The sequence below is a fragment of the Carassius gibelio genome, chromosome B19, assembly GCF_023724105.1.
Source record: "Carassius gibelio isolate Cgi1373 ecotype wild population from Czech Republic chromosome B19, carGib1.2-hapl.c, whole genome shotgun sequence".
NCBI classification, from domain to species: Eukaryota; Metazoa; Chordata; class Actinopteri; order Cypriniformes; family Cyprinidae; genus Carassius; species Carassius gibelio.
This window is the reverse complement of record NC_068414.1, coordinates 27,132,414-27,660,369: the sequence shown is the minus strand read 5'-3', so window position 1 is coordinate 27,660,369 and position 527,956 is coordinate 27,132,414. Positions and strand designations below refer to the sequence as shown.

The 527,956-nt window shown below is 36.7% G+C and overlaps 37 protein-coding genes, 4 long non-coding RNA genes, 1 other non-coding gene, 1 pseudogene and 6 gene segments (V, D, J or C); 23 read left to right on the top strand and 26 right to left on the bottom strand.

Moving 5' to 3' along the window:
• Positions 1 to 1,940: 1,940 nt before the first annotated feature.
• On the top strand, positions 1,941 to 11,321 carry usf2 (upstream transcription factor 2, c-fos interacting). 2 transcript variants are annotated; one of them, XM_052584235.1, is made up of 11 exons: positions 1,941 to 2,402; positions 3,604 to 3,647; positions 3,741 to 3,859; positions 5,060 to 5,176; positions 5,264 to 5,420; positions 6,830 to 6,917; positions 7,235 to 7,279; positions 8,144 to 8,202; positions 8,651 to 8,745; positions 8,831 to 8,959; positions 9,071 to 11,321. In XM_052584235.1, the coding sequence occupies exons 1-11, from the start codon at positions 2,365 to 2,367 to the stop codon at positions 9,155 to 9,157; spliced, it is 978 nt and encodes a 325-aa protein (XP_052440195.1). In that variant the 5' UTR covers positions 1,941 to 2,364; the 3' UTR covers positions 9,158 to 11,321. The 2 variants fall into 2 exon arrangements, with proteins under 2 accessions (XP_052440195.1, XP_052440196.1); XM_052584236.1 differs by lacking the exon at positions 7,235 to 7,279 and having other exon boundaries at positions 1,942 to 2,402.
• Positions 11,322 to 16,363: 5,042 nt separating this feature from the next.
• On the top strand, positions 16,364 to 25,938 carry si:dkey-211g8.8 (uncharacterized protein LOC108004533 homolog). The gene is made up of 10 exons (XM_052583823.1): positions 16,364 to 16,451; positions 17,820 to 17,859; positions 19,526 to 19,619; positions 19,738 to 23,134; positions 23,205 to 23,277; positions 23,395 to 23,506; positions 23,713 to 23,779; positions 24,092 to 24,163; positions 24,678 to 24,747; positions 24,834 to 25,938. The coding sequence occupies exons 4-10, from the start codon at positions 23,052 to 23,054 to the stop codon at positions 25,677 to 25,679; spliced, it is 1,323 nt and encodes a 440-aa protein (XP_052439783.1). The 5' UTR covers positions 16,364 to 16,451; positions 17,820 to 17,859; positions 19,526 to 19,619; positions 19,738 to 23,051; the 3' UTR covers positions 25,680 to 25,938.
• si:dkey-211g8.6 (uncharacterized protein LOC794045 homolog) lies at positions 25,756 to 29,319 on the bottom strand. The gene has a single exon (XM_052583825.1). It carries the CDS (start codon positions 27,473 to 27,475, stop codon positions 26,489 to 26,491), a length of 987 nt encoding a protein of 328 aa, XP_052439785.1. The 5' UTR covers positions 27,476 to 29,319; the 3' UTR covers positions 25,756 to 26,488.
• A 1,091-nt stretch (positions 29,320 to 30,410) lies between these two features.
• LOC127978873 (free fatty acid receptor 3-like) lies at positions 30,411 to 34,881 on the bottom strand (annotated as a pseudogene).
• Positions 34,882 to 36,572: 1,691 nt separating this feature from the next.
• LOC127978591 (free fatty acid receptor 3-like) lies at positions 36,573 to 37,645 on the bottom strand. The gene has a single exon (XM_052583361.1). The coding sequence runs from the start codon at positions 37,592 to 37,594 to the stop codon at positions 36,656 to 36,658; it is 939 nt and encodes a 312-aa protein (XP_052439321.1). The 5' UTR covers positions 37,595 to 37,645; the 3' UTR covers positions 36,573 to 36,655.
• Positions 37,646 to 40,651: 3,006 nt separating this feature from the next.
• On the bottom strand, positions 40,652 to 41,844 carry si:dkey-211g8.9 (free fatty acid receptor 2). The gene has a single exon (XM_052583458.1). The coding sequence runs from the start codon at positions 41,776 to 41,778 to the stop codon at positions 40,909 to 40,911; it is 870 nt and encodes a 289-aa protein (XP_052439418.1). The 5' UTR covers positions 41,779 to 41,844; the 3' UTR covers positions 40,652 to 40,908.
• A 2,213-nt stretch (positions 41,845 to 44,057) lies between these two features.
• tekt2 (tektin 2 (testicular)) lies at positions 44,058 to 51,000 on the bottom strand. The gene is made up of 10 exons (XM_052585067.1): positions 50,950 to 51,000; positions 49,966 to 50,126; positions 49,752 to 49,877; positions 48,984 to 49,189; positions 48,691 to 48,834; positions 48,385 to 48,499; positions 48,111 to 48,218; positions 47,420 to 47,563; positions 46,396 to 46,475; positions 44,058 to 46,300 (listed from the first exon to the last, which is right to left on the bottom strand). The coding sequence occupies exons 2-10, from the start codon at positions 50,119 to 50,121 to the stop codon at positions 46,102 to 46,104; spliced, it is 1,278 nt and encodes a 425-aa protein (XP_052441027.1). The 5' UTR covers positions 50,122 to 50,126; positions 50,950 to 51,000; the 3' UTR covers positions 44,058 to 46,101.
• A 259-nt stretch (positions 51,001 to 51,259) lies between these two features.
• On the bottom strand, positions 51,260 to 53,682 carry olah (oleoyl-ACP hydrolase). 2 transcript variants are annotated; one of them, XM_052584579.1, is made up of 7 exons: positions 53,582 to 53,682; positions 53,109 to 53,242; positions 52,847 to 52,985; positions 52,494 to 52,593; positions 52,165 to 52,334; positions 51,994 to 52,076; positions 51,260 to 51,796 (listed from the first exon to the last, which is right to left on the bottom strand). In XM_052584579.1, the coding sequence occupies exons 2-7, from the start codon at positions 53,236 to 53,238 to the stop codon at positions 51,654 to 51,656; spliced, it is 765 nt and encodes a 254-aa protein (XP_052440539.1). In that variant the 5' UTR covers positions 53,239 to 53,242; positions 53,582 to 53,682; the 3' UTR covers positions 51,260 to 51,653. The 2 variants fall into 2 exon arrangements, with proteins under 2 accessions (XP_052440539.1, XP_052440538.1); XM_052584578.1 differs by having other exon boundaries at positions 53,413 to 53,631.
• A 3,137-nt stretch (positions 53,683 to 56,819) lies between these two features.
• Positions 56,820 to 79,002, top strand: ago3b (argonaute RISC catalytic component 3b). 3 transcript variants are annotated; one of them, XR_008158703.1, is made up of 20 exons: positions 56,988 to 57,522; positions 61,413 to 61,584; positions 62,447 to 62,567; positions 64,009 to 64,217; positions 64,453 to 64,589; positions 64,869 to 65,003; positions 65,601 to 65,688; positions 69,489 to 69,636; positions 69,772 to 69,891; positions 70,047 to 70,190; positions 71,007 to 71,140; positions 71,228 to 71,412; positions 71,542 to 71,701; positions 71,817 to 71,907; positions 72,115 to 72,309; positions 72,635 to 72,672; positions 72,976 to 73,110; positions 73,217 to 73,318; positions 73,489 to 73,688; positions 74,264 to 79,002. XR_008158703.1 is itself a non-coding variant. In XM_052584172.1 (19 exons), the coding sequence occupies exons 1-19, from the start codon at positions 57,504 to 57,506 to the stop codon at positions 74,370 to 74,372; spliced, it is 2,604 nt and encodes an 867-aa protein (XP_052440132.1). In that variant the 5' UTR covers positions 56,820 to 57,503; the 3' UTR covers positions 74,373 to 79,002. The 3 variants fall into 3 exon arrangements, 2 of the variants coding, with proteins under 2 accessions (XP_052440132.1, XP_052440134.1); XM_052584172.1 differs by lacking the exon at positions 72,635 to 72,672 and having other exon boundaries at positions 56,820 to 57,522; XM_052584174.1 differs by lacking the exon at positions 72,635 to 72,672 and having other exon boundaries at positions 56,977 to 57,522; positions 70,047 to 70,169.
• Positions 79,003 to 80,314: 1,312 nt separating this feature from the next.
• slc9a3.1 (solute carrier family 9 member A3, tandem duplicate 1) lies at positions 80,315 to 87,928 on the bottom strand. The gene is given in 17 exon segments (XM_052583832.1): positions 80,315 to 80,318; positions 80,377 to 80,629; positions 80,764 to 80,835; positions 81,962 to 82,010; positions 82,091 to 82,264; positions 82,344 to 82,461; positions 82,704 to 82,867; positions 83,501 to 83,630; positions 83,745 to 83,815; positions 83,948 to 84,037; positions 84,136 to 84,338; positions 85,071 to 85,291; positions 85,816 to 85,993; positions 86,095 to 86,173; positions 86,267 to 86,427; positions 86,511 to 86,813; positions 87,700 to 87,928. Coding segments are annotated over 17 exon segments (2,499 nt in total).
• Positions 87,929 to 91,592: 3,664 nt separating this feature from the next.
• On the bottom strand, positions 91,593 to 102,666 carry slc9a3.2 (solute carrier family 9 member A3, tandem duplicate 2). Its single transcript, XM_052583591.1, has 16 exons — positions 102,280 to 102,666; positions 97,664 to 97,966; positions 97,269 to 97,429; positions 97,053 to 97,131; positions 96,700 to 96,877; positions 96,343 to 96,563; positions 96,035 to 96,237; positions 95,744 to 95,833; positions 94,653 to 94,723; positions 94,451 to 94,580; positions 94,117 to 94,268; positions 93,844 to 93,961; positions 93,517 to 93,690; positions 93,174 to 93,225; positions 92,997 to 93,077; positions 91,593 to 92,766 (listed from the first exon to the last, which is right to left on the bottom strand). Exons 1-16 carry the CDS (start codon positions 102,533 to 102,535, stop codon positions 92,498 to 92,500), a joined length of 2,538 nt encoding a protein of 845 aa, XP_052439551.1. The 5' UTR covers positions 102,536 to 102,666; the 3' UTR covers positions 91,593 to 92,497.
• A 5,466-nt stretch (positions 102,667 to 108,132) lies between these two features.
• Positions 108,133 to 115,861, top strand: lipea (lipase, hormone-sensitive a). Its single transcript, XM_052585293.1, has 11 exons — positions 108,133 to 108,366; positions 109,692 to 109,944; positions 110,338 to 110,622; positions 110,787 to 110,877; positions 111,002 to 111,147; positions 111,506 to 111,691; positions 111,843 to 111,995; positions 112,102 to 112,246; positions 113,712 to 113,939; positions 114,040 to 114,413; positions 114,489 to 115,861. The coding sequence occupies exons 2-11, from the start codon at positions 109,702 to 109,704 to the stop codon at positions 114,720 to 114,722; spliced, it is 2,085 nt and encodes a 694-aa protein (XP_052441253.1). The 5' UTR covers positions 108,133 to 108,366; positions 109,692 to 109,701; the 3' UTR covers positions 114,723 to 115,861.
• Positions 115,862 to 116,206: 345 nt separating this feature from the next.
• On the top strand, positions 116,207 to 122,399 carry LOC127979470 (probable ATP-dependent RNA helicase DDX6). 4 transcript variants are annotated; one of them, XM_052584959.1, is made up of 14 exons: positions 116,207 to 116,375; positions 117,481 to 118,339; positions 118,608 to 118,671; positions 118,787 to 118,891; positions 119,781 to 119,910; positions 119,999 to 120,145; positions 120,250 to 120,344; positions 120,531 to 120,653; positions 120,762 to 120,890; positions 121,115 to 121,231; positions 121,352 to 121,415; positions 121,505 to 121,606; positions 121,725 to 121,959; positions 122,111 to 122,399. In XM_052584959.1, exons 2-13 carry the CDS (start codon positions 118,155 to 118,157, stop codon positions 121,931 to 121,933), a joined length of 1,470 nt encoding a protein of 489 aa, XP_052440919.1. In that variant the 5' UTR covers positions 116,207 to 116,375; positions 117,481 to 118,154; the 3' UTR covers positions 121,934 to 121,959; positions 122,111 to 122,399. The 4 variants fall into 4 exon arrangements, with proteins under 4 accessions (XP_052440919.1, XP_052440916.1, XP_052440918.1 ...); XM_052584956.1 differs by having other exon boundaries at positions 122,106 to 122,399; XM_052584958.1 differs by having other exon boundaries at positions 116,276 to 116,292; positions 122,106 to 122,399.
• A 2,697-nt stretch (positions 122,400 to 125,096) lies between these two features.
• tomm40l (translocase of outer mitochondrial membrane 40 homolog, like) lies at positions 125,097 to 129,747 on the top strand. 2 transcript variants are annotated; one of them, XM_052585285.1, is made up of 10 exons: positions 125,097 to 125,425; positions 125,782 to 126,043; positions 126,681 to 126,748; positions 126,842 to 126,934; positions 127,069 to 127,170; positions 127,271 to 127,376; positions 127,504 to 127,626; positions 128,001 to 128,077; positions 128,170 to 128,272; positions 128,994 to 129,747. In XM_052585285.1, exons 2-10 carry the CDS (start codon positions 125,839 to 125,841, stop codon positions 129,131 to 129,133), a joined length of 1,017 nt encoding a protein of 338 aa, XP_052441245.1. In that variant the 5' UTR covers positions 125,097 to 125,425; positions 125,782 to 125,838; the 3' UTR covers positions 129,134 to 129,747. The 2 variants fall into 2 exon arrangements, with proteins under 2 accessions (XP_052441245.1, XP_052441243.1); XM_052585283.1 differs by having other exon boundaries at positions 125,269 to 125,425; positions 125,838 to 126,043.
• A 1,575-nt stretch (positions 129,748 to 131,322) lies between these two features.
• apoa4a (apolipoprotein A-IV a) lies at positions 131,323 to 132,566 on the top strand. Its single transcript, XM_052585196.1, has 4 exons — positions 131,323 to 131,367; positions 131,483 to 131,537; positions 131,638 to 131,788; positions 131,872 to 132,566. The coding sequence occupies exons 2-4, from the start codon at positions 131,498 to 131,500 to the stop codon at positions 132,437 to 132,439; spliced, it is 759 nt and encodes a 252-aa protein (XP_052441156.1). The 5' UTR covers positions 131,323 to 131,367; positions 131,483 to 131,497; the 3' UTR covers positions 132,440 to 132,566.
• Positions 132,567 to 134,524: 1,958 nt separating this feature from the next.
• On the top strand, positions 134,525 to 136,883 carry apoea (apolipoprotein Ea). Its single transcript, XM_052584991.1, has 4 exons — positions 134,525 to 134,686; positions 134,895 to 135,045; positions 135,184 to 135,471; positions 136,370 to 136,883. The coding sequence occupies exons 1-4, from the start codon at positions 134,644 to 134,646 to the stop codon at positions 136,695 to 136,697; spliced, it is 810 nt and encodes a 269-aa protein (XP_052440951.1). The 5' UTR covers positions 134,525 to 134,643; the 3' UTR covers positions 136,698 to 136,883.
• A 1,301-nt stretch (positions 136,884 to 138,184) lies between these two features.
• On the top strand, positions 138,185 to 149,516 carry si:ch73-347e22.4 (uncharacterized). The gene is made up of 5 exons (XM_052584376.1): positions 138,185 to 138,729; positions 139,803 to 139,931; positions 140,098 to 140,412; positions 140,489 to 140,791; positions 140,898 to 149,516. Exons 2-5 carry the CDS (start codon positions 139,848 to 139,850, stop codon positions 148,938 to 148,940), a joined length of 8,745 nt encoding a protein of 2,914 aa, XP_052440336.1. The 5' UTR covers positions 138,185 to 138,729; positions 139,803 to 139,847; the 3' UTR covers positions 148,941 to 149,516.
• An 86-nt stretch (positions 149,517 to 149,602) lies between these two features.
• Positions 149,603 to 154,126, bottom strand: psmd4a (proteasome 26S subunit ubiquitin receptor, non-ATPase 4a). The gene is made up of 10 exons (XM_052584377.1): positions 153,978 to 154,126; positions 153,238 to 153,378; positions 153,026 to 153,140; positions 152,772 to 152,858; positions 152,587 to 152,655; positions 152,275 to 152,490; positions 152,039 to 152,147; positions 150,415 to 150,546; positions 150,270 to 150,322; positions 149,603 to 150,078 (listed from the first exon to the last, which is right to left on the bottom strand). The coding sequence occupies exons 1-10, from the start codon at positions 154,001 to 154,003 to the stop codon at positions 149,908 to 149,910; spliced, it is 1,119 nt and encodes a 372-aa protein (XP_052440337.1). The 5' UTR covers positions 154,004 to 154,126; the 3' UTR covers positions 149,603 to 149,907.
• A 1,629-nt stretch (positions 154,127 to 155,755) lies between these two features.
• On the bottom strand, positions 155,756 to 168,548 carry pip5k1aa (phosphatidylinositol-4-phosphate 5-kinase, type I, alpha, a). The gene is made up of 16 exons (XM_052584702.1): positions 168,300 to 168,548; positions 167,904 to 168,007; positions 166,527 to 166,561; positions 165,939 to 166,028; positions 165,325 to 165,455; positions 165,115 to 165,232; positions 163,644 to 163,796; positions 163,247 to 163,546; positions 161,546 to 161,742; positions 160,103 to 160,186; positions 159,977 to 160,025; positions 159,780 to 159,864; positions 159,498 to 159,695; positions 158,217 to 158,349; positions 157,962 to 158,055; positions 155,756 to 157,438 (listed from the first exon to the last, which is right to left on the bottom strand). Exons 2-16 carry the CDS (start codon positions 167,944 to 167,946, stop codon positions 157,436 to 157,438), a joined length of 1,713 nt encoding a protein of 570 aa, XP_052440662.1. The 5' UTR covers positions 167,947 to 168,007; positions 168,300 to 168,548; the 3' UTR covers positions 155,756 to 157,435.
• A 3,085-nt stretch (positions 168,549 to 171,633) lies between these two features.
• LOC127978597 (extracellular matrix protein 1) lies at positions 171,634 to 182,411 on the bottom strand. Of its 4 annotated transcripts, XM_052583367.1 has the most exons (4): positions 173,423 to 173,582; positions 172,833 to 172,913; positions 172,325 to 172,584; positions 171,634 to 172,238 (listed from the first exon to the last, which is right to left on the bottom strand). In XM_052583367.1, the coding sequence occupies exons 1-4, from the start codon at positions 173,475 to 173,477 to the stop codon at positions 172,035 to 172,037; spliced, it is 600 nt and encodes a 199-aa protein (XP_052439327.1). In that variant the 5' UTR covers positions 173,478 to 173,582; the 3' UTR covers positions 171,634 to 172,034. The 4 variants fall into 4 exon arrangements, 3 of the variants coding, with proteins under 3 accessions (XP_052439327.1, XP_052439326.1, XP_052439328.1); XR_008158568.1 differs by lacking the exons at positions 172,833 to 172,913; positions 173,423 to 173,582 and adding an exon at positions 179,917 to 180,309; XM_052583366.1 differs by lacking the exons at positions 172,833 to 172,913; positions 173,423 to 173,582 and adding an exon at positions 182,252 to 182,411.
• LOC127978599 (myosin-2 heavy chain, non muscle) lies at positions 182,405 to 185,654 on the top strand. Its single transcript, XM_052583369.1, has 5 exons — positions 182,405 to 182,537; positions 183,323 to 183,800; positions 184,177 to 184,231; positions 184,752 to 184,884; positions 184,998 to 185,654. Exons 2-5 carry the CDS (start codon positions 183,495 to 183,497, stop codon positions 185,047 to 185,049), a joined length of 546 nt encoding a protein of 181 aa, XP_052439329.1. The 5' UTR covers positions 182,405 to 182,537; positions 183,323 to 183,494; the 3' UTR covers positions 185,050 to 185,654.
• A 4,316-nt stretch (positions 185,655 to 189,970) lies between these two features.
• msmp2 (microseminoprotein, prostate associated 2) lies at positions 189,971 to 192,521 on the top strand. Its single transcript, XM_052583942.1, has 4 exons — positions 189,971 to 190,113; positions 190,640 to 190,750; positions 190,835 to 190,943; positions 191,019 to 192,521. Exons 1-4 carry the CDS (start codon positions 190,041 to 190,043, stop codon positions 191,173 to 191,175), a joined length of 450 nt encoding a protein of 149 aa, XP_052439902.1. The 5' UTR covers positions 189,971 to 190,040; the 3' UTR covers positions 191,176 to 192,521.
• LOC127978924 (tropomyosin alpha-3 chain) lies at positions 191,950 to 212,586 on the bottom strand. Of its 8 annotated transcripts, none has more exons than XM_052583936.1 (10): positions 212,320 to 212,586; positions 211,231 to 211,356; positions 203,138 to 203,271; positions 202,916 to 203,033; positions 202,444 to 202,514; positions 200,672 to 200,747; positions 199,160 to 199,222; positions 198,371 to 198,440; positions 198,038 to 198,116; positions 194,104 to 197,226 (listed from the first exon to the last, which is right to left on the bottom strand). In XM_052583936.1, the coding sequence occupies exons 1-10, from the start codon at positions 212,431 to 212,433 to the stop codon at positions 197,223 to 197,225; spliced, it is 855 nt and encodes a 284-aa protein (XP_052439896.1). In that variant the 5' UTR covers positions 212,434 to 212,586; the 3' UTR covers positions 194,104 to 197,222. The 8 variants fall into 8 exon arrangements, with proteins under 8 accessions (XP_052439895.1, XP_052439893.1, XP_052439900.1 ...); XM_052583934.1 differs by lacking the exon at positions 200,672 to 200,747 and adding an exon at positions 202,021 to 202,096 and having other exon boundaries at positions 212,320 to 212,582; XM_052583935.1 differs by lacking the exons at positions 194,104 to 197,226; positions 198,038 to 198,116 and adding an exon at positions 191,950 to 193,204 and having other exon boundaries at positions 212,320 to 212,582.
• Positions 212,587 to 219,776: 7,190 nt separating this feature from the next.
• LOC127979051 (rho guanine nucleotide exchange factor 2) lies at positions 219,777 to 245,060 on the bottom strand. The gene is made up of 22 exons (XM_052584169.1): positions 244,821 to 245,060; positions 240,677 to 240,839; positions 233,158 to 233,225; positions 232,892 to 232,955; positions 232,582 to 232,711; positions 232,020 to 232,129; positions 231,776 to 231,919; positions 231,007 to 231,257; positions 230,460 to 230,585; positions 228,998 to 229,115; positions 227,970 to 228,218; positions 227,742 to 227,818; positions 227,469 to 227,644; positions 226,485 to 226,552; positions 225,943 to 226,131; positions 224,896 to 224,994; positions 224,737 to 224,786; positions 224,244 to 224,285; positions 223,439 to 223,489; positions 223,019 to 223,330; positions 222,642 to 222,846; positions 219,777 to 221,134 (listed from the first exon to the last, which is right to left on the bottom strand). Exons 1-22 carry the CDS (start codon positions 244,881 to 244,883, stop codon positions 221,064 to 221,066), a joined length of 2,826 nt encoding a protein of 941 aa, XP_052440129.1. The 5' UTR covers positions 244,884 to 245,060; the 3' UTR covers positions 219,777 to 221,063.
• Positions 245,061 to 245,996: 936 nt separating this feature from the next.
• Positions 245,997 to 264,832, bottom strand: LOC127979053 (uncharacterized). 2 transcript variants are annotated; one of them, XM_052584170.1, is made up of 8 exons: positions 264,629 to 264,832; positions 258,730 to 258,792; positions 258,428 to 258,615; positions 255,249 to 255,420; positions 254,056 to 254,161; positions 253,738 to 253,777; positions 253,508 to 253,652; positions 245,997 to 246,262 (listed from the first exon to the last, which is right to left on the bottom strand). In XM_052584170.1, the coding sequence occupies exons 2-8, from the start codon at positions 258,763 to 258,765 to the stop codon at positions 246,029 to 246,031; spliced, it is 921 nt and encodes a 306-aa protein (XP_052440130.1). In that variant the 5' UTR covers positions 258,766 to 258,792; positions 264,629 to 264,832; the 3' UTR covers positions 245,997 to 246,028. The 2 variants fall into 2 exon arrangements, with proteins under 2 accessions (XP_052440130.1, XP_052440131.1); XM_052584171.1 differs by lacking the exon at positions 245,997 to 246,262 and adding an exon at positions 250,713 to 251,431.
• A 460-nt stretch (positions 264,833 to 265,292) lies between these two features.
• LOC127978900 (death-associated protein kinase 2-like) lies at positions 265,293 to 285,905 on the bottom strand. Of its 2 annotated transcripts, none has more exons than XM_052583866.1 (12): positions 285,885 to 285,905; positions 275,451 to 275,617; positions 274,244 to 274,465; positions 273,609 to 273,747; positions 272,966 to 273,095; positions 270,367 to 270,415; positions 270,043 to 270,069; positions 269,433 to 269,585; positions 269,029 to 269,074; positions 268,821 to 268,910; positions 268,108 to 268,194; positions 265,293 to 267,958 (listed from the first exon to the last, which is right to left on the bottom strand). In XM_052583866.1, exons 2-12 carry the CDS (start codon positions 275,510 to 275,512, stop codon positions 267,878 to 267,880), a joined length of 1,086 nt encoding a protein of 361 aa, XP_052439826.1. In that variant the 5' UTR covers positions 275,513 to 275,617; positions 285,885 to 285,905; the 3' UTR covers positions 265,293 to 267,877. The 2 variants fall into 2 exon arrangements, with proteins under 2 accessions (XP_052439826.1, XP_052439825.1); XM_052583865.1 differs by lacking the exon at positions 285,885 to 285,905 and adding an exon at positions 283,104 to 283,262.
• Positions 284,893 to 293,162, top strand: LOC127978896 (hematopoietic SH2 domain-containing protein homolog). 2 transcript variants are annotated; one of them, XM_052583856.1, is made up of 9 exons: positions 284,893 to 284,983; positions 287,766 to 287,947; positions 288,617 to 288,792; positions 288,942 to 289,031; positions 289,731 to 289,908; positions 290,015 to 290,287; positions 291,349 to 291,682; positions 291,844 to 291,992; positions 292,093 to 293,162. In XM_052583856.1, exons 3-9 carry the CDS (start codon positions 288,632 to 288,634, stop codon positions 292,252 to 292,254), a joined length of 1,347 nt encoding a protein of 448 aa, XP_052439816.1. In that variant the 5' UTR covers positions 284,893 to 284,983; positions 287,766 to 287,947; positions 288,617 to 288,631; the 3' UTR covers positions 292,255 to 293,162. The 2 variants fall into 2 exon arrangements, with proteins under 2 accessions (XP_052439816.1, XP_052439815.1); XM_052583855.1 differs by lacking the exon at positions 284,893 to 284,983 and adding an exon at positions 286,763 to 286,892.
• On the bottom strand, positions 292,838 to 295,336 carry LOC127978901 (translocon-associated protein subunit beta). 2 transcript variants are annotated; one of them, XM_052583868.1, is made up of 6 exons: positions 295,197 to 295,336; positions 294,352 to 294,509; positions 294,134 to 294,232; positions 293,705 to 293,813; positions 293,409 to 293,486; positions 292,838 to 293,309 (listed from the first exon to the last, which is right to left on the bottom strand). In XM_052583868.1, the coding sequence occupies exons 2-6, from the start codon at positions 294,507 to 294,509 to the stop codon at positions 293,199 to 293,201; spliced, it is 555 nt and encodes a 184-aa protein (XP_052439828.1). In that variant the 5' UTR covers positions 295,197 to 295,336; the 3' UTR covers positions 292,838 to 293,198. The 2 variants fall into 2 exon arrangements, with proteins under 2 accessions (XP_052439828.1, XP_052439827.1); XM_052583867.1 differs by lacking the exon at positions 295,197 to 295,336 and adding an exon at positions 295,113 to 295,189.
• An 801-nt stretch (positions 295,337 to 296,137) lies between these two features.
• LOC127978899 (interferon-inducible GTPase 5-like) lies at positions 296,138 to 318,458 on the bottom strand. 2 transcript variants are annotated; one of them, XM_052583864.1, is made up of 4 exons: positions 318,337 to 318,458; positions 303,002 to 303,057; positions 297,826 to 298,393; positions 296,138 to 297,634 (listed from the first exon to the last, which is right to left on the bottom strand). In XM_052583864.1, the coding sequence occupies exons 3-4, from the start codon at positions 298,391 to 298,393 to the stop codon at positions 297,006 to 297,008; spliced, it is 1,197 nt and encodes a 398-aa protein (XP_052439824.1). In that variant the 5' UTR covers positions 303,002 to 303,057; positions 318,337 to 318,458; the 3' UTR covers positions 296,138 to 297,005. The 2 variants fall into 2 exon arrangements, with proteins under 2 accessions (XP_052439824.1, XP_052439823.1); XM_052583863.1 differs by lacking the exon at positions 303,002 to 303,057 and having other exon boundaries at positions 318,337 to 318,450.
• On the bottom strand, positions 303,646 to 318,355 carry LOC127978897 (interferon-inducible GTPase 5). Of its 6 annotated transcripts, none has more exons than XM_052583858.1 (5): positions 308,843 to 309,663; positions 308,392 to 308,493; positions 308,238 to 308,306; positions 305,387 to 305,954; positions 303,646 to 305,224 (listed from the first exon to the last, which is right to left on the bottom strand). In XM_052583858.1, exons 3-5 carry the CDS (start codon positions 308,277 to 308,279, stop codon positions 304,596 to 304,598), a joined length of 1,239 nt encoding a protein of 412 aa, XP_052439818.1. In that variant the 5' UTR covers positions 308,280 to 308,306; positions 308,392 to 308,493; positions 308,843 to 309,663; the 3' UTR covers positions 303,646 to 304,595. The 6 variants fall into 6 exon arrangements, with proteins under 6 accessions (XP_052439818.1, XP_052439819.1, XP_052439817.1 ...); XM_052583859.1 differs by having other exon boundaries at positions 308,238 to 308,303; positions 308,828 to 309,662; XM_052583857.1 differs by having other exon boundaries at positions 308,238 to 308,303; positions 308,843 to 309,662.
• An 8,412-nt stretch (positions 318,459 to 326,870) lies between the features above and the next one.
• On the top strand, positions 326,871 to 377,365 carry LOC127978963 (growth factor receptor-bound protein 10). 4 transcript variants are annotated; one of them, XM_052583993.1, is made up of 18 exons: positions 326,872 to 327,088; positions 339,322 to 339,435; positions 343,786 to 343,879; positions 349,845 to 350,091; positions 351,509 to 351,644; positions 364,331 to 364,411; positions 366,900 to 367,056; positions 368,820 to 368,935; positions 370,418 to 370,492; positions 370,732 to 370,869; positions 371,692 to 371,802; positions 371,980 to 372,078; positions 372,436 to 372,513; positions 372,885 to 373,001; positions 373,097 to 373,163; positions 373,287 to 373,374; positions 373,452 to 373,545; positions 374,019 to 377,365. In XM_052583993.1, exons 2-18 carry the CDS (start codon positions 339,385 to 339,387, stop codon positions 374,163 to 374,165), a joined length of 1,896 nt encoding a protein of 631 aa, XP_052439953.1. In that variant the 5' UTR covers positions 326,872 to 327,088; positions 339,322 to 339,384; the 3' UTR covers positions 374,166 to 377,365. The 4 variants fall into 4 exon arrangements, with proteins under 4 accessions (XP_052439956.1, XP_052439953.1, XP_052439954.1 ...); XM_052583996.1 differs by lacking the exon at positions 339,322 to 339,435 and having other exon boundaries at positions 326,871 to 327,088; XM_052583994.1 differs by lacking the exon at positions 364,331 to 364,411 and having other exon boundaries at positions 326,873 to 327,088.
• LOC127978964 (uncharacterized) lies at positions 369,848 to 372,067 on the bottom strand. Its single transcript, XR_008158679.1, has 3 exons — positions 371,922 to 372,067; positions 370,391 to 370,485; positions 369,848 to 370,260 (listed from the first exon to the last, which is right to left on the bottom strand). It is a non-coding gene; the product is annotated as an uncharacterized LOC127978964 (long non-coding RNA).
• Positions 377,366 to 377,625: 260 nt separating the features above from the next.
• trnap-agg (transfer RNA proline (anticodon AGG)) lies at positions 377,626 to 377,697 on the bottom strand. Its single transcript has one exon. It is a non-coding gene; the product is annotated as a tRNA-Pro (tRNA).
• An 8,640-nt stretch (positions 377,698 to 386,337) lies between these two features.
• LOC127978871 (Ig kappa-b4 chain C region-like) lies at positions 386,338 to 388,138 on the bottom strand. The segment is given in 3 exon segments: positions 386,338 to 386,781; positions 387,947 to 388,036; positions 388,132 to 388,138. Coding segments are annotated over 3 exon segments (417 nt in total).
• LOC127979157 (immunoglobulin kappa variable 1-6-like) lies at positions 388,016 to 389,705 on the top strand. The segment is given in 2 exon segments: positions 388,016 to 388,379; positions 388,557 to 389,705. Coding segments are annotated over 2 exon segments (351 nt in total).
• A 2,774-nt stretch (positions 389,706 to 392,479) lies between these two features.
• LOC127979158 (Ig kappa chain V region 3368-like) lies at positions 392,480 to 394,019 on the top strand. The segment is given in 2 exon segments: positions 392,480 to 392,633; positions 392,815 to 394,019. Coding segments are annotated over 2 exon segments (348 nt in total).
• A 3,047-nt stretch (positions 394,020 to 397,066) lies between these two features.
• On the bottom strand, positions 397,067 to 397,572 carry LOC127978870 (Ig kappa-b4 chain C region-like). The segment is given in 2 exon segments: positions 397,067 to 397,386; positions 397,557 to 397,572. Coding segments are annotated over 2 exon segments (336 nt in total).
• A 2,453-nt stretch (positions 397,573 to 400,025) lies between these two features.
• LOC127978868 (Ig kappa-b4 chain C region-like) lies at positions 400,026 to 401,361 on the bottom strand. The segment is given in 3 exon segments: positions 400,026 to 400,525; positions 401,093 to 401,188; positions 401,358 to 401,361. Coding segments are annotated over 3 exon segments (426 nt in total).
• A 251-nt stretch (positions 401,362 to 401,612) lies between these two features.
• LOC127979156 (immunoglobulin kappa variable 4-1-like) lies at positions 401,613 to 402,887 on the top strand. The segment is given in 2 exon segments: positions 401,613 to 401,899; positions 401,989 to 402,887. Coding segments are annotated over 2 exon segments (402 nt in total).
• A 255-nt stretch (positions 402,888 to 403,142) lies between these two features.
• On the top strand, positions 403,143 to 408,455 carry LOC127979652 (uncharacterized). Its single transcript, XR_008158830.1, has 3 exons — positions 403,143 to 403,265; positions 407,432 to 407,574; positions 407,743 to 408,455. It is a non-coding gene; the product is annotated as an uncharacterized LOC127979652 (long non-coding RNA).
• A 5,400-nt stretch (positions 408,456 to 413,855) lies between these two features.
• On the bottom strand, positions 413,856 to 416,457 carry gdf6b (growth differentiation factor 6b). Its single transcript, XM_052584253.1, has 2 exons — positions 416,028 to 416,457; positions 413,856 to 415,389 (listed from the first exon to the last, which is right to left on the bottom strand). The coding sequence occupies exons 1-2, from the start codon at positions 416,383 to 416,385 to the stop codon at positions 414,500 to 414,502; spliced, it is 1,248 nt and encodes a 415-aa protein (XP_052440213.1). The 5' UTR covers positions 416,386 to 416,457; the 3' UTR covers positions 413,856 to 414,499.
• An 832-nt stretch (positions 416,458 to 417,289) lies between these two features.
• On the bottom strand, positions 417,290 to 452,581 carry pkhd1l1.1 (PKHD1 like 1, tandem duplicate 1). Of its 3 annotated transcripts, none has more exons than XM_052584250.1 (78): positions 452,498 to 452,581; positions 451,736 to 451,809; positions 451,288 to 451,410; positions 451,071 to 451,148; positions 450,803 to 450,947; positions 450,417 to 450,525; positions 450,270 to 450,327; positions 450,087 to 450,183; positions 449,950 to 450,003; positions 449,791 to 449,864; positions 449,672 to 449,714; positions 449,503 to 449,573; positions 449,286 to 449,396; positions 449,117 to 449,206; positions 448,271 to 448,536; positions 448,028 to 448,119; positions 447,782 to 447,941; positions 447,565 to 447,700; positions 447,265 to 447,408; positions 446,458 to 446,612; positions 446,216 to 446,326; positions 445,883 to 446,041; positions 445,620 to 445,738; positions 445,336 to 445,499; positions 444,948 to 445,114; positions 444,616 to 444,751; positions 444,245 to 444,399; positions 443,946 to 444,068; positions 443,145 to 443,250; positions 442,945 to 443,052; positions 442,292 to 442,456; positions 441,825 to 441,946; positions 441,442 to 441,574; positions 439,711 to 439,903; positions 439,395 to 439,537; positions 439,151 to 439,255; positions 438,121 to 438,309; positions 437,044 to 437,214; positions 436,719 to 436,936; positions 434,842 to 435,817; positions 434,083 to 434,331; positions 433,655 to 433,804; positions 433,200 to 433,374; positions 432,382 to 432,538; positions 432,128 to 432,284; positions 431,835 to 432,044; positions 430,933 to 431,062; positions 430,359 to 430,600; positions 430,056 to 430,192; positions 428,548 to 429,577; positions 428,232 to 428,423; positions 427,624 to 427,775; positions 426,055 to 426,214; positions 425,742 to 425,925; positions 425,551 to 425,639; positions 425,264 to 425,418; positions 425,014 to 425,143; positions 424,793 to 424,911; positions 424,502 to 424,631; positions 423,813 to 423,986; positions 423,449 to 423,552; positions 423,237 to 423,360; positions 422,972 to 423,093; positions 422,396 to 422,486; positions 422,069 to 422,217; positions 421,839 to 421,961; positions 421,596 to 421,707; positions 421,378 to 421,494; positions 421,112 to 421,277; positions 420,413 to 420,645; positions 420,169 to 420,333; positions 419,920 to 420,077; positions 419,483 to 419,618; positions 419,028 to 419,369; positions 418,765 to 418,919; positions 418,201 to 418,347; positions 417,951 to 418,104; positions 417,290 to 417,857 (listed from the first exon to the last, which is right to left on the bottom strand). In XM_052584250.1, the coding sequence occupies exons 3-78, from the start codon at positions 451,352 to 451,354 to the stop codon at positions 417,643 to 417,645; spliced, it is 12,648 nt and encodes a 4,215-aa protein (XP_052440210.1). In that variant the 5' UTR covers positions 451,355 to 451,410; positions 451,736 to 451,809; positions 452,498 to 452,581; the 3' UTR covers positions 417,290 to 417,642. The 3 variants fall into 3 exon arrangements, with proteins under 3 accessions (XP_052440210.1, XP_052440211.1, XP_052440212.1); XM_052584251.1 differs by having other exon boundaries at positions 451,736 to 451,896; positions 452,498 to 452,533; XM_052584252.1 differs by lacking the exon at positions 452,498 to 452,581 and having other exon boundaries at positions 444,616 to 444,748; positions 451,736 to 452,455.
• Positions 418,779 to 419,686, top strand: LOC127979106 (uncharacterized). The gene is made up of 2 exons (XR_008158726.1): positions 418,779 to 418,928; positions 419,014 to 419,686. It is a non-coding gene; the product is annotated as an uncharacterized LOC127979106 (long non-coding RNA).
• A 262-nt stretch (positions 452,582 to 452,843) lies between the features above and the next one.
• On the top strand, positions 452,844 to 472,007 carry LOC127979534 (nudC domain-containing protein 1). Its single transcript, XM_052585061.1, has 10 exons — positions 452,844 to 453,081; positions 453,406 to 453,560; positions 455,629 to 455,817; positions 456,004 to 456,193; positions 456,844 to 457,032; positions 461,438 to 461,645; positions 464,222 to 464,366; positions 464,686 to 464,811; positions 470,295 to 470,454; positions 471,436 to 472,007. The coding sequence occupies exons 1-10, from the start codon at positions 452,967 to 452,969 to the stop codon at positions 471,720 to 471,722; spliced, it is 1,764 nt and encodes a 587-aa protein (XP_052441021.1). The 5' UTR covers positions 452,844 to 452,966; the 3' UTR covers positions 471,723 to 472,007.
• Positions 472,008 to 478,660: 6,653 nt separating this feature from the next.
• Positions 478,661 to 483,075, bottom strand: LOC127978803 (thyrotropin-releasing hormone receptor-like). Its single transcript, XM_052583716.1, has 2 exons — positions 481,796 to 483,075; positions 478,661 to 481,017 (listed from the first exon to the last, which is right to left on the bottom strand). The coding sequence occupies exons 1-2, from the start codon at positions 482,567 to 482,569 to the stop codon at positions 480,592 to 480,594; spliced, it is 1,200 nt and encodes a 399-aa protein (XP_052439676.1). The 5' UTR covers positions 482,570 to 483,075; the 3' UTR covers positions 478,661 to 480,591.
• Positions 483,076 to 491,966: 8,891 nt separating this feature from the next.
• On the top strand, positions 491,967 to 494,309 carry LOC127979653 (transmembrane protein 74-like). Its single transcript, XM_052585241.1, has 2 exons — positions 491,967 to 492,094; positions 493,044 to 494,309. Exon 2 carries the CDS (start codon positions 493,093 to 493,095, stop codon positions 493,945 to 493,947), a length of 855 nt encoding a protein of 284 aa, XP_052441201.1. The 5' UTR covers positions 491,967 to 492,094; positions 493,044 to 493,092; the 3' UTR covers positions 493,948 to 494,309.
• A 6,559-nt stretch (positions 494,310 to 500,868) lies between these two features.
• LOC127978836 (uncharacterized) lies at positions 500,869 to 504,292 on the top strand. 2 transcript variants are annotated; one of them, XR_008158660.1, is made up of 5 exons: positions 500,869 to 500,915; positions 501,031 to 501,116; positions 501,229 to 501,323; positions 502,217 to 502,302; positions 502,858 to 504,292. It is a non-coding gene; the product is annotated as an uncharacterized LOC127978836 (long non-coding RNA). The 2 variants fall into 2 exon arrangements; XR_008158661.1 differs by lacking the exon at positions 502,217 to 502,302.
• Positions 504,293 to 510,543: 6,251 nt separating this feature from the next.
• LOC127979087 (eukaryotic translation initiation factor 3 subunit E-B) lies at positions 510,544 to 521,099 on the top strand. Its single transcript, XM_052584219.1, has 13 exons — positions 510,544 to 510,684; positions 511,258 to 511,375; positions 511,529 to 511,646; positions 511,781 to 511,823; positions 511,965 to 512,069; positions 512,700 to 512,825; positions 513,219 to 513,343; positions 514,723 to 514,849; positions 515,268 to 515,369; positions 517,246 to 517,355; positions 518,009 to 518,111; positions 519,956 to 520,090; positions 520,521 to 521,099. Exons 1-13 carry the CDS (start codon positions 510,595 to 510,597, stop codon positions 520,557 to 520,559), a joined length of 1,341 nt encoding a protein of 446 aa, XP_052440179.1. The 5' UTR covers positions 510,544 to 510,594; the 3' UTR covers positions 520,560 to 521,099.
• Positions 521,100 to 524,286: 3,187 nt separating this feature from the next.
• The window catches only part of LOC127979082 (plectin), a 106,558-nt gene continuing 102,888 nt past the window's right edge, over positions 524,287 to 527,956 (top strand). For both annotated transcript variants that reach the window (XM_052584201.1, XM_052584200.1), the window contains exons 1-2: positions 524,287 to 524,411; positions 526,750 to 527,034. In XM_052584201.1, the coding sequence (XP_052440161.1) occupies positions 524,376 to 524,411; positions 526,750 to 527,034 (321 nt within the window). In that variant the 5' untranslated portion in view covers positions 524,287 to 524,375. The remainder of the gene's footprint in view (positions 524,412 to 526,749; positions 527,035 to 527,956) is intronic.

The window sequence follows — 527,956 nt, the reverse complement described above, 5'->3', positions numbered from 1 at the left end:
CCAGCCTAAACAAGGCCCTTCCAGGAGGCCAGCTCTAGGAACAGTCCTGGCTGTTTCAAACTTCTTCCATTAAGGTTCATGGAGGCTACATGCTTCTGTGACCCTTCAATGAAGCAGATTTTTTTTTTTTTTTGTTCTGAAATCTTCCCCAGATATGTGGCTTTATGCAAACCTGTTTCTGAGCTCTACAGGCAGATCTTTTGACCTCAGGGGTTGGTTTATGCACTGATATACATTATCAGCCATTAGACCTTTTATTAAAATGTATGTGCATTTCCAAACCATACCCATTTGATTGAATTTGCAACAGGTTAACTTCACTCAAAGGATAGGTACATCTACAAGCAATATGAATGCTGCAGAGCTACATTTTAACTGTCCCAGATAAGGATATGAGTCTTATGCAATATATTCATTCATTTTGTTTATTAATTTTTTTACACATTTGCAAAGATGTTAAAAACATTTTTTTTTCTCCCATCATTATGATGTATGGAGTGTAGATTGATATGGAAAAAAGTAATTTAAAGCCGTTTAACATAAGGCAGCAAGATAAAACATGAAAAAAGGGGTACAAATACTTAGAGAGAGAGCGAGAGAGAGAGAGAGAGAGAGAGAACTGTATTAAAATACCTGTCAACAATAGAGACACTGAATATCTGCATGGTCAACAGGACAGTTTATTCTCCAAAAGCACTTGGTCAAACTTTCATTTTGTACTACAAATGTCAGGTTAAATAAAAACTTGAATCTTTTATTTTGGGTGATTCAACGAATCCTGAATGAAAATTATTTGAAGAAACAAATTGTATTGTAGGGCAGACTAGGCTTACTGGTGACATTGAAAGTATTTTCTATGGGGGTTTTGCCAAACATGTCCAAAATTATACTTGTTTTAAGTATTAAGTAACTGGCAAAGACAAAATTGTTCACATTATTTTAATAATAGAAATTGAACCCTTAAGGTGTGAGCTGGATTAACAAATATGGCATGTTAAAAATCCATCTTCCCATGTTAGCAAATATATTTGGCTTTATCTGATAATTTAATATTATTGTTTTAATTACGTTAACTTCTCAGACTGTGTACATAAAATATACTGCGTAATTAAGACGAGGCTCAAATTAAAAAGACATTTGCTTAATTTGTCATACAGCACAGCCTCGTGACAACAGCAGTACAAGTTCAGGAACAGAGTAGCCGAGTACAGTGGGGAAACAACCAACAAAATCTCATATGTTTGTTTTTGAAAGCATGTTACACGTGTATTTCGAGTAAATCAATCTAAGCGTCTGTGTAAATGATGTTAGCCAGTTTATACACATTGGAGGTTAACAAAAGTCTATTTCCCATCTACTACTCTTGCATTCGTGTCATGTGGTTTGACCAAAAACCCGGATTGGATCGCGGAGGTCACCTGAGGAAAAATCACCACCCGTCGTCATACTCGTGATTCCCTGTGTTGATGTGACCAAGGAAAAATCGTATATTTTGTGCACGTTATATGTGTTGAATTACATACGGACAGATTCTAAATCATGGCGAAAGCACAAGGTAACGTTACGTTAAGTTTTTAGGTTCACTTATTTATTAAATGCCGTTTCAAAGCGTCATGCCATTCATAATGAAACTCGCGAGGTTGTAATAGCAATAGGCTAGTAACAGGTAGATCTCATTTGAACTTCAATGTCCAGTTTAAGATGTCCAGTTTAAGCGTTGCGAGTCTGTCGCAATAATTAAGACTCCCCACTTGTTCGTTTTCTACCCCTTAAGTTAACATTACCGGTCAAATACAAACCGTTTCAGAATACGTACACAGCCATTAATGTGTTATTATATTTGCGTGTACCTAAAATGTTTTATTGTTCCTTTATTTCAACCTAAACTGCACTTATATTAAATTAAATACTCCACTCCATATCTTATTAACGGCAGCGCTAAAATGTAGCCGTTAGAACGCTCGCGGATGGATACGTGAAGACCGATAGCAAAGCGATATAGCGCGGTTCTCAAATAAGGCGAAAACGTGGTTTTAATGTAGCAAACGCTTTAAAATAAACCGGTGAATAAATTCAGTGTTAACGTATGCGCTAATAGTTTGAAAAGAAGCCACTTAGCGACTCTACAGGTCGAGGACTCGTCTAGACAGAAGGGTGGGAGTGAGTAACATACGCAACAACAACCGGTACACCTTCCGTCTTCCTCCACAGCGGTCTCCATTTTAACTCCTCGCCCAGCCTGCACCTCACGTGTCCTGGACTGTCTTTCTCACATGACCCGTGTGTTTGTCCCCGTGATCAGCGCTTCCATCTCCCGTATTTCAAGTGTCGCTGAATATCGCATTTTTAAATCCGTTCGCCTTCATGGATATGCTCGAACAGAGCTTGGACACCTCGACGAGGTGAGAGCGCGTCCTTTATGCACGGCCATCCTCAAGGCCCCAGTCAACCATTTTCTGCTCTGTTTTTATAGTAGGGCAGTTAGCAATCATCTTTTAAGTTTATTTTCTGACTTTTATTAAGTTTTGTGCATGCCACTAATACAATAAGTTACACTTCAGATACGAATAGCACGAAGGAAACAACATATCCCAGTCGTTTTAACATCGATGGTCGACATATTTATATCACTATTAGCCTGATTGCTAATTTGGAGATTTTTGTCTGTCCTTGGTGTTTGAAAATAAAACAACTCCAAGCCGGTGTACCTTTCCTATTAACAATAGTCTTCAATATTAATATTTTATGAAATATAAAAGATGCTGAACTAATGTTCAAGTAGAAATGTCGTGTTTAGTTGGTAACTGTCGGAACAAAAGCTCTTCAGCGATTTTAAGCATTAACGTTAAATTCCTTCAACCTGAAAACAACCCCCAGTCTTTTCATCCAGATGCTTTATATGTTTAGATCTCTGTTTATTTAATCCAGTGTTGTTTGTTTGACTATATATTTCTATCTGAAGAAAACGTTGCTTTTAGTATTTTTGAATTTTGCAGACCACTTTAAAAACGGTGAACCGTTTTTTTTAGTGATGAGAAGGGGGCGTTCACTGTTGACCAAGTTAAGGAGACCGATCTTGATATCTAGGGCAGATTTATATCTAAAGCATTTTTCTCAAACATTACCTTTTTAATAGATTTCTAAATAGTTCAAACGCCTCTTTAAATAATTGCATCAATACCGAATGTAGTAGATAAGTCCGATTCGTTAACGAATTGTTCTTTGAGTCGGATCTTTTCAATGAATCGATTCGCTATTCTTTCAGAAATCTGCCTGAGAATAAAAAGGAGTTCAATAGCAGTATGACAAAAAATCTCAAATTTAAAACATGTAAAAAAACATTTTCTAAATAATTTTTTATTTTATTTTTTTATTATAAATGCAAATTATATCCAGGGACTGAAGGACTGAAATACACAATTACTTAAACACTATTATTGTAAACAACACTATTATTTTTGAACCAGTGTTTTGAGTTAATCATTAAGCAGAAATGACTGTCAGATTTCCATAACTAGAATCCGTCCAAAGCCTGTATGATCTCTAGATCTTCCTTTGAGTAGTTTCATAAGATGACACAGAACATGCTCTTTCTCTGTGCAGCCACGACAAACAGGAAACTGAGGAGGTTGTTCATCTGCAGGAGGGTAAGTAAAAACATGTAGCTCTGAATGATGTGTACAAGCAGTGAATGATGCATATGTCAGTATAACGCTGTTGGTTTGTGGTGCATTTCTCAGGAGAGGGGGTGGGGGCGGAGGAGCAGGCAGCGGTTACCATAGCAAGTGTCCAGCAAGCAGCAGCTTTTGCAGACCACAATGTTCAATACCAGTTCCGGACCGAGAACTCTGGTGGACAGGTCAGTGCGACCTTTGACCTTTCCAGGGTTCAAACTGGAGTCATTCTGTAATAAAACATGACCTGTAGTACTGTGTCTCAGTCACGGCTCTTATGAGAATGCTTTTATGTCTGTATAATGCATTTTTTGTCTGTGAGTGTCATTTTAGAATTCTATATTTTTATTACAATACTATTGAATTCATAACTGTTTATTACTATTATAATGTACTATTATAATAACAATAAATCATGCATAAGAGCAACCTTAAGCCAAACCTTAATCCTAACTTTAAACATATAGTAAGAACACGTAGTTAATAAATATTCATTAGTACTTAAATGTATAATTACACTGTAACAAGGAAACCTTAAAATAAAGTGTAACCACAAATTATTTAGATATTTTGTATTATTGTAATATGTTTATATATAATATTTCTTTGTCAAATGAGCTTTCATAATAATATTTTCTTTTTTGTTTAGTTTAAGTTTTAGTAATTGAATTTTTTATTTATTTAAAGCGATGTAGCGATTTGTTTTTGTAAATCAACTTAAACCAATTTTATTTCAGTTTGTTGCCAAGGCAACATTTCACATTTTCATTTATGATTTTTCTGTGTAGGTTTTTCATTTATATTTATATACAATTTTCATTGAATTCTGTGTCAGTTAACAAAATCAATTTTTTTAAATGTATTGTTTTATAGTTAACAATAAGAACAATGCTGTATAAAACAGCAGTTCATAGTCAAAAAGAAATAGAAACTGCCTGTATTCACTTTCATAATGCATATTCCTGGTGTTATTGTAAAACATTCATTGGTGCCTATTATTCCAAAAGAAAAAAAAAATCTGTTTATTCATATTCATTAATAAAAATAAAATGGCTCCCTCTGAAACTGCTTTCTCTTTTTGCTGACATTATCACGCTATTGGATGATGCTAAGCACCAGCCAAATAACTATATAGGGATTATTTTAGCAGGCTTATATTCTACTATGTAATGTCCACTATTTATTATAATTAGATTTCTGATTATTTTATTTACTGTGGAATATACTATTTGATTCAGAAATGTCAAACCATGAAAGTAAGTTTCAAGTGGGAAATCATTTTTGCTTTAATGCGTTTGTTATTTAAAGCCACATAATTAGATTATGCAATTTAAGGATACAAAACATACTTACAAAGTTGACCTTTGTGTTGTGTCCTGGTACAGGTGACGTATCGCGTGGTCCAGGTAACAGAGGACCATTTGGACGCAGCAGGAGATGGAGGAGCGGCAGTCAGTGTAGTGTCCACAGCCTTTGCCGGAGCACAGCAAGCAGTAGCACAGGTGTGTATGGAGAAGACTGGACGGGAGCATGGGGAAATGCAAAAAATGAATGCAGTGTCATTGTTTCTTATATTTCTATATCTATAGGCTGTCATCCAGAACCCTTTCAGTAATGGAGGCAGTCCAGCAGGGGAAACAGTCGGGGGGGAGACACGCTTCGCCTACTTCCCAGCAGCAACTGTCAGTGACGGTACAGCTGTCTCAGTGCAGGCCACGTCTGATCCGACCCTCACACAGGCCGGAGGTCAGTCTCACATGCTGAAGTCCAAAAACAGTGTTTGACATTGATACTGAGCATGTTTTACTGCTGTACATGTTCTGCTGGTTTACATGCAAATCAATAAAACAGCGATGCAAATAAGTTGTATTTAGAAGAATTGTATGTGAATTGTGATGATAAATTTAGCATTAAATTCTAGAGTGCTCCAAATTGTCAGTCGGAAGCATGAATAGTTTTTACAACTGAACCACTTGTCCTATGGCTGCAGGAGATATTTTTTATAATTTCTTTGGTCAGAAATGGTTCAAAATTTGCAAAATCATCCTACCTACTGTAAAACACTCAATATGGCTGGATGCACTTAAATCTGCCATTAGGGTGCTTTTCTGTAACATATTACACATTCTATAGTCCGACTCAACACAGATTAAGGTGTTTACATGCAGAGAGAAAAATTTATACATGTCAATCAGTTAATAATGAAGCTGTTTATAATTTCATGTTGAAAAAATGGTTACGCACGGATGACGACAAATGTTGTACGCTTAAAGGAATGGTTCACCCAAAAGTCGTTTACTCACCCTAATGTCATTCCAAACCTGTATGAGTTTCTTTCTTATGTTGAAAAATTCTAGTAATTAAACCATTGAAAGTCCCCATTGATTCGATAGTATTTCTAAGTGTACTATCACACTCCTAGTGTCTATGAGCGTGATATTGCTCAAATATATTGATATTTTCCTAGTGTATGACATAGCTTTCATTCTTCAGGTCAATCACATATTCATGAAAATATATAACAACAATAATAACTATATTGACAGATAAGAGAGATCTGATTTCAGTCCTTGAAAATCAAAAAAGTAGTGCAAGAAAATCCTGGAATTTTATTTTGCAGTATTTGTAAGAACCATGTTTTAAGTTACCAGTTCTTGGACCATTTTAATGGACCATCTTTTTATATTTCCTATTTTACATTTCCTATTATTTAATTTATCATTGTTTCTTTTGAACAAAACTATTTTCAGAGATTTCAAATATTCTTGTACCCTGTCAAGGACAAAGCTAACCATTTAAAAACTTGATATCAAAAGCATCCCAAATGCTACATGTGTTGCCACTATATTGCAGAGTAACCTTTTTTATGTTATTGCTGTTTCAAATATCCCACCATAATCTGCAGTCTGAGCCTGTCAAGGGCTAATGGCAATGGCAGATACGTTACTAGTTAGTTTCAAGGGCAATCAATTTTCTTTTTTTTGTGCCAAATAACCCTGTGTATGTGTATGTTAAAACTTTTTTTTTTTTTTTTGCTTTAACCCCTGAGTATGTTAATCTGCTTTCTTTCACATACAGTGTTGATAACAGATGCTGTAAGTGCAAGTTCATTCATATTGTGTTTTTCAACATTTCTGTTTTTTTGTTAACCTTAGGTCAGTTTTACGTGATGATGAGTCCACCAGATGTTTTACAGACTGGAACACCACGGACCATCGCCCCTCGTACACACACATACTCTACGTAAGTATGATAATGAGTCAACATCCCTCCCTTTCCCACCCCCTCCCTGCACAGCCCAGTCCACCCTCTGATTCCAGTGCTATGTACATAATGATTTGATCCCTTCACGTTCCCCCAAATTAATTTCAGTTTGCAGAACAAGAGTGGAATTTCAAAACAAATCCTGATAAATTTTCCTGCAAAACGCCTCAAATTGAGAGTGTGGCGCTATTTTTAAAATGCATTGATTTCACATATAAATATGCAAAGTATTGTCCAATCAAGTGCAGTCAGAAAAACAACCGAAAAAATTTGTCCCACTTGCCTGCCATCCCCAGAGACCTTGGTGAACATGAGACTCTTCAACACAGCAATTCAGACTGGTGAGGAAGACCTTTTACATCCCCGCGCCCTTTCAACTGCCAGCCGTATGTCTCTAGAGCAGCTGGCTTTTTAAAGGAATTGTCCACCCAAAAATTTAAATTTGCAGAAAATGTACTCGCCCTCAGACCTGAGGAATTTACATTACTTGCTCACCAAGTAATGTAATCCTGTAATGGATGCTCTGCAGTGAATGGGTGCCGTCAGAATTGGAGTTCTAAAATCTAATAAAAACATTATAATAATCAACAAGTAGTCCACATAACTGTAGTCCATCAGTTAACATCTTGTGGATTACTGTTATGTTTTTATAAGCTATTTGGTTTCTCATTCTGACGGCACCCATTCACTGCAGATGATCCGTTGGTAAGCAAGTGATGAAATGTTAAATTTCTTCAAATCTGTTTCAATAAAGAAACAAACTAGTCTTATCTTTGATGGCTTGAGGGTGATTACATTTTCAGCAAATTTAAATTTTTGGGTGAACTATTCCTTTAATCCAATACTGTATAAATACTGTAGATGTGTTTGCTGGTGTTTTGAGTTTTCTTCATGTTCGGAAGACATCAGTTGAATCAATTCCAAACTCTAAAAACCGAAATGAGGAAAAATCAAAGGGTTACATGTTTCTTTTAGGCTAACCTGTTTGTCCAGATTTAATACAACCTTTGGGTAAAAATTTAATTGACCTAACCAAAATTTATGACTAAATAATCAGTAAATGGGCTGAAGAAATGTTTGTTTTCCGATAGGCTTCAGTTGTGTTTTGTCATGCAGATTAATTTGGTGTGTTTGGTATTTTAATGGTGCACTAAACAAGCTAACACAAGTGTCTTCTTTTTCTTTTCTCTGTCTTACTTGCACAGGAAGATTGATGGCCCCCGGGCGCCTCGTGATGAGCGAAGGAGAGCACAGCACAATGAAGGTGAACTAGCACATGTCTCTTTAGAGCTCAGATTATGTACAGTTTCAGTGAAAGCAGGAAAATCTGTTCAGAACATGTCATGAACAATGTCACAATTTTAACAAATGTAAAAAGTAATGTTTTTTTTTTTTTTTTCAGTTAAAATGAAACTAAACTAGAAAAATGTAGAACTGGATCATTGTCCATCAGAAGTTGATTGAATTGTAATGTGGAGTTAAATTGTTGCGGTGGTGGAAGTTATTACACTTTAATAACACATTAGTAAAGACAGGTTTTTAATTGAAAGTAGCATACGCTGATAACTCATTCATAAACCAGGAGCATGCATCAGGAAGTGAAAATGGGGTCAATTTGGATTTCATATTGGCTTTGAGTAATTCAGTGTATAGAGAACAGAAGTGGCTCAGTTTGGACTGTTGCTAAATTAGTTTTATTTGTGTTTTTGAAGTGGAAAGGAGAAGAAGAGACAAAATCAACAACTGGATTGTCACGCTGTCTAAAATCATCCCAGACTGCAATATAGACAATACCAAAACAGGAGCAGTAAGTAACTTAGATCTTCTATTCTTGGGCCTGTTGTACCTCTTAGACCTGCTAATGTTCATGAACTGCTTGTCCTCCTCTCTAGAGTAAAGGAGGCATCCTGTCTAAAGCGTGCGACTACATTAGAGAACTCCGACAGACTAACCAGAGGTTTCAGGAGAGCTACAAGGAGGTGGAGAGAATACAAGTGGACAATGAGCTACTAAGACAACAGGTATTTTTAATAAATTAAATCCTAATTGGTAAATTGATGAGATCGTTGGTATTTTACTGACCAAGTCCGATTGGGCACATTGTAATATGTTGATTGTCCATTGTCCTGCAGATTGAAGACCTGAAGAACGACAATGCACTTCTCAGAGCTCAACTACAACAGCATGGCCTGGAAATCAGCGAAACTACATCACAGTGACAAAAAAAAAAAACCTTCTCATAAATAAACAGTCTCAAGTGGAGAAATAACCCTCAATGACACACTTGTTCACAACTCATCATAGACTTAAGATGTGCTGCAACTCAAGTAGGGTGTGAATGCTTATTTGATACACAGACACATCCTTCTGACAAGAGACATTCTGACTATTGTGAAAATAATATCTGCTGTACAAGCACGTTTTGTTTTCTCCCTCACTTTCACGAGAACTCAACAACCTGGATTCGGTCTAAATGGAATAACCCTCTTCTTCCAGAAGTATCCCGCTTGCCATAAGTCTTTGTCTTTAGTTTAAATCTCTGATTTGTGATCCAGTTGTATGCCTGCTCATGCCTCATGTTCATGTTTTGTTTTGTTTGAAACACCTTGTGGGTTTTATTTTTGCTACATCGGGCAAATAGTACTACTATAACATGACAGATTTTTTTTTCTCTCTCTTTTTTTTTTTAAGGGTTCTGCGGTATTGTATTTATTAGCTTTCAAGAAATTGCGTAGCAGCAGGTATACAAAACCTTTGCTAATGTTTTTAATTTGATTGTTTTTCTGTCCAGCAGTCTTTCCATATATCAGACTTTGTGAAATGCATTTATCTGGCTGATCAGAGACTTGACATTGTGGCACATCAAGAGTAATTTACAGTATAAATTTGCTTAGAAAAGAAACAAAAGTGCATAGAGTATGTTTTCATATAAAATAGAGACTTATGATATCTAAAACTGCATTACCTATAAATTTCATTTTTCAGAGTCCATTATATTTAATGCACTGTGATTTTAGTGAAGGATGAACAAGTAGCTCAGGGTTTTGAGGTGCAGGAAAATAGCCAAGGCTCTGGAACTCCCCACTAACCTTGTTAACCCTGCATATTTTTGCCCTTTGGCTTTAACATACTAGAAACATGTACTGTATATATCATGTATTTGAACCAGTTGTTGAATTCCCAGGCAAATAAAATGGAAGATGCACAATAGAAACAAATAGAATTGCTACTGCTAGTAGTGTTCTGGCTTATTTTGTTGAAGCTCATCTTCCATCTTATTTTATAACCGTCCTAATTTGGGTTAAGACATTGATCAACAAAGTTTTGAACAATAAAATCAGAGATGAGCTTTAAAAATGATCAAACACCATTCAATTGTAAGAGTTTGAGCATTAATATCTGACAGCAGTGGGAGTTATAGTTAACAAGCTATGCATAAGGAAACCAAACAGTTTAAAAGCAAACAGATTTGTTTTCTTAAACCTTCTTGATAGTTTTAGTGTTTGCCATTTTATTTCCTAGGTTTTAATGCCAGTAGTTGGTGTGGCAGCATATTTTAACTTTGACAGGAACGAAAATGACGCTGGGATGATAGTAAAGTGTGTTAATGGATTGTTCTGTTGTTTAACAACATACCAGTTATTCAACTGACAAACATCTTTCTGTAAAAAAACTAACCAAAAATCTCTAAAGCAACTCTAAAGTTGTGAATATTGTGAACTAGGACCTTTATACAGTGCCATTATAAAGACTAAGACTGTCCCTCATAGCATTGTTTTTTTTTTTGTTGTTAAATTCAATATGGGGTCTTGCTTGATAAGGGACACTTCAGGACTGTTTTTCTCTTCCTCGTCAGATGGGTTTATTGCAACCCTTGTAAAATATAACGTCGGTTACAAAAATACTACTTTTGGCGGACACCTTTTACTAGTACCCATTAATTTATCTCTGACAAGAAACAAGAAAAAAAAGTATCAGGTTTTAAACAGCCTTAAGTTAAACCTCAAGCAATCAGTGCTCGTAGCAAACCAAGTACTGAACCAGTAAAACATAAATAAATGTTTCAAAAACCCTCTGTCCTCTTCACAGTTTTAATGCTTTACTTGAATGACTGTTGATTGACAGAGTCAGAAACTATATTCTAATGCACTGCTGCTTCTAAATCAAATCTTAGAATATTTTTATTCATGTTTGGTTGAATTGAGGAACCCTTTGCATGGCATTCTTACCACTGGTTTGTATGGTTATAAGCTATACAAGGCAGTTGCTTTGTTTTTACCTGATGAATGTTCATGTTTATGTATATACTTATATATAAAAGAGAAACCTAAAGTCACAATGTAGGGTTTTTTTTTCTTTAATAAATTTTAAGGGGTCATATGATGTGATTTCAATTTTCCTTTTTCTTTGGAGTTTTAAAGACTCTTGGTGCATAAAGAAGATCTGTAAAGTTACAAAGAGTAAACTCTCAAATCCAAAGAGATATTCTTTAACAAAGAATGCCCACCTGAAATGGCTCGTTTAAACGCCCCCACAAGTCTGCGTCACTATGTGGAAAGATCTGCAAAACGCTGCCCAAATATTCACGCAAAGAAAGAAGGCGTACCTTTTCTTCTTTCTGTTGTCACCGGCGCCTTTTCCTGGAGAAGCTGTGTGTTTCATTGTGAAAGCTAAACTACTTTGTTTGGCTTTACGAAAGAGCACGATTATCTGCTTCATTATGCCCAAAGCTGACCATGCTGGTTGCTTAGGAAATACATCAACTGCGCTGTGGATCACCAGATCGGCTTTCAGTGTGGACGAAGCAGTGTCCAGCCCGGGGTCGTTACGTGTGGTTGCAACGATGTAAAGGATTTGCAACTGACGATTCAAACACGAGTTTTGAGCAGGGCAGAGTAGCACTTGTTGTTTATCATTTCTCTGATCAAAACTGCAGACATGGTTTTATGTTTAATCGGTGCAATATCCAACGCATTGTGTGTAAGGACAGTATAAGTCATTATAATCAGTTATTATGTTCCCACTGGATGCAACAACTGCCTCGTTTGTAATGGGTTTTATTGTTTTTATTCTGTAATGCCAGTACTCTGACCAGGACACGCCTTAACAGTATATGCTGAGGGGCGTAACAATCACAACGGACTGGATAGCTGGCCAATCAGAGCACACCTCACTTTTCAGAACGATTTTGTAAAAATCGTTGTGTTTTCAGAAGGCGGGGGGGGGGGGGGGGGGCATAGAGGAGAAACAAAAATGTACATTATGTGGAAAATAAAGTGGTTTTTTTTTGTTTTACCTTGAACCACATCAACACATTTCATTACACCAAATACACAAAATAATGTTCTTTTTAGCAGCATCATATGACCTCTTTAAATTAACTACAATCTTGTCTGTTAAGACCAGTACAAACATGAAAAGACACATACAGTATACCTTGACAGCCTTATTTTGTTTCACTGGGTCTCACTGCTAGATCTTTTAGAGGACATCATGATCACATCTCATACAGTTGCTCTCTTTATCGTAAAATTTTAAAAGTATCTGTCTAACATTCTATGAAGTATCTAACCCTGCTTAGAGGTCATGACTGAACAATAGAAGAAAAAAAACTTTCATTTTCATAAGTTTCATTTCTCAAGAAAGAGAAACATAAATAAGATTCCCAAAAACACAGACAGTTCTGTTCGGAGCCAATGGGAGATAAACCAGTACATAATCTTCCTGGAATTGGTCGTGCGCTTGGCGGGCGACTCCAGGGCAACGGTATAAGACATGCACGGGATATCGAGGGCCATTTCCTGGTCTTCAACCAGGACCAGGTGAAGTTTGGAAACTGGCTTAGAGACAACTGTGGTGCAAATGCTAAGCAGCGAGGGGCTGTTACAATGGTCTGAAAGAATGGACAAAAAATAATTTGTAAAGATTATATGAGGGATCATTTGCATTTATCATTCGTAATGATATTCATCTAGATTTCTGTTCTATTTTTGAATATATCATCTAATTCTGAAAATGTCTACTCTAAAATGAATCTTATTTCAAATTTAGGGTGAATGGCAAATAATCACATAGCAACAGGAAACTTTTCAAACACTGTTTACTTGGAAAATTTTATTTTTGTAATTTCTATTCATGCTTGGCAAGTTTAGTGCTTTCTGTTGAAGTCTGCTTTTTATATATTCATGTTCTTTAGAGTCTGTTTCATATGAAATGATTTTTTTTTCATGAGCACAACCTAATTTGTGTGTATGAATACATTACCAAATAAGGAGGGATGCAGGGGGGTTTAATGCATATCATATGCAAAAGCTTGAAAAGCCTCTACTCCGTAGAAAAGACCTACTCACTGTTACTTTCATTTTTTTATTGCTTATGAAGTATTGTCTATTACAAATGGCAAATTGTTCAACCTTTATTAAAAGAGGAGTCTCTACATATTATTTATGAGTAACATTTTTATCAGTCTTTTCGCCTCATATCCAGATCTCAGCGGTAAGAGCAAATGGTTTACATCTGCTAATGAGAATAAGGAATGTGCATTAGATAATATATTGAATCCTGACTAAATAAATACAACAGTATGTAATTATATAAAAGAGAAACCCAGATATACAAAATGCCTTTTTTTTCTTTCGAAAGAAACAAAAGTGTTGAAATAGTTACTATTTCAGCCACACGAAAATACATGTATATTCATTGTGACAGCCTTACTGTGTTTCACTGGTTCTCACTACTATCATGCAGATCTAGAGGAACTCTATATATGGTCTGTTCACGTAGGCAAAAAAAAAAAAAAACCTTGGACAGGAAACACCTTTGTACAGGTGTGGCTTGTATTTTTCTGCGGAGTATACAGAGCAAAAGACTGGGTGAGTGTGTAACGAATTATTAAGCATTATTAAGATTTATTATTAAGAATAATAAAATTACTGATTTCATTTTGAAGCAGTGAAGGATGCAAGTGGGAATCTTATTTTAATATGCATTCATCTATCATTGTGTTAATCCTTTTTCTGTTGCAAAAAAATTGAACAATATAATTGAAAAATCAAAAAGTATCACTTTATCTATTTATTTTATCTATTTATCTTTCCTCTTTACAAAATTATATATTATGCATGATATATTTCATTATTTAATCATGAATCTTTACAGGTCTTACAAGCTACATGCTAAGCTACAGATACAGTTTTCTCTCAGACTTTACAAATTTCACTTTCGATACACCGAAATGACAACCTCCCAAAAACACAGACGTTTCTGTTCTGAACCAATGGGGGATAAACTTGTGTATGAGCTTCCTGGAATTGGTCCTGTGCTGGGCGGACGATTACAGAACAGAGGTATAATACGAGCACGGGACGTCCTGGGGCGTTTCCTGGTCCTCAACAAGGATGAGTGGAAGTTTAAGAACTGGCTTAGAGACTCATGCGGGGCAAATGCCAAGCAGCAGAGGGACTGTTACAACTGTCTGAGAGCATGGACAAGTAATCATTTATAAAGAGAAAAATGATCACAGATTGATCAGATAAACTAATAATGTTGCATATATTTCTCTACACATTTAAGACCATATGTAGCCTCTGTATGTAGGCCTGTGTATGTATAGATGTGTTCAGTGATATTGAAATCAATTATTGTAATGCTTCTTTCATTACTTCATCTCTCAGAAAAATCTTTGAAATATTCATTTAGAATTTTTATCTTCCAGCAAATATAAATTTAACCATTTGTCCACTGGCAGCTGTTTTTAAAAGCATTATTTTGTAACATTCCTATAGTTGTTTCTTAAATGTTTATTTTATTTCCACATGAAACAATATAACTTGCTTTATAAAATTTTACTCAACTTTCAAATTCAGAATTCAGAATTGGATTGTTACCTTAGAATAATTTTTGAAGGCACGTCCCATCACAAATTCTCATGTCTCAAATCTTGTTTTCTCAATCTCACTTCACACAATACATTTTATTGTGATGCATATTTTTAATGCATACAACCATTCAATTATGTGTCTCAATCCCCAATCCACCCTGTTAAAGTGGTGCCACTTGCCCTTAAAATCTTAAGCCAATTCCCTGAATCATTTCTAAGTGTCATCATTTCCTTGGAGGGAAATTAGAAGTCTTCTCTAATAGCATAAAACATTACATGTCCACCATGTTATGTCAATTTATACTTGACATGAAAATGTTTGTTCATATTTTTATACATCTATTAAATATCTTCATAAATGTTAATAATCTTTTAAATTGTTGTTTCTAGTTGGTACTGGGTTTTGTTAGTTTAAAATATTTACCCTGTTACATATTGCATTTTTAAAATGTAACAGGATGGAGAATCACCTGGAAGGTGTTTTCTGTGGAAGTTTATCATCGTGCTGATTTATAGCCTATACCACAATTTAATCACACAAGCCACTTCATCTGTTAAAGGTCATTCTATCAACATGTCTCTAATCATAAAACCACCCACACACTTAACCCTACCAGCTCACTGGAGTCACTGGTCAAAAAAAGTTTTTCATATTATGTGCTAATATTGTGTTTAGGTAAATATGTGTTTGTTATAAACCAATAAAAAAATCACAATCAAATCATAAACATGTAACATATGTTTCATTTTATTTTGGTTAATTAATAGACCATAATTATAAATGCAATAGTGTTTTGTTGAGGAATTAATCATTCATGTAGTTTCATTTGAAAATGAAAACACAACACATTTGGCACAAAGTCCGGTAGCCAAGGCATATGGTTCATATAATAATTTGCAAATAAAATATTTTCTGTAATAATATAATCAAAATGATCTTGTGGCCACGACATACAGTAATATGACGTTCCCACGAATTAATATCTCGTGGCCACGACAAAACTAAGTGAAGCGACCATGTACTCTCATGGGCACCGTATAAAATGGGCTTATAGGGCTTCCGTATTTTCTAGTGCGCGTTCTCATTCCTTTCAAAAAGTAACCAATCTGAAGTTTCGTTTTTCGGGAAAGGGAAACTTAGGCATTACATCACATTAAGCTTTTGCATGACATTACTTTTTTAAAATCCCGTTTACAGTATATCCCTTGCAAGTTTCGACTCTTCCGTTTTGTCATGAATTCCAGCAACAAGTCAGGATGTGAAATAAAATGAATGATTGATTCTGCATTCGCCTGTGAAACTGTATAGTAAAACAGAGACATCTGATCATCTTTCCTTTTCTTGTGTGCAAGATATATTGGGGACAATATGTCTTATTGGTTGGAGATAATATGATTCTGCCTTTTGTTTGAAAACACATTATGTTTGGAATCCTGTTGGATTATAAAAATAAATATTTTAAATGAATGTAATGTTGATTCTGGGCATTTTTCTTCAGTGAATGCAAAGGTATGAAGAAAAAAATAACTTATTTTTCAGCAGGCTATTCTGAAGAATTGTGACAGTAAGACAGTTAGACGGTAGGCGGGGTTTCCTAATCACACGCTGTCATTACAATCCGCTCGATGAACAGGTAGGTCACACCAAACCACTGGCTATATTACCTAAATATTATTTGCGTCAAATGTCAAATACTTTTTGAAGAAATGTGTTTTAAGATAGGAGAGCATTGTAGAATTTTTATATCCAGTTCTGTGTTGGCTAGTTGTTATCTCTTGAGGAAATAGGATGTCAGGGAACTTTACCATTAGATTTTTGGACAAAATATAAGCCTACTGTGAAAGAGCTTCTGAATGTGATTTCTGGGTCGTTTCTACAGTTTGGTGAATTATTTAGCAGATTTGTTTTTTTTATTTAGCATAAGCTTTATGAAGAATTGTAATAGATAAAGGTCTATAGTAGATATGACAATATAAATTGTAAATATAAAATAGTAAATATAAAATATTTCAAAATTGAACTGTTTTTGCAGTACTTTAGATCAAATACATGCAGGCTTGGTGAGCAGAAGAGACTTTCTTTGAAAAAAAAAATCTTACTGTTCAAATACTTTTGACTGGAAGTGTATATAGCTACAACAGATTTTTCTGGTTCTCGAATGTAACTGGCTGTAAGGAGTGTGGTTTTCTAGTGATATCTGAACTTCAGAAACCGTTTCACTGTTTGTAGTATTTCTCACAGTAAGTGAGGCGGGGTGGGTACTTTATAAAGCTTGTCAGGAAACAGTATCAACACCCCCTCATGGTTTTGTCACCATGAAAAAAAAAATTGCTCTTTCCAAATAAAGCATTGTGAAATCATTTACTTATGGTTTGTGTGGCTGCTGCAGCCAGATCTAGTAAAAATGTTTCTTTGTGAACTCTTTATGACACTGTGCCTCATTTACAAAATAAAATTCTCCAATCCATCCTCAGACATGATCCGGGATGCCATTAATAAACTATCCTCTTGTTGCTCATACTTGGATCCTTCTAATATCTGTACAAAGATGTGAACGAGCTGTTTAAACTATGAAACTTGCAGGGTCTTTTAATGGTACAAAGACACTCTTATATGCTAAAAGATCAAGTCAAACTAGATTTATCATGTCATGACCCCATTAATAATAATATAGTGTGTGTGAGTGTGTGTGTGTGTGTGTGTGTGTGTGTGTGTGTGTGTGTGTGTGTGTGTGTGTGTGTGTGTGTGTGCGCGTGTGTGTGTGTAGTCTTTTCTGTGTTTTCATTGGTTTTATTTCTGCTCCCTGTGACCCAGTTTCCTGAGATGTCTTTATTCATCATTATATCCACCCTTGTTTATTAACTCATCAGTTCCTTTGATTTCCTCCATGACTTCACTTTGTTTCAACTCTTAGTTCTCCTTTTGTTTCTGTCTGTTCTCATTTATAATAGTTATTAATAATTGCAGATGATGTTCTGAAACAATCTGATATTTTTCACAGATACAGTAAAAGACGGTCTTCACACATGGCTGAAAAAATGGTATTATTTTAAACAATATTATATATATATATATATATATTTGCATAGCATACTAATGACCTGTTGCAATCTTTTGTGTAGTTATAAGAGATATATTTATATATTTTGTATTAATTTGTATAATGATGTTATAATGCAATTCATTGTTTCAGTTGCAATTTGTTTAGCATTAATTACACTTAATAAAAACAATAAATAACCTATTCTGAACACTTAATAGTCTTAATAGTATGGTGGCCGAGACAGCTCAACACGCTGCAACTTAAGAAAATTAAATTAAATTTATGCATTTAGCAGACGCTTTTATACAAAGCGACTTACAGTGCATTCAGGCTATCAATTTTTATATATCATGTGTTCCCGGGGAATTGAACCCCCAACCTTGCGCTTGCTTGCTTGCTAACGCAGTGCTCTACCAGTTGAGCTACAGGAACATGCAAAACACATGCAAATTGAAAAAACATCAGCAAATGAAGAAAACATCTTCACATCTTCTCAAGTCCTTCACAATACATGAATATAACCAAACGAGCTCCAAATGTATACAACACATGTATAGAATGAAATGCGCTGCAAATCATCACAACACATGCATATAACAAAACGCGCTGCAAATCCTTCACAACACATGCATATAACGAAACGCGCTGCAAATCCTTCACAACACATGCATATAACGAAACGCGCTGCAAATCATCACGCGCTGCAAATCCTCACAACACAAGCATTAACGAAATGCGCTGAAAATCCTCACAATAAATGCAATTAACAAAGCGCTGCAAATAGCACTGACCACAATGGAAATGTTTCAAGGAGGCCTCAAAAAGTGTCGGACCCGACTTGGATCTGCTTATCTTGCACTGGCTACTGGTCAGTGGAGTTGTTGGTGAACTGAAAAGTGAGGGGCTTTTTTTCATGGTGTTTTTTAAATGTGCATGTGCTGTTTCTTAATTTATATGTGTTGTGAAGTATTTGCAGCGCGTTTCGTTGTATGCAAGTGTTGTGAGGATTTGTAGCACGTTTTGCTATATGCATGTGTTGTGATGATTTGCAGTGTTTAGGGTGACCACCCGTCCTGCGTAGCGCGTGTGCGCACAGCGTTTGAAGCCCAATTCATGCGTCCCGCAAATTGAGACTATGTCACGCATAATCAATGCTTGCTCAAAAAAAGTTGGTCACTCTATATCCTCGCGCCCCAGGCAGCCAAACGAACATTACTTGACTGTTTAGCACGCTACTACGAGAGCGGGAGGCTGTTTCATTATATGCACGTGTTGTGCTGATTTGCAACACTTGTGTTGTCAAACTGATCTTGCTGATGTTTTTTCAATTTGCATGTGTTTTCTTAAGTTGCAGCATGTTGATCTGTCTCGGCCACCGTATAATAGTCCTTCATCTGGTCTGATATATGCATTTTGGATTGCAGCTTAAAAAACTAGGTGCAAATACTTAAACATAAGACAGAGAACCATAAAAATTAAACAATAAAAATAGTAACAGAAAATGAAATCTTTAAAAAAAATTTATATTAAAACAGTAGGTTTTGAATTTTAATTTAGAATTTGCAAATGCTTTGTCGAAGTAGAATAGGTTTTTTTTTTTTTTTTTTTTTTTTTGGGCTCATTTGGCATTTAATACCATGCCATCTTGACTCAATCCTTTGCAGGAATTACAGAGACAAAGAAAAAGAAGGGTGGCCATCAAGGATGAAGGGAGGAGGAAAGAGTGCAGGACTGCCACTGAAACTACACCACCATCAGGTATCAAAAAAGATTCACACAGTGATAGGCAGTTTAACAAAGGCTACAACAAATAAGCAAGACATTAGCATTCTTTAGGTACAGCACAATAAAAAATCCAACTTTTTTTTTTAATCAGAAAAACCACAGCTGGATGAGACGTTCCATCGCTTTTCATCCAGAAGCACACAGAGCAAATCAGCTGGTTTGTTTTGTCTCGTCAGTGCATGGTTTAAATGTTATTTTTTGTAATATATGTTTTATACTGGGTAAAAAGTTTAAAGGGTGGTTCCACAATTGCTCTCTAGAAATGGTGGGTTGAATATCCAGTTCATAGATACAAAGATGGGTAAATTATTAAAGATAAAAAGGTGAAGACTAAAATTGTAGAAATCTAGGATTTTTCTAGAAAAGTAATATCCACAAATGAATTTATAAATACACTGTAAAAAAAATCCAGTTGTTTTTATAGTATGAAAAAGCAGCTGTTGATGCCAGTATCAAAAGAAACATAATTCGTCCATAAATAATAAATTTAATTAGACCAAAATTATACAGCATGACCAATGGGTTAATGAAATAAACCAGGCATTTCTAGAGAGTTTTGATTATTTTTATAAAGAAAGTATGTTTGAATGGATATTATGTATTTCTGAGTGCTAAATGTGAAACTGGATATTTATACTGTAGATATGTGAACAGTGTTGGGTAGTTACTCAAAAAATGCTATATATTATTCATTACTAGTTACTCCTTCCAAAAGTAATATTATTACTTTCTGGCAACAGTAATTAGTTACACTATTAGATACATTACTTTTCTTTTACAGTTGTAATTGCGTATTATCCCCATATCCTTCTGAATATATTACTGCCTCATCATTTGACCAAAAACCACATTGGATCACAGTCACAAGTTACTACAAACACAGTGGTGATTTATAGTAACATTTAAGTGTTGTACTGTTTTAATCTCATTAATTGTTTAGCTTGAAGTTAATAGTAGATCTAATTTCTCTGTTACCCATATTATAGTCCATGATGTATTTTATAAAAAGAAATCATAAAAGCTCATTAGAAAATGTTTCGTACTCTAAAAAGATTTTATACAATTTAAATTGGGTTCAGAGGGAGGTAAGCAATCAGACTGTAGGACTTCAAATTAGTAAGGGTTGAGGCATCGAAAGTAACATGCCGTTTTATGAATAGTAACTGTAATATTATTACTTAAAATCAAATTAATAATTATTTACACTACTAGTTACTGCACAAAGTAATTTTAATACTGTAACTAGTTACTAGTAACTATTACTCCCCAACACTCCATGTGAACAATGTACATAGTGGAAAAAGTACCTACAGAGAGCCATCATTCTTTCAAAAATAACTACAGTATAAAAAATATATGATTGAATCATAATAACTAATTAATAAATATATTCATATTCAATTTTGCGATAAAAATCTCTGATTCTGGTAACAGAGAACAAACAGAAATGGCTTGATAAGTATTCAACTCCAGCTGAACCTGACAAAATTCCTGGAACAAAGTCAATTGAAAACCTACTCCAAACTTGAGAGTTGAGGCAGCAGTGACTGGAGAACTTCGTTGGAGGTCAATGACAGCTTTGATGTATGTCCATGGATGTTGGGCTACAGAAATGTGTGAGGAGAGGGAAAAAAGAAAAGCATTCTAAGCAATCTTTCCGCTCCCTTGTCTTGGAGGAACTTTCTCAGGATACCTTCTTGGGATCTTGTGATGGACACTGGCCTTTTTTCATGAGATTATGGGAAAGCTGATAAGCACTGACTTTACCTGAAAGCAGCAGGACCAGTGATGATGATGCAAACTGATTTTCAACCGTTTGCTGAGGAAAATTTGCAAAGTTGAATGAGTAATACAGTGAAACATTCATACTTTCACCACAGGGTTTAAGAATACTTATCAAACCATATTAGATGTACAGTGCTTGAAGTGGGAAGGTACTCACTGATATGCAGCAGGCCTTCCGGCAGTTCTGTGCTATGCTGTTTACTGTACCAGACATTTTTTTGTCGTACCAGCAGATTAGTACTCTTTTCTGACCTGCTTGAAAACTGGTGGTTCACTGCCTGCTGCATGGATGTGGACACGCTGGATCTCTCGCGCGCGTGAGCGTGGACACATTGGGTCTCTTTTCATTTCAAGCACTGGATGTATCGTTATAAAAAGAGTGAAAACTTTCTGGAGGTACTATGTCCAAGCTATATACTTCTGACTTTGTGGTCAATAATTCAAATGGAACCACCTTTTAAACTACAAATCAATAAAAATCTACAACAAACTGTGCAGAGTAAATTATTAAAAAAAAAAAAAAAAAAAAAAAATTTCACAACGCATTTTCTGTGTGGACATGATTTGGACTTCAGTGGACATGGCAGTTACGCAGCGTGATTGGAAAAGGCGGTCCAAAGACGTGTCTACACTCAGCAAGAAGTTTGCGATACAGTAAGTGTATCAACATTTGGTACAACATTCGAAGGACAAAGCTCCTGTATGCTAATGTGTCAGTAGCCCATGCTACAAAGGATTTGAGGTGGATGAAGACAGACTTACCAGTCAAAGTTAGATCTTCGAAATAACGCCATTATTTCATTTGGAGTGGGAACCTTTGCAGAAATCATGAATATTGAAGAACTTCTAGCAACTTGCAAGCTACAGTTTTCAGTGGTTACCCCTCAGTATGCTTTATATTGGAACGCATCCTCCTCATCCCAGTTTGTGATTTCTGATTGAGTAGATGAAGAATTCCAAGTGGGAAGGAATATATGATTGCTTTCCCATAAAGCCTTAAATCAAGATTAAGATGGGATACCTGCAAGCACTTTGACCTCTAATATGATGCTTAATACAATGTGTTTTGTGATATGGAAAGTGAGTGGATATGTTGGTGTCATGTCCTCAGTCATGCATTGCATTGTACAATAATGCAATTGAAGCTGGTAGAATGGAAGGAGAAGATGATTTCAAGATTTTTTGGAGGGAAGTTTTTTTACATTGACAAATCAAGAATTGTTGTCAAAGTAAGGATCACTCGTAGACCGAAGAAACCTTCATTTTGATACAGCTGCCTGAAACTGTCACAGTACATGGCAGTTTATTCAAGATTTGACTCAATCATGGCAGGGATGTTTTTAACCAGCTTACTTGGCAACAGCGCTCAGATGGTTACATGTATCCAAAAGCTTCCATCCAGAAATATTTGGGTTCCTTTTCCTATTTTGAAGAAAATTATCTGCAGGCTTTTCGGAGTGCATTAATTCTGAACTTCATAATTCGGTATATTTGGAGAATATACCGAAATACCGCTGTTTTCATGGATTTCCACGTTTACATCATTGACCTGAAAAGTGGACATTGTGGCAGAATGATTTTCTCCTCTACTTCTTCTCAAGAACATGCAATGGAGAAGACATGTTGAGAAGCACGCCTAACCAAACATCCTCACTGCCTTCGGAAATCCACGAAAAACAGCAAACAAAGAAGACCATATCTAGGTAAGTAGAGTCACATGAGATTTTGGAATATGGAGATCGTACATAAACACCAATATAAAAACTTTTTCAGCATCAGAAATGGTGCAGATACCTTTTCTGAAGATGCAGTCCCAGATGAAAACTCTTCTGCCAAAAGGCTGGAAGTAAGATATTTTCTATTCTACTTTATTTTAGGACACAAGACTTTCATAAAATATGTGTCTACACATGACCAATGTCATGACAATTACATTGTTCTCATCTCTACTTCAATATAAAAGGTCTGTGACAACTATCCTCAGTGTGATTCAGAAGAAGTGTGTTTACCTGAAACCAACCACAATGCTGCGCCTTCTTCTGTGAAGGATGACGCAAGCCAACGGAACAAAAAAGGTCTGATGTTATTCAGATGTTTCATTGATTGGGCTGTCAGTACATTGTCAAAGCATGTGTAGGGTTAGACTAGTTTCTTTGGAGAGATGTTTGCTAAATCATAAAGACAGTTGCTTTGTTATTATGAACTGGTCACAGATATGAACATGCATGATAAATATGATTTAATACGTACCTGAATTGCTTGTTCTTTTCCTGTAAAACAGATGATCACAAGATTGCCTTACTCTCCGGTAAAGAGGAGCCATATTTGTCACCTCTCAACTCACCAAAGTAGGTTCTTTACTTCCTTCAGTTTGTTAATACAGCAATCAGTTAACTTTACATTGAAGTAATTTTACATTAATTTGAAGTATAATAAAAAAAATGTTCATTAACATTTATGACCTAAGCAGTGACTTATGTCATTTTTATTTCAAGCAAGATACATTTATTAAAGTAAACTTGACTGTAACGCTTTTACCAAGTACATAAAGGTAGCTGTTTCATTCCACGTGTTTGTATGTTTATTATACAGTAAATGTAGCTGATACATGTTGGAACCGATATGATATTCATTGTTGTCTGCTTCTACTGGACTTTCAGGAGATGTTTAATTAACTGCTCACCTGAAGATGAAACATTCACTGTGGGAAATGGCAAACGAAAAAGAACAAGGTCTAAATTAAAGAGTTTCTTAACACTTTTATTAGTGATCAAATTCTCACTTTCCTTGGACTCCAAAAACCACATAAAAATATTGTTACACTCTATTTTAAGGTGTCCTTGTTACAGTGTAATTATACATTTAAGTACTGTTTAATATTAATTAATCACATACTTACTTTATACTAGTAATATAAATATATTACTATATATATATATATATATATATAGTTGGGGCTAGAATTAGGGTTTGGTTTAGGGTTACTTGAATGTGATTATGCATAATTTATTGCTTTTATAATAGTGAGTCATGGAGGGTGTAACAAGGACACCTTAAAATAAAGTGTTACCTAAAAATCTGTTAAAACTACAAATCTATTCCATTATTCAAATGTTCAATAAATCATTTGAGAAATGTTATTTAATATTATAATAATATATTTTTTCTTGATTATCACTTAATACATAACCATATCAGATTGCATGGGCTACTACACAACCTAACTAGTGTTTACTTACAATTTAGTGACTACAGTCAGCCTGAGGACTACAAAGGTCCTAAGATTGGCTCGGATTGGGAGGACAGAGGGAACAACGTAAGTTATATCTTTTATACAATTATTGTTTAACTATCAACATCAATACTTATTATGCAGCTCATTTTTGTATTTGAATTTTCTAGCGGTCCAGTTGCGAGGGGAAAGAAAACAAACCACACGTCAACCTGTCATTCGAGCCAGAGCTAATGAGGAAGAAGAGGTTTTTATATGAAATTCCTGAAACATTTGGTCAAAATTCAGAAGATGGAAACTCCACTGCAAAAATGCCTGATCAGCCATCTGGAGTGCGTACATCCTGGGAAAGATGTCCCGTTGAACAAATTAAAAACATTGCTGATAGGAGCATTGAAGACCTAAACACTGACATCAGTGAGCCAATCAGAATAAGCGATTTTTCCCACTATGCCAAAGTAATTGATTATCTCATCAGATTTTGGTGGCAACAGGAAAAGCATGAAAGGCAGGATGTCACCATTTCAGTTGGTGGATATTCAGTACGGTTGCAGGGAAGTGATCTGTACTGTTGTCCAGTCAGAAAATATGAGAAAGAGATACAACTTCATGACAAACATCTTAATTATGCAACACTGAAACCATCAAAAGAAATTGCTAAAAACTATTCGGATACAATTTGGAACTACATTAAGGGCCACCATGACAAGGTGGAATCTTGTGTACTGACACCTCAAGACGCCATTGCAGTGTGTGCTATTCTGTTCTCAGAAGTTATTAGGTATCCTAGCATGTTTTTCCACAACATTCTTTTGATGCATTGTTATAAATCATGGAGTGAGTTTAGTGACTATCATCCCATGGTAACAGGAGGTTCTTGGAAACATCAGAACAAAGACGAACCTCCAGAGAAAGTTGTAAAGAGAGAACAAGAAAACCTTGTAGTTTGTGCTAAGAAAATAATGAGGGATGAGTGGAAAAGAGGCACTCTATTTAAAGTTACCTTGCAAGTTTGAACAACCAGAACCGGAAAATGTGTGAATAACACACAAATATAAACTGGGGGGCTCTTTTTGAGAGAGGCTTTTGGGGTATGGGAGCTGAACACGCAGCAACCCTTGAAGTTTCACCCGAAGAGAGGTCTCCCAAACCAATGAATATTTTGTATATATATTTTTTACTATTTTTATTATATTTATGGTTTTATTTAATATTTATGTATTTGTAATGTCGTTTTACACTAAATATGTTAATAAATATGATTTATTGACTTCACTGTGTCTTTTTGTACTTTTCTGTGTAAACCATCTGTATCATCAGTATTATTGATTAGAAATTTGTTATCAGCAGATTTATGGCCTCTACATACAAAATACTGCACGATCATTAAAGAAGAGTGTAAAGGCTGAATACACTGAAGTCTGTGTAAACTGTGGTTATCAGTTGCTCTTTTAATGTCTTTTTAATGACATTCAACCATAGAGAAAACCACTTTATGTGGACTAATAACATAATTTGATAATAATTACTATACAGTTTACAGTATGTACTTTTCTGTGTATATCCATACAGTGTAAACAGAGAAAAATCACTTTAAGGAAATCAACACAAGTGTAATTTATCCATTAATTATATATCTTTATTTCTCTTTAATAAATCTATTTTTAAATCCAAGTTTAATCCAAATGATCATTAAAAAAAAAACTTACTGAATAAAATGTGTCTTCTGACATCAAATTTATTTAATTTAAACTTCACTGGACATGCAAACAATACTTTTTTCTTCAGGCCTAAACAAACTAAAATACTCTCTGTAGCTCGATTCTCACCCCAGGTCAAAAGGTGGGTTTGTCTCCTTGTAGGCTTCAGTTTTGGAAGGGACAGCAGAACAGCAGCGTCTGCATTCTACGATGTGAATTTTCTTCTTTAGACCATTAACACATGAGCGTATGGCACTGCGAACAGCAGCCGAGGAAAAGTAAAAGATGATGGGGTCCAAGCAGGCGTTCAGAGTGCTGGAGATCAACGCAAAATGACGCCACCATTCGCTATTACCGTGAATGAAACCAACCACGTGCGAGACGTTATATGGGCTAAAACAGACGGTGAAAACCAACAGCGTCCCCACCGCCAACCCAATGGCCCTCAGTCTACGACGTCGTCCAAGATGAGGCAGATTGGAGAGGATTCGTATGAAGTTTATATAGCAGAAGCAGCAGATGAGGAGGGGTATACAGAAAAGCACGACAAAAAGCTCCAGACGAGCAGGAAGTAGAATGTTCAGCTGTTCGACGGTGAAGTTATCGTAGCAGATTGTCACGTGGGGATTGGGTTGCAGCTTGCTGTGGCTCGAATTATCACTTGAGGGTATGTATGGTACAATGTAGACGATGCTGAGGTTCAGAGATCCCAGAAGCCAGAGGAAGCCGCTTGCTATCACAGCGTTGCGTGGACGGCGGCCTAGAGCGTATCGGATTGGAAACGCAACACCTAAGTAGCGCTCTATGCTAATCGCGGTCAGAAATAACGTGCTGGTGTAGATGGTGGAGAAGAAGAGGAAACTGCTAATGGGGCACAGATAATATGGCAGGCTCCAGTTCAAGTTGTCAGTGGCCTCCTTCATCTTGAACGGCAGGACCGCGAGGAAGATGAGGTCAGATATTGTCAGGTTTAGCAGGAGAATGTCGATGGGGGTTGGCTTGCGGTGAACCTTTCGAAGGAAGGTAAAGAACGCTAGGATGTTGGCGGGAAGGCCGATCAGGAAGGTGAGGATGTAGACTGATAAGAGAAGCTGGTAGTTCAACTTGGCCATTAGTCCGTACCTCACAGATGGTCAACAGGTGCTAGAAACACTGCAGGGAACCGAAACAGCAGAAGTCAATAAGGTGAAAAGAATAGGAACACAGCTTTGCTCTTGTCATTGTCAGAGGTTAATATTGATGAAAAACCTTTAATAACGTTTTTAAATAAAATGATCATGTAGAGAACTCTAAAGAAATGGTTTTAACCAATGTAAAGCAAATCCAAAGAGCAATGCATAAAAAGTGATTTCGTAAGATACCATGACATATACCTTGTAATTAATTTTATGAGCTTTTACTTTTTAATCAGCTTTAACTAGCTTTTCTTATTCTGCAAATGAATGTAAAAAAAAATATTTTTTATTCAAAACTTGGATTTAAATGATCCTAACAATACAATATTAAACAATATTTTCAGATACAATTTAAGATGCTAAATAAAAGTAGTACTACTTAAAGTCCACCAACTTAAAAAATAAAATAAAATAAATGGGGTGAAATGATACCACAACTGTGGGAGAGTCATATTTTTATGTCATTTCCATGCAATAAATATAATAATTATTTTGATTTAATTAAGCCTTTAGATTATAATAGTTTTAATCATCCATTTCATAATGGATTTTCATATTTTAAGACTAAACAAGTGTTTGGGACAAGTGTAAAGCAATAAGATCAATACATTAAGGGCATTGAAAAACTGCAAAATGAATTTTAAAGCATTGGAAAAGTTTCCAATGTAGTTTTAATGTGGTCTTTATATGACAAAAAAAAAAGTATAAATAAAAAAAATAATAATAATAAAAATAAAAACTAGCTTTTAAACACATGCCTGATGTGAAATATTGTGTTTAAAATAATAATAAATAAAATAAAAATACTGACCTTTACAACGTAGAAAAATAAGGATCTTCAGCATTTTGTGTCTCCCCAGTTTCACTCAAAGTATCTGTTAAGCATCTTTCACCTCTGTCCTAGACATTGTGACTGTGTGTTTAGACTATGTGATGGGTGTGATGACTCAAAACAGCGGAAATTTAATCAATTCAGAGCATAATCTGCAACACTGAGGCTCATCAAACAATATCTCTTGGCAACCTTGGGAACAGTCAGTGAGAAGAACACAGGAAGTTGTCATAACTGCTCTATATGGGGTATATGAAGCCCCCAATAACACTATAATAATCTTTTCATGTTAAACTTACTGGAAAGATAAGAAGCAAGTGTTTGTCTTGTGTGTGTGTGTACATGGACATTCTATATTATTTAGTACGGATTCAGGTATTATGCTATGGTTGAGTACATCAAGCTGATTTGTGTATCATTCAAATTGTATCCCTGATGCTATTGAAGTGAATATTAACTAAAATCCAGAATATTTTATTGTTATATTTATATTGGAACTCATTTGTTAGTAATGTGTTTGTCTGGTGAATCCTTTTCAGCCAATGAACTCTGGATAAAGGATGAAAAAAATAAATAAATAATACAATTTAATTTGATACAACAAAATATCTTTGCAGCTAAATGTAGGCTATATTGGTTCTAAAGTTAAATAATCTATGTGCTACTTATACAATTATTATAAGACTAATTAAAATTTTATTTTATAACTTCCACAAAAGAGCCTGTTTCCTGTAGTTCATGGTTACTCATTCCTCGACTTCCTGCTGAGTTTATTTCCACACCTGCCTGTAATTTTCAGGTAAACTTAGTGATTTGTTGATTCAGTGACATTTAATTACAGTCCGCAGGAAATGGGTTCTCGGAACAGGAAGTATTGCTCTATTACCAGAACTTAAATGGATAGTTTAACCACAAAATTACAATTATTTTGTAATTTACCTTGGCCATATGCCAACCTGTACTATCACTTCTTTCTACTGAAAAACATAATATTGCGGAACATAGGCCTACTCTATAACTACTGAGGCATATCTCAAAAACATGTTATTTTATGTTACACAGAAGAAAGAAAGTGATTGGAATGTCACAGGATGAGCAAATGATGACATTACGCTCACTTTTGTCTGAACGTCAAAAGGACACTGTGTTGTTCTGAGTTAGCCTCTAGAGAGAGCTCTCGTGTTTGAGTCAGAGTCCTGCACGGGTCCATTTTTGGAGACCCGTGCCCGCCCGTACCTGCAAGGTTCAGCACCAGATCCGTCCCGTCACCCGTGATAATATTAAAATGAAATCCGCACTCGCCCAGACCCGTTAATATTTGGCCCATTACCCGATCCGCACCTGCGATAAATCACACATGCTAAAATAATTCCAATTAAAGTGCTTTATTTTTTATCTCGCACCTCTATCAACATCACAACAGTGTCATGAATGGGCTAATGAAACAGGCTACAGTGCGCTTTGTTTTGCGCCATTCAAGGAGTCTACCATCGGCACCTAAATAGGCTATGGAACCTGATAACTATACGCAGATAGACCTATTACTGAAAAAAAAGAACAAGAAAAAAGTAGGCTACAACCTGAGACTCCACTGTACAAAAAGAGACACTAGCATGAGTTTGGGCCACAGAGTGAAGGAGGACCTACTTGTGGGGATAACACTTCACACTGTGTACAGATCACAGCCCACTGACCACCCTTCTGTCATCTAAGGGTCAAGGCAGAGCAGGTATGTGCATAGCAAGATGGTCAGCTAAGCTGATGGTATTTATCTATGATATTCAGTATAAGCCAGGGCATGAGAACTTGACTGCAGACTGTCTATCTCATTTACTGCTCCCTAGTACTGAACCTAGTCTAGAACATGATTTGGAAGTCATAGCTCTCACTTCTAAGCTCACTGCAATAACCAGCTTTCAGTTCAAGGCAGCATGTGATTTGTGTCCTATCAAAGTTGAGCTACGCAGAAAGCTCGCCCCAAAGTGTGCAAAGGCACTGGATCATGCTTTAAACCCATATTTTCAAGTGCGGCATGAACTTTCACTCCAGGATGGTTGTGTGGTGCAGGGAACCACACGCCTTCTGGTTCCAGAAATTCTCCAGCCCAAGTTCTTCACACTCGTACATGATACACATCAGGGCATTGTGAGGGCAAAAAGGAGGCTGAGAGAGCTCTATTGATGGCCTGTCATTGACAAACAAGTAGAGCTGTCAAAGCTTGTGTCACTTGTCAGTTACATGACAAATCGTCATACATACCACACCACTCCAACCTGTACCTTATCCTACTGATGCTTGGGAGAAAGTGGCCATAGATATCATGGGTCCTTTTGATGCAACACCTGCTGATTGTCGTTTTCTGGTCACCTTGGTGGACTATTACAGTAAGTGGCCTGAGATAGCTTTGGCCTCACATCCCACAACCCAGGCCGTGATGCAGTTCTTGTCTACAGTGTTTAGCAGGGAAGGTAATTGGAAAGAGTTGATTTCTAAAAATGGAGTACAGTTTACTTCGCACAACTTCAAACTGTTCTTGCAAAACAAAGGAATCATACACAGGACATCATCCTTGTATTACCCGAGAGCAAATGGGGAGTCGAACATTTTAATCATAGCTTAAAGGATAGTTTACAAACTGCTTCACTGGAAGGAAGTACTGTGCATACTGTGCAACACCACATGCCGAAACACAGTGCACACCAATAACTTTTGCATGGGAGAGCCATGTCAACCAAAATTTACATCTCAGGTCTTTGCTTGCCACCTGAAGGCAAAATGTCCACACCTCGCCAGCATGCCTCACACGTGAGAGATTAACAGAAAAAAAAAAAAAAAACTGAACAGTTACAGAAAATGCAGCACAAAGGATGTTTAATTTCAGTGTGGATCATACGTCTGTGTAAAGAAACCTGGAATTGTTTCCCAGTCTAAACTTGGAAAACCACTAAAGGTTGTGGGTAAGAAAGAACTGTACATTTAACATTTAATCATTTAGCAGACGCTTTTATCCAATGCGACTTACAAATGGGAACAATAGAAGCAGTCAGGTCAACCAGAAAACAACAACAGTATACAAGTGCCATGACAAGTCTTAGTTAGTCTAGTATCACATACCCAGGTTTTTTTTTTTTTTTTTTAAATGAAAAGACAGGTGGCCTGCACACATATAAGTTGTCAGATGGACGATGCTGTAATGCATCCCACCTGGCACCTGTACTTGCTCAATGCAGAGCAGACGAGTCCAGTGAACTACCAGTTTGGATCTGGAAATACTAATCCTGTAGGGGGTGAACAACCTGCAGAAGTTACACGACCTGTTCCGGTTCAGGCATGCACCTGCATGGACTCAGGATTATGTAATGTAAAATGCGCTTAATGCATTACAGTATAAGGAAAATAACTTTCTTGCTGTTTTGTGAATATAGTGTTTGAGTACTATTATGTGATGCTCATACCAAGTGTTTGAGAATTGCATTACTGTACCAATATTTGTTCAGTAAGTGTTGTTTGCAAATCATAATGTTGGGATTGGAAGGTTGCAAAGAGGGAAAAAGTCAATAGTAACCTGTATATTAAATTTTAACTAATTGCACTGTGACTATGTCCATATACAGTAGTATATTTGTTTTTAAGAGTGGGGATATGTGGTGTTCGGAGTTAGCCTCTAGAGGAAGCTCTCGTGTTTGAGTTATGGTAGGAGACCTATAACAAGAGAGGTAGGAAGTGAGTGTGAAATAAAGTTAGCAATGAGGCAGAAAAGGCGATTAGTATGAAAGAGATCATGGCTATAGTATATTTTGATATTGAAAAAGCTTATGATTCAATGTGGAGAGAAGGATTATTGATTAAAATGCATAAAATGGGTATTGGCGGAAGGCTATACAACTGGGTGTTAGTTTTCCTGTCTATTCGAACTTTCCGTTTAAAGGTTGGGGATGCTTTGTCGGAGTACTTTGATATTGAAAATGGTATCCCTCAAGGGAGTGCTATAAGTCCTATTCTATTTAATATCATGTTAAATTATATTTTTTATAAATGTTAATAGGGATATTGGATCATTACTTCTTGCAGATGATGGGGCTATATGGAAAAGAGGGAAAACATTAGACATGTGACTAATAGTATTCAGAATGCGATATTAAAAGTTGAAAGATGGTCATATGTTTGGGGATTTAAGATGTCAGTTACAAAATCTTGTTATATGATATTTACCAGAAAGAGAAGGATTAATAATATACAGTTTAAATCGTATGGACAAAATATGGAAAGAGTGAAAGAGCACAAGTATTTAGGATTGTGGTTTGATGAGAAATTTATATGGAATAATCATATTAAACAGGTTGAAACAAAATGTAAAAAGGTACTAAATCTCATGAGGTCGGTCTCTGGCTATCAATGGGGAGCTGATAAACAATCACTACTAGATATTTATAGGCCCTTAATACGACCGTGTATTGATTATGGGTGTATGGTATATGGAGCAGCAGCCAAGAGTACTTTAAGAACATTAGACAGAATAGGTGTTTAGAGTTTTAAGACTCAGTATAGGTACAGTGAAAACAACCCCTACTAATTTACTACTGGTAAAAGCTGATGAATTGCCATTATATTTAAGACGATCTAAGCTGTCTTTAGCTTATTGGATCAAGTTACAAGGATCTGGGGAGGATACATGAACAGTGATGATCCGGGATGTTGTTATCTGCGATCCTGACGAATGTAACATGAGGCTTCTTCGGCTTGCATTGTAAAATCTAAACCCTCGCTTCCAAATTAATAGCCACACTATTTATTTTACAAATTTACAATGTTTTTTTAAGACAGTTATAAACTCTGTTTGTTTGTCCAAGTTAGCAACAGTAAATAAGGCGGGCGGGGTTTAGTGATAGGTCTATTCAGAAACCTTTGTGAACTTCGAAACACCATTTCACAGGTGAAGAAGTAAATTTAGCCACCAGTCATCGCGCAACACTTCAGCAGAAGTTGAGGAGGTAAGAAAACTGGTGAGGCGTTTTTAAAGGGTTAATTTATTCCCAATTGTGTAGTTTTTAATAAAGTGAGCATGTGAATGAAACACAAATTTGATATATGCAAATGACGTTTATTTTCATATTAAACAACACAACAGACTTTTCGCTCTTTAAAATAAGACAATTTGTTTTAATTAATAATAACTTTATATTTTGTAAATACACTTGGATGTTTATATAGCCTACACCTTTTATTAAATTAAAGCAAGATGAGTTATTATATGTTTAATATATTATGTCATCATACTACACACACACACAAAAAAAAAAAAACTTTGTAAAAGATGTGCTATACTGTTGTCTATGACCTTGAAGGGTGACTGTACATATCTTGAAAAGTGAAAATAATTTCAACAGATTTCCAGGAACAAGGTCACAAAAATCGGTGTGACGCTCACAGGTCAGTTATTTCAGTGATATTTTTCCAAAGTATAGGATCATTTTCTGCTCATATCATAACATATGTGTACACCCTAAATGTTACAATACGTCTTTGGACATTTCTTTTGTGTAATTGAATTAGAAGACATTTTGGTGATACCATTCTTAAGTTTACAACAACAAAGCTGACAGCTTTAGTTAGGCATACAACTGCACAAGGCCTTTGCACATACTTTGATGGCCCTTCTCATATCCTTGGAGATACAGAAAAATATAATTGGATCAAAACATGTGTTTAAAGTGCTTAGCATTAAAGCTTCCATGCGCCAATCTGGATTTTCTTTTTTGATGAAGCCTACCACATGTGATGCATTGTAGGGTGCAAAACTAATGGCAAACACAAGGAGAGTCCCCACAATCAGTCCTACCACCCGAAGTTTACGCTGTCGCTTAAAGAGAGGACACTTCATCAAAATACAAATTAAACTGATGTAACAGAAGCAGCAGATAAGGAGGGGTAGAAGAAAAAACACCACTGCTAGCCCGAGACGCAATGGGAGCATTTCTCTCAGCTGCTTCTCTGACAAATGAATGTAACAATCCTGATGTGACTCCTCCAGAGAATGATTACTAGTGGTGTTGTCCACTTCATTAGAATCTGAATATGCTGCCAAGTAAACAAATACTGCCGATACTGAAATAATCACCCAGGCGACAACACATATAACTGTTGTGTAAATAATTCTTTTTGGACTTTTATACCTCACTGGAAATGCTGCACACACATAGCGCTCAGCACTGATTGCTGCCAAGAACAGGGTGCTGGAATAAAGAGGAAGAAAGAACATAAACAGACTGAAGCGGCACAGAGCTTTGGGCATATTCCAAACCAAGTCATCTGTGGCCTCTTTCATCTTTAAAGGCAAGAAGGCGAGGAAGACGAGGTCAGAAGAAGCAAGGTTCAACATGAATATGTCAATGGGGATAGGTTTACTATGAATCTTGCGAATACACAAGCAGAGCGCCAGCACAGTATTAGGAAAACCGATCAGGAATGTGATGATGTATACGGCGAGAAACACTGTCGAATCTCCAGACATTGTGGTCGGCATGTGATAAACTCTGCGAGTTCTTAAAACAGCACCTGTATAAACATACAGTTTCAAGATTACTACATTTTATAATCTAAAAATCTTATTCATAATTATTAGATTATGAGATTTTATTAGATTATGAGATTTTTTTAATACCAAAATTACTAGAAAAAAGTTCTAAAAGATACCTAAGACATAAGTGGTTTTATTTGGAACTTACCAATAGGTATTTCTCTCTATTATTTGTAGTCTCGATCACAAATCATTTGCTCTTTTGAAATGTACTCCAGATACCTAGATGTCATAAACAAACTAAACTGTAGAATGATTTGCATTCCGTCATATTATGAAAACATGTTTAGAATTGAGCCATTGTTTTTTTTGCAGTACCCTCAGGCCTACTCATTAGCCTAGCAAAAGCTAATTAAAAATACAAATAATCAGAATGGTCTACATTCTGTCTATGATCAGCGAAAAGCAATAAATAGGCTGAAATAAAGGGTTAGTTATTATTCAGTCTCATGTTTTTACATTTACATTTAATAATTTAGTAGATGCTTTTATCCAAAGCCACTTACAAATGAGAACAATAGAAGCAGTCAGGTCAACAAGAGAACAACAACAGTATACAAGTCTCAGTTACAAACCTGTATCCATTTACACACACATTTTTAAGCATTGTTTTGCAGTTCTTCCCAAGTTTGATGGACTTAGTGAATTTGTCTAGCTCCAAAATTACACAAAAACACCATGAAGTTATTTAACATTTGTCTGTATTCCAAGTCTAGAAAAAATTGCGTTGTGATCATTATGAACTGTTAGTATGGCAAGAGCAGCATACATTTTCTTTCTTTCTTTTGGCTGAACCTTAATTGGATTTTGCATTAAATTACTTAATATTGATTCCATCATCTTATCCATCACACATGTGCTGAGATCAAACTGATGAGAGCTTAGAGCTTTTGAAAAAATGCTGTATAAAACAAAACAATTAACTGTGCCAATCAAAAACATAAATGAAATTAGATTATTCAAAATGTTAATTTTGATCTTCATAAAACCAGTTTTAGGTATTTTTTATAATTTAAAGTCATATTTTGAAGTATATATGTACTAAAAGAAATAATAAAAAAAACTTAATAGAGAAAGTTAATGTGAAAGCAAAATTTGCAGATCAGCGGTAACATTGTTGCATTGCTATCATCTTACAGTTTTAAATATAAATACATATTTAGAACAGCTTATTACACTTTGGAGATGTTTTGTAAAAAATGACTTACCAGTTCTGTTTTTTATCATTTTTAACCACAACAAATAAGTATAATGTGTATTCCAGTCCAACAAAATTTCAAAAACATCTAAATTTTAAAACTTTTAAATACTCATCACAGCTTTTCAGGTTATGGCTTGTGCATCCATCTACTGTAATTTTAAACAGTAACTTTTAACGTGCATGTTTATCAGTTATCATATCTTTCCTGGAAAGTATCTTATTGCAAACCACAAACCATCACATCGGTTTGTCCACACATAGTACATACATAATAACTCACAAGTAAAAAAAAAAAAAAATCAATTTTCAAAGTCAACATCTATTTTATTAATTTACAAGTAGCTTAAGAAAACAAATATTCTCTATTTAGTAGTGACAGACCTACTTGGTGCCATGGATATGGATTTTTTTATTTATTGTTTTTAAACAGTGTAGATGATTACATTGTAATAATGCAATAATGCAACACAACTGTCTATGAAAATCCACAATCTCTTCTAAAAACTTCTAATATTTAAGTGCACAACAACACAAACTTCTTTGAATATAGGCATATAACTGAAACAAAGCATTTGCAATTACACAGACTGCCTTTCTCATCTCCCTAGAGATGCAGAAAAATATAATAAGATCAAAACATGCATTTAAAGTGGTCGGCATTAAAGCTTTCATACGCCAGCTTGGATTTTCTTGTCTGATGTAGCCAACTATGTATGATACACTGATAGGAGCGTAACAAACTGTAAACTCAAGAAGTGTCCCCAAAACCAGTCCAATCGCCCGGAGCCTGCGACAGCGGTTAATGAGAGGAAGCTTCAGCAAAATACAGATGACATTTATATAACAGAAGCAGCAAATGATGAAAGGTATACATATTACTAGCACAAGAGCAGCCATGCGTATTTTACTCAGTTGTCTCAGCTGTGTTGCAGTGAAGTTACTATAACATCTCAGAGGTTCTGTCACCAGAGGGCGTTGATTAGTAGTGTTGTGTATTTCTGAATCTGTGTATGTGGCCTTGTAACCAAATGCTACAAGTGCTATAACAAGTGCCCAGATGGCGACACATATTAATATTGTATAGATGTTTCTCTTTTGACTTTTATACTTCATTGGAAATCTTATACAAACATATCGCTCAGCACTTATTGCTGTTAAGAACATGCCACTGGAGTAGAAAGGAAGAAAGAACATGAACATATTAAAGTGGCACAGGATATAGGGCATGTTCCAAACCATGTCATCTGTGGCCTCTTTCATCTTGACAGGCAAGAAGGTGAGGAAGATGAGGTCAGAAACAGTGAGGTTCAACATAAATATGTCAATGGGGATAGGTTTACGGTGAATCTTGTGAATACATGAGCAGAATGCCAGCACAGCGTTAGGAAAACTTATCAGGAATGTGATGATATAAATGACAAGAAACACTGTTGAATCCTCTGACATCACTGTCGGCCTTTGGTAAAGTTCTTTGCTTTAGAAAATAGCCATGTAGGTACACCGCCTGTAATATATACACACACCTATTTTAGATGCATTGTCATAGTTTTTGTCAGTATTGCAAAACCATTTAAAGTACCAGATGTTGTGGTTTTATCTGGGACTTACCAATAACTATTTCTGTTATATGTCTTGACAAAATCATTGGGCTCCTCCTACGCAGTTCCATACAACTCTCTATCCACCTGAACAACATGGATACAGCAAACTGGAAAATTATAATGATTTGCATTCTATCGTGCTATGATAACATGTTTAGATTAGAGTCATTGTTGAAATTCTTCAACTTCTTGAGCTTTCAAATTCTTGAAAGCTCACCTCTGAAGGAGAATCATCGCCTGCTTCTAAATCACGGCATCTTTAGCCACGCTCATACGTGCTTGTAATAGGAGGAGAGTAAAAAACAGAGAGACGCAAACACAGCACTACTCCATCAACTGAACCATACAGATGTAATAACAAGATTACAAGACACAGTGTAGTGTAAGTTGTGAAAAATAGTCTTTGAGTTTTCTTGTGATTTTAACTCCATATCTAGGTCGGAAGCGCGCACTGTTGCTTCATGTCTCAAATCTATTTCTCTCTCAGGTCAGAAGCAGCGAGAATGCTTTGAGTAGGTCAGAAATAGAGCAAGACATCAGTTTACTGTCAAGGATTTGTTAGTCAATCTGTGCCGCATCCAGTGAGTACAGAAACACAGATTATAATGGGTTCTGTGTTGTGCAACTTGCATCCAGAAGTGAACATCAGAGACCATTATAAAATAATAAAAAAAGCAGTTCATGACCCCTTTACTGTTAGTCCATATTCCAAGGTTTTTTTTTTTTTTTTTTTGTATGACAAAGCAGCATAAAAATACTTCAAAATGTTTCCTTTATTTTTACTATACAGGAATGGAATGATAAATAAATGTATTTATTTATTTATTGGCTGAAGAGCTTTAAATGAACATTGTATTAAATTACCTAATATAGATTCCTTCACCTATACCGGTATGTGCTGGGGTCATACTGCTAAGAGAGCTTTTTGGGGAAAACAATCATACACATCACACACACACATAGACACACACATATATGTATATAAATGTGTGTGTGTGTGTGTGTGTGTGTGTGTGTATAACAAATTTATTAGACCACCACCACCATGTAAGGTTTGTGCCACAGCAGTCCTAAACGATTTCAAAAATAATTTACCTGTAAGCTGTGTGTAAGCTCTTTAGTCACAGTAGTATTATATAATGTTAAAAAGTACACTTTACCGTGAAAAATAAATAAAAATAATAATAATAATAATAATAATCTGTCATCTTAGGTAACATTACAAAATATATTTGTATACACTACACGTACTGTATACTACACAAGGACCTTGCAACAATATCATTTTAAGAAGTTTAGTTTGAAAATGTTTTGCAAAAGTGACTTGTCACTGTTGCTATATTAGTTAATCAAAGGTGACTTATCACTGCTGTGTTATTAGTTTTTCATCACAGTAAAATAAACTTAAACAGGTGCAATCTAATACAACATATTTTCAAAAACACATCAATAGATTTTAAGACATACTCACCAAGACTCTTCAATGACTGTTTTCATCAAAAATACTTAGACTAGTCTTTGAAGTTTGGCCATACCTTTTAAAATTCAGTTACATAAAAAAAGTAGATTTGTATAATTTGAATCAGAAAAATAAGTCTTAACATGAGTGTGACTGTATTTAAGCAACTGGTCCAAGGTTATGGTTTATGCTTCCTTCTCATTTTAAATGGAAGATTTTAACATGCATGATTATTAGTTCTCACAACATTTCAGGGAAGTACTATTTTGCAAACCACAAACTATCACAGGGTTTCTGTCCACACGCAGTGAAGAATGTGAAAACAGAGGACCATTGTTTAGCTTTCCTTTTTTTCTCATCTGTATATGAGCCTGGGAATTTGTAAAACATATGCAAGGAAGGGTTAAGGATATCAACAATTTTTGGACCCATTGTGGCCCTAGAATGGCTATTGTGTGAACTTGTAAAATGCAGTGTTGTACACATAAAATAAATATTCATAGTATTATATGCAATTCATAGCCATTCATAATTTCCAGTTACACCAAAAACTGCGTCTGGAAAATTTAATACAAGAGAATGGAAGAGAAAATTAATTCATTTTTACAGTGTTTAACAGAGTCCCCATGTTAAACATTTTACACATTCACATTATTTATTACATAATAACAATAATTACAGAATAGGTATATGAAACATAACTACAAATTTAATACATGGTTTATTAATATTACTCTAATGAAAAGTTTTGAATGAAACAAAAGTATATACATGGAGTTAATAACTACCTTATTATTAATAACTGAAATTAATAACTACCTGAAATTAATAACTACATTACTAACTTATTAATAAGCAGCAAATTAGGATTTGACATAAAAGTGTAGTTAATTTGTTAACAGTTAATGGTAAAAACTGGTTCCCTAACTAAAGTGTGACCACTCTTACTATAATTTAGATTTTGGGTTTAAATAACAATATTTACATTTACATTCACATTTAGTTGTTACACAGCACAAGAAGCCTGGTCTTTTAAATAATATAATATAATAAAAAAAAAAAAAAAAAACGGATAGAATAGAGCAAGTGTTAGAGGTCTTTTTTATAATTGTATAATAAATTAAAAGAAAGTAGAATACAAAAAGGAAGGTAGAAAGGTAGTTATATTATTATAATTATATATATATATATATAGAGAGAGAGAGAGACAGAGAGAGAGAGAGAGACAGAGAGAGAGGCAAACATTCATGGAAAGGGAAAGCTGTGCATAAAAACATAAAAACATAAAAAGCATTCACCCCATAATTTTTGTCATCATTTACTTAGCTTCCCTAGTTCCAAACTTTTATAAGCATGTATATATATATATATATAATTCTGTTAAGCACAAATGAAGATATTTTGAATACATTAAAATTTCAGTTGACACAACTATCCCTTTTAAAAGATTATCTCATCTGATATCTTTATGAGTGACTTAACACTGAAAAGTAAATTTAAAAAAAAAAAAAACAATCTTACAAATTCAGCATCTCATTTATTTCCATCAGGTCACTTTTATGGACGAGTCTGCTGTGTTTGCTTTTGCTCTGTCATCTTTAGATTCACCATGGCTTATTATTGATGCAGCTTGTGATTTGATGGTTCCTGGAAGCCCTGTTGCAGTGATTCTGATGCCTGGACTTGTATGACATGTTCTTTCATTTGCGGCACAATCTGTCCACCAAATCCCTCGGCGTCCATGGTGAAATCATCAACATGACCACCGGCTCAAGAAATACATTGCAGGAGCAGGAAAGCATGGCTTCACTTCTCCACTCCACATTAGTGTTCAAGACAAAGCCGACCACGTGGGAAACATTGTAGGGCAAATAACATACCACAAATACTACTAAAGTGGAGAGTGCAATGGCTAACACCCTTCTTTTCCCAACAGAGGGCAAAGCTGAGTGTCTGACAAGCACAAGGCAGCGCAGTGTGCAGAATGCTGACAAAACAAGTGGCACCAGGAAGAGCAGCAGTGCCATCTCCAGGCGTAACGGCACCAGCACTTCTAACTGCTCCTGGGTGAAGTTTTCATAGCATGCAGAGATATTCTCCTCTGATATAGACACAAAATGGCCCATTCCTTCTGCAGTATGAGCAAAACCCAAGTGTATAAGAACTAAAAGCCACAAGATGGCGCTTACCAGGCAAGAGGTACTCGACCGGCGGTATAGTTTGTAAGTTATAGGATATGCGATACTCAGATACCGGCCCACGACGACTGCTGTGAGTATCAAACTACTACCATAGACTGAAGAAAACAGAAAGAAGCTATAAACGGGACAAACCGCAGCTGGAAGCGCCCAACCATGGAGCGTCTCGGCCACTTTGACTGGCATCCACGACACTAGAGCCAGGTTTGCCACACACAGGTTCAGAGCGTAGACTACATTGGGGGTGGCACCGTGTTTTCGAGCCTTACGGATGTACACGAAAAGAACAAGGAGATTGCCAGGAAGTCCAAGCAAGAAGGTCAAGATGTAGACCAACAAAGAGACGAAGCTGGACACGGTCAACTCCATCATGTCAGATCAATTTGTAGCTCACCTAGATCGGTTAACTAAAGCCTCCTTTTCATAGCCTCTCCACTGGCTGCCAATATTCCCTCTTTATTCCATTTGGAGGAATAGCCGCTCCTCAACCAAATAAAGTGCTGAACACTCTCCAATCTGTGTGAGGAAAAAACATGAAGACAATAAGGAAGTCTGTATCTGCAAAAAGGTTTGTATTAATTTGGAAGGCACATAATAGGGTGGGGGGAAAGGGGGTGTGGAAGGGGCGTTAGATGGGCAGTTAGTGCATCTAAGAGCTTGAATTGGTCTGATATGAGCCACAGGGATGGGTACTTAATGCAGCAAGATGCCATTTATATGGTCCCACGTTGCCTTATTTGCCCTTGGTGTGCACATTAGATCAGGCCCCTTTAGTGAAATCATTCAGAATAATTGGGCTTTGCAGGAAGCTGAGCCCATCCAGCCATGACTCTGTCACTTGAAATGCACTGGACGGTTAAACCATTAATGCTGTACACTCACTAGGAATCTGTTTGGGGCTGACATTCAGGAAAGGCTATTGCATACAAACAATGAATTAACTTGACACTTTTATAGCGGCTTTCAACAAGCCCTTGAATTATGCAGTTTATGAAGTATGATCATTCTGATTGCATATATTCCTGTGTATTAGTGTAGATTCAGTACAAAATTCCAATATATATCAGTATAAACATGCAAAGAATATTTTATAAGTGATTTATTCACAAGGGATTTCAAGAACAGATAAATGCTTAAAACGATTCTTGTAAAATGATTCAAACGTATATTCTAAATATTACAATTACATTTCAAACAACACCAGCTCAAACCAAGCATGCCTAACCATGTCATATTATGTATTTAAAAAAACACTAAGCTTGAAAACCAAAGAAACCAGAAAGTTCAGCAACTGTGTACAACCTCAATTTTAGGATTATAAGAGGAGTTAAAACAACAAACATATCAACACCAAAAGTAGCACCTTAGACTTCATATAATAGCATTTAAATCTAAACTGATCATACTCTGGTGACTAACCATGATTTGAGCTTTGCCATATTTGCCATGCACTTAACCTCATTAAAAATACATTCCTCCTCATTATTTTGCATAGACGTAAATAGTCCCATTTAGATACTTTAGTGTAGCAGTTAACTTCGGCAGAACTGATAAATCCTCACCAGTGTATTCTTTTATCATGTTCATCACTGAGTGTCAAAGTCCAGTCTAAATAGAGGCTTTCATATGACATTATCATCCCTTCCCAGACATAAAACAGAAATCTGTAGACAAATGGATCAACATTGTAGTTGTAAAGGTCATTTAACAATGCAACAGAATTATCCACATGCAGATTACCGTGAGTCAAGAAAAAATATTTATACAACTATTAAAACATGTTAGTATGTTTTTATATTTAAGATGTTTGCTCCATTCTAGCTCATAAAATCATTGGTTGAAATGTGATACTGAGAAACCATTATCACAGGCTTGGTAAACATAAGAAGAGGAAACAAATTTGTCAAATACTGGAATCAGGAAAATACAATTTATTTTGCACTTAATAAATAGTTTCCATCCTCTCTCTTACCAATTAAATTGCCCATTTTTGCACATCAACAGGTAGATTGTAGTGCTGGCAACTCCAAACGTCTGAGTTTAATTCCCAGGGATTGCAAGTACTGAGCAAATGAATCCCTTGAACACACTTTAAGCCTCTTTGGATGAAAGTGTATAAGAAATGTGTCTCTCTACTGTACTTCCTCTTCATTACCTCACCATGACAGGCCAGACCAAGTTTGGTAAATGTCACACCTATGTCATTGACTTATAAATGTGTACAGTCCTGTGTCAATATGTTCATTTATCTTACGTCAAAAGGTTGTGTAATATTTAGAACAAGCCATTGGACCAGGGTTGTGGAATTGGCCTTCTTTTACAATGTCCCCACTGGTTGTTTTTTATTTATTTATTGGTTTTAAAGGTTTGACATATTGCATTAATTGTATTTGCCTGAAGTGCTTGTATTGAAATATTTTCCCCATTTTATACTCTTCCAATCATTATGCTAGATGATGAGTTTTGTGAGTAAGAGCCAATGATTGGGTGCTTTATGAAAATGTTTATGATTACTTCCATATAGTGATTTTCAAGTTAAAATTGTGCATAATACATAACAGTGACTGTAAAACATGTATTTTAGGTATGGGAGTGGCATATATATATATATATATATATATATATATATATATATATATATATATATATATATATATATATATATATATATATATATATATATATATATAGCGCCGCCGCTCCCACCACGCGCATCACGCACTGTGCGTAAGGCACCAAGTGCTGAGGGGGCACCAAAAATAGCCTAATTAAATTTTATTTTAAATGCCGGTATTATTTCATTAGCCTATAGAAATATTTGCCACATTTTAGGCATGTATATGTAACAAAAAAGGGGGAACAATAAAGATATTTAATAATTGCTAGAGTCTAGTATAGAAAATACTAAATAATATATATATTTTTTTTTCTCAGGGTCGGGGTGGGGGGCATCATAAAGGAATTATGCTTAGGGCACCAAAATGGCTAGCAGCGGCACTGTACATATATATATTAGGGGTGTAACGGTTCACAAAATTCACGGTTCGGTTCGATACACTGATGTCACGGTTCGGTTCGGTATGGTTCGGTACGTTTTAGATACAGTAAAATGTAAAAACATCTCAACTTTGCAGAATGCTGCAAGCGCACTGCGGGTCATGTGACAAGAACTAACCAAGCAGCTTCATCCTTTCCCGTAACAACGTTGAAAGCTCAGCCAAGATGAAGGAACAGCTGATCATAGATCATATTTTGAAATAAATTTAGTAGCAGAGCTAGCCTACTGCAAGCGATTTTTAGAGCTGCAAATCCATTTATCCTTTGCTGAAATTTCCGTGTCTTCATGGAGAGAGCACGTCATTGTTGCTTAGCAAAGACAGACGCCGCTTCTGCCCGAGCGCTTTGGAAAAAAGGAGAAAGACGCGCCTAGCGTTTTCCACGTGTTTTTAGGATCGATATGTGACGGGCCCCTAAGGCGCTCGCTCACTCAGCATGCGCTGAAGGCTCGTTGCAAAATGTCTAATGCATTTAACAGACCAGAAATAGAAGATCCTCCAATAACCAACAGGTCTGGTGTTTGGGTGCACTTTGGATTCCCTGTAAGCTATAATGGTGATGATAGAATGAATGGTAAATAGTAAGGTCTCATATCCGCGGCTATAATGTAAATGTAACGTAAATGTAGCCTACCAATTGCCGCGGTGATGTCTTTTGCCCTGTTTGAGTCAGTTGGAAATGTCTGTCTAAATGCTGCGGGGATAGTTTGTTGTGTGTATGTTTCTCCTCTTTTTCGTCTTTTCCCAGATATTGACACACTAAGGTGATGTCGGCGTAAATGAGTTGAAATGTTTCAAGGATTCCCGCTGGTGTTTTTTTTTTGTTTGTTTTTGTATTCCCGCTGGTGTACCCTATTGTCATGTAGATGCGACATTCCGTTGTTTTTTTATTTTATACGTATTCGTATGCGGTTCAATACGAATTCGCGTATCGTTACACCCCTAAAATATATATATATATAAAGTTTTTTTTTTTGGCCAGTTTTGATTGGCCATTGAGCTGGTTTTGTTTTGCAAACCTGGCAACTCTGCATTGGGCTGAAGAGTAAGTTCTCAGTTATGATTTCAATTTTAAAAGAACAAGTAAAATATGACTCCTTTAAATCGATTTAGACTAAAGGTTTGGTCACATTAGTGAAGAAATTATAAAATTATAAAAAAAATATATATATACCTTTTACAGTATTGTCAATAGTGTAGAGATGTATAATGAACTACACACATATCAGTCACTTTCAATACCAACACTTCCAGCTTAAACACAAGTGAAGTCTGCATGGGAAATGTTTATGATAAGGTGACCAGACGTGCCAATTCCCGGGGCAAATTCTGCTCAGGTGATACAACGATTGATTTGCACATTTCTGTCAGGACCATTATCAACAAAGATGACTGACAATTAGCAGTTTGTATTGGCAATATGGTTCTGTTCTGGACAAGAACTCCCTATGCATCCATGCAGCCTAGCATGGAAGAGAGCTGGGAGCAGCAGGCAAATCCCTGCGAAGTGGCAAGTCTGGTCACCTTAATTTGTTTTACTCTATTCCTGTGGGAATAAATTGATTTTCCCATAAAAAATTTATGAGCAATGGCAAATGTGATGTCACCGTAAGTATGAGTTGTGAAACAGGGTGTTAACTCAAGCAAGGTCCAGCTTGTGTCTGCCACTAGAATTGGTGAGAGGCACCACAGCTGAGGGCAGACCCTCAGTCTGGACCCCCATAGTCAGGCGCTGACGGGTCTGGCTGCTACGCTGCTCCAGCGACAGGGCGTCCTGCTTACGCGACAAATCCTCCATCATCTGAGCTTCATGCTGTTTCAGAGACTGCAGAGAGTGCCTGGGAATCAAAGGTGTTCACAGGACAGACTTGTTTTGAATTTGCAGTATTTATTTAAAATACAAGGAGGAATGGAGTTAAAACAGTGGACTCACTGGGCATGTGCTAACTTTTGTTTCAGTGCTAGAATGGTGGCTTCCAGTTGCTTGGCTTCATCCACCAAACCAAACTGAACCTGGGAGTAACAGGTTATATGATAACCAATCAAAACACAGCAGATTAAGATGGATTGTGTTTGTTTTTCACTGGGTGAAATTAACTAGAACAAAGGTCATGCATCTCTTTATTGCTGGTGACAATGTATAATCACATTATTGTTTGGTCATTTTAATCCACCTTATTTTTTTACAATGGTTTTGTAACTATTTGTAACTTGAACGTACAAGGCTTCATAGGTGTCATAGGCTGTTTTAATATCATATTATATTTTAATTTATTATCGTAATCATAAATAGTTTTATTGTTTACTACACTTTATTTTTGGTCTAGATATTTACCTATCCACCTTATTCTTCAATGTGGAAGTAAGCCTATGACTTCGGGTTCATTAGCAGCTATAGGGAAATACAGATAAGAATTACAATGTGCGGTAAATGGTAAAATTGTTTGCACTACAAACCAGTGTGTTCACATTTAAGATTAGAAATAAAAAGTAAGACACACCAATTTGCGATATCAAGCAGAAAAACAAGCAGTTTTGTACAACTAATAATAGGTGGAAGATAATAAGACCAGAAGCAAAACCCGTAAAATTTACAAATGGCCACACCCATTTTAAGGGAAGGATAAGGTGGATAGCTAATGAATCAGAAATCTTGCACATTTAGAGAAAATAGCTAACTTTTGTGTTGCAACACAAGGTGAAAAGAAATATGGAATTTAGCATGAGGGTGAAAGATTTCTCCATGCAAATGTTATGATCATAGGCTCCAGTTCGTCAAGCGAACTTGAGACACTGACTGAAGAAAAGCAGTTTGGTTTTAAACTAACTTTTATGCAAGTTATACTGCGTGCATCTTCACACAACAGACCTTTTTTTGCCTGCAAAATTTTTACTGATTTTTACTAATGGGACAGCACCGTTATGCAGTGTCCCAATCAGCTGATTGTGGAGTTTACCTCATCTCGGCACAGGTCCATGCCAGGCCTCTTGATTCTGTTCTCTAGACGGGTGTGGACAAGCTTTAGAGGAGCCGTCTTGGCCTGCATGTCTTCCTCTAGGTGACAAATGTCCTGCTCCAGCTCGGCAATCTCTTCTTGAGTCTGAAAGATATTGGCACACATACTCAAATAATAGAAAGAAAAATGCTTGCTTTATTCTATTCATCCATCACCACATGGAATACTACCTTCTGATTGGTCAATTGCTACATTACAGTCTCAAATATTTTTGTATAATCAATTTTATAGACCCCAACAATATGTTTTTAATAAGCAAATAGTATACACTCAAATCATTGTCTATGTATTGATTTTTTTTTTTTTTTTTTTGTGGGAAGATGTATAACAGGAGGATATTTTGCAATCCGATGGTCATTATCGTGAAATAAACCCCTTCATCAACCCCTTCAGAATGATATGAAATCTTTTATACCTCATTTGATCACCCTGTGGGGTTTATTTGGGAATTAAAGACCCACTGACCCATATTTCATTGCTGAACGTCCACATTCATATTTCAATTGTGTGTAAAGCACGTTCTTTAACTTGCTATTATACTGGATGATAGTTCATCATTCCCAGTTTCACTGCATATTCAAAAATACCAGAATTATATTAAAAAAGGGGGAGAATAAAGAAGAGGCCTTACAGCTTTTAGCTGCCATTGCATTTCGTGGTAGGCCTGTTCCTCGTGGTGAGTTCGCTTACGGAGAGCAAACTCCACTGTCATTCTTTGGGCCTCCAGCTCATTCTGCACCTATGAGAGAAGATGCATTTATTGTATGGATATCATATTGAATGGATATCCTGTTACAGTGTTGAACTGCAAGTCATTTTTTGAAAAGTCCCTTGAATATTTAAAAGAAAATTGCTTTTTACTACACTAAATGATTCAGTTTAAACCTGTAGACCAGATGTGGCACCTGTGCTCTTGTGATGCTGTTGTTCTCTCTTATATGGACAGAGGCCTGCATCTCTTCTTTAGCTCGGGTAACATTGTATCGACTGAACTGCTCCCACTGCTGTGGAGTTGTGGAACTGAAAACAAAAAACAAAAAAAACACACACATTTATATTATATTAGAAGTAAATATTTTATACATTTTATATTTCGAATTTTACCTGTTTGGGGTCCCTTTGTAGAACTTGGCCTTTAATATAGTCTCTGGATGTTCAGCTATTATTATGTTAAGATAGCTCTTTAGAGGTAAGAATACTCTTAAGCTCACCCGGGCGGCACTCTTGTGGGGTTTGGCTTCAGGGAGATCTCAGGTGACCGTATAGTGAGAGACAAGCATGACATGTCCACATCAAGGGCCTCTATTTTATCCTGAAGATCAATTGTCAGCTGTTGCCTTGCTTCCTGTAAGCGACTAAGAAGATATGCCAAGATTAGTAACCATATAATCTTCATCATATTAACAGGCAAAGGTCAAGTGAGATATGATTGTCATCCAAAATAAACAATGCAGAATGATACTGAATGGTTCAAACCAATTAATGTCTATCTGAATGTCCTTACCACAGCTGTTCAAAAGCCTGATCAATGCACTGCTGAAGGATGCGCTGTGCTCCATCAAGCACCTCTACTTCCTTCTTCAGTTCAGCTTCTACAGGGTCACAGACCAGCTCCTTGCCACGACGACCTTCTCTGAGGTTCAAGCACTCGGCAGTGACTTCAAGGGGCAGAACAGTGGCAGCAAGGGCTCGTTCTGTCGCCTCCTTGGACTTGGCAATGTTTAATAGGTACATGATTACACCTGAGATTTGTATTTTTCATTGCAAAATGTTTTTTATGAATTTATTTTTTCACTTGGATTTTTTAAGCTTATTATTTATGGAAGCTTGCTTGCACCAAGAAATAAAAATGGTTATTTAAACGTTATATCTTACAATTGTTTCTCACAATTCTCAGTAGCCACAATTGTCAAGAAAAACATAGCAATTTTTATTCATTGGTGAAAAAAAAAAAATGAATTGCAAAATATAAAATCCGAATTGTGAGATGTGAAATTGAAAAAAAAAAGTCAGAATTCTTAGGGGGGTTTTTTCTCTCAGAATTGTGAGAAATTTTTGAATCATGAGACAAAAAGAGATATAAACTCTCTATTGCGAGATATATTGTAGACATCCATTTACCTTATAAGAAGTCTACATCAGAATGTTTTTAAAACTCATATTTCAAGGTTAAATAATAATAAAAAAAAAAACATATAGTTGCTGTAAGATGGCTTAAAAAGATGAAGAAAAGACGTGTGGACATAGTTTTTATGAACTTATTATTAATCACCAGAGTAAGAGCGTCCATTTCTGCATCCACTTGCTGTGCACAAGCTTTCAGATTCTCCTTCCAGCGCGTGACGTCATTGATCCTGTCACTCAGTCGCCTGCTGCTGTCATACTCATCCCAGTTTGTCTGATGACCATGAAAGCAAAATATTTTATCATTAGTACTACGCTCTTTCTACGCTGTCAAACAGTTTTCAACACACCCCGATCATTACCTTACAGGTCGTCTCATTGCGCAGAGCTCTTCCTTCCTGGCGTATCTCGTTTGAAACATTGCGCTTGTTCTCCGCAGTGTGTGATATCTGTGTGTTATTAGTCGCCCAGTCAGACACACTGTAACGCAAGCCTGGCTTCGAGCTCAGGGTGGCCATGTTTGCTGGTATCATAGAAACAACATGACAATTAAAGACAAAAGAAGTAGTTCTAGTAAACAGGCAGATGGTTTGTGTTTTGATTTGGCGGGCTGCAAAAAACAACTTTTTTTTTTTTTTTTTTTTTTTGTCAAGACTGGTCATATCTTTTTTAATTCAGTCGCTAAGGGTTGGTCTTTGATTTGGAAGCATAATAGGCTACTCCTTGGCAACTGCGGGTCAAACTAGTTCTTTATATGGGGCTATAACTGGCCCACTTGTTCTTCGTGCGAAGTTGCGAACAAAAATATATATATTAATACAACTATTTTTTTTAATTACTATTAATTTTAGCCATTATCAACCTATTAATTAAATTCACTCTGGTAACGAAAACTCCTATTTTCTCCATTTAAAGAAGCATCTTAGTTTAATTAAAACTACCAATTGCAAATTATAGCTATGATACCGTTTAGTTATGTATTTGATGCATAAATAATCAGAATGATAAAAGACAAAAATAATTATAATTCCAGAGCAAGCAGGCTAGGATTTTTAATGTGACATTTCAAGCAAATATATTTTACTTATTCCTGTGTATTAATCCTGAATTTATCATATATTTATGTCTATATGTATTTCACGACCTCGTAATTGAGAGGTTATGTTAAATATTTGTACTTTAATGAAATGATTTGTCACACAGCAGGGCTATTAGTTAAACTTACGTGGAAAATTTAAATGGAAATGGAGTTTCTGTATTCATATACATTTAACAGTAAAGTCTTTGTTAAGTAAAGTTCATATGCACGTCATTTGTAAAGCACTGAAAACATTCATTCGACTTACCGAGACTGATGAACTGTTAGATGTGTTGTCAGTCGCTGTGGCGAGTTCAGCAGTAAACACAGAAAAAGGGTCTCCTGGTAACGGGGCGACGCAACTGCAGCTTATTCAATAATTTATACAGCATAGCAACACTCAACAATTACACACTCACGGAGACGCTTCATCATCTCACCGTGACATGTGCCCATGGCCACTCACTCAGAAATCCGAAAATCACTTGAGGTCTGGATCAGTTTGACTTTTTCAATCAATCTAAAGACCTCACAGTAACTCTTATCCACTCAGAACACTTCAGTAACCGTGGCAAATATTCCCACAACACTTCTTGCACTTATCACATTTTTATTCAGAAAATGTACAAATTGTATTTAGAAATGTTATTAATAGTTCCCCCTCTTCCTTTCATTCAACCATTCATTCTGTTTAAATACATACAATTAGTTATATATTTTTACAGTTTTGCATTAAATACTTAATTATTTTCATATAGCAATTTTTATCATCTAACATTACTGAATCTGTGTACATCCAAGTTATTCATGATTTATTGCTCAAAACAAGTCATGAATATTTCTGTGCACAATTAACGGAATGATTATTTTTGCATCAATTGGTTTCCTTTATGTGTCATTTCACAGTTACAAGAAATTGTTTCCATCAGTGAATATGAATTAGAGATAAATCAATGGAAGCCAGAGTTGTTTCTATAAATAGTCCATCTCTGCATTCTCAAGATGTTTTGTGATGTGGTCCAGAAGATATTTTTCATTTGCTGCTTCTTTCAAGTAAAAATGAGACCCAGGAAGCATCTGCACAGTGAAGTCACCACTTGTCATGTCCTTCCAAGCTGTAAAGCAAAAGAGACACAATATAAAGAATTGCACATAAAACTAAAGCTTTAAAATGATGACAAAATCATGCACTTGTGCTCAGAATTATTAACAAATGAGCAGATTATTCTTTCTAAGTTTACCACTTTATAAAACCGAAACTATTTAAAACATTGTTTTAGTAAAAACGTAACCATTTATCTGTCAGATTCACCTTGTAAGTCATGGGGTGCATCCTCTTTTCCGTCAAAGCATGATACTGGACATGACAGGAAGGGTGTTGATGGTCTGCTACATCTGCCAGACAGATTTGTACTATATGTAAGTATGTTCCATCCCACATATATTGATGTTTTCTTACACTAAAGAAAGGCACTGAGCCCACCTATAATTGTCCACTACACAGAGATCTGCTTTCAGCGCAGGTAAGAAGAGTTTGGCGAGCTCAGCATTGGCCAGTATCTCTGGTGGTGTGCCTCCAATAGAAGTGACCCACACAAGAAACTCTTGATCTGACAGATTACTTCTTCTTGGTGCCTGCAGTCTTGCTTCAGACTTACAGAAAAATTCAGAACAAAAACATACATTTAAATATATTTACACATAAAGGTATATATTTTTTAATAATAATGAAAATATCTCACCTTTGCAACAAATAAATCACAACACATAAAATTGACAGATATGACAACATACAGAACAGATCAGACTTACATATGGTGCTGAGGCTCCAGAGAGAAACATGTGGATCGGCTCAAGGTTGTAGACCTTCTTTACGTGTTCAGCAAAAGCAAAGCAAGTCATAGCTCCAAAACTACAGAAAGAAGTTGCAAATGAAAAGATACCATGTATATAAAAAATGTATATATGGGGAAGTCGTGGCCTAGTGGTTAGAGAGTTTGACTCCTAACCCTAAGGTTGTCAGTTCGAGTGATGTGTGAGTGGCAGAGCAGAGTCTGACCCTACACATCAGCATGTTTTTATAATGTAACATCATATACTTTTATATATACCTTTTTTAAAACCTATCATCATTTTCCTACTACTTTAGCAACAGTCTCACAAACCTATGTCCGAAGAGGGCAAATGGCTTCTCTCTGAAATGTGGAAGAAGCACACCGATGACCTCATCGATGATTTCCTGCATATTTAGAAAAAATGGTTCCTTCGTTCTTCCTTCTCTGCCTGGCAGTCGAATGGAGTACACTGAAAATTAAACAAAACTAAAAATATCTTACTTTTGAATGAACAATCAAATTACTTGAATTCAGATTTAAAGATATGTAGTAAAAAAAATGCTTGATTGATTGTTTTAGGTAGAGCAGTTACCTTCAATAGAGCTGCTGAGAGTTTTGGCCCAGCGAGCATAATGAATAGAGCCTCCACCTGCCCAGGGAAAACAGATGAGACGGACCGAAGCATCTGGGCGCTTGGTGAAACAGGTTATGACTTTATCCATTCCTCTGAAACATTATGACATGAATTAATAATCATTTATCATAGTCAAAACAATTGATAAGATACATATAGGAAATAGAGTTATCTGGTCATGCAAATGGACTGATGCCACATATAGAAGACTAGAAAAGAAACATGAACAAATAACAATGTACCCTGCAGTACTTTTGTTTACCTGGAGAGAATATTCCACGTCAGTGAGATACACAGAGTTTAAGTTATAGATCTCAATGCTTGTTTAGCATATTTTAGCTTAATCAAACACATGCATATAATAGAATACAGTTTTAATTGAGTGGCACGTATAAATAAGGATTAATAAAACCACCAAATACTGTTCTCACGATTATATTGCAGAATATATCCTGTACAGTCTTCTTCTGCTTCTTCTTCTTTTTCTTCTGTGGTTTTTATTTTGCGGTTTGCAAACGAAGTACATTACCGCCATCTGCAGGACTCAGGTGTGAACTCACTGGGATATCAAATTTGTATAATCTATTCTGTGTTTGTGTATGTGTGTGTGTGTGTGCGTGTGTATATATATATCAGACATCCCAACCTGCAAAAAGTCATTTCAGGGAGGTATCCCGAAGACCCCCCCCCCCCCCCCCCCCCAAAAAAAGGAAGGAAATACATCACAGCTTCTCAGTGAGACTTTGCCTATCTGAATGGGAGAACTTCCCTGCGCTTAGCCTCCCTAACATGTTGTGGTCCCTAAAAGATATAGCATAAAATATTATTTCTATAAGCTATAGGCTTATGTAATTATTCGTTAATTATGTTTAAATATGTAGATTACTGATACTATTTATATAATCTGCTTATACAATTTATGTAAACTGCTTTTATTTATTTTCCGTTGCAACTTTAAACCGGTCTAAAGACTTTGTTGTTTTCATGTAGCCTTGGCAACTAGCCTGAATAATATGCAGATGAAATGAAACTTGTCAACTCACCTCAACATGCCTTTTGCAATCATTTAGCCTGCCATGGGCAATGCTTGAGCAAGACTGTCATTATGTTTTACATCTATAAGACAGGGGTACACTTTCGTGTAGTCTACCGTAAAATGTGTCTTATACTTATACTTTTTTTCGTGGCACTTTCCCTCTGCCATGGTGCTCCTGTTTCTAGATAGACATAACTGATTCATTTTTTTCGGGAAAAGAGATAAAAGCCCGCCCACACTGACAATTGATTGGTTGATTTGCAGAAACAGGCCAATCAGGATGCTCTCTGTCTGACATGCGCTTCGCACAAACGCACATTAGCACACACACGCAACTTACGCAAGGTCTCTCGCTCCCTCTCCCTCTCCGCCGTGCGCGCGCTACACGGTTTGAAACACAGTATCTGTTTCGCATTCACATTCGCATGCGAGCTTTTGCTCGCTCCGTCTAGATTCCGGGAGATTTTAACTAATTTGCGGGTCTCAGGGAGCCGCTTTCAATATGCGGGGAACTTCCGGGAGACTTGGGATGTCTGAATATATATACTGTTCCTTTAGCTCAACTGGTAGAGCACTGCGCTAGCAAGCAAGCGCAAGGTTGGGGGTTCGATTCCCCGGGAACACATGATATGTAAAAATTGATAGCTTGAATGCACTGTAAGTCGCTTTGGATAAAAGCGTCTGCTAAATGCATATATATATATTAAAAAAAAAAAAAAAAAAAAAAGCTGAGTTTCTTTCAATAAGGTCATGACAGCCTTAAATATATATTGTGTACTGGGCAGACTCAATAGGTTTTTTTAAGCCCAATCAATTATTCGATGCCTTCTGTAGTATTTCTTACATACAGTATATAGAGTTCATGTTTTACACTTACCACTTCTCCACAATGTACACAGAATCATGTATGGTGTTTTTCCTATTAATCTTAAGAAACTATTGAACCTTGTGTGTCCTATTCTCAGCCTTGTTAAAATAGTTTCCTCCTGCCGCCTCAGATTAATACACTTTTTAACTATCATTTCTTTCTGAATGCTATATAAATGTCTTCCTTTCTCCTCCTGATCCCATTTATCCTGCCACATTTTATTAATATTATCTTTAATGATAACTTTAATTTCTGATTTACTAAGTGGCATTTGTATATCTATATTTTCTGTCTGCAGGGCTTCTTTTGCCAAATTATCCACCTTTTCATTTCCCTCAATAACCACGTGTGCTGGAACCCATGTAAACTGTGCATAAAATTTTTGTTGAGTTAGTCTAAAATTAATTAATTTATTTCATCTAAAAGATCTTGCCTACATACAGATTTTCCACTCTGGATATTTGTCAAGGAGGAATGCAATCTTGTGTGGCTTAACTTCCTGTACCCATTTCAGTGCTAGAACAGTGGCCATTATTTCATCTGAAAAGACTGATAGGTAATCTGAAATTGTATTTTGTGATTAATGCAGCTGCACCTGTTTTGCCAGTTATTGGATATTTGGATGCATATCTGTATATCTGTATTGTATCTTCATACCTGGTTTCTATATACTGTTGAAAATTTTGATAAATGCCAGATTTTAAAATGTATTTTATTTCCATATTTACTATAGGAAAAAAGAATAACCATGGTGGGATGGCACTCATCCTTATTGTCTTACAGCATGCAATAGCAAGATATATATATATATATATATATAGTGTTCCTGTAGCTCAATTGGTAGAGCATTGTGCTATCAAGCGCAAGGTTGCGGGTTCGATTCCCTGGGAACACATGATAGGTAAAAATTGATAGCATGAATGCACTGTAAGTCGCTTTGGATAAAAGCGTCTGCTAAATGCATACATTTATTATATATATATATATATATATATATATATATATATATATATATATATATATATATATATATATAGCTAGCACACACATACATTATATATTTAGAAAGTATTTACATGTATATATTTAAATTCATAATTTATATATATATAATATAAAATATGTCATATTCTAGTTTCTTCAAAGTAACCTTTTGCTTTGATTACTGCTTTGCACACTCTTGGCTTTCTCTTGATGAGCTTCAAGAGGTAGTCACCTGAAATGGTCTTCCAACAGTCTTGAAGGAGTTCCCCGAGAGATGCTTAGCACTTGTTGGCCCTTTTGCCTTCTGTCTGCGGTCCAGCTCACCCCTAAACCATATCGATTGGGTTCAGGTCCGGTGACTGTGGAGGCCAGGTCATCTGGCGCAGCACCCCATCACTCTCCTTCTTGGTCAAATAGCCCTTGATGCCTTCAGTGTGACTCTACAATTTTCATAGTCATGAAAATAAAGAAAACTCTTTGAATGAGAAGGTGTGTCCTAACTTTTGGTCTGTACTGTATGTATGTATGTGTATGTATGTTTTGTATAAACAAAACATGAAACGCCATGAAATCAATTATTTAAAAAACGTTTTTAATAAAGAGTTAATTTGTCATTTTTGTTCTTGCACTACTAATTAATTAACAATCAAAGGTGGATCAAATAAATTACATTATACTAGGAAGTGACGGCGTTTCCTGCGATTGGTATTTCCTGTGGGTCTCCCTGATTAAGGGTTGCCATGTCCGTGTATTTTAAGGCGATTTCAGGTTTGGGGTTATTTCAGTTTTGCAGTGACTCAAAAAATAAAGAAACTGTAAGATACATTTCTAACTATTATTTAGACTGATTTTAAATACGCAAGCCACGTGTTCCGAGTTAGTTTTATCAGACCAACTTGCTTGTTTAGTACAGATCTGGCAACATACTCTGACTGTACAGAGATGGTAAACCCAAGGCAAACCGGTAACACACCGACGGAGTCGATGAGACGGCAACGGCCACTGGCAAACTCCGACTAAAGACTGGAATAAAACCCACATTTTCGACTGGGCAGCGGGTATTCATCTATAAACTTCATATCTGCGTGGATGTCTTTAAATGTTAAGAGATTGGCATTTAGAAAGACACCGCGAATGGTCCGAGGCTCCTGACAAACTGTTTCGCGACGGCTGTTAAAACCATTTTCCTCGGGGTCTTTTTGCTTGCCAGCTGGTAGCAATTACGGATCAACGACATACGGTAGGAGACACGGTACGGGAGTCCGTGCTCTTTTGGTTGCCTGACTCGGTACTGTCTGGGTGGACCTCGGAGTGGAGCAGCACCTCGGAGCGGCCCGCTTCGACAGCGCGGTAGAGCCGGGGTGTAGTTCGTCTTACGGAGGACATTCAGCGGCTTTAAACAAACACTTTTCAGCCGCTATTTGATCCCCAGGAGCCGGCTAGAATCCGGACAGAGACCTCATGAATGGAAATCGGAACTACAGGTAACTCGACGGTTTCAGACCGATTTCGGATTCTTTTTCAACTGTGACGTATTGACTCGGTCTAACTTTGTTACGTGCACCGTCAGCACACTTTAATCACTTAGCAAACGTTTTTGGTGAGTTTACAATAACTGCTTTTTGTGATAAGAACGAGCTTTTAGAAGCGTTTCCCTGTTCGCGTACGTTTTGGGCGTAGCAACCAAATGAGTGTGAGGGTTTGGTTATGGTTTTGGGTTTGGATTTTTTGGCTTACGCCGAAGATCCTGACTCACTCGCTCTGTGACGTCACGCCGCTGTGGCACAGCTGTCACGCACAGGTGCTGCGTGCGTCAGGTGCTGCAGTGCTCGAGACGCCGGGGGGAGGGGGCGAGTTTCTGATTGTTCGTTGCCATGACGACTGTCACAGAATCACCGCTTTATCAATCTGAACGATCACACGTAAGATTCTTACGTGGAAATCATTTTGTAGTTGAAGTTCATTAGAAAGTTTGAACCATTGTGGATTCCTCCGAATTTATAGAGATGCCGAGATAATCTGTGTATTTGGGGGGTCCTTGCACCTTTTGTAGCCCCTAGGAAGGAAGAGGTTGAGATCTTAAGTCCCAGGCGGTAAACACACTCGCTGCGTTTACTTGAGGAGGTAAACGTGAATCGTAGGTACATTTATCGAATCATGATTTATTTATCACTTTATGTTTATGTATGAGTTTTAAGAATAGTCGGCGTTTACACATCTCTCTATTTGCATAACTGTTTCTCTCGAAAATTAAATAACGTACTTATTCTTACTTAACAAATTATTATTATTATTTTATTTGCATTTTAGGTGATTAAAAAACTTCTAAAAATATCTCAGTCTAAAGTGGTTTGAAGGATATTGGTTAAGATTTAAAATCACAATGAATTGGTATTTTGGGACTGCTCTGTGATTCGTAAATAGTTATTAAATGTCATCTAATTATTATTTTTCTAAATATCACTGACAAGTTTTTTTTTCTGTTGTTACTGACTGAAATTTTCTGTAAATCATGGTTATTAAATGTATGAAAGTGATTTATTTTTTATTTTATTTTTATTTTATATTTATTTTTAAGAAGTGTAAATAGTGCAAAATTGTTTATCACACAATGTTTTATTTTATTCTAGACATTTCAAGAAAAGCTATTCTTTAGTTTAAAAAGTAACATAGTTGACACTTGGCTAACTCTATTAGGTCCACCAAATAACAGAGTTCTGTTTTAATTCCATTATAATAATCTAAAAGCATGTATCATGATTTGATTAAGTGTACAGGCCTGCTTTTTATTTATTTATCAAAATTTTGGCAAATTCTGTGATATACAGTAAGTTCCATTTTTATGACTGTATTTCTCAGTTTCACAAGTGTTATTTATCCCTTTTAATAATCAAATAATTTAAGTAATGTTAGTGTTTTGTTTAAAATGTCTTTAACATTGTGACTTTTGGCTAACTGTCCCAGTACGACCAAATTACAATTTGATTTGAATAAGAGATCAGAATGCTCCTTCCCGCAATCTTCCTATAATAATTAATTTGACCAAAAGTCACAGTAAAATTTGCACACTGTACACAGCAGTGATCGACTGTCCTGCAAAGTCCAGCTCCAACGCTAATCACACACACCTGGCGCAACTCTTTAGGTCTTTAGGATCACTTGAAACATAAAGGCAGGTGTGTTTGATTAGAGTTAGAGCTGAACTTTGCAGGACAGTGTCATATAACCTGCTTACCTGGAGATTTTGTAACTGACACTAAGCAGAATGACCACTTCTGTCAATCAGCGAATCAGAGATAATAATAATTATCAATGTTGACAATTTAACAGTGCCCATATTGACACTTTGTTTTAGCCACATCTGAGAATATATCCATGTGTCATTAATATAAGCCCATATATATTTGCAGAACTGTCTGTCTAAATGAGAATCAGACAACTTTAAATTCTTTTGCCAGACTAGCTTTAAATAATTAAATGAAAGGAGATGTGTCTCGGTCTCTGAATGGGTGAAACCCTTGTAAACGTTCCAGTCACCTATTTGCCAGTTAAGTGAGCATTACACTCCTAGCACCAGACCAACAAAAGCCTTTCAAACCGATCTCACCACATTACTGTCAAACCTGAAGTTCCTCTTAATCTACGCTGTCAAGAAACTGCTAGGTGTCATATAAAGTGAGAAAAGTGGACTCATGTGAGCCTGAAAGTGTGTGACCGGAACAGTCAAGTGTTTCATTGTGAGATTTCTGTATGAACTTTGTAGAGTAAATGCACGTGTGACCTACAGGATCAATTGTACATGAATAGAAACAGCTGTTCTTCCTTTAATTGGTTGTTAGTGTAGGTTGCTATGGTGAAAAGAAGCCACATGAGTGCCATCGGCATAGTAACGACACTTTGGGAAGTGTGAGACGCGGTTGCAGTCGAATTCCCCTTACACACCTCTCAGTAATAGTTTTGCTCTGTAAACCCCCTCTAAAGCATCTTTACAACAGCAATAACAGTCTCGCATTCTGTGACATGAAGTGATAATGTAGCGTGCCACTCCGTGCGAGAAAAGTGATGTCAGAGCTGATATTCATAGTGAAAGAAAATTGAAAAGCATGACAGCTGATATTTCTTTATAAAGCAGATTTAAATGGCAATGAAGGTTGTTATTTACTCAACATAGGGCTATGTAATGTTTTCCTGCGGCCTTTTATGAGGGAAAGACACCTAACCTGCTCTGTCACTAAGATAAGCCTGCATGCTTCATTGAAATAAAACCAAAATGACGATACTGCTTAGTTTGATTATCAAATCCTGTAGGCTGTGATTTAAGTTAATAAAAAAGTGAAGTAGAGCGTTGTGTTTTTACACGTGAGCAGCTCGCTGTCCGCTGGTGTTTGCAGCAGAGTTCTTCGGTTCACAATAAATGCTGCTTCACATAAACTAATACATCTCTGAATCTCGTAGTATTATAAATTTTACAGTTTTAGTGTAAAATATTTTTTATTGCACTTTTCTATTACGATATGAATAGTTCTTATTTAGATTTGATATAGTCATTATTATTATTATTTTACAGCCATTTCAACAAATGCTGATTCTGCCAAAACAGTTTTCATTTGGTCATGTGTTGATTTGAATTAAGAAATTCTTCAAAATATCTTCTTTTGTGTAAACGGTGACAGAACTTACATTTTTGAGTGAACTGTCCTTTTGAGTTATTACATGAAGTTGTTGAATCATCTCAAAATTGGGACCGGGAGAAATTGCAACAGGTTCAACAAACTAAACTTACTTGATGTTCTCAAAGAAAATACCTTTTATTTGACTCCACTGAGTATACGAAATGTACACTTTTTGAGTATATGAAATAGTATGCTTTTGAATAGTCAAGTCAAATTGATTGCAATCTTTCTTTAGAAGTCTTAGGTGACTATTTTTTCACGGTTATACAATAGTGCATGTATGATTGGTGTGGGTTATTGGTATTGTGTGTGGTGTGATGATTCTGAGTGTTATGTTGTTTCCACTGAGTAGGCATTTAGAGGAAATTTCCTGATAAGACAAATAACACCCACTGTGTAAATGTCAGTGTCAAGAATGAGAGTTTTATTATTATTAATTTAGGTATTAATCATGTTTCCATGAAATGTAAATATTGACAAATAAGAAAAAAAAAACACTGTTATGACTTTATGCAGGTTGATTTGGCATAATTTTATGATTTTTATGATGGCGCCAATGACAGTGTCGGCTATTTTATATTACTTGTCTCATATTTCTGTGGTTTTAGTTTTCAGTTTAACTGATTTTGAAAGTCTAACTTATGTGGTACATTTAGAGAAAAACTCCTATGGATGGAAATCCCCTCTGATTTTCATGACAGGAGCTGTTGGGGCTGCACCCCTGTTCTCCGTACCTCGGAGGCCAGGCTATGGCACCATGGGGAAGCCCATCAAGCTGCTGGCCAACTGCTTCCAGGTGGACATCCCCAAAATGGACGTCTACCTGTACGATGTGGACATCCAGCCCGAAAAGTGCCCACGTCGTGTTAACAGGTGCCAAACACTCAGCAGTAATAATAATTGACAGTTTGTGACACTTGTTTTGACCATTTTATTCACAAGAGACTCGTGACAAAATTGACAGACAAAATTGGTTCTTCATTAGAGACATTTAGGATAAATTCAGCATTACGTCACCACTGGATCCTCTGCAGTGAATGGGTGCTGTCAGAACGAGAGCCCAAACAGCTGATAAAAACATAATAATAATAATAGTCATGACTCTAGTCCTTTTCGTCTTGTGAAGTTAAAGGCAGCTTGTGTGTAGACGTTAGACAATTTCAAACCATTGCTTCAGCTAGAATATGGGTCCTCCATCTATAATGTTGCTTTCTCCATTTATCTCATCTGAATTAGGAGAGAAAGATGCACAGATCAAGCAATGTTTACAGGTGAAAACAGTTCTAAACAATTATGTCAACGGGATTCGATGTGAGGGGACAACGGGGGATGGACTTGTTTCACTGGAGAAAGCAGGTTATAGATTATTATTGGTATTTTGTCCTGAAGAGATGGCTTAGTAATTTTGTTCCTACAAACACACAGCTTTTCATTTCATAAGGTTTTAACTGATGGACTGAAGTCATGTTGCATGGATTACTTGTGGATAAGTGTGATGTTTTTATAAGCTGTTGGGACTCTAATTGTAACGGCACCCATTCACTGCACAGGATCCATTGGTGAGCAAGTGAAATAAAGCTAAATTTCTCAATCTGTTCAAATGAAGAAATAAACTAATTTACATCTTGGATGGCCTGAGGTGGAGTAAATTATCAGCAAGTTTTCATTTTGGGGTGAACTATTCATTTAAACCTACAATAACTTCTATTATGATCCTTTCTGTAATGGCTTCTAGGGAGGTGGTGGATTCCATGGTGCAGCACTTTAAGGTGACAATCTTTGGGGACAGAAGACCAGTCTATGATGGCAAGAAAAGCCTCTACACCGCCCAACCATTGCCAGTTGCTACAGGGGGGGTAAGACATATAAATGGACACCAGGAGTGGTGGAAAGTCCCCTAGAGCGGGGCTCTGAACCGTTTCAAGGAGCGAAAACGAAAACGGGAAATGAATTAAATTACGATACGAAAACAAAAGATAACCAGGAATAGAAGCAGAAATCGAAAATAGAAACCAGTCACCAATCACAAATTTAAGAAGCCTATGCAAATGCGACGTTGAAGCATCCAATGAGTGAAATGTCCTTGACTAAGCTATAAATAAGTTTAACCAAGGAAACACCACGCATTAGGCCTACAATTAAATGAAAACGAGTGGCATGTAATACAGCTTATTGTGTGTATTGAAACCAGCAAAAGTTGCAGGATAGTATAGAACACGGATTCAACAAGGTCACATAACGCACCTACAGCGCTTCTGTTAATGGAGAAAACAGAATGAAACTTTATACATAAAAAGAAACATATAGGCCTATGCACAAAATATATTTCACTTAAATTAGGGATGTGCAATAAACCGCATGCAATAGTCATGCACAACTCGTAAGTAAAGTCGGTTCTGTGATTAATAGTAATACTTATCACATCACGCTTTCAGTTGGAGCAGAATTTACAACACAGAACTGTAGTTCGATGACAAACTATGTAATATCATATTTTATTCATTATCGCAGGAATGTAATGTCAGATATCATCTGCTGCATTATCATGTAAGATAATGAAAGCTGTTTGCCTAGTTTCTCAGAGAACTATGGCTCTATGTAGTAAATGCTGCTCCATTTGAAAGCTCATGAAAATACCTCATTTAATAATGTTTTTACTCCAAATTTACTTAATAATGTGTTTGAAATAAATCCTTCTGTTAGATGATATGGCTTCTTAAACAGAAATAAGGCACGGAACATATTTTATAGTATTCTAAACCATTATAAAGTCGATTAGCATTGCATTATTATTTATTATAATGACAATTTATAATAATTATAAGAACTCCGATACTTCATATATTGCCGTAGTTGTATGTTTATTAGTCACGTTGAATTAATGAAAGCAATTCAATCTTCTGTTTATTCAGCAACTGCTATAGGGATTTTCTTTCATTTTGTTAATCCGTTAATGATTTATGTTAGGGCATCACGATAAATCGAAATGAAATTGCAAAGGCAGTAAATCGCGAGAAGGCAGAAGCTGGGATTTATATGTCTTTCAGTGAACAATGGCTCTGTGATCAGTAGTAAATCTCCTTCCAAAAGCCAGAGGGCGCTCTTGCACTGAAACTCCAAATACACCCTGCAGAAGAAATCCCAGTGCGGCAACCTCCTGCTCATCTCAAACATCTAATACTTTTAAAACCTTTTTCATGATCATTTCTTTTTATTATTTTAACCTGTGTGACTAAATAAAACGCATTTATAAATTGGTGTTAAAAATTGTACTGTACATTTGTGTACTATTTGAAGGTGGACCTGGATGTGACCTTGCCAGGTGAAGGTGGGAAGGACAGGCTGTTTAAGGTCACCATTAAGTTTGTGTCACTGGTCAGTTGGCACTTGTTGCATGAGGTCCTCACTGGGCGGAGCACACCTGATCCTCTGAACCTGGATAAGCCAATCAGCACCAATCCCGTACACGCTGTGGATGTTGTTATGCGCCATCTGCCCTCTATGAAGTAAGTGTTCCCATGAGTACCGTTACCTGATCATAAAGGGCATTTAATACAATGAGAAAAGCATTAAGTGATTTTTATGCCTTTAACAATACAGTGCATAACTAGTGAAATGAGACTGAAAGTGTTTTGTTGTAGATTAGTGTAGCATAAACAGTAAGCGGTTGACTAAGGATAATTTAGGACTGCACATGTTTATTCTGCTGGTAACAACAGTGTTTGTCTTCTCTCACTTCAGGTACACCCCAGTGGGACGATCTTTTTTCTCTTCCCCCGAGGGCTATGATCACCCACTGGGTGGGGGGAGGGAGGTGTGGTTTGGCTTCCACCAATCAGTGCGTCCAGCTATGTGGAAAATGATGTTGAACATTGATGGTAAGTCAGAGTGTTATTATAGGTCAAACCATTTTGGTCTGAATTATCCAGTTAAATGATCTGGACAGTGGTTATAAAAGATCAGATCAAATAATACCAAAATAATAATGCCATTATTGACTTTGATTCATTTCATTACGATTTTATCTGGCATTGGTCAGACAAATAGATAGTCCCACTTTTAAAAGCATTGTAAATGGAAAAAGCACCTGCAAATGACTTGTTAACTATTTCATTAACTAATAGTGTAACACTGACCATGTTTTATTTACTGCACAGTGTCTGCCACTGCATTCTACAAAGCTCAACCTGTGATTCAGTTCATGTGTGAGGTCCTGGATATCCACAACATCGATGAGCAGCCTCGACCTCTCACTGATTCCCACAGAGTCAAATTCACCAAAGAGATCAAAGGTTTGTGTGAACAGAAGAACCGAGTCATTTCTATTCATTAAAGAATCCTGAATAAACACAACGTGAAAATTCAGCTTTGCACTCACAGGAATAAATTACATATTAAAATAAAACAGTTGTTTGAATTTGTAACCATTTCATATTACATTTTTTTATTGCATTTTTTAATCAAATAAATTCAGACTTAAAAAAAAAAGTATTTAAAAATGCATGAATGTTAAATGCTATAGATCAGTAGCCAGGTTACACATTTTTATGCACATTTTGGGATTATATATATATATATATATATATATATATATATATATATATATATATAATATGAGAGAGAGATAGATATCTATATAGTTAGATGTAAACACACAGATGTGAGTGACAGGTGTAAGTGACAATTTTGTTTAGGAGAAACATGGAAAGGAAATTCTTCTTTTTTTACAAATAACTTAACTTTGGATAAATTGCATTTGCAACTGGGATTGAAACTATTTAATATGTAATATTTATCTGTACTGTATTTAATAGTCAGAATACTCTGAGCTGTAAACTGACCAGTTGCATCTGTATTGTGATGTAAATTCGATCTTCTCCTCCCATCAGGTCTAAAGGTGGAGGTCACCCACTGTGGCACCATGCGGAGGAAGTACAGGGTGTGTAATGTTACTCGTCGACCAGCCAGTCACCAAACGTAAGTGTATTGAATATCTATTGCTAATTATATCTCTTATGAGAATGTGAGGTTTTATTGTATCTCAGTTAGCAGGCCAATACGTCTGTACTGTGTCAAAAAAGACCATATTTTACTGTCCTGTTTGTTATAGTGAAGCATTACATCACTTGCTCACCAATGGTGAAGGCACCCATTCACTGCAGAGGATCCTTTGGAGAGCAAGTGATGTTCAATGAACAAACAAACTTGTATAAATCTTAAATGGGCCGAGCATGTGTAATATCCAGCAGATTTTCATTTTTGGGTGAACTGTTCTTTTAAATTTACCTGGCGCCGATACAGGATGGCTGCCTCCGTGACGAGCTCCGCATATGTTTTTGTGTTTTTGTTAGTTTGTCCTGTCTTTGGTTATATTGCTGCCATCAGTTTCACCAGGGAAGAACTGCTGAACATTCGGCAGAACACACCACAGGATATTTTACCGGATTTCAATTATTCAGACGTTTTACTGAACGTTGTTATCGGAGGAGCGGCTGCGCTGATCAAGCGCTTCAGGACGCGCAGACGGGGGAAGCGGGCGGGAGCGCTCGTCAGACTCAGGAAGCGCGGATTTCGAACGCCGTTGCCTAGCATCCATCTGGCAAATCTCCGCTCTCTACCCAACAAAACGGACGAACTCCTTCTGCTTTCTCGGACTAATAAGGATTTCACACACTCTGCTGCTCTGTGTTTCACGGAAACCTGGCTGAATGACACCATACCGGACAGCACGCTCCATCTGCCGGGCTTTCAGCTGTTTAGAGCGGATCGTGACACAGAATCAACGGGGAAATCGCGTGGCGGCGGGACATGCTTTTACATCAATGAACGGTGGTGTACAGATGTAACTGTGTTAAAGAAGACGTGCTGCTCAAATCTCGAAACACTCTTCATTAACTGCAAGCCGTTCTATTCGCCGCGGGAGTTTCACTCGTTCATTCTGGTCAGTGTTTACATCCATCCCCAAGCGCATGTGAGCTCAGCTTTACAGAAACTCGCTGATCAGATCACAGAGACAGAACAACAACACCCGGACTCTGTTTTAATCATTCTCGGGGACTTTAATAAAGCCAATCTGTCCCGTGAACTGCCAAAATACAGACAGCATGTTACATGTCCCACAAGAGACAGTAATATATTGGATCACTGTTACACCACAATAAAGGATGCATTTCACTCTGTTCCACGAGCAGCTTTGGGACGTTCTGATCACCTTCTGGTTCATCTTATACCGTCCTACAGGCAGAAACTAAAATCAGCTAAACCTGTATCAAGGACTGTAAAAAGATGGACTAATGAAGCAGAGCAGGTTTTACAATCTTGTTTTGACCTCACTGATTGGAGTGTTTTTGAAGCTGCTGCCACCGATCTGGATGAACTCACAGAGACCGTAACATCATATATCAGTTTCTGTGAGGATATGTGTATTCCTACAAAGACTCAACTAATTTACAATAATGACAAACCGTGGTTCACTGCAAAACTCAGACAGCTCCGTCAGGCCAAAGAAGATGCTTACGTGAAGGGGGACAATGTCTTGTATAAACAGGCTAAATACACATTGGAAAAGGAGATCAAAGTGGCAAAGAGGAATTATTCTGAAAAAATAAGGACTCAGTTCACTTCCAACGACTCCGCATCAGTGTGGAAAAGTCTAAAGAAGATCACCAATTACAAGACACCACCCCCCAGCACTGTAGAGAATCAACGACTGGCAGACGATCTGAACGAGTTTTACTGCAGGTTTGAAAGAACACCCATCACCTGCCCTGAACGCCTCCCCCAACAACCATTCACACCCTTCACAACTCCTGCAACCAGCCCTGAATGCCTCTCCAAACTACCGTTCACACCATTAACAGCTCCTGCAACCCATCCTGAACACCTCTCCAATCAAGCACTCTCACCATTCTCACCTCCTGCATCCCCCCTCTCCCCCACACCTGCAATTCAGATCAGCGAGGATGCGGTGCGCCAGGTCTTCCGGAAGCAGAAAAGGAAAAAAGCACCAGGCCCAGATTGTGTAACACCAGCCTGTCTGAAATCCTGTGCTGACCAGCTGGCCCCCATCTTCACACAGATCTTCAACAGATCGCTGGAGCTGTGCGAAGTCCCTTCATGCCTCAAACGTTCCACCATCATCCCCATCCCTAAGAAACCCAAAATTACAGGACTAAATGACTACAGGCCTGTGGCTCTAACGTCTGTAGTCATGAAGTCATTTGAAAAACTGGTGCTGGGCCACCTGAAGGACATCACTGGGCCCTTGCTGGATCCTCTTCAGTTTGCCTACAGAGCAAACAGGTCTGTGGACGATGCAGTAAACATTGGACTGCATTATGTTCTGCAACACCTAGACAGACCGGGGACTTATGTGAGGATCCTGTTTGTGGACTTCAGCTCGGCTTTCAACACGATCATCCCAAACCTCCTCCTGCCCAAACTAAATCAGCTCTCCGTGCCCACCTCAGTCTGTCAGTGGATCAACAGCTTCCTGACAGACAGGCAGCAGCTAGTGAGGCTGGGAAAATACACATCCAGCACCCGTACAATCAGCACCGGAGCTCCCCAGGGCTGTGTTCTCTCCCCACTGCTCTTCTCCCTCTACACCAACGATTGCACATCTAAGGACCCCTCTGTCAAGCTCCTGAAGTTTGCAGATGACACCACACTCATCGGCCTCATTCAGGACGGTGACGAGTCTGGTTACAGACAGGAGGTAAAAGAGCTGGCTGTCTGGTGCAGTCTCAACAACCTGGAGCTTAACACCCTCAAAACAGTGGAGATGATCGTGGACTTCAGGAGAGACCCCCCTGCACTCCCCCCACTCACCATCATGAACAGCACTGTGACTGCAGTGGAGTCATTCAGGTTCCTGGGCACCTCTATCTCTCAGGACCTGAAGTGGGACATTCACATTGACTCCATTGTGAAAAAGGCCCAGCAGAGGTTGTACTTTCTCCGCCAGCTGAGGAAGTTTAACCTGCCACAGGAGCTGCTGAAACAGTTCTACTCCACCATCATTGAATCCATCCTCTGCACTTCAGTAACTGTCTGGTTCAGCTCAGCTTCTAAATCTGACCTCAGAAGACTACAGAAGGTAGTCCGGACTGCTGAGCGAATCATCGGTTCAACCCTCCCATCTATTCAAGAACTGTACTTATCCAGAGTGAGAAAAAGGGCTGTCAAAATCACTCTGGACCCCTTACATCCAGCACACTCCCTCTTTGAACTGTTGCCATCTGGTCGACGCTACAGAGCACTGAGCACTAGAACGACCAGACACAGGACCAGTTTCTTCCCTCAGGCAATCCATCTTATGAACAGCTTATAATAACGGCGGACACACTACACTTTATATTTATATACACACACACTTTATTTATCTAACACACATACTTAGTATACACTTAAATTTTGCACACAATATATATGTACATACATAACTTCATTTTGTAATATACTTGCCTACAATTGTCATTTGTATATTGTTATTCACTCTCTACTTATTTGTATTTTTTATTCTTTTATTATGTGTTTTATGTTCTGTCGCTGTCATTCTGTTGTACTGCGGAGCTTCTGTCACGAAAACAAATTCCTCGTATGTGTACATACCTGGCAATAAAGCTCATTCTGATTCTGATTCTGATTCTGATTCTGATTCTAAAGTACAAAAACTGATGAGAACATTTTCAGAATGTTTTTATGCTTTTTTGTTCAAAGCTATTCACCCCCAGGTCTCCATTAACTTTTTTAGAATTTTTGTTTTGCTGTGTCAGGTTTCCATTGCAGTTGGAAAATGGCGAGACCGTGGAGAGAACCGTGGCACAATACTTCAGGGAAAAGTACAACTTACAGCTCAAGTACCCCCATCTGCCCTGCCTGCAAGTAGGGCAAGAGCAGAAGCACACATACCTGCCTTTAGAGGTTAGAGTCAAGACAGCTGATCAGTTAAATTATTTACCAATTCCTTCTCTTCACTGATTTATGGATTCACGTCTAGACGCTTTTAAGATGTCTCAATTCAAGGTGTCAAAATTGACCGTCCTCTCTATCACTCAGGTGTGTAACATTGTGGCAGGCCAGCGCTGTATTAAAAAATTAACGGACAACCAAACCTCCACCATGATCAAAGCCACGGCCCGCTCGGCACCGGACAGACAGGAGGAGATCAGCAGACTGGTGAGTTCAGTGTGTTGCCTGATGCTGTAGTAGGCCTATTTCTTCATGTACACTACCAAAATGTTGGTATCATAGAAATTCTTCATATTAGCCAGACAAAATCCCAAAAAAGGATTTTCAAGCAGTCTCAAATCTCAATCTTTCTGAAAATGTAGGTGCGCAGTGCCAACTACAACTCGGACCCCTTCGTGCAGGAGTTTCAGTTCCGTGTGCGGGATGAGATGGCGGAGGTGACGGGTCGTGTCCTGCCCGCCCCTATGCTGCAGTACGGCGGCAGGGTGAGCTCTGAACACTTTATGGTATTCCCATTCCCTTTCATCATGCACTGTTTGTGTGTTTGTGTTTGAGTAGAAGGCTAGAAATTGGTCATTGTTGGAGGCTTGATTTTACATTTATAATTATAATTTTGTGTGCTAATTTTAATGTCTACATGTGGGAGGAGTTGCTGATATTTTATTGCTATGAGGTTTGTTGCTTGTGTGTGATTGCTTGCTTCCTATATCTTTTATACCATTGATTTGCCTTTGCATTTTTGTGAATGTGTGGCTATTTATATGGCTTTTAATGTAGCATTTAATGTGCTTTAGTTATTTCATTATTGTTATTGGTTTATTTATTTTTATTTAAAAAAAAAATTTTTTTTTAGGTATTATTCACCAAAAATATAATTAAGAAGTAAAGCATGGAAAGTCAGTATTTTGTACATCCTCATGTCATTCAAAACCTGTATGAATTACTGCTGCGAAACACAAAAGTAGAAATATGGTTGTTTAGACTAATTTTATGGTGTTCTTTGTTTCATTTTTAGATTAACAGTCCTTTTAAAAATTCCTTTGTGTTCCATAGTAGAAAGGAAATTCAAAAAGTTTAGAATGTCAACAGTTTGAATAAATGATAACTTTTTTTCTTTTCTGTTTTCTGGAGCACAAAATTAAGTAGTTTGAAAGTCATATTGAAAGACATCGTGGAGCATTTGTAGAGCTCCCGCAGTGAGAACTTTGATGTTTTTCATTGTAACAGCTGTATAAAAGTACATATACTGTAAGTTTGGCCCAACACTGTTTAAGTTCATATACTATTTGATCTCAACAAGTTAAGTTATCCATGTGTTACAGAATCGTACAGTAGCCACCCCAAGTCATGGAGTGTGGGATATGAGAGGCAAGCAGTTTCATACTGGTGTGGAGATCAAGATGTGGGCCATTGCTTGCTTTGCCACTCAGAGACAATGCAGAGAGGAAGTTCTCAAGTAAAGCTTTTTCCATCTTTTGGTCTTTAACAAAGCACCATTTATTAATGGAATTAAAAAAGAAATACTGAAGTGTCTTTTTTGCAGGGGCTTTACGGACCAGCTCCGGAAGATCTCTAAGGATGCAGGGATGCCCATACAGGGCCAGCCATGTTTCTGCAAATACGCTCAGGGTGCAGATAATGTGGAGCCCATGTTCCGCCACCTGAAGAACACCTACGCTGGCCTCCAACTCATCATCGTCATTTTACCTGGGAAGACTCCTGTCTATGGTAACTATTTACGGACCGATATTTTTTGGTCATTTTGGTGTGGATTTACTTCACATAAGTCTGCTCTCACATGATATGTTCTTTGAGCTCCTCACTTGTTGCACTGAAGTCTTCCCTCTCTTTCTCCAGCTGAAGTGAAACGTGTTGGAGACACTCTTCTGGGAATGGCCACTCAGTGCGTTCAGGTGAAGAACGTGGTGAAAACCTCCCCTCAGACCCTCTCCAACCTCTGTCTCAAGATCAACGTCAAACTGGGTGGCATCAACAACATACTGGTTCCCCATCAGCGGTAAGAGAATAAAATGAATCCATTTACACTGAAAACTTGGTTTCACTGTTTAAGACAAAATGCCCCTAAATGTTCCAAACGCCTTGTTTATGTGGATTTGTTGTTTGATTTTCAGCCCAACTGTATTCCAGCAGCCTGTCATTTTTCTGGGAGCTGATGTCACTCATCCGCCTGCAGGAGATGGGAAGAAACCCTCCATTGCAGCTGTGAGATAGACCACATATACATGCCTTTTTGTTATGTTCTTTACAATTTAATCACATCATGCACATTTGTGAAGGAAAAAAATCATTTGCAAACCCTAAAATCATACCCTCATTATGGACCTGAAAGTTTGATTGTTAGGTTGGATATTTCAAAGAAATACTGTTGTTTTTTTTGCTCCTCCTCACTTCATATTTGTTGCTGAACAGGTGGTGGGCAGCATGGACGCTCACCCCAGCAGGTACTGTGCTACCGTCCGTGTTCAGAGGCCCAGACAGGAGGTGATTCAGGACCTGGCGTCCATGGTGCGAGAGCTGCTCATCCAGTTCTACAAGTCCACCCACTACAAACCCACCAGAATCATCTTCTACAGGGACGGTGTTTCTGAGGGACAGTTCAGACAGGTGAGATCCTCCAGAGGTCCCCTCTCTTCGCTTAGCTTCCACTGCATGTGGTCAAAAGAGTCTCATGAGATGTTTAAATGGATTTTAATTGTGATTTCTCTTGATTTAAGCATAATTGTGATATTTGCCAGCTGGTTATATATCAGTAAAATGTTTCATTTTCATTTAACATTAACATCTTGCAACGGTAACAAAACTCCACAAGTTTTAATGATTGCAGTTGCCAGATCTGAAAAGTTTAAAGTCCACTAATTGGAGCTTTTCTCCTAAATGGATAAATTTTCTTCCCAACCTTTTAACTATGCTCACATTTCTTTGCTTTAAGAAAAAAAGCGCTGATGAGCTGAAAACACTATCAAAAATGTAAGTTTGGCGCAATCTCCACTGCGATATTTTTCTTAAATCAAAGTGTAATTTTTTCACGTGGTTAACTGCGCTGTTTGCTATGTTTTAGCTTTTGAGAGAACTTGTTTTGTTCAGTTTTAATGTGTTCATTCATATGATAATATAATACATCTAGATGAGGAAAAATAACCCATTCAAGTTGGAGTTCTGATGAAATCGAAAAAGAAATTTATAAAAAGTGACTACAATAATAACGATTATCATGCAGCCCTGCTATATTCCTTAGTATTCTTGAACTGTATTTTACATCTTTATTTATAGGTGCTGTACTACGAGTTGTTGGCCATACGTGAAGCTTGCATCAGCCTCGAGAAGGAATATCAACCAGGAATTACTTACATTGTTGTGCAGAAGCGTCACCACACTCGTCTCTTCTGCGCTGACCGCACTGAAAGGGTGAATACGAGAGACTTCTCCTAAAAGCTTTGTCATGTTTTCCTCACTTTTTCCTACTATTTTTTATTTATTTATCGCGCACTCACTTTTCATATTATTTATAAAGGTGGGCCGCAGTGGTAACATACCAGCAGGTACCACAGTGGACACTGATATCACCCATCCTTATGAATTTGACTTTTATCTGTGCAGCCATGCTGGAATACAGGTATGAACACAGACATAAGAACTGTATTAATTAATATTAGGCCTTGTTTTTGTTGTTTTATCAAATCAAATGATTTGATTGATTGAGTTATTCAATCCATTTAACGTTACACAATTTGGAAGAATTAAACATAATGCATTTCATCTAATTGATTAAACCTTTTTAACCAGGGTACAAGCCGACCTTCACACTACCATGTGCTATGGGACGACAACTGCTTTACAGCCGATGAATTCCAGCTCTTGACCTACCAGCTGTGCCACACATATGTGCGCTGTACCCGCTCCGTTTCCATCCCTGCGCCTGCCTACTATGCCCACCTAGTGGCCTTTAGAGCCCGCTACCATTTAGTGGATAAAGAGCACGACAGGTGATGGATTTACCGGCCTGATTGTCGCCGTCTTTGTGTCTATAAATAGAAATGTTCTATTTGATTTAAATTTTGGAAGCTGTCAATCATTTTGATTTGAATAGGCTTTGCATATTCTTGGTTGCAGCAGGTGTTTCTTTGCCACAGTGAGCCAGTATTCTTCATTTCAATGATTCAGAGGGATGGTTTGATTTCGGGAAGTTGAATTATTCAAGCCAACCACCTAAAAGACAGACTCAGATTCAGCCAGTCACAGATTTGTGTTGCAATACCATATAAAAGTAGTATTTTATCTAGACATCTTCACAACTCTTGAGTGTTTAAAAAGGAATTATTTTTTTCTTTTTTATTTATGTTTCAAGTTAACACTTTTTAATCAGTTTTTATATACTGATGTTTGCACTTTACTACTGTGTACAGTGTACGTTTTTTTCAAAAGTTTAGGATTAAGTTTAGGAAAAAGTTTAATGGTAGTGCGCGTATTGTGTAAATTTGTATCTCCTTTGTATGTCAAAGTAAATGAATTTCATAGTGTAAATGTATGCCTCTGCTCATTTCTTTGTCCTCTTTCACAGTGCGGAAGGCAGCCACGTGTCGGGTCAGAGTAATGGCCGAGACCCCCAGGCCCTGGCCAAAGCTGTACAAATCCATCACGACACTCTGAGGACCATGTACTTTGCTTAGCCCCGCCTCCACAGACCTGTCAGTCGCTGGTCATCGTGCACTTAGCGGAGGAGGGCTTCTCCCAATCACAGGCTGCTAAAGAGAACCAAATGTAGAACTTACAGGAGGAACTAGCACTGTTATGCAATAGAAAAACAGCCAATCTTTCCAGTCTGCTTCGCTTACTAATTGTTTTTAATATGTAGATTGCAGCTATACCATTATTTATTAGATTTGTACATCTGTTTATTAATTTTGCCTATTTAGGTCACAAAACCAAGTTTAAGAAGGTTTGCTTGATGAACTCAGTACTAGATCAGTGAATGAGGCAGTGTTATTTCTTAAGGAGCAGATTGATTAGCCCTACTCATCTTGATTTCTCCTTTTACAGAGAAACTAATCAAACACACATGAAGTTGAACATCAGTGTCTTCTGATTTAGTCGAAAATGTCAGGCAGGCGTGTCTGAACTAATGCTGGAGGAATGCCACTAGAGGGCAGTGCGATGTTGGCTAGGACATCTTACTTTAGGTCCTCCACTAGACACTTGCTGCGCTAACCTGAAACCATCCTTTATATTTTACTAGTAAATCATGCTTTTCCAGCAAAATCTTATGTAGTATCTGCAAAAAAGACAATTGAAATGTTATTCAATTTCATTCCAAACAGTCAGAAATCCATATTTGTTCCTTTACATCTATTTTTCCATGTGTCCATGTTTTGTTCAGATTTTTTAACATGCGCTTAACCTCTTTTATTCCAGTTTCACAGACTTTCAAATTATTCTATATAACTCTGTTAACTTTCTAGTTCATGCGCTGTCTGGAAAATATTGCACCTACCATTGAACTATTGGTTCTTTTCGGTTTCTGGCGACTTTCTCTTTGGCTCACTCATTAATTAGAAGTGACAGATTAGCTAAGGACTGCGGAATCAACAAAAGATGAACTTTGAAACTCAAGGGTTGTCAAAACGTTTCCACATAGTCGATTGTTTATGTATGTTTGTTGAATGCTGTGTGCCTCATTCATTTTGAGTGCGCTAACAACACAAGCATTCAAATCAGTCAAAGCGTGACCATTACATTACACCATTACACATTTGATGGATGTGTGTGCACATCAAATCCACCCAAGGCCACTCTGAGGCCTACGTCATCCATTAATATTAACTTTAGACATGTTAGACATTTCATTCTGACTTATGATCTCAGCTTATTTATAATGTTGCTTTTAACTTGCATTTGTCAATAGCTCATCTGTAAATTTAATTTATCAGTTACACTTATCAGTTTCTTTATTTCACGTTTTAGCCCTGTGAACTCTGACAAACACTGTCCCATAATCCTTTTAGTGCAATAAGCCAATAATTGACGGCTCTGTCGTAGACTTTCATTATACAGTGCAAACCGTACCTTATGAGTGAATGCTTTAATTTAAAAAAACTTTTGTTGTATGTGGCATTGTGTAAGAGAACTTGAATTGATATGGATGATGTGTGCTAGAAGGCTAGAATGCTGGGTTGCGTTTACAGAGGAGATGGATACTCTCATGGCTATGTTTTATGGGAAAGAATCAGTTTGCTGTAAAGAGATTTTGGACAAACCTTGCTGTCAAATGAGACAAAGTGCCTGTTTTGTAGGAAATATCCCTATAATGCAATTCTGTTGGGGTATTTTTAAATATATAGTTAAAGTAAGTGGTGTGTACATGGATTGGAAAGATATTTAGCTATTGAAATGGTTTTTATTAAGGTCTTTCTGTTGTTAAGGGCAATTTGAATAGTTGAACTAATATAAAATTGAATAAACCAAGTGCTGGGTCATTTTCTTTTGAACTTTTAAACTTTTGGACTTTCTTTTGAACTTTCAAACTCTCTTTTGAACTCTCAGATATCTTTTGAATGTTTGAAGTTTCAAAGCTATATTTGAACTTTCTTTTAAACTTTAGCACTTTCTTTTGAACTCTCAGACATTCTTTTGAACTTTCAAACTGTCTTTTGAACTCTGACATTCTTTTGAACATTTGAACTTTCAAAAACTCTTTTTGAACTTTCTTTTAAACATTTGGACACTCTCTTTTGAGTTTTTAAATTGCCTTTAGAACTTTCAAACTTTATTTTGAACTTCAAGTTAAAATTTTCAAACAAACTATTTGGAGTTTCAAACACTCTTTTGAGCTTTCAGACCCCCTTGTTTTTCTTTTTTTCTTTTTTAACTCCTCTTCAAACCCCTGCATGTTCACAGCCCCTGTATATTCAGCTGCATTCCATACAGACCAAACCGATGTGCCTCGGAAAGCAGAGGTAGCAGGGAGTATTAAGGAAAGGCATTTGGATTGCAGTAGTGTAAGTGTAGGGTTGTATTTGTTAACTCCATGGCCTCCGGCACACTTTCACATCACCCTTAATGTGAATGGCACCGTGGTCTTTCTGCCCTATAGCCACAAATGTGTGTTGACCAGTGTAGCTGCTATTTTACATAAACTACAGCTGCTTTTATATGTGGAGAGAGAACAAGAGGGATTGTGAGAAATGACATGCATATTTTGCTGCACTTAAAAAGCTGTATGGACTCCGATTTGATGAAATGCCCAAGGTGCTAAGAGGTGTAATTCCGGGTTCTTAACTATGCTAATGTGTCAGCTCTGCATTTACTGCGAAAATCTTAGCTTTTTTTAATGTATGTTGAACAATGTAGATCTTTAGAGCATTGTTTGGATTTTTTGTTAAGAGTGTGTTGTTCGCTTGGCTTGTTAATTACTCAAATTACCAAACCCACATACATGATGATATATCCAAACAGTTTAAATAAAATCTTGTTTAGTGAGTTAACTGGAGTTTAGTTATGTAAAAAAAATCTTTGTGGTGATGTCAAATGTCTTGAGTGCTCTTTTTCATTTGTTTCGATGTGTTGAGAATTGTTATTTCTCTGCCGCTACCAGCATTTGAACTTACTTGAATAAGGGGAGTGATCAGTAGTACCTTCACCCGTATGCATGTTTGGCTTTAGATGGCCACTTATACAACCACTTGTACAAGATGCCAAGGACTAAATCGCTTAAAAATAAAAAGTCCATAGGTGTGGCTTAAATGGCACCTCCCTGTGAAACTGTGACGCAACACTCTCTACCCCTTGGCTTAAAGCTGGACTGCGGATACCTTAAAGCATTTTTAATTCAGAGGAGAAGTATATTTGTATATTTTTAAACAACAGAACTGCATAATGCATATCAATTATTTTTGCTAACAAAGTCTATGAAAGATAAGCAAAAGATGGTAAGCGTGATCTTAATCATGATAGTGACTAATATAAATTGGGCTAATATGCAATAGACTATTGACTAGTAGAGCTCTCTCATCTTGTTTTTCGCATTGAAGAATCTGCATTGTCTTATGGTATTTATGAGCTAAATTATGTAGTTCACAAAGTGATGAACCTTCAGTCCTCTTACTTTATTACTTTTATTGACTTAAGCATGAAGGTACCGCCTCAAACAATAGTTTGATTAAAAACCGAATGTTTCACACACAAGCACGTAAAAAAATGCCTGTAGGCATCAAGCCCTCTTGAACTCATATTAACTGTGTCTGAACTAAAGTGATAAACTGTTTCCCTCAAGCCTAGAGTATTTGCTGCTTGAGATTATTTTTCTGACTATGTTGAGGTGAAGATTTATCCTTTGGGCAAATGAGTAAGTGGAATGTGCCTTTTCTGATGGTGCTGATCTCAGACAGGTAAAATACAACATATTTAAGGGCCCAACAAGCCTGTATGAAGTTATATTAATATGATATAATGTGTGTTGAAGAGTGTTAAAACTGTATGTGTGGGTGTGATTGTGCCTCTTAATTCGCCAAGAACACATTCAATCACTGAGCTTGCCAGTTACAGGGTCTCTGGACCAAACTTTCTACAAGGGTTAAAGCTTCTTTTTGTAAGGATTTGGGACTGCAAAACTAATAGATCAAGCACTGACCAGTCAGGTTACACAATAAGAAGCCTGGAAATTCATCCCATGTGATGTTTTCCCTTTATTGTTTTTTGTCTTCAAACCATTTCTAGCAACCAAGACAAATCTGTGTTCTCTATACATGATGAAATAGCAATAACGGAATTGGTAATGTCACTAATATTTGGGTTAAATATTAAACTTTTTCATAATTGAACTTCACCGATTCAACGGTTACATTTCTTAACATGATGATCTGGTGATTTATAAAATGAGGATATCTGTTTCTGTGATTAAATACAGCACATTATGTATCAGATTTATCATACTATGCGAGCTTCTTCTCATCTTGAAGGAGCTTCATAGGATTCTTCGAAGTCAGCACTCTTTTCATTGTGATGCAACATGATGTTCAGCACTCTGATATAACAGTTTAGTTTGTTTGGTGAAATAATATTAATGATAACAGAACTGTCCAGTTTTAAAATAGATATCTGTCTCTTGTTTTATCTCAGCCCTTCTAATTGTGGTCTTTTTTTCTTCTTCTTTTTTTTGGTTCTATTTAATTGTCAATATTTTAATTATAACTGTATGTATGCAAACCTTGGATATGTCTTTTGAACTGTTTGTCTTGGACAAAAATGGCACGTATGAATAAATATTGAATGTACGTGCATTTCTGTTTACTGTGCAAGAAAGGAGTATGTAGTTCAGTGTTATTAACTATTACAAAAAAATTGTTGGTTGGTTATTGATTCACTTAAATATAAATGACAAATATTACTAAAATGAAAATAAAGATCACACACATATTTATATATATGGACTAGAAATAAGAATGGCAGTTAATTAGATAAATATAAATTATGATAAATACTTTATTAATCGCACTAAGGAAAGAAAAATGTCCCAAGAAATACATTATTTGAATGAAAGATACAATCAGTTGATTTAAAATATGACCTTTTCTATCCAAAACAGATTGTAACAGTTACCATCCTCAATTCACTCACATACAGTCTAAAATTATTTCTATAAAATGTACTTAATTCTTTCCTTATTAATTTAGTTGCACATTGTGATGAGGAAAGAATCTGCCTTGTAGAGAAATGAAACTACAAGCTGGCTATTACAAAAGACTACATGGCATTTTACATTGCTACATTATATGGAAGCAGTTTCCACACGGATAAAAAACCAATAAAAAGTTAATTGTGACTCTTCACTATTCAGACTTATATTAACTATGAGATATAAACACTCAATTCTGAGGGAAAAAAAAGTCAGCATTGCAAGATGTTTATATCTTGCCATTCTGAGAAAATAAAAATAGATACTGAGTAAAAGTTATCACAATTCCTTTTTTATTATTCATTTTTTATCATTCTGTGGCAGAAACAAGCTTCCATAATATTACATAAGCGTTATTGCACAAAATACAGTGCTAAAGATCAAAATTCTAATCTATTCTAATTCTTTCTGAAAATCTATTATCTAGTTTAGTCCTAAAAGTTGACCAAAAAAAAAAAAGTTCAACATTTAAAACTGATTGAAGATTCATAGTGCATAGTGCATAGCAAATAATGCTCATTATGGCTGTAATGTAAACTATAGGTTATTGGCTATTTTAAAGCCCAACTTTTTCTTTTTGCAATTGGAAATTTGTCAGCACATGTAGGAAACTCTTTTTGCCCAACAATTTTAAAAGGTGTTTACATGTTAAAAATCATAAAATTTGGAAAGAAGAAGGGTCACTTGGAAAGCATTAGTTTTCTTTTTCTACTGCTGTATATGCACTCAATAGTGCATGAATATGTAGCCCTGAATGGATTCCATGGGAACATCCATGATATTTTGGTCCATGCTGTTTCATAGTGGACAATCCTTCAGCTGTGTTTTTTTTTTTTTTTTTTTTTTGGAGGTTTGGACTGAAATCTGTAGATGCATGCTTCCATGCCTGTGATTGTGCTTTGTGGCATGCCGCTTTATTGTCCTGAAGTATCTAGTCAAAGATCATCTGTAGTCATAAAAACACATGGTCAGTAACAGTAATGTCAGATTGTTTTTTTTCTGACAGTTGTGTGTAAATTTATTCATGGTCTGTTTGGGGTTTTTCCTCATGTTCCTCCAGATCAGCCATCAGGAAGGAGTCTGTGGAGTAGGTGCTGATCCTCATGGGTGCAAGACGCCTCAGTCTGTTGGGTGTCCAGGGCAGACGCCACTGGGCCCTCTGGGAAGGTGCGACAGCATCAGTCTCCATTAGCCAGGGAAGGCTGTTGTGAGTGGAACTGTCCATATCTGGGAAAACTACTGGATTCTCTATGCCAGTTTCAATGAGACATGAAAGAAACATAGACAAACATACAACTTCTTACTTATGCAAATATGGTACTTATGCAAAACATATTGTAGGGCTATAGATTTTATGTACAAAACAACATCTGTTCAGACTCTTTTCTTACCTCCCACTGTATACGTGTCTCTCAAGAAAGTACCATGGATAGCACCAGTCTCACTCGCCACAGCACTATCAACTAAAAACACAAACTCATGCTTTATGAAGTTTACTTTGGAAATGTTATAGGCTACAGATTACAAGTTACCCTGTTTAAAAATGTTTATATTTCTAACAAATGTTTTCAACTGTTGATCATTTTCAAACATTTAAACTAGGTAGTGTTAACCTTACAAAAGTATAAACAAACGTACAAAAGTACTCAACACCCATTACTGTCAGATTTTCAAAATCAAATCAAAAGATTGATGTAATTGGCAGACATGGTGTGCTGCAAATTCAAATAAGAGAACCAATAAAAAGCATTAGAATAGCATTACTTTACTAAATGACGTTTAAATGGCAGGAGGCATTGTGCACATTAAAAACATCCAAGATTTTTGCAGAACATATTCTGATGTAACCCCCTTTGCAATCGCTAACATTTTCATAAGTTACTGTAATTTAATGACGCTTTTTTTTCTAAGTAACTCGAACAGATTACAGTTACATTTATTTTGTAATTAAATTACATAATGCCATTACATTTAACCAGTTATTCCCTGACACTGTTTGTCAGATAATGATAATTAGAGCAGAAAACTTCAATAAATAAATAGTGGAAAATGCTATCCGGATCCTTTACTCAAAAGGAAATCATGTTGAGGAGGTTTATGTTTATTATTTTTTTAACTACAACTTTGTATGTAAATTTTTTATCCATTATGTTTAAAAGCAAATACTTGAAAAACCAATTACATTTGTTTTACAAATACATTATAAATGTATAGATATAATTTATTGTGATTTAAAATTATAATGTATGATTATTATTTCATTATATAGTTTTTATATTTCAGTGCATATATAATATATATAATTATTTTTTCCCATTTTTATTAAACAAATGTAATATATATATATTATTTTAGATTTATTTTAAAATGTAATATATATTATAATTATTTTAAAATAAACATTTTTTATTAATATCTATTTATCTATCATTTATCTATTTTCTTATACAAGTCTATTTATTTATTACACTATTATTAAATTGATTATAATATTTATTTTGTTTTGTTTATTTCAAATTAATTATATTTTTTTAGCTAGCTGCTCAGTGTCATAAATACTAATAAATGGCTAATACAAAATATTGTTACCTTCATCTCCATATAGATGGCCTGTGCCGTCTGGGTGTCCATAAGCCATCTGAAAATATGTATAAATTGAGAGACGCAATACTATAATTGAGCAATCCAGGGGAAAGAGACATCATGAAAGTTTCTTACCTTGTGTGTAAGCTCTTTCTTGTGGTGCTTTGTAATTTTTTTGGCAGGGCTGACACCCATCTTAGCTGTTTTGAAGGACTCGAGGCGGCTCCTCATGGTCCTCTGGAAGATCTCCTGCACCTCGTTCTCACTCTGGTTGATGCCGAAGTGACTGCGACTGTATTTGTGACGATGCTGCTCGGAAAGAGAGAATATTATGGGTCAAATGAGATGCAAACTGTAAACGTGTCTGTATGAGAAGAGCAATTCATACATTCTTTCTGCTGCTGTACAGATGCTGCTGTAGAAGATGATGGGCATTGATGTCATCCATTGCATTTTTCCTGTCTTGCCCATGTATGTCCAGGGATACAGAGGGAATGGTGTCTTTTCTAATTTACAAAAGACAAAATAATTTCAATTATTGCCACAATTTGCATTAAGGAATTTGTGTCAAATTTGAGCACTTTTGGCTTTGTTACCCCAGCAAAGATTCTTAGTCTTGTATGTAAATATTTGTCAAGACAGTGATTATTCCTCTCTTTCAACACTTCACTGTTTTACGATTGATTATAACTGATTAATTAATTACGCAATTGTGTTTAAATGTGATTTAAACAGTCAGTTCACTTACATAATGGAGGTTACTGAAAATGTTTCGATTCCAAGCTCATAATTTGACATATCAACCATTATATCAGGCCTCACATCTGTAAATTCTGAACCAAATTGTTTTTTGAAATCTACATTGGCTGCTTCATCACTACGAATGAAGGCCAGAGATCCTTGACGTTCACCCTACATGAAGAAAGAAAGAGGTTACATACATTTCTCATGAGCTACACAAGTACACAAGAAGCACATGGATTGCATTGCAATCACTATATTCACTATGACTGTATGTGAAAATACTACGTTCTGGCATGAAACTCTAGATGGCACAGTCTGATAGATCTAACTCAATATGACATCATTATCACATGTCACAGCTGATTGGTTCTTTCCTGAATTTTTAGCCAATGAGCTCATTGCTCAGCATTCAAATACTTGGCTAATGCTTGTGGTAACAGTTGCAGCACACTTCAGAAAACCCTCCTCCTTCCCCAGCTCCACCTGTATAGATCTGCTATGGTATGATCATGTAGGTAGGCTATGTTATGTGCAGCAGCAGTATTTCTTATATGCTCACAGCAGCATGTTGTGGATGTATTGGCAGTATCAAGTCTCAGTATATGAGCAGCGTAGCAGATCTATCCCGCCAAAAACAAATACATTAACTAACATTGTCATGTACTTTACCATGCCAATCCCTCCGAGAGTTGTCATGAAAGAACTATTGCAAACGTAGTTGTTACACGAAACACATGCAGTTTGAGATAACCAGACAAATGACAATATTTTGCAATATTTAACACCAATCTATGCTCTTACCTCACTGACGTAGTTAACAGCGTCCTCCAGATTGAGTTTGTGGAAGATACTAAATAGGTAGTCTCTGTTTTTTCTGGCCTTAGGTTTCATCAATAACCAGCTGATATAATTTTCCTCAAACCTGTTCCAACTGGGAGAGAGATCAAAGAAGATATATATATATATATATATATATATATATATATATATATATATATATATATATATATATTTAAGTATATCCACAGAACTCAGGAAAACGTACCCTCGGGTCCACCAGTTATCTCCTATACGTCCACAAATGTCCTCCACTGCTGCTAGTATGTGGTCAAATGCCTATAAAGACACCATAACTTTTTCTATAACTATTCAAATTGACACATAAATTGATATATAGGCTATATATTTAATATGCAATGCTTATATACATTATGTAAATGTGAAATTCATATACTGTAAAGTAGTTACCCTATTGTTTACTTTCTCAATAAGTTTCAAGTCCGAATGAGCTGCTCTTTTGACCTTGAGCCACTGAACCAATGGCTTCATTGTTATTCCCTAAAAAGAAACCACATAGACATAACCACTACTAGTTAGGTAGGATGTACAAAATAATCCAAGCATTTAGAGTCTCATAATTGTGATAGGGGTTTAACCTGAAGAATGACAGTGAAATACACCACAATGAGTGTGGTACTAAGTATCAGATTCTTCTCTGGGATCTTGTCTTGGTCTAACATGGCTGCTAGTCCATACGCCACTGCCCCCCGCAGGCCACCGTAGCTCATTACAACCTGGTCAATGAACTCGATGGGGACCAATCTGAACTTGTTCAACATCCAGGTGAGCAAGAAAACACCTGCAAATATAAACATATCATAAAAAACACATCCAAGAGACATCTTGAAACGCATTGAAAGATACGTCTTTGAAATGTATGGGATATTTTAAATGTTTTATTCTTTTTTACATCTCAAGTACAATTATTTTAAATAATATTTGTGAACTTTTTCTATTAAAACAAAAAAATTAATAAACACTGTTCTTTTTTTCTTTTTTGTAATGAGTGGATCAGTTAATCTTGACTGTCAAGCACGACCAACGAATGTTACAATGAGTATAGATCTCAAAAACTTTTGATTTTGGCTTCTTTGAAAACTCAAATTATTATGAATATTTTATTATAAGTTTATGATTCATTTGATTGAGAATGAATATATTAGCAAAACCCATTAGGCCCACCTAGCATGCAGCAGTGTTATTAGGGACTAAAATGATTTGTACTGCAAAATTTACCATTCAAAAAAGGTGTGCAAAACTGGTTTGGGTAAGAGCTTCTAGTGTGCTATGGCAATTTCCTGTTACAGTGCATGTTTGAATGTATTGACTGAATACAGCCACAATGGTCTAATTTGTGTCTGTTTCATCTGTGTAATTAATTTTTTATTGTGACTTGAAAAATACATATAAACAGATTTTTGTAATTATAAAAAGTATAATTGAATGTTGTGGACAAAATAGGATAATCAATTTAATTATATTTAATAAAATGTGTTTACAAAAAGTTTTTATAGGCCACAACTGCACTCACCTATGATCCTGTATATAAAGACGAAGAGGAGGGTGAGGAGGATGAAACCTGTGTTCCAAACCCAGATCTCTGTATCAATGGCTGTAACACCCAAGAATACGAAGATCATGGTTTCTGAGCCGTTTGCAAGCACCTTCATGGCATGACGAACCGTAGTGACTGATTTCTCATCCATGTTGGCGTTCACATATGTCTGACAGCATATACCACAGAAGGTGACTCTGTGACACAGAAAGGCATTCTTCTCCATGAGCTGAATAAATTGCTTAGAAACATTGTGCATTGAGCCTAAATACCTGCAGTACTGGTTGTATTACTGTGCATTCTTTATATGTGACTCTGGATCACAAAACCAGTCCTAAGTACCACATATTTGTAGCAATAGCCAACAATGCATTCATAATTATGCCAAAAATCATTAGGATATTAAGTAAAGATCATGTTCCATCAATATATTTGGTAACTTTCCACTGAATTTTTGATCAGTAATATGCATTGCTAAGAATTTCACTTTGAAAACTTTAAAGATGATTTTCTCAATATAATTTTTTTTTCTTATCCTCAGATTCCAGATATTCAAATAGTTGTAAATCGGCCAAATATTGTCCTATCCTGACAAACCATACATCAAAGGAAAGTTTATTTATTCAGCTTTGATATGATGTATACATCTCAATTTAAAAAAAATCGACCCTTATTACTGTTTTTGTGGTCCATGGTCACATATTGTTCTAGAGACTCTTACGAAAGTATTGCAGAGAGTGAGAGCATGTCTGCTGTCAGGTAAGCCAGGTAGCCCACCACAAAGATGAAGCCGGCTTCGATGATCTGAATGTGTTTGGTGCACCTGGTCAGCAGGGACAGTAGGATGGCAAACACAATGCCAAGAAATGAGCCTCCAAATGCCACCACAACAAATGAAACTGTAAGAGGTGGAAAGTGAAATAAATTAATGTAGTAATTAAATAAATGTATATTGTTAGGTTCATCCTTATGTATGGGTGGTAGGGTTGAGTATTCATACATATGCCCTTAGAAATCTCTACTGCGTCAATCCTTGGGCCTCCAAGAGCGACAAAAGCATCAAATACATTGTAAAGCACCTACAAAAGAGACAAAAAGAGCATTACATAAGCACATTGATATACTAACTGAGCACAATGGCATTTAGAGCATTTGAAGAAATTGAGACGGACTACTGTGACGCCATCGTTGAGCAGCGACTCTCCAAACACCAGGATAAAGAGCACCTCATTCACATGTACTTCTTCAAACACGGCAATCACGGCAACCGGATCCACCGCGGCGATTAAACTGCCAAACAATAGAAACTGCAGGAGACCGATGTCCAAGTTACCTGATGGTTGGAGAAGTTTTCAAATTAATTCAGCATCCTCTGCATTCTTTATAAATAAAGTTCTGTATTATAAATAAATGTACCCATCACTCCAGCCTCATAGCAGCCCCAGAGCGAGAGGCCCACTGTAGCTGCGTTCCAGCACGTTCCAAAGATGGCGTAAATGAGAATGGAACCCAGGTTGCTAAAAAATAGCTTGTTGGGCATAAAGTAACTTGCATCCAAGATGATCTGGGGCAACAAGTAGAAGAAGAAAGTGGGAGGAAACAGTTTAAATGTCTGCGCCTTGTCTGCTCCCCAGACGATTCCTCCCAAAATAAAGCCCATCATAATGAGCAGACCACTCTCTGGGATCACATTGATGACATGATGGTTAAGTTCAATCACTGGATAGAGAGACAGAGAGAGAGAGAAAACGGATGACTGTTTTTGTAGCCAATTATGTGAATAAGATGCATATTAAATATATAATAATGACTGTTTTAGAATTGGCGCTCCATTAGATTGGTATTTAATGAAGATGGTCTTATCAGTTTATCCATGCATTTTTTTGTTGTCAAAACTATGTTTTGTTAGCTTTAAATATTATATTTTGCAAGACGTAACTGTCATAAGCAATGCTCCAAAAATTCCGCAAAATAGTTATGAAATTTAAAATGACAAACAGTTATACATTTACATTTACATTTACTGGTGATGATATGCACCAGAATTATAGTGCAATTTCTATTATTTTATTTTTTTAATGGCCAAATATAATCAGTAACTAAATATAAAACAGGATTAATTTATGATTATCATACTGGATAAAACCTGAAAGCTGTTAATTAATAAATAAAAATAATTAATGACTTATGATCCTTTTCCTTAATATAATAATTTTCTTAATAAAATCCCATGCTATTTTACTATGCTTTCTCTTTCTTCCAGAAGCATCCATATTTAACATCAAGTACATTCAAGTACATATATGTATATATATAAAAACAATGTTTCTTGTGAATTGCTGCACTTCTTCAGGACCACTATTGTTCTCAGTATCCGCAGTTGTCATGTTACAGAGTTGCTTCTTAGTACAAGGTAATCATGAAGAGATCATCTTCCTTCTCAGAACTGAAATTCAACCTCTCATTAAAAAATTACATCAGCTTCAGTTTTATTTAATTCATCCATGAGGATGTCTTAAACTGATGTCTTAAACTGTATTAGATCGCAGCTTTAGATATATTAAACAAACTTAATTCCTTTTACTTCATAGTTCAAGCTACACACCTAACAGTTTTGCCAATCCAGCCACAAATACCCAAATTATCACCAGGTATGGAGTCTGAACATGATGCCAATCAAACGTGACGATTGGAAGTCCAGTGAGATTATTTCCCAGTTGATGACGACGATCATTGACCAAGTTTACATCCCCACTTAGTCCTTGGATTAAAGGGTTAAAAAAACACACCAGGAAAACTGTCCTCAGCAAGCAGAAATAAATAGAGCTTGCCATTGCAATAGATGAGTGGTAAAGATACACTTATAGTATCATTCTTGTCTCCAGACTGTGTGTAGGATACTAGCTGTCCTTCACAGAAGCACACAATAGTCCATTAGAGGTTCCCAGTGTGCTTTGTTCTGCTTGCTTGTCCTGAAGTGCTTGGTAAGACAAAGTATTTTCAGATTCCCCTTTTACTTTTCCTTTACATCTGTAGTCATTTTCATATTGATCCCTCTCCAAGTGACTTGGCTGTCATTCCATCAGTGTTTGTGGTTCAGGTGAGAGCAGTGGTTCAATCAGGGGAGTATAAGAGTGTAATTAGAGCAGTGCTGAAACTTCTAGTCAGCCTTTAATTGGTTACACAGAAAGGGGACTGAGATCTACGTCACTGGACTGTTGTTACTTTATCTCATTTATTATGATTGCTTGTTCTGCTTCCGTTTAAAATTTCCCTTGTACATCACACTGGTTAGTGTTCAGCCAAATTTAACAGGCTGTGCTGCTGCAATGTTACTTTGAAGACTTTTCAGACAGGTTTTGGTACAAGTATTCTGTCCAGACACTACACCATGTTCATTGTATATTGCTTGTTGTATAAAACATGTAGACCTGTAACATTACTGGAAGGTGAGAGTTGTTGGGTGCATTTTATTTTAAAGTATGGCTCAGTAATTTGGTTGGCAAATTTCCAAAAAACAATATCTTTATTTAGTAAAATTTTACATTTTGTTCATACAAAAATCTGTCATTGTTTATTCACACTCGTGTCATTCTAAACATGTATGACTTTCTCAATGATTTGTCACCATCCAGTTTTATATGGAAAAGAGCAGCTTGGACGTTCTGCTAAACATCTCCTTTTGTGTCACACAGAAGAAACAAAGTCAAACTTGTTTTTAATCAACATGAGAGTAAGTAAGTGATGACAGACTGGTCATATTTGGTTGAACTATGGCTTTAATTTGTATTAATTAAAATCAATTTTCAAAAAGGATGGTTTTGTTAGGATGTTAAAGGGTTAGTTCACCCAAGAATGAAAATTTGTCCATCTTCTACTCACCCTCGAAGCATCCTAGGTGTATGTGACTTTCCTCTTTCAGAATAATCCAATCGAAGTTATATAAAAAAAATTGTCCGTGCTCCTCCAAGCCTTTCATATGGGTTAAGCGGGTGTTTGCTGTCAACTGTTCAGAAGATGTGAAATAAAGTGCACACATCTGTGATAAAAATGTCCCGTCACACGGCATCAGGGGGTGAATAAAGGCCCCCTGTAGCGAATCAATGCATTTTTGTGAGATAAATATCCAGATTTCAAACGGAATAAAAAAATAATTCTCACTTCTGCTGACTGTGGGGAACTGGAAGACGTGCAGGTGGAGGATGTAGTTCATCAGCGCTGTGTGGTTAGTGACAAGTGCGGAGAGAGAACAAAACAACTAACTTACCTATAACTTACCTTTCCTGGCAAGAGTTCTTGAACGTGTGGTTGTTGGGCAACTCCATACTCATCTCCTTACGTATAGTCTATTAGAAAGATTTCAGTCTGGGTTTAGATCTGGACACAGTACATAGACTGCTTTGGTCAGGTTTCTGAATGAACTCCTCATTATAGCTGACTCTGGGGCTTGTGGCATTTTGGTCATGTTAGACCTTACTGCTGCATTTGATACCATATGTCATAGTATATTATTGGACAGATAGCATAAGTGGACTGGTCTGTCTGGAACGGTGTTAAACTGGTTTGAATCTTACCTCTCAGGTTGTTCACAATTTGTCTACCTGGGTTCAAACATATCTCAGACTGTTTCTCTGTGTCAGGGTGTCCCTCAGGGGTCAGTCTTGGGTCCTACTTTATTTAGTATTTATATGTTGCCTCTCGGGCAGATAATTAAGAAATATTGCCTGAGCTATCACTGCTATGCAGACGACACCCAAATTTATTTCAGCTCTCAGGCTGATCTTAATTTTTCCTCTTCAAACCTGTCTGACTGTTTTTGATGGAAATTAAAGGGTGGATGAAACTCAACTTTTATTAAACTTAACTGCTCCAAAACTAAAGTTTTATTGATTGGCACTCCTTTGAATGTCAGTAAATGTAAGGATTTTAGATTCTCAGTAGACAACGCCCAATTTTCCCCTTCTGGCCAGGTTCGTAATTTGGGGGTTATTTTCGATGCCCAGCTAACTTCTAATTTTCCAGATTACATCTGTGATTTGGTTACTCCATCCATTCCTACTCGATCTCTCCACTCTGCTTGTTCTCTCTCTTTCTGTGTCAGCCTCGTTGTAAATTAAAAACTATTGGGGTAAGGCCCTTTTCCTGTAATGCGCCTAAGTTATGGAATACATTACCTGCATCTATCAGGGATGCTGCTTCTGTGGATTGTTTAAATAGACTTCTTAAGAAACATCTTTTTACTCAAGCTTTTAATTTATAAATTGTGTATTTTTGATACTTATTTTTTACTGCAATGTTTGTTTGATTGTTTGACTATTTTGTATGTATGTTGTAGCGCTTTGAGCATGTGAAAGGCGCATTATAAATAAAATGTATTATTATTATTATTATTAAAACAAAACGCCGGTCACCAATCAGAAGCACAAAACAAGGATTTGTAAAGAAAAACTTCAGAGGATTTAGAAATAAGCTAAGAGGAGACTAAAGTAAAGAAACCCTGCTAAAGTAAGAAACTTTGTTTCCTTTGCTCCTACATACTGTATCCCAGAGGCATGCGCGACGCCGCCTGCACGTCTTCTGGTTCCCCACAGTCAGAAGAAGTGAGAAAAAAAAGTGTTTATTACATTTGAAATTTGCATGGATTCGCTATAGGGCCTTTATTCGCTCCACGGAGCCTTGTGAGGGACATTCAATTACAGATGTGCATGCTTTATTTCACATATTCTGAACAGTTGACAACAAACACCCACTTACCCATTGAAAGGCTTGGAAGACTGAGGACCATTTTAAATATAAATTCGATAAGATTATTCTGATAGAGGAATGCCACATACACCTAGGATGCTTCAAGGGTAAGTAGAAGATTCTCGGGTGAACTAATCCTTTAAGCCTTCCTATTTTGCTGAGTTCCGATGGCTTTAGTAAAGACCAGTTAAAAAAATAAAGTGTCCACACATTTGAGTTATACTAGAGTAAAAAAAAGAGGGTGTGTGCTGGCTTTAATACTGAAATGAAAAATAAATGGAATGGCTGAAGGTAAAATGACACAACCTTCCATTGAGAGTGAACTGCTAGTATTTCAAACCCCACCCTAAACCCAAAGTATCATTGTTCAAAAAAATTTAATCTGTAGAAATGTAATAACTTTCCACGTTTATAGTTGCCGTTAACTGAGTAAATACTGTAGTTATGTTGCTTATAGGTTATGTGTTGCTTTATGGCATGCTGTGTTGTGTTTCAATAAGTCTGGGGTTTATGGGAAATTGTTCTGTTTTAAGGGTTTATGGGTGTTTTGTGTCTTTGTTTAAATGTTTTTTTTTTTTTCTGCGTAATGATTTACACAACATGCTTACTTAAACATTTTTACCTTCACTGTAGTGAATATCTTGATATCAGTCATGCCAGAATGTATTCATAAAAGATAAATATAATATTTATATAATTCAAATCATCTTAAAATTCAAAGGACCAATCATTAATATTTCTTGTGCTCTTTGTAAATGTTTTATTTGCTCATTTGTAACAAATTAAATATATATATTACTCAATCTTAGAGTTCAAATGCATTTTATCAGACACTATTACCTGATTTAAAGTTACAGATTTCACCAGTTCTCATAAAGCATAACATTTATACATTAATAAGTTACTATTAAATATTATTTTAATGACTTACATTTCAATGGTCTTCATATGACTAATAAAACATGAATAGCTTTGAGTAAAACTCAAAAATAAATCATTGTAAGATTACAGAAATGCAGAAAAAAGATATTGTGATACTACAAAGAAGCACCCACAGAATTGACCATGCAATAATAAATAATCATACACAACATGCTGAGTTTAAAAATGTATATAGACCAACATGTCCAAGGTGAAAAAAAAACAAAACATGATATGCCTGAACCAGTTGACAATTGCTTCTTAGTTCTCACTTGCCACTCAGTTCGTAAAGATTATCTAAGCTTAAGAGTATAATGAAAGAATGAATAATGTATTTATATAATGATGTTGTCTTTTGAGCTCAATGTTTTCTATATTCTCTAGCATGTTGTCAGTGTGATAAAGTGCCATAACAACTTCCAAATCAATATGGATTTGTATAAAGAAACCCTTAAGAACATTCCATAACCACAAACATAAGTACTTCAATGATAATGTCTCTTCTAAATCCGTATGAATTTTCTTCCCCCTTTAGGTTTTTCATATATGTATATATGTAATTAGGTAAAACATATCAGAGAAGAAAACCACACCAGCATGTCTTCAAGTAACTGCTGCATGTGTATATCAATTTTTAAAGATATATGATGAATACTACGATAATTCCTAGATCTGTGGAGTTTTAGAGCATTAACTTAATCGCTTGTTTGGCAAATTAATGCTGGAACAATATCAGATTACAATCTAGTATGATTTGTTCCAGGCTTTTCCTCAGGTGCCTCGTCGTCAACTGAAGCATCAGCCATCGCGAAGGTGTCTGTGGAGCGGGCGCTCAATCTCAGCGGTGCTAGACGTCTCAGGTTGGTGGGCGTCCAGGGCAGTCGACCCTGAGCTCTCTGGGAAGGTGCCACAGCCGTGTTGTTTGCTGGCTCTGTTTGCCAGGGTGGGTTCAGCATGGGTGGAGGCATGTCCATCTCAGGTATGAACGCTGGATTATCGACACCAGCTGCAGTAATTAGAGTAATTATGAGACTGAAATGAGACACCATGGAAACTATCATTTTTATTTTGCTATTGGAACAAATGGGAATGTCAAATTAAATTTGTTTCCATTCATCACCATAGAAGTTTACTCAATGATGACGGCTTCTAAGAACCCCCGGAAATGTACAATGTACAGTAAGATGTTAATATGTTACAGCAATTCAATATGTAGCTCCGAAAAATGATTCTTACCATCAGGCGCGTTTGTGTTTCTCATGGGGAAGTGACCAGCAAATTCACTGCTAGAGGTGCTGTCTGCAGTAAACTCAAAATCTGATTGGGCAAAGCAAAATAACTTTCATATGTATTCAGGCTAACATAATTATAATTCCAGAACTTATGTAAGTAATATCAAACATAAAAATATACCTTCATCTCCAAATGGATGGGTTCTGTGTGGGTCTGCTGGCTTTCCATTAGGCTAAAAATACACATTAGAAATACAAGCCTTAGACAACTTATATATATATATATATATATATATATATATATATATATATATATATATATATATATATATATATATATATATATATATATATATATTTTTTTTTTACAATTTGAATTCATATATTTAAATATAAATATATCCAAACCTTTTTTCTCCTCATTTATTCAATCAATAATTTATTTATTTATTTGACTGCAAACAACATTAAAATCTGTTTCAAAAGAAACGAAAGCTGGACAGCAGCACATGAAGGTCTAATACCTTATATGTTGAATCCTTCTTGGGACGTTTGGAGAGTTTTTTGGAAGGGTGGACACCCATCTTAGCTGATTTAAAGGAGTCAAGGCGGCTTCTCATGGTTCTTTGGAAGATCTCCTGCGTTTCATCTGGATTCTCTGAGGTTTTATAGTTACTGCGGCTGTAAGCGGCATGGTTCTGGTCAAAAACAGGAGAAATTGACTCATTTGGATGGAATGGGATTCAAATGAGCTTTTCCACTGGACACACGTATTGTGATAAGACATGCAATTATTAATAAGGAAACAATATTCCATTAAAAAAAAAAAATGGTTTGAGGACAGTTCTTACATCTCTTCTGCTCTTGTACAGGTGATGATCCAGTACATGATGAGCACTCAGGTCATCATGCATGCTCCTCCTGTCTAGCTCATGGATATCCAGGGATACAGAGGGAATCGGGTTTTTCCTACCAAATAATTGCAATCAACATTTGTTTAACACAACACATTTAGCCATCTAAATATTTGATCAATTTTCTCATAAAAGCTCATTAAACATTTATATTTGCATTGCCAACTGCTTTCAGTTTTGAAAATGAAACTCATCTGACAAAATACTTACATGACAGAGGTCACTGGAACATTGTCAATGTCAAAATCATATTCTGACATGTCACCCATGATGTCTGCATACTCTAAAGCAAGCTTCTTCTTGAAGTCTATAGAGGCATTGTCATAATTACGAATGAAAGCAAGAGCACCTTTGCTTTCACCCTAAATGTGGAGAAAAAATAAGCACATTAATTGTTCAGATCATTTACTACGTAAGGTAGTTGTTTAAATAAAGGTGAAATATTATGAGGTGTTATGTGGGCTACATCATTAGAATAGCACCGAAAACTGGAAATAGAAACTGATGATACAATACTATGTTGAATCAGTAGTTTTGCTCTCACCTCAGTTACATATTGTTTGGCATCCTCCAGATTTAGTTTGTGGAAGGCACCAAAGATTGGGTCTTGTTGCTCTCTGGCATCTTTCTTCATTAGAAGCCAGCAGATATACTTGTCTTCAAAATATTTCCAACTAAGAAAGAGACAATGATTAGAAGTTCTCAAACAATTTTATACACTTATTTTTCTGAAGTGAAATGCTTACTGTCTGGTCCACCAGTTATCTCCCATTCGGCCACAGATGTCTTCCATTGCTGTCAGTATGTGTTCAAAAACCTAATGAAATAGATATACACAGTATCACTCTCACTGTAGGCTAATTAATGTCTTGATGTTAAAAATGCTATTCATGAAACTGCCCATAGATATTTTCAGTGTAGAAACTACTAGAAACTTTGTGGAGGTGGATCAGTATTTTTTAAATTATGTAGATTTCAAAAATGTGTTAATTGTTTTATAAGTTGAGTGGTTGCGTGGTGACACGCAACAGCGTGACATATTTCTTGACAACATTTTAGCTTATAGGTGTGTATCTTCAATTATTACGTTGATTTATGTTATTTTACTGTTGAGAATCAAATTCAGGACATGCAAAGTCCGATTCGACAGTGAATGGCTCATTTGAATCAGAATCTGTTGAACTGGTCTGAATCATCAACGTCACCAGCTATGAGTTTGAATTTGAACCATTCTAAGTGATTTCAGCATAAAAAACTAATTCACTCTTTCATTCAACTGAATCTATAATTCAAGAATTCACACTTACATATAATAAGTTTGAGGATAGTAATGTGTATTTGGTGTGTTCTCTGGGAAATGGCACTGAACTCGGGAATGGCCTGAACCCTGAGTACTCTCCCCGTATAGCGTATAAGTGTAGTCAGTCCTCAGAATGAGGAGATGGAGCGGTGGACGGATAATAAACCATCGATAGATAGACATATGTCTGAATGAGTGTGATGGAGGCCAGCGAGTAGGTGCTGTGCAGGTAAACCTAACTCCCCTGATTCCAAGAAATGCACGAGTGATTGACGCTAGTGGCTACAGTCTTTTTTTGTTAGTGTGTCCGCCTCTCTTGCTGCAGACGCAGGTTCAAGACCCATTCAGAACAAGAATGAGGTGTGGTGATGAGGACCCGGGAGAGAGGGGTTACACATACAATGTTTTGTTGGCTATTGCTACAAATATACCCATGCTACTTATGACGTTTTGTGACCCAGGGTCACATTTAAGCATTTCTATCATATTAAGATGCAATAGACTTGATGGATACACTTTGTCAGTAGTGCTGCTTACCCTGTTGTTCATTTTTCCATTTAGAGTCAGATCCGAATGAGTTGCTTTCTTAACCTTCAACCACTGGACCAGTGGTTTCATGGTGATCCCCTACAAAAAGAACACAGACATTGACTTAAAGTTAAACCATAATCGTTGTCAGATGAGGACAACTGGAAACATGACAAAATGCCCACTTATATAATTTTATGATAACAGGTTTTATGAATTCAAGTGACTGTCATGTTTTGGAAATAAATGCATCTTTTTATGCAGTAGTTATGGTGAGAATGAGTGGTACAAGAGTCCCACCTGAAGAATAACAGTGAAATACACCACAATGAGCGTGGTACCAAGCATCAGATTCTTCTCTGGTATTTTTTTCTCATCTAAAGAGGCCGCGAGTCCGTACGCCACTGCTCCTCGCAGGCCACCATAGCCCATTACCAACTGGTCAGTCAGGTCAATAGGAATTAATCGAGTCTGATTCAACAACCAGTTGAGGAAGAAAACACCTGCATATATATATATTTAAAAAAATCCACAGTTGACATCAATTTTTATGAACATACTAATAGTTTAATGCAGAGTTCATAAGGAATTCATGACTTTTAACTCACCCATGATCCTGAATACAACAATGAAGAGGATTGTGAGGAGGATGAAGCCAGTGTTCCAAACCCAGATGTCTACATCAATAGCTGAAACTCCCAGGAAGACGAAGATCATGGTCTCTGAGCCGTTGGCCATCACCTTTAGAACGTAACGTAACGTTAAGACAGATTTCTCATCCATGTTGGCGGTAATGTATTTCTGACAGCAGACACCGCAGAACGTGATCCTGTCAGACACAAAACCACAAATCAATGATTATTGTAAACTCTTTTCTGTAAGAATGATTAATTTAATCATTTAGAAATGTACAGTATTTATTTGTCTTCATTTATCAGGAACGCAGTGCTTGAAGAAGATCTTACGAAAGTATCGCAGAGAGTGAGAGCATCTCAGCTGTCAGGTAAGACAGGTAGCCAAGCACAATGATGAAGCCGGCTTCGATGATCTGGACTTTATAAGTGATCCTGGTCAGCATTGATATCAGAATGGCAAACACAACACCAAGAAACGAGCCTCCAAATGACACAACAAAGAACGAAACTAGGAGAGCCAAAGAAGTGTGTTACTGGGGTTATTTCTGTTGACTAAAACTAGAACCATTAAAAAGTCTGAAATTATACGTAAAATAAAAAAATACATTTAAATAGAAACAAAAATGAACTTTTTTGTATTTCAGCTAGTTGCTTCAATTTTCATTGAAGATCTGTGTCCATACCTATTCCTTTGATAATCTCTTCGGCGTTGATCTTCGGGCCTCCCAGAGACACAAATGCATCAAACACATTATAGAGCACCTGTGACAGGCAAAACGCAAGAGATATACAGTACATAACATTAGATGAGCGTAAAGGCCTTTAAGTGGACTCTGACAGTCAAAAACATTTTATATGCACATGCTGTGATTATACAAAAAATGATAACTGAGACTCACCACTGTGACGCCATCGTTGAGCAGTGATTCTCCGAACACCAGGATGTAAAGCACTTCATTCACATGCACTTCCTCAAACACGGCAATCACTGCCACAGGGTCCACGGCAGACAACAGTGCACCATACAACAGGAACTGCAGAAGCCCGATGTTCAAGTTCCCTTGAGGGTTAGTGAAAGTGTCTGTTTTGTTATCTGACCAAAATTCAACTAAGCTCGCCAAAATGCGGCATTTATTCAGTAATTTGATCAGAATTAAAAAAATAACACTATTGTGAGTAAGCAAATTTCTTCAGTGTCACATGATCCTTCAGAAATCATTAAAATATGATGATTTGATATACTAAACATTTGTTTTTCTTATAAAAGTTTGTAAATGGGTGAACCCAGATTTACCCATTGCACCCCCTTCATAGCAGCCCCACATTGCAACGCCAACTGTGCCAGCATTCCAGCATGTTCCGATAACAGCATGGACGAGAATGGCTCCCAGGTTGCTGAAGAATAGTTTGTTTGGCATGCAGTAACTTGCATCTAAGACGATCTGGGGAAGCAAGTAGTAGAAGAAGTTGACGGGGATCAGTTTGAAAGTCTGCGCCTTGTCTGCCCCCCAGACGATTCCTCCCAAAATAAAGCCCATCATAATGAGCAGACCACTCTCTGGGATCACAGTGGTGAAACTGTGGTTCAGTTGAGCAACTAGAAAGAGAGAAAAGAGACAAAAAAACAGACTGAAAAGATGATTTTTTTTTTGCAGCCATTACTTCAGGTTTCAGTTTCACAGTGTTTTTCAGAAATAACTTTTGATCAACTGAATGTGTCCTTTCTGAATAAAAGTATGAATTTCTTTAAAAAAAATAAATAAAAATAGTGGAAGAAAGAAAAAATGCATCTTACTGACCCCAAACCTTTTAAACGGTAGTGTTTATATTGCATAGCTTTATATTACATTGTAACCAGTTTTTGTATACATTGCTAGATAGAATTATTACAATTAACCTTACCAATACAAATCAGTCAGTATTTAATCCAAGCATGTTAAAAATGCCATTTGTGCCACAGCATGTCATACTCAACACATCATTTTTCACTGTATCATAAATGAGGAATGTGGAAATGTTCATGACTTTCAAAAAAGTAACAAAATGTGTTGCGAGGCACTGTTAGAACAACCAGTGAGATACTGAAAAGTCTAAAAGTTCCCAGATTTAAAACTGCCGGTCGCTGAAGAAACGCTCTTTAAACAATATTAAGTTCACTTCGTGAAACAGACAATGAACAACTGAAACTATTTACTTTGCAGGAACATTGTGTTCCATGTGATTCTGTGGCTAAAAATGAAGCTGTCCCACAGATTGGCGTTTCACCTTCTGCAGGAAAGGAAGTTAGAGGTAGATTGACAGCTCATCCTGCTCATTGTTTAAGGTAAGTTAGTTAATATAGTGAGGCTTCACATATTTTTTATTTTGTGAACCAGTTTGTCAATCTTATTGGATTGTTTGAAACAGAATGTCACTTCACCTGTACCTTATTCAATTGGTTTTGGAAGTATGATGAGAAATGTTTGATCTGATCAAACTTTTTGACAAATCGGAGCACAGTTTGAGATAGTATGTTAAAAATGTTTGAAGTGAAAAATGTCAGAACACTTCATTTATTCTTCATTTGCTCTCATTTCTAAGTTAGAGAAATGAGTCCTTACCTACTGTATTTAAAAGCTTTGCCACTGCCAGACGAGGTCCGTCATGCTTCTTCTCAATGAGATTATAGATTTGAATGCCCATAATTACTGAACTTTACAATGTCTCTGTGGCATGTAAATGATAGCATGCACCAGGATTATTTCACTTTGATCCGTGTTATTTCGTCATGGTCTATTCAAACGTGTCACATTGTAAGGCTTCAATTGTTCAGCCAACCAACAATTACAGACTACACTATTCACATTTTATGTGGATTATGCATTTACTTTTGAGTTTGGTGTAGTTAAATAGTTTAAATCTTGCCAGCTGTGGAGTTGGGCAATAAAAGATGTTATACTTAACTCACATAGCCGGCCTAAACTAGTAAACTGTTCTGCACCTTGTTGGCCCCTCTTTTCTATATATTTCTATAACTACATCCATTGTCAAAAACAGTCAGGAAAGTTACAGCTTCTGGGGATGTCCATGTCCTAAAATGATTTAACAGCTGAGAACACTAAAATAGTGGCATGCATCTTTTATGGAAATGTTAAGTAATTGATGTACTTGCTGTAGTTGTTTCTCAATCCCTTTGCCGCATACCTCGGTCAACATTTGAGAGTTTGTGATACATCAAGTCCTGAATTTCTTTATGCCGCCTTTTTGATGCCTGTTGCAATGCTCGGAGAGACTTTCACAAAGAGACACAATTATTATCTTTTTCAGTTTCTGTCAGATTTATATGCATTTGTTAACTAAATATTGATTTTAATAAGTAAAAGCTAGCTATTGTTATATTTTTAGGTTTTTTTGTCACATGAAATTATGTGATGAACGGGACAGAACAGACCAGACAGAACACTCATTTGTTTGTTTGTTTTATAATGCCACAGTGGAGTGATCCGCACAACCGATTTGGCACAGGTTTTACCCTGGAATCCCAATTCGTGCCGCAACCCAGCCCCGAGAGTGCACTCCATTAATTATTTAATGTAGTACATTATTAACTAGCAGTAAGGTGTTGTTTCAGCACTGTAATTTCTTAGAGAGTAGATCTCTCCAGCTTTGTCCATGACTGCCGGTGAAGTGTTACAGATCATGTCCTGGAACTAAATTATATACCTCATTTGCTTCTCACCAGGAGGCAGTTAACAGAGTTTATGAACATGGGATCTTTGCACTCACAGAATTTGGACATAAAACTGCAGGTCAATTTATGAAACATTTAAATCTAATTAATTACACAACATTCACATTATTAACTGTATTCTGCAAAAAAAAAAAAAGAAAAAAAAAGGAAAACAATTAAATTATTTTAAAAAACATTGTAAAAAAAAAAGTGGCTTTAGATGTCATTATATTGTTTGTTTGTTACATTTAAAGCATGTCATTGACCTTTTGGCAATAAATTTAGCAATTTAATTTGTGAAACAAAAAAAAAGATCCTCCTGCTGTTTGTCATTGAGGCATGACAAATGAGATAAACCCGTTTATTTTACTTGACTTTCAAATGCAGAATTACAGATGTCTAAATATGTCTATTTCACTGTAAAATTTACCTATTCAAAGTACATTTTACAAGAAAATGTTACTTGTTTTACATGAAAAGTTGTGTTTAATTGAATTGCCTTATTTGACATTTCTTTGTCATTATTTGTCAAATATACTAGTAATTTCAGAGTGAAATCTGTTTTTGTTTTTATTTTTGTTGGTATCTTTTCTGTATTTGCTGAAAGTATTAAGCACTTTTTATACATATTGTGGCAAAAAAAAAAAAAACGTTTCCTCTCCTTTCTGTGTATAAAACATTGACTGATCACCTTTAACTCAACCTTCATAACGCTGTGCTCTTTGTATTCTTTGCTAATTTCTTGTCCACTCTGTCTCCTGTTAAATCTTCAACAGCACTGGTCACTTGCTGTCTTTTTATGCCACTACCAAAGGCAAAATCTCTGCCCAATTTTACAGTTATGTTTCCACAAGATTATTAAAGATTTGCAATTAATGCCATCTACACCTTCTTTCAAACCTGATCCTACAGCATTCAGCATAAAACTGCACACTCAGTGGCTCTTAGGTGAAGCTGCATACTGCACGTTTAAGACAATCACTGTAGTAAAAAGCATTAATCTAAATATGAGATTTAGACTGTAGTATCTTCATGAAGCCTTTAGGTGGCAGGCATAAATACTACTCCATTATGAAACTGATTTCTTAGACTACTGAGTAACTGTTTGGTTTGAAGTCCACCATCCAAATATGTCTAATTTTTATAAAAAGGAAGTGTCGCTAAAGAAAGCTGCCCTGCTTTATTCATTGTGCAATGCTGTCGTGCATTCATCTGGCGGAAAATGAATGTGATTTTGTTTTGCAGCACATTATTTGGCCTTTTTTAAAGTACAAAAAAGAACTTGAGAGTTTGTCTGTAATCCGATGCTGAGGGTATTATATAACCTGTTTGATTCCCATTTGATAATAAGCTGTAAAATGTGCCCATTTAGTGCTATTCAGGGCCATTCAGTGGGTGTACATTTTACCTTCTAATTTTTCTGCATTACAAACTCAATTGGTGAACAGGTAACACCATGATTCAGACTGTCAAACGGGGTGGAAAAATTACTGGCAAAGAATGCTGTACCTCAAATACCTCAATGTTCTTTAACAAAATAACCTCACCCTTTATCGAACATTTGAATCATGAAAAGGTACCAAACTTTAACTTAACCACACTGTAAAAAAATTGCACGTTACATTGTATTTTTAATATACCAATCTACCGAAAAGAACACAGGTGGTAATAAAAAGCAAGATGATGGATTCGTCAAAAGTAGCTCTTCCACCACCGAGGTAAATATATACTAATATATAGAAGGTGCACACTGTTTTATACATGCAAAGGAAAAACACCATCATGGTAACAAAAACGACACTAAAATAATGCAATAACCAATAAATAAGAGGAAACCGTTATTTCAATGATAAGCCATCAAATGTCAAGTGCCATGCTGGAAATTCTGGGAATGTAATTCTTTTTTCACAGCATAACTCCATATTCCATAATTCCATAAAACTGTAAGTCAACAAGATTTTACAATAAAATTACTCAAAATGTCCAAATTAGATTACTGTTTTTTTATGTATATAGTTATGACAACTTACTATGAGTCAAAGGTTTTTACTGTACCGTTTGAGGGTACAGTGCAGCATTCCCAAAAACCGAAAATTGCTTCAGAGTCACAAAAATGCTTACAGTAGATTTTTATTTTCCTTTTCTATTTGTATTAAACTAACCTTGTAGATAAAAAAGATCAGTTCGGTGCTGGAACTTACCCAATTTACAGAGCCAACAGGTCAATATCCAGAGGGCCACCAGGTATGGCGTTTCCACATGATGCCATTTCCAGATGACAATAGGTAATGTAGTGATTGTCGAAGCTGCATGTCCATCGGTGGAATCGTTGGTAGAGGTAGTAGTATTAGTAGTGACTGATGACTTTGAAGAATAGTTAAGGCCTACTCCAGCACATGAACTACTCAAAACGATTAATAATGCTAGAAGGAGTGCAAACTGCTGTAGAAATGCCATCGCAGACTGTTGTTGATCAAAGAACGTTAAGTATTTAACTTTCTGCTTTAGCCTACTTGCATTTATTAGCTGTCATTGATGTTGTAATTATGTAGTCAGTCCTGTATCCCGGTGTTTCTAAGTGACTGTCATCAGTGTCTTTCTCCTCGCTCTGTCAGTCTGAGATTGATATGCATATGGTGTACATTCCTTCTCTTATTTGTCCCTCCTCTTAGAAAATAGAGATTCACTTTGGAGGTAGATTGTGACCCCTCCCTGTTGTCTCTCACAGGTGTGTACTTATTTGTGTGGGACTCATCCAAAGGATTCGTTTGACGAGTTCCTTGATTGAAGTGGGAGTGTTTGAACACCTTGGGCCAAGAGTCTGAGAATAACAGAGACCCATACATATGGCGAAGACAGATAATCAAGCCATTGTGTTTTAAACATCAGTGTCATGAAAGCTCCTACTGTTCACACAAGCCTCAGTTGAACGTAAAGCATTCAAGACAAAGTTAAGACATTTCTACATTTATAAGTAGTTGCTGTTCCACTCTTCGTCATTCATCATTTACATCCACTTTACTTCATTTTTTATTTTAATGTAATTTAATCTGCACTGCAGAAATCATATTTAATCAGTGTTTGTATGTAGAAATGACTAAACAGCCTCGACTAAAATGATACATTCTGCATTGTGTTCAGAAAACGCCTCTTTCACTGTTTATTTATTTTTTCATTCATACTTTTTGCTAAGTAGGATAAGAACATAAAATCAAAATATATCTTATCTATTATCTTTTATCTTATTTAAGTCTTGTTTCACATATTTTTTATCATTTTACATCTATAAGAAAAGGTAAGGGATCTGACATGAGCTGATTTCACAATATTAAGGTTATTACTGAGACATAAGTTCATGACTCTTGAAAATATTAATTATTGCATTCCGGCGAGTTCATAATGTGCAGTTTATTTGTTTGTGTTTGAGGTGAAAATCGCTGTCCTCCCTCGTTACACCGGAAGAGACGTCCGCGAGCCTCCATGACCCCCATAGATCTGTGTTTATAGGACTCTGTGCTATCAGAAAGTCATACTCAACATCTATTCCTGAATTAGTTTTCTGACCTGTTTTACAATGAATCCTGCGATAAGCCAGATTCCAGACAGATACAGACACATATTTTCGATTGACACATTGATCTTTTTGAAGGGTTCCATTAATAGGTCACGAAATGTCTAAATCATTGGTAATGATAAGACCAGTACCCTATACCCCACTGTTCCTGCTCCTTTTTTTACGTTGATAACAGCATACATTTTACACAATTCTTTCAGAACCCAAATGCTATCGCAAATAAATATTTCCCACCTAAAGTCTCGATGCCAATAGCTGAAATATAACGGCTTTGTGCTTCGGGCATCCCAGTCCCAAAGCGATCCCAAAGTGTGATCATTGTTTTTAAATGGCCTGCTTCATATTTAGTTTTTTTTTTATACATTGAAATTCTATAAAAATATTTTATTACATTAGGGATATTTCTTAAATGTTATATTTGTAATTATTTACTTAATAAATGTCTGCATAAATCATGTAAATTTCATTTTCATATTAAAAATAGAATATTATGTCATATTGTAATTTTTTCTTCCATAACTATGTACTTCTTTACTGAAAAGAACTGATGAATTTTAAGCAATGCTGTCTTTAAAGAGATAAATGGAACAGAAAAACATTATTTTAAGTCAGTATTTTCATTAATTCACATGACCTGTCTATGCATCTATGAAACAATGTCATATTTCTCTCAAAGAAACACCCAGGGGAGGTTTCAAAAGTTGTGGTTTTGCTATGATATGGAGGTAGGAAACATTTACAGGATCAATAATGCTTACGGGCAGTGTAACATGTTGTTCCATGAAAGTTCATGTTTTGAGGACATCATCTTTAAGTGGTTTACGCTGCAGTGTCTTATAAAACATAAATTTTAACATTATTAAATTCTTGGAATGAAAGCAGGAAAATGTTTCAGAGCATAACAGTGCAATCATTTTTGCCCTGTATTTTAAACATCATTTGTGACGTCAGGAAACAGGACATCGACAGTATCGTTTGTATCATTTTTTGTTCCTAAAAGTTTGTCATGCCCACAACGCATTATTCATTTTTAACGATTGTGGGACTTCCTTGACACACTCCAACAAAAGATGCTTTCTCTTCTTTTTTTTTTTTTTTTTGTTTTTAACTTCCTGCTAAGGGGGTTGACTTTGGAAAGGTAACAGTACAGCAGCACACATAAGGTTTAATCCTGAACTTTTTCAGACATAGATCAGTCTGTCCATGTGTCCTGAGCATATGTCATTCAGCCACGTGTGAAGGTGGAGACGCTCTGTACTGTTTAGATTTAACAGGCCTCATGAAACTGGTTGTGTCACAGGAACAAAGGTTTGGCCATTAACAAGCCAACTCAGCTGCTTATATTTACTGTTGCCAGTGAAGGACTTCCTCAGCTGGCAGGAAAGTACTTGTTACATTAAGAAGAAGGTCAGGACACCATAAACATGTATTAACCTGTATTTACACATGCAAACACACCCGTTATGTGTATTTTACCATGTTTATCAATCAGTGGTGCAATCAAACATCAGTGTCATGTTATAAACACTAACTAAATATTGATCTTCTCATTTTAGAATCACATCTGGAAGCGGACAAGATTTTCACTTCAGTGTTAGAAAACACCTTGACAGGAATATAAAAGAATGATTCACTGAGATGAGTAGTGAATCACTTTCCTCCTTGTATGAGCTCAGAAAATACATGAGCCCATAAATCCTGTATTATAAAGAAACATGCAGCGACCTGATTTTAAAAAATGATCCTTTTAGGGATGTGTGCAAACGAATTGAACTTAGGAATTGCTAGAAAATTAAATAAATAATAACAAAAAAGATGTGAGTAACATTTTGAATTCACCAGGAAATGTAGAAGTTGAAACTGCAAACACCTGAAACACACTTGAACACTTGTTGCACATTTACTCTCCTGAGGAAACTTTTCTGATGAGAAAATGTTCTTAAAGTTACAACTTGCAGATGAAAAGGAACATGTGACGTGTGTGAGACAAGTGAAGTTTACACAATAAAGCATGTTGTGGCAATAGTGTTATAGTAGAGCTAAGGGTAGGCAATTTGTTACATGAAAGCTGACCTCTCTCCAAATCATAAAAAAGGTTCATTTAATTACTACTGCTCTGTTTAAATAACTAACTAAATGTACTTGGTCAAAAATGCAATAAAATGCTGAGAAATATTATACCATTAAAATATTTTGAACTATCTTTTTTTTTTTTTTGTGATGGCAAAACTGAATATTCATCATCATCACTCCAATCTTCAGTCTCACATGATGCTTCATCATTTTAATCATTTTAATATGCCGATTTGCTGCTCAGGAATATTGAAAACAGTAGTTCTGCTTCAGATTAACAATGTTATTTATGTGTTTTTAATGTTTTCAATGTGTATGTGCCATTTTTTGTTTATTTTTCATTTTTTATTTTTTTATTTTATTGGTTCTGGTTTGAAAGTGTGAGAACACAAGCAAGATTTCAGACCTAGGATGGAAGGCATGGTTTTCAGTGAATAACAACATTAGTGCTTTGTGCATCAGCAAAAGGATGTCTATAAGAAAGTAAGGAGACTTTTGTAATGAAAAAAAAACTATGGTGGTATAACACTGAGGCTACTAGCTCATAAATGGGCAAGCAAAAAAATCCATTTGGTCATCACAGACAGTGAGTCTTTGTGTTTTGTGCTTTGTGCTGTTGATCAAAGATGGACGGCCAGAATGGGCAGTGCCCACAAAAACCGCTCCCGTGCCCCACCTTGGCCATTCAGATCACTATGTTGTTAATACCCATATAAAATAATATACAAAACTACCAAGAACCTCAAAGTATGACCAAAGAGAATGAGATTATATCTGAGGTTTGGTTAGGTTAGCATGATAGTTAGCCCCTGTTGGTCGATGTTGTAATCGTGACCCCTTGTTTGGGATTTGGCTCAGATCTAGAGTCATTAGTCATCATAACTGGTTTGATTGGTGACTGGCTGAGAAAAGCCTGTAACTGTCCTCATTCATCCCACAGATACATGGAATAACCACCTAATTTTTCTACGGTCAATACCTCTCAAGTCATAAACATCAGTAAACCGCAGACCTTTCTGATTCATAATTGCATTGCAGCACATCAGCGCATAGGCTCATCAAATCTGAACGAGACATTACTGACAAGCACACAGCCAGCTGTTACATTAATGACAACTGATTTAAAAAAAAAAAATGTTTTTATAGTTTTTAGAGTTAACAGTTGGTTTATTTGTTTATTTATTATTTATTACATGCAAATACACATAATATATAAATTACATATAAATCAATTCATTGCTTAAAATGAAAGCCTTTGTTTTTTTGTTTTACATAAAAGTTGAACTTAAACAGCTTTTCTTCAAGAAGCCCATGTTAAATGATTTTAATGCATGATGGCTGATGGGGCCATGCATAGCCATTCGACATGCAGCTGAGATCTAGCATTCTGCCTTCTTGAAATGTGCAGTTATCACATTTATTTCACATTATTTCACATTAATTTTAATCATGAATTATAGCGTTGATTTTAATTAATTATCAAGTGAGAGAAGAAAGTTGTGTGTGAATTGCGTCTCGCTCTGCAATCAGTGAAGCTGAGTTTAATTCCTTCAAAAAAAATAATTTCACTGAAATTTGCTGAAGAAAAATATATGTAGCGATTTAGTATTAAAGCTATTATAGGCTAAAAAAAGTTACATGTCATTGCTGCGCCGAAAGTCTGAGTTGTTATGAAATTGTATCATGACATCAAGTCTGAAGAGAAACAAAAAAAATAAACAGTTTAGATACAGTAGAGTCCATATATATATATATATATATATATATATATATATTCATATATATGTGTGTGTGTGTGTGTGTGTAATGACTAAGGCCACTTTCGGCTGGTTCCGTTCTAGTGCACTTTAAGTGAACTGGATTTGGTTCCCATGTAAAAATTAAAAAAATAAAAAATAAAATAAAATAAAAACACAAATAAAAACTTTAAATTAGTTCAGGAATTCAGTCCTCAAGTTTTTCCCAGAGTTGAGCCCGTTTTCTTGTTGACCAGCAGAGGGTGTCCTTAAGACATTAAGGAGCCAACTTCACCAAGCTGGACATGGAATCAGATATCTTGGTAATGACTGCCTCTCTGTGCTCACTGTGACCATTTCACAGTGAAAGAAAGAAAAGAAAAAAGTTGTTATTATTGTTTATCATTATTTATTAATATTTAATGAATTGTCTATAATTAATTTATCCTGGTAAATTAACCTGGAAAGCAAATATATAAATGCAGATTATATAACAGTAGGCTATATAAAATATAAAAAAAATAGCCCCATAGTTTTTTTTTTAGGCCTATAATGTATTTATATAGCCTAAATGTCTACTTTTATTTATACGTCCACATAATGTAATACTGACTAAACCAGAGCACTAGAGGCGTTGAATGCAGTGGAAGCGGTCGCGTCGCGATAGGACTCTGTACTGAACTCGTGTACCCATGATGCTGCGGGTTTGTCGAAACTTTGACAGGCACGGAAGTGGATTCAAGCAAGTTAAAGCGAAAACACAAGACATCATTTACCACGCTGTGTTTGGATATGAAAATGTCCGAGTGTCGATAATTTTTCGTGTCATTATGCGGTGCTGCTGTCAGCGAACGCTCGCGGTTCAGGCGCATCTTGCACGCGCTGCGGAGCTCATTGAGTGACAGGTAAGCGCTGGTTAACAAGCCGAAACCTTTCGGTCTGCATGGGTAAAACTTTTCTGGGGGCTAGCTGGCGTCTCGACTGTCGTCCCTAAATTTGTGAGCGGGGGGCAACCAATCCCAAACGTGATATCTGTTTCATCCCATTGAAAGTATGACAACATATCGCATCCTGGAGCTGTTTGGAAAAAAAAAACTTTTATTTTACCTGGTGTTTAAGGCTAACGGTACTGTACCTGGCTACTAAAATAGGCCACATATCGTCTGTTTTGTTAAAACTCAAGAAAACAAGCAACACATCTATTTAAACAACACAACACAAATACTTATTAGTTTTTATATTTGGGTGCAACCACCTTCATAGGTTTTCTCTAAAAATCTCGTACGTTACCTGTAAAACCCCTTCATTGAAAATGTCAAATATTTTTTTAAATAAATAATTATGTAATATTTTGTTAATAATTGAATATTACATGTAATATTTAACTCATTAACTCATTGATTGCTGATGTCCAATACTATTCTTTACATGATGGTGGGTTGAAAGTGCAAAGTGGCTTTGTAAGATTGTTTTATTGATCAGATCGGATTGGTATCTTCTAGCACATGATCTAATTGTGAAAAACAGTGAAAGTGAATAGGATTATCAGCGCATTTTTAGTGTTTGTTGAGTAAAGTGCTGAAGAGGGATCAGTTCAGCTGTAACAGTGGCTACAGTGTGTGTGAGTGAATAATTCATTTCTAAGATATGATCTGTAGCCAGGTTTGAATTTGGTTTCTTTTACAAATTTAGCATTTCCTGAGAGCAAAGAGAGAATTTATATATTACCACGCACAACTAATAAGTCTACTGTATCTAATCATAAAGCAAGTCTTTTATTTGGCCAGTGTCATGTCTAATAGGGTCAATTTGCACTGCATTTTCTCATCATGGTCTGGAAATCCTATTCCAGTAATTGTTAGCCGAGGATAATCAAATCCTTTGAAAAGATTTTTCTTGAAATCTGTGTCACACATCATACCAAATATAATTCTAGAATTCCTTCCAGCACATGTTTTCAGAAAGTAGCTGGTTTTATGGGTTCCTTTGGACTTTGATGACGCAAGGGTTAGATGCTGCAGGAATATTGCGTTATCCTACATTCAGTCTTTGTGTCCGTTGACACAGGCTGGTGTCTGTCAGTCTCTGCTCTCTCTAGAAGACAATAGTTTAGATTCATGACATTGTTTGGCCATTGCCAGACTGGGTTTTGTTTGTGATTTTTGTTTCTTTGTGCTTTATTATCTTTTTGAGTTGTTTCATATTTTTATTGTTATATCACTGTCCTCAGTTTGTCAGACATGGATCATAAGGATGTATTCGCAGCATTGCAGACGGTATGTTTGGATGTCATCTTGGCTCTTAATGGATCCCGCAGCAAATCGTCAAATGCTGACGCCATTGATCGTCTGTTGGGGGTCATGAGGCAGATTCAAGAACATGGTTGTGCTGTTGAACCCTTGATTACTGGCTTTACTGCTGTCTATCACCATTTTGATTTGGATGCACAGACTCCTGGCAATGGATATCGGACCCTAGTCAAGGTAACTACTGGTTCATTAAAAAAAAAAAGTTGAGTGCATATACTGTAAAAGGTGATTTTTTTATAGGTTCAGTAACTTTTGTTTTATATTTGCAAATGAGGGGTTGGATGCAAATAAAGGCATGTCATAAAAAAATTTTTCAGATGTGAAGATATTTGCTCTTTGCTGTAATCTAGTGGTTTAGGTGTGTGTGTGTGTGTGTTTTTTCAACTCAATGCATGCTTTAGGGCGTCTGTTAAAACTCATTGGGCTCCCCTGCCTCCTCGGGAAAGATTATATAAACAGTGTATTTTTTTTAATAAATAATTGCACAAGTATGCATAGAAAATGATGTAATTGTATGTAGCCTGATATGCACAATAAGAGTCCATGGATGTTTTCTGTTTTCCACAGGTGGTCCATTCCTGCGTCACCCACATACTTCAGAAGGCCCGTTACATCGCATCAAACTGCAGTGGAGCATTTTTTAGGATGGACCATAATACGGCGGAAATGGAAGCATACTGTAGTGCCCTTTGCCAGCTGCGGGCATTGCTTTACCTGGCACAGATATTACTCCATGACAATCCCCATGGTCAGCTCTATTCACAGGAGGAAGGGGGTTTAAGGGAGCGGTTTGTGCAAGAGTACATCTCCATGCACAAAGCTTGTTTTTATGGTCGCTGCTTGGGCTTTCAGGTGAGATAATATTAATGGTTCTTTTGCATAAAAAGTTTTTTCTTTAACAGTAGGAGCCTCCCGTGAATAAAAGATTATATAATTTCACTGGTGCGTGCCGTTTATGACATATGCAAATTGGTTCCAAAAACACAAAGTCTTTATTTCTTTGTCTCTGCTCCAAGTTTTCCGCCTCTCTCAGACCTTTTCTACAGACAGTGGTCATTAGTATGGTGTCCTTTGGTGAAAACTACAAGAAACAGCAGACTGGTTTAGGTAAGTGCAGACTCTGATAGGGTGCATCATAATATTAGGACTGCATGATTCAGGGAAATTAGACTCTTACAGTTCTCACACAATTACTTATCCATTTCACCAGTAAACTTTGATTTACTTACAGGTATAGCTGCTCTTTCTTTCTTCGCATCTGGCAAATACGTGGTAGATCCTGAGTTGAGGGGGGCGGAGTTTGAGCGCATCACTCAAAATCTAGATATGCAGTTTTGGAAAACCTTTTGGAACCTTACCGAGACTGAGCTATTATCAGTAAGTACAAGTATGTTGTGTGCTTCTATGAGAACAGATGAAACAACATCAGTGCCTTGTTATATTGTTCTTGTTGTTAAACTGTAGGTCTGCATTGATATTTACAGTACTGTTAAAATGTTTATGGTCAGTAAGATTTAAAAACCTATTTTAATCTCCTATGCTGACTGAGGCTGCATTTATTTGGAAAAAATACAGTTAAAAGTATTGTGAAATGTTTACCTTTACCTAATTTTATCCTTTCTGAATAAATATACTCATTTATTTTCAAAAATCTGACTGCCCCCAAACTTTTGAATGGAATAAGACAGAAGAGTTCCAATGGTCTTTTTTTCTCTCTTTTTTTTCTCTTGTAAAGAGTTTGACAAGGATTTCTTCCACTGTGGTGCAAGTGAATGTAATATTAACCATACCAGCTGTAAGTCTGAGTTTGCCTCTGGCCTCTGACCCCAGTCTCTCAGTCTCTGTGAATCCTCCAGTTGCACACTGGGGCCCTGGGCCAGTTAAAGTGCGCTTGATCTCACACGCACTCCGACAAGGACAGGTTTGTGTGTTTCATGAAAAAGAAAGAATTAATTACAGATTTTAAGTTAAACAGTCTATGGACTTAGAATGATGTTGAATGACTTTGAATGATTTTCTTTCAAACAGTCAATTCTGCTAATTGTCCTCCATATTCAAACTCTTTTCCACAGGACAGTGTGGAACTGTTGGCCCTTTCTCGTCCCGAGGGGCCTCAGCTCTCTCTGCCAGGGGGTTTCAGTCGTCAGACAGCTCCTCTTTCACCAATTCTGCTCATACACTTCCATGGTGGAGGCTTTGTTGCACAAACTTCAAAATCACATGAGGTATAACTGTGGCAGTTTTACCTCCATATATAAGGTTTCTCACCTAAATTATTTCTTTGTTAGGATTTTGGCTGAGGCCCTTTCTGACATGTTCTCTCTATTGTAGAGTTACTTGAAGAGCTGGTCAAAGGATCTGAATGTGCCTATTCTCTCCGTGGATTACTCATTGGCTCCAGAGGCCCCGTTCCCCCGGGCTCTAGAAGAGTGTTTCTATGCCTACTGCTGGGCCTTAAAGAATTGCCACTTGCTGGGTTTGTAAAGCACACTCCTCTCCAAATGGAATAACTAGTATGCAGACGATAATAGTTTAATATGATGTAATTTTAATATTTACATGCTCTAGTTCAGCGGCTCTCAATTCCAGTCCTCGCGACCCACTGCTCTGCATATTTTGCCCGTCTCTCTTTGTTAACACACCTGATTCAGATAATCAGCACGTTAGAAGTGAGCTCCGTACTCGAACTGTGTTCCAATTGTTCATTGCTCCCTACTCCCTGAGCAGGGGAAATCTGTTAAAGTTTACTTCACTTCGGAACCTATATTCACTGATTTGTGCTGCGCAGTATCTTTACACACGGACAACTGTGACATCATATACCTTTGTAAATAAATACCATTTAAATTCACGTCTCGCACACTTCAATGTATTTTGATTGGAACATATACGTGCGATTCGAACTGGAATCATGGAGGAATATCCTGTGATGTCCACTTCGCAGGGCACCTACGTTCGAACAGAATACTATAATAGAATAGAACAAACGTCTGAAGCGCTAAGAGAAACGTACATAATGTGCAGAGCAGTGGGGCGCGAGGACTGAAATTGAGAACCGCTGCTCTAGTCAATAATTTAAATAGAAAATGTCATAAATTGCACCAAATTATATTGCAAATACAAATATTCTACTCATCAAGAAGTATTTATTGAGCAGCAAATAGCATATTAATAATTTCTGAAGGATTATTTGACGCTGAAGACTGGAGTAATGACTGTAAATAAGAAAATATTACATTATAAAATGAATTAAAATAGAAAAAAAATTAAATTGTTCCTGTGGCTCAGTGGTAGAGCATTGCATTAGCAGCACAAAATGTCATGGGTTCAATTCCCAGGGAACACACATACTGGTAAAAATGTATAGCCTGAATGCACTGCAAGTCGCTTTGGATAAAAGCATTTGCTAAATGCATAAATGTAAAATTTTAACCATATTATACAATATTACTGTACAGTGCTGTACAGTATAATACTTTACAATTTCCATAAAATGCAGCCTTGGTGAGACTTCTTTTAAAAACATAAAAAAATATCTGACCCAAACTTTTTAACAGTAGTGTAAAATAATTATAAAATAATTTGTAAACTTATTTTAGATTTTAGATGAAGTATAACATCCCACTTCAAAACTTCCCAAAAGTATCTCGTCAGATGGCCATAATCTGATGGATGAATCAGTTTAATTTTTAAATCTAATGACATTGAAGTTTTTTCAGAAGAAATGACTTTCTAGTGTAATAAATGTTGATCTGAAGAAGTATAACTTGTATCTCCATAGATCCATACAGCCAGTCACATATCCAATGAAAAGAGCTAAAGAACCATTTGAGCTTTATTTTTACCTTTAGGTGTGTGAGCATGATAGTAGGTGTGGACATTAACAGCGATCCATGCCAACCATGCCTCGGGAATCTCTAACAGTTGATCTTGCTTCACAGGTTCGACTGCAGAGCGTGTTTGTTTGGTGGGAGAGAGTGCAGGCGGTAACTTGTGCATAACTGTCTCTATGAGGGCAATGTCTCACGGTGTACGAGTTCCTGACGGGATTGTGGCAGCCTACCCAGCAACTCTGCTAACCACAGACGCCTCGCCATCCAGACTGCTCACTTTAATCGACCCTCTGCTGCCTTTGAGTGTGCTCTACAAGTGTATCGATGCCTATGCTGGTCAGCTTTTGAGTCAAGTCGTGTTACATACAGCGCTTTTACGGTAAAGATTGTAAAGATTCATGATTGTACTGTTTCTTGGTCACTCTTTCTATTTCAGGTTCGAGTTGTCAGTCAGTGCAACCAGCTCGGCAGATAGACACCTTGGCCGCTTTGGGACAGGACACAGTAAATTTGTTGACTAACTTTGCCCAAGGAGCGACAAATTGGTTTCAGAATTTATTAGAACCAAAAGCAGCAGCAGCAGAAGCATCCTCTTCAACCATACCATCATATGGTCCTTCACCTTCCAAGTCACATTCTGAAGAGAAACCACAGGAGGTCTATGAATACCCAGAAAACTTTGAACCACTCCGGTCTAGGTGTCTGGTGGATTTACATACACCTTGCACACCAATAATGAAGAACCCATTTGTCTCTCCTCTACTTGCTCCGGACAGTCTTCTCCAGGGGCTTCCACCAGTGCATATAGTGGTAAGACCTGATGAAAATGCATTTCAAGGAACAGTGTTGAAACTATAGATTAAATGCTTTGATTGTTCTTCTCAGGCTTCTGCTTTGGATGCCTTGTTGGATGATTCAGTGATGTTTGCCAAAAAGCTTAGGAATATGAACCAGCCTGTGACGCTCACTGTTGTTGAAGACCTTCCCCATGGCTTCCTGAGCCTAGTACAGCTTTCTAAAGAAACCCAGGAAGCATCTGAAATATGTGTAAAACGAATCAGAGAAGTCTTCAAGCTAGAGGAACCACCTGCTGATCAGAGGCAGCCGGGACCCAGTTAGACAGTTTAGGCTTGGAATAGTCCTGATGGCTTTCCAAGGTCCAAGAAGTTCCAGGGATCGTAAATAACAATTCAATTAAACTAGTTTTGACATCTTTGAAGCCAGAAATGTATTAAAAAACAAAGTCACTCAATCCATCAGCTTAACTCCTGAGAGCAATTGTATATCCAGCAAATAATACCAAAGTTATAGTTATAGTTATACAATGTGGAGTTTTTTTCATCAGAGTGACTCATTTTTAGGTATTCACAATAACTATTCACTGTTGTCTTCTGACCAAACTGAATGTCTCAGCATCCATCAAACTGTCACCATTGTGCCTGTAGTGATGCAATAAGATCAATCCTAGCTGCGTTTGCTCTGCAAACTTACATTATTTTTAAGCAACTGCACTTGTGGATTTTAAGTCACCATTTCTGACCTCTTATGTTTATCTGAAATGAAAATGGTTTGAATGTTTAATGAGTAGGGTGTTAAACACACCAAAACTTTAGTTTTTCTCTTGTTTAATTTAAAAATGTAACCTTTTTTAAATTCAGTGAATCTCTCTTTGTACCTCATTACTGGTTATTTAAACCCCATAAAGTTTATTCTAAAGTTGTGTGCATGTTTTGTGCATGCAGTCTGTATGGTATTTTTTTTTAATTGTTTAAATTGTCCCACATAAAGTGGCATTTAGTCCAGTTCGGCTCATGAACTGAAATTACTTTGACACCCCTACTTGTATTACAATATCAGCTATAGCATTATTTGAAAATGTATAATTAATTTGACAAGGATATTGGCATTGTACACCAGACAAGACTTTGAAGCCTTTGAGGATCCGGTTATAAGCTTCACACCATTGTGCCTTTTCATAGAGTACTGATTGAATCTTTATATTAACACGTTACCTCATCAATTCTTAAAGAGGATCTGGCCAGATTTACCAGGAACTTAACTGTGATTTGTTACAAGTACATGCAGAAAACTAAACAGCTGGAGTGTGCTCAAATCATGACCAAATTAGATTCAGACCTGTACTTTTTTTCTTATAACACTAAAGATGTTTGTTCTATACTGCACATTTCTGAGAGGATTTTGATTAACTGAATGTCAAATGCAATAAATAAATAAATAAATAATCCACTATTTTTAAAGGAACATTGTTTCCGGTGCTGTTTTACATTTTTGTTACTACAAGAAAAATATGCTAACTTGATAGTAAGTACTCACTTATTTATAAGAATTTCAAGTTAACAGAAAGAGTCAGTCTGAAAACATTAACAGTTCATTTATTAATATTATTATTTTTTATTATATTATTTCAATATAATTCATATTATTTTTTTGTTTTGTCTTGTATTATTAAAATTTATTATGACAAAGACCGCCTGAAATACACTATGGATGCCACAGTATTTAACAGAATAAAGGCATACATTCAAAGAAAGAAATGCGGTAAATAAACGCATGTTTGGTCGTCCTGTGGTCATACGAGCCTCCGTACCGTTGATGGCAGCACTTCATATGAAGCCCAATGACGTTCAAAACATGTCGACCGTGTTGACAGAAATACAACAAAGAGACGGTAGCGACACGATACGTACCACGTTGATTATCAATTAATTTACCTCACAATATAGGCAATATAGGATACTGACATTGGAAAAGGTAAATGTCTGGTTTTAACTATCAGATATTGTGCAGTAATGTAATGTGTTTAGCCTAGCTTAGCACAATCCACCTGCCAACTAAACTATCTGGTGTCGGTCTTTTCGGGATTATTTTTTTACTGAGTTAAGTAACGTTAACGTTAACTAACAACAAGTGAAGCGATATTTATATTACTTATGTAACGTTACTGGAAACGATTATCAGTCTCAGTGTTTGTAAGTCTGAAATGCTTGTGTTTTAAAAGTTCAAGCCAGACTTTTATTTCATGTTGTGGAGTTGTGAAGGGACTGACTTGGCGTTATTATATTTGGTCGTTTACAGGTTAATATAAAACATTTGGTTTGAAGTTTGAACTGAAAGGTACGGAGCCCCGCATATGGCATGCAGGATTTACTCTTTCGTTTCCTCGATTTGATAAGTCGTGCACGCGATTTATAAATCGAGAGAACGAATTAGTCAATTGTGCGCATGATTTAGCAAATAGTGTGTACGTTTTAGTACATCGAGGGAACGAATTAATAAATCGTGAACACGATTTATTTATTTCTTCTTGCATGTCATGTGCGGGGCTCCGTAAAAAAGTGATTTCTAAACAAACGAAAGTAAATATGGATGTAGTTAACTCCGTTTACCACCTGTCAGAAAGTAAGGCTATATTTATTTATTTATTTATATTTTTATCTCACAGAGATAAAGTGGTACTATCAATGACACTCACAGTAAAAGTGCCATGGTAATTCAATGTTATTTCTAAGTATAACATAAATGCAATGGATTTTCAATATGGGAAACATTTAGTATCGTGACAACAAGGTACTTTTTTTAGTATATTGTGTATAATAAATTTTTATACTATGAAATCACCTTAGTGCTTTTTCTGAAAAGGGAATATTTAAATAAGTAATGACCTATTATCCCTCCAGCATTATACAGTTTTATTAAAAATCCTGATTATAACCGAGTGCTTACCAATATAACATAGATGATATAGTTACTACTATAAAATGGTAATAAATTAATACTGTATAGCTTTCAGAATATGTCATGTGATTTTCAGGTTTTATAGTGAATTGTCTTTGATTTTCACATTGTTCCTGTGTAGGTGGCACAGCTGTGGGCACAACTGGATGTCGGCACAGAGGAAAGGATAAACAAAAGATCTCCACCTTACTTATTATTTAAAGAACTGCCTTGTATTCAGCCCTGTTGGATGTTTCAACTGCAGTCACGCTGAAGTATTCTTTGGTGTATTAATCTGCTGGAGTGAATCATACCTACCAGACAAATATATAAATATAAACAAGTGATCTCTGTGATCAGAGTAAGACATTTGAGAGTTAAACTGCATTTGAAGAAAAAAAAAAGTGAGAACTGGCATCCAGAAGACCACAAAGCTCTGTTTGCATACTGTAAATATTGCAGAAGTGTAGACACGAAAAGAAAATTCTGGTCTAGGGCTTTCTGTCTTTCACATTGCCTTAGCAGAATAGTTCTTTATTACAACCGTCCAGGTATAATTTTCTATACTTTGTGCAGGTTTGCAATATTTATACACATAAATATTTATTTCTCTTCTTTTAGAAGAGACCTTGTAATATATATTGTGTAGCAGCATTGCTCTTTGTTATAGAGTCTAAGCTGTATTTAGAATTTGTAAAGATTCTTTGGTGACACTTTTTATTGAGACCTTGTGGACACTGTGCATGGTTTACTAGATCATATTAGATCTTAGGCAGGTGTTTTCTAATAAAAAGTGGAAAAACTTTAGAAACTTAAATGACAACAAAGATGGAGAACAGTGGCCCGGGTGTCATGGGATTGAACACACACAACAGGCAGCATTTAGGACAGCCTAAAGCTTCCTCTCAATTAGGACCCCAAACTGCGAGTGCTCAGCCTGGAAAGGAGCCCATGGTGACCCAGAAACCAGCCAATGCATCTCAGGAAGGACCTGGTATCAGGTAAGCTTGCTATAATGTCATATGTAACACTTGTGTATGTATATGTGGTACATTTGAAATGTATGACGTGTACACTTCTGTTTAAAATTTGGGGTCTTTTGAAGGTTTTGAGGCTGCATTTATTTGATATCAAATAAATAAATAATGAAAACAGTAAAACATTATAATTGTAATAAAAAATTCTGTGATGGCAAAGCTGAAGTTTCACATGATTTGTTGCTCAAGAAACGTTTCTTATTACATAATATACATTAATATATTGACACAGGTTTGGTGATGACTGGAAAAAAAGCCTACAGCTCCCTTCTAAGGACAATAGAGTCAAAACTTCTGTAAGTATTTTAGTGAAATGTTTTAAACTTTCACCTTTTAAAACTATTGCAAACAAATATCCAATTACAGATCTCCTTGTGATCCATCAGTTTCATACTCTTTCTTTCTCACAAGGATGTGACCGCAACCAAAGGGAATGAGTTTGAGGACTACTGTCTAAAAAGAGAGTTGCTGATGGGCATTTTTGAGATGGGCTGGGAAAAGCCATCCCCCATTCAGGTAGTACATGCAAGAACTTAAAAACATAGAACGACATGGGTATGCTCAGTGTTTATGCTTAAAGGATTAATAATTCAACCAAAAATACAAATATGAAAAAAAAATGTACTCATCCTCGGGCCTTTCAAGATGTAACAGAGTTTATTTCTTCATCAGAACAGATTTGGAGAAATTTTAACATTACATCACCTGCTCACTAATTCTCTGCAGTAAATGGGTGCTGTCAAAATAAGAGTTCAAACAGCTGATTAAAAACAACAGTAATCCACATATAATCCACATGACTATAGTCAAATCAATGAATGTCTTGTGAAGTGAAAAACGTAATGTTTGTAATGAACCGTCCCTTCTAGATGTTTTTAACTTCAAACTGTTGCTTTCTGTATTGGCATAAAAGCCACAATAGTAATGGAGCATAATATTGTTTCCACAATGATCAAAAAGTCATCTTGTCTGAATCAGGAGAGAAATATGCCCAAATCAAGTACCTGATAAAAGCACAAACAGTCCAAAACCAATATATCGGTGGAGTTTCATGTTTTTTGTATTATGGGCTCATGTTTTGGCCAGAAGCGACAATTTAAAGTTAAAATGCCTTGATGAAATGTGTTTATTGAAAACATGCAGGGTTTCTCCTCACAGGATGTTAATTGATGAACTGGAGGGATGTGGATTACTTGTGGATTATTGTGATGTTTTAATCAGATGTTTGAACTCTCATTTTGACGGCACCCATTCACTGCATATGATGTAATGTTAAATTTCACCAAATCTGTTCTAAATAAGTAAAGAAATTTTTGTATTACCATGAGGATGATTTTAAGCAAATTTTAGTTTTGGGATAAACTATTTCATTGATTTTTATTTGTATTTATTTTTTTAATTTTAGGAGGAGAGTATTCCTATTGCCCTTTCTGGACGCGATATACTGGCTCGAGCCAAAAACGGGACCGGAAAGAGTGGTGCATACCTGATCCCCCTTCTGGAGAGAATTGACATAAAAAAGGATCATATCCAAGGTATTTCTTTCCCAAAACAGTTTACACAAGATGTACCTTTTATCCCCCACCCCCTTTTTAACTGTACAATCTTTCTGTTTACCTGCAGCCATTGTGATAGTTCCCACTCGTGAACTGGCTCTGCAGGTCAGTCAGATCAGTATTCAGATCAGCAAGCACCTCGGTGGGGTCAACGTCATGGCAACCACAGGTGGGACCAACCTGCGAGATGATATCATGCGCCTGGATGAGAAGGGTAATGTTCAGTGATCTCCTAATCATAAAGAGATTACAATGTGAACATCCTCTGCAGTAAAAGCATGTTGTTCAAAACGTTTTTTTTTTTTTTTTTTTTTGCAGTTCATGTTGTTGTAGCAACACCTGGCAGAATTTTGGACTTGATGAAAAAGGGCATAGCCAAAGTGGATAAAGTTCAGATGATGGTTATGGATGAAGTGAGTACTGCGCATGATAACTGTACATACCTGTCACAATATTAATACAATTTGTAATTACGGTAATAAAATGATTTCATTCTTCTGCACCTTTATCACAACTGAACTCCTGACAGAGTTATTTAGGTGTTATATGTTATCAATACCACTATCTAAGTTGAAACTTCATTGCTTGTTTTATTATAGGCTGATAAGCTGCTCTCTCAGGACTTTGTGGTTATTATTGAGGACATCATTGGTTTCCTTTCAAAGAACAGACAGATTCTGCTCTATTCAGCCACATTCCCCATCAGCGTACAGAAGTTTATGGTTCGAGAAATCTGTGCATCATTTTGAACACATTTATGCTTTCATTGTGCTCATCCGTCTCTTTCTACATCTGCAGATTTGACATTTGTACACTTTGTATCTCTTCAGGCAAAGCATCTGCAGAAGCCCTATGAGATTAATCTGATGGAGGAACTGACCCTGAAAGGCATTACTCAGTACTATGCTTATGTCACAGAAAGACAGAAAGTCCACTGCCTTAACACACTCTTCTCCAGGGTAAAGAGTCCATTTCAGTTCAGGAATAAAAAAATATATATATTTAGTGCTGGTAAAATGTCATGTCACAACAATGATGAATTCCTCAGGCTAAGCCATCTAGATGAGTTTGCAAATTTGAATTTTTGGGTGAACTAGACCTTTTATGCTTTTAGCTTCGCCTGTTGGAGTTTTGTTCTTTTGTGAATTATAAAAAATGACCCAAGCACTTGTTCTCTCAACAGCTGCAGATAAATCAGTCCATCATCTTTTGTAACTCTACTCAGCGAGTGGAGCTTCTGGCCAAGAAGATCACGCAGCTGGGCTACTCCTGCTTCTACATTCATGCAAAGATGATGCAGGTACTATATTCCTATGTTCCAGTGTAATTAAAATCTGTTCAGTATGATTTCCTAGTTTCAGTCAAATACTTGACATTTGTGACTGCAAACGAATTGTTCATCATGTCAATCATACGGCAGGAATACAGAAACCGTGTTTTCCACGACTTCAGAAACGGGCTCTGCAGGAACCTTGTTTGCACAGGTGAGTGTAGTACATTTATATAGCATCTTACCTCATTTTTGTGTAATTGCATAATAATAATAACTAAAAATTAAAATCTCTTGAAACAGATTTATTCACTAGAGGCATCGATATCCAGGCGGTAAATGTGGTCATCAACTTTGACTTTCCCAAGAATGCAGAAACATACCTGCATCGCATCGGACGCTCAGGTGAGGTTAACAAACAACAAAGATGTGGTGGATTAAATTTGGAATACGTTATCTAGACTTGACATTTTTATTTTGTGTATAATGTATCATTATATGATTTCTGTGTTAAATTTTTTAGGCAGGTTTGGACATCTGGGTTTGGCAATCAATCTCATTAGCGCTGAGGATCGCTTTAACCTGAAGACCATTGAGGACCAGCTGATCACGGACATAAAGCCCATTCCTGGCAGCATTGATAAGAGCCTGTATGTGGCAGAGTTTCACTCCGTGGACCCTGACTGTGAGGCAGAGGAGCCTCAGCGGGGTGAAGGGTCTGAAGCACATTAGGAATAGGAAGCACCATTACAGAGCAGGTAAAGGCATAATTTATGTACTTATGTCATGCAATGGGGAAAATCATCAAACGTTTGTTCATTGATCTGAGAATACCTAATATTACGATGTCTGTTCCATGTTGATCCGTGATAATTGTGCTGACTTTATCATTTGCTTCTTCTAGGGCAGCTGGAGAAACTGAACCAGACGGTTGCATCTGCTTTTGCACAAAACCAGTAACTTTTCTGCTCAGAACTTTCCTCATCTTTTCCACCTCCACAGTATTTTTTTTTGTTTTTAGTCGCTGTCAGTGTTTTGCTCTCTTTTTTTGCATTCATTGTTCATTTTTGGGGTAGTTATACCCTCTTCATAAATGACCATACACATTCCAGTTGAGACATGCAAGAATAAAAACAAAACATTCAGAGAAAAGTTCCTGTTTGATAGAAAACAATAAACAAAGGCAGTGGTGAAAATGGGACAGAGCATACTTGCATCATTAGTTGAGAATTTACACACAAATCCTAGAACAAAACCTGTTGACCCCAAGTGCCTTGAAAAATATCATCTCTCTCTTAGATTAATATGTTATTGCTGTGTTAAAGTATTCCCAAAGACTAAACACAGGATTTTGCAGCGTATTGGTTTTACTGGATTCTGTGAAAGAATTATTGGTATTGATTTATTGATGAGAAGCATTGTCAAATTCTCTTCATATTTAGTCTGAGGCAGCTAGAAAAACCAGCATCCATGGAAATATAGCAGAGCTCAGGATTCAGTGGTCAACATGAACCATTGCACTAAACTGCCAGAGAAAAAAATCTGCAATAATATTGGTGCTTTTTGTAGTTTCATTTAGTAGTCACAGACCAATGCAAATTTGGAATTCATATAGATGTAGATTATGGTTTCAGTCAGACAAAAATTTCACAAATTTAGTTCATCTTGTGGTGATTTATATATATATATATATATATATATTTATATATATATATATATATATATATATATATATATATATATATATATATATATATATAATACTTAAAACATTATATTAGACATTACTAATCTAAACAGCTAAAACTGACATAAGATGAAAGGTATCAGACTACTACATGAACACTGATTAAAAAATTCACCACAATGCAGCCATTATACATTAAATCCTCACATATGTATGTAAAACTGTTAAATGATTTGTCAAAAGTGTCTATTTGGTGTCTTTTTTTTCTTCTTCTTCATTTAAAGGTTGGTGAGAAGGTTTTCATTTTTCCTCTCAAAAATAGCATAATTTACAGTTTTCTTTTTAAATGAATGAGTGTATAAAGTTGTTAATGAATGGACTTTATTACATTATTTCCAGCTATACATTATTTCCACATACACACACACACACACACATTTATATATGTATGTGTATATGCGTATATATATGTGTGTGTGTGTAACTTTGGCAGAAAGGAGGCAGAATTTTATTTTTATTCCCTTTTGGCTGATTACCAGAGGCTTTACATAAACTCATGTTGAATTTGACATATTTTGATTAATTGAGTATTATTTTCATTCAGCAGAATTGTAGCATCATCTCAGTGGCAGCTATGATTTAATTTTTTCCTCCAAAAGATGTTTGATTGTGTTAATTTTTAATTTTTTTTGCTATGCAGGTATATGTGGCATATAGCTCAAAGCTTTAGCGTAAAACAGCAATGGTCAGGCCTATATGCATTGTGCAGTTAAATTGGGAAACCTTGAGCCAGAATGCAAGTTTCTGCTCATGATGCTGTGCTACTGAAAATATTTTTGTTTGTGTAAGACAATTAGCATATTTCGGAATCATATTTTAGTGGACAAACTTTCATTCTTTATCCATTCTGTCATGCAGTGGTGAGCTGTGAATTTTCCCTTATGTTTTATATGGTTTATTACAGTTAATGGAAGTGAGGAGCAGATGATATAGGGACAGTCGTTTAATGTGAATTTTGTATAGGGTTCTCCAAAAAAAAAAAATGATGATGTGTGATACCCTGTTTGTTATTGATGCAAGAATGGTCTAATGCTAATGACTGTGCGGCTTTTTGTGAGCGATTTATATTTTGTTTATTTCATTTGAATATAGCTCGTGGTTATAGTATGTATAACTTGAATTAGAATGAATGTGCCATCTGTCCCAATCTTCAATACATTCATATGAGTGATAACAGTAGGGGTTTTCTTTGGGAGTGTGGAAAAGTATCTATATCAGGGATGTATTTTTTTTTTTCTTTCCCAGAGGAAACACTTTAAAGTTTAAATTGGTAAACTCTTCTTATTGAATTGACTGTATTAAATATTTTTTGTGAATCTTTTTTTTTTTTTTAGGTTTATTTTTCTGATTTCTTCAATTTGAACATAAATTTGTCACTCGAATGTGTTCATAAATCTTATTAAATTGTGTCCTGTATTGTTGTTATTATTATTTATTATATGCCTATTTCATTATTATTATTTACTAATTGGACACATAGCTGTTTATTAGAGGAGAGTTTTAAAATGACTGAATGGTTATTACACTAATCTACCTAATCCAGGGTTTTCAGCATTTAATTTAGACACTAAGCATCCATTGCATAAATCTAATAACTGGTTCTGTTTGGTTCGATTTATGGGAACCCAAGCAACCTCCAACGCCTACTCGTTGACCTTCATTCAAATGCCCTTTTACTTTGTGTTTGCTCTTTCAAACCCGCTTCATTTTAACGTAGTGATTGACAGGTAAACCGACCAATAGCCATTTAGCTTTGGTTTTGTCGACTTGAAAGTAGGAGGGCTACAGGGTAAAGGCGTAAGGGCAGTCTGACTCGTTTCAATGAATCGGTTCTTTTGAACAGTTCATCTGAATGAACTCAGGAATTCTTTTACGTCTTGACGTAATTGCGTCATCGCTGGGCATAAACTTATTTCTATCACATTTTATAACGAGGGTGTTTTAGTTTTAAGTTTGTTGAAGACATAATACAACTTAACGTTAATACAACTTAACGTTAAAATATACTTATATTGACATGAGAACTGCTCGGATTCTTACATGAACCAATCTGTCCTACTCTACGAGAGTTGTAGGGTACTTAAGTTGTAGGTTGTCTACAAACCGGAAGGTTGGTGGTTCGATCCCCGGCTCCACCTGACCATTCCTTGAGCAAGACACCTAACCCCAGCTGCCCCCGAGGAGCTGGATGGCGCCTTGTATGGCAGACACCGCCGTCGGTGTGTGAATGAGTGAGTGGATGGGTGAATGTGAAGCAAATTGTAAAGCGCTTTGGATGGCAATGTGGTCTGTTGAAAGTGCTATATAAATGCAGTCCATTTACCATTTACCATTTAGACGAGACTGGTTTTGTGAAGCGATTCAACTGACTCATTGAGAAGATCCGACTCTGACAGAATGAATCATTCACAAAACGGACATCATCGTTAGAACACGTGTTTTTGTAATCTGGAGAACCGTCCTCTGTGAAGCTCAACGTGAGTTGTCATTTGATTCATTGTTATTTAGCATATTTTCTAAAAATCTAAAGCACTCCTCAGCTAGAAATATCACTCCTTGTTAAACCTAAACAGCATTTATATTTCCAGTGTCTGTAGTGTCTCACGAATAACAAAAATCGTGTGGATTTTAGCTTTCAAGCTAATTTGTCAATAGATTATGCGTTGAATTTGAACATGGACGCTTGACGAAACAACAGCAGCATACTGCTTCTGATCGTACAAATCCAGTTCTTTAGTAATTTTCTTTATGCAAAAGGCCTTCAGGGACTTGCTGCCTAAATATGACACGCATGTTTATCATTCACAAATGAAAACTACTGATTACATTTCAGATAACAATCTGCTCTCCATCTGCGTTCTCGTGCTGTCCTCCTCTGTCCTGTTTAAGAATGGGCAGTGTGTTGGCTGCCAGTGCCCCCAGCCCTCCTGCCCCAGGGCCAGGTGGAGCAGGTTTGGTGTCAGTACCTCCAGGATTCACGATGCCCTCCGTCTCTCCCATCTCTGCGCCTGGCAGCTCTACATCCGGGCTCCAGGAGACCGAACCTCCTCTTTCAAACCCCGGTGGCTTTGAAGAGTGCCACCGCAAATGCAAAGGTAAGAAAATGAATAAAAATAGGAATAAAAATTATTAACAAAGTAGTTAATATAGAAGTTACATAAGAATTTGATCAAAAGTGACCGCTAAGACACAATTTTAGAAAGGTTTCTATTTCAAATAATAGCTGTTTGAACTCCCTTTGACCTTATGAAAAGTCCTTGGTGCAAAAAAAAATAAAACAAATTATTAGAATTAGAAGATACTGAAGACTGGAGGAATGGAAGCTGAAACTTCAGCTTTGCCATCACAAAAATAAATAACACTTAAAAGAAAACTGTTCTTTTAATACTAATATTATTACAGTCTTTAATGTATTTCTGGACATATAAATCTATCCCTGCTAAACATTAAAAATGTTCAATTAAAAATGTTTTTTAAAAAAATGCATCTTTTGTAGGCCTATGTCTGTGGTAACATTTACATTATTGGCTGATTTATACTGAAAAATGTATTACCAAAAAAATCTTATTTGGGGGATTTCATTCCATTTTAATCTTTCTTTAAATGTAAATGTGACACAGAAATGAATTGGAATCGAAAGGCTATTCTTAATCCAGCTGTATCGTGTATGACTTTGGATTTACACAATTACAAATTCTTATACTCTTACACTAATGTCTGTTTGTCCCTCAGAGGTGTTTCCTGTGCAGATGGAGGGTGTTAGACTAACAGTGAACAAGGGCTTGAGCAACCACTTCCAGGTCAGTCCACTGTGTCCACCGGTGGATTTTGTTGAGCCAGGTTTAAAGGAAGTATTCTTGACCATCACCATCGTCCCTTGTTGTATTTCGTAGGTCAACCACACAGTGTTGTTAAGCACTCTAGCAGATTCCAGTTACAGGTTTGGAGCTACTTATGTGGGGACCAAACAAACAGGACCAGCAGAGGTACTCAAATCTAGCTTGTGATATAAATATATATTTTCCCAGAACAAATGCTGTTGAAAGTCTAATTTAAAAAAGGATTTTGTGCCATTTATCTAAATGTTTATAGTTTACCTACATTTTTTTTTTTTTATCAGGCCTTTCCCGTCATAGTTGGTGACATGGACAACACAGGGAGCCTAAATGCACAGATTATTCATCAGATCGCAGACAGAGTGCGCTCGAAATTTGCATTCCAGGTGTGTATTTGTGAAAAGAGCCTATATGTTGTGTTTTTATGATTAGTTGAGTTGTGATGTAATGTGTTAATTCATTACTGGATGTATTTGTCTTAAACAGACTCAGCAGCAGAAGTTTGTGAACTGGCAAGGAGATGCTGAATTCAAAGGAGAAGATTTCACTGCTGCTGTGACCTTCGGCAACCCAGACGTCTTGGTTGGGTCAGGTAATTGTCTTCTGTTTCATCAATGATTATTAGTGCCTCAATTTGAGCTTTATTTCAGCAACTTTATTTGTTCTTAGTCTTGGTAACTCTCTGTTCCTCTCTCCTTCTGTCCCTCCATCTCTCTCAGGAATTGTTATAGCTCATTATCTCCAGTCTGTCACTCCGTCGCTGGCATTAGGAGGAGAGCTGGTGTACCACCGACGGCCCGGAGAGGAGGGAACAGTCATGTCTCTGGCGGGCCGGTATACAGGTAAGCACAGAAAGAACTGTGGTTAGGTTGGTGGCGTATCAAATTTCCATGCCGTGATAATTGAATCTTTATATCATAGTGATGAATTATAGTACAAAGTAAATTGAAAAGATCCCTCCTAGGCTACATCCACATTAATCTGGATAAACAACTCTTTTTTTTTTTTTCTATGTTTTTCAAATAACAATAGAGCCTTTTAAATATAATATGCAATAAAATTTGCAAAGTAAATAGATATTGTAAACATGATTAAAGGGCAATATTTATATTTTATATATATATATATATATATATATATATATATATATATATATATATTAGTCTGTAAGTTTTGTTGCCAAATTGTAAAAATCTGAATGGGCATTTGCAAACAGGCAGCAACTTTATCGCCACACTGACACTAGGAGGAGCCGGAGCTCATGGGTCGTATTACCACAAAGCCAATGATCAGGTAAATGTCCATTAGCAGAGTGAGTCATGTCTTTATTTGTTCATTTTTTTTGTTTTGTTGCTTTATAATGACTTTTTGTTGTTTGGCATTAGTTGCAGGTTGGCGTGGAGTTTGAAGCAAGCACCAGTATGCAGGACACTAGTGTATCATTTGGATACCAACTGGACGTCCCCAAAGCTGATCTGGTCTTTAAAGGTTAGTAAATATGCATGCATTGGTACATACAGACAGCAATCAACAACATTTCATCATCTTGTAGGGTTATGATGAATTATTAAGCAATTGCACATGTGCTCTTAAGTAAAGAATAAATAAATGAAGTGCATAAAGAACTTAATAAAAATGGCTCTATATAAATGTAAAAAGTAAAAAGTAATTACTTTTACCTTAAACAAAGTGATATTAGGTGGCATTTACAAGCAAATTGATAAAAAAAATAATAATACTAAGGGTACACTAGGTTTTAAATATTTCTGCTTCAAACTGTATTTAATAATTATGGAATATTGTGTTTTTTAAACATTGAATTAAAAGTCATATACAATTTATGTAACCAAAAAAAAAGGGAAAATAATGCAGGACTTTTAATTATATACATGCCCAAAATATTAAGACTTTTCATGAAGTAAAAAAAAAATTAGAGAATTGTATTCATCTTTTGTCTTTTTATTCACTCACATACTATTAAATAACAATAAACAAATCTATTTTAGTCACAAATATGTAATTGTGTCATCGTTCATTGAGCAGCATTCCAGTTTAGTCTTATTTAAAACATTTGTGTCATTTCAAGGAGTGTTGCCTGATATTCCAATGAATAACCACAGATACCTTATTTTTTATCCTGTCTGTGCAATCTGCATGAGATTTCTTTGGTTAAAATGTATGGGATATGATTTTTTCGCTCTCTCTGTAGGATCCTTAGACAGTAACTGGGTGGTTGGAGCCACGCTTGAAAAAAAGCTGCAGCCTCTGCCTCTGTCACTGGCCCTCTGCGCTTTCCTCAACCACAGAAAAAGCAAGTTCCAGTGTGGGTTTGGCATCACCATTGGTTAATACTTCCTTGATGCATTTTACACACCAGTGCTGTTGCTGGTAAAACAGCAAAGATTGGACACACTTGCATATTTATCCACATCAGTCAGTAAACATGAAGCAAAATAAAGTCATATTTTCTTGTTAGTTCCATGTATCAGACCAACTTTTGCAGTGATAATTCCAGTATATCCAAAAACATAAATTTAAAAACATCACTACTGCTTGATGCATTTATAACAGAAACCAAGAGCAAATACACACATACAATTTGCCTTTCATTTTGTTTTTTACATTCATTTTTAATATATTATTTCCTTGTTTGTTTTTTGTTTTGTGTTTGAAGTAGTGGTTCTGGATTTGTTTATTTTCCCTACGCAATGAGTAGGGATTTTTTTCACAATGATTTTAATCATGTTGCTGGATCTCTGTACTCATATAAATACCTATAGAAATAAAATATATGCATTGCGAGTATTGTGAAACATGGATAAATTCTTAAAACAAACATATATCTGTCCAGCAAACAGAGATGCATGTTTATGAATGTATTTTTGTTGGTGTAAATATTTTTATTTAGAGGTAGAATTGTTTTTCTAATAAATTTGTCTGATACCGTTGCATTTAGAAACATACAAGAAAAGAAGGAAATAAAATCATGTGCTCTATTCTATGACCAAATCTGAAATTTATGATGGTATTTTGCCACACTGTTATAGCTTTTTCCCACCACATACAGTGCCTTCACAACCACTTAATAAATATGTATGTGTATTGTCTAATAATCTCTCCACACCAAGTATAGTGTGTGTATTATTTGAGTATGATTAAGTATAAAACCTATAAATGATAAATTAGACACATTGAATGGTCATAATATTGCCTGTAGCTAGTATGATTGCTTTACTAGCATTAACACAGTCATTTTTTTTTACCAACCCCATTGACCCTGTGTGTTTTTTTTTTAATACATGCCAGAACATAATATAGAAAAATAAAAAATACAAAACGGATAAGTTGCCCCATGTCCCTTGGTTCCTTCTGAGTGATTGCATGTTCAGCAGATATCAGACTCTTTTTAAATGCAGATAAGTGTTGTGATGAAGAGGGCAATGTCCAAAAGGATCCTCTTTAATACCTGACTCATCAATCATCATTACAACATCCTTACGTTAATACGTGCAGACCAACATGCAAAGACAGCGATGTACCTCTGCACTTGAAGGATTGTGAGAGCGTACTACTTTCAATGTAATTTTCTTTTACCGAACCATAATTTTATTGACAAATATTAAAATGCAATAATATTACCATTTAGTATGCGTAACATGAAAACTACAAAGTTTTCCCTTTGAGTTCTACCTTAAATTCATATATTATAATCAACATAATGTGGCCATTTAAGAACAGATGATTTGAACAACAACACAACAGTGATTTTAAATACAGCATATTTTCTGCATGAATGCAGCCATAATAAGCTGTTCACCGGTATGCAACTGAATCAATAAGACAGAAGCTCAGGGGTCAGTTCTCTGTGATTGATAAGTGCAGATGCGAACAGTCTGGAGGGTGGTTTTGTGTAACTGGATGTAACCTTTTACCTCACTGACATACCGTTGATTTTTTCTTTCAAGACTGTATCAAACCAATAAACACCTGTCTGCAGATCCTGTAGTAACCTTATGCTGTTTTCTCATTAATCATTTACTTAATTACATTACATTATATCAGGGATTTTCTTTTTTTACTATTATTCACTTAACACTCTTTTTAACAAAGTTCAACCAATTAAAATTTTTGAGATTTTTGTAAAAATGCATTTAAATTAAAAATATTTTACAGTAAAATTGTCCTTTTAATAAAATAGCCATGGGAGCTGGCATGGTTTTAAGAAGAAAAAAAAAATCCCCAATAATGAAGACAATTTTCATTAGCAATACTTTAAACCAAAACTAATAATACAGGAATTTTTAAAAATGTTTTCCCTTTTCCTTCATTTGAAAGTTTTATAGACATTAAATTAGCTTGTTATACAGTACTCCTCTGACTCTGCAGGAATAATTGTGAGTCACAGATCTGAGTTCAGTTCGGTTCGGTTGATTTCATGATGTGGAATAAGTGACATGGCATGTACAGCTGACAGCAGGGCACTACCTTCTGGACTTTACTGCCTTTATCAGAGCTCAGAAACCCATTTAAATTCAGTGCTGATACCTTCTCAACAGTTACACACAGAAGAGGACAAGAGAAAGGTAAGGATCTGGACAAAAGCACAAATTAATGCATACTTAGGTTTTTTTTTTTTTTAATTTAAATGCAAGCTATATTGTGGTCTTGCCTAACAAAATAATTTTATTTTTCTTGTAGAGTCTGCGCATAATCATGAAGGTCCTTGCAGTGTTCGTCATTGCAGTTTTCACTGGTAAGTGTTTGCTAGTGTTTGAAAACAAATTGGAGGCGCTCTCAAAACTGGTCAGAAAATATAACCAGTTAATATATTTTAATTATGATGAATCCTTTAGGTTGTCATGCCAGTATGTTGTGGCAGGACGAGTCAGTCCCCAGTATGGATATGGTGAAAAACGCTTTCTGGCATTACGTGTCTCAGGCAACCCTCACAGCTGACGACACCCTGCAGACGATCCGAAACTCAGAACTGGGTCAAGAAATCAAGTAAGCATAGAAGATGATGAAGTGATAAACCAGCTATAAATCAACTTTGATAAACACAAACATCTATCTCCATTTCTCCTCAGTGACAGGATCTCTCAAAGTGCAGATGCCATCAACAAATACACCCTGGCCATTCAAAGTCAAGTGACTCCTTTGACTCAAACCCTGATGGCCAAACTTTCCCAAGAAGCAGATCGCCTGAAACTGCGCCTGGAACAGGAAATGACATCTGTGCAGTCCCAGCTCAAGCCTTATGTTGATGAGATCAGAAGTGATATTGAGGAGCAGGTTGAGCGGCTGAAGAAGGATGCAGCTCCATTTGCAGAGGCCCTGAACTCTGAGGCCCTGAGATCTGCTCTGGTCCAGGGGGCCGAGGAGCTGAAGGCCAAGGTGGAAAGAAGTTTGATGGAGATGGGTCCTCAAACCGAGGAGCTGAAGCAGAAACTGGACCAGCACTTTTTGGAGTTTCAGATGAGCATGTCACCATTAGCCCAAACCTTTCAGAGTCAGCTGGCCCAGAGAAGTCAGGAGCTCCAGAAGACTCTGGCTCCCTATTCAGAGGAGCTCAGCAAACTGGATCCATACGCCCAGGACCTGAAGGCCCAGTTAACAGCTCTCTGGGAGTCCTTTGCCAAGAACAAGCAGTCTTAAAAGACTTTTGAGAAATGCTAAAGGACACTTCTTTTACCACTGGGGGTTTCACATAGTATATTTCTTTGTTGCTCATGTATGTTTTTCCAAAAAAATAAAAATGTAATAAAATAGCACAAACACTCCTTTATAATGCTGTGGTCACTCCAATTGTGTGAGCGTTTTTCAAAACAACACAAACACTATCTCTAATATACTACACTATGTATATTTGTAATACTGGTGTCCATTTGCACGATTTTAATTGCAGAAATGAGTGTGAGGCTTCTTAACTTTAGATTAGATTAGATTCAACTTTATTGTCATTGCACATGTAAGGTACAAAGCAAACAAAATGCAGCTAGCATCTAACCAGAAGTGCAATAAGCAGTAAGTACAGGATACACAGTGTTTACAATATGTTACAAATGTACAATAAATATACAAATAAGGTGGTAATATTCATAGTTTACAGATTTTAAATTCTATCAGCATGATATACAGATAGGTGTACTATGAACATACTATACGGATGGATTATGTAATAAGTGTGTGTACACTATAAGCAGAAAAGTATTTAATTCTGCAACCCAAATATGATCACTTGAAGCTGGAATAAACATTAGGCATCATACACTTGGCTTCCCAACTACTAAGGATCACACACTACCAGACTTTTTCCAAGATATTCTAAACACACACACACAAACAAAACAAAAAACTCAGACAGAAACATGAGTCTGTGGCCATCACACACTATGCAGATTACTGTCAACTCTGCCCAAAATCTGCAGATTGGCTCTGACCTTCAGCAACTAGCATCTACGTGTCCAATTGTGCAAATATCAGTATAAAAATCATTTGTGTATTCCAGTCTTTAGAGCCACAAAGGTAGCAGACAAAATAGCAAGGGTTCAAATCCTGATCATTTTGACGACACCCTGTCACCAAGCACCCAGCTGTTTTACTTCAAACTTCAATTTTAAGGTCATGTGGCCTTTGAACCCTACTTTTTGTAACATTTCAATTAAGATAAATAGCCTCGATAAAAGTGTGTCGGCCCACAATCTATAGAACTTGACATTATTATTTTCTGTGAAAAATAAAACTGGTCTACTGAAACATTAAAAGAGCAATTACAGTTGTGAAAATGTATAATGTTTGCACCTTTACATGTTAAATAATATGCATAATATCTTAGGTAATAATAACAACAATATAAAACTAAATGTGATGTAATGTTTTTAAATGTAAAACAACTGATGCATTGTCAATTACGCATTTGATATATATTTATATTTCAACTGAGGCCTATTAAACAGATAAAGAGAGTTTATCACAGTCCTCTTGCACAAACTCTTCATGCAAGAAATGCTCAAGATAATAGACTGATTCTGATTTGCTGACATGATTATCTTATCCTGTTCTAGTCTAAAACGCAATGACATTTTCCCATAATTGATTGGTAACTGTGAAACAGATGTATTGTAGAAAATAATATAATCTATTCAAAGAAGCCAACAATACATGGGCACATGAAATACATGAGTCAAGTGTTCTTAGCTTGCTGAGCTTAAAGTTACAGCTCCATTTTAACAATGCTCCTTCCAAATGAGGTGAATGAGAAACAGTGATTAAATCATGACTAGAAGAGAGATAAATGATAAGCTTTGATCCTTGAATCATGCAAGCCAAGATGCTTTATAGTAGCAAATGTCTTGTTGCATAACAATTAAATATTAATTATGCTGCAACAAATGTCTTTTTTGTTTTGTTACAGTAACATCAATGTCCCACTTTTTATGACTCGGTCAATCTGTTTTCTGCTGCTTTATGATTATCATGGTATTAACAATTCAATGGTGTTCAATAAAAATACACTGATGTTCAAATATGACATTGTGACTTTGTTCGGTGCTTTCACTGAGATACCTCTGGCTAGAACACCTAACCCAATGAGCTACATTAGTTTTTAATGAACCAGTTTTTAAATTATAGAACATTGTGTCCTTTTGGAACCTTAATCATGCAACGTGGAATGGAAGACTGCGATAAACAAGTATCTAAAGAGAAGAACTTTGGACACAAGCTGCCAATTCACCTGTTCAGTCACATTATGGCTATCAACATGACTGTGATCCAAGTCATATAAATACCAGCTGCTTCCAAACTCTCGTTACAGAACACATTGGAAAATCTGTCTGGTGTACTGTCCAAAACCAATCATGAAGTTTGTGGCTGTAATCTTTGCTCTCGCTGTTATTTCAGGTAAGAGATCACCAACGAAATCAAATCTTCACAAACTCAAAATGCATCTATGCTTAGAACTTGGATCACTTCGGCAGACCATTTGAATGGATTATGTGATGGTTTTCTTTGAGAGCTTGATGGTACAGATGAGATGTCTAAAACTGACAACATTAACAAATATTTGACACATTAAAGAATATATTTGTGCTCCATTCTGACTTTGCAGGCTGCCAGGGGAACTTCCTGTTTCAGGATGAACCAAAAAGCCGCTGGGAAGAGGCAGTGGATCAGTTCTGGAACCATGTGTCCGGGCTGACCTCTAAGGCTGAGGAGATGAGGGACAACATCAAGGCCACCCAGCTCGGCAGGGAACTAGAGTGAGTAAATGCTACAAAACATTGTAGCAGAGCAAATATTTGAGATTTTGAATCTGTAAAGACGTAGGAAAAGCTAGACTCATTCCAGTCCACTGTCAAGAAAGCTGATGTATGACAATGAAATATATTGCTTTGCAGCACTCTGATCAGTGACACCATGATGGAGCTGCAAATGTACAAAGATGACTTGCACACCAAACTGGCCCCTTATGCACAGGAGACTGCCAAGAGATTCAATGAAGATGTTCAGCTGCTGGCGAATAAGCTCCGCACACATATGGAGGACGCTAAGGATCGTGTCGGTGAATACACAGAGGAGCTCCGAACCATTGTGGAACAGAACGCTGATGAGGTCAAGAACAGGGTCAACAACTATGCCAAGAAACTAAGGAAACGTTTTAACAAGGACATCCAAGAGATCAACAAGTGAGTGACGGCAGTAATGATCTAATCTCAATTACTGCATATCTTTTGTTCCACCTCTATAAAAGGTACCCTACCGTTTGTGCAGATTTAAAATAAGTAAATACATTAATTAATTTGCATGCATTAAATTGAATACATTATTAAATTGAAAACATTTAAGTGGCAGTAAAGACATTTATAATGTAACACATTTTTTGAACTTTCTATTTATCAAAGTATCCTGGGAAAAAAATAACAGTTTCCACAACAATATTAAACAACGTAACTGTTTCCAACATTGATAGTAATAATAATAATTATAAATGTTTCTTGAGCAGAAAATCAGCATATTTGAATGAGCATATCAGCGTATTAGAATTTCTTAAGGTACATGTGACACTTAAAATATAAATAATAGTTGCTGAAAATTCAGCTTTGTCATCACAGGAATAAATTAGATTTTAAAAAATATATAAATAGAAAGCAGTTATTTTGAACTGTAATATTTTATAATATTCATAATTTAGAGTATTTTTTTATAAAATAACTGCAACTTTGGTGAGCATAAGAGACTTCAAAGAGAACATAAAATATATGACCAACCTCATATTTTTGAATGGTAGTGTACATAGCAAACTTTCTGTTCAAGTATATATTGTTCATGTTTAATATTGAACATCATTGTTTAATATGCCTTTTTGACACTGACAGTTTAGGATGTACATTAAATAAATAAAAAGATTTACATTTTGATTTTGATGTTTCTATTACCATAGAATGAGCAATAGATATGATAGTCAAAAGAATTAAAAGAATTCAGTTATTAGATAAAATAAAAAAATATATATATATGTTACAAGTAAAACAAGTAAATTCTAATCTATGAAAATTCTATGATTGTTTCTTCTCTGCTCTAAAGGAAAATGTCCACATACTTTGAGGAGGTTCAGTCTCGTGCTACTCAGGGTATGGAGGATATGAAGGATCGTCTCGAGCCTTACTTCACCTCAGTGCATCAGCGTGCTGAAGAGAAGATGACAACTCTGGCAGAACTGCTGAGAAGCCAGGGAGAAGGAATAAAAGAGAAACTGGAATCACGAATGCAGGACCTCAAAGAGAAAGTTGAGAAGAACACAGAAGATATGCGTAACACAATGCAGGAAAAGGCAGAGGAGATAAAAAATTGGTTTGAGCCCTATGTATCTCAGGTCCATAAGCAACTGGAGACAGTCATGGAGGGCTTGTAATACCGTAAGAATTAGGTCTCATAGGAAAATTAATAGAATAAGCTTTTCGCTAAATGTTGCTTATAGAAATTAAGGTAATGGAAATGTCAAAGTAATGAGTGAAAATACCATTAGTGCTACATGCATATAACAACAGATGTAAACTATGTAATATAAAGCTCAATAAAACCAGCATCTACCAATGAGTATTAGTATTCTGGTTAATTGTCTGTGTATCACATGTATATGGGTCAATGACATCACTTATTTTTGTCTGAATCTCTTATTTAAAAATACATAAGAAATTACACTATAAACATGTTTTAATTTCTGGGTTAAAGTGATTTTCATATTTTTGTGGATCTTAAGGGTAGAAATGTATAGGTCTTGTAAATGTCTGCATAAAAATAAGCCTATATTAACATTAGGAGTCATGACTTTTATTATTAATATTAAAAATAAACTGTGCTTTTAAAAAAATATATAAATAAAAATTAACACTTCACTAGTACCTTTTTTCAAACCAGCATAACAAAACATTAACATTCCATTTAAAATCTAAAATCTAAATTCATAAAAATAAAAATCTTACCAAAAAGATCCATATCAACGGATTCTATGTATTATTATTTACTTTCTGTTATACTGAGGATGAGCTGAACAGGATTAGAATATTTCTTATTTTATGACTACATCCGGTGGTCATCGTTGGTATTACAATAATTATCTACTTGTTTAACTGTCAGATAGTTAAAAAAAATTGGTGGCTCCTGAGCATGATACATTTCTGAAACTAAGCTTGTTCTCGAAAAATGAAAAGATTAAGAAAAGAAAAATACTGTTTCCTTTTTTGCTGTTACTTTAATAAATCGCCATGGCAGCACCATTCAGGATATCCAAAATCTTTGCAGTTTAGGTTCCTCAATTTTTTGGCATCATGTAGACAAAGCTTGGTGTGTATAGTATAATTCTCCTCTGAGGAGTATGCACTGATGCACAGCCTGATTTTCCCCAAAAATCACATTCAAACTAAAATAACTGACTTCCTGTTGATCGTAGCTAATGACTGTAAATAAGAAAGTTGTCTGGCTTGATGAGAACGATATATTTACAGAGACTGGTGACAGTAGCTAACCCCCCCCCCCCCCACTATTGTTCAAAGGTGGTGATATAGAGTGCCTGCTCCGCTCCTTTTATGATCTTTTGCCATTATCTATCTATTATTAATGCTGATGCGTGTGTCGAATTTGAAATTCTAAGCATGTTAACAGCCTCAAAAAAACCTGAAAATAATATTCAAGTTTGACATGTTGCCATGTCGGAAAGTATTTAATATATCAAGGACCCCTTTACAGATTTTCATTGGCCGTGTTTTTTTTTTTTTTTCACATTGAAGTTTGAAGCAAATCGGGGAAGAATAAACGTGCATTTTTCAAAAGCATTTTTAAAATGACACACTTCCTGCTGCCTTTTGGTGGCGCTATAACTTTGATTCCTAACAGTCCTTTATATTTGATCGGATTCAGCATCATCCAACGAACAAACTGCTTAAGTTTGATTCAAAATCGGATTAAGTATAAGTTTTTCATATAATCTATAGCCGACTTACTGTTGGATAGAGCAGTTACGTTACAGACTGTCATCACGAAAGTTGTTCGGCTTGATGAGATCTATGTTATGTGTGTGTGAATTTTGGTAGGTCAAACGGTGTGCTCTACAGAGTGCCTCAAAATTAACATTTTTAAAGGCTGCGCCTTAGTGGCTTGGGCCAATTTTTGCATTTCATGCACTCAACGGTACTACACAGAGAAGCGTCCCACACCACACAGACCTCTGGGTCTTCCGGTCTATTACGGATGTTGTGTTTGGATATACCAGGACCTCACAACAGACCACCACGAGGACCATAAGCAGATGCATTAAACAGAAAAAAATAATTACTCGACACGGATATTCATACGGTTGCAACGCTCAGAGGTAAATGGACATACTCGAAATAACGAATAATAAATGACCGTCCGCGAGCCAGGGACTACGCGCGCCGACCACATCGGTGAGTGCACGAGCCCACTGTTTTCTCCTAGTGGCTTGACGAATTTTTTCATTTATTTTTTTATTTTCCAAACTGGCCAACGCGAACTGCTTTATGCTGTTCATCGAACAGAGGACTACTGATGCTTTCACTTAACATTTAAATCGTGTTTCATGCACATTTACATAAATGCAGTAATAGTTTGCGAATTAGCACAAAGCTAAGGTTCAGGCGCGACCAACAAACAAACTGTGTCAGTCAAACCTTCGAATTACTGTTTGAATACGATTTGTGCAATAAAAATAAATGCTTTTGAGTAATATTTTATGGTAGACTGCAGAAGAAGCTCAGACTAAATTATTCTCCCCCACCTTGTTGTGCAAGTAATTTAGTATATTTATAAACATTCCCCCTCCCCCTGTTCTTTTAAAATGTAGATAAAGAAAAAAACACTATTATAATCTCTCTCTCTCTCTCTATACATATATATATAATCTCCTAGGGAGTTAGTCTGAGTTGTTTGTCTGTTTGTCTCAGTGTTTGTTAATAGTGTATATATAAATTTAGGTAAGGAATCAAAACCAAAACAAGTAACTATAATTGTAGAATATTTACAAGAAAATACATATTTACAAGTATTTATTATATGTTTATAAAAAGTTACTTCCTTACTCTATACCATAGAGGTATGTATAGATATGTTTGGGCAGTTTCAGACTTGAAAATGTTACCTTACAAGACAGAGAAGGTGCATGTATGTATATTAAAAGTAAATAATTGAAAAGAGAGTGTTATTTTATGCAGTCATCTTCAGGTCTTGATGAAGCAGTCTTCTATTTTCTGACACATAAAATATGTAGCTAAAAATAAATTTTATATATATATATATATATATATATATATATATATATATATATATATATATATATATATATATATATATATATATATATGTGTGTGTGTGTTTGTGTTTGTGTTTGTGTGTTTGAATATAAAAAATTCATTTTGGTTGTAAACATTTTTGATTCATAAGAAATGCTCAAATCTTCAGTTAAACTTTGGAACTAAATCTAAACATTTTTTCCCCCTCACAGGCATTTCATAAGAGCATTGTATGTCCAATCAACCATTTGGGTACCATGGATGGCGAGTTACCACCATGGAATAAACATGGAAGCCATGACAGCAGGCTTCCCTATGATACAGCAGGGGAACGTCAGGAGGTAGGTTGCAGTCATTTTATTTTTTGTACATTGTGCTAAAGTAAAGACTGAGGAAAATTATTGTGAAAAAGCAGAAGAGTTCTCTCAAAGCTCCAAACAAAGCCAAAGGTAGGTGAAGAGCAAGAATATTAGGTTGCATCCCTTCTAAACTCATATATCTCTTTAGGAGCATGACGTGATAGGAGACAGTTTTGCCGCTGGAGAACAAATGACACCACTGTCATCTTGTATGAGTGGTGCATTTAAGGCTTTGCTACCAGATTACCATGGAACTTCTTCAGCAATATTAACAAACTCCGATAAATATTCCTATTCTCCTGATAAACATTGTCTCATCCAACCTGACACTGCAGTGGATGAAAAGTTAGCAGTGGAGAGAAGGAAAGAAAGTGATTGTTTTAAAGACCCTTTGGGTGAAGCATTAGCTAGTGCCACACATATGGTTCCTCTCAGGTGTGCCCAATATGTGACACACGAAAAGGTATGTAAACTCTACACTGCATAACCAAAACAAAAATGTATTTCTCCATTGTTATTTAATATCTGTCTTTTCACAGAACAGAGAAGTGGACCAGGGAAATGGTAATTGGACATCAGTGATCAAAGATTCTTTAGAGATGAGTAATGGAATGGAAATGGAACAGACTTTATCCATGGATGAACGTGGCCCCTTAATGGACTATAATCCTATATATAAAGGACCTGAAACTGAGGCAAATTTTAGATTTAAGGACCACTATCAGATTGCAGGTTCCAAACTAAACGAGAAGATAGATGGGGACGGAGTAAAAGAAAACTCGCATTTCTTTATGTCAATGTTGTCAGATGACATTAGTAAAAATAAAGATGTTCTGGAAATGGTAAGTGCTGATATTATAAAATGTAGATTTTATAAAACAGAGTGTAAAATGAGCCATCAAAGAACAAAATAATTAATTTATTGTCATATATTTAATCTGTTTTCAGGGAAAACATGAGGAGCCAAGCATATTAGATGTTGGATCATCTCTAGGAAAAGAGGAACTTGGAATTACTGGAATCAGAAAACATGAGGCAGGGTTATCACCAGGATTCAACAGGAGTTCATTCATTTCTTTTTCTTCATCAGAAAGTCTTATGAAAAGCGAACAGTTTCCAGGTAATCCTTTGCACAATCAGTCTGTTGATCACACTCTCCAGGGAACAACACAACAATGTGGGCTATCGTGCAAAGGTGTCAGTCCTAGAAAAACTGGCAGCACAAATACTGGCTTCAAACATGCAGAAGAAAACATTAAAACTGCTCCTGAAAGTTCTACTGTATATGGTCTTCATCATCTTGAGCTTCAAAAGGGCTGTCACCAAGCAGAGGTTACAGATGGAAAAACAGTTAATTCTCAGGATCTTTCCTCACAGCACAATGTGCAAGATGAGAGAGTAAAGACAAGCAATCCACATGTCTCTGAGACTACAGTAATAAAACAAAATGCTGCATATCTGCCCAACAGTCAATACTTGGGCAGTAAGCTAAAAAAGCAAGTTTATGATCTTGTACCAACTCCATCCTCAGTGGGCAGTCAAAACACAGCTGTGGTGGAATATGAAAATGACAAACTGCGGATCCCAACAGAAGAAAGAATCTCTGAGAACAGTCTACCTGTGCCAGGAAAAATAGAAACTAATGATATTCAAGAGAAATCTATAAACACAAAAACTGAACTCAGTCTAAAGGTAGAAACAAAATGTGCCCCTGAAATTCAGAACTCTTCTTCAGAATCAGAGACGGTTCCAGATCTACCTGTTGTGTCCAACAGAATTCACACTGATTGTGAATGCCAAGATTCTCAGTTTGAGCCAGTCGAAAGTGGCAAATTAGATGAGCTCTGTTTTCAAGAGAGCAATTCAAAAAATGTGACATTGACACTTACCTCAACTTCTGTGTTTACTCAAAGAAATGCAGATGAATGTGATATTAATGTCCAAGAAAAACAAAACCCAATAAGTCTAAGTACAGTTCTTCTGCCTTTTAACGAGAATGTAAAAAACTCTGAAAGAAGTGAAAAGGTACTTCTCAGCATTACTTCAGAAAGCAGTATTCCTCCATCTACTGAGAATATTCAGGAAGCTCCACCTACTCCCACATCGAGGACGGACTGCTCCTCTCAGCATAACCTACAAAAAGCATCGCAAAGGAATAAGAAAGCAAGAAAAAGAAAACAATCTGAACTTGAGGCATTAAAAGGACCAATACACAAATCTAATAAAAGAGATGACTGTTCTATGTATGGATCAGAAAAACTAGACAGTGCTGTCAAACTAGACACAACAGGATGTGAGAAAGATAATCAGAATGTTTTATTGGCTGATCATGACAGCACTGCACCAGAAGAGGACTTAATTACATTTGGTGATGTAAACCCACTTGCACCCAGTAAAAAATGTCGGATGGTACAACTTAAGCTACTGGAAGATACAGCAGAGACCTCACAAAAGCCTGATCAGTTCTGCTCTGAAGCCTCACAGGAAGAAGTACCATCAAATGCTAGCATCAACAGGAAGGCTGTGTCTAGAAAGAAACTGAAGAAAAAAACAAGGTTACGTTTAAAGGCAAAAAACTCTGCTATTCTTGACAATCAGGGTTCGTCTCAAAGCACTGTCTTGTCCCCAGAAGAGGACTGTAAATCACTTTTTCCGGCCAGTGACACCACTCCAATGAAAGGAGTCAGTAATCCAGCAGTATTGGAACATGCCACCTCTAGTCTAGAGTCCATTTCAAACAAATTACTAAAGTCCAGAAAAAAGGCTACAATGCAAACACTACAAAGCAAAGATGATCCACATGAAGATGTTCCCACATTGTTTTCAGAAGCTGAGCCAGACATGGATGTCAAAGGGCTTCCTTTAAAGGTTTCTACAGGAAAAAATAGTAATGCTACTAGTCTGCTGAATAGACAGTCTTCACAAGACTCTGAGGGTCAAACAGATTCTGTTTCAACCTCAGTAAATGAATCTTTAAAAACTCTAAGCCCTCAGAATAACCCAAAGAAATCAAAGCAGAAGAAAAGAGCGCACATCAACAAATCAGCAAAAACACCCAACGTGTGTCCACAAGAGGATATGGAAAACACGATGACTCCTAAAACTAAAAATGTGAAAGCAAAGAGTCCTAAGCAACCAGATTCTGTTTCAAATGTAGGAAATGAAGTCGAGCCTCCTGTTATTCTCAGAACACCAAGAAAGTCACCGAAAAATAAATTGTCACGGATTAAATGTGAAGCAATACATCTACCTGAATTTGACCAAACAACAGCTCAACAAAGTGCTTTAGATGCTCTTGCAGAATCTGATGTCAGCATTGTGCAACCAACTAAAAAAAGAACAAGAAAAAAACTTGATAAAAATGTTTCTCCTAACACAGTCGGTGAGAACTGTGAACCCGTTCATATGACTCTTTCTTCAGTTGATTCTGTGAATGATACAGAAACTGACTATTCAGGTTTCAGCCAAAAGAACACAGAAAAGCCATCAAGTAAGAGGAGAACGACAGACATCAAGTTTATAGAAGCACAATCATCTACTACTAGCCAACAGGACGATGTCACTTTACCACCCTCAGAAGATTTTTCATCTATTGTGGTTTCAAATCCAGAAGAGACTGTGAAAGCCAGATTTTCTAGAAACAAAACAAATGACAACCACTTAAATGGTAATTTGGTAGAAGAAACATCTTTATTAGCAACTGTGACACAAGAAAGTTCTGTTTTACCTCCAGTGATTGACTCTTCAAGCTGTTTTAGACTAAGCAGCCCAATGAAAAAGCCAAGAAAAAAGACTGTAACCAAAATCAAAAATGAGGCTGCAGAAATACTCAGTGTACACCAGCAAGAAGATCTGACCACAGTACCCTCAAAATCTGATGTAAACTTAGTAGCCTCCAGTTCACAAATGACTTTAAAAGAAAAAAGAACTGTGGAAAAGGCAATTAGGCAGGAAATTAAGGATGACCATTCAGCTGCTCTTTTCAAAATGCAGGCTTCTACACTCACTCTGAAGCAAACAGAATGTTTTTCAACTTCAGTTCACAGCACAGCAAAAGAATCTAGGAAAATGTCTGACATTAAACATGAAGCAGTACATACACCCTCAGCTGACCAGACAATGCAACAAGAAATCCATCCATTTGATTTTACATCGGCCGCAGAAACGGATAATTCAGATGTCCTCAAACAAAAGAAGACAAAAGTGAGGATAAAAAAACAGCCTAAAAAGGCCACTAAATGCAAAACACACATTACCCAAGCAATCAGCGACATTAGAGAACAATCTACAGTGCAACAAGAAAATTCAGCTTTAAACAGAAAGACAAACTCATGGTCAGAAGCCATGACAAAGAAATGTAAGGAAAATAGAACATTTGCACTGGAAGTCATCAATGATCAACCAGAGGATGTGGTTCTGCCTCCACCAGTATCTCAGAGTAAGGATGCAACACAAGACCCTTGCATAAAGACAGACAATGTGAATGAAACAGCTGAAAGTCATGTTGAAAACCAGGTTTCCATTACAACTAAAGATGTTGCCAGCCCTCGGGGCTCACAGAAGAAGGCAAAGAAAACACAAAATAAACAATTGCTTGAGCAAAAAGAAGAGAATGAGCAAAGCAATAACCTAGAGCTGGCTCACAGAGAGGGCAAAATGTCAGATTTACCATCTGTTGTGAGAGGGGTAGCCACTGAGAATTCTGAAACAGTCAGCTGTGACCAGCATTTAAAGATTGCTAAGAAGAAATCTAAAAAATCAATGGAAATTGCAGAAGAACATGGATTTACTAGTGTTTCTTTGTCTCAAGAGAACAACATTGGATCAGATGAGGCAGGTGTCATGGTCACTGTCACACAGGCTGCAGATTTATGTAAACTGTCTGATAGTCAGACCGAAGGCTCACAGCAGTCTGAAAAAGATGTTGCTATGGTTGACCTCAAAGCCACAAAACCCCCTAAGAAAAGGGGTAGAAAACCTGGACGAAAGAAGAGGAAGATGGCTTGCCTGTTAACTCAAACCAATAAAGAAGAGGAACATAAAGATATATGTTATGACAACAGAACTCCCTGTGATTTTAAAAACAACACACAAATTCAAACTTCTGATATTCCAGGAGAACCAGTACTGAAATCAAGAAAATCAACCCGCACACAAAAAATAAACTCAGGTACAGTTGTTGAGAATATGTTAACCCCGGGCAAGAGCACACTCTCTTTAGACATCACTGAGTGTCACAAAGAACTTGGTGAGACTCTTTCAAGTTCCATGCAAACTGCTGATTGTGAAAACCAATACACTGTTGAGAAAAAGCCACGAAGACGAGGAAGACCCCCTTCAAAGAAACGCAAGAAACAGAAATTATTTGTAGCACATTTAGAAGATAACACCTCTTCATCTGTCCAGATCTCAGATCTCTCTCCATGTCAAGACAGCACTGAAAGTACTTTCAAAGCAGCTGCAAGTCCAATAAAGCAAAAAGACATGGATAAAAATTTAATTGTTACCAAACAATTGGGAACTGATCCCTCAGAATCCCTTCAGAGTGCTAATGATCTCTTGTCACACAGCATCCCTACATCTGGGCATAAAAAAGGGAAGAACCTTAAAAGTCCAATGAGAGACCCAAAGTTAACAAGCTTGAGAGTATCTAGCAGAACATCTGTAACATCTGTCAAAGGTTTTCAAAAAGCAGACATAACTTCCATCCCACAAAACTCCACAAATGTGTTTAATGAGGAAGGGAAAACATCTTTCACTATATCTGGGACTGTGACAAAACAGAAACTCAAGATTCAAGATAGTGATGTGTTGGCAGATAAAAAGATAGAGAATAAGGCAACAATTAAAGTACTGAGAGGAAGAAAACGTGGTCGGAAGAGACAAAAAATTAATGATGGCTTGTTTGAACCTGCCAAAGGTTTACTGACAAAGTTCAGTATGACAAGTAAACGTCCCACTGAGGACCAAAATAATATAGTCACACCCGAGAAAAATGATATTGAGAAAACCAAGTCAGACAATGTTGAAATGACTGCACCAATAACTGCAGGGACCTGCAAGACAACACCAAAAACAGACATCCTATGCAGTTCTCCCAGTGACCTGTCCTCCAATTTAATGAAAGAAGTCAAGAAGTGCAAAGTGGAAGAAAACAGTGCATTTGAGGTTTCCGTGCAGTCCTATACTGATAATAGAGTAGTCTCAAGAGGAATTTGTAATTTAATTTCTAGGAATGTGGTCAAGGAGGAGTCGGAACAAATTTCTCTGGATACAAAAATTAAACCCAACACTGAGCTGAAATGTACTCAGGAAGCTGATGGAGGAAGCATGGAAATGTCAGGAGAAAAAATACTTGATAACTCACCAGAGCCAGAAAATGCATTCCAGCCTTCTGCAGAATGGAAGGAGGATAGTTTCACACAGGATAGTGAAGACTGTGTTGTAATGCCAAACAACGTGACTAATAACAGGACTATAAGATCCAAGCCTAAAGAAATAGTGAAGAAACCTCTCACCTGCAAATACTGTGGAGTTTCTTTTCGGCACATTACAGCATTTACCATTCATCAACGTGTTCATACTGGGGACAAACCCTACAAATGCAAGATCTGTGGAAAAACATTTTCTCAGCTGTCTAAATTAAAGTCCCACAATAACGTGCATAAACAGGATACCTCTTTTCCTTGTCCTTGTTGTAGCCAAAAGTTTTTGCAGAAAGATGATTTGCTATGTCATTTTAAAGTTCACCTGCAGAAATCTCAAGCTAACAGTGAACCACAAAAACGCATTAAGAGCAAGAGCAATACTTCATCAAATTTGTCTTCGGAGACACCAAACAATTGTGGGTCTCTTATTCGCAAGAAAAACCTTGCAAAACGAGTCAAATTGCAGGATCACATGCAAGTGCATGAAGCTGGGAAGCCCTTGACTTGCAAAGAATGTGGGAAGACATTTTTGAAAGAGTCAAGCCTCATAGCTCATGGAAAAACCCACTGGCCTGTTAAACCATATGCTTGCTCAATTTGTGGAAAAGGCTTTAACCAACTAAAAGCCCTAAAAAAGCATTCTCAAGACCATGCTGGTGAGACACCTTTCTCCTGTTTTCATTGCGGTCATGGATTCAGTGCCCTGTCTGCACTTAGGATGCACCAAGCATCCAAAACATGCATTGCAAGGAGAAATGATGAGGCAAGCAGTAACATTGAGGGCTTCATTGTAAGTCAAGGAGTTGATGGTCAAGTGAACACACCAGTATTCTTCAAGTGTCAAATATGCAAACAGCTTTTCAGGAAATGGTGCCAATACACTCTTCACCTTCAAACACACACCAGCTCTCCCCCATATATTTGTTTTTCTTGTGGACAGTGTTATGAGAAGGATTCAGAGATGAATGTGCACTGTGAAGTTTGTTGCCAGTCAAGTGGGGAGGAGAAGATTTGTGGTGCATCACTCGCCGAAATCTTGCAAAGTGTTACCCAAATCTACCCTCTAAAGTGTACCTCATCCCAGAGTCTACCAAGTACAGGATTTCAGCTGAATTCCCAAACACCAACCAGCTCAGAACAGCTCCCACAACGGCCTCAAATGGTGGATGTGGAACCTACACAAACAAGACATACAGATCCTTCAAAACTTCCTAAAACATATTCTGCTCATTCACCCCTCAAGCTCCCAAATGCTCAATCACCCACTCGTTCAGATGTTAACTATACTTCCCCAAGTAGCTCTCTAGAATGCATAGAAATAACTCTGAACTCAGAGCTGAAATTTAATTGTTCACGTTGTGGTCAGCGATTCGAGAGGTACAGGGATTTGAGTGCTCATCTGCAAACGCATGCTCCTGGTTTCAGATATACTTGTGCACATTGCGGACAGTTCTTTGAAAGGTGGAGTAAACTATGGCTACATCAGCAGCGTCATCGTCTAAAAAGCCGTTGTTACTCCTGTGCCCAGTGCAATCTGCAGTTTCGTTTCTTTAGCTCTTTTAGAGAGCATATGATTGACCATGCCGGGCAGAGACCATATGCTTGTCCGCTCTGTCCCAAAACCTTCATTCAGGAGGCAAGCTTACATGCTCACCAATGTGAGTCTCATAAACTTTGTAAAAGTCTGAAATGTGATGTCTGTTCTAAGACTTTCAGTAGTTTAACAAACCTAATCAAGCACAGTCTTCTTCACAATGGCTCTACCTCTCACATTTGTCTCCTTTGTAATCTATCATTCACAAATACAAGAGTTTTAAAGGAACACATGAAAACACACACCACACACAATGGACTGGCCCTCCCAGATATTCCATCAAAGCCACTTGATTTTCCTCACAAATGCAAAAGGTGTAAAGCTAGCTTTTCAACTGGAGATTTGCTCTACGCTCATCAGATACGTCATTCTCGAGATGCAAAGACTCACATCCGTCCAGCGGTATTACCTACCTCAAAACTGTCCGATTCTTGTTGTAATGACACAACATCTTCCCCACCTTCCACTCACAGGAATCATATATCAAACCTCAAACTTGATAGCATACCCAATGATGACAGCCTGTATGTTTATTCCCACCCTGACAAGCTCTATGTGTCCCCTTGTCACAGAGTACACATCCCAGTCATTGATTTGGACCCTGATGAACCAGCAGTCTCAGACTCTCAGAATTCTGTTCCTGAAATTCCAAATAGTGAAATCACTTTTCAATCTGACAGCTCACACCTACCTCAGGCCACTTCAGATCAGGAAACCACCAACCTAAATTCAAGTGAAAGCCTAAAGGTGATGGCAAATGGTCAACATAATTACAGCCTCAACTGTCAGACAAGCCCTACATTTGTGGAGACAAGTGTTGACATGGAAGTAGAACAACCTAGTCAAGAACAAGAGTCAGAGGAGAGTTTTGAATGTGCAGACTGTACTGAAAAACTAACTAGCGTTTTGGGCCTTTATGAGCATTACATACTTCATGCAATGGGAGATGCATATGTAAAAGTACACTGATCATTGATAATGTTAGAAGGTAGACATTTTCAGTTCCAAAATGTTTTACGGTTCCAATGTTTAAAGCAAATATTGGCAGAATGCTCAACTTGAATTTTTTACATCTTGAACAGTGTGAAACATTTGCTTTACGACTATTCATTCTAACATGATTGTTAGAATACTGATACTGGGGTCATGTCACTATGCCTTATCTCAGTTATCTCTGTACTGCCATTTATCATCTCCTTTTGTGCCTTCATTGAGTTTTGGTTCTGTAAAAGATCTGTAAATAGGTATACATAATCCTGTATAACTCCTGTATAACTCCAAAACCTCCTAATCCTTCCTCTGTAAAAATCGACACCAATGTTCAACACCTTTTAAAATTCAATTTTGTAATATTGAGAGGCGGTTAAACATAGACTAACCTTGAGTGTTCATATATGAATGTCTGGCTGGGGAAAAAATATACTGTTTATTGTAAAAATGTGTAGATCTTGAAAACATTAGAATATTTTCTTTGAAAAGATCCAAAAGATTATATGCTTTTAAGTGGATTCTTTTTTTTTTTTTAAATAAAACATACTTACTTGATGTGTAATTTTTATTAATATGGTCAAAACTCCTATTGACAAACCAAGGTAAAATGTGTTTCTAAGCAAAATAACAAACTGTAAGACTTGTGACCAGTTTTAATGTGTTTTAATGGCAATCGATAAAGAAGAAACGTTCAGATTACATGTTTTGCATGGTTTTATCAAATATTCAATCAATCGTGCACAGAGCAGAAGGGGGAAAAGATTAAAAGCAAGCTACGTGTGAATTTTTAAGGTACCACACAACATTGCAGTAATTTAATAGTGAATGTCTTAGCAACTCCATATGCATCTAAAACTGCTTTTATAAGGACTTCTTATGGTCACTTTTTGAATGAACACATTTCACATGTCAAACCGCTTTTGCATCAATCACAGGACACTTGAATTTATTTCTTCTTCTCATCATCTTTTTTCCCCTCTTGTTTGTTACCACTTTGAGAGGCTAGGGAGCCCATGGCATTACGTATGGCCTCATTGTTGGGATCAACACCGGGTAGATTCTCCAGAACACTCTGGAGGAAATCTGGGTCCTGCATTACATCATAATCATCCTCTTCCTGTAGAATCAGTTAAAAAGTGCAAAAGAAAAGACAAGTCAGCAGGGAATATAAGGGAACAATGTTCACGGGTGCAAAATATATTATGAACAAAAACTGCTCAGCAATTTGACCCTTTAAAATAAAAGCCAATTTGAAATTTACTTTCACAGTATCATGTGACTTGTGATCCCAGCAGATATTTTAAATACCTTAGATTCCGCAGTGTCCATTGGAGCTCCCGTATCCATTGATTCTCCGAATTCTTACATAAGAGGTATAATGGTCAATATTGCATACTATGTCAAACACAGAGCATATTTGAAGGCTAAGAAGGTACAATGGGGAGGCACAAACCTCCACCTGCCAGGGACATCTGCATAGCATAGGCTATCTGCTCTTCTTCTGTCATGCTGCTGAAGTCTGGAAGTGCTACCACACTGCTCTCAGGCTGAGAGGCAGATATCTTCAGAAGAGCTTCTTCTGATTCTGAAGGGGAGAACAAAAGGGGCACAGAAAATCAGGACTTGGTCTTGCAATGGGAATCAACTAAACAGTACATAACCAAAGACTGAAAATCTGTTTAATAAAAAAAAAAAAAACAGACATCAGGGCAATTTTACTACTTGAAAATAAACATGCTACGCAAATTAATCAATACATGAAAAGGTTGTTCAGAATTAGGACCATGTTAAAGTCATCATGAAAGACTACAAAAGTGTGAAAGATCGTTTAGTACCAGCATCTACCAGCAGTGGCTAACAGAGTCATACTAACCAGAAAGACCTAATATGCAATCCTTAAAGGGGGGGTGAAATGCTATTTCATGCATACTGAGTTTTTTACACTGTTAAAGAGTTGGATGCCCATGCTAAACATGGACAAAGTTTCAAAAATTAAGTTGTACGTTTGAAGGAGTATTTCTGTTCCAAAAATACCTCTTCCAGTTTGTCACAAGTTTCTGAAAGTTTTTTCGAGTATGGCTCTGTGTGACGTTAGATGGAGCGGAATTTCCTTATATGGGTCCTGAGGGCACGTCTGCCGGAAGAGCGCACGCTCCCGTATAGCACAGCACTGAGAGCACAACAGACATTCACTGATCAGAGCGAGAGCGTCGCAAAATGTCACAAAAGAAGTGTGTTTTTGGTTGCCAGGGCAAGACAACCCTGCACAGATTACCAAAAAAAAAAAACAGTATTAAGGGACCAGTGGATGGAGTTTATTTTTACAGAGCATCAACGGAGTTGTGCAAGTGTTTTTGTTTGTTCCCTGCATTTCGAAGATGCTTGTTTTACAAACAAGGCCCAGTTTGACGCTGGATTTGCACATCGTTTATTTCTTAAGGATAATGCAGTCCCAACGAAAAAGGGTCACGATCGTGTGTTGGAACCGCAGGCGGTGAGTAAAACTGCTTCAAATATCTCTTATCCGGCGCGTAAGCACATCAAGTAAACAACATGCGATGTTGTCTTCAAACTGCACTTTCCACATGTACAGCTTAAAAAAAAAGAAAAAGAAAAGGCGACATAAAGTGGAACTTAGTCATTTTCCAAAACCGCTAAGCAAATATATACAGTTTTAGTACATATCACATAGAGACGTCGTTTGCTGATGCTGCTCTTGTTAAATTTCAGCCTCTGGATCTGTGTCACAGCTTCCAAACGCTCTCAACGCAAAAGCCTACTTGCGCTCGTGATTCTTTAGCTCCGCCCACACGTCACGCCTCCAGCCTGTCGTGTTTTTCCGGGAAAAATCGGTCCAGACTATCTTTCTCTTATGAATATAATAAAACTAAAGACTTTTTGGAGTTATGAAGGATGCAGTACTACTCTATAGGTACTCAAGATTAACAGGATACTGAGTGAAAACGAGCATTTCACCCCCCCTTTAAAATGTTGAAACCTGCAGTCTACCCAGTGGTAGCCCAGAGCCTCTATACTTATCATCCTTCACTATTTTAAGCATTTACACACATCCCTACCATCAGCGGTTGAGGTGGGAATGCCAGCCTCAGCTGCTGATTGGGTGGCCACCCTTCGAGCCTCCTCTTCCTGCCTCTGCCTTTGTTCCTCCATAGACACACGCAGAGCCTGTGGATCAAGAGCAACTTCAATAAATATCTGTAGTTTCAAATTAAAATAAATGATACAGTTCACCTGTTGAGTTTATGGACCCTTTCTTCAGGGCAGTTATACAAAAGATGAATTTGTATCTTACCAGGGCCAGTTCTGGGTCTGCACTGGGGTCCACTCCAAACTCAAAGTCACTTGGACCCAGGCCCATTATGGTGCCACCATCACCAGCCAAGATGGGAGAAGACAGAAGGGCATCAGCCAGACTGGGCCCAGGGGGCACTGTGACCAGATGAGAACCAGTGCCCTCCTTTCCATTCAGAGTGTTCACAAATGCAGTCAGTTTCTCTGTGTTCACTTCCTGAACAGAGTGATTAAAAGAGAGAAAGTGGAAAATCAAAGCAAGGAAATCGGAAAGATTTTAAAGTGGTCAAAAGAAATGTTTCATGCCAGTTACCTCTTCTCCAAAATTGATCACATCTACATTGACCTTTTCTTTTTTCAACCGCTTTGCCAACTTTACCAGCTGGAAAAAAAAGTAGTAAATTGTATAACCCAAAATATTCACAACTGACTGATAATGAAAGATGAAAAGTATTTGTCATTCATGAACAATAAAACTACAACAATAAATAAACGTACATCTTTTTCGTTGTCCTCTACTGGGCTGCCCACAAAAGCAACAATCCTCATCTTGTGGTTCTTGCCTTGTCTATGCTTTAGTGCCAACTAGATGCAAACATACACAAATGTAAATGTAAGCAGATTAAAATACAACTTTAACTTTTTTTTAAAAGTAATTTTCAAAATATTGTATCAACTTCTTTCCTCTATGGAACACAAAATGAACTATCTTTGAGTAAACTATCAATTTAGCCATCTATGAAAGTACGTACATGTGCCACTCGTATGCTAGTGCAGAAGGAGATCGTTCCCAGTGGCTGAACTGCATGAAGCTTTGAGAGAATGCGGCCTGTGTCTGCTGTCAAAGTGGTGAGGACCTCACAATTGCTGCACCAAACCAAAACATGTGTTATTACATGTAAACAACATCATTGACTGAAATATCTCACATGTATGAAATAAAATACAACACCGACATACATACTTTGCCATTGTGATTAAACCCACATTGTTCTCTGGGTTACTACGGGTCTTTGAGTGGCAGACGATGTTGACAGCATCCTGCTGTGCCTGCAATCTGGTAGGCAGGAAATCTCCATTCCTCATGTACTCACTGTTGTCCACACTGTTAACACGTGAAGACAATCAGCATGTTTCCATTCAATTTATACAAGTGCAAAAACATAAACTTAGTGCTGACATTTGCAAGAGATTAAAAAAATTAACTCTAGCACTTGGTGGTTATATTTACTTAACAGACAGAGTAGGTAAACTGGATTTCAGCAGTGGAAAACTGCTTTAGATAAATGTCCGTGAATCAATACCAAGTGAGCTGCCTATCCAGACATCTTTGGAGGGCGTTTTACTAATAATTCTGCTCACTCGTGTCTGAGACACAACCAGTATCGCTTCATGACAGTTCTAGAAGACTAAATAAGACTCTACCAAACTGAGATCACTAATAAGAGATGATTGTTTATGGTTCATAAATCTGTTTTTGTGTTAGTGGTCCGTTTCTTTATGGCAGAGCTCCGTGCTGAATTATGACTCAGGAGAATGTCATTGTAATCAGAAACCGACTACTGAATTCTCTTAGTTGTTCTCATCTATCGCCTCAAAAGTGTGACAGAACGAAAAACCTATCTATTTACAGTAATTATGAGCAGTATTAACTATGTAAAAAGTGCAAATATATTTAAAACAACGCGTTTATTTATTTCTTACCAGACCATAGTACTTTCGAGCCCCATCTTGGAAATCCTCTAGTCCGTTTCCCAAAGTCACGGCGTCGCTGATTGGCTTACAGATGTAGCACACTGACGAGATTTGTAACAGCAAAGCTGATTGGCTGACGGATCCGTAGCTTCTTCTGTTACAGGACGCGGTGTAGACATTTATTTGTCGCGCCCACATGTGGTGGGAGTTCGCGTTGCTGAAGATGTGGACTGAAGGGATAGTTCACACCAAACATTACAATTGTCAAAATTTTCACACTCAAAATATTTCTTTTGTAGTTTATTTAATAGGGACAGTGCACAAATGCATCAAATCCTTTAGAACCAGAAGATGCTTTTCATCACATTAAAATCAGCTATATCTTTCCACCTGTAGTCTTTTATTTGTTTACTCAACAAACTCTCTGTTTAGTCTGTTTTTGGGAAGATAAAAGTTCATTTAAAGAAAAGAAATATGACCGTATGAAAAAAAATAAAAGATTATTAAATTAGTTTTAAAAGAGGTAAATTATCTTAAAGGGTTCAGCGAAAAATTAAAATGATGTAATTGATGACTCATCTTTGGAACACAGTTTAAGATATTTTAGATTTAGTCCAAGAGCTTTCTGTCCCTCCATTGAAACTGTGTGTACGGTATACTGTCCCTGTCCAGAAAGGAAAGAAAAACATCATCAAAGTTTGGTTTGCGGAAAAGAACCAAACTTCCCATCACTACTGGTGATCTGAAAACCGTGGCAACCGGTTCTTGACTCGAGAACGAGTCAATCATTCATTTGTTATCTGGCTCGGTGTTCATCTTCAGTTCTCTCTTGCATCGAATGATTCGTTCGTGAACCGGATATCACAAAATGCTTTTTTTTGAACGCTCTCACAACAGACACGGAAGAGAAGACAATATTGAATAAAGTCATAGTTTTGTTATTTTTGGACCAAAATGTATTTTCGATGCTTCAACAAATTCTAAGTGACCCTCTGATGTCACATGGACTACTTACCTTTCTGGACATGGACAGTATACCATACACACAGTTTCAATGGAGGGACAGAGAGCTCTCGGACTAAATCTAAAATATATTTAACTGTGTTCCGAAGATGAATGGAGGTTTTACGGGTTTGGAATGACATGAGGGTGAGTTATTAATGACATTTTTCGGTGAACTAACCCTTTAATATTTCACATGGGCTCGAATCAGATTCAGTCAGATGGTCAATTTATACTCAGATGGTGCATCTTACCCACTGACTTGGGTCAACTTACCCCCACACTGGGGCAAATTGAGCCACATAAACTTTTTTTTATAAGAAAGCATTTTTAGAACTTTGTCATACATTCTGATAATTTAAAATTATAGGAAACATTCTGAAATTAATTTAGATACTTTTATTGTAGGCCTACCCCTGTGTCATTTCCCTTTATCTTGAGGACCACATAAGTAACAAATTGGTCATCTTACCCCACTTTCCCCTACTGTGGAAAAATTACTGTTGCAGGGCTGCAAAACTATTCACTATATCACAACAAGAATAGCAATGTGCAAAAATTCACAGGAATGGTTTGCTGCTCAGAAACAGAACATCACAGAATACTCAGACAGATGGTGTTTTCGGTTTATATTTTAACATCATTTAACATATTAGTCACAACATTAATGAATATAATATTTTAAAGTTATCCCACCCTCCCCATCCATCTATTGGGCACCCGTTTTAGATGAACCTCTATTTTAGTGATGATTATCCCAATCACATGTATAAATAGACACTCCATTACTATTTCAGTTTTGTTTATTTCATTCATTTGCATACAGCACGAAATGTTGTAATATTTTCGACTCCAAGTCTTAATATCTTTTGGAAGAGAGCAGTAATATGTCATTGCGAGAGTGAGGAATATTTTCATTTAAAGCTACTACTAAACACCATTCTCAGTTTTATAAGACTACAAGAATGAAGGCAGCATTTTCAGAATAAACAGCAATTGCACAAGAATCCCAGATCGTGAGTGTACAGTAAAAAAAATAAAAGCATTCAGGTTCCTAAACAAATTTACACAGCCATCGAGTATCAAACACTTTAGAAGTAGAGATAAAGAAATAAATTACATGCAAACATCCAAATAAATATGACTTTGTACAGGAATGTTTCTTTTGTTTATAAAAATTGTCACAGAAAAAAAAAACTATTTGGATATTCATTGCCAATGTCTCAGCATTCAGACTTGCTGATTAACATGAACATATTAAAAAAATAATGAAAAAGGTTTTGGTTTCGGATTTAATTGAACTTGATTTCATCTCTAAAAAAAACAATAAAAAACAACTATTTTAAATTCAATGCCAAATAAAATACAAAAATTGTCCCACCTGCCGACATACTGAATTTGGTCTTTAATATGTGGTATCTATTTACCGTTTGCTTTTGTTTCTCTTGCTCTTGCTATCTCTCACAAACAAAGTAAAGAAAATAAAACTAGGAAAACCATTTTCTTGGCAAGCTCCAAACATTTTTTTTTTAAATAAGTATATGATAATAGTCAAATCAACTGACAGATTTTTTTTTCCACACTTGAGGAGACCATGCAATTGTGCACGGTTTACTCACAGTCATCATGCATGGTAAAAGGCTTCCCGTTCATGACAAGGCAAAATAATTCTTGTGATTAAGGCACATTTAAATATCCAATACAATATCACAGTACTGCAATCGAATCGATTCATAAAACCAAGTCGAATACATTTTATAGATTTGAAAAGTGTCTTATTACGTGATTGTTCAGGCAACCTGATCTGGCTTCACTCATCCTACGTTTTTTTTATATATATATAATCTTGCCATATTATTAAAATATCTTTGAAATAGGCAATAAAAACTCAAAATCAACCTAATTTCTTTTTGTCCCTTAGCAAAGTAAATATCATGACTCCTGTAGATTCATCTTCTAGGCAAACTAAGAGAAAAAAAAAGATGCATGGTCAAATGAAGACCACTAGAAAACTCACAGAGGTACTCAAAAGACCTGTTTGCTCTCCAAGAGCAAGTCACATGAAGTTCATCACTTTCCCTCTGCTGTTAACATCATCAGGATCTGGGAGTTCCTGTAAATATGGCACTGTTTGAGAACAGTGATATCACACTGTTGAGGTACTACAGTGGCATCTTCTTTTGGTTTCATTTCATAGCAGCAGTATTGGATGCTGTACTGTTGACATCCAAAAAAATACATATATAAAAAACAGGGAGAATATCATTATCCTTATGTCTTTACAGTTTTATGAACATGTGCACTACTCTGTTTTGTGATCCACATTCTCTGGTTTCCACTTCCCCAGGTGTTTATAGCAAGTCCATCTTACTTATGTTTTCTCTTTCTTTATGTTCTGATGTCCTTAAAAGAGAGTGCATCTTTGTCCTTGAGGGCTTTATTTTATCTTGTTCATCCAAAGCCTTTCACTGCAATAGCAAGAGAAAGAATAAATTAAACTTCTGCAAAACAGAGTGGAATGACTAAGACGAGTAATCCAGCAATGCATGCTCTGTGAAAGGCAGCTCTCATTTCCTGTTATCGGCATACAAGGGCTACTAAATGATACAAAGATCACATTGCAATCAAGGATTTGTAAATGTGCATGCATTGAAGACAAAGAGAACCTTTCATTTCACATTTTGTATCTGTTAGCATGAATAGCAAGAGTAGCATTGGCCAAATATTTTCAGATTTTAATAGCGATCAAGTGGTGACCCAAAAAGTCTTAAAATCAAACATTAAATTGTATTAATATTACCATGCATAGCCTGAACAATATGCAAAATTATTAATATGAACAGTTTTATAAGTCAATCATAATGGTTCGCAATTGCAACCAACTATTTAAGAACCATTGCTGCAGGACATTTAAAACACTCCTAAAATATCAAGTGTGACTGTTTAGTCTACACTGACACAGATTGCAGCCCAGAACAAAATGTCTCTTACTTCTGACGTGCTTGTCTGAGGAACAATCTCACTGAGTGAAATAGCTTCCGCGTCAAAGCTTTCCCCTGATGACTGGGCAGCTATACTGCTACGACTGGGAATGAAATGTACTTGAATCAACAGAAATGTCAGTAAATGTTTATTATGTGTGAAAACACAGTGTGCATCAGTATGTCATAGACATAGTATTATTAGTAGTAGCTAGACTTTTTTTGTTTTCTACAAATTCAACCAAATCTTGTTAAGAGCACCTACCTCAGGGCTAGTGTGTTTGAGGTCTGAAAGCTTCCAGGAGAGGTTGCTGACAGGGTCGTATCAGCTGAGCTACTCGTGATCTCATCTTCATTCAGTTGCTGTGGGAGCAGGTCAGGACGAGCAGTTTGCACACCTGAAAAATGAAAAAAAAAGAGAAAGCGCTCCTTAGTCAATGATGATTTGAAATGAACAATGACAGGAAAGACTAAACTACTAAACTGCCTTTCACTACTAGCTGATGACTCAATTTAGGCTTCTAAAATGTCAGATGATTCAACTGCATGAACCTCAGAACTGAAGGCTTTATAGATTCCAATGCTGACATTGTCCATGCATGTGCTGTAGGGGGCAGACGCTTACAGCTATTATTTGCTCTGCTATCAGCACACAAGGGCATCTGACTAATAACTACACAAAGTTATTATGCAATCTCTGCTAGCATTGATATCAAAGCATAGTATAAACAATGCTTTCCATTCTCTCGAGGACAAGTTAAGCAACCCTGGCCTAAGAATTAAGACCCTCAAACAGCCTGAATGCAAAAAGTAAACTCTGCACAGAGGAAATGGTTATTAGCAATCATGAAAATAATAGTTAAGAGATGCACAACATATCAGTTTCATATTAAGCTAATATTTAATATTTTCTTCTAATATATCAGTAGACATTCAATTTTGCAATGAAATGGAAAGGAATTTTTCTCCTGTATTTTGACGTATAATAGTAATAGGTTGTTGACTGGATTTTGGTATATAGCCGTTGCATTAAAAAGTGAAAGCAATGTGGACATGATCTTGCAGGGGCAGAGAGGATTATTTCTGATATTTCGGTAGAAAAAAAAAAAAAGTCTAAAAACAACATATGCATGCATACATGAATTGTTTGCAAAAAGATAGAAAAAAAAAAAATCACACTGACTAATTTTGCATGCTCGTTTCCTCTGTATATACATGTATATTACCTTTTGCCTTATTACATGAACTTTATAAACTAAATTTAAAAACACTTAAATGTAATCTTAAAACAAGTATACATTTTTCATAATTTACAATATACTGTTGTGATGCCAACATTTTAGTATTAACACTGAATCAATGAGGAAACTCAAAGAAGATTTCCTTGAGCAATCTTATCCAGTTTACAAACATGGCTAATGATTTACATTCAAGGCATTTAGAAGATATTCTTATCACGAGAGAATGATATTGGGAAGCACAAGCTAGGTAGGCTATCCTGCTTATCCTTTCCATTTCCCTCCTATCGCTCAATTTCTTGTCGTACCGCTGTCTCCTTGAGTGTCTGGGGCGAGGGACACAGCTCCACTGCTGCACAGCTGCGCTATAGTCTGTTGTGGCTGTGTTTGTTCTGCTGCTAGAGGAAGGGACAGCTGTTGTGATAGTCCAGACACTGAAATGTTTGACTTCTTCCCTCCATTTCCCACAATTCCTCCTCGACTTTTCTTTGAGGGAGACGTTTTCACTAATAGAAGAATAAAAAAATGAATGCATGATTAGCCCTTTAATGCATCCGTTGCAGAGGTTTCAAATTGACTATAAAACTTACACATAGGTCTTTTGAAGACTGTACTGCACATAAACTTCTGGAAACGATCTGCATAGAAACTTGGCCGGTGCACAGACACAGTGTCCTGCAGAGGAAAAAGAAAATAGTGGAGAAAGAAAAAATACAATATAAAACACACAATATACATTTGTATAGTTAGTCTTCATGCAATGTTTGATATAAAGTACAAGACATACCCCATCATGCAGCAGAGCTTTCCATGAGTGCTCCAACTTCTTCACCAGCCTAAACATACATGGTTATTAACCAATTATAGGAAATTATTTTGGAGAAAAATGCAAAGATAAGGAAATACAGATTACCTGTAAGACTGAAGGACGTCAATGATGCCGATGAAAACCAACAATTTTTCTCCTTTTGAATTAAATCCTGGGATTCCTCCCATGCTGCAAATAAAGAACAAATATCACACATTAACAAATGTGTAAGCACAAGTAATAATTTCACAGTAATAATAATAATATTAACAATAGAATTGCAGCTCTACACCAAAGGTGTGTCACATTGATTGACTGGTCACTTAATAGCCAATTAACCTATTATGTAATGATATCAAAATTTCACAATATTATTGCGATATGAAGTCTGTGTATTTATCACAATCGTTAAAGAGAAAAAAAAGACAAATGAAGAATTGGGGGAAAAATGTTACATTTTGCACATTTTGAAACATCTAATGAACTTGGAGAGTTAAAAAAATTAAGAGAAAACTTAAGTCAGAAAAAAGTGAAATTGACATGTACATAAACTTTAAAGGAGACTCACCCTCTTTATTTTTCTGATATACTGTCTCAGTCTAATTTACATCCACACTGGTGTTTTAGGAATCCAAACAAATGATTATAGAATAGTAATAACAACAATGACAGCAGTAGCCATATATTGCAAAACAATTGCACTGTAAAATAAATTAAAATAAATAATTCACAGAATTTTTTTCTTTACACTACAGTATGGAAATTCCATTCCTAATTTCAACACTTGAAAGAGATATTTTGAATAAATTTGATATGATATAACTGGACTGCAGCAACGTTAACCACTAGCTATCATCAATTCATGCTGCACTTTTAAGCTTTGATTTTGAGAGAAACGGCAGTAGAGCTTTTATTTTTAAGGAACACTCCAGCTTCAGTGAAAACAGGCTTACAAAAACAGGTCTCGCTACAAATCTAGTGAAACTCTGTAATCATCTGCTATGCAAATAAAGCTTAACTGGTGGCTATTGCATTACTAAACACACGCTAAATTCACAGCATGTGCATTAAATGAGTTTGGTTTTAGTTTGTTTGACAGAGACTGTGCTAATGGCCCAAAACAAATATATATTTAAAATCTACACTTTTTGCCCAGAAGACCTATTATTTCGTATTGTCATGCGAGCATGATAATATTGAGACAGTTTAGCTATCGAAATATTGATAATTTCATTACATCCCTACCTATTAGTAAATTATTTCTGTAGGAGCATGTGACACTGAAGACTGAAATAATGGCTAACTGAGTTTGCCATCACAGGAATAAATTACATTTGAAAATATATTGAATTGTATTTTAAAGTTGAAATTGCACAATGTTACTGTTAATCAAAAAAAAAAAAAGGTGGAAAAAAGTCCTTACCAACCCCAAACTTTTGAATGATTTACTAAAATTTTAAAACAGACTCTTTAACCATACACATTTAGACAGTCTCGCGACTGGGTGTTTTGCAGATTCAATTTGCCAGCCAAAGGTGGATCACTAACCTTTCATAGGGCTGTGGTGAAGAATTGCCCTTGGATTCTCCTTGAATAGACTCAATGGCTGTACAGTAAAGGGGCTTCTGGCCTTGGGCCTTTTTCTGGGTATCAGGAACCGCAGTAGATGCCTCTTCACCTGCCCAGTCCAAGTTGTGGATACCCATCAACAGACTGTAGTCCATGATTTTAAAACTTTGAAGTACCTAAACATACAGGAATATAGATAGGCACATGTAGCAGATGCAAAACTAGAGTGATTCAATCACAACAGTTTTTTTTTTTAGTAAGCTACCACGAATGTGCAAAACCATGTGAACCATGAGAAGCTTGAATCATGTGAAAGGCACAGATCAGTCTCTTAAAAGGGTGGTTGATGGCGATTTCACTTTTTAAACGTTAGTTAGTGTGTGATGTTGCTGTTTGAGCATAAACAATATCTGCAAAATTACGATGCTGAAAGTTCAATGCAAACTGAGATATCTGCCTTGTCCAAATACCCACACTTGCGGTCTTTGCACTTGATCACTTGACTACTTATATGACATATTTCCTGTATTTGGCCCAAGTGTGTAAGTGAAGATGAATACCACGAGTGATTGTCAAAAATTGTATTACCTGATGAGAGACACTTAATTTCTGGTGCTTCTAATTAAGTGAAAAAAGCAGTTGCAAATTATGTAGTTAATAAATATAGACTACTCACCTTTGCACCAATAAAACATGTGGTACTTTGTTTTACTACCAAATTATAAGTAATATCTAATTATTATTAATATTTAACTTGGAAAGGTTTCCTTGATCTCTCGCGTTCTTAGCAAAAAATCTTGCAATTTATTTCGACATCATGATGCATGATGGGATACACTTAGCCTTGAATACTGCTTTGGAGCGTGTTCTCAGTGTGTCAAGGGCAAGGCGCTTTGGCGTTTTTAAGATATGGACAGTCTTGTGCACTTACTTCCTGTCACTCGCATGTACTCTCGCGTTCATTATCGCAGATGAATCGCCTTCGATAATGAACGCGATATTGCGTAGCTGGTCAGCAATCTACGGCTCTGTCTATTAAATGCCACTCCAATTATAAGCAGGTGATGTCGATTTTAGCGGTGATCACGTAAGCAGCTTTACTGATTAGATGCGCATGATCATATCGTTAGATATATCGCCCAGCCCTACTATTGAGAGCCATGTGTGCAATCCTCTTCACTAATATCTGCGTCTCATTCGGGTTTAAATTGAACAGCGATATTGATGTCATCGTTTACAATACAACTGGAGCATATGCAACTGAGGTGAGGGGCGTGACGTTTAGACGTGCACTAGATGCGAATCACAACACACTGGGCAAGCGAACCAATCCAAGCCCATCTCATATCTCTGAGGGCGGGGCTACATAAAAACAGGAAATGATTGGAGCATTCAAAATAGAAGAAACAGAGCGGTGTAGAATAGAGGTAAATTATGTGAAAAATAATGTTTTTTTTTGTTAGATTTTTTTTTTTTTTACAAAACTTAACATGTTAGTCTGCACCCCATAAACACAATCAAGCCTTAAAAAACAAGCAGTCAACCACCCCTTTAAAGCAACACTACTCTGACAATTAAAAGTTTGTAAGCAAAATTCAAGGAGAATGTTCTGCCATCCTTGCTTGCGTCTCTTTCCTCTTACAATATGTCAGCTTCAGTCTACAACACACACACTCTTACCCGACAGTCTCTCTGAATAGTCCTGCATAGGGCATTGTAGTGGTCACTCTCCAGAAATATGCCCTCAGGCATGTCCTGCATGAAGTCTAGGTCTTTGTATGTAGGCAAATCCTTGGCCCTTTCTTTCGGTGAAGCACGTCGCTTGTACGTCGAGCCCTTCAGGTCATATTTAAGGTGCATGGGTACAGCGCATGGCAGTAGGTTGTTCATCACTACGATTCGGATGTTCTTCCCCTCAGCTTGAACGCAGTAGAGGCCGTAGAACTTCGGAAGCAGCGTACGCATGTTCTGGTTCAGGTTCTTGATGATGAAAAGTGAATTATGTGGTGGAAACTACTGCGCTTAATATGTTATGATAAAATGTTTTTTTTTTAAACATATAGAGATGCACACTTACCATGAAGTAGCCAGGCAGGAGTGTTTGCAAGAATTCCGCCTCTTTGTGTTGTACCGTCTTAATGATAAACTCATCATCACTAGACACGTAGAAGAGAGACCCGCTCGCTCCAGGATTAGACAGCTCAATAAGGGGTTCATTACAAAGAGAGTACTGCAGAAAACACACACATGCATAGCAGTTAACATATGAATGGAGGCTTGAGGTGTCCATTTAACTAAATGCAATCTTCACTGAGAAGTGCTTTTGGCTTTTCCAGATATTGTTTTCGATTCAGAATCCAGAAGTTTAACTCAAAACTAGAGATGTTCCGATACCCTTTTTCTCTTCCCGATACCGATTCCGATTCCTGGGCTCAGGGTATCGGCCGATACCGAGTACTGATCCGATACCTGGGTGTGTATCTGTATATACAGCTGTATATACTACTAGCCCTGTGTAAATTGCTAGAATTCTTTTTATGGTGTGCTTCAGACAGATCCCTCAATAAAACATGAACAAATACATGGTGAACTACTGTATTTATTACAGTATTTTTATTATCTAACATGAATTTGACAGTATTATATTGTCAATTTACTCATGTAAACCAAACATTTATTTTAATGGGCTGCCATGAAGATCTTTGAGTGTCTGTGTTTATGATATGACAGTATTCTCAAATGAAACGGTAAATTCTCATGAAGTGACGGTTTATGCGTTCGTGTCCTCACAGATCTCGCGCATCTGTGCCAGTCACCCACAGAGATGTAGATTTTGCGGGAGTAATATTTAAATAGTATTTTGCAGTTTAATATTCACAGACACTAGTATATATTCGGCTACTGTCTGGAGCCCTGCGCTTTGACTTACACGGAAGCGACTGAACGCAGCTGCCGGTACTGAATATACTTGAGAGTCTGTAACTACCGGTACTACAGAGACATACTGCTAACCACTGATCTATAATATAGAAGCGGCTTCACTGTCTTTTGGCAGTTTAGAATGTAATGAGTGATCCAGTCATATATAGATCAGGGCTGCTAACGCGTTTTAATTTCTTCTTCGCTGCTCTAAACAGGGGTTGCTTGTGGCAACACAGCACAACTTCCTGTGTTTTCAATGCATTTTGAGCAGCGAAGAAGAACCGTGCAGCGGTTAGGCAAAGCTTGCGGTCATAACTAGGTATTTTTTAAGAAAATGGTATCGGATCGGTATATGGGTTCATGTACTCGCCGATGCCGATGCCAGAATTTGTTGTGGTATCGGAGATATTTCCGATACTAGTATCGGAATCGGAACAACTCTACTCAAAACAGCAAATTCTAGCTTATTAAATTTTTCAGACCAATTAAAAAAATGAATATTCATATTTTCCCTAAAAATAATTCCAATGACAATTCCACCCCTAATAAAAAAAAAACTAATTTAAAGTTCCCTGATTTTTTCCAGGAAACCATGGGGATCCTATTTTGTGAACAAACAAGATTACCAGGTAGTCATCAGGTCGGATCCCGAACATCTCTCTGAAGTAGCGGAAAGCAATGGGAGCATATGTTTTAAACTTGAAGTCACCATGGTGATGACCTGGAGTTGAGCTGCTGCCTTGACTAAGAGGGAGACAAAAACAAGCACATTTATGTACACAGTGGGACTACTAATGAAAGGTTCTTCAAGGTTACTTTCATGCAGACACACATACCTGGGAAAGAAAATGCTTTCTACCACTTCGAAGTCTTGCATGAGCACGTCTCTTTCTGGCTTCTGGCTCAAGCTTCCCACACTGTGTGTGATGCCCAGCTGAATTGCGCCTTTCAGAGCAGATGATGTGGTCTGAAGAGTTCCAATGAGGGGCACATGAAGAACAGAATAAGAATATGCTCATGTGCAATACAGAAAATAAAAAGAAACTTCTTCTGGAACTAATCCAGGATCATTTTAAAACTAGCCTACATATAACACTGATACATAGATCTTGTTTGAAGGCCTACAAAAGACAGATGTGATTTAATAAAACTGAGAGGGAGTAGCAATAACTCAAGGCTTGCTGGTCTTATCTGTATGTACCTGCCTATGCCATTTATTAGGGTTTATCTTCTTCATGGTGCCATACAAAGAACAGTGAAGACAATAATAATCTATGTGTTGCAGGAAGATCTGACAGATTCAGGAATGTGCATCATGACACGGAGATTAGAAGCTGAACTGCTGAGACGTTTGATCTGCTCCCATCTCTTACAAACAAAAAGTATTTACAGTGTATATGCAGCAGTACTCAATATGTGGAAATAAAATCTGGAGATCCACAGCTTGTACCTTTTTATATGTGGTTTCCCCAGTGGGGTCAATTCCTCTATGGCCCATGGTCTTTTTATTCGTCTGGGATGAACCAGAGATGCTGAGAAGCTGAAAGATATATGATTGCTCAGTTAACACATCAGACAAGAAGACAAAAACATCAGAATATTTCAGTTATTAATCAGTTATTTTGGATGTTAAAAACAATTTGAACAAATTATACAACGATGCAATTCTATGACATTTCAGCATCAGTAATTGTATTTAAAAATGTGACCGTTTATTCTCAACACAACAACAAAAAACAAACCAACTTAATCTCAAGAATAAAGTAACATAAGCACTGTAGCACAGAAGTTATGTAGGATATAATGTGAACACTTTAATGGATGTAAATCAAGACCCGGATCAAGAGCTGTGCAGATTCATGAGAAATAAATAGAAATAAAAGACGAGGGCAGTGAGCCCACAAATCACATTGTAGACAAAATTAAGTTGTTTTCTAGCACTGATTAGAAAAACAGTTACAGTATGGAGCCCTAAATAAATTGGCCAATAACCACAGAAATGTGAAGCTATTATTAAAGCAATAAAGCGTATAATTACCTCAGAGGAAGCCATCTTTCGATTTCCAGCTGTACCTATTGAGTGCAAAATAAAAATAAAAAATTTTAATGTGATTTCACCCAAATTTTATAATGACAAAATTGGATTATTGTGAAGTGATTTATCAGCTTTTTGAACTCTCATTCTCATGCACCCATTCACTAGAGAGGATCCGTTGGTGAGCAACTGATGTAATGCTACATTTCGCCAGAAATGTTCTGTTGAAGAACCAAACTCATCTACCTCTTAAATGGCCTGAGGGGGTTTTCTTTTTTTGCTTGTGTGTGAAAAACTATACTACAAATATAATGCAAAATAAATGCAAATGCTAATGCAAAAGAAAGCTTTTCACACGGAGTTGAGATGTGCCGTTAACCACAACTATGAGTGTAAGCATGCAGCATGCACAGACACCTGGGTTTCAATTCCTTTGTTCTTCCAAGGAAAACGCTGTAACCCAATCACACCAGCTGAGTGTGTGGTGACACTATTACTACACTCAAAATAATAAAGACAAGCTCAACCCAGTCAAGGGCGTAGTACAGACAGTCTACGTTCAAACTGAGTTCATATGCAAACACTGGCCCACATGTGCTTACACACATGCATGTACCTCTCTGCTGGAATAACCTCCCAAATAAAGACATCTGAAGAGTAACAAAAGTCATTAAAAAAAACATAGAAAACTTTCTAACTCTACAATCACTAATATACGGAAGGCCATTTTTGCCATGAAAAAAAAGCTATTTCGACTCTCTCACAATTGTGAAATTCTTTACATTTCACAATTATTGCTTTTCCTCTTAGAATTGAGTTTATGTAATGCAATTCTTAGTTTATGTCTTTGAGTTTATTGTTGAATTGAATTGTGGCATAAAATCTCTCAATTACACTTTTTTTTTGTCACATGGCAGAAACGGATTCCCACACTGATTAAATAATAATAAAAGTGAGCAACTTTTTCATATCTAATTTTGTTAGAAATCAAACATCACTTGTCTGAACATTATAATAAACATTTATATTTTATCTGTGCCACTAAAAGCTTTGGGAACTACTTAATATCTGCAAAATTAATGCATATTTAAATGCAATGACTAGAAAACCATTGCACGCTAAACTGAAGGGCACAAAAAGAAAAGTCCTGACAGCAGACATCAAAATCTTCACCAAATAATAACAATAACAACAACAACAAAAATAGCATTGTGTTGTCATTGCTTCCACGTGGGCTCAACAAATCTAATTATTCATTTCTTACTTTAAAACACAAGACTGCTTTGCATGATATTCATTATTTGAATCCAGATCACAAGAAATTAATCTCCGAACACTAATGTGTCATAAACAAGAAGAGGAAATAAAACGCTCTCTTACTGGAGCTCGCTCCATCCGTGGAAACTACAGCCGGCGTAGCCATCTTCTGGCGGAAGTTTCATATGGTCCTGCTTGTTTTCACTTGTGGTTCATGTCCCACAGCCCTGGAAGAGGAGAATGTTCAAATAAGCTCAGTTATAAGAAACCAACTAACGTTAATGGAAGATTAAAAAGTTGCTTAACTTAGTGTGGTAATATTCCACCCTAACCTATGATCCTAACATGTAATTTACTGGAGGAGCGTGGTATCAAGTTCCACACTACCTGTCGTACTTTTGCTTTCTCATTTAAAACTAAACATAATATTTTTTTTTTTATTTTTTTGCTTGCATGCTAATGGTTTAATTGGTTAGAGACCCACAATAACAACAGATAAAAACGTTTAACTTAACTTACCTGACTTATTTCCTTCGTTTTTTTACTCGAGGATTAGAAACAGGGCCGTTAAACTTTTGTTTACATTTAGAACTGCTCGATGCTTCATGTGACTATTTGAAGTACTCAAAATTCTTGTTTTTATTACTTTTACAGGTCCATCCGAAGTAAATACAAAATAATCTGAAATGCACGGAAGCGTCCTCGTTCCTCGAGCCTCCCAAACAAGCGGAAGTGACGTAGCTGCGCCGCACTGTCCTGCTGGGCGCGGTGGACGTAGAGCTGGGACGAACTGTTTTTCTATGCTACAGGGGGCGCTCTACTGACACAGACTAGTCCAAATTAGCATTTAAAGGCACAATTTAAATATATTTAAAAAAAACTAGCACAGTTTTATATATTGTTGCTGACTTCTGTACTACTTACATTATCCCAAATGTTCTGAAGAATGTTTAAATCCAGAGAAATAAGTTTTTTTTTAATTTTTCATCTTAAAATTAAATAGGCTAACATAAACACAACTGTAAGTCCTCACAGACTGAGAGATTGATATTATTCATACTATAAAAGAGAAATAAACCACCATACAAGACATTAATCCAAATAAAATAAAATAAAAATACAAATATATTCATGCAACAATAAACAATGTAGGGGATTAAACTAAATCACACTTATTAAACAAATCATAAATAAGCAATTTTAACTAGGGTCATTGTGTCACCAGCCAATGACGTCATAACCCCTCAATTTCCATTTTTGTTTTATAGAAAACATGGAAACACCAAAAACAATTTAATATGTAATGCGTTTTAATAGACCGTTGACAACCGCACAGAGTAGCATTTTAACAGAACTTTCAAATGTATCTAGTATGATAAAACAGGGCTGATTCCCCCCCACCACACATACTACAGCAGCAGTCGACTGTGGCATAATATGATGGTAAAACAGTAGCAACACTCGAGAGCTTGTTGATCTGTATGTGAGAACTTTTTACTTTTTTATTAACATTCATATTTGTTAGTTGACATTTATTCACAGCTCTGATGTGAAAAGTTTAATATTTCAATTTGCACACACTGACTGATGTTTTCAATTGGAAGTTGTAGATTAGTTACAAATGTGTAGAATGACATTCACATAAAGAAAATGACATACACAAATGTTTACGACATTTATTTTTGCACTTAACTTCAGTTTCGCTGCACAATGTCAAGTCGGCACTTAAAACCTCTCAGATCTGGCAGTACAAGTTCAAATCCTAGCACTTTGACTTTTGCCTTCAAAATGGTCTCTCAGTTTGGTTCACTAGGCTACTCAATCATGGGGAAGACTGCTGATCTGACAGTTGTCCAGAAGACAATTACTGACAGACTTCACAAGGAGGGTAAGCCACAAACATTCATTGCTAAAGAAGCTGGCTGTTCACCGAGTGCTGTATCAAAGCATGTTAACAGAGAGTTGAGTTAAAGGAAAAGATGCACAACCAACTGAGAGAAACGCAGCCTTGTGAGGATTGTCAAGCAAAATCAATTAAAAAATTTGAGTAACTTCAGAAGGAATGGACTGAGCTACCACTACACAACTAGCTACAGTTGTCGTATTCCTCTTGTTAAGACACTTCTGAACCACAGACAACATCAGAGGCATCTTACCTAGGCTAAGCAAAAAAAACGGACTGTTGCCCAGTGGTCCAAAGTCATCTTTTCAGATTAGAGCAGGTGTTGTATTTCATTTGGAAACCAAGGTCCTAGATTCTGGAGGAAGGGTGGAGAAGCTCATAGCCTAAGTTCATAAATCATTAGCTCATCCATGAACTTGAGTCCCATCGGATTGCATTGGCTTTGGGGATAAAGACCACAACTCCCGATTCCACTCTCAGTCATGGTGTCATTAAACTATGCCTTTGTCTCTTTGATAATTTTGAATACGCGCTCTCAAGCTGCAAAAAATACAAGAACACTTTTTGTGCGCAAAGAAAACAAATAATGACTTTATTCAACAATTTGTCTCCTACGCATCACCCAGCAGCGCCATTTTAGAGAGTATCACATATGTAAACAACGTATGCTGTTCTATGTCAGCAGCACCATACGTGTTTACGTTTTTTTTTTTTTTACGTAAACAACATATCCACGTACGTAAGTTGCACATTTTGTTTATGTATGTGTTACTCTCCAAAATAGCACTACAAGGTGACATGGAGGAGACAAATTGTTGAATAAAGTTGTTATTTTTATTTTCTTTACACACAAAAAGTATTTTCTGAGCCTTGATCATGATTCAGGATTACATTAAAATTATATGTTACATTAATTACTTTATTGGAATTCCCCACCCCTGAGAATGAAAATGAGACAGTTCAGATATACAAGAAATGCCTGTCCCAGAATTAGGAAATTTAGACGTCAGACATGCAGCATATTTTGAATATTGCATATTTGTTTGCATCAAATAAATTACAGAATTACTAAAGGCTGTTTTTAGGGCAATTCCCAGGTATCCTGGGAGATACAAGTCATAAAATCCAAAATATCAAATATTTTAAAAAAAAATCATTTTAATATTTTTTAAGTCCAGATTATATAAAAGGCGACATTAAATTATTATTATTATTGTTTTTTTTTTTTGCTGATTATTTTCCATCCTTGCTTTTTTTGTTGAATAAATCAAAGTTTTCTGGGCTCAGTGAACATATTTGTTAATTCATAAACTTAAACATTACAAGTTAAATTAAAACTATAAATTGTGAGGGACCTGAATTGCACTGTTTATTTTTTTGATTTCGTAAAAGTGACAGCAGCTATGATAAAAGACACTAATGGTCAATAAATAATGATATCTATTACCAATTATGCACAAACCGCACAAATATTGAAAAAATTTAATATTAGCCCATCACATTTTAGAACTAGAACTGTAACTGAACTTTGGTATTCTATTGAATGAAGAATCATTAAAATGTGTCTTTGAGCTGCCAATGATTGTAGATAAACCTAAACAATGTTATATCCAACATAAAGCAATCTTATATAACTACCAAGCTGAAAATACGCAGGAGATACACAGCAGTATTAAACAATATTTTATGGAAGGGATATATCTAAAGACACCAGTTTCTGTTAAAGGAACATTACTAACCATGATCGTGCCAGTGTCTTTACCCTACAATTATTGTTGAATGTCACTGATTCATGTGTCAAGATGCTGAAACTCTAACCTTAACAAAAGAACATTTATAGAAAATGTTTTTTTCCCCTTTGAAAGCAGTAACATAATCTGATTCCCATGATTTTTACACTACATCCCAAATAAATAAATAAATAAATAACCCTTCGAATCAGACAAAAGGTCAGCTGTATTTATGATCTGTGATTTATTCATAAAATCTTTCCACAAATACATCTGTCATGCAAACAATGTGACATGAAATATCTTATATAACTTAGAAGCAACCATTATTTTCTCGAAGGAAAAATCAAATGTCAAACAATCCTTTCAATCCTTTTGCCATATTGAAAATAAACTGACTTCACTCAGTGCACTTTGTCTTGAACTTCAACTGTGATGAGTATTGTAAAATAATACATGTGAAAATAAAAGTATTGACACACAGTTATTCTAGAAGAATGAGCACAATTAAATTACATGAAAAGAATGATACATCAGACTCTTGTGATTCACAGTAGATTAACAGACTTTAATCAGGTTGTGTGTTGCTAAATTAAATAAAGACATCTGGCAGTAAGACCTTTAGCAGGTTTTGGGGTCCCAGTTGAAATTCATGTCAGGTGGTATCATGGGAGCAATGTACCCACACAGGGGTTGGTAGGAAGGGTTAGGAGCTCGTGTTTCAAAGCAGTTCCATCGTTCTTCTCCTTTCTTCTCACAGCACTCATGGACTAAAGTCATAGTGGAATATTCCTCAATACAGAAATAGGACAAGGCAGTTTCCCACTGCAAATGCAAAGAAAAAAAGACATCATTGTATTCTGGTTATCAGTGCTGTAGTTAAATAACTTCTTTGTGGCTCATGTACTCACCGCCTGTTTCGCACAGCAAAGGGTCTGTCCATTTCCAGTGGTCAAACCTCCATAACAGCACTGACCCAACCACGACTCTATTCTGTTTATTGCTTTTCCAGCGCGTTGAGCGTAAGCGTAACCTGATGGAGGGAAACAGTAGGCAGGATATCTGGGACGACCATTTCCATAAAGACAGGCTGAATTGAGATTATTAACTGAAGGTCTGGCTGGAGGAAAGGCTGATTCCATCAGTGTGTTAGGATCAATGATCTGTCCCCCTTAATGGAATAAAGAAAAGATATAAATACATGATAATAAAAAAATACTTTTTAAATGTATTACTATTTAAATGTATTACTGCAGAGAATGCAGTATCAACATAAAAAAGTGAAGAAAAAAAAAGTGAAAGTGACAGTCAGCCAAGTATGGTGACCCATACTCAGAATTCGTGCTCTGCATTTAACCCATCCCAAATGCACACACACAGAGCAGTGAACACACACACACACACACTGTGAGCACACACCCGGAGCAGTGGGCAGCCATTCATGCTGCGGCGCCTGGGGTATGCTGCGGCGCCCGGGGTATGCTGCAGCACCCGGGAATGCTGCGGCGCCCACGGAAAAACAACGTATCTTGTTATGCCTTTTATTAGGACAGGACATTCACATTTATGCATTTGAAAATGATTTAGTGAATTTTCAAAATACATATCAACCTCCTTATTAGACTGCTGATTTCCTGCAGGGAAATACATTTGAAATAATATGTTGCATTTAAATACCTTTGGAAAAGTCAAATGTATTTTATTTAAATACATTTAATCTTAGTATTTTTGTATTTAGTATTTTTGTATACTTGTCGATACAGGAACTCAGCAGTCTAATAAAGAGGTTGACTGGCAAAAAAGTATTTTATGTATTTTGAAACTACAAAAATATTAAGATTAAATGTATTTAAATACAAAATAGCATCTTGTATTTCAAACACATGAATACTGCCCATCCCTGCCACAAAGGACATTGTTAGAGAAATCTATTTTCACATTTATTCTTTTAAAAGACGACCCAAAATGAGAAGACAGTTTTATAAAGTATTGTAAAATAAAGCACATACCTGCCAATGAAATTAGAAGTATCAAAGTAATTACAAGTGTGATTTTCAAAACCATTTTTTTTTAAGTTAAAGAAAATGTCCTTCTTTCCTCTTTGCAAATTTGCAGTCTTTTCTTCAGTCTTGATGGGAGCTTTAAAATACTGCAACAATACTGCTGTGTCTGGATTTAAAGGGTTGGAAAAGGAACGAGAGGCGGGTCAAAGCTGGTGGGTCAAGCAGAGCTTGAAGAAAAGAGATAAGGGCCTAATATTATCTGCCTTTATTTTGTATAAACTCCAGCATGATACTGATTCATACGTCAAAACAGTGGATAGTCAAAACAGGTATGTTCTTCAGCCCTATTCTAAAATATTCACAAATTTTTATCTAATTAAAATAGCTTGCTCAGTTGACAGAGAAAAACTCCAATGGCTTCTTGCAAACCAATAAGTTCTGCTAATAATGATGTGATGAAATGCATCATTATGCAGAAGATATGAGCGGAGTTCTCTGCATGAAGACCCACGGCTCGCAAATCAACGTGCTACTTATTTTCTTTGATAGAGTAGGAAGTTAAATGAAATTAAATGTGGAGGATGATAACTGTGACAAGATGATTCACAGGCCAGTTAACAGTGACAGGGTGCATGTAACTATGCGACAGAGAGCTCCTTTAAAGGGGTCAAATGACGTAGCTAAAAAATAACAATATTTGGTGTTTTTGATGTAATGAAATGTGATTATGTGGTTTAAGGTACATAATCTGTACATTATTATTTGTTTATGTGCCGCCTTTCCGAAATGCATACATTTTTACAAGGCTCATAATCCTGAAAAGTGACATGTATGCTGATTGGACGACTATCTAGTGCATTGTAATTGGCTGAATACTTCAAGCATGTGACAAATGTTACACCCCTTCCCATACTGTGATGCCATCACCCAGAACGGCAAATCAAAACCAATAAAATCCATTACAAACGAGGCATTTGTTGCACCAGTGGGGACATAATTACTGATTATAATGTATTTTACTGTTTTTTTTTTACATGGTGTGTTGCATCATGACACATAAACATAAAACCATGTGTTATCGGAGAAACGACAAACAACAAGTGCTACTTCACACTGCTCAAAACTTGCGTTTGAATCATCAGTGGCAAATTCTTTAAATATGTAAACGTACTTACAGACTGAGTCAGAAGCTCCAGACTGTATTTGTAAAGTTGGAATTGCCCCACTTTTTAGAAACAGCCTTTGTGCACATTAGCATTGTATATTAGGGGTGTAACGGTACGTGTATTCGTACCGGACCGTTTCGGTACAGGGCTTTCAGTACGGTGCACGTGTGTACCGAATGACCGAATGCAATATTTTGTATATGGAACATAGATTCATTTTCGTGTTTCCAAACGAACATATCAAGTGGCGGAAGTCTCCGCATTCAGCATAAATCCCGCCCTGCAGCTGATTCTAAGGCCGGCGACACACTGGATGCGTGGCGTGTCCGTTTTTAGATCGGCTTGTTAACAGGAGCTTGCAGACTGCCTGTGTGAGACGCGGAACACGCGTGAATGCTAGAAATAGAACCGACGCCTATTTTTCATGCGGAAAATATGTTTATATGTCATTTTGTACACAAATACATATTAATTCACGACACTTTGATGTTTGAAAGTCTATAGGTTGACATATATTCAGATATAAATGTAATTAAAAAAATTAATTAATAATTATCGATTTTCAAATATTGCACCTGTCAAACATAGTCTATTTTTCTGTCAATACTGTTGCAATATGCCAGTGTGCCACCAGCCTAATGTTTTCAAAAGGCATCACGCGAGTGTGAACATCACTACAACTAGGATTGTTTAAAAAAGTTTATAGTAATAAACAACCTGCAGTTTAATGTTTGCATTACTTTCCTTTACTGTACCGAAAATGAACCGAACCGTGACTTTAAAACCGAGGTACATACCGAACTGTGATTTTTGCATACCGTTACACCCCTATTGTGTAATTATATATATATATATATATATATATATATATATATATATATATATATAGATTTATTTGTATTTTTATTTTTCTCTGATTTACATGACATGCAAAATGAATGTAATACAGTATATCAAAATGAAGTGAGTTTATGACATGCTGGATCATATTTAAGAACATACATTTATCTCACAACCAACAGAGAATGCTCAGGTGAAAAAGGACACTGTTTTTGTGCCACTAAATCAAATAAAAATGCTGTGGTTGTCATATGGCATTTAGAAATCACATCTTTAACTGGTGAAGGAGTGGATGTCAATCTACCATGGCCTTCATAATAAAATCAATTGTATTATCTCTTGTGATTATTAATCAAGTTATTAACCTTATAGATTGTAGTTGATTGAATAAAGTTATTAGTTACCACATATTAGTAGTAAACACAAAGAAATGTATATTGCTGTTGGAATGTGTCGGTGTCCTTTTGATTTGAAGAAACGGGCTTCTCCATGTAGACTTCTGCTTTCTCCTCTCCAGTTCAGTCATCACTGATTGCCCGTAGAGGACATTGGGGCGCTTGCCTACGTGACCAATGTGTGCCCCAAACATTTAGGTTGTTTTATATGCCAGTATGTAAAAGAATATGCTGAATATGGTCTAAATCTTCTCTTCTCTTTCTCTCTGAAGGAACAGACTCCCTTACTGTGTGTTTTTGGAAGAGTAGCTGATAAGAGTAATAACGCAGCTACCCAGCCTTGACAGAGATCAGTGTTTCTCTATGTATGTGTGTTGTTATCTGTTCATGCAGGACCAGTTGCTACCAGTCTTCAGGGAGATTCACAAACGGCACCCATGAGTAGAGACTAATTGGATATCACCCTGGTGTCCAGAAGAAGAACATTGCGTGTGCCCCTTTAATCACTTGTCATTTAAATAACCTTCGGAGATATGCTTTATCAACTTTATGTACATCTGTTAAGAGTTTACTTGTTTTTCCGTAAACTGACCAATCGGAGTCCTTTTCACCTATGTGCTGACGTAATTAGTGACCTGTTAGAGGATAATTACTGGTGTTTCTGACATGTTAAAGGAAGCGGCCTACAAACTCTCTTGAAAGTGTTGAAGCTGACGTCTGAGTGATGTAACTGCAAACTATTTTCTTCAGTAAATATTTCTTCAGTTAAATCTATCTCTGACTGCTGGTCCTTGGGTTTAACTGTAAATTCCCCTACACAGGTGTTGGGGTCCCAGGTAAACTTGAATAAGGGACTTTCTAAAATGCTTAAAGGAGCTTAATGTACCAAGACAGAGATAAAGACAAAACTGTAACGCATATACTACGTGCAGATATGCATAAGCTCAAAATGTGAACACAACACATTATTTAGACGTTAAGCATTTTCCTCTCATAAAGAACATGCTTAATGTTCTTTATGAGAGGAAAGACAATGCCTCAAACAGGAAAAACCAGTTTCTGAAACAGTTTACAAATGGAGTGAAGAGGCCATCTCCACATTGCAGGACTGCTTTGTAACCACAGACTGGCAGATGTTTCAAGATACAGCAGGAGACAACAAACAGGAATACAAAGACTCTGTGATAAGCTACATTAACAAATGCACAGAGGATGTTGTTCCATCCATTAATGTTAAATCATTTCCTAACCAGAAACCCTGGGTCAAGGGTGAGGTGCAGGTGGTGACTGCTGCCTTCAACTCTGTGGATTTAACTGCTTACAAGAAGTCCAGGTATGACCTTCAAAGATCCATCAAATCAGCCAAAAGAGACTTTAGGGACAGAGTGGAGTCAGAATATCATGGCTCTGACCCCCAACGCATCACAACGTATCACAGACTACAAAGGAAGGAAAAGCAGTGGTGTGTCTTTGTCTGCCTCTTTACCGGATGAGCGCAATACATTCTATGCTCGCTTTGAGACAGACAATACATTTCCTGCTGTGAAAATACCTGCTGACATTGACACCTGCCCCTTGGTTCTAACTACACACGAAGTAAGTAAGGCCTTCAAGAGAGTCAACGGCCGCAAAGCTCCAGGTCCAGATGGCATACACGGACATGTCGTGAGGGCTTGCACTGTCCAGTTAGCAGATGTCTTTACCAAGATCTTCAACCTCTCCTTGAGACTTACAGTGATCCCCACATGCTTCAAGCAAACCACCATCATCTCTGTTCCCAAAAAAACAACTGTCTCCTGCCTGAACGACTACCTCCCTATAGCACTGACATCAGTCATCATGAAGTGCTTCGAACGGATAGTCAAATCTGCTCCTCTCTACCTGACACCTTGGACTCATTACAATTTGCTTACCGTTCTAACAGATCCACTGATGACGCCATTGCAATGGCCATACACTCTGCACTAGAACACTTGGAGGGAAGAGACACTTTTGTGCGGATGCTGTTCGTTGATTACAGCTCTGCATTTAACACCATTATCCCTACCAAACTTATAGCCAAACTGAAAAATCTGGGTCTTAACAGTCACTTATGTAACTGGGTCCTGGACTTCCTGACCGGCAGACCCCAGGTGGTTAGAATAGGCAATCACACATCCTCCTCACTTACACTCAACACTGGTGCCCCACAGGGATGTGTACTCAGTCCCCTCTTGTACTCCCTGTTCACATATGTCTGCTCTGCCAAGCACAGCTCCAACATCATACTCAAATTTGCTAACGATACAACTATCCTATTTTCCTATCAAAGTGATACATTTTTTTGATGCAAATATGAATACACCCTCCTGAAAGTCACTAAATAAATAAAAAATAATAAAAATATATAGGTTTAAGGCTATTTTGATCAACAGGCAAGTATACTGAACCAAAACTTTTAAAGGTAAGTAATTTCCTGGCAATTAATAAAAGTCTTATATAGCCCACTGAATCATACTCAGACTTAATGCTGGCAGCAGCGGGAGAACTTGGGAGAGACCCCCAGGTCACTTATTTCTTAGCATAAAAGAGGACAATGGTACAAGAGAAATACCAAATTATTGTTTTATGTGTGAAAATATAGCAGAAGTAGAACCAACATTCAAAAACAATGGACTTGTGACACAGCTCCTGAAATAATCAGGTCTTCACTTTAAGTTTTAATTTAATGATGGGTAAATTTTACAAATAGAGACTTCTGGGAATCAATACTCTGGTCTAAAAAGACCAATTCAATCATTTTGGATCCAAAAGCATCCATAATGTTCTGTTAATGCTAGAGGAGGAGTACAGTGAGAAGTGCTTGGTCCTCACAGTGACGTTCAGTGGTAGTAAAGCTTTGATATAGAAATGAATGAGAGCTAAAGGTGTGAGGGAATTGTGCTTTATCAAAGCTGGCATGAATTCACACACTACTGTGGGATGTAATACAAAAAATTGAAATAGAAGATGCTACCATCCCTTCATTCCCTACATTATTGGGAAATTCAAGACTTTCTGACCCTCCATAGACAGCAAGGGTACCACGAATAAGGCAAAGAAACGTAGTAAGGAAATTGTTAAAATATTGAAAATAAAAATGTGACATCTGTGGATTGATCGTAATTTTATGAAGTTATGAGAATACTTTTTTGTGCACAAAGAAAACAAAAATAACAAAGACTTTATTCAACAAGTCTGCTCCTCTGTGTTATCCTAGCGCCATTTTGGAGAGTACCAAGATGCATGCATGTGCTTTCCTCTGAATGTAAACAAGCTGCAACATAAGTGCAGGAAAAGCATGATTATGAGTAACTCATGTCAGGATTTTCATTTTTGGGTGAACTATTTAAATTAAACAAAAAGTAAAGTGACAACTATTGGACGCTGAAGAAACGGATTATACACAACTTTAAATGTTTTGGTTCAACATTCTTACCTTAAAAATTGCCTTTATCTTGCACCAGAAAGTGTACTGAAATATTCTTGTGTTAATGAAGTCGAAAAACTGCAGAAACGTGTCTTTTAACTAGACTCTGATTGCAGCTTCTATATCGAGAATATAGCACACTAGGAATTGCAGGATCTTGTACTTTTGTTAGTGCTTAACCTTTTTATTTAGATTTATTCTTTTTTTTACACCATTTTCTTCCGTAAATATTTAGAAAACCTTAATATGCCTTCTTTGGGAAACTACAGTGCAGCAAAAAGAAGATGTGTCAAGCAAGCGGATAATGATTTTGCATGTATAATTGACATGGCCTTCAAGCTGGGTGTGGGATTCATGTGCCCTCTAGTGGTGCATATTGTGCTGGTAACTTTTAGGTAGGGTTGCAACAAGATATATAAGTGCTTTGACATTGGTATTTGTAATCTGTGGATTATAATTGCCTATAGACATAGCCTATAGAAGTTGTACAGCCTCACGGGAAAGTTCATTCTCATGCTGATCACGTTTATCTGCCGGAATGCAGCAAAAAATCCAGACTTTTATACACACCCTTAGTGAAGGTGTTTTGATTGAAGGTTTGAAGTCAGTAAACAGCAAAACAAGGTGTGGTGCATATAAAAACATACATACCTGACAGTGTGAGTCAAAAGAACGAGTTAAGGCCACAACCCAAGGGGACAAAGAATGTGATGCGTTTCATATTACAAAACAACAAAAGGCAGGATTGTCAACTCTCACGCATTTGGCGTGAGACACACGCTTCCAGGATATGTCTCACGTTCTCCACGCTGACCATGTAAATCCCACCGAATTGACAATACTGCTTGCGATATCAAGCATTCTCAGCTTTAGAATTGTGTTAGATTTAATACGAAATTTAAACAATAATTACAATTTGGGCGCATTTAAGGTGGCGTAAATCGTAAAATGTAGCGCTTCAGTTAAAACCAGAGTCATTGAAAAAGAGTTGCAACAAGCTTTGATCCCTCCGGCATCGCCGCGCGGTCACGTGCTTCATGGAACTCTTCAAACAAACATGACGTGACTTATTGTAGTATTTAAGGTTAAAAAAAGAGAACGGGCTTTAAATTCCAAAGCAAAGAGGCAAATTAGAATAATTTTTTATTCAAAAAATCATTTTCATTTGTAATGCCATAGTTAATCAACTATAGGTAGGCTGTATGGCTCTTTATTAAATTGTATCTAGAATATTGCAGGTCATACCTGCGTACTTATTTTAAAGTTTTTATTACAAGTTTTTAATTTGAAGAACTATTTATACATTATTAAACAATAGATTTTTTTAAATGTGAAATTTAACAAGTTAATAGGCTACATCCTTTTTTAAATGATAGGCCTACTTTACATTGAATGGAAGCAAATACTGAATTCAACCCCAGGTTTAAAATGGTGCTAAAAAGGCAATTCTACAAAATATTACATTTATTCATTTAGCAGACGCTTTTATCCAAAGCGACTTACAGATGATAAACAGAGGTGTGACGTGTATTCTTTTTGGCTCATTAAAAATTAATCTTGCTGCCGCATTCTGAATTAATTGTAAAGGTTTGATAGAATTGGCTGGAAGACCTGCCAAGAGGGCATTGCAATAGTCCAGCCTGGACAGAACAAGAGCTTGAACAAGGAGTTGTGCAGCATGTTCCGAAAGAAAGGGCTTGATCTTCTTGATGTTGAATAAAGCAAATCTGCAGGATCGGACAGTTTTAGCAATGTGGTCTGAGAAAGTCAGCTGATCATCAATCATAACTCCAAGGCTTCTAGCTGTTCTTGAAGGAGTTATGGTTGATGTGCCTAACTTGATGGTGAAATTATGATGGAACGATGGGTTTGCTGGAATCACAAGCAGTTCTGTCTTGGCAAGGTTGAGTTGAAGGTGATGGTCCATCATCCAGGAAGAAATGTCAGTTAGACAAGCTGAGATGCGAATAGCTACCGTCGGATCATCAGGATGGAATGAGAGGTAGAGTTGAGTGTCATCAGCATAGCAATGGTATGAAAAGCCATGTTTTTGAATGACAGAACCTAATGATGCCATGTAGACAGAGAAGAGAAGTGGTCCAAGAACTGAGCCCTGAGGCACCCCAGTAGTTAGATGTTGAGACTTGGACACCTCACCTCTCCAAGATACTTTGAAGGACCTATCTGATAGGTAAGACTCAAACCATTGAAGTGTTGTTCCTGAGATGCCTTTCGCCAGTAGCGTTGATAGGAGGATCTGGTGGTTAACCGTGTCAAAAGCAGCGGACATATCAAGCAGGATAAGTACTGAAGATTTGGATTCTGCTCTTGCCAGTCTTAGAGCTTCAACAACTGAGAGCAAGGCCGTCTCAGTTGAATGTCCACTTCTGAAGCCAGATTGGTTGCTGTCAGGAAGATTTATGTGTGTGAGAAATGTAGAGACTTGTTTGAACACAGCTCGTTCAAGTGTTTTTGCAATAAAATAATATATAAATATATAAATATTTTTATTATATTTATATGATAGGCTACTAATAGGTGGATACAAATTTACAGTTGAATTATGGTGACTATACGTGCTCTTTTCCCCGGACATCAAATTTTTTTTTTTCAATTAAAAATCAATTTTTCTGTGCTAGATGTTAAGTTTTATGAAGGACGTCCATGTACGAACTAATAAAGCGCATGTCATTTTTGCGCCTCTAGCGTCACAGAAAAAAAGAAGCACAAATAAACATTTCTTTCAAACTATCTTTCCGGATACAGTCAGGCATGTGCAGAACAAACAGATGAGCCAATCCAACTCACGCCATTGGGCGAGTCATATTCGTGGTGAAGGTGTACGAGACGATCAAAACATTGCTATTCTAGCTATTATTACGGGAGGATTTAGAAAGCTACCAGCAGCAGAAAATGTGTGCATTTGAAAAGCTTTTTCTGGTGTCAGAATAAAAAAAATACTAAGTTGCAATTTCCTTGAGCTTACCAGATGCTGTTGAAAGAACAGAAGACCAGAACAGCAGGAGGCATAACAAGGTGTTATAGCAGCGCACGTGCCAACCGGACGTGCGTTGTTCATTTCCATTTGTGTACACATACAAAGTTTTTACTACGTAAATATCCTTCTTAACCGCTGCAGGTCTCATTTAAGTTTGAAGAGGGTTAAGGTTTTCATAGCCAACTCACAGGCTACAGCGATCCGAAAGACTTCAAGAGTAGCCTACTAGGCTGAGAATAAACTACCGAGCAAAATTCAGACGTGTACAACAAAGGTAGGCTATTCATGCACAACAATAAAAGAGTGAAAGAAAAAAAGCAGACTTAAATTATGGTCAAATGTATTTCTTTGGGTAAATCGGCCACTCATCATAAGGAGATTAAAAAAAACAAAAAAAAAAACGAAATGATTCTGCTTAACTGGTCAGACAGGTCATCTTGTGAATGAAAGAGAAGTAACGATTAGCCTGCAGTACAAGTTGAATGTAAGAGAAAAAAGGGCGTAAAGAAGGAAAATTATTGTTTTAATCTTGGTCTTTTTATTGTTTGCTTTTTCTGTGATTTTCCTGGCAGAGGTGAGTTTAATAATTGTTCTCATCTAAATGTCTTATTCATGTTTTCGAATTGTAGTGCTAAAATTAGTAACAAGCCTTTGCTATTTTTATATATTTGTCAACTGTTACTCTAATACTATTAGCGATTTAAGACAAGCGCACGCCATCATTGGTCAAATAATTATCAGATCGAGCTCAAGACAAAATATTAAATCACACGTTAATAATCGAGACTGCGGGATGTTTTGCATTTTAACGTAATGACCTACTTCGAGAGCTAAAAACAGTTTGAGGAGACTAGATTTGTCTGAAGTAGCCTAACAATTTAAGGGCAGCAAAGGCTCAGCCCGCAACAATGTAAAATAAATAGCTAAGGTATGGAAAAAGCCTGTGACTTAGACCATTGATAATATTTTTGGTTGTAAATTATTATTATTAGTTATTATTTTTTTTAAATGTGACATTATGACTGCAAAATATTGTTTTCTTTTTGTATTTTCCTTTAGGAACCAAACACTTATTTTCATCATATGCATGCATGTTCTTCACTTTGGATGAAACAAAAATGATATAAAAACCTTATTGATACAAGAAAAACAGTGATAGGAAATTTGAGAATTAAAACCATTAATTAACATTAATAAGCTCATAAAAATATCTTTCGGACATATACATACAATGGAGAGGAAATCATGCTGGTCCCTGATCCTGTGTTTAATAATATTGGTGATCACGGGCTTGGTAGGAAATATACACATTAACAAGGAATTTGTGAACAAACTTACAAATGAAGTAGAGTTCTCAGAGAGAAAGGAGAGACAAAAAGATCTGGATATAAAGGATTATAGTTTAGCAATTGAACACACACAGAAGGAAATTGACAGTGTAGACAAGGAGGTCAAGGAACTTCAGGATGAGGTCGGGAAGTTGAACACTGCTAAGGAGGAAAAGGACAAAGAAGTTAAAGCATGCAAGGATTCAGTGGTGAGTGAAAAAATATTGACATAATTTTACACGACATATGACAGTTTGGTATAGTGATGTGAAGTATTTTCATATTGTTTGATATGGGGTGTGCAAAGCAATGGAACGCACATTTAAAGCAGGTTTAACAAGAATTGAACTGGCAGTAACCACACAAGTCAACCAATTCAAAAGAATAGGCCTAACTGAGTCATAGATCGCAAACAGTCTTGTATGTATTCATTCATTTGTTTGGTTGTTTTGTTTTGGTATCTGCTTTAGCTAATGCTCAAGAAACGTACCATGCTAAGACCAGAGGGGGTGTTTTATGTTACAAATGTTGCAGTTTAGCTCTGTTCTCATTTCCTAAAATCTGCCAATGTATTGTGTTTCAAAGGCCGTGTTGAGTAATGACGTCGCAGCCGTGGAGAAAGAGAAGAGTGACATTGAGGGTATGTTTATGTGTTTAGCAAGGACCCCCCAAATATGATTTAATCTGATAATGAAGGCAATTAAATATTTTCATATATAGAAACCTACTCGTACTGTGTGAGTAAATATATATGCCTACATTTCTTCTCATATGTGTATATAGCCCTTGCAGGAAATGCAAAATGTTAATAATTTTAACAAATTAAGAGAGGTATTGAAAATTGCTTTTATTTAGTACTGTCCTGAATAAGCTATTTCACACAACAGGTGTTTACATATACTCCATATGAAAAATTATAACGGATGACCCGTTCAGAGGTTCACATACCCTTGACTCCTAATACTGTGTCATTACCAGGATGATCCACAACTGTTTGTGATAGTTAGCACTGTGTCACCTTCTTGAGCATCAGTATATTTTAAACCGAGGTATACTGAGGCTTGGGTTGCAAAAAAAGAAAAAAAAAACCCATAAAAAGCAGGCACACATAGACCAACAAAGAAAAGAGATGCTTATATAACCTCTTTTGATCTTTTCAGGTAATTTTGGTGTTGAAAAGACAAAATGGAGTGAAGAAATGAATGGTCTTAAACAAAAGTTACAGAACCAAAGTCTAGTCTGTGCCTTTGTGAATGCCACTGCAGACGTCCTCAAGGACGAACCTACCATAAAGTGAGTTTTTGAGGATATGAATGCATTCACAATATGAACACTAATCACTAAATTAATCTTGATTTAAGAGTTTGAATTAATCTTAAAATCTGTCTTTTCTTTCTTTATTACAGGGATCTTTGCCCTCAAATTCAAACTACAGTTCAAGTTACTGTCAAACTGTGAAAGAATAACAGCAATCTGAATTCAAGACAGCGTTCTATAACAGGAATTAAATTTATTTCTAAGATTAAATAGATGACCTAATTGAAAAAGTATTTTCTCAAGGGTTAGTGTTGTGCCTTATTTAGACTGATTAGGCAGCTTTAAATGACTGATTTATACTGAACCATCTGTATCTCTCCAATAGACCTTCTGATGTAACATTACAATTTTTTTATAAAGTTATTAATTCCCTATTATAAATCGGTCGTTATATTGTTGATAAAGTGTAAACTGCTTCTGTTAAAAGCATCTGCTGAATGAGAATGTTAATGTATCTCCTCTTAATAATATTGGATTAACATATAAAATGAAAGCATTTATATATTTTGATTTAACATGATAGTTTCTTCAGTATCAATTTTGTAAGTTAGTATCTTCATAATTGCTTAGATATATAGATTCTGGGGGGAAATGCTAAGTGGATGCCTTTATACTGTTTATACTTTTTATTACAACATGTTGCTATATTGTACTATGGTTTTATTAAAAGGAAAATTATTACTTATTCCCTGTCCAAAATCCTATTTCCTGTCTGTCTAAAGTAAAACATTTTAACACAAGTAAAAGATTTTTGCGTCTCTTTCGCTTATTCAGCCTCAAACGAACAAACTCTCTCATTCTGACCGCCTGGTCTTTGCTGCCACCTAACGGGCAAGAGCTAGAAAAGCCAGAGAATTTTCATTGTGATGTGACAAACTACTTAAAAAATTAATTTCTTAATCTCTGTCAGGAGGTTTTCTTTGTTGTTTTTGATGTTCATTCCAGTTTTATGCAATAGCTCTTCGATTAGCACTTCAGATTTCACCATGGAGATTAATAAGAAACACAGTATGTAGTAGTTCTACCTTGAATGGGTCATTCTCACTGAAATCAATGTTTTCTCACTTTCAAAGCCGCGGCACTTAATGTTTTTGCTCCAGTGCTTAGTTTAGACATATCAGTAATGTGATGTATACCTTTCAGTAAGCCATTCAGAAAAGGATCCTCCTCTCTTAAGACCAGAAGATTCACTTCCACAAGAGCCAAAAGCACTTTGCCAGCCTTGTACACATGTGGAGTACTGAGGGAGTGAACATCTGTCTGAAGATGGTGTGGTCACCCGTCAAGTCTGACTCCCCCCCATCCCCCCCCCCCCCCCCCCCCAAAAAAAAAGACCGGTTTTATGCATCTTTACCTTTTCAAATATAATATTTAAACATCAAATTAACACTTAAACAAGCCTATTTACTATAGTGGACAGGTTATATTTTTCCGCTTGTTTGTGCAGAAATCACAGCAACAATGCTAGTGTGTCGCTGTATGATTGTGGTAGTGGTACATATTGGACCAAGTAAATCATGCAGCCTCTTAGTTGCATGTTCCACAATCAATTACACACCAATTTAATAGCTGCTTCACCAATTTTGTATGCATAGGTTATTGCATTTCATATCCATATTCATTTCATTTTAATTTCACAAAAAAGAAAAAAAAAGGGGAAAAAAGCTGGATGGAAATAGCAAGATCCACATAATATCTTCCATACAATAACAAACACTGCCATGTAGATTATAATCTAAATTTTTAATTGCTGAGGTGTGTTTTTCCTCCACACATTGTGTGTGCTTTCTCTCTTCTCCTATCTTTCTCACTCTCTGCTGGTTTGGCAGTGTCGGATTACGTGGTGCTCATCAGAGAGTTTGCTGCAGACAGTGCTGCTACAAAAGAGCAGAGTGAACACTGCTTGAGGAGGCTCACTTCTCCCCTGCTCCAGGCCTGTGTTGAGTTTCTTGATGGTGATGCAAAGTTAAAATGGTTGTCTGAAACAATAAATATAAATCAATAAACGAAAATAGACAAATGTACGGGAGATGAATTAAAAACTAAATAAATCATCTCAGCTTGCAGGAACAGCATGTCCATCTCAGGCTGGACTTTTATTTGAACTCCTTGGTCAAACTGACATCTGAAATCGGAAGTATCTAGAAAGGCCCCACCTTAAAATCAATTCAAATATACTGTAGGTATATGTGTTTTTGGTCAGTAAGATTAAAATAATATAATACTTTTATTCAGCATGGACTCCTTACATTAATCAAAAGTAACAGTAAAAACTTTTAAACACTTTTAAAACGCTACCCTTTTGAACATTATACTAATCAAATAATCCTAAAAAAGTAGTTTCCACAAAAATTTTAAGGAGAACATTCATTTTCAGCATTCCTGTTACAAACAGTAAGAAATGTTTCTTGAGCAGCAAATAAGCATATTGGAATGAATTAGAATGTATTAAAACAGAACAAAGTCAACATTGATTTTAATGTAGGCTAATCTGGATGAAATGTAAATGAAAATCACAGAACAATACAACATCTATAGTTTTCCACTTATTCTAATATTTGACATGCTAACATACATTTTCACTCCTAAAGCCCCTTTTTTACGGTGTGAAAAAATACTAAATGTGACATTATAAAAATAAATATCCCTAAAACAGTTAAACTCTCTAGATATACTCTTCCCAGCAAGGGCTGCAGTCACTCTACTGTGAATCATGCCTAAAACACCAATTAGCTGTCAACATAATCAATAACATTCAATTATATTTCATTACTTAGGGCTTAAATGAACAAAAAAGCCTACTTGGTGATCAGTAGTAATTATAGTAAAAAATGCATATGAGCTGAAGGCCACTGTCAAAGAAACCTGGGCTTCCAGACCACCTCAGCAGTGCCACAAACTGATCACATCCATGCCACACCAAATTGAGGCAGTAGTTGAAGCAAAAGGAGCCCCTACCAAGTATTGAGTACATGTACTGTAAATGAACATACTTTCCAGAAGGCCAAAAATTCACTAAAAATGTTTTTTTTTTTATTGGTCTTATGAAGTATTCTAATTTGTTGAGATATTGAATTGGTGGGTTTTTGTTAAATGTGAGCCAAAATCATCACAATTAAAAGAACCAAGACTACTTCAGTCTGTGTGCACTGAATTTGTTCAAAACACATTTTTATAAGGGAAGTTGTGGCCTAATGGTTAGAGGGTTGGACTCCCAATCGAAGGGTTGTGGGTTCTAGTCTCAGGCCGGCAGGAATTGTGGGTGGGGGTAGTGCATGTACAGTTCTCTCTCCACCTTCAATACCACGACTTAGGTGCCCTTGAGCAAGGCATCGAACCCCCAACTGCTTCCCGGGCGCCGCAGCATAAATGGCTGCCCACTGCTCCGGGTGTGTGCTCACAGTGTGTGTGTGTGTGTGTGTGTGTGTGTGTTCACTGCTCTGTGTGTGTGCATTTCGGATGGGTTAAATGCAGAGCACAAATTCTGAGTATGGGTCACCATACTTGGCTGAATGTCACTTCACTTTCACTTTTCACTTTCACTATATGTTATGAATATTAAGTAATATTTAGCATTTGTACTAAACTGTACTGTGATTGTTTGCCAGCATTAAGTATAAACTCTTCCAAATGCAACATTTTAATAAAAAGATAAGCACAAACTGATTTTTCATTATAAATAAATAAATAAAATCTGTTTTGAAGGCACTTACCTTGCTGTCTTCAAAGCAAACTAAACCTTACTGAGAGCAATGTGGGAACTATAGGAAAGATGTGACTGACTGCTTAAAACATAACAATTCAGTTTTTTAAGTCTGGGCAAGACTTAATACATAACATATGTATCCAAAGTTTTTTAATACTGTGCAACAGAACAGAGCATTCAGATTTGTACCAGATTTTTCTCAATGTAATTGTTTGTGAAAGTCTTAATATTTTGAAAGGTAGTGTACTTCATTAAATTATTCTTAGTTCCAAAACAATTCATCGCCCCTTTTTAGGTTCTATTTGAAGAACAAATACATTTTATTCTGCACACTTGTCTAAAACTGTAATATATCATGCTTATAAATTTCAGAAAAACTTTGTAGCAAGAGAGGTTAGAATGAATGTGTGTGTACAACAACACTGTGCAGCAGGTGTGTTTGCATTAGCAGTGCTGTAAAGATTGAGACAAGACAGACAATGAAAGGCAATTGAACGAACACAATCTTGTCTTCAGAACACATCCAGAAAGATTTCCATATTCACTAATGAATGACAAAAAAATACATTCAGTCAGACACACAGAGGTTGCGAGAGCGATCAATGACGTCAAATACTCTGCAGGCATGTTAGCATGTGTGTGCATGTGCCTGGAAAACACAGCAGCATGTTATCTGTGTGCATGCAGCCAATACTGTGTGTACAGATGCTGTTTAACACACACACACACACACATGCAGACTCAGACAGTGACGTCAACCCTGATGATTAAACACAATCCAACGAGTGACCTCTCAGATATCAAGTCAAATATCATCAGCATCTAAGAGTTCTAATGTGACCTCCGACCTCTGAAAAGGCAATGTATGAGGTTAGTATAAACCAGAAACAGACACCTTTGTTACAATTATGTAACCACTGAAAAAGCAATATCTAAAAGACAATTTTTTTTTTTTTGCAATTATAGTTAGAAAAAAATATATAATATGCTGTATAGGCATATATTAATATAATATAATATAATATAATATAATATAATAACAAGACTTACATCAGTGAAATGTGCAATGTTGGCAGCCATGGTTCTAATATATATACATATAATATAATATGAGTTACATTAATAAATATATTAAATGTTTTGCAGTTCCTGAAGCCAATTTAATCTCTTTTTTCTCTAATTTCTCTTTTTTTCAGTTATGGTTGTAAAAATGAATAATATAATAGAATATAATAGAAAACTTGGTAATTTAGGTAAAGTTCACCCATCTTATCAGCAGTAAAACATTCTGTGTGCACAGAAAGAAAGAAAAGAGAGAAAGAACAGAGTGAGGGTAAACATAAATGACAGCGGGGGAGAGGTGAAGACGAGAGGAGAGAGATGCAGGTATATAAAGCTGCTGTGTGACAGAGCATCAGTGGAACACATGAACACATTTCCAGACAGAGAACAGAGGACACAAAAACAAGAAAAGAGGGGAAAGGGAAGAATCCTCAAAGGTAAGCTACTGATTTAGCTTTCTTTTTATATTATATGATGCTAAAAGTGTCTATGTGACACTACAAGGATAATTACATTTCAGAAGACATTATTATGCAAAACGTTAAAAAAGGACAAGAAAAACACGAAATGATAAATAGGGATAAATTAAATGTTGTCTTGTAAACATTTTGTATATAATAAATGATACTTTTATCTACCATGTAACAATAGTGACATGATATACATGGGATAACAGGAACAAAGCCAAACTTTTAGTTAATGTTAAAGTTTAGTTAAATTAATGCCATGTAATCATTCATTTTGTACTGCATTTGAATAAACACAAAATTCTATTTTTAAAATTATTAAATTCCCTCCTAATACCAAACTTGCAGTATCCTATCATTTAAATCGGCTTATAATTATTTTTGAAGCATTTTTTAAAAACAAAATATCACTAGTAGCTCACAGTACCTGAATCCAATAATTCAAACGGCTGTGAATAAATAGATCTCATATACGCTCTAATTTTTTTTCTTGTAGACATGCAGCCAAACGAGATGAACGTTTTTCTAGCTGTGTTTTGCGTGCTCAGCATCCTCCAGCTCTGTGACGGAGTATCCAGCAGTGGAGAATGCTACTTCAACTCAAAAGGTAAACTGGACAACACAATACAGTACAGGTTGGGCTAAATATGATGTGTTACCTAAAGTGTTAATGATCACCATTTTGCTGCAGCCAGCTGTGAACACAACGGCCGTGTATTTGACATTGGGGATGTCTGGATAAATGATGAATGCTTCCAGTGTGTGTGTTTCGAGCCGTTTGGAGTGGGCTGCTGTGAACTGTGAGTTTCACGAGTCACTACACACATGCAGGTCAGCAGCTGATGTTGAAGCTCATTGTTTTTACTGTCCTCTAGTGGAAAGCAGCCAGTCGATTACCCGCCCTGGTGCGAGGCCATTAGGAAAGCAGACTCCTGCACAGTTGCTGTGGTGATGAAGGCCAACCATAAACTTCCCTGTCTGTTTGGTGGGAAGAGCCGCCTTTGGAAATCAGAGAACGACGCACTCTTCTAGACTACACTACTGAATTCACTCATGCAAAACACTCATTTAGCCCAAATATACAGATTATTCACCATGTTTAGCCCAAATATACAGATTATTCACCATGTTTACCAATATAAGAAATGTACACACATCGAACAAAAGTTGGGGTCAGGAAGACATTTTACGGTTTTTGAAATGACTATTGATTTAAAATAACTGTTGCCTATTCTATTTTAATGTATTTTCAGTCTTTAGTGTCACGTGATCATTTTAATATATATTTGATGCTAAAGTAACATCTCATTATTAACAATGTTTAAAATAGCTTAATATATTTGCAGAGGATTTTTTGAGGATTAAAAAAAAAATGATCTTACTGACCCAAACATTTGATCATTAGTGCACACACAGTTTGCATTATTTAAAATGATTAAACTACTGAATCCAAGTACAGTAGGGTCTTACATGTCTAATCCCAATCATTTCAGAATGTTTTAAATATATAAAAAAAAATCTAAAATGTAAATTTTTGCTTAAATTTAAAATGACCCGTATGTATACGACTAAAAACTAAAAGCTGAAACTAGCATTTTCCCCATGATGAATAAACAGTACTGATGTCCATCTTGAAACTGTGATATTTGTCTCTAAATAAATATCAGTGACTGTTTGAGAAAGCATTTCTGAGTCTTTATTTCTAGAAAACCACTCAACATATTATTGCTATATAAAATGGAAATAACCTCTGCATATGCAAGGAAACCAGAAGAGACCCAGATCCTGAGAAACACAGGGGTTCAGTGACAGTAAAAATCATGGTCTTTATTTAAAAAAAAGAATTTAGGTATCATTACACAAGATACAGACAGTAACAAAGTGATTACACATCATTGTGGGCTTTTTTCCAGTTAAAACTATGTGTTCACCCCTTTTAATCTTTATACTATAAAGTGTTACATTTCTCTCCCATTTACTGTGTTCATAATACATATTTAGATCTGCACGGCCTTTGGACCTTTTGAATCTGGCAGTGCCACCGCTTTAAACTCACTGAAAAGAATAATAATAAAAAAAATCATCTTCAACCTTTCTTCCCTGGGTAGTATATGGCTCTTTAAAGCAAATAAAACAAACTGAAGAACAAAACTGTCCTCCTGAAGAAACCTTGACTTTCTCTGGCCTGCTCTGCTCAACAGCTGTCCTCTAGAAGCCCATAACAGTGCAGGATATCAAATAGTGGTTTGCAAAACTAAATTTGTGTTAAAATGCAGGGGGATTAAACCCAAACAAATAACGCATATATTACTCAACTCCAAATGGAAGCAAATGCTTTTAATAAAAAAACAAAAAGGTCCTCGAGGCATGGTTGTACATACTTTTACAAGACCACAAGATGTGGTTTTGGTCCCACAACCTGTGACACCGACAAACAGGCAGCAGACAATTGTGCAGGATGAAGAGTGTGAAGAGGTTAGAGGAGAGCAGTGGATCAGCCACCAACAAGACCAGCAACAGGGGGAAATGGATCTAAAGCCAAGCTGACTGCCTAGAAGGCTTTTATGGCACAAAATGTTATGTAAATCAGCCTCAAGTAAAATGAAAAATAATTATTGAGAGTTTTGGCAGATGTGTGGAAAAACTTGCCACAATTGTAAAGCTCTGGTCAAGGACCAAAACAAAAAAAGAGCTACCCTAGGGTTAGCATATAAAATTTGACACTTTAGGAATACCATAGTAGATTCTTCCTGAAATCACTTGGGATTTTCTGAGGAGATGAGCAGTGAAGCGTAAGTGCTCCAGAAAGATTGAAGTACTTTTGAAACAGGGAGGCACCACATTTTTGCTGGTTTGCAGTAGAAAAAGAAAAAGGGATCTGAAAAACAGAAGAATCAGATGTGCAGAGACAAAGAAACCAAATGAGATGAGGGTGTCAGGAAGGAAAGAGGAGGCTTTTTTCCTGCTCCAGGTCTTCCTTAGAAACTATTGAGCTCGCTCAGGGTCTGGTCCAGAGTGGCATGGATCTTGACGTTCTCCTCTTTAGCATCTCTCAGTTTCTCTGCAATGAAAAATATCATAAAAATCCTCCGAAAGACAGCAAAAAAAAAAATGAAGAACTGCTAAACCAAATTGTAATTTAACACTGGTTTATTAGAAAAGTTAAGACTTCACTCGTTCATTAAAGAACCATTATAGATGGTTTTTAAGGCAACCATATTAGGTTGCAAATTATATATTTTTTCAATTATAGAGCACTTTGAGACCATAACTGGATACATTTATATACAGTGTTAAGCTACCTCTACAGATCCTCTGTATCAGCATTATATTTGCCTAACAGTTAAGCTTTAATAATTACTACTTGTGAAACCATTCAAATTTATGGTGATAGATACTGTATATAACATTCATCTCAAATATGTTGGTTTTGTATCCCAGTGTTAAAATTGCGCAACACTGGCATGTCACAGCTTTGCTTTCACCACAGCACCGGAGTAAACAGAACTAAACGATAAACCAATTTTCAGAGAACTTGCAGCTGAACTAGAGCCTTTTAATTTTGCTTTCTGGCATCAGGCCATCTATTGAGACCTCAGAAAGACAAGGACATGTTTTTCAGTAGCTTGCTACAAGGCCACTGTTTTTTTTTTTTGAATAGCTAAAATATTCCTTAATGTGTTCATTTCATACCTTGGTAAAACAATCACATTGCCATTGTTTGAATGATCTAAATAGCTTCTCACACGTGCCAACAGCTGTTCAGCCATTTTGCCAGCTAGCTTCTATTTCTAATGGAAATGGTTCTTTTTTTGGAAATGTGAAAACAGATCTGAATGGGCAGCAAGAATCAATGTTCCTAGACTAAAGAACAGGCCAGCTGCCTGCCCCCGACTGTCTATAATCTATAAAAACCACTACATCTGCTTTTCTAGCCCCCTTCTTTTTCACAAAAAAAGGGAGGCAACCAGTCAAATGAAAGGGAATTTCTGATAGTTAACTCTGTTATGAAAATAAATGGCACCACTAGAACTCAAAAGAGTATCTTCATGGATTTTTACTTTAATGCCCCTAGTGCGAAATTAGCAGATTGCATTTAATGGGATAGTTCAGCCAAAAATGAACATTCTGTTATTAATTACTCACCCTCATATCGTCCAGAAGACCTTTGTTCATCTTCAGAGAAAACATTTAACATTTTTGATGCATTCCGAGCGCTCTGACACAAGAATCCTTACACGATCAAGGCTCAGAAACATAGTAAGGACACGGTTAAAAAATCCATGTGACATCAGTGGTTCAACCGTAGTTTTAGAAAGCTATGAGAATAGATTTTGTGCACAAATAAAACAAAAATAACGACTTCATTCTACAAGTTGTCTCCTCCGTGTTACCCTGTAGTGCCGTTGTAGAGAGTATCCACTGAATGTTAAACAATGTATGCAACGCATGTATGCGAATGTTGTTTTTATTCAGATCAAAGCATAAACAATGTAAACAATATTCACATACAGTGCTGCTTACACAGAACAGCATACATTGTTTACGTATGTGATATTCTCCAAAATGGCGCTATAGGGTTATGCAGAGGAGATGAATTGTTGAATGAAGTCATTTTTTTATTTATTTGTTGCTATATTTCTGAGCCTTGATCATGTTAGGAACCTTGCGGTCTACGGGAGCTCTCAGAATTCATAAAAAATATCTTAATTTGTGTTTGAAGATGAATTAAGGTCTTACAGGTTTGGAACGACATGAGGGTGAGTAAATAATGACAGAATTAAATTTTTGGGTGAACTAATTCTTTAACACTAGTTTGTGTAACGTCTCATTAGGTGTAAATGCATTAATCCTATTACAAGAAAAAAAATGCATAAAGTGCTAAATATTACAAATATGAAGCATAATTGATTTAAGAACTTCCTCCAGTTGGCTTAAATATGTTGTGCATTTGTACCAGGGCTCTCAATGAAAACGAAAGAAATTTTGACAGGAACAGAACCCGACAAACAAAATTGAAATACATTTTTTAAGTTCCAAACAGAATCGAAAATTTGAAATGGCCATTAACCGGTTAATAATGTTATTTCATCATTCCATTTAATATTTTAAATTTGCAGTCAACCAATCACAAATTCCAATAGTACAGCATATACAAATGTAATGCTGAAGCCAACGAGTTTAATGTCGCTCAGCTGCGAACTCATCATAGGCAAGTCACCCTTAGAGTTTATCTGAGGATAGTGTGAGATGAATTCAACAGTTCAAACGCATCTGCAGCGCTTCTGTGAATGGAGAAAGACGAAAAACTATAGGCTTACATAAAAAGGAATAAAGGCATATACACCAAATATATTTCACTTAAATCATATTGACAGATTAACGAAAGGAAACAATGTGCTAAATTATGGTTCATTGTGACAAGTTCCAAAGTTTTCTGAAAGAAAAACGAAACGGCAGAGAGTAGTTTTCTTAATTTTGCAAAAGCTTGACAGCTTTGAGTAATGTCTTGCTTTTGTATAACCAAGCAGCTTTGATATGACCATCACACCGACACAACATAATTTTGCTATATTAAAGTCTGTAGTCATGACCAAAATAAAATGGAGTTAAAGAAACAAATAAAAAAAGTTACACTGCTCCGTTGTACAAAATGTTGTGTTCAGCGTGACCGCGCCTCACTGTGCTGATAAAGCCGATGTGAAGGATGATGTTTTAGGTCAATGAGAGTACAAACACACACACACACACACACACACACACACACACACATATATAAAATAATATTTTAGCATCCAGGTACGTCGGGAACATTGAAACATTTGGGTTTGTACTGAATGGAAAATGTAGGCCGCTTCACCTTAAATTAATTTATTTTTGTATTGAGGTTTTTATAGCCTAAACTTTAGAGGATTTGTTCTGGAGAAAAACTAATAACCGTTTTAATAATGTTTGTAAACATTTAGCTTTAGACTACAGGCATTTTAGCCTTCATTATTTCGGAAAGTAATAGGGTTAATAAAATGCGACGTGAGCTGCAACTTAAGATCTTTTTTTTTTTACTCTCAAAAGGCAGTCTTTTTTTCTTTCAAGTTTTTGTTTTACAATGCAACAAACATTTTTAAATGTCATAAAAATACTTTGATGTCTTTAAAGTGTTGATAGATGTTTTTGGTAGCTTACATTTGGCCAAAATCAAGAAAAGATGATGCTGTATAGGCATAGCGTGTTATTTGCTAAAAGTTAGATCTCTATTTTATCCTTTTCTTTTTGAGTAAAGAAAATGCTGTACTTTATTATTATTATTATGCAAATTATAGGCAAAGATTATTGTTTGTAAAATAACGTTATTTACCGTATTTCTTCCACCTGATACAGTTTTGGAACGGTAATAATATCAGAGGAACGCAGGAACAGATACATTAAAATATAGATTCTGCTTTTAGTGAAAGTTTTTTTTTCCTTTAAGCCCTGATTTGTACACAATCTCTTTTTGAATCCCCCCCCCCAGAGCTTCAAATAGATCAACAGTGATATTATTACCCATAGCTCAAACTTATGATTAACCAGAATTAGTGAAAGATTTTTTTCACGCTTATTAGATATTATTCATGTGCAATCCAAATCTGGTTAACTCTTGATTGCCCATCACCAGCCCATTGTAATAAAGAGAGTCAAGCAGACATTCAAAAAAAGAGCAGAGCTTTTTTTTCCTTCCTTCAATAAACATGGACACAACAAGGCATGAAAAATACAGCAAAGGTCACAAGAGAGAGAGACAAACAACAAGTCTCTAAATAGAATAGAGAATAGAGTAGATAAGAGATCAGATGAGAACAGACATAAGAGGAAGATGTCGGAGGCAGAAAATGAATACCTAAAGAACAGGAATTCAGAAACAGAACGGGGCTTAAATAGAGAATCTGAAACTACAGACACGAGCGCATAGAAAAACACATGAAAACAAGTGTACACAGGAGACCAGAGAAGTGGTAAGCAACAAATACGGACAGTCAGAGAAGAGGAAGAAGAAGAATTTCTTGAAGTCACAGTCAGCTGCGGAACAGTCCAGAAACCCTTTATCTGTAAACAGACACCAACGGTGAACACCTCATGACAATATTTCTACATTTCAGAATGAGGAAAGCTCATACCGAACATGCAAGTGTCAACAAATGTTAATTCTTACATCAATAAAAGCCAAAGCTCTTAAAAACACCTCTCAAAACACCAATTTACGGTTAAAAATCCTTAGTATTCTTAACATGAGCCATAAAAGGGACATATATCGTGGAAAACAGAGTTGTTCAGGTCTGCAACAGGACATCCACGATCCAATTACGCCTATTTATAGAAAGCAAGCCATAAAATGGGCCATTCATAACACTGCATGATAACGAGGTTAGAACTATTAGTAAATTAACATATGACCACCCATGTTTGCATATCAACACTATTCAGTATTCAGAAACATGGAAGGAGTGGGTATTGCGTCTCTTAAAGGCACAGCAAAATCAGCCTGTTTAAAGGAGGATGGAGAAATGTCCCCTTTATCTGTAGTTAAATATGAAACCACTTAAAACTGTCAGCATATAAGTTACTTGACGTGCATGAGTTAGAATCACACTCAAGTTATTGCCCAAGTCATGACATCATTCACACAAACTCAACACAAAAGAAACTTGAAACGATGGCTCCTGTCAACTATTAACTCTTTGTGCCTGAGCTTTAAACTATATAGTTAAAGTATACTATCTGAGATTATGAAGCTCAAGGTTAGGTTACCAATTCAGTCACGAGACTCAAAATCCGCCATTGCAGCAAAACCCGCTGAACTAGCAAAAGCAAACTGTAAGTAGCAGAGCTTCACACACATGCACAAGCCTGTATTTACATAGATGTCATGTCGTTGAGGGCATGATCCAGCTCCTCACTAATGGCCTTATACTTGAGTTTCTGAGCGTAAAGCTCATCTGTTCACACATGGAAAGAAAGAGGACGGAAGAAGTCAGACAAGTGAGAGAGTATGAAAAAAAAAAAAAAAAGAAACTAGGAAAAAAAACAGCAAATAAAGATTATGAACGTCAAAGCAGACAGGAAGGGGACAGTGAGATAACACTATGAACACTATGACCAGTGTAAAAAAAAAAAAAACAAAAAAAAAAAAAAAAAAAGGGATCATATGAAATCCTAATAGAAGGAAAGTGTTAGAGAATGACAATCATACCTTCCAAATCATCAATGGTTTTCTCCAGTTTGGCCACAGACCTCTCGGCAAACTCAGCACGGGTCTCAGCCTAGCAGAGAAATACATGAGCAAAACTCTGCTTAACAAATCAAAATAAAACCTACTGAAAATGTATAAGAAACATGACAATCCATCTAACAATTCTAAAGAGAAAATGTAACATTTCATAATGGAGAAGAGTGTCTCAAATGGGCGCAACACACCCTACAATTCTAGGGAAGGTCTGTCAGTCTGTTAAACAATGGCAGATAGAAATTTGGAAAAGCAATTTTTGCCTTTAAATTTTACTCCTGAGAGAGATAATTTTTTTAAGACAATACCCATTTTGTTAAAAAAAATTAGATAATAATTCCATGCAACTAAGGTTACTGAAATTACACTTGGTTTAACCTAGGTCAAATCTTACCTAGCATTGGATAATTCAAATACTGTTGGCTCTTTGAATTGCTTTTGTTCCTCTTTGCTTTTGATGATAACATCTGCTACCGGTGTACATGTAAATGTAACATGTTTGCAATCAAAGTGACTTAAAAATGAGGAAGCCCTACTAACTCATTTCTCCATTTACTGATACACGATTATAGGATTAGTGTCCGTGGACATCTGTGCTGATGCTGATGGAAAGGTTTCAACAAGTTTGGCCAGCCACTGAACCACATAAACTAGTTATGAAGACAGATATAGTAAATGACTATAGACATTTAGTACACAAGTTAACAAACTTTGGCAACCCCTAATAGAAACCAAACCTTCATGTGAAATTCTCACCTCCTTCAGCTTATCAGTGAGGATCTTGATTTCTTCCTCATACTTGTCTTCCTTCTGGGAATACTGTAGGGAAAAGACGAGAGTAAGTTGGGGTGGGGTCTTCTGAGAATCTTATAAACACAGTATGCGCACCGCACACACACACACAGTTCTGTATTTTGGGTTTGGCACCCTTCAAACAGACTGATTTCTTGACACTTTAACACTGACGTTTCTACAACAGCTCTTAAAGCGAAAAGTAACACAGTTGTCTGTTTTGACATTAGGAGGCATGTTTTTCTCCCTTTTTTAAGGGAAATCTCTATGCAGGCTGGCTGAGTCCTAGCCTGCTGTTGTTCTGCAAGGCTTGTGACATGATGGCTGAGATTGCCGCTGTGTGCTGCCAGAGCTTTAAACAGATCAGGACATGTGCGCAGGAATGCAGCTGCAACATCAACAAAACACCAGATACGACAAAAAAGGGAAAAACAGCCAGGATTCAGAATTCAAGGTGGAGCGACTTGCATAGTGCGTGTCATATATATATATATATATATATATATATATATATATATATATATATATATATATATATATATATATATATATATTACATACACAGACAAAAAATTTATATAATCCTTTTAATATATTAAGAATTTTTATTAAAATGGCTGATACCCAATAATCCCTGATACTTTATATCCATACTTTTTAGTCAAATTTACTCAAAAGTGATCAAGAATACAGTTATAACAGTATAAAAAAAAAAAAAAAAAAGTACTTATTGGAGGGTGGGGTAGTAGACTTTCTATAGACTGTGGACTTTTAATAGTTCAACAAACACCATCACTTATGCAAACTCTGATGTGCATCAAACAACAGATTTGATTAGAGAAATAAATGAGATCCAATAATAGGATTCCATCTAAAATTCTTCTGTACTGTAACACACAGCATGCGGCAGAATCACATGCAAATGAACGGGCGTTTCTCTGTCATAAGTGGTCTCATGCAACACAGCATTCATTAGCGTCACTTCTGCTTTATTAGTCTAAAGACATCAGAGACCGGTTGCGCTTGATTCTGTAAGAAACCAAAATGGTGACACTTCATTTATTTCATTACGCAACAGTGCTTCAGGCCTCTCATCTAAAGGTGATGGAAAGTGATAGGGGGTCTTCACTGTATCCCAGTGGCCAATTACAGCTTTTTCTAGCTGTAATGGTCTACCGCTGTAATCTGGTCTGACATATGTGGCCTTTTGCTTCAGATGATGATATAAAGCCATACACCAGGCAAAATGTCATTTGTAAATGAGAGCGTTCGTGTTACGCTCACATGACCAGTTTGATCACTGGTTTGGTAATTAGCAAGCTTATATTTGATTGTCTGGAAGGCAATTTGCAAGGCACATTTGTGGGGATTGAATCAGAGGGCCTTTGAGGGTAAAAAAATAAAAATAAAATTCAACACTGCAACCAGTCAGAGATTGTGCAGAAGGAAACACACACACACACACACACTCCCTACCTTCTCAGCCTGGGCCTCCAAACTCTTAAGATTGTTGGTGACATTTTTCAGCTCCTCCTCCAGCTCAGCGCATTTGCTATATACAGAGCAGCCGTTTTGATTTTGAAGGAAGCAGAAAAGAAAGGGGCACAGGGCAAAGGGAAGACATGAAGACAAGCCACCAGCAGTGACAGAGTAATAGAGATGATGTTAAACACATGAACAGCAGAAGAGAAGCCTTTAATGATTGGCTGGGAGGGAAGGTTCACTTAAAAATAATACGGTCGTTTCCTTGACCTCATGTCATTTAAAACTAATATCACTTCCTTTCATCTGAAGACACAAAAATATGATATTTTGCAGCCCTGCTTAAACATGAGCATACAATGAGAGATTTAGGAGCTCTAAAAATGACAAAAGATTTGATTAAATAAATGCATCCTTGGTGGAGTTTTATTTTTATTTTTTATGTTGACTTTCAGCTAAATCATTTAAAATGCGGTGCCTGAATGGCTTTTGAATTTGTGTCAAGGTAAATAGTACACATGGCATAAACAACTTTTTTAGTACTTGTCATTTTTGGAGCTTGAAAGCCCACATCATCATATGAAAAACAGGAAAATCTGCAAACTATCTTCTTACAGTAGTTACACAGAAGAATCATAAGCGTTTCAAAACAACATTAAAGAAATTATTTATCCAAAAATTGAAATTATTTACTAAAGTGTGTAAATGTAGTGTATTTGTGTTGTCTTCCTATGCCAAAAGTGCTTGGTTTTGGACTTATTGCACATATGGAATATCTAGTAACCCTCAGTTTATTTGATTCTGTGTGGTGATGTGTGCAGAGTTTGTGTGTCAAGGAAGCAAAACTAGTGCGATTCTAAAACTGAAAGCTGTCATGAGCCGTTCTGAACAGTTTGTTTTGGAACATGGACACATAGGTTTTGGCTTTAGGCAGAGAAGACATAAAAACGCACAGCGACTGAAGCGTGTTACATGCACATCATTCCACTATCAAGGAAACAACTCATGCAACTTAAGCAAAAATTATATCTTGAAGTGCATGGTTAGAGGAGTGGGCAGAAGGTGGAAAGATGGAGGGATAGGGTGGAAAGATGAACCAGGTAAAACAGCAGAAGCACAAGATTTAAAAACGGCCAGTGCTGGAGGGAGGAGTCCTGTTTTTTACTCTTCTTGTTCTTTGCTAGTTCACTTGCTCGCTTTCATTTAAGTATTCAAAATCCAGATCCAGCTAGAAAGCAACATTCTCCCAATTGTCTGTGCATCCCACGTCTCCAACAAACACATAAGTGGCCACATAACCTCCAACATTTAAACACAGAATTTTGCAACTAGTGTATATATACCTTCTCATCTGAGGCCTGCAGAGACTTCAGTGTCTGGTCAAGAGCTCTCAGCTCCTCCTCCATCTGCTTGACATGGCTGTTAGTTTGAGTGGGGAGGGGAAGGTATGTCAGGTCAAAGGTCACACATGCCCAAACACAAATGAGAAAGGGAGGGGGACATATGAATTTAAGGGGATGGAGTCAAGCCAATGAATTCACTCACACACTCTCCCTCGCTCACACACACAAAGAAGGATTATGGTTATGATAGAGCCTTCCTATTGTCATGCAAAATGAGGCATTTTCTCACGCTGAGAGAACAATGAATTTTAATAGGACTAAATGGACATTAAGAAAAGAATATGAGCTAAAGGAGGACAGTATGTGTGGTCTGTACTTAGAATAAATGTGTTTGATTATGTATATTTTGAATCGGAGATTAACCTCTCAGCAAGCTCTGCTCTCTCCTCTGTACGCTCCAACTCTCCCTCAACGATCACCAGCTTACGTGCCACCTGTAACACATCAATAATTCATTGTCAATATTTTGTCATAACTTTGAATGTTAACTTTATGTAACATTAAATCTAACTTTGAGGAAGATGGTGTAGTTAAATTAGCCATCAAAGAGGTTTCTGTGAATTGTAATAAAGCTGATAATAATTATTAAATAATTATAGTAATATAAATTACGTGAAGAATATTCTTTTTAATTTTGCCTTGGCAACTGAAGTAACGCTTGGGTTAATATACCAATGACTAAACCAGAAAAATAAAAATGTTTTCATTAAATTAAAAATAATATCAAATTAAAACCCTAATAAAAATAAAAAAATAAATTGAAAAAAAAAAACAGCAAACAAATAAATAAATTCAAATATTAATAAAACGTTTACAGTAACACTGGTTAAATTACCTCCTCATATTTGCGGTCGGCCTCCTCAGCAATGTGCTTGGCCTCCTTGAGTTGGATCTCCTGGAGCTCCATCTTCTCCTCATCCTTCAGAGCCCTGTTCTCAATCACCTTCATCCCTCTATTCCATAGAGAGGGAGAATTAAACGGAAATAGGGCAAGTTAGGGTGGGAAGAATGAGGATGCATCACTCTGAATGCGTATGCCTGACTAGGGCACACTTACCTCTCGCTCTCATCTGCGGCCTTCTCCGCTTCCTCCAGCTTCTGCAGGGCTGTGGCCAGTCTCTCCTGAGCACGATCCAACTCTTCCTCAACGAGCTGGATACGCCTGTTCAGAGAGGCCACCTCTGCCTCAGCCTACAATGCAAACATGACAAAACGACAGGAGATTAGTACAGATACACTATTCCACTGAACTCCAAGGGCCACACGGGGAGCGTGATGCGAGATAAGAAACAGGAAGATGAGGAAACACCGGGATAATCTAAGAACCAAGACGACTTGGCGACAAACGTGGAGTCAAAACTGGAAACAATGAGGCAATGGAAAAATGACATGTGGTGGAATCATCTGGGAGCTTCTGCTTAAGCAGATCACCACTATGTTTGCAATGGGTAATTATTTTGTGATGAGTGAGTGTGTAGAGTGACTAAAATTGTTTAAGCAAGGCAGCACTATAAACAATGCTCTGACTAAGGATAGGGATTACTAAAATAATTGTTCCAAACATAATTTTATCATGGAACATGTCACACTCTTTGAGTTATGGACATGAATGCTGGTTTAAGTCGTGGCCTAGTGGTTAGAGACTTTGACTCCTAAACCTAGGGTTGTGGGTTCGAGTCTCGGCTGGCAATATCACGACTTGGGTGCCCTTGAGCAAGGGACCGAACCCCCAGCTGCTCCCCGGGCACCGCAACATAAATGGCTGCCCACTGCTCCGGGTGTGTGTTCGCAGTGTGTGTGTGTTCACTGTTGTGTGTGTGCACTTTGGATGGGTAAAATGCAGAGCATGAATTCTGAGTATGGGTCACCATACTTGGCTGAATGTAACGTCACTCACATTAAAACATGTTGCTTACTGAAGAAATGTGCACTATGACTTTCTAATGTTCAACCAGTGGACGGAAAAGAGACATAGCGGTGGGCCTTTTTGATCTGATAAGCAGTCATTCAGTCAGTCATTCACCATTGCACCTTCCTAGCCACACCCTAGCAACCATATAAGAATCAAAAACATCATGGGCATGGGCTTTTGAGCGTACTCTTGGGGCTTAATATGTACCTAGACTCTTTAAAACACGTCAAAATCTCTTCAGACTGAATTAATTACAAGGTTATCAGTTTAATTCTAGCAGCAATATCTGAAATGGCTATTAGTATTGTCAGAAACTATAAATCTTTTTTGTATGGGTAGCAATTGTTTCATTTATTAGAACGACTGAATAAGGAGGGGCACCTCTACAAGTTTATAGAAATTAATTAACATTTTAATAAAAAACTGAAGATGTACATGGTTTATACAGAAACATCGACAGTCTAAAACCACTGACGATTTTACTCTGCGGTCCCGAGGCGCAAAATCAGGTTAACAGACGTGAGGCCCGCGCCTCGTCAGCTGAGAGACAGCGCTCGTGCACAGCTTCCGGATATGACGACACCACTAACAAACACTGGAGTTTCGCTCCTAATAAGGACTGAGGAATCTAAAGTCTGCGGGGTGAGTTCATCTGTCTGAATGCCAATGAGACGGAAGACATGGTTGAGTGATAAGCGACTTAAAGCACAAACAACATCCAACCCGGACGAGTGTCTAATTCAATTAAAACTAACAAATGTTGGCAAATGTTAAAATGGGCTACTAACACAGCCCAAAACATGTGAACAACTCAAAGTCCCGAGATGAGCACCTGATGACCCAGATGTTAACGTGCTCGAATGATAACGTACAGATGACGCAAAAGCACTATTTCATCACAGAATTACACAAATTAATGGTTCTATACAGAACCAGACAAGAATGAGTGATTCAGCGGAAACTATTTTGTTACTTCCTTTAGGCCTCACCAGTAAAAATCCAGCAAACAGTGTGAGACTAAGAGGATGAGCTTAATAACATTTGAGGTTAGCACATCTAAGAACGCAACGTGACAGGTCTTCGCACGATTTTTGCATCGCTATACGCCAATATATCTCTAGGTTTTGCATTTATTTAATGAACTGTAAACACGGATAACCTACAAACGAAGATCTTCAATGAAGACGACGAGTCAATTTGTGCATTAGCTTGTAGGTTTTGCAATAACGATCTAACCAGCCCATCTCTTCTCAGACCAGTTGGTTTGGAAAAAAAAAACATAGTTGTCACAGACCACCCTAAGCGCATACGTAATGTTTATTAGATATCGAAATACGTTTAATAGGATTAAAAAAACATTTTGTTCGTACAGGGCGTTGAATCTGGGCGTGAAAGTAGAAACGCACGATGTGTTGCACAAATGCATATGATACAACGTAGCGACTGTGTAGAGAAATGAGACGATTTAAGGTGAATAAATGTATCGGGGTGATTGATACACTTGATTGATACACTTACCTGCTCCCTGGCACGCTTCTCTTCTTCGACCTGTCTCTGCAGAATCTCGGCCCTTTCTTCTGCCTCATCTGCCTGCTGTTGTAAAACTTTGATCTTTCTCTTCACTGCATCGATGCTGTTGGATCCGGCCATTGTAATGTGTTACTTTAGGAGTAGTGTGGACAGATAAATCAGATTCCTCTCGAGCAGTGTAGTGGACCGAGCCGCGAAGACAAGGAGAGAGAAAAAAAACAGCCCAAGGAAGGCACCAACGCCCCGCCAACAAGTCAAACACAGAGCGAGTGAAGTAACGCGAGGATCAGATGTTTCACGCGCTCGTCTCTTTGATTGGACCGAGGCTTCCTTGATTTCTATTAGATAGAAATAATAATGTTTGTAAAAAGAAAATCAGGAACGAGATGTATAATCTCGGCCAGGATGTTGTGAGGCTGAATTTAGCGCGAGCAAAGAGGTGTTAAGCGTTTTGATGTTCAAGCAGGCGTACGGTTTCTCATTCGAATTAATGAATGGGTTTTTAATGTCATGAAGTCTTTCTTCCCTCCCCTTGCTTTTTCTTCACCCAATTTGCTCAGTTGCCTGAACTTTTCCTTTTTTTCGGCTCACTTCCGGATACCCCACCCAGTCCCCAACGGTTTAAGGACTGAGAACTGTGGTGTTAACTGATCCTGGATCAGCGGCAGCGCAGAGTCAGGTCCCAGTGGAACGGGTTCACGGTTGATCTCCGGTCAGCAGGGGTTTTTTTGCGGTCTGCGTAATTCTTCCGGAAGAGGCGCCCTTGTTTTACACGTGTCCTGGCCAGGTAGATGACGTAACAGCGAATAAATCATTGGCATTCCTGGCCACTCCTTAAAATTCAGGGATGAGCTCGCTATTGTGATCATTAGGATGTTTGGAATTTTGAGAAGGAATTTGAGTTACTTTTTTAAGTATGGTAGAAATTATTAGCTTTAGTTCGTGACTCATATTTTTGAATTACCTTCAATAATCATGTTTTGCCATGATTCTTATTCATGGTAGCTCAGTTCTCAGTAGCGGTTCTACTTAGGGTGACAACTTTAAATTGTTTAAAATAAGTTGTCTCAAAATGCTTTATCACTTTAAAAAATATACATTTAAAATGTAAAAAAACTTTATTTATATAGTGATTTATTCAATACACATCTTAAGGTATTAAAAACTGAAGTAACAGAATGAGTGATGCTAAATTGAAGTATAAGACCAATCAAAATTCTGCTGTAAAGTAGCTATTAAATACAACAATGTTGATATTCAGGTTGAGTCAGTTCAATGTTGATTCAGTTCAGTTCAATATCAGCTGACGTTACAAAATGTGTTAATTTCTAACAAATTTGATTCAGTTTTTAAGCAACTAGACAATAGTGGCAATCATTCAACTCAGTTCAGTCCAAGTTTTGTTCATATCCAATAGTGTCTGTGCAGTCAAATCAGTGACTTTACTGAATATTATATGTCTTTAAACCCCAACTAAGCAAGCCAAAATTGTTAATGTTAATGCAATCAATGAATTAATTAATAAAGCAAAGTAATGTTAACACGATTAGTACCATATCATAATGAAATGATTCATTATTACATTTTGGTGCTTTTCTGACAAATAAAATGAGGTGTTTTGGTCTTAAGTGTCATCTGTAAAACTTCAGAATCAGCATCTGCTGAATTATGTATGTCATATTTAGGCTGTAAATGAGAACAAGGAGTGTTACAAATCCTTTACTAGTCATTACGTGTATTGTTGGAGTCAAAGTAAGTTCCTGTGCTCTTGAGCAAACAAACCCTGATTCAGAGAAATGACAAAACCACAGTCATATATTTTCATGTGTCAATATGTCTGACAGATGGCCGCACTGGAGTGATAACACAAGTGTGGACATTGATAAATCTGTTGTTCGCTTGCCTGTAATAAAAAACAGACCAAAATGTTTTGACTTTTATTTTAGTTTTTAACCAATATTCATACCATAATAATAATAGGAATAATTTTTATCATCAATATTATTGTTATTACAACATTAATGATTACACATAATATCAGATATTACATTTAAATACTTTATATGTTATATATATATTAAATATTATATGTTATGTTTGTATTGTTGTAGTTTAATCATTTTTTTACTTTTTGTTTAAAAGAAGCAGAGATAAATCAATAATCACAATTTCTTCTGCATATAGGCATATAAACAAAAATAACCAGCATTGGTAGTAAAAATACTGGCAGATTTCTATTATATGGGCCTGCCATAGATATTATATATATATTATTTGTGTTGTGTTATATTGGACTGTATTTAGTTGTGTTATAGCTAATATGTATGTTTTTTTTTATTGTTTTTTGTTTTTATAATAACTTTTGAGGAATGGCTATTGAAACTGAGAAATTTGAACAATGCGTAACTGCATCTTTCTGTTGATTCAAATAGTCTGACATTGTGATTTAGATTTAAGACTATTGAAAGATTCCGTTCTAGAATTTACCCACTGCATTACATGAGTGTCATAAAAAAGAATCCAGTGAACAAGCTGAAGTCACAGGTCTGGGCAAAACTGAACAAGACTATAGTAATGTTGCGTGTCTGTCTGTCGTACATTGTGTCCTGAACACTGTTTAAAGTATGCCCTAAGCTATGATTTTATATGTTGATTGTAATTCTTACTTCAAAGACTTTTAATATTGGCATACCTTAACAGTTTACTCAGATCAGTGTTAAAGGATAAGGAATGTTGACTGATCCTGAATCATTCTGCTGTAGAAATGCACCGCAAAATCAAGTTGCATCATAATTTCCTGTTTCACCCCTCGCGTCTCCCTTCACTAGTGGGACAGGCACTTTTTATCATGTGTTACCCCCATCTCACCAGATGATGGCGCCAGATGATCTAGATTGACACAGCATGAACCTCCACTCATATGATCATAAACTATTTTTCAGTATGCTTGATATTCTCTTCTGCTCGACAAGGCTGCATTTATTTAATTAAAATATACAGTAAAAAAAAACAGTAATACTTTGAATATATTTTAAATGTGACATTTGAATGTACTTGTGATGGCAAAACAGAATTTTCAGCAACGTTACTTTAGTCTTCTGTGTCATGTGATCCTTCAGAAATCATTCTGATATGCTGATTTTATAAAGAAACTTTTCTTATTAATGTTAAAACAGTTGCACCATCTAGTATGTTATTGTGAAACTAATGTGTGGCAATTTGTTTTGCTGCTGTTTAAGATTTAATCTACTGTGATAAGAAATGAAAAGTGACAGAACAGAGCATTTGAACTGTCACTGAGAGTGTTTTTGTCTGGGCTGATAGAAAAACTGAGACTTGTGTCTGTAATGGCCTTTTGACTTCATAGGTTATAAGTGACGAGGCTCAAGGCTTGACATTCTGACCTCAAGACACACTCACATAAACACATGCTCACTTACATCAACATGGTAAGACCCACTCATCCACCCGCAGCAGCTGGACACATATTTCCTTAAGCATTTGGGAGGCCCAAGAAACTGTGGCAATGTTCTTAGTATTTCAGTTCTACATTTATGGATGTATGCATACATTTTTGCACCAAGGTTGTATCTATCCTCAACCTCTTACATTGTCACCATGATTGCTCTGGACACTGTTAGGATGCTATAGCTCTATTAAAAGGGTACACCCACAGATTGAAACCGGATCACTGTGTCTGCTCGGCCTGTCTGTCAAGCTCACACTGCATGATGATGAGTGACTAATTGGACTCCAAATTACCACTTAATCCAACTGGGTTTATTGCAAAACTCTTTTTAACTATGTACGTTAGCAAGACAGTGATAGCTTGGTGGTAAAGTTTTTTGGCATAAGGTTTGGATGAAAATAGATTTCAAAGCAACAGCTGTAATGAAGGCAACCCACGCTCACCCTCAGTTTGGAGCTACTGTCCTCATGCTGCTTGTCTGATTAGCGGTTGCCAGATTCAAAACAATAAATCCTACTTGTATGACAACGTTATATTACAGCATGTCTCCTTATGGTTCTGACATGAAATCTTTTTCTGCTCTCCCTCGCTCTGTGAGGTCAGAGATGATCTCCTAGCCTGTCAAGCTAGAGTTCAGCTGGTTTAGATGGTAAACAAACTGGATTTAAGCTGTGTTTTTTCCCATGTACTGTTTTTTTATTCTAGATGAAACAATACAATATCTCACTACCTCTCTATCTTTTACACACAGTCTTCAAAGCCTGTGGTATTCAGTACATCTTCTGAAGGCCGAATTTTATGACAACAGGTGTGCCGGCTATATCCGGAGCCCAGAACAAAGGGACAGCGACAGGCAACAGATAGACATACTCGGTGTAACAGAGTTGAGCGTGATGCCGCAGCCTTAGTTTAGAAGTCAAAGAAGGAGTCGAGTTACACAATGGTTAACAATGAGTTGCCTTTTTCTTAATTGGAATTAATCAGTTCTTGAGATGTATATGTATGAAAGCATTAGCAAATTGTCGATGTTGATAAAAGCTAGTATTTTTCATAAACACTTCAGAAGAACAATACTGAAAATGCAAGACTCGGAAAAGCTTTAAACCTCTACTAAGAGTCTGTTCATGCCTGGAGTGTTCATTCTTCTGTTCATTGTGTTCCTCTCACAAACACTGATTTACAGCCCTTGCTGCTTAATCAGCTGTCTCAAGGTAGTCATTTTCTCACTGAGGCCTGCAGGCAAGAGTGCGCAGAATATCACCCACACGTTTTGTCACCTCATGTGTGAGTTATGGATAAGTTGGGAACCAAGAACTTATTCGGATTCCGAATAAACCAGTTCAATTAAAAAATAAAATGAAATTAGATTAAATTTAATTAATAAATTAAATAAAAATGGCCTACCGGGACTAAATGACATTCACTTAACGATTCTCAAAAGTACATTTGTCTACCAGTGTGGACAGAATACCACAAAATAGCACATTTGAAATATAAAAGAGATCCTTTATTTAGTGTCCCCAAAACATTGCTACTGAATTCTGAATTACAAGCTGAATCCTGAACGAATGACTCTAATGAGCCGGGTCTTTTCAGTGAATCAACAACATGAAGCGCTACAAGTGTAGTACAGTTCTCGAACAAATGACTCTTACGAACTGATTCTTTTTAGTGAATCGACAACATACAGAGCAGTGTTGTCTGATTCTGAACGAATGATTCTCCTGAACCATTTATGGAATGAATGAACAACATACAGCGCAACCATTGTAGGCTATAAGTATAGCTATTTGTTCTCAAACGAATGACTCTAATGTGTCGATTCTTTTTAGTAAATCAAACACATACTGCTTAGCTAACTGTGAAACCTGACTGGTCATATGGCATTGTGTAAACACATTACGTGCGTTGTCATAAGTGAAATAAATGAAATATATATTTTCGATTGTTTAGTTTTTGTTTATATAGTGTTTTTAATATACTATAGGTTTAGGCCAGTTATTGAACTGCATTCATGCTGCCTCTAAAAAGACTGTGAAAATTGTTGAAAAAAAAAACAAAACAAAAACATTGATGTGAGGAAGTCAGTCTGGCTAGCTGACATTGCAGTCAAAAAAGGGGGCAGTGGTGACAGTGTCAGCTGTGGAGGAGTGAATGGAGAGAATGAGAGGAATGGAGGTTCAAGTGTTGCATTAGTGTTTGTGTGTGATTTGGTGCTTTCGGATCATCAATCACTCACATCTGCAGCTTTCTTCTCAGATATCTCCAGTTTCTCCTGGGCATCCTTCAGGGCCTCTGAGTATTTATCCAACTCATCTTCAGTTCCCTTCAGTTTCTTCTGCATCTGAATCAGCTCATCCTCATGCTGGGCGAAAGAAAGAAAGAAAGGAAATATGAGAGTGAAGGAGATAGAAAGAGAGGGGGAGAGAAATATTACCGGTATGAAATCATCCACTATTATACAACTTCACACATACCCTCGTACCCCCATCACGTCTGCCTCAAGCTGGTACATAGCAACACTTTCCAGTGTCTTTTTGCCCTTGAGGTGATGAGTTGAGATATGCAGCTTACCAAAGCTATAACTTGTCTAAATGTGAATATAAATACCCTCACAGGCAACCCAAAACTTTCACACATCCTCAGCCCTATCCCCAACTCCCTTCTCCATCTCTCGCTAAGACTCTGTTTATCCGCCCTGCATTCTTTCAGTGGCAGATCACAGGCTTGCAATTGCTTCAAAGTGCTGGGGTCAGTATCATAGACTTCATATATCAAGCCTTGGTGCTGGGCGCTTGTTTTCCAAGAAGGGTTTTAGGCAGTTGTCAGCAATGACCAGGTGCATTATATATATTACATACTCAGATAGTCCAATCAAAAGCGAAAGTTCTGGCATAATTTACTCCTCTCAAGTTTGGGTTTCTTCCTTCTTTGGAGCACAAAATAAGATATTTTGAAGAATGTTGGTAACCAAGGAAGTCATTCACACATTCAGTATATCTTCTTTTGGTTTCCACAGAAGAACGAAGGTCATACAGCTTTGGGAATGTTCATTTTTGGGTGGACTATACCTTTAACAAATGCAGATATTGTAAAATGACTTAGATCTTCATCTCAAATTCAGATCGGTTTTGGTCCAGAATGAAAAAAGTGGGTCTGTGGTGCATTAAGCATTCAAACCACATCTTAAATTATTAAACATTTGGTCCTCCAAATTAAAAAGCTCACTGTAAACATCAGCGCTGAAATGAAGCATCTCCAACCTGTCCCATTTAGTCAATATAAGTTTTAGTTTTCTCAACCTTTGACCTTTCCACCTCCGCCTCACCTGTTTGCTTCTGTCCTCAGCTGCTTTCCTGTCTGTCTCTGCTTGCTCGGCCTGGTCCAGAGCGTTCTCCTTATCCAGCTTGAGCATCATCATCTTCTTCTTAACGGCTTCCATCTTAGCGTCTGTGAGTAGGGCTCACGGTACCAGAAACAGAAAGTGGCAGTGCAGTAGATGAGGGCTAGTGGTTTAGGAACAGGAGCTGGTCAAGAGGGAAATGTGGACAGAGAAAGAGAGAGAGAGGGAGTAAAGTGGAGAGAGACCAAACTCAGCCAGGGATAGTGGGAAGTCATTTATATCTTGGGGCATCAGGCCCCGCCCAGTTTCTAATAAACCCCGCCCACTACTCATTATAGCACACCTAATACAGTCATGTTTGGGGTCTGATGTGGCGATGATGTAGTGATGTGATGTTGGTTCTCAGGACCTTATCATAATTAACTATATGTTGTCAGCAAACTATAAATTAATTCCAGAAAGCTTTCACGTACATATTTGTTTTTTTCTTGTACAACTATTGTTTTCATCCTTCTCTTCTTAAAGATCATTCCATTCTGAAAGAATGAACTGGAAGATATGACACAACAAAGACAAGAATGGACGTCAGTGGACAGAGCTGTGGTTCGGCTATAATAAGACAAAGCCACTGTGTTTGTGACAAGCACAGGTGTGTGTGTGTGTTACATTACTCGCATCCGCAGCTGCGCTGTCCCTTTTATGGCTCGTCAGTCGCCACAATGACAGCTTTTTTTCTAATGTCAGACACCATTCTATCATTAACTTGCCTGACCACGTATAACAAGGCTTTGGGGAATCACACTTGATGTGGTGAGATTGCCTTTGGAATGCAACAGTCCCAAACACACTGTCATCTAGATGATTTATCTGTCTATATAGTTATTCATAGAGCAAAATGCTTATTTTAGTAGTTAACGGTAAGTATATGATTTTTTATTCAAATGTAAATGTAGAATTGTATATTGTATACAATAATGTATAATGTATATTTTTGACTATGGCGTAAAATAGGTTACATTCTCCTCTAGCACAGATTTCACATCATTCATCCATCTGCATTAGATTAACAATATTTGAATTTGAATATGAATAGAAATAAGTCATTCATTTGCATCTTTAACTGTAGGTTCCATTAAGCTCTTGCTGATGTAAAGGGACAATGATGGTGTCAGGTTCTGGACAAGCAGACTATTTTCAGCCAGGGGGAAGGGAATAAGGTTGCAACTCATTGTTCAAGAACAAATAAAACAGATTTAGTTTCGCTGTATTTAGATTTGCTTAATGTATTCAAAAAGGAAGAAGATATATTTTGAAAGTTTACATAAGTGAGTGCTTTATAAATCTATGATAAATAAAGTACCACGCAATTCCTCCGGTGCAGGCAGGCAGTTCACTGCAAGGTGAGGGAAGAAAATTGTTGCACAGTAATACACAGCTAGTAAGTGTATCACTCTTTTTTAAGTGCTCTGATTTGTTCGACTCGTTCATTCAATACACTCTTTTAGTTTAGGACAGTGAAGTGATGGATGAGGTAGTATATGTGTGTGAATACCAGCTATACTGCTTGTGCCACCAAGCTAATAATACTCGTCTCTTGGCTGACATTGTTTTAGCTGCTAGCCAGAGACAAAGGTCTGCATTCTGATGGATATGTAAATGTACACATTAAATGTACATGTTTTACTATTAAAATAATGATAGAAATCACACACAAATCTGTTTGTGTGTAGCTGTGGAAATGTCTGAGATCTTTGGAATGCTCAATTCTGATTGGTGAATTGCAGCATAAACCCTGCCCCACAGCTGATCCTAAAGATTTAATCAATCAATCACCTTTATTTATATAGTGTCACGGTTTGCAAGGGAGGAACTCAGGTGCAGACAGGATTTACAACACAAACAGGTTTATTTGCAAAAAGGGGAAAAACAAAAACCCACGAAGGGGAAAACAACGGCTATGTCAGAAACAAAACAACTTAACAGGACAGGATTGACATGAAAAAACAAACTCTTAAACACTAACTACAAACAAACACTCACGTTAATACAAAGACTTCTCAAAGGGGGTTACAAGGGTAAACTTCTCACAAGACTGACCAGTAGGAATACATATGTGAAACAATGAACCGACGCAAGACAGAGCACACTAGGAGATCTAAATAGGGGGAACAATCAAGACACGACAGGTGGCACAGATGGGACAATCAAGACACGACTAGGTTAACAAGGGGGGCGGGGCAAGGGAACGAGACAACACAAGCACATGGCCCAAAGACAAGGCCATGCGCTTGTACACAAAACACGGGTCTGTCATGATCCTGCCTCAAGACTAGGAAAAATCAAGGACACGAGGGCAGAATCATGACAGAACCCCTCCCTTAAGGAGCGGCTTCCAGACGCTCCTCAAGGGAACATCAAACACGGGACACGAGTGACATGACAGACTGGGACACAGACACAAACCAACAAGACATGACGAACAACAACAAGGGCAAACATGAATACACAACGGCAGGGTTGGGGTGACAAATCAAAAAAAACAAACAGGGAAGGGGAGGGGACCACAAAGTTCATGGGGGACAGACCAGGGCGGGTGGGAGGGGTAGGAATCTTAGGAGGACAGGACGAAGGCTGACGACGGGGGGTACGGGCAGGTCTGGGTGGTGAGGGGCGGGGTCTCGGGACAACTGACAGGGGACATGACAGGAGCAGACAAGGGACGCGGGGCAAGACTTACGGGACGCGGGGCAAGACTTACGGGACGCGGGGCAAGACTTACGGGACGCGGGGGGACCACAGGACACGGGGGGACATTAACGGGACACGGGGCCACATCAACGGGACACATGACTACATCAGCAGGACACAGGGCCACATCAACAGGACACGGGGCCACATCAACAGGACATGGGGAGACAACGGCTGGACACTTGGGACTTCTGGGGACAGGGTCAGGGGACAAGACAGGACTGACGGGGATTTCTAAAATTTGGACAAGACGGGACAAATAATCAGAAAAGGCTTTAGCAGCTAGGACAATTGGCATCTCCTTATGAGATGAGACCGACTGTACAAGAGTCTTTGCAGAGTCGGCCGCGGCTCTCTCCTCCGCTCTCACGACTGCCGACTTGAATACGGCTTTCTTCTTTGCCGCCTCGGGCACGCCAGCGCTCACCGCTGCTGGCTCGGGCACGTTCACCGCCGCTGGCTCGGGCACGCCCACCGCTGCTGGCTCGGGCACGCCAGCGCTCTCCGCTGCTGGCTCGGGCACGCTCACCGCTGCTGGCTCGGGCACGCTCACCGCTGCTGGCTCGGGCACGCTCACCGCTGCTGGCTCGGGCACGCCAGCTCTCTCCGCTGCTGGCACGGGCACGCCAGCGCTCACCGCTGCTGGCACGGGAGGAGACAGGGTCACAGGACCGGCAGGCCCCTTCTTCCTCCTCTTCCTCCTCGGGCGCGGTGCAGAGGCTACAGCTGGGTCAGAGGCGGGTTGGAGTTTGGTCTCGGGCAGGGCAGCCTCGGACGCCGAAGACTCTGAAGCTGACTCCCATGAAAGCCGTCTCCCTCGCTTGTTGGGGAGACTTAAGGTAGTGGGAGGTACCTCAGGATCTTGGGAGGGACCTAACTGATCCCCCAGGGTTGCCACGGCCAGGACACGACCCTCCGGGATCGCCGGCAGCTGGGTAGGTGGGGACCTCTGGGGCTCCTCCTCTCGCCCGCTCGCTCTGGAACGACCTCCCCTGGTCCCCCGGAACACCACAAGGCGAGAGCCCTCAAAACAATCTCGCTGGCTGATGCCATCCAGCATTGCCTCCTGTCTGCTGAGTTCCTTCGTGGTCGGTTCATTCTGTCACGGTTTGCAAGGGAGGAACTCAGGTGCAGACAGGATTTACAACACAAACAGGTTTATTTGCAAAAAGGGGAAAAACAAAAACCCACGAGGGGGAAAACAACGGCTATGTCAGAAACAAAACAACTTAACAGGACAGGATTGACATGAAAAAACAAACTCTTAAACACTAACTACAAACAAACACTCACGTTAATACAAAGACTTCTCAAAGGGGGTTACAAGGGTAAACTTCTCACAAGACTGACCAGTAGGAATACATATGTGAAACAATGAACCGACGCAAGACAGAGCACACTAGGAGATCTAAATAGGGGGAACAATCAAGACACGACAGGTGGCACAGATGGGACAATCAAGACACGACTAGGTTAACAAGGGGGGCGGGGCAAGGGAACGAGACAACACAAGCACATGGCCCAAAGACAAGGCCATGCGCTTGTACACAAAACACGGGTCTGTCATGATCCTGCCTCAAGACTAGGAAAAATCAAGGACACGAGGGCAGAATCATGACATATAGTGCTTTAAACAAAATACATTGCGTCAAAGCAACTGAACAACATTCATTTGGAAAACAGTGTCTCAATAATGCAAAATGATAGTTAAAGGCAGTTCATCATTGAATTCAGTGATGTTATCTCTGTTCAGTTTAAATAGTGTCTGTGCATTTATTTGCAATCAAGTCAATGATATTGCTGTAGATGAAGTGACCCCAACTAAGCAAGCCAGAGGCGACAGCAGCTGCTGTCTTTCAGGCCAGTAGAGGTCCTTTCTAGGTGCTGATCCACCATCATGTCTGGATACGTACTGGATCCGGATGACTGCAGTGACCCTCTGATCTGGATACAGACTGGATCTGGTGGCCACGGTGACCTCAGAACAAGAGAGAAACAGACAAATATTAGCGTAAATGCAATTCTTCTAATGATGTAGAAGGTACATGTTATGTGAAGTGTTTCCGGTTCCGGTTTACCTTATTAATGCAGCCTAAAAATCCTTTAACGGATTTGGATATTAAAAGCATATTAGTATGTTATGTGTATGCCAGGTTAAAGAAATGGGTCTTTAATCTAGATTTAAACTGCAAGAGTGTGTCTGCCTCCCGAACAATGTTAGGTAGGTTATTCCAGAGTTTAGGCGCCAAATAGGAAAAGGATCTGCCGCCCGCAGTTGATTTTGATACTCTAGGTATTATCAAATTGCCTGAGTTTTGAGAACGTAGCGGACGTAGAGGAGTATAATGTAAAAGGAGCTCATTCAAATACTGAGGTGCTAAACCATTCAGGGCTTTATAAGTAATAAGCAATATTTTAAAATCTATACAATGTTTGATAGGGAGCCAGTGCAGCGATGACAGGACCGGGCTAATATGGTCATACTTCCTGGTTCTAGTAAGAACTCTTGCTGCTGCATTTTGGACTAGCTGTAGTTTGTTTACTAAGCGTGCAGGGCAACCACCCAATAAAGCATTACAATAATCTAACCTTGAAGTCATAAATGCATGGATTAACATTTCTGCATTTGACATTGAGAGCATAGGCCGTAATTTAGATATATTTTTGAGATGGAAAAATGCAGTTTTACAAATGCTAGAAACGTGGCTTTCTAAGGAAAGATTGCGATCAAATAGCACACCTAGGTTCCTAACTGATGACGAAGAATTGACAGAGCAACCATCAAGTCTTAGACAGTGTTCTAGGTTATTATAAGCAGAGTTTTTAGGTCCTATAATTAACACCTCTGTTTTTTCTGAATTTAGCAGTAAGAAATTACTCGTCATCCAATTTTTTATATCGACTATGCATTCCATTAGTTTTTCAAATTGGTGTGTTTCACCGGGCCGTGAAGAAATATAGAGCTGAGTATCATCAGCATAACAGTGAAAGCTAACACCATGTTTCCTGATGATATCTCCCAAGGGTAACATATAAAGCGTGAAGAGTAGCGGCCCTAGTACTGAGCCTTGAGGTACTCCATACTGCACTTGTGATCGATATGATACATTTTCATTCACTGCTACGAACCGATGGCGGTCATATAAGTACGATTTAAACCATGCTAATGCACTTCCACTGATGTCAACAAAGTGTTCAAGTGTATGCAAAAGAATGCTGTGGTCAATTGTGTCAAACGCAGCACTAAGATCCAATAAAACTAATAGAGAGATACACCCACGATCAGATGATAAGAGCAGATCATTTGTAACTCTAAGGAGAGCAGTCTCAGTACTATGATACGGTCTAAATCCTGACTGCAAATCTTCACATATACCATTTTTCTCTAAGAAGGAATATAATTGTGAGGATACCACCTTTTCTAGTATGTTGGACAGAAAAGGGAGATTCGAGATTGGTCTATAATTAACTAGTTCTTTGGGGTCAAGTTGTGGTTTTTTTATGAGAGGCTTAATAACAGCCAGTTTGAAAGTTTTGGGGACATATCCTAATGACAATGAGGAATTAATAATAGTCAAAAGAGGACCTATGACTTCTGGAAGCACCTCTTTAGGAGCCTAGATGGTATAGGGTCTAACATACATGTTGTTGGTTTAGATGATTTAACAAGTTTATACAATTCTTCCTCTCCTATAGTAGAGAATGAGTGGAACTGTTCCTCATGGGGTCTATAGTGCACTGTCTGATGTGATACTGTAGCTGACGGCTGGATGGTTGCAATTTTATCTCTAATAGTATCGATTTTAGAAGTAAAGTAGTTCATAAAGTCATTACTGCTGTGGTGTTGGGAAATGTCAACACTTGTTGAGGCTTTATTTTTCGTTAATTTAGCCACTGTATTGAATAAATAACTGGGGTTGTTTGTTTTCTTCTAAAAGAGAAGAAAAGTAATCAGATCTAGCAGTTTTTAATGCTTTTCTGTAGGATATGTTACTTTCCCGCCAAGCAATACGAAATACCTCTAGTTTTGTTTTCCTCCAGCTGCGCTCCATTTTTCGGGCTGCTCTCTTTAGGGTGCGAGTATGCTCATTATACCATGGTGTCAAACTGTTTTCCTTAACCTTCCTTAAGCATAAAGGAGCAACTGTATTTAAAGTGCTAGAAAAGAGAGAGTCCATAGTTTCTGTTACATCATCAAGTTGTTCTGAGGTTTTGGATATGCTAAGGAATTTGGATACATCAGGAAGATAACTTAAAAAGCAATCTTTTGTGGTAGAAGTGATGGTTCTTCGATACTTGTAACAAGAAGTAGAATTTACAATTTTGGCTATAAGAAGTTTGCACAGAACTAAATAATGATCTGAGATATCATCACTTGGCTGAATAATTTCAACACTATCAACATCACTCTGTCATGGGTCATGGCAAATCATAATTTATGTTTTGGCATGTTGGTGTCGAATTGAAAGAAATTAGTTAATGTTAATGTACATTCGTCTGAATGTAAGAACAAAGACATTAAAAAAAAATACTGTGGAAGTCAATTGCTACCAGCAACTATTTGGTTAAAGAAATCTTCATTTGTGTTTCTACAGATTTGGAACAACTTAAGGTTGAGTAAATGATGACAGTTTTAATTTTTAGGTCAGTGGTTCCTTTGATCCCACTTTTGAAAAAGAACAAACCAATCCCGATGATGTTGTATATCAACGCTTTTAATTTCTTCAACAGTATTCTATATCCACTTCAGTAAATCTGAAACACTGTATGTTTCTGTCGTTTATTTTCCATACAAACATTTTGATGTCTGACTTCGGTAAATCCTATGTTTCTTATATAGTTCCTTCAACCATGAAGAACATCATCCTACAATCATTTCTAAATCATTGCTTCCTGAAATGTTGAACTGACTAAATTAAAAGCATAATACATCTCAGCAATATTCAGCCAAGCAAATTTTGGCACACAGTCAAGTAACTGCAAAAAACATTCTTAAACAAAACTGAAACATAAGCAAAACTGTAGTAAGACACATCAGAAGTTGTCGTGTTACTGGCAGATTTTGGTGATCCGATCAATAAATCTAATATTTACAAAATATTCCCCGTTAACACACACTGTGGGCTGAGGAACCATTTAGAATATCCTAATACTCAATCATAATAACCTTCCTGGGTTTATTAAGTTCTCTGCTATAGATGTAAATATATTTCCTGCAATATAATTCCTTCATAAAAAATCCCTCAAGTCTCTGAAAATAGTTTTTTTCTGTTCTATAGCCAGTAGTTATGGTCCCAGTCTATTATGTTGGTATATTTCAAGTTATGGCTTCTTTCTAACTGCTTCGATATGCTCGAAAGACAATTTAACTTTCCATTTAAAATAAAGGAAAATAAATAAACTTAAAATAAAGCGCAAGAAAGAGACTTTTTTTTTTTTTTTTACAATGACCGCTCACAAATTTCACTTAAAAAACATAAAGAAAAAAAAACAGAAGCTCTATTCTGGTTTTGCGTGCTCCAGCATGTGTAGAATTGGTACAAAGCATTGTGATGACTTTTCACATACAGTACATCAATTTCTGCCGGTACCCTTGAGCTGGATCAGTTATGTTTGGTTGATTTTTAAGATTCTTAAAGAATGTTTCTTCTTAAAGACTCCCAAGGCTGTTTCATGTCGCTATCAAGTGCAAAGTCCCATGATTTGCTGGACTCCATCTCCATCACGATGCTTTGGCATTTCCTTATTGGTCCATGGATGTCAAAAGCCATATGATTGGATTCCAAGGAGAAGACGTGTTGAATATTAACATGTCATAAACGGCCACACAGAAGCTGTAAGCAAAATTACTGGATACAACTAAATACTGTATGTATATAATGAAATGAATATTCACGAACTACGCAAGACTGCTCATGGAGTCTATAGTCTAGAGTTCCATCAGACAACGGGCCAGTCTTGGGTTGAGGATTGAAAAAACATTAGCAGTGTGAGGCCACACGGTCCCGAGGGTCTGAGGAGGATTCACTCTCTTCAGGAATGTCGTGCAGATCTGTCGAAGATGAAGAGAACGCAATCATTAAAAAAAGAAAATGATCAAATGAAAACGTATATTTGTACTATTCTATTTAAATACATTTAAAAATGTCATTTATTCCTTTGATGACAAAGCTGAATTGTCAGATGGCATTACTCCAGTCTTCAGTGTCACATGATCTCTCACAAATGATTCTAATAAGAGACATCTCTTATTTTATTATTAATGCTAAAAACAGATGCTGCTAAATATTTTTGCGAAAACTGATCATTTCAGGGTTCTTTAATGAAGATATCAAACAAAATAGAATTGATTTGAAATCAAAATCATAATCTAATTTAATATATTTGTCTTTACTATCACTTTTGAACAATTTAATGAATCCTTAATGAATAAATGTTTAAATTATTGTATTAAAAAACAATACTGTTTGAGAAACCCTTTCACATCTCTATCTCGAAGGACTTTAAAAGTCAGGCCTTCTGTGTGTTTAAGTGTATTTAGAAAAGGAATGTGTTCTGTGAATGACACTAAAGCTCTGAGAGCATTTGCTGAGATGCTCAACCCGCATTTATTGCCATTATCCACCTATAACACACATGCCTACAAATAATAGACTCATTTGAAAATTGTTGTGTAAAGAGGTTCTCCTACCTGACAGAGTTTAGTGTGTATTTGACAGTTGTGTGTGTGTGGGTGAGTGAGTGTGCAAGGTTTAATGTGATAAATTCAATGTTTATGTATGTAGTGCTCATTGGTTGCATAATCGTGTGTAGGCTGCTGTTAGTGTTACAAAGGGCCAAAGTTGACAGCGTTCTAGGTGAAGCACATCTACGCAGACTGTCTGATAAATATGTAATTGCTTCATAGAAAAAAGAAACAAAATCAGAGCAACAAACTCCCTGCCAACCAGTTTCCTAAATTGTGCTAACCTTTTGTATGTTTTCTTCTCCCTCATATAATCATTTACATTTTTTATGTATAATTATTTACAGATTTATTTGATATGTAACCATATTATAATATATATATATATATAATATATTTACATGAATAATTATTCTATCTATCTATCTATCTATCTATCTATCTATCTATCTATCTATCTATCTATCTATCTATATATATATATATATGTATACACATATTATTTGAAATATATATAATTGTATAAAAATATAAAATATGTATGTATATTCAGATAATTATATATACTTATATATATAAATTAATATTATTATATATTATTTACTTACGAATACATAATATTTATCTGTATATATGCAATTATATTTATTATATATTATATTAATTATAAATATCTTTTACATATATTGTACATTTATTCATATTATTATATAATATTTTATATTACTTTATTATGAACACATACATCATATTTGTATATGTATATATTCATTTATTTTTGTTATGTATTATCATTTTATATTATATCAGTTAGAAATAAATTATTTATTTATTTATTTTATTTATATCTTTGTATACGTGTCATTTTACAGACCTCTGGGACTTTCTGAACGGGGAGACACCCTCGAATCCACCTCGTCATCATCATTGTCATCATCATCATCATCATCATCAGATATCACATCCACTTCCACATCGCTGCATTCCTGCAGGCCATCTGATTGGTCCATAGATTCCTGGCTAGCCAATGGGGTGTCAGTATTAGGGTCGGTTTCGCTCTCTCTGCGAGTTGATGGGACCTTGAAAAGAGGAAATCAGAAGCGAATGAGATTTGGGAGCTACAACATTGTAGCTCTTGAATACTTTAGTATGCGCCTTGTGGTGTTTGACAATCTTTGCTTCTGGGTGCAAAAATGAATTTCAATTCTGATTTAGCCTGAAAGCTTACTAAATACTATAAGATGAACTCACCTGAGAGCCTGCACTTCCAGCTCCATCCCCTAGAGCGGCGCTATTGGTCTTAAGATCCCTGAGCTGTTTCTCCAGCTGGGCTCTGGCTCTCTCGCTGTCCTTGAGTCTACCCTCGGCTCCCCTGAGGCGTCCCAGCTCCTCCTGCAGCAGACTGTGCTGCCGTTGAAGCAGGGCCAGGTCTCCCAGAGAGCCAAAGTCACTCGCTCCATCCCGGGACAGGGAGCGCACCGTACGAACCCCTGCGGTGGCCGGGGAGACGGAGCTCTCTCGTAGGCAGAGCTCTAAGATGGAGTCCTGTCGTATCACCACACCCTAGGAGAGGATGAGTTTTTGGCCTCACTGACAATTCATTTGAGATCCCGTTTGGATGTCAGTGCTTAGAAGAATATCTGACAAATGTATTTTGCAATGCACACATACCTGCAGAGCGTGTAACTGAGCACTGAGATTGACCAGCCTCTGTGACACCTCCTGAAACACAAGAGACATTTTAGCCTATTAATACAAATAAATAAATACACACACTAGTCCATATAAGCCTGGAAATGTGGGTGTCCTTGTAATATTTATAGGTGGCTAATAATGCACAGAGTATTGGAGGGCAATTTCTTTTATTATTTTGCATATAAATTGAAAAATCACAGACAATGCTTTGCAATTGGATTATAATTTAAAATAACCGTTGTCTATTTTTATGTATTTTTTTAGCAGCCGTTACTCCAGTCTTCAGTTTCAGAAATTAGAAATCATTCTAATATTCTGATTTGTTGCTCAATAAACATTTATTATTAATAATAACAGTGTTGAAAATAGTTGTGCAGCACTGTTAAATTTTTTTTCTTCATATTCATGATCGATGTTCAAAAGAACAGCATTTATTTGCAATAAAAAGCTCTTGTAACATTACAAACGTCTTTACTTAATGCATCCTTGCTGAATTAAAGTATTAATCTGATAATAATAATAATACAGTTACTGATCCCAAACTTTTGAACTTCTAATTTTTCCAAATTGTCTTTATGTATTGCAAAATCCATATTCCATATATAAGCTTTTAATCGCAAGCTATTGTGTGTGTAAGTGTGCTTTGTTTTTATTCATATGCCAGACACTCTAGTCAGTTTAAAATGTTAAATAATCAGTTATCATTATCAGCCCATATGTATGTGTTGATATACACTCGGCCTATCCCTACAGAGAACACGTTATGCCTAAATGTCAGTACCTCACTTGGTGTCTTGTCCTCCATTTGATTCCCATTCCCATCCTGTAGAGAATAGGGACGTTTTTGCATTATACACACAATCAAAATTCTGAACCATTAAATTAATTCAAAAAGCTTTCATTTGTCAGCACAAGTTGAAAAGCACTGTCTCGCTATGTGTCGGTGAGAAGGGAGATAAAGCGCAGCTTTCAAGCACCAGTGGCGAGTCGTGATGGAGAGTTTTTGGTAGATTCAGGTTGCTATGGAAACCTGCGAGTTTCAGATGGGCTCGGAAAATGACTAATTTTTTTTGTTCAGCATTACATAAAAACTCAGCAATAGCATGGAACCATCTTACTATGTGCTGTTATGTGATGTGAAATAACTATGTTACTATGTGAATCATTAAATTCTAAGAAGCAGGCAATGCTGGATGTCAGGAAGTGTAATAAACAACTCACTAACATAGATATATAAGCATATTTTCTTACAAAACAACATTAGTTTAGTGTACCTGAGCAGCTTGGTTCTCCTGAGAGCCATTGACTAATACCTCTTGTCCATCTAGAAGAATGGAGGAAGCACAGTGGTCAGATTAAAGGTATATTTGGCCAATCAGACACACTAAAAGCAGACTCATTTACATAGCGTGTGTTGTGTATTTGACACATACTGATTACTAGCGCTCCAGTGTGGCTGTGATGGCCGTTGGAACTGCAGGGCAGAGGAACCTCAAAATTGGATCCTAATAGCAGCTCTGTCAATCTGTCCACTGCAGAGAACGAGAAAGAGTTCATCATGACATTTTACAAGATATCATTGAAGATTTAGCTAAAATGGTCAGTAAACTTCTCCAAAAAAGAAAAAAAATATATGAATATGAAACTTTTTCCCCAAAAAAGAAAAAAAATATGAATATGAAACTTTTTCCCCAAAAAAGAAAAAAAATATGAATATGAAACTTTTTTTTTCTTCTTAAATATAAAGAGACAGAGATGTTCTGGCAGCAAGTATGAATTTTATTATATTTTATTATCTTAATTTTTGGTTATTATTTTATTTATATATTGTAAATTAATTTTAAGATATTTAATCTACACAAACTAAAAACAAACATAAAAAACAAAACAACTAATTCATTTATTCAGAGGATGGGTCAATATTTGATATATTTAAAACATTATTAATTGCTACAATGCCAAAACCTCAATGCTTTCATACAGATAACTGAAACATTTTCAGACCATAATTTAAATGTTAGAAATATATATATTTTTATATTTCCAAGATATTTAAAATTTTTAATCTCTATGAACTAAACATATATAACTAAAAATACTGTCTGAAACTTCTGTTTTCTGTAATGAAATCTGTCATTTATTTATTCAGATGCTGTGCCGATTCATTAATTGCTAAGATGCGGCATCATCAAAGCTTTTATTTGAATATTTGAACATTTTATAGTTGTGCTTTTCAAAACAAAAATGAATAAATAAAAAATAATACAAAAAAAAAAAAACTCCCCTTATCGACTCACATGGCAAAAGCAGTCTTGGACTCTAACCTTCTTTTCTGTGGCCATGCACTGCTTACTCATAGTGTGAATACTTTAACCTATTAACATGGGCGGTGAAATAAATACACACTAGAGGGTAAAACCAACCTCATACAGGTGGAACGCCCTGCTTTAGCCCTGAATGTAACATCCTATCTGTCTTACCCTCAGTTATGGCCTGTGTGAGCAGCTGTTCCCCGTGAGGCGCCTGAGGAGACTCGGCTCTGAACAGGTTTCTGGAACAGGACGGCAGCATGACCTCATAACCTCCCATGACCTCCGCCAAGTCAGAGAACAGGGTGACCCGCTCCTGGAGCAGCTCTAACACCTCCCTGTCCTTCTGCTGGATATCAGCTGAAACACAGAGCGGGAGGAACAAAGTGCTTGTTTGAATAAAACACCAACGTCAGCTTCTTTACACTCAAGAAAGTGGCTTTGTTCCTCCTTCAAATTCTGAGTAAAGATGTCAAAACACATACAAATCTGTATATGTCAAGACAACTAGTTTTTTTTCTAGATAGCTCGTTTGTTTTGAGAAAATATCTTGTGATAGGTAACCAACTGATCTGACAGATGGGTGAAAGACCTTTTTAAAATGCTTCTTTTAATCCTTTAGTGCTCAACACACTGTAGTGATTCATCTTTTAAAAAACAATCTGAATGAAAACGTGTTTGTGAATGTGAGTGCGTTTGTGTTTAAAGCAAACCTTTGAGTCTTCGCAGAAGGGCCTTGTCCTCCGTTTCGATGAGAGGGAATTCTTCTCTTGATGGACAGCTGTGTGACAAAACAATGAAGGTAAAGGAGAATGATCATAAGAAATGGTAGTTTAGTGCCTTTTAGTGGATGTCAGTTAACACTGCAGTCATCTATACACTGGTGTCCCTGCTTTTAACAAGTACAAATTTAAAATGTTTTCAGGGAAAATAGTCCAAAAAAGTCACTCTATGCAGTTTTTGGATGAAAGTGGAAATATTGCCAATGCTTGTAATTTCTTTGCTGATTTATTTTATTTATTTTATCCATTTTGAAAGTATACTAGGTTGTTTTAAAGCTGCAGTCCGGGGACTCCCAGCAAAAGGGTATTAGCAAAAAAAAAAATTAAGTAAAAAAAAAAGAAGTAAAATATAATAATATTTATTAATTATAATTATTAATAGCTAACAATAACTAATGATAATAATAATAATATATATATATATATATAATTATATAAATTATATAATAGCACATCATCATTATTATTATTATTATTATTAATATTAATATGAAGAATAAAATAACAATTACTACTATTAATAACTTATTTATTATAATTATACATAATAATACTAGTACTTAATAATAAATAAATGAATACGGAATTTGACATTATTGCCTCTGTAAAATAACTCTTAATATTTTTTCAAGATGATATAAATTATATCTTTTTTATATATTTGGGAAGGAGTCCCTTCGAGCAGTAAAGTTTGTTTTTGCTGAGCTGTAATGTAAACAAAGGCTATTGGCAAGTCAAGCTTCCCACAGAACTGACATATCCCTTCGAAATGTCCTGATTCAAAAGAAAATACAAAGGAACAATACAGAAAAGTGCTTTCATGGGATTTTCCATTCAACTACAATAACAGAGATGCCTAAAAAGTCATTGGGAGCTTTGAGTGCTGTGTGGACTGGTGTATTTGCATGCATGTACCTGCTGATGGTTTGCTGTATGAGCCGAATCCAGGTGTTTCTGTCATCTTTAGATGCAGCGTAAAGCTCGTACATCTCAGGTGGGCTGGACTCACTGCTGATCAGGAACAAGCCTCGCTCCTGATTGGCTATGTCTCGGACCAAGAGACTCTGTAGCGAGACCACAGCAGATTTATCCTACAGAGAGAATGAGAAGAAAAGTTTTACAAACGAATCGCTTCCCAGTATCACAGTTACATGGAATAGTTAAATACTTATTTGCAAAGCAACTTACCAAACTGGCAAAGATGAACCGTTGATCTTTCTCTTGCAAGAATACTAGAATATCAGTCATCAGCATAACCTGAACATCTAGAACACAAAGAAAACGGGAAATTCTGAACATTAAAACACCCACAGCACATTACATGTAAGCTAATAAAATAGCACGTGTGTCTCTGTCCCTCTCACACAGACACGGATCACATCACACTTCCTCATAAACAGCCACAGTCTTCACTACCTTTGAGGCGAGAGCTGGGCGTTTTCCAGAGCAGCGTGCCTTCATGTATCAGCTGTCTGCGGTGCAGTTCGGCCGGTCTAAACAGGGCTCCGGAGCGGAGTTTGGCCTCGGCCCGTGGGTCGACCCTGGATCGGATCTCCTGCAGCCGCTGTGTCCTTTCAAGCTCTAACACCTGCTGGTCCACCGAACAGAGCAGCTCCCGTATACAAGACAGCGCCTGAGACAGACCTGCAGCTTCCTCTGGATTGTCTGCATTGTTACATTCAATAGTCAGTCTAAAAAGTCCATTGCCAGAGGCGTTTTATCACACATGAATATAATACATTTTTTTTTTATGAACCGGTTAGACCTTTGTTCATCTTCGGAGCACAATTTAAAGTACTTTTGATGAAATCTGAGGGCTCTCTGACCCTCCCGTAGACAGCAAGGTAACTACCACATTCAAAGTCTAGACAAGTAGTCTGTGTGACATCAGTGATTCATCTGTAATGTTATGAAGCAATGAGAATACTTTTTTTGCGCAAAGAATACATCATCTTGGTACTTTTCTGGACCTTGAATGTGGTAGTTACCTTGCTGTCTATGGGAGGGTCAGAGAGACTTCAGATTTCATCAAAAGAACTTTAAATTGTGTTCCAAAGATGAACGAAGATCTTACGGGTTTCAAACTACACAAGGGTGAGTAATAATTTTTATTTTTGGGTGAACTATCCCTTTAAGATAATTGAGACTTGTTAAAGAATTTGCATATCATTGCTCTTTTGTTGTTTTTGATTGCTTCAATTATCCTCATTTGTAAGTCACTTTGGATAAAAGAATTTGCTAAATTACAAACAAAATAAAAATAAATAATAATAATAATAATAATAATAATAATAATATATATATATTATTATTATAACTTTTTTTTTTTTTTTTTTTAAAGGACACTGAAAAGTTATAGACCATGGGAGGAAGGCCCGGAGGTGAGCAGCTGTTTAAATAAAAACATTATTGACACTGGCGACATGTATATACTTGTGTCTTACCTTTGGTGTTATCATAGATACGTTGCAACAGGACGGGGTATTTGGTGATGCGCTGAGTGACCAATAGGATGCACTCCTGGAACCCGTGACGACGCAGTAGAGGACCCCGACTCGCCCTCTGAGAGTGACAAAGACAATAGTAAATGGACTGTTAACTGTTTCTGCCTCTGTGTGCTATATTTCTACACACAGTCTAAAGTTATGTCCAAAATCTACAGCAGCTGTTATGCACGGTCAGCCAGGCACCTGCTCAGGAAACTGATTTTACAGATACCATAACGTCATGTCTAATGAGCTAGAACTAATTTATGTGAGCTTAAATCTAACCAAGAAAATATTTTATGACTAAAATACAAATTTCCAAGTACAAATCTGTAAATCTATAACCACGTTTTGTAAAAATACTTGAAAACTTGATAACACTTTATTTTACAGTGTCCTTGTTACACGTTACATGTACTTACTATTATATTAAAAATAAATTATACATAATTACAAACAAGTAACCCTAAACCAAACTTTAACCATATTGTAGTACATGTAGTAAATTAATTTTACACGGTACTTAAATGTATAATTACACTGTAACAAGGACACCCTAAAATAAAATGTAACCGCAAACCTTTCAAATGTTTCCATTTTTGTTGTAATGCCTAAATTCACTTGTACCTTTTAAAGCAAATTTACATTTATTTGTGATTATTTTATATTTAGACAATATTTAATATAGTACAAATTTTCATCTTAGATAATATTTTTTGTTTTAAAAATCTTTGATCTTGGCATGAAAATAGCCTTTGATGCTGACATGGTGAGAAAACAAATGTAAAAAACATAAATAAATACTATTAAAATGAATAATGTTATTTATTGATCAAATTATTAAATAGTATAAGACAAAATTTTACTAACATTTTTCTTTTTAGTAATATATAATACATATATAACTAATATAGTAATATTTAATAAATATATAAATAATGTAGCAATACACAGTATAGTGTACATTTTAATTTTGGTCAGAATCTTGTAATTTTGTTTTGCCATGAAAATAGCCTTTTATGCTGAAATCACTGACCAATATCTTCCACACCACTGCTCTGACAATATTTTACTTTTTTTAAAATAAGGAGTGCATTCAATAGCATATGTGCTTTGCTTTGTTATCAATAATCGTGACATGTCACTAGTTTTGTTATCATGAAAGCCCCATACTAAGCTATTACAACTAAAATAATGCACAAGAGCCAAACATGATCATGATACCTTGAAATCTGATGATTCACACATCTATGAGAGTTTGCAGGCATTTAATCCATTAATGCACCCGCCCACCATCATTCATCACTCAGTACCACTCTTTCCTCCCACTAGCAATACACAAGACAACACCTGACCCGGTTATGCAAACACCAAACACACCCCGACGGCAAACACCCTCGTCGGTCTCTCTTGTTCTTACCCGTATAAAGTGTTGCAGTCTCTTGTCTCTGGCCAGCAGCTCTTTGTAGAGTTTGACGGCCTTCATATGACGACTGCAGAACTCAGAATACACCTTCAGCATCTCGTCAGCAGACTGACCTGAGAACTGACGTACACACAAAGACACTGCACTGTGAACATTTTGCTCCTTGAAACCTGAAAGCTTTCAGCCTCCCACCCTCATACACTCGGCGAGAATGACGTTTCAATTTCCATTTGTCACTTTTTCTTTCTTTTTGACTTTTCAATGCCTCTACATCATGACATTATGATTCTCATTCAAAACCATGCATTTGCGATGAAATATGCTTAAAGTAAAGTGTTTGAAAAACAGACCCATTCCAATTTGTTTCATTTTAATGCATTTAATTGAAAGCTCTAATGTATATGACACATTTTAAACTGGCAATTAAAACAAGACACATTCATCCAAAATCACTTTTCACAAACAAACTCACTCAGGTCTAATGTAACCAAATGCATTTATTCCCTGTTCCGCCCACCTAATCTAACAATCGCATTCCTACCTGTTGTATTAGCACATCGCTGATCTGATTGATGGTGAAATTGTATGCGCTGTCGGGTTGCAGGCTTTGAGTGCGGCGTGCGAGGAGCTGTGTGAGGAAGTGCGTGTGAAGCATCAACAGGCGCTCCAGGCAAGGGAACAGAGCATGCACGACCCCCGGCTCCAGCTGCACCTCATCCAGCATACCCCGCCTGAATACACCATCCATGATCCGCAGCGTCCGAACGTGATGGAGCTCCGTCTGGATCAGCTCTGAAATGACATCGGAGAGGTCGTTAACATTCAATGGGACTCTGTTGGACATGTAGCTCAAGTAAATGAATTATTCAATTTGATGTAAAGAAAAACAAGGTAGCGAGGCGCAGAAGTACAGTTCATTCCATCTGTTGTTCTACCATCTGCGTACCTTTGTGTCGATTGTTCAGCCAGCAAAACACTGTGCATGATCAGTTCTTTCATTTTTATATTTAGATGATTTTTTTTATGTCATCTAAAACTCTGATGCATAAATGTCAAGTTTTTGTAAAGGTGGAATTTTAATATAGGCCATTTATTGGTTATTTTATAGACTTTCAATATATTTTAATATAAGATATTAAAAGTATACAGACATATATCCATATTCATTCTTTAAAAAATAAATAGTGTCTGGACAGGCATTACTGTTTATATGAGAGCAATTAACAGTATCTTTCAGGTTTCAGAGTCAACGGCCCATTTAAAGTCATAAACGTGCTTTGATTTTAGACTTAGATCTGTGTTTTTCTAACCGTAGATGACGTCCTGTCTCTTGATAACATCTTTACGGTGGGTTTGCAAGTAGGTGGAATCTACCGCCATGCTCCAGGAATCTGCTTCAAATTCCCGACCTTCAAACTCCAGATCATCCAGCAGAGAGGTGAAGTAGCACTCTCCTAAAAGCAGGAGAAAGAATAATAAGAACCATTTCTGTATTATAACTTCAGTTTGATACCATTTCCTATTATTAATGTTGGAAACAGTTGTGCCGCATACCCTCATCATTGAGTGACTCCATGGACATGGTTCTGCTCCTGAAGTTGAGTGAGTCTGTGGATTGAGACAAGATCCTGCGCAGCCCCAGAGGAGAGTCATCATTCAGAGTCCTACACGCACATGCACACACACACATGGACCATGTGCATGCATACAAACAGATGGATACATATGCATGCAATCACATGCAAAAGACAAAAAAAAAAGCAAAAACAAAAAACAACAAAATGAGAGGCAGCCATCATAATCACCACAGAAACAAAAAATACACATAACGAATTTAAAATAAAAATATAATAAATGAATTCAAATAAAGGGAACATAATGACTAATATTCAAACAGAACTGCTTACATTAAACTAAAACAGCCACAAACACACACACACAGAAGAAAAGATAAAAAAAACACAGTGAAAGGTCTTGCTCTATACATACTGTAGATATTTCATGACATTAACGTGATTTTTTAGAGTATTTATAAACTAGGAACTTGTGTTGTGATGGTGAAGCCCACAGATAAGAGCCCCATTTTATGCACCTCTCTGTCATTTCTGTCACTCACCCTGCAATGTTATTGGTGGAGACGCTCTTGGAAAGTAAGAGAGAAGACCGCCCACGACGGGACCCGAGTAGTGACTGGCGAAGACTGTCTGATGGGTAGATGGCAGAGTTTGGCCGATCCTTTGATTGGACTTCAGAGAGGCAGAACAAAGAGCAATGTCATGTTTAGACCTGCTATTGCTCAACTGTGGTCAGTCATATTCACATAATCTTCTCAGTGATATCTAATCACAACCGGTCACAGGACACACATCACCTGAAACACCCTGATACCAGATGCAAACAGTGCAGTGGTTCCATCACATCCTCACCTCTATTCCTCAGGGTCACATTCTGATAGGCCGAGTTGTTCCTTATCAGCGCCATTTTCTGTTGCTATTGTGACACACATACAGAGAGACCAAATGTATGACATATTTAGACTAAATCTTTTTAATAAACCATCTAAAGAAAACTGACCCCATTCTGATTCGTTTCTTTAACATCATATCATCATCATCATCATCAATCAAAGCCAGTGTCTGCATACCTATGATCCAAGTAAACCGCGTGACAAGTGTGTGCACTAATATCCCACCTTTTGTTTCATTTTGACACAGTTTGGTAGTGTATCCCTGCAGCGGTTGTGGATGGTGACATTACAGGCTGAAAAAAAACAACAACACTGTTATCTTATCTCGTCATCAGACAGTGTAAGCATCATACAATCACCTGTACACACAAATGTAATAATGATGATCGTGATCTTTTCATAGTCACATAACTTTCAATCTGACTTCTGGTTGGTCCAAGTTGGTCATTAGTTGGTTGACCTACTAATATGTTCCAAAAACAATCTTGACTATGATAGACTGATAAGTAGCTCTTTCTAATATTATCTATAAGCTTAAAGCAGCTAGAAACCAACCACGGAGTTTTCAAACAAAGCAAGCAGCTTACAAAGGGATTTTCCAGCAAGGAAAAAAAACAATGCCTCTAATCCATACTCTAACCTCCCCTTCAATATTACAGCACATAATCAAGGAAATCTCAGATGTACCATACCCAGTTTTTGCCCCTCTTTCTCTCCATCTTGACCCCTGTCCATGTTTGCGTTAAAATGCTTGTTCTAGATCTTCTTTACAGCATGCTACTAGTCACTGAACATTTTCTCTGGTTACAGCGTATTGCTTTTGTCTCTGAACCCCTATTGTTTCAGAGCGGCTTTGCTTCCTGTTTTGAGGGTGGCTGGGAAGGAAGAGGGCCGGGGGCTCCGGCGGGGTTTCCCTAGCCCAAATGCCCCACAACACACACTTACATGAGTCAAAACAATCACCCAAGGAGCAGCAGAGCATCTCAGAGATGAAGCTTTGTAGAGGAACATTTGATTTAAAAAAAAAGACATAAATTACTGTAGAAATGTCAATTTTAAGACTTCCATTTAAAAAAAATAAAATAAGGGTGGTTTCTTGGCAAAGCTGAACACAGACAGATTCGAGATCTAAGAAGCAGCTCTCAGTTTGCTCTTTATTAAATCTCATTGCTCTCAAGGAGAATTAAAGCTAGTTCATTTTTGCTCAATTTTGTATTCAGAATTTGGGGGTCTGTAAGATTTTTAGATGTTTTTACAAAAAATCTTATCAAGCCTGCAATTATTTTATTAAAAATACGTCCATAAAAGCCATTAATGTTTTTTATTTGAATATATTTTAAAATGTAATTTATGCCTGTGGTACAAAGCTTTATTTTTAGCAGCCATTAATCCAGTCTTCAATGTAAGGCTGCACGATTATGACAAAAATCATAATTCTTGATTATTCTCTCGAAATTGCATAATTGCGATTATTAATTACGATTGTCTGATGTATTTTTATATGAACATAAATAAGCTTAAAACACTCGAACTGAAAAACTTTTAGTGCTTTTCAATAGTAAAAATGTGAAAGGTATTATAATGTTATACTACAACTTAAATTAAAACAATGGAAAAACCCTTAAGATAACATGTAGAAAGAAAAAACTCATCTTAAGCATACAGAATAACATAAGTGGACTGTAAAACGATTAATGCCACTTTGAACGATTAAGTAATTGTGTCATCCATAATTGTAATCGCAATTAGAAATTTTATTAATTGTGCAGCCCTACTTCAATGACACTTAATCCTCAGAAATCAGTCTAATATGCGGATCTGGTGCTAAAATAGCAATTCCTATTATTATCACCAATGTTGAAAACAGATGTTCTGCTTAATATTTTTGTGGAAGCAGTTATACATTTGTTTCAGGATTTCTGATGCATAGAAAGACCTGCATTTACTTAGAAAATATATGTCACATTCTAAACCTCTATCACTTTGGCTTGATTGAATGAATGCTTGTGGAATAAAAGTATCAATTTAATTTTTTCAAAGTTTTATTGACCCCAATCAAACGAATATAAAGTCTATATCTTAATGTGTGTGTGTGTGTACAGTATATGTATATATTTTATATTCTCTCTCACACACATACACACACACTTTAGCACAGCCTTATGAATGCACACAGATGTCTTTTGCAGTTGCACTGTGACTCAGTTGAGCAGAGTTTTGTTTTTAAGAGGGCGTATCGAGCTAAAAATATATTAAAACACACAGCGACTCCTGTGTTCTGTTCTGTTCCATTCTGCTGCGCATCGTCCAGCTGTTTTTGATTGCAATAACATTTATGATGTAAACGCCCACTAACATGTGCATCTGATCAAGGTGAAACCGGCCCTTTATCCAGTGCTCCCTTAAAACGATTACTCTGCTATTCATTCAGGCAACCCACTAAGCTAAGCTAATTTTAAATTATTCCCTTATTCCTTTTACCTTTTCATCTACGAAACATTAAATAAAACAGGCTATGGATAAATCTTTATCCATAGTCTATACATTTATCTAACTCACTTTAAGACCTAATGTAAATCTGATCCCACTCAAAGGTGTTCAGTTCAAATGGCCTTTGTTCTCTCTTGCTGTGTACAGAGGAACAAACTACATGTTCCAACACCCACACAAGCTCTCAGTGCAATCAATACCCAGACCAGAGCAGTTGATCACAGAGCAGCTCATCAGTGAGCGGCTAGTATTGTCTGGTCTTGAAATCTGACCACGATGACAAAATAAGGAAGAAGTTAAAAACAATAGTAAAACAGAGAACAAGAAATGAGAGATGAGCACAACAAAACAGGAAAGGGTGTGAGAGTAACCAGCATTTATATGTAAATGTGCTGATAAGAATCGTTCAGGTTTAATGCACGTTAAGCTGTATTGACAGCATTTGTAGCAGAATAATTTTATTTCATTCTTCAAGCTTTAAAAAGCAGCTACAATTATAGTTACAGTGAAACACAACAGAATAAAATGGTAAAATACACAGTTCTTGGATAGTATAACAACAAGACTTAAACATTATAGATATTAATATGATACTAGTGTGATAAATCACTACTATCCTTGACTGTGTAAAGTTTGATTCAATACTTCAACCCTTCCAGGACAACAAAAGTCAAGAAACTATAAACAGAAGTAGAAAGGGAGAAAATGTAAACACTGGAAGTATGTGACAAATAACCATGAGTTCCTCCACTTTGAATTGAAACTCAAAAATAAGCACAAACATAACAATTTAGACAACTTTGAAGCTAATGTAACGCTTGACTGCTTTTAATCCCTTGAAGCGCATCATCCTGTTTGCTCTTATTGTAAATTCCTTGCTGGAACCATGACTTTATAAAAAACGAAAATTGTGTAATCAACATTATGCAACAAATGTATCCATTAAGAATGAGAAGAATGGATATTAATGTCTGTAAAATGTTATTTATATTCATTACATCATGTAGGCATATATGATGCACACAGACACACACACACACACAAACACACACACACACACACACACACACACACATACACACACATATATTACAGCGTGTGAGTGAATGTGGTGGAATGTGTGAAAACGCCTGCCATGAAGAAACTATCCAGACCTCTAACTTCAAGATGTGTGTGTGTGTGTGTGTGTGTGTGTGTTATCTTGGCATGCTGTGGTAGGCCAGCCACTAAAAATATTCAACATACTCTCCAGCACATAATAAGACTCAAGAAAGCAGTTCAGTGCTGGAACATAGATGTAATGTGAAAGAGGCAATGGGCAGACAGGTGTGGCTTGTAAGTAATAAAGAGGCTTATGTTAGTCTCAAGCTTGAAGTCCTGGAGACAATCATGGAAAGAGAGCGGGGGAGTTGGGATGGGGGAAGAAAGCCGGAAAAATCTTCGGAAGGAGTGAGGTAAGCGGCTGTTTTTTATAGCCTCTGCGTTGATTGGCAAGATCGCAAACAAGCTCCTCCTAGGGTTTCGTAAGGAGCATTTATTCTCAGGGTTTTCATCAACAGAGGATGTAAGCAAACATTAATCAAGAATGGTAATGCTATTATAATTATAACCGTTAGTGTCCAATCACAATTACTACCACTCATACTTATCATTAAGGGTGTGTTCAGATCCATAATCGTAAGTATTAAATTTCAGCACAAAGCTAAATACCTATTTATAAGATAGTCTTAAAAAGGATTAAGTTTTTTTATTATAATTTATGAAACAACCCAATAAGTTTACCTTATGTACCGTAGGGCTGTCAAAATTGCTCAAAAATAACGTTCGAATATTCCCTCTAAAAAATACATGAATATTCGAACTATTCGAACATCTGTTTGTGCATGTTGTCAATGACGCACATTACGTCAATAACAGGACAAAATAATACAAAGAGACATAACTACTTGTATAGGTAGTCTATTTAAGTTTAAACATATATGACAACGTATTACCTACACAAAAACAAGGAAATCAACTAATGGCCAAGACAGCTCTCTCACCCTCACGTTCTCTCCGCATAATGGTTTAAATGAACATACACATTTTTGTGCAAGCAATTTAAGGTCGCGACTGTTGTCCCAAATATAGCAGGCTCCATTCAGTGATTGAAACAAATATTATTAATATTAATTGAAGTTTTACAGCATATAGAACTGACATTGAATGCTCCGAGTGTGGTAAACATGGACCTTTTCCTTGACATGAAACGATAAATAATCAAACCTCGGATCCACTGTTTGACAGAACTTCCCGAAGCGTGCCCCATCGCGATACTGATCGGTCTCATGTCCCTCTTCGTCCAAATGAACGAAATTATTTTATTTTATGGCCTCTTGTCGTGTTGCAGACAAAGATCTTGTGGCGGGCGATGCAAAGTAACGTTAAGTGCCAAGACGTGACTCTTAAGCTGGAGATCCACACATTATGCCATGCTCATTTGGGTGCACATTTTTGAGATTTTACCTCATGTTGCTAGTGGTCGAATGGTATGCTAACTGTATCTTAAATAGCTTTTATACAACTTTATCTCGCGTCAACAATTTTACCTCACTTTCTCTGCTGCAGTCGAGTTGGGCTCTGCACTTGCTGGCATCTTCCATGAAGACGCGTCAGCTTTCAGCAGTGATGCTGTGCCAGACAGTGCGACTCCTGGGACCTGTCCCTGAACCTTCAGGCACGCTAGCGCCCACTCACAAAACAGACAACCACGCCTCTACTACCGTGGACGTTTTTTTCCACATTTTTTTTTATTCTAATATTAATTTTCACCTTCGAAATTCTTTTTTTTTTACCAATTCGAATACATATTCGAATTTAGAATATTCGTTGATAGCCCTAATATACAGTGGTCTTTGTAATACACTTCAAAACCCTCTGGACTCTACACTGACAACCTCAACTTTAAGAAATACCAGTATGTAAAATATTTTAAGTGTATCTCGAAAGAGATGAATCATGACTAATGTCAATCTAAAGTGAAGTAAGAGGCTGTTCAGTCTGTTCAGTCATAGTACTACATACAGTATGGCCCAAATCAGAAATGAAGGCTACGTACACTTCAAGCAAATCAGATGTTTTTGCTCATATGTAACTCAGATCTTGTGTTTTTGTCATAACTGTGTGAACAACACGAACCACATGGATTCTGATATTTTCAATTTTGATTTTGATTTGTGTCACTTCCATATATGGTACTAATCCGATACATGTCAGCTGTTTTGCAATGCGACCGCAGTGTGAACAAATCACATCGGAATTCATGCAACATTTACGTCACTCTAGATCGACATTCGGCGTAATTCCACACTGACGGGAGAAACTTCAAAGATTTTACATACTCAAAATTATCAAGACAAGTAATCAGTGGAAGTGTAAGTGTTAAAACTCTGCTGTCTTTCATCACATCCTTGTCTTTATTTTTCATATTACCTGCACATATGGCTGGCTTCTGCAGCAGAACACATTATAAATAAGCACATTATCGCTTACTTTATGTCCGCTGTGTTTTCTTCCATATGACAGCACGCTGCAGAAGTGTTGCCAAATCCACAGTTTTCCTGCGGAAATGGGCTACTTTTTGCTGTGGATTGTTTTTCAATTTTGTGGGTTGATGTGACCCCACTAATGCAATATTTACCCCCATTAACTTAGAAATGTGGGTGTTTCCTCTTAAAATTATAGAAAATATCTTTAAAATTAAAGAAGATGTTTGTTACCAATCTTATTAGAGACAAGCTAACATCGCAGACACCAAGCAGTAATGCCATAGTGCAGGAAATGAAAGTTAACATATTAACATTAAATACATTAACATATTTGGTAACTGTAAAAATACATCTATGCAGCAGTGATGATGTGAGTATGGTAAAACTGCTCCAGGAATGTGTTCACTGCTGTGTGTGTGCACTTTGGATGGGTTAAATGCAGAGCACAAATTCTGAGTATGGGTCACCATACTTGGCTGAATGTCACGTCACTTTCACTTTCAACCAACCAATCACAGTCTTCAAAAGACTGTGTTATAGCTAGCATAGAGGTCAGCCCCACCTCCTCACAAAGATAAAGGTTTTTATCTTTTCCTCCCTCGGATTTGTTCTCAGATTGGTCCTGAATCACTTTTAAGCTAAGACTCCTAGTTAGACATTTTTATGCTAAATTAGGAGCTCTCCGAGAGGATTCTTAGAATATTTAAGATGTGGTTTGTGCAGTTCACACTAAATGATCACATACAGGATGAGCAAAAAAATTGGATTTGGGACACATTTTCCTCCAGTGTGAACGTAACCTATGATAATAGTGAAAAAAAATCAGATGAGGGGAAGAAAATAGAATAAACTATAGACTCCGGAATCAGCTTTTTAGACTACCAGACATTTCAACACCCTAGCAACCACATAAGAACATGCTAAAACTGCACAGAACACCACAGTAAATGCATGGCAACAAACATCCACAACATTCTATCATCATCGATGAACAAACACCATCTATTACTTTTTAAATTGTTTTAGTGATAAAATGAGATAAAAAAAATCCCATAGAATTGTGATGAAGGGATAACAAAAACCATGATATCATACTGACTCCTTTGAGTATGTTTACATGACAGCGACTGTATTAAAAAGTTTTTTTTGCAATGTTTTGCATACAAATGACAACATAGCCATCACTGACATCAACAAATTCACATTTTCTGAGTTTACACAGAGATGATAATAGTATTATTTTTTTAAACCTCGCACTTTGTTTTCATTTATTTATTGGCGTTTGCTTCTATTTTGATAGGGCAGTTGAGTAACGACAGGAAGTGATGTGGGAGAGAGGGGGCCGAACGGGAAAGGTCCATAAGCTGGGAAATTATACTCAGGATGCTCGTAGCGCAATGGCGCTATATGTCAGCACACTGCCCACAAGGCTATTGGCTCCCACCTAAATTTTTGCACTTTGAAACTGTTTTCAAAAGCTTGTGTATTCAGACCCCCAAAACCCAAAACTGTAAACGAACAGCCAAAATGTATAAAAACATTTTCCATTTTTAGTTGAAAATGGTGTCGTTTAAATGCCCCCTAGACTGGCAAAAGCCTAACAACTATTCAACTTCAATCCATTATTGGCTTAAATAAACTTGGCAGACAGGATTACTGGTGCACTTTGTGGGTTTTGAGTGTGATGTATGTGTATGTGTGTGTGTGTGTGTGTGTGTGTGACTCACTCGGGCAGCTGAGGGCCTCCTTAGCGGTGATGCTCTTGTTGCAGGCTGAGCAGAGCGTGGTTCCAGACACGGTGAGAGAGTTGAAGAGGTGGCCATTACTGTAGCGCGCCTCTCGATCTCTGGCTTCTCTCTCCCGCTCCCTCATGCGCTCCTTCTCTTTATTCTAATCGAAACACAAAAACCATAACAATTGGTGAAAACGATAATTATTGGTTGGCATCATTATATATGTATATATTCCAAATATCTCCACCAGAGTAAAATTAGCATAGTATCATTGTACGAAACAAACAAACAAACTTTGAGCTGGTCAAAGAACAATTGAAACTCACACAGACAATGATGACACTATTGCAGCTCAGTTTCTATTGTGTAACCGATTCATCTGCCGAACTGGTACAAGCGGAGATCACAAACAGGGAAACAACCAATTCAAAAGAGAACTTGCAACACTATTTAGGAAGAACTCATGCTTCCAACAATGGCCACATTGAATGTCTAGAAGGCCTGTTTTGACAGGTAAAAGATTTCATCATGGAGACATACAGCACATTCATGCCTGTGAAGTGGATTTCATTGGAAAAGCTAACCTTTGCTAATCAGCGTTTAAGGGAAAGACAAATGAACCCTATCAGCCACTATAAAAAGTCACTCATGTGGTTTTAGCATACAATGACGCATTTCTCATCTATTCCTTGTTACACAGATGCCTAGTTTGATAAATTTATTTATATTTTTCTACGTTTGTCCTCTCTTTCACCCTCTGAATCTTTGAGGACACAATCTGCTAATAGGCCAACTGATGTGTGTTGGCAATTAGGGGATGCAGGTATTAATCAACATTTTGAATTATATTTTTTATAATTGAGTTCTTTTCAGTTTCAGTGATTTTGTTGTTTTGTAATTTATTATTAGTCGTTAAATATTTCTATTTAGCTTTAATTTCTTTTTATTTTAGTTTAAGTAATGCTAGTACTACAACTTAAACTTATTTCAGTCTAAACTTGCTGATTTTCAGCAAGTTTCAGCAAGTTTTTTTTCAATAAAAAAAATTGTAATTCCGTTTTTCCATCTAATGTTTATATTTTATATCAGCTTTATTTATATGACCAAAAATGATTTTTAATTGTTTCAATATTAGTTTGCACCCTGCCATTTTTGCACATGGGTACAACATAGTTACAACAGTACAACATACTGTACCCCACTGCTCCGGGTGTGTGTTCACGGTGTGTGTGTTCACTGTTGTGTGTGTGCACTTTGGATGGGTTAAATGCAGAGCACAAATTCTGAGTATGGGTCACCATACTTTGCTGTATGTCACGTCATTTCACTTTCATTTCATTTCAACATAGTAAGTTTTTTTTAGCTAACCTTCTGAGGCATTTTACATTGTAAGCAGCCACTAGCAAAAGATCCTCCATAATATAATGAAATATTCCCAGTTTATATGTTCCTCTCTGCTCCCTTTGATGTCACTGCTCATATGCCGACAGGATATTTGCTAGAGTTTAGTTTAAGACAGTGTCCGTCCTTGTGGTACCATCAGCCAATCCGTGATGTCATCAAAACATTTTCCAGTGGCTCCAAAAACACACTGCAGCTTTAAATCAGCTAAATTTAATAAGTCCAAGCATTAATTTCACTCAATTACCAGTACAGCTCTGTAAACTCAGTTTATCTCAATCAAACATTCGGAGATGTGTACTTCTGCAATGTTCTTGATCATAAAAGATTTGACCAGCAGCTGGTGTTGGTTAATATTCTAGTCAGCATTATTACAGAAGCCCGACTCAGCCCAAGCTGACCATCTTCCTCTTTTATGTACGTTTTATGATGGGTTAATTTGCTAAAATGAGGGAAAGAGACAGCTAAACGTCTAGACGAACGATTAAAAAAAAATGAATTTGAAATTTAAACTGAATTTTTAAGATAAGATGTCTCGTATTTTTTTCCATCTCTGAGGACACCAGACCCTGTTTTGGGATCGCTTCTTCTGAAAATCGGCCTCTCTGTTGACATGCAAAGCAGGAAATAATGAGAGAGCACTTCCTCTTTCTAATCTGCACGATGCATGAGTAAAGGTTGCCATAGGAACACGGGCATGTGTTGGAAGTAAGCAACAGAAAATGTGTTAAAAACAGGTTAGTGTGTGTGTCTGTAGCAGTCCACAACCTGCAGGATATTGCTATCAAATTACCAAATCTAAATTGACCTAGTTTGCCCAAAAATCAGCCCTTCCAGGATGTTTCTGCATTGTTTGGTACGTGTATGTGCGATCATCTCTGCAGATTTGGGAAGTCGCAATAGTTCATGCTAAGTCGGAGAACAAACCATGTGGTAAAATGACACTTTTTTTTGGTATGACTCTGTATATTACAAACCACAGAAGCACAAACTAGGAGCAGCTAACATTTCCAAGTCTGCGTTTATAAAATATCATGTCACCCTACTGAAATTTATTTGAGAGTGCAAAAAGAAAACAACCTCTGTGGTCGTAGTTCACTTGAAAGTTGACACTAAATCAAACTTTCGGTACAAAAGCATGAGTGCTATGTGCCCTGAGCACACTGTTGTTTGAGTTCAGCAATCATGTCTAAAGTTTAATGTCATCTCCCGTCAAGGAAATGGGCTGAGACTGGCAGGACTTAACGTCGGTGCTCTAGTTCAAATAGTCCCAGCTCCAGATTTAGTTCAGCCTGCTGTGGCCCGATGGCCTGGATACAGCTGGCCTATGGGGAACCATGACTGATTAGTTGACACTGACATTCTTCGCAAACACTTTTACACAAAAGCTAATTACAATACAGGACAGTAGCAATTGAGTGATATGGATTCTTTTGAAAGGCAATGTCGACAAATACTTGGGACACTGGGGCTAGTTGTCACAGAGAGTGTATGTCAACTGTAAGGTTTGGTTAAATTAAAAAGACGCAATGTACATTTTTGTATTTTTACAATTTCGTGAATTCTTTTTATTTATTTTTTAGGCTGTTTAATAGCAGGTTCCCATGTAACAACTTACCCCACATAGTGTGACAACATGTCTCTGTTCTTGGGTTGCTGGTGGACTGGATTTCGCAAATAGCACCAGAGTCTGCTTATTAATGTGCTAAATGGGCACTGTTGATGGCCAAAAATGTACAAAGACTGGTGGAATATATCAATTAAAAAAATACTAGGAATAGAAAACTAGGCCTTGGCCACACTTCTTGTTTACATTTAAAATGCTTAAATTGGTGTTAGACATCAGTTTGACCTATGACATCACCATTTAATAGACGCAGAGGTGGTGAAATGTTGTGTGTGTCTATGTGTGAGCAATAACACATCTCACTGTTTAAAAAATCTTGCCTTCGGACCTGAACCTGGAATTGATGCTTTAACTGAGAGCTATTTCTATGGCAACCTCTCTTTTGGCTCTCCTTCTCTTGAATTTTTCTCTATGTGCGCACACACACAGTCTGTTGTTCAACATTCCCACTCAGTAACACCTACACAACTCAAACTCATACTGAAGCTAATAATTGGACAAAAAAGGTGCACATTCAGTGCCAAAAGCAAACATCCTACCCCTTACTCAAGGTGTCTCTATACAGCAGAGTTAAGGCTGCTGCTCTGAGCAGGCTCTGCTGACTTCAGATTGTGTGTAAACATAAAAGCTGTATTAAAGTCTAACCCAGCTCTAACCCACCTGAACTTCTCAGAAGTAGATCTGATGCCATTTGGCTTCAGTGCAAATATGAATGCAGCATCTGAGCAGCCTTAAACTTTCTGTGCTGCCTTTGCAACATACCAAAGTTGACATCATATTTCCTTGTCAACATTTATATACAACCTCTATGTTAATAGCTGATGTATTTTTATGGTCACAAAACACACTAAGTGCTTTTCTGAATTAGTGTTCCACTGATTTTGTATTAAAACAATATGTAACGTTAGCTAGCTATTATCAAAATACAAAAAGTTGTATTGAAAAGAACTGAACTGACTTACAACATACTTCTCAAAACCTAATATTTGAGTATAGTCAATATTATAGTCCCTATTAGCGCTAAAATCCCTTATGAACCATGACTTACAAATATTAAAGTGAAACCTTCACACGTCTGAGCTTTTCTAATTCTCGCGTCGTTGCACTTACCCTCTGACTGATTTCTCTCATCCTCTCCTCGCGAAGTTTCGACAAATCCGCTACTCGAGACATTGCGATATTCTAATCGTCTTTAGTACAGAGGAAAAGCGAATCTTCTTACGGCAAAATGTGTATATCCCATTAATTTAGGTAAAAGTTTCCTTTGGCCCCGTTTATGTCTAATAGCAGCGGTTTTTAAAGGGAGGAGACATTCACAGAACTGCGCGGTGTGTTAACTTTGAGGGAAATAAGTCTCTCTCTCTCTCTCTCTCTCTCTCTCTCTCTCTCTCCTCCCCTTCAGAAAAGCGGTGTTGCCTCGTTCAGGAAGCGCAAGATGACTGTATTGCCGACCGCTTAGAATCTAGATAACTATAATCTTTATATGGTTCAATTGAAATGAGGGGCATTTTGTCTCTTATCTTATCTTTTACTTATCTTATTGTAAATATTTCTAAACCAATCAAGGAAAAAATATTTTCATTTATACGAGGAAACGCATTTTTTCCCTTTCTTTCTTGTATCATCGTTATTAATAATAATTAAAATGCATTAAATAGTAAACCGTGTTGTTGTGTCAACTTAAACTGTAAAACTGACATGTTTATATGTTTTTAAATCATTTTTGCTTGAGAATGCTTTATCAGCTATGATGTGTAAAATAATAATAATAATAAATATAATATAATAAATATAATAATAATAATAAAATTATATCACATACATTTCTAAATATAGAATTATCATGATAATATTTGTGAGTGTTATACCCATAGAATTAGTAGGCTATTAATTTCTTTGGATAACCAGTCAGTTTAAGTGTATGCAAAATATCTGCATATTAATATTCGGCCTGTCACAAGTTAATATGATGGAAACATCTGTTCTGTGTGGTTTAAGTACAATAGATGCTACCATCTGTCATGATGTAATAATGGTACTAAAGCAACAACAATACTGGAGACTCTCAAACCCGGTCGCTGATATCCTACAAACAAACAATGACATCAGCTTCGGCACTTACACCTATTCAGCATTTTTTCACAGAGGGCTGTACCACTAGAAGGAACTAAGAATAATTTTCGGAAAGCTTGTGGTCTGCATAAGCGAGCAAAAAACACCCTTGAATGAAATCAGACCATTTACTACATTAAATGAAAATGAGACGATGGATAGTTCATTTATAATGCAAATTAACATTTAATAATAAAGACACTTAGTTACAACATATAACATCTGTAAGTATCCAATGTTTCTAAATCCTGCAGCATTGGAGTGGCTCTGCACGCACCTCTGTAGATCACCTCTGTGTACCGGGAAAGGCAGAAAATGGTGGACGTTTTCTTTTGGGAAGAGAGCCGAAGGGAGAGGAGGGGACATTCTTTTCCCGCCTTGGCCACATCTGTCGCCATGCCAACAGTGTACTTAGTCTTTGGCTGGGTTATGAGGGGAGCCTGGAAAGTTTACAGTGGGCAGCAAGGTTTTGGGTTCTTATACCATACAGGAACACTCACAGAAGCACGCAAAAGCCTTTTTCTTTTTTAAATATGTGGCATGGATTAAAGCTAGACAAATCTCTCAGCAGATTAAATCAAGATTAAAGCAGGTCAAATCTTGCAACAGATGTACTGTCCCATCTAGTCATTTTGGATTCATCAAACAATACTGACTGTAGCTCAGACGACATAATCTGGTCTACTTAATCTGGTTGTGGAACAGATAAGAGAGTTAGATGAGCAGAGGTCGAGAGTAGGGTTGGGTACCGTTCACTTTTTAACCGGTACCCAACTTTACCTTTTTTTGGTACTTTACTCTGTGTATGATTACAAAAATATTTATTTAAGTGAAAAAAATAAATCAAAAAGTCTTAATCTCTACATTTTGAACAATTGGGCCCTACAAACGGTGGATCTACATCAGTGACGGAAGCTTCCCGGCAAGCGGATTCCCCGACACTTTCTCACCTGCTCTCTGTCGCTGTGACTCTTCAGTTCTCATTGGTTTACTGGCCTGCTGCTGATTTTATTTGAGAGCTAAACTGTCCGTTAAGCGCTCGCCTAAGCGGAAAATTTGCTGTTCCTGTCAGATCTCGCTTACTGAAGATCACATTGTGTTTGATGCCAAACCAACTCAACTCAATCAAAAAACAAAACCAAAAAAACCCACTAAGTATATATTTTTATGCGTTCTAAAGCAGAGCACATTTTTTTAAATTCTACTGAAAACATATAACTTCTTACATTTTTGGTCATAGACAATGTATTTTGAATATATACCTTACTGTCAAAATACAGTGGTAAATAAAAAAAAGTTTGGACTATAATGTTGACTATATAAGATTTTAATAATAACAAATGTTAGGAAAAGAAAGAAACATATCCTCTGAACGTTTTAATATTAAGATGTTACTGTTCCCTTCATTTTGTGTATGCTCATGTAGCTTACAGTTAAAGTCCTTCTCTTATTTTACTGTTGTTCGCAAAATTGCAATGTTACTTGGCAATATTTTAAAGATAATTTGGGTATTTTGCACAGTCTGTTATTGGAGTAGTGTCACCTGGGTGGGAGTTTTAACTCCTAATTCACTGGGTATAAAAAAATCATTTAGCAGATGCAGAGACATAGACTGAGGGAATCCCCCAGTGTCCCCACCCTCTGAATATTATGTATCATAACGTAACTACGTGCAAACCTTATTTGGCAGTTTTTACTAGCATTCGAATAACAATGGATAAGCCCGAAATGATAGAAGATTGGAGTATTGGAGATGAATTTATTTTACAAATAAAGTGTTTCTTATTTTTCATCTGTGAACCCTCTTTGAGTGTGTCCTATATATATAAAACACTTTATACACACACACACACACACACACACACACATACATATAAATACTGTGTGTACACATTTTATAATGAATATATAAATACACTATTTACTATGATTTAATATATATAAATATACACAAAACTATATCTATAATATAAATAAAAGAAATACATGTATTAGCATTGCTTATAATTGAATACCATGAATATTGCTTGTTAAAAATAAAAAGGTTTGACTGTTACACCAAAGCCTGCTTTATTAAATTATTTGATTATGTAAGTTAAAATAAATTCTCAAAAACTGCAATGTACTATGCTTGTGGACATTTAGTAAAAACATTCGGCTCTCAAAAAGCCATCCCTCCACCATTCACCATCACTATTCTGGCAGAAAACGAGTATATGACGTCTCTTTCTGTGAAATCCACTAGCTCTTCAACTTTAAATAGTGAAGCACCATTCTCTCTTTCTCTCCGAGTCTTTCTCTCTTGCTCGCTCTGTGGTTCACTGTCTCTGAGGAAGGACAGATTGCACTGTGGGCGGACTTCCACACAAGTGTTTCAACACTTCTTCTACCTCTCCCTCTTACTAACAATTTCTTTAATTTCATGCACACAAGCTTTCTTCCCTGTGTTGGTATAACAAATGTGTGGCATGGGATTAGTTCTGTTGTTTATTAGCAGTCAGATTTCAGCCCCTGCAGCACTCCTGACCAGATCAATAATGATGAATACTCTGTCTTCAGTGAGTTTTGGAGGGCTGCTTCTGTACTCGTATAATGCTGAGGTTACTGGAGCGGTCTGCTGCAAGCTATGCTAACAAATGCTAATAAGCGAGATGCCACTTCATAATCAGTGCCAGTTCAACAAGTACACTGACGACACTGACTGATCTAATAGGCTGATCTTGTTATTCATCATTCATTTGATCTCAGAAAATAATTAAATGAATACATAAATAAATATGTGCATATGTACATAAATACATACATACACACACATACATAACATTTTATGTTTTAAAATGATAAAACATAATCCCCCCCCCCCCGACTTTTTTACATCTCTAACTTTTGCTATATTTTCTTTTTTATAATTTCTTTCAATGTATTTGAAAATAACAAATAAATTATGTTTGAATTTTTGCCTTTTCACAATTACTTTCAATGTAATAAATAAATAAATGCAATTTCACTTTTTAAAGTTATATCCCACTTTTTTTAATGCCTTTTTTACATTCTCTAACTTGCTATTTTTGTTTTTCTTAATTACTTGTAGCTTTAAAACAACAAAAAACAAAAAACAAATTTTAGGTAAATAATAATAATAATTAGCTCACATACATCAGAAGATAAAAATTAGGGTTAAACTGTTTATTCAATAGATTTTTCTTTTTTTATATATAAAAAGAATACATTTCAGGAATTAGATTTAAAACAAACTCTTTTTTGATAAGTCTTCTGCTTATCAGATTTTTTTCCTGAGTAAAATGTCAAGGTCTCAAATTGTGCCAGAGATTTCAATATGTACTTAAATAAACATTTGTACATGCATTTGTTTTCAATGTAATTTAAGCATTTCATCCTATTTTAAGAGAAACATCTAAGTCAAAGTAGATATTAAACGAAACTCTCTGAGTGTCCTGATCTAAGAGCAAATAAGTTATTTTGTGATTTTACATAGCTATAGATTAAATGATCAGAGAAATAGACCTCATTTATGTGTTGTATGCATTTTGCATGAATCTGCATTACACTGAAGCTGGTAGTTACAATGATAGTGGGTGTTAGATGTGGCCATGACTCTACACTGAAATAGATGGATAGAAAGAGAGAGAATGAAAGAGAAAGAGAGAGGGAGCGTTGCTGTGGGTTACCACTCAATAGAGGAGGCTCTCTTCAGAGATGCTTTCTGCGGCAGACGGGAAAATGTGTTTTTCTTCGCGTGTTTATGACAGTAGGAGTTATAGTGAGGACTGTGTGTCTCTGTGTGTTTTTGCAGAGATAATGACCAGGTTCTGGAGGCTGAAGCCCACGAGGCCTGTCATTCAGCACAGATTGTGACACACTACACAACGTGAAGCCTAAAGGTGAATGTGTGTGTGTGTGTACAATTTTATTCATGAGTGTATTTCAAATTTTGGCTAAGTGAGATGCAGCATCAGTTAGATAGAAGTTAGGAAGTTATATTTTGTTTTTGTCACACTGTCAATAAACATTTACACACACACAGACACGCACGCACGCACGCGCACACACACACACACACACACACACACACACACACACACACACACACACACACACAGATAGATAGATAGACATAAATGTGGAGACAACTTTACCTAATATTTGCACCCTTACTTTAAAATCTCATTCACCTTTCCATTTCAAAACAGTCCAGATCCCAGTCTGTCAACAGGGGTGTGGGAGGGGCTCCTGCTGATATGTTTCACAGATGTTTGCTCCTGTAGTGGGATTGCCAAACCAGTGCAAAGGCGTTATAACCTCAAAAAAGGCCCTGTGCTCCACCCTACGGGCGCCTCTGTGGCTTTATGAGTCTCCCAACAGCTTGGAGTAAACAGTGCAGCAAATGGCCAACAGCGAGGGGAGACGCAGTTGTTGAAAAATGACTGCCAGTAAAAAATCCTAACAGCAATATTTCAAGAACAGGTGCCCGTTGCACTCGTTGGGTAATTCCCACTTTATTAAATGTATTTTATGGTACTTTGGTAAGAAGGAAAGATTGTAATGTGTAATGCTTAACGTTTATCTGTTAAGGTGTAAATGTAAAGGGTTGCAGAAAAGAGAAATATGCGAGTTAATAATGCGTGGGACAGAAAGAGCAACTGAAGGATACAAGGAAAACAGAGGGGACGGCTGAGAGTTAAAGATAATGGGAGGAGGAAACAGGCCAGACGATGAGATGACTCTGCCAGACTGTTTACTTTGCGGCTAATAATCATCACACACACACACACACACACACACACACGCACACACTTACACATGTTTGTTTTTGTGAAAAGTGGGGACATCCCATAGGTGTAATGGTTTTTATACTGTACAAACTGTATATTCTATCGCCCTTCACCAACCCTACCCCTAACCTTAACCCTCACAGGAAACTTTGTGCATTTTAACTTTCTCAAAAAAACTCATTCTGTATGATTTATAAGTGTTTTGAAAAATGGGGACATGGGTTATGTCCTCATAAGTCACCCTCTCCTTGTAATACCTGTGTCATACCCATGTCATTATACAAAGTTGTGTCCTGATATGTCACAAAAACATGCCCACAATGATACACATTTTCCTGCACTGTGGTGGTACCACAAAGAAAGAAAAGCTTTACTAAACATGATCATCATATTTATATTTGCTGCACAGCTTTCGCTACAAATAAGTTTAATAATAAGATAATGCCTTTTCTTAAAGATTAAAATCCCTTTTCAAAGCTAAAAATGTTGTACAATACAATCAAAAAGTTCCCTCTCAACAGTAAAGAATTAATACCTAAAGGCTAACAAAGTAAAAAAAAAACCCAGTCATGCTGCTTTGAGTTTTTGCCTGTGGTCTGTCCCTTCCCAAGCTCCTTCCTCCCTACGTGTGAATGGGACCAGATCAGGTTTCAAACAGCTGACTGGACCCATGTGTGATTGTTTGTGTGTGTGCATGCACATATAAGCATTTGGATCTGACAGAAAGAGAGAAAGAGAAAAACAGAGAGCGCTTCCAAGGAAGTCTAGTCACATGAAAGTCTGTCTGTGCTTCCCAGCTGATCATATGGTTGTGATCTATCAAAGACATAAACATAATGCAGAAGAACGTTTTAAACAAAACCTCAGACAGAAGCGTGTTACTTATATAACACGTATTTAGAGAAAACTGTAGACTGTACTATAAATCTGGTAATGTGGTTTTAAACAGCTATTTAAAAACAAGACGTTGCTATTTAAGCAAACGGTCCAGCTTGCTTTACAAAAAAACAGGCTGTCTCATAAAACTCCTCCCGTCTTTTGCAGGACTGTTTGTGTTGGAGCCTGCGGGCCTGGCATGAAAACAATATTCCCTAAAGTGGACGACTAATCACGAGTGCCAATTCTGTCGAAGCTCCCTTAAGATCTAAAAAAGCACATGTGTGATGTTTAGTGCCCATGATGTCATGGAAAGACTGGCAATTCAAACAGACCTTTGGCTGTGATGATAAGAGTTTAAATGATAACTCAGTAAATGTGATGAGTCTTGATCTTATAGGTTTATATTGGTTTGAAATGACACATGGGAAAGTTTACATGAAAACCTATTTCCTTGTCAGGGCAAAAATAAATAATAATAAAAAAAAAAGTTAATTGCATCTTTCATTCACAATTGTGACTTAATTTCCTCTAAATGCAAATAATAAAAATGCTAATATTTTATATGTGTCTGCAATGGGAAATTGAAAACATTAAATAAAAAAATTATATATATGTATATATACTCACATATACATAAAATGTAACATGTATATAACAAATGTGACAGTAAACACTATAAAAAATATATATTTCAAATAAAATCTGTTCTTTTGGACTTCAATCCATTATAGAAGCATGGGGGAAAAAGACTGAAGTAATGGCTACTGAAAATTCAGCTTTTTATATACTTTTTTATACAATTATTTTCAATTGTAATAATATTAAAAATATTACTGATATAACTATATTTTTTCTTCTGAATTGTAATGTAGTTAAAGCAAATTCAAATCTTTTAGGAATACTAAGTTAACATAATTGCTTTTTTATTTTTTACTTTGAAAAAGACTTGTAAAGATCTGACAGTCCATGAACATGACAAGCACTAATGTGAACAAACGAGGACTTTGTTTCACAAGCACTGCGATACTGACTCAAAAAAAAAATGTCATCTTCAGACCTATCATCACTCAAGCATAAAACCCTGCTTCCTCATGTGTCATAGTAGTGAACTGGGTCAAAGACAGTATTTTTGATTGCCATCCGTCCTTAAAACAACTACGAAAGGGGCTTTATTTCAATTTGTAATATTGCATCTCACTCTCCCAAGATCATGTTAACTAATGGTGCACAGTACTTTCTGATGGTTCAGTGAGTGTTTCTGAAACCATAGATCATGTCAATTAATTGAAAACTGAAGGGATAGTTCACCCTGAACGTTTTGGGGAACATAAAAGACAATATTTTGAGAAATGTCTCTGCTTTTTTGACCATATAACGGAAGTCAATGTTAACCAATACTGTTACCAACATTCTTCAAAATATCTTTTGTGTTCTACTGTAGAAAGGCTGTCTCTTAAACACAAAAAGGCATGAAACTGCTGGAACCTTTCTGAATTTATTTAAAGAAATGATTATGGCTTTGATAAGACGTCAAACCTGCAGACTCTGCCGCACTTTCTGAGACATTTTAGCTGACTACTAAGTGAGTCAGTGTTTGCCAGGCTCCTATGATTCATGAAAAGCTGGAATCTGATTCTCAGCACAAACCAAGCTGTGGAATTTCACCCAGGAGCTAAGCGAAAGTACAGAGCGAGTATTATTAGTTTGAGAGCTAATAATAAAGGCAGTAACTGGAATTTTACAGAGAACAAGTGGAGAAGGGAGAACAGGGTTTTTGCTTAATTTTCCAGTTTCCTGTTCAGCAGGATTGTCTCACTCTGCCCTCTGTTGGACTGGAATGGGACTATTGTCCAGTTTTACTACACTGTCCCCTCTCACCTGAACTAAAAGGAGCATTATGCCATATGCAAGTGGTATCTCTTCTTAAGACAGATTAAAATAACAGCCAAACAGAAATGAAACTGGTCATATGACACAGTAAGCTCAGGAGTGGACAGGAAGCTGGGCGCCTACCTTGCTTTTAGCAGTCATCTTGCGCAGGAAGCTCAGTGTACGCTCCAGACGATTTCCTGAGGCGTCCTCTTTGTTTTTGTGCCCCTCAGCCTTTATTTGCCCTCTATCTATGTCCCAATCCGGAGAAGCAAACTCGCTGTCTATACTGTATCAGAAATTAAAAGTATGGATATTTACAATTGAATATATTAGGATATTAATGATTCAAACAAGCCAGGACCGAGACACACCTGTGAGATGATCCTCCAATCTGGTGGTACGAAACACTCTCTAGATCACACCGAACAAGACAAGAAAAAGGTTCTGATTTGAGGAAACAGAACTTGGACTGTTCATGAAGTAATGTTGTCTTAATATCGGTTTCAGTTTCAGAGCCAAATAGAAACATAGTGGACACAAAATATTTGAAAACTTATGTTTAGGGAGGAAACTGTAAAATAAAATGAATATAAAAAAGTGAGGGGAAGAACCACATAGGAAACATGAATGAATGTTTCATTTGAATTAATTTGTAAACAAGCTGGAAACCCCAAACACACTCAACTGACCATGGCAGTAGGAACGTGGGCGAGGGGCGGAGCTTCTGGGCATCTGCTGCATCATACACAGGCTGGGGGCGGAGACACTGCAGCCATGCATCTGATTGGATTGCACCTGAGGGAGAAATTTACAAAGCAGTTATCTGATTAACTCAATATTTAATTTACACTACTGTTCAAAAATTTAGGGCCAGTATATTTTTTTCATGTTTTTGAAAGATGTACAGAAATACAGTTAAAAACAGCTGTATTATGAAATATAACTTTTATATTTTAATAATCATTGTTAAGAATAATTAGTAATTTATTTCTGTGATGTGTGTGTGAAGCTGAATTTTCAAGCAATTTATTTGAAATTATCTGAAATTATTTGACATTGTACATTGTTACAAAAAAGTGCCACTTTTTAATAATTTAATGCACCATTGCAGAATTTAAGTATAAAATTTTGTCTAAATATATTATATACTCCACTTTAAGTAAATGTTCAGTATTGTGTGGTTTGCATAGGTAGAGTTATTTTTCTGAACATAAAGTACATTTCACATTTCTATTGAATAAGTTACAAAAATAGAAGCTGAAACTCTTCATTTTGTTGTTTTTCCACTTATCAGTGAATAAACTTGCTGCTCTATCTTGATCTCTTGATCTTGATCTGTCTGAAAGACAGCTTGAAATAAGATTGTGTTACTGAATGACAATAATAACCCGCAACGAACTGTTGCACACTGTAACATGAATAAAACTTGTATCGATGTTATTGGTTACTTCAGTAACAAAAGCTTACTTCAAGCTGCTTTGAAGGACAAGTGGCTCACTATCCAATCAGAGTAGATCACTGTTAAGCCCGCCCCCATGAGAGATTTGTGTCAAAACACCAAACGGAAAACTGTGAAGCGTAAGCGAAATCTGTGGCAATGCATTCAGAATCTACGATTAGCGAAAACGAATATTTGAAAAACATGAACAAAGAATGAACCATTTGAAGAGCCTATTAAATTTGTGCGGCGGAGTTAATTTTTTTCATTTTCATTGTGCTTTTCTTCTTTTGTAATGGCATATTTTTGATAGTTTCTGAAAAAGTTACGTTCAGTTTTATAGTTACGTTCATTTTTTTTTCATAGCTTAAAAGGTGGCTACTAACTGTAAGTATACAGAACATAGTAATGCAGCTCACAGAAGCTCTGTGTGCGTGTTCTAACCTCCAGCGCTGATTGATGATGTTCCTGATGCTCTGCTCCAACTTCCTCCTCGGTAAGTGACGTCAGGGAAGCTTGAGTGACAGACCTGCGGGCTTCTCGAGCTCTTTTTGACCTCAATGCACCGTTTAGCACTAAGGACATCTCATCCGGATCCAGATCTTCAAGACTGACACTGAGAATAAAGATTTAATTCACATACATTGTTAATGCATAACATGATCCAACAATGTAAGTAACTGAAGGTCAGACTTGTGTTTTGTCCTGTTGTCTGATCACTATAATTATAAAGTACCACAAATTACAAGTTCCATAGAACATCTGCAATAATATAAACAAACCTACACATATGTAAACAGAAATATATACAAAATCGTAATATTAGACATATAAAAATGTCAATCTCACTCTTTCATCTACCGTTGGATGATTTTAAGTTGACATCTTTAACGCTAACCTTAAAATGACCCACGCTGCAGTGTAATGTTAGATCCTTACTAGAGAGACCTATGTAATTCTGTGTGTGTTGTTATCTGTGCGTGTGTTTCTCTCCGTCTCCTCACTGAGTACATTGGCACTGGCTGGTGGTGATCTCACAATAATAGTCCACAGAGGGACACAGTAGAAGCCCTATATCAGGACAGCCATGGACGAATGTGAGTGAAAGAGAAAGAGTAATAAAGCACAATTTGGAATAAGAATAAATGCACATACCAGGAAGCTTTTATAAACGTGCATATGCATTTTGTTATAAATTAACATGGTCCATTAGTTCATTTATATATAGTATACAATTCTGATGCAACTAGTGCATCCTAAAAGACTACTGCAAAAAATAAATAATTATTAAACAAAAACTACAATAAAATGGTTAAAAAATGTAGGATCACTAAGATTTTGTTTTTGAAAAATGTATACTTTAGCTCAACAAGGATGCATTAGACTGTACAAAATATACTAAAGAGATTCATACTTTTACAAATTACTTGTGTCTCAAATAAATGCGTTTTTTTCTATTCATTAAAAAGTCCTAAAAATGCTTCAGGTTTTCCACAAAAGTTATCATTTTTGGGTGGAAGAAAAAACTGTTTTTCGACACTGATAATAATGTGAAATGTCACTTGAGCAACACATCAGCATATTAGAATTATTTCTGAAGGATCATGCAACACTGAAGACTAGAGTAATGGCTGCTGAAAATTCAGCTCTACCATCACAATTATTTACTTTAAAATATATTAAAATAGAAAAGAGTTATTTATTAAAAATAATATGTAAATATGTAAAAATAAATTATTATTAAAATATATTAAATTACTATTTTTAATTATAAAAATTACAGGTGCATCAAAATTCAAAAAGTGAACTTTCCTTTATTCTAGAATCATTACATGTAATATAAAACATTAGGTAAAACATGATTAGAGCTTACAGCTAATGAAAGTCTAAAATCCAGTTTCTCAAAATATTAGAATATTAACATTTGAGTTTCATTAAATTATCATCCTACAATATAAATTCCAGGTATGTCTTGTTTTTTGAAACTTTAATAATGGGGAAGATTTCTGACTTGGCAATGGTCCATAAGACAATCACTGACACCCTCCACAAAGAGGGTAAATCACAGAAGGTCATTACTGAAAAGTTTACTGGAAGGAAGAAATTGGGTAGGAAAAGGTGTACAAGCGACAGTGATGACCGCAAGCTTGAATATACTGTTAAGCAAAGCTGATTCAAACACTTGGTAGAGCTTCACAAGGAGTGGACTGAAGCTGGAGTCCATGCTGAGACGTCTTCAGGAAAAGGGCTACCAAGCCACTTCTGAAACAGAAACAACGTCAGAAGCATCTTACCTGGGCTAAGGAGAAAAAGAACTGGACTGTTGCTCAGTAGTCTCAGCCATGGTCTAAACGTCTGATGCATATGGGACACAAAAGTGGAAACACTTCAGGAGTGTCAAAGTCGTCATCAGATTGGTTGAATTCTACAGGATTTCCGAGAAACGTGTGTCGCATTCTTTAACATTCCGCCTGGAAATAAAGATGTCGTGGTGCCAAACCCCCTCACAAAAGAAGAAAGCCGTAGTGTTTACAACTGTGAAGACGAGTTTCAAAAGTATGTGAAATATTGAAAATTTGCGGCATAGAATATTTAAAATATATCAGAGAGTTTTAAACACTGAATTGCTATTGTGGCGACCTTTTCACACCCCTAAACGTGACACTGAATGATACTTGATTGGTTGTTTGACATATCGGTCAAGTAACCACATGGTTTCCTTAGCCAAAGAAAACTGCCATGAATTCCAGACCTTCAAGCCGTCATTCTGAAGGTCTGGCTACTGCTCAGTGGTCTAAAGTCATCTTTTTAGATAAAAGTAAATTTTGCATTTCATTTGGAAATCAAGGTCTGGAGTCTGGAGGAAGACTGGAGAGGCACAGAATCCAAGTTGCTTGAAGTCCACTGGGAAGTTTCTGAAGTCAGTGATGATTCGGGTGCCGTGACGTCAATGCAGCCGTCTACCAGAAGATTTCTGAGCACTTAATGCTTCCATCAGCTGACAAGCTTCTGATTGCTGGTTTCTTTTCCAGCAGCACTTTAGCACCTGCCCACAGAGCCAAAACCACTTCCAAGTGGTCTGCTGACCATGATATTACTGTGCTTGATTGGCCAGCCAACATGCCTGACCTGAACCCCATATGGAATCTATGGGATATTTTTAAGAGGAAGGTGAAAAACAGTTGAGCTAAAGGCTCAATAGTGTCTCAGCAGTGCCACAGGCTAATCGCTACCATGCCACACATCACTGATGCTGGAATTTTGTGCTAAATGAGCCCTGACCAAGTTTTGCATGCATTAATGAACATACTTTAAAGAACTTATACTTTTATGTTTTGCCAATTGCAAAAAAAAAAAAAGATCTTAGGAAATATTTTAATATTCTGAGATACTGGATTTTTGACTTTCATGTACTGTAAGCTCTAATCATCAAAATAAAAAAAGATAAAAACTTGATATCTCGAATATATGAAAGTTTCACTTTTTGAAATGTTACAAAAAATTTACTTTTTTACAATATTCAATTTTTTTGAGATGCACCTGTATATCTGAAACTACACACAAATTATATTAAGTTTATTCATCATGATAATACATGTCAGCACAGATGAATAATTTTTTACCTGCGTGTGTCATTGGGTGGATATCCCTGTGCAACAGCTCCAGGTTCCCAGCTGTGTCTCCTCCAGGGGTCGAGCTGAGTCAGGTGACGAGTGGCAGGGGAGCGTAAGGTCACGAACGGTGGAGAGCAGTAAGGAGGTGAGAATGAGGAACAGACAGGACGAGGAGAGGGAGGAGGAGTGCTCGACATCTGTGTGTAATGAGTGAAAGTAAGAACAAAAAAATGATGCTAAATTATTGGCACATAATTGGTACACATGGATCTTTACTCAGAGAGACACATACTGTATTCACAAATACATACCGTGTCCATAAGGTCAGGAAAATCCTCAGGGCCCATAATCAGATTATAGCTTCACTGCTCCCCCTACAGATCAAAATATGACATTACAATTTCTGAAAATTTTTTTTGGATAAATGGTTCAAAAAAAATGTAATCATAATAAAAAGTTATATCCATTACATCGGTTACATATCCAAACCACCACTAAAGCATGGCTAAAGTCAAAATTATGTGTATATACTGTAACTATTCATCTGATTTTATACACAAATTGTAAATGCCCAAGAAATGGTGCTGTATCCAAAAACACAGGTTGGTTGATTATGCCATTGGATAGTATATGTTTTACTTCTAAAATATGTATATTGTTCAATTACTTTAATGAACTAGTTTTTTTGTTTGTAGTTAATAGTATACTTAAAGTTTTCAAAACTGTAGCATGACTACTTCATATTTTTTTTAACTTTTCAGTTTCAAAGTAGCTTCCCCAACACTGATATCAGTGTACTACATTGTTGCTTTGGTTTGCTGATTAGTTTTTAACACATTGTTATCCAGTTTCTAAGGTGTGTTAGATACTAGGTGGCTGCTTTCAAGCAAAAAGTCAAAAGAGCCACCCTTAAGTCACTAGATATGACTTGGGTCTACCCTACTGTGTAACTCTATGCAGTTTTATCTGGTGTGTTTCATGAGTCTTTTTTTTTTGCAGTGTAAATAAGCATGGTATCTGATCTCATATCACAGTTCAGTTTATAACTGCAATAAAAGTCCAGCACATGAGAAAATTCACCCCATTGTAAAAGCAAGGCTATTTCACAATTCATAAAAACAAATGAAGGAGTTTATGGGAAGTGCGTGATGGGCTGGGAAGAGCTTTGGAGAATGTTTTCACTCCAAGACCGTTTATCTCTAATTTTACCTCCCTCTTGCTTTCTTCCCCTCGGTCTCTATGGTTATCATTTATTACATAACACTGTTTTGAAATCGTCTGGAGTGGTTCTGCTTCAATCCTTTTCTTTATGTCTGTTCTACTAGGAATGCATTGTGAACCACACATATAAAACCATTTCCTCTCAAGTAAAATAGCTTCTGTCTCTCTATCCCTGTTTGCAGCAAACATTAAAAGCAAGTAATGCTCTGCAAATAATTTGTCCATGAGTGCACACATCACAAAGACGCAGTCTGCCAACAGGCTGAGATAAGGCTGCCACCACCTGTTCCACACCTTTGTGTGCAAGCATGTACAATGAGAGAAAGTGAACGAACTGTAGAAACGAGGACGTAGAGGCTGGGACTGTATCGATCGAAGAGGTCAAAGTTCATTGTTTTGTTTCCGAACAACAAAACTGTTATTGCACTATATATAATGCTTATGAAATATGAATATTTGTTCTTAAACACAGCATGTCTTTTATTCAAACTCACGTTGTTCTAAACCAAAGGGCTGTATTTGACAAACTTCAAAAAAGAAACAAAAGCATTATAAAAGGATCTTAAAAGTGGTCCATACAACTTGTGGATTATATTAAAGTCATAATTTACTGACAATCTTCTGGGCAGTTCCACTGAAACTGGAACACTGAGTCAAAAAGTTCAACTCATGAACCAAATCAAGTCGTTTCATGAACGAATCATATGTATTTTGCGAAATAGATCAACTGATTCGTTGAATAAATAAGTGATCTGATTCAAAAGATCTGATTCAAGGCAACAGAAGAAAATGTTAGTGGAAATTCTGGTTTATCCAGGATGCCGAAAGGTTTTTTTTTTTCAGAACACGAGTTGCAAGTATGCAGGGATAAAATCTATATATAATTACACCTGTCATAGGAACAAATACACATTTATTAATAAAAATAATGGAAAATACAGTTTTGATATTTTGGCTGCAAAATTTTGACCTTTGGCAGGTGTGGCATTATTTTGGTCTCTGTGTACATCTGCTCGACACAGATGTCATAGCTTTTAAAATTCCACAAGATCATCACAAGATTACTGATGATACAATAATCACATTACGTCACCATGAAGGCAGTCAGCGCTTTTTTCCTCTAGACACATGAGAACAGCAACTTTCTTTCTTTTATACACCCTCCGACCCCCCCCCTTTTTTAGTCTTTCACTCCTCCACCACTCCCGGGCCTCTTTTACAGTCCTCTCTGTGATACATTTACTCTTTCACCCCTCTTCCACCAACTCTTACACCACCCTAACTTTAGAGTCTAGCCCCAAACAATGGATAGATCAAATTACCTCCTGATTCATTGCTCAACAGAGGTTTTCTACACTGCTAACCCTGCAGTGGCATGGCTGAAAGAATAATTACTGTTTTCAGACAGGTTTCCTGAACACTTCAGTCCAGCTGCTATTGGTCAAATAAACAAATAGTCTGCCTCAAATACCACTCATGCCCATGTTGCGGAGATGGTTGAATGCTTTTAGCTTATATTGCTTAACCTTATATACTTAGATGTAATAAGGGTTGTGGGGATTTGATGACAAAAAATATTTGCCTATATTATATAATTTTTAATTACACTGAACAAAATTATAAACGCAACACTTTTGTTTTTGCCCCCATTTTTCATGAGCTGATCTCAAAGATCTAAGACTTTTTCTATGTACACGAAAGGCCTATTTCTCTCAAATATTGTTCACAAATCGGTTTAAATCTGTGTTAGTGAGCACTTCTCCTTTGCCGAGATAATGCATCCACCTCACAGGTGTGGCATATCAAGCTGCTGATTAGACAGCATGATTATTGCACAGGTGTGCCTTAGGCACTTTTTTTTTCTCTAAAAACACTTTTTTTAATGCGTAGCTTAGGCCTATTTTAACCATGCAGCAAACCTTTTTAAATATTTTGATAAATTCCTGAAGAAAAAAAAAAAAACTTTTTTTTTTGGCGTTGCTCTTCAGGCATCCCGAGTTTGAGTCCCATCTCATGGAACTTTCCCACCTCCACCCCCCACATTTTGCTTCCTGTCATTATACTATCCTATCAAAATAAAGGCAGAAAATGCCAAAAATAAATATGTAAAAAAACATACAAAAAAAAAAATAATAATAATAATTATTATTATTATTATAAGAATAAGATGCATTATTTCATGTTAGTAGTATTGTTGACAAATGACCTTAAGTTCAAAAGTAAGAAACCTACATAATATATACATACATAATAAAACCTGCATCTAGTAAAACAAAGCATGTATTGTTCATTACTCTCTAAGAATCACGCAACATTTTGTTGTGATGGCTGAAAGGCAACAACTTTCTTTCCAAGCTTTCTTTTAAATGTCCTGTGATTTTCTTACAGCCTATCTTTTGATATTCCCCTCCCTTCTTTCATAATCTACTGATGTCATGTTCACACTGGGTCCCTCTCCCAAAGAGTAAACATGCCGGACAATAGGAGAAAGTACAGTCTACAATGACTAAAGTACAGGTCGGCAGCTGCATACAAGTGTGTATACTTACGCATGTGTTCGAGTGTGTGGTGATTGCAGGTGCATCACTGGCACACTGTATTCAGTTCATGACTCACCCGAAGGTTGTCACCATTAGCAACTGGATTAGCACCCGAAACAGAGGAAAAGCACTTTTGACATTTCAGTGGAGCCTCTGAATTGTACTGAAGAATTAATTTTGTGATCTGGGGCATCAAAGAAGCCAATGAACCTTACATTTTAAAGTGACAGTTCACCAGGAAAATCCAAACTGTAATTTTGTACTCACTCATCTTGTTTCAAATCTTTATGACTTATTTCTTCTAACAGAAATATATTTTTAAGAATGTTCACACTGCTTTATTTTAAAGGGATAGTCCACCCAAAATGACATTTCTCTCATACATTCACCCTCATGTCATTGCAAACCTCTATTGTTTATATCAAAGATAAAGTATTAATTAAAGGGATAGTCCAGCAAAATATAAAAATTCTAACCCTTGTATCATTCCAAACCCGTATGACTTGCTTTCTTCTGTGGAACACGGAAGATATGAAGAAGAATGTTGGTAATCAAGCAGTTGCAGGTTTTGTTTAGTTTCGTTTAAATAAAAGTCAATGGGATCAAGCTGTTTGGTCACCAACGATCTTTAAAATATCTTCTTGTGTGTTCCACAGAAAAAAGAAAAATTGTACAATTTTGGAAAGACGTGAGGGTTAAATGAATTAACAGAATTTTCATTTTTGGGTAGAATATGTCCTTTTAAATAAACATTTAATCTTTAATATAAACAACGTCGCAAAAATAGTTTAGAAGAACCCTGTTTCTTTCATTTTCCTTCTGCCCTCTCATTTCCAAGATGTTTACCCCCCTCACCACCTTGTGTGCTGTCAGTCACCAAAGTGACTATAAACATGCCCTTCACCCCCTCCCATTTGTCACCCCAATTCTATTTATCCCCTCTTCCTTTTCTTATTCGCTGTGAAGAAGGCCGCATGTATTCTCAGAGGGGGGTTCTGAGTAACACAGGACTCTTTTGCATGCTGAGCAGCTCATACTAATGACTAGATCTCTGTTTGCTGAGGTTAAGAGGTTTCCTGTCACGGCAGACTTTGATCAACTCAAGATTAACCGATTAAAAGCACTTCAAGTTCTCTAATATATACAGTAGATAATGTTTGAATAATCATTGTAAAATCATTAGACCAAGAATTTCTAAAAGGTCAAAAGCTCAAAAGCAATTACACTTGAATGCAGGGAATGACCTCGCTTCAAATGCCTCTCTGTGAGAAATCAATGCATTTGCAATCAGATCAATTGTTCCTCAGAATCTCAGGTCTGATCTCTAGATCAGCAAAATTAAATGGAAGTGATTTAAAGTTACAGAGAAAGCATTCCCATCATAATTGCAGCATGAAATAACGAGAGGTTCCTTGTTTACGACACATTGACTTTTATGGTACTTCCCCCCACGTAATGACACAGTTAACAACAACAACTGTGCTGTTAACACACTTCAGACTCAGGCCACACACATTCACTGGGTTTGCTGACCTATGATAAATATTTTCCTATTTTCTTATTGCCAAATATGCCATTTTATTGCTATAGTATCAGTATTTTTTTTAATTAAAAATAAATTGTAATAATAATAGTATTTTTAATAAATACAAATATTTAAATTATTACAATATAAAATAACATTTATTTAAAAATAATTTAGTATTTTTATAGGCTATATATATGAACACTGATTTAAGATGCCTATGTATTATTTAATGCTTTATAAACTGACCCATGTTTGTCTCTTTGATGTTTTACATTCATCTGTCACTTTCGCCATCTCCACCGCAAAAAAAGATCCTGATCCTACTTAGTATGATCTTTTCTGTGTCCGTTTCACCCCTCACCTCTGCTTTCCCTGGTTCAATCCTCTTTGCTCATTCTCTCTCCATGAAGTCATGTTTTTAAACAGAACTCTATAGGTAAGAAAAGCAGCAGGCCCTCACAAAAGGTCTCAGGTAGCACAGGGGCCCCTGGAGATTACAGATATAGGGCCAGACACAAAGAGCTTTCTTTCGCACACTCGGTTACACATTCTCAACATCCAAACAGCATTTCCTGCTCCTAATCCTTTTCTTTACTCTTAACTGCTGTCTTTGTTTACAGAATGAATACAGAACCGGTAACGCGCACAAAAGAACACTATTAAGTATTTAATAACATAAGGAATAAATAAACATTTTAAAATTTTACATTTTTGAAAGACTTTGAAAAAAAAAAACAGTGTATAATGGCAGCAAATGTACATTTTCTTGTCCGTTTATTGACATTAAAGAGTCCTTGGACAAAGTAATGGCACTTTTTTTTTTAAACGTTAAACGGTCTTTTTTTCTTTTCATATCCCATACAGTCTCAATGCCTGTTCCCACTTAATTAAAACAGTGTTTAATTACTTTTAGTAACTTACCTGTCCGTTGTGTGTTATGTTTATATTATATCCTAATGTTTTTTCTGTTAATTTCATCCAAACAAACGCTCCTCGAAGTTGACTTTGTCTTCAAAAACATAAAAAATCCTCTTGGTGTGTTCATCTTATCTAGACCAGATGGTTTCCGAGACGTTCCCACTCATGACGTTACCGGACGAACTCCGGTAAAGTACATCATAATGCGCTCGTACACCGGGAATTACTGCGCTCGCTCTCGCGGCCTCTGCTGTGACCAGCGCCGTCGCCACGCCCACATTGGTGACGACACCACAGGCTCAGGTGTTCTTCTATGGGACTGCATTTATGGCCATATAATATAGACAACACACTCCACGTGTACATTTAAGACAATGAAGGAAGGTTAGGTCTTGCTAATGGGGTTAATAAAGATATCTATTTGATACCTTGTCGATAATAGATCTTATGTCAGGGTTCCTATACACTGTTTGACTGATTAATTTTCCTACCTTTTTCAAACAATTGTGAAGAGCTACATACGTTTCTTATTGTTGGTGTTTTATCAATTTAATAATTGATCTTCCTGCTCTGGACATCACACTTCTGAAATTCCCTGATATTTCCAGGTTTTTCCGTGATAATTGAAAACCAGAATTATGTGTTAAAACAAATTTGATCAGACATATTTAAAGGACAAACTGCTTTTAATTTACACCAAGCAGTATCAAACAAACCAAGGGCATGCATTAAACTAACAAACTGTATAGGAAAAACTGCATGCACCAAATTGTTTATTTTCTTATCGTAACTAAGACAATAGTATATAGTAATAGTTTCAAATAATATAAAAAAACAAGTATGCACCAAATCATTGTTCACAAATACACAGATGCAAATGAAACACACAAATACTGCATAAGACGACTTGATAAACAGACTTGTTCAGAAGACATCTCACTCACTAATCTGAAATGCTGCATTTTAAAAAAACGAATAAACATAAAAAAACAACAACAAATGGTACTGATACAAAAAGTGGTCTGTTGACATATATGATACATTAAATTGCGATAGACCTACATCATATTAAAGGAATTACAACCCTCAGGCAAATGTTACATAACTGAAGACACAGCAACATTCTTGCAAGTCAGGTATAGTTTACAAAATATATCATGACAATGATATATATTATTAATCTGTGCGATATTCATATTACAAGTTCTATAGGCCAGAGTGTAAAATGTTGTAATGTTTGAATAATGGAAGACTAAGCAGTGACTTTAAATCTACAAGGAAGACCAGTATACTTTGAAAAGACTCATTTAACTATATATAGTTTCTTGAAACTCTGAAAGTAAAGGCAACAATTAGTGTCTAGAATAATTGACGCAGTATTTCATAAAGCTCAACACTGCATGACACCATTCAAGTACATTTAAAGTGTCTCTTCACATTAAATCTCTGTTGATTAAACTCGATGAGGAAAGTCAATACGTTGTAAAACAGTTAACTGCTTTACATGTCAAACACGATTTATAACAGCCGTATATATATCTGTCATAAATGCATACCATTGATGTTCAGAGATGTCCATAATGAAGAAGATGGATACTAGATATTAAACGTGCACTCTTTTAATATTTTCAACTATTATTTAGAGATACAGAGATAGATGCAATCTCACTATGGTATCAATAAAGGGAATAAGGTTTGGTCTCTGGAAGTCTAATTTAGGACAGAAAATGTATTGGTCTAGATCAGTTTTTGAGAAAATATGTATTTTAAGGCATCAGCCCGAAAGCCCTCCCTTATAATTTGGCTTGCTTGTTTTCCTTTTAGTACATTCAACTATGACCCCTGTTTACACCTGGTTTTAAGATCCGTCTCGGCTGATTTAATCACATGTTGTCAGTACTAAATGGGGTTCAAAATGTTTCATGATCGGTTGACTCAAAACACATTCAGAGGTAGTCAGAAATGCATGTGACCATGTTGCATCTGTAGTGTAATGTAAAAAGACTGCATACTCAGTGTATTTCTAAATAATCTGCATTTGAACATTTCTAACTAACAAAGTGATGCATATTGTCAGAGACCTTCCTTTGAACTCTCATTACAAGCTGCTAAAATGTTTTTGAGCTAGATGTTAGTACCAAGTATAAACAGGGCTTTAATATATTAGAATACACTTTTTATTCAAACTAGTGTTGAGCAATGATTAATCACATTAAAATTAAAAGTTTTTATATAACATATCTGTGTGTACTGTATAATTATTACGTATATTATATAAAGACACATACAGTATATATTTAGAAAATGTATTTACATGTATATATTTATATTCAAATAATTTCTATTGTATATAAATATATTTAACATATAATCAAAAATTTTTCTTAACTATATACATGCCTGTGTGTATTTATATATACATAATAAATATACACAGTATGCACACATATATTATGAACACAAAAATGTTTATTTTGGATGTGATTAAGCGTTGCCCAGCACTAGCTTAAACAATACTGTTTAAAAACTTTAGGGTTGGTAAAATGTTTTAATTTCTCTAATCTTTCATCATCCATTACTCCACGCTTCATCGTCACATGGTCCTTCAGAATTTATTCTAATATGCTGATTTGTTGCTCATTAAACATCAATATTGAATATTGAAAACAGTTGTGTACTATTTTTGTAGAAAGAATTGCATTCATTTTAAATAGACTTTTGTTACAATAGAAATGTCCTTACTATCAATTCTGAATCTGATGCATCCTTGCTGAATAAAAGTATTAATTTCTTTAAAAGAAAAGCCTGCCCAAACTTTTGAACAGTAGTGTATATAGCATGTATATATCCTACTGAAATATGACCGGAGGAAAAAAAAAACTATTTGTTTAAGGAAATGTTGTAGGAACATCCTTCAAGATCCTGTCAACAGTACTTCAGGTAGAAGCATCACACTCATACTATCAGAGGTAGAACTCGATGAACACACTTGCATATTAGCATAGAAACCACAATGATCTCTTGGCCCCATTCCTCTTTCAGATGTGGTCATCCACTGTAACTGGATACGCAGCTGGTGGTTGGGTAATTGCATGCACTGAGGTTCAAGGCCTTTGAATAGGGAAAGAAAGCCTGTGGATTGCGGCTTGTTTCTCCCCCTGTTAGCAGTACAAAGTACTGCAGGTTGAATGAGCGCTGCTGCTTCGTTACAGGGAGATGCTTGTGGTTTGTGACTCCCTCTACCGATAACATTTATGAACTGCTACTCAGACGTCTGCGTAAGAGAGAAGCAGGTTTTGTGCCTGTGTCCTCTTGATCACTCTCACAGTCTCTCTGATTTTGAAAAAAAAAGGAAAGTAAAGAACCATTGCATTATTTTTTTATATTTAAGCACCTTATCTATGTCCTTCTCAATACAGTAATTAGAAATAATCTTTTAAAATAAAGCTTTTAAAATAGTGTTTTTCAAGAGATTTTTTTACCAGTTCTTGTTGCTCCGGACCGTGGGCCTTACACAGTAACTGCAGTCGACAAAACCGATTACAAGCCGAAACCATGTTAAACGACATCTGTGTGGCGAGAAGAACAACTAGCTAGGTAATAGTTCAGAAATATCACAGCTTATCTGTACAAAATATTCATCACAATCCAGACAGAAAAAAAAGCATCAAAAAGGGCATCATGACAGAGTTACATAATGACTCAGCAGGTGTCTCTCTTTACTCATAGGTCTGTTAGTTTAGAGAAGTGAGTCATTTGAGTCAGCTAAGGTAGCGTTAGCAACCGTTCAGACATTTAAAGGAACATTTAAGTCTTTTTTTGTGCTTTTCTTTAAGTCCTGTGTCAAAAAAACATCTCTGTTTAAATTCTTGTAAAGAAACAAATATATATTTTTGGCTGAACTATCCCTTTAAGAGAGAGTGAAGCGCATGTATCATGTAAACAGCTGCCAGTTAAATGCAGAAATGAGAGGCCAATATGACAAAATAGCAAAGCTAGATGTTCATTAATACTGCAGCGGGGACAGAGAATGACTGAGGGAGACAAAAATACAAAAAGACAAAGTATGCATTGAGACACACAGGTAGTGACTGAAAAAGTTGGTCTGTGGGTAACGACAGTCTACACACTCCAGCCAATAGCTAGTTTCTCTGACCATGTTAAAAAAAACCACAGCAGTGACATGAATACCAACCTTCCATTTCCTCCTCGCGTTGAATTTCTTAAAGTTCTTCATGTTGATGGAGGAGCGGTTCCTCTTGGCTATTTGAGTTCTATTGAGAGGCTAAAAAATAAAATGGATGTGGAAAACAGTTACTGAAATGATCAAGGTAAAATGAAAACTAATCACGTCATGAAATGTAATAGGCCTATGAGGAAACTGGTGAGTTCACGCATCTCACCTTAATCCAGGGGTGAACGAGACACTCTTCTGCTGTCATTCTTTCACTAAATACAAATGCACAAAATTAGTATAAGGAATATTTAACCCTTATAAATGATCAATTTGGCAAAAGTTAGGTTAGACAGTTAAAGATTAAATTAAAATAGAATTGAATCTGAAATACAGTTTATATTACTCCCTCAAAGCAGAGCAATCTGGGAATATTTCAATCTTTTTGATGAAAAAAATCTAAAAAAATATATAAAAAGTGTATTCATACATTAAAATGTATAAACAAAATAATGGATAAATATTCTACAAAATAAAAGTACAATAATACAAAATGTTTTGGGAAACTTTCGCCTACTCTAAACCAATTTATAATCCCGATTATTCTAATATAATTAATCAGATTATTGCTACCTCTGTTCTTTAACTAGCAGTTTCTGGATGAAGTCTTTAGCCATGTTGGTGGTTTGGCTGAAGTAGCTAGGCTCAAACTCGTAGTTCATTGCCACGATGTTCCTCAGCGTCTCTTCATCCGTCTCGCCTTGGAACGGTGACAGGCCGCTCAAACTAATGGCATAAATATACATGAATAAGAATTGTCTTTATTTTAGTAATTTCCATAAAAATACAAACATTTCTACATATATTTTTACAGCAATATCTATGCACAGTAATCTAGGATACAAAAAATATGTTAACATTTAAAAAAATATGCACACCACCATAAAGATTAACTGCTTTATCCCTGTGTGGAGATAAAGGCTATTACTAGACAGGCTGTTGGTTATCTACTCCATATCTGGTGTGCTTTATTTCTGACATGACTGATCTCATCCCACAGGACCTGACCTATAAACCTGAAAAAGCACATTACTTGTCAAACGGGGAGGCTTTATTTCAAAGGTAATTCATGTCCTGGTTAAAATCTGAAAATTGGGAGCAGCACTTTGGGTCGCAGACTGATTCTTAAAGGATTTGACTGTCAGGAGTCTTATCATATGATTGACAATGGAAGATTACTTACAGAATGTAGGTAATGACACCAATGCTCCTGAAAAATATCACAAGAACAAGATTAATCATCATTAACTGAATCTTAAAACTGGTATTTAGAATTCTAAGCAATTTAACATGCAAAAAAACCCAAAAAACAACAACTGTTGGCTATTTTAGACTGTTTTTAAATACATCTGAGACGGATGCACACAGCTTAATGAGCACCAGGGGATGTCTGAGAAAGACAAATCAAGTCTGAATCTGCCTGTGAATTCCCTTATGCACTCCAACACTATATATTTCCATATATGTATCAGTGTTTGTGTTGCTAATTTAACTTGATAAGACTTACCACATATCTGCTGCTGTACTGAGAGGCTCGTAATTGATAATCTCAGGGGCTGAAACAGATGGAGAGTAACAAAGGCTTAAATCAAGTAAAAATAAAAATCTCCAACTCTTCTGTTGGCTCTGCTCAATACTTCAGGATTTTTTTTTAGTTGCAGCAGCGCGCTAAACTAATTTTATTGCATTAATCAGACATTTCAGAAAGCTTTGGCCGGACAGCAGCAGACATATCTGAACTGACAAAATTAGACCATTAAGTGCATTCTTTGAGACCAGCAGCACATGTTCACGTCCTCCCATGAACCACAGCAGAATGTGCTCTGTTCCCTACTGAGTTTCATACAAACAAAGCTTCACTTTAATTTGATACAAACCCAGCGGGGGATGATTTAAAATAGCTGGCTAGCAAACAAACTAGGCATAAAGGCATCTCCTGTTAATCTCTAGTTGTTGAAAACCACACAAAGAAAAAGTTTAGCTAAAAACATAAATAAATAAATGCTTTCATGACTTCTTCACCCTCATGACTTTTGAAACCAACATGTTTGGAACAATATGTGGGTGAGTAAATTACAGTAGGAAATTGTATTTTGCCCCTTTAAAGTGGACAGACGTGTTTGTCTATTAAATGAAAATTTGTCTTAAATGACAAAGTGGTGGGGATCATTTAACTATTGAGGATTTTGGCAGCTAAAAAGGTTCATCTAAAAGTACGGCTGAAATCACAACTCAGCCTATCACCAGATGTGCTTAGAAAAACACTTAAGCTCCAGTTGTTCACAAAGGACGTCCTCATGATAAGTAAAGTGCTAGTCACTTTGAACAAGAGGGTCTGCTTAATATCAAGTGCCTAGTCTCATGGGAAATAATACTTGGTTGTTATTATACCAGTTTTCTCTGTACATTAACATTTATTCAGCAAGGTACAACTATATTTACAGGAAAAAAAAAATGTATTTTAATCTTCTTATATCTTAATTTATAGAAAATATTTATATCATAATTTTTTTTTCTTCATATTAATATCATTATCATTTACTATTATATTATTAAACTATTTAATTTAATTTACTGAATACATCATTTATAATATAATTTTATATTCATATTACGTAAATGTATATAAAGACTTTACATCTCTAAACAACTAGTATAATATTATTTTTTCTGTTATTATTATTTAATATTTTAAAATTCATTGTATTTATTGTATTTATTTAATATATTTTTATAATTCATAATTCAATATTTATATTGTGCATACTTTTACTGTTCATATGATTCATGTATTTATTACTGTGTCCAAAATCAGAACTAAAACCAATTCTGTTTTGCAGTAAAAATGATTTCTATTGGCATTGCTCTTAAAAAATAATATTGGTCTCTAGTCTAGTGAAGTACACAGTTTCAGGCCACACGGACAAAAAAATGTGTGCATCTGCATTCTGTCAAGGTCAGTATTTAAAAGAACACTGATAAGTGTAGCCAGATAATGTGTGTTTGTGTGTGTGTGTGTCACATTTCACTATGTTTCCTTCAGGTTAAAGGAATTGATGAGCTGTTAAAAGACTCAAGGGCATTTCTGCAGTACATCAGCAGTGACATTACATGTGTGATCTCACAATAGTTATTTCTGTTCCTGTCCACTCAATTTTCAGCTGAACTTAGTCGGCTCTGCCATTTCATCTGAAGTTAGTCTCCATGGAGACCGCTAGAAAAAAAAAAAATGTGCATATTGCCAAAAGCAGGAAAATAATGCATGCAGAGACAGAAGCAGGTGTTGAGTCAAACACACACTCGAGCAGATGCGAACTCAACATGCGCACACATGCTTCCCAAAACATACTGTACACAGGTATGTAAATGCAGGCACTATTATTATCAGTCAGTACCCAGCTGTTGACACAATTATTGTAGCTGCTTAAATAATAACAAAACCGGTTTAACAGTACAGAAATCTGAAGGGAACTCTATTGCTCTAGTGCTCTTGGATTTCATTAAAAATATCTTTAGTGTCTTACGGGTTTGGAACGAGTAATTAATGACAGACTTGTTTGTCAGCGAACAGTCCCTTTAAGTAAACAATACCGTCAATAGGATATTATTTTTTACAGAAATTATAACTTTTGTTCAGCAAGGATGCATTAAATAGATTAAACTGTCACAAACCTATTTCTAAATTAATTCTATTATTTTGAAGTTTTTATCCATCAAATAATTCTGAAAAAAAGTATAAATGTTTATAACATTTGATAATAAAAAGAAATGTTTCTTGAGCAGCAAATAAACATAAAAATAATTTCTGGATTAATGATGCTGTTAACTCAGCTTTGCATCAAAGTTATAAATACATTTCATAGAAAATGGTTCTTTAAAATTGGAAAAATATTTAAGAATAACACAGTGTTTACTGTATTTTGGATGAAATTAATGCAACCTTCATTGAGCATAATAAAACGTTTTATCTTAAATTCTGACCTCAATAGTAGAGTAAATCTCATGCTTGTGGTATTGGACAATCATTCAGGTCTGCGTAGATTTATGGCATTTAAATTTAAACACAATTCACTTGAACTCAAAACCACACAGACTGAACCACTCACCAATATACTGAGGGGTTCCACCTAAACTCTTATACTCTTCTCCTTGATTGAAGTGATGGGCCATGCCAAAATCAATGATCTTGATGTCTGGATTGGGAGCGAGCTTGTCCAACAACATGATATTTTCCGGCTGAAGAACAAGAAGGAAGATAAGAACATGCCTTTTGCCTTATACACAACACAGGTTTATTTATTGTTATTGTAAATGATGTGTTTAGTTTATTAGGTTGTACATTTTTAAAACCCGTGTTGAAACCAAGCTATTTTTCTACACAGACTTCTTTCAGAAGCTCATTAAGGTTTAATGGCACAGTATGAATAAATATTACAGACATTTAAATATATAATACATTTAGTGGATCTAAGGGATTTTCACAGTGTGAACGCATTCAAAATATTTGTCTGCATACATTTTGTTGCGTTCGAAGTGTCAAGTTCATTTTGGTCAGAGGTGACAGCTTGGGTGTGAAAGGTACACAGTCTACTTCCACATTACCATTTTGAAATCTTTATAGGAAGTGGCATATTTGCTACACACAGTTAAAATTAACTATGGAAGGTCATTTGAAACCGTGCATGTGGTTGATTGGTTCGGCTTTCTGACTAACATGGAGGCTATAATAAAAATGCGCTTCCTCCCTACCTTCAGGTCAAAATGGGCAATGTTTTTTAGGTGCATGTAGCTGACACCTTCCAGAATCTGCTTCATGAACTCGATGGCTTCCGTCTCGGTGAGGTTTTCTTTCTCAGCGATGAAATCAAAGAGCTCGCCACCCTTTATGCTTTATACAAAAAAAAGATAAGATCCACAAGAAAGAAGAGTGATCCACAGATCAAAGAACAATGAAAAACTCGTAATCTCATTTAATGCAAATTTTTTAAATATATATATTAAATATAGTATTTCAATTGTAAAGTGAAACTGTGATTAAATTTATTTATAGTTGATTTTTATAAAAACATAATGCAATGTGAATTTGGGAGTAAAATATGTTAAACAATGTATAATTTAAAAATATATTTTATGTTTTTTACTTTTAGGTGAAATATGATGGACATATCACAAGGTGATATTAATCATTTTATAACTTTATGTTATTTTCAATATAGAATCATCCTTCATTTATTGAACACAATCTCTCAACACCTTCATTCAGGTGTTATGCCAAAAAAAAAAAAAAAAAAAAAAAAAATATATATATATATATATATATATATATATATATATATATATATATATATTTTTTTTTTTTTTTTTTTTTTTTTATAAATACTCACAGTTCAACGATGAGGACCACCTCTGCCCTGCTCTCAAAAACATCTTTGAGAGCCATGATGTTTTGATGCTGAAGGCTCTGTAGGATCTCCACCTCCTTCTCCACACTCTTCCTCTCCAGGCCCAGCCTGCTTCCTGCACCTTTCTTCAGCTTGAGGAACTTCCCGGCCCACAGAACACCAGTGGCCCGTTCCCGCACCTCACGCACCTGCCCGAAATGACCACTAGGATGACAACAGACAGAATCAATGGACATATATATTAAGATAAGAACTAGGTAGTTATTCAACTGTGTTCGTAAAAAGTGTCAAAACTGATAATCATATATACAGTGCAATGACTGTATAGTGAACCTATTGTATAATGTACATACTTATTAAAAATGTAGTATATATGGCACTGTAAATTATTTTAATTAATTCATTTTTTTGTTAATTTATATGATATTTATAATTTTTTATTTAAAGTTTTTCATGTAGATTCATTTTAATGTAATAATTAAGCAATATAACCACATTAAAATAGAAAAAAGGAACCTTAATTAATTATTTTTGTGTTTGAACATTTACAAAATGAATATTTTGGAAATGTTGCCATGTTAATAATACCAAAATATTATTTGAAGTGCCTTTAAAATAATATTTAAATACCAATATATATCAAAAATGTCATATTATTTTTATATTATATTATTGTTAGATCAATGTTTTGGTATACACAACCATTCAGAATCTGGGGTTGGTAATTTTTTTCTTTTTTTTTTAACAGTGTATAATATTATTACAATTACATAAAAAAAAATCTATATTTTAAAATGTAATTTGTTCCTAAGATGTAAAAGCTGAATTTTCAGCATCATTACTCCAGTCTTTAGTCTGACATGATCCTTCAGAAATCGTTCTAATATACTGATTTTCTCAATAAACATTTCATTATGATATTCTTTTTTTTTTTCAGGATTCTTCACTGAATAAAAAGCTCAAAAGAACAGTATTTATTTAAATTACTATTATTATTATTTTTTGTAACAATGTAAAAGTTTTTGCTGTTTAACTGACTTTAATGAATCCATGCTGAATAAAAAAAGAACAACAATCTTGATAGTATATATAATATATAATAGTATATAGCATGATTCTGTCATCTGATACATCTTTTTTCTTTTTCAGTTAAGAGAATAAGACAATAAACAGCTGTGACTCTCTTTACCTTCCCAAAATATTTCCAATCTCATAAAGGTCTTCAACATTATCCAGCTTGAATACGGCCATGGTGCTGTCTCTCTGTCTCTTCAGTGTCTTCTCTCTTTCAATGTCCAAAGGAAAGCTATGGGCTACTGTATAGTGCTCATTCTGGAGTTAGCATTAGATCCACACCTATAAAACACAGGATGGTAGTAAGTGGCCTATTTCTCTAAACAAACGGAAAACATTTCTTTCAGCATTCAACTAAACTTGCATAATCATTTACATTTAAGCATTTCATGACTTTAACGGCTGCTCTGACAGCACAACTATACTAGCTGGGAACAGAGATATCTGGAAATCATTTACGAGTCCCCAAAGGTTAAACTGGAATCCAAACCCATCTGCTACGCCAGAACTACATACATGAGAAAGAATGTTGCAGTTCAAACAGATGTAAACAAGACAGTCCTTTAAACTCCAGCCAAGTGTGGAGAAATCATTAGGTCACAATGTGCAACATAGAGCATGAACATAGCGTGGAAAACAGCCCAGACCTCAGTTCCCCTTCCATGATTATATTAATGAATTCTTAAATAATGAGTCCATTCACCACACTGAGTTGTGGTGTAATTAGTTTTCAATGGCTTGCACAGTTTGTCACTATGAGAGGAAGAAATGTCCAAATGAATGAGGAGGAGATGGGAGGAGAAAGATTATTTATGGAGTAACAAGGCAAACAAGGTCTTGTTTTGTTATATCCGTCTGCCGGTCTCCCATATAATCTATCATTTATCCATTTCAGTGGAGAAAATGTGAGATATGAATCTAAATGGTGTGATATTGAAGGTGTATTATTTCACATTGCTTTGAAATCAATGTAAATAATATTAATGTGTTGCGAATGTGGAAAATATGGAATGTGAGAGCAACTGCAAACTGGCAGTTTATCTGATTTGAATACAAGCTGGACAAATCTGTTGCATCTGCAGGTGAGCAAACACTCATAAAAAAAAAAAAACATTTAGTCTCTGTCTCATAGACTAAGTATCGCTATTATTTATTTTATTTTAATGAACAAACTATAGATCTGAAGTAGCAAATTTCACACTTGAGCACACTAGCAACAGCCCTAGAAACATTGCCTGAACATCCTTACAACAATACAACAAAGCCCTGGCAACAACAATCAAGAGCACCCTTACAATGCCCTATTAACCACACAGAACACCCTGGCAACCACCTAGCAATGTCCTAGCAACAAACCAAAATATCCTTGCAACCATATAGCAATGCCCTGACAAACAAAGAGCACCCTAGCAACTATCTGGACTATTCTAACAACCATGTAGAAATGCACCTGAAATGCCCTAGAAACCATCCATAATACCCTTACAACCATTTGGAGGACCCTAAGGACAACAAATGAATCGCCTGACAATAAATAAAATCATCCTAGCAACCAAACTGTAATGTTCTTAAACATTAAACATCATACAATATAGCCCGAGCACAAAAGCCTGTTTCACAAAAACACCCTAACAACCACCCAGAACACTAGGAGTGCACCGATCACGATCGGCCGATCAAATGTGCATCTCGTCAGTAAAGCCGGTTCTCTCATCAGCGATAAATTCCATCAGGAGCGTGATTTCACATAGAGCAGCTGTTACTACACAGAGCCGCTGTTAACTGACTTGCTGTGCAAATAAATGCTGATAATGAACATGGATTTGTGCAGCTAGTCAGTTAACAGCGGCTCTGTGTGAAATCACGCTCCTGATGGAATTTATCGCTGATAAGAGAAACGGCTTTACTAACCAGATGCACATTAATTATCGGCCGATTTTGATCGGTGCACCCCTACAGAACACCATAGCAACCACCTAGCAAAGCGCAAGCAACAAATCAAATCACCCTAGCAACCACCTAGCAATGTCCTAGCAACCCAAACCCCCTAGCAACTACCTAGCAATGCCTAAAGAAATAGAACACCCTAGCAACCACCCTAGCAACCCCACAGAACACATTATAATAACTACCTAGCAATGACCTAGCAACCCCCAACACCCTCGCAACCACCTAGCAATACCTTAGTAACTAGAATACCCTAGCAGCCACCCAGCAGTGCCTGCAACCACCCAGAACAAATTCAAACAACCACCCAGCAATGCCCTAAGAACCAGGGCCCTTATTCTTAAAGATTTTAAGAATCCTCTCAGAGAGAGCTTAGTTAAGCATAAAAAATTATGACTAGGAGTCTTATCTTATAAGCAATTCAGGACCAATATGAGAGCAACTGAGAGGAAAAAGACAAAGACTTTTTTTAATGAGGAGGCGTGGCTGACCCTGTTGCTAGTGTAGCAGAGTGAGGTATAGACCCAGCACGATTGGCTTACGTTACCTAAACAGGTAACATAAAGGTGTTTGTACTTAAACATGATTGGTCAGTTTTATGAGCCAATGAGTGACTGTGTTGTGCATATAAAAGGGGGAAGTGTTTGGTTGCTTGGGACTACACTGCTGCTCTGCTCTTGTTTTGGTGTGTGTGTGTGTGTGTGTGTGAGAGAGAGAGAGAGAGAGAGAGAGAGAGAGAGAGAGAGAGAGAGAGAGAGTAAGTGTGTGTGTGTGGCAGAGTGAGTGAGAGTGTGAGACATGTTTGGTTTTTCACTAGAGTGTGTGTCATGGCTATTGAGTGTGGGGTAGAAATCTGGGTGTCTTTGCTGGCCACCTTCTTCTTTGTTATCTTATTGTATTGTACTTTATTGTTTTGTATGTTACTGGTACAGACTTGTGATGTTTGAGACCTTTTGTGAAGTGTTGTGTTTTATTGTATGCTAATAAAGTGATTCACTGATGATATCTGTTTATCTTCATGCTCACCCTGCCTTTGGCAACGAACCTGTGTCCCTTTGCTCAGGGCTGTTATGTCCTGATGTATTCCGGGTGGCGTAGTTTACTATCCACCTTTTTCCTCAACATGGAAGTAAGCCTATGGGTGAGACTTCTGTTTCATTAGCCGCTATAGGTAAATAATGAGGAGAATAACAATTTGCAGTAAACAGTAAAACTGCTTGTAGTACAAACCAGTGTGTTCTTAATTAAGATAACAGATTAAAGCTAGATCCATAGAATTTACAAATCGCAGTGTCCATTTTTACATCAGGAAAAAGGTGGATAGGATTTCTCTTATTGTTAATCTTCGAACCCCTGACCACTTCTTGCCACACAACCATCCTTCAATTAAAAAATTACAGGCGTAATTTTCCTGTTTTACTGTTCTCTCTCACACACATATTCTATATATATATATATATTTGTTTTATTTAACATCATGTCATGCTTAATTTTATATGAAATGAACAGTGACAAGGTTCAAAGTGTTCTAATTCTTTATGTGATCACTTTTCTAGAAGGTTATGAGAGACCCAAATCATCACTGCTGCATAATTGGATGGATTTTTTCAGTTGCCAAATATGTTAATTTAGTGATTACTTTTATTTCTGGCAATATGGCTTTTCCTGCGCAGTGTCGGAGATGTTAGTTTGTCTCTAATAAGACTGGTCACAAATGTGATCCCTGCGCAATCTAATGTGTGGAGTCTTATCAATTCACTGTCAAGCATTGTGCAACACATTTCTTCTCCCTCTTCATGTTCAAACTCTTAAGGTCTCTCAAAAGTCATTGTTCGTACTCCTAACAATTTTGGATGTAAAGACCTCTTTTAAGTGTTAAGATGCTTTCTGAATAACTTTTTTTCTATACTAGGATCTTTTGTTTAATTTCAAGAAACACCCACATTTCTAAGAATTTTCTTAGAATTTTGTTACTAGGAGCAACTCTTGGCACTAAGTGATTTCCTTGCAACCTCCCTGAAATGCCTAAGCAACAAACCAAAACACTGTAGCGATCATATAGCAATGGCAACAACCAAGAACACCTTAGCAATACCCTAGCAACCATATAAAGACACCCTAACAAGCAGCTATCTAACATCATGGCTGGTAGTTTCACACAGAAACGGACCAAACACGTTATCTTTAGAAAAAGTAATTCAGCTGTTTTTAATCATAGTCAAACAGTATCTGGAACAACAAGTCAGCAAAACAGAGATCAGTGCTTAGAAGCCAAAATAGGAAAAACAATCAAGGGACTCCGGGAGTATCTTTAAAAAAGTTATTTATCTAACACAGATACAATCAAACATTTGTATCTAGAAGACACATGCCACACACCAGGGGTGTAACTTTGCTTTAAAAAGTCATGAGGAAACCGCGCAAATCTTTTTGCTGTTTTCTTTTTTATTTAATAACTTAATTTACTTGGGGACTGGGTTTAGAGTCTAAAAAAATTAATTTAATTTTCGCTTTTTTTTTTTTTTCAAATATGTTTATTGAGCACAAAAATACAGGATGCACACAATAAGAAACAGCACCTATAAATATACAACAGTGCTCACATTTTTTCCAGTTTCTTAATTTTCGCTTTTTAAAAATACATCAATGTACCAGGGGCGGCATCAGAAGATTTTGAATGGAGGTGCTGAGGGGGTGCTAGATCACTGATGGGGAGCTGGGCAATTCAGGGCTTCAGCCTCATTCTTCCCACTGACTGAAGTTTCTGAGTTGGTAGAAAGAGCATTTTTTTTTTTTTTTTTGCTACAACATGCTATTAATCAATGCATGCTGAATTGCTGATGAACTTTTACCACAGTTAATAGGTATAGAAACGAAAGTGGTTAACCCTTTCTTTTTAATCAGTAGTATTATTTGTGATTTGAATTTTGTGAATGGAGTCCCTCTTTTGCTATAAGCCCGGCTTTGAATGCTTTCACTTTCGACATCGCAATCTTGTCAGGTTTTACAATAAAAGATAATTGTCTGTCTTGCTGACATCTATAGGCTTCATACACCTTTCACCTTTTAAGACTAAAGAATACAGATGAGTCATTGTTATTTTTTATTAAAATGCACAACAACAATAAAACAGTAAGATTAACTGACAAACGAGCTTACAACATGTTTATTAACAAAAATGAATAAGATGAGGCATGGCATAGGCCTACACTACATGCTGTATTAGGATATATAATAATAATTTAAAGAACATTAAGTAAACACAGAGGAATAATATACAATCAAAAAATAAAAGAGAGCCTCCATAGCATAACATGAGGTAAACAGCAAAGATATAAGCTTTTCAAAATGAAAACAAAATAAAAAGAAAAGTAAAACTAAACTTGCTGCTGGTCAGTGTTTGCAAGGTTCCCTTCAGATGTTACAATGTACTCCACCTACGGGGCATGTTGACACATTTCACTTCCATTTTTTGAGGGTAAATAAAGAAGCACTCCATTTTTTAAATAAAATGCTGTAATGTAATTACGAAAAGTGCTGCAAATCACGTCGAGTTGCACTGTTCGAGTTATGGATATAAGAAGTCAAATTTATTTTTTGTTTTGTTTATCACACTAATTCGATCATGAATAATGCTTTGTTGATCATGTTTTCCCTTTAATACATGCCTTCCGCAAGATTTTTTTAATTATTTTCAAATCACAACACACATCTTGTGCTCCAGAACCCATCTGCATTGCACTGTGATGATCAAGACTACAACAGCACGTGTGCCAAACTGAAGTTGACAGAGCACACTGGATATTCAAAGTGTTTGGAGCACATGTCAGTTGCGTTGTTTAAAGTGCACTTCAACTATGTTCTGAGGGAACGGAACCGAGATGGAAAGCCTGCATTTGATTATCAGTTCTTTTCCAAAATGTCACCCCACCCATCTCACTTCGGCTTCTTAACATACCAGGGAAAAAGCCACAGAGAAGAACCATAGCCTTCATTGCAAAACAAAAAAAAACCCTTTTTGCTTCAGTGGAGCAACACTCACTCAGCTGTGTCAAATTACACATAGCCAGTAAAACTATGCTTAACAATTAGTTTCAGCCTGAGTTTGGTTGTTTTCTTTGCATCATTACTGCATTTTGCAGTATTTTAGCTTAAAAGTACATAGACTACATCTTCCATCCCCTTATGTTAGCTACTTTATTTTGTAAAATCAGCTGAGTCAAATGTGTGACTGCGCCTGCGGGTTTAAGTGACTGAGTTCTGAAATTTGAGCGTGAGCTTGCTTTCATTCCCATCTGTACCAGATCAAAGAAAGAACTTGAAGAGCAATTCCAAAACCTGAAAACTTCCTGCTGGATCTAGGATCAGATCTCCAGCCATGAAACGCCCAAAACAGTGATCACATCCTTGATTAAGATCAAAGTCCCGGGGCTACAGATTTAGAGCAACATAAAAGAGGAAAACAATGAGGAATGGTAAGAAAATCATGGGTAAAGAATGTCTAAGTATATGTATATATGTCTATATATAGAGAGAGAGAGTTCAAATTCAAAAGCCTCTAAGTACGTTTGAGTTTTTTTATTTTTTTTTATGAACAGGATTCTATCTAGGTAGCCTAATTCTTAATGGGTTGAGCCTGGGTTTTAGCACATTTGAGGTGAAAGTACTGTACTTGATGAACAAATTCTAATCGTGGAGAGCATTCAATCAGTATGTTATCTCATTTTTGACCAAGATGGCTTTAAAACGCTTTTCCATTGGAACTCTTCATATGCAAACCACCACAGCAAACACATAACCCACTATTTTAACTATGATTTAAACTCAGCTTCACTTTATGCGCGCGCACACGCACAAAATATATAATGTTATGACATAGGCCTATACCTTGCTTACCTACACTTTAAAATGGTAATGATATTGATCCAACTTTAAATCCCAATATACAACTCTGACTTGAATAAAACTTTTTAATCAAATGTTATCAAATAAATCACATTTTGCGTTGCCTGAAAACTTATTTTACAAAAGGAGGAAAAACTAACACATGGAATCAGTTACGCCTACTTTCCTGCACAGCTTTCAGCTAAATCTATGCGTTCTAAAAAAAAAAAAAAACTACACCTAGAAAAAAAAAAGATCCGGTCTAATTGTTTGCCCTCGGGGCCTGTGAGGTTTGCTAGCCAGACCCTGTTACATCTAGGTGCTAACCACCTGGATATCACTAACAAGGTATGCAACAATCTGTGTTTCTTGGTTATTTCATTAATAAAGTATGTGGCTGTCAACTGCCAGTTTTGAAACTCGCACAAGGTTTTTAGACTGCAGCAGTCTTGAGAAATTTGAAAAGCAAATGTGAATAAAAATTAACATTTAAACCTCCAATTTTTTTTCTCCGTTTTGTTTTGGTCTGACAACAACAACAATTAATTTCACATGAAATGAAACGAAATCGCATACAATTTTAAAAAATACAGTATAATCGAGCGTCTCCTGTCGACTCTGTGCAGAACACGAGCGAGACCTGCGTGTGAAAACTTGTTCGTGTCTCATTCTCGAGCGTCGTGTCTGTTTAATATTCCACTGCTAGGGTCTCTGAGCTCCGCACATAGGAAGCCCTGAAGTGTCACAATAATGATGCAACGTTTACATTAGTGTAGGCTACATTTCCTTGTATTAGTAACTTCTATCATGCACTGCGACATATATTGAAAAAAAATATATATTTTCTCTTATCCCTCTGCTTTCATTTAGAATAGTAAATTCTATGTCAATTCCCCTGTAACATGAAGAATCGGTTGAATTATGGAACGTAGCCTACCTGACATAGATCCGTCATGAAGCTGCGTGGTGTCTGTTTGACGGACGGTAGGTTATTTCCTCCAGAGCTCCGCTCACTGCGGACGCACTAGTACTGAAATGAGGAAACGCTCATGTTGACCATGTCAGTGCAGTCCCCGCGTGTGGCAAGCCATTTTAACACTATACACTAACTCTTTTTATGAACTACTCAAAATTTCTTGTGAACAATCAATCATACTATCAATCCTACTAAAACAACTTGCCTACTTGTTCCAGTAGTGAAGAAAAAAAAACATAAAAGCTGTAGTAACTAATATTAGGAAAACTGGAATGGGTTTCAGAAATGGAAATACATTCTAGTTACAACTTGAAATATGAACCACATATAAATGTGAATCAGTTTTTACAACAAAATCTATTTACTCACAGGAAAAACTAAAACAAAACAACAATAACAACAACAACAAAAAACACTTATAAACAAGTACCATCTAATTAAAAGTAAAATGTCCCCTTCTTCGTGATCCCATGTTTTAAACTTTAGTTAGTGTGTAATGTTGTTGTTAGAGTATAAATAATATCTGTAAAATTCTAAAGCTCAAAGTTCAATGCCAAGCGAGATATTTGATTTAACAGAATTCTCCTACAAAAAACGCCCCGTATGGACTACATCCCTCTAGTTCCTGCTGTAATGACGTCACTAAAACAGTTTTTTTGACAAACCTCCGCCCACATGAATTCACAAAAAGGGGGCGTGGTCTTGTTGCGCTCCCACGGAGAAGAAGGAAGAGCTGTTTGTTTTTGTCGCCATGTCGTTGAAACCCTGTTAATTTAATCTCTGAGTCCAATCATCTTTGTTTGGCCTTCCCAGGGACGCTGTACTTGGAGATTAATGGTTAAAATTTATATGTTTAACTTGGTTCCCGGAAATTATAATCCACATGTTAAACTATGTGTAGCAAATTTTTTCTGAGGACAGCTTGCTGAGGACAACTTTCTCAATCTCAATCAGTTTAATGCCGGATTTGCACAAAGATTATTTTTGAAAGATGGAGCAGTTCCATCTTTGTCTGGAGAAGGCGTTGTTTATGGACCACAACCGGTAAGTGTATTTTATTATTTAAGTTTGTGCGTTTAACAGTTTCTGTAACTTATTACACAAAGGGCAACGCTGTTTAGCTTTGTTAACTAGATTTTAGGGCTGTGCAAAAAAACTAATGCGATTTTCATGAGCATCTCGTCAGTAAACCGCTCCTGTGATTATAAGTACATCTCCAGCACATGCTCCTGCCCACTTGCTTCTCAAAACTAGTCCAATCGCATTTGCAGGAGAGCCACATGTGCTCAGCTGGTGTCGAATCACAACACAGGAACCGCTGGCTCAATCAGAACTCATTATGTATCTCTGAAGGAGGGACTTTATAGAACAAGGAAGTCATCAGCCCGTTTTTATGACAGTGAAAACAGCTGTATACAGAGGTGAATTGTGGGAAAAATACTGTTTTTTTACACGCGACACATGAACACATGTTATATTGCACACTGTAAACACAATCAAAGCTTCAAAAAAGCGCATAAAACGGGACCTTTAAAAGTCAAGTGATGTCCAGTAACCATTCTTTATCTGGTCTGAGAAAACCAGCAGTTTAATAATAACATTCAACTATATTGATTGCCAATGGATTACTTAGCATTTTAATAACCAGCAGTTTAATAGTAAGATTCTATATATTGATAATCACTGGATTACTTAAACATATATTCGTACTAACATACATCAGTGTATTTTAAGTACTATATGTTAAAACTGCTTGCCGCAACACACCAACAACATGAAAACGGGGGTATAGGTAACTAGCTATCTCTCTCTGCAGCTCCATTAACCTCAGGAAATAACAGGTGAGAGATTGAGGTTCAGTTGATGAGTTTCTGCAACACAAAAGACTTTTGTGCATTTAAGCAAGAGTAGCAAGTCGGAAAATTAATAGAGAATTAATTAATGGGGAAGTCGTAGCCTGATGGTTAGAGAGTTGGATTCGCAATCGAAGGGTTGTGAGTTCGAGTCTCAGGCTGGAAGGAATTGTAGGTGGGGGGAGTGCATGTACAGTTCTCTCTCCAACCTCAATACCACGACGCATCGAACCCCCAACTGCTTCCCGGGGGCCGCAGCATAAATGGCTGCCCACTGCTCTGGGTGTGTGTTCACAGTGTATGTGTGTGCGCGCGCACTTCGGATGGGTTAAATGCAGTTGCATTGCAATATTGGTGGCAAAAATTAAAGTGGGCTCGGCTCAGATCTAATGGCTGGACAGCTGTTCTTATTTAATCAACAGTTTTGAAGCATACGTTTTAAATCAAAATAGGATGTAATAATGTACACGACAATCACATTAAATAAAACCGTTGTATGTAATGTGGTATGCTATGCATGACTTTTGCATGACTATTGTTAGCGATTGACAGGTCATTTTTGTTCCTGTCTTATTCCGAATTTCATTCTCACTGTAAATGTACTTGCGCCATCTAGTGGATGTGTCCTGCAACTGTCAGCTAGTCAATCTTTGCAAAATAAAATAAAATTAGAACAATGGACACAAATTAGTTTGAGAATTATTTTGAACTGAAGATAAAAAATAATCATCTTAAAATAAAAAAATAATATAGACCTAAATGAAAAAAAGAAAAAAAGAAAGAATGAAAAGACAAAGAAGAAAGCTCATTATGTATCCCAAAACACTGTAAAGGAATGTGCCAAATTTAAAGAACAGCTTGTGGGAACTGGGCAGAGTATTCTGCTTACCGTTTGTTCATTTCTTTTGTCTTCTCTTTCTTTTTTCCTCACCTTCATTGTGGTCGTTCTTTCTCATCCTGTGTGGTGAGCAAGTCATGTGACACAACTGCCTCTTCTCTCTCTCTCTCTCTCTCTCTCTTTCTCCCTCTCTCACACAAACATGTTCTCACTCTTTATCTCTGTCTCACACAAACAACGCACTCACTGTGCTCAAACATAAAACATAAAAGATAAAAAAAGGACATGCACAAATACAGGATACACATATACAAATGTTCACAATTTGTGTAGAAGAGGGAAACATTTTACAGACAGTTTAAAACAACAATAGTTTTGTTTTATAGACAGGCATTCAAAAATCTAAAATAAAATAAAACTACAGAAACCCAATAAATCTGCAGTAACATGACATTATGATTAAAAAGTCAATCGATTTGAGAGGAGCTCTACTTTTACATATCAATTCTGCAAGCTTTGTTAAAACATGCTTTTGTTTTAAGGAACACCATAATTACATACTCTTATTGCTTAAAAAACATTTTGAGACAACAACAAATTGGTGCACTCTGTAAAAAAAAACTACTTTTCAAAGTAATTATTGTAAGTGCAAAAGAAAATTTCATTTTTTTTCTACTTCAAAATCTCATGCTTAATTCAATGTGTGACTTTTTGTTTCTTTGTAATAGTTTGTGAAATTTCCTGTGAATTTCTGATGCAATTTGGTTTCTACACTATTATTATTATTTTTCTTTTTTTCAGTGCACGGCAACTTTTAACAAGAAATTTGTCAGGATGTTTATCAGTTAAATATTTCACAAGCATTCTAAAAGCAAAATCTGCACACAATCACTAACCGTTCACAATCAGTTCTTTGCCTATGACCTTTTCCGCTCTCTTTCTCTCGCACTCACACATGCATTAAACAGGATGAGGCAGAAACACTCAAGTAGAGATAGGAAGAGGTAGCATTTTACATCCTGCACTTGAGAATGGACTTTGACTACCAAAAGATTAAAGGTCAGCTATTATTTTTATAGGTGTTTTTCAACACCTTTGGAACTTATATATAAAAAAATTTCTAGATAGAAATCAGCTGGGTTTTATTACAAAAAACAAAGCACAACCTGGTTTTAAGAAGTTGTTTTTACTTGTTTCTTCTGACTTTCTTTTAAAATCTTAAAATGTCCGTATTTATTAGAAGTTCAGATACAGATGTTATTTTGACAAGGTTAAACTTATTTAATTAATTGTTTCGTGAAGGTAAATCTATTTTTTAGGTTTAGTGTCAGAATGAAGCTATATGGTGCGCAAGCTGTGCTTATTTTGTTTTAATATGTTAAAATGGACTACAGCCAATCTAGCATTAATGTAGACTTGAGAGTTAGTTTAAAAGAACAGAAATTTACTAGACTTTGTTTAGTATAAAATTACAGTCCAAATATACATGATATTCTACTACTAAATTCTGACAGCATGGCTATTCTATAATCTTTCGACAGCATTATTGTTAAACAGAGCTTTTAATATTTTTAACATTATAGTTTTGTTGATCGTTTGGTATCTTGTGCTCTGTATTTCTGGGGTGTTTGTAGAGAACATGACATTTCCGTTCAGAGTTATTTTGAGCCTGACTGTACTGGTGTGATTCTAACTGTATCTCAACCTTTAAATTTTGCACACCGACATCTATATTTATATTTAGATGCTATCATCTACAAGCTAATATTAAATATCTAAATGTATTTAAAGATAAATACATTAAAAAGGCAGTTAGAAGTCCGATCAAGGTTGAAAGAACTATAAAGAGAATCGTTTTAACAAGTTTAATTTGATCACATCCATCTTTCATTTACTGTTGATGAGTTTTTCAATAATTTTATTGTTGTACAGATGCTGAATCTCAGCAGAGAGAAGAGCGATTGAGCGCGCTTTCTTTCCATTACCCAAGACCAAGTCCCCGTCCATCTGTAGCTCCAGAGAACCATCCCACAACCAAGAAACCTCCCATAAAACCCCGGCGGAGCATCAAGTGTCGTCCCACAGCACAACAGGACCAGCAGAAGGAAAATGAGGTGAATCTGTCAAGTAATAAATGTGTACACATGACGGAAAAATGTCTGCACAACTTAGAACCACAGATTTTGTAATATATATATATATAATGTCCTCAAAGGCAAAATGTTCATGTTCATGTGCTACAATTTCTTCTTGTTCAAAAAAAAACACACACTTCTATCAGCGGTTTGGCTGTTCTACATTATCTATAAAGAGCTTTTTGAAGCAGAGAAATAGCAGGTTGGTCAGTCGATCAAAAACAAGGTCAAAACTGACAACGCTTTTCATTTTCAGGCCAAATTTATTATGTACAATATTTTAAAGCATTCTCAAATAATCAATGAGAGAGTAGCGATGTCTAATGTGACATGATCACGTCTTTAACCAAAGTGATTTGCGGGGGCTTCTGAAGTCATTTTCAAAATCACGTCAAGCTGTTTTAAATTTTTGTAGAGCATTTATTCTCATTATCTACAAATTATAATTTTTTGGAACGCTGTCTATTTCCGTGTTTATGTTCATTAAGAGATTATTGTAGTTTCACAACACTAGTAAGTAAAACTATGAAAACATTGTTAGGCATCACAGAGACACATATCAAATAGTATTTCATCTTTTGAAATATTTATCAAATGTTTTTTAAATGACATCTAAGTGACATCCTACTTGGATTCCCTCTGTTAAAGACGACAGTGAAGCGGATGGATCCTGCTCTGGTTTTGGGTCCCGTGAGGCCCCTGGAGGCTCTGACTCCATCTCTGCGCGCTCACACTCTGCTGTGGTTTGAAAGAATGCAGCTGCCACGACTGCACAGGCCCGGACAGCCTCTTCCCCGCTGGCTCCATGGTTTCGCTACACGCAGGTTACAGCCACATCTAAATATTCTTCCAAAAACATAACAGAAAAACAGGTGCACACGCATAGTTGCACAAACACAGATGTGAAACTGTGTCAAATACATATACTATTCAGCTTACATTTTCACACAACCCATCTTTCTCACTCTCTCAGGGAAGCGGAACAGCTGTTGCAGGATAAGCCACAAGGCTGTTTCCTGTTGAGGCTGAGCGAGTCAAAGATTGGCTTTGTGCTGTCTTACAGGTACTTTATTTTGAACACTAGTGTCATTCTTAACAATATAGTGCATAACTATAAAGAACGATTAGCATCCACACCAATTCAAGATAAGATAGTTTTGTTGCCAGCTGCTTAAAAAAAAAAAAAAAAACATTTTGATTGGCTGTCAATGTCCTTATTGCTAGTCTGCCAGAAAAGAAAAAAAATCTAAAAGTGATTCCAAAGTTATTGTTCCACATTGCTGTTATTGCTAGACCTATTCTCATAAAATTAGAAAACTGTATAGAAACTGTATAGTTGTAGTTATCATCCTTGGTGTAAACGGGCCTTTGAAATATGATTGTGTTGGATTAAAAAAATAAATTGTGAGTTGAGTTTGTCAGACTTTGAACAAACTGGTTGTGTGAATGATTCAATGACTCGCTAATAAAATAGTTATTTCTTTTGTTCCTGTATGATGTTTAAACAAATCACTCATATAGACTTTCTTTTAATTTCTCAAAACTAACTTCCCTTTAATGGGCCATTTTTCATTTGCAAAACTATTTTTATTTAAGACCTAAACGTAAAAAGAATATTTAGCTTGAACGGTGTGCTTCTGTTCATTTTAAAATACAGGTATATCAGTAAAATACTAGTGTATCTTACCTACAGATGCAATCTAATGCAATGACATCTCTAATATCACTCACTCACAAAATAACAAATTCATTAAAACCCCAGAGGAGAAGACCGGTGTCGTCATTTCATAATTGAAGAGGAGGAGTATGGATCATCTGGTAGTGTATATCTAATTGCTGGAGAACACAGCCGGCATAGAAGCTTGGACGACCTAATCAGCTACTACACCCATAATCCTGTGGGGCCTTTTAATGAGATGTTGACCATACCTTGTATTCAGGTACATTTACCCTAGCGAATCTTCATGATTTTAATACAGAAGAGGAGATATTAGAGATGATTTTACTTCTCACTTCATATGCTGTTATTTTTTTCTTGCTGTATAGCCAGATGGGGTTTTTGCGGAAATTAATGGGTGGCGGGTGAAGGATGAGGAAGAAGAGAGAAATGGAAAAGCAATAGATCGAGAGGAAAAGACAAAACTGCCCATGGCCATCGGTCCAGCTGTTGTGGATTCATTACCCACAAACCCATCCAAACAGACCGCTTCTGCTACAGAAGAGCCTGTGCAGTATGCAGCCGTGAGAAAGCCACTAAAAAAGACCCACTCGCTGCCAGAATGCAAGTGTGGAAGTGAAACAGCGCCTCCTGGGATAGAAGTGAGTAGATTACAGGCATTGAAAGCAAAAAGCAAAATCTCTTTTTTTCTCTCACACATTGCTTACATGCTTTGAGAGATAAAAAAAAAAAAAAATCCTATATACCATATATAGACTTATTTCACAGTCTATCTGTGGATAAAAAAAAGTTATGGTTAAGCATCCTCTTTTGGTTAGTAAGCACCCTCACACCCTAACAACCACGAAGAACATCATAGAGACCGAGCAGCAACAAGCTAAAAATCGTTTCTCACCTTAACAACAGTAGGCTAAGCAAACTCTAAGAATATTCCAGAATTAGCTCCGATTTTACACCGTCAATAGAATTTTACCCAATTATAAACAACCTTCATATAAACCAAATCTGTTTACGTGTGACAAGACAGTATAGCTACGTTGCTACGTTGACATAATGCATAGAAAAACATATTTTGTCGACTTGCCATTGCACACAGCACGAACAAACCATGGCATAGACAGTAAAAGAAACATGCTACGGGACAAGTGCAGTCTGATTTAGTAAATGATTCGCTTAAACCGTTTCAATTTGTGAATCAAAAACCACGCGGCTAATCCGATTCCTGAATCAACTAGGTGAGGTAACTAACTCCAGAAACAACTCACATTTACTAGATAACAAAACTTCACTACAAAGCTTCTGTTGCCTTTTGCCATACTGTTGTATTTGTGTGATGTGTGTATTACACAAAGGTAAGGTTTCCCTTACTAAAATTAACCATGATTTTACTACAAATAGTCTAGGCCTACAACATAAAACATGGTTACTAGTTAAACCATGGTAACCACAAATTAACCATGGATTTGCTACACTAACCACAGTTTATTCATGTCATTTTTAGGAAAACTGAGGTCATACAAATGCTAATACAGCAAAAAAAAAAAAAAAAAAAAAGATAAGAAAACATTATTATTTTCTTAAGGGTAAAGAGAGAAAGAGTTTAGTTTGAGTTTGACTTTTTTTTTTTTTTTATGTAAGTGTTTAATGTCAAATTTCTAAAATTAAACCCTAACAGGACACCTTTCTATTTTCCTCCCTCTAGAATGGAAGTTCTGAGGTTGCTGAAAACCCCTCAAATCTTAATCTAACAGGGGATCAACTTTCTCCTGTGGATGTCCAGTATGCTCGAGTTATTAAACCGCCAAGAGCAGTATCAGAAAATACCCCTAACTTCAGTGCCCAACCTGACCTCCAGGGAGCAACAGCAGCCTTTACCCCTCCATCCATCCCAAACTTTGACACAACAGCAGCAGACCCGAAATACTGGAAACTGGAGCCCATGCACACTTACGAAGAACCCCCCCACACACGCAGTCGTCCAGAAGAGATTGACTGCTATGCCGTGGGGTGGAGGAGGCAGGCGGCAGGGGATGAAGGTGAGAAATGAGGAAAACAAGCATCAGAACTGGCTCAGGATTAACTAGTTGTGAACATTTTGTGTCTCGTTGTTCAAAAGAACCATGCACTAGAGTCACTACAATAATATATATTATGAATGTAAATGCTTATTTGGTGCATCTTTTGTCCTTTTCTTCAGTGAACCTTCCAAGGAATCATCTATATTCAGAGGTGAACATCAGGGGTGCCCAAGATGGCTTTGCTGTACCAAGACCCGAGCCTAGTCTTCCTCTAAGACCACCCCCAAGATCTGCTCATGGTCCTATGCATCCAGAGCTCAGAGGGCAGGTTAATATCCATTATGAGAATATTTTATGAAGATTTCCCTGTGTAGTATATAGTGCACAATCTGTTATAAAAATGCTACATTTGATGATTTTTCCCTCAGAGTTTTGGCGTGTCCCCACTGATGACTCCACCTCAACACTTCGGTTTTCATCATTCAGAGCAGCTAATTCTGAATGCTTCCTCCAGCTCCATTTATGAGCAGATTCCAGAAAGACCGACCAGCTCTAGAGCTTGTCTGCCCCCACCAATTCACAAACGCTGACCTCAGGATTATATAGACCCTGACTTCACCAAAAGATTGTTTCATTTGTAAATACTCTTAATAACGAGATAAAAAAACAGCATTGTGATATTAGGATGACACATATGTGTATCAAAACATTACACTGCTTAAAAGCTGTATATACATTTATAAGGCTTGTTAGTAGTGATCTCCCCATGACTACTACTGTATGCATGTTTATCATGTTTATATATTTTTCATTTATTTAAATTGTATGTTTTTTTTCTCCATAGAATCAGTCACTCATTCAAAGTTATAATTGCACAGTAAATGACTCCATTTTTAATCAAATATATTATTAGGATTACCTACCACAGATTTTGTTTTAGTGAATTTTAGCATTTAGCAGAAATTTAGCATTTTGAATTACCAAATGATTAGGGATAGCTTCCAGTGAGCTTTGACCAATCATAATATAACTAGCTTGAACTATTTAGCTGATGAGATTACTATAAAAGACTATGAATGCACTAACCACAGCACGAGAAGAAGATCACAGAAAAAGCAAGCAGACACAAAGAGGAAATTATATTTCGGTGAGTGACCAGACACACAGAGCATCTCTATAAAACCCTTTTTTTATTTCCACAAACAAGCCCCACATTGATCATGAAGAATTGTGCAGTTCTGTTTAGCATTTGAGAATCATTACAAAAAAAGGTGGTGCACCTGAAGCCACCATGGAATGGCCACTTTAAATACCAAAAGCAGTTGGTGAACCTCCTATTTGATGCTTATCCCTCAAATAAATGTTCTGATGAAGACCAACATCACTTAAAAACTGATTAAATCATTGACCATTTACCCCAATATGGGTAATTTATTCAAAACCAACATTCTCAACTCCACCATAATTCACTTAACCCCCCCACCCCCCATTCACACAATGATCCCTGATCTGTTTTTGTCTTGTATTAGATAACTCAGTTCTTTTTGCTCTTTGGTGAGTCGTACTTCCTCTTGCTGGAGTACCAAAGGAGCAGAGGAATGCCAATGGAGGGAAGGGTCATGACACCAAAGGCTGCCCAGTCCAGCTTTAAAAGACAAACAGATTAGATTTCAGATTAGATAACAGCACAGGCTATCATACATTAAAGACCATTATACAGAATTTTCTAGATTAAAACACTTACGTAATGTGGAGAAAAGCGTCTGTCAAACTCTCTCTGGGCAAGGATGCCTCCCTGACCCGGAGCACTTGTGTAACCAACCTGAGCAATGCGAAAAAAGTCTTAGCTAACAGCCAGTAACTACATTTACATGGTCTGTAAGAAGAGAACATTTAGCCAAATATTGATTTTTGGCATTAACATGGTCAAAAAAAAAAAATCTTCAAGATAATCGCTCATTTAGGCACAGTAAGATAAACAAAAACAACATTTCCTTATGCCGACTGCGTATATGAAAGGTAGCATGGGACTCCACTCACCACGACCTGTCCACCCTCCTGGGCCAGGTAACTAACAGAAGCAGAGGTGAAGTTGAAGTATCCTGCTTTAAGAGGCCGCAGAACCACAGTGTGAGAAACATTACTGGCACTGTGGAGAGGATGAGTTAAGGAACATAATCTACTAAAGAACAAAAATAAAGCATCCCATCCTGAGACCATACTAATGATGTTAGGTGCCATCAGTAAGAGACAGAAGAGATTGATTGAAGTCTTAATGGGATTACTGAAAGTGTGCAAAGTACTCAGAATGCACTTATAAAGTAAAAATCAAAACAAAATAGCATACATATTACTGCATAGAACAAAGTCAATATGAAAACTCAATGAAAAAAAAAAAAAAAAAACCTCTCTCGAGATCAACAAAAAAGTACAGTACACAGGACAGCGATTGCTTATTGAGGAGGATACGGGGCAATACGATCCCATTTCACATTGAGCATTCCTGAGACAATGCCGAAATCTTCAGGGGGGAACGAGTCATCAGACAGCTCAACCTCCAGGGCAGCACTAAAAGAAATATATATTTTTATAGATTCGAATACTACGAAGACTGACAGTGGTAAACCATATACCCGCCATCTGTTAAATAGTGATGTGCTGAACTTCTGAGACAGAGAGAATAATACCTGGTGCCCACGTTGTAGATGTTGTACTGCAGGGTGAGATCTCGTCCCTCCACAGCGTATCGGTTCAGCAGGGATTTGGAGGCTAACAGACGAGCTCCTTCTTCTCCTGCCACCAAAGCCACCACAGCAACCAAAGCAAATACACAGAGCAGCCTCATCTGCCCAAGGAAATGGCATATTTAATGAGTAAACGAACATCTCATTTTGTTGCATAAAATGATACATACAAGAGAAAAGATAATACTATTGTAAGAAAACGATTTCAACAAGTTTTAAAAGATTAAATAAAACAAAAACAATCTATATTCACTCAAACAGTAATGTAGGCTAGAATACAAGGTAAAAAACAAGGAGTTTTAATAAAAAAAAAAATTCTCCGACGGTGCAGCATTGAATGAATGATTTTTTCAAATAATGCTTATGTTTGCAATTTACAGATCTATATTAAACAATCCTATAAATAAATCTAAAACACCTTTAAAAATTCAGAGTTACTTAAAACTAGGACACTTCATTCATTCATTATGCTTACGTGTACAACAAGCCCACAACAAACTAATTAATTTCATCATAATTATTGTACCAAACACAAATAACTGTTTCTAATGCACTATAGTAAAAACAATTATTGATAGACTAAGCTCAATTAATCTATTATATATAAAAAATGTGACAAACATCGATTACGTTTAACGTTACTTCACAATCGCCCTAAATTAGGTTATTATACAGACAGCGTCGACTGCTTGCGTATGACATACAGCAAAAAGACAGAACATATTGTAATGTGTCATTCGCAGCATATTCAGTTTTTCGAAAGAGAAAATATTTAGCAGCCACTTTACCTTCGTCCGCTGGTCTGAACCTCAAAATAACGAAGACAGTTGAACGCATGCGCAGATGATTTCAGTCTTCCGCTAGCATGACGTGGCCACAGTGTATACGGAAACACTCTAAAACCCACAGCGCCACCTACTGCTTCGGCCTGAAGAAGTCTAATGAACTATATATATATATATATATATATATATATATATATATATATATATATATATATATATATATATATATATATATATATATATATATATATAACAATTATAATAAAAATAATTCATTTGTAGCCTATAATGTATTCTTCTACAGTGCTGGTGTATTTACTAACTCTTAATAAATGTTTAACTGCAGAACAAATATGACAAAAGTGTGACGTGAAATGCAGAATCATGGCATAATAATCTGAACATTGTTCTCCTGTTTCACCAAAGATGACAGGAGTGCATGGAGGAACCTGGAAGTAGCTGTTTCCCGTTTTTGAATTTGGCTCTACTGTTCATTTTCCTCGTCTTCCATTGGGCTTATATAAGTTTTGGGCCAGGACTCTCTCAGGTCCTCAGATTCAACTTTGGATCAGCTGTGCCTGAGCTTGAAAAAAAAAAAAATAATAATAATAATAATCTGCCATATTTAGCTGTCTCCCATGCCATAAAGCAATCACTTTGTAAGTGTGTCCACAACCAAAGTGAAATGCTGTATGGAGCCCCAAAGTTACAAAATTACCCAAACCTACACTTTATTGTATGTTTCAAAATATTGTGCAATTACAATGGCATTATTGGCTTGGAAAAGTTGTTTTGATTACAATTTTTCTCCACATAAAATACTTAAATGGAACAATTGTCTCATTACCTCTAGGAATAAATCCTTTAAAAAATTGCAAATGGTTTGGAAAAATACATTTTGTTATGGATCTACTGAATGAGAATAGAAATAATGATTCAATGAGAACGGTCATATGAAGACTTTATGTGTTATAGATGTTGCTTTCTAGGGTTGCACACTAGTACTGGAAAAATGACAGTATACGGTACATATATTTCAGATGGTACAATACCATGATCTTGCTCATTTTGGACTTGGAGGAACAAAATGGATCAACCAGATAAAACTCACTGTACTTGACAATTGTGCAGACAATATAAAATAAGAGAACATCATGAATGTTGATATAATATTATTGTAAGCACTCCATGTTTATTTATTTATTTTCTTAGTTCTACACAGGAGTTCATGTATCACAAATTCTGACTTTATAACTGACAATAGCCAATATGGAATTTATGTCAGTTGTGGCCTAATGTTTAGAAAGTCAGACTTGTAACCCAACATCAGTACCAACACCTGAGGTGCTTGAGCAAGTCACTGAACCCCTCATTGCTCCATTGGTGCCACAGCAAATGGCTGCCCGCTACTTTGTGTGTGTGTGTATGTTCACTACTCACTGTGTGCACTAGGATGGGTTAAATGCAGATCACAAATTCTAGGTATCAATTACCATACTTGGCCACATATAATGTTACTTTCACATCAAGTAATTTTGAGAAAAAAAGCCAGAATTGTTCTTAATGTAGCTTCTAAATTCAGTTATATATATTTTTCAGTCTTCTTATTTGGTATTGTTTTAGTATTTATTGTTTAATATGGATTTAGAATACTGCTTTTCTCAGGTCACTCATCTAAAGCAAAAATCAATATAACACACATTTATCATAATTGTCCATTAAAATTGTCCATTAAAAGAATTACCTTTTAAGTATTCAGTGTTATAAACCTGGCAACCAGTTTAAATATCTGGTACATTAAAATCTGTCTGATTACACTTCAGTCTCTAGCAAACTCATCAGCACATTCCTGGCATCTTCTGCTATTTCATTCAGAGCACTCTTCAGCACTGTTGACACAGACCAAAAGGACATTGCTCCTGCAGCTATAGAACCTAAAAGGGGTACAAACCTAAAAACAGATTCAACAGCATCTTCTGTCATCAGAAAGGATACATCTCTTAGTAAGGTTACCACAGAACCTGTACATATTCCTTTATACCAAGCTGACTTAATCATACCCTCTACAGTCTCTAATCTCTTCCCATATTTTTCACAGAGCTTCTCCAAAGACTCCCTATCAAGACCAAAGGCATTGCAGTATTTCTCTATCTCAACTGCTATGATGGCTAAATCCACAGCAATTGAAAGACCAGGAATAGGAATAGCTGCCACACAAGCAGACAGGAAGGCAACTTTTCCAATGTCTTCCTCGAGAGCTTTCTTCTTTTTCTCATTAATCTCCAGTGTAATATTTGGCAAAGCCAACATCAGCACTCGTCTCTTATGCTGTGGAAGCTCCTTCTCCATCCTCTCCTGCAAATCATTTAAATCATACTTTCCGAGCTCCCATCCAGAGATCAGAAACACAACAGGTTCTTCTATACCGATCTTTCTCAGACCTAGAAAAAGGAATAGTGAATTATGTAATCATTAAATATTATTCATGTACAATATGCGTATTATCATAAATTCTACAATCATGTAATATTAATTTCAGATGGCCAAAGATATATCTACAATTAAGCACAATGTTAATGACAACCTTGAAAATGTAACTGTAATTGCCTGTTAATTAAACAAATAAACCAACCTTTTTCACAGTCTTCTCGGATGGTCTCCAGTGTCTTTTTCAGGTCAAAGTTTTTCTTTCTCTTTTCAGCCTGAATGCTCAAGTCAATCTTGGAACGAACAAAATAAAACGTTTTCCCCATCCTCATGATCTCTTTGGCCAGCTGAGTGTGGCATTCTCTGAACCGATCTGAAGCAATGATGATGAAAAAATCATAACGCTTAAACTCAACCTGTTCAAGATACTCATCAGCTTTAAAGTTTGGTGATCCAATGCCAGGAAGATCCCAAACTTTCACATTTTTGTATTTTGGGTGAAGGTAAACCTCTGGTTCTGCAGTGGTCTCCACTACACCAGTTTTAGCACAGCCCTCTTCTTCATCTCCTAAACCCCTGAACGCGTTGACAAACGTGGACTTTCCAGAGCCAGACTCTCCCGTCACACCAATGTTTAGTTCTACAAGATCCTGCTGTTTAAAGTAATCCTTGATTGTGTCTACTGCTGATGGGAGATCCTGGGTAGATATGCAATCTTTAAGACCCTCCAAGTCCTTCTGGGTTATTACATCATAATCTTCAAATGTAGCCATCTAAAAAAAGAAATACCAACAGTGTGTATTGAAATATCTTGAGCAGAAATAATTTCTTGAGGTTTTTTCAACTCATCTACAAAGTTATCAGCAGATGACATCTAAAAATGTGTTTGCATATACAAACATAAAAAAGCCTTATGATTGGCTTATCTGTTGTTGCATGTAACTCAAGTACAAATGCGAAGTTCTGTCATGACAACTCTCTGAGTGTTTAGCATAATAATGTACATGACAATGTTAATATGTTTGGGCTTGGTGGAATAGATCTGCCATGCTGCTGCTGCTGTGGCAGACCTCAATACATCCACAGACATGCTGCTGTGAGCATGTATGAAATACTGCTGCTGCACATATATTTGAAATAACCCCCAACGAAGCATGAGACACAAGAAATTAACAATATAAGGCAATAAATGCATGCTGCTGAGGGTAAGAATATAAAACTGCTGCATCAGCAGACATGCATACACACATGAAAAGAATGAAAACAGGACAGGATAGAGTCAAGTCAATTCAAGTCACCTTTATTTATATAGCACTTTAAACAAAATACATTGCGTCAAAGCAACTGAACAACATTCATTAGGAAAACAGTGTGTCAATAATGAAAAATGATAGTTAAAGGCAGTTCATCATTGAATTCAGTGATGTCATCTCTGTTCAGTTAAATAGTGTCTGTGCATGTCAATTAAGTCAATGATATCGCTGTAGATGAAGTGACCCCAACTAAGCAAGCCAGAGGCGACAGCGGCAAGGAACCGAAACTCCAACGGTGACAGAATGGAGAAAAAAACCTTGGGAGAAACCAGGCTCAGTTGGGGGGCCAGTTCTCCTCTGACCAGACGAAACCAGTAGTTCAACTCCAGGCTGCAGCAAAGTCAGATTGTGCAGAAGAATCATCTGTTTCCTGTGGTCTTGTCCTGGTGGTCCTCTGAGAAAAGGTCTTTACAGGGGATCTGTATCTGGGGCTCTAGTTGTCCTGGTCTCTGCTGTCTTTCAGGCCAGTAGAGGTCCTTTCTAGGTGCTGATCCACCATCTGGTCTGGATACGTACTGGATCCGGATGACTGCAGTGACCCTCTGATCTGGATACAGACTGGATCTGGTGGCCACGGTGACCTCGGAATAAGAAAGAAACAGACAAATATTAGCGTAGATGCCATTCTTCTAATGATGTAGCAAGTACATAGGGTGTTATGTGAAGTGTTTCCAGTTCCGGTTTACCTTATTAATGCAGACTAAAAATCCTTTAAAAGATATGGATATTAAAAGCATATTAGTATGTTATGTGTATGCCAGGTTAAAGAGATGGGTCTTTAATCTAGATTTAAACTGCAAGACTGTGTCTGCCTCCCGAACAATGTTAGGTAGGTTATTCCAGAGTTTAGGCGCCAAATAGGAAAAGGATCTGCCGCCCGCAGATGATTTTGATATTCTAGGTATTATCAAATTGCCTGAGTTTTGAGAACGTAGCGTACATAGAGGATTATAATGTAAAAGGAGCTCATTCAAATACTGAGGTGCTAAACCCTTCAGGGCTTTATAAGTAATAAGCAATATTTTAAAATCTATACGATGTTTGATAGGGAGCAAAATACCCCCCAAGCAAGTAGATCTATCGCCAAGACCTATGTACCACGGCTGCTCCAAAGAGTCATGTACACTGCATATATATAAAACATATTTTATGTGTGCCTGTATACAAAGTTTTCGCTTTTACACTGAAACACACAGCGTCTCCACAACATGGCGGCGATGGTGGCAGCAACAATAAAGTTACGCTTTTTTTCTTTGCATGAACATTTGGGCGGCATTATGCAAACCTTCCCACATCGTGATGTAGACATATTGGGCCGTGTTTATACAAGCCATTTTAGGAGGGCATGGACCAGCCTTATCTTTTAAAAAGAATATCTCTTTGGGTTTGAGCCTTTAGTCTTTGCAACTTTAGGGATCTTATCTATTCACAAACAGCTTGTAACCAGGGTTCTAAATTAACTTTTTTGATCACCAGCCAATGTGGCTAGTAACTTTCTAAAGTTACCAGCCAATCAGAATTTCCACTAGCCATTTTTTTTTCGGTAAAAATAACAAATGATGAGTGCCACTGAATGAATTTGATCATTTTATTAAAACTGATGGCATGAAAAACACATATAAAGTACAATGCATACAACAAAATATACACTGACTCAAATTTAAAAAGATTAGTTCTCACCACGAAATTGCTTGTTTTGTTTTTTTTCTTTCGCGTAACTTACATGCGGCAATCCTGACAAAGCATTACGACATTCTTCTGCCATTTGGCATTACATTTTATTTTCTTTGTTTCTCTGTCGATATCATAAGGAGCCCCGGACGTCACCTGTAGGAGAAAAAAAATCAATCCGTGGCGATGGTTTTGCAATCCATCCCCTCAGTTTATAAACCGTACTCACGAATTTATAAACTGTTCCCTCGGTTTAACAAAATCGATTTTGTAAACCGTACCCTCAGTTTTTGAATCCGTACCCACAAATTCATAATCCATGCGCACGCTTTCGCAATCCGTTCCCACGGATCTAACCATACTCACGGATTCATGCAGCAAGCTCCTGTTAACACACAGTTTTATTGAATATTATTATGTGGAATAGGTTTAATAATAAAAAAAGAATAATCTTATAATCGCACTTGATTATTATTGTACAATAAACCTGGCATTGTGACTAACTCTGGAGTAATTTTTTCCTCGGTTGTAAATTGTTTTGGATAAAAGATTCTTATGCATAACCTGTATGATAATATATATTATTGATAAAAATAAAGTTATTTTTATAATTTTAATTTGTAGGCTAAATAAATGAGTACAAGAAAATAATTCATGAATTGCTTTATTTTTAAATAAACTTTGACAGTTTTGTAAATGCTTGTGTACAATTCTTTCTTAATATGCATGAAGACTTATTTTTGTTATTTTATTATACTAAGCTCCATCCACCCCACCTGCCTGAGTTAGATGCAAGTTTCTCTGTTAATGTTATTATTAAATAATGAGGCCAAAAATAACATTGCATTCAGTTAGAGAGAAAAGGAATGAAAACATAACCGGCATATTATTTGTTTTGTTTTGCTTTTTACCCTTATTTTCTTCTTTTTAGCCTTTATTGTTTTTGGCCATAAAACACAGGCGGCTGTGTCTTATCCTATTGGTGATTAATGTAAAATAAACGCTCAAAGACTCATTGGATACTATGAAAAATAATGTTTAATAAACAGAAATGAATCTGCTGGTGGGGGCGGAGCTACAAATGCGCGTCAATTTACAAATAAGAGGGAACTGATTGCGAAAGCGTGCGCACGGATTAATATGAATTCGTGGGTACGGATTCAAAAACCGAGGGTACGGTTTACAAAATCTGAGTGCACGGATTGGGAATTCGTGGGCACGGTTTGTTAATCCGTGGGTACGATTTGTTGAACCGAGGGAACAGTTTATGAATTCGTGAGTACGGTTTATAAACTGAGGGGACGAATTGCAAAACTGTCGTCACGGATTGATTTTTCTCCTACAGGTGACGTGCGGGGCTCCGTAATATCCTCATCCCCTGCCTCGTTTCTCTTTTCGCCACCAGAAATCTGTCCCAATCACCGCCGCATTTAGTTTCATCTTAATTTTTTTCTTTAACCGCTAACTCCCTCCTCTTTCAGTCTATGCTCCATGCTGTGGCTCCATTCGTTTTTCTTTCTTGTGTTTTCTGATGGACGCTCTATTCCTTTCCATGTTTTTTCGCGCTGGTTTCACTGCAAACTGCGTGCAGCCAATGAGCATATGAAACTTCATCACGTAGCATTACAGCACAGTGTTCATGGGAAATGTAGGAAGTGCTGCCAGGGGGATAAATGACCGAGAACAGAGCCTCATGTCATGCATCACCAGCCAAACTGGCTAGTAAGTTTTAATTAACACCCGCCAAAATGAATTTTAACCCGCATTTGGCGGGTTGGCGGGTGTTAATTTAGAACCCTGCTTGTAACACTCCAAGGAAAACTTGAAATCACATCATATGACCCCTTTAAGTAATTTGATAACTGTCAATGACATAACTTTTGTAATCTTATTGTATAGTAAAGCCATTAAGAGCAATAAAAAAGTTTGTCTCTGACACTGTGTGCTGCTGAAATCAACCACACACACAGCATAGCAAATGAAAACATCGACCTTAGAAATAAAAGAAGTTAAGAACACGGACATTAATGTTACGCAGCTACATATGTCCAACACCGGATACAATGTATACATATTTTGAAATTACTAAGGCAGACCCCGCAGTATGTTCTGTGATATAGATGCTAATTACAGATACTTTCTGAAGCACACTGCAACTGCTACAGCAAGCACTAGGCAAGTATTTTAATGTAAAGCAGCAAGCTCACTAGCTGCTGAAATGAAAAGTAACCGATCAGCTGTGCCATATGAATAATGATGTCATTATGTCAGATTGAGTTAGAACCACTGATCTATAATAGATTATACATAGATCAGTGGCTAGAACCTATTGGACAGTGCCATCTAGAGTTTCATGACAGAACTTTGGATATATCATCATAGATATATAATTCTTACCTTTGTCCTTCTGATTCAAAACTTGATGCTCAGTTGTTTCTTCAGGGGTGCTAATGCTATTTAGAGAAAGTTTCAGTTAGAGAATTACTAATGGGACCTATATATATATAACTATTTTGGAGCAAGATGGCTCTGACAAGATGCAACTCAAAGTATCAAAATCTGTGAATGTATACACCTAAAAACCAAACCAGACAGATATATGATCCGACTGGGATACACCCAAACACTTTCACCCGCTTTCACTTTCACTGTTATGAACAACCATTGTGACTACACTAAGAGGCAAGAAAATGCTTCTTTTGTTAGAACATAGGTGAACATGGCATGAAAGGACCTGCAGTCATTAAAAAGACTGAAGACTACAAAAATAATGCATTGGTAAATGTGCAGTTTGGTATTGGACTGATAATCAAAACAGCAGAAGTGCTGGTCTGTAACTGCAGAAAATCTGAATTAGTCACAATGCAATATTGGTCAGTGCTGACTCCCAAAATTATGTTTTATCCCCTCTCCAATTAATACATTTTCATAATCCAGCTGGAGGTAGAAATACGATCACAAGGTTTGCAAATTACATATTTAACAGCCATGACACAGAGGAAAGTTAAATATAGAGTCGAACCAAAATGACACCTTCAACATTTCTCACATTATCACAGTTTATTCGCTATATACTTTAGAACATGGTAATAAAATATGACAAGAACTCAGTTTAACTGTGTCAGAGCAAATGTCAAGTTAGTTAATTGTTTAAAATTTTCCCTTAATAATTAGTTTGGTGCATCATTCTATATGTATATAGGAATCCTTGGGATGTTATGAACATAAAAAAATAAAAATAATAATAATATATATATTATAGAGTTGTTTGGGTTTGGGATGATTTGTATGAATATATTAAGTGTGCATATGAAGCAGACTTGCTCCCTCTGGCAAAATCAAAGGTTCGAGAGTCTGTCCATATAATCTTCCCTTTCCCACTTCATAAAGTGAAACGCACATCAAAATGACAGCAGAGACTCCACTGAGGGGAAGTGCGTAGGGCTAGTTTGCATGTCTAAAAGTGGAGTGCACAGCCCTTCTCCTTTTCCCATCACATATCATATTGAAAAGGCATTTATTTTCAATAAAAATAAAAGAAATAGGCTATTTGACAAGTGGAAATAAAATACATTTTATTGGCTATTTTTAGCGGTAGGTTCAGGGAGGGCTTTGTAAAGTGGCATCCATTGAATACGATTTATAAATATGACGTTACACTCAATATTTCATGGCATTCTTTTTATAATGTGTAATATACAACAAAAACAGTAGTATATTGAAAACAACAGTAACTACAGTTATTTATCTAAATGTTACAATTATTAATACATCAAATCGTAAACATTTAATAATTTGTTTGTATTTCTCCTCAAATATAAGTTGCTTTCGATATAATTAACTGTTAGTAAATACATGTAAAGATAAATCTGTATAATAAATGTTGATTAGATATTTTGCCATTAAATGTGATAAACAAATATACTTGTCTTCAAATACCCCAAAAGCAGTTAGTTATAATGATGTTGAATATTATCATCGTTTTTTACAGTTACACTTCAGTCTCCAATGAAGCCATCAGCACATTCTTAGCATCCTCAGCTATGTCATTCAGAGCTCTCTTGAGCATTCTTGAGACTGTCAGATAAGACAAACCTCCTGCCACCAAAGTGCCAACAATTGGTATGAAGCTCACAAGTAATTCAATGGCATCTTCTGATATAAGAAGGGATGCAGCACCTAGCAAGGTTAATATTGAACTTGGGTTTATGCCTTGATGGAGGGGAGACTTCATTAGACTCTTCAGCTCCTCGATGGTCTTCCCAGATCTTTCACAGAGCCTCTGCAGTGATGGATCATCCAGACCGAATGCACGGTAGTACTTTCTCAGCTCGTCTGCTATGATGGCTATATCTGCAGCGATCGAAAGTCCAGGGAGAGGAATAGCTGCCACACAAGCAGACAGGAAGGCAACTTTTCCAATGTTTTCCTCTAGAGCTTTCTTCTTTTTCTCATTAATCTCCAGTGTAATATTTGGCAAAGCCAACATCAGCACTCGTCTCTTATGCTGTGGAAGCTCCTTCTCCATCCTCTCCTGCAGAACATTTAAATCATACTTTCCGAGCTCCCATCCAGAGATCAGAAACACAACAGGATCTTTTATACCGATCTTTCTCAGACCTAAACAGAATCCGGACAGGACATGATGATTTTTATATTAATAATTACATTAAAAATTGTTTTTACATGAGAAAAATATACTTGGTTAATATAATAATTTTAAAGAGAACATCTACATCTCTTTGTTGTTAAAAACATTGTCATGAGAACAGAATAACTAACCCTTTTCACAGTCCTCTCGTATTGTCTCCAGAGTCGTTTTCTGGTCAAAGCTCTTCTTCCTCTTCTCAGCAGTAATGCAGAAGTCAATCTTGGAACGAACAAAATAAAACGTTTTCCCCATCCTCATGATCTCTTTGGCCAGCTGAGTGTGGCATTCTCTGAACCGATCTGAAGCAATGATGATGAAAAAATCATAACGCTTAAACTCAACCCGTTCAAGATACTCATCAGCTTTAAAGTTTGGCGTTCCAATGCCAGGCAGATCCCACACTTTCACATTTTTGTATTTTGGGTGAAGGTAAACCTCTGGTTCTGTAGTGGTCTCCACTACACCAGTTTTAGCTGAGCCCTCTTCTTCATCTCCTAAACCCCTGAACGCATTGACAAATGTGGACTTTCCAGAGCCAGACTCTCCCGTCACACCAATGTTTAGTTCTACAAGATCCTGCTGTTTAAAGTACTCCTTGATCGTTTTTACTGCTGATGGGAGATCCTGGGTAGATATGCAATCTTTAAGACCCTCCAAGTCTTCCTGGGTTATTACACAATAATCTTCAAATGTAGCCATCTAAAAAAAGAAACGTGTCAACTTAGTTATAAAAAGTATTTTAAAGTTATAAATAGTCCTTACAAATGCAAAAATGAAGAAACACCTGCAATAAATATAATATGTCTAATGTATGACCTATGAAGCCTACAAATAACCTGATAAGGAATCTATCCAAAGCAATCTTTCTTTTTTTCCCATTTATCTTGTTATTATAATTTCAAAGATAATATGCATCTTCACCCCACTACATGGCTGCAGCTAAATCTGAAGTGTGTCAGATCATGAAGGCTAAATTATGTGACAGTTAAACAGTGAAAAGATAAACACTTTTAATGTTCCATGTTAACAGATCCATTTCAGCTGAAACTCCCATTTTTTATTTTGTCACAATGAAACCTTAACTTTAGATGTTTTGTATGAATTTATTAATTACATTTACATTTCATAGAATGATTTGTCCTTATTCACTTTAACAATCTCCAATCATATTAATTTTATAGGTGCTTCTCTGTGAAACTCAGGTATTAAATAAATTCAGTGCAGACAGACTGAAGTAGTTTAAGTATTTGGTTCTTTTAATTGTGATGATTTGGCTCATATTTAACAAAAACCCACTAATCCACTATCTCAATAAATTAGAATAAATTAAAAAACTCAAAACACCTGCAAAGGTTTCCCGAGCCTTCCAAATGGTCTCTCAGTTTGGTTCGCTAGGCTACACAATCATGGGGAAGACTCCTGATCTGACAGTTTTCCAGAAGACAATCACTGACACTCTCACAAGGAGCCACAAACATTCATTGCCAAAATAGGCTGGCTGTTCACAGAGTGATGTATCCAAGCATGTTAACAGAAAGTTGAGTTGAAGGAAAAAGTGTGGAGAAAAAAAAGATGCACAACCAACTGAGAGAACTGGAGCCTTATGAGGATTGTCAAGCGAAATTGATTCAAGAATTTTAGTGAACTTCACAAGTAATGGACTGAAGCTAGGTTCAAGGCATCAAGAGCCACCACACACAGACGTGTCAAGGATTTTGCTGAACCACATACAATCTTCAGAGGCCTGTGTCACGATCATTAGATGGAGTGCCCATGAGCTTCAGTAGAGGCATATAAGCAGCACACTCACTCTCACTCACTGCGAAGTCTTGTTTAGCCAGTATGACATTTCCGAGCGTTTTCCTTGTGTTTTCCTTCCGTACCTGACCTTTGGATTGTTTATACCGACTCTGATTCTCTGCTGCTTGCCCCCGACATCTGCTTGTTTCTGTAATCGATTCTGATTATCCCTACATACCTGACGCCATTACTGATCATTGCCTGTCTGACCATTCTCATCATTAAAGTTCTGCACATGGATCCGAACGTCTCTGTCTCATCATTACAGCCTGGGCTAAGGAGAAGAAGAACTGGACTGTTGCCCAATAGTCCAAAGTCCTCTTTTCAGATGAGAGCAAGTTATGAATTTCATTTGGAAACCACGGTCCTAGAGTCTGGAGAAAGGGTGGAGAGGCTCATAGCCCAAGTTACTTGTAGTCCAGTGTTAAGTTTCCAAAGTCTGTGATGATTTGAGGTGCAATATCATCTGCTGGTGTTGGTCCATTGTGTTTTTTGGAAACCAAAGTCACTGCACCCGTTTACTAAGAAATTTTGGAGCACTTCATGCTTCCTTCTGCTGACCAGCTTTTTGAAGATGCTGATTTCATTTTCCCGAAGGATTCGGCACCTTCCCACACTGCCAAAAACACCAAAAGTTGGTTAAATGACCAAGGTGTTGGTGTGCTTGACTGGCCAGCAAACTCACCAGACCTGAACCCCATAGGGAATATATGGGGTATTGTCAAGAGGAAAATAAGAAACAAGAGACCAAACAATGCAGATGAGCTGAAGCCCACTGTAAAAGAAACCTGGGCTTCCAGACCACCTCAGCAGTGCCACAAACTGATCACATCCATGCCACGCCAAATTGAGGCAGTAGTTGAAGCAAAAGGAGCCCCTACCAAGTATTGAGTACATGAACAGTTTTTTTTTTTTATTGGTCTTATGAAGTATTAAAATTTGTTAAGATAGTGAATTGGTAGGGTTTTGTTAAATGTGAGCCAAAATCATTACAATTAAAAGAACAAAAGACTTAAAATATTTCAATCTTGCGTGCACTGAATTGATTTAATACACAAGTTTCACAATTTCAGTTGAATTACTGAAATAAATGAACTTTTTCACGACATTCTAATTCATTGCGAAGCACCTATATGTCATATGGAAATATTTTAAAGCATTTATGACTGAAATTGTAACAACCTTTGTCACTCCAGCTTGGCTATCTGGGCCATTTATCTGCATATTTCCCCTTTGTACCAGACATCACTGCTTTCGAAATAAAGGGTTGTTATTGTGATCCTTGAATTATTTAAAATAATTGCAAAATTACAATATAATAAAACAGAAATCTTACCTTTCTTCAAACCAAGCTTCCAGGCACGATATGAAGGAATATTTAGGATAAATGACCAAAAGGAGAAGTGCTGTTTTGCCTTCACAGATGTGATATTCACAGCTGTAGGAATAGAAGTTTGAAACACATTCAATACAGCTACATTATAATGTAAAACTTGAATCGTTAGGTATTTTCAATGTTAGATATGTTTGCTAAAAGAAGAACAAAAATCTGACCAATGCATCACTACGTCAGTATTTAAAGAGATTTGATAAATATTGGAAACAATAGCTAACAATATATTCTGCCAGCTCACAGTTAATGTTTTATTTATATCCATGTTTTTATTATGAAATATTGATTCATAGACGTTAATGGCTACCAGAAAATCGGATTATTGCAGAATATAACTAGGAGAATACTAATATCAAGAGTAGAAATGCATCGCAATGACCTGTATTTTTCTTACCAAATTCTTCTGGAGCAATCTATACAGCAAGAATGTCCTTACAGCAGATAGGCTTGTAAACTTTTCCACTGGACGGAAAACCAAAGGAGGGCCACCCAAGAAATACTTTCACTTTCGCTGCTATTTATTATCATAAAGTTCAAGGGCGGAGGTTTGAGGGGGAGGGGTGGGTCACCCATGACGACTCACGTGCACTTTTTTAAGTTATACCCTACATTTCATGCATTTATGTAATATTATATATTAAAAATACATTTAGAATGATCAATAACTACTGTACAAAGAATAAAACAAACAAACAATAAACCAAATTCAGAAAAGCCGCCTGTTTTTCCGAATTGCAGATGACCTTTCTTTCAAGTCTTCTGATACATTTTCGGCCAAAGATTTCTCCGTGTGCTAGATCGCAGCCAGTTTCTTATTCTCCTCATAATGGAGAAACTTGTTTTATAATGTAGAATAGTCTGAAAAAAAGGGATATTTGTCTTTCTGTGGTTCCTCTTTTAAGTTTCTCAAAAGTGATCGGCGATTCGATTGCACATTTTACAAGATCCATTTCAGCTGTCTCAAGCTGAGAGTGAGTCTTAAGGCTTGCAGGACTGAAAGCCGTTTTTCTCACAGCCGAATACTCCATCACACGACACTTCATGTGAAAATCACAATTCCAATTCAGCCTGCAGTGACTCAGTCCACCACATTTTAATTCACGAGTTTATAAAAATACCATAAATTTCCATTATTCAGTTAACTTGCTTAATGCTGTGTACACACCAAAAGATTTTTTACATCTTATAAGATTTTCAAAATGTGATAGACCACAAACATGAGGATAAAAAAATCCTAGATTTAACCGTTTTGCTCCTATAGTGTGTGGTGTGCCATGATGTGACAAACAGATTTTCAACCCGAGTCTCGACTGTGAACACAGGAAATCTCACGAGACTTCAGAATAAGCATTGCAGACAATGTGCGGGAAGAAATTGCAATGATAATGTTTGGAATGATATTCACCGAAATTTCACCAAAAAAAATAAATAAATAAAGAAAAGGTCCTGGAGACAGCGGGGACATGGTCTGTACAAGTTACAGAGGTGAGCAATGGTCTCAAAATCACACATATATATAATTGTTGTTCTCAGTCTCTCTTGGAAAGGAGATCATTTTCTCTTTAAAATTGCCTTATTAAATACACTTTAAGTAATTGTTATCAGATCTTACATCACTCTTTGAGAACGTGATCATTGCTTTCTGACTGGATATTGTTTTGTTTCACGTGATAATCTCCAGAGCGTGCACGCTTTTGTCCTCTGGGTTCCCCCCACACATCAGGATTTCTGATCGTAAATATTAAACATGTGGAATATTTACGATTCGCTATCGGGGCAGCTCCGAGTTTCTTACGATCAGGTTCGAGGACTCTTAACACACCTCACACCAAGGGAAAATCTGATAAGATAATCTGTAGAACCGTCAAGATAATCGGGACATAGCTAGGATTGTCAGAAGCGAGGAAATCGGCCTAAAATCAGCCCGATTATCTTTTGGTGTGTACCCAGCATAAGTGGGAAATTAATAAAAAGTCCTCTCATGCCGCCTATCGCGACAAGTTGGGTACACACCAAAAGCTTATTGGGCTAATTTGGGGCCTATTCCCCCCTTTCTGACAATCCTAACCATGTCCTGATTATCTTGATGGTTCAACATGTTTAATATTTACAATCAGGAATCCTGAGGTGTGGGGGGATCCCAGAGGACAAACGTGCGAACGCTCTGGAGATTATCACGTGAAACGAAACATTATCCAATCAGAAAGTGAGATGATGGAAGACAGAAGGAGTCATGGAACAGCAAAGTGAAATTGATGTTGACAGCAGAGATGGAGGATCAGCTTGTTGATTTGTTTATACAATATGTCATGTATAAAACCATTCCAAATACTATAATTGCAGTTTCTTCATGCATACTGTCCGCCATGCTTATTCTGAAGTCTCGCAAGATTTTGTGAGATTTTTTTGTGTTCACAGTTGAGACTCTGGTTGAAAATCTGTTCGTGTGTGGTGTGTCACATCATGGCACACCACACACTATAGGAGCAAAACAGTTAAATCTAGTATTTTTTTATCCTCATAAGATTTTCAAAATGTGATAGACCACAAACATAAGATGTAAAAAATATTTTGTATGTACCTACTACCCAGCAAAAGAATCATGATGATCGCGGTTCGCAATTTTTCATTTGTTGATATCTGATCATTGACAAAATATTAATTTAATACACAACGCTACACATGAACACAATCAGGAACAACAATTATTATTCAAAATTGAGAAAATACATTGTACTTTAACGACTTCTGCAATGCAGTTTTTTCAGACGAGATTGTTAAGGTATTCCCTGTGGGAGTTGGTATGGTATATGGTAGCCTAATATCATGTAGCATGTCTCAATCTATATAATCTCTTGACATGTCAGTGCCATTTCAAAGGGCCCTTTGGATTGAAGGGGTTCTACAACTGATGGGACACTTTGTTAAGGTTTAATGTTTCGTTTCAAAGCATAGTTTTTGGTCCCAAACCCTGTTATTTATATGGCAGTCTATGTGACATTCTCAAGCCTCCTTGTTTTCATCAAATTATCTTAAATTGTGTTCTGAAGATGAACAAAGCTTTTACGGGTTTGGAACGACATAAGTGTAAGTGATTAATGACAAAATTCTAAATTTGGGATGGAGTAACCCTTTAAGACTAAAACTCTGAGCAGCCTTATACATACTGTTTCTGCTTGTGCTCGAGAATGAATGGATGCAAAATCTCCAACTAACAGGTAGGCCTACAGTCAAATAGTAGGCTATCATAAGTCGCCTAAAGCATTGTGGCATCTGAGGCCATGATGTTGCGTTACTTTTGGAAGGGGAAGGCAAATTAAACAGGAGAAAGGTTCAAAATCAAACACTATCTAGTAATTAAAATAATATCCTATGTCCAGCTAACAAAATAAATGTCCCCAGGACGTCCCCTAAATGGCCTCTGTGAATGTCCCCCTCTGAATGTCATTTTATTTGACTTTTAGGCTAATCAAAGACAACAGACACGTTGTATTTAAATTCAACAATTGTAAATATGCAATGCTCTTTTCGCGTGCGTGTGTGTGTGTGCGTGTGTTGGTGGATGGGTGTGTGCCCGCGTTTCTCTGGTTGTCAGCTGTGGTTAGTCCGATTGTCATGATCCTGGTATTCTCTCTCTCTCTCATTAGCCTCTCATTACACGCACTCACACTCTAGCTCATTATCCCACTCACCTTCAGCTGCTTTCCATTACCTCATTCCTGTGCTCTCTCCGCACCGGTTTCCTACCTTCGCTGATTAGACGCTCTATTTCTAGACTTTCCCTTCCTCTGTTCTTTGTCAGATTATTGCCTGATGTTACGTATCCAAAACCATCCTCCTTACCTCTGTATAGTCCTGTCGTGTCATGTCCCGTCTGAAGTGTGAACCTGATTAATAGCCTTAACACCTTGCCTCTGCTCTGTTCATCCTCCAGTTACGTGAGTGGTCCACGGTTGGTGTATCCGTGCTCTGAATGCACCCAGCCACTCTCTCTCTCTGCCTCCCGGGGTTTTCCCGTGGCCGGCCGAGACCGCAGTGTTCTGTTGCTTCTCTGTTGAAAGACTTTCTGTTCCTGTGGGGCTGAGACTATTATCAGTTGGAGTTATTACCCAGAGACTTTGTGTTTGATCATACTGCCTCGACCGCTACCTGTGGTTCCTTCTGATTACTGAGATTCTTCATTAAACTGTCAAAATCACCTTCTGCTTTTGGGTCCTCTCTCCTTATTACTGACAGAATACTGACAACTAATGGACCCAGCAAAGAAGAGTCCCCTTCAGTCCACACTCTAACTCCAGGGAGCCATGCTAGGCCGTCATGAGGAGGAGCTGACCGCCGATCGCAACGCAATGGACTCCCTCGCGGCTCGTATGACTGAGATGTCGTAGGAGCTTCTTCACCTTCGCCTCGAGTCATCCAGAGAGCAGGACGCGCAAGAGCCCAGAATCAACAACCCACCATGTTATGCCGGTGAGCCCAGGGCGTGGTTGTCTTCTCGTTACAGTCGTCCACATATGCCAGTGAACGCTCCCGCATCGCCTTCGTCATCTCCCTGCTGTCCAGCCGGGCACGAGAATGGGGAACAGCGGTATGGAACTCCGACGCCAACTGCCTCACTCGTTATTCCCTCTTCAGGGAGGAAATGCTGCGGGTCTTCAACCGTTCTGCGTACGGGGCGGGGGCTTCCCGGCAGCTGTCCACTCTGCATCAAGGAAGAGGGACAGCAGCAGATTTCTCGGTCGAGTTTCACACCTTATCCGCTTCCTGCGACTGGAACGAATCAGCCTTGGTCGCCCGTTTCCTAGAAGGGCTCCGTGCCAATATCAAGGATGAGATCCTCGCACGCGAAGTTCCCACCCGTCTGGACCCTCTGATCCACTTGGCCATCCGAGTGGAGAAGCGCTTTGAGGTACGTCGCCGCAGTCGCTACCAGGAAGGACCTCTTTCCTCCGCCCCTACACCGCCCCCCAGCGCTGACTCTGAGCCCATGTAGTTGGGTGGACGCCGTATCTCCGCGGCCGAACGCCAACGCTGCATCATGTCTCGTCTGTGCATGTACTGCGAATCTGCCTCTCACCTGGTCTCCACCTGTCCGGTAAAAGCCAGCGCTCACCAGTAGAGAGAGGGTTACTGGGGAGCGCTTCAACCCTAGACCCTCCGTCACGCACATGCACTACTTTCTCTGCCCTTCTCCACTGGGCGGGTTCCTCTGCCTCTTGCACAGCCTTGGTTGACTCAGGAGCCGAGGGGAACTTTGTGGATGAAGCCTGGGCTCGTGATCAGGGGATTCCACTCATAGAACGCAGGGACTTCATACCTGTCTATGTCCTTGATGATAGTATCCTCTCTAGAGTGCGCTTTGCCACAGCTCCGGTGAGTCTCACCATTTCTGGAAATCATCAAGAGAAAATTTCCTTTTTTGTTTTTCATTCCCCTGTTGTTTTAAGTCATCCCTGGTTAGTTGAACATAGCCCACAGATTAACTTGTCTAAAAGTTCAATCCTTTCTTGGACTTTGGCGTGTCATGCTAAGTGTTTAATGTCTGCTATTCCCCCTGTCTCTTCTGTCTCTGTTTCTCAGGAGGAGCCAGGTGAATTGTCTGGGGTTCCGGAGGAGTACCATGATCTGCGAGCGGTTTTCAGTTGTTCCAGGGCCACTTCTCTTCCTCCCCATCGACCCTACGATTGCAGTATCGACCTTCTGCCGGGTACCACGCCCCCTCGTGGGAGACTTTATTCTCTCTCTATCCCTGAGCGCGAGGCTCTAGAGAAGTGTCTATCCGATTCGCTAGAGGCAGGGACCATCGTCCCTTCCTCCTCCCCTGCCAGTGTGGGTTTTTTCTTTGTTAAAAAGAAGGACGGTTCTTTACGCCTCTGTGTACATTATCAAGGGCTGAATGACATCACGGTCAAGAACCGTTATCCTCTGCCGCTCATGTCATCCGCCTTCGAGATTCTGCGATCTTCGATCTTTTCGAAACTAGACCTTCGTAATGCTTACCATCTTGTCCGCATAAAGGAGGGGGACGAGTGGAAGACGGCGTTTAACACACCCTTAGGTCACTTTGTAAATGGTGTCCTTCCCTTCGGTTTAGTCAACGCTCCCGCCGTGTTCCAGGCATTAATTAACGATGTTCTCAGGGATATGTTGAACATTTTAATCTTTGTCTATCTCGATGATATTTAAATTTTTCCCCCTCTCTCCAAGTACATACCCAGCACGTTCGTCAGGTCCTCCAGCGACTTCTCGGGAATCGACTATTCGTCAAGGCCGAGAAGTGTATGTTTCACGCTCAATCGATTTCCTTTTCGGGGTCTATAATTTCTGCGGAGGGCATTGGCATGGATCCCTCTAAGGTCAGGGTGGTCACCGAGTTGCCAGTCCCTGATTCGTGGTTGCGCTTCAACATTTTTTGGGCTTTGCTAATTTTTACAGTCGATTTTTCCGTAACTATAGCCTTATCGCCGCCCTGTTAACTGCTCTCACGTCTGCCAAGGTCCGTTTTCTTTGGACTGAGGAAGCTCAAGCCGCCTTTGATCACCTAAAATTCCTTTTTACATCCGCACCTATATCAAAGACCCCCAACATCTCCAGACAATTCATTGTAGAGGTTGACGCGTCAGAGGTGGGCATGGGAGCCGTCCTCTCCCAGCACTCACTCTCTGATGAGAAAGTCCACCCCTGCGCTTATTATTCACATCGCCTAACCCCTGCCGAACGCAATTACGATGTCGGTAATCGCGAATTATTAGCGATCCGCCTTGCCTTAGGAGAGTGGCGTCACTGGCTTGAGGGCGCTCCTGTCCCGTTCATTGTGTGGACAGATCACAGAAATTTAGAGTACATTCGTTCGGCTAAGAGACTCAACGCTCGACAGGCTCGCTGAGCTCTTTTTTTTCACTAGCTTTGACTTTTCTATCTCCTATCATCCCGGTTTGAAAAACCTTAAACCAGACGCGCTTTCGCGGCAGTTCGCTTCACCAGAGGATGTTCCCACGGAGGAGGAAATCCTTCCTCAGAGCATGGTGGTGGGTGCAGCTGTCTGGGGAGTCGAACGATTGGTCAAACGCTCTCTGGCCCACACTGTCACTCCCCATCTTTGTCCTAGGGGTCTGTTATTCATTCCCCCTTCCGCTCGTCTCGCCGTCCTCAAATGGGGTCATGCCTCCAAATTGTTCGCCCATCCTGGCGTTAGGGGCACCATCGCAGCTATCCACCAAAGGTTCTGGTGGCCCTCTCGTGAGCGTGAAATACGCCATTTCATCGCTTCATGCTCTGTCTGCGCCCAGACTAAGTCTGGTAATTCGCCCCCTGCGGGATTACTACGCCCCAGTCGTGTCCATGGTCACACATCGCCATGGACTTTATCACTGGTCTTCCTCCCTCTGAGGGATACTCCGTGATACTTACAGTCGTTGACCGGTTCTCTAAAGCCGCCCGCTTTATCCCTTTACCCAAGCTCCCGTCCGCTAAAGAGACAACCCAAATTGTCGTCGACCAGATTTTTGAAATCCATGGGCTCCCCACGGACATCGTCTCCCATAGGGGTCCCCAATTTTCCTCGCTCTTTTGGAGGGAGCTTTGTCGCTTAACTGGAGCGTCGGTTAGTCTCTCCTCCGGCTTTCGTCCGCAGACTAACGGCCAGGCCGAGCGGACCAACCAAATAGTCAGACGTATCCTTTTCGTAGATAAATACCTTTTCGTAGCTATAATGTCTAATAATATAAAAGTATAAATACCTTTTCGCCCAAACAAAAGCGAAAACTCAAGGCCGTGTCTGTGGAAATCACCGGGATGACCGTTAACTGTCACTATGCAGCTGATCTTTGCCATGGATACATGCTGCGTGCCCTAAAGTGATTCGATCATGTTGTCAGTTGATTGACACCTGCTTGGATCCATAGACAGTAAAAGAAATGGACACAGCGACCCCATTGGATTCAACGGAGAAAAATTAAGTCAATTACAAGCACGCATTTCCTGGGGGTCGGGCGTACTGCGCAGATTCAATCTGAGATTGATGACGTAGATGTCATGTGAGAATCCTGTAAGTCTTCTAATCGCTGTGTCAGCGTGAACAGGAGCACATTTTGGTAAGTATTCTGATTAATTAACTCCCTTGACTTTATGTCTCCACGTTCCCCCGATAGCCTCATAGACAGTAAAAGATTGCCAGGGAGCTTCTCCTCCTGTCCATACGGTAATTTATCCACTGTGCGACAGAGAGTCGCTGGTTATGACGCAATCATTAGCCTAAACTGCTTCTACGGGACCATAACGTTAGATACAGCCTTTTATACATTTTCGTGTTTCTTTAGAAATAATTAATGGACAAATGGAGTCTTTAAACGCCTCAGATGTAAAGTTATTCGCTGTCAAAGTGACGCCAAAATGAATGGGAGTCAGTGGAATGCTAACAGCAGGTAGGGGTCCGCTAGCCAATGGTGGCGCCCAGGGGTGCTTCAAAAAAATATGAAACCCTGCCCCACTGCTTGGATCCTATCCCCCAATGTGGCTATGACCATTTTTTTTTCTTTTTTTCTTCTTTTTTTAGGCTGCATGTAGTATAGCAGTCTTAAATGCAATAACTTAAATTATACATTTCCTAAATAACTTTTCTTGTCGGCTTACATAACAGTTTAATACGTAAATGGAAAGAATAAATTTATTTGTCTGTGTTATTTTCCACTTTGTTTTCTTCATGTTTTCCTTGGCTGCATTCATCACTGTAGAATAACATTCTAGAGCTCCTGGGATGTATCCTTATTTTCTTAATTCATTGGGAATGCATAAACCTAATTGTAGCTATATGTTCAATTATATTATATCATGATTCTGATGTTTAAATTCTGAAGACAGACTCCTGATTTGATTACATTTTTAATTAGATAAGTTACTCCAATTTTCATTTTCCAGAAATTACAATTATTAATTTAACATTAACTTCATTTTACTATGTTTTCAAATCTATTATACTACAGTAAATAATAATAATATAAATTGCAAAAAAAATTTTTTGCATTCTATTATCACAGTAAAAAAAAAAAAGTATTTTGTTTTAAGGAAGGATACCCTTTAAAATTCAATATGGGCTTATATATTTTAGTTTAATTTTGTCAGCTCTCTTTGTCTGAGTTGCAAGGTGTCAGGTCATGTGTTGAGAAGGTTACTTTGGAAATGTAATAGGTTACAGATTACAATTTACCCTATATTAAATGTAATATGTAGTATAACTGTTACAGTGACTTATGTAATGTAAGTGTAATTTAATTTAGCTTTTTTTCAGAAACTGTAACAGATTACACTTACATTTATTTTGCAATTAAATTTAGTAACATTAAACTGCCCAACTCTGGTCAGGTCTGATGATAAAGGATAAATGACTGGATTTTTCAAGTGTTGACTTGGACGAAAACAGGGACTTTCGCAACGCAAACTGGCTCGTCAAAAAGAGGACCAAATACGGACGTAAGTGGACGTCCTCCGAACGTCCGTCCGTGAACGTACCCCGGACCTAAACGGACGTTCGGAACGTCCTGGGGACGTCCTCTGTTTGCTGGGTGTAGCCTACACTTATTTTTGTTGAAACAAAATTAAAGAGATTGTGCCCTAACATAAGTTTGCAACACGAGCGTTTTACCTTTTCCCCAAATGTAGGATGCTTATAAAAGCATTTGATAGACGTACATATAAAACAGAATGCATCTAAAAGCGCAATTCACCCAAGCTATACTTTCAGTTCCATTGAGACAGAAATTCTTGTCACAGGCAACAGGCAAGTAAATATAGCCTACCTACCCGTAGTAGTTAGTAGGCTATTTGCTCATATCCGCACATAAACGCGGGATCATCGGGACACAATGCGTCATAATGCCGATCAAAACATACCTTGTACATTCACGACTTTCGTAATTGTTTCAAAGATGGTCTCCTTATTACAGTATTAACTTAAGGGATTTGAATAAGATCAGTATTTCTCAACCTTCACTATCAATCTCCGCGGATTTACTCATTAATATACATGAAGAACGGTCCAATTATTACTCAGTAACCGTTCATGGTTATTGGCATCTACACGATTACGTTCTAAATATAACCTGTTCGACCTTAAGTTGTTACTGCCAGAAGTTTAATAGAGGTAACACGCCATATTCGAGAGCGGAATGTAATTTGATATGAAATGTTTATATATAGGCTATTCCAAATAAATAAATGAACGAATAAATACATTGTCTACACTGTTACGGTCAGCCTACTAGATACATAGTTTAATATATTTATACATTAAGATTTAAATATATATATCAAAAAGTGCATTGAATACGTATGATAATGCAATGCTTCTAGACGTCATGAATCTGCCTAAACTTTCCACCAGAGGTCTCTGTCGCATAACAGATTTTCTGTGGCTTCCTATCTATAAACGGTCTTGAACACTGTAGACCTCTTCATTTGCTTTTTGCATTGGCGTGTTAGGAGGCTCAGGTGGTGTTGCATTTACAGCAAAGACGACACGATGACCTTTACTGAAAAGCTTCTGTTAAATTGAGAGTCTGACAATAAATTAATGTGAGGGAGGAGAACTGGGGTCATAACCTGTGACTACCTCATTGAAAGAAATTTGTGGAACAGATGTGACCGTTACTGCAAAGATAAAGATCACAGTGAGATCTGTGTCTATTAGCACAATATATAGGCCTTTTTGCTGTCTGTTTTCACACTGGCCTCAGGAAACAATGTACAACCAAAGATTTCAGTTTATGTTAAATGTTTCTATTTCAAAGGGGCTTGACCAGGTGTATAAGCAATACCCTTTACAGACTACACTAAAATATAGACTTAAATAGCTGTGTGAATGAGAAAGACAGTATGAACCCGATTAAAAACACTGACATCCATTTTGTTTTGCTTATAACTAGTTTCCTGAAAGATGTTTGGTCTTTTTGTTAATGTATGTTTGATTAACTAATACAGACAAACACATCTTTATCATTTTCTGACTGAATGCAAACCATCTGACCTACTGTTGATAGTGTGATGTGATGCATTACGTTTGAGATGATGGGAAGAACAAGGAGTGAAATAGGGAAATTCTAATCAGTGTAGCTTCGTCAGCATAGTCCTTATCTGCTGTTTCTGTTTACTGAAGCCCTCTGTTCTGCCATTATTTTCAACCCCCAGTTGAGATTTGCTAGCGTGTGTGCTTGTTCCGTTATATCGAGTGCTATGAGGTTTATTTTGAAACCTATAGCTTTTGTTTAGAGAGTCTTAAGCGACCGTTGGGGATAGATATCTCACTAAAACAACTTTGAAAGCCTATCTCTCTTACACAAGCACACACATGCATCGGTACACTGTGTTCCCGAGAAAGACACGTCTTGCTCCTTTAGAATGTTCTGCCCTGCCTCAGCACTATTTCCCAGCTACGTGTGCTGCGTGGCAAATGTAACATCATGACATCTTATCCATCTTAGAAAGATCAGTTACATTTGCAACAGTTGTACACAATACATACAGTGTATTTTGCAAGTGGATAATAATAGTTTGAATATAACACCCCCCCCCCCCACACACACACACTATTATTAGAATAAGTTGTAGTATTATACACCCAACCCAAACAAAAATGTAAAAATATCATATTGCTTGTACTAGCCTACTACTACTGATTATTATTACAATTTTTATTATTTCTATTGTAACTAAGATGTCTGTATGCATTCATACTTTGTTCGTTTATTAACTAAGTCTGTGTAATTGCAATATTTTAGACCAAGTAATGATGCTTTCATTTTTCTAATCACAACTCTGTGTTTAGATTTCTTACTGATAATATTTCAGGAATCATGTAGTGTGTTTCCTATCCACTATCCACAAAGGTTTTGAATTGTTTGGTTTGAGCAGATTGTTTCCACAGTTCACTCAAACACTAAATCGTTTGCAGAGGTTTTTTTCACACACTTACATGTAATTTATAAGACAGAAATCTAAAAATATTACTAATTGACATATTTACATGTAATCCATTTATCATGTCAGCTCTTTATTGTGCGCATGTGGAGCGGCTTGAATGAGCTAGTCTTCTGGTAAATACAATATATATAGCTACATAAAGAATAGTATCAAAATATTAGGACATTTAAAAAAATTGTAAGTACTGCATGAAAGGCTACAAATGCAGATTCTGACTGGACATGGAACCATTTTGGTTATGGTGGTGTTTGTGAAACTTTTATTGTCACTGATATAGTGTAACGTAAGGCTAAAAGTATTTCAACATTTGAACAGAGAGGCGCTACTGCTGTCCATACTGAAATGTCAGCTGTAAAAATCCTGATAAACCAATCACAAGACTTAATTAGCATCTTTTTTATTAAAATGCATTGTAAGTCAGATGCATTTCTTGTGTAACTTTGTGTTGTTGATGTGTGCTCTTACAGATACAGGATGAGTCAGAGTTGGCCAGCACACCAGGCCAAAGGATCAGCCACTGCAAGAGCTGGTGGTGGAGAGCAAGGAAATAACAGGCGATAACCATCTGTCCTGTGCTAATGTGAATGATGTGAGATAGTTTGTGTAAAGTCACACTTATTCACATGCTGATAACCTCTGAGTGTGCAGTGGGGAAGGAGTGGGAAACCTCCTGTGAGAAATCACCAGCTGAAGAGTTTCTGGAAGAGCGCGTCACATTTGTATGTCGCAGATATGCACAAATCCAGGTAACACATCCAGGTAACACAATCTATAAACAAACAAGAATTTCACTCGCTGACTAGAGTGAATGTGATATTTTTCTGATAACTTTCTGATTGTTTCACATTAGCAAGTGCATTGCATCAATTGTTTACCTTTTTTAAATATTTTTTAATAAAAAATTTAACTATTTATATAAGAGAAAGCATGTACCTACTTGAATAAAAAATCCTACCTAATTTTGGTAATAATATAAAAAAATAAATAATGAATCCAACCATTTTCTGGATCAGTTGAGCTACATAAGGTGCTTATTTACTTATAAATAAATAGATAAAACATTAAGGCTGTAAATCATTTCCAAATAAAAATATTCATCTTGGCATTTCTAGGATCATCTAGAATCTGTCACTGTTGGTAAATCCGTTGTCTCTGTTAATCACTATGTGGGTGAGTTTTGTGTGTCTCTCATCAGTACTGATCGTTTTTAATGTGGGCGTCTACGGTAATTGTTCATCAGCCACAGTTGCCACTCATTACCTGCTCCCTATATATTGCCCTGATATTGTTGTAATATAATTTCCACAAGTATAATAAAGAACATAATGTGGAGGAGTATCTTGATGCTCCAAAAATGAAAAATGCTTACACAGCTTATGAGAGGTTATTTATGTCTTATGATAAATATGATTACTTGGCTTGGATTAAATGTATAAAATAACAGCCAGAACTCCAACAAAGCCTGCCATAAATCCTTATTGTGAAACTTCAAAGATGGATAATATGTCAACAGGCAAAAAAAAAATTAGTCTTGGAGACCGTAATACATGGAGGAATTTCCTTTCGGGTGAAAATCTAACTCCTGAACTGATTATTGCACAAGTCTCTCTCTTTTTTTTTATGGCATCTTTTTCAGCCGTATTGTGAAATGACTTGCAGGTGCACTAGAAAGTGTGTTGTGTTCTTTTCCTGTCAGAAAAACAGTGATGGTGTTCTTGTGTTTCTCAGTACTCTATTCTTAAAGGCCTGGTTTAGCCAGATGGCAGGCAGGGTGGTACAGTGTCTCCCTTTCACAAACCAAGTCAAACACTGGCCTCGACCATTTAGCTCTCTATTTCTGCAGGCCTCGTGCCCGAGCACGAGAACAATGTGGGTTTGAAGCCTCCTGAGTTTCCCTCTGCCAGACACCAACAGGAATGAGAAGAATTCCAAGTTATTAGAGGGAGAAAGATCATGTTCTGTGGATTAGTGGAACGGCTAAAAATACTTTGATCTCCTAACGGACTAGTAGTCTTGTATCTTGGAGGAAATGCTGTATGCCGCACATTTTTAAGGCTATAAACTTTAGTGGAGAGAAAAGAATTTTGGAGAGTGATCAGTCTGGAGCTGGGTGGCCAGAAAGCAGATAGAAACCTCTTTGTGTGTCAGCGCACACACCGATATGGGATTTTTAGATGCAGCACAGTTAGTTGCTCACAAACTTGCGTCCAATTCCTTCTGACTACTAATGTCTAATTAAAACTTGAACAAAGAGATTAAATTAGGCCCTTAAAGATTATTCTCCTGATTAAAGGCAGTGGTGCATGCTTGCATTACCTTTTGATTGTAGGTTGGCACAGAGTCTTTACAGCTAATCACCTTTTCGCTTGAGTTTAGTTGTGCATAATCAAATGGTGCATTCAAATCACTTTGGTCAGAGATGCACCTTTTCTTTGAAAAACACAGCAATATTTCATTATTTGAACTCTGCTTCTACAAAATGATACATAATGGACTTCAGGTGTGTATTTTTTTTCAGGTGTTTTTTTTTTTTATTATTCAATTCAGGAAGGTGAATCATTTACAGAATACTATCATATTTTGTACATGCTAGTTTTATTTTAATAAAAAAAAGCATTAATTTCAACAAATGTATCATCTATACTGACCACATCCATTGCATGCCATATTTTCTCACTGATATGCCCCCAACTCGGAAATTCAGGGCTAAAGAAATGACGAGTTAAACACACATGAATGCCACCACAAATTACAAGCAGTAAACTATGAACTTTCTTTAAAGCAATAGTTTATCCAAAAATTCTAATTTGCTGAAAATTTCCTCACCCTCAGGTTATCCAAGGTGTAGATGAGTTTGTTTCTTCATCAGAACAGGTTTGAAAAAATTCTCTGATCCTCTTCAGTGAATGGGTGCCGTCAGAATGACAGCTGATAAATCAGTACAGTACAGAGTACAGCATCACAGTAATCCACAGATAATCCACATTGCTCCAGTCCATCATCTGATGCCTTGGGAAATGAAAAAAAAGTTGCATGGTTCTAATAAATAGATCCAACTTAAAGGCATTTGAAGTGGTCAAAATACAAGTCAATAATCCATAATAACACTTCCTGTAGTGAAAAATTCCTCTCACATCAAAATCTGCCAACATAATTATTTAGAGCAGTTTTGGACTGTTAGAGCTTGTAAACGGTATTGATATGTGCATATTTCTTACATGATTCAGACATTTTCAATGGAGAGAGCTATATTATGGATAGAGGACGCTTTATATATTTAAAATATTTAAGTTGTTGGGAACGGTTTGAGGTTAAAATCTCTGGATGGATTTGTTTTTATACAAACATACACCTTTTCACTTTGCAAAATGTTAAATGATGGACTGGAGTCATATGGATTAGTTGTAGATTATTGTAAAGGTTTTATGAGCTCAAGAAGATCTTCTGACAGCACCCATTCAATGCAGCAGATCCATTGGTGAGCAAGGGATATAATGCAACATTGCTTCAAATCTGTTCTGATGAAAAAACAAACTCATCTACATCTCGAAAAAGATTTATGAGTAATCATTACTCTGCAGTGGCATTTATGTGCATTCAACTTGTAAATACAATCTTTCCATCATGACTTGAACGCACCAAGTCTTTCAAGTACCGGTAGCACAGTAGAGTGAATGGATTGTATGAAAACCTTCAAATGAGATTGTGGCGAGTGGGGCGGGGCCGAGAGGCGTGGGAACGAGGAGTGAGGCCAGGTGTAGTGATTGAAGATGAGCTGCACCTGCGCCCCACCGCCAGTATCGAGTCCCATGTAGGAGATGGAAGGATATAAAACTGGAGCGACAACCGTGAAGGAGGAGAGAGGACCAGGCCTGGGACATTATTTTATGTGTTTGCTTTTATTTATGCGCACCAGTCGTCCGCGAGGGGCTGGTGCGCTGTTTTGTATTTATTTTTCAATTATTAAAATGTTTTGATTGTCCGCCGGTTCCCGCCTCCTTCTTCCCGATGTATATGGAGTTTTAATATCGTTACAGAGATGTCAAACACTAACACCACAGAAGCACGATTCTCCAGCATGCCAATATTTGGCTGAAGGCTGGGCTTTGTAACAACTGTTGCTAGTAATGCATAGCAACACTCTTGGAATGTTTCATTCCATAACATCCATATGTGCATGCATACTTCAGCACTTTGTAGATGCTGACACATATCTCTGTGGGCCATTGACCACCCCAAATAGCTTGAATAGCTCTGGTAATGCACTGCCCTTTGTGGCTTACCAGTCAACGTATTTGAGAAAGTTAAAGTAGTGCAAATGTTTTCTTGTCAGACCCTTAAGCATGGCTAATGTCTAATTTGTGTTTACAGGGGAGGTTAAGTGTGGCTCTCCTATGTGGTAATACTGAAAGTCACTCACTTAATATTTTCCCTTAGAGGAGAAAAACAGAACCAGGGTCCACGAAACATCTGTATCTTCCAAAGATTTGTCAAAAGTAACCAGTGGAATTTTTACATAACGTGGCTTCCCAGTGTAGGAAATGAGTCTGTTTATGTGGTTAAACCATTTTCATTGGAGATTTTCAGTGGGAAATTTCAATTTAGAGAACTTTCAATGACTTTTTATGTTAGGGATGAGTAAAACCACATTTTGTTTCCAATCCAAGACCAGTTATTTCTTATATCGATACCACTTATACCTCTTTTAAATTAACTGCTTTCTGTGATATCCAAAGATAAAATGGATATTACCAGTTTACCGTTTAAAAGCCATTTGTAAGACAGGCCTAAAATGTAAATGATTAGATAATTATTATTATTACTATTTTTTTATTTATTAACCCCGTAAAGCTGACATATGATGTAAAAAAAAAAACATCAACGTTTGTTGACCCATTAGACAAAATATAAAAGAAAATGTAAAAGAGATTGCATAAATGTTTTATGTTTGTATCATCTACATCCATACGTCAGGATTTTATGGGTTATATTGTATGATATAGCATGGTGTTCATGTCTGAGAAGGAAAAACAGGAAACATTTTATTCAGAAGACCAAAACTGAGCAGAAATATGCAATTCGGTGCTGTTATTTATTTATCTGTCTGTTGTACCATAATATGGATCATGTATAAGTTCATCTTCAAGTAATAGTAACAATATACAGTAGAAGTTATTCTTATACTGCTGATTCATGAAGAAATCATCATTCTGCGGTGTTATGTAAGATGAAAATAAACCTGACTTTAACATTTGACCTTTCAGCATTGATCCCTGTGTTCAAATAAGTAAAAGAAAACAAATATATTTTTGTATCAATATCAACAATGTTTGTCAGCATCAGTATCTTAAGTACCTATAGTTCAAGATTGAGCCACCCATCATGATTCTGTGTCACTCAAGAAGATGTCTGATATCTGATGTCACTGACCAAAACAAACAAACAGACAAAAAATCTCCATGAATACATCTTCAGATATCTTTCCTATATAAGGTTTCACCAGACAAAAGTAATGCTGTCTCCATCTGAATTGTACAATCAGTATTGGTCCCATAGGAGCATCTTATAACCGCTTCTCCTGGATTTCCAGAGGTGTGTCCCGCCAGGTTTGGCTGAGGGCCACGTTTCATGAGATGGCTATATGTAATCCCAAGCCCACCCTGATCCTGTCAACACCCAGTGTCCATTGCTCCTGGAAATGCTTTCCTGGTCTCCAATGTGTGACTCCTCGGCTTCTGGAAGTGATGATAGCCTCAGATTGATTTTGTACTGTATAGCAATTTCAGAGAGATAGCATATGTTTAGAAGATGTAACCTAATTACCAGGCAATATCATAAATCATCAGATGCAATGTAAGTCTCGTGTGATGTAATACATGGACAGAAGGTACCGTGGTGGAATGTGATGGGAATTTCAGCTCAAAGAGAGGACAATATGAGGCCATATCACATATCAGTGTTGTGGTTCACCTTGCATGATTACATATCAGATTAGATGCTGAATTTAACACAGAGAGAGGGATAAATTTATACCCCCGATTTCACAGACAAGGCTTAAACCTAGTCCCAGACTAAAATGTAAGTATGAGCTGTATCAACTGAAAGAAACTTGAACTGATTGATCATTAAATATATCAGTGCCTTTGTTTTGTCTCAAGATGCACACCAGTAATGTGTTTTCTAATGCACGTTTATGAAAAATTACTTAAATGTCCTAATTAACTACCTAATACTGGTAGTCTAATCCCTGTCTGTGAAACCAGTCCTTAGTCTTTTTAACGACATGCACTGTATAAAGGTTATAGATCACGTAATTTTCGCTGACTAACAACTTTCAATTTAATTAGCTGAACAATCGCTGTGAACAATTCCTTCTGAATTTTAGGACAATGGGTTAAAATAGGCGGGTTGTAAATAAGGAGGTGTGTCTTGTGCGTAAAGGGGCGGGGCTGGAAGAGTTCCTCACCCTCGTGTTTGAAGCAGTCAGCTGAGCCCAACTTGTGCGGACGCGGCTCTAACCTCGTACAACATGCAGGATCACAACGCAAACGTTTAACCCTGTGCACTTTTTTGTCATTCCAACGTGTACAGAAAACAATCTAGTCAAACACCGTTTCTTTTAATTCCATTTTGCCGTTCTTTCCCCGTGAAGAATACCGATTTGGAGGTGAGTATTCCAGACTGTTTGGATGGATGGATGGGGGCTGTGTTGAAAACATGGTTTCGTGCTCATGCTATATCTATAGATATACGGATGTAATTTACGAATATGCATTTATTAAGCGTTTTGTAATGTAATTCACTGCCAAAACATACCCATCAACAAAGGAGTAGCTCATATATTTCATAATAGGGTCGATTTAAAGGAAACTTGATATTTATGAATGAGATGCATGCATGCTTATAAGTTTTATGAGTGAAACTAGTTTTGATCATAGAGTCTGGTTTGCAGCCAATACCGGTAAACTTTGCGCACGGTGTTTACAAACAACTTCAAGAGTGCATTTATTTTTAGATCGTATTTATAGATTTACTTCTAGTTCGTGCTTACGGTGTAGACATCTTTTCCTTAGGGCTGGGAATCGAGAACCGTTTAAAAAAAATTACTGGAACCGAATGATTTACATGATGTGATTTTCATGAAGGAAATCGAACGATGCGAACTGTTCTGAACTGTTGACAGTTTTTAACGCACTAATATTCGTTAAATAACCGCTACTAAAAAGCGCAAAACACAAGTCTTTAACTTAAAGTGAATAAAATAAATAAAAAACGCACACCCGTTCATAGTCCTGTTCGCCAATTGAATGCATCTTGTGAGGTGTGGTGGGAGCTTTCATACACTTGCTCTTCAACCCTGGACCTTTTTTTGTCAATCTGTGGATTTTTTTTAATCTTTTTTTTAAGCGAATCAACATCCGCTACTTTGCCCGATTCCAGAGCAGCGAATGAATCGGTTCTTTGTAGTGATTCTGAATCAACTGGAGCGGTTATGAAGAGAAGTAAAAGTTACTGCGCTATGGTAATGACTGGATGTTCATTTGGCTGTTAAAGATAAATATGCAGGTTAGTTTGATCAATGAAAAGTTACCACGTTTGTTTGTTTTTTATTTAAAGTGGTCATATGAAGTAGCTAAAAATAATATTATTTTGGAGTAATGCGATGTGTTTAAGGTTGAAAAAACATGATTTCCCACATGCTGTAAATCATTGTTGCTCCTATATGCCCTGCCTTTCTGAAATGTATAGATTTTTACAAAACTCATTGTTCTGAAAAGTGAGGTGTATGCTGATTGGCCAGCTATCCAGTGCATTGTGATTGGCTGAATTCCTCAAGCGTGTGAAACAAATATTACGCCCATTACCATACAGTGATGCTGTGTGTCCTGGCGCAACAAGACAAAACCAGTAAAACCCATTACAAATGAGGCAATTGTCGCATCCAGTGGGAACATTATTACTGATTATAATTACTTGTACTGTCTTTTTACTCGTTGCGTATCGTGCCTAGTAAACATAAAACCCATGTCTGCATTTGTGATTAGAGAAACGATAAACAACAAGCGCTACTCTACACTGATCAAAACTCGCATTTATAAAGTGAGAATAAAAGTTACCCCTCCTTTCAGTGCATGAACATTTGAGCTGCATTATACAATCTTCCCACATGGTGACGTAGACATGTGGGGGTGTGTTAGAATGAGCCATTTTAGGTAGGAGTGGTTGACTCTTAACTTATCTCTTTGTATTTGAGACTTTAGTCTGTGCAACTTGACAGATCTACATTATGCACCAGAGCTTGTAACACTCCAAAAAGAAAGGAAATTTTTAAATCGCATCATATGACCCCTTTAATGTATAGGCTCAGATATTGGATTGCATTTATGCCACCTCTAAAAAGACCATGTAAACAAACCTTTTGATAGAATTTTATTACATTAATTTCTGATTTGAGTTATTCTAAAATCTGACATGATTTCTGGGAAAGCCCTATGATTCCTATACTGAATTTTGATGCAGATGTTGTACATTTGGCCTTACCTTTGTGTTTACATGTGTTTCGGACCATATATTTAGCTATATATATATATTATATATATTATATATTATATATATATATATATATATATATATATATATATATATATATATATATATATAGACCATATATTTACCATATATTTAGCTCATTTGAGTCTAAAATGCTTGATGTCGATGTGCTATTAGACCATAAACTGCAACATAATCTTACATTATGGGACTGTCCAAATGTTTGATTTGCATGTGTCATAAAATGCTAATTAGCTGTTTTTCATTTCAAACAGTTGTCCAAAGAAATTGTCCAGAAAAGTTATGTAATAATCTTGTACGAGAACGCTCTCTTTCTTTGACACATAAACTAACACAAAGGAGGAGGTGTATCTGTTTTCTTTTTTCAAGGAAGGAAGGGAAGTTGTTCAATGGTTCTCTAACAATAGACTGGCCGAGTGCATGGGTTGGATTTTTAAAGGCATGTTCAGGCACACATATATGAGTTTGTCATTCTCCTTCTCTCAGACACCTCTCAACTAGATATGTGTGGGTTTTATTTGGCAGAGATTCTGCAAAAAGCAATGAAGCAAGACGACAACTCCAAATTGCTGCCTTCAGGGCTAGAGGGTTCAATTTAATGTCATTTCAGTTCACAATTTCATACATCTGGTGTTCACTAAGGGAGGTAAGAATAAGGAGACACTTGATAACATCAAACACGCCAACATATTCTGGTTCAGATGGCACAGATTGAACCTTTTTTTCCACTTATCCCCATATTTTTGGGCATTGGTTTTATCTTTAAGCCAAGATGACATGTCAGATTAGAGGTATAGTTGTAGAATTAGGTGTATAGTTTGTTTGAGATGTATCTTGATGTGACGTTAAGAAGAATTCACACAGAGGTTTGCGACAACAAAACAACCAAAAGTTTTAATTTCATTTCTATATTTTGAAAGAAAAAGTGATATCATTGAACTTCTAATGTCTCTTAATTTCTCTCTTTTTCCTCTCATTTCTCTGATGTTGCAAATTGTCTCCCACCTTCCTACTTAATCTGGCTATGCTCCCTCAATCTTAGGCACCAAATGTAAGCATTCATCCTAAAAATAAGCAAATCAGCATGCACTCTACAATCCTGTGAAACAGCAGTTATCTTGCTTCAAAACTGTGTAAGAGAGAGAGAAAGAAATGATGTGAAAGAAGTTTATGAACTATTATTAGCGTTGGCCAAATGGAGTCTTAGGGGAGAAAGAGAGAATAAGCAAAAGTGCAAACATTTTGACTGAAAGACTAGTGTTACATGTGCTCTTAATTTAACCATTGGTGACTGATCCAAGACCCCATGTGTTTGTTTTGGTCAGACTTGCTGAAGTCTATACAAAAGTGGTTTTGGTCAATCCAAAGCTGTTTTATTTAAAGCAGGAGTTCACTAAAACTACATATGAACTGTCATAACCGATCAAACTCTGCTGGCTTGCATAGACAGTTAGCGGGAACACGTTTTGGTTTTTGTTGCGCTTCAGACTCAGTCTCCAGTCTGATTTTTCATTTTCTCGCTAGCTCTTTTGTTTGTGTGTGGTCACACGGGTGGTCCATATTAGATAGATTCTGACCTGATTTTGGAGTCTTGGAACACACACATACCCAGCTGCCTCCGATGGACTGTCAGTCCGTCACAGGGCACTAGTTCTTTTGATCTCCCCACCGTACCACTGCTAGCTTCCAAAGCTTAACGTCCTTCCATGCAATTCAATACATCACAATGCACCACTCCTCTTTTTGTCCACTGTATTCTTCTGCGGCTCAGCATTATGAACAGGTCAGCCCTGATGGTTGCTAGTCCAACATTCTAACTTTCTTTCACAGCGAAAGCTTAACTTTTTGTCTAACTTGTATCCTTTGAACTATTTTATGTTGACCTTTGACCTGATTCCACCTATTAGTCAGAATTTCAATGTAGGAAAAATTAAGTATCCAATGATAAATATGCAGTATTGGTTAATAATGATAAAACAAATGGACCAAAAACCAACCTAGTTTGATGTGTAGAAAATGGATCTTGTCTTCAAGCAACATTCCTTCAAAGTTTTGGGTGTAGTGGAAGACTCTGGTAATTTCTGCCTGTCAGACTGAACTAAGTTGTATTGGAATTTTTAGTAGGGTATGTGGTTATTAAAGAAATACTGATGTCTTTAACTTAAGTGGTTTTTAACTTTAGTTTGGTTTAGTGATGCAACAAAATTGTTGTTGTTGTTATTATTTTTGCCAAAACACCCAAACCTGAAATTCAATAAAGAATTCAGTATTTCAACAGAACAACTTTTACATATTGCTAGTGTAACATCAGTTTTGTTCATGGTAATGTGCATCAACACTAGAGCCTGATTGATATATAGTTTTGCTGATTTTAGTGGCCGATATGAGCCTGTCACAGATACATCATTATCGGCAGATATGCCACAGATATAATAATTATATTTTTTTAATTCGAAAACCCAGATAAAATGCTTGTAAATTATGTAATTTTGTGGTTTGTCCAGCAGAGCATGTTCCATTGTTTGGTACTGGTGATCTGGATGAAATGCTTTAAAGTTTAAGTGTATGGAAAACCACTGAGATGCTGAATGGGCATATCTCAATAACGGCACGGTGGATTCGCACCAAATTCAGGGGATCCCTTCAGCTCGAGGGAACAATCTTGAACGCCAAGTCGAGTGTACATTTCGAAGCCCTGTTTCGAATGAGGCCACCCCCTCATCGATAGCCCCCGATCTAGCAATCCCAGTTGGTTACTGAAACACAGAGCATGGCGTTCGAGAGGGCTCTACAAGCTGAAGGGATCCCCCGAATTTGGTGAAGATCTGCCACTGTGTTCGCGAAATAGTGACACCAGCCAACACTTTCACTTTGGTGAGGAGATCTCTTGTTCAGGCAGCAGCCTTCAAGTGTTGTCTTATTCAAATGTAAGTGCCCTGCAAAGTGGACTTCATATGATATTCCTCCATTATTCCAGTTCCAAGGGAATTGACAAATTTTCAGTGCATCTCTATCAGAAACAGTTATTTGTCTATCAGTAAATCATGTATAAGACTACATTAGAGGTTTTAATTTATTGATCGATATATTGGATATTTAATTTGACATAATTTGTCACAGTTATATAGCACTTTTCTGGGTACTCAAACCACCTTACATGGGGGGGGGGGGCATTCTTAAATGTTACATTACAATTGTATGAAATTTACCTGTAGCATTTAAAATAAGAAAAAAAGGGTCCTGCAGTCCTTCAGCATTCAGCACTAACCCCTGTCAAACACTCCTGAACCAGCTAATCAAGGTGTTCATGGTTGGTTAAAAAATTACAAGCAGGTGTGTTGTGTAGGAATTGAAGTGTGCAGGAATGTTGCTCTGCAAAGGCAGGGCTGAAGACCTCGGAACAATTTATTTAGAAAAAATATAGGTCATTTATTGGTTATTGTCTTATCTGTATCATCCAGAATTTATCACTCATTGGGCCTTACATAACAGACAGATACACTACTGCGAGTACAGCTTCACAGACTTCCATGTTTCTTTCTGTGGCATTATCATCCAAGTGGATACTGAAGTCACTGAATTCTACATGTATGTACCACTTTTCACGCCAACATATTGATTAGCCCAGCTGTAACCCTGTACAAAACGATGCAAAGAGGAGCTAGATGAGGCATTTCCCAGTAAACATTATAGTACTTGTTTGCATTTAGAATAGCCAAAGTTGGAGTAGACATGAAGCTCAAGGTACCTTTATCTTGTTGGGTTTTTTTTATTTATTTGACCTGGCTGACCTTGCAAAGGAAAATATCCAATGGTGCTGGGTGACTCTTGATGAAAACAAAAAAAAGGTTTCAGAGTGGTTGTCTTGTTCACCTTCCAGAAAGAATGGTATGACTATTATTAAGGAAAGAGGGGCATTTGACCTGTGTTTGTGTACATACTAAAGGGAGGATGAGGACAGGACACTCTAGGCCTTGAAATTCCTTGGAAGACATGAGAGGCAGTGCTGGGATTTGTTCACCCTCTTAATTTGCCTCCCTGATAAGACCTTGGTACATCAAGCATTTCACCCATCTCTAAACAATGAGTTTAACAGCTTTGTGTATATTTTTTTCATTATTAAATCTGATTTTGCTTTGCTCTATACACACATCGGTTCTTGTCGGTTCTTGTGCGGAGTGCTACCCAAAACACTGGTGGACCATATCGGTATGTGGCAGCTTTATGTAGTGTCTGATATCTTAACAATAACAGGTTGGATTACGTAACTGAAAACAATAGAGCCTCTGTCAATCAGCACTCAAAACTATGGGAGGTGAAGATAAATAAACTGGAACCACTTGAACTTGTAAAATCTCCTTTTTTTTTTGCAATGGATTTCAACATCAAGTTAGGGCATCTGTCTTTTTTATTCATCGAATCACCATATGATGCAGAGAATGAACCCTGGTGAACTTAAAAAGTAATGAGGCAGTTACAGAAAGTCGATTTGTCATGCATCTGGACTTCACGTAGGCCTTACAACTTCAACCGTAACGATTTCATCAGTATTTGCTGTTAAAAATGACTTCATTGTTGTCAACCAAGTAAATGACATTTGCAGATTATGACACGAGTTTAGTGTGAAGTGTTTAGCATGTCCAGAAGTTTTAGACAATACCATGTTCTTTTAACAGAGAAGGCTGACAATTACCACCAATTTTATCATGCCTAATAATCTGTTTTTGAACACAAGAACTTGACTTCTTTGGCTACTGAGTCTAACTTTACAGGCTTTCCTAAGGTTAATCAAGTCTTTCAGGGAAAGACCAATGCACCTGATTGAACCACCTTTGCTGGCCTAACAGAGGCAACCTAAGAGTGTGCTCTCAATCATCAGCAAGAATCTCTGTGTATGTGCATGAATGTGTGTCGCTTTTCTTCTCTGTCAGAATAATGAGCTTGGCCATTGATGCGTAGCGGGCCTGAACAGTCTTTCATTGCTGGATGTTAATTTGAGGTTTTGGAGCTGTGCTCATGCTGTTCAGCAGCTCCAGGGTTGAGTCTTGAATCCAGCGTTGAGCACCACACATTTGGGCTTACTGTTTCTCAGTTTGCAGTGTCATGTGGCGCTAAAGTAAACTGTCAGCTTGTTGCTTGTTGGATCAAAATGTTTTGGAATGGAAATCAAAACTATTTCAGTTAACTCTTTGTCTTTCTCTAGCTCTTTCCTGGTCAGTTTTGTTTCTGCTCACTTTTTAAGCACTACTATGGCACAGCTCCCTTCTCACAGCTCTTCCGAGATGAGTTTGAAATTGTGAAGTGCTATTTTAAGTAGTAGATTCTGTCATGAAATATGCTGTGCCAAACAAGCTGGCTGTCAAAGTACTACAGGGGACAAAGTATTACAGTCACAAACTGCCCATACCTGTCAGTGCTTGATAGGGATGTAACGATATTATCAATGGTAATATGATCTTGATCTGCTATTTTCGTGGTCACATGACAATATGAAATGGTAGGTCTTTTGAGCAAAAAGTGTAGTTTTTCAAATGTATTTAAACTTCTTAATCTAACATAAAAGATACGTGTTTTTTGACAGCCGATTCCGATATATTGAAAAAGTGTGGTTGATGGCAGATATAAAGCTGATATATATATTTTTTATTTTAATTAATCAAGAAAGTTGAAATATTTTGAAAATGGATTAAAAAATAAATGGGAATCATATTTTTTCAAATAAAGTCAAGGTACATTTTACATACAGCACACAGTGAAAATGATATGAATATGAAAGTGGGCAAAATGCATAAAGCACAGCATAATTTTAAATCACAATTTTACGATTGCACCTCTTCAGTGAACACATCAGCCAAACAGAAAAACGTATTGGCCGATGCCGATATTTGAAAAATAAAAATTGATTTTAAGTTTAAGGATTCCAAGATGCGCTCGGCTGCCTTTAAATCCTTTATTTCACAAAGGTCCAGGTCCGAGCAACAAAGGGGCCCTGGCCTATCTCATTCTAAGGATCAAAGGTGGGCTCAGAAGACTAGTGTCGTGACTTGCGCCCCTCCCCCACCTGCGGGTAGGGCTCAAGAGGGGCATGGGTTTAAGGGTGACAGGCAAGATTTGAGGGAGGTGATCCAGACTAGGCTTTCTCAATGCTCTTGTCTGGACCAGAGTAAAACCTGAGCCATCTACTGTACACGGCTCTTCTGACTTTTCCTCCAGTACAGTCCATTTCATCTACCCTACTGCTAGGTTTTTTGTATTCAATACTAGACTTTTTCTGTAGCACTACTCTGACCTGTTCTGTTTTCTGACTTTTTAAGTTTGGCTAAGTCAGGGCCTCCTGCTGTTGACTGATTATAGTGATGAAAAGGCTTCACACTGAAAGTTGGTCCTGGAAAATTGCCTACTGTGTGAATTCAAACACACCCCAGGATTGATTCCGGGATCGATCCTGGGTTGGGAACCTAGTAACATTGCTGGGTTTGGTCCTGGAACAAGCTCTGTGTGAAACAAAAGCCAGAACAAATGCTGTAAAGGGTGTGTGGTGGATCCCCAGTATAACACTGCAACCTCAGGACCTGTGGGTCCTTCTCATGGGCTAGTACTCTTCTGAGTACATGCTTCGTGGCATGCTCCCTCTCTTCCTTTGGTAGGGGTTGAACCCTCCGCTCTTGAGCTCTATGGTAGTGACATCAGGTAGTTGGGCCACTTGCTCTATTTGGGTTGTCTTTGAGCCTGCTGCTCCCGATTGAGGATCTGTGGACTTTTCTCAGTGAGTCCTCCACTCGTTTGAGCTCCTTTGAGTAGCAGTGCCCTTGGGGATTTCATATGAGCACGCGCCTCTCGATCTGAGCTTCGGAGTCTGTTCTGTGTGCGTGCCACAGTAGGGCTCCTAGGCTGGTTCAATACAGCTTCAGTTACCCCTTAAGCAATTGTGTTTCTAAATCCATGCTATGGTAAGTGCACAAGTTGAGTTTCTAATCACTTTCTAAGATCCACATTGTTGTAAATGTGCACGCTAAGCATTCTGTGCACTTTCTAAAATCCTGTATGGTAAGAACCATGCGCTGTCAGCCTCGTTCCCTTTCTCTTAGTTGGTTTAGGCCCCATTTCTTGCCTTGAGCTCCACTTAACTTATGTATCTCTGTAGATACATTTCTGAGCAGGGTATTGCTACCAAAGATCTGTTGAGTCAGTTCTTTGAACAGGTTTATTCAGGGCGACTAGACATAGTCTCAGAAAAATGGCTGCAGGAATCTCAGTTTAAATGGTATCTTCAGATTTGAAATAAACTTAATTTCAACCAATTACTTTCTGGATTTCTTAAGGACTGATTTCATGTATCTGTATATGAAATAAAAAAAACATTCAGTGTGGTACAAAGGCAGTGTCTATAACTTTTAATCTTTTTAAGCATTAACAACTCTGGATTATGTATAGTAAAGCCTAAAGTGTCTTCTTTCCAAAGATGTGTGTAGCACACTTTTGTCAGGAACTGTTACCATTTTAAGTTAGGTAGGTGATTTTCAGCTATGTGTTCCAAAATGGGGGGAGCAGGTTAACCTGTTAGGCATGGCCCTGGAAATAGATTCTGGACCTCCAAACATTTTTGTAATTTTGGTCCAAATTTTTAAAGGATGTTTTATCCATTCATTATCAATTTTGATTGTAGGAACCAGTTTAATGTTTATAAAAAGTATAATATGGACAAGGGTGTCCCTTTGATTTTGCTCTGTTCTATTTCGACCCATCCTGATTATTTGTCATTTGTGATCCAGGCCACTACCGCAGTTAACTGAGCTGCCCAGCAGTGACGAAATGATAAAAAAGTATATCTATAAAGTAGTGCTGTCAATCGATTAAAAAAAATTAACTAATTAATCGCACAATTTTTTTAAATTAATCGCGATTAATCGCGATTAATCGCAATTAAAAGACTGAAACTTTTTGGATATGTAAATGTAAAATGTAAATAATTAATGTAAACTCAAGACAAAGAAACTATTTAAATTCAAAATATGATTGTTTATTGGAATTTTTGTTTAACTTGTAACACAGATTTTCTCATGTAAACAACATACCTGCAATAAACCATCAATATTCTCCAAATTAACTGTTGGCTTGAAAGCCATATTTATTACAGAAATAAAAACACAGGCATGTAAGTACCATTTGAATTTCAAAACAATCAATGCCAATAAAAAACAAAAATGATTTCCATGTTGAATTCTAAGTGGACTGCAAAAAAAATTCCAAAGTATAGTCATTGCCAGTGCTTTAAGTGGGCCGGTATGCACCAGTACTCAGTACCGCCACTTCCAAATATAGCTCTTGAGCGTATCGCCACCTTTCCGTGCGCCCAGAACGTGCTTGTAGCGTACCGGTACGCTCATTTGGACATCTGTTTTAATAGAGGTTTTAATCTTTTACCTGCACTGCCGATTTTCAGAGCGCCCTTCACAATGCAAGCTTCCTAATTCATCCCACCGAGAGCAGAAACTACATTACCCATTCACCCTTAAGTTATTCAAGTGAATAGCGCATGTGTCGCTTTTCCCACTGTTAAGTATCATCAGCTCAACGTGGCCGGAGAAGGTGTGTGAAACTCGTTGTGAGTTATACTAAAGCAAAATCTTGAGTATTTATTGTCTGATAAACATTAAAAACTGTCTGCGGAGGTTGAGTCGTCCTGCAGCCCCCGCCGGCTGCTCATTGGCTGCAGCATCTTTTTTCTAAGTTCTAAAAAAATACCGTAGACGGCAAGGCACAAATTTAGAAATTCATTTATCTAATTAATCTAAAGCCTATGCACAAAGACAATATGATCTTTTTGTCCCCTTTTTGTTTTAAAGCTTGATGAAGAGAGAGAGCGCAAGTTGCTGCAGCTGCGAGGAGGATAGTGATGCACGCGTACAGGAGTGATTGACAGTTCGCGGCACTGTGTACAAAAAATACTCCGCTACACAATTATTTCGTTATTTCGTTTAAGCTTATTAACGTTAGCGTTACAGAAAGGTCTGATTTACGCACTGTTACAGTCATTGTTTTTTTTTTTTTTTAAACAATGACATTTGAGTTCATGATTTTAATGTTGCTGTTTCTTGTGGCAGACTAAATGAAGAGTAATGTTTCTTGTGGCAGACTGAAGAGTAATCCGGCAGAGTTTTATACTGAAACTTTCCGTCTAAAAGTCCTTCCTTGGTCTTATCCATATTTCTTTGCACGTTGAACACACATAGGCCACAACTGGAAATAAAAAAAAAACTGCAACCGCGTTAATTGCGTTATTTTTTTTTAACGCGTTAAATATTTCAAATTAATCGAATGCGTTAACGCGCTAATTTTGACAGCACTACTATAAAGTATACTATAATTTGCATTGCAGGAGCATGATGAGTTGAAAAACATTGTTTTCGCCTTCAAGTCAGCATAAAATGGAAATCCGCCTACCAATTTAAAAAAAAAAAATGTAGCTTGTTATTCTTAAATTTTTTTTTTAACAAGTTCAAATTCAGCCAATCTGTACCCATGTCATAGTGTTCATGTGGCTCAGTGGTAGAGCATTGTGTTTGCACAAATGGTTGTGGGTTCAATTCCCAGGAAATCCACATACTGGTAAAAAATGTATAGCCTGAATGCACTGTAAGTCGCTTTGGATAAAAGCATCTGCTAAATACATAAATGTAATTGTAAATATATAGTATGGAAGAAATGATGTTGCTATTTCCATTTCAGACTTTAAAGAGGTCATGAACTGAGACGTCAAAATACATTAAAGAGGCCAATGTGCTATAAAACATTCTGTCAGTTTGTTTCAGGACTCTTTCAGGACTTTTTTTGTTTCAGGACTTTTTTGTTAGTCTAAAATGTTCTGACAGTAATGTCGCACCATTGTCGTGTGAGTAACTGTTTTTAGTGTGGTCACTATTGCTTTGTGTCTTAATACAAATCTTTTGACATGTATGGAGTATTTATGCAGTTTTAATCTAAATCACAGCAGCGTCCATCTGTAAAGCATGTAGGCTGTCAAACATGACACAAGTGTTAGCCAATCATAGCAGTGGGCGTTTAATCCGCCATGCCTATTCCAACAGAGCGTTCTGATGAGGGCAGCATTGCATATTGGACTGTATAAATTAAAGATTATTCTTTACAAAAGTTAAAAAAGCTTTTCAATCAAGAGCTGTGAGTGATTTCTTTGCTGTTGTTGAAATTAGTAATTTAGAAAACACTGATTTACTCACAAATACAAAATACTACTTTTTATATAAATGTAGTGCTTTTCACTGAGGTATATTTTTGCGATATTAAAGTCTCTCTCTGTTTTTCTCTCAGGCTGTTGCACAGAGGTTTGGAGGTGCATGTGACAGCTCACACCATTTGTGGGGACTCTTGAGTATGGCTTTAGCTGGATGCCCAGACTACTTCCCCCATCATCCAAACTACCAGGTAAAGCCTAGTATAGAAGTATCTGTATTGCTCCTTCTGAAGCAATGGAGTCTACAAAGTTTTCCAGTTCAGCAGGGCACTGTGTCAGTGTTTCCTGACCGTGCTGTAATGGCTCCTCGAGCGGAATCTGCATGCAAACCTGAGCGCTCACATGCACAAATCCACCTGAACCAGCACAAAGGGACTCATCGCTTCAGCACATCGGTTCCCGAGGGTTCTGTGGCATGTCCGCATGTCTTTCGTCGCCATGGCATTGCCATGGTGCTGCACAGCTGACATTCAAAGTGGCGGCTGTTGCTATTTATACCCGGGCTATGCAGTCAGCCCTCTCTCTAAATTGGACTCTGCTTGTCTTCTCAGTCTCTTTAATATGATTCCTTTCATTTAAATTGGACAAACTATCCAGCACTTTCTTTCTCAGACCCTCCCCCTTCTTCCCTGCCCCCACCTGGGATGGTTGTACAAGTGGCTGGTGCTTGTGAACGTGGCAGAGCTTGAGTGTATACGGTGAAGGCAGGGTTTGGGCCGCCCTCTGTCTGTGGCCGTATATAACTCTGCAGGGGGTTTCTCAGAGCCACAGGCACCTGGCCTGGATCTTCCCAAGCAGGGGGGTAACGCAGCCCAAATATTCACTTCAGGCATACACAACTCAGGCACCCTGGCTTGCACTGTGGTTTTGCTCTTTTTCTTTTTGAGGCATTAAAGGGACCGTAGTCTCCGTTCACTTTTATTCATTAATAATATGACCAAAATATTTTAAATTAAATCTTGAAAAACATTAATAAAACATTAAAAAATGAAATGTCTTTAAATTAAAATTAAGCCAAGGTTAATGATAAAAATGAATGCAAACGAATAGTAAAATGTAATGCAACAGATATGTATTAATGTGTATGTTAATTTATTAATCTATTATTGTTTTTTTATAGACTTTGTTATGCCTTTATTTGGACAGGATAGTATAGAGTAGACAGCATTGGATGGAGATAGAGGGCAGAGGGCTTGGCAAAGGACCATGAGATGGGATTCGAACTCGAGTCACCATTAGCACATTTGTATTTAGGGATGCACCAATCCGATACTATATCGTACAGATATAATCTACTATGCATCAGTATCTCTTGCATTTGTGTTTTAAACTTTTCTATGCAGAGCACTATGCGCTGTGACTCCGTATTGCTTCAAGAGCATTATTCTGCACACGGGATGTGCATAACCGCTTTGTACCACTCTGTATTGGAGCATTTTCATATTATAATACTTTTGCGCAATGAAAGATTATTAATAGCCTTTCTTGATCTGTCCTATCTATCATATGTTTCTGCCTCCATTACTGTGCTATACATGTCTTTTTATAGAATGTATTTATAAATAAATATATGTACTTTTTTTATTAATGTTTTTGCAACAATACAAAAAGCAATGTGTAAAATTTTACCAGATTTAGTCCTACACGTATTCACTTTTATTTGTTCCCCAGTCTACATTTATAATGATGCTAAAATTACAAATACATTAAATTTTAAGGTTTGTTTATACATTTAGACAGTATCATAGAATTTTATATTATCCATTTATCGCTATGACATGATAATATTTAGTAGCTTATTGTAATTGGCCAGAATTTTAAAGGGGTCATGAACTGCCTTTGTTTTTGTACTGTTCTCTGAGGTCCACTTACAATGTTATTAAGATTCTTACGTAAAAAAAAAAAAAAAAAACCTCATACTTTAGTAGTTAGATTTTTTCTGTCTGTTTTTAACCCCCTCATTGGAATACTCTGTTTGAATAGGCATGGCGCAATGTAGACTCAGCACACTGCTATGATTGGCTAACAGCTGTGTATGTTTGACAGTGTATGATCCTCACAGATGGATGCTGCTGTGGTTTGTCAAAAAGGCATAAACAACTCGATAAATATCAAATGATCTGTAAGAAGAGGAAAAAGCAATAGTGATCACGTAATGAAAACAGTTACTCACATGTATGTTGCTACATTACTGGCGGATTCAATATTTTTGAAAATAGCAAATCAAATTGTGCCTTGTTTGTTAATTAATTTGCGGTAAAATTAAGAGAACAAAGGACCAAGTTCTTCCTTACACAGTCTGGATGTTCATTAAAGATAAATTTCATTCACCCTTTCCTTACATTGGGATCAGAAGGAAGGCAAATCTTTTCCACTACTTGCCACTGCACATCGTTTTGTTGTCTTCAGAGCATCTTTGTTTGGTTTCTGCGTAGACCCGTATTTGCCTCCTCTTGTAAACACTGCATGCTCGAATCGGTGGGCGGGGCTAAACAGGCAGCAGTGTAGGAGCAGGCGTAGATCTTCCTCTGTGGAGGCGGTGCTTACCCACACTATTACATCATAAAGTCATACATTCCACAAGTAGTTGTTTTTGGCAAACTGCCTTCAATATAAGCTATTTTTAGACTAATGACACAGTTTTGAGTTCTGAAACTTACAGGATGTCTTTATAGTACAATGACTTATGTCAAAAGATCAAGGAAATTTTGGTTTCTCAGTTCATGTCCCCTTTACTCAGTGTTTCTCTATATGTATTCTTATAGATTTTTTTTTTCCTGAGAAGTGTACATCTTTGTTTCATTTTTCTTAGTATCAATAATGCAAATTTAGTTAGGTCGGTTGGTTATTCGTTATGTCTTTTCCTCTTTAGGTATGGTTAGGGATTAGTTCCGTGCGGAGTTGCAAGTCTTAAGTTGCTTGTAGTTGATGAGGATGACAATTAGGGTCAGAGGTCATAGGTCAAAAGGAGACTTGGAATTGTGTTTCAGGTTTATAACTGGGTGTCTGGTCACCAAGAGCCAAATGGGAAAGTTGAGCAGTTGTGTTTATGTTTGTGTATCACATCAGCGCCTAGAATGGCCAAGTTATAGCTTTCGGGTTCAGAGGTCAACTTTAAAATGCTTTGGATTTCTAACCACTCTTTAGCCTAGTCAATAGCTATAATTGGGTCACGTGACCTGCCTCTCTAAGAAATTCGCTGCCTTTGTTGCCCCGTGGAATCAGCTGGGGGTTAAGGTTTACATAACGGACACAAGGCCTGGAGCCCATCCAAGTACAGCACACACACATATATATATATATATATATATATATATATATATATATATATATACACACACACCCTCTCGCATTCCTCTGTCATCCCCTGCTACAGATCCTGGTGCGTTCCACTTTTGAGCTTCCTTGAAGAGAGTGAAAAGACTTTACAGTTTGAATTTAAAGTAATATGGTCCAAATTAAACCGTTTAAATATGCAAACCTTCTGTTGGTGTTGGTGTGCAGCATTTGTTGACTTTTTTTTGGTCTTTTAACACTGCTCAAGATTAACTAACAGAACACTGGCTGAAGCATTAGAGAAGCTTTCTCAGAGCTGTAAATTTCCCTTCTTGTTTTTATAGATGTTTTTCTCTTTTCTGAGAGCAGGCTGGCTTGGTGCAGTGTTAAGAGAGAGCAGAAGAGAGAAATAGAAAGAAGACAGGAAGAAAAGAGAGCATGGAGACCTCTGGCAGAGGCTAGTTCCTGGAAACTCGGCTTCTATTTTCTTAGGTTTCCTAGAAAACTGGAAATTGAAAATGTGGCTTTATTTTTATTATTTTTTTTCTTGGACTACTTCTTCCATCTTTGTGCATTCTGCTTTGAATTATATGGTGTGAGATTGTGAGTGTGGTTTGAGAGCACCAGAGCTGTTGCTGTGTGCATAGTTGCCCTTTTTCGTTCAGTATTCTATGTTGATGCATTGGGAATGATGGATGGGACTTTCATAAACATATATGCATGTAATTGCTACTGTCAAAGACATGAATTACATATATTTTCTGCCAAATTGATTCTGTTTTTGCATTCAGTCCACATGCAATATATGCTTTTATATATAGTTTTATGGGAGAAATCGAAACAAAACTTATTTACTGATATTCTACCATTCTTACTCGACCATTAAGTCAAAGTCAAAACTGGTTCAGTTAGTTTTGTAAACTGGATCAACTAATAAAACTATCAGATTCAGATTCTCTATTTTATTATTTTGAAGAGTGACCAGTATTTATTTATTTAAATTATACTTTTTTTTTTTTTTATTAGAAGTAAATCATACAAGAACATTATAAGGGTGAGCAATTTATGACAAAATCCCATTTTGGGGGCGGGGAGATGGGGGTGGTGAATGGTTCCATTAAATATTAGAAGTGTCCACATTAGAAGCAGACTATAGCCTGAAAGTATTGGTCATGGCATAAAGTGGCAGAGATGCATCTCTTTATATATCATTTTTATGTTACTACTTGAGCTGTCTGACCTTCTCCATTTTTTTTTCTCTTCAGGGCAATGTTGACCGCACCCCCTCTCGCAGGCCATCAAATCTCATCGGTTCAAGCTTCCAGCAGTCGTCCAATCGGAATTCTCTCAATCACCCAGGTGGGTTATTAAAGGGTCTTTCTATCCTTTTGTTCATGTACATTCAATTGCTTTAGTTATGTTGCATTTTAAGTGGCAATATCTAATTGGATTGCACAGGCAGCGTTTGTCCTCAGTAGCATAGCGGAGGTCACTGGGTTCTGTAAGGTCACAGAGGTTACTGGCGACCCTTCTTGTAGCTGCGGTGGTTGTGTGCACTTAGCGCTGTATATCCTCCACGAGCTATGCAAGCCAGGGCCTTCCCCGAATTTCTAACCGTTTTATAGCTGTGAGCAAGGCTGTTGGCTGCAGATCTTGTGTGTGTGTGTGTGTGTGTGTGTGTGTGTGTCTATGTCCTGCTCTCCAGATGCAGCCTTGCTTTAACGTGTCACTAGTATGAAGCATATAGATTTTTCAGAAAGCCACAGCAGGCTCTTGTGTGTAGACATACACTGTGGGCTGGTCAGGGTTGTAAGGAATGCTGACATTGATTTATGGATACAACATCTTGACTGTCTATTGTTTATATATAAAGATCTAAATACTAATTTACTTTAACCCTGCCACTTGGGAACTGGGTCCAATGAGACCCTAGGATGTCAGAAAGTTTATATATGTACATATACACACATTCACTCACTCACACACACACACATATATATATATATATATGTTTATCCTTTATGCATAAATATAGCTGCCTTTGTATTTTAGGAATCGAGTCCCTTGAGGAAAAAAAACACTTTGGTGTAAACTTGTTTTAAAACCCCTGCATCCAGGAAAACCGTAATGAAAATGATTTATTTTTTTCCCAAATGAAAGCATCATCAGACTGAGATCAAAGGGACAGTTTGGCATATTTAGTTAACTTCTCGGGACAAATATGTATGCTATTGCTAAGTAAACCGAGTCTTGATGCAGACTTTTTATTAACTTCTACTGTTTATATTCTGAGGTATTGATGTTTTCTTTCCTCTACTCTGAATCCTCACATAAACTTTTCTGCATTTTTACGTGCTCAGTAAGACATTATTTAGTCTGCGTATTAAGCCAATTTCCTCGTAGGGACTGATGATGGCTTCCTACTGGGCAGGGCGAGATGGCAGTACTCCTGTATCCCATACATACACAGACACACACTTGAGGATACACACACACACACAGTGTAAAAGCCTATAAATCTTTCTTGTTGTGTTGGTTTCTGGTCAACTGTGGCAAGCCACTGGGTGGGTGCTTGCACTTACATGCCTGATTGTGCTCTATAAGTTGAGGCTGGAGTTATATGAGGTGACCTATATTCAGTACACACACAGAGAGAGAGAGAGAGAGAGAGAGAGAGTTGGGCACATGAGGTTGGACCGTCTTCTGAAACACAGTTCCAAAGTGAGGAAGTACAGCTGAAAGAAAAGCAACAGGAAAGAGACAGTCTGTCTGACAGTATTGGGCACTGAAGAGATCTGTGTATCCTCTATTGAAAAAAATCCCTGCTAGCTAGGACTCTTCCTTATGGATTGCTAATGAATGTTTTGATGTAGCTAAGGCTACGTTCACACTGCAGGCAGAAACTACCCACTTCCGACACAGATCCGATCTTTTTCAAATGTGACCCAGGCCACTTGGGTATGTGGTCCTAAATCCGATACGTATCCGATCTTTTGAAATGTGACCTCCGTCTGAACGGCCAGGCCACATGTATCCGACCCGTACGTCATTTATACACTACAAACGTCATAATTCTGCATTGAAGTAGGCGGGAACGAGAAGAGCCACTCACATCAGTATCCCACCACTCCTGGCTGCGACTCCGAACCCACACGTTTCTCTGTACCGACGTTGCTAACACTGCTTCACAAAACGTGATGGCCAAAAACCTTGCTCTCCTCCTTCTTTTTAATTTTCTTCTTAAAACGAGAAGATTGTAATTGTGCTGGCTCCGTTGGGAAAATAACTTTATTGCAAAAAAGAGCTCCGCTGTTGACTACACTGTTGTTGACATCCATGTTTAACGTTAGCTACTTTCGCAAACAACGAGTGTCGTCGTTCACCGTTGAGTACTCTTCTGCGCATGAGGGTCACTTCTTTTCACTTCATTTATTTTTTTTTTAATCGGAATTGAGCATTAAGCCCTGCAGTGTGAACGTAGCCTAACTGACCATTTATTTGCACTGTATTCTTTATTATTGTTATTTGTTTGACAAGGTCTGATATTAATAATCAAGGTATTGATTATAAAAAATAACTGATAAACCAGAGAGAACGTATGGTTGTAAGGAGCGTTCTGGAATGTTTGTCAGACTTGTCCACTAAATTAGACCCTTTGCAGGGAGCTTGATTGACAGGTGGTCTGAACGATCATGTTGCAGAATCAGCCGAAACTGAGAGTAGATTACTGTGGGTGGACTTGAATTTAAAATAGCGTGTATTAACATCTTCCCACAGTTTAAATAAAATACCTTCTAATGTACATTCATGTTTATTTCTTGCTTTAATAGCAACAGTAAGTAAGGGGGTCAGGTCTTTGCAAAGGGTCAATTAGACACACCTCTCTTTCTAAAACCCGCCCTGAAAACAATGCAGCATGCAGTCAATAGTTTAACTTGAATGTGATGCATTGAGGATTTATAATTTGCGAGTGTGCAACAAGTGTGAGAAGAGGACGGTAACATACAAGAGCCTATAGCATCACCATGAACTATAGTAATGTAATTTTTAAAATACCATGGTAGTAGCATGTTCTATTACATGTAGATAGTTAATGTCATGTTTTTTTAGTTTATTTTTACGTTAGCCTCAATAAAATGAGTTTACCTTTGTAGCACATGTTATCACCATGATAACATATAAAAAATAACCTATGATGTCAACATGTACTGTGGTAATGTCATGATGTCTGGTCATACCAAAGTAATTACATCATTTTTTTTATGTTACTATGGTAATAGCATGTTCTTTTACATGTACCATGGTATAATATGAACATTTTTGTGTTTGTTAGTAAGGCGACTTTGAGGAATGTGAAATGGAGAAAAGAGGAAGGGAGTGTTTGGAAAGAAAAAACAAAAACTCTTGCATATTCACAAAACAGCACTCAAAGCATATTCGGACCATTTAGCACTGAGAGCGGTAAATGGGAAGATGCTCTTTGACAATCCCTTGTACTCACTGTACTTGAAGATCTTGTACTTGTAGATCTGGATCTAGCATCGTTTTACAGTGCTATTCATCTTATTTTATGTACACGTTTGAGTTTGAGGAGACTTCTTTCATGCACAGGGCACTTGCCGAGCTCTCTTCTTACATTCAGGAACTCTTACACTCGGACACACGCGGAAGTGTGTGGGGCTGGGGTATGTATGGAATGCACAGCGGTTCGAACGCTGCTGGTTTTCTACAGGATGTCAGGAGCAGAACATTGATTTAAATCTGTTTTTGAATCTGCCTCTCTGATTGGTCACTTCCTCAGTTGCTAAGGTAACTCGGGTATTGCTAAACTAATATTTGCTAGCTAGCTTAGTTAAAATTGGCTTGAAACACATTCATCTCCCTCCACTTTTTTAATGTAGTGGATAGACCTACATCTCAATATCCAATCAACAACCAATGAATACATTTCCTGCCTTTAATTTGTTTTTGTTTTTTTGCAAATATGTTTATCAAAATGAAAATATGTGGCCTCTTCGGTTTCATCACAACTAGATATTCGTTAACATCTGTTTGCAGTTGATAAAAGTTAAGTGAAAGTGTTGCATTGTTTTCATTATAGTTGTGGTTTGGACTTCTCTATTCTAATAGAATTTAAAACTCCTCGGGGAGCTAGTTTAGCTAAATATTCTTTTTAGCTAGTCGATAAACGTTTACTTTTCTTACATCTCGCTGCCTTCTCTTTGCTTAACAAGTTTGGATCAATAAGGGACAGCATATTTCAGCAGTGTTGGTACTGATGAAGGAAAAGCACTTTGGTGACCCACACTTCACTAGCATTACATTTAGCATGATTTGCTCGCACCAGTTGTTTGAGATCACCACTGTAGGGCCTTAAAAGCATAGTTTTTATGGGTCTTGATTGCACAAAGTGCTTCTCAACTAATGGGTCATGACCCAAAAATGTGTCTCAGGGCTGTTTTGATAAGGTTGTGGACGGCAGGAAAAAAATAATAAAAAACAACGCTAAATGCTAATAATAAAATGAAGTTTTGGCACTGTGAAGGGTACCACTTGAGGTCATGAGGCAAAGGCAGATGAGAATCAGTAGGTTAAAGCATTTCAGTCATCAACCAAGTTAGTGAAAATACATGCCAGCTATTGAACCTGTCCAGCTTGCTTCATTTAACAGGCATGTACCGTTATTACAGAGCAATTCCACAAACCACCTGCTGTTCCTCCCACAGAACAGAGTGTATTGTGCTAGTTTGTTGTGTGTGAGCAAGATTGGTGGACTGTTTGGTTTTGGATGTCAGTGAGTAAAGTTATGGGGTTATTGACTCAAGATGATTTGCTCGGAGTCAGATTAGAGGGATTCAGTCAGATCAGGGAACACTGAAATGTGACCAAAAGCACAGATCGCTTTGGTCTTTAGTCATTTAATTTGATACTGCCATCTCGTGGCTACTTATTGTTAGTGGCATTGTATATTAAGTGCATTGTTCTCATACAGTTTATGCAACTACTGTTCAAATAAGACCATTTAATCTTTGATTACTTTCCAAGATTCTAAATCGCTATGCTACACCATCTCAAGATGCTTATATATTCAATTAAACGAACCATACTTAAAAGGAAATTTCTTGAAACATAATGGAAAACTGGTAACTAGTAACTACATCGACATAAAGTTATATCAGTTTCTGAAATTCTGGAACACCACTTAACCATAATGCATATGGAAAACAAGTGGACATGGTGGTGAATGTTCTGTGGTCGATCTGTCAAAGTGTGTCCAAAGGCTCGGCTTAAAATCATCCAGAAAGCCACAGTGGATCCGAAAAAACTCTTCCAAAGAAATGTGGGCTGGGAGAGGAGCAATGTGGAAACCACTGCTAACCAAGAACATAAACGCGCATCTCTCATCTGCCAAAGAGCACCTGGCTGATCCCCAAGACTTTTGGAAGAATGTTCTATGAGTCAAAAATGGAACATTTTGGATGACATGCATCCCATTATGTCTGGTGTGAAATTAAAATGACATTCCACAATCTTGCCGACGGTCAAACGTAGTGGTGTTAGTGTGAGAATGCCTTACTACTTCCAAACTTGACATGATTGATTTAATGGTTTTGACATAATTGATTTAAAGTGAAATTGTGAAATTAAAATGAATCAATAAATTCCCTAATAAAAAGTGTATGTGGTGGTGCCCTGGTTCAGTGCAACGTGAAGTTTTATTTTAGAATAGCCTATATAAGAAATTTACATAATATTGTTTTTCATTTGAATGACTTATATGGTGTTATGTATATACAAATTACCTTTCAGGAGTTTGAATTTCAAGATTAAAAATAATAATACTGTTCTTAGGTCTCTTAAGCAAGAATATACTTAATGAAAAAAATAATATTGTGAAATATTATTACAATTTAAAATGGCTGTTTTCCATTTTAGTCTATAATATCTTATAGAAACCATTCTAATATGTTCAGTTTGGTCAGTATGATTAATTAATGCATCCTTACTGAAAGAAAATAATATTTAAAAAGAAAAACCTGAACCTGAACTTTTAAATGGTAGAGGATGTAATCATTTATTTTAAATTTTTGCTTATTAAAAGGTTCTTCAGCTAGACAAATTATAGCATAAATATTATACACAGTCTCTCAGTTAATATGCATAATATTCAATGATTAATTACAGCATCCTTTTGTACTTGAATGGAGTGTATTTCTGAGGCTAGTGTTAGTATTGTGGCTTCTGCTGAAACAATTGTTTCAAAAGGACTCAATCTCTTTCTCTTACCATGCATGTATTTTTTTTTTTTTTACTTTTGCTGCAGAGGATGATGTAGATCTGGAGGCTCTGGTGAATGACATGGCCTCTCTTTCTTCCTATGAGAGCATCTATGCAACCTGTGGCACCCAGCATGCGGACTCAGCCCCCCTCTTGCACAGCACTGATGGCAGTGGACTCCATGGCAACAGAGTGGCCCCACTGCCACGGGCCCCTATTAATAAAGTGACCGCCCCCCACACTCCTGCCCACAAGCTCCGGCGATCACAGCCAATGCACATACAGGCCGTCAGGTAATGCATATTTACATACATTATATTATATTGTATATTCACTAATTTAAGTGTGTTTTAACTGGTTATGAAAATATGACAACATCAGCGGAATTATGACTTGAAAATCCAGACTTGAAAATCAAGCAAATTTCGAATGTGTTCTGCAATTTTTCTGCATTACCTTAAGAAACAATGAAGTATCAAAATATAGAAATGTTGTGAAATATAATTAGTTTAAATTGAAATGAATAGTTTAACTATTCATAAATATTTATAAATATCATCAATATTTATATAGAAATAAATATTGAAAATAGTTGTGCTGCTTAATACTCAAAAGAGCAGCATTTAATTTTCTTTAATTTAAAATTCTTTACTGTCATTTATTATCAGTTTAAAGCATTTGAAACCTCGATAAACAAGTATTAATTTCTTTAATAAAATATTACTAACTACCATTCGAACGGTAGTGTAGCTGTGCTGAGATATGCTCTAATATTTCATTATTTCATCTTTAATGAAATTATACTAACTGAAACTGATTTGGTCAAAAGCTGTTGAAACCCTTCTTGTATCACACATTGTAATTATCAAGTCATTGATTATATCTAGGGCTCTGAATTAAATTTTGTGTGATTTTTAATAACATAAAAAAGTTTATCTACGCTTGCTTCATTTTAAAGTCATCTTTCAGAATCCTCTCCGACTGCTTTTTCTGCTCCGCTCTTTTACACCTCACCTTTCTGCAGGGCTTCTGTATCATTTGCCGTCTTTCATCCACTCTTTTCTGATCTCTATGACAGCAGGGTGTAGTTTCACACACATACACACACCGAGATGGGTTCACTCAGAGGTTCCCGTCTCTACACACTAACACAAGCACGCAGTCTTCTTTCGTTCTGACTTGGCCATGAACCCTGAACGGCCCACCCCCTGCTACGGTTCGGATTTAAAAAATTCTCTCAGTTATTATGGTCGCTCTAACTGTGCTGAGGCAGTCATGTATTATTCCCGGTCTTATTGATGTAGATCAAAGACCCGAAGACGAGTTTAGCATCTGCAGTCTATGTGTCTGTCTGCTGAACTCTGCCAAACACTATGAGAGTTCATGAACCGCTTCTCGGTTGGCTACGTGGGTTTCAAATCACTTGGTTTCATTCATATATTCTGTAGTAGAAGCCATAATGATTCTTCTGATTTATTTTTCATTAGCCTATCGCATTACAGTTCTGAAGTTTTCAGGGAACTTTAGGGCTTTAGTTCCCTGCTCAGCGTCGTATTGATTAAAACACGGATGATGTCAGGAATACTGCATGGCTAATAAATTAATGATATCTTAATGAAACGAGGTGCATTGCATTTTAAAGGTGAGTTCAGTACAAAAGTATAAGTACAACCTCATTTTTTTCTTGCCTCTTTGTGTCTCACCTTGTAGGCGACTTCAGGAAGAAGAGTTGCAAGTTCGTCCAGCGTCTTTGCCAGCAATTCCGAACCCGTTCCCTGAGCTCTGCAGCCCCTCGGGATCTCCTGTGCTGAGCCCTGGATCCCTGCCACAGCCATCGGAGCCACATGTAAGAGTTGAAAACAGACACTGCAATCTGAGCCCTGTAGCTATTACCCATCAGACACACATGGAATGCTACCTGAGTGATTTATTGCAGGTATGAGACTTATCCTAGTCTGTTCTCATGTAGGTTTGTACGAGAAACCATCGAAGTTGAGAGAAACTGAAATGATTGGAGATTCTTTTGCATTTAAATGTTGTTTCATTGGCGCTTTTTTTTGCGGCATGTGGCACTTTTGCTGCAGTGTATAGTTTTTCACTTAAGTCATTGATAACATCAGACTCTCTAAGTAAGGTACACAAACACCGAAGTCGAAAGTATACTGTACCTCCCTTGTCCTTGTTTGTTCCTCTCTGGCTGTAACCACCATAGACATTGAGTGAGACATGTCCACTTAGTAATCAGATACACCCAAATTGTGCTCTGTAATATTTGCTATGCTTGATGCTTCTCTCCATTACTAATTGCTTTGTTAAGGTTTTTAAAGACTGGTCTGCCTCAGTGATCCAACAGTGCTCATCAGTGTCAAAATACTTGACCAATCCAATCAAAGAATACAGGCATAGCACTCCGCTTCACCAAATCAAAGAGCTAATGGACTCGATTTTTCTTTGTGTTTAAAGCCTCAGAGTGTGCTTGAGAAGCAGCAATGTTCCCGTAAGGATTGCTTCAAATCACTCGCTAAAGATTACATTTCAACTTGGATGCTGTCTTAGAAAGTAACAGCCAATGTAGACACTACAGTGGAGAAGCTCGCTATGTTTTAGTAAAGAACTAACGACTCTCACAAGCTTATCAGGTTGCAGTCGTACAGAGCGTTTCCTCTTTAATCTCCTGTACTCCCCACACACACTCTCTGGACTTCACGGGGTCAGCCAGAGGGGTTGTTTGTAAATCCTGTACTTTTTCACGCGTGCATTATTGTTGTATAATTAGCGACCTACGAGATATGAGCATTTGTCAAGCATTGTCCCAAGTGTGAAATCCTGAACGGAAAAGTGTCAGTCTCTTTTTTTGGCCGTCATATCTTTCCTTAGCATCCTCTGAGCGGACACTCTTTTCTTGGATTGAGTGCTGCTTTCCTTTCACACGCCACTTGCGTTTCCACTTGCGAGTGTGTGGATGTGTATATTTGTCCAGGTCTGTGCCAGCAGTCAAAGCCCTTCCTTCCTCTTTCCTATCCTTTCTGTCATTTCCCAGAATGCCTTGCTTTAAGCTCCCTTTCCAAAGGAAAGAAAATAACTTTATTTATGCTCGTTGGCATGCGCAAGCACATTAGGGTCTAGAACAACTGAAAAAAATCCGAAAACAGGACGCGGCTTTAGCTTTGAGGTTTGAACCCAAGACAGTCTGCTGAGGTAAGATTTCCATTATCAAGACGTATAGGACATCCTGAGAGGTCAGGTCAATTTTGGTACTACAGTTAAGTTATTCATTCATTTATTAATGTATGCTATCAAAGATAAAAAAAAGTTGTGCTGCTTTATATTTATGTGGAAGCCATGATCCGGATTCCATAGATATATCTGTGTATATAATAAAAAGTAGAGGCAGATGTCTGTCATTAAAATAGCTTTTAATTCTTTCTCCGAATGATTCATAATTTCGTAGTAATAATTCATATTCCATGAAAACATGTTTATTATATTATAGTTATAATTCCTGGAAATTAAATTTAAAAAATGGTTTATATAGAAACAGTCATGTGGTGCTGCCAATTTATAAATAATCCAGTGAATTCTGTGTGATTTATTACTTTTTATTTGGAACTTCGTGGACACAGACCAAAAGATAAGGCCATTCATAACAAACGAATACGTCTGGCATCAGTGCACTAACACACTCAAATGAGTAAAAACAGAAAAATGATATTATTAACAGACTCCAGACCCTGATTGTGAGCCATATTCCAAGTCAATTAGCTCATGTACATCAGATGAAGTCTAATATTAACGTGACAATTTGCAGTTGCATCTAAATAATGTACAGCAGTCATTTCCACTGATATCCCTAGGCATGTGGCAAAATCTCTACGTGTTGATATTTCTACAGTCACGCAGTATATTCTGTTTTACCACCCAGCCCTAGTGTTTTTGACCTTCGTTTAAACTTTGTTCCCAGAAACTGATGTCAGTTATGTTGTTTTCTAGAGTTTGGAGCACACATTTCCAGTAAGCGTGGCCTATTATGGTTGGCAGTGCTTTTTGGGCATTGATATTACTACTGTAGGATGCTGTAGATGGGTTATGCACATGTTGGGTTTCTAAATAATCTCACGAGGATCGTCTGACCCTTAGTGACCGGCGGGTATCAGACTCTGCTCAGACATTGGCGGGCATGACATACTGTAGGCACAACATGCAATGCTCAATGTAGTCTCTTGCGGAGCGTGGGAATGGAATAAATGCTGCTGCTGTGTTTGTGAAACGGACAGTGCATTAGTGTGATTATAATCAGGTGCTTGAGATCTGTCAGTATGCTTCACAAAGATGAAATCTTTTATAATTTCTTTTGCATTCTCCACAGAGGTCTTTTCTGTATGTGTTCGTTTGAGCGTCTTTGTATTTATACTGGCACTGCCCTCAGAATAGATAAGATTACTCTCTGCCTGCATCTGCAACTGAAATCATACGCTCTCTTGCTCAAATGCGCAGCAGTTAGAAGTTTCTGGACAAGTGAATGCATTTGTATGTTGCATGAATTTACAATTTACTCTACTGTCACCGCAAAAAGTACTTGGCCACACTTGTGTGTTATTTGTGTGCAATAAGTAGCAAAATATCAAACCAACACAACTTTTTCAGAAATATATCTAGTAAGAGAAATATTTGTAAGAAGTTAGATTTTAAGTTATAAAACAGTAAATATATAATAAATTCTGAAATATGAATTCAATGAATTAAAAAAGGTTAAATCGGTTAAATTTTCATATATATATATATTAGGGGTGTAACGATACGCGTATTCGTATTGAACCGTTCGGTACGACGCTTTCGGTTCGGTACGCGGTACGCATTATGTATACCGAACGGTTCGTTGGAGTAATTAATTATATTTGAAAAAAAAAAAAAGAGAGAGAGAGAAATATAATGATATGCGTTCAACAAGGTAGCCCAATAACCCAAACAACGTAACAGGCAACGCCCCTGACACTCCCGAAGAAGAAAAAAACACCATCTTATATGTTTATGTTAGGGTACTACTCAGTCAGGCGCTCGCTCACTCAGTACACGCTGAAGGCTCGTTGCAAAATAGCCAATGCGTTTAACAGACTAGAAATGAGAAGATCCTCCAATAACCAACAGGTCTGGTGTTTGGGTGCACTTCGGATTCCCTTTAAGCTATAATGGTGATGGCAAGAGAGTGGTGGATAAAAAAACAACGGTATGTCGCATCTGCAACATGACAGGGTACACCAGCGGGAATAAAAAAAAAAAAAAAATCTGGGAAAAGACGAAAAAAAGGAGAAACATGCACGCAGCAAACTATCCCTGCAGCATTTAGAAACTATAGCTTACAGGGAATCCAACCCAAACACCAGACCTGTTGGTTATTTTAGGATCTTATATTTCTGGTCTGTTAAAGGCTTTCGACATTTTGCAACGAGCCTTCAGCGCGTGCTGAGTGAGCGAGCGCCTTAGGGGCCGTTCACATATCGTGCCTAAAAACGCGTGGAAAACGCTAAGCGCGTCTTTCTCCTCCTTTCCAAAGCGCTTGGGCAGAAGCGCTCATGAGGCGTCTGTCTTTGCTAAGCAACAATGACGTGCTCTCTCCATGAGACGCGGAAATTTCAGCGAAGGATAAATGGATTTGCAGCTCTAAAAATCGCTTGCAGTAGCTCTGCTACTAAATTTATTTCAAAATTGCAATCCATATACAACTATGATCAGCTGATCCTTCATCTTGGCTGAGCTCTCAACGTTGTTACGGGAAAGGATGAAGCTGATTGGTTAGTTCTTGTCACATGACCCGCGGTGCGCTTGCGGCATTCTGAAAAGTTGAGATGTTTTTACATTTTGCTGTATCTAAAACGTATCGAACCGAACCGAACCGAACCGTGACATCAGTGTATCGTATCGAACCGAACCGTGAATTTTGTGAACCGTTACACCCCTAAAATAGCGCGTTAACGACGTTAATTAGTTGTTTGTCGTTAATTACGTCAAATTTTTTAACGCATTTCACGCATGCGCATTGTGACAAATTATTTAGGTCAGGAAAGTGTCGTCGATCTCTGAATTCTCAAGATAGTAAAAAACAGCGGTGAGCGCTGCGACGAAAACACAGAAGAAGCTTAAGGTTTTACCCCAGTTACTCTCAAATACATTCATGCCAAGCTCGATAAACAGAGACGACTTTGGTAGTTGATACCGGAGCTTCTTCCTGTTATAGAGTCCTGTGTTTCACACTGTGCATGCGTAGAATGCATACATGCAATGCAGCGAAAATTACAGCTGTTTGAAAAAGCATTTGCATTTTTCCTCGGTTTTACTGGCACTTGAAGCCTTCAGAATGTGAAAATATCGATCCTAAAGTATTGTGGCAGAGCAAATGAACACCTCCTAAAAACAAGAGTGCCCAGAGTGCAGAGGGCGCATGTTTGTGTTTCTGAGTTCATTCTTTCGAGTTTCTCTATGCATAATTTCATAGATATGTGGCTATATTTAACCACTGGTTCACCTAAAACTCTTACAGTATCTGTAGTTAAATGGCATGGTTTGATATAGTGCTCAGGTAAATTTGATTAAGTAAATGTTAAACTTTTGAAAATGAGGAAAAAAAAGAACCACATATTGATGAATCAATACATGAAAATTATGTATCTGTGTCCTGTTATTTATCTTTTGGTACGCATTTCAGAAAAAAATAAATCGTTAGGATTCAGGTGTAATTGCAAATAGTGATTAATCATGATTAATCCACTGAAAATTCTGATTAATTTGATTAAAAATGTTAATCATTTGACAGCCCTAATATATATATATTTAAAATTATTTCATTTCTAATCATTCAATTAATGTAATCATCTATTTAATCATTAAAATTAAATATTTCAATTATTCTTTTTATTATATCAGTAGCTAAACTAGTAAAGCATAGCACTGTTGTTGAAGCTTTGATTCCCATGGAATGCATGGACAGATAAAAATGTGTATTTTGAATGCCTTGTAGGTTGCTTTGCATCTCCCAAATACATGTGTAAATGTTTTCCAGAGTGATGAGCATTGATGAATCTCCCGTAAGACCCAAAATAAACATTAAGAAAATAAATGGGGTCAATTTTGGTTGCACGTCAACTTTAAGCTTGTGTGTTAACTTAGAGTTGTGTATATGTCTGTTTAAAACGGCAAGAGCGCACAGGTCCGCCGCAGTGGGAATAATTAGGATTCGCTAGGTTTTCTTATTTACTCTTTTCTTTATTTATGTGTGTCAGCTTTCCCCTCAAGCACGTACGAATACTAATACGGCATTCTGTGCACGAGTGATCCATCTCTGATGTAGTAACTCGAGTTTCAAGCGCTGAACCTGCCGTGACCTACGCTGGATTCTGCGAGCGAGTGATTAATGGCGGTGAGCCAGAGCGCGGAGCCGCAGGGGGTGTGTGTCTGTGAGTTTGTGTACAGCGCGAAACGACACCAGGCCCTCAAGACTCTCGTAAATTCAGACCATAAAGTGACAATTGATTGAGGTCTTGCAACACACACAAAACCAACCCAGACACATCTGTGTGTTCATGTGTGAGCGATAGTAACACCTAATGTATTAGTCATCTTTATTTTAAGACCGTCTGGATTTTTGGAACATACACTAACAACAAAACAATACAGCTTCATTTAATGGCATATATCATGTCTTATATTTACATGCTGGTATAAATTTGTATGCTGACAGAGAACAGAATGTTCAGACTCTTGGATATGGTTTTCTTTGAGAATGATGATATCACATGACCCATCTTTACTGTTACACAAGCCTATCTCTTTTTTGGATCATCACCATAACATATACATAACATTTAGTACTAATCAGTGTTATTTTAGTATCTTTGAGATGCTATTATAGATTTTTAATAATTGAAATTACATTTATTTTATTGGTTTAATTTTGAGTTTTTGTTCATTTTTAAGCATGTAAGTTGTAAAAGGAACCTTTGTATACCATGTCCTCACTTCCTCTTTAAACTGCAGTTCAGACAAGCTTAGACGCCCGCTAACTAGCTTTGCTTTGATGATTGGCTGACATTTGTTATCTTATAACTGAACTCAACTGCTTCAAGCAGCATGAGACAACACTTTTTTTTTTTTAGTCAGTCTTGTCCTCAGGATGATGCGGTCAGCTGACAAAATTTTCCATGAATGCTTTGCCTGATAGGAAAAATCGAATTTCTCTGTCATCTTTCTTGTTCTCTTCAAATGGCTGTCTAGTTTTGCGTGTAAAGACAGTGTAAAACATTATACAATCCTTAATTTGTCTCTGCCATATTACATTACATATGCAATGGCTGACTGTTTGGGTTGTGTGTTAGGCGTCTGGTTTCCTTGCTTGTTTGCACAAAGCGTTTGTCTTGTTTGCGGTCTCCCATTTCCCATCCATCCAAAGCTCATTCAAGATGAGAAGGATGTCTTAAGAAGTTTGTTCCACAGAATTTACCGTGTGACTTTTCACATATGAATACATGGGTGTGTGCTATAGTTTCTATACGAGAACTGCTAAAACAAATTTCAATTGAAACACTACCTATTTCTTTCTAATTCTTGTTTACCTGACACACACAGTTGTTTCGTATTCGAGGCATGGTCAGTCACATTTATGTGTTCAAGGTAAGACTGTAAGTAGCAAAGGTCACAGTTTAATTCACATTTATTTAGCATTTTTAACAATGATGAAGGAGCTTTACTGGGTGTAATGCCCAAAATCCCAGTGAGTCAGCAGAAAGTAGCTGGAACCGAAACCTGTAAAATTGAATGTTTGTGAACAGGGCATTGTCAGGCCATGAGAAATATATAAATATTGAATTCTCATATTTTTTATGTAGTCATATACACACTGAAAAACCACTAGTATTTTTCACAAATAATTAACTTGATATATCTATAGGTGTTTTTATATACAATTAATCTTAGTTGATTCATTAGCTAACATGGATTTAATGAATAATAATTTCACAGCATTTATTACATTTTAAAAATGCATTAGTGTAAGTTTCAATTAATTAATATTAAAGCATTGGTATTGGCTTTAAAAATTAACATTTAATTTTCTAACTTTGAATGTTTAAGATTTATTCATTTTCTTGACAGTACATTAACTGATAACTACATTAAATGATTTGTTTTCAATAATTAAAAAGGTTTAAATGTATTAGCACATGTAATAATTAACAGTTATTTGGATTGCATATCTGTCTTCCAGAATGTTGTGTTTAATATAAACCCAATATTAGGGTAGTTTTGGATCGGGTGTGTTACATATCCACTCGTTTTATTGTTGAGTTAGCATGGCTCCTTTGCTATACCTTGCTACCTGTTAGACCTACCATCCGAGGCATGATTTGTAAGGAGAAAGAAACTTTGACTTTGGAAGGGTGAGAAGTCATTACTTTCCCCGTTTTGTTCATGCGGTTAAGTAGATGATGCACGTTTAAACACTTTTTAGATCTATCACACCACTGACAATCCATATGTTTGTTTACCTGTCACCTGAGTCACGCTCTGTGTGAGAACCACTTTGTATTCTTAGTTCACACAGTCAAATAAACTCAAATGCCCCATTTAGCAGAACCTTTGCCAAAAATTTCCTCCCAGGTGACCCATTAAAGTTTTGTGCTGTGAAACGAGACACTGTCGCAGCGGAGTTGATATGTCTGTGTGTGTGGATCCTGTCTCCACCCTAGTGTACACTCAACACCAGTTTGATTCGGTTTGTGTGCCAGAGCCTGGGTTTCAGTTTTTTATGCTAATTCTGAATTTAAACTTGTGTATTTCAAGTATATATATATATATATATATGTATTAGGGCTGGGCAAGTTCATGCGTTTTTATCGCGTTAACGCATTAATTAATTAATGCCAACAATTAATTTATTGCGCGTTAACATACTTTTTATTTTAAAAGTCCGTTGCTCACTGCGTTTGAATACACATAGATAGACTGTAATAAAACAACCGAATACAACACAAACCATGGGTCACAGGAGGGATGGGATGTTTATCAGTAGGCTACTGCGGCTGCTTGGGATGAGCGTCATCACGCGTCTCAACCAATGAAAGCATTTGTTGTGTGCCTAAGAGAGCTACAGCGCGAAACAGAAAATATCAGGTGCGGACTGAAAAATGGAAAAAGGTAACGAAATCTTAAATGGACATTTATATTTTAAACCTCTTCCACACAGTGGAGTTAATAGAACTAAAGCTATTTGTAACCACTGCAAAGCTGAATTTTCTTATCATCGGAGCACTTCGAGTCTGAAGTATCACTTAAATGCAATGCACACCGTTGATGCCAGCAAATCACCTGCCCAAACAAATGGATAAATGCAGTTAATTTTGTCCACTCAACCTGCATCACTGAAAGATTTTATTTAATTTTATTATTTTTTTGGACTGAGATTCTCAGTCTCTTAAAGGAGATTGATGTTGTTGCTCGGAAGGGGCCAGTTAAAATGTTATTAACGAGGTTCTGGACATAATAATATATATATATATGTTTTTGCAAACTAAACAAAACTTTATTTAATAAAACATTAATGTTTTAATGTTTTATTTATACGTTAATGTTATATTTAATTTGATTACATTAATGTTTAAGTTAAGATTTACAAGAAATGTTAACTGCTACTAACTTTTAACTGCTGTAAAAAAGCACTTTATTTGTTTAAAGTTTTGACAAACCAAATGTTATTGCACTTTTGTTCATACAGCAGAACTTTGAAAGAATAAAATTACACAATACACTACATTTGATTTCATTATTGAATTTTGCGCATGTTGCGATTAATCGTGATTAATCGCAGAAAAATCATGAGATTAATCGCGATTAAAATACTTAATCGTTGCCCAGCACTAATTTGCACTAATAGATGTTATTTGTTTTTTTTTATGAAATACTGTTATTATAGTGTACAATTGCACTTTATTATTACACATTGTGTAGCTGTTCATTCTAAAGGTCCAGTCTGTCTTCTAATTTTTATGTAATTGTTACTCTTTGACATTGAGTAAATCCTGTGGACCAAGGCCTGTTGTGATATCTTGATTAGTCCAAGTCCTATGGTAGAGTTCCCTCTTACTTGAATGTAGCTCACTCACTTGCCCTAACACACATGCACACACACATACACCTACAGAACCTCTCCTGGCTTTCTCTTTCTCGCTCTCTCTGATTCTCTATCTCTCCCTCCCAGTGTTGAAATTAAGTTATAATTGCCTCATTAAATTGTGATTAAATATGTTATTAATTAATTATGGAAAGATATTTCATGTCTTTACTTGTCACTTAACACTTAACACTGCTACAGTTGAAGTTTGAAGCCGTGTTGGTAGTAAAAATATTGTGATGGTAGTAAAATAGGTGGTAAAAAGGTAGTAAATTCAATTTAAGAATCTCTGTATAAACCCTGTTTATATATTTTAAATTGATTATACTAAAATGACCCCCTGCGTTAATTGCATTAAATACTTTTTAATGCCGTTAATCTGGAAAACTGATTAACTTATGTTAATGTGGATGGTTGTACTCTACTTTTTGATATGCATATGTAATATTGTGTTATCGTGTATCCTGTTCTTCACTGTTTTTTTTCTTTATTCATTCTGGGGTTGTTTCCACTTGCTGATAAACCGTCAAACACATCTTGTTGCACAAACATGTGTCTCTCTCTGTATTTCACACACAGACTGGTTCCTCTCCATGAAACCTGAAACTTCCAAATCTGTCAGTGACGTTTATCCCCTGAGATCTCTAAACAAAGGCATGTGTGAATGTATGTCAGGGCTGGTTATATTTTTGCCTCTTAATGTGGATTTTTACAGCATGTTTGTGATGTCACTGGGTCACAGAGTTCAATAAACTGTGGGTGGTAATAATGCCTGCATCTGAGTGTAAATGCATGTCTGTCAGGCCTGTGTGGGGTTAAAATCTAATTTGCTCTGTCAAGTAAGGTAATAAGAGCGAGGTGAGTGATCGCAGCACACAGGGTTGTTTACAAATGAACTTGCGGGGGCCGTTTTTCCACACAGCCACAGGTTTCTCCTAGTTTGTCTCTTGCACTTTTCTAACTTATCTTAGGGTTTTATCATGCCGAGTTGTACATTATTAAACATGATTTCCATTTAGATGTATGGATGTTTATGTTAGATGGACCATTTCCGGTTATTCAGTTGTGATAGCTTCTTGTTTCCAAAGTCTTTGATCTTTCACTGTGGAGGTCAGTCTTGCTTAATAGTGTCCATACAATGTAGTCACTCAATTTAATTGGTTTCTCACCCACATATGCTCATGCATGCATACATGCATCTGTGTGCTTGTGAGCATGGTCTGTTCTCTCTCTCTCTGCAGTTTTCAGATGCACATAAGTTTGACACTGATTTGCATTGCACTTATTATTTCTCTTTGTATGTCTTACTTTCCCTTTGAGAGCCTTTATAACTTTCTATCTGTATTACACTTTTACTGTCTAACGTCTGTATATCTTACTATCTGTCTACCTGTCTTACCATCAATCCATCCATTCGTCCATCCGGGGGGGTTCGATACAACTTTTTCAGAACTGATCCGAAACCAAAAATTCGCAGTATCGGCCGATATCGATCTGATACCATTGCATTTGTTTGTTTTTTTGTTTTGTTTTTCTCGGTGTAGTATTTCTGTACCTCAATGTGTGTTGAACTGATCATCACTCTTTTGTGTCTTACACACAATACTAAATATAGACCGCTTTCTTATAATGAAAAAATATATATTATCTTAATCTATTACAAAATACTATTATCAACTAGTTTAGATAATTCGGTAGCAAATGTTACTCTAGAAAAATCATAAATGTATAATAATTTTATAAAATCTAAACTTTTAGCGAAAAAAAAACATTTAGTCGGAAACAAATAAAACTTCAGTGTAGGACTAAATCTGGTAAAATGTTACACATTGCTCTTTTTATTGTTGTAAAATACATTCATGAAAAAGTAATGTATTTATATATCAATATATAGGGCCAACTATAAAATTAAATGACATTTATTTTAAAATTAAAGCACAGTAATGAGGCAGCAAGACAAACAAGAAAAACTATGAATAATCTGTCACTGCGCAAAATTATTATGATTCGAAAGGCTCCAATCCAGAGTGGCACAAAGTTTATGTGCATCCCTTGTGCAGAATGATGTGCTTGAAGCAACATGGGGTCACAGCGCACAGGCACAGCGCTCCACATAGAAAAGTTCAAAGCACAGAAGGAAAGAGATATCAATGCATAGTGTATTAAATCTGTGTTATAGTTTGAGCATTATTTTTCTTTAAATCTCAGTTACTGTGCTCGTGAAGAACAATTTATAGTGCTCAGTGGCGTGCCGCTCATCTCCCGCAAGGTAGGCTATGGGGCCCCTCCCACCAGCAGTAATACCTTGCCACTTATGAAAATTTATTGTGCACCTGCTGCAATACACTACGACTACTTAGTACATTTTCCCCATTTACTTAATTGATTTAACAGTAATGAATGTGGAAAATTATCATTGCATTGATACATTTGATATTATTACTGAATAATATAAATATGTGCGTTTGTTATCGCTAATGAGTCAGACTGAAATCTTCGCAGGATTAAATATTTATTCTGAACGTGGAGACAATAAAAGTGCTGCTGCTCCAATTTGATTGTTATTTTAGCAATAGAAGGAGGATCGTTCAATAGGCTAATAATATTAATAGTAATAATAAAACACAAACATTTATTATAGGCCCCGGTCTAGGTAACTTTTTTTTTTTTCCTTTTTTTTTGTGTGTTTGTTTTGATCCGCTCTCCCAGTTGCTTATGTCAAATTTCTCCTAAGGGAGACAATAAAAGAGAACTAACTAACTAACTTATTTTGTTTAAACCGTATAGACTCAATAAAATTGGTGTAAACTGCAGAAAAAGTCTGAGTTGGCCTATACAAGCATCGCTAATTGTAGAAAATAAATTATTCAAGCAAAAAGGAAATTAAATGTGAAAGAACTAGGAGAAAATCTCCTGTATTTCGGGCTTCAGCAGCATTTCTGAATGAAAACAATTGTTAATTGTTAAACAATTGTTAAACAGACCCCTTTAAACGATATATCTAATTATGCACCTGTTTATAACTATACACATTTCTAACTGTATACATGCCTAACCATATTCCTTGCTGTCTAATTATATTTATCTGTATACTTGTCTAACTATAACTGTGTATCTGTCTGTCTAACCATTCTGTCTATTTAACTGTATTCCTGTGTATAACTCTCTCTATATCTGTGCATATATAATCACAGAACCTAATGTATCAGAATTACTGGCCATATACTGTGACTCTGTTCTATTTTTGGATTACCTCTTCCCTCGTTATATAAACTGGGAACAATGCTTGAACAACCCTCTATTGACTCCAAACAAACACTTTGTTGTGATGTTGTCATGTGAATGTTTGGAAAAACTTGTTTTTTTTTTACATTTAGAGATGCTCCCATATGACCTATAGAGGCGGGATGGAGCAGTTCAGAGCAAACATTTGTGACGATGCGTTTGAACAACATTGGGTAAATGCTCTTACATCATAAAGCTTTGTAAAAAATGGCATTTGCAGCAGTAGAATGGTACATGTATAACTAAGAATGAGCAATGAAACAATGCTTTAACTTCTATAATGGTCTTACTAATAACTCAACCCCCAACATCCTTTTCTTCATGGTGTCGAGTCAGATTACATGATACTGTTCTCTTTTGTCTGAGGACAGAATGGTGTGTGTTCTTGATTTTATGCATTTAACAGACGCTTTTATCCAATGCGACTTACAGTGCATTCAGGCTAACATTTTTTATCTAACATGTGTTCCCTGGGAATCGAACCCACAACCTTGTGCTGCTAATGCAATGCTCTACCACTTGAGCCGCAGGAACACAAGATATATAGTAAGTTTTATATAAGTTATATATACTATATACTTATGTAAGTTTTTATACTTAACCACTCTTAAAATGAACACGAACATACTTCAAATAGTGAGAAATTGTAAGGTTTTGATAATGTTGACTCTTAGAGAGAAAATCACTAGTTTTACTGAGGAAGTGTTGTGGGAGGAGGGATTTCGCTGGGATTTGGCCTCTGTTGTGTGTGTTTAAGAAACACTCTCCAGTTGTGATATGCTGAGTTTTGAGAAAAAGAGAAGGAACGGTTTTCTTTGGCTGTGGAGTTCAAAGCTAAACTTCAGGGGGGAAATGGGAGTAAAGAAAAAAGAACGAGAACAAAATATCACTCTGTGTGTGTGTCGTGAGAGCTGGATGTGGGGCTGTGTCTCAAGGCTTTCTGAGAACCAGAGAGAATTTGAAACTTTGACAGAAGCCAAGTCGAAGTTTGATGTGGGGGAGAAAGAGGGAGCGAGGCTGTGGAAAGAGAGAGGGAGAGACAAAAGGAGAGATGATGGAAGGTAAGTTAAGAGAGGGAGGAAGAGATGGACGGGGATATATAGAGGAAGAATTGTTGTTATTAATGGTTTGTAATGCGAGTTTCTCTAAGCCTGATATATAATAATACAAATTTAATGAAATCCACAATAATTATTTACTAGTTGTTTTACTTTACAGTTTTCATGTAATTTATTATTGTTCCATTTGAAAATTTTAGTTTTTATTGTACTTTAAAAACTAAAATAAAGTAAAACCATTACATTACATTTTATTATTATTATTATTTGTCTTTAACTCATTGTAAAGCAGCTATAGGGTTTGTAGAAAACATTTCATGGTTAAATGACCGTTAAATACACTTATTACAGTCACATTTTCTAGGAGGTTTGCCATCACTGACATTAACTATATTTGAATTAAGATTCAGCAATAATTCTTTGTTGAGACTGTCCTTTCCCATGTATCACTTTTGTTCCATAGAATAATTAGTTATATTTGGAATGAAGGGAAAACCATTATATAGATTTTATTGACAAATGAAAGCCCTCTCTCCAGTCATCTTTCTCGCAACTTAATCCACTCGAGTATTGTAAGACACAAGCTGCTTGTCAGCTGAGTCGCTCTCCCTTCTGTTCTCTCTCCCTCTCTCGTTTCAGTCTCATCTCAACCCTTTGCCCAATCTCAACTCCTCTCATCCTCTCACTTTCTTTCCTCCTCCCCTTCTCTCCTCCCTCATTCTCTCTCTTTCTCTGTTTCTAACTCACTCTCTCACTCTCTCTCACCGTGTGAGTGAGCAGAGGTTGTCTCAGAGTGAAAATGCCATCGTGTTCGCCGGATTGTTGTTTGTATCAGGCAGTAGAGGTAAGTCTGACACTAACTTCTTTTTCCAAGAAAACCTTACACATCTTGCAGATGCCGGTCTAAAACATTTCAAATTGAGTCATGCGAATCATCTTCGTGCATAAATTGCTTCCTCTGTGCTTGTAGTTTTTCAAAAAGTGTCTATAATAATTAAAGCTGCAAATGTATGCTTTTGTGCATGAATGCGTATGTTTAGTTGCACTTGCACATGTAAATACATTTCTATAATTTCTTGTTTTGCGTGCACGGAAATTGGAAATATTTCTCCCTTTCCTCTTCTTTTCTCTTCTGGTCCGTTGGCTTCGGCATTCACGTGAATTCTGCCTCTTAATGGAGTATATCCTCTTGTGCGTGCGTGTTCAAGTCAGTCATGCTTATGAGCGCAGGGCACGATAAGAGTCAATGTGGATTGAGCTAAAGACCACATAAACAGAGATATGCATGGTTTGCAGTGACAAAAACTTGAAAAAAGAAGTGCAAATAAACTTTTTTTTCCCTCCATCAAGCATCAGCATAATTTGTACATAACTGAGAACTTTGTGTATGACGCCCATACATTTGTTTAAACGGTTCACTCTGGAGCATTACAATTTGAGGCTAAGTTGTCGAACACAAGCTGTGTAATTATCCCGGCTGAAGGATTGTGTGAAAGTCGGTCTGTAATTGTTTGACAAATTATACTTCTCGAGAACATCACCTTGAGGTCAGAGTAAGCAACGTATGCATCTGTAATTGACATTCTGTGTGTGTCTTCAATAGATCATCAAGGTTTTCAGCGAGGATGGCGTGGGAAGAGTTGTGGAAGTCCCGGCCGACATGACGGCCAGAGATGTGTGTCAGTTCCTGGTCTACAAGAACCACTGCCTGGATGACAACTGCTGGTCTCTAGTGGAGCATCATTCCCTGCTTGGTCTGGGTAAGCAAACATGCGTGTACATTAATTTGCTAAGTCCATATGACTTGTGCATGCGGCACACACTCAGTCTAAGAGCAAAGGCTGTTCTGTCCAGAGACATTAGGTTCCCAGTGCACTGCACTTTGTGTAACAGGAAATCACCTTTCAGCAAGCCCAGTCTTATATACACACACATATTTGTTCTCCTATTAACACTTCAGCTCTCAAAAATGACTTTATACATCACGTACGGCTCTACATTTTGTATGCACAGCTGCTCATAGAACGTATAACCTGAAGGGAAAGAAAAAAGTACACACAATGCAGATAGTTTAGGAAGGGGGCATAGAAAAAATACAAGGTTTGCGAAGAAAAAATACAAGGTTTGCGAAGAACTAGTGCTTAATCTCACAGGCAGTCAATGAGGACACGTGTGGCCGCCTATTTCTCAGGCAGATTACAGATTAACCCTTGTCTAAATCATACTAAACAGATTTAACTGCCTGACCTTTACAGATGCAGTCATTGCTCTCGTAGGATGTTAAAAATCCCTTTATTGAGCTTCTGAAATAATTTGGGCTGACACAATCAGGTCTTTATTTTAATTTGTCCACTGTAAAAGAAAGTCGTGACTTTTGCATAGAAGCTGATTGTGCGCATCACACGGTATGATGTCATAATACGACAGGGTGTGGTCTGTTTTGGTCAGCTGACATCTCTGTTGAGGCCAAGTATTATTTGGTGTAGTTGGATGTGTTCCCCTCATCGCTTGCGGAGATGTTAGGGTGTCAACATTACGGAAACCTTCTAGAAACGTTGCTTTTATGTAAGCCATTAGCAGAGAGACTCTGCTGACTTTGCTGCCATCAGCCCTCTGTGCAATCAGGCTAAATACATGACCTCATCCCTCTGCAATGCCTCTCACTTTCTCTTTCTTGCACAGAGTCATGCTCGCTCTCCTTCTCTTGTGCTCTTCTCGGTGGAGTGAATTAGAGGGTGAGGGATCAAATACACAATAGATACGTTAGATGGGGTTTGAGCCAGTGCTTTGTCTTTGATATATGAGTACTGCTATACTGCACAGACATTACAGTGTACAGATAGTTTGGCTCGTTTTCTCATTATTGGGCATCACATAGTGCTGGATATTGAAATATAACATATGACAATTTTCAACGTGTCTGATCCTGTTGTTTAACTGGTAGAGCATGCCTTCAGCAACACCAAGATCATAGGTTTAATTCCCAGGGAACATGCATAATTGAAAAAAAATTTATAGCTTTAATTCACTTGTCAGACAATTTGGATAAAAGCTTTTGCCAAATGCATGAATGTAAATTTTACATTTAAATGTACAACCGATTAGTGCATATTTCTGGTGTATTGGGATTATTATTAAGACGAGTATTAGAGCATGAAAATATAAACCTTATTTAAACACACACACCAATGCACAAACATATATACATATGCATGCATATATATAATGCAAGTAGTTAATTATAAGCATTTCCATATATTTATTACAATTTATTAAAGACTAACTTTAATTGTATTTTTTTACTACATGTTTTAATTACTATGGGTTAGTGGTTAGCAAAAAAAGATTCCCCTTGACAGTCTTTTTAATATACTCCAGCTTCAGAGGTCTCAACACATCCCATATGACTCTTATACAAAGTGTTTAGCAATCTTAAAGTGATTTTGTGAAAATCGATTAACGCAGTAATGGCCACTTTGCCAGTAACTAACCCCATTTTGATGTCATCTGTGTTTGAATACAGAAAGGTGCCTAGAAGATCATGAACTGGTTGTTCCTGTGCAGGCCTGCATGTCTCCAGAGAGCAAGTTTCTCTTCAGGAAGAACTATGCCAAGTACGAGTTCTTCAGAAACCCACTGGTGAGTTGTCACAGAGAGCAACCGTTCTCCTTCAGCCCACCCATGTGTTTCCTTGCTTCTCAAGATCACCACTTCAAGCTTAAATCCTTTAAAATGAAAGGCTATAAAGCTATAAATCCCTTAAATATGTAAATATCTAAAAAAAAAGGTGAAGTTCCCACATTCCTGTGTTCCATATGTGAGAAAAAGCTCCCATTCTAGCACAGCTTGTACGTGTTTCACCTCACTAAGCAAGAAACCTGCTTTTTTCTTATAAGCCAGTGCTCAACACCTTTTAACTGATGGCATTCTGGCAAGTACATTTGAACCGGTGTCGTATAAGCGTCTTACGGTGTGAACACTGTGAAACATTTTATCCCGCTCTCTAAGCCATGGACTTTTTGTACGCTGGAAAAAATGTTCATGCAAAAGCTTAATCTTATTTGAGCCTGTGCTTTAGTACGGTATGTACAGTCTGTGTCAGTGCTTGAGGCATCTTTGGGCCAGTTAGACCAAGTCTGTTTGACAGAGCACTTAACCTGCTTTTGGTAATCCGTGGCTTTGGCAAGTGCTTAGTGCAACTCATTAGCTTTAGATGAGTTTCAGCTTGTGTGTGTGTGTGTGCGCGCGGGCATTTCTTATTAATTACCATGTTTCTTTTGCTCAACTTGTATGAGTAACTGTACACATACATGCATACATACACACACACACACACACACACATATATATATATATATATATATATATATATATATATATATATATATATATATATATATATATATATATATATATATATATATATATATATATATATATATACATGTATATATATGTATATATGTATGTATGTGTATATATATATATATATATATATATATATATATATATATATATATATATAATATACACACAAACACACTACTGGTTAAATCACAGATCAGAATGATTTTTTAATGTTTTACAGGAGTTCCTTATCATCAAGGCTACATTTATTTGATCAAAAATACAGGAAAAAAATGTTGTGAAATATTATAATGTAAAATAACGCTTTTCTATTTTAATATACATTCAAACGTAATTTATTCCTGTGATGCAAAGCTGTATTTTCAGCATAATTACTCCAGTCTTCATTTTCACATAATCCTTCAGAAATCATTGTAATATACTGATTTATCATTTTATACATGTACATGATTATGTATATGAATATGTATGTAAAAGTTGCACGTTCAAACCTTGGTAAGAAATTCAGTTGGTTCCTTTCTTTTGTTCTCAGTCTAGTAACAATCATCTTATGTAACTGCGTACTAGGGAAGGCATCTGATCTTGGTCAGGTGATCCTAAAAATAGATGAATTATAAATGGCTTCTTTACTAATCATTCAAACCCTAGTTCATACACGCACTGGTTGTTCCATTACGTTTCTTGTGCACTGCTGGCATGTGTTCAGTGCAGACAGTCTTTTTTTACCTCTCATCTTTTATCTTCCTCTCACAGAACTTCTTTCCGGAGCAGATGGTAGCGTGGTGTCAGGAAACGAATGGCTCTATCCCACCGTCACAGCTCTTACAGGTGAGGAAGAGATGCAGATGGATCAGTGACACAGCAAAATCTGGATAAGACCACATTTTGAACCCGTGCTTCACTCTTTTTCAGCTGAAAGAGCATTTTAGTGCATTCAAACAGCTTTTGAAATTCATACTCATGTCTTGTGATACTAAAAAGGCCATGTTATTAAAGCATGAAAGGCATCCAGGTTTGAAGAACTCATTTTCCAGATGGTCCTCTGCCCCCCCCCACCTCCTTTGCAGAATTTCTTGAATTCCAGCAGCTGTCCAGAGATCCAGGGCTTCCTTTATATGAAAGACACGGGCCGCAAGTCCTGGAAAAAGCTCTATATGTTCTTGCGCCGTTCTGGATTGTACTGCTCTACTAAAGGAATGTCAAAGGCAAGCTTGTCTTTAATAGAATATTAATTAAAGTCTTAAGATCTGACATGTATTTGTGCGCATATCAGTGTTTTTACAGCTAAAGACAGCTGTTATGCATCTATTATTCCTAACTTTGCTTGCATATAAATACAGTGCAGTCCAAACGTTTAAGTACACATTGAAAGCCTGGGATACATTTTTTTTTTTTTTTTATCATTTCAAATTGTAATATTACAAAGAGCTTAATTTAAATTTTATCACTATTAATTATAGTAATTATTATTATATTATTGTTATTTACTCATTTAAGGCTTTTTCATACTGAGTGTAATATGAAAAAGTGAGACGAAACGCAAACGAACGGTGCTTTCACACGGAGCACAAACTGATTGCAGCTAGGTGGCGCCAACGAGCAGTACAGTTTTCTTTAGATATGCATCTCATATAAGGTCCGTTGCTCAGTTTACAGCAGTAAATTAAGATAAATAAAGTTTGGTTCTACACCAGAAACAAAGACTATATATAGCCCCACAGGGATCGATTTTTTTTTTTCAAATCAAAAGCATTATCATGGCAAACATTCGCTCCAAATTTTTGCATTCAGTGTGAAAAGGCTTTAATAGAAGTACCATAAACAAACAAACAAACACATTTATGTTAATTTGTCCCTTTTAACATTTTCTCAATTTGTAATGCGAATAATACAAATCCATCAAACTTGTTTAGAATAAATGGCAAATAAAGAATTTCAGGATAACTGTTCTCATTGTTTATAGCGGTCACTATGTAGGTCTGTCTTTGTGAGTTGTATTGTGATGAATTTATAATTGTGTTGTTTAGGAGCCAAGGCACCTGCAATTACTGTCGGACTTAGAGGACAGCAATATTTTCACTGTGACGACGGGCAGAAAGATGCACAACGCGCCCACAGACTACCAATTCTGTATTAAGGTGAGCAGAATGCAGGCTAGTAAATTAACAAAATCTTTGACATTGATAACAGAGGAGGCATGGCTGGCACAATTTCAAAATCATTGATTTTCCCCTTTAAATAACTACTCACGGCTCACCTGGTACAGAGCATGATAGTGCCTTGATTTGACAGTAGATATCTTGCTTGATTGACAGCCGAGTAAGGGCAGGACCGAACTGAAGGAGCTGAAGATGCTGTGTGCCGAGGACGAGCAGAGCCGAACGTGCTGGATGACTGCTTTCAGACTACTCAAGGTATAAAGAAAAAACAGAACAATTAGGAAATATTACCAAAAAAAAAAAAAGTGATGTATTCCTCTAATGGTAATGCTGAATCATTAGCAGCCATTAATCCTGTCTTCAGTGTCACACAATCCACAATCCAATAAGAATGCACCAGATTTTATTTTTTATCTTGTGTGTTCTGGAATCTCATTATAAAACTATATGAAAGGATTGTCATTTATGAACATTATAGATTTTCATAATTAATAACTAGAGATTTGTTTTGAACAAGCTGTCCCTCAGATACCCCCCCCCCCCCCCCACACACACACAAACACACACTTTTGTCCATTCTTGTTGTTAACCCAGATACTTTTTTCCCCCCAGTTTGGAATTCTCCTATATCAGAACTACAAGAGCCCACTCCAGAGAAAGACTGCCATATCAAACTTCACCACACCTGTGGTAAGAAGCACATTAATATGTTACTCAGTGCTGACTCTCTAGTGCACTTTATGGTATAAATGTGCTGTTTTCACGCTTCTGTGAGTTCACCTGGCATTACATGCACCCCATGTGCTCTTGACAAATGCTCTTACTGAGAATTCACTTCATCTGCTCACAACAGTAGCGTGCTTATGAAGCGTGCGGCTATAGGTTCCTTTACGCCTTGGGAACTTTCATGCAGGGAAAACGTATGACCATGGATTGCTGTAGGGATTCATTTAGAATCTATTTAATAAGGCTTTAGTGGTTTAATTAGAGAGGTTTAATGCTGATCATAGCAGGTTGTGTTATTTCTACACATAAATGATTTCTTATTGTTTTTACTATAGCGGAGTGTGTCTGAGAATTCACTGGTGGCCATGGATTTCTCAGGAAGGACGGGTCGTGTGATTGACAACCCTGTGGAGGCTCAGAGCGCTGCCATGGAGGAGGGAAACACTTGGAGAGTGAGTAGTTAGATGCATGTATATTCGAGCAATTAATTAGGGGTTTACATTTTTTTTTTTTTGCATTTATAACAATATTTAAAATCTCTGTACAGAAACGGAGTCAGAGAATGAATGTTTTGGGAAGCCCCAGTCCCCTACATCCCTCGCCGTTAAGCTCAGGTGAGCTTCGCAGCATTTACTTACAGTTTAGCACCTTCAACACCAGTTGATTTAAGTGCTACTTTAATTGAAATAACAATATTTCATGCCGTTAAATGTGAACTTTGCGTTTTTTGTCCTAAGTGATCCATAGGACACAGTTATGGTTCCATGGCCGCATTATGAGAGAGGAGTCCCACAGGATGATTATGCAGCAGGGCCAAGTTGATGGGTATGACACTTTCCACATTTATAGGCAATATTAATTACTGTGGGCAGTGAAATGAATCACAGTCTTATGTCTCGCAGGTTATTCCTGTTGAGAGACAGCCAGAGCAACCCGAAAGCATTTGTTCTCACGTTGTGCCATCATCAGAAGATTAAACACTTCCAGATTTTACCTGTGAGTTCCTAATAAACACTTTTGTATGTATTAATGCTTATACAAGAATAAAGAGCAGGGCAAACTTTGTGAATTTTTTTTTAATATTTAAATATTGTATATTATACATATTTATATTTTGTGCATGTTAGTGAATTTGCATTGTATAACATTTTAATATTATTTATATAAAATGCTGATTTTTTATTGTATATTATATTTATGTTTTGTGCATGTCAGTGGATTTGCATTGGATAATATTTTAATATTATATATAAATAAAATACTGATTTTTTTTTTTTATTAAACTATAGAAATATAAGTAGTAAATATAAAAATATATTTAAAAATTGTGAATGGAATTTCACTTTAGTTATTTACAGTTTACCCCAGTCACCTCAACATTATGCCACATTTATATTTGTAAGATTGTCTGCTTGACGGGAGAGTTTGTTTAAAAAAATCTCTTATTCTCACCTCTTTCCCTCTGGTAGTTTGAGGAGGACGGCCAGGTCTTTTTTAGCCTTGATGATGGCTCTACCAAGTTCACAGACCTGATCCATCTGGTAGAGTTCTACCAGCTCAACAGGGGCGTCCTGCCCTGCAAACTCAAACATCCCTGCACCATGGTGGCCTTATGACCCCTCCAGATCCTAACAAACAACACGCATAAATAAAAGTAACTGAGAAACTGGAGTTTAAAAAATAATAATAATATCCAGTGATTTTCACAATAAGCTGACGCAACCAACGGGCATGACCCACTGCTATGGGATTAGCATGGAAACGTTTGGGAATAATAATGGGAGAAGATCAACTTCCCGGACACCCTGTCCTTTGGATTTGACAAGGTTGCCTGAGTTTTTTTTTTTTTTTTTAAACAGTCTCTGTGGTGATATTCATGAACTTGATCATTCAGGACGTGACACTAGACAAACTAAATGGATCGGGACGGTCATTTCATGTGGTTTGTCTGCGAGGACTTGCTTTGCTAAAAGTTACTTGATGACGATTGATTTGTATTATGTTATTTCCTACCTGAACATTTTGCACTCTCAAGCTGAAAGCAGGTGATCCGCTTCATCCTGAGCTTATCGCAACAACTGTTACCCATTTGCCTTCCTCCTACATTTCATGTTTCATTTTTCTCCTCTTCTAAACTCTTCCTGGGGATTCCCTGTGTAATGATGGGATTAGTGCAGTGCTGATGATAGTAATGACCATGTGAGGTGACACATCCTCAGCTAAATAATGTAACCCGGTCTTTCTTACATCTCCATGTCAGGGAGGAGGGACTAGAAGCAAGGGGTAGCAGACTTGCACTTCAATAAATTATACTTGATTGCTGTGCTTTACCAGCATAAGAATTAGTTACGCTTAGAGTTCTAATCAAGCTTTGCCTTAAAGGAATGTTCTGGGTTAAATAGAAGTAAGACTCCATCGTTGAGCTTCATCTGTCGCACATTGTTGATTACAACAGAAAATGTGTTTTGAAAAACAAAAAATGTGTAGACAGTCACCTTCTTATAATGAAGCTCCATTTTTCTCATTGAACTTGCTTTATTAGTGGAATTCAATCACCATATTTGTTTCCAAACTGACAGACAAGTATTTCTGTCATAAATGACATTATGCCATAGAGTTGCACTGTAGTTTAAAGGGACAGTTTGCTCACAAATTAAATGTCATCATTTGTCAGAAATGGTCGTCCTGACCATAGTTCCAAATGTGTATGACTTCTGTTTTTCAGTGGGACACAAAATAAGATATTTGGAAGATTTTTAATTTTTTTTGTCCTGACAGTGAAAATCAGTGTGGTCCAAAACAGCATTTGGACGCTGCTGATTACTGAATGACTACAGAGTCATACAGATAACAATTTTTATTTTTGAGTAAACTGTCCCTTTAAATCTGAATGAACAGAACGTAGAAATCAGAGTTTATGGCTCAAGGGTTAATAATTAACCACAATCTTTTGAGAATTATCCATATCATTTGAATCCAAATCACTTGTTCTGTTTAGGAAGACAATGGTTTGTTTTAGTCCACTGAATTTGCATTTTTTTCCTTTCAGGAGGCACGTATTTCGCTCCCGGTGTTGAAATGCCATATTGATTGTGTGTAGTTTATATTCGGAACCATCAGAAACTTGACTTGGGCCTTAAAAGGCCACTAAAACTTGACCCAGGCCTCTTTGGTATGGTGTACCCCACCTTGAGCACAATTCAGGAGGGTTGTTATTTGTTTCTTACACTGACTCCAGGTCGTGTTTCTTTGCGAACGTACCTAGCTTTTAGTATAGCCCGAAGCTTAATAACTGCCTTTTCAAATCACTGTGCTGTTCTTGAGCCATGTTAAACCCCTAAAAGTGACAGGCCAGGCCCGGACTGAGCACCTGTGGGGACGCACGCGTACACGCTTAAGGAATATGGATGGCCAAAAACACATCAACAAGAGGTTAAATAAATTTGTTTTAACCTGTTTGTGTAAAAATGAACGTGTTTTTGACCCTTTTGGCCTTCAATAGAGAAGTTTGCGGAGTCACGTCTCACAGGCATGTCTGTAATCCTCCGGGGGCTGCATGACATAATGCGGTGAGGAGATTATCTCCCATGCCAGCTTTGTAAAAGGAGGTTAGCGGCAAAAGGCTGGTGTACGGTTACCTGCGGCGCTACTTCAGCAGTGTCCTGTCTGTCCCGTACGTCCGCCTTGTTACCCTTCCAACACTGGCCCAGCAAGACTAAGCTATGGTTTTATATGCTAACTCTGACAGCTGACTGTTATACTGCTGAGCTAGAACCACACGCGCCTAGGACGAGAGTGTGTACTATGCACACTGCGATTTTTTTTAAACACTTTATGATACCACACAAGCACCTGTTTTTATTTTCACTTACGATTAACGCTGATTTAACTTTCGTGAACGCTTTAAGAACGTCTTTTCATCTCAGATGTTAGCTACAACTCTGATCCGCCTTATCTTACGTTATCGCTTCCTTGCCGCTTCATACGTAAATCGATTTTGTAAATTATTACGAAAAGTACAAGCTTTACGCATTCAGTGTCAGGGGTTGCAGGGGTTTTCATCACAAGTTATATTTAGTAATTTAGTCACCGTTCCAGCCTGCATGAGTTAGACAAGAACGTCTGAAAACGAAGTATATTCAAACTGGAATACATAAGTGTGAACGCTGATTAGTTGCATCCAACTCTGGCTCAAAGTGTTTGGATGATGCTTCTTTTCATCAGACTTGTGCTGTTGTGTGGCTCACAATGCTGAAATGCCAAACATGCATGTGAAATCGACTTCCCCAACCTTGATTATGCCGTTTGGGTAAAAAAAAAATTCTTAACACAGATGACTGGAGATTATTTCACATGTGTGTTTAGCTAATATGCATCTTAGTCTATTAAAAACATGGTAACAGTCATGCTACTCTAAGTATGTGAAGCCAAAATGTTGGGTTAAATATGGACAAACCCAGCGATTGGGTTGTTTTTGACCCAGCGGTTGGGTAACTGCCCAGAAGGTAGGGCAGTTACCCAACCGCTGGGTCAAAAACAACCCAATCCCAATGTCCATATTTCCCCCAATGCTGGGTTGTATTTAACCCCTGTAAGGAGAGGTAGTAGATCTAACACTGTAATAAAACGCCATCTATGACTATATAAATGTGGTGCGCTCCAAAACAGAATGAAGATGTTGTGCATAAAGTGCAAATATGCATATTCCCTCTCGACTTGTACCAGTGTGAAATATTTTTAGCTTATATTGTGTTTTCATTTTTATGTCACAAATGTCTTTTTATAAAGAGTATATATTACAGTATTAAATTAAAAATGGCATCTGTTGTCTTTATTTCACTATTGATTTGATTTTCAGAATCTTTAGATTATGCAATGAGATTGTGTCTACAATGAGCCTTAAGATTACATCCAGTGGTTTTCTTATAATTGCAAATATGGTAATAATAATTTATATAATAGAAATATATACTTAAAAGACTGAAACCAATACTCATTTGTGGTGTAAAGTATTGTATGAATTATTGCAGTGATTCTCCTTATGTGGTTAGTAAAAGATCATACAGTGCAAAAGATGGGCTCGTCCGGGATTTGAACCCGGGACCTCTCGCACCCTAAGCGAGAATCATACCCCTAGACCAACGAGCCATAGAAATTTCAGGCAAAACCTAGAATTTTGTGCCACGTTGCATAGAATTCCCTATACAGTGTGTTTGAGATGCTTATTTTGGTGACGTCTACTGATTAACAGCGCCATCTGGTGGCGTAAACCTGTTGTTACAGAGGTGTCCATTAGAATACTGTCACTACGGTGTTGTAAAGGGCACCTATGTAACTCTAATTACACCTCTGAATATAATTAGAATAATACCAGCAAAGTAGCAACTAGTTTGACATTATAGTAGTGTTTGAAAGGCTGCAAATAATTAAACAGACTGACTGATGTCCATGTGTTCTGAAAACTGAATCACATCAAAATAGGACTATGAATATATTCTTGAAAAAAATATCTTCAGGTAGCTGGTCTACGTTAGTCATTTATATAGGACTTTAGACATAGGCAATGTTGCTTAATTAAAATATTATTTTCTTAACATAACCGAATAGTTAACGGGAACATCAACGTGGTTCAGGGATACCAGATGTGATTTAGAAAGAAATAAAGAAACACTTGATAAAACGTGGTTCAAGGAAAAACCAATAGGCTACGCTGTACCTGCTTTAAAATGTGATTTATGTTTTATGTTTATCAGACAGAGTAGTACCTTAATAAATGTTTTTATAACGTGTGCTGTTTTGTTCTGAAATGGGACAAGGTTTGATTTCTGCATGATTTCTGGTCTTGTTATAGACCTGTTACAGTATAACAATATTCTGCTTGATGTCAGCAGTGCAGACATGTGGGGTATTTGCTTTGGGGGCGAGAGATCATAGGTTCAAATCCCGGGCAAGCCCGACTCTTCATCGGCAAAAGTTAAGAGTAAAAGGTCAAAGTTAGGGGTGCTTAGGGGTGTGACGGTTCGTATATAACCGTGAGACCGACGGTTATAGTTGAACACCGTCATTAGAACTCTATAACCGCCAAAACCGTGTCATTAAAATATTTTTTACCAACATTTTTTATCAAAAATTATTTTCATTTTTTAGATAGGATCATAAGATGCGCAATATATTGGAAGACATGGTTTTTACCACTTAATGAAGTTTTGTAAATCGTCAGACATGATATTTACCACTTCATTAAATTTTGCTTTGTAGAAAACCTTTCTTAAAAAGGAATTTCGTTTTGTACAAATTTTATCTTAATTTTAATAAATGTTTCATCAACCAATTGCATGTATTTTAATAAATAAAAAGCAAGTAAAGCAGACAATGATAACCGTGACATGGAAGCACCAGCGCGCCGCGTTCACTTGCACTGCACTGTGAGAGCGCATCTCATCGTAGGCCTATGCCTCATACTTTAGCATTAAATATCTTTGCTGCATCCTTTCTAGAACAGACAATGGCTTTTTTTTGCGGCTCGTATCAGCAAAGCATTGCATCGCCATAGACCGCAAAACAAGCAGTGATGGCGGGCGGGTGCGGCTTTGAAATTTGCTCTATGATTTCCATGAAGCAAAAAACAAGGACAGAATCTCGAAATCCAGTCATGAAAATGAAACTTGCATTTTAATATGGACAGTCATGGAATTTGCCAAAGTTAGCATAAAATAATCAAATCAAATCTCCATATGGACAAGTATCTGTAAATGTTAAGCCGCAAAAGTTGTTTAAAATATAAATCCATGTTCTGCGCGTCTCTGTGTGAATTAATGAATGGCAGAGACGTGCAGGTTTGTTTACTACATAGACTGAAGCGCATGACGCTTGCATTAATTTCAGCATCTGAGCTTCAGAGTTCTCTCTCCTTCAAGCGATCTGAACTTTTCAGCTCATCTCAATGGACACACAGCGCACCTGTATTTGACACTCTGTAAACTCTTTGTGAAGGCACACGACTCACCGTCACTTTACTGATAGTGCTGTTTCTCACACATGCAAAGAGAGAGAGCGCGAGAGTCTTACCACGCTTAAACAACACCTTATATGTAAACTATTCTTTGTTGTCTTCTCCTGTCAAAATAATGGATTTAATTTAGAATTATTCATATTCATTTTCGAACAAGCAGAAGACATACCAGTTTCTCCGGTAGTGGGCGGAGCTAATGGGCAAATGGCAATGGCTTTTTTTTTGCGGCTCGCATCAGCAAAGCATTGCATTGCTGCTTTGAAATTTGATCAAAAAACGTTGGCGCGGATGATGAGTTTTGTGACAGATCTCCTTAATAAATGGAGGTCTGAAATCTCTGCCCCTTTACCGATCAGAGCGCGCGCTGACACGGAGTTAACCCCCCCCCCCCCCCCCCCCCGACGGTTATGTTATGAACCGTCACATTTGACTCACGTCATAACCGTCATCACCAATTCTGAAACCGGCACACCCCTAGGGGTGCTTATAAACCACTGAAGTTTCCTCTTGAGTGCTGCAGTAACTCTAAAAGCCACATGTACCTAAATATTTCTTTAAACCTGAACAGTGACCTCTGCCTACTGTAATTCTATCAAAATTTGGAGTGTGAAGACAAGAATTTAAATTTTTTAAACTGCATAATGACTCTACATTAACCCTGTTATCCCCAGTGTTACAGCAGAACAATAATATTAGTTCTAAACTAAAGCTCTACCTCCTTCACTAAAGGTCCCGTGGTAACTAGGATTTACACAAGCTCCAGTCTGGATCCAATGAATAGAGATGATACTGACCCTCAGAGGACCTCAGATGATGCCAACCCTGAATAAACAAATATTGCTACAAGTTTGACTGCATCATATAATAACTGCTGTTAATAATGTTCATCGTCTGGCTGACTACATCTTTTAATTTTTCTGAAAAATCCTGTCATATGCTAACAAACTGACAGTCTCCACTGACAGCTACTACTAAATATTGTAGAAACGTTATTTTTCTGTAAAGTTGCTTTGTAATGATTTGTATTGTAAAAAGCACTATACAAATAAACTTGGATTGAATTGAATTGAAGTTCTATTTATTAATAACTTGTATTTATCATTAACTGAGATCTCATCAGATGAGTTAATATGTTAAAAAATGTTCTTGGACAGTATGAGAGTCTCTTGTTCTCAGAAAGAGCATTTACATTGTGAAGATGCTTTGAACTGCAAGCTTCAGGGCTCAGGAGGTCTTTATATTTATATATGTGTGACTATTATTTTATGACTGACAGCTCTCCTGCATGACAACAGATCCTGAAAGTAAACATGACTTTAATAGCCTTCATTATTTGGATGCTCACAACCTGCATCTGGAGTAAGTATACAGAAATTTGTAGAATTTATCAAGTCCTTTCTTGTCATTGTTTATGATCAACTAAATGTCCAACTAAAAGTCCTTGTAGTGCAACAGTAAGAAATGTTGTGATAGATAGTCTGTACCAGAAAAACACGACCGGCTGGAGGCGTGATGTGTGGGCGGAGCTAAAGAATCACAAGCGCCAGTAGGCTTTTGCGTTGAGAGCGCTAGAAACTGTGACTTTACGTGAGGGAAAAAACAGACCAAAACAAACCATGGCTAACAGTCAGATTCAGCGTATATTTATGATCCAGAATCAGAATTTAATCAGCAACAACGTCTCTATGTGGTATGTACTGAAACTGTATATTGTAATGATTATGATTCTATAGAGCTCGGGCGTAGACGTCATGGAATGGTGCATTGTGGGTAACGGCGGCCATTTTAGAGGCATCGCAAAGCAGGTTTGTAATAAGATAATAGCCAGTCTCCAGAAAAAGTTATAGAACGTGACAAAAAAAGTTGCCTATACCTATACGGACAAACTTAATAATGAAGCCAAACAACGCTACTTAAAAAAAAAAAAGAGGTTGTAGGCGGAATCGATCCCTATGAACACATGAAAGTTTACCAAGCCTCCGTTTCCCTGATAATTTCTCCTACCGGGTCTGTGGAGTGAGCGCATACACCTCCGATCAATTTAAAAATGTCACTTTCACTTTTTAAAAAGTCACTGGAGGCTCACCTGCAGATCATAAATGGATCTGCAAATTAAACGTGGAGAAAACAATCTTTTTCACTAAGGAAATGTTAACATTAACCAAGCATCAGTGGTGACACACACACACACTTATCAGATTCTGCGAGCTATGAAGCTTGTCTATGCGGGTTTGTTACACTTCAGGAGTAATTACTCACCTATCATACTTGCAAAAATCCACTGTTTTCCTCCGGTAGTTCTGTAATCCGGTATAATATTGACGAACATTCACCTCAGACACAACCCACCATTCACCAAAACAAGACGCTTAACTTCCTATTTTGAAGTTCGTTCCAGTTTTTTTTTTTTTTTTTTAAACAAGTTGTTCAAATTTGTTAAATACAGTCAGCACAAAAATATCAAAAAGCAAATTAAGTTCAGGATTGGGTCAAAAGAAAATGTTTAAACAAAAAATACAGACACTAAACTGACTCCCTTACTGGCCAAAAACTAGAGAAAACGTAATGTGTTTGTGTCTGAGTTTGTGTGTGTGTGTATGTGAGAGAGAGAGAGAGACCATACACAACATGTCTCACCATAACTATGTATTATAATATTATCGAAGGTGATGGTTTCCCTCCGTACAGCGGCGACCCAAGCCATCTGACGCCTCTTGGTGATTTCAGACACCTTGTGTTTTTTTTCCAAGTACGAAAATGTTGAAAACTAATATGATTCACGAGGCGTTTGCCCTGTCGATCATGAAACCGATTACAGCAGTTCACAATACAGCAATACTGAACCATTTTCCAAAAAATAATCAAAATTAATGACCAAATGACCAACGTTACCTAATGCCTACTATACAGTACATCTACTTCTGTACCGCGATTCCCACAATGCATTGCGACGTGACGCAACGATCCCGACCTCTGGTGTGACGTCATTGCTACGGAAGGAACGATGTCTGTGAGTACACCTGTGGACAATGAACAATTTTGGGAGGCTTTTAAATACGGGGGCGGGGAAAGGTGAGGACGCGCTGATGCCTAATAATGAACTGTGAAAGAGACTGGGACGCTGTGTTTGTAAAGCCTGCTGGGTTCACAAAAGCAAGGGATCCGTTGCGTTCGTGGTTGGCTAGCACCACCGGCGTGAAGAAAACCGGGGTCCCACTTATTGGCCCGGAGGTAGACAGTGGGGGGTAAACTTAGATAGATAGGGAAGCGAGTGTAGGTGGACTTGGCAGGCTGTTTGAAAGAAACCTTCTCAGCATTTCCGCGGAGGGGAAGGTTGAGTCCTCACAGTGACGGCAGGGTGTCGTTGGACGTGGACAGGGAAGTCCGAAGTTATTTTATTATTACGGAGTTGTGTGGGTTATGGTTGTACTCAGTCATTTGTGATTACTGTCCTCCTGAAGTATGTTGATTGCCTGTGCTGGTTGTTTCACATAGAGCATGTGATTTTAGGTTTGGAGTTTCTAATTAAGTGTGCTGTGTATGAGATTTCACCTAATTTATTGTGTGCTGTGAATTTGGAGTGAGTACTTGGGTTCTCTTTTAAATGTGTGTCACGGTTTAATGAAATATGACCAGTGTGTGTAATCAGGATATTTAAGTGAGACAATGCCAAATGGCTGCTATTGTTAATAAAAAGTGTATTCTTTGATAATTCTTGGTCTCGAGTGTTTTGAGTGCTCCTCCCGGACCAGACCGGGGTGAAATTAAAGGTGGTGGCAGAATAGGTTTTAGTCTGCATTACCAGTGGCCCCTAGCGGTGGCAAAATTCATTACAATATATTTGCTTAGCGGTTTTGAAAAAATGACTAAATACCACTTTGTCATCTTTTTTTTTTCTTTTTTTTTTTTTCTAAGCTGTACATGTGGAAAGTGCAGTTTGATGACAACATCGCATGTTGTTTACTTGATGTGCTTAACGTTACACGCTGATAGCTAAGTTAACAACACAGAGATATTTGAAGCAGTTTTACTCACCGCATGCGGTTCCAACACACGATCGTGAGCCTTTTCGTTGGGACTGCATTATCCTTAGAAATAAACGATGTTCAACTCTGGCGTCAAACTGGGCCTTGTTTGTAAAACAAGCATCTTCGAAATGCAGGGAACAAACAAAAACACTTGCATAACTCCGTTGATGCTCTGTAAAAATAAACTCCATGCACTGGTCCCTTAATGCTGTTTCTCTTTTGGTAATCTGTGCAGGGTTGTCTTGCCCTGGCAACCAAAAACACACTCCTTTTGTGACATTTCGCGACGCTCTCGCTCTGATCAGTGAACGTCTGTTGTGCTCTCAGTGCTCTGCTATACGGGAGCGCGCGCTCTTCCGGCAGAAGTGTCTTAGGACCCATATAAGGAAATTCCGCTCCATCTAACGTCACACAGAGCCATACTCGAAAAAAACTTTCCGAAACTTGTGACAAACCGGAAGGAGTATTTTTGAACAGAAATACTCCTTCAAACGTACAACTTAATTTTTGAAACTTTGTCCATGTTTAGCATGGGAATCCAACTCTTTAATCCCCCCCCCCCCCCTTTAAATATGCTTATCAGTTTTATATGATTCAGTTTTCTGTGTGTCGGGTGAGATCGCAGCACTGCAGCATAGAGCTTCTCCAGATGATGATGTTAAAGATCATCATTCACCTCATGGACTTTACACACAAACATACACAGTGACTCTTAAAGGCTACTGAACTGTTTATATCATTTTTTTTTTTTCAGAAATCATCAGATTTCCACATGAACTACAGTCCAAATGCAATGCATCCAACCTCGATGAAGAAAATCTCACTGTGGACAAATCAACTTTTCATGATTAGTCCATGAACCCTTTTATTCTTGTTTTGTTTTTGTTTGGAGCAATCACAAAAGGTTTTTCTCTGGTTTATGAAAAATCTAAGTACCTAAAATAATAACATCAAAGTAAAATTAATTAAATACTGAAGCAATTGAAATTAATTAATAATAATAACTCAATTAACTCAGGCATCTCACCTCAGGCACTACAATTCCCACAAGGCCTTGTCGCTTCATCAAAGTAATTGCACACCTGTAAATTGCACTCAGGTGTCTTCGCTTTCATAGTCAATATCCTGCCTATTTAAACCGGTCTGTTTCTGTTTGTGTTATGGAGTCCTTACTTTCTGTCACCTGGTTTCCTTGCGGTCCTAGTATTTCAAGTTCCTGTTCCTGTTCCTGTTCCTGTATAAGTGCTCAATCACGTCTGATTTACTAATACTGGCTTCACTGGGTCTGCTTGCACAATGTTAAATCTGTTTTTTCTACACTGTCAAGGAATTTGGTATGTATCTTTGCAAAGCTTGTGCTTTTTCTTTTAAACATGCATTTAAAATAACACTTTTGATCTTTCTCAGTCTCTCATCTCCTGACACATAGGAAAGATGTATTGCTCAGTGGTTGCTCTTCCTGAGCTCAGGATGCTTAGATGAGATTCTCAAATCTCTTATTTTAGTATTAACAGTATTTCAAATATCTCAGATTTCTCCTAAAATCTTTATGAGAAATAACTGATACATGAGAAAGTTCTGAATGAAAGGAATCCAAAATGACAATGGGAGGGAAACATGGGAGATCTCTTTATTGTCTATCTGTAATCTCTTGCAAGCCTCCATTATAAGAGTGTTTTACCACTCAGAGGTTGCTGTTTTTGTTGTAATGGAGACCGGAAACAATTGGAAAAATATGAGTAGAACAGGAGCAGGAAAGTACCTCTAGATAGGATTCAAACCCATGCCGTCTCAGGTGCCGTCGTGCTTCACACTGATGTGCTGCCCACAAGTTCTAATAGAGGACACTGTGCTCAGGAAACTAAGGGGCAATTCTCTTATATCTCATTGAGATATCAGCTTTGGCTTAAGATGTCGTTAGTTTTATTTTAGGAGAAAAGTTAAACTTTCCTCCTAAAAATGAATATTGTAAATACTAAAACTCTAATTTAAATAGCATTACACATTTCAGAATATCAAGGATATTCAGAATATAATAATATTTTAAATATTACTAGTTTAAATTAATCTTCAATGTCCAGCGTTGTATACACACCACGTTTTCCAAACCAAATGTTTTTGTTGTTTTCATTGTTTAGTATTAAAATTTTGTCTTGTACAATGTGCATATATATTTGCATGTATGTAGATAGAAGTTATGTTTTCCTCTGTTAAATCTAACACCGTGTTCACACAGTGAAACAGCATCGAACAAAAACTTTGCAGTCTGACGGCACAGTGAACGTACTCTGCAATTATATACTAATTTAGATTAAATAAGAAATTAATTTCTCATTATGAACAACATATTTAATCAATCTACACTTTCTGTCTATGATTCTGTGATGAACTGCTAATTTTTTCTTTCATCCTGTTTAAGAGCATAAATCTTGACACCCATTTAAAGACTTTAGACTATTAGCCCAATTTTAATGCAATTAAGTAAAATAAGCTAAAAAAAAAAAAATCAGTAAAGCCATATTATTATCAATGTGATTTCTCTAATAATAGAGAAAAAACGAATATTAAATAAAATAAATAAAATATTTTATTAAATTAAAATATAATGGTTAAAATGTCATGTTAAAATAAATGTATCTTTTGCTGTAACTGATATTTCAATATAAACATATTCTCTAGCCTGTTCATCACATCACACCTAAATACATCACACAGTATTTCATATTTTAGTAATAATTCAGCACCATATTTACGACAAAATGCTTTTATTTGGCAGCAAGAAAATTTTTTCAACAAAACATTTATAGCATTGCAGCTGTAGAATTAAAAAGGATAAGAAAATATGAGCAATATATCAGCATGTGTGTGTAATTTATTCATTACACTGCTGTGTGTCGAAGCTCTTGGTGACTGCACTGTGGGACGGGTGCGTGGCGTCACAGCTGACGGTTGTTGCACTGCTCCACTCACTCTCAGTGAGGCTCAGGCTGCTGCTCCAGCTGTACAGTCCATCCTTCTGCAGCTGACTGGGACTCAGATTGACACCAGAGCTCCTGCTGCTGCCGTCCACCTTCCAGCTCAGCTTCCAGTCAGAGGGGAATCCCTTACTGGCCACACACAGCACTGTAGCCTTCCCCTGCTGCAGCTCGTCTCTGGAGGGAGGCAGCACCGTCAGAGCGGGACGAGACGCAGCTAAAGAGAGACACAGATGGAAACTGTGAGGTTTCACTCTTCTGAAAAACAGCTCTATCAGTCTTTCTGACTGTCTTTCACTTCCCTTTAAGAGATTCACAGTTAATCAAGCACATCTCAAATGCAACGCTCCATAAAAGACACATTTTACCAGCAATCACACATACCTTATTAATTATTAATTATAGATAATGTTATATTATATGGTTTTTGTCAACATAATCCATATTATTAAATTATTTGTTAAAAACGTGTTACTTACAGATATAACTACTTGTAGATTGTAAACCACACCAGAAGAAAACACATCTCTATCTCATGTGACACTCAAAAAAGTCATTAAAAAACTTAATCACTACTGTGAAATAATGCTGCAATTAGATATATCAATGTCTTTGAGTTGTGTTAATGTCTGTGAAATAACTTAAATATCCAACTAAACTTATCATTTTAAGTAAAGCAAGCACATTATTATTTATTGTAATGTTGAATTCAAAGTTGTGAAGCAGATCTGAAGTTCAACAGCCTGTTAAAACACATTAGTATCAGTATTCATATTCATATATTCAGTGTTCATAAAAATCAAGGTTTATAACTATAAGTCTATACTAGACTTAAATGTATATATTGGATTTATATCTACCTTTCAGGTTTATATTCTGAGCAATATATTTTGAGTGTTATAAGTATTTCTCTAAAATTGAGGTGTTTTATTTTATACATAATAATAATAAAACATAATAATATAAATAATTTTATAATTTTTCTACTCATGACAAATGTAATAATTAAAGAAATTCATATTCAGTTCATAATTACACAGCCCAACAATACAGATTTTTATTTGTTAAATGACCCATTTTACAGTACTTATAACTTTCATCTGAAACAGTAGTTAGACATATTTCTATTTCACATAAAGTTCATAAACATAGTCTATAAAATGCATATTTATTTATTTACCGCTCAAACAGATAAAAAGGTAAACCAAATAATTTTAAATCATTTAGAAGAGATGCTGTCACACAAGGCAAAACATAGTCTGAGGATTGCCTCTTTTTTATTTTATTTACTCTTCTTCTAATGGTCGGTTCTTCTTATTATTAATAACTAATTAATTAATAGAAATAGAAATAGAAATAGAAATCGAAAGAGATTTACTTACTTCCAACTGAGAGTCGGGTGCCTCCACCGAACGTGCGCCACAGTGATACAAACTCAATCAGCAGCTGAACAAAAACCTCCTGCACTAAAACTGACACTGACACCAACACTCACTATAACACTGTGAGACTTATCTTAGTATATCATAGTATTATCTTATGTATATTAGTTTAGTTTTGCTTAGACATGACATCATTTGAAATTAATTATTTATATTTTATTAATGTCAGTTAATTAAATGCTGCAAAATATATGATGATGGTAAATTCCAGGATGCGTCTGAATGTGTTTTTGAAAGTGTTTTGCATATTAACTGAACGCTGCGCATAAAACTCCACTGATGATTATTAGTGTGTGACACTGACACACACACACAGAAGAAACTATGATTTCTCTTATTCTAACTCTGGGCACATTCTGTCTGCTTGCTCAAGGTTCAGGAATATATTTTTGACATAACAGAATTAATTGCTTTGAATTTATTTTCTATAATTTTAATTTGTGCTTTGCTTTTTAGCTTTATTATATTAAGATGGTTTTATAGAAGATGAAAACTGGTCTTCGTTTGTATTTTGCAGTATTGTAATATTTGTTTTTGCACTCTCTCTCAGTGTCTCATGAAGAGGTTCAGTCTCCTGAGTCTCTGTCTGTTAAAGCAGGAGAATCTGTCTCTATCAGCTGCACTGGGACCAGCGGAGTTGATGATGACATGAGCTGGTATCTGCAGAAAACTGGAGAAGCTCCTAAACTCCTGATCTACACAGCCAGTCGACGTCAGTCTGGAGTCTCAGATCGATTCAGTGGAACTTATTCTGGATATGTATTTACACTGAACATACGTGGAGTCCAGTCTGAGGATGCAGGAGATTATTACTGTATGGGGGCTTATAGGGGTGGAGTGTTCACACGGTGAAACAGCATCGTACAAAAACCTCCCTCAGTCTGACACATTGAAAATATGTGAATGCTGAGTTCACAATATCAATATGATAAATACTCTTACTCCCTAGTTAGTTCAGTATGAATTAAGTTTTAATAAACATACTGGATTGTTTGTAACCAAACATTTATCCTTTTAATTGTTTTAATCCTGAAGACAATAACACAAAACTATACATTTCAAACTATGTGCCATAATTTTTACCATTTTAAACAACAGTCGGTAAGATTTTAATTATTCAGTCTGTTCATGAAATCATAATTGTCATTATTTCAGCTGAAAAGAATATAAATGAAGAAAAGCTAGCCTTATGTCACTTATCTCCAATCATCTTTGTCTCAATTGTCAAGATTCAAAAGCAGATTCAGAGGCTGGAATAACTGTTTAAATGCAGCACGAGCATCAGTGGAGTCCAGCCTGAAGATTCAGGAGTTTATAACTGTCAGAGTCAATATAAGGAAGTCTCTGGGACCAAGGACTGTGTTAAATCATCATATAAAGATCTCACTGGATGAAACAGCAGCACTGCAGCTTTGAGCTTCTGCAGATGTTGATGCTGTCAGTCATTATTCACTGACACAGATATAGCTGATGCTGATGTTTAATTCCATCCATGTCACTGATTAAAGCATCTAAACCAATGAAAGGAAAATACAATAAATTAAATACTATGGTAAAAGAGAGAAATAACATTAAATAAGGACAAAATAACAATACACAATTAATGATTTCAAAGAGCTTTTATTTAAAATAACATGCTTTTATAAAAAAATTATCTTACTGAACTTGTTAAAGCAGGCTTAAAGAAAGATTAACATAAAAAGTGAATTAGTACACAGTCGTGTTTGTCCATTAGTAAAACTGTGTATGTGTGGTTGTTTAAGTATGAATGAGTGATTATGCATGCCTATAATCTATGTCAGAGTATGTTTTTAACTGGCCCTCATTACACTGCTGTGTGTCGAAGCTCTTGGTGACTGCACTGTGGGACGGGTGCGTGGCGTCACAGCTGACGGTTGTTGCACTGCTCCACTCACTCTCAGTGAGGCTCAGGCTGCTGCTCCAGCTGTACAGTCCATCCTTCTGCAGCTGACTGGGACTCAGATTGACACCAGAGCTCCTGCTGCTGCCGTCCACCTTCCAGCTCAGTTTCCAGTCAGAGGGGAATCCCTTACTGGCCACACACAGCACTGTAGCCTTCCCCTGCTGCAGCTCGTCTCTGGAGGGAGGCAGCACCGTCAAAGAGCGGGACCAGTGGTGGACGAAGTACACAAATCAAGTACTTGAGTAAAAGTACAGATACAGTAAAATATTACTCCAGTAAAAGTACTCCTTTTTCAATTTTACTCAAGTGAAAGTACAAAAGTACTCAATTTTTTATGTACTTAAGCAAAAAAGTACTGAAAGATAGATGTTTGAAATTTTATATAGGCTACTTAATTTAATTTTATATCAGCACATATTGTTTTAAAATAATCCTACTGCTCAAAATACCTAGGATTTTTTCCAAAATAACCACTATATGGAGTCAAGATATATTTTTGTTGTTGATATGGACTACGTTGACGAGAGTAATGTTCACTGTGAAGCTTACACTGTGATGTACCTGAGAAAACAGAGTTGACCATCTGATTTTCACCAGTAAGAAAAAAGTATTTTAAAGTTTGTTGTTTTACAGAACATCACAGTTATATATGACATGATAAAAAGGCCTGAAGTTAGGAAGAATATTTTAAGGAAAATATAATTGTATTTTCATAATGATTTTTTCCTTCTCAAATCTCGTCTGTGGTGTAAACACCCCTGGCCAAACGGGGTGCTCTTCCCCTCTTTGATAATTATTACTCCAGTACCATGTTCTGAACATCACATCCTTACTTTTGTCCCCAGATGTAACCTTATATATATAGGTGGTTGAATAAAAATATTTGGACTTTATTTATAAAAAAATAATGTCTGCACTCGAGCATTTCAGTGGGCTTAAAAAGATCACTCTTTTCAACGGATTTAGTTCCCAAACAACTGACAATTTTGACCTAAATATGATTTTCAGTTACAATAATTAATCCAAAATTTCGACATTAATAATTAACTTTTAGCAACATCCAGACGCACGCGCGCTCACAAGATCTACCGGTTCTTACTGACTCGCAAACGGTTCATTTGAATCAGTGAGTGGTCGACTCCAGAACAGCTGCAATCGGATCATTCTAATTCGTAAACGAATCGTTTGGTGCGATTCGCGATCCGATTTAAAAGTTTATTTTGAAAAGACTCAGTTCGTTCATGATGAATCAGACACCGCTTCTGCGTGTCGGAGCACGTGATATATTATAGGGAGTAGCCTAATAACGATATGTTTTATGAAATGTAGTGAAGTTAAAAGTACGATCTTATGCTTTGGAAAATAGTGAAGTAAAAGTAAAAGTTACTCAAAATAAAACTACTCCAGTAAAGTACAGATACTTGAAAAATGTACTTAAGTAGGCTACAGTAACGAAGTAAAGCTACTCCGTTACTGTCCACCACTTGAGCGGGACGAGACGCAGCTAAAGAGAGACACAGATGGAAACTGTGAGGTTTCACTCTTCTGAAAAACAGCTCTATCAGTCTTTCTGACTGTCTTTCACTTCCCTTTAAGAGATTCATAGTTAATCAAGCAGATCTCAAGTGCAACGCTCCATAAAACACACATTTTATCAGCAATCACACATACCTTATTATTTATTAATTTTAGATTATGTTATATTATATGTTATTTGTTAAAAACCAGTTACTTACAGATATAGCTACTTGTAGATTGTAAACCACACCAGAAGAAAACACATCTCTATCTTATGTGAGATTCAATGAAAAAAGTCATTAAAAAACTTAATCACTACTGTGAAATAATGCTGCTATTAGATATTTCAATGTCTTTGAGTTGTGTTAATGTCTGTGAAATAACTTAAATTTCCAACTAAACTTATCATTTTAAGTAAAGCAAGCACATTATTATTTATTGTAATGTTGAATTCAAAGTTGTGAAGCAGATCTGAAGTTCAACAGCCTGCAAAAACACATAAGTATCAGTATTCATATTCATATATTCAGTGTTCATAAAAATCAAGGTTTATAACTTTAAGTACTAGACTTATGTATATATTGGATTTATATCTACCTTTCAGGTTTATATTCTGAGAAATATATTCAGACTTTAAAAAATGTAATAATTTTGTATTTCATAAGTATTTCACCTAAAATTGAGGTGTTTTATTTTATACATTACTGTAAATAAAATCCTTTTTTTTCTACACACTGAAAATGTAAAAATTAAAGATTTTTTTTCCAGTTCATAATTACACAGATTCATGGTCAAATCTGATTACCAACAATATGGATTTTATATGTGTTTAATGCCAAAGTTATACACACTTAATCAGTGTCTGTACAAAAACACTGACATCAACACTCACTATAACACCGTGAGACTTATCTTAGTATTATCTTATATAGCTAAGTTTAGTTTTGCTTAGACAGGACAACATTTGAAATTAATTATTTTTTATTTAATTAATGCAAAATATATGATAATGGTAAATTCCAGGATGCTTCTGAATGTGTTGTTGAAAGTGTTTTGCATATTAACTGAACACTGCGCTTAAAACTCCACTGATAATAATTAGTCTGTGACACTGACACACACACACAGAAGAAACTATGATTTCTCTTATTCTAACTCTGGGGACATTCTGTCTGCTTGCTCAAGGTTCAGGAATATATTTTTTACATAATTGAATTAATCGTTTGGAATTTATTTTATATTATTTAAATTTGTGCTTTGTTTTTTAAATTTATTATATTTAGGATGACAGCTTTATAGCAGATGTAAACTGGTCTTCGTTTGTATTTTGCAGTATTGTAATATTTGTTTTTGCACTCTCTCTCAGTGTCTCATGAAGAGGTTCAGTCTCCTGAGTCTCTGTCTGTTAAAGCAGGAGAATCTGTCTCTATCAGCTGCACTGGGACCAGCGGAGTTGATGATGACATGAGCTGGTATCTGCAGAAAACTGGAGAAGCTCCTAAACTCCTGATCCATGACGCAAGTCAACTTGTATCTGGAGTCTCAGATCGATTCAGTGGAACTTATTCTGGATATGAATTTACACTGAACATACGTGGAGTCCAGTCTGAGGATGCAGGAGATTATTACTGTATGGGGGTTTATACTGGCAGGTGCACACAGTGAAACAGCATCGTACAAAAACCTCCCTCAGTCTGACAGCAAAGAGAATATGAGGATACTGAGTTCACAATATCAGTCAGTTACGATATTATCAGATGAGTTGTGCTTAATTAGATTTGCAAATATAAATAGTACATACATGACATAATACACATTGATGAATTAATTAGACTTTAGTTCATTATAAATGAAACATGAAATCCATGTGTTTGTTTCAGTATTCACATACTCTTTCATTCAGCTTGTAGCATTTTGAGCAACAAAAGTTAAAATCTGTCCATGACATTTTAATTGTAATTTTACATTTTAAATTAATTCAGCTGGAATGTAGAGCCTACAGAGTAAGTGAATCTTAGCCTTGGGCCAGTTATGCTTAAATTCAGTGGGCAGGATCCTAAAACCTTCAAAAAGCAGCAGTAAATGCTGACGTGAGCTTTACTATGTGCAACATAAAGACAACAAATCATATTATCATATTACACTGTTTATAAATATGTGAACTCATACCATCAAAACACATGAACATTATCTTTTAAATTCTGTTTAAAAATATAGTTTTATTTATCATTCATATCACATTTACACAGCAATGAATCAATTAAAGGATAATCACACAGATGATAAAAGGTGAGTAATAAAAGAATCTATTCTTTCCTATTTATTTTTTAGAAATTAGTTTAGAAATAAGTTAATTTAATGTAGTGGATCACTTGAGTTTGATAATCTGTTAAAGTTAGTATTAATAAAGATTAATTATTTGGTTAAACCTACAATTTGCTATTTTTAATAATTCTGATTTCACTGGGTTTGCTTGCACAAAGTTAAAATTTATTTTCTTACATTCAGACTAATGGCAGAAGGTCTGGGAAACATGGACGGTTTGAATGGCCGAGGCCATTTGATTGACAGGTAAAGCAACCAATCATGTTTAGGTTTGTGCCGCATCATGTTTTTCACATACTTTTGAAAATCAAGCATTTAGTTGATCCTGATAAGTGCTCAGTCATGTCTGTTTTACTAATTCTGGCTTCACTGGGTCTTTTGCACAAGGTTAAAACTTGTTTTTCTACATTGTCAGGGAATTTGACAACTATCTTTGCAAAGCTTGTGCTTTCTCATTTTTAAATAGCTTTTTCATTTTTAAACATGCATTTAAAGTAACACTTTTGATCTCTCTCTCAGTCTCTCATCAAGAGGTTCATTCTCCTTGGATTCTCACCCATAGGAAAGATGTATTGCTCAGTGGTTCTTCCTGAGTTTAGGAGGCTTAGATGAGATTCTCATATCTCTCATTGTAGCGTCAAGAGAAATTCAGATGTCTCAGATGTTTCTCCTAAAAATCCTCAGGAGAAATAAGAGTAGACACAACTGAGACATGAGAAAGATCTGAAAGAAAGAAATCCAAAATGACAATGGGAAATCTCTTTATTGTCTAGCTGTAATCTCTTGCAAACCTCCATCTTAAAAACATTTTAATGCTCAGAAGTTCAGGTTTTTCCAACTTTGTCAGGACAGTAGAAGTAGAGACAGGAATCAATGGGACAGGTGAGAATTGAAAAGGAGCAGGAAAGTACCTCTAGCTAGGATTCAAACCCATGCCGTCTCAGGTGCAGTTGTGCTTAACGTTGATGTGCTGCCTCCAAGAATATGGCTCTGATGGAGAACACTCTGTGCTCAGGATACTAAGGGGTAATTCTCTTATCTGTCTCATTGAGATATGAGCTTTGGCTTATACTATTTCTAGTTTACATTTATCTTCAATGTACTGCATTGTATACACACCACATTTTCTAAAAATAAACTAGGGGACAAGATGTTTAGTACTGAATAATAGCAATACCCTTTTTTAACAAATGTTATTTGTTGTTGTTTTCTTTGTTTAGCATTAACATTTTGTCTTGTACGGACCATTTTTGCATGTATGTAAATAGAAGTTATGGTTTCCTCTGTTAAATCATTGTGAAATAAAACACTGTCTACATAAAACAACTTCAGATATGACAATACATGTATTGTCTGATTGAAACTAGATCTCAACAACTTTACAACTTTATTTTTCTCCTTAACAAGGGACTGGATCTCGCACATTTGTCTCCTCGTCCAGCGTCTCAAGCTAATGAGAAATATCTGAGCACAGTGTGTGATGTTGTTGAGATCTTGTTTTGTAAATTCCACTTATTTTCCAGCGATATTATCGACTTGATTGTACAGATATTTAAATTGAACTGAGCTTGATGAAGACATCACTGAATTCAATGATGAACTGCCTTTAACTGAAAATTAAGCTTACTGTACTATTGCCCACTTGCATTATTGACACAATATTTTCCTATTTAATTCCATAAAGCTGCTTTGACACAATCTGTATTGTTAAAAGTGCTATTAAATAAAGGTGACTTGACTTGAATTGTTCGAAACATTGGAGGAGACAAATGTGAGACCACCAGAGTTTTTAGCTAAGGAGAAATATCTGAGCACAGTGTATGATGATGTTCAGATCTCTTCTAAATCTTTAAAAAAAGAGACAAATGTGAGAGATCCAGTGTTCGAGTGTTTCTGTCTCAGGAGACAAGTTTGAGATCTTAAAACAACCTAATTTCTGTCTTTGAGAAACATCTGAGATATTAAAGAGATCTCACTATTGATTTGTCTTTCCTATGGCTTTCCTATGGTGAGTCTCTGTCTATGATTATTACATGAGCTGGTATCAGTGTTGGGGAAAGTTTCTTTTAAGAGCAATGCATTACAATATTTCATTATTTCCTAAAAAAAAAGTTATTATTTTACTTAGTTATTTTTTATGGAAAGTAATGTGTTACGTTACATTTGAGTTACTTCTTAAATCTGGACAGGCCTTGTAAAAGCCTCAGACTGAAGGAAATGTCAATTCATGTCTGTACTGTAGAGGGCGCAGCGCAAACAAATTGCTTGAAGAAAAAGATGCAGGAGAAGAAAGTTAAACACTATTCAGCAATAAAAATGAAACACAAATGTTTAATTTTTGCTTATTAGTATGGTTGATTTGGATCATCTTAGGTTATTTACAAAGACATTGGTTAATAAAATGGAATTCAATCCATAAATGATATGTGTTTTACTAAACATATTTAATTATTGCAGATTTGTATAATATTCTGAGTTAGCATTTTTTTATTCATTCTGAGGAATACTGAATCTGTTTTTGCGCAGGTGAAATAAGTAAATAAATGTTTATGTTTTGTCTAGAATTAAAGTAGCATCATGTTCACACTGCACACACAACACATCTGTACTTGCTCCTGATTTCTCTCAACATGGGGACAGAAGAGCTGTCAGTCAATACATGGGAAAAAAAAGTAACTGGTATTACTTATTTGAAAACATAACTCAGATATTTCCTTCTAAATTAAAAAGTAATGCATTACTTTACTAGTTACTTAAAAAAAGTTATCCGTTCACGTAACTTGCATTAGGCCTACTTGTAATGCATTACTCCCAACACATGCTGCTATCTGCTACAACCTGAAATTTTTTTTAAACTTCTGATTTACTATAGAAGTAAACTTTCAATTGGCATTTCAGACAAGTTCAGCGGAACTTATGCGTAACTTATTCTGGATATGAATTTATGCTAAACATACGTGGAGTCCAGCTTGAGGATGAAGGAAAATTTTACTGAAATGGTTAAAATGTCATGTTAAAATAAATTTCTCTTTTGCTGTAATTAATATTTCAATATGAACATATTCACTAGTATGCTCATCGCATCACACATCCTAAAAAAAAATAAAAAAACAATAAAAGTGGTACAGTATTTCATTTTACAGTATTTTAGTAATAATTCAGCACCATATTTATGACAAAATGCTTTTATTTGGCAGCTAGAAAAAAAGTTCAACAAAACATTTATAGCATTGCAGCTGTAGAATTACAAAAGATAAGAAAATATGAGCAATATATCAGCATGTGTGTGTAATTCATTCATTACACTGCTGTGTGTCGAAGCTCTTGGTGACTGCACTGTGGGACGGGTGCGTGGCGTCACAGCTGACGGTTGTTGCACTGCTCCACTCACTCTCAGTGAGGCTCAGGCTGCTGCTCCAGCTGTACAGTCCATCCTTCTGCAGCTGACTGGGACTCAGATTGACACCAGAGCTCCTGCTGCTGCCGTCCACCTTCCAGCTCAGCTTCCAGTCAGAGGGGAATCCCTTACTGGCCACACACAGCACTGTAGCCTTCCCCTGCTGCAGCTCGTCTCTGGAGGGAGGCAGCACCGTCAGAGCGGGACGAGACGCAGCTAAAGAGAGACACAGATGGAAACTGTGAGGTTTCACTCTTCTGAAAAACAGCTCTATCAGTCTTTCTGACTGTCTTTCACTTCCCTTTAAGAGATTCACAGTTAATCAAGCAGATCTGAAGTACAGCGGCCCATTAAAACATGTTTTACCAGCAATCACACATACTTACTGTATAAATTATACATTATAGATAATGTTATATTATATAGTTTCTGTCAACATGTTTTCAAATTATTGTTTAGTTATTTGTTAAAAACCTACTGTATTACTTAGTTATAGCTTCTTGTAGTTTAAAAACTACACCAGAAGAAAACATATTTCTGTCTCATGTGACATTCAATGAAAAAAGGTCATTAAAAACTTAATTAATACTGAAATAATGCTGCAATTAGATATCAAGATTTTGAGATAAATTGAATTTCCAGCTTAACCAAGATCTGAAGTTCAACAGCCTGTAAAAACACATTAGTATTCATATTTATATATTCAGTGTTCATAAAAATCAAGATTTATGACTACATGAGAATTACATTTATATACTTGATTTAAATCTTCCTATCATGTCTATATTCTGAAAAATATTTTTTGATCTCTTTTATTTTGTTCCTCTTTGCATTAAATAATGTCCCTTTTTTCATTTTCAAAAATGAAAGAAATGTATTTTCAGTTCAAAATTATGTTTATTGCTCCATTTTACCTTATAGAAACTCACATCTGAAACAGTAGTTAGACTTATTTCAATTTCAAGTGAAGTACTAAAAACAATCTATAAAATGCATACATTTTTATTTACCACTAAAATTAATTTAAACCCATTTAGAAATATACTGTATATGCTGTTACACAAGGCAAAACAATGGATTGCCTATTTTTCATTTTAATTCTTCTTCTTTTGGTCTGTTCTTCTTCTTCTTATTATTACTAACAAATTCTGTAATATATATATATATATATATATATATATATATATATATATATATATATATATATATATATATATATATATATATATATATATATATATATATATATATTAATCTTGAAGTGCACCTAATCTTAGTTTTCTCATTTCATTTCTTTATACTATTCTTCTTTTTGATGGAATAAGTATAATCAGTCATTTTAAAGTTTTGTGTTAATCTCACACAAATGATGCTGAAAAATAAGTATTTATCTCTCTCTCTCTCTCTCTCTGTGTGTGTGTGTGTGTGTGTGTCATTACTTACACAAAATAATATTATCACAAAAATATACAGTACAACACTTGAATAATTATTGTTGATTGTTTCCATTCTTTTCAGATTCTGTATTATATCTTCCAGCTCTTAGTTTTGCTCTCTATTGACAAATAAAGGACATGAAATTGCAAACAGTATCCAGGCTCCAGTTGGATAATTGTAAAATAAGGAACATGTTTAAGAAACGTCTGGTCATATGTGGTGCTTTGCATAGACAGTGACAGTGATCTGAAAATGTTTATAGGTCTGTTGAACTTTTCACTGAGCTTCTGTTCATGACAGCAGATCTAACAGCCAACATGACTTTGTTCTCTTTTATCATTTGGACACTCTACAGCATGCAAGGTAAAAGCCATTATTGTTACATGTGCTCTTTTAAATGTAATTAAGTTTTAAAGATATAATATAAGTAATAATATTATATTATATTAATATAAGTAATAAAATAAAATAAAATATTAAATACTAATCTGTGCTGTCATCACTTATTCTACACAGGATGTTTTGGACAAATAGTTGTGACTCAGTCTGAGGTTAAACCAGTCCAGCCTGGTAAAACCATCTCTATGGACTGTAAAGTTGATACTGTGGTTTTCAAAAATGATCAAGGCACTTACTCTAAAGGGCGTTATTTTGTATCTTGGTACAGCCAAAAGCCTGAAGAGGCTAACAGACTCTTGGTTTATTTTACAAATGAAAAAAACTCAGGAACTCCCTCAAGATTCAGTGGAAGTGGACAAGGAAACGGTCTTGACTTTAGTCTGACCATCAGTGATGCCCAGCTTGAAGATGCAGGAGATTATTACTGTATGAGCAGCCATAAGATCAGTGATAAATGGGTGTTCACACAGTGAAAAGTTCCCAGACAAAAACCTCCCCTGGTCAGATTACTAACTTCTTCTGATGCAGCTGCAGAGAACAAACACAATGACACACAAACTCTCACATATGTTTATGTGTTTAACATAATTAATCATCCAAAAAAACAATATATTTATAGAAATGTATATTTCACCATCCTTTGCCTGTAACATATTATTTCCATAATTCAGATGGATTATTTATTCCTTTATTTATTTTTTTCTCAGTATGAACAGATCATTTAATCAAATTGTCATTCATCCTGTTCAAATTCATAAATCCTGAAAGCTTTTTGAAGGCTTCAGGCTATTAGCCTGTATTTCAATGTAATCTAAGTAAAATAAGTCAGCTAAAAGTAGTCAATACAGTGATCTCTCAGTGATTTCATAGACACCTTATTTAAAATTTTGTTTTAAATAAAAAAAAATACTTTATTATATGTAGCTAAAATAATAATTAAGATGCCATGTTATCCTAAATATTTATTTTTATTTAATGTTTTTAAATGTTTATTGTCACACCAAGAAGTCAACACCATATTAAGTCAAAATGCTTTTATTTGGGAGCAGGAAAATATAAAATAATCAAGAAAACATTTATAGCATTACAGTTGTAAAATTACAACAGATAAGAATATATGAGCAATATACTAACAGCACGAAAGATTAGTTGTTGAGCAGTGGCTGATTTCAGAGAGTGTGTCAGTGTGAGTTTCACTGGTCATCATTACACTGCTGTGTGTCGAAGCTCTTGGTGACTGCACTGTGGGACGGGTGCGTGGCGTCACAGCTGACGGTTCTTGCACTGCTCCACTCACTCTCAGTGAGGCTCAGGCTGCTGCTCCAGCTGTACAGTCCATCCTCCTGCAGCTGACTGGGACTCAGATTGACACCAGAGCTCCTGCTGCTGCCGTCCACCTTCCAGCTCAGCTTCCAGTCAGAGGGGAATCCCTTACTGGCCACACACAGCACTGTAGCCTTCCCCTGCTGCAGCTCGTCTCTGGAGGGAGGCAGCACCGTCAGAGCGGGACGAGATGCAGCTAAAGAGAGACACAGATGGAAACTGTGAGGTTTCACTCTTCTGAAAAACAGCTCTATCAGTCTTTCTGACTGTCTTTCACTTCCCTTTAAGAGATTCACAGTTAATCAAGCAGATCTGAGTGTAATAGTCCATAAAACACACATTTTATCAGCACACATATACCTGCATTTAGATTTAACACTATTCATTCAAAATTTTATTCATAATTTATTCATCATTTACCATAATTTATAGTTATATTATAGATATTTAAAATTTTAGATTCCTATTGTTTAACTTTAATCAAGACCTTTACTTAAAGCTCTCTTAACATGTATATTGATAGACTTATGCATAATAATATAAGAGATTGCACTGATTAAAGAGTGATTTAAACAATTAAGCGAGAATTTTAAACTAGTATGAAGGAAAAATAAGAAAGGTGCACATACATTTGGTAATGTCACACATGAAAACTTTCAAATGATTTATTCTTTTATGTGTTACATTCATGTTAGATTTAACAGTACTTTTAAAATCCCTTTCTTGTACTTTTCATTTTGAAAATAGAAAGAGATTTACTTACTTCCAACTGAGAGTCGAGTTCCTCCACCGAAAGTCCACCACAGTGATACAAACTCAATCAGCAGCTGTACAAAAACCTCCTGCACTAAAACTGACACTAACCAGTTTGCTGTTTACCTCCTAACTAATATCATATAGCTAGACAAGAAACATCTGCTTAATCTAACCAGTTTAAGTTTCATAATTTTCCAAATGTACTTTTAAAAGAAAAAATATTAAGTATTATATCATTTTGTACTAACAGCAATGCTAAAACAAACATTAACTCATGTTCATGTTCATGTAAATATATATTAATATTTGAATTAAGTTATATTTACATTTCTTTCATATTTTATATTTCATATGGATTTTATAGTATACAAAACAAGAAGCAAAACAGTATTCTCCATTCTCTGTGATACCAAATGCATTTAGGCCAGCAAGTACAATTTAATTTAATTAATGTTTATTCATCTATTTATTTCATTCTGCACTTACTTAAAACAGTTTTGTTCCTCCACTGAAAAATCCACCACAGTAATTTGTTTTCATTCACAGGCAAAACCTCCAAGAAGTTAATGTTAAGGATGATGATTAACTCATAATTAAAATATAATATACAATGCCCATCATCATATGAGTGAGAAGATACTTCGGTTAAAGAAGGGATTTTCCGCTGTTAAAATGTTTTGCATTGGCAGCTCATGCCTCAGTGCTCAGTGAGTGTTTAAAGTCTTGTCAACCCTTTGAAAAGATCCAAGAACTGTTCTCTCTAAATCACAAGCCAAAATGATTCTCTTCATCTGGGCATTTTACTGCATCCAAGGTAATTTAATTTACAAATATTTTTAAATAATAAAAAAAAAGTTTTCGTATGAGCACAAGTATTTTAATTCAGTATTCTTTCTCTTGCAGGTTCTTTTGGGCAGGTTGTTGTAACCCAGTCTGAGGTTAAATCAGTTCAGCTTGGTCAAACAGTCTCCATTGATTGCAAGTTCAACACTGTGGTTTATAGGTATCCACAGGGCTCAATATCCAAAGATTACTACATCTCCTGGTATCTTCAGAGGCCAGATGAACCCCCTAAACTCCTCATATATTTTACAACAATGAAGCCTTCAAGTGCTCCATCTAGAATGAGTGGAGGAGGCAGTTTTCACTCTGGAGGAAATGGTCTTGATTTCACTCTTACTGTAAACGATGCCCAGATTGATGATGCTGGAGATTATTATTGTCTGAGTTACCACGAGATCAGTAGTAAAGGAGTGCTCACACAGTGAAAACATGCTGTACAAAAACATCCCCGCTGACAATGCTTCTGAGACCTGCTAACAGAACAAAAGGGGGTTTGCAATGAGTTTTTATCATTATTTTTTTATCTAATTAATAACACAATCTTCCATATAAAAATAAGTAGTGGAAATCATGCTTTTTGCAGTACATATCTAATTACTATCATACAAATCAATTGTACTCATATGCTTCACACAAAGCTAAGAAGCAGAAAACGCTTATTTTAATTACAAAATCTTAGAAAAAACGAATTGATAAATGTTCAGGTGTGTCTGTAATCTAAATGCTGACATTTATCCATATCATATTCAAGATTAGTATAAGTGACTGAGTCAACTATAATACCAAAGATGTGGGTTACTGAAATGTGTAGATAAGTAAGAATTACACCAACCCTTGAAAACAGAGAGAGTACTCCCCAGTCAATCCAAATAAATCATGCAAATAAAAATCAAAAGAATAGGACAGAGTAACAAAATGAAAAATCATAATTATAGATTTTATTATTTTTTAAATTAAAATTTGTAATTCTGATTTTTTTTTTTTTTACAGTAAAAGGAACCTGAAACAAACAATATCAAATAAATAAATTATAACACAGTATTTACCCTTAGTATGCTTATTTCAACCATTTCACTTTTCTTTTATTATTATTATTATTATGAAAATCTAATCTGTGTATCAACACTGCCCAATGGCCAATAAAACCTTACAAGAAGGCAACGTGTAATGTTTTACTGCCCTCTACTGGATTCTGTCTACGAGAACACGCAGATTAGAAGCACGTGACTTCATTGACACCTGTTGAGTGACGTGTCAACTCCTGAACTCCATGCAGCTGTGAAGAGCTCGAGTTTTGCATAAGCAACACATGGACAATGTTTTTGAATCAGAGAACTGTGAGTTTAACCGACAGTTGTTGGTCATTACAACAGATATTTGTATATGTTGTATTCATAATAATAATTATTATAATGAATTATAACTTATAATTGGCAAGAAAATGGGAAGAGTACAAGTTTACCCATTTTAAGCGTAGCCTATTCATATTGGCTGATAGGATCATAGTCAAAGCACTGTCATTCCGTCCTTCACTGAGCTCAGTTTTAAGGGCTACATATCAAAGCACTAGACCTGCAGCTATCCTTTGCCAGCCACAATCAACGTGTTTTTTTAAAATTTATTTTTAGGTTCAGCACTTGCAGGTTTGAATGACAGAAAAAATATATTTAGCTGCAGGAAATTCAATTTTTTCTAATAACTTTACACGTGTAAATCAGTAGTTGACTTTCACATAATGCCATCTTAAATGGGTCTTTTATTATTAAAGCGGCTTTGATGGCTAGTGAATTTGCAAGTCTTAAGCCTAGTCCCAGACTAAAATGCATTTCCGTTTTAACCGAAAGATACTTGCACTGTCTCTGTCATCTATTATGTTAGCCCCGTCTGTGACAGGTGTTGAAATTGCAATTTAAGTTGCTATTGTGTTTCACTAGGGGGCACCCACACTATGCAAACCAGTGATGCTTATGTGTCTCTTGTTCATGATAATTATAGCAACAGCTACATGGTGAAGTTGAAAGATCATGTAACATTTATAACAACTGCTCACAAACTATTTTGAGAAACGCTGAAATGTGTCAGTGTTTGATTGTGTTTGAAATGGAATATTAGAATATACTAATTACAGTGTGCAGTATACACTTTATGCTCAATACTATTCAAATTATTTAAAAGATAGTAGGCTGCATGTGAAATAGTGTTATGATAACATACTTTGGTTTTTGTAGCTCTATCCGTTTCATGACAAATGACTATAGCTTGTGAACTTGGCTTTTTGTCAATACCCCTGTATGTTGTAGTTTATTTTAAATGAGTAAAAAAGACATTCATGTGTCTTTTAATGCTTCACCTGGTGAAACACAGCCCTGGCATTTAATGCCCAGTGAAAAGCAGCACCTGAAGCATCTAATCACTGTCCCCAGTGTGGGACTTTGAAGTGCTATCAGGTTCAACGCTGAGGCAGGTGAAAAAGACAAACAGAGCTTTATTGTCATAGGTTAAGCACAGAATAAAAGAATAGTTGAGATCGCTTGTCTGCCTTGGAGCCTGGCTGCCACAGGAGGATGGGAGCAAGCATCCCATACACAAGCATCCAATTCACCAGTAGTAGGATACAAGTGGAATGTATTTATCTGACCCTGAAAAACCTTTTATATGAAAAATTTTATATGAATTAAATTAATTATAAGTGTTTGCTTGTCAAAAATATGACTTGCATTTTTCTGTTATATTATGGGACAGGCATAGATTACTATTGGCTCATTAGGTGACTTTCACTTTGCTTTACCGCTGTCTCTGAGGCTCATTAGGACTTTCACAGCTGAGCTTCTGATTACCAGCTCTGATCTACCTCTTTAGAGTTCAGAACACAGCCGGGGGTTACCTTGGGTCAGTGCACCCGCACACAGACCCTCATACAGGCCGGGGGGTGTGGTCATCTCAGCCCGAGCATCATCACCCAATAAACGGCAAGCATCTGACTGGTGTTTTTTTATAAGAAAGCTCAGTGTGAATGACGTAAAAGTTTCACCAAATGGTACTGATACATCAGCAAAATCTTTATAAGTGTTCACTAGTAATCATACTTGGATGAAGTTTTCTGGCATTTTAACTTGATATATTAAACTTTATTTTCTTGCATATTCAATTAGTGCTTAATATGCCAGACTAATTCTACTTATGCAATCAAAACAATTGTTTTAATACCTGGGAAATAGTTTAAAGTAAAAAAAAACATATAACAGCTACTGTTCATCGTAAAATTTGTCCGCAGCGAACTCTGCCCACATTTTCAGAGCTCGGTGTGAATGCCCTGCGTGTTTGTATTTACTCAGTTACTCTGGTATGTCTCTACCATAACCCAGTGTCCTCTTTACTGTAACAGAACGCAGCCAAACAGAGAAAGTGCCACAACCCGAGTTTAGAGTCTCTGTGTTGGCCTTTTCATAACACTGCGTGGTTGGAATTAATCCACATAGTTAATGGACTATGGTCCATTAGTAATTCCCTGTGCATAAACATGAAACTTAGTGTTTGCATGACGGTTAGTAAGTTTAAACCTGGATTTTTCCTAGTTTCATTAGGGCTTCTTCTAAATTAGGGCTGTTAATTTAATGCGATGAATTTAAAAACATAATAGGAAATAAATTAACACAATTATTCATTCCCCTCTGTCTACTCATGCTTTTATTAATGATTTATTAAATTTGGATTCTTTCTACTGCAAATGTTGGCATATGCGATTTACAAAGTACTTCATGTAATCAATTTGATCGTTTTGCTAGCACATAGTTTATGCATGAACTAAAAAATAACATTTCTTACAGAATTTAGTTTAATATCATTTTATGCATTTATTTTTTTCCTATTATATAGTTAATTTATAATTATATAAACTGTATAATGTACTTTAAATGTTTTTAATGCATTTATGAATTAACATTAACCTAGATTGGTAATGTTTTTTTATATTATGTAGTTAATTTATACAGTATATTTTAAATTCCTTACATTATTTTAGTGAAATATCTTAAACATTAATACAATTGTAATTTAAATGTTTATTTATTTATTTATAAACTAACATAACCTAGATTGATAGATGGTGTAAAAAAAAATATTGTTCATTGTAAGTTTATAATATCTAATGCATTAATGTTAACTTATTGTAAAGTGTTAGTTTTTTATTTATTCACATTCCTTTAATTTATAATGTATGTCTCTGGACAGAGTCAACAGCCAATCTGACTGATGCTGGTTTGCACAGGAGTTCATAATCTGGTGGTCTGTCTGATGTAGGCATATCAACTGGTACCTCTGTGTTACTCAGCTCATAGAAAAACTGAAATAAATCTCAAGGCAGTGTATTAGCTGTGCCAAAATTGTTGTGCGTTTGGACTCCCTTCGGGTTTGGCCAAATTGCATTTGAACATTTCTCTAGCTAAGGCCAAAGGATCTTATGTCAGTCGTACATGTTTTCCAATGTTTGTTAATCCCCCAGGGGACACAGAGGGGTGAAAATGAAATCAGCGTACCAGGTTAAAGCAAATAATCAGTCTCCCTCAATGGAAATCCAGGGCAGATTGATGTCATTTGTTTCTAAGGGCTAATTGTGCCCAATCAAGCCTCGATGCCAATGAAGTGGATCGAATGATTGACAAGTTCTGCTCTGTGTTGACTTTGGACCAAAGGCAGGTCGTTAGATCATGAGTTTAAGCTCAGGGAGGAAATAACACGTTGGCCGTGTCAGCGGGCCAGGCGAGTGCATGGCCTCTGAAGTGCAGAAGAAGAATGTGATGTCAAAGGAAGAATTTTAAGAGAAGAGAACATGCATGTCAAGTTCTAGAATGTTTCATTTCCGTTTTGTGAAAACATAAAGAGACCGAATAAATGAACGCTTATGCACAGTGGCCAAACTTGAAAATAATTTCTGTCATTTGCTCTGGAAAATAATTACAATATTTGGCCCTGGCGGCATGATGACATATGTTTTCACAGCTTTGAGAAGCACTCAACTAACAGAGGTGAAAATAACATTAGGTAATCCTCCAGAGTGCAAGTTTTGTATTTAGGCCTCCTCAACCCAAAATGGAGCTACATTTTTTTTTTTTTTTTGCACAACTTCAGGTAGTTCAGTAGTAAAGTTAGATTTAGCTACACTTCTTTGATGGTAAAACTCACATCGGCAAATTTTAAATATTCTGCTTTTGACTCTGAAGACGATCATCGCTATGATGAGCATAATGTTTCCCCCCCCCCCTCTGTAAACCAACAACAGTTAATACCCACAGGGGGGACAAGGTGTTGAAAGATCGGTGGCTAATGTTGAGTGATGGTGAGGCAGTGACATTGTATCTAACTTCCAGAGCCCCGTGTCGGTGTCTGCCACCTCTTGGCACCACTTTAACCCCTAGAATTCTTTGCATTCCTCCAGTAGTGGGCCACAAGTTTCACTGTGGCCCATTTAAGATGACTCCTTTTTTTTTTTTTTTCTACCATTAAGCACCACCAGACAATTGCCCCCCTGACCTTCTACAAGCGACCTGTTGGAGCAGCTTTCAAGTGTATACTTAAATCTTCATGGGAATGGCCTCCCTGATCCAGGATCAGGTCTCCTTGAGCAATCAACACCTAGAGGTTATTTGGGTGAGCCTGAACCTTGTGGTCAGTCTAGCATGCTAAATAGTTTCTGTCTTTGCTCTGGCTGTGTGCATGTGCTTGCATGACTGCATGCGTCTGCGTAGGTAATGTGTAAATGTGCTTGCCTTTCAAGTTCATTCTGACAATCTTTTTGGACTTTTTTATTTTGTTTAGGAAGGATGCTGTGTGGCTGACACCAATGTCATTTGATGCAGCATTTAACCAACAATAAAGTGGCATTGATGAACAATGTTTGAGGTGTATATTAGTGTTTTATAGGGTTGTTTTCAAATCTAAGTGTAGGAAATTATCTTGATGGTTTGTCTTAATTTTCAGCAGTTCAGTAACTTAGAAAATATCCTGCCTCTTTTTTGACATTATTTGAAATGAAAATTTTGTTGTCGTGTCCATCCAAAATACATATGATTTTCTTTTTCTTTTCTTTTTTGTACTTAGGTGGAGAACTTATGTACTATTCACATTGCCATGCAGTTTAAATGTAAAAGTTTTAAGTAAATGAATACTGGAGATTAAGATAAAAGAAAAGAAAAAAGAAAAGGCAGAAATGTATCATAAACGTGGTACATGTGATTATATTCACAGCCTCATCTTATATTTGCATTAAGAAACATTTTTTTTTTCTGAATAAAAAATGGGTGAACTAATTAGTTGACCCTTATTAAATATTTTGACACTAATATGCACTGTGATGGAAAGGGTTGCTATTATGAAGAAGCTTCAGAAGCTGCATTCTGTACAGTTTGTGGGCTCTCTGTAATTTTCCTTTGTTACCTACAGCAGTAACATGTAACTGGAAGTAACTATAATAAATGTTTCCCAGAGTTCTCCAGGGTAAGGAATGGTCTAGCTCAAGCTGGATTTTTAAATAAAACACTATTTTAGTCACACAATCAGTATGTGATCTAAAACGGAGAGTTCCATACTTCAAGCTTTATCTGTTTAAAATTAGATTATTTTCTTTCCTCAGATGTTTTATCCTAGATTTCTAACTTCAAGATGTTAAAGTACTTTTTATCATATCCTTTGTACACTTCCTTACTAATGTCCTTCTGGAGGCAGTTGGCGAGCTGTAATTGGAAGCATGTTTTTCACGTGTTTTTGACCTATCAAGATCGTTGCTGAAATCTGCTCTTTATATTTGTTATCAGTGTATTTTTGTAGATTAGTTGGCCAAAGATACCAAACCAGTATCAGAGAAGGCTGCTACCCATTAAGTTGATAAGTAACATACAATATGATTCATATTACCTTAGAGGCTTTATTGCATGATGGGGTTTCTACTGATAAAAAAAAAAATGAACATCCCCTAAAAAAATCTTGAAATTCCACACCTGGAGTTAAGAAAGTACCTGACAAAGCAGGTTTTACAGAAGTATTAACCTGCCGTTATGTGGGCATGAGTGTGTCTGTGTATGTGTACATATGGATCTTTGTGCGTGTAGGTAAATCGAACCTTTTAAAACCCCTCCCCCTATTTAATTCAATGCAAAAACACTTCCTTTTCCACCCTGTTCATGTCATAACCCATTTCCTTTTCCTTTCTGGATTCAGACACTAGACTGGCCCAGAAGAACGGGATAGGTTTTGGGTTTCCTCCAGAGAACTGAGGGTTTCACAATCAATGAACATTTTGCTGATTTTTATTGACCGTAAAGTTCCTCTTTACTTTCGCGGCATGTAATTCATGCTAACATCTTGAAGGTTTGTATGGTGATCAAAGGATATAATAATAGTGCACACAAATGCTAATATAGCTTTTAGAGACTTTTTTTTATAGTATTTTTTTTAATGTCACTTTGGTATGCAAGAAAATAATTATTGGGTGACATGGTTATGTTTGGAATAGTATACTAGCATACTACTATTAATATTTAGCGATATGTAATTATTCTTAAATTTCAACATCCATCAGTGTCACATGTGCCTTTATAAATTGTTCCAGTATGCTGATTTGGTGCTCTGGAAATATTATTGTCATGACATTTATGATGATGCAGTTGTGCTGCACAATATTTTCACCCCCCCCCCCAACAAAAAACCCTCAACAAAAAAAAAGTAATGTTTTTATGTTTTACTGTCTCGTTTGATCATTCAACATCCTTGCTGAATAAAATTATTAATTTCTAAAAGCAAATAAACATACACAGTATGCAACATCGTACACTGTGTGAGGCACTGTATCCCACAATGCAATGTGTTTTACCCTTCAATTTTAAGTGAAATAAAGCAGAATTAATTTGTCAAGTTTCTTCAACGACAATCTGTCTTGGTTCACTGACGTTTCTTCACAAATTTGAATTACAATGCTACATTACAAGTATATATTATTTCCAAGACTACAGTTGTGCAAGACTCAATCATTCCTTATATTTTTTTTATGCATGATATTTAATATTCCATTCTGAACTGAACCAGTGACTAGTCCTGGTGTTTATTGCTGGACTCTGCAACTCATAAGAGGTCAGCTTTTTAGAAAGAAGTTACATTTGATTTGCAGAATATGGATTCGATCAAATCCTAAGGGAAAACCAATTGCTTTGACCAGTATTATAAATAGTTCAGGAAACTGTCGAGTAAATACTAAAAATTGCCATTAAAAGGCTGCACAACAACGCTCACCAGCCATGACATCACAGAAAGGCCTTATTCTTTTTAATAAAAGGGCTTGGAGTTGGTTAACACACTGTTTTACCTGCGATTGGTTCTTGTTGTGACAAGGTGAAGGACGTTTAGGGATAGACAATCTGTAGGTCATTACTGCCAAATGAAAGCCTGTGATCTTTGTATAAAACTCTTCTGCTAATGGGTAACCCAGTGTCCAGTGTCATTTCCTTTTGATGTGCAAATCTGGGAGCCCAACTCTCTCCAAACGTCCTCGACAGGCACTTTTAATTAAGACCGAGAGAAAGCCTCACTGTAGACTCCCCTCATCTGTTTCACATTTTCTCCACCGAACCACTGTAAAGAGACACTGCAGCCCCTGTCATATCAGCTCTGCTTCTAATGTGTAAAAGAGGTCCAGAGGTCTGATTATCATTCAGTCCAAACACATGAGCCGGGGTCAGACCTGTCTAGCGTTGACTCAGAGTTGTCCACTAAGTAGCCTAATCCATGTATAACTAAACCCAGTATTCGAAGCACCACAGTAGCCTCAACCAAAGCCAGATGTTCCTGAGCGCTACCTATTTTAAACATCTGCACATAGATGGTGCAGAGCTGTTGGGTCGGTGGTGACCTGCAGAACCTCACTGAGAGGCTTTTTCGTCTTGCTTTGTGGAGATTATGAAGGTCATCTATAGAAGCTTGGAACATTTGAAACTGTTGTAGTCCATCTTGCATTATATTACACCTGCTTAAAATGATATTTTTATGTTCGAGCAATAGTCTTTGTATGTCCCATAATAAGTGCATGTTATTCAGTGATCAAGTGTTACAGGATCATCTGACAGTCTACTAACTTATCTGATGAATGTGGGTTGGGTTAACCGAGCTAATCCTTCACCGGTCGTTTGTGTACAGAGGCTAAGTAGAGCACATTAACCTGTAGCCTTCCATTCTTTTAGTGTCGCCCGACCATCGAAACTCACCGTTCCACTTTCCTTTCTGATGTTGACTTTACAAATGTCTTTTCTCTGCTCTCCATCCGTTGAGCTGACTCGTAGGTCGCTGGCATTTGGCTCTTTGACATGAGTCTCTTCAAACACAGAAGACAAAGACTGAATCAGAGCAAACAGTCTTGACAAACACAGCAGTCACAGTGTCTGTGTCACTGGTTAAGTCCGGCTAATCAATGACACTATTAGCTGATAGGACACAATCAGATTTTTAGCTTTGGATCATACATGAAATCTCTGGCACACTTTTCATTTTTAGATTTCTATGTATTGTCACAAGCCAATTTGGGAAATGTAGAGAACTTTTATTATTGAAAGCCACTTGCTTTGTTAAAGCTTTAATTTACACATTAAAGTTTGGGTGTGGTATGTGTTTTTGAAGATACTGAAAGAAGTATCTTGTGCTCATCCAGGCTGCATTTGTTGATGTATTGGATCTATTTTCTGTTTTAATTTATTTGGAAATGTAACTTATTCCTGTGATGCAAAGCTGAATTTTCAGCAGCCAAAAACAATGAAACAATGTCTTTGATGTCAAACTTACAAATATGTACATGTATTGACAGCACCAAAACTGAAGCATCTAAAATATTTAGAAATGTATAGGATTCTGAAAGGTACAAATCTATATATTGCATTATACACACACACACACACACTATTATTAAAAACGATATATTTTTTATTTTTTACTACATTTTTTCAGTTTATTATTATAGTTTTTTTTTGTTTAGTTTTTTTTAAAAAGTGTTGAATGCAGCACCTGAAGTCATACAGAACAGAATGAATGTTATAATATCAAAATAGATAAATCAATTTAATGAAAGTGGGCATCTTTAATGTCAGTGAATAAACACAATAACCATTAATATATTTTCACCAATACCTTTTCTGAATCTGAAAGGATGAGTAATTGTTCTACATCTCTATAGAGTTGTTCATACACAACCAGTGTATAGTTTAGATTCTGTCATCATGTTAATAATGCATGTTTCCCGTCTGTGTGCAAACACACAAACATATTTAGATATAAATATATTAATACCTTTAGTTACTAATGAGACTGAACTGGAAGAAAAATATGAGTTTGACGCAATATGAGGATGAGAAATGAATGCCAGTGTTCATTTTGGGGTGAACTATCCCTTTACAACTGAACTAAAAATGCTGATTTATGAAGGGCAGAATGTGAGTTGATAACATTGACTGCTTCCATCACTGAATCACAGCATTCGGTCCATCCACAGATGTCCTTTAGAAACGCATGACATTCCAGTCCATTGTTGTCCAGCAGCTGTGTGTCTTATTTCTTCATGTGTTTTACGGGCGAGCGAGGACTGACAATGTGTCAGAGAGAGAGAACTGGTGTAATAGCATCAAGCTCATTCCTTTCTCTTGTTCTGCAGCGATGATTGCTTCCTCTCTCTTTACTGGATGTGTTAAACGCACATGGCGAGAGACAAAAGGATGCTTGACCTTTGACCTCGGGGTAAAAGCAAGCCTAGTCTTAAGTTAGCATTCTTGGGTTTTGTCATTTTGTTTTTCCCAGACAGAGAATGAATGCGACTTTGGTACCAGGGTCAGAGCCGTTCAACTGTTTTCTCTTTTTATAGATCTGAGTGTGTGTGTGTGTGTGTGTTTGTGTGTGTGCGCATGCTCCTCTCTATTCACGCAGACACACAGGCCACCCAAAGAAGGCTGTGCTGAGTGTCTGTTGACCCCGTTTTCACCTTTGCTAAACACTGCAATTATCTCCCTTCAGCTCTTTAGAGGGAAGATACACAGATTCCTCGGATCTTTGTATCTCAGTTTGGCATAAATGAAAGCAGGGTGCCAGATATTTTCTCTTGAGGACAGAGCCAGTTTTGATTTGCTCTGTCCCATCCCACTTGTCAGTTAGTGTTCTTACTGTGTAACTCAGACCAGTACTAGTGTAGAAAGATGAGAACTGGGAGCTGCACTCCGGTTAATAATCTACCACTGGCAGCATGTTTGCATGGTGTATACTGGATCTTTACCTTTAGCTTGTGACAGAATACTTTTCAAAAATGGAAAAATTTACACTTAAGACTGGTTTGGTGGTCCAGGGTCACAATTCATTATTCCTGCCTTTATTGGGGATATTATTCATGTTTTTATTGGGGTGCACTATTATTCAAAAGTTGGGGGTCTGTAAGATATTTTTTATATTTTGGAGGAACCAAATCACCGGTGCTTTTTTTTTTGTATATAAAAAATTAAAATATTAATCCTGAGCAATGTTACACTTAAAATAACTGTTTTCTGTTTTAATATATTTTAAAATGGAATTTATTCCCGTGATGGCAACGCTTAATTTTCAGCATCAATATTCCAGTCTTCAGGGTCACATGATCCTTTAGAAATCATTCTAATATACTGAAAAAATTCTTCTTATTATCAATGTTGAATATTTTAGTGAAAATCATAATACATTTTTTTTTTTTTTTTAAGAAGAAATTTTTTGGATTGTTTTATGAATAAAACGTTTATTTGAAATGGAAATATTTTGTAGCATCATAGCTGTCACTTTTAATCAATTGTGTCCTTGCTGATTAAGAGTATAATAATTTTTTTTTTAAGTCCTGCTATCCCCAAACTTTTGTACATAAGTGTATAGATTAAAAATATTCATTCATTTAATAAACATTCAAATTTTAAAAACAATCATTACTGTTCTCTATTATGCAACTGATAGTAATTCAGTTCAATACTTATCCAGCGAATGCAAACAATAACAAAAAGGCAATGTTCAAGAAGAAATATTTAATTTTATGGTATTTTATTGAAGGAATAATGTGGTTCATACTTTTTTATAAAATATCTACAAAACCTTTCATGAGATGAGGAAGATATTTACACAATAACATAGTTTGTACAATGAGGTAGATAGATACAATACCTAAAATGGCTTATTTATATGTGTGAAATATTATTACTGAATAAATGATGGCACTTAAAGAGAAAATAACTTAGTGTAACTGAACATAAATTAACATTTGTACCTTTACAATTATTATTATTATTTTTTACATATCAGTCCATAAAATACAGTTATTTAAAGCAGGAACATGTTGTAGGAGTGAAGTTTTCTTGTACACACAAACAATTTAAGTATAAAACTGTCCAGTGAAATGGAACTAAGAGTGATGTAAGAATATTTCTGTGCTTGATTCCAGTCCAAAAATCATATTACAGCATAGCATTTCAGCTGAGGATTCCAGCAGTGTTGTGAAGACATATTTATTGAAACGTCCTCTTTAATTTGAACTTCACAATCACCTGCAGCCGCAGGACTCCACCACCATGTCCTCATACTGCTTGTATACCACGTTATTTCCTGCGTCGATGTACAGGATGCTGATGGGACTGAGTTTGGACGGGACGCAACAGCTGGGCGGCATGTTGCTGGGGTTCATGGAGTTCATGAGAGTTTGTATAATGGCATGATTGGTGGGCTCCAGGTGAGATCGGAGAGGGAAGTCACACATTCCCTCACAGTGATAGGCCTCATAGTCTAATGGAGCGATGATCCAGTCGTCCCAACCCAGCTCCGTGAAATTCACATGCAAAGGCTTTTTGCTGCACCTAGATTTAGACTTTTTGCCATGCCTCTTGCCATGACGGTTGGGTAAAGTGGTCCGTCTTCTCCGTCGGGGCTTCGAGTGCGGTCCTTTCTCCTTCCCGAGACTATCCAAACCCCACAGCTTTATCTTCTCCCTTTTTTCATAGAAAAGGCTTTGTCTCTTTTTAGACCTCGTGAAAACAACCAATATGGCTTTCTTTAGTTGCGGACGGCCATGTCTGTGAAATCCAAGATATTGCAAGTCGGCTTCCCTCTCAGGATTATCTAGCGTCGCCTTGAGCTCCAGACAGAAGCGCGTACCATGGTAGTGGCGCCGACGTTCCTTAAAAACCTCCCATACGTCAAAAACCTCCCATTTCGGTTTATGCGCGTCCTCCAGATCCAAGGTTTTGGAATCAAGGACCGTGTGCGACTGGCAGGAGAGCAGCTGTATCTCCACCGGGCCCGTCTCAGACGCTCGGAAGCTTCCGGAGATCTTTGTGTATATCCTCAGTTCAGCACCCAAGAGCTCCACGTTTTCAGAAAGAGTCGATACATCGAATAAGTATTTCTGCCTCCACAGTGGGGAGTTCAAAAGGTCATCTGGAACAAAGAGGACAAGTGTTTAGCGGCTGTACAGTATTTACAATATCAGTTTACAGAGATATAAAACATATGGATGCAGAAGAAAAGGTGGTTTCAATCAACAAAGATGGAAATGTATTTTCTTCTTGATTGATTGCTTTTAGGCCTATAATATATATATACTGCTCAATAAAAATAAAGGGAACACTTAACAACACAATGTAACCCACAAGTGTTATCTTTTTTTTTTTTTTGAGCAGTATAATTTTTGGCCAAAACATTAATTAAATATTACTTTCTCTCAAATGCATCTGTAATATAATTTTTTGCAACAAATTAATAATAAAGTGTCTAAAAAAAACTATTTTTTATGAAAATTAGAATATAAAAATAAAGTTCGGATCATTTGTCAAAAGTTGTTTTGATGGCCTAGGTGATTAAGGATATTAAATAATATTTAATTAGGATTATATAACACAAACAGTAATTTTTTCGTACTTTGTCTAATAAGAAACAGCATTTTTCCTTCTTCTCAAACGCACCTGTAGCTAGTAGACTACAGTAGCTAATTTTTCTGACACTCGTTGAAAACTCGAAACAAATACTATTTATGACGTAATTTAAACCTTATATCCAATAAGAAAGAAATAACTAACCTTGACCCTCGTCCACAAAACTCGTTATGGTGTTTGCTGCTTTTGACCAGCGGAAAAAGCTCGCGTTGATTCCCAGTTTCTCAGCCGCGGAAAAGGTCTTGTAGATGGAGATCATGTAATCATGAGGTTCAACTGCATCCTTGATCGCCCGCTGTGACTGGACGTCTCCTGATAACTGTGATGCTGACAATGTACCTTTGCTGTATTTGGCTCTTCTGTGGCCATCGGCAGGAACAGTTTTAGACACTTTCATGCCTCTGGATGCGGTTGGAAACAGAGGATTTATTGAGTGAACGCCAAGAAAAGGCAAAAGCAACGCAAAAGTCAAAAATACACCTGAGACTCCATTAGAACACATCTTGTAAATGGCCAAGAAAAAATGAAGGACCTGCTTGGGAAAAACACGGACACATCACGTGTGTGTGTGTGTGTGTGTGTGTGTGTGGAGGAGTGCAGACTGAGAGCAGCTCCTCTGAAGAACTGCCTCGAGTACCGTCATGACTTTATTAGCTCAGCTCAATCCAAACAACAAGACCTCTGAAAGACCTTAAAGACCTCAGCCTCCTACACAGCTTTCAGATGATGCTACTGTCCCCCATGTCGGAATCACGTTTAATATGCGCGAAGAACAGAGAACAGTTTTGTGTATGTCTTATATTATATTGGTTTATTTAGTTATAATGTTTTATTAGAACCAGGGTACCACATAGCATTTTAAATACGAATGCAACTTATGTAGAATACGGAACAATCGTTAAAAAAAAGAAAAGTGACAAAAATGTGCAAGTTTTTAATTTATTTCTTTTGAGCTCATCATGAATGTGAACAATTTTTTTTTTAATCCTGAAGTTCGGCAGGTGTTAAGTGTGAGGATTGAGCTCTGTGGACTGTATCTCCCTCTAGTGGTCCTCCTTTCTTTCTTTCTTTCTTTCTTTCTTTCTTTCTTTCTTTCTATTGCATTAACACAGAAAGCATCCTCCAATTGTTGAATAATACATAAAATATTTCAATAAACAATAAGAGATGTGATGTTAATAAAACAGAGGAATGGGCTTATAAATCTTTTAGGAAAAAAATATTTGTCTTTTGGATACATTAAATATGATAAAATTATAGGCTTTTGAATTATATTTCCATGCTTGTGCTGTGGTCAAAATTAGATGCATATTCATATGTTTTTGTTGTTTGTGAATTGTCCTGTTGTGCATGTTGTAAATATGCTCTGAAAATAGTTTGTAGACATTTAAAATCACCATGAAATCAAAACTGACAATTGTTATTTTTTTATGGAACATCACAGTGTTTATTATTCCTCATATTTTCATGCTGACTTTACACTACATAGTATTTAGAAAAACAAACTATGCAAGAAATTGTATTAAGCATATAAGAAAGCATATAAATGTATAATTTTTTAAAGTAAAAATAATATATTTAAATATTTAATTTTGTTAAAGGTTGTTTTTGTTCTACAGTTATAATGAGTGAATTTGCTAAGAATGTATACTTGTGGCTTACAGATCATGATCATATGGAAAAACAATAGTAGTTTATAGACAAAGACAAATCATTAGAAGAGTAATATATTTATGAGTGCACTGTGTGTTGGGATTAATTAGGGTCTCGTTAGCAGGAGAAATAGACCACTCAGCAGCATGAGCAGATACACAGACTGTGACCAGACAGCTGGACTGGAGTCAAAGATGCTGGGGAATTCATGATTCTCTGTGGTGACGACCACAGAAGACGGCGTTGTAGCTGCTCTGAGTGTGAAAGATCTGGACTCAGCCTTCCATTCATTCAGAGTAAAGGCCAACTTCAAGTTCTCACCTGTGAAAGAGGTACAAGGAGAAAAATTACTGTAAATGCTTAAACTGACAGCAACCCATCAAAAAATGAATTTGTGTAACAAAGACAACCCACCACTTGTAAAGATGGCTAAATCAGTGTAATTGGCCCAGCAGCCGCTGAATGGGATGGTGGTGTTTCCTTGAAGTCCCTCTACCGGATTTCCATTAGCATCTTTGAGCACAGCTGACATGGTAAGAGTCGTCACACCCACAGACACGCAGTCACCCTGAAACAGATGCACAAAAAGGCTCCTCCTGTTCGATACCAGGTGAAAACTACAGTTTTAGGTATTCTTAATGAAATCAGGAAGTGTCTGTCTCACCACTGTGTCTACAGCCATGATGCTGGGCTGCACGCTGAGGGGCCCGGGGGCCAATCCCGCCACAGGCTGGACCACCATCACCAGGGACGATACCGTCTTGACCGTCTCCACCTGCTGGTCCTCACGGGTCACTTCCTGAGTTGCCACCTGAGAGAGAAACAGTTAAAATGAAGAAAAGACCCGCGGTACTTAAATGTATACGAAGGGATTTTATATATAAACACTCTCACATACAGTCAAACCAAGATTTATTCAGACACCTGCAAAATTTCTTACATTTTCACAGTTAATTCGCTATAGTTTTGAAAATGGTAATAAAATAAAACAAGAACTCTAAACTGTGTCAGAACAAATTCAACTTGATAATGTCAGATATCTTTGATTGAAAGTTATGTAATGAATTAGGTTGAAAGCTGTTAGCTGTTAAATTTAAGTACACAATTAGATGATACCAATGTAGGTCAATCAATTACAAAGCAATGTATTATATATATATATAAAACATCACCAATATCAACTTTCTAAAGGGTGCTTGATATCATAAAATATGAAATAAAATCTTACATCATTCCAGGATGGGTCACTGGAAGAGGGAGGAGGAGGGATGATGCCCAGGGACGACACATTGAAGCCGATGGACTGACTCAGATTGCCGGAGACAGCAGCTCGACCCAAATCATCAGCAATGTTCTTCAGGACCTCAAACTGATGGTCGTCTTCTGTAGACGGTATGTATGTAAATATACAAATTCAGACATTGTATTGTGACTAAACACTGTATTTATCATTATTATTATTTTGAGCACACTGTAGATGCCGGCTCTAACCAGTGCTGTTGCTGGTGGAATTCTGGACGGGAGGCTCCCTGATCTCCACCTCCACTGTCAGTCCTGTTGAGCGCCGCCGCCTTGCATTAGTTCCCTCTCGGACGATTTTGGTGATTCGGATCTTGTTTGGGGGTATTTTCAGGAATGCAGCCAGATTGTTGACCAGATTTTCCCCGAAGAACTCCGCCTCAGTCATGGCCGGGAGGTTGAAGGCCAGGAAGAGAACCGGAGAGGTGCGGATTTGGACCGGCTCTGAGCCACGAAGAAGTACGTTCATCATTTTGTAGTCTGGGTCAAAAAAGTTGGAGCCATGACCGGAGTTGAAACCAGGAACATATTGACCTGAGGAGCGTAGAGAGGATTTAAAATAGGAATTGTGATCTGTTGTAAAATGATTTTGGTCTTATAGCCTGCAGGAGGAGCTGTTTGACATGAATTATCATGCTGTACTCTACCTGTATAAGTTGGCTCACGCAGTGTGTAGTCAGTTTTGTCTGTGTTCCACTGAGCATTTGTTGGACCAATCAAATTATTGTTAACATACACATCCAGCCGCTGAGGGTTTGAGTAAAATATAGCCACCCTAACAGCCTGAGGACAACAGAAGATTAGTGTAGAATACAGTGCTTTAGTATACTGAATAAATTCAATAAAATGACCATTGTAATATTGTATAAGCACAATTTTTTTTTCCATACATACAACAAAACATACAGAAAAAAAGAAACAAGATTAAATGTAAAGAAAAGGTAAATTTAATAACAATACACAATAAATTATAAATAGGGAAAAAAATTCATTCGTTTTTTTTTTTTCTTACTATGCCTTTTATTGTTTCAAATTTTGTGTGACCTGTAAATGCTGTGTTTTATCATCCATCTTACTGACTAACCTCTGCAGGTTCAGCATTTAGCAGCATAAGTCTCAGCTTCTGTGGCGTTGTGCTGGTGAAATAGATGTCAAAGGATTTATTGGTGGCAACAATGGCGTGGAATAGAGACACTCGCTTCTGACAGGTGTAGCCGGCGCACCAGCCGTGGTCTTGTGGGCCTGTGACAAGATATTCACAGGAAGTTTGTAAAAATCATTAATACACATCCTTTTCTGCTTGTGGTAGATGTTAAATTAGCAGTAGTCATACCATTTATCAAATCCACATATTTGTCCCCCAGGATGGCTACAGGTGAAAGACGCCTGGTTTCTGTGTCTGCGTCCAGACTCTCTATGACCAGCATTCTGTAGTTGAGCCCAAAACACTTGTAGCTCTGCCAGGTGCTCATGTACGAACAAGTGTCTCTGATCACACCTGCACAGGGAAACCAGCAACGTCAATGCTAGAAGCAACTCCATCATTCTAAGCACTCTCTCTTAGAGCTCAGATGTACCTTTGTAAGGAGCGATTTGATTCACAGGTATCCGGCTGCCATTGAGATAGGTGAGCATGACTTTGGGGATGCGGTAATCACCCAGTCCGTGCCGGGGATCCCCGTTCCATTCGTACTCAGACTCGGGCAACACTGCTCCCACCGCACCCAGGAAACTGCCGTCCAGATCCTTCAAAAAAGTCTTCTTTTTAGCATCACAGTCCATGTCCACACAGTCCGAAGGGTTCACCTTGCTGATATAAAAGAGAAAGAAAGAAATCAGCCACTTTTATCTTAAAGCAATGTTATGAGGACATTTTAAGTTATCAGTTAAATACAATTTCACAGCATTATACACAGCAAATCATATTAGAATATTAGAATGATTTCTGAAGGTTCATGTGACACTGAAGACTGGAGTAATGATGCTGAAAATGTAGCTTTGCCATCACAGGAATAAACAATATTTTAAACAATATTAAAAAAAAAAAATTTTCTAGCACTGACAAATGATTAATCGCGATAAATCGCATCCAATATAAAAGTTTTCAACAAATAGAATATATTATAAAATAATATAAATAGTATTATCTAGATTAATGATCACAAATTTCATATTTTTGGGGACAATTTTTATATTCATGGTGACATGCTGTTCCATTAATGGTACCAATGTGCAGTTCTGAGTGAGAGAAAGCCTATATATATTGTTCAGTTTACCCCAGATCAGGCCGATGAATGAACGCTAGAGAGTCCTCTGTGCTGTTAATCTTGGAAATCCTCTCAACACTGATTGGATGTTGTAGATCCTCATTTCCTGGGTTGGTCATGAACATGTAATTTCTCTCTGTTGTGCACACATTCTTGAACCCAACAAAAGTTGTGTCTGGAGTCAGAAAGAGACAACGGTAATTACTTTTTACGTGAGATCTTCGTCAGCTGTAGGAGGTTTTAAACTGGAGATTCTTTCACATTTGGAGACTCACCAGAGACTGTCATTATACCAGCTATGGCGTTGTAGCTCATCAGTCCAGGGAGAGGTTTTTTTGGTCCACTGTTATGGTTCGATTCAAATGTCGGCCAGCAAATTCCAGACCTGCCACCTGTTGAACATACAAATGCAGTTACATTACTGGATCAGTTATAAGAAATGTATTCAGTAGTGAATGGATGATCCTGTAATACAATACTGTATATATTGTACCATTAGGAGGACGTGGGGCCTCGTGACTTCTGCTGAGTGCAACGTACGTCATAGTTGTGGATAGACTGTCAAAACAGTTGAAGTTGGGGCTACTGCCTACAATCAGGGCACCCTGGAGTGATGTATTAAAAAAAAAAAAAAAAAAAATATATATATATATATATATATATATATATATATATATATATCACTAAAAGAATGCTTTCTTAGTTTTTGCCGAAGAGACATATAGTGCTTCCTCACCTGTACACGGACAGTTTTGTCAGAGTATTCGTGGCTGAGCGAGGAAGGACTGTAGATTAGAGACATGATTCCCATTCCATTATCAATCAGGCTGACGTTGGAAATTAAAACAGTCATGGATACCTGGAAGTGAGGAGGAAACATTTCTTTAAAACAATAATCACTATACTAGCATAAATCATTTGTATAACTAAAAATCATAGTAGGAATTTGTGGATCATTTATCATACTTGGACATAAATGCCAAAATCAAAGCTTCTCCAGACGGTGAATCCCTGGATTTGAGAGCAACCAGGAAGTCCATCTTTATTCATGAAGAGTCCATACAGACCACCGTGTGCCTCATTCTGGCTCCACTGTGCCACCGAATTTGGAGATCCTGACATTGACATTGTTGAAATAATTGAATCAGTAAATACTGAACATGAAAGGTTCATATTAGTGATGTACAAGATATTGGCATTGGTATGATATTCTGTCATTGTTAATTGTGCATGCTTTTCCATCATTTCACACTATACATACTATATCTAGACTAATACAGTAGTTTTATATACCTGGACATGGTTCTCCATCAATCCGGTATCCCACTCGTTCATAGCCAGCAACAATATTCCCTTGAAGAATCACATTGGTTGCCTCACTCACCTAGAAAATGAACAATAATGCATCAATTCTTTATCTGGTATTTACTGATTATTATATGGCAAATAGGTTTTTCTCTGTTGTCACTAACAAAAAAAGTACTGTGGAGTTTTAGACATATCCCATGACAATGCTATGTTTTTTAGACATGTACGGTACCATGGTATTCTTGAATCACCATGTAAATAACATGGTAAAGTGAAGTGACATTCAGCCAAGTATGGTGACCCATACTCAGAATTTGTGCTCTGCATTTAACCCATCCGAAATGCACACACACAGAGCAGTGAACACACACACACACACTGTGAGCACACACCCGGAGCAGTGGGCAGCCATTTATGCTGCGGCGCCCGGGGAGCAGTTGGGGGTTCGATGCCTTGCTCAAGGGCAGCTAAGTCGTGGTAAATATACAGTATATGGCATTGTTATATAACAAAGTACCATGGTATTACCATCTGATCACAGTACTTTTCTGTAACGGGTACCTCAATGGCTGCATTCCATTCCAAGTTGAATTCCTCAGCTCTGCCATTATACGATCCAGACCACAGTGTCATTGTAACCAAGTTCCTCCGGACCACATTTCTGTCGCCCCAGACTCGGATTCCTTGAAAATTTGTATAGAAATTGCAGAACAGAATAGTCGTAATGTTAAATTATATCACCCTGCAGCATATCAATTACAATTTGTTAAATAGTATTTTCCTTTTGTGTTAACATTGAAGAGTGAAGCTACCACTGAATCTGTACCTTCTCCAACCGTGTGATGGATCACGTTGTCTTCGATACTCAGTCTATCTGTCCCGAAAACACCAATAGCAGGAGCAAAGCCATCATGGAAAGCACATCCCTTGATGTAAGATTCACCATCCACCTAAAAATATTGTGACAATAAGTAATTGACAGGAATATGTGTGAATGTGATAAAGAATGAGCATGTACTGATTAAGACTTTCTCTCACCCCTCCTAAGTTAAAAAACACCAGAGAGTATCGTGGGTCTGACAGGTCGTTCCATCCCTCCTGCCCGGTGTGGTAGAACTGAACATTTCTAATCTGGGCTTTTCCTGTGATGAAAGTATCATCAGCAGTTTTTGTTACTCACAATGTGCTGGAAAGCAAGTGATGCTATGTGCAAATACAAAAATATTAAATCAACATGCACTTCTTTAAAAAAGAGAATTGCTCAGAAGACAAGATTTTTTTTTTTCAGCTTTCTCTCATTTTCCTGCAGGTGAATGGACCTTATGATTTTGTGTAGCCTATAATTTGTCCTGATTGTATTTCAGGAATGAGAGCAAACATGAGATTTTGATAAAGTTTATACCTCTGAAATCAATTCCTCCGCTGAAAAAGGCTCCCACCAGAACTCTGGCTCCATAAGACTGTGTGTCCATTTCTGGATACTCCTGACCGATGATCTTGATGTTCCTGGTCAGTAAAGCCACATTTCCTGCAAGCTGATAACTTCCTGAAGTACCTGGCACACTGTAACTCTCCCCTATATGATCAGATACATTTAAAATTAAATCTAATGCATTTATTTAATTATATACTACCATTCAAAACTTTGGGGTCAGTAAGAACTTTTTTTAAATGAATTAATACTTAGCAAGGATGCATTAAGCAAAAAAGTGACTGTAAAAACATACAGTTTTACAAAATGTTTTTATTTTAATTAAATGCTGTCTTTAAGCTTTATTGATGAAAGAATCCTGAAAAAGTGTATGGTGTGCATAAAAAATTAAAGGGTACAACTGTTTTCAACACTGATGATAAGAAATCAGCATCTTAGAATGATTTCTGAAGGAAATTTTTTATCAGGAAACAAATATATAACATTTAAAAAATATATTAAAATGGAAAAGTCTTCCTGTTTAAATAAATGAAGCCTTGGTGAGCATAAGACTTAAATGTAATAAAAAATCTAACCAGCCTAGCTTCTGAACAATATTTAACAGCTTATCAATACAGCACAATGTCTGTTATTGCTATAATGGATCTAGGGGGACTAACCAATGTGTGTGTATGATAAAGGCTGGTCCAGTGTCAGTGTGCGGCCATAATCTGTGATCGCAGTGATGGTGCGGATTTCTGTCTGCCAAGGGTCATAGCTGGTGGTGGACAGCAGAATCTTATCCCCAACCTGCAGGTAATAAAAGAGTGTTTTCATTCAAACAAAGAGGATTCTGAGAACAAACAGAGCTTGGAATCTAAATGGCATCTGCAAATCACACAAGCAGGTTCAATAGTTTTCTAAATCTGTCTGTTCTGTTTTTTTTGTCATTTTAAAAAAAAGCTTCTGACCTTCCAGTCCACAGATTCCTGTAGTGAGATAGTGCTGTTTCCTGCTTGGGACGTGCTTGCAAGCTTAGTGTGATACACATTGTGTGGAATGCCATACAGGTCAAGAGATCCAAACACACCTGAAAGTCAAGGCAGACGATTAATAGGAACATTTCTAATGCAAATATGCTCTATAATGATATCCATACAAGATATCTTGACTTTTATTTATGGTCATTTACCCAGCACTTTGGATCCTTGGTTTAGTCCAGATGGCAATATCCAGTCTGGTGTGGAATGGCTTCCACTCAGTATGATCTGTAGTTGACCTCTGAAGGGTTCATCAGGCCAGCCAGCAATCAGACGTCCACCCTGATTGAGTGAATGGATGCATAGAGAATTAACTAAATTAGTACACATGAAGAGTCTGGATCTACTTGGTCTAATGATCCTAAAATGTCTATGCCAATTTGAATGTAGTTATGTACTTACTTGAATGGAGATATATGTGGCATTCAGAATAATGTCGTTGTATTGAGAAACACTGCCGGAGGAGGTGTTGTTGTTTCTGTCTGGAATCTCCAGAACTCCAACTATTTTCAGCTTGTTCAGCGAGGGCACAACAACATCTACAACCATCCAAATGCCTTTGAGACAGAATGAGATATTATTTAGATTTTTTTTACCACTATAGGCTTTCATGAAAATGACATGCCATCTTTTTGAATAGCTTTTCCTTTCTGTCATTGCTTGGGATTTCTGACATTAGAGTTGCTTACCAGCTGGAATAGTCACATCAGAGCCATCTTGTGGCACATTGAAGTTGTTCACTGAACTTGACCTCCAAAATGATGTATTTGACCAGAGACTAAACCAACAGGGTGTTTTATTAGCAAAGTAAACAGATACAATACATTAGTAGTATTATCATTGAATGATTAAAATTAGCTGAGTGTGTGTGGTGACATACACATAGTTTGCAGGTCTGCGGCCAGTGTTGGATGTATTGGCTGGCGTGACTACAGAACCAGTGAAAGGTTGGATACAGTTGGGAAAGTAACACTGATATACTCTGAAGTCTAGCGATCTGTCTACAACCGAGCGGTCCACACTGTTCCTCTTCCTCCGGCTAACAACACGGTCTCTTCCAGATGCTGTGGTGGACACAAAATTTGAATCTTTCATTCTTTTCACAGTACTACTAGTACTGAAACAAATAGAATAAGAAAGAATAGATAGATAGATAGCATAGATGTCTAGAGTGAAGAGATGAGCAGTTTTACCCATGTAATAGAGGTCTTTGGATGTCTGGTTGAAGTACCAATCCCCATTTACATTTGCACTGGGGTTCAGGGGCTGGGAGGAGCCATTCCTGTCGTCTATGATGCGGAACCGGTCAGGTGTCTGGGTCAGGTTGTGGTTGATAATTACATAATGTTCTGGCTGTCATTAAGAAAAAGACAAATGAACATGTTATATATTGCACAAATTGTAAATTTAGCATTTAAGTCTTTGGAGTCATACACTAAGTCAGGGGTTTACAAACTGAGGAAAGTAAATGTAAACTTAAAAATTTAAATAATAAAAAATATATATATATAATATTATAACTGCATATAAACTGTGATTATTTTCAACATGCTTCATTGGAACAATAGTTATTCTGAAAATATTATTTAAATGAAAATGTTTCTCTTCAGGTTTATAACTGTAACATGACATCATTGGTAGAAAACATAGATATTTTAATAATTTGCATTGGCTTCAGTACAGTGATGACATAAAAGCGAATTAGGGCCCTATCTTGCACCCAGCGCAATTGACTTTGTACACCGACGCATGTGTCATTCCTATTTTGCACCCACGCAAAGCGCGCTTTTCCCTCCACAGAAGCACGTCGCTAAACTAGTGAATGAACTTGCGCTCCCTGGGCGGTTCAGCGCAAAAAAGGAGGCGTGTTCCGGCGCAAACAATCCCTGGTGCTATTTTGCTGTTCCATTAAACAATTGCGCCACTGACCAGAAAAAACCTAGTCTAAAGTCAGTGGCGCGTTGCGCGTTGTTCATTATGCTATTTTAAGGGCGCATGCTTGACCATAATGTATAGCGTGCACAACGTGCATACACTTTGCTCATGTAATCTACACAGATGCAACAGTTGCAAATCATAAATTGTTACACTAAAAAATATTAACACGTGAGATGACGGAAATCATTGTGGTGTGCCACGAAGATGTGAAAAAATAGGCATAAATCTAGCTTACAAATTATTCAGGCTAATTTTAATAGGCTAATTAAGGATCAGACCTGTTGGCCAAATAGTGGCAAGACGTGTATATAAGGACATCTGACAAATTGTGGCTATTTCCTCCCACACCTGTTTAACCGACGCTATTTTGGGTGGGTTTCTCCCATCCCCATACAACACAACTTCTCTGCCTTTCACTGCTCTTACAAGAACATCAGTCTCCTGGCTGTGAACCGCTCCTGGCGTGCGCCTGGTAAATACGCCATAATAATAGCAATCCATAATGGAACTTGCGCACCTGCTTTTAAAGGGAATGTTGGATGAAGTTCTGGTTTATTTCACGTTACGCCCAAACCACACCTATGAATAATGAAGCTACTTCAGACCAACCCATTTTAGATTTGCGCCGGGCGCAAGAGCCATTTATCCCGCCGGGAAAATAGCAACAGCGCCGAGACCCGCCCACAAACTTACTTGCGCTTCGCGCTTTGACACTTGCGTTTCAGATCGTTAAAATAGGGCCCTTAATGTTACAAACTACATGCTATCCATAAAATATCCATTATATATTAACATTGGATTATAGTGTAGTGTGCATACTTTACCCGAAAGCCGTAGACCATTCCATTGTATGAGATGTTGGTGATTTGGGAAGCACCATTAAAGTACCAGTTGTACGTTTGACCTGTGGGCACCATTGCCATCCAGCCAAATGTGTGGGTCACCAGTTTTTCAAGGAAAGGCAGCACACATGTCCCTAAAGAGATATATGACATTGAGATGAACTGTGCCAACCAATATGTTTTTCTAAACATCACAGCCCACTTCAACTTAATAAATAATGTTCCCTCAATGTTGGTGTACAAAATCTTTAGTTATTTTCAGTTTAGAATCATTTTAGAGAGCCAGTTCCTAACAGTCTAAGGTGCATTTTGGCATTCCACTGCTCTGCTCTTCCAATGTTTTTCTGTGTAAACATGCACTAGATGGATGTTTTGGTCACTCAAGTTAAAAGTAGTTGAACTTTTAAAATAACATACTTTAGACTTTTTAATTCCCCTGCCCTGTGCTAAAACGTGTTATACATGAATGGCCCCATGAACCCTTCTTTCTGGAAACCAGAAAGTATGCAGTAAAAGTGAATTGTAAAGAAACATGTCAAAAAAAATTCATACACATTTTTTTCAAAGCTCAAAAGTTTATTTCATCATACCATATGAGTTGGTTAGAATGACATCTTTAGCCTTAAGTGAAGGCGGGGAGGGATTGAAGACGACCATGCGGTGGAAGTTTACAGTGTTGTCACATACGGCAGCAGGAACGCCAACACTCCACTCCGTTCCCGGGAAGCAGCGTCTTGGGTCAAGCAAGTTATTCCTTGGTACCACCTTGTAGCTAACATTGCCTTTTCAGAAATATTAAATATTTATATTCAGTCATTAGTTTTTTATGTTATGTAAATCTTGAATCCATAATTTTTTTCCCTCAAATAATGCATCTAAATACTGTAGTATGTAATGTTTCTCTACCTGTTAGTGACCCATCAGTATCTACCAGCGCCACCTCATGCTCCCATCTGAACCAGGCCTTGTTGGGCGACTGATAGTACTGGATCCCACTGAATCTTGCGCTCCAGCCTCCACAGCGGAACATACAGGTTCCAACGATTTCTGCCACCCCGACCGCAGCACACGACGGGCGGTCGAAGTTCACAAACTTGGTGTTGATGACGCTCATCCCATCATCCAGAGGCAGGACAACACCCCGAGCGGTGCAGTAGTCGCTCCCCAGTCCCAGCTCATCCACGTGGCCCACCATGGTGCTATTGACCAAGGCTGCCCCTCCATCCAATCCCCATCCGCTGACGTACTGCCGGATGATCCTCTTGGTCTCCACTCCTGCCTTCTCGTTATTGACCATCAGGAACTCGCTGAACTGAACCGCTCCTACGTTCACCCACTCAACACCTTTCTCGTTGTTCCAGGAAGTGAAGCGGCGGAAGACTGCTGGCAGTGGTGTTGAGGAGCTGCAGCTGCCGGTACGCATGGGGAAAAACTCTTGGAAGATCCACAAGCCAAACCAGCCCTGGGAATGCACCGTATTGTTGAAGAACTGTCCCAGTGGTACTCTCTTCTGACAGATGTTGGGGTTATACGAAGGGCCATCTGGATTATCATGCATGCGATACCAGAAGCCAAAGTGCGTTCCACCAGCTGCAGCATTGTGCCTAATGGTGTTATTAGGGTTGGTGACCCAGTATGCAGCTGGAGTCACATCATCATTTAGTAAACTGGTGCTCTGTTTTACAAATACCGCCAGGTTGTACTGCAGGATGTTGCCAGTCTCAATGCCATCTTCAATAAAGAAGGCCCCACCCATGATATTGTAGATGACATTACGCTCCACCAGTAGATTGTGAGTGTTATGGATGGTGACGGCACGATTGTAGGACTGATGGATGCCACATCCACGCACATATGACTTAAACTTAACATCACCCATCAGATGCCAGTGGATTGGGTAGCGTCCCAGACGAAACGCCTGTCCAACGTTGAAGAGCTATAGTAGGACAATGACAAACATAATGCCATGACTGACATTTATTGTAAATATTTGATGTCTTAAAGGGGATAGTCCACTGAACAGTGACAATTCTGTCATCATTTACTTAGTCTTCCAAACCAGTATTACTTACTTACTTCTGTAGAACGCTAGAGAAGGTATTCTGAAGAATGTTGGCAAACCCTTTGACTTAAGTATGGAGAGAAAATACTATAGAAGTCAATGAGACCTGAAACTAGGACTACCTGGGACTACAAGAGCCTTTCACATCTCTTCCTCATGTCTTGTAGGCTTGTGGAGACCTGGAACTGTTGGTTACCAACATTCTTTAAAATATCTTTCATTTGTGTTCCGTAGAACAAAAAAAGACACACAGGTTTGGAATTACACGAGGAATGTTGACAGAATTATTTTTTTTTGGTGGACTATGCCTTTAAAGGTCTCCAAGAGGTTTAAGACGCAGTGAAACGTTTACCTCAACATATTCAATTCTGCCAATTGCCAGATTTTGGTTTGGTTGTGGTGCGTGGAACATGATGCAGCCACCAAACTGGTCGCTTCCTACTTCTTCTCCAAACCTACCCTGGAAACAAGTCTGTGTAGCAAATTCCCCTGTAAGCAAAAAAAGCATATTGAATTTTGTTCGTTAAAAGTCAATAAAATTGACAATGACTTTCACATAACTTTTAAGGAATTGTTAAGGCATTGTCACGATTGTTTGTATGACATGATTATTTGTCTGTCTTGCCATCCACAGCTGAGGAAACAACATCCAAACCTGTGTTGAATCCATCAGGGCAAGCTTCAATCTGATCGTTCCACTCCACATTGTTGGATCCACGGACAACAATGTTTCTGGTAAGAAGACCGACCTCTGCTCTCGCTTCAAAAACTGTCCCATCAGGCAGCGTCACAGACACACCCAGATGAGTGTATTCCAGTGGTTCGGTCAAAGTGAGGGTCCTTCCATCAGCTGAAACCGAGGCAATTCTCTTCAACTCATTTTCTCTTTGGCTGTGTCTGTAAAAACAACATATTTGAGATTATTAGCAACAGTGTAGACATCCTCATTAGCATATTTGAAAATAATTTAGTACATACAATTTGAGCGAGAACTTAAACAGTAAGTTTACAATTTTGTATTCTCCCACACACAAATCTCAAATAAAAAAGGTCAAATGTTAAAAATGTAAATGATAGTTTGGTATTTGGTACTGTTTATAGAGAACAACTGCACTTTTTCATTTCCTTTGCTCCTACACTGATTTAGTTCAGTTTCTCTAGTAAGTCAGTAGCTTCAGTAAATCAACCTGAAACCGAGTTTCGCTGCAGGTTTGGGCGATGGTCTATACCTGTGCCCTGTGGAAGCGATGACAATTTCATCACCAGTCTTCCAGGTAACGACATCCATCAGTGTCAGCGTGTTGGAGCCGCTTTGTGCAGTCTGAGAAAGGCGAGTCCACGGCATAGGAACAGGTATTCCTGAAGAAACAGGATTGTAGTTAAGCCCTGAACAAAACCTCTCACTGCAGGGGAGTGATTATGCACTATGGTGTCTGTATCAAGGAAATTTAGCACTTCTGTGAAGCCCACCTAAGGGGCGTTCTGACTTAACAGAGCTTTCTATAAGTGATACTGTATGTAGGTCAGCTCTATTTCTTCGCAGATTACTTCATTTTTCTAAAGAAGATTGTGTTTCTGACATTGTGACCTTTCAGATACAAATTTCCAGAAGCTCTGAGATTTGTCAATTTAAAGTTACATACAAAAAAGTAATACAAATCAGGTACATGTGTCCAGGGTATGCATTTATCACTACTGTCCACAGTTCAAAAAATTTGGGGTCGGTAAGATTTTTTAAAGAATTCTCTTATGCTCAGCATCACAATTGCTCTTATTGATCACAAATACTGAAAAAAATAAATGAAACATTATTGCAATTTTAAAATAACTCATTTCTTTTTTCATGTGATGCCAATGTTTAATTCTCTGCACATGATCCTTCGGAAATAATTCTAATATGCTGATTTGCTGATCAAGAAACATTTTTACTTCAAGATTCTTTGAATAAAATGTTCAAAAGAAACACTTATTTGAAAAACATACATTTATAATGCATCCTTGTTGAATATAGTATTATTTATTTTAAAAAGAAATACTGTATATGAAATAAAAATACCTACTTATTTTTTTTTTATATTTAATATAATAATTCACAAAAAATGAATTTGAAGTATTTATTTTTAGTACATACCATGCAGATCCAGCACCCCCTCTCTGACACCCAGGGTCTTGGTGCCATAGACGGGAAGTTCTGTAGAACGCAGGTGTCCATGCAGTGTGATGATGGCCTTATGCTGGAAGGGGGCCTGCTCTGTTCCGATCTGCAGAGCTCCACCATCTGTGATCAGAATATTCTCTGCCTGCAGCTCAATGTCTGCCTCATCAAAAATCAGTCGGCCACCTAAACAGAAAACAGGCGTTCACAGAACTGTGAGTATGTCAAGGCTTGGTTTATAAAGATAGTATTTGCCTAAATGAGCATACCTTGGATAAGGAGCATCTTAAGGACTGGTGTGCTGGTGTCCAGGAGGATGGTCTGTCCAGCAGTGATTACAGCAAACATGCCCTCCTCAGGAGGGGAGAGACCACCCCATGTATAGGGAGATGACCACACGTCAATATAGAAGAAGGAAGCATTATCCTGAGAGAAAGAGGAGAAACATTCCAAGCAGACAGATCAATTTTAATTATTCTTATAATAATTATTCTTGTAATAATTGTATTTATGTCACATTTACCATTCGGGCAATTCCTCTGTTCCCCAGATGAACCCGCACTTGAGTTTCTTGGGATCTGGGCTGAGAGTTGGTCACACAGATGATTTGCGACACACTGGCTGACTGGACATCGCAAACAGACCCCGCAATTGTGACAGAGACTTCGTTGACATTTGAGCTACAGGTGAGACACGGACAAATTCTGAAATTGTTTCTTCATCCAAATGAGGCGTTATAACTCTCAGGACAATACTGATAGCATTTATTTGTTTTATTTATTATTATTTTGTGTGTGTGTTGTTTTAGAGATAGACTTTGTCACCATTCACTTTCAACGTTAAGGAATGTTTATTTGCTCTGAATTTAACACATCTTCTGGAATTAGAGGATTGGAATTACTCAAATAGTGAATAATGATGACATAATTTTGTGGTTTAATACTGGTTTTAACACATTTTTAGATATAAAATATAAAAATGTACAAATAAAATTAAATATAATTTTTTGATTACCTAAACTGTTAATTGAAACACTAAAATGTATTCAAAATAAATTAAAACTAAAAATGAAATTAATATAAACCTAACTGCCACTATAAAACACAAATAAATGAAAAATGACAAAAGCACATACAAATGACTAAAAATAACATTTAAAATGAGAAAATATAAAAAAGAATATAATAATAATAGTATATGAATAATATAAAAATAATACAGGTGTTGACTGTGCAATGCATAGGAATCTTTTACTTTGTAACAGTAATGCCACAGAGAACACCGTGTATACAAATATGATTGAAGGACAATGCAACAATGCAATTCTGTTCTGTTGTGCACCTGAAACCTGAGCCGGTAATCGTGAGTCTGGTGCCTCCAGCGGTTCCTCCTCTGCGCGGCGTTACATTGGTGATAACAGGGGTCAGGGAGGATCTGTAAGTATAGCTGTTGGTGAGATTGACAGTGTCGCCTCCATTCATCACTACGACTGTGCAGGGCCGCTCTGCTTCAGTTCCTGTAAGACACAAAAGTTGTCATTAAGATGCTATCAGGCAGTTTTATTTCAGCTCTATTCATCTGTGACCTGATGGCATGAGCTGTCACGTTTGTCATTGTCTCTCAGTGACTGACTTCTGTCAGTCAAAGCATTCCTAGCATGTTTTACTTTTGAGGAAAAACTTTGTACTGGGAGCTTTTTGTTCAGACATAGAAATGCTTACTTTGATAGATTAAGCTTTGATTTGCTAACTGAACATTTCTAGACACATACGCAGTTCTTCTAAAATAATACATGCCATTGTTGGGTGGGACTTCACAGTTGAGCTGGGTAGACGTGGAGTTCTGCAGGCGCACGTTACACTCTCTGTTACAGATGAGGACTTTGGTGCTGTTTGGGTCAAATCCAGAGCCTTGAATGGCAACAATGGCTCCTCCGGCATAACTTCCTACAGCAAAACAGAGCAAAGGTATCCTGTAGTGTCTTGTTACTCTATAGTCTTATTTAAATATGATAGCAAGTATAGAAATGCACTTTGTGTTTCTCATCTAGCTTTGCTTCATGACCCAGATGTTTTTGTATGTCACCTTAAGTATAAGATTTAATAGATTTAAATTGGAATTATTTACTAGAACTAGCAACTTAGCATAAGCAGTTTTCATGTAACTTTTTACATTCTGTCCATATTAACGAATCTTTTACCATAGAGAAAGTAATTTGGATTACCCTCATTTGGTGTGACTCCTGTCAGCAGCAGCTCATAGGTGAAGACAGACTGGGTCAAGGCATAACCCTTGACCTTATGGTGAAATATGACTGGAAAAGTTCCTCCCGCATGTTCCCCAACATTGCACCGCAACTGTGTATCTGTGACGGATGACACACTACAAGGCACGCCACCGATCTCTAAGGAGACAATGGCTAGATCTGTGCCAAAACCAAAACCAGATACAGTGATCTCTGTTCCAACCGGACCTACAACGAAAGAAGTATGTCAGTAGTGTTGCTACAATGTGTTGTGATATTCAATAGTTCAGTGGCGTGTTGCAGTCACGAAGTATATTTGTAGGCCAAAACTTGGAAATGAGTTAGCATTTTACCACTTCCAGCTATTTTCATGGTTTATTCTATGACATAAAATACATCAGTAATATTCCCTCCTAAGTGGCTGAATAGGATTTTATCAGGGACATTAAACACCTTCACAGCGAACGCTCTTGCAAGCTATTCTAACCCAAACTTGGAAAAATAAAGAGCTGTTGGAAGCTTAACATGGTAAACACTGAAATCACACAATTTGTTTATAGCCTATGTTTAGCTTTTTACTTTTGTTGGTCACAGAGCTGATTTTCTGCAATAATCCAAAAGCCAGTGGAAACATCCTATTGGGTTTTTGTCTAGGGAACCAGGGTGATGCTAACTTCCAGGATTGGCCTTCAAAGATATATGGTCACTGCAAATTTCTACATAAATGCTTGTTCATACCTGTTCTAGGACTGACGGAGGTGATGTTTGGAGTTTGTCCCTTAGAGTAGTTGAAATTTTGAGGTGGATACACAACATCGAACACCTTAATGTTCACCTGCACCTGTCCCTCTGCGTGAGGAGGTGTCATGCACCTCACCGTATCTGAAGTGACATCTAAAATCCTGCAGGGGGAGTTAGCGAGCCTCACAGTTGTATTTCCCGCCACAAAACCGTTTCCCGTGATCAAGAGCGGCGTTCCTCCAGCAATGCTGCCTGATGCTGGGTTGACGCTAGCTTGTGCTATGCTGGTCAGGGTTTTATTTCCTGTGGCAAGACCTTTGCTCATCACCACCACCTGTAGGACGTGTGTACCAGCAGGAAGGGCGCCAACTATAACCTTGATACTGCTATTGGTGACTTCTATGACTTCCAAAAGGATGTTGGCTGCAGATACCATTAGATTGGCAGAATCATTCCCAAACCCACTGCCGGTGATCACAACAGTGGTGCTGTTTCCACTGACTGAGTTAGGGAGCACTTCAGAGACGTTTGGTGCGATTGATTCGGAATATTCAAACTTGCAATCAAAACTGCATGAGGAAGAGATGGAATTGACATAAACTACAACGTCTCCCCTGTGAGCTTCGGAAGGGGAGGTATCGCACACTACGTGAGAGTAGTCCATCGAAACCATGTTGCATGGAACGCCTGCAACTGTAATCAAACCATTTAAGAACCCAGAACCAGAGATAAAGAGACGTGTGTGGCCTGTAGTGCTGCCCACCAAGGGAAAGATGGAATCTATCACTGGTAGAACCACAAATCTGCGGTCGTACTCTTTGGGCATGGTCAGGATGGCAGTGCCAAGGTTGTTAACTAGGACAGTTACAGGTAATGGGATGCCCACTGGTGCTCCGCTGTCCGGACTGAGTTGGCAGTGGATCTCAGTGGAGGTGCTGTTAATGACGTTACACGGATAATCTCCAACTTTGACCTTTAGTTAACAAAAACAAGTTTTAAATGTTTTACTCATGGACTCTTTACATGTTAAACTATGCATAATGTCATAACATTAATATCAGAGACTGAATGGATCTTTTCAAGATCTATATAGATTCATATTTCAAAGTATTAAGTCTCCTGGATTGTGGGTTTTTTTCTTAGTAAAAAGTTTTTTTTTCAGTCATTTCCCCAATAACTTTATCAAAAACTCATTAGAACAACATTACATAATATAAAGAATGGTTTTCAGATTGTACCTTGAAGATCACTATATTTTTATCAGCATAGGTTTTACTAAAGATATATTCTTAAAAAAAAAAGTCTCAAAATCTTATGCAGGATTTCTTCTCATTTAAATATAATATACCTATTTATAAGACCATTTAATTCATATATTATAATATGGGGTGATTACTTAATTTAAATTCTATTTAATTAAAATCTATCTATCTATCTATCTATCTATCAAGTTAAGTTGGACTAGGTAGAGAAATATATATTTTTTTAAATGGGCAAAATTAGTAATGTTTTTTATAAAGGTTATGTACATTTTGCTTAGGTTTACCTACCATTATAAATAGATTATAATTAGAAATTATATACATTTATATTCCTAGATATAAAGTTTCATGTAACTGATGTGCCTTTACTCTGAAATCTGAAGTAATTTTAATGTATTGAGTTTTCATTTTTAAATGTAATTATGCATTTATTTGTATATTTTCGGGAATATAAAATATATGTTTGCAGATAATCTAAAAATGTCTAAATGTTAATGTCATATAAATATGTTTATTTTTCATTGGTGTTGTTTTGTATGTGCATTGTGATTGGCATTTGGCATAGGTATTCCAAAAGATCCCTTACAGCACCTTTAATGTCATGAAGCTCACCTCGTTTGCACAGTTAATGCTGCTAAAGCCAGATCCGCTGATGCTGATAATGTCGTGTGTAGTGCCATGGTCAGGTGTAATATGGGACACAGTGGGAGTGGCACAGGAAGTAAAACTGAAGAACAGACTGTCTGATGTCTCATTAAATTCTAGCTGTCCTTGGAAACAGTCAGAAGTGGCCACACAATCGGAGTCAGATGAGTTCATTTGTGGTGAGACTAGGAAGGACACAAAAGATGATTATGATGAATTTACCTGCAAATTCCTTGCCATTGCTTAAACTGAAGATTGTACTTTTAAGTATTTTGCTCTGATTTAGTTGTACCTATATTCACAGAGGCCTCTATTCCTGTCACAAACACCTGAAGCCCAACAGTGCTCTCCTCCAGTGGCATAACAGTCACCACTCCCTGAAGTGTCTTCTGTTTTCCAGTGTCGATGTAACCGCTGCTATAGTAGTATACTCCAGGAGACGTAAAACGATAGGCAAAAAGCCCTTTTGGTAAAACACAAACATGTGCACAAAGAACAGTAGAATTAGATTTTGTTCCTCAAACTAACTGGCATCACACCTCCAACTTTCATTGTATTCAGTTCCTTTACAAGAATACAAACTTACACACGTATGGCAAAAGCATTGTCTATAAGTAAACTGCAAATTTGTACAATACAATGTTTTCTAGACAGTGACTGGTATGTAATTATGTTGGCATTATATGTAGTTAGAGCAGACATCTTGAGTTTACGCTTCATGAAATCTGACACTCACAAATAAAATGCTTGTCTGCATCAAGAGTACTTAATTATATATCCCAGAGGTCTCTGAATTGACTTCTCAGCAACAGTCAGGACAAACAAAAGCCAAACACTGTTTAAGAGACAATGTATCGTACAGTATGTGACAAGGAATGTAATGTGATATATATTTCACAACATTGAAATACTTCAGTCAGACTACTTTCAAGCTGGCAGCCATTAAAAAGTAAAAGTAATTATTAAATAGTTTCTCCCAGACTGGAGAAGAATAGTCAGTTGTGTCCAGGAAAAGTACTTTAGACTAATGATTAAATAAAAATAACAATACTTGGTTAAATCTAATCATGAATCTGGAACATAGTTTTTTTTTTTTAGTTTTTTGCTTTATTCTTTTCTCTTATTCTATTCACTTATTGTGGATTTAATGTATTTAGTTACATACTGTCTCTTAATAAAAAACTAGAAAATGCACATTATTAGGGAAGGACGTTGGTGTTAAGGCAAATGTTTTTGCAAACAGAGTAGTTTTGTTTGTCCAGCTTAATGTAAATTAGAATGTCGCCAATATTTTGTGTAGTTTTGTATTTCCTGCTTAATGTAAATTAGAGTGAGCAGTGATAACACGGATAGTCGTTGTTGTTTGTACCTTTGGCAGTTCGGGTGTCTCCACTGCTGAAAGCAATGCCATCATAGTCTGTGCTGCTGGGACTGGACACACTGAAGACCCTGTAGCCCAGACCAGACACAAAAGCCGGTGCGTCCCAGAGCCACACCACTGTGTCCCCCACTGAGGCTATTAATGCAGACGGGCTCCAGGCGTAACCCTGACCGTACACTGAACACATATGATGGAATTCATTCTATGCACGTGTAACGCAACACAGTCACAAATGCACATTTTATGACAAAATATTATATCTTGGGATACCACAATTTAATTTCTATAACTTTATCAGCCTAGATAAATAAGTTTTAGATTGCACATTAAAATGAAAAATGTGTGCTGATCATGACACTTTACAACTGAAGATTTCATTCATTTCCATTACTTTTTAATATTTTTATTTCTCTAAATTGTTCATGAACCTTTAATATTTTATGTATTTTTTATGACATTTCTATAACTTTCAGATGCCATTTGACATCCCTTTTTTATTACGGTTTAAGATTTTATTAAATTTCCATCACTTCTCCAATATTTTAAGATTTTATTGCCATAGCATTTCCATTAAGGTTAAAGTCTATCTATTTCTATGACCTATAAAATGTTACTCATTTTTTCCCCTTGCATTTTAATGAATTCTGCAGAAAATGTTTTTACCGAATATTAAACACACCTGAATTTCTAATTGGTAACAGAAACATCATATCAGCACAGTTACTTAAAAAGCGAACATCCGAGGGGCAGCACAGAATTCCAATAGCTGTCATTCAGTCTGAATTCTGTGAATGACTAAATATAGCTTATCATACAAAATATAGCTTATAACAATGTCAACCATATTTTCATAGCTCTTTAAAAAGCCAAATCAATAACAGCTTGTGCAGCTTGTGTATTTGATAAGTCATTGACATGATAAGACATCATTGTGCTGATAGCCATTGTTCCCCGTTCTCTGATGTATTCAGGTGTTGTGTGCGTGACAGAACAAGCGATACAAGTAAAGAGATATTACCGGGGTGGAAACCTTGGTTAGTCACAGTGTGTGTTTTATCTCTAGACTGGGTCACACACTCCAGGTGATGATCTGAAGCGGCTGTCACTCGGCACTGTCTGTCTCCTGTACGAAACACAGAGTCATAACCGTGACTGCAGTAAACGATCAGGAAGTTATTGGTTTTGATGCTGAAATCAAAGTATTATACATTAACACGGGGAATGTTTTAAAGAATGCTGATGCTGTTGTGGTCTTGTCTCACCCAGAGTGACATTATCATCTTCTGCGACAGGACTGAACCCAGAGCCGGTGATAGTGATGGTGGTTCCTCCGTACAAAGACCCCAGAGATGGAGAGAAACCAGTCACCTCTAGAAGATACTCTATAGTGGTTTTAACACCAGCACTGCACACATAGAAAACAAACATTAATAACTCCAAAAAGCTTCACTTTTGACAAAAATGTCATTGTAAATGCACAATTGTAATATTAAAGTGTAGTCTTCTACAGTAGTAGCATGATAATTTGAATGATAGTTTGAAATCTGATGTAATGGGGTACAGAAAGTGATGTGAGACCTGGTTAAGGGGTATCCCTGGTTTCCGACTCTCACGTGGACATTGTACTCAGCTGGGGGGAGTGTGGGTAACAGGCAGGTGATGTTTTCGTTGGTCCAATCCAGCAATTCACATTCAGCCTCTCCAATCAAAACAGAGCTGCCATTATCATGCGACTCAAAGTTTGTGCCCAAGATGGTGAGAACCCGGCGTCCTTTATAACAAACAATGAAGTGAAAACAAGGTCAAATACATTGCTGTTCCAGTAAGATTGTGAGAGGTGGGGGCAATGACGAAGCTGCTGTGACTGTTTATTTTTTGAAGTTTTTAGAGCAGCTTTTAAGAGCCATCACGCTGTTGATTGTCCTTCACTGCAGCCAAACCGGCTTTTCTGATTGCGTGACATAAGCTAAAGCCCGTGCAATTATCTGGCCTGCACAAAAGAGCTGGAAAGAGTTTTGTCTGGAGGCCATATGGGGGTTTACAGCTGTAGCCAAGATGTAAATGCAGATCAGGACAATGGGATGGAAAGAGACACTTGACACTTGAATGTGATTTTACCTGTTCGTTTGTATCCCATGTCTTTCATCTTCATTATCTTGTCTCAAACAAGAGAAGCTAAGCATTTATTTGAATGTGGAAACAGTGGAATTCACTCACCGAAGGTCGGTCCTGTTTTTAGACATAATTATACTGGCACGTTTATTAGCTTCCTGTTGCTATCTACAGTTCAAAAAGTGTAAAAGTGACTATTTGGAATCAGGGCAGGTGATTTATAACAAACAAACCCCAAAAAATATCTTTAAAGGGCATAAATTGAGACTTGCAAGTGGCAATTGTGAGTAAAAAATAGTTTTTGGTAAGTAAATAAAACTTGGTTGGTAACTTTATTTAAAAAAAGGAGCATAAGACATGGTTTACATTACAGGCACAGTCTGACCCTTTCTAATCTAAGTCTGATTCAAATCAGATATCAAACAAAATATACAGACGGTTGCTAAAGAAAACATGTGACTCGATGGTCTCCTTAAACTTACTCCTTGATGCAAAATTTTGTTTTTTTCTTCCAAAACTAAATCTATCTTATATAATTTTTAAGTGTGTGTGTTAGAGAGAGAAAATGAGAAACTGAAAGAATGAATATTAATTTAATTCCTTTTTTTTAAACACTTTTATAAAAGATTTATGCTCGGAACATTTTGTATTAGTAGGTGTTGCCAAAGTTCATTTTAGATTTGCACGTACGCATAATTATGACATTATTTCCATGTCCAAAGTCTTGTTTTTGAGTGACATATAATTGGAGGGCTATTAAAGTTGTTGAAGGAATTAAACATTTGTGTGAACTGATCTGAAAGCTCAGTGATCCTTATTTATACTCTGCATTCTTGTGAATAAAGGCAAGAGAACTCTATTCTAAAAATAGAATATACCTGTATTCAACAGACGGAGTATCATCTTTCAGCTTAATCTCAGATCAGAATACAATCAGCTGTTGGCTGTTTGCAAGCATAGTATGCGATCAACTAAAGAGCACCAATTTTGACAAAATGAATAGGTATTGAAAAGCATATTTGAACATCTAAAGCCATTCAGGGTACTTGTCAATGTCACTGTCTGGGTTTATTATTTGCAAAGTATTACAGTTAGAAAATGAATGCTTTAAGGTCATGAGTTTAATTCCCATTAATGGGGAATGCATGGACTTTTAAACATATCTGCCCTGAATTAGGTAAAATCTTGATACCTTACCAAATACTGTTGTAGTTTGTGGGCTCACTGATGTGATTATGGCCGTCAAATTGTTGCTGTATGTGAAAAAGCCGTCTGATACTGCTGTCATCTCTGCTGCGGTTATTGTTACTCTCTGTTCACCTTCTGACCCCTGTGTCATGCACAAGTTTCATAAAATTATAAAAGTTCCATAGGTTTATTTTCATGTTGTAGAGAATGCAAATTGTGTTTTAACCGTTTAGTGAATTTGCCCTGAGCAGATCTGTTGATAATACTAATAAAATATTATTCATAATAACGGTTATATTCAATTACAACGTTAACTTAAAAAGGTTTCTAACATATTTATGATTTTAAATTTGACTAAGAAACCTTCATGAGAAATCGAGTTCTTCACTTACAGCTGGAACTATGCATCTCAGCTGGGAAAGTTCCACGTTTATAATGTTACATGGCTGAGTGCCAATGGTGACTGCAGTATCACTACTGTATCCATAGCCAGACACTGTCAGAATTGTCCCTCCTGTGAAGACATGCAGACAAAAAACAAGTAATAGTTGTAAGATATGTTGTGACGACATTGGTAAGGTGGTTTTGGACAAAACAAATCCTATATTGAAAGTAAAGTGCCAGTTTAGCTTTGATCAAATTGTCCTTCAAATATAATTGTTAATGAAAAAATAAAAAGCATTTCATTTTAAAAACTAAACAGAAGCATTTATACTAGTGGTACTAGACTTTTGTACTCTAATGTATGGTATGTATGAAAGACATATGCAAAGCAACAAATACTTCTGTGTGTGTATATATATATATATATATATATATATATATATATATATATAATTTTTTGTAATGCTATGTGTACCTGCCACACTTCCTGTTGTGGGGTTTATGGAGGTCACTCCTAACAGATGTGTGAAGTTAAAGCTGTTGTTATTCTGGTATTGGGCATTTCCAACCAAAGAGAAACTCAGAGAGACTGGCTGTACACCTGCTCTTGCAGGACCGACCTGGCAGGTTATAGAAGTATCTGAAACACACATAAATTATCTGATGAGATGTATGATTATATAGTAAGCTTAAATAAAAATTCTGTCATCACATTACCACTGTTAACTTGTATAATTTCTTTTGTGAAACATAAAAGGAGTGAATAAAGATTAAAATGTCTGATTTATAGTGGAATACTTAAAATACAGTGCAAAAGCCAGGTGAGCAACTTGGTGCTTTGCATTTTTTTTATAAAGCTTGAATCATATCATATCATAGTTACTGCATAGAAAAGCTTGACTAGTACAATTCTGTTTCTAATTTCTAAGAAAACAAAGTCAGTCAAACAGCTTTGAATCAACATGAGGGTGGGTAAATTATTACACAATCCACATATTTCTGCAAAAATTACAAATTATATTATGTTTTTTTTTTTTTTGCATCATTTTAGCAAAAGCAATATTGCATTTGAATGCAGTTTGTCCCTTGAGAAAAACAGATTCTATGACATTACTGGTTTTGACTTACTTGTAACCTGTAGAACCGAGCATTCCACATCTCCAGTCTTTACAGTGACGTTTCCACCATCAAAACTAGATCCAGTTATGGTAAGAACTGTTCCCAGACTGCTGGATCCTGAATGACACATTACGTCAGTAATATAAAACACTAAAATACCAATATGAATGGATGGAGCGTTTTATGTGAGACTCGCTCATTTTCCCCACCTTGTGTAGGGGAAATCCCGGTCACTTTTGGGGTCTTTGACTCACTCCAGTTAAAACCACAATCTCCTGAACACCATGATCGGATACCATTGATGAAAACTTCCACCTTAACGATAACAAGCACATGAATATGAATTTCAGTTAGTAGACATCCAGTAGTGTTTCTCAACTAGTTATTTTTTCAGGATCCAGATTTAATACATTAATAAAATCTTAATTAAATAAGACATTAAATTGACATTATCCAATGCAACAATGGACCAATGCAAAATTGTACATTAATTTAAGAGTCAATCAGATTATTTTTAAATAGTGCTGTCAAATGATTAATCGTGATTAATCACATCCAAAATACAGAACACACACATATTATGCAAACAAAAACTTTTATTTTGGATGCGTTTAATCGCGATTTGACAGCACTATTTTTGCACTATATGTATTGGATTGTATATTGTAATGGATTTTTATAAACTACTGGAATAAAATATTAGTAAGATCATGCACATTCAGACTACAGAATGCACACCTGTCTGTCTGTGATAATACAAATAAACCTTTCATGCTTTGGTTTAGCCATAATCCTCTCGACATGCAAAATCCCCTGAACACTGGATATTCAAACAGAGCAACACAACCAGACAGGCCTTTCAACTGACCCACTACATAGCACTATTGAAATCTGCACACTACATGGCATCAGGTAACATGAGAAAAAGACTAAAAACAAGCTTTATGTATATGACCAGTGTATGATGAACAAACATAATTCTTGCAGAAAAAGCATTGAGTATAAAGCACCTGTGGTTTATTTGTAGGCACACGCAGAAAGTCTCCCATAATTCTCTGTTTGAAGATGCCTCCTTGCTCAATCTTGCGTGACGTCACTGAAGGGTTCACACCAACCACATTGGAAGCATTGATCTAGTAAACATTATTAAAACAAGTTAAATCAGCCAGGTGAAAATTAAGGTATACTATCAAAAACACTTTATTAATTTTCCCATTAGCATTGCTCATTACCAGTTCCCCTATAGACTTGTAAACCTCCATTTGGAGAATTTTGGTTTATTGTACCAGAAGTCTGAACTCTTTCTTGCCTTTAACAGAGGCTGATTTCCAGGCATGGTGAGCCACTGAATGTTCCAGCGGTAGCCCCTACAGTCTCCAGATCTCTGCACCTGCAGCTGGCCGAGCTCTGGGATCCCCTGCAGAGCATATTGCAGGTCCGCTTCGCTAATGTCTACCGCTAGGCCTGAGAAACACACACCAAACATATCAAATGAAAAACCAGTTCAACCACTTGGAAGGTTCTGGTATATGTTAAAAAGAAGGTGCGGTTCATTATTTAAATAAATTAATCTGCAATAATCTGTTGTGCATCTACAAGAAATTCCATGTACTGATGTATTCAGTTAATTCCAGCAGCTACAAAGGAAGGTAACAGGTAAACCACAGGCAACATGCGTACCTTCAACACGTCGGCCAAAGAACTCAACGTCAAATGTTCCTGTAAGAGGGGGACTGGCTTTTTGAGGGCGCATGACGGTGACTGTGGCGTTCCCTTGGCTTTGAATCAGTCGGTCGCCTGTGCTGTTTGGCATCTTCTGTTGGACAAAAATGAAGATTGAGAAAGCTTACATGGATCACTCAACTAAACAATTATCTGCAGGAAACAATAGCGATAATCTCAAATGTCAAAGACAGGAAAATATTTTGTTGTCACCCATCATATAAGAGAGATCAAGAAGATCCATCACTTAAAGACAGAGTTTTTGTTGAAAGTCATGTGAACTAACTCACCTGCAGAAAGCCTATTTCAAACAATGGGACACCAAAGCCACAGTTGTAAGGAGTCGCAGTGATCTCGTAGCTGACTTGTGAAGCATTTGCTTGTTTGCTCACAGAGATGTTAGAGAAGAAAAGTCCTGAACTGGCTAGAGCAGGTGGTCTTCTTCTATGGATTACAACTGAACATGTGGAGAGAAAGACCATTTCAAAATGAAATAAAATCAAAATATATATATTTTCCAAACAATAATACAATTATAAAAATAAAAAAAAATAAAAACTTTGCAGAAAGATATATAATATAATTAGCATAAGAATGATTCAGTGATTTTACAACCATGTTACTCTTTTGTTTTAATTCTATAATTAAGAATTAATTTCATAACTTATTTCTATTCACCATGAGAATCCAAAGCAGACATTTCACGTCCAAGGTGAACAGTGTCTATGAAGTAAACTGAGTTTGCGGTCACTCCATACACACTGAACTGAAGTAGTTTGTAGTTGGTGCCTATGTAGTTTGTCTGTATGGAGGCCAGGAGATCCACACACTTGTAGTTCCACCTGAGAATGAGAACGTCAGGGTTACTTTACACCCACAACATAATGATCTGGATATTGGTTTAAAAACACTCTTGCATGGGCACAAAATGTTACTTTATTTATTCCGTAAGTTAAACGTACTCTTCCGTTGAGTCAAATAACACAGAAATACGAATGTTCTCCTCCCGGTAAGTCCTCTCCTGGTAACTGAACAAAATTCCCAGTTCATTTACCAGCCCCCCTTTGTAGGCCAAGCAGAGCTACGATAAAATAAATATACAAAATGACATGTGAACATTAAAAATGTACTGTAAAACTTATTTCATTAGAAAAAAACAAAATATTTGAATCCTTGAAAAATCCATTAATGAGGATAAGATACTGAGGTGTCGGGTGGTGCTTACAGTGTTGTACGTTTGTAGTAGTATTGGGCTGTAGATTGATCCTGATGCTGTAGTGTCATTGGCATTGAACACAATCTCTGGGTTCTTCAGAGACCAGCGGCCACAGAAAGCCTCCGAATCAGTGACCTGGACCCCTCTACGGCTCAGATCACCTGAAAACTGTTTTGACAAGGAGAAATCACAACAAGTTGGACAGAAAGGCGATGTTTTCAACAAAATAACTGATGTTTATCATGTCAGAACTTCATAATGTCACTTAATATTTGCAAGGCTAACTTCAATTTATAAAAGGTTGTAACATACGTGATTATGTGCCTTTGTAGGTTTGCTTACCCCTGTGGTGGTGGACTCATAATCTCTGAAAAATTTCACATTAGTGTTCTCCATTGTTGGAACCTCTGCTGGACATTTAGCAGTGACCATCACATCTAATGCCGAGCGCACCTTTAATAAAAAACAGATGCAACCCATCATGTAGAAAAGGAGCATTCAAAATGTTTTGTACACAGTACTGTAAAAGCTAACATTTTATTCAATGGTAAATGTTATAAATGAAATATAAGACAAATAAAAACCTCAGTTATAGAAGCATTGAAAGGCAGAGGGAGGGAGGGAACTCCTCCCCACAGCAGTGTGAACGTCTCCAAACTGGCCTGCCCTTTCACATCCTCACTAACTGTTATGTTCGTATTCGAGTCCATGATAAAGCATTCAAGAGCCTCAAAGTTACCTGAGATAATTATAAGATTTAAGCAAACATATCACAAAATACTGTTAAATGTACTGGCAAACTTCACAAGCAACATAAAAAGCTAAATAAAAAATAATACAAAGGTTAAAGCATAATTGATAAAAAATAAATTTACATTATTACTGAAATGTATAATCTTATAAGGTGTGTTATGCAGAGAATTCTGAGAACATACTGTTTTTTTAAACTGTGAATTATAACATGACTAGTATTTTTTTGTACTAACCAAAACATTATTTTATATTGTTTTAAAAGTATCACCATGCCATATATTTCACAATAAATTATATTATAATTTATATTTGACAATATAAATTGTACAGTATAGATATTTATTTTCTTCAAAAATAAACATACAAAAAAAACAAACATACAAATTATGTTATTTTACATATACAGAAAGGTGCTTAGGTGTCTTATATTTAGCCAATTATTGAATAAAAACATTCGGTTTTAACTGAAGCATTTATCCATTGTCTCATTGAATTTACACATTTTTTTTTTTACAGTTTATATTTTTACTGACATTCCACGTAGACCAGAAATTGGTTGTTAAAGCACATATCTCGAAGTCAGAGCCAGAGAAATCAGTCAAAGAATAGCAGTCATTTCAGTCATTTTTTAACTTCACCTCTGTTAGAGTTGAATGTCACATTGTACAGTGCCTCAGTATCCAGTTCCTTCTTTGTGACTGTAACACTGTCTGGTTTAATCGTCCACAAATCATTCAGAGCATTCTGCAACTCCATCGCTGAAGCACTAACTGAGATCGGCCCTACAACATGCGAAGCAATTCCAGTAAACAATACAAACACGCAAACAAAAAGACATCTTCTAGAGGTAAAATGGATGCAAAAACTAGATGCACAAGAAAACTGGACCTTTAAACTTCACCAGACACACATTCATAGATATATGTGAACTAATGCACCTGTTGTAAGACCTCCATATGATAGGGAGTAGTATGTGTATTCACAGGTGCTCAGAGAGAAGCAGTTGCTGCTGATTCTCAGAGTCTGCACCTCCTTGATGGGGGTTACTGGCGTCCAACCCTGGAAGCGGACCACCTAAAACAACAAAGAATTAGGCTTCCCTCTATCTTGTCTAGATGTTTTTGTTTCCAAAAGCGCTCCTTTGAGCTCACTTACCTGTTTTTCAGGAAGTACATCATAGAATGCACTGATCTGCTGTTTCTCATTAACAGCATCTATCGTCTGCTGGGCAGTGAAAGGACTGATTTCTTTGAAAAAGGCCACATCCACTGATGCTGCTCCTGCATATTCCTGCACTAGAATCTCAATGTAGTACCTGTAGCGCATTGATTTTGATGTAAGATCCAAGATTGGAACATGAGCATTAATGACGTTTTGGAATTTTGGAAAAAGGTCACTTACGGTTTTCCCTTCTCCAAGCGCATGACCTCTGACATTTGGGTGTTATATGTGAAGAAACTATTTGTGTAGTAAGGATGATATGCAATCTTGACCTGAAAACAAATAGACTTATTTAAATTTAAATGCTACATTGCATTTTATACAAATAGAGCATGTATTAAAATAGCTTCCACTACTAGCTTCCACTTAATTGCTTACATTGATAACTACTAAAATGATCAAATTGTTTATTCATTCAGGTACCTTATCCTGGGGAAGACCTGTCTTGCTGAAATAAAACTGGCACCGATCGTCGGCTTTGATTCGGAAATAGTAGTTGTCAGTCTCCATCGGAACAAAGAAGCCACTCAGTCGTGCCACAAAGTAATCAATTTCAGTGGGCCACACGTAGGACAGCGAATCCACCCACTGGACCGAATATCCAGGCCTACTGGAATTATACCTCAGGACGTCCTCTAGAAGACTTGGACTGGAGTTGTTCCACATCTCCATTTTAAATCCTCTGCCACCTGCAAACACATTCATATAACCATCATCCATCCAAGGACAATATAGTTTATGAGACTCGTTTTAAATGTGTAATTTCATAACTAATATACTTCAGTAAATATTTATCAGGGTAGATTCATGTTTCAGTTTCTGTAAAGTGACTTAAAGTCTTGGCCACAAAAAAGCTATTGAAGATGTTCACCATTACTGGCCAAGATGCAGATGCAGTTTAAATTTTTTATAGTAAATGTATAAATAAAATATTTATTTCATTGAAAATGTATCGCAGCAATTTGTTGTTTCAGTGGATTTATGGCATGATCAAAAAAAGAAATACAGAGGAATTGTTAAAAATCCGGTCATCTTGGTGTCAATTGTGTGATGGGCTCTAATATGCAGTGTTTTTCTGAAAAGTTAGCTAGGTGACAAACGAGAATCGTGGTCTTGGTTGAGATCACGTGTGACACTGCAGCAGTGACAGAGATGTTCTCGCGTGTGAAATGCAGAATTCCACGGTCGTGCAAACACTGGCTATGGAAAAGATTGTTACAGAAATATAACGTCACCACAAGAGATCTGAATTTCAGATAAGGTTCTCACCAGGAAACACTGTCATATTGGTTCTTTCATAACTAGGAGTTATGCAGGTTATCCTCTCATTTGATACACTCTGAATCTGACACTCACGGCCTAAGGAAAAAAAATATTTCAATTATAGGTGCTTAATGTATATAATTATTTAATAATTATAATTATTCATTTTACATACCTGCTACTAAGACCATGGCTGGCTTGTCAGTCTCATCAAAGTAGCGTCCCTCAATGGTCAGTAATGTGCCACCAAAAACACTGCCCTCAGAGGGAGAAACTCCTGTCACCTCTGAAGAAGACCAAAAAACACCGTTCATGCTTAACAAAAAATATCTGATTTTCAATATTGCAATCATATGTTGCATTATTTAAGGAGAATAAATGTTTTTTTGCACCTGCATACGTCTGGAACATGGCAAGCTTGTTCAGTGCTGAGATGCTGAAAACCCCAAAGTCTGGCAAACTCCTAAAAAAGAAAAATATGTATTTTATGTACTTTTCAACAGCATACTTAGACTTACAAAAATAATAATGATTGTAAAGTAAAATCAATCTTCTTCTGACCTCCCAAATTCACTGTCGAGAATGTAACTGAGGTTGTGATGACCTGAAAGCCAAGGTAATGACATTTAATCCAACAAAAAAATCTAGCGAATGAATAATTCCTGATGTGTCCTCCTCACCAACATATGTTCCAGTCATTTTACAACTCATATATCCCCATTGGCTGGTATCAGAATCCAAATAGAGGCCATACCTGAAATAAATAGAAAGTGATTTATGGAGGATGCGCTCATATTTAATGTTAACTTTTGTTTGTAATCAAATTGAAAAGCACTTACTTTTCATCTGAATTGGGTTTCAGAAGTTCACAAGGCATGCCTCCCATGTACGCTCTGCATTAAAACAAGTATACCTCATGTCAAGACACAGCATAGATTTATCACTCAGTTATATTGTGTATTAAACATTTCCAGACCTTAAAAATCTCACAGCCAAGCCATTGGAACTTTTGTCTGTGTTGTTGCTTCCATATACATCAGTATAAATTCTTCCCCGCAGTGTCACCACAGTCCCTAAAATTCATTCAGTATTTTTATAATGAAAGGTGTTTTTATAAACCAAAGCAACACTGAGTAACTAGAGAACAAAACAAACTCACCTGGGGGACCTGAGAGTGGACGGATACTTTGAATGCTGGGTGTACGGAATGATCTAGGCTGTGAAAGAAATTTTTGGCAATTTGAACATTTTACAAAGAGGATAAGAGTATATGTTTTAATAAGCAGCATAATGAAGTCCATCTTACATAGAATGTGCACCAGTAATTCCACTGGCTTCCATAACAAATACGACTTGAAGGAATTGGCATGCCATCCACGCTGACCCGCACTTCATAGTCATCTTCTGGCAGAGCTCTGAACATGATGATGCAATGTAAACTTTTCGTTGTGAATCACACACCATCAACATTTTACATTAAATTACGCAGTGCAGCTATTTCAAATAGCTTAATTTGAGGTCAAAATTGACATTCATTTATTAATATGTAGCACTGATTTCCCGAGGTAGCCTATATTCACATTTGAGTATGTAAAAAATCTATATATAAAAAAGCCACACTGACTGAATACAGTGCAATGACTTCAATCAAGATAAAAGAAGACTGATTATGTGAATAAGGAATAATTATACCTTGTATAACATGTGATCTGAGTGGAGTGAGTGGAGTCTTTCTCGACATCACAGGGAACAGATCTGGTGCGGGACACCAGTGTCACTGTGTTGCCGATGTTTGGGTCATTGGCATTGAGATTAAACTGACTGGCTTGAGCAAAACCTGAGGAACAAAATCACAAGCAGACTTTTTAAAGAATTTAAACGATACTATAGCCAATATGTGCGGAATAAAAACAGAATGATGGGATTTATTTAAGAACATATTGATTATTTTTTTTAATACCTTGACCCTCTATGGTCAGTCTCGTTCCTCCGTTGAGGCTTCCGTATTTTGGGGTCACTTTGTTGACGAGCTGCGCTCCTGTCAGGACGGAGATTAGTAGCACAGTCACTAAAATATATATTCTTTCCCGCCTTTAGGATGACAGTAATTACATACATAGACAAAAGCATTAATATTAATCAAATAATACAAGGGGTAGGCTACATAAAGCTCGTACCTGCGGACCTCCACAGTAAAATAAAAACAGTGAGCGACAGGTGAAGCTGCAGCCGCACGTGCCTCATCCTGATCACTGTGCGCGCGCTTCAAAGCAAAAGCACCTGTACTTACTGAATCCCTTCTGCAAAAACAATATACACATACCATATGTGTTCACACTAGTCATTTGTATGTCCATTTAAAAAATTAAAACAAAAATAATAATATATGAAAACGTCACCAATATTACATTTACTTTTAAACGAACATTTTTACAATGTTGATTGAACAGACCAGTATTAAATATAGACTATGTAATGAATATCCATTCATGTATATATCCTGAATGTCTCAATAAATACTATATATAATTAAAGATCACTTAATGGATTGTTAAATTAGAAAATCATAGAAATTTAGAAAAATTACTTCAATGTTCACATTGACCAGAATGCAAACTCACATACCTGTTAAAGCTCTCTTCTGAAACCCAAACACCATTGGCTCATTTGTTAAGAAGAGCTCACTCTTTTTATACGACCTGCCCACAGGGTAGCAAGAGGAGACTCACTTTTTTTTCTTTCACCTTTGTGTGTCAGATGATCAGACATTGCTGTCATTCTACAAGCTAGAGAGACATTTATTCTTATCCAGTGTACCCTAACAAATACCTGAAACTTCACAGATAACAATGCTTTTTTGTAACACACAGTGATCTCTGTGATGTAGTGTCAGCATTACTTTGATATTCATACGGTGACTAAACTTAAATATAACACTATTTGATATCCCTTAGACGTAAACCATGGGAATGACCTAAAACAAGATGAAATGAAGAAGATCTGGATATTTGACCATGAGACAAGACAAAATCTTGTAATATACAGTGATTAACTTAAGCAAAATGTGTCTCAATCAGTCTTAATACTACAAAACAATTACTATAAATATGATCATTAATATGATTATAATGAGCCATATTATAGAGGCTAGATTACAGATTTACTTTATCTAATTGAGCGGCAGTTTGCTTTTCATGTACTATCCAAGTATATTTATATTTTCATCTTTGTTGCTTCTTTTTGCATATAATAAGCCAAATTTGAACAGTGAAGCATTCAACAGTTTTTTTTTAACTGTAATACGAATTAAAGACATTTCCATTAGAATAAAAATACTTAATTAGAATAAAATGTGAATTAGATGAATATACGTATGTATATAGCTACCCATTATTTTGTTGTTTGCAGTTAGTGCCGATATGTAGAAAATTATGCACTGTCATTATTTATGCAACTTCACACTTATCTAGCATGAACAGACACAGATAAACTAGCCTAAATTCTCTTTTATAATGATTGAGTAGGCTTCCTAAAAAAAATTATACAATGAATTATTATTTTATATTATTTTTTAATATTATTATTTCATATAGTTTATTATTATTATTCAACATAGTTTCAAATATAGTTTATTCACTTTTTTTTGTAATTCGTTATTTTTGTGTAAAAACGGTAGACACTCAATTTCCCAGAATCGCGTGCGGTCGGTCCGTTTGAGAACTGGTCCGGGTCGACACGTAGGAAACGCGTGCGTTACTTTTAAAGCTTACTTCCTGTTGTTAGCGACGTTAAATGTTGGTTTTATTACAGTCCTCAAACTGATTGCTGTTTCTTTAATATATAATTTGAATGAAATATGTCTTTACCGAATTGCTCGTTGAAGGTAAACAGAGAGCTGCTAGATACCAGTTTTGAAAGTTACAGGCTCTCACTGGACCCTATTTCAACTTACAATGTAGAACTGGACGCAGGTGAGAAAATAGCTTTATTTCGCCTGTTATAGCCTGACTTTATTTATTGTATACGCGTTTATTTAATCCTTAGCGTGACAAACTCATAAACAATCGTGTTCAAAACAACACTGTTAAGTCCACTGTCACTAACAGTTACAGTCCTAAAGATGCAGTTATACAACATGTGCATTGCTCTTCATTGTTTCCCAGATGTGTGCATCTAAATTATAATTTTAATTTTGGACCAAAGCTGTTTTATGGGCACAGAACACCGCATTATCTGTGGTTTGGGATGCCTCCTCCAAGTCATTTGCCCCATCAGTAATGTGTGTCTCCTTTCAGCTGTGGCTGAGGTTAAACTGAAAGACAGTCAGTACACTCTGGATCATGTGAGAGCATTTGGTATGTACAACTACCTTCATATCGACCCCTGGTATGAAGACAGCGTCTACTTTGTGGACAGCAAGGGTCGAGTTCTCAATCTAACAGTCACACTGGTGAGTCTATTAATATCATTTCTGAAATTATGGGTTGTAAGAGCCATATTTGGATGAACTGTATTTCCACACTAGAGCACTTTTTTCTCTCCCACATAATACATGTGTGGATCATAAATGCACATGCATTTCTTCTTACTAAATTTAATTAAAAGATCATAGAAAAAATGGGGTTTAGGTGCCTCAAGGGGCACAGGAGTATTTCAGTTATGCTATATAGTTGCATTAATTGTATGTTAATTGTTAAAACTGAAAAGATTTATTTTTTTCCTCCTTAATAACTATTAGTTTTAAAATAAAAAATCTCCTGTTTAGTTTTTTCACTGTCAGTCAACACTCCTAGTTTCTGTTTATTAATTTTTGTTCTGAATATTGTTCTGGGCAATGGGGGGGGAAGCTTGAGAACCAATGTCCTACATAAATGTTTTGTATATGGAGATACACTATTGTAGTTTTCTAGTATTTCTAGTTGTTCTCTACCAGCAGAGGGCATTTGTGGTTTGTAGTAGTGTCAGGGAAGTAGTTTTCCTTTTGTTTTTGAAAGATTTTGATTAAATATTGAGCTTAACTGCATCAGATGTATACCGTCAATAAAATATGCTTTATTTACTTATTATCTTGTTTATTATTTTAATTATTTGGTTTATGGAAACCACAGTCAATTTCTAGATAATATAAATCAGATACAGTGCCCAGTGTTCTGCTTTAATGTACAAGTATTTCCATATTGGTTATTTGCTAATGTTAATGTTTTATTTTATTTTTGGCATTGCTAGGCATTGTAATGTAGTACATGCGTGTACACATTCTTTTGAATAGCAGGTCAGATTTTAACAGTGCAACTGTTTTTATCTATTTTTAATAAAGAAAGACATCTCCAGGAAAATTATTAAAACGAAAAATAATTAGAATAAGAATATTATATATTAACTTCTCCTAAAAATTATCTCTAAAAATGTTAATAATTGAATAATAGTAACGTGATGACAAAATTTACTTGAATTATAAAAAAAAAAACATTTTTGTTTTGTTTCTATTTTAATTTATTTAGACTAAATTATAGGATTTTAATATTAATGCATCCCTACTTCAGTCTGTGCAAAGATCTTAATTTCTTAAGTTGTTATATATGATTGTTATTTTTGTTGTTAATTTTTATTTCAGATGCTGTACTGTACATTCTGAAAGGAATTCAAAAAAATGCAGAATACGATGAAATGCAGCATCTCTGCAGGATGTTTTGTTCTGAGCTAATATACATTTTATGCTAATGATTTCATTTTAATTTTTTCTCACTCTTTCTACTGACATGCAGGGTTAAGAAATTACTCGTTATGAAATGTGAATGTTGCGTTATAATTACAGTTAACATACAGTAATTATCTCTCCTTGGGGACTGTTTGTATTCTCTCAAAGGTACTAGACAGGGGGCATTTTACTTCTGGGAAAGGAGTGAAAATTGAGACGGATCAGTGTTAATGTGTGCATCAAGCTCCATGGCAACCAAAGGCCGACTGCTGCACAATTCTTTGAAAGAATGGCTATCTTATAAAGAGTGTAATTGATGATTATTAAGGTCATTGTAATCCTTTTCAAATTGCTGGCTTTGAAGTTCTGCAACATGCAACATGCAATTTGTGTGGCACTTATTAATTTCATTTCTAAATGGGTTCATTGGCTGATGTCTCATTTGTTGCACATATGTTGTTTAATTTTCAAGACGTTGACTCTAAAGTCCTTGAAAACAACAAAATAGTCATGAGATATGTACACAAAGGAAGTTATTTGACAGAATTCCAGTTAATGTTAACTTCAGATTTGTTGCTTCATTTATTGACTTGCTAGTTTATTTAGCTAAGCTTCATCTGAACTGGTAACCAGAAAGTTTTTATTCATAATCTTAATGGATGGATCAGTGTATGTTTCCTATTGTAACTACATTTAATTTATTTTTGCAGTTTGCAACATAACGAGCCTTCAATAATACGTGCACAGTTCAATCACGTCTACAAGAAAATGAAGATGCTCTAGTGAAGAACTGACAAGTGTGCATCAATTGTTTTTCCAGGACACAGCCTTGGGCAAACCTTGTGAGATGTTTCGTTTCGATTCAGACCCGGTCTCCTGTGAGGGGGAACAGTTGTGTGTTTCTCTGAGCCTGACCTCTGCAACATGGGCAGCGCTCTCCGATGGAACCGGAAAGTTGACTCTTTTGCGCACAAGCAAGAGGGGTGAGAGTTCGTATATTAAATGGGAGGTAGGAGAAAATTACCCAGTTTTTGACTTAACATTTGCCACTCATTAAATTATTAGTCCATAAATGTTGGCTAAATTTATCTGTTATTTTCCCCATGACATTTTGGAAGACGCATTGTATTTCTCATTATATAGATATGAGTGGCACTACATATTTTGCATGCATACTGCTTTATTTGACTCCCAGCCGATGTTCAGTGAGCGTCTTGGAGAGCCGTTCATCATCGTTCACAGCCTGACTCACGTGCGCTCTCATGTTCATACCATTGAAGTGCTGCTTCTGAGAGTCCAGAAAGATCCAGCTGATACCAAAGGAAGCGGTTTCTCAATCTTACTGGAGTGGATCACTGTGGACAACTCTGCTGGACAGAGTGAGAGTGAGTGCCTTCCTGCTGTTCAATGATTTCAGCTCTTACTTTTAACCCTGAGCTTTCTTTTGTCAGGTTCTAGAGTTCCAATATTTCTCAGTCATTTGTCTGCATGCATAAGTAAACCAAAGTACATACTCACAAAGTACATTATTTTCTCTCATATCTTAAGTGTTCACTTTTTTGAATTTTCAATGTAAGTCTTCACTCAAATTATTGATAATTTTGACAAAAGTTGCTATATAATACAATTATATATTAATTTTATGAGCATTTTAAGTGAAAATGTAATTAAATTTAAAGCATTTTTAAAGATAGTTTGGAAGTCGTTGTATATAAAGGCAGTTATAAGGGAATATGCACTACCAAAGAAAACGTTTGACATTTATTTAATCAAAAAATAAATGCATTTAAAAAAACTAAAACATTTCTTATAATTATCAATGATTTGAACAAATAAGATGAAAAAATCTTACTGATGTTGAACTTTCAAATGTACAATAGCAGCATTATTGTGTACATGTGATGATTGTGTGTACTGTATTTATTTTGCTAGGTGTATAAATTCATATGTTAGGTTATTAAAAATGTCATGTTTAGATTTGGAGTGCAGTAAAAAGGAAACAAATACAGCTAGTTAAGTGCCTTCTTTCTCGCAGGTGAGGAGAGGAAGTATGGTGTGAGGAAGAGGAGGATGATGAAGGGCAAGTCTGTCCCGCACTACGCTGCCGTGGAGCCTCAGGGTAAAGGAATCGTAATAGCTTCAGAGAAACCCTTCGCTTTTACTGAGGTGGATGGACTTCCGTTTAAAGAACCACCTGTTGAGGATATGGAGGTGGAGAACCCAGGTAAGAACCACCAGCAAGGAAAACAGAAGGTCATGAACTGATTTCATTCATGCTAGACAAAACTGTGGCCAAAACATTGGCTTTTTTTTGTTTGTGCGATTTGAACCAGTCCCAAATGTTCATCTGAACTTGAAAGTCAAATGTCACTCTAGATTGCAGTTTGACAGAATTCTGAAAGCCTGCAAGAAAAGACATCTAAAGTGGTCACATCTAGCTAGAAACTCTAGTGCTGCAGTCTTGAGGAAGCACACTCTCATACAGTGCTTCAGAGGCTTGCTGTATCCATAGAAACATCAGAAAGAATCATTCAAATAGAATTCCTCAAATAGACCTTGATGAGGACTGGAGAGGACCATGTGCTTCTGCGCAGCACTGGTCATTGGTTTTGTTCATTTTTCAGTTTTGGCAAGGAAGTTTATGTAAAGTAGGCTGCTTTGTTTTATGTAAATACGGGTCAGCAGCTGCGTGAAACATTGGTATGAAATGCATTTAGTATCCCTTCTGTGATGAAAAAACGCTTAATAGATAGTTTTTCTTGCCGTCTTATATCGGATCCTGTCATAATAACAAGTGATTTATATATAATGTGATGGAATTGTTTTGGCATATTGAATTAACTTTCAGTAGTGTTTGACATTTTCTGTAGGTCAGAGACTGCTTATTGCAAATATTGCCTCATTAGAGGTGGACAAATGGACAAATATTTGTTTCTTTCCTTATTTTCCCTCAGTTTTTATGAAATCTTTGGGTACTTCCTTTCTGGCAAAACTAAAATGGTCAGTGATTGAAATCACTAAACAATAAGCTTATAAAACCATAATCCCAAACATATCAACAGGACATTTTTTTATACTTAAACTCATCTTATCCTCTTTCTCTCATTTCCTGTTTTCCTCTAACACCTCTATTAGTCATGTGAGAATCTGTGAGGAAGGGAACTTTAAAAAGGCCATTTGTTTCCTGTGCACCCTTTGAGCTTTTTTTCTGAGAAATAAAGGAGTAATCTCGGCTCTTCCTCTTCCTCTTTCTCTCGCCCATTTTAAGAGGTTGAGAGTACCGAGAGACTCCATTGGTAGGTGGATAAAATGGAGGTGCATTAGCTTGTTTCTGAAAGAGAGGTCGACTTTCCTTCGCCACAAAAGACTGTTAATGGGTACGCGCACAGCAGACATTGATATTCCGTTGATTTAAGGGCACATGAAGAAATCAAAGCTTATACGATGAACACTGTTATGAGAGGGTTGGGGAATCAATGAAGTGTGAATTAGAAGTCTTTCTGAGCCATACAGAATCGATACCGTTTTATATCAGTAATTATGTAATACACACACAGAGACACAGGGCTTGATACAGTGCCTTTCTCCTTTTTTGTGTCGAAAAGATGAGCTTAGATATATAAAAAAAAAAAACACTTGGAATGTCATAAGGGTGAATAAATAATGACACAACATTTTGTACATATTTTACATTGTAGTGTTGTATTTTTTCCTGAAGTTTTTTTTTTTTTTTTAGGACCCAAAAACTCATGATTTGGCTTTCTAAGACCATTCAATTTTGGATTGAATTATTCCTGTAAATTGGCTACATTTTATACTGGGTAATATTTCATTTTCTCTGAAGGTCCTTTAAAAATTTTTTTTTTTTTTTTTGGCCTCCAAAACAGTAATGATGTAGTTTTCTATGACCATTTCTTTTTTTGATTGAATTATTCCTGTAAATTGGCCATTGTACATTTTATAGCATTTTATTTTTTAACAAATTAATGTTTTGCGCCCTAAATGGACATGATTTTGTTTACGTACTTTTTTTTGCCCTCTCTTTACTTACTTAACATTTAGGATTTATATTTTGTACATGAACTTTATTGTGATTAAATAACGTCTTCACTGGTCGTGTGGTTACCAAAACATAATTTAGTCACCCTTTAAACATTCTAAACATTTTTGAATATTTTATATTTATGCTCACTTATTGATGTTAGTCCTTTTACACCCAAATCTTTTGTAATTCAATTTAATAATCTTTTCAATATTTCTATTCCTTGAGAATCGAAATGTCTGTTTTTGCTACTGTACCTTTAAGACTTCTACTATGTAAATTACCTTTGTTGTGAGTGAATAACCTCTTTGTAGATCGACTTATGTTGGTGGTTACGTTATAGATCATAATCACAAAAGAATCTGCTAAATACTAAAAATGTCAATGAGGGCATGCACATGCACATGCCCCTGGCTGTGACATCACATATTTCTATAGATTTTTTTTTTTACATTTAATTTCCATGAATGGTCTGGGTGGGCTTGGTAGGAAGTTTTGCATCTTTTCTACAAAGTATATCAAATCCATGTCATATATGGATAGAATACCATAGTAGTATACCATAATCATATCCATACCATATCAGTATATCAAATGCCTGAGTCAGAGTGATCTGGCAGTGTCGCGGTACATCATTGCCCTTCTCTTCATTATCCTGTTTTGCTCAGCAAGATTCTGGTCAGGCTGCAAGTTGACTAGACCTGCAACAAAAGAAGATAATGAGCATGCTGCTCTCACTCCTCATTGCTCTCTAAAGCAGCTTTATGGCTTGAGAAAATTGTTCCAATTTCACTAATAAGGTTTTGCCAGCACAGTTAAGACTGAGTGGGTGAGACTCCAACCTCTCTGGATGTCTCAGTTCCTTTATTTCCTCATGCGCCTCTCTTTTTACCATAGTTTTTGGTTAAGAAATTAACTGCTGCAAACTTTTATGTGGAATTCATTAAGAATGAATTTGAACTTGCTTAAGGTGTTGTATATTAGCATTTGCTCTGTTCGTAGCTTTATCACATGATTCATGGGTAAAATGGGAAACACCGCTAAAAATCTGTACTGAATGCAATTTGCATCATGGTATTCCCCATGTTGCAGGGGGAGTAACATGATTTGGCAGACTTGACTGAGACTGCACAGCATCACTCCATCACTGTGATCCAGACACCTGAATCAGCTCTTTAAAATGCTAAGTGTGCTCGACTGCATTATCTGGATGACAGTGTGATCAATAGATGTACACAACCATGTCTTCTAATACAATTCTGATAAATGCTGCACTGACTAAAGCACATCTTAAAGGAGACATGCATGTACTGAACAAAGTAACATCGACTTTAAATAATGCATAACACCTGGTAAAGCTGGATTACAGGGGTTGGTGAATAAGATGCATTTTTTGCTCTAAAATTCCACAACTGGTTAGTGATTTATATATATATATATATATATATATATATATATATATATATATATATATATATATATATATATATATATATATATATATATAAAGAATATATTCAATATATATATATATATAATATAAATATAATATCAAATTGAATTACAAAAGATTTGGGTGTAAAATTACTAACATCAATAACTGAGCATAAATATTAAACATTCTAAAATGTTTAAAAGGGTGACTAATATACTATTACTTATTTATCGACATAAGGTTTGCCACATTGCCCTAAGTGTACCTCCTAAATTAGCTGGCAGCCATATCTGGTTAAAACCTTATAAATAACTGTAAATGACTGTAACCTCATTCCTAAAACCACCACCAGAGGTGCTATAGCCAAACAAATCTACTAAACTCTACCCATAGTTATGGGTTATGGGCATAGTTTGACCAGCCTGAATTCTGTTTGCAGCTGTTAACTCTGGGAAAGCAGAAAATATAATCGACTCAAATTGCTCGAGTTGTCATCAAGTGTGACTAATTACTAATTTGTCAATTAGCTAATAATTTATGGTATCCAAACGGCTCCCCCTGGAGCAACCTGAGTTTTATTGCCATGCATGGGGTCCATGTTGTGGGGTTGAACTTATAATCTTACAGATACCAGTTTTTGATAAAGTATGTAGTCACTACAACATTGGAACGCAATAGTACAAAAAAAAGAACTTTTTTTCTCCACTAATGTTCTGAACAAATGGCTTCTATAATAGCACACAGTGTTTAGCCTTCCATTGCTAAATAAAGCCACACAATTACACAGATGTGTACATACAGGTTTAATTTGTCATCTTTTGCAATAGTGTGACAGTAACCTAGAATTCTCTTATCATACTTTGTATTACTCACATGGTTGAATCATGATATTATAGAAATACAAGACAATGGAATTAAACATGATCACAAAATACAGCCTTGTCTTTTTTTGTTACCATTGCTATTTTATATAATTTAAAGGGTTGTTCGGGATATACTCAGAAAATCTTTGCCTGCAGGGTTTCTTACCCATTTATTAAAGCAAACAAATCATGTGCAAGTCTTCCAGATATCAGTGTAATTTAGTTATGCATTCATTGGTAAACGTCTGCTTTGAATCAGGTGTCACGTCTTCCTTTGTTCTGATTACAGGTCCCATCTACTTCTGGCAGCAAACAGAAGAGGATGTGACCTTGAATGTGCGGTTACCTGAAGGCACCACCAAAGATGACATCCGCTTCAAGCTCACTGTGGACTGTCTACGTGTGGGAGTAGGGGATCATGCAGCGCTGCTGGATGGGCAACTGTTCGCTCCTGTAGATCCCGAGGCCAGCACCTGGACCATCAAAGATGATAAGAGGTGACAAAATATAGATGGAAGTTAGAATATCAATTAGAATATAATTTATCACCTTGTGTTTACAGGGTTATTTTGCCTTAAAATTCCATTGTAATTTACTCACCCTGATCTTGTTCTGAACCCTTATGACTTTCTATGTAGTAAACAAAAATTAGATGTTTTGCACAATGTCTAGGCAAAGGGTAAAGAGTGAATTAAAGTGTCTAAAAGCTACACCAAAATGAAGAAAAAAAGAGAAAACAATTTTAGAAAAAAATAACACCACTGCAGTTCTCAAAACCCATATCCACAAAAAAGTTTTTAAGTGAAAATGCTAATATTGGAAATTGGTAAGGAGCCCCACATGACATGTTTTATTTGTCAGTGAGTTTAATTGAAGGAAATTCTCCATTTGTGGCCACAAGATCTTATTTTTGCATATGTACATTTTTTTTTCTTCTCAAAATAAAAATAAATGCATTTTTAAAAACTAAAAACATTATTTAGTCATGAAGACTAGTTTAGAGTACGAACTAAGGCTGCACGATCGTTTAAGCATCGATATCGCGATGTAAGAATCCACGATAGTCACATTGCAGGATGTACGATGTAGGCTGTCATAGTTGATCCATTATTCATTAACTGTATGGGCCAGAGAGCGTGCGCGCGCGCGAGAGAGAGAGAGCGCGAGCGCGAGTGCGCGGCCAGCGCCACACTAGATGCGTGGCGCAAGCGTCTCAGCAGGCAAAATACAATAGGAAAATATGTTTGTCATTTTGTACACAGATTCATATTAATTCATTACACTTAGATGTTTGAAAGTATATAGGTTGACATATATTCAGATATAAATGTAATTTAAAAAGTAAATGAATAATTATTGATTTTCAAATATTGCACCTGTCACCGGCATGAGAGAAAGAGCGCGCGCGCAAGAGAGAGAGAGAGCCCCGGCCGCACGCTAAATGTCTTCAAACAACACAAATGCTGTCTTGCTCTCTCTCCCTGATGCATATTAATCAATAGACACGTTTGTGTCGATGTTTAAATCATTTAAAATGAGAATGTAAGTGTGCTCACCCCGTTTTTGTTTGTAAGAAAAAAATTAGTTTTCATATCGCAATATATATCGCAGAAAAATAAAATATCGCAATGTAATTTTTTCCCAATATCGTGCAGCCCTAGTACGAACCAAATTATGAACTGTTGGCTTAACTGGACAAAATGTCACATGGACCAGGGCCAGATATTTGATCTTCCCACTTACAGATTCTTTTAAATAGCAATAAGCCTTTTTAGCTGAGTGTTTTCTCTTAAAACCTATTCCGAAAGATACAGCGATAAACTTTTACTAAGGAATGGAGAGAAATCTTAAGCTCAGAGTAAAGGCAGGGTTGACCTTGTTGTGTTTAAAATTAAAAATATTGCCACATTCAAAAACATTTTTTTACAGCCATTTTAGGATAGTTTTTGGCTTGATCTTAGTAACTTAGTAGTCCTCTTCACTATTCCTGGCGTTTCACAGGTTTAGTGAAACTCTTTGTGAAGTGCTCCTAGAGCAAAAATGTAGGAGTCCTAAATTTAAGAAATACACACCCAATTTTTATTTTACAAATTTTCTCCATACTCAGCGAGTTGGGCTACTCTTAGCATAAGATGTTTTGTGAATATGGGCCCAGATTTATGTGCTTATTCGGAGCTGGACAGTTTTTGAAAGTGCAACAGTGTTTTCAGCAGTTTTCTAAATGTAAATAAAGCTTAAGACCTGTTGTTGTTCCACATTATGTCTTGGCAAAGACTAAATATATTGTTTATATGCAAAAGAGGATTTTGGCTAAGGCTGAGCCGAGGCGACGCGTATGGAGAACAACCGCCCACACACAGTGTTGTATGTTTATGAGAGGTGTGAGTTGCCAGTGTGCTTTCATACACATTCAGCGCACGTGTCAGTTATACGATGCAGTCATTCCTCAGAAGTTGTTCATCTGATTTGTATTTCCACATCTTTCCCTTCATCCGCTGTTCAGTCCTCTTTCTAATAAACATCACCTCACGTCTCGTTCCTCCTGAGGCGCAAACAACCCTCCCTCCCCATTGTTCACCGTCCTCTCGTCTGTGTTTCCAGATCCTTGATTTTAATAAGCGGCCCCTAATGGCCCCTCTTGTGCTCTTGAGTGTGTGAGCTGGACGCTGTCTGAGTTCGGGTTGGAGTGTTTATACGTGTGTTTATGTTTTCTGTCTGTTCTACAGTCAATGTAACTGTCATTTGCATTTGTATGGGAACCCAAAGCGGTCCTCATTATGAAGCATATACAGTATAATGGAATATACAAAAGGAATTGTTTTTATCAGAATAGATTGGAAATTTTCCATTCTTAATAGTACTTGTACACAGAGTTCAAAGGGGAAACAAATAATTTAGATGAAGTGCTTTATTTTATATCAGAACTGTTAAAGCAGATTGTAATTTTATTCAGTGATCTGTGTGATGGGAAATCATTTGAATGTCTTTATCCAGAAGTGCTGAGAAGGTTTTACATGATATCTGTGTGATGCCAGGTTGTTTGAGTTGTTATTAAGAGTTTTTGTTTGTGTAGTTTGGAGGTCTGTCTACAGAAGCGAAGTGAAGGGCCGCTGTGGTCCGAGGTGGTTCTTGGGGACCAGAGAGGAGAATATCTACTGAGTGATGAACAAAAATCACAGCTACAACAGAGACTCTCCTATCTCACTTCTGAAGACCTGGTCAGTTTCTTTCACTAACTTTTGAGGGATAAAAAAAAAAAAAAAAAAAAAAACTATTTCCCTGGTATTTTTTTTGGCTGTGGTTCTTATTTTATTTGGAAGATGTAGACATAATTTTCACACAATAAATAATGTATGTTAATTTAACATTTTTTTGATTATCATAGTTTTAAATCTGACCGTTCAAATGTTTATAATGGATTTTGATTGTTTAGAATGTAATGTTTAGGAAAATAATATTTTTTATTTCATAATAGCAAAGACATGTACTGGAAAAAGTTCAAGATTTTTAGTATTTACTTCCTGTTCGTCTTCATAGAATCCAAACCCAGAGAAGGACAAGCCCCCTTGCAACGCCCAGGAGCTGGAGGACTGTGACATGTTTCCGGAGGACAGCTCTACACTGATGCGCTTTGATGGTGCCACTCTGAAGCCCACCCATGTGGTAAGACCATAAAAATGCAATAGGCTGGACGGGGCTTTAAAGATGGTGTCTGTAATTGGACAGATATATTTCACATTTATCATTATTTAGGTGTAAATTATTATCCAGACCATGGTTGAACTACTGTGTATCAGTAATCAAGTCATACACAAAAACAACAAACACCATTTTACGTATGTTTGAAAAGTATAGCGTTTAATGAACATATTTTTTAATATTAAGCCTACTTTGAGCATTAAACATCTTTGCATCGATAGCTTTGAAGAGCTGGTTCTACCGGTGAAGATTTGTTTAAAAAAAACAACAACTTGATCTGATGTGATCTTAAAGATTTCATATCTATCAGATCAGTGTTTGAATTCCTATTGACCTAATGCAACCATTATCTTGTTTAAGTTTTCATAAGAGACTCAGGATCTGTGCTGTTATGTTGAGATGTAATGCAGATGCACAATATTGATTTTTCTCTCCTGGCGTCTCGTGCTGCTAATAACATTCCTGCACTTGATGGTTCGGCACAATCTAGCACTGCCTGTGTCTTTAACATGCAATCAAATGATCAGTCACCTAAACATAAAGTCAGTAATATTATTATTGATTTAACCAGTTCTTTCATGCCAGAAATTTCAGTGTTTAATTGCAAGAAATAAAGACCTCAAATAGTGGCTTTTATTATAGGTGCAGCTATGGTAATGCAGCCATTTCTCTATATTAATTTAGTTTATATACTGTACCTATACATACATACAAGACAGAATTAAAGAGTAAATAATAACAGAATTTTCATTTTTGAGTGAACTATCTCTTTAATATCCATTTAAATCCCATAAATCTAATGGCATTATTCATACGACTGCAAATGTAAATGCATTCATGCTAATATTAAGCTGAAATAAACGGTCCATAAATGTATCTAAATATTCAAATATTTATCTTAATATTTCAGATGCAGCTCCTGAAAGAAATGGCCATTGTAGCCTAAAAGTAAAGTCTAATAAATTATATGTTGAATTAAATAAAATATTTATAATTCATTTTCTAAATATGTTCTAATATTTTTATAGATATATAATTCATAAATTAGTGACAAACAGTGCAGAACAACGTGTCACTCACAGCTGACATGTTCAATTTAGATTCATAGTCTTTCATTCATAGTAGGTTGATTATTTCTGGTGAAGCAAAGATAATTGTTGAAAATCCGCGTAAACACTTAAAGTACACACAGGGCACCCCAGGGCTCTAGACTCATTCTTCCCAGTACCCACTGGTCACTCTTTTGCGGCTAACTTTCTCAGTCACACAAGCTCATGATTTGTTTGTTATATTTTATTTATTTATTTATTTATCTATTTTTACTACAACATGGGATTAATCAATGCATGCTGATGAACTTTTATCATAATTTATAGTTATATAGTAATGAGTGTGCAACATTCAACCTGTTATTTTTCATCAGTATTATTTGTGGTTTCAATTTCAAATTTGCGATCTTGATGTCAATTTTTACAAGGAAAGATATTTGTCTGTTTTGCTAATATCTATACACCTTTCAATTTTTAAGACTAAAATAAAAGAGGGATTCATTGTTATTCTTATTTTCGGACTATAAGTCGCATTTATTTAGAACCAAGAGAAAACATCACTGTCTACAGCCGCGAGAGGGATAGGGAGAGGGAGCATAGAGCGCCCTCTCGTGGCTGTAGACGGTAATGTTTTCTCTTAGTTTACTTCTCTCGGTTCAATAAACTCTGTTATAAGTCGCACCTGACTATAAGTCGCAGGACCAGCCAAACTATGATAAAAAAGTGCGACTTATAGTCTGGAAAATACGGTAATTAAAAGGCCAAAAAAAAAAAAACATGAGGCTCTTTTGACAAAACTAGATCACATAATGTTTATTAACAAAAACAAACAAGATGAGTGACCCATACTCAGAATTTGTGCTCTGCATTTAACCCATCCGAAATGCACACACACACACACACACACTGTGAGCACACACCCGGAGCAGCCATTTATGCTGCGGCGCCCAGGGAGCAGTTGGGGGTTCGATGCCTTGCTCAAGGGCACCTAAGTCGTGGTATTGAAGGGTGGAGAGAGAGATGTTCATGCACTCCCCCCACCCACAATTCCATCCGGCCCGAGACTAGAACCCACAACCCTTCGATTGGGAGTCCAACCCTCTAACCATTAGGCCACGACTTCCCCTAGATGAGTCATGGCATAAACATTTACATTTAGTCATTTAGCAGACGCTTTTATCCAAAGCGACTTACAAATGAAGACAATGGAAGCAATCAAAAACAACAAAAGAGCAATGATATATAAGTGCTATAACAAGTCTCAGTTAGCTGAAACACAGTACATGTAGCAAGGGCTTTTAAATAATATAATAAATCTCGTCAGTAAAGCCGCTTTCACATGGAGCTTCATTAACTACACAGAGCCATTGTTCACTGACAAGCTGCGTAAAACTTGCGCAAAATATGATAGTTGCTTTTCATTATTGTCTGTACATGTAGTATATTTTGTAAAGGCTTTCAGTCTTTTTTCTTTTGCCATAGAATAAAATTCCATGTCCAGAATCATCACCCCCCCCCCCCCCTCCAACACTACCACCATTTCGTCTCTTCTTCTCACTTCTAAATCACTTAGATTGATGCAGCAAAACGCACTGACCTTTTTCTGAGTGCTCTCGCTCACAGATTGTAAAGCCGCCTCTCTCCTGGTTCTGAGGAGAGCCTTTCCCATGTAGACCTCTTCAGAGATTACAGATTGCATGTTTGTGTCCCTCGGCTGGGTGCTGGAGCAGACCTCAAAGAACTTGTGTTTCTTTTTGTGTTCCTGTAGAGTGGCACCTCTCCTTTGAGAGACACACTCCTCTTTCAACTCGAAGCCACCTCAGCAACAAGTGAAGGAGACAGTTGACATTTACTGTATATGTGAATGATGTGTATCTCAACAGCTCCTCACCACAATTTGAGACAAGCAAAGTGCTTTTCCGTTAAATATACACAGTATGATGCTGAAGATGTGGTTGATGGATGGTTGTTTTAATATTTGTTGCCTGTAGTAATCTATAGTAATGCATTGCTCAAATGCTAGTTTTGTAGTTGATGTGATTAAATGAAGTATTAACCCTTCAGCTGCCACTTGAATTCATGGAGCCCGAGAATTTTTTTAAAACATGTATGGCTTTCCTCTGTGAAAAAAACTGGAAAAAAAACAGGATTATTATACTTCTAAATGTAAAATTGCAAGAAAAATAACAGAAATAATATAAAAATGTACTGAAATCAAAATGAAATGTATAAAAAATACAAACATTATACATTTTCATTTAGTTAAACTTAAACTAAAATCACTTAAACTAAAACTGAAAAAAATGAAAAAAGTTCATAGACACAAAAAAGGCAAAATAAAAAACTCAACTAAATTGCAAAAAGAAATACTATAATTAAATATATAAGTAAAATCAATAAATAACTAACTACAAATAAAATTGAAAATATAAAAATACGAACTACAAAAGTTTATTATAATATGGTAAGATATTTAGCTTGCAATCTATTTTAATTTTTTTGGAGGGGGCAGTGAAATATTAGCATGCCATTAAAAATCAGCAGGCCAGCAGAAAAAAAAAAAAGTTATTGTTGAGCTCTTTACAACTGCTGTGTTCATGAATTAAACATGAGACTCTGTGATGTTCTTGTAAAGCAGTTCTGGCACAGCCAGGAGCCAATTTGTGGAGAGCCATAAACATTTCGACCTCTAACTGAGAGACCAAACCGTAGTGTAACTCTGAACATAATGAAACAAAGGTTTTCAGGGCCTTTATTTTAAGATGCGTTTCATTATTGGTCCTCCTGTTCTCTGTGTGCTGCTTTTGACACCATAAATGTGCACATCAATGGGGTCAGTTACATTTGCTCTCATAAACAATACAGAAACATGTTTTAAAATCTCCTCATATTTACGGTCTAGAGAAGTTGGCTTTGTGTGCAAGATTTATTTATTTTTATTTATCTTTTGTGAAAATGAGTGGTGATGGTGGGTGACTAGGGTGTCATTTATAAAACTTTCCATAGATTTCATCCTAAAAGTGTACGTATGCAAAAATGCTCGATTTTGCGTATGCACACAAGTTTTTAGATTTATAAAATGCCAGAACTGGAGCAAAAATCCCTTTATAAATCTCAGTTATTGCTAAAAATCATGCAGTATTTTTATGTTTTAGCATAAATATATTACAATATAAAGCTTGAAACTCTGTTGGAATCATTTGTTTGTAGTCCTAAAACCCGGAAGTAAAATGTTATTGTTTGTTGATTTATTTTTGATTATTTAATGAATAAGATCTGTGGTTAACTTATACTTTTTGTAAGTAATGGTTTCATATGCGCTGCATTTATTTAAAAAAAATACAGACAAAATGATAATATTGAAATAGCATTACAATTTAAGTAAACTGTTTTGTATTTTAATATATTTTGAAATGCAAATTTGTTCTTATGATGGCAAATCAGATTTTTTAGCACCCATAGTCTTCATTATATCACATGATCCTTCAGAAATCAAGTACTTCAACTAATTCTTAAAGACAGATTTATAGAGGTAATTTAGCGTGTTTTATGTCTAAATGACAGTGGTGGCAATTTTAAGATGTGAAGCTGTCACCAGTTGTGAATAACGTCTCTGAATTTAATATGCAGTTACCAGTGAGCAGAGCAAGATGAGATTTCGAAAATGGCTTTTTAAGGAGATGTTGGCTGCCAGCATTCACTAAATGGATTTTAGGACAAGTGTAAAGCGCAGGGGTACAAAGACCTCACTGAGAGGTCATAACACTTATTTTCAGTACAACATGAAAATGGTTGTGATTCATAAAAAGTAAGACATTTTACATCATGTCTGTGACGGTAATGGTGGTTGACTTACAGCTGCCATCATCTTGCATTGCTGTTGTTTACTCTTGACGTTTCAATCCTGCTGTCGTTTCAGATGGGCGCCTCATAATTGGCTCTTTTATGAGAATATGCATGGAGATCTCATCTTTTCTCATTTTATATTCTGCAAGGGTGATGGCATAATAGGCAGACAGTAAAATGTAAAAAAAAACAGACTCAAAAGAATTCAATATTCATTCATATCCATGCTGCTTGCCAGCCTCCATTTCTACAGAGAAGATATGATGTGAAATCTTAAAGAGGCAATCACACAGAGAATATAGGGTTTATATATATATATATATATGTATGTGTGTGTGTGTGTGTGTGTAAAATATATTAAAATAGTAGGTTGTAATAATATTTCACAATATTAATTCATATATTACTGTATTTTTGGTCAGCATAAACTTCTTTCGAATACCTTACTACTGAAACTTTTTTTAAATGGATATATACTATGGTGTAGATTTTTCTAAATCATTTTTTGAAAGATAATTTTGAATTATTTACATGCTTTTTCTTGAACTTTAGGTGAGCCTTGGAAGCAACCAGTTCCTTTTCTCTGTTCATATTGACCCCTCTGAGATGCCCGCTTTCTGTTTACGGCACGATGTTGATGCACTGCTCTGGCAGCCCCGTCCCAACCAGGACACCGATATATGGGAACACATTTCAACATTTAACGCACTTGGTAAGGACAGTTGTATGTGAATAATGTGAAATGTTAAACTCCTTAACTTCCCTCTCATGGTGTTTTAACAACCAGTAAACCAGCTTTCTTTTTCTATTCTAGTGATTAGGCTACGACTACATTAATACAGATTTTCATTTCAAAATGCTCTTCGTCCACATTAGCATTTTCCTAATGTTTCTCATCCACTCTGAAATATCGGAAAATATTAAATTAGCCTCACTGTGCATGTGTAAAGCCCTCATAAAAGTTCATACAGACGATACGATACAGACACAAAAGACACAAGTTTTCATGCAATTCTTCTGGCAGGATTTTATTTACAAAAATATCTCATCATTCACTGACGCATCCACTCTCCCTCCACCTTATATGTTTGATCTAAAACGCAAAACTTAAATTTAAATTTATACATTTAGCAGATGCTTTTATCCAAAGCGACTTACATTGCATTCAAACTAACAATTTTCTCCTAACATGTGTTCCCTGGGATTCGTACCCCAAACTTTGCGTTTGCTAACGCAATGCTCTACCACTTGAGTTACAGGATAAAGTAACAAATCTTAAGGAAACAGTGTGCAAGGTAATTGCACATAACAGGCACAATACCAGTATAGACATAGCTATCTATTGGTGCAATATGTCACATGACTAAAAATGCGTTATTGTTTTCACAATCCGCACTACAGCAGCATTTTCAAATGTATATTTATTTTTCAAAAAGGTCTGTTTTCATTTAAAAAAGGCGTCTCACACAGTGTCTTCACCAGACGCGACAAAATAGAATAGAACCTGTTATGCTGTCTACATTAGATGCAGCACGGCACGACATATTCCAAACATTAAACTGCTGGTGCATTATATTTCTGACATGCTAAGAGAAAAAAATGCATTTTCAAACTAAAACATATTATTGTGGACAAGGCCTTAGACATTGAGACAATGTTTTGCGCCCACTTCTTATTTCTTATTTCTGTTCAGGTTATGTTCAGGCCTCAAAACGTGATAAAAAGTTTGCAACCTGTGCACCCAACTTCTCCTACGCTGCTCTTTGTGAGTGCCTCAGGCGTGTGTTCATTTACCGCCAGCCCTCGCCGGTCGACACGGTGCTCTTCAACCGGAAGCAGGGTCAGCAGGTCGGGCAGGTCGCCAAACAACAGGTAACCAGCCTGGACACCAGTGACCCAGTGCTTGGATTCAGGGCCACTAACGAAAGATTGTTCGTCCTGACTGCAAACAACCTGTTTGTGCTGAAAGTGAACAATTAATATTCTCCCAGTATTTCTGCTGGATGAGTTGACACCTCTGCTCCGGGCTCCTTCGAGATCATTGGTGAACATTCGACTTATCCAGTATATGACGGTCATATTTCAAGACCGAGTTGGTATGAACTTCTGTAATGTATCTGAGTGTCTGTGTGTGTTAGCATTTGTCTTTATATGTGAAACATTAAACACGTTCCTCCAGGGACACGATCTATAGCATGACTGTCACATTGCATTCCATTAGAATGTCAAACGGATACATAAAATAAATAAGCATCTGTAAGACCATGTCTGTTTCCACTCTTGATGATTTTTAATGATTAACATTTTGACCACAATCAATGAAGAAGTTAGAAAGTATTTCCGTTTACCACCGCTTTGTTCCTCGCAGACCATGACCCCATCAGAACAAACCTGCGCCCCTTTTTGACAAAGCAATTATTTCACCAGACATGAGTCAGCAGTCAAATTCAAGTTACCGAATGCAATGCCGATGCATCAAAACAGGACAGGTGTGACGCATTTCAGAACAATTGTCTATTTACTGTGAATCATTTGTATACAGTATATATTTATTCAGCATTGTATTTGATTATATACAGTATTAAGCACTGTATTAGATTATATACTCTATATTTACGCATACACACTTCTACATATATGCCGTGGATGTCCACTCAACAGATGAGAATTGTTTTTTTTGTAATAAAGAAAAGGAGAGAGACAAAAGTTGGCCTTTAGTCAAGCAGTCGTCTGACTGAAGACGCGCTGTAGTCACCATGGCAACTTGTCCCTCAACTGCCTCCCAGTATCAAATAAAATGCTGAATAAATGTAGCAACATTTTAATATATATAATAACAATCACACATGTCACAGTTCCTTGATTTCAAAGAACGCCGCAAACTGAACCACTTAGCAACATATTCTTACAGTCTCTTGTGTTTTTCTTTGGTTTTGGAATTAATCTCATTTATGTCTGTTCAGGCCGTTGCATGCTTGTTTTTCACCCTGTGTTACAGCCCTTTCTAATATCATTTGTCAGGATCCGCAGAGATGTGCCTTGGAGATAGATCTGTCTCAGCTGTTTTGTGTAGTGAGGGGAACCTTATTTGTTCAGGCCTCAGATTAAATCATGTGTTTGTGATTGAATTAGCCTGTGATGTTTGGATTCATTATCTGCACCAGAATCACTGGATCTGGGAGAATTCTTCTGATGCTCGCCGAGATGCTGCTTTCTTACTGCGGTGTATATGTACCCGATACCTGCTCATCATCAGCTCATGCTTTTACATGAGTGAAGGCTGTTTGCAAACAGACTTTTAACAAGGATTAATTCATAACTGGTTGATTTAAAAATGAAAAGTTTTCAGTATTTTTAATTTTCTATGCACATTCTTTTATGTACTATAGCACTTTAAGCAGTAATTTAGCTTCATTCTGATATGAAATGTCAATTTCAAAATCCAGCCAGTTCATGAAATCCTGCCCTGTATTTTTCTTTCTGAATATATTGGTTCACTCAGAAATGTCATATTATGGAAATCTAAAGGGTTGCAAATAGCAATTCATGTTCAAATTTAAATCAAATTTTTGCTAATTTCTAGATTTAATATTTCTAAATTTCCCACTTTCATTGTACATTAGCTATTTAAGCTGTGGCTAGGTAAAATAAATACATAAAAATTATGTGATGGAGTGATGATAAATGTGATGGAAATATTTCTTTTTTTCTTTTTTTTGCAGTCATGCATAAATTATAACACTTGCTGTACATTTGCAGAAATAAGTGGAATAATAATTTATAATAATATAATATATTTTTAGTATATGTTGATAGCATTTGTTGATTGCATTTTACAGCATGTACAGTTGTGGGCAAACCGAAATGCTCACTAAACTGGGACTGCAACATCTCCGAGAACATTATGGAAAATATTTCAGTATATTTGTGTCCTGTTAGTGTCTTCAAGGCACACTTGTGCGATTCAAAACAGCCTTTCTGTGGTAGAGAAGAGATCTACCTTCTCAAGTGCCATGTTGTATGGCAGCCATGAACCTCATGAGAAAGATGTGTGACAATAGATCATGTCGACCCAATAACAAGGATGTTTCATAAGAACGCAGCCTTATTCTCTTTACCATTTTCAGTCCTTCCTTCCATGGTTTTATTTTAGAAACTCCTTTTTCGTGAATAAAACCGCCACGGTCAATTAGAAGTAGACATTGACGTCACAAGACATTAGAAAACAGAAAAGCAGACACTATAGAACAACATGAAATAGGCTAGTACATTTGCTAAATGGAAACTATTCTCCAGAACCCGTTTTGGAGGTCTCTGTCTTACCAAAAAAACATCTGCAATTGGCGCGAACTGTGTTTATTAACAACTAAGCGAGTGAGCATCTCTCTCAGGTGTTGATATATTTATACACCCCGGGAACGCCGCATCAGCCCTTGTTTTCCCTCTTTGTATTCACACCTGTATTATACGCTTTGAGTGCACATCTCTCTTCATTAATTATTACCAAACAATCCTGAAGGAATAAGCTCTCATCTGGAAAGTCGCATGAGGTGGATGCAACCGGAATCCACTTCATGCGGTAAGTGCGTTAGTATTCTAGAAGAACAACAACAAAAATAAGGATAACCCATTTGACTTAGCTTCTATAACAATTAATGGTTAAACTCTGCAGGTCCAAACATAGCCTGAGGGCCAGTCGATATTGCATTAGCTTACCCTCGGGCTCGTGGATTGGAATGCATTTCTGTGTTTGTTGGTTTCAAAACAGGATATTTGGATGTGGAATGAGTGATTGGTTTCACTCTGAATGTGGAGTTTCAAAGGGAGGTACTGGAGATGTTAATAAAATTATAACCTCGGTAGATGATTTGCTTTATGGCGCTACAAACTTCAGGGTCTCGCTATAAACAGTAAAGATTACTGAATATTATTCAATCCCTTATTTCACTCTCATTGGTGTGACAAAACAGCATTACTGTTGTATACACAATGGTTTAAAAAAAAAACACGTTTGATGAAATTACTGTAAAAACTGTAACACTGTGAAATATTATTGCAATTTAAAATACAGTAGGAAACATTTGAAGTGGATCAAAAAAGTTAATCAAAGTTGTCCTAAGACAAGAATGCATTTAGACTTTAGGAAACTCTGATGAAGGGTTTTGAACCATTTCAAATGTTGACTTCTGTGTTTTAATATGGCAAAGCAGTTATTATTCCAGTTTCAGTGTCTCCAGAAATCATTCTAATTTGCTTGGTTATCAATAATGATTCTTCTTATTATTATCACTATCCTTACTGTATTTTTATTCAGATGTAGCCTTGATAACCATGAGGGGGGAAACAAAACTTTATCATGTTTAACTGCTTGATCATATACAAAGCAGCTAGGAAAAATTCTGTGAGACCTTTTGTATTTGCTTGAATTTTTGTCATGAAGTCACAACAGTAGCTGAATAAAGCCTTAAATATTCCTCTTGAAATTAACAAGATTTCATTGTGTAAATATTACAATTTGAGCAGCAGTTCTAAGTAATAGCTTAAGTGTTCTGAGGTCTTTTTTGTTTGAGCCATGGTTTATATTAAGCAATTATTGTGGAGTGTTTTTAGAACACTGCTATTTAAGCAGACTGTGCTTGTCTTTATATTTTATTACCAATTTCCCCCCAAATCCAAACCAGTCATATACAAGAATCTTCTAGTCCAGTAGACCTCGGAGTTATTTGGTGGTCTTTCTCACCAAATAAACAGTGTTTTGAACTGATTAGCTCTGGGTTATAGAACTGCACGTCATGATAAACTTACTTTAGATGTGAGATGCTTTTGCGAAAGAGCGAGGAAAAACTGTGAATTGATGAGAAAGATGAAAAGAGAGAACCAGGGATAAATGGGGTATGAAAAGGAGCTGTATTGGATGTATTATTCTCAAGAACAACTTATTTTCTGGCCTATTAATTTCAGACTGAATATGCTGTGTGATAAAATAAGGTCTTGTTCTGTGATAAAAAAAAAAAAAAAAAAAGAGAGGGAATGCGACTTCATCACAGATAAAAACTAAGGTGACACCAAAGCCAAGTTAATATAATTACAGTCCTTTTTTCCTGCAACAGATCACATCCATCTTTTGTGAATAATTGCGTCTGGGGAGAAAAGGGGAACAATGACATTGAACAAAGCTGTGGGCTTTGGCACAGACTCTGTGTGGTGAAATGATTTAATGTTTTAAAAGCATCTTGTTGCATTTAGTCCAAAACATTAAAAAGGTCTGCATTATTTCGTATTAATATCCCTATGCATTTATTTATTTTTTTTGCAGTGTATTTTATTTATATATAATTAACATTTTCATCTCTTATATTGAAATATATCTATGTATTTTTATGAATTAGATTTAATTTAAAATTTGGCAAGATTAGCAAAAGATGCGTTTTGGTGTGAAATGTAAACTGCCATTGATAGGGTTTGTGAAACAACTTTTATGCAAGTGAGTGAAGGGATGTGCCAAACTTCGACCATCCCTGTTATAATGAACACAGCACAGTGCAGAAGGTGTGTGGTCTGCAGGGCAGATAGGTTGTAGCACAGTGATAATCATATCTAACTGAATGTTTCAAATTATGGCCCTCTCAACAAGCCTGAAAGCTGTATGGTGAGCAATTTGCACAATTGCTGGTTGTAGGTTTATATTTAGAGCTACTCTTTAATTAGTGTAATTTTCAGCATATTTTGAGGCTCATACAGTATATGTTTTATTGGAGCGTGTGTAGATTTCTTTTGTCCTAGATTTTTCGTTGGAATGGACTGCATGAAGCTAGTTATACTAAAATCCTCTTTCTATTGCGTCAGGCGAAGGAATCGAAGTTGTGACTTTCAGTTAAAGAAGCAAATTGCTTTTTACAAAGAGATTTTATATATATATATATATATATATAATTAATTCATCATGAGATTTACTCCCCATTTTGAATTACTTTACTTCGATGAAAAGTTAGAATGGAAGGTCAAAAAGATACAAAAAATGCAGATTTATTTTATTTTTTAATTGCTAAAATGTAACACTCAATGTGGTGCAGCAAAACCTATATATATAATTAATAATTTAAGACACAACTTATAATAACATACATTAAACCAGAAATAAAATCTGACAGTGGTGTATTAAATTGAATAATATATATATATATATATATATATATATATATATATATATATATATATATATATATGTATATGTATATGTATGTATATGTATGTGTGATCGGTAAAAATTGATAGCCTGAATGCACTTTAAGTTGCTTTGGATAAAAGCATCAGATAAATGCATAAATATATAATATTTAATTTAAGACTTAGACACCACTGTCAGATTTTATTGTTGATTTAATGTTATTAAAACACAAACTTGACACAATTGTATGCCAGCATAAAAAAATACAAATTCTGCCCAAGATGCTTCCAATGTTCCCACCAAGTTGACTTTTATTATTATGTAACTGGTACTGATATTCATAAATAACTTTCATATTTTTGGATAGTCACTTCTCTGTTTTCTTTTCATTCTAACTGAAGACAGCATAACAGTTTAACTTCAGGCCTTTCCAATTTTTACACTTTTTTTTTTGAAGACCATTTTGATGTTTTTTTTTTTGTTAGTTTTTTTGCATGATTAAATGCATGTGTTTGCAATATATATATTTCAATATATACTTTTTAATTGCCAGTGGACTTCGGACTTCGGTTTAGGGGAAGTCTAGACATCAAATTTTCAACATGCATGATATCTTGACAGTTGTGTTGTAGCAATGGTTACATAAACACCATAATGCTGTGTAATTAGAGTAATTTCGTCTTATTTTATTCAGTGGAGTTGAATAATCTGACAATGAATTTACTTCAAATTCTGATATTCAGTCGGAGATAATTTGAAGTGTAAATGATGATAAGGCCATTACTATCATTACAAGCAGAATCTAATTTTAAACAGACAGGGGACATAATATGTGGATAATAAGAGGAAGAAGAAAAGGTAAAAGCAGAGCTAATTAAAGGGACCAACAGAAAATGTATCACTTGCAGGAGGTAAAATAGCCTTGACCTTTTGCATGAACAAAAAGCAAAGTTTCCAAAAGATCTGCATCAAGCAGAATCGTTTAGGCTCCAGATTTCATATTTATTTAATACTCATTAATTAAAATTTTTACATTTCCATTTTTGTTTATTTAAAGGGATAGTTCACCCTAAAATAACAATTCTTTCATCATTTACTCACCCCATGTCGGTCCAAACCTTTTTGTACGAGATATTTTGAAGAACAGTGGGGTCCAAACAATAGTTTCAGGTTTGAGACCACCATTTTCTGTTTTTCTTTTTTCAGTTGATGAGTTGACAAAACTGGCCTTTCTTAAATCCACTTGAGCACATGAACATCTGTGTTTGCTAGAATGTAATTTGATAATGCACTTGTGATTTGTTTTTTCTAATATACTGAATAAAGGATGGATATGTTGAATTAGGCTCAAGGTGCCTACTTACTGAATTATATTTAATGTTTTATGTGTTTCTTCTGCTGAGCTTGCCAGTATAGGAACACAGTGGTCAGTCTTTTAAATATCTTTTTGTTCTTTCATCCATTTGCCACAATGCTGAATTGATTAGCTGAGTATTTTGTATGAATGGAGGTACTTGGCACTCTGTTTCTGAAAGTTAACTTCAAATGGCAGTAGAAATGTGCTAGTCCCAGTATAATTAAGTTTAAATAGACCAATTAGACATCAGTGCAGCATTATGCAGAGCATTATTCAGTACTGTTTGAAAATTCATGTAAATCAGAAAAGATTTTCAGAAACCGCCACTATTGTAAGAATATAAAATAATGAATTTAACATAATTGTGAGTCTTTCATGAACCAGTACATTTATTTTATTCAGAAATATGTTTTAAAATAGATGTAGATATAACTGCTTAAGTTAACCCCTGGAGAATAACACAAATGCAAAATAGCAAATATACATATCATAGTTATAATATGGATACGAATGTGTTTGATTGCATGATTCAACATCAAATATATCAACGGTATACCTGTCAAGCATTCAGCAAACTGAGACAACAATTACAGCACAATTTAAAGAAAAGAGCTCAAAATGTATATACAGTATGATATACATTAACACTTTAAAACATCTCTGTGTGTAGAGACAAGTGTCAAACACATTTGTATGACTGTAACTTTCTAAAAACTTCGGTTTAAACTGAAGTTGCTTATTCACTAAAATATCACTAAAATAGCCTATTCATTGACAACGAACAGCAAACCTGACAAGCCATCAAAACAAAACAGAGACCATTTTTCACATCAAGAACACTAAGATATTATATTATATTCAAAACCTAAATCATATTAATGTAGAATAATTTAATAAACAGATGTGATAAATACCGAGAAAACAAGACATTTAACCATGTACAAAGCCATGTGGTGGGATTTAGCTTATTGGGCTAGTATGACGTTCACAAATACAATCATATGCTGTCTACCCATTTATGATACAAGAGAATGAACAATGGTGAAGTATTTTTAGACATTTTTTAATACATTCAATTACTCGGTTATCTAAATTAGCTATACTCAAAAATGACATAACTATTATATTTAAAGCTGAATACATGTTAAAATTCTTTATTCTATCCTGGTTTATATGCTGAGTAGTCATTAAGTATAAGTAAGACAGTACACTACACACAATGTTTTTTTTTTTTTTTTTCATTTCTCTGAAGGTTTGCTGCAGGACATAGCGACATTGGCTCAACCTATAGCACAGGTTTGGGGCGGGACTAATTGTTTTATATGACCATTGGCAATCAAGGGGAGTGTTTGGGAGACGTGTGAGAAAACAATGATTATTCATGCATTTCTAGTTGCAGTGTTGCCAAGTGTGTGGTTTTCCCAAAGGTTTGGGCTACTTTTGCTCTTGTCGCAGAATCTTATTTCAAAGGATTTTACAGTAAAAAAAAAATAGCTTTATTAGCAATTAGAATGGTTTTGTTTTGCACACCTGGCAACTCTGTCCAGCTGGTGGAGCTAATGGCACATCAAATCACATATTATATCATATATTCAGCTTCAGATTTTACATAAATGCTGTTGATGTAAAAATATAATATCTATTTAATCTTTTATTCATGCATCTGTTCATTAATTTGCTTATTTACATTCAGTTTACATAAAAAGGTGCTCATAAACTTCTAGTCTAAATTTTCAATCAGAATGCCAATGACTTTCACATATCAAATTGACAAAAAAAAAAAAAAACTATGCATTAATTTTTAGTTTTAGTAGATGGAAAGCATGTAATATATAAATATATATTTCTATATATGAATATATATTTCTTTATAGTGGGATGTAAAGTAAGTTGACTCTTATTTAACATTCCTGAAACTACTCCAACTGCAGAATAAAGCAGTTTCAGTTTTTTTCCCAGGGGTCTGCAGGGTAAAAGGCCACTCATTAATCACAATGGCAACCCCTGAAGATATTTTCAGATCAATATGTACTTCAGTTTACCCTGCATTACATATGCAGTACGCAGTGATTTTAATTAAGAATCATGACTCCAGCAGATAATGCAACTATGCAACTTATGTAATGGTGGTTTCATTTTTATATTCTAAAGAGCTGTTTGGCAAGTGAACAAGACAGGAAGATGAATTCGACTGTATTGAGCATGCTTTTTTTTAGACCAAGATAAAGTGAAACTTTCAAAGTGCTGTTCCTGCAGTTCAGTGTGTAGTGCTATGTTAGATCTGTAGTGTTCTGAGATTTGTGGTGTGTCGCTGTTGTGAGTTTTCAGGCCTGACAGAAAGTCTCCTTCCTAAAGTCAGAGTCCTCTGGATACAGAAGCTTCTTATCAGGAAACAGCTCATCTGTCGGTGTCAAATCGTCAATCTCGGTTGAAAAATGCCCTGTGCTTTCCACCGTTGACGTTTCCTTGGCAACACTGTAGGTTAGAGCCACACTATAGGCTGCTTTGGTCGCCTGGGCATTGGGTCCGCAGCGGCAGAGCCTTCGGAAGGCAGCGCGGAACTTCTGAGACATGGCGTTGTAGATCAGAGGGTTGATGGCGCTGTTGAGGTACACACACGTGCGGCAGAACAGCAGAAACCAGGTGTCCAGGTAGGCCTCTTGCAGGAAGGAGTTCACCACCACCAGAGTGCGGTACGGCATCCACAGCACCGCGAACAGAACAACCACCACTGCCAGCATTTTTGTTACCTTTCAGGAAGAAATCACCATAACAGTTTTATGAAACCCATATCAGTTCAGTGTAAAACATGTTTTTTTAATGACATATCTATCTATGTATCTGTCTGTCTGTCTATCTATCGGTGTAGACTGATAGGTATCTATCTATCTATCTATCTGTATAGACTGCAAGGTATATCTATCTAAGAACTATCAGTCTATAGAGATAGATAGATAGACTGATAGATCTATCTGTCTGTCTGTAGACTACAAGGTATATCTATCTGTCTGTCTGTCTGTATAGACTGATAGGTCTCTATCTATCTGTCTGTCTGTCTATCTGTCTGTCTGTATAGACTGAGAGGTGTCTGTCTGTCTGTCTGTCTATCTAGATAAATAGATAGATGGATGGATAGATAGACTGATATATGTATGTATGTCTATCTATCTATCTATTTATCTATCTATTTATTTGTCTGTCTGTCTAGACTGATAGGTCTCTATCTATCTATCCATCCACCCATCCATCCATCCTAGTAAAGACTGATAGATCTATGTCTATCTGTCAATCTATATATCTATCTAGAAGGAAGGATGATCTATTCAGTAATCTATTTTTTTTTCATTCAAGCTGAAAAAAAACATTAAATGTGTAATTTTGCTGTATTTAATCATTTTATTTCAATTCATGCAGAATTCAGGAAAAGAAGAACAAACGTACCATACGTGTCAATTTTTTGCATGCCACTTTCGACTAGATTCAGAACATATTTTCATGTTTTAAATCTACTTCAGATGTTCCTCTCACCTGTCTCCTGGATGCTGCGGTCGTGCTGGAGCAGCGGCTGGAGTTCTTCATCTTGTACTTTTGGGCTTTGGAGAAGTTGTAATGCCCGTTCTTGTCCTCCTTGGTGTCCGATGGAAGAGGATTAAGAAACAAGATTCTCGCAATGAGGCCGTACAGGACAGTAGCAAGAGTGAGTGGCAGGACAAAAAAGATGCCAAAATCGAAAAAATATATGGGTAGGTAAAGGTTTCTGGACACTTTGTAAGCGCACGTTATTATGGTCACATCTTTGTAGAGCACCTGTTGAATATCGGACAAGTAAAACCACATTACGCAGTAAAGCGACGTGAAAACCCAAACTCCCAAAATAATTTTCTTCGCGCGAGACAGTGTGCATAAAAACTGCGCTTTGATCGGGTGACATATAGCGATGTATCTCTCTATAGTGAACGCTGTTATGGAGCACGAGGATGCGTTGATTCCTAGATACTGGAAGTATGTGATGCACAAGCACCCCGCGTGCCCAAAAATCCACGAACCGAACAAACTGTCCGCTATGCTCGGCAGACCGGCTGCCATCAACACCATCAGGTCTGCGACAGCCAAACTAACCAGATAGCCATTGGTCGGGGTCCGCATATGTTTGGTAGTGAGGACCACCAGGATGACCATCACGTTTCCAACTATCCCGAGAGCGCATATGAGGAAAACTATGAGGACGCTGATCACCTTGTATTTGACACTGCGGTCAGTCCAAGTTTCCAGAGTATCGTTGAATACTGTCAAGTTCTCCATTCTCAAAAAAAAAAAAAAAAAAAAAAGTTCAGAAAATCAGATTAAAAAGGCTTTTAGTTCCGTTGAGGTGACATAGCCTAATTAAATGCGGCTCATCCCTCTTAGAACTTTGAAATGCGTCTCCAGTTCAGTTCTTGTTTAGTTCTTGGTCATCAGAGAACACTGATTTATATTAGTTTACAATATAAATCATAACATAAATCGACCTCCAGAGTTGATTCTCCTCTCAATGTAATGGAATAGAATGAAGACAGATGTGCTCTCTGCTGCTGCTGTAGATCAGATGATGGATCTCATGAACATGCTGCTCAATTTAGTCTCGCTTTGGCTGCGTGATCCGAAAAGGGGGCGTTTCACGCACGCATACAGTTCAGTCCAACGAAAACCTGGCATAATGCTTCGAGTCTTATACAATATCTTATGACCTTGGTTAATTTTATGAAAGATTTTATGGTCCTATTAATATCCCGTGTCACTGATATGCGACACAAGTTTTGATTTAAAGATAAGGTCGGATGGATTGTTTATATCGGTCTTATTCATGCACGTGACTTGATTTAATATTTTTCCTTATTTGTGTAGGCTAGCTATATAGTCTGAGAATTAAGACATCTTAAAGGAACTTGTCAGTAGTAAATAAAAATAAGTTTTAAACATGTATGTGACCAAATCTTAAATAATTAAGTAAATAACAATAATAATAAAAATGCTCGATCAGCGTGTTGCTGTACCTTAACACGATGTGCAAGCGTCTATTTATTAAACACAAAATTCTGCAGATTATTTGTATCTGTTCGTTCCAATATACAACATTTTTTTATGTTTTCCGTGTAGTTTTAATTAAATATTTAATATAAATATTCAACATGTCTTAACCTAAATACTTAAGCTTTTGAGTATTGTTTTTTTCATCAGCATCTATTTGACATTATGAAGTTTAATGAAGGCTATCCATAAATTGTAAGAATGGTTACATTTAATGTGAAAGGCCTGAGGATGCAACTGAACAAATGGCATTTACATAAAATGTAAAAGCTTGATACCACAAACCAGGACATTTTTGACATTGTTGTCTCCTCTTTGGTTAAAACCCATTTTCAATTTATTTCATTTTAGGCACACTCTGTTATACTAGAAATAGCTCAGCCTATTATAATAACCAAGAAATCTTCTCATTTGGCTCAGACAGGAGCGGTTTCCAGGTGACACATGAATGACAGTGTTAATGCTTGAAACTTCTCTGAGCCATAGGTCTCTGTCTTCAATTTGGCCCATGAAATGTAATCCCATCACTTCACTGAATTATTAGCATGCAGGTGCACGTGAGAGCAAGAGTCTGCATGGCAAACATTAAACAGTAAGTTCAGAGGTGTGCATTATATTGTATTTTATTTTATTCTTTCTACATTGTTATTGTGGTCCCACAGTGCATTATCTCAGAGAACAAATAGTTAAAACAATAACATTATCTTATGTAACGCAGTTCGTGACGTGCCTGTGACAATTCCCTTTTTTTTCCCTATTTTTTTTACTCCATAACATTTGGCAACTATTTAACAGCCATGTAAGGTTTCTTTAATTCTTTATAAGAGTAATTGACTCATGTGGGACAGCACAGTTGCTCTATTCTGAACATGAGAAAAGCTCTCCTCCTCACCAACTGTGCTTATGGCATACAGACAGAAGAGACCTTAACGTGCCAAGCCACTTCAGCATTTATTTAGGGGTCTGTTTCCAAGGGAAACCGAGAGAGGAGTTCACAACCCAATTAGCGGGTGGAGTGGCACCACTGGGACAATGTCACGATTATGTCAAAATTGATTGATCCATATTCTTATATCAATAATTGGAAACGGAAATGGCTTGAGATGAATTACGTTTTTAAATGATCTTTACCATCACAGACTGACCAGTGCTATGTGGTTTAAAAATATGTCCCTCTCGTAAAATTCATGAAATGAAGACTACTTAAAATGCAAATGATGTTTAGTGTCTGGCAAAGCAGCATAATGCGTGTGGATGACTTGAGAAATTCGGTTCCACTTCTGTGCTTTGCTGCTCTCTTGTGTCAAAGGAAGGAACTACCAGTGAATGAGACTGACATGCACTGGACATGCTTTTAATTCAACCGTTATGCAGATATGATCAAAATGACATTATCATTGCAAAAAAAAAAAACTGAAAACATAAAACACTTATTTCATATTTCACAAATTACTTTGTGACAACTTTGCATTGATGTTTATGTTCAGCTTATTTAAAAAAAATGTGAATAGTTTGGATCACTTCTATATTTTCGTATTTCAATCATATGTCTTCTAATTCATAATCTCATCATTTAAAGGTGAAAATCATTTGAGGTTTTCCTATGTGTTAGCATAGGATTTGAGGAATTATGTGATGTCTTCTGATTCATTTTTCTCATCTTAAAACATTTCTTTCTATGTGATAACACTGAGAAGCATCCATTGATAATATCCACATTTTAAAGTATGTGTGAACTTTAGGTGTTGAGCTTGCAAAATGCTTAAAATTCACAGTCAAAGCTGTTACAAGCACCAATATTAAACCAAATGTGTACAGCTAAAAATCAAGTACTGTACTCCATGGGTAAAATGTCTATGTAATGTTGCTCAGCAAGTTTACATTTAAAAGTAAATTAAAAGTAATGAAGTAAAACATTTCTTGCAATATGTTTTTACATTTATTTATTTAGTCCTTTATTACTGACAACAGGCCTATTTTCTTTTCTTAAGTAAGCATTTTTTCTATTCTTTGTCCACTTACCTTCGCAGAGATGATCTTGATGATCTCATTTTTAAATCACTGATGTTTTAATGTTAAAGCTCCAGCCAGAAGTACATGATACGACATATTTCACATCAAATCTCATTAAAGTATCATTAGAATGAGAGCACTTATTGCAAATTCATATCCTCATTGTTGCTTCACATCTATAGCTGAATATTATACTGTTCCTATAATTCAGTAGCTGTCGGCTGGGTTGTAAAACAAGTGTATAAAGTGGGTCCTGGAGTTAAAGGCTCTTTCAAGGGCCATAAGTGAAGCCAAAAGCAGAGACCCAGTGGTTGGATGGTCTTGCAGAGTCCCGCCAGAGTCGTGACTCAAGGCCAGGCATTAACAGCCCTCTCTGGTTCAACCCTTTTCCTTTCCAGGGGAAACCCTGAGGGCTTGTAAATTAAAAGAACTGCTCTGCAGCCTCATAACGAAACCTTTGCTCACCAAGATGAAGCAACAAAAAATACATTCAATGCTCACGTAGCCTAGCTTATCGTTGTCTAGCTAAAGTTTATGTTATTGAACTGGGAATGCACATAATGAACAAATGTATCACTTGAGCATCCGAGTACACTTATTCACAAACTGTCTTCATATTTGTTCGTAAAACGTCGCACAATACATCAAAAAGGTCACAATAAAATGTATTCCAACTAATGAAAATTTAAAACCGAAAGCACATATACACAAAAATCACATTTTCTTCCTATAGTGCCCTTGGAGTAAAATATACTGCGTATTAAAGTTAGCCTACACTTTATTTTCAAGGGATTGCTGTTACAGTATAATAATATATTTAAGTACTGAGTAATACTAATAAACTACTATATGATTATGGTTTGGCTTAGGGTTACTTGCATGTAATTATACATCATTTGTTTTTGAGTAATAATTAAGAAAAAATGAGAATGAGAAAATACATACTGCATATGCGTATTCACAACTAGCCACTAGGTGCGAAATAATACGATGAATCCAATCTTACGAAAAGCCCTTATATGGACATGGTTTGGGCGCATTTTATATTACTTCCTGAGTGAAAGCGCTACTTAATATAGAAAAATAAGGATTCGTCACTATTAATGCAAGGATAGGAACAAATTCGTACGCACCTGTATCTGAAGTTTTGCACAAGAACTCTTTTCTGCACACATAAGTACACACACACATTGTATAAAACTATTAGCGAAAGACACACAGTGTCTGGCTACATAGCAACAACTAGAAATGTTGAATAATTAAAACACGTTCTTTTTTGTTGTGTGTGTGTATATATTTAAAAATACAATCACTAATATTGTTGAATATATGTACTGCGTGTCAGGTTAAACATGGCCCTTTTGGATAGGGTAGGCCTACACTGAATGTGTCCTGTCTTATCAGTCTCAAATCTGTCATAACAAATATTTATTAATATACCAGAAAAAGAAAAAAATCAGGGCATTCCCACTATATCTTTCTGAAAACCTCCAGCGCATATCTTCCTGTGGTGAGAGACACACACACTGATCTGTTTATGTCAAAACTTTCCAGAGACTAAAGGTCGCTTTTGTGTGTCTGTCTGTCCCTTATGAACAGAAGGGCAGGAGTTTTAAATGTCTCATGCTGGCTCCTCCATAGCTATTCTTAGCTGTGCTCTGTTACAAGCCCTATTACAGAAAAGATCCATCAGCAGAAATGCCACATCAGCCACCAGCAGATAAACAAAACAAAGTGGGAAATAAAGTGTCACATCTTACTCTTACAAGTTCCAAACAGTCCTTAGGTTTATGCTCTCAAATACGACGTAACTGACAGTAGCTGCTAGATATGAAATTCTCTGTCTGGTTGAAAAGTGTCAAGCATATGATAAGTTTCATATTCTGGAAGACAATCGCAAGTTTCATACTGCGCGCAGATGGCAAACATGTTTTTGTCAATGTTCTGTGAAATGATTATTCTTAGATGAAATAAATAATCTGAAACGTAACCCAAAAAAAGTTTTCTTGGATTGCTCACAAGCCATCAGCAACACATGGCATCCCAATACTGCTTTTCTTTTATGAACAATCATAGTTCACGCTAAGAAACAAAAACAAAATTTAATTCAGCCCTACTGGCCATCTTCCCAGAATGCACTGGCATATTAATAATTAATCAATATGACTGCATTGTTTGCCAGTTTTATTTACATTGGTTTTTTTTTTTTTTTTTTTTTTTTTATTATTGTTGTCAATGTTCACTGATTTTCTTGTAATGTCAGGATGTTTCTTCCTTTACTTAAAGTACAAAAACTTTGCTGTATTTCAAGTCCGGAATAGTTCACCCTAAAAATGAAAATACTCTCCCTCAAGCCATCCAAGATGTAGATACGGTTGTTTCTTCATTGAGACAGATTTGGCGAAGTTTAGAATTACATCACTTTCTCACCAATGGATCCTCTGCAGTGAATGGGTGCCATCAGAATGAGAGTCAGAACAGCTGATAAAAACCATCACAATAAATCCACACATTTCCAATCCATCAATTAAAATCTTGTGAAGTGAAAAGCTGTGTGTTTGTTATAAACAAATTCATCAAGACATTTTTTTTTTACTTCAAATTGTTGCTTCCAGCTCTAATATGATTCCATAATACTGTATTGAAAAGTGGTCTTGTTGGATCAGGTGAGAAATATCCACAGACAAGCAAAAACAGTCCAAACAGCTCTAAACAAATGTGCTGGTGGATTTTGACGTGAGAGAAACGGGAATTATTCACTGGAGGAAGAGTCATTATGGATTATGGACTCATATTTTAGCCTGAAGCATTGGTTTAATGGTTTTACAAAACAAACAACTTTTCACTTTCTCAAGGTGGAACTGACTGATTTAAGTCTTGTAGATTACTTCTGGGTTACAGTGATGTTTTTATCAGCTGTTTGGACTCTCTTTCTGATGGCACCCATTCACTGCAGAACATCCATTGATGAGTATGTGATGTGACGCAAAATTTCTCCAAATAATAGGACGTTTATTTAGTTTTTTGTTTTAGGGTTCTCATGTGATCATGTCAGAGGATTAAATCCAAAACTTTTAGCAATATGTATGTCGAAAACATGAGATGAAGCACATTGATATAAAGCTTTCTTGCATGTGTGTAAAAAAATAGCAAGTGTGAACCGACTGTTAGTAATCGACTAAACTGTGAGCATTGCAGCTCTCTTTGAATATGATTGAAGCTGATTTTGAATAGAGGCCATCTCAGCTGTCATTTATGGAGTCGTCTCTGTGTGCTTGCTGCTCCTTTCTCAAGTCATCTTAATGCAATGTGTAGCTCACAGTAGAGAGAGATGTAAGATCTGAACACACAGATCTCATAAACGTCAATTTCACAGTTTATGCTCTAGAAATGTTTCAGCCTCTGGAGCAAATCAATGTCTTTCATGTGTTTTAACCAGCTGATGTCACCTGTCTTCTTTAATTCAGTGCACTAGCAGGATGTTGCATTAGTACACGTTGAGCTTTCACTGAGAATTCAGTGAGGCAAATTCTGATTATGAGCTATTGCCACCTAAACATACACAACACTAGCTGGCATCATGTCAGCGAACAGCAAGGGGTCATCATGGGGCTTGTGAAGTCATGTGCTCGTTCAGAAAAATAAATAAATACATGACTTATGACAGGTCAACATAGTCGTTCTGCTGAACTGTCATAAAGTATATACAGTGGTGTGAAAAGGTTTTTGCCCCTTCCTGTTTTATATATATATTTTTTACATATCTCTCACACTTAAAAGATTCAGATAAAACTAATTTTAATATTAAACAAAGATAACCTGAGTAAATACAAAATGCCGTTTTGAAATAATGATTTGATTTATCGAGGGAAAAAAGCTGTCCAAACCTGCCTGGCACCTTGTGAAAAAGTAATCTTTCTTGGGTTGTGCCACCCTTTTCAGCAGCAACTGCAATCAAGCATTTGCGGTGAGGCTTTCACATCGCTGTGGAGGAACTGTTTCAATTCAGCCCCATTGGAAGGTTTTTGCTACAACATCTCAATCGGACTTAAGTCCGAACTTTGACTTGGCCACTCCGAAACCTTAATTTTGTTTTTCTTTAGCCATTCACAGGTGGATTTGCTAGTGTGTTTGGGATCATTGTCCTGCTGCAAAATCCAAGTGCGCTTGAGATTGAGGTCACAAACTGATGACCGGACATTCTCCTTCAGGATTTCTGATAGAGTGCAGAATTCATGGTTTCATAAATAAAATAAACAACTTTTGTCTCATCAGTCCACAGAATATTTGCCCAAAAGTCTTGGAGATAATCCCCAATAATAATTTTTTGGCAAATGTGAGATGAGCCTTTGTGTTCTTTTTGGTCAGCAGTGGCTTTTGCCTTTGAACTCTTGGATGCAGTTTTTGCCAGAGGTGTAAAGTACTTGATTAAATATAACTAATTACTGTACTTAAGTATCTTTCCGGGTACTTTGTAGTTGTGCTGAGTACCAAAGAAATTAGCAACTTTTACTCTTTACTCCACTACATTTGGAACGAGTGTTGCAGTTACACATTACATTTTGCATGGCACCTAGCTTTCTTGCAGCAGTTTATTCATGCTACAAAAGATGTGATATTTCCAACTACAGGGCACTGAAAGTACTTTATCTTGTGTATCTTACCCAAACTTGTCAACAAGGTTACTTTATGTGAATTCGAATTTCTTAGCCAGTAGTTGTGAATCACAGGTGTTTCATAAATGAGATGTGGACATGACTGCAGCTGTCAATGAGGCCGAAACCAGCACATCCGATGAGAAGGCTTTGACTTTTACAATTTTTCTTAACATTATTTTATTTATGTGTTACACTGAAAGACCCTTTTGAAGGATATTGTATTTTTTTGTGCAATTTTGAGGTGTTCAGTTTTATTTTGGTTTCAGAAAATATGTGTGTCCTCACAAATCAGCTTTTTTTTTTTTTCTCCTGTGCCTTGTATTGGACTTGGTGCTTGTTTGTATCTTATCTTATCTGTATCTTATCCTAACTTGTTAGCCTCCTGTATATACAGTTCTAGTATTTCTTTAGTTCTTTGTAAGTTGTGAGTAGTCTGTTTGCCCGTCTTTCTGTTCTTTGTTGCCTATGGTTTCTGACTTTTTATTTGTTCTAGCTTTTCCATGAAATGTCTGCACACAGATCCTTGATTTCCTCAGCTTCTCCACAACATTACAGGTTTGGACTTTTTTCCCTTAATAAATTAAATCTTCATTTGAGGTATTTTGTGTATGTTTGTGTACGTAAACAAACATTTTGTTTTATGTATAACTAAATGTGCTGCCTATTTTCTGGTTAAATAAAGATAAATAAATAAATAATCATTTAAAAACTGCATTTTGTATTTACCTGCATTATCTTTGTATAATATCTTTTTTTTTTGATGATCTGAATATTTTAAGTGTAACAAATATGCAAAAAAAAAGAAAAAAAAAAGAATAATAATAATAAAAAAAAGGGGGCAAAAACCTTTTCACTATATAATGTATAGGCATGCATATACAATACAGGTGTATTTTTCGTAAATCTCAGAATAGGGCTAGTTGTTGCACTGATTTGTAAAATTTAGTTACCTTTGTATGTTACATTGGAAACAACTCTTTTTGAAACCAAGACATTAGGATTTGTGCCAGAAACAGACAATCAACAATAAAACAAACAACAAATATTTAGCATAAAATGTGTGACAACTAGCCCCTGTCTCCCTAATGCATGCAGTATATTGCATGTATACTCAATCTTAAGATATAAATTTTATGACAACTTCCTCCATGACAAGTAGTCCTGATATAGACCCCCATATACTCTTATTTACTAAACGTTTAATAGTGATAGTTATATATTTAGATAATTAGCAGGTTTCATTGTGGCAGCTTACCCTATAGGTTCAAATGTGTTAAATAAAATGGTACAGCTATTTTTTACTTGCCAATAACATTGGAAACACTGACTTTCCAATATTAAACAAACAAACAAAAAATATTCAGTATAAAATGTTTGACAACTAACATCGGTCTCACGTAGACCTATTGCAAATAGACTCAAAATCTTAAGGCCTTGTGACAATTTCCCCCTGTGACAATTAGGGCTGTTCTTCCTCATGCAAACCTATTAACCATTATCTTTAAAGTATTGATATAGTTATACCTATATCTGGGTGATAAGATGGTTCCTTTGTGACAACAGTATGTTAAATGAACTCTATTTTCCCCCAAAAATAAACAGTTAATTTTTCTGTCTTTCAAAAATAAAACAAACAAACAAAATAATTAAATATAAAAGATTTCATAGTATATTGTGACATTGTATTTTGAAAAAGCAATCAAAGATTTATTTAAGCGGATTGGCGTTTCTTAAACTGTACTTTCAAGAATGTTTTAATGATGTTAATTTCTGGGATAATTCATTTAGCACTCAGCTTGTGCATGCGATCTGTATAAGGAGCATCACAGACACGCATTTCACGAGGAGAACAGCATGAAAGTGTTTGATCAGACTTCATTTCCCCCACGACAGTAGTAAACCTCCCTCTCTTCCCTCCTCTCTGCTCTCCTCCTCGTCTCTCTCGCCTCTCGTCTGTGCAGCTTGTCTTAGAGGCTCACGGAGCATTGAGGCGACCTGAGCGCGGCGCGCGGGTGGAACAGGACGAGCTTCGCTTAATTAACGGAGCACGAGCCCTGCAGGAATGCCAGCGAGGCGCTGCTTGGAGAAGGTAGGCGATGCCTTTATTTTTTGTGAGTTTAAGGTGACAAAAAAAAACAAAAAAAAAAAAAAAACGATAAAACAGTTGAGACATAACACAGGAAACATATTTTCGAGTGCTTTTCATGCTGACTACTTTTTTACGATTGAAACGCTTCACTATTCTGTTCGGTGCTGATGTTTACGCGTCGTTTAGCTCTCGAGATGAAATACTACAGATGAAACATTATAAGTATTGTTGATTGGTTAAAAGGCACTTTTGGTCGTGAAAACGATTTATGACACAAAATACTACTTATAAAAAAATATCGTTTCCTACTTAAACGATTTTAAGATTTAGCTTTTACGATAAAACGTGTTGGATAGACTTGGAAACATTGGAAATAATATTATCACACATTAATTGGCTGCTTCTAATTAGTTTAGAAACGTATAACTTATTTGTAAACAATGTAAATGTCAAGTATAATCAGTGTTGTCGTTACCAGGGTGAGTTTTGATTACATTATATGGACTGTAATACCTTGGGTCATTTTAAATATCGTGCATAAATGTGTTATAGAAACACATAAAACATACAACAGTTACTACAATTGTCATTTGTGCTAAATATAACCTATACAATGTTTCGTCTGTGTTAATCAAATATAAACACACTGAAACGTGTTGCAACCCTTTCCCATGGTCAGACATTACATCTCTCTCTCTCTCTCTCTCTCTCTTTCCTTTCTCTCTCTCTCTCTCTCTCTCTCTCTCTCTGTTATGGATTTTATATATTAAAGTAAACAATTGAACCTGGTAGATCTGTTGATACCAGTTTTGCCATTAAGACTATGACGAATTACACTGACATAAATTCATTTCCCTCAAAATATTTGTGTTGTATTTAATATTTTGTGTTGTATTTAAAATGGTTTTATTGCCTGTTATAGACTATTGTCTTCCTTGTCATACTGCAGGGGTGCTGAGCCAGCATGCTATGAGATGAACATATGAATAGAAGTACAAATGGCTGATCTTAAAGTCCTCTTTTGTGGTCAAGACGTTGTCCAGACCGATCACCTTGACTGGTCCCTAAAATACCAGCAAAATCATCACTCAGTGTGTGCAGATGAAAGGGTCCTTTCCAATGAAGAGTGCTGCCAGGCATATCTAGAGGAGAATGTTAATGAGGCGAACAGGCTTTCAGAACCATGGACAGCGACTCTGCCAATTGGACGACTCTGCAAACTCAATGAATGGGGATTTGATGAAGAAATTGAGGTATGTTACGATGAGCAGTTTGAAACAGCTTTTCCTGGTGTGGCTGACTTTACTGACCATAAAGACAGTCAGTTGTTAGCAGATGAGACCAACTATGACAACTTCAGTTGGAATTCTTCCAAAGATCTCCAAGAAGGCGACCCAGAATGCTCCCTGCTGTCAGTTGACGAGTTCATGGTGGATTCATCAGAAAAGTCAGTGGATTATGGATTCATAGGTGCTGTTACCTTTTTAGTTACTGGGATTTCCTTGGTTGTCATCTCCTACACGGTCCCACGTGACGTCAAGGTGAATCCCGATACGGTTTCTGCCCGGGAGATGGAGCGGTTGGAGAGAGAGAACGCCCGGGTGGGTGCTCACCTGGACAGGTGTGTGATTGCAGGACTGTGCCTCCTCACACTCGGTGGTGTGGTACTGTCAACCCTGTTGATGATCTCCATGTATAAAGGGGAGATGATCAGGAGACAAGCATTTGCTTACTCCAAGCACCAAGCCAGACTCTATGGCTCTATGAATTTTAGATGTGGTGCGAACCCGACCGGAGCTCCTTCGCTTTTGTCCCTTGATGAAGATGAAGGTCCTGTTGAAATCTTAAGCTGAAGCTGAGATCAGCATCTCCATATGAAAACATGATCAAAACAGCTTTGTTATACTGTGATCTAGGATGACACACTGTAAAACACAGTTTATAATACTTAAAAAAACAATATTGTTAATTTAATAACGTCTAAATTTACCTTTAAACTACTATATTACTGCTAAATGTGAGTCTAATAAACTTGACTGCAATGGGACAAAGCAACAAAATCCAGTCAGGATAAAATTCTACCCCTTTTGCTTCGCATTTAATGGACAAAATGCAACATACCAACATGGACTTGAGTCCTGTTTATGTTAAAGAATATATTTGTGTGAGTCTGTGCATTTTTCCAAAACATATGTTCATGTAAATATACAGCATGCTTTCCAAGTTATATAAGCCTCAGTTTTTTTTCATATGATCATTCGACTAACTTTCCAAATGTACAATTGTGTCCTATTTAGCCTGTATTCCCATTGAAAAAAAAAAGGCTTTTTTCCTTTTTTTTTTCACTTTTTTTCTTTGGCAGTCTATGTCTGACTGACTTTATCATCAGTCATTGTATGAAAACCTCTTTCCAATCAGGTGGGAGAGAGATTTATTCCAGTTCCTCTGAAGCCACTCAAATCTATATATTTGCATTCACATTTGCATAAAAATACACACGATAAACAGCTTTGCAACAGCATAGGTAACGTTAATGCGCACCAGGGAGGTTTGATCTAAATTTTTGTGGGCTTAGTTTATTTAGAGAATATCTGTGCTTTTAATGCACATGGGATGTAGGAAATGTGTGAGCAGATGTCTCTCTCTCTTTCTCTCTCATCAGTGTGCCTGTGTACTAGAGGAGTCTCGTGGGAAATGACTGCTCTATGTTTCTCCTTCCCAATAGCAACTAACCCCATTAGAGTCACACATCATAACACGTAATGACCCGAAAGAACAGAATCCAGAATGCAGACCGCAGCAAAAGGCACATAAAAGCATGGTGTAGGTTCTCATCCCCCAAAGCACAAGCTGTCAGAAACAAGTAAAGAGAATTAACCCAAAACAGCCTAATATTTAAAATCAAATTGTTAAAGAAGTAGTTCACCCAAAAATAAAAACCTAAGGCTATTTGCTTATTCCAAAAGTAACATGACTTTATTTTGTTAAACTGTTTTTGTGAATACAATAGAAGTCAATTGGGTCCAAATGAAAAACACAGAATGGACAGAAGTTTGATTAATATTATACATTAATTTGTTATTTTGGGTTCTACAGAGCACACTTAAAAGTAAAGATTCTTTATTGGCATTGATAGAACCTTTTTAATAGTCTTTATAGTGGAAAAAAAAAGGTTATTTGGTTTGGACAAACATAAAGATGACTAAATGATCATAGGATTTTAACAACAAAACAAAATCATATAAGCCTCAGGTTGCAGGTCAAGGAAAAAAAAAAATGTGTGCATGAGGCTTTGAGCTTCTGCCGGTATTTCTGCTGAAGAGTGCGGTCCGTATAAGAAACGCTTACCGAGGGCCGGATCAGATTATCCCTCACTATACACCAGCACTGCAGCAAAGATTCCTGACACCAGTGTTCTTTTCATCCCATTTCTTCATGACAGCACACACACACACGAGTGTTTTAACAGCCCCTCGAGTGTCTGTTTGCATGAGAACAGTTACTTAAGGGTATCGTTAAACGATTGAACAAATGCTTGTAGGAAATTGCAGCTATTAAATCGGCATACTACTAACATCACCTGTGGTTTTAATAAAGCTTAATGGTTCACCGTAAAACAAACTCAGAATTATGCTTTTGTTATGGGAGAAGACTAACAGAGGGGGGTTTTGGAGAGGAAGACGGATATATTTTATATGGCATGTGTTTTTAGGTTGCACACAACGGTGTGGATAGCAATTAATGAAATGTCAACAATGCATGACCACGTCTGTTCAATAAGAACTGATTTATATGCCATTTCTCATTCTCTGGCTGTCTCCATCTCTCTTTTGTTTCTTTTTTTCCCCTCTGTCTAATACTCTCTTACCAGCACTCTGTATAATAACTCAATCACTTAGGGCCGCTGGCATCAGGAAATGGGGCTAAATTGATTAAAGGGTCAGTATGGGTCAGGGACTGGGTGTGGACATCATCTCGATGGACAAAGATACAGTCATTGTGTGCACATACACACAACACAACTCCTAGATGTGCCAAATCATAAATTGTCCGTGGTGCAGTGACATCCTAACATATCATCTCGCTTTATTCTTCAGATAGAAAACCGGCCCAAGCTGGTCTGAGTGGAAAGATGCAGTCCAGACTGTGTGAGATACAGATGGAGTTGTCAGTTATATGTTACGTGAGTGACCCGTCCAGAAGCTCATCCAGTCTGCTGTTTTCTTTACTGCTTGGTCTAATTATTCATCATTTGGACATTCCTCACTGTTGGTGCTGTTTAATGGCCTGTTCGACAAAATTACACTTGTTACCTAGAGTTTGTTGCTCAGCAACAGTAAAGATAAAATGTACAAAAAGTCAGTGACCGTGAAGCGAAGGATCTCCGGTGAAAAGGCACTAGTTCATCATTCATCGCTTTAATTCGGAAGCTCATTGTGTATCAGGGAGACCAAAGAATAAAGTCAACCGCTTTAGTCACAAGGCTACAGGAAACAGAAAGTCAGGGAGCTGCATAGTAATGTAGCAGGCGTGCTTATTTCAATGGGATCTGAATTTATGACATAGCAGCGTCAGTGGCAGTTTCTCAAATTAAGTGGCGGAAATAAAGGCACCTTGGGGAAAAAACACAGTGCTCTATAGATAATTTCTGGGACCCTCACTGTGTCTTGTTGATGATGTATTGTGACCTGCTGCGGTAGAGAGTTTTGCATTAGTTCAATATTAAAATAATAAAGCTCAAAAACAGCCAAGTAAGTCATAATTTGATTAAATTGACACAATGGCATTTTCAAATTAGATTTATACACTTTTGGAAGATGAAAAACACAGCTTGTTAACCAAAACAGCTATCCTTAATCAGATATAACTATATGCTAAGCTAGTTGTCTGTTAGCTTGTAACTGAAGGATAAATGAAAACACGAAATGTTTAATTTTTAGCTTCATCAATATAATGTTATGTAATTTAAAAGACTTTAATTTCCAAATTTTCTTAATAAATGCATCATAAAGGGATTTTTTTAACCTCTATTTAGGAACATAATGAATTACCTATAATAAAATCCAATGGAAGGTTTCTAAGGAACCTTATCTCACAGAAAGACTTTACGATATTTCACACAAGTCGTACAAATCATACCAGAATGTATAACAGTTACAAAAGCCATGAGATTTTTCTGGTTTTGATTGGCTTTTAGTACACTGCCATGCAGGAATTGCTTCCCAATTTATAAATATCCACCCTGAGATTTGTATGATTATTATAAAAAAAATAAATAAAAAAAAATCATTTTAATTTTATTTATTTTCCTGCAGGTGAAAACTGTGTGTTTATTCACTTAGAAAAAAAAAACAAGCAAATGATTTTACACATTACTTAGGGACAGAAATTTTTATAAACTATGAGCAATAATGAGTAAATCAGATTTAATAACACTAATTACGACTAATAACATGTCTAAGACAGTCAGAAACATAATATCACATTTGTGCATTTGTGAGGTGCTTTAATTGTAACGATTCTCCACTATTGATGCCAGAAATTCGTAACAGTGGGTCAACATGAGTCAATAAAAATTGAGCTTTTCTTTTCAGTTCTGCCAATGCTATTTTAATACTTTAGTCGGTGAAGATGTTAGGGGCGCTGAGCAAAAACCTTTCTAGAATCATTTCTTTAACTGTATTCTTCGGGTAATGAGTCCCATGAGAGACGTGACACCTTTCACATGCCAGCACAGAAAAACTGGAGTTGGGGGTGTCAGGTGATGCTTACACAAAAGAAACGTACCTTACAAAAGACATCAACGGTACAAAAAGCGAAGCCACATCACTTTTTTTTCTGTGAAAAGAAAAAGTATGTCAGAGCAAGTACTTTTCAACCATTTAAATTCAAGTTGAACTTCCTGCAAAAATCCTGCGAGCATTTGTGTTTCTGTTTCACCAACAGTGAACGGCTCACCCCGTTGACTTCCTGTGCCTGTCGTTACACAGTATTCATATGGATCTGTAATGATTGGTCGGTGAGTTAATAAGAGCCAGCTGGAATCGTGTTTGCATCGCCCACACAGCGGTGTCCCTTTCTCTCTCTCTCTCTCTCTCTCTCCTGTCCTGTTAAGGGCACACATCCATAGAAACCAAGTTTACCTTGTTGCTAAGGAAAGAACCCTGCTGAGGTTTGAATATGTGTAACATCAATTGTGAAGTCAATACTGCTGAGGTTTGCTGCTGAGTTAACGTAGTCTAACTTCGTGTTTCTAATTTAAAGCCTCAAAGAAAACAAGCTCTGGTCGTTGTTTTCCATCTATTACGAAACAGTGCTAGTGGCGTAAATGATGTTTTCCCCCATGAAACTGCTTCTACGGTTTACCAGAGACTGAATTAAAGTGGGGAATTGCTTTGGAGAACTCATTAATGTGCATATGGACTCTAGACAGTGATGGATGGCGCACAATATTGGAGACAGTGATGTCTTTTCAGCATTTTATGAACAGGCTAGGTGAACTGTTAGACAATATGTGCAAATCATTCCCTTTTATGCGGTGAATGAAAAGCGCTGACTCATGACATTATCATGTTGGGAGTTTCAAAAGTGGAGCATGTGGGTGGACGTTTGCATCAGAAGGGGAACTTCATAACCTGCACCCCATAATTCTGCGAGATGCATAATTTAACACCGAGAGCAAAGTGAGATTAATCTCGCTGTGGGAAAGCTTTACTTGCTTTCTTTTGATTTATGCTGCTATTATGCTTCATGCTAGGTTCATTTCAGGCTTTGTCAATAAGGCTGGGGGCAAGAAGATGAGAAGTTTCCATTCTGTATTGATCTCGTTTTTTAAGTGCTCAGAGCACAGGTATTGAAAATCTTAAACACCAGAGTGTTTATGACCTGTTTTTTCCTGACACATTGCCGGGTATCACAATAGTATAAAATATATTTTGGTATAATAAGTAATAAATGTTAGTAGAAAGACAAACAAGTCAAATTAAGGCTATATTAATGAATGACATGTTTCTTTTTAATAACAGAATAGGGTATCTATAGGAATAGGTATCTATTATTATACACTGTCATAACAGAAACAACTCAGCGAGTACCCTGAACATAAAGTATGTGTCACAGTAGCTGTTTTCAGTTCACAGTGTTCCAAATCCGTTGGAAGTTGTGCACGCTCATGGAGTCGCTACGTCAGAAAAAGAACGGGACATCCATTTATCATTTATTTTTGGCAGCTTGAAGCATTGTGCTGTGCCACATGCAATGTAGATCAAGACTGGCTCTTTTGGATTTTGACGTGACTCTACACAATTCACTGACTATATTTACATTACAATGGTGAACGGAAAATGGAAAAGTTTTTCCTTTTGCGATGTCGCTTTGTAAAGAAACACTAAGCGTCTGCGCACATACCTGTAGACTGAACATGAAATATAAATGCGTATTGTGTTTTGTTTTCACAAATCCATGACAATAGCTGCATTGTTTTTAAAAACTTCCATTTTCAAACATTTGTGTCTTCAGGCTCCTAAAACGTTGTTGCCATGTAAATGCACAGCCTAAATGCTTAGTTTTCTTGTTTATTTGAACATGGTGTCATATAGAAGGATTAATTCTGATCGGATGTCAATGTTTTTATAGTTCATCAGCTGGAAAAATAATCACTGGGAAAGTGATTCCAATTACATTGTTTCAGTGCGCCTTTATTGTTATAGCTGTGGTGTGGACTATACTGGGGTACGTTTCCCAAAATCAACTATGGTCACAAGTTCCATCATTACCAATAGAGTTCAGTGTAGCTTACGACCATTGTTAGCTAATGTTGCTTTTGGGAAACGCACCCCTGGTGTGCTTTTCTTTAATATGCCTACTGAGAAGGATTTTTAGATCTATGTTTTTATGGTTAACGTCTTTGGTGTGAATAGACTTTAGAGGAGCATTCACTCCAGACTTTTCATTCCACTGTGTTCCATTTATACAAATGCAAATGTTGGGGACATGAAACCAAAGTCTCTTAAAGGAAAGTCATGCAACTAAGCGGCCATCTTTGATACGCCTCTTGTGCATGCAAGTTCAGCTCCTACCACTTTGAATGAGGAAATATCAAATTCTGCAAAACTATACGCCAAGCTTAAGATTCAATTTCATATCTGAGATCACCAATGAAATCTGACAACAACTGTATCATAAATGTTGTTTATTTTATTCAAATAGCACTTATTTTTTAAGCTTATTTATCAGGCTAGACCATCCGGTGTGCATGCAAAGTCCTGAGCTCACGTCTCAGAATCCTTACTGATTCTATAGCATCCCGGATGTCTAACCCCAGCTGCATTAGACTTTACTGATTAGCGATTGGCTCTTTTCCTCACACTGTAAAAAGTAATTCAGTGGCTTAGTAAATTTCACAAAAATAAAGAGCTATATTTACTTAATAAAATCTTTTGAAATCATTTAAGTGATATTTTGAGTGGGTCAGGTTAAAAATAATAATTAAAAATCCAACAAATAATTTCTCTAAAATTTAAATATATTATTTAAGTTTATGTAATGAAAATAAATAAGTATTTAACTAACTAATTATATTTTTAATATACCCTCAATATTTCTGGTGAATTCTAATATAAATATTTGATAATTATTTACTTGTACTGATCTGTTTTAGAAACTAAAATTATTAAGTATTTCCTACCAATTTTCCTAAATAAAGCTCCAGCTTAATAAATGACGGTTTAAATAAATTGAGTAAATTTCGCGGCTAAAGTGATCACTCAAATCTGCTTTCCTCAGCAGAGACGTCGACTAGCCATACTCCTCACAACTCCTGGTAAGTAACGTTAGTCAGCTAATCCTACTTACGTTTGTAACACTTTATTATAAAGTTAATAATTATTAAGCATTTCCTAACAATTGTCTTTGTATTTTACGTCATCTTCAACAAGTTTCGTAGCTTAATCGAAGTCACCTGAAGGACGGCTTTCCTGAATTTCCTCAGCAACGGCAAGACCCGCACTCCTCTCATATCTTGGTACGTTATGTAATTTAGCCAGCTAAAACTAAATATGTTTGTGATGTTTAATTCAGAAGTTAATTATTAAGGATTTCCTAACAATTGTGTTTGTATTTTGCGTCATCTTAAGAAGTTTAACGAGTTTCGCGGCTCAAGCAAGAGGCACCTGTCACTGAAGGACTGCTTTTCTCAGCAACGACGTGAACAGCATTACTCGAATTTCCTGTAAGTAACTTAGTCATTTTATAACGATGTATATTTGCGATACTTTATTCAAAAGTTGATTAAACATTGACCGTGTGTACGTGTACATAACAGTGTAGTTTTCTAAGTTAGTTAGTGGGGCAGCTATATGTATGTTAGGGTTTTTTTTTCCTTTTTTTTTTTGGAGTGGATTAACTTTCGTACTATTTGGATCACCGTTAATTTCAACCGCCATTTGAAAGTCTAACGATAAGTGAGTGTACCGTGGTCCAGCAACTATAACTATACATGCTCAATGGAAAACAATTTTGTACAGGTTCCCCTTTGGGGTCAGTGCCTTGTCAAAAGGGAACACATCATTTATGAACTTTCAAATTACATTCTGTCTTGTAAAAAGCTGTCACGTTGTTGTAAAACATCATAATTACTACATGAACTCAATTATGAGCTCTTAAATAACCACTACAAATACGCCATGCAAAAGTATTTAAAATGGCGTGGACATAACATAGACTGGTGCGTTTTAATCAGCTCCCACTATAGGGAGTCAGCCAGTTTAAGGCATGCTCCGTTGTAAAATCATTCTAGTGCACTGAAACCTAGTTCACATACAATATCGGTCAAAAGTTTGAAAACAGTAAGCTTTTTAATGTTTCTAAAATAAGTTTCTTAAGCTCATTAAGCTTGCATTTATTTAAAAAATAAAAATAAAAAATGCAGAAAAAACAACCTTCTATCCCCCCCTACCCTCTATCGCTATTTGGCTGGTAATTTTTTTAGGGTTACTCGCCAGACTGATATAATATTTATATACACACACACACACACACACACACACACACACACACATATATATATATATATATATATATATATATATACATTAAAGCTGAATTTTCATTCCATTACTCCAGTCACCGCAGCTGTTTCACAACAAATCCAGACCTGGTGGGTATTGAAGGACAGCGGAGGCTGGGGGAGGGGTACATTGCATTTCAAGGTACACATTTACAATCTTATAATATTCAGAAATTTTATTAAGTTCATAAAGTTAAATATTATTGTAATATTTACTAAGCCACAGAATTATTTAGAGGGTTAAGGGTTGAGTGTGAGGGTTAATGCAATGCATATTTTTTTTCAAGTAGTGCAATTAAACAAGCTTTTTTGTTTCAAAACCATTAGTCATTTTACTTAAATATTAAACATGTTTATAAAGAAATTGGTTGAAACAATGCGGACCTCAATAAAAGCCTATAGCATTGATTTAAAGCATAGAAGCTCGCAGTTGGTCTCTTTTCATTTTTCTTTTAGGTTTATTGTTAAAAATAAATGTCCCTATGTAAAAAATTAACCTGTCCTCTTGTTAAGAAGAATGCTGTTAATTTTTGCAACTCCTCCCCCTAGTAAACTTTGTTTGAGATTTTACCTATAATATGGTCCAACAGAATGTTTGCTTCTTCAGGTGCTATTTGTTTTGTGTATTTGTCGCTTTCTTGTAACATTCAGTTTTGAATGTTAGCTCTAACCAGTTATCTTTAAAATTTGCCTGTAGGGTTCAGCTGATCTACCGGTCTTCGTACAAGCAGAGTTGGCAGAGGAGGTCATAAAAATCTACATCCTTCGGGACAATGATGGGGCAGTCAGCGATGTAGGAGTTGTGATTGAGGGCATCACTGTCCTCCGCAGTCTTGGGAATCTCAGCAGAGTCTGCTGCTATCTTTTGGGAGTCACGTATGCATTGGATTTGAGATATTCCAAGACCCACAAATACAGGTCCTTCTCAAAAAATTAGCTTATTGTGATAAAGTTCATTATTTTCCATAATGTAATGATAAAAATTAAACTTTCATATTTTAGATTCATTGCACACCAACTGAAATATTTCAGGTCTTTTATTGTTTTAATACTGATGATTTTGGCATACAGCTCATGAAAACCCCAAATTCTCAAAAAATTAGCATATTTCATCCGACCAATAAAAGAAAAGTGTTTTTAATACAAAAAAGCTCATCCAGAGTGTTGGGTCTTGCGTCTCTCAACTTTCTCTTCACAATATCCCACAGATTCTCCATGGGGTTCGGGTCAGGAGAGTTGGCAGGCCAATTGAGCACAGTAATACCATGGTCAGTAAACCATTTACTAGTGGTTTTGGCACTGTGAGCAGGTGCCAGGTCGTGCTGAAAAACAAAATCTTCATCTCCATAAAGCTTTTCAGCAGATTGAAGCATGAAGTGCTCCAAAATCTCCTGATAGCTAGCTGCATTGACCCTGCCCTTGATAAAACAGTGGACCAACACCAGCAGCTGACATGGCACCCCAGACCATCACTGACTGTGGGTACTTGACACTGGACTTCAGGCATTTTGGCATTTCCTTCTCCCCAGTCTTCCTCCAGACTCTGGCACCTTGATTTCCGAATGACATCCAAAATTTGCTTCCATCCGAAAAAAGTACTTTGGACCACTGAGCAACAGTCCAGTGCTGCTTCTCTGTAGCCCATTTCCTGCACACGCCTGTGCACGGTGGCTCTGGATGTTTCTACTCCAGACTCAGTCCACTGCTTCCGCAGGTCGCCCAAGGTCTGGAATCGGTCCTTCTCCACAATCTTCCTCAGGGTCCGGTCACCTCTTCTCGTTGTGCAGCGTTTTTTGCCACACTTTTTCCTTCCCACAGACTTCCCACTGAGGTGCCTTGATACAGCACTCTGGGAACAGCCCAGAATTTCTTTCTGTGTCTTACCCTCTCGCTTGAGGGTGTCAATGATGGCCTTCTCAGGTTGGCAGTCTTACCCATGATTGCGATTTTGAGTAATGAACCAGGCTGGGAGTTTTTAAAAGCCTCAGGAATCTTTTGCAGGTGTTTAGAGTTAATTAGTTGATTCAGATGATTAGGTTAATAGCTCGTTTAGATAACCTTTTCATGATATGCTAATTTTTTGAGATAGGAATTTTGGGTTTTAATGAGCTATATGCCAAAATCATCACTATTAAAACAATAAAAGACCTGAAATATTTCAGTTGTTGTGTAATGAATCAAAAATATATGAAAGTTTAATTTATCAATACATTATGGAAAATAATGAACTTTTATCATAATATACAAATTTTTTGAGAAAGACCTGTACTCACTTGAGTTGTTCCAAAAACTGTTTCTTGAGCTGGATCCTCCAAAACTCTCTGTTAATGTTCAGAGGTTAAAAAATTATCTTCTTGTATAGTAGTGGTTCATGATCATCCCACAGAATGGGTATTCCTGATGGAAGTGTTTCTGTTATCGGATTAATTCTGTTGAAGGGATAGTTCACTCAAAAAGATGATGTTGTCATAATTTACTCTCCCTCAATTTGTCCCAAACCTGTACGAGTTTCTTTCTTCTGTTGAACACAAAATATATTTTAAGTGAAGTGACGTGACATTCAGCCAAGTATCAAAGAGTGTTGGTTAACGCATTTAAAGGTTGCCATTGACTTTGCATAGTAGCCTTTTTTTTTTTTTTTTTCCTACCATGGAAGTCAATGGCAACTTTCAACTGTCTGTTAACCAACATTCATTAAAATATCTTTTGTGTTCAACAGAAGAAAGAAACTCGTACAGGTTTGGGACAACTTGAGGGCGAGTACATTATGACAACATCATCTTTTTGGGTGAACTATCCCTTTAATATTTTTTGATGTAAGTGTTGCTTTTTTTTATGGTTTAATGAGTGGTAATGAGTGTGACTGCAAATGGCTGGTATGCACCAGGAACAAAGTAAGATGTCATTTCTCTTACGGCTATCATATTTTACATGTAATCTACTTGAATACTAAGATGGATGAAATGTTTCATAAGGTTTAATCATTTCCCTTATGGCTGCTTTACACTTTTTAATTTTTGCAATCTACTGGAATATTAAAATGGATAAAATGTTTCAAAGGTTGATTTTAGACTTTGTCTGATGTTTAATTGATAAATAAATGTTTAATAAAAAATGTGTTTCTTTCTTTATTTGGTTTTATTATATTAATTGTAAAGGGTAAATAGTGTAAAAAAAAGTGAATGCAACATTTTGATCATTTATAGTCCAATATTAAGTTAAATTCACTTTTACATGTAGTAAATATAGCACATTTGTTTGGTTAAATTTCATCCAATATTTCAATTATATCTACTCAATATTTTTTGTTTATTTTACATAGAATTTCAGTTGTGGTATTTTATAATTTTGATTATATCTAATTAATTTTATTTCTCATATAAAGTTATTCAGTTATTCAGATTTACTTAATTTTTTTACTTACAATTACTCAATTTAAACAGTATATTTCATTGATTTCCCAGCTTTAAAATTTACTCAATTTTTTTGAGTGTAAAAATGTTTCACCAAAAAAATTGAGTAAATAATAGTTAAACTTTTTACAGTGCAGAAGGTGTGGCTTTGTTTGATAGAGCAGCCATATTGAGTGTTGCATTTTTCCCCATTCAAAACTATACAAGTGACACGTCTTGGGTATTCTATAGTCTTTGAGGAGCCTCAGGCTCATGAAAATTTTACTGTGTTTCAAATGCTGTGGTCAAACACACATTTTTCCTCATTCACAGCACCAGAATACAGTTGTTAGTCCTGTATACGAGTCATTATTACAGTTGCGTTTACACATTTCAGTTATTAATGGGTGTATGACAACCACGTTCTATGACTGAACCCTCATCTGTATATTTTCATAACTCTCAAAACCTGTGCTGTGTTGAACAGAACCATACTCTACAACCAATGGTCTCTCATGCAATAAAGTGCAAGATAGCTGCTCTGCATTGCACATATGCATCTATTGTATATGGCTTCAAAAACTTACACAGATGCAGATATGATCTGTGTGTCATCTGTCCTTCACCACACTTGAGTCCAGACAGTTGGGTGTGACTCAAATGCTCCACTCTTTACTTAAAATCTAAAAGCTGTCATTTGTTTATTAAGATTTGACAGATGAAATCACGCCTCAATTGAACTTTCATCATGTCAAATGTAATAAGACTTTGTAGTTTTGGACATTGTCATCTTTGATATTACTTTAGTCACTGTTGCTATGGTTACAGGTCATAGTCACAATAGAATACAGACTTGATCTCAGCTGCATATTCATATTTCATATATGAGCCTCTCTTACTAGCTGCTGTGTGAACAGGACATTTTGGGATTCATAAGTAAATGCGGTGGACAGTTTGAATGCAGCCTTAGCTGCAGACTTTCAATGTAAGATACTGCAACGTACACGATGTGATGTCACATGCTGCAGCATCTTTTTGAAAAAACAAACAAGCAAACAAAACATTATCAAACATATAATACATCTAAAATGTAAACTTAGGAACGTCATGGTAAAGAACCTGTTCTTAAGAGTCATTTGTTTTACAAATCAGACACCTTGTTGTGCCATTTATTGTTTTGTGTTGAATGCAGAAAAAAAGCAGCGCTGACTCGGAAGATGCCGTTTTAATAAACTAAACCAGACCACTGCTTGATTTTTAATCATAGGTGCATTCAATTTTCTGGAGCCTTGAAACTTAAACACTACTGCCCTTAAGGAAATTAACCATCGTTTTATTGTAGTATAGGTGTAGTAACCATTTTATTTTTTGCATATTGACTGAACAGTCATACTAAAAATTGCCATGGTTAATCTATGGTTAATGTAGCAAAACTAACAAATGGCTAATGTGTGATAACCATGTTTTTTTTTGTTTTATTTGTAGTGAAACCATGGTTTATTTTGTAAGGGAGTTCCACCTCCTACACACACAGAAAATGGTTTATACAGACACTAAGACTAGGTTCCACAAAAAAAAAAAATACTATTTGCAGGCTTTATTTCATGAACGAGAGTGTCTGATATCAAGGGGTTACTGAGATTAATGCCAGTAGTATTCACCTGAAGGAAATTTCTATGCTTTTAGCAGTGGCGAAATACAGTTATGTGCACAACACAGATGCAAGGGTCAGTAAACATTTTTAGTTACAGAGATCTCAGCTTTTTCTCCAGAGTAATACTAAATCAAATTCAGCTTCCTTCACTTTTTATAGCAATATGCTCGGTCAAAAATGTCACCCAGTATCCATTGACTTAGATTAAAAGCATGCACTGCCAGAGAGTCAGCGCTTTTGAAAGACCCCTTTATCTGCTCTGTTTGGCTGATGACTCACATGACCCACTAGGCTTTTGAGATCTGCAAGCAAGGCAGACAAACCCTTTTCTCCATAGAGTCAGTTCACTCAAGCAACCAAATGCATGGATGGATTATTTATTTGTCCCTTAAGGATGATCTTCTGTCAGTGGTACCTATGAAGAACACCGAAAGTGCCGGAGGACAAAATCTTAAGCCCACACCTCCTGGGCGAGCAGCACCCCCTCCATGGTTTGGTTTCCATGGAGCACCTTCAACCTGCTCCTGAAGCTGTCCAGAATAAATGAAGCCATCTGTCAAACTTGTGCTTTTATGAGGCATAGTGGAAAGTGCTATGGAGAAGCAGTGATAAAATCACCAGTGTAAAAATACCCTCAATGGAGCTGAACCAGAAGTGAGATTAATGAGGTGGAGCAGCACTGAGACTATCTAGTGTAGCTCAGTTACAGGTTAGCTAAACCTGACCTCCTTTGTAGTGCAGATCAGTCTGTCTCCACTCTATTCTCTTTCGTGCTCTCTCTGCTAAATGAGCACTTTATAGCCGTATAATTTGTGAATACTAAATTACCCGCCCCCATGCTTTTCATGCTGCACGAGTAAAAGTGAGTCGCATGTTCTGCTGTTATCAAGGCTATGGATGATCTGTCATATTTATCAGAATAACCGAGTTACCATGAGTTACCAAGAGTTACCATGGAGATCTTTCTGTTCCACATCACAATGTTTCATTATATCTTGAATTCAGTGTCCCCAGTGCACCATAACTTAATCCATTCAAGGAATGAAAAACTACTCCAAAAATCGAATAAATAAATATTTAAATAAATGAATGAAGGAAAATAACATTTACGAATTAGGCCTGGGAAAGACCGATCCTGCTGCTGAAATGATTATAATTATTTTAATTAGGCTATCTGAAATGATATTTAAATTAATATGAAATATTTGTAAATATTATAGGCCTACTAGTACCACCTCTACTACTGTAATATAATGACAATTAACAATTATTTACTTTTTTATGCTATAATACGTTATTGTTTTATTATTTAAAAAAATTAGTAATGTTTGATTGTTGGCTGATGATCTTAAAATAGACAAATATTGTCTGATTAATCAGCTTACCTATAACAATAATAATAATAATAATAATAATAATAAGAATAAGAATAAGAATAATAATAATAATAACAATAAAAATTTTCAGTGATTTTTAAATTTTTTATTTTGTAATTGATGATGATGATGATGATGATTAGTATTATTATTGTTATTATTATTTTATTATTAAAAAATGTCCATAAAATGGACAAATCTAATCTGATTAATCAACTTACCTACAACAACAACAATATACAATAATAATAATAATACATTTTCAATTTTTAATTTTGTGAAATAAACAATTTTGTTGGGTAATAATTGCCCAGTGTAAAAAGAATCCTGAGCAAAGCAAAGCAAAGCTATCTTAGAACAACAACCACCGATTTAAAAATAACCTCTGTCATTAAATCAAATTAATCTGAATCAAAAAACCAACTGGCCTCAATGAAGATTTATCCATGTCATTCTGATTTATTGCTGCAAACACACACGCAGCATGTAGGAGTACTGCAATAAATTTGTATCTCTGTGTGATAGGCTTGAATACTATCATGAGAATGCTCAGCATTGTAATGATGACTAATAGCCTATAGTGTAATCTCATACAGGACATGTTTATTCTGAAAGACTGGGGAACAAATTAATATCTTCACATAATATGTTTTAATTTGTCTCAATTAATAGCCTGTAATCTGCAACAAAGGCAATTTTCCAGGCAGAGATATCTAATACAGAAGCCATCAAATAGACTATCACTCTAAACTAATGATATTTTAATAAGAAATAACCCACAGATTGTATCTTCATTTTATAATTAATGTGCTATTATCTTGAGTATATTTTTCATTAGCCGAGTTGCTTTGGAGAGAGTTGGTTAGATCACCTCCTGTCTGAAATTCTTTTTAATATGCCACACTTGATTGAGTCTTACATGCGTTCACTCAACCTTTTTGTTTCATCAGACGGATTGACTTTGAAATCAGCTCTCTAAAGTTTTGCCATATTTTAATTTAATGCTAGATAAAAACATCAAAAGATGTACTGTGGCATTTAACAGAGCGAGGACCATGACAAATTCACCAATTAACTCAAAATAATGATATGTCCATCATAAGGAGAGTCACTTTCCTTTATTAAAATAGGAATACTTAAAGATTTTAACGTAACCTTTGCAAATAAAGATTTGACATAACCTTTGCAACGTTTACCATGGAAATAATACTTTTTGGATCCTTCCTGCAATGCATTGCAACATATAATGGATAAACACTAAACTCGCTCACAATCTTCAAAAGGAAATCAATTTTTAATGTATTCGAAGTTGCAAATTTTGTCATGTTAGTGCATGTAAACTTTTTAACTTCTATCAGTGGTACATTCACACAGAAAGTGTTGGAGGAGGAAATCTTCTGGCCGAACTGCAAGCAGCCCCGCCACAATCCTTTGGGAAAGGAAAAAACAGGTCACCTAATTTTTGCTTACAGTATCATGCAGGAAAATTGTTTTGGGGCATTTTTTTTGCAGAACAGGTTGTTTGCTTTGTGGACATGACCCAACACTCCCCTCACTTTAAACTAATTCTCAATGCAAGAGCTCTTTATTTCCATCCTGTTATGCATCCTGCTAAACTTGCAATAGAGTAAATTAAATGTATGTGTATTCATGTATGTGTCAGAGGTTGACCATTTCTTTAATTTTGGTATACCCTTTTGTAAAAATATTTAAATCACTAAACTAATGTATAATACTGAATAAAATGAATGGCTCCGTAGGTATTACTACTAGCATACAGTGTATGCTATAGCACCTTCATTAAAACAAGAAATTAAAATTCCACAAAGATTAAAGCAGGTGTCATATGAAGTTGTTTTACAGAAACAATTACCAGTACCAATCTATTGACAAAGTATGAGAAATGTCCGTTTTCCAACTGGTAGACAGACAGTGCCTGTGGGGTGCAGAAGGTCACTGTTCTCTTCGGTCTTTAAATAAAGGTTTTTTTAAAGGCTCGTTTCATTTCCAAGATGGCGGAGTACGATCTGACCACCAAGATCGCGCATTTTTTAGACCGGCATTTGGTCTTTCCGCTGCTGGAATTTCTGTCTGTGAAAGAGGTAATATATAAATTACAGTAGTATAAATTGTTACTTTGTTGTTCAGCTATATTTTTTTGTTTAGTAGTCGCTAGATGGACAGCACCTCGTGGGGCGAATAGCCAGCTGATCTGGAAAACCGTTTGGTTTCGTATCTGATATTAAACAGAAATTACTTCTTTGTTGACACTATTGCTTTCAATATGTATTTACTTTTATGCCTGACAGATCAGCTTTATTAATCACATTAATTCTTATTCTGTAGCTCTGAACTCTCTTTGTGTTTCTACAGTACCACGGTACTGGGACGGTACTGGGACGTAACGTACTGTTATTGTGTTTATGATATCTTTAAAGTACCACGTCTATACCATACATTTTTACGTGGATATTGTCGTCATTAATCATTGTGATACGAGTAAAGATCATAGCTATATTAATATCAGGTAGCATCAGTTGGTACAACAGTAACGTTACCTTAAACGACACAATGTAAATGTAATATTCAGTCTTGTTTTTATGCTGCATAATTCCTCTTCAGGATATCGAGAAAGCCTGATATAGTGGCGTTAAATCGGTTTATTGTTTACTCAGATCTACAATGAGAAAGAGCTTCTCCAAGGGAAGCTGGATCTTCTCAGTGACACTAACATGGTGGACTTTGCCATGGATGTATACAAGAACCTCTATCCTGACAAAGAAATTCCACTCTGTAAGTGCTTTTTCCTTCCTACCGGAAACATACATCGGGAACAGAGTTAAATAAAAGCATATCCAGAATCAATAATGAAGATTTTTTTCACATCACAGAGAGTGCGTTACTATAAGCTGCATTCATATTACATCTAGAACTTTAAATTTACAGCGTTAAGGGAGAAGAGAACCACAGTGGTGGCCCAGCTGAAGCAGCTCCAGTCCGAAACTGAGCCTATTGTGAAGATGTTTGAAGATCCAGAGACTCAGAGACAGATGCAGTCCACCAGGTCTGTAGACATCATATTACTGTTTACTGCTTCTTGAAATAAAATTTCTGCTTGAATTGGCTGTTATGTAATCATCGTAACATATTTAAGGTCACCACTACCATGCACTTTTTATTTTAATTTATTTTTTTTAGAGATGGGAGGATGCTGTTTGAATATTTAGCAGACAAACATGGCGTAAGTTTTGCAACAAGCCTCAAACTATAACCAGTTATCCTTATCCAATTATATATTTCTTGTTTTCAGGAAAGCTAATTAAGAACTTACTGCATGGTTGGATATCCAGCAATGATTTGCTGTCTCTGTTTATTCTCTCAGTTTCGTCAGGAATATTTGGACACGCTGTACCGTTACGCCAAATTCCAGTATGAGTGTGGCAACTACTCAGGGGCTGCAGAGTATCTTTACTTCTTCCGCGTGCTCGTGAGTGTTGTTGTTCATGTCAACAAGAACGCTAGTGTTTTATCCTGTTATTTCTTATATCATTTGTCAAGTGTGAAATAGTCTCTGAAATATAGGAAGGAACTAATTCGTTTCTTTCCTGAGTGCTTTAACGGCTTTTGTTTTAAGTAATTTATTACAGTATTTACAGTATTATGCTTTTTAAATGAGCTGTTTCAAATAGTAGGTTATACCAGGTTATGTCCGATTTTTATTAAATAAATACAATTGAATCTATTTATATATTTTTATTAAACAAATATAAAATTCTTTGTGACATTTAAACCACGTACTGTTCAAAAGTCAGTATGAAATTTAGCAAGAAATTAATCTTTTTATTCACCAAGGATATTTAAAATAAATGAAGAAATCCATAAAGAAAGTGTCGCGAACAAACTAATTCTTGAGAACCAAATCGGCATATTAGAATGATTTCTAAAGGATCATGTAAAATAAAGACGTCACATGAGTAATGACTTCAGCGCTCAATGTTAAAGCAGTGTAATATCAGAGAATTCATAGCTATGGGAGTGGGATTTTGTACCAATGAGATTCCACTGTGAAAAATAACAAGGAAATTGATACTGACAAAAATGTCTCCATCATGACCAGGTTCCCTCCACGGACAGGAACGCTCTGAGCTCTCTCTGGGGCAAACTGGCATCCGAGATCCTCATGCAGAACTGGGAGGCGGCCATGGAGGACCTGACGCGCTTACGAGAGACTATCGACAACAACGTATGTCTGTCTGGCATCCTTTAATCCTCTGTCTCCCTGTATAATAGAAACTTTGCGGCTGTATTTCATCAGCTGAAGAAATCCAATATCCTTCCCACTGGTTAATTTGCTGGATCACCCATGTTCCTTTGAGCTCCGATATAACAGTCCTTTAGCAGACGTCAGGGATTAAATCAACTATGCACACAAAATTGACCGGGATGACATTTACATTGCATCAGCTCTGAGAAGTAAACGCTTGGCTAAAGATGGATGCGTGTGGGTTTACTGCAGCCTCGTTTGCTTTGCTAGTCCGTGCTTGTAATGTAGTTTCAACAATGTGACATAAGTAAGAGTGAAGCAGTGTTGGCATTTTTAATCAAACCATGTTTTTTCTTTCCTGCCTCGGTTCAGTCGGTGAGTTCTCCTCTTCAGTCGCTGCAGCAGAGGATGTGGCTCATACACTGGTCTTTGTTTGTCTTCTTTAACCACCCCAAAGGCAGAGACAACATCATCGAGCTGTTCCTCTATCAGCCTCAGTGAGTGCGATTTACAGAAATTCCCTCTTCCGCTATAACAAGTGCTCTCAAATTGCTCATTAAAGAATGTAGAAGTGCAAGAAACTACATTTGCATAACATTTATGTCAATTGCTTGAGGGACTTGCCAGGAAGTGCGAGTTATGTTAGCAACAATTACTTTAGAGAGGGTAGCTGGAAAATTAGCAGTTAATGAGATATGCTCTTGAAAGCGTTTTTTTAGGGGGAACAGTGCATGTTTGCGTGACCATAAAATGAGCGCTGCTCGGTCTGTGCACTTTGAAGATGTGAAGTGTTTGAAGGACCGTTGTGATATAATATTGAAACTGGAATCAATCAAAGCAGGTTTTATAAAGTGTCCACTAGGGGTGCACTATTAATTGAAATGGAATTGAAATCGTCATTGGACAGAAGATGTGATTTTCATGTGTATCTGTCAGAGAAGCACGGTTCTGTGGTCAGCAGTAAATTTCCGTCCGAAGGCCAGAGGGCGCTCTCGCGCTGAAAATCCTAATATGCCCCGAAGAAGAAACCAGGGAAATGCCCATCACTGCAGCTGAAATAACATGTTAATAAAATGTGGTACTTTTACGTACTCCGATGGTGCAGCATCTACTTCACAGAGCCGTAGTTCACAGAGAAGCTACGCTAACAATTGTCATTATCAAAAATGATTTCTTCGATTTCATAATAAGCGTTTTTTTTTTTTTTTGCAGGCTCTTTGTAGTAAATGATTACAGAACCTTCTTTACTAACAAAAATGTGCATGACAATCGCATTTGATTAATCGTGCAGCCCTAGTGTCCACTCTTTTTTTTTTTTATTGTGTTAATTTGCTTTTTGATAGATTTTTAAGGAAAAATATCAATACTTGTTTCCTGAAGCTGGTTCAGTTTCTCAATTGTTAATCTAATTTAGACTCTGTATTGTTTCAATTGTTATTATTTATTAAATTATCAAAATATAGTTTATTTTTCAGGAATTATAAAATATAAATGCAAACAAAAATACACTAGTTTGGGGTCCGTAGGATGTTTTCGGAAAGACTCTTATGATCAGCAAGGCTGCATTTATTTAATCAAAAATACAGTAAAGACAGTTATATTGGGAATTTAAATTACTGTTTTATATTTTAATATATTTTACATTTGAAGTTATTTCTGTGCTGGCAACACTGAATTTTCAGCAGCCATTATTCCATATTTCTGTGTCACATAATCATTCTGATGGGCTGATTTTCTGCTTAACATTTTTATGCCATTTTTGTGGAAACCATAATAAACAAAAAGATGCTTTTGTGGAAACCATAATAAACTTTTTTTTTTCAGGGTTTACTGATGAAAGGTAGTTTTGTAAAAATGATGGTTGTTTGTTTCTCAGGTACCTGAACGCAATCCAGACCATGTGCCCTCACATTCTGCGTTACCTGACCACGGCCGTAATCACCAACAAAGATGTGAGAAAGCGCAGACAGGTCCTCAAAGACCTGGTCAAGGTCATTCAACAGGTCAGCATGAAATGAGTCTACATCAGATTCAACATTAACATGTTGCTTTCAGTATTGAAGCTAAAACTAATCCTGAAGAGAGATGTAGATAAACAAGCTAGTTAAGAATCCTTTAATATCGCATGCTATTATGCACAAAATCGCAGTGAGTTTATGTCGGTGTGAGTTGTTCTGAAGATTGTCCTCCTTTGCAGTTCAGATGAATTCTCCCTTGAGGTTTTTAGCTCAACAAGCATTGTTGCATTCCATTACGTTCATACTAGATGTGCTTTCTTTTAAGTATTGATTCAGAGCTGGTGAATTAGCGTCGGTTTTAAAGTGCTTCTTGGGGCACCCCCATTTTATACCCATGACTTTGGCACTTGCTGTCAAATTAGCACAAGATTAATGTTCCTCTCTGCTTTTGCTCTCTCAACAGGAGTCATACACATACAAGGATCCCATCACAGAGTTTGTGGAGTGTCTCTACGTTAACTTTGATTTCGACAGCGCTCAGAAGAAACTAAGGGAGTGTGAGTCGGTAAGGTTCACCACCCACTGTGTGTGTGTGTAATGTAGCTACCAGGGCTGTCATTCCTGTGATTCCCTCAGTACACTGCTTCCGTCTATTTGAATCGTTTGGAGACGAGCATCGATAGGAGCCATAGGTCCATTCAGCCACTGAAAATCCCTGTCTACTGTACTTTACTGCTGTTTCCCCACTAAGCTTTTCAAGACATTTCTGCTGTCAGTTTTCAGACCTACAGCTATGAGGCAGCTCCTCTCTCTTAGACATGGCCTAGTTGGGTCAGCATTCAGACTAGGGCTGTCAAAATAGCTGAAAAACTAAATTTAAATGTTGTGATTAAATATGATCAAAATTCTAATTATATTTGAATTCAAAATCCATAATGTCAGTTGGGGTGAAGAAAAGCTTTTTTCTTCTCCCGCGAGGCCACATGAGGGCGCATCGAGCAAAATATTACTAATGCATGTCTATTCAAAGCATAAGAAAACATGACTGTAAAAAAAAACAAAAACATAATGTTTATAAACCAATTATAATTAAGTTGCTTAAACAACTATAAACAAAACAGCGTCATGTATGCATGCATAGTTTATACAAACGACAGAAAGCTGGTCGCACAAAGTAATATTTTTAATTTAAAATCATGAGATTTAGTTGGAGGGAGAACAAAAACCCATCATAAAGTCTCGAGATATGTTTTTAAAAAGTTGAACTTGCATTAATTTTACATTGCTTAGTAAACATGCTGCTCTCTTGTGCGAAACGCAAGTCCAACGGTGTCCCTCTAGAAAATGTGCGAAATAATGTGTTCTGGGTGAGCGGCTTGGTTTTAGTTTTGATGTAAACCATCTTCTCCACATTGATGTTCTCTTTTCTTTCTAGTGGTTTCAACTGGATAGGCTAACAAAAACCTTATAACAAAAGGGATTTGTCTATAAAAGCTGATCTAGGTTCAGCTGCAGTGAAGGGATTTTTTTCATTAAAAAAAAATTATTAAAGAATTAAACCTATTGGAGATTAAAAAAAGTTTAATTTTTTTTTGTATTTATTTATTTTACATTTAACAGTTAACATTTAACTAGTCATCAAACTCGGTAAATATTGGTCATGGACTCTGAGATTTACCTTAAATTTCACCAAACTGATTACTCACTAAAAACTCCCTACAGGTCATGTTTTCTTGCCATTTTAGGTCTTAAGTTGATGTGTGTTGCTTTGAGTTGCTTGCTTCCTTTTCTTTAAATTAGACTTCCCATAAATGCCAATAGGCGCTCCCATCATATTGCGATGGAGTCATTACCTCCTCTCACGTGACTTCTTCCCATTCATTCTTAATTTACCCCCCTCCAAATTCAGCACACACTCTGGAGGGTCTGTTAAAACTCAGTGGGCTCAGGAGGCAAAAGAGACCATGTTTCTTTAGAATAACAATAATAATACTCAATAATTGAATAATATAAGAATGATTAAAGTAATTTCTACACTTGATTGTTATATTTTTTTGTAATATTTTTTTTTTTTTGTTATGTTCTCATCCAGTATTTTTAGGAGACACTGCCTCCCTTGTCTCCTCAGAGGAAACGGCTCTTATATAAATATACTACCTTTCAAAAGTGAGATTTAAAAACTACATTTAAATGGTTCAAAATTGATTGGGAAATGTCCTCAAAGCGGGATTTGAATTTAGGACACCCGTAGTGCAATAGCGCTGTATGTCCGCATGCTGCCCACAAGGCTATCGGCTCCGACCAGTAGTAGCCTAGTTTAAAAAAAAATAATTTTAAGTTTAAAAGTACAACATTCAGTCTCGAGGCCCTTTGGTGGACCTTCAATAACACTTACACGACTTTCAAAGCAGATCATTTGAATGGATTTTATTCTTTTTAAGGTTCTGGTGAACGATTTCTTCTTGGTGGCCTGCTTGGAGGATTTCATTGAAAATGCACGGCTGTTCATCTTCGAGACGTTCTGCCGGATCCATCAGTGCATCAGCATCAGGTAGCGCCGCCTCCCAGGAGGAATCCTGATAGACTAGCATGCGCTAATCCTCTTAGCTCTGTAAAAAGATCGTACCGTGCTGCGATGATTCAACACGCTGCCAGGATCAATGGATTCCAGCCAAATCTGCCAAACGCTGAGCGATGTCACAATAGTATACGTTCTTAAAAACCAGCTTGAACGAAATCAAGATTGCGATAGATGCAAGTACAACAGTTTGTTTAGAGAATAGTTTAGTTTTTAATATGGATTTAGTTATTTACAACATGAAGTTTAACTAAATAAATACGAAGTCTTTCTTTGGCAACAAGCTGAAAGAAAACAAGTTAATATTTTTATTTCCGTAAACAAAAGTGTTTTATGGTTTTGGTTAACTAATAACCCAGTTACAGATGTTATTTTGATGTTTGTTAACATTTTCTTTGAACCCCACTTGTTTGTGTCAGGAAACCTGGTGTTTTCACATGTAGTCGTAGAGGTGGTGGTGCGACTTAATTCGTCATCAGCTTGTGTTTATCACAACAATTGATTTTTGTTTAGACTGTTCGAACTTTTGTTTGAAGACGAGAGCTACAGCTTGTTGTTGACCTCAGGCAATCTCTGTATTTCTCATTTTCTCCCTCTCACCCATCGCTCTTCCTGTCTCTGGGCAGCATGTTGGCAGATAAGCTGAATATGACCCCCGAGGAGGCCGAGAGATGGATCGTAAACCTCATCCGCAATGCCAGACTGGATGCCAAAATTGACTCCAAACTGGTGAGCGAGCTCTGGGATGCAGAACACATGTCCAAAACACAAAGCCCATTAGATTGAGATGTACTAGACTCCTTCTGACAGTGAAGATGGGCTGTTTGTTTGTATGATGTTTAACTAAGGTGCACATAGCCTAGAACAATAGTATAATGAAATGCTAAGTTTTACCTTTGAAATGTATTTCTCGTTCAGAACCCGTAAAAATGACTTGGTCCTATTGTTTGTTAAACCTTTGATTTTCTTCGTAACACTTTACAGTAGGGTTTGCGATTTGATAATTTTAGTTAACATGAAATAACAATAAACAATACCTCTACAGCATTTATTGATTAATATTAATCTTAAAATGAGAAGTTAACACTAGTTAATGCACTGTGAACTAACATAAATGGAGAATTAATATCTGTATTTATTTTCCTGTTGCAATTAATTGCTAATGATTTTATCACGGTATATAGTCTTGGTTCATGTTAGCTCATTAAATAGCACAGCTGCAATTTTAGATTTTAACAGTGTGTTATTAAATATTGGAATACCTAAAATTAATTAATGTTCAGGTGAATTTTTCATTGGCAGTTTAACTAATTCATTAACTAATGTTAACTAATGAATCCTTAATGTAAAGTGTGAATGAATAAACAATCAAAACTTTCAAAAACAATATCTAGGGCATGTTGTAGTCCAGATTAAAATGATTTTTTTTTTTTTTTTTTAAGATAAATAGCCTATTTAGTCTAAATATTTAAGTATAGAAAGTAGAGCAGCTGCTTTATTAATGGGCTTTCCAGGGTAAGGGCTGCATTTTCTGCAGTTTAGCGCCATCTGCTGTCAGAGAGTTAATGTGCTTTCATTCAGCAAGTCTCCCATGTGTTCCCCAATGTGCTTCTCATGCATGCTTGTTTACATCAGATTGCACACATCTTTCAAGCAGCATACAGCAGTGTAGTGCATTTTGACCAGTTGATGGGAATAGTATTCTTAAAATGCATTCAAAATTCTGAATAATTTGTAATATATAATTATTTGCGGTATTTAGAAGTGTCCACGATATATTGCATTACGGAATACCGGTACATGTCTAGTATTAATAAATGATGTTAATACAGATAAATAAATGTTGTAAAACTATATTGCTCATTCAGAGTTTGTATAGTTATATAGTAGATTTATAGCTGCTTAATGCATTACTGAATGGGACCGAAGTGTTACCCTTTTTTCTTTATGTGGAACACAAAAGGATATGTTTAGCAGAATGCCCAAGCTGTTCTTTCCATTATTACAAAAGTCGATGATAAAAAAGCATGGTAGCACTTTACAGTAAAGTTAAATTCATTACTAATTTTGTTTGTGGTTTTCTTTTAACTTTTTTTGTTAATCTAGGTTATTTTATTTTTTCATTGCTAAAATGTATGTTTGTTCATAATAAAATAACATTAATTTATACTGAAATGTTAAAAATCTATTTGAGGAAATTAAGATTAATTAATGCTGTAAAAATATTACATATTTTATATTATATATAATATAAAAATTTTTTTTGGTTCATCTGTTTGTATAATTGTGGGATTTAAAGGGATAAGTCAGTTTTAGTTTTCTTTTGTTTGTGTGCTTGTTAAATAATATTGCCTAAGATTTTATCATAAGCTTGTATTGGAGCTGTAATACATTTTTAAAAAAAAAGGGTTCTCTAAAGTATTGCAAGTCATTATAAAACCAAAGTGATGCTGAACCACTTAATCCTCTAAAGCCTTTACTATTTCATTAAAATACTTAGATAGTTTCTACTAGTATTATTTTAAAGTCTTAAACGGTTCGCTGCTCCTCCCTGATGAGTGTTTTCTACTCAGGGTCACGTGGTGATGGGCAACAACGCTGTGTCGCCGTATCAGCAGGTGATCGAAAAGACCAAGAGCCTGTCGTTCCGTAGTCAGATGCTGGCCATGAACATCGAGAAGAAGATCAGCCACAGCAGCAGGAATGAGGTACCGGACTCAAAGCAAACAATGCAGACTGAGCTAATGAGTTTTTCCTTCAGCCGAGCCTACCGTCAAGAAATGAATGTGCTGGAAAACTTTAGCTTTTAAGCATTGAAGCATTTTTCCTTAATTGAACATTAGCCAGCATTAGTCAGTGTACAGTTCCTTAAAATATCTTGCACACTCCCAAAATCAAATCCCAGACTCAGCATAATGTCTGAATAATCGGATTTTATGTCAGTGAAGTAATTCATGTCATATATCTTCTCCTGTATTTTGCTTGATATTCACTTTAAAGATATTGCTTGGGTCAGAACATTTTGAACATTTAAAATATTTATGTCAGACATTAAATAGAAGCAATATTTTTGAGCAAACTTCTGTTCTATATGCTCTGCATCTTTAATGTCACTAATGAACCTCCATTTGTTTCTAGACACCGAACTGGGCGGCTCAAGACACTGGCTTCTATTAGACTGGAGACACAAGACAGACAGCGGATCATCTGACTTCTCAACCTCATCTCAGTATTTAACTAACTATCTTTTATTTAGCCATGTTTTATATTAGGATCATTTTCTAAAAGACTGATGCAGACATTTCCCGCGTGACAAGAGCTGTGGAGATCTGGGATGCTGCCATGAATTTATTGTATTCTGTATGAAGGAAGGAGTTTACCAGGCAAGATTTGATTCATCGTTCCAGTTCTGTGTAATCTCAAAAGACATTTTTTCTTTTCTTTTATGCGAGTCATTGTTTTGGACCTCATAACGCAACAACGAACAGTGGAAATGTGTTTCTGAACACATTTTGAAGGATCCTGCAACATACTTCTGGAAATCTTTAATGGTTAAAGGTGAAGTGTGTTATTTTGGTGTCAAATAATAACGATTGTTTGTTTCCAAAACAGTTCTTCTGTTGTTTCATTGGTCATTTATTGTACTTTTATGTCAGTGTTTGTCATGTGAGACCACTGAAACTTGTAGAAACATTTTGAATAGATAACTGATGAGTATGTAGCAGTCTTTCTGTTTTATTAATCCATTCCTCATACTTCACTTTTAACGGTCATGTTTTTTATTTGTAACTCTATCAACAGGGTCCTACAGTCCTGAAAATGTCAGGGCTGAAAGAGATCGGTCTGATTTCTTTTGCTAAAGTTCAAAAGTTTGGGCTCAGTAAGATTTTCTTAGAAAAATATCTTATGCTCACCAAGTGAAATCAGCAATCTTGTGAAATACTACAATTTAAAACAGCTGTTTTCTATTTTAATATATTTTAAAATGTAATTTATTCCTGTGATGGCAAAGCTGAATTTTCATCAGCCATTACTCCAGTCTTCAGTGTCACATTATCACATGATAGTTTTGGTAGATTTGATGAATAGAAAATGAAAAAGAACCCCATTTATTTCAAATAGCCTACATTTTTGTAACAAATTAAAGCCCCCCCCCCCCCCCCCCCACCCCATCTCACACATTTTTTAATTAAATTGATTTTCTTTCCAACAAACAAACAAAAACAAACCTTACTGACTGCAAACTTTAGAACTGTTAATAGAAAACTATTAAAAAGCATTTTATTGGTTAGATTCTACTTCTAAAAAAACAAAGTCATGAATTAAATGTATACAATCAAGAAAATGAATGAAAAGGTATTTGAAAATCACTGGTGGTAATTTTTCAGTATGGCACAAATATGCGCATGCGATGTCTGATCCTGTAGGTGGCAGCAGTGACTAACTTTTCCACCATCATCTAGCTAGTCAGCCAAAGCCAGCCACAAACCAGTCATTACCAGCTGCCTGACTGATCATCATGTCTTTTAAAGCCTTCTTGATTTTCCAAGCCAATGTTTACAAGCCATAACCTAGGAATGTTGGGCATCTGTGTTTGATTTCGGGCAGACCAGGTAATTTTGGTCCAGAGGGAGAAAACACAGGGTGTGTTGTCAAAGAAGCTAACCGAGATGGAAAGATCCTGTTGTGACTCATAAATATCCAGCTTCCTCTGAATGGCAGATTTTCCTTTAGTTATTTTTATATTTCATCCAAAGTCCAGACAAAATGCGTGTGGAAAAATGTGCTGTTTAGAACTTACTGTATGCATGTTTCCTGGAACCTGAGCCGTTTGGTTTATTCATCAAAATAGAGACTAATGCATCCACACTACCATTAAAACGTTTGGAATAATTACGATTCATTGTCTGATGCTCACAAAGACTTTATTTAATTAATTAAAAATCCAGTTAAACATGTAACATTGTGAAATATTATGACAATTTAAAATTACTGTTTTATGTTAATACTATATTTTAAAAATGGCATGTAATGGCAAAATAGAATTTTCAGCAGCCATGATCCATCTGTAGTCATTCTAATATGCTGATTTGGTTTTCAGTTTGTGCCAGTTATTAATATAGTTCTTATATCAATTGTGGCTTATTTATTGTTTCAGGATTCTTTGATAAAACTTTCAAAGAACAGTATTTGAACTAGAAATCTTTTGTGATGTTGTAAATGTCTTTGTCAGTTTTGATCAATTGAAATCTGTTCTATATATAAATGTAATTTCTTTAAAAAAAAAAATTCCCAAATTATTCCAAACTTTTGGCCAATAGTGTACCTCTGCGTAAAAGCATCAAATCCAGTTTTGAATTGGGTGAAGAATATTTCTGTCAAAAATTGCTTCATCACAATATAATTGGCAGGCCTAAAACGTGTTTAGCCACGGATGTCACACTTTAAAGTGTGAATATAATTCTAGAGACCTTCTCGGAACTAACTTCATTTTTCTCAGCCATTTTAGCGATGACTAATCTCAGTCTTTTTTTAGTGGTTGTATGTAATCAGTTCCCATCAAGGACTTTTTTTATAAGTGTGACTCGAGTGTCCAAACACATTTCGAGGCCACTGTTTACATTCATTATCTCCATGCTCTCTGTATTTACACGCACACCTAGTAAGTAAAGTACATTGTTACTTTAAATCGCCTCTGGTGCATTTCTCTGCTCCTACCTACCATTAACCAACAGGTCTCCGAGCTGGAGTGAACTGAGGGTGTGTGTGTGTGTGTGTGTGTGTGAGTGAGAGATGTTTAGCCCTGGGAGTGGCTGCTGGATATTCCAGGCAGGGTTGTGAGTGCTGCTCGGCTCAGTGAAGAAAACGCACTCGCTCGTATACGCACTCCTCCAGAGCTGACGTGGGCTGGGGCCTTGCACAGCTGCTGCCCATCTGCCACTGAGAAGCAGCCACAGGAGCTAAACGAGAGGAAAGAGGGAGTAGACAGAGAAGGGGAAGAGGAAAAGTGGCTAAGTATGGACGCGCTGCAAGATTGGGCCCTGGCGTACCCGGCTCTGGCCCGGCTTCTCTGGGTGATTGTGCTGGTTTTGGCCACCGTCCTGGTTTGGAGCTTGTTCTTCTGCTGCTGGGGAAGCCAAAGCTCCACCTCCCCACTGGAGAGATACCTCTCAGGTAATATAGCTGCTTTTATTCTCACGCAACTGACCTGGAATCAGTTCCTGCTGATGTTCTTCAGCTCTTTCCGGATCAGTAGTAGATATTAAGAATTTAAAAAAGAAAAGTTTTTGCAGTGGAAACCAAATGCTGGTTTCCCACGACTGGCTGTTTGTAGTAGGCACAGCATAGAAAGGTGGTTGAGTTGTGTTCAGCATCATGTACTCTTATTTGACGTCATCTGAAGAGGCGTTTTGAATCCTCGAATCACAGTTTACTATTTGTCAAGCAGTATCCCTAAATTAAATGTTCCTTGGGATGTTACGCAATGGCAGCCGTTGCAGATTTTGGCTAGTTCCAAACCAAGATAAAAAAAGACCCACTTGAGAAAGTTATTTTGAGACCACAAAGCAATGGTTGTAAAATTGGACGTACTAATTGTAGCTTGCAGTGAAATCTGTCAGTTGTGTATTCTTTGAATAAATGAAACCCATTCCCGTAGATTTTCATAAACGTAGGAGCCCTCTGTTTTCAGAGAAAACTTTGAGGGTCTGACATGCATTTGAGCTTGAAAGAGTGAAGAATCAGTTCACATAACCAGTTTCTTCTGAGATCTGGGGTCAAGGTTCAATATATCTATAGGCTATATAGCCTACTTGCCAGTGTGTTTGTATACACGTATTTACCTCCAAAAAGACAAATACACAAACCTCCTTATGACATGTTTCAATCAATATCGTGAGGCACAGTTAATGCACGGTCGGGCAGACATTATAGTTTAATATCCTCCACATGAGCTTCCTTTAACTAATTTAATACTGCGTTTCTGTTTCAGCTATGGAGAAACAGTCAAAGACAAAGCACCAGAGCCAGGTACGTCATCTTCCGTTATTAAGTTAATGATGCTGATATGACATTTGTCTAAGTGCATTATTATTCAAGACTCTCATATCACACAAATTACATATAGTGTGCGGATACTAATGAACATAAATTCCTGGTTATGCTCAGAATGGAATACTAGCATGCTTCATACTGTGCAATATACACTGCATACTACCATTTTTAACATGTAATTGTAAATGCTTAAAACTGTAGCTTGTTGCAAAGGTTTCTTCAAAAATATTAAGCAACACAACATTGACAATAACAAGAAATGTTTATTGAGCACCAAATCAACATAATGATGATGATTTTAAGATCATAGCAATGATTGATAAAAAACAAAAAAACAAAAAAACAAACAAATCAGCTTTGCCATAAAAGGAATAAACTGCATTTTAAAATATATCAAAACAGAAAAGTTATTTTAAGTTGTAATACATTTTCACAAAATCAATTATTTTACAGTATTTTTAACCAATTAATGTATGTTTGGGGAACATAAGAGACTGTCAAGAACATTACAAAATCTTACAAACCCCAAACTTTTGAACCGTAGCGTACATACTGCAAGAACCGTAATATTAGCATGCTAGTATGCCATTCTGTATATGCATATGCATATGCCTTCCAGATATTTACTTTTTATTCAGCTGCCTCTAGAGGCCAGTATTGTAAAACAAGCCTTTTGATGACACTTTACAGGGGTTTTTCAGCAAGATTTCAGTGATTCAAAACCCTTTTTTATGTATATATTGTACGAAAATACTTTGCTATAATTGATTGTGATACTACTTTGCTATGATTAAATACGCAAATGATTGTATATATCCAGGTAAAACCATCTTAGAATCTCAAAGTTTACTCTGTATATGTAGGCACACAGTAAAACAGCTGTGTATAAATGCTATAATCTTTATAATTTCTGAATGATAAACACGTAAAAATAGCTTTATAAGACAAAGAGTGTGAGGGCTTGTGTTCATTCTGGTTTAATAGACTGCCGGACAGAGATGGCTTGTGATAGCTCTGTCTGCATGAATGGAGACACAGTCAGTCTCTGCCCACTGTTATAGGACAACAAAAGGCTGTTTCCTCCCCTGTGCTCCAAGTGGAAAGAAAGAAAAACAGATCCAAATGACATTATCTCACAGCCTGAGAGAAGAGGCAGATAAAGTTTATAATATATTAGATTTGTTTGTGCAATTTACGGAGCAGATGGTCAAAATGATGATGGCCATAATCATTTATTCTGGGTACTGCGATAACCCAGATTAATGTAAAAAAAAAAAACTAAACTATTTTAAAACTATATTATTTTTCCAATTCAATTTCTTGTGGTATTGCATCAAATGCAATACCTTGCAGTGGTACCAAAAAGAATTTGAGCACTTGAAATTGTATGAATTTGATTAAAATAGATTGCAGCAAGTAACTTATGTATTAATTACATCCACTATTGTTACTTTACTACTCATTAGTTAAAAGTAATAGCAAAAAACGGCTTTGAAAAGTGAAGTTAGTTCCAAGAAAACTTGTATTTATGCAATTGGTTTGACCTTTTGTGTCTACAATGAGGTTCAGTTATGAATTAAGCTTCCCAATGCTTTTTGCGGCTGTACGTGATGTGTCTTGTGAGGGAGGAAACATAAGCTTTAGTTCTTGCGTTTGTCTCCATGATGTCAAGGCAAACAAATTTCCACTTTCCTCTAGTGTTTAAACAGTAGTGTTTATTTAAAGGAATAGTTGACTCAAAAATGATCATTTGTTGGACATTGTAGAGGAATTTTTTTATTTATTTTTTTATCACTTCACAAGATGATATGTGGATTATTGTGATGTTTGAACTCTCATTCTGACTGCACCCATTCACCACAGAGGATCCACTGGTGAGCAAGTGATTTCTGTTCAGAGATTGTTCATTTTTGGGTGAAATATTGATTTAATGCTTTGCTCAAGTTGGTCTTCATAGTTTTTCTTAGTGAGGATGGATGTCAGTTTGGTAATTTAAAAAACTTGATTCCGGTCTTGACATAAAAACCAACTAAAATAATGTTCTTTTACCTGCTTTCTATTTAAAAACGAATTTGTCTGATAGAAACGGCCTCCTAACTGTGCACCTGACAGATTCAATCACACTCACATAACGACTCCTTTGTGTAATCCAGGCAGTGGGCATCAGAAATAGCTGAACAGTCTCTAAACCCACTGATAACCCTTTTGTGGCCTTTTCAGAATTGTCTTTTCTAAAATTACTTTAACCTGCATACATTTGAAAGGTGGTTCCTGTTGTGTTCAAATGAATACGCTGATTTCACTGCTTTTTCAGCGGAAGAAGAAGCCGAAGGACAAGAGTGTCTCAGCGGCTCTGCTAAATGAGGGGATCGTCGGGGTGATCAAACTGGCAACCCCTCTGTCTCAAGAGAAACTGAAGAAGAAAGAAAAGGAAAAACACAGGAAGAAGACGGAGGAAGAGGAGGAAAAGAAGGAGGGAAAGGATGAGAAGGAGGGAGAGAAAGAAGAGAAACCCTCTACAACAGTGAGGAGGAGAAACAAACGGCATCTGAAAGTCACCATCGCACCTGGGACCGTGACTCCAGCATCTGCTGAGCAGGTGAGAATGGCAAAGGCAAATCTGAACGCTGTCTCTTGTCATATAGAAATAGGGTTCAAAATTCATTAACTTGAAACAAATCTGTTTTGACACCTTCTTTTATTCGTTTTGTCTTTTATATAGGAGTCTGTTCAAACACACTGTGCTTTTTGTGTTTTTATGTTAATGGTGATTAAGAGCGATAAAGAAATACTAAATATAAATGTAATATATCCCAAATAAACAGTAGTTCTGTCCATTAAAAACTTAGTTTATTAATTACTAAAGCAGCATAAATCTTTTGTTATGTCCTTGAACCCTGTTGCTTGAAGAATGCAGCTTTCTTTACATTTAATGGCACATATTTTATTTTATTTAAATTTGTAGTTTTTATTTGATCACCAGTCATCTTTAATAATTTATTATATTATTTTGAACCATGATTTGTTTTTGCTATTACTAATTGGTGGAGGTTGGCATTAGGGGGAGAGACATTTTCATTCTTCAGATAGGTTAATTGGACAAAAATGTGAATATGGCTCTATGTCCAATATGAGTAATCATTAGTTTTGTCCAATTTGTAAAGGCAGTTCAAACATGAATGATATTTAAAAAGATGATTATAACAATAACTATATTAACATCCACACCAAGGCATATTATTTGCATGCTGCAGTTATGTAGTCTGTGGCTTTAAATGCTCGAGCTCTTTAAACCAGGATAGATTATATTTGGCTGTTAATGTTTTCATGGTCCATCAACCTGAAGAAAAAATATGATTCATTATTAGAATGATTTTTATAAATCCAAATTTATCATTATAATTATCCTTGGTGTGAACAACCCTTAAGACTGTACATCTGCTGAAAGTTTATTTTGGAGTACACATTTGGGTGGGCTTCAGTGCTAATAGACTTGGTCTAAAAGACACGAGAAAGTGTAC

What these genes read in the sequence shown, in the direction of transcription:
- LOC127979053 (XM_052584170.1), bottom strand. Translation starts at nt 258,765, where the DNA reads ATGGGCCCTGAGGATTTTCCTGACCTTATGGACACG. An exon ending in TTCCTGACCTTATGGACACG is followed by an intron (nt 258,616 to 258,729) that starts GTATGTATTTGT and finishes CATTACACACAG; the next exon opens with ATGTCGAGCACTCCTCCTCC. An exon ending in ATTGGAGGATCATCTCACAG is followed by an intron (nt 253,653 to 253,737) that starts GTGTGTCTCGGT and finishes TTTCTGATACAG; the next exon opens with TATAGACAGCGAGTTTGCTT.
- LOC127978899 (XM_052583863.1), bottom strand. An exon ending in CCGAGAAGACTGTGAAAAAG is followed by an intron (nt 297,635 to 297,825) that starts GTTGGTTTATTT and finishes TCCTTTTTCTAG; the next exon opens with GTCTGAGAAAGATCGGTATA.
- usf2 (XM_052584235.1), top strand. Translation starts at nt 2,365, where the DNA reads ATGGATATGCTCGAACAGAGCTTGGACACCTCGACGAG. An exon ending in GGTTGTTCATCTGCAGGAGG is followed by an intron (nt 3,648 to 3,740) that starts GTAAGTAAAAAC and finishes TGCATTTCTCAG; the next exon opens with GAGAGGGGGTGGGGGCGGAG. An exon ending in CACAGCAAGCAGTAGCACAG is followed by an intron (nt 5,177 to 5,263) that starts GTGTGTATGGAG and finishes CTATATCTATAG; the next exon opens with GCTGTCATCCAGAACCCTTT.
- lipea (XM_052585293.1), top strand. Translation starts at nt 109,702, where the DNA reads ATGGATCATAAGGATGTATTCGCAGCATTGCAGACGGTATGTTTGGAT. An exon ending in GTCGCTGCTTGGGCTTTCAG is followed by an intron (nt 110,623 to 110,786) that starts GTGAGATAATAT and finishes CTCTGCTCCAAG; the next exon opens with TTTTCCGCCTCTCTCAGACC. An exon ending in ACGCACTCCGACAAGGACAG is followed by an intron (nt 111,692 to 111,842) that starts GTTTGTGTGTTT and finishes TCTTTTCCACAG; the next exon opens with GACAGTGTGGAACTGTTGGC.
- slc9a3.2 (XM_052583591.1), bottom strand. Translation starts at nt 102,535, where the DNA reads ATGGCATTTCTACAGCAGTTTGCACTCCTTCTAGCATTATTAATCGTT. An exon ending in GATAACTGGTGGACCAGACA is followed by an intron (nt 94,581 to 94,652) that starts GTAAGCATTTCA and finishes TCTCTTTCTTAG; the next exon opens with TTGGAAATATTTTGAAGACA. An exon ending in AGAAGGATTCAACATATAAG is followed by an intron (nt 93,226 to 93,516) that starts GTATTAGACCTT and finishes GTGTATTTTTAG; the next exon opens with CCTAATGGAAAGCCAGCAGA.
- LOC127979470 (XM_052584959.1), top strand. Translation starts at nt 118,155, where the DNA reads ATGACAACAAAGATGGAGAACAGTGGCCCGGGTGTCATGGGATTGAAC. An exon ending in ACAATAGAGTCAAAACTTCT is followed by an intron (nt 118,672 to 118,786) that starts GTAAGTATTTTA and finishes CTTTCTCACAAG; the next exon opens with GATGTGACCGCAACCAAAGG. An exon ending in TTAACACACTCTTCTCCAGG is followed by an intron (nt 120,891 to 121,114) that starts GTAAAGAGTCCA and finishes TTCTCTCAACAG; the next exon opens with CTGCAGATAAATCAGTCCAT.
- pip5k1aa (XM_052584702.1), bottom strand. Translation starts at nt 167,946, where the DNA reads ATGGCTACGCCGGCTGTAGTTTCCACGGATGGAGCGAGCTCCA. An exon ending in TCCGACCTGATGACTACCTG is followed by an intron (nt 163,797 to 165,114) that starts GTAATCTTGTTT and finishes TGTTTTCTGCAG; the next exon opens with TACTCTCTTTGTAATGAACC. An exon ending in CTATTCAGAGAGACTGTCGG is followed by an intron (nt 161,743 to 163,246) that starts GTAAGAGTGTGT and finishes CTGTATGTTTAG; the next exon opens with GTACTTCAAAGTTTTAAAAT.
- LOC127978896 (XM_052583855.1), top strand. Translation starts at nt 286,865, where the DNA reads ATGGACTTTGACTACCAAAAGATTAAAG. An exon ending in TGACCATACCTTGTATTCAG is followed by an intron (nt 289,909 to 290,014) that starts GTACATTTACCC and finishes CTTGCTGTATAG; the next exon opens with CCAGATGGGGTTTTTGCGGA. An exon ending in GCAGGCGGCAGGGGATGAAG is followed by an intron (nt 291,683 to 291,843) that starts GTGAGAAATGAG and finishes CCTTTTCTTCAG; the next exon opens with TGAACCTTCCAAGGAATCAT.
- LOC127978803 (XM_052583716.1), bottom strand. Translation starts at nt 482,569, where the DNA reads ATGGAGAACTTGACAGTATTCAACGATACTCTGGAAACTTGGACTGAC. An exon ending in CCGCAGCATCCAGGAGACAG is followed by an intron (nt 481,018 to 481,795) that starts GTGAGAGGAACA and finishes TCTTCCTGAAAG; the next exon opens with GTAACAAAAATGCTGGCAGT.
- olah (XM_052584579.1), bottom strand. Translation starts at nt 53,238, where the DNA reads ATGGATAAAGTCATAACCTGTTTCACCAAGCGCCCAGATGCTTCGGTC. An exon ending in TTTGCCCTCTTCGGACATAG is followed by an intron (nt 52,594 to 52,846) that starts GTTTGTGAGACT and finishes TTCTTTCTGTAG; the next exon opens with TTTTGGAGCTATGACTTGCT. An exon ending in TGCACCCCATGACTTACAAG is followed by an intron (nt 51,797 to 51,993) that starts GTGAATCTGACA and finishes TTTGCTTTACAG; the next exon opens with CTTGGAAGGACATGACAAGT.
- si:dkey-211g8.8 (XM_052583823.1), top strand. Translation starts at nt 23,052, where the DNA reads ATGTTGAGAAGCACGCCTAACCAAACATCCTCACTGCCTTCGGAAATC. An exon ending in AAGCCAACGGAACAAAAAAG is followed by an intron (nt 23,507 to 23,712) that starts GTCTGATGTTAT and finishes CCTGTAAAACAG; the next exon opens with ATGATCACAAGATTGCCTTA. An exon ending in GGCAAACGAAAAAGAACAAG is followed by an intron (nt 24,164 to 24,677) that starts GTCTAAATTAAA and finishes CTTACAATTTAG; the next exon opens with TGACTACAGTCAGCCTGAGG.
- si:ch73-347e22.4 (XM_052584376.1), top strand. Translation starts at nt 139,848, where the DNA reads ATGGATGGCGAGTTACCACCATGGAATAAACATGGAAGCCATGACAGC. An exon ending in CAGCAGGGGAACGTCAGGAG is followed by an intron (nt 139,932 to 140,097) that starts GTAGGTTGCAGT and finishes ATATCTCTTTAG; the next exon opens with GAGCATGACGTGATAGGAGA. An exon ending in AATATGTGACACACGAAAAG is followed by an intron (nt 140,413 to 140,488) that starts GTATGTAAACTC and finishes GTCTTTTCACAG; the next exon opens with AACAGAGAAGTGGACCAGGG.
- si:dkey-211g8.6 (XM_052583825.1), bottom strand. Translation starts at nt 27,475, where the DNA reads ATGGCCAAGTTGAACTACCAGCTTCTCTTATCAGTCTACATCCTCACC.
- psmd4a (XM_052584377.1), bottom strand. Translation starts at nt 154,003, where the DNA reads ATGGGGCTCGAAAGTACTATGGTCTG. An exon ending in TGATCAATTTTGGAGAAGAG is followed by an intron (nt 152,491 to 152,586) that starts GTAACTGGCATG and finishes CACTCTGTTCAG; the next exon opens with GAAGTGAACACAGAGAAACT. An exon ending in TCCCACCTCAACCGCTGATG is followed by an intron (nt 150,547 to 152,038) that starts GTAGGGATGTGT and finishes TCTCCCCTTCAG; the next exon opens with AATCAGAAGAAGCTCTTCTG.
- LOC127979534 (XM_052585061.1), top strand. Translation starts at nt 452,967, where the DNA reads ATGTCTTTACCGAATTGCTCGTTGAAGGTAAACAGAGAGCTGCTAGAT. An exon ending in CAATGTAGAACTGGACGCAG is followed by an intron (nt 453,082 to 453,405) that starts GTGAGAAAATAG and finishes GTCTCCTTTCAG; the next exon opens with CTGTGGCTGAGGTTAAACTG. An exon ending in ATCTCACTTCTGAAGACCTG is followed by an intron (nt 464,367 to 464,685) that starts GTCAGTTTCTTT and finishes TCGTCTTCATAG; the next exon opens with AATCCAAACCCAGAGAAGGA.
- LOC127979087 (XM_052584219.1), top strand. Translation starts at nt 510,595, where the DNA reads ATGGCGGAGTACGATCTGACCACCAAGATCGCGCATTTTTTAGACCGG. An exon ending in CTGTTCCTCTATCAGCCTCA is followed by an intron (nt 513,344 to 514,722) that starts GTGAGTGCGATT and finishes TTTGTTTCTCAG; the next exon opens with GTACCTGAACGCAATCCAGA. An exon ending in TGGTCAAGGTCATTCAACAG is followed by an intron (nt 514,850 to 515,267) that starts GTCAGCATGAAA and finishes CTCTCTCAACAG; the next exon opens with GAGTCATACACATACAAGGA.
- LOC127978599 (XM_052583369.1), top strand. Translation starts at nt 183,495, where the DNA reads ATGGAGAGGAAATCATGCTGGTCCCTGATCCTGTGTTTAATAATATTG. An exon ending in AAGCATGCAAGGATTCAGTG is followed by an intron (nt 183,801 to 184,176) that starts GTGAGTGAAAAA and finishes TGTGTTTCAAAG; the next exon opens with GCCGTGTTGAGTAATGACGT. An exon ending in AGAGAAGAGTGACATTGAGG is followed by an intron (nt 184,232 to 184,751) that starts GTATGTTTATGT and finishes TGATCTTTTCAG; the next exon opens with GTAATTTTGGTGTTGAAAAG.
- LOC127978591 (XM_052583361.1), bottom strand. Translation starts at nt 37,594, where the DNA reads ATGTCAGAGGATTCAACAGTGTTTCTTGTCATTTATATCATCACATTC.
- pkhd1l1.1 (XM_052584250.1), bottom strand. Translation starts at nt 451,354, where the DNA reads ATGAGGCACGTGCGGCTGCAGCTTCACCTGTCGCTCACTGTTTTTATT. An exon ending in TCCACTCTCAGGTCCCCCAG is followed by an intron (nt 450,184 to 450,269) that starts GTGAGTTTGTTT and finishes AATGAATTTTAG; the next exon opens with GGACTGTGGTGACACTGCGG. An exon ending in TAACCAAGGTTTCCACCCCG is followed by an intron (nt 438,310 to 439,150) that starts GTAATATCTCTT and finishes ATATGTGTTCAG; the next exon opens with TGTACGGTCAGGGTTACGCC.
- LOC127978900 (XM_052583866.1), bottom strand. Translation starts at nt 275,512, where the DNA reads ATGGCCGTATTCAAGCTGGATAATGTTGAAGACCTTTATGAGATTGGA. An exon ending in GTGGTCCTCATCGTTGAACT is followed by an intron (nt 273,748 to 274,243) that starts GTGAGTATTTAT and finishes TTTTGTATAAAG; the next exon opens with CATAAAGGGTGGCGAGCTCT. An exon ending in CTGCTAGTTAAAGAACAGAG is followed by an intron (nt 269,075 to 269,432) that starts GTAGCAATAATC and finishes ATTTGTATTTAG; the next exon opens with TGAAAGAATGACAGCAGAAG.
- LOC127978963 (XM_052583993.1), top strand. Translation starts at nt 339,385, where the DNA reads ATGGCTTTAGCTGGATGCCCAGACTACTTCCCCCATCATCCAAACTAC. An exon ending in CACAGCCATCGGAGCCACAT is followed by an intron (nt 351,645 to 364,330) that starts GTAAGAGTTGAA and finishes TTTTACATTTAG; the next exon opens with AGATGCTCCCATATGACCTA. An exon ending in TCATTCCCTGCTTGGTCTGG is followed by an intron (nt 367,057 to 368,819) that starts GTAAGCAAACAT and finishes GTTTGAATACAG; the next exon opens with AAAGGTGCCTAGAAGATCAT.
- LOC127978897 (XM_052583858.1), bottom strand. Translation starts at nt 308,279, where the DNA reads ATGCAGATAAATGGCCCAGATAGCCAAGCTGGAGTGACAAAG. An exon ending in GCCAAGCTGGAGTGACAAAG is followed by an intron (nt 305,955 to 308,237) that starts GTTGTTACAATT and finishes TTCTTTTTTTAG; the next exon opens with ATGGCTACATTTGAAGATTA. An exon ending in ACGAGAGGACTGTGAAAAGG is followed by an intron (nt 305,225 to 305,386) that starts GTTAGTTATTCT and finishes GATTCTGTTTAG; the next exon opens with GTCTGAGAAAGATCGGTATA.
- LOC127979051 (XM_052584169.1), bottom strand. Translation starts at nt 244,883, where the DNA reads ATGTCTCGAGTAGCGGATTTGTCGAAACTTCGCGAGGAGAGGATGAGA. An exon ending in GGAGGCCCTCAGCTGCCCGA is followed by an intron (nt 233,226 to 240,676) that starts GTGAGTCACACA and finishes GTTTTTTTTCAG; the next exon opens with CCTGTAATGTCACCATCCAC. An exon ending in CACACAGGCCATAACTGAGG is followed by an intron (nt 224,995 to 225,942) that starts GTAAGACAGATA and finishes CGTTCTCTGCAG; the next exon opens with TGGACAGATTGACAGAGCTG.
- LOC127979653 (XM_052585241.1), top strand. Translation starts at nt 493,093, where the DNA reads ATGGCTGATCTTAAAGTCCTCTTTTGTGGTCAAGACGTTGTCCAGACC.
- LOC127978924 (XM_052583936.1), bottom strand. Translation starts at nt 212,433, where the DNA reads ATGGAAGCCGTTAAGAAGAAGATGATGATGCTCAAGCTGGATAAGGAG. An exon ending in CTGAGGACAGAAGCAAACAG is followed by an intron (nt 211,357 to 212,319) that starts GTGAGGCGGAGG and finishes TCTTTCGCCCAG; the next exon opens with CATGAGGATGAGCTGATTCA. An exon ending in CCGACCGCAAATATGAGGAG is followed by an intron (nt 202,515 to 202,915) that starts GTAATTTAACCA and finishes GATGTGTTACAG; the next exon opens with GTGGCACGTAAGCTGGTGAT.
- si:dkey-211g8.9 (XM_052583458.1), bottom strand. Translation starts at nt 41,778, where the DNA reads ATGATGGAGTTGACCGTGTCCAGCTTCGTCTCTTTGTTGGTCTACATC.
- LOC127978597 (XM_052583366.1), bottom strand. Translation starts at nt 182,411, where the DNA reads ATGAGACCTGCAGCGGTTAAGAAGGATATTTACGTAGTAAAAACTTTG. An exon ending in TGTTCTTTCAACAGCATCTG is followed by an intron (nt 172,585 to 182,251) that starts GTAAGCTCAAGG and finishes TATTCCATTAAG; the next exon opens with GGGGACAGATCATTGATCCT. An exon ending in TTTGCTGTGCGAAACAGGCG is followed by an intron (nt 172,239 to 172,324) that starts GTGAGTACATGA and finishes TTGCATTTGCAG; the next exon opens with TGGGAAACTGCCTTGTCCTA.
- apoea (XM_052584991.1), top strand. Translation starts at nt 134,644, where the DNA reads ATGAAGTTTGTGGCTGTAATCTTTGCTCTCGCTGTTATTTCAG. An exon ending in TGCTCTCGCTGTTATTTCAG is followed by an intron (nt 134,687 to 134,894) that starts GTAAGAGATCAC and finishes CTGACTTTGCAG; the next exon opens with GCTGCCAGGGGAACTTCCTG. An exon ending in CAGCTCGGCAGGGAACTAGA is followed by an intron (nt 135,046 to 135,183) that starts GTGAGTAAATGC and finishes ATTGCTTTGCAG; the next exon opens with CACTCTGATCAGTGACACCA.
- ago3b (XM_052584172.1), top strand. An exon ending in TGCCCACGTCGTGTTAACAG is followed by an intron (nt 61,585 to 62,446) that starts GTGCCAAACACT and finishes AATGGCTTCTAG; the next exon opens with GGAGGTGGTGGATTCCATGG. An exon ending in GTGGATAAAGAGCACGACAG is followed by an intron (nt 73,689 to 74,263) that starts GTGATGGATTTA and finishes CCTCTTTCACAG; the next exon opens with TGCGGAAGGCAGCCACGTGT.
- msmp2 (XM_052583942.1), top strand. Translation starts at nt 190,041, where the DNA reads ATGAACACATTTCCAGACAGAGAACAGAGGACACAAAAACAAGAAAAG. An exon ending in AAAGGGAAGAATCCTCAAAG is followed by an intron (nt 190,114 to 190,639) that starts GTAAGCTACTGA and finishes TTTTTCTTGTAG; the next exon opens with ACATGCAGCCAAACGAGATG. An exon ending in GGAGTGGGCTGCTGTGAACT is followed by an intron (nt 190,944 to 191,018) that starts GTGAGTTTCACG and finishes ACTGTCCTCTAG; the next exon opens with TGGAAAGCAGCCAGTCGATT.
- gdf6b (XM_052584253.1), bottom strand. Translation starts at nt 416,385, where the DNA reads ATGTGTTCTAATGGAGTCTCAGGTGTATTTTTGACTTTTGCGTTGCTT. An exon ending in TTTTGTGGACGAGGGTCAAG is followed by an intron (nt 415,390 to 416,027) that starts GTTAGTTATTTC and finishes TCTTTGTTCCAG; the next exon opens with ATGACCTTTTGAACTCCCCA.
- tekt2 (XM_052585067.1), bottom strand. Translation starts at nt 50,121, where the DNA reads ATGGCCACCCTGAGCTCGAAGCCAGGCTTGCGTTACAGTGTGTCTGAC. An exon ending in CAGGCTTTTGAACAGCTGTG is followed by an intron (nt 48,835 to 48,983) that starts GTAAGGACATTC and finishes ATATCTTCTTAG; the next exon opens with TCGCTTACAGGAAGCAAGGC. An exon ending in TGGACCTGTGCCGAGATGAG is followed by an intron (nt 46,476 to 47,419) that starts GTAAACTCCACA and finishes TGTTACTCCCAG; the next exon opens with GTTCAGTTTGGTTTGGTGGA.
- LOC127978901 (XM_052583867.1), bottom strand. Translation starts at nt 295,154, where the DNA reads ATGCTGCGAATGACACATTACAATATGTTCTGTCTTTTTGCT. An exon ending in ATCTACAACGTGGGCACCAG is followed by an intron (nt 294,233 to 294,351) that starts GTATTATTCTCT and finishes TATTTCTTTTAG; the next exon opens with TGCTGCCCTGGAGGTTGAGC. An exon ending in AAATGGGATCGTATTGCCCC is followed by an intron (nt 293,814 to 294,133) that starts GTATCCTCCTCA and finishes TCCTCTCCACAG; the next exon opens with TGCCAGTAATGTTTCTCACA.
- apoa4a (XM_052585196.1), top strand. Translation starts at nt 131,498, where the DNA reads ATGAAGGTCCTTGCAGTGTTCGTCATTGCAGTTTTCACTG. An exon ending in CGTCATTGCAGTTTTCACTG is followed by an intron (nt 131,538 to 131,637) that starts GTAAGTGTTTGC and finishes TGAATCCTTTAG; the next exon opens with GTTGTCATGCCAGTATGTTG. An exon ending in GAACTGGGTCAAGAAATCAA is followed by an intron (nt 131,789 to 131,871) that starts GTAAGCATAGAA and finishes ATTTCTCCTCAG; the next exon opens with TGACAGGATCTCTCAAAGTG.
- tomm40l (XM_052585285.1), top strand. Translation starts at nt 125,839, where the DNA reads ATGGGCAGTGTGTTGGCTGCCAGTGCCCCCAGCCCTCCTGCCCCAGGG. An exon ending in AGACGTCTTGGTTGGGTCAG is followed by an intron (nt 127,377 to 127,503) that starts GTAATTGTCTTC and finishes CATCTCTCTCAG; the next exon opens with GAATTGTTATAGCTCATTAT. An exon ending in TCTGGCGGGCCGGTATACAG is followed by an intron (nt 127,627 to 128,000) that starts GTAAGCACAGAA and finishes ATTTGCAAACAG; the next exon opens with GCAGCAACTTTATCGCCACA.